The 576,716-nt window shown below is 42.7% G+C and overlaps 3 protein-coding genes and 1 long non-coding RNA gene across 8 annotated transcripts; 2 read left to right on the forward strand and 2 right to left on the reverse strand.

The window, feature by feature from the left end:
• Positions 1 to 3,178: 3,178 nt before the first annotated feature.
• Positions 3,179 to 64,192, reverse strand: SLC7A5 (solute carrier family 7 member 5). The gene is made up of 10 exons (XM_077831104.1): positions 63,566 to 64,192; positions 37,800 to 37,925; positions 16,417 to 16,522; positions 15,261 to 15,305; positions 13,612 to 13,735; positions 12,350 to 12,453; positions 10,891 to 10,987; positions 9,270 to 9,419; positions 6,986 to 7,163; positions 3,179 to 4,109 (listed from the first exon to the last, which is right to left on the reverse strand). The coding sequence occupies exons 1-10, from the start codon at positions 64,143 to 64,145 to the stop codon at positions 4,054 to 4,056; spliced, it is 1,566 nt and encodes a 521-aa protein (XP_077687230.1). The 5' UTR covers positions 64,146 to 64,192; the 3' UTR covers positions 3,179 to 4,053.
• Positions 64,193 to 72,140: 7,948 nt separating this feature from the next.
• On the reverse strand, positions 72,141 to 94,626 carry CA5A (carbonic anhydrase 5A). 2 transcript variants are annotated; one of them, XM_077831010.1, is made up of 8 exons: positions 94,427 to 94,626; positions 91,002 to 91,199; positions 83,772 to 83,890; positions 81,112 to 81,207; positions 80,893 to 80,955; positions 78,824 to 78,979; positions 76,269 to 76,489; positions 72,141 to 75,173 (listed from the first exon to the last, which is right to left on the reverse strand). In XM_077831010.1, exons 1-7 carry the CDS (start codon positions 94,563 to 94,565, stop codon positions 76,310 to 76,312), a joined length of 951 nt encoding a protein of 316 aa, XP_077687136.1. In that variant the 5' UTR covers positions 94,566 to 94,626; the 3' UTR covers positions 72,141 to 75,173; positions 76,269 to 76,309. The 2 variants fall into 2 exon arrangements, with proteins under 2 accessions (XP_077687136.1, XP_077687135.1); XM_077831009.1 differs by having other exon boundaries at positions 72,141 to 76,489; positions 94,427 to 94,625.
• An 848-nt stretch (positions 94,627 to 95,474) lies between these two features.
• LOC144272822 (uncharacterized) lies at positions 95,475 to 115,439 on the forward strand. The gene is made up of 3 exons (XR_013347681.1): positions 95,475 to 95,792; positions 98,407 to 98,472; positions 114,764 to 115,439. It is a non-coding gene; the product is annotated as an uncharacterized LOC144272822 (long non-coding RNA).
• A 6,222-nt stretch (positions 115,440 to 121,661) lies between these two features.
• On the forward strand, positions 121,662 to 364,554 carry BANP (BTG3 associated nuclear protein). Of its 4 annotated transcripts, none has more exons than XM_077831218.1 (14): positions 121,662 to 121,799; positions 146,220 to 146,370; positions 149,436 to 149,530; positions 154,016 to 154,215; positions 182,968 to 183,090; positions 184,509 to 184,684; positions 224,796 to 225,035; positions 250,773 to 250,940; positions 255,097 to 255,144; positions 267,553 to 267,683; positions 272,480 to 272,542; positions 275,355 to 275,399; positions 357,937 to 358,080; positions 363,740 to 364,554. In XM_077831218.1, the coding sequence occupies exons 2-14, from the start codon at positions 146,301 to 146,303 to the stop codon at positions 363,809 to 363,811; spliced, it is 1,575 nt and encodes a 524-aa protein (XP_077687344.1). In that variant the 5' UTR covers positions 121,662 to 121,799; positions 146,220 to 146,300; the 3' UTR covers positions 363,812 to 364,554. The 4 variants fall into 4 exon arrangements, with proteins under 4 accessions (XP_077687344.1, XP_077687347.1, XP_077687346.1 ...); XM_077831221.1 differs by lacking the exons at positions 357,937 to 358,080; positions 363,740 to 364,554 and adding exons at positions 281,214 to 281,292; positions 342,690 to 342,710; XM_077831220.1 differs by lacking the exon at positions 272,480 to 272,542.
• Positions 364,555 to 576,716: the final 212,162 nt, after the last annotated feature.

Here is a 576,716-nt window from a genome sequence, read left to right on the forward strand (position 1 = left end):
AGCGTGTGCAAGGAGAGGGTTAACCTTTCTCTTTTGGGTCACCCAGAACATACAATAGGATGACTGATCATGGGCAAAACCATGTCTAGTCTAGATGATTTACATGCAGTCTCTCCAGACCCACTCTCAGCGCCTCATGCCCCCTATCAGCTGGCACATTTCACCCTGCTTTTGATCAGAAAGGCAGCAGAGGTCTTTCACTGGATGTACTCTCTCTCCTCCCACACCAAAACTTTAGCTTAACAAGTCCAGCCTCAAAGCTGGTATCTCCAAGCTTCTGAATGATAGTTATGCACCGCAGCATTGGGATGTAGATTCTGCTGAGAGCATCTATATTTGTAACAGCAATTTCTTCTCTTTGCCCGAACTGCTTTCAACTTTTTTTCTCCCCAAACAAAATTCATTCAGTTTTACCCCTTTACTCATTTCCTCTCCAACCCCCAGAAATACATATATCTAGGCCACCATCCCCTGGATGAAGAGGACTACCTGGGATTCTCTTCCAAGACAATCAGTCTGGTCCCTGAAAGATGAACTTGCACACTGGGAAAACTCAGAATGAGATTTCAACCTTGGCCTACCAGATACTCCTCCTGCATCATCCTGTGATGATACAGCAGTTCTGTTTTTATGATATAGTTATTGCCATAGAAACAATGGTGATGTCACAATGGAGCATTGTGATTTCACCACAGGAGCACGCAGACTGACACAAGAGAAAATTTTTCACTGTTCGCGGATGTCGGGAAGGAAAGTTATTAAAGAGAAGCAAGCAGGTGGAAGTTTTAATTAAGACTTGTTAAAAAAATAAAAAACGAACTCCCCAGTGTGAAAATCCTCCTTTACACATAGGTCTTAAAGGTTAAACAAGAGGAAACCCATTTTCATCTATTCTTCACCCCTGAAGCTAGTTCAGAGATGGGTCCAAACCAAGCAACGCCAAAACTCTGGGGAGGTTTGGAGCCGGATCTGAACTTTTTGTGGCTTCAGCACAGCTACTAATTTACTTCAGCTTGGGGTGGGAGAGGGATGAAAAACCCTCTCTCCTGCCCCCCCGATAATTCTGCAGTTGGCTACATGGCACTTAAAGTCCCTGCCAGCCAAGGGGGCTAGAGCCCAAGTCAAGAAATTCAAGCCTGGTACCCCACGTGGCTGGTCCTAAGAACACTAAACCCTAAAAGAAAAGAGAATCTAGCACTAGTGAAAGGAGTCAGATTGCCCGAGGTTTCCCCTTGCTGTCCTGCCACAGCACCTCAATCTTGATCTGGAGGAGGAGGAAAAGAGGAGCTCAAATTCCCTGGCCCATGAGTTGTTCACCTGTCCACTAGGAATAGGTCTGAGACTTACCAACTCACTGCACATAGTTCCCCTCAACAGCTATCGGATGTGTCACTACCGACCCAGGCTGGACTGGAACAGGTGAGCTAGCAGTGAGATGTTTTACAGGACAAATGAGCCATCCACTCCTCCACTCGTACTTTCTAAGAACAAGGAGAATTTTTTTTTTTAATGGCAGCAACAGTGCTGTTTATATAACTTGTTGATTTAACTACAACCACCGGTCATTTTCTCCAGATGGTCTTAGGAGATGCTGCTGTCTGGAATTGCTACAAGCTGCCTGCCCTCCTGGCAACACAGCTTCATAAAAGGACAGTGCATCGACTAACGGCTTCAATATGCTTATTGCCTTTCTTTCCAGAAATCTTCCATGCTGACAAAAGAATGCAAAACAAAGCAGAGACACACCTGACAGAGGCAGAGTTCTACACCCCTAACTCTACAGGGTTACTACTTCAAAACATCTTGCTTTACAAAAAACCAGTACTGCAGGGCACAAGTTTAATTATCTTTTTCTAAGGGACGGGGTGGCCAGGCAAAAGCATAAAGGAGACCCTGGAAGTGACCAGAACAGCTCACGTAAGGAAAATATGCTTTTGCTTTTAAAAGAGACCACCACCTTTCACCCAGATGAGTTCAGGGCAATTTGTTACAGAATTTGGGGCCCGTGTCCTGCTAAAGAGACAGATTTTTTTAGGTAAGGAAGCAACACAGTCCTTAACAAAATGACCCTGACTACATGGGAACATAACAGGTTACAGCACTCTGCATGCAAGCATAAGAATCTATATTCAAGTTGGAATGGGAAAGTTGGCTCCCTATAGTCACCCAGAAAACAGAGAGACAGTCACATGGCCCGTAGAACTGCAGATCCTGGTCAGCATCCAAAGCAGTGCCACCCTCTGGGAGGCAGAACACCCTGGAAAGAAGGTCTAATGCCAGCCAACCAGAATCTGGTGCTGCAGTTTTACGTGAAGGAGCACTTTTCCAGTGCATCGCTTCTAGGAATGGTGAGAGAAACAGAACATCAGTCAAACTGATGGTAGACAGGTAGCAAAGTGACCCTGGAGGCTCCCCCATTTGGGGACACTCATGTTTCTCTCCACCCCAGTCTTACCTAGTCCCATCTCCTCTTAATACACTTCTAGAAGAAACGGTGAATACTGCATTAATAAAGACATCACAGCAGCCAATACACTCACATGCAATCTGTGAGAGTGAGCTAGGAGAATCCATTCCAAACATTCTCTGTATGACTTGTTTAAGAGCAAGCATCAATTACACTGAATGCTGATGGAGTGTGCCACTTGTTGGCATGGCAGTCAACTCTGTATGTGCTTGACTCGAACCAGTCTTCAGGGTAATGTAGAATGCAGCCATCTCACCACCTGGCCTTCTGCTAGTTTTTCAGAAGGCAGCTTAAACTTCCCATGAAACCCTGCCCTTTGGACCCTCACCTGTACACCAGTACTAATTTACAGGAGTAGATGATATGCATTCTGGGTACTCAAGGATAACATTGGGACTAGTGTAACTACAAAAGTAGCCTGGCATGCTGGCCTAATAATCAAGAGAGGGGAACAGCAGAAAACAGGCAACTGAGCGTGATCCAGATTGCTCTTTTCAGCATCAGAATTAAATCAAAATACATGTACATGCCCCATGCTCTCAGACATTCATTCTGCTTCACCTGGGCTTTCGCGGATCACTGCCATGGCACCTCACCGGCAAACTCCAAACCATCCTGGAGAATATATTTGTGTGAGTGTGTGTGTGTGTGCATGCGGGTGTCAATTATCAAACAACGCCTCTTGAACAATCTTTGCTTTGCAAACATCTCTAAGAATTTGCTAATATTTATTTTAAGTCAGTAAAAAGCAGAAACACTTGGAGTCCCTGAGGTGGGGGGAAAACCCAAAACTATATATATATATTTATATATATCCAATGGATTACAGTTTTAGTATCACTAAAAACAATAATAAAAACAATTCATGGGGGGCAGCGAAGAAGTGCCAGGGATCCAATTAAAATCAGTGCAAGTCCTTGTTTCATACCAGCAGCGTGACTGTCTCAGTCCATTTCTTTTGTCTAGCTGTGGCCAGGAGTGTTTAGCCTTCCGAAGATCTCGCTTGGTAAGCTGGTTGGGTTTGTTGCATTTGAAAGAAAATGACTGGGAGGACTGTTTTGCAGCCCTGTGGCAGTGTGAAATCCCAGTCCCTTGCACAGGCACATGTGTAACATTGACGGCATTGGAATTTCCGTTTCCTTGAGCAGATTCAGCTGCAGACTCTGTGATGGAGAAACTAAATGCTAACCTTAAATTAAAACAAGACAACAAATAAGCACAAACAGAACTGAAGTCCAGCCATCAGTCACACACACAGACACAGAGAGAGAGTGCCTGATCAGTTTCCCTCTAACCAGACGTGCTGGAGCCTCTTGAGGTTACCAGTAGAAACTCCTCTTCCTAGGCTAAATTCGCACCCCAAGAACTCTTCTTCGAAGTGTTGCTCAGCAGCCTGGCTTGTTGGTGGTGATGAGGCCAGGGAGGGGAAAGCAGGGCATATCAGGGAGTGGGGTCTCAGGGATGCAGCAGCTCTACCAAGGTGCTCAGGGTATCTAGATTTATGAGGGATGAGAAAGGTTTTCTTTTGCGTTGTTTTAAAATAATATTGTGCGTTTCCCCGAGCCAAACGTCTCTGCTTTTCCTCCTTAAGACTCTTGAGGAACCACTTCCATCAGCTTCTGGCACAGGACTGTCACGGAATCTGAATGGGAGGAAACAAGAGTGAGTTAAAGGCACCGGAATGCAAGTTTTACTCATTTCACCCTGGAGAGCTGGTTGCTTGTTTCATGATCCTCTGCCTCAAATGGCCTGACAGGGCAGCCGTCCCACTTTCTTCTTTCAAAGGAGTCTAAGTACTACATAGGTCTTCACTGCAAATCAAATACAGTAAGTCCTCGCTTAACGTTGTAGTTCTGTTCCTGAAAAATGCTACTTTAGCTTATACATGTTAAAAGTTTTAAACAAACAATTTAATACTGTACACAGCAGTGATGATTGTGAAGCTTGGTTCAGGTGGTGGAGTCAAAGGGTGGAAGAGGGCAGGATATTTCCCAAGGAATGCCTTACTGCTAAATGATGAACTAGCACTTGGCTGAGCCCTCAAGGGTTAACAAATGGTTGTTAATGTAGCCTCACACTCTACAAGGCAGCACAAATGGAGGGAGGAAACACAGCATGGCAGAGAGAGACAAAGACACACACTGTGTGTGTGAGAGAGAGAGAGATATGCATTGGCCCTTTAAGTAGGCTGACCCCACTCTAAGTACATTGCCTTTTTAAGTAGATCAGCAAGTTGAGACAGCTGCCGCTGCCAGCAAGCTCCGTCCTCAGCCCTGTCATGCCCCCCCCCGCTCTGTGGAGATGGGGTACAGGAGTGGGGGAGGGGAGGGGGACACCCTGACATCAGCACCCCTCTTTCCCCCCTCTCTGAACAGCAAGCAGGAGGCTCCCAGGAGCAGCTCCAAGGCAGGGGGCAGGAGCAGCACATGGCAGTGGGGGGGAGGGACAGCTGAACTGCCCGGCAATTGATAGCCTGCTGGGCAGGTGCACAGTGAACTTAGGGGGGCTGCCAGTCCACTCTGGTTCCAAGCCCCCACCAGCTCGCTCCAACGGGCTGCTCTTTCTGCAAGCAGTGGACAAAGCAGGCGGCTGCCAAACAGCATTATAAGGGAGCATTGCGCAACTTTAAACGAGCATGTTCCCTAATTGATCAGCGACATAACAACAAAACAACGTTAACCGGGACGACGTTAAGTGAGGAGTTACTGTACCAAGGCCATACGCTGCCTCAGTCCTTACCCACGACTTCCATCTGAAACAGCAAGAGTTTGTGCATAGAATAAGGGTAAAAATTAACCCGATGGTGGTGTCAGAGTATGTGTATTGACTACGTGTACATTTCTAAATCCAGTCTTATGCCTGCATGCTCATGGGAATTATCAGTTATTACTGAACATATGTGCACATGCCATTTAACACCTGTGCATATAAGTAAGGCCCAGATTTCAGAACTGTACATGCAGTTACTGCGGAGTCAGAGCAACGGTGCCTACACGTTGTGAGACAGCATTTTTGCTTGCATGGTTCTGAGTATCTGATCCTGTTCATGCATTTTCCTTAAGAACACAGCGATGTTGCACTGTCACAAGCAACCAACACGAGAGCAAATCAGAATGTGCAGCCCAGTGCTGTGCTTATACACAACTGTGCAACAACAAAAGAGGGGGGCACATGCACAGTGGAGCGGGGAGGAAATTTAATTAGGAAACATTTCAACTGCAAACTTATGAGGGGGGTATAAATTTAAGATTTTTTTTTTTTTAAATCATATGTTACCTTGACAGTGCCTTTTTAAAGTGTGTTTCAAATGGTTCTGTGCCCTCACTGCTACACTGAGTGTTCCCTGCACATGAGACAATCTTGGCAGATACAATTAATAGGGATTCTCTTGAGCTGGATCTGATCAGATTATCTACAGCATATTAATACATATGCGGGCATAAGGCTCATGTATGCCTAATTAGACACTTGTCAGATTTCTTATTTTGTGTTCTTGGACTCTTTCTCTATTCTCTGCTTAAAAGCCTGTCAATTAATATGCTAATTTGCAACTCAGTCGCTGTGGAAATAGTTTTACCCAGACCGAAGCCTGATACTTAGAATTAAAATAAATAAATAAATAAATAAAGTCCCGAGCACTGTTAAAAAGTACTTTTCTTGTTAATAGAAAGCACATAGATAAAGTCTGGCATTTCTGCTTGTGTGCTTTTCTAGGTCAGCCAGCTGTATTAGAGTCTCAGACAGATGGTGGAGTTTAGTTACTTAGACAACACAGCTTGACTTTCTTGAATCAGTTGTTCAGACAGAGAGATTAGGTGGTGCCAGGCAGAGAGCTCTCCCTCCCTGAACACTCGCTGTGGTGTAGACTTTGACAGCTGAGACACACCTATCTTACATGAACACCTTACAAATAAAGCTCCCAAGAGAATCTACCAGGATATTGTCCATTCCCTGGCTGTGCTGTCTTACGCTGATGGTAGGGAGGGCATTGACTGGACCAGGACTGGTCTCCCTTGGCTATGTGAAACAGACAACATGTTGGGGGCTAATTCTGATCTCACCTCCATTAGAATTAGCCTCTCTGCACTCAGATTTTTACACTGTATCTCCATCCCCCTTCCCAGCTCACCCAGCAGGATATTTTCCTCTGCTAATAAAGCTACGACACTGCAGCTCTTCGGGTGGCAAAGAAAGGCAGCCTCCACAGCTCGCTGGAGATTTATGTCCTAACCCATCATTTCCCTGTTTGCGGGGGGTGGGGGACGGAGCGAGCTTCCTGTGTTTGGTCTGCGATTTGCCATGACAACAGGTGGACTATCATTCTGGGTGCCTGGCGCACAAGCTGACCAACCCATTACCAGCTGGATTGTTTAACAGAAACCCATTATAGGCCTTTGCAATATGAATTACAGCCAATGCTACCTGCCTTAGCATGCTTAGTAAGAAGTGAATCACCATCTATGGAGCCAAAGCCAAAGGTGCACCCTGCAAAGGCTGACGGCTGTGGCTATAACTTACAGATGCTTTGGAGGATCCACTTGGGTTTGTTTTTCCACCAAACCCCAAAGAAGTAAACGGGGATCCCACTGAGGATGATAGCAAAGCCGATAGCACATTCCACTGGTGTCATCCAGAAGGAGACCACGATCAGGAATAAGCAGGCCAGGGTGAAGAAAATGGGCAGCAAGAGGTTAACCTGGACACAGGAAACAAGAAAGGGGTGGGAAGTTAGTCCAGGAGAATCGGAAACAGAGGCCAGTTACTCACAATTGAAGTTTATGTCCCTACAATGTGTGTGCCTGGTTTTGACCTGGGAGGGGAAGTGTTTGGATTCTGAGACGGACCCTGTGCAGATCATACCCCTGACTGCTCACAACTGTGAATGAGAGGTTGTGGATTTTTAGTTTCCCATGGGAGGATAGGATGCTCTTCATCCATCAGTTGTGGCAACACCCTGGATAGCTAGAAGTATTATCACCCCTGGTTTACAGAGGACATAAATAGGGCACTTGGAAGACTGGCCTGACTTCTGGCCCCTTTCTTCCCTGGCAGAGGTGCCTGGTTTCTAATCTTAGATGAGGAACTTTCTGGACTCCACTCACATCTGCGTCTGAGCTCTTAAGGGGTATAGTAGAGGGACCTGGGCCCACCCTCTCTATCTGGTCCCAGCCCACGGTCCTCTGTGAAGCAACACTGGCAGGTTCCTCTGGCAGAGAGTCTAAGTCCACTGATCTGAGCTACTTCCTACTGATGTCCCTTCAGTTTGAGGTGTGGCCCTTATTGTCCAGTCTGTAGTGACTCATCTGGAGTAGCCCGCAGGCCATCAGTGGCATCCTACCACGGCCTCAGGTCCCTCTGGGTGTGGGTGGATATAAGTGTAGAAGGGGCCTACCCTCACAATGTCCTTCCAGTCAAATAGTACAGTTTACTCAGTGCTGGGTGCTTGCCAGTCTTCTCAACGGTCTCTCTCGGTCAGGGACACAGTGCTGCTCCCTGGCGGCTGTCCCGGCCATCAGACTTGTAGTGATGCTCCCCTCACAGAGGGGGGCAGAGCGACCTTCTGCCTCTTCGCCAGTCACCCTGAACTGAACCAGCTTCTCTCCTTTCCTTCCCTCTCCAGTCCTAGAGCTGGCTGCAGGTACAGATGCATGGGGCTAGCAGGTCCCACAGGCTCTCATTAACCCTTTACTGCTGGTGTGACATTTCTCTGCTCCATCACAAAGAGGTGAAGTGACTTGCCTAAAGCCACACAGCAAATCCCTGATACACCTGGAACTGGAACCCAGGAGTTCTTGGCTCTCAGTCCCACACTCAGTCCATCCATTATATATAAAACTATAGAGTATCTCAACTAACAGTCCCGAATGCAGCAGTATGACTAATGTGAGCTGTAGTGATTTAGGTCGTTGCTTTAGAACACCACAGGACTCTTAAAATAAGGGAGCAGACCCCAGCTTTCAGCAGGGAAGCCACTTGCTAAGAGCCATCTTGGGAGCATTGATCTGGGAAGGTCTGGAACGTTTGTTGCTTTTTGGCTGTTGGCGGCTTGGTGGGGATTTGAGTGCACTCAGAAGATGACGGCAGAGAATGCCTTTGAGAAGGGCTGACTGACTCCAGTGCTTGACATGATCTTGGCCTCAAACCAGATGGGCCCATTGTGCTGCCAGGGTGGCCGAGGACAAATCAAATAAAAGTTCTCTTCCCTGTAGCTTGTTTTTTAAACAAATATTTTTAAGTCAATTTCACGCTGGTACAAAGCGTTTGATTGAGAGCCACACGGGCTGACGTCCTTTACTAATAATCCCCAGAGCAGGTTTAGCACGGAGAGCTTTCCTGTGTGCTGCCCTGCCAAGGTACCTCACCCCTGACACGGAGGGAATTTCCACGACCTGGGTGTCTCAGCCCTGCGCCTCTATACCGATGAGGGAGCCAATGAGATGGAGTTTTGTGCAATGTGGATTCCCACCTACCAGGAACCAGTCGACACCAGACACTCATTTCACACAGGCCTCTATTCATTCACATCGAACTTGGCTTGCTCTAAAGTTGCACCTCTGCACAGTAAAGCAGCTGGATCTTCCACTCCTCCCTACACAGATTTTCTCACCCTTACTGCTGAGGGGGAAATTTCTATACATGGAAGTCACATCCTAGAACACAAAAGAACTGCCCCTCTCCCGGAAGTGCCACCATAAAGCCTCCACTCCCACCACCTTCCCACTAGCATCACAGAACCCTGAGCACGGAGGGGGAAGCTCTGTGTCTGCAGGGCTCCCCACTACGCCGCCAACACCATCCTCACCTTGATGGGCCTTTCCAGCTCTGGCTTCTTGTAGCGGAGCCATATCATGCCAACGATGGCCAGAGCCACACAGAGCCAGTTGAAGAAGCTGAAGAAGTTGATGACGGAGAAGATGTCATTGGAGAAGGCGTAGAGCACGGTCATGAAGCACTGCGGCCAGAAACAGAAGTCATGAGCAAAGGGACAGGCAGGGGAGAACACCACACGCTACCAAAGACAAGTGTCTGAGAGCAATTGCCTACCATCCAAGAGCAGTGAAGGATTTCCAGGCATACGCAGAAGAGGTGGCTTAATTTTTACTAATTTAACCAAGTCTGATCACTGCATGGAATTATTTCAAAGTGAAACTTGCAATCCAGGGGTCTACTATGAGGTTGAGGGCCACATAAACAAAACACAGGAAAAAGGAAGGGTGGGTTTTTTGAGGATGAAAAGGAGGGGAACTTTCTTAGTGCTTAGCAAACCAAGGGTCTGAACGAGTCAGACGGAATCAGCCACATTAGGAACAAGGAGGACCTATGGAACATTTCCCCACACAGCTCTGCTGAATGCACCTCCATTCTGACACGTGCTACCCCCTGTATTCCCAGCCTGAGTGCCCTCTGTGCGGCTCACCCAATGCATTTCAATCACGACCAGCAGGGCACAGTGCTCTTGCAGTCCTTGATCCCTGCCACAGCTGTACCAGTGCCCCCAAATCCAGTCCTGCAGCACCTGCTGCTCTTTCTGTCTTGGCATGTGCTCTGTGGGGGCCCCCAGTCATGACATCCCCTGCTCCTCCCCCCTCAGCTATTCCCATTGTAGACAGAGAATTTGAAGTGCAGTCAGTCTGACAAGGATGAGTGAGGTGGGATTGAGCTGAAACATGGACTGGATGATTCAGCAGGGATCTCCACTAAACTAACTGAATCTGTGACCATGTGATATTCTATCTGCTCTTCACTTCCTCTTTCACCCAGCCACGCTTCCTCCCAAAGGTTTTTATTTTGAAGTGCAGAGACGCCCACAAAGACTGTAACTACAGCCACTGTTCTACAGCTGTGGGTGCTCTGAGAGCGTCAGGGAACATCCGGAGAACGCAGATCAGCCAGAGGAAAATTGTGGCACCAAAGTGACACACATTTTCCCCAGGGGCCACCCATGGCTTTTCAATTTACTGGGGCTGGTGGCAGTCTGGATTCTCTGCTGCAAAACTTCTCCCCTCCCGCAAGTTCCTAGAACTGTGACTTAACGTACAGTGGTAACAGCTGACATTAATTTACATGCTAAGAAACAGCATATAGCCTCATCAGTGTTGCCTGGCATTTCAGCTTCCTGTGTAGTTCTGCGGTCCCACTAGGAGATCCTCACCCCATGCGCTTCATTAAACCTAGAAGGCAGGTGGGGCCTGGGAGGACTACTCCCTATGGCATACTGGCACAAGGAGAAGGAGGAGGTTCACCTTCCACTGGGACAACAAACAGTAATTGCTTATTTGGGTTCAGTGGAGTATCCCACAGTCATTTTCCTGCCACCCCAGGAGGGGCAGGCACTGATGGATCTTGGCTTGCTCCACCTTCTTGACTGGTTGCGTTCTCTCTGCCACGCGTCACCTTAATCTGAAAGCCCACAGGACACTTACTGTGAAGATAAGAGATGGCACTGGAGTGAGAAGCTTGGGGTGAATCATGGACAGGACAGAGGGCAGGTGACCCTCCCGGGATCCCACGAAGAACAGCCTGAGGGCAACAGAGCAGTTAGTCCACCTGGCACAAGTGTTGGCAGTCACTCACTCAGTCCAGGTTTGCATTCAGTACAAAACACGGTACAACAGCGTGACAGAAGCATAGGCGTTTTGGAGTGAGCCAGGCTGAAATGACACTCTGAACCAACCTCTAGTAGGTAAGTATTTCCACACTAGTGGTGCACTGCTATTCCAAGTGGCAATTTTGTGCCACTTGAGCTCCCCACCCCAGCTATTAATTATTTGCGTTAGAGTGGCACCAGTTGAGAGCAGGGCCTCAACGTGCAGCTTGCCCTCTACATCGAGAAGGCAGAGTGTGGGAGGAAGAAAGTATTATCTCATCTCCATTTTACAGACGGGGAACCAAATCAGAGTGATTAAGGGCCTTACTGCAGGTCACACAGGGACTCTGTGGCACAGCCGAGACCTGAACCTGGCTCTCCTGGGTGTCAGTCCATTCCCATCCTCTCTCCTCTTTTTGGGGAATCCTCAGTCTTTGTCTTTGAGGCTTTATAAGCATCTGGGTTTACATTAAAAATGCTTTCTTGAGCACTGCTGTTAAAGTCCAAGTCTGTATTTATTAGGGGGACCTGACAGCAAGTGTGAAAAATCGGGATGGGGTGGGAGGTAATAGGCACCGAATATCGGGACTGTCCCTATAAGATCGGGACATCTGGTCACCCTGCTATTTATTTAGTCTGCAGCCGAAGACACCCAATGACTTCAACAGGATTTTGTCCAAAGACTGCGAGACTAAGGCCTCCGCAAGGACCTGGGATTTGGCCTTTGGATGCTATTTAAGGCAACGATACTCCGCTCACGAGCCACGAGTGGCTCTTTACTGTGGCCCCTGCAACCCTCTGCAGCACATGATCTTAAACCACAGTGTGATCTAAGTTGTTAACCAATCAGGATACTTTTACTGTGTTATCAATCAACCGCAGCGGATAAAATAATACTTGGCCCGTCATTTTGCTCTGAGGATTACATTTATTTATTTTTACAGGCAGCGTGCCTAACCGGTCTTCATTTGGAGCTGTCCTCACAGGAGCGTAGATATAGATAGATACATTATACATTTTAAATGAAACACGGAATTCACACGGCTGTGGCTCTTTGGGGTAATGTGGTTCGCTAATTTGGCTCCTCAGGCACTGAGGTTTGAGTATCACTGATTTAAGGCCTTACAGAAAAAATGATCATTCTCCCTCCTTACATAGTGTACGGACCCTTCCCTCTCTGCATCTGTCCAGCGCAGAACCTCAGAGACCTTGCTCCTGTGAGGACAGCTCCAAACAAAGACAGGTTAGGCACAGTGCCTGTAAATGGGATCTGCAGTACTGAGCAAAAAACATACCGAGAAGAAGTGAAGAGGGATCCATTGACAGACCCAAAACACGATAAGCCAACGAAGATGGGTATGATCCAAGACATCATGCCAAGGTGATAGTTCCCAAAGTCCTAGAAGGAAGCAACATTCCATCAGCAACTTGCCTACAGGGACTTGTATCTATTTACCCAGACAAGTTTTTAACATATAAAATGCCCCATTCAGGTTGACTGTACACACACAGACTACTGAAGATTTTTCATACTGTTTTTTTCACATGCCCAAAACATTTTACGGAATTACATGATAGACAGAAGGCACTTCCCTGACATGCAACCATCTCTGGGGCAGAACATGACATCCATTAGAACAGCTTCAGCAACACCACACAATGGTTTAGGACAGAAAGTCTGGGAAAATACTGGATCCAGCTGCAACAGCAGGAGGATTCAGATATGCAAAATGTCAATTTAGTCCAGGACACTGGAGCAGACACCCCTGTTTTGGCAGGAAGTGCCATGTTCTCTTTAATGAGTCTCAGTTTTACATCTCAGCCTGATTCATCTCAGTATTGCTCCAATTTTATGCCAGTGCAATTCCGCTATTTTAGTGGAGTCACGTCAGCATAAACCTGGAGTAATGCAACCAGAGCTGGTATCTCTAGCAGCCACGGCACCACAAAGCACCGTGCTGGTGTCTGGGTTCAACGTTACCCACAGGAGAGAATGCTGCCTGTTGAACTGCCAACACCAATTTATGCAGGGCTGGAGGGTCCCCCTCCAATACTGACCACACCCAGTCTTGCTTAGCTTCCAAGCTCACACAAAGCTGCACACTCTCCATAGGGCCAGGGAGCAGGATTTGTGTGGGTGCTTTAATTTTAACTATTAGAATAATGCTTATTTGTTTTTTAAAAAAAAATCAAGTACAGACTGACCCTTGGAGAGATTAGCCCGGTTCAATATTGACGGAGCGACCTTTTCCCATAAATGTCACACTCTGGTAACTGATCGGACAGTTACATGGCCAGTAGCCGGCAGCTAGGGTTATTTATGAACAACAATGCCATTTATTTCCCTCCCCCATCCTTGCTTATCGCTCTGATTAATCCAGCTCAGTGTCATGTGGGGACAACCCTTCCCCACCTCCCATCTACTGTCAAACATCAGCTTCTTGTAAGCAGCCAGGGTCAGTGTTGAATGAATGGGGAGATCCACCTAGAGATAGCACGAGGGATTCAGGCAGCGTAGAGAAATAGATAAGAGCGTTTTTGATGTGACTCATCTTACCACGGCCACGGCTTCAGACGACAGCATTTGTTCTGTTGACAGGGTAGTGAAGTAAGCCAAGTTCGTCAACACGTAAACTAAGGTGACTATGGGCAGTGAAATGATGATGGCTAGAGGCAGGTTTCTGGGAGGAAGAGGGAAATCATAAAGTATTAGGATCTGGGGCTCTGAAGATCAGTTGGAGACATAATTCAAGAGGCAGCATGCTAGGGAGAGATGCTGCTGTTGCAGAGACCAGCCTTTCTCAATAGGTTTTTGCATTGGCTTAAAGACTGCCCAATTTATTCCGCTTTTCTTTGGTCTTGCAGAGGGTCCAATCTGGACTCCGTCCTCCTTGGAGAAGTTGGGGAGAAAATTCCAAAAATAGAAGTAGCCCAGCCTGGGGGCTGGGAGGCAGCAGGAGATGGACTCTTGGGGAGAAGACAGTTTGTGAGTGGACTCTGGCTGAGCAAATGGTTCTTGGGTTCAATGCACAGACTTTCATTTCAAAAGAGCTGACATGGGCCTCCTGCCAGATACCAATGTTAGAACACGCACAACAGTCTGCTGGCCCGAGGATAAGCACTTGTGCTTGTGGCTGTCTAGCAAGGAGACGGGAAGATCAGGGCTATAGCTGGCAGTCACCAGAAAGCTGGCTGGACCCCTGCAGCCCATGGGAACCACGTTCAGCTGTAACCTAAACAAATCCTCAAAGAGAAGCTGGTGTGAAGGCAGATTTGCCCTTCCTGATAGGCTAACTTAGTTTGTGCACACTAATTTAAAAAGGAAATCCTTCTTAATGCAGCAGACAATCTGCCTGTGGAGCTCAAAGCTGCAGGAGGTCAGGGAGTCAGAGTGGCTGCATTCGGAAAGGGAGTGGACAATTACCGCCCACAAAAACATGTGTAATTACACATGTCAAGGAAAGGGTAAATGAATCTCATGCTTCGCAGCATGCTGATCACCACAGGGGTCAGGAATTGGCCTAAAGTGCAGCCAGCGGTGCCGCTGGCAATCACGCACGGTTTGCACCTCCTTGCAGGCATCAGGGATTTGCCAGAGATGTTCTGCTCTGGCGAGATCAATCTCATGTTACCAGATCCCCTCATATAACCCTGACACAGACAAGCTATGGACAGAAAGGCCCATGCTTTGGGAGGAAAAAAAATGCAGAGGTCAAGTGTGCGTGGCAAACAGTAAAACTACATCCTGGCAAGCCCCCTGGCATTTTGGTGAAAATATATATTAGATATAATCATGAAATTGCAATAAAGCAACAAAGAAAACCCCCTTCTGCCAGCAAATCACAACTGTGAAGGAGCGGCTGCTGAGCCAGGCCAAGGAAATGGGACTTTCAAAAGAGACTAGAGGGGGAAGGTGGTTTAACAAGGGCTCCTCTTAGACAGAGATTTTCTTTTCCCCCCTCCCTGCAGAAAACCCCATCCTTTACTAACGAAGAGCAGTCTCATTATCTAGCATGCATCGCCCTCAGCAGAGGTTTTGTTTGCCCCCAAAGCGAGAGTTTGTTTTACATTCCCTGGGATGGCTAGTGACGACACTTGCTACACACAAAGGATGGCTTTACGTTAACGGATGGAAGTGGCATTTAGAGGGTGAACAGCTGGTGAGTTTCCCTCTCTAGCCAAGAGCTCACCATGTGGTGCACATACCTGTAAGGGTTTATCATCTCCTCAGTGACAAAATTCAAGTAATTCCTGCAATTTAAAAGACAATGGTAATTCTGGTTACAGAGATCAATGAAGTTAGACAAAGACTCCAACAGCCTAACCCTAACCTCAACATGCATACACAAGCCCCACTAGAGACACACAAACCAAAGCATGCTCTGCAAAACTGAGGGTGGCCGTGTCTCAAATCTATGGCACAAGGGCTGAGGCTACCTAAAAAACCTTCAAACAGAAGTGTTCTCTGCAAGTGTTCTCTGCAGGTCCCAGCATGCAATGCAACCAGCTTGCTTGGAATAAGACGGATCACTGCATGCCGGAGACTTATGGTCAGCTAGCAGCGCCTCTGTATTGCCAGAGGAGGGCCACAATCTGCCTTTATTTTTATTGCAAATAAAGAGAGCCCAGGTTTCTGGGAGCACACATGAGAGTGTGAAGGGATTAATGAAGAAACCTGTAGGAGCTTTGGCTTGGAGTTGTCAATTGGCAGACTGATGGGTCAGAACTGACAGCTGGTGGTCACAGCTGCTGGGCCCACGACCTCTACTTTGACCTTTGCTCCTACACAAGCCACTGGCACGGTTTTGCCAAAATCCAGCCAGTTTGAACCAATGGCCCATATAAGGCATATTACCTCTGAGTTCCTGCCCACAATGAGGGATGGAGCCTTCTCAAGCCCAGAGCATGTGATGAATCCTTTCTCCCATGCTGCCTTGGTTAGCTGGAATAGCCTTGCTGTCTCGCTGCACCTAATTGTCCCCTGACTCTTCAAATATCCTTCTCCGTGTGTGACAATTCTGGCCCACCCAGACAATCCCACCTTATTTAGTGTCTCTTGGTTTCCCTGGAGTTCGCTCACCATATAACCTGGGCATTTTACCAGGTTGCCCCTATACTTGCTCCCTGTTTTAAATACTGCCACTGAAACCACTTTCTTGTACTTGCACCCAGGGACTGGGGAGGGGCTGTAAGGATTGAGCATGAAACACACGAGACAAAAATGAAGCAATTGCACTGTTACCTTGGTGACGAGTAGAGCTAGACTAGAAGTTCTGGGCCGTGCCCTCCCTGCCAACTCTCTCAAAGAGCTGAAGACAAAGAACTAAACTACACTGCAATGAGTAATATGCCAGCATCTTACCAGCCTCCATAGGCAAAGAGACCGCTATACAAAGCCAGAACGATGTTCCCCACATCAACATTTGTGCCTTCGAAGGAGTGTTCAGGACTCAGGTTTGACACATCACCTACATAGGGACAACAAACAAACCAGGACAGAATATTAAGATGTGAGAAGCAGACAAAGGCTGAATCCCAGAGACTGTTGCAGGTTGACACAGACAGGAGTTAGGCAGCGAAATGGTCTGGCAACACCCGGGGACAAAAAAATCTGCCGATAGGGCATTAGTTGTGTTGATGCAAAGCAGGCTGCGTTTGTGTTAGAAAAGATGTAGACAGGTTTCTATTGGGTTCATCTCCTACTGCGTTACTCCAGTTTCACATTGTGTGATTCCACTGTACTAAAACTAGGATAAGTGAAATTAACAACTAACTACAGCAAGAGTTCTCACAACTTTCCCACAGCATGGATCATGCGAACAGAGAACACCTCCTAGACACCTCCCCTCCCATTCACCGCTGCACAACATCCCATCTGACAACGGCGACGATTGCTTACGTGGGAAAGTCACTTGAGGGAGCTAATGTATTTTTAGCTTCTTTTGATGCAAGTTAGCAAGCGGAAATCAGGAGATGAAAGCCCCATGAAAGCAGCCAGCTTTCCTAAGGGCACCTCTGAACACCTAATCCCCAGCACCAAAGCCCACATGCTGTTTCTCCTGGACTCACCACTGCTGGAACTTGGGCTACACGACAAGTGCTACAGCGGTGCAGCTGCACCGATGCTGTACCGCCCCGGCGAAGACGTTCTACGCTGACGGGAGAGCATCTCCTGCCAACATGGCGCCGGCTGGCCAGCGTGTAGGTCGCTGTAACTTGCATCTTTTTCACACCCCCGAGCGACGTAAATTAGACTGACTTAAGTGGTAGCGTAGACCTGCCCTAAGACACTTTATGTGCCAATAACAGAGGTTGGGGCCTTGATGCCATTGGCTAAATTCCAAGGGGAACAATTCTATCCTGCCTCCCTAAAGCTCCCCAGCCGTTTCAACCAAATAGGGGATCCTCGCTTATTCCCTGTCCTGAATGGTTGTGCAGCAATGCTGGGTGGCTGTTAAACAGCTGCTCCTTCCATCCCAGCGCTAGCTACATTTGAGCCGTGGTTGAAATGATTTCTGTATTATGCAGCTTGCAAAATGCTTTGGGATCCTTCTGGCTGAAAGATGCTCAAAAGACTTTGCTATTATATCATCCTTCCACCAAAGGCTGCTTTTTCTCGATAAAGACCTAGGATTTCTTCTAGTTCCACCAGTGACGCAATAAAGCAGCAGGTTATGGTATCCCCTTTGAATTGTGGGAAGGGAAGTCAGCTATCTTAGGGTCTAAATATCAAAGGTTCCTGTTATTTATCCACTATTGAATTAAAAAGCCATAAAAAAGAGGATTTGATTGTAAATTTACTGAAAGCCCTTCCAGCACACCCACAGGGGTTATTTGTTTTGCTTTAAATCTCTCCGAGGTTGTTTTGTTTCCTGCTGTTTGATCTGGAGCCTAAACCCAGACACCTCTCCTTCAATGAAACAAGTGCTCTCCTTTGTGAGGGAGGAAGACAGGGGAGCAGCACAGGATTTGTGAGGCACCTTAGCATCTGACCAGCTGGGTTGCCTCCCATGTGATTCCTCTTACAGCAGGGATCTGCACTAATCACACAGGCAACTGTTATCACATGGCAATCAGCAGCGCTCTGGGTTAACCCTTCTCCCTTTGGAAGGCTACATTCCACAGATTCATATCAGAGAAGGAAGAAAAGGGGTATTAAAAGCCAAGGCACCACTTTTTGCTTGCGCTGCAAAATTTCAGCTCCCACGCACCATCACGTTTACCCAGGCTGGCTAGAAAAGGAACACACAAAATAAAGCCGGGTGACAAGGAGACTGCTAGAATCTAGCACATTTTCATCCAGTAGCACTTTCTATCAATGAAAAAGGACAACTTTCCCCGGCAATATGATGAGTCTGAGCTGGTTTGCTGGGGTGGGCTCTAAGTAAGTGCCAATGGGAGTTACCCAACTCAATGGCCTGTTTTGATATTCGTCCCTTCCACCTGACCCAATGCCTTTCATCCCACATGGTCTCTCCTTCACTGTCTGTCTCTGCCCTGCTGCCACTGCTCCCTCACCTTCAGCTGGGTTAAACCAATTAAGCCTTTAGCAGGCCCCTAGTGCCAGCAGCAAGTTGTGCCCCCCATTCTCTGAGTCTGCTCCTGCTGAGACCCGTGCTCTGATCGGGACACCTCCTGCACGCTGTGCTTACCATTACGTGTTCCTCTGAATCACACGAGGGAGTCAGAGTTGGCTAAGGAAGCTAGGGCCAAGTGGCTCTCTATCAGATACTCACACAATTCAGAATTGCCACCAGCAAAGCAGATTCTTCCTTTTGTAAGGAGCGTGGTTGCTTGCATGGTGAGAGTATACAGAACAACGAGATCTCTACACATGAAAGAAATCAAATAATCCTGGGCCTGATCTCGGGACAAGAACTTGTCAACCCTCAAAGCGATAACTGGAAATTCTTAAGCAATTAACAGAATAAATAAATAATTGATAGATCAGGCTACACTGCAACCTACTCAAGTGCACGTTTCTTTACACCCCAGAACCTTGCCAAGGACACTGAGTTGATTACCGCGGAAGGACTGTTATACTGATAACAGACTGTTCAGGGCTCCAGCACTTCTTTATTCCCCAACAGTCCATAGATCTCGGTCTGCCTTTCCCCCGGCTGCAGCACACAGTAACTGTCTGTTACCAAGGCCAAGCAGAGCTGCAACTCACAAGGTAGTGGCCAGGAGCACAGAATCCCTGAGTCGCCAGCCAGAAATCTGTGCTGCCAATGCAGGAAATATCCCCCAGCTGGGAACTTTATAGCTTCTGTGCAAAGAGGGTTTGTATAGTTTTAATCCGGATTCGGTGCTGTGTTGCGCTTCACAGATGCCTTGGCTTGGTGTCAGGGAGGTTGGCTGCCTCTTCAGGGCACATGATCAAATAGAAGTGAAATGAGCCACAGAATATGTGCTACAGAAGCAGTGTTTAAGCACCACAGGAAAAATAAAGCATAACTTTTCATTATTCCTTGGTTGGGCTGTGTGGGTGTTGGGGTGGGTGAACGGATAGGACATAACACACACACACCCCTGCACTTGCCATAGCATGTACCTAGCCCATGCCTTTGCATCACCGAGCTGCTAGTCAGCAGGGATGGAGTCAAATAATAGCTGTGTAGACGTTGCGGCATGGGCTGGAGCTCAGGCTTTGAAGCCTAGGGAGTGGGGTGGGCTTCAGAGCCCAAGCTCAAGGCTGATCCACAACTTCAAAGTGCCGTCCACACCAGTGATGGGCAACCTGCGGCCTGCATGCAGCCCATCAGGGTAATCTGACTGCGGGCCGCAAGACATTTTGTTTATGTTAACCGTCCGCAGGCAAAGCCCCCCCGCAGCTCCCAGTGGTCGCAGTTCGCTGTTCCCAGACAACAGGAGCTGCGGGAAGCGACAGGCCACAGGGACCAACCACTGGTCTACACAGTTATGTTTAGGGCGGTAGCGTGAGTGCAAGTCTGTCGACTGGGCTGGAAGGCTCGATTCCGCAGACTGCGTAGACGTGCCCTGAGTGGTTTAATGACAGAGCCTGCCTTCCCATTCAGTAGCAAACGTGCTCTGGAGGGCACACCCGCCAGAGCAGACATCTTCTTCCCACCCTGCACCGAAGTTCCATTTCCCCATATCAGGCAGGAGCGGCACATCCCTAGGGACATGCTTAACTGCACCAGGAAAGCCATATTTGTACAGACGCGGCAGCCACAGCGTTACACATTGTGGGACAATAAAGGTCACACCCCAGAAGTCAGTCCAGAAAGGTCTGCAAGTTATTTCTCCCCCACGGGCCAAGCCCTCAAAGCCTCACTGATGAGCCTGTCTGACTTCATCTGCCCGTCTTCAAACAAAGCCAAACAACATTTGCTAAAAAGGGCCCGGCATTTAAGCTGGAGATTCAGGGAATTCTGTTTGACACAGACAAGCATAGCATCTCCCACCCTTTTACCGCACGGCTCACAGTTAAAACTGCTACACGTGCTCAGGAATCTGTGCAAAGGTACCCGTTCGCAGCTCAGACTGCCAGGGCCCACACATGCTCAATGGTGTCCAATACGCCCACGGAGCAGGATGTTACTATACAGGTGTAGAACACCGGCTACAGTGCTCTGTTTATACCCACTTGCCCTTCCTTCCAGTTGATACTCCCTACTCAAAATACTGTCTGTTAAGAACACTGACCTCACCTCATAGCAACAAGTGGTATAAAGGCAACATCCTCGCTTCCCCCTGCACTCTGGTTTAACTGGGTTGTACAATTACACTCTGCTCACAAATTAACCACATTAAGGTAACGAGTTCTGACACAATCCCTATTTGACGCCTGTAATTGTACCTGTAACCTCTCTGCCACCTGGGGCCTTCGTACAGAAGGAATCTTTCATTCCACGTGCTGCATGTTCAGACCTTTTCTTGGAAAGCCCTCATAATCGTATCAGGTCATGTCCATTCCCGATTTAATAATGCAGGCTCTTCTATTGAGGTTAGGCAATTCATTGTAATTAAACCCGTATAGCTGGGCTAACTGGCAACGAGAGGGGAATGCAGCCATCGAAGTCGAAGGGTGAAGGGGAGCGATGCATGGTTTTCCAAGTGGGTCTAACTCAGTAATGAAACCGAGCAAAGGGAAACATACACTGGATGGTAGGGAAAGCTCCCAGTGACAAGAGCTACTCAGTTGGGGCAATGGTGGGAGCCCATCAACTGAGTCATTTAAAATAAGATGGGCTGAAGCATTAGTGGGCCTATTGTAGGGAAAGCCGTTCTATACTTGCCCCCGCAAGGCAATGGTTTAGATGGGACTCACATGGGTGTTGCTACCTTCTCATTTCTACAATCGGCCTATTCCTAGTGCTGCTGCCATACGTCTAGCCTTGCCTGCTCTTTGTATGACCACTGCAAGTGAAGGATCCTCATCTCTTCTCCTGAGGGGTGACCGAGCTTGAGAGACTCTATTTCTGGCTCTGAAGGCATGCGCTGGGGATTTCAGCAAGAGGCAGAGCTGCCTCGCTGCTTGTCAATCAGGACTCCTGGGTTCCATTCACGGCGCCTGCCACCGATTGGCGTGGCCTGGGGCAAGTCAGAGCACATTTCTGCATCTCAGCTCCCCCTTCTGTAAAATGTAATAACACTTCCCTCCCCCGAGCGCTGGGAGGGTTAGTTAGCTAATGTTCATAAAGTGCTATTATTAAATTATTATTAATAATCATCATCCTCAAGACCTGGAGGCCCAAAGGGCATTCTGGTTGCCAAATTCCTTCCCCTCTAAGTGCATCATTATCTTCATCACAGAGCTCTGGGCTCTCAGAGGAGTCCAGAGTAGGAAAGAACTACTTGTCCACTCCAGCTCTGCTCCTCTATAGGCTCATAAACTAGAAGGGGCAAAGGCTGCCTACCATCTGCCTTCCTAACCACTGCATCAAACCACTCATCTGGGTGTGACTCCTGCTAGATCAGGACCAAAATGGTATTCTCTTAGCCTCAGAAAACAACCTTCTTGATAGGTTATTGAAAGCTGCAAAGCCCAAGGAATCCATTTCAACAGCATCTTCCATACACCACCACCGCACACACCACTGTGTACACACAGCTTTGCTCCATTGTTTGTCTCCTTTGCATTTTGTTGCTACCAAGGAAGCATAATCAACCCCTTCCCCTGTGCAACCTGCTTCTGATTTCTTACAACTTTTGTATCCACCAGTGTGGAAGTTGCTCTTAAAAAATACAGAACTATTGGCTCCACACTTATGGGGCCATGTAGGCTGGGTGTCACAGGGCAAGCTTTCTTTGGGAATTAGAGAAAGCAAAGGTGGTGGTTAGAGATTTTAGGGAATGTATCAAGTTACTTCCATTTTTATCTTAGGTGCAGATGGGGTACTTCACAAATAACCCCCACCCCTTTCCCATTAGGGCAGGCTAATGGCAAAATGCAAACTCCAAACAGTCTAATGCATTCCCAGCCATTTCCCACATGCTTATTTTATTGAGCACAGCAGGTTTAATCCACATCCATAGAAACTGGTAGCGGAGTAGGGGGTGGAGTGTGGAGGGAAGCCAGCCAACTAAGGTCCTGAATAGGGACTGATTTAAGGCCAACCAGCTTGTTCTGTAACAGAACCAACGACCTTGGGGATGGCATAGCCACCTATCTGTTGCTTGTACTCAGTTTCCAGGATTGCAATTATCAGAAGCCACAGCCTTTAATCATAGCCCCATTTCAGTAAGAAGCTGTGGGGAAAGTACAGCGTAAACAAGAAAAGCTACCGATTGCATTGATCCATCAGTGGTCTGACCTGCTACTGCTACAGTCAAAGGCTGTTTGGAGGTAGACAGAGAAACCGTGCGGGTTGATGTGGAGGAAAAAAGAGCAAAATATGCAAGTTTTTAGTGCCATACAGTTAACAGTATTAGCACGGCTGTATTTTAAAAATGGAACCTTTAATCTGATTTGCTGTTTTGAATCTACCCTAGTGGTCAAAAGTAATTTTTCCTTGGCCAGTTTGCAATGAACTGGTGGGTCCCAAAGCTTAAACACCAACTTTGATGCAGCTAGGAGAAGGTAGTGCATTTTGGGTACCTGCAAATAAGCACCACTCAGCTTCTCAAATACAGACAGACAGATGAGCACCCTGAAGAGGTATACAGCCATAGGCACAAGTGTTTTGCCCATTTAGGGCTTGCAAACATGGTGTAGCCACGTGGTGGTGACGATGGATACACAGGGTGTAGTACACTGCCTATGATCGCTCCCTTCAAGCAACATTAAAATGTTGAGTCATCGCCTACACCCCCATTGCGGGACAGTCTTCCATGTGCACCACGCATAACTGCAATCACCACACACACAAACGGGCATTTGACCATACAGACCCTATGACTGGAAGAGAAATCACAGCAATTGTGCCAGTGTTTTTATGCATGTTAATTTTTTTGCACCGGCAACTGCACATGGGCAAAGTCTAGGGGGTCACTAATCCTGCCCTTAGTCACCAGGAGCTTTAACACAGCAGCTGGCAAGAACAAACTGGCTGGGTAAAAACTAATTATGCCTCCTTTCAAACTAGAGCATGCAAACTGTGCAACACATTAACCTGCCATGCCCACCTGACCTCAGGCAATTGGCAAGTGCCTGCATCAACTATGCCCACTTGGCCTCAGACGTTAGCATTCATCTTTGCTTGGAGATTAAATTGGTGGTTAGAGAGCAACAAGCCCATAAAGCAATCCTGCATAATTGTATTATTCACCCTCCAGTGTGAAATGCCTGATCAAGTCTTCAACCTGTGGCCAGCCCAATATGATTTAGAGCTGCGTAGAATACTGTCCGCTTTTCCAGACTCTCCATTCACTCTCCCATTTTGATACCTTCACCCACTTCTCTCTCTCTCTCTCTCTCTCACACACACACACACACACACACACACACACACACGATGACAAAGAGGAACGCTGAAGTTGATCTCGTAACAGCATTTTTCCATGAAACCTCAAGTGCTGGTAGAAAGTGACCGACTGACAGCCATGGAAACAGCCTCTCTTCTCATCATACCCACACAACTGGAATAGCATGGGCAACAACAGGGCAAGGTTTCCTTACCCCCATTCCCGTACATGCCTCAAGCGTGATCTGCAGGGCCAAATTCAAAAGATGAGAGGGGAGTTCAGTTTCCATAGCCCTTGGCCTCTCTGCTAAAGATCTGAAAGTGGGGGGAAAGCAGGAGGAAGTTGTGGCGCTGGGTGTTGCCATGTGAGCACCTGTCCACTAGATAGTTGCACTCTGACTCCCAAACTCATTCCAAACTGTCAGGAGTTTGCCACCATTAGATCTGCATAAGTGAGCTTCATGTCCAAGGTCTATGCCCCATTACTGGTCCCCTGAGCCAGCCAGCCAGCAGGCATTAGAAGAAAAATCTACTGACTGCTGTAACAATGTTAATTGTCTGCTGCTCTCTGAATGATTACGTAGAATTAACTCTGAGTATGGAGTGCAGGGAACATGGACAATGACAACACTTGTTCAATCTGTGGCCCTATGTATTGTCAGTATCTGTCCGCAGTTTATCTTCTGAGATCCTTCAAGCCTGAGATTTTGTTAAATTACCAGCCAAGCACTGCAAATTTCCCTGTCAATTCAACAGAATATTTCTTAGCTTCTCTTTCATGGGACTCCAGAACAAACCAGACCTCTATAACCTGACCAATCTTTGCTATTCACAAAGGTTTCTTCACTCCATCCCTTGGTCTCATTACAAATTTGTCCTGACAGGCTTTTTCAGTGCATTCAACTGCCATTATTGCCAGGAGAGTGGAAGAGAGTAAACTTTCCCTCCCTCAGATCTGTTCTAATCAGGGGATTTGTCACAAACAAGGCAATTTTCTTTTTCTCCTGCCATGGAATTAGCAAAATGAACCTCACTGAAGGAGGTAGATCAAAAGGGAACTTCCTAGCACAAAGGAAAGAGATTCAATTAAAAATAAAGATACATATACAAACACAAAGCCAAGATGTTGCCTTGCAACCGGAGTAGGTAGATAATATTTCTATTGGGCTTTTATGGATTTATTCTGTGCTGCTTTGCTTAGTCTCTGAAGGTTTGGCTCTTCAGTGCCTAACTCTTATTTTAAAAACAGTCCCACGTAGAGTGGGAAGTTTGCCAGGCACAATCGTTCTTTTAAAGACCGTTTTACCCTGATCAATGAACCAGTCCAAGAGGTGGGGGACCCAACAGTACAGGATTATATAGTTTGCATATAATTAAAGGAAAAAATGAGGTTTGGGGGCTAATCTAAACCCTCCATGGCAAATGTTTGAAATTCAGCCTACCTACGTCTGTCCTTAATTCACCCTGTGTCTGTTCAAAAGCTGCAGCTCTCTGTGTTAGGTCTCTGAGAACACAGTGAAGTGAGTTAAGAACAGAATGGAAGCCTTAATTCTCAGTATTGCCACCACAATTGATTTAAGGCAGTCACTTTGAGGCTCACAGGCAAATGATTTAAAACCAGAATTCAAGAATTTTTTAAACGTTGTGACCTAACAGAAATATGAATTTAATTACTCACCCTTCACACATGCACCCCTCCAAAAAAAATTGGTGAGAACAAGTTTTTGGTTTGGGTTTAAGCATGCCACAGCAGTGTCTGTAACCAAATATTGCAGCATTGGGCACAAGAACCAGAAATTGAATGTGACTCTTTTCACCGACCACTTTTTTTTTTTTTAACACATTGAATTAAATCACCCAGCGTCAATAGAAAAAAGGAAGTTAGGATTTTAAGAATGTTCAGTTTTAATAATTAAGAAATTTAAAAAAAAAAATTAAAATCTGGTTTTTGACTTTAGAATGTCCACTTCAGGTTTTCCACATCTAAATATACCAATGTATTCTTGTATGGTGCCACAGATTAAAAGTGCCAGCTTTAAAACTGCCCCAGTGAAGCTATTATATTTTTTCTTTAAACAAATCCCTACAGTCTGATTTCTTTAAGCAGGCCTTCAATAGAGCTATGGGTCTAAATGCAACAGCTGCAGAACTGCAACGGGAATAATCAGGATACAGTTTATGTGGCTCACTTCCTCGGAAAACTTTATGGCTTTATCAGATCAGATCCAAATCCAAGATCAGAAGGTAGTTCGCAGGCAGTCAAGGCCACCCCAATCCTCTTGGTTTCTCCCTTCAATTTTGCTCCAAAATACTCATCATCCATATACTAACTTTAATTGAAACCATAACAAATCAGAGGTAGACCCAGGAATATAATCCAAGAACCAGCTGCTGCAACTGGTTCCGTATGGTCAAAACCCTGAGCTCCACGGATGACTAGGCAGTCTTCCAGCCAAACAAATCTAGATGCAGACTCTAGCCCCAAGTGTTCAGACTCCCAGCACCTGTTCTAATTGCTAGATCACATTGCCTCTTCACTAGGCAATACCTGGCCAAAAAGCACCTCGACATGTTTGGAGAGAAGGTACTAAGTAAACATTAGCATAGAACTAGAAGAGAGAAAAAAGACAGTCTGTAGTAGCAGTGGAGGAAAAACAGGGGTCATATCTATATTAGAACGTTCTCTCCCTTTAACTATATTTATATAGTTTAAACTGGTACAGCATGGATGCAGTTGTGACCTATTCATGTACAGGAAGCAGAATAACTATACTGACATAAGATACCCTTATACTGGCATCAGTGTGCGACACCATGGCTCCCCAATATTCACCACTGTCATTAGGATATGTTTTGTACAAAGTATGCCTTGTGAGGTATCATTGTAAAAGTCTTGATCTGCTAGACATTAACCTCTCATTGAATTGTATGTGCTATCATCATATGTGAAGTTATGAAGTTTGGCTATGTAGGTGTTACTGAAACCCGTTCTGAGGTTGAACACACCCACAAGCAGCCTTTCAGGTACAACAGTAAAAAGGCCAAACAATGTGAATGGTTTATTGAGGAAATGCACACAAGCACCAGGATTACCCCAGGAACTGTGTAGAACAGAAACCTCTCAGAGATAGCACTACACAATGGGAACTGTTTGACTCAGGTCACAGCAAAAGAGCTTTCCAGCAAGTGGGAAGAAGATCTAAAAGGGGGACAATGACATCATGATGGTACCTCACTCTCCTCACAACAACACACCTGGAAACACCTGAGGGGCAAGGACTGAACTGGGAAAGTGATGGTCCCAGGTTAGAGGGATTTTTAGCCTGTGTATGAAAGCCAATGGAGCTTGTGCCTTAGGAATCTGCCAGCCTGTTTATCACTCAGGGTGAGAATTTGCTAATTCATTTCCTACCTATCTAGTGTGTTAAATTCAGTCTCCGGTTTTGTTTATTTACCAAGGTAATCTGCCTTGATCTGTTTGCTATCACTTAAAATCTATCTTTTGTAGTTAATAAACTTGCTAATAAACTGTCTAAAACCAGTGTGTAGAAATCATATTTGGGGCAGAAAGCTGTTGCATATCTTCCTCCATATTGAGGGAGGGGACGAATTTCATGAGTTTACACTGTACAGTTCCCTGTGCAGCAGAAGATGATATAATTCTGGGTTTACACTTGGGGTGGGGGAAGGTGCCTTAGCGACAAGGAGATGCCTTAGCTGAGCCTTCCCATGCAGAGCCAATCTCAGCATCTGTGTGAAGCTGCAGCTGGGTGTATCCCTACCTGTGTGTGTGTGCTGGTGAAAGAGCAAGCTTGGAGAGCTTGGCAACTTATCACAGCACCAAAGTGCAAAAGGGAGCCCAGGCTGGCGGGTCAGGTGGGCTCAGTGGTACCCCAGTTCCAAGTGGCACCCCAGGGGCAATGCATCACAAGTGCATCCACATTAAGGCTTTTACCAGTATAACTATCCAGATTTAAAAAAAAAACAAACCAAAACATCTCATCCCTTTCTGTCCCATAATAGTAATACTGGTACAACTTTTAAGTGTAAACCAGGCCCTAGGTGTAGGAATGGACTTTTGCTCTCCTTTTGGATCTGCATTAGAGATGTAAACAGAAAGCTCATAAGAAAATGCTATTTTGCAAAGGGTAATATGGTCACATGTTTTCTTTGCCATAAAATTTTATTGCTGTTCTTAATGTAATGAAAACACTTCACAACAGAAAGAAAAGACAGAGCCAAGGACTGGGGGGGGAATTGCAGACAGACAGGCTATAAAGTCTCCAAAGTTTCCACATTTGAATACGAGACTACAATATTGTTATTTTCCACTGTTTACTGATCATGTAAATATAAAACAGTCGCAGGAAAAATACTAATGAAAAATAGTTAATTAACTCCATTCAGACACAAAATGAAATGTCATGGGAACATACCAACCCTTCTACTTCCCAGACCTCAGAGCCAGCCAAGTTGCTGCAAAAAATATTTCGAACTTGATGTGTACTTTGCTACAATTGACAGCCAAGGATCAAATTCACGGAGCTTGTATCGCTAAGAGTTCATTTTGTCCAAAGAGTACAGTGATTGGTCTAAAAGAAAACAGGGACACACAAAATAGAAATGTATTTCCTTTGGAAATAGGATTTATTGTCACCCACCTACTCAGAATTTAACAGGCTTTGAAAAAAATTACCCATTTTAAAGAGCCAGCACTTTATACAGAAGGCCTATTGATATTAGCCTGCAAGAGATCCAGCGACTAGATGTTGTGCAACCTTGTGTGATACGAGCGTACTTCTGTTACTGGAGAAAGAAGAAAAACAGTCCCCTTGCTGTATTGTTACTGTAGCAGGCTTAGAGCTCTGTGGTGAGATTCAAGGAGAAGTGCTAGCTTTGGGAAGGTGGAAACTAAAATATGAATGGAGGATAAGAAAGGGCACATGAGAGGAATAAGTGAATGTAGCAGACTATCAGTGAGACAGATCACTTGCCTCTTCCATTATGTGGCTGGTGAAAGTAAGTATTAGACAAGGAAGATTTCTCTACCTTGCATTTTGTTAAAGAAAAAACTAAACAAGCAAGAAGCGTAGGTCTCTTCAGTTAGGCCAACTTGTAGATATGGAATGACTGTGAGACTTATCTATTTCAGGGCGAGAGACTCTAAACAAAAGCTGCCTAGAGAAAAAGGCATGTGCAGTTCTACCTCACCACCATGTGAATAAAGAGAGTCTCCTGCCCAAACCCCACCATGAGTTTCAATTGGATAGCTTTATCATCAATTATTTGCACAGTGGTAACAGCCAAAGGTTCCAGTCCTGATTGGGGCCCTATTGTATTGGGTGCTGTATGAATACAAAGGAAGACATAGTCTCTGCCCTAAAGGGCTTATTTGTCCTATTTGATTCTAATTGCGTTACTCTTCACTTTCTGTCCTAAATGTACTTCAGCAAGAGCTGTTAAACGTGCACTGTGTTCCACACCAGAGTGGCCTGCGAAGTGCCTTAGAAATGCAAGATCCCATGGAACTGATCCTGACATGTCTGGGATTTTGCAGGATGTGGGAAGATCAACCCACCAAAAACTGGGACATCCACATTTAACATCTTCCATGCAAACAACATCCCAAAATGTATTTACAGAGATAAATATTACCCAATATACTCTTATATTAGCAAACCTCCATTTTCATGAAAGAACAAACAAACAGTGTTTACAATCCAGTCAACCTCTGACCCCTACACCCTGCCCTGTTTTGCATCTCACAGGCACCTGTTAAAGGGGCAGAAAAAAGGAGCATCCAGCTCCAATGAAGAAGACTTTGCTGGAGGGACTGAGATATAAAACACCCCTCATATGTTGGCAGAAATATTGCTTGTTAACACAAGTATGCACTAATGCTGGAGAGAAAAATGAAGAGGCACAGAGACAAGGAAGAAGGGAGGTTATCAAGTAAGATTGCAAAAGAGACACAGAGTAGAGAGGTGATAAGGAAGATATAGGATGGTTGCTACATGAACAGGGCTAAATTCTACTTTTCAATACAGCGGTATTGTTATTACGATAATAAATAGAAAATAAAAAACAAAGATTTCACTTGGCCCAGGGTAATTGCTGGGAAATTGGAGGAGAGGGTTTGTTTGTGTTTTTTTCCTTCTTCTAAAGGTGATAAAGTTCAGCAAAGCAGGAAAGGGGAGGGAAATATATTTTGCAACGAAGCCTTGAACAATGTTCCTCTAGAGCTGCAGGCACTGAGTTGAAAGGGGAATCAAATCCTCTGAAAAACCAAGGAATTCTGCAAAGACAGCAGTGTCTCCCAAAGGTCAGGCAAGAATTTAAAAGGCCAGGGTGTGTGTGAGTGTGTGTGAATTTGCCAGGACGAAGCTAGGAAGGACAAGCTATAAATATGTTATTGAACAAAAAAGGGGCCTGTATAGCTCCCTGAAAGAAGTTTTTTTTCATAAAACCCAGATTTCAAAATTCTCATCCACTTTTATCTATTCTATGGAAACGCTTTTTATAAGGTTTCAGAGTAACAGCCGTGTTAGTCTGTATTCGCAAAAAGAAAAGGAGTACTTGTGGCACCTTAGAGACTAACCAATTTATTTGAGCATGAGCTTTCGTGAGCTACAGCTCACTTCATCGGATGCATACTGTGGAAACTGCAGAAGACATTATATAAACAGAGACCATGAAACAATACCTCCTCCCACCCCACTCTCCTGATGGTAATAGCTTATCTAAAGTGATCACTCTCCTTACAATAAAAAGAAAAGGAGGACTTGTGGCACCTTAGAGACTAACCAATTTATTTGAGCATAAGCTTTCGTGAGCTACAGCTCACTTCATTGGATGCATACTGTGGAAACTGCAGAAGACATTATATACACAGAGACCATGAAACAATACCTCCTCCCACCCCACTCTCCTGATGGTAATAGCTTATCTAAAGTGATCACTCTCCTTACAATAAAAAGAAAAGGAGTACTTGTGGCACCTTAGAGACTAACCAATTTATTTAAAATAAATTGGTTAGTCTCTAAGGTGCCACAAGTACTCCTTTTCTTTTTGCGAATACAGACTAACACGGCTGTTACTCTGAAACCTCTCCTTACAATGTGTATGATAATCAAGTTGGGCCATTTCCAGCACAAATCCAGGTTTTCTCACCCTCCGCGCCCCCCCCCCCCAACTCACTCTCCTGCTGGTAATAGCCCATCCAAAGTGACCACTCTCTTTACAATGTGTATGATCATCAAGGTGGGCCATTTCCAGCACAAATCCAGGTTTTCTCACCCCCCCCCCACCCTCCTCCCACACAAACAAACTCACTCTCCTGCTGGTAATAGCTCATCCAAACTGACGACTCTCCTTACAATGTGTATGATAATCAAGGTGGGCCATTTCCAGCATAAATCCAAGTTTAACCAGAACGTCTGGGGGGAGGGGGGTTAGGAAAAAACAAGGGGAAATAGGCTACCTTGCATAATGACTTAGCCACTCCCAGTCTCTATTTAAGCCTAAATTAATAGTATCCAATTTGCAAATGAATTCCAATTCAGCAGTTTCTCGCTGGAGTCTGGATTTGAAGTTTTTTTTGTTTTAAGATAGCGACCTTCATGTCTGTAATCGCGTGACCAGAGAGATCATAGAATATCAGGGTTGGAAGGGACCCCTGAAGGTCATCCAGTCCAACCCCCTGCTCGAAGCAGGACCAATTCCCAGTTAAATCATCCCAGCCAGGGCTTTGTCAAGCCTGACCTTAAAAACTTCTAAGGAAGGAGATTCCACCACCTCCCTAGGTAACGCATTCCAGTGTTTCACCACCCTCTTAGTGAAAAAGTTTTTCCTAATATCCAATCTAAACCTCCCCCACTGCAACTTGAGACCATTACTCCTCGTTCTGTCATCTGCTACCATTGAGAACAGTCTAGAGCCATCCTCTTTGGAACCCCCTTTCAGGTAGTTGAAAGCAGCTATCAAATCCCCCCTCATTCTTCTCTTCTGCAGGCTAAACAATCCCAGCTCCCTCAGCCTTTCCTCATAAGTCATGTGTTCCAGACCCCTAATCATTTTTGTTGCCCTTCGCTGGACTCTCTCTAATTTATCCACATCCTTCTTGTAGTGTGGGGCCCAAAACTGGACACAGTACTCCAGATGAGGCCTCACCAATGTCAAATAGAGGGGGACGATCACGTCCCTCAATCTGCTCGCTATGCCCCTACTTATACATCCCAAAATGCCATTGGCCTTCTTGGCAACAAGGGCACACTGCTGACTCATATCCAGCTTCTCGTCCACTGTCACCCCTAGGTCCTTTTCTGCAGAACTGCTGCCTAGCCATTCGGTCACTAGTCTGTAGCTGTGCATTGGATTCTTCCATCCTAAGTGCAGGACCCTGCACTTATCCTTATTGAACCTCATCAGATTTCTTTTGGCCCAATCCTCCAATTTGTCTAGGTCCTTCTGTATCCTATCCCTCCCCTCCAGCGTATCTACCACTCCTCCCAGTTTAGTATCGTCCGCAAATTTGCTGAGAGTGCAATCCACACCATCCTCCAGATCATTTATGAAGATATTGAACAAAACCGGCCCCAGGACCGACCCCTGGGGCACTCCACTTGACACCGGCTGCCAACTAGACATGGAGCCATTGATCACTACCCGTTGAGCCTGACAATCTAGCCAGCTTTCTACCCACCTTATAGTGCGTTCATCCAGCCCATACTTCCTTAACTTGCTGACAAGAATACTGTGGGAGACTGTGTCAAAAGCTTTGCTAAAGTCAAGAAACAATACATCCACTGCTTTCCCTTCATCCACAGAACCAGTAATCTCATCATAAAAGGCGATTAGATTAGTCAGGCATGACCTTCCCTTGGTCATGCCTGACTAATTGAAGTGTTCTCCGACTGGTTTATGAATGTTATAATTCTTGACGTCTGATTTGTGTCCATTTATTCTTTTACGTAGAGACTGTCCAGTTTGACCAATGTCCATGGCAGAGGGGCATTGCTGGCACATGATGGCATATATCACATTGGTGGATGTGCAGGTGAACGAGCCTCTGATGGTGTGGCTGATGTTATTAGGCCCTGTGATGGTGTCCCCTGAATAGATATGTGGGCACAGTTGGCAACGGGCTTTGTTGCAAGGACAGGTTCCTGGGTTAGTGGTTCTGTTGTGTGGTATGTGGTTGTTGGTGAGTCTTTGCTTCAGGTTGGGGGGCTGTCTGTAGGCAAGGACTGGCCTGTCTCCCAAGATTTGTGAGCGTGTTGGGTCATCCTTCAGGATAGGTTGTAGACCCTTAATAATGCGTTGGAGGGGTTTTAGTTGGGGGCTGAAGGTGAGGGTAAGCTTGCTCGCTAATCAAATCTGAGATAAAGCATTTCCCTATCTTTGAGAAAGAGGTAAGTTCACAGGGTAACTATACAAAGAAAAATAAGCAGAATACTTCCTTTGTCTTCTCAAAGAGAAATCTTTTATGCTTTTTAAACTGATTTTTTAAAAAAATTTCAATTGATAGAGAGTTTCGTGCTAGTGTCAACTGATTGCACTGGAGACTAAAATCCTCTGATAATTCAGTAAATTAGCACCAGTGCCGTTTATCCCTCCACTGACCAGCCAACATACCCTCAACCCAGTCCTGGAAAAGCCATCTCTGGGGCGACACGATATTCTGTGCCCCATTTAATCCTTACCTTCTCTGCAAAGACTGCCAATAAACGGGCTGATTACTAACAGTATTACAGTAGTGCCCACTGTGCGCTAGGCACTTTCCATGCACACAAGACGACACAGTCCCGGCCAGGATGAGTTTACAATCTGAGTGCACCAGCAACCCATGAAAGGGGGCAGGTGGGCAAGTGAGATAAAACATACAGCCCGAGCATTTTTACAAATCAGCATCAACTACCCCCAAGTGTGCCTACCTATTATTAGTTGGTCAATTTCTTATAGTCATCACACTAGAAATGGGTCTTGGGGAGGGATATGAAGGACGACACGGGAGTGGTCTTACAGACTAGTCCAGGGAGAATGTTCCATTCAAGAGGGATGATGTAGAGAAAAGTGCACAGACAGTTCTGGGAAGATGACGACAATTACGGGGGTGTTTCTGCCAACGCAGGCTACTAGGAAACAGATGGGAACCCACGAACCAGTTACATAAAGGACACAAAAGAGTCATGGCACAGCAATTCTCAATCACTGCAGATCTTGGCTGGTTTCAACCTGGTAACCTAGAAGTGACAGGCCACATGTCCAGCATCAATGAACAGAGTTGCCTGATTCCCCTCCCGCTGACACACATTATACCTCTGCCAAAAAAATCCATTTGATTTTCGATTCTCCAGCAAGCAGGCAAACTGTACACAAGCACCGGGAACAAAAAGCTGGGCACCTGGTTGAACAGTAACTCTCTGTACTGCCATTGGAATTGGATGCCTGGCTCCTTGCTCCCTGTAGCATGGTTCGAGTGTACTGCAGAAGCTACATGCTCAGCTTCTTTGGGAAAAGGAGCCCCGCACTTCTCTTCCAGTAGTCAGTTGTGAGCAACATGGCTGTGCTACAGGCCCTGGGAAAGCTCTGGTCCCATCTGCTCACCCTCTGGTTTGCTTTCAGCCATCAATAGAGGGCACAATCTGATCAGTTACAATTGTCCGTCTATGTTCGTGAAGACCTGCAGGAGCCAGAATTGTAAGGGGGTATCCCATTTCTGTCCTGCATACCTCATGGATGCTGAATACACAGACTGGTGGACGATTGTCAATAGACAACTGGGGCAGCTCAGGCCTCCGCACAAAGCCTGCAGTTCACACTTACCACTGCAATGTGCAGTGTGTGACCGACAGCCAACAGCAAACAAAGATAAGGGCTTTGATTAGTTCTTGATGAATGAACATGATGACCCTGTTGGAAACTGTCTTGGCTGCCGAAGGAGTGGTGTGCTCAGGTCACCATTGGGACAGATATTGCAATCTTATGCACTATCTTCTCTGTAACGCTTTTACCTTACAAATAAATGTATTTTGCTTTGTGGAGGCTGGTTGGTAGGTGGTGTACACTGCTGTGAGCCCTGGAGAAAGGATAACCACAGGTGCTGGACCCTGATAGGGAAATCACAGAGAGGAGCAAAGGGACTGCAAGCCTAAATTCCCGGTCTGGAGCAGGAGAGATGTCTCTGCCCGAGAGAGGTGACGACTGGGAGCCTGAAACCAATAAATGTTCCTGCACACATGCTAAAAGATCACCAGGTATCACCCATCAATCTTATGGAGTCCTAGTAGGCCCTGAGTCAGTTTAAAGTCAGCCTTTTTATGCCAACAGCCCTTAGGTTGTCTGTTGGTCTCTGGAAAACCCAGTTTGAAACAGTATAGGGAAGTCTTCTCAGGGCGTGGTACCTCTCTGGGGGTGTTACAACCCCAGCGATTTGCCACAGCCTCTGCAAAGAACTAAACACAGTGGACGGCAATTAAGGCAAATCACTGGGGTTGTAAACACCCCCAGAGAGGTACCACGCCCTGAGAAGGTTTCCCTATACTGGTTCAAACCGGATTTTCCAGAGACCAACAGACAACCTAAGGGCTGTTGGCATAAAAAGGCTGACTTTAAACTGACTCAGGGCCTTCCTTCTGACCCAGCAAATGGACAGGACCAGCTGTCCAACGGGGGGGACACCAACCCTGGCGGAAGTGTTTGAAAGACTTTGGCCTACTAGGACTCCATAAGATCGATGGGTGACACCTGGTGAGCTTTTAGCATGCATGCAGAAACATTTATTGTTTTTTGTATGTCTTCTCTGTAATGCTTTTACCTTACAAATAAATGTATTTTGCTTTGTGGAGGCTGGTTGGTAGGTGGTGTACACTGCTGTGAGCCCTGGAGAAAGATAACCACAGGTGCTAGACCCCGATAGGGAAATCACAGAGGGGTGTAAAGGGACTGCAAGCCTAAATTCCCGGTCTGGAGCGGGAGAGATGTCTCTGCCCGAGAGAGGTGACAACTGGGAGCCTGAAACCTTAAGTGGATGTCCTTGCAGAAGGCAAGGAGGGGTTCAAAGGTATAGTTAACCTGAAACTGTGAGAGTTAAAGAGCCCATTTAAGGGAATTTCTGTTCTCTCAAGAGCTAAACATGGGCAATAGCAGACTCCACACAAACACTGGGGTGGTTTTAAATATTCAAATATATATTTTTAAAAGTCTTGGTGACAGAAAGTTGGCACTTGGTGCAACAATGACTGACAGCAGGTCCCTGCTCAGACAGGAGTGCCCATTTTGCATACAAGTTGTAAATTAACCAGGATTTTCTATTCCTTTTATTCCAATAAAGTCTCTTCTTATCACTTGCATGGAATTAAAGCAGTGGGTCAATTATCCACATGATCACTAGGATCCCTCTCACACCCTGTCTAACATGTCAGGGCTTACAGAAATATTAGTCTCCTTTAGATGTACCAATCTTTTATTATGGAGACTCTCCCCTGGGCTCTCTGATTTCATTCAGAATTACAGCCTTCCCTTTTCATTAAAAGACAACTTTGTGCAGGCAGTGATCAGGTTACCCAATAACATCAGGCTAAAGAGATCAAGATAAGAAGATGGACAGCCTGTTATTTAATAAATGTTATTTGGGCCCTTAGGTTTTGACAAAATTAACCAGGAAACCAAATTAACCAATGGCTGAATTCAGTGGAAGATACCTTGCATGGTGGAATACTTTGTGTACCATTAATATAAATTCTAGCAATCCCTTTACAGATGTAAAATATGGCAGCTTATCCATAAACAAACCCATACACACCCCATCACACACTCACCTGCCTTTATAAAAGGACTTCTGGAAATGTCACTTAAGCTCACAGGAAGAGAACACAAAAAGAAAAGGAGTACTTGTGGCACCTTAGAGACTAACAAATTTATTTGAGCATAAGCTTTCGTGAGCTACAGCTCACCTCATTGAATGCATGCAGTAGAAAAGAGAACAGACTCTTGTAACGCATTTATGATAGCTTTTGAATGCACCTTTGTATAATTTTTTCTGGGGACAAATTCTCTAGAGCAATTCATATTCCTGGACCCATCTGAAGGTCACTTTAGTCTATTATGATTTTTAAAAACACAAAAATATTCTGGAGGGGAGAGCACATTCTGAAAAGCTGTGTAGCTACAATACCCAGCGAGGGAGAGGGGAAGGGGAATTAGACTGGATTATGATATTGCTATTACTATCAATTTATTTTTATTACTGTACTGCCTAGATACATCCTGAAATTTGCGAAACAGCCTTGCAGCCTACAAGCCTGACCCTCAGGACAATGAAAGAAATCCTGAATTTATTTTTAGCATCAGAAAGAGGCTAAACTCAGTCATCAGGATTGAGACAATATGGTGCCTGCAATTTCATGATGTAACAGGGCAAAAATTTTGTTCCACCACTGGCAGAGAATCAACCCCTGATCTTTCCCAAGGTGAGAGGCATAAGTGGCTCCACCGTCAGTTATTTGGCAAGAAAACTGATTCAGTCATATTGAGAACGATGGAGAGGAGGAAATAACCTATCCATATCATCTATAAATCCAGGTGTGAAGGTATCACGGCTTAGCATGTACACTAGGTTGGAGCTGGTGTGTTTATTTTTAAAGACAGTGGAAGGAATTCAGTTAAGGTGGCAACATAGCACGTAATTATTTGTCTCAAAAAAGAGTTTTATGTGCATTACTGATTACATTTATTGACTTAAAAAAAAACAAACCACCAAGATCACACAAGAAATAAGTGGCAGGGCTAGGAGAATCTAGGAGCCTGAACTTCCACTCCCTGGCTCTAACCACCAATCTGCACTCTCTCCCTCAGCAAAAACAGGAGACATACTCACCCTTCCCAAGCTGCACAAAACCAAGGATGATGATCAAAGCAAGAGCCAGCAGTTTCGCCGCAGCAAAAGCATCCTGGACACGGGTAGCAGCTTTCACGCTGTAACAATTCACCGCTGTGAGAAACACTAAAAACAAAGACATAAGGAGAGACAAATCAGTTTCCACTGCAACAAGTCTTTAGAACACAAAACATACCATGGGACTTCCCACCGGCCTTTGCTTTCTGTTAAAATTTAGTAAACACAAATTACTTCAAAAGAAAGAAAGAACGAACAAACGAACGAAAGAACGAACGAAAGAACAGAGCTCACAACTGCATCCATCTTAGGACTTTCCTGCTTTCTAAAGACTTGGTAGAAAATCTCTGTATTGGGGTTGGCAAATTTTTTGGGCTGAGGGCCACATCGGGGAGGCGAAACTGTATGGAGGCCCAGGTAGGGAAGGTTGTGCCTCCCGAAACAGGCTGGCCCCTGCCCCTATCTTCCCCCTCCCACTTCCCGCCCCTTCACTGCCCCCCCTAAGAACCTCCAACCCAACCAACCTCCCTGTTCCTTGACCGCCCCCTCCTGGCATCCCCCGCCCCAACCATCCCCCCACCCCGACCCCCTCCCCGCTCCCTGTCCCCTGACCATCTCCCCCCCCCCAGAATCTCCACCCCATGCAACTGCCCCCCACCCCCTGACAGGCCCCCTGGGATTCCCACGCCTATCCAACCGCCCCCTGCTCCCTGACCGATCCCCCCCCACCCCCCAGAACCTTCACCCCATCCAACTGCTCCCTGACAGGCCCCCCAGGACTCCCATGTCTATCAAACCACTCCCTACTCCCTCCCCCCAATCGCCCTTCCCGAATCTCTGCCCCATCCAACCGCCCCCTGCTCCCTGACTGCCCCCCAAGACCCCTTGCCTCTTATCTTGTCCCTCCCCCCCCCCCGCTTCCTGCCCCCTTACCATGCTGCTCAGAGTGGCAGGACATGCTTATTGGAAAGCCTGGGAGGTGGGCGGGTGCAAGCCTCCCTGCCTGGGAGCTCAAGGGCTGGACAGGACAGTCCCGCGGGACGGATGTGGCCTGCGGGCCGTAGTTTGCCCACCTCTTCTCTATATTATTATTAGAGGTTTCAGAGTAACAGCCGTGTTAGTCTGTATTCGCAAAAAGAAAAGGAGTACTTGTGGCACCTTATGCTCTATTTATGCTCAAATAAATTGGTTAGTCTCTAAGGTGCCACAAGTACTCCTTTTCTTTTTATTATTATTAGAGTATATTATATTAAGTAGTAACCCTATGTTATTTAATGTAGTAGAATCCCTCCATATTATCCACAAAGTCAGAGATCTCTAGTCCCTGAGAATACCTATCTGACACTGGGTCTACATACTCCCTGGAGTATATTTTTCCGTATAGTCAAAGGTTACGGGTGAGGGACTAAAAATAAATATTTAAGATATAGTTGTTTTGGGATGAATCCCTCCCCCGTCCTATTTCTTGTCTTCAGATGGTCTCTACAGATTACAACTCTCTGGAGCAGAGACATGCCCCCTTACATGGGTTGGTGACACATCATAAAAATAGTACTAACAGTAATTACTTAAAAGTACATGGCTTCAATACCTCCTAAACCAACCCCATTACTTCTGTGGTCAAGCCAGCTTACATATAATAACCAAGGAATACAGACTCTGGGAGCTATTTCTAGCGTTAATATATTACCTGTATTACAAGAGCACCCAATTGAAATTGAGGCCACATTGTGCTAGACACTCTGCAAACCCACAGAAAGAAGACAGTCCTTGCCCTGAGGTGTTTAAAGTCTCAGTAAACAAGACAAATACAGAGTGGGAGGGAAAGGGAAAGGAAAAGGAACTTGTGCAAAGTCACAATGCAGCTCAGAGGCAGAGCTGGGAATAGAAATCAGGTCTCCTGACTCCCTGACCCGCAGTGCACGGTCCACGAGATCACACTGCCTCCATTTTGCCACCTTTAATGTCAAAGAAAGTTGCTCACTAACAAAACCTTTTATTTCCTTTTAAGACAGTAAGGGATCACAACAGTTTTCACCCTGTGGTCACTCTCCATGTCCAGCTCCCCCATCCTGCTGGGAAGATGGGGAAGTAGTGCCAGGTGAAACCAGGGTTAACGGTATGCCATATAGTGAGCAGCAGCCCACAGTCTGTTCTATAGAACTCTCCTCTGTTTGAACCCAAATCTAAGCACATCACCTCTCCCCAATGCAGAGACACCCTATGCTTGCCCCAGAGCTTGGATCCAGTACTGCACCCAGCTCCCCCCTGCTGGCTGCAGGCCTAGATCCAAGCAGTCACTGAGTTGTCTCTGGGGCAGCTGATCTTGTTGATGTTTTTCTTGAGCCATGATTTTGCAAGCAGGTTAGTTCTGATCTTCTCACATGTGGGCTGTAATGTATATTTTTTTAGTCTTCAGAAGCCTGATGAGTTTTCTAACAAGACAACAGAGGAGAAAGTCAGCCAAGCGGGGTGGTATATGTTCCAGGATGGGTCAAACTAGACCCCAGGCTACTGGACATCCCAATGCATGGCTGTCACCAGTTTACTTTTTGCAACAGGCATCTGCCTACAAATCACAAAGCAACCCCCATCCCCTATCAAACTCCTGTCAACACAACCTGGACTCACAGGATCCTCAGCCAAACACAGCAACACTTCCCCAAGATATGTAATATACAAGTCATTCATTCACTTCCCAGTTACACCTTTCATGCTGTGGGTAGGACTGGTGTGATTTTGGAGGCTGTGGGACAGAAGAGAGTGAGAACGGGCTACAGATTCACACACACCAGCTTCCCCGGCAGTCTGATCAGAAAGAAAAAGAGAGACAACAAACAAGAGTCGCTGTCAGCACCATGTGACAGTCCTGGTCCGGACTGCACTCGGGTTTTCTCTGTGGAAAGTAGGGGAGGGGCAACATGGTATCAAGCGTGCCCAGCTGACTGTCCTGGAAGGAATTAACGGGGGACGTGCCTGTGCAAAGATAGGGTGGATGGCGGAGAGCCATGCAGTCACACCACCAAGGAGAATTATTATATTCTTCTATCCACAGGCAGGGATGAGACAGTCACATTTTTATCTCTTTCCACTTTGTTCCGATGAAATCAAGGCAACACAGCCTACCATGCACAAAGCCTTCCCCAAGGGTCTGGGAGGGCTAAGGTGGTCCTACCCCTCCAACTCTACATCTTGCCGACCAGCTCTTCTCCTTCCACCCACCCACTGATGGGGTGCAGCAAAGGGTTCTGTTTCAGAGGTGGGGAGAGCTGATTTGCAGATGGGAAACCCCCAAGCCAGGTGGTACTTTCCACAGAATTTTTAAAGAAAGATGTGATTATTCTCTTAAGTATTCCGCCCACCTCCCCCCAGGCTAGTCAGTGACCCCTCTCAGCTCCCTGCACTCAGCCTGGCCAGAGAAATCCACAGGAGCTGGAGTCCAAGAGCACTGAGGGAGCTGAGCCCTAATGTGCTAATATCACTATTGTGGATATTAAGAAAAGATGATCCCTTCTTCAAACAGCTGTTTGTGCAGGGCTGTGAAGAGCCTTACTGAGCCTTCTATCCATAACAGGTCAGAGTTTACATTCCAGGTACAGCAGACATAGCATGGGTGAGATGCTTGTGTGCATTGGAGGGGGTTTTTCATTTTCAAATATTGGTGGGGGGCTCATTTCCTTTTCTTTGGGGGGGGGGTGGAAGGAGGGGGAACATAGGGGCTGAGATCTTGAATAGTATAGTCACCCATGGACTTCTAGCCTGAACACTGAAGTGATTAAAAAGCTGATTTTTCTCCTCTGGCCATTTGAAATAGCCACCCCAGGGAGAGCTGTGCAGAAAGTTTAGGCATGTGGAAACTGCTTAGATTGCACAAATTGCTAGACACATTTGTGCAGGCAGTGACTTAGACGGTGCAATCGGGCATGCCATGCAGAATTTGAACAATGCTGAAAACCTGAACCTCAGCATTGATGTACCCCAACTGGCAGAATCACACCTGAGAAGCCTCCAAACTGTATTCGTTGATATTCTATAAGCCAGCTGGTAGTAACTTTCCTCCACCTACGGACTAACATCCAAAGGTCTCCAAACAGTTAACTAAGCCTCGCAGCCGCCCTATAAGGCAACAAAGAGAGGAAAAGCTGATAATCTAAGTGGGGTAGAGGAGGGAGCAGAAAACACACACATATACACACACTTAGTATTTTGCTTTTAAATGTTCTAATTTGTTAGTTCCTGACTTGCATCTGATGGGGTCTAAACATCTGATAAAGCTTTGCCTTACTCTTCCTGGGAACATCATATTCAGAAGAAATACCCAGTGGAAGGCAAGTTCGGGGAGTTACATGACTACCATGCTTCCAGAGCTGAGAATATCGTCTGTGGTGCTGTGTGAACGTAGGTGTGCTTGCCTAAGGCCGCTCAGTACCTGACTACCGTTTCCTGTACATTTGAGGGTGCAGGGACACACTATGCATGTGTGGATCTGACATAATGGTTAGTGTTGCTCTTAGTGCTTGAATGAATCATCATAGTGAGTGGATTTCCTGGTGACTCAGCACAACTGAGCAAGACGGAACCATGATTGCATCATTCATTCAGACAGTATGAAAAACTCATTGTAGCACACAGCATGGCAAGGATGCTGGTCATTCTAATGCCCAAGCTCTGCCCCCCCAAGGACTGCAACAGAAGCTTGGCAGCAGCTTCAAGGCTGACCCAAATTTGTATAGAGCAGATCACAGCCACCACTGTGCAACTTTCTACCGACGGCCATGGTGAATTTGCCATCACTGGCCTTTTTAAATCAAGACTGGATGTGTTTCTAAAAGCTTTGCTCTAGGAATTATTCCGGGGCAGCTCTCTGGCCTGTGTTATGCAGGAGGTCAGACTAGATTATCACAACAGTCTCTCCTGGCCTGAGGATCTACGAAAGACAACGGGTACTAAAATGAAATGCTCGTTGTTGCAACTCTCTTGACAGTTAGAGGGGTTTCTTTTAAAGCTCCTGTTTCTGGAACCACGTGAATATGTGAGAATTTCAGCGTTCATTTAAAAAAAGAATTCTGGCCCTCATGGTTGTAGAGAAAAGCATGAAAGTGTGACCCAATGTAACCTAAAGGCTCAAAACTAAAAGAACCCAAAACATTTGTATATATCTGGGGTCAGCAACCTCTCAGAAGTGGCGTGCCGAGTCTTCATTTATTCACTCTAATTTAAGGTTTCGCGTGCCAGTAATACGTTTTAACATTTTTGGAAGGTCTCTCACTATAAGTCTATAATATAGAACTAAACTATTGTTGTATGTAAAGTAAATAAGATTTTTAAAATGTTTAAGCAGCTTCATTTAAAATTAAATGAAAATGCAGAGCCCCCCTGGACCGGTGGCCAGGACCCTGGCAGTGTGAGTGCCACTGAAAATCAGCTCGCGTGCCGCCTTTGGCGCGTGTGCCATAGGTTGCCTACCCCTGATATATATCGTAAATTTTAAGCCCAATCTGGTGGTTTGGGGGGACACAACCCATAAGTTTGAATGTTGGGGGTTTACAACACAAACGTTCCATCCTGACCCAGAGCTGCTCCAGGCAGGACCTAAAGTTTCCCCACATGGTTCCGTTCAGGGCGGATGTAGTTCTGCGCTGCATCCTGCATGGGCTGTGCTTTGGCAGACCTGCTTTAATGTTGTCAAGGTTCCTTCCCCACTCTGAACTCTAGGGTACAGATGTGGGGACCTGCATGAAAGACCCCCTAAGCTTATTCTTACCAGCTTTAGGTTAAAGCTTCCCCAAGGCACAGATTTCTTTCTTGCCTTGGGAACCAGGTTAGGTTAAAACCCTGATATGCTGCCACCACCAAGCGATTTAAACAAAGAACAGGGAAAGAGCCCACTTGGAGACATCTTCCCCCAAAATATCCCCCCAAGCCCTACACCCCCTTTCTTGGGGAAGGCTTGATAAAAATCCTCACCAATTTGTACAGGTGAACACAGACCCAAACCCTTGGATCTTAAGAACAATGAAAAATCAATCAGGTTCTTAAAAGAAGAATTTTACTGAAAGAAAAGGTAAAAGAATCCCCTCTGTAAAATCAGGATGGAAAATACTTTACAGGGTAATCCGATTCAAAACATAGAGAATCCCTCTAGGCAAAACCTTAAGTTACAAAAAGACACAAAAACAGGAATACACATTCCCTCCAGCACAGCAAATTTACAAGCCAAAAAACAAAGAAAACCTAAAGCATTTTCTAGCTAGATTACTTACTAACTCTACAGGAATTGGAGAGCTGGCATCCTTGATCTGTTCCCGGCAAAGGTATCTCACAGACAGACAGACAAAAGCCTTTTTCCCCCCCTCCAGATCTGAAAGAATCTCATTGGCCATTGGGTCAGATGCAGCGAGGTTACCTTAGCTTCTTAACCCTTCACAGTTGAAAGGATTTTGCCTCTCGCCAGGCGGGATTTTATAGCACTGTATACAGAAAGGTGGTTACCCTTCCCTTTATATTTATGACAAACGTAGAGGAGAGAGCATAGGATTGGGAATGGAAGGCGCTGTAGCAAGCTGAAAAACCCTTCCCCCCGCGGCAATTAAAACCCATATAACATGGCTCCTTTGTTACATATTGGTCAAGGGAGATAAGACATATCCCCGTCCCTCATTACAACACTACCAAGTGGCCTGACTTGGAGGTGATTCAGCAAAAAAAAGAAGCAGGCAGCACCATCACAGCTCAGCAGGAGCACGGCCAAGAGACAGAGCACTTATCATAGTGTAACGAGTGAACACACAGCATCTACATCAATGTGTTTTCTCAGAAGGGGCACTGTCAAGTTAGCTGTTCTGCAAAATAACTCCCTGCCTGGGTAGCTAAGGCAACCTTAGGGTATGTCTACACTAGGGAAAAAGGTGTGTTTAAACATGATCATTAACACACAATAGCTTCCACCTTTTAAACACACAACTCGGTGGTGAATACTGTGGAGAACCTAGCATTCACCTCAGCTAGCAAATGTGTTAAAATACAACAACTAACCCTGTTTACATGTGGATTTCAAAACATGAGCTAACAAACACCCTTTCTCCCCGAGTGTAGACAGGCTCTTGGAGCGTTAACATTCATTTACTCCTATTCATTTAGCCATTTTGTTTCCTTTGCGACATTCCCTTTGGCCTGCACGCTAAACACTGGTCTCTTTTGTGAAAGTAGAATGAATTATATAGAAATTATAATTCATTAAAGAAATGCTACTTGAAGGGTTTGTTGAAATATAGTTGTCAGGAAGAGAAACATTAAGGAGTGTGAGACAATGGGTCCTCAAACTAATTAACTTAGAGCTCCTACTGAGCTAGGAGTTTGGTAAACGTTAGTATGCAAATAAGATATGTATGTATATTTGTCAGTTTCTGCTTTCTTTTGTCTCTTATGTTAAACTGGCTTTGGCTTAGCTGTATAAATAAGTTATCTTGAGCCTCAGAGAGGGCCTCACATCTGGGTGCATTAGCAAAGCGGTTTGCTAATAAACAGAGTGGTCTGACAAATTATGTGAGTCCTGAATCTGACTTTGACACTTTCTGATCCCTCTGTATCTCTGGTTGCACCCCAACCAGCGAGGTTGTGCTAGAGACTGGAAGGGGCTGCCTAAAAACCCTTCACCTGGTCTTAAACATAAAATGCTGTGGAAGTGTTTGTATTCATCTCATTTTTTAAATTCACCTTAAGTACCACCCGTGATATTGGGCATTAGAGAAATGACTTGCATCAGTTCACAGGGCTAAGAAATCCTACAATCTATGCCAGGCTCACACATTTTATGGGCTGGGGCAAGTCAGTACTTCTGTATGCCTCAGTTTCCTCATCTGTGAAACAGGAATAATAATACTTGCCTACCACACAGGTATGCTGCAAAGTTAATGTATGTAAAGTGCTTTCAGTGTTAGAAGTGCTATTCAAAGCGTTAAAGAATATTGTCTCATCTACTAGAGAGATGGATACATCATAGACCCAAGGGTGTGTCTACACTACAAAAAACGCCACCCCCATGGCAGAATCTCTTAGATCCTGGTCAACTGACTCAGGCTCGGAGGGCTAATGCTACACGGCTAAAGTAGCAATGTAGACATTCCCGCTGGGGCTGGAGCCTGGCCTCGAGGTCCTCCCCCCTCACTGGGTTGCACAGGCTGGGTGGACATGTCCACTTTCTTATTTCTAGCCCCGTAGCACAAGCCCTGCAAGTCAGTTGACCTGGTGGCTCTGAGGCTCACTACTGTGGTGTTTTTTCTGCAGTACAGACATACTAAATAGAACAGCACCTGGGCAAGTTTCACTGAGTCTTGAGGACAAATTTCAGTGATGTTCCATTTCTTAGGAGATCTCAAGTGGAAAGGGACAGGATTCTTTAATGCCTAAAGGTTTATTCCTTTGATCTGAGACACTATGCATTAGAAGCAGGACTCGAGTGGAAAATATTTACCCAGGGAAATTTCCATTCCCTTTAGTTCCCACTCAGCAAGTCCTAAGCTAATCACTCTATCTGAACCAAGGGGAATGGCGGTTGTCCCTCCATTAAACAGAGTCCTAGCTGACCACTGCTTTAATGGGAACAGGTGTAAAGCAGACAAGGTCATTCTGAGAAGGAGAATTTCAGCCCATGTTCAACATACTTAGTGAGCTGATCCATCCTGTCTTGCTGCAAGAGCTTTACAGAACTGGGGTAACAAGAAGCTGCACTGATCTCAAGAGAGGAGACAAAGCAAACTGAAAACATTTTATTGTAAAATCCCCTCAGAGGAGGTTCTGCTCACAAGAATCCATGCACCTCTTCACCCCTTAACATGAGGTTCCTGCATTGTCCCCTCAAGAGATTTTAAGGGCAGCAGATTCCACAATGAACTGGAGGGCAAGAGGCAGAATACCCTAGAGCCCAAGGCTTTCAAGGAGACACAGGGTGATCTTGTGGTTAAGGCATTAGATTGGGAGTCAAGGGCTATGGATTACATTGCCAGTTTTGCTCCAGTCTCCTAGCACGAACTTGGGCAAGTCACTTAATCTGTGCCTCAGTTATCCAGCTGTACAATGGGGATAACACTTTCTTACCTCACATGAGAGACTGAGGACAAATTCATTCATGTGTGCGATACTATAGTGATGGGCCTCCCCTGTCCCCTGAAGCGCTTAGAACTGACCACCACTGGGAACTAGCTTTTATTAACAAATTCCTTTAAATAGATTCCAAAGGGATTTTATTTTAAACAGGATCACCAGCTGACAGCACCATGAATAAATCCCTTCAAAAAAGGGCCTAAAAAGAGTATTACTGTGCTCAGCCAGCACAGGAGAGCCCATATGGACACAGGCTCTGGGTGTTTGTAGAGCAGAGAATCCGTCCGTCTGTCCGTCCAACTTGCAGAGGTGTGGCTCTGCCCAAAGCAAACATGACATTACTTATACTGGCTTGCAGGCAAACGAGGGCAATTGCATCAGAAACACCATGACACAAACACACGGCAGCCACAGTGCCGCACAACACCTTAGGAATGCAGGAGAGTGAAGGAGTCACACCCAAGAAAATTCACAGTAAATTCTAGTGAACTATGGATACTGGATCTGGGACAGAAAGCCAGAGCAGTTAGGACAACCACAAGGGAATACTGTTAAAAAGAAAAACCAACAACACTAACAAGCAAACAGCAAACCAAGAGCCCTTTTTGGCTGTTATACTAACCCTGTACATAGGAATGGGGGGCAGGGGGGAGTGTGTGTGTGGAGATCTGATTTGATCATGTGCCATCACAGAACAGGTGCTGTAAGGGAATGGGGTTTGCTAAATATGTGCACGTGAAGCATAGAGCACTAATGCCCACCTTTCGTGTCAGGAAATCAATGCTCTTTTAAACGTGAATAAAATCTCCAGACCCTGGGCCAGCGTGTAAATATTGTAACTGCATGTAAAACAGATGTGACACAGTTACACAGTGACTCAATTGGAGAGCTGAGAGCGGGAAAAGAAAGTCCAGATTCTCACCAGCCTGCTCTGACTCGTACAGTTTACAGAGACTAGACACTGAGTGCACCAGTCACTGCTGAACTCCAGAAATGATGACTATCTGGTTTACTATATAGGTAACCCAGTATGGAGCTGTAGCAGTGGTTCTCAAATTTTTTTTTTTTTTACTGGTGACCACTTTCACATAGCAAGCCCCCAAGTGCGACTCCCTTTAGAAATTAAAAGCACGTTTTTAAATATTTAACACCATTGTAAATGCTGGAGGCAAAGAAGGGTTTGGGGTGGAGGCTGATAGCTCACGACCCCCCCCACGTAATAGCCTCATAACCCCTTGAGAGGTCCTGACCCCCAGTGTGAGAACTCCTGAGCTATAGGAAGGAAGCCCCCCCAGCTACTTCTTTCCTCCTCACATTTCATTAGCTGTATGAGTCTCAGTTTTTGGACTGTAGTGGTTACCATAATACCCTACATTTACACTGTGCTCAGGAGCCATACATTGCTTTGAAGATGTAAATTAAATGAATCCTACACTTCCATGAGAGGCGGCCAAATATCCCCATTTTAGAGCTACAGAAAGTAACGTCCTGTTCCGTCCCCCTCACCCATCCAGGACCACAGGAACAAGATGTACACATCTGTCAGGTCAGGCAGGGGTACCATACTGTCTCCTTGGGGAGGAAAGGGCCAACTCTGGGTTTATGTGGCGGTGAATTAGGGCAAATCACAGCCTCTCTACCTTAGCTCCCCCATCTGGAACACTACGCAAAGGTGTTGCAAGGATTCACGTTGGAAATGTGCTTTTAGTACTGAGCATTAATTGGAAAGCCACACTTGGTCATACTCATCTGGTGCTTATATTCATCCTTTGCTACAACTGCTCCTGAAACAGTTCCAACCTGTTTACACACAGCCCCATCCTACAGCGTAGGCTGTTCCTCCTGCTGTTCCCAAGTGTTGACTGAGGCCAAAACCGCTTTACTGGAAGGGATGATGCACCCACGTTCCAAAATACGTAGGAGAGATCAGACAAGTTGAACGAGGAGATGAAGAATGAAGCAGCCAACAGGAAACAACCTGGGAATGAAATGGGACCTGACACTTAGAACACAGCCTGGAAAGTGCCATGCTGTAAGCCAGGAGGAAAACAGTTGCTACATGGAAAGGGAGGTTACGTTACCCCACTCCGTTTGGGACAAACAGGGGAGGACATTACCCTGTTAAACACAGGGCATGACGTGGTTTGAACCACAGAGCACTCAGTCGCAGAACTACCCACTGAAGGTAGAACAACCTGCTGTCCCCTGCAGGGCTCGTCTCAGGCCTAGGTACATAGCGACCCACCACATGAAGTTTAATCCCCATGGCAACAAGATGCATCACCCTGCTGAGCCCTCTCCTAGACACAAGAGAAGCTACTCTCTGACCTCCGACACTAGTAGTGTGGTTATACAGTAATGTAACTCCCGCTAGTCTCCAGTGTCTGTTTCTGGTAGCACCTCCAGCACTGCACAACCGAATTGTTTGTAGGGTCTAACACTATGCTGCTAGGGGTAGGAGCATGACACGAGGTTGGTGTAAGAGGAGACAAGACTAGCGATGAAAGCAGACAGCAGGGAAAGAATGGGGAGAACAGGAGGTGAAGGACAGGGGTAACTCCAATATAAGATTACTCAAGTGAGGGCTAGCACACAGCAAGGTGGTATAATTTCTTGGTGGAAGGTGTGATAGAGAGATTGGCAGGCCGGGAGGACACCCACCCTCCAGCCCCGTACCCCTCTGTTAGGATGGTAAAGGTACATGTTCCTGACCTTAAGCTGGGGATCTTCAGCATTCCAACCACATCTAGGTCTAGGCCCTTAAGGAGCTATAATAGGGAAACCTGGGCCCTCCCTTTCCTGTGTCCCAGCCCAGGGCCCTGTTGGATCTAGGAGTGCTCAGAGGGGGTAGTGGGTGGAGAAGGCACTACCTGTGGGCCTTATCTGCCCTGTAGACCCCTCAGGCTCAACCATCTGTCTGGCTTCCTGAGAAGGATTCCTCTCTGCTGCAGCCTGTCCTCTACACTTTGCCCGAGCTTCCTACCTCCTTTTAATCCCTCAGTCAGAGCACCCTGGAGGTACCTGGACCCAGTACCGTCTTCTAACCCCTTCCGGCTCAGTATACCCCATCACAGGGAGTCGTAAGAAGAAACGTGAATAAAGAAAGACCCGAGATCTGCAAGCTAGCTTGGGATAGGAAAGTAGAAGACATACCTATGCTGTACCAGGTGACTGGAGGGTAGCTAATGTAATGCTGATTTTTTAAAAAGGCTCCAGAGGTGATCCTGGCAGTTATAGGGGGGTAAGTCTAACTTCAGTGCCAAGCAAACTGGTTGAAACTACAGTAAAGAACAGAATTATCAGACACACAGATGAACACGATACGCTTGGAAGAGTCAACATAGCTTTCGTAAAGGGAAATCATGCCTCACTCATCTATTAGAATTCATTGAGGGTGTCAACTAATACGTGGACAAGGATGATACAATCAGTACTTGGACTTTCAGAAAGCCTTTGCTAAGGTCCCTCACCAAAGACTCTTAAGCAAACTATGCAGTGATGGGATAAGAGGGAAGGTCCTCTCATGGATCAGTAATCGATTAAAAGATAGGGGACAAAGGGTAGGAATGGTCAGTTTTCACAATGGAAAGAGGTAAATAATGCAGTCCCCCAAGGATCTATAGTAGGACTTGTGCTGTCAACATATTCACAAGTGATCTGGAAACAGTGAGGTGGCAAAGTTTGCAGACAATAATTACTCAAGCTCGTTAAGTCCAAAGCTGACTGAAGAATTACAAAACTGGACAACAAAATGTCCAGATGAAATTCAATGTTGGTAAGTGCAAAGCAATGCACGCTGGAAAAAATAATCCAAACTATACATACAACATGATGGGGACCAAATGAGCTGTTACCACGCAAGAAAGATCTTGGCGTTATTGTGGACAGTTCTCTGAAAACATCTGCTCAATGTGCAGCGGCCGTCAAAAAAAGTTAATGTTCGGAACCATTAGGATAGATAATAGAAAATATCATAACGCCACTATATAAATCCATGGTACGCTCACATCTTGAATACTGCATGTAGTTCTGGTCACCTCATCTCAAAAAAGCTGTGTGAGGACTGGAAAAGGTAAGAGACAGGCAACAAAAATAATGAGGGGTGTGGGACAGGTTGGGCACGAGGAGAGATTAAAAAGACTGGGACTGTTCATCTTAGAACAGAGACGATGAAGCAGCAACAGGATGTGTGCAGAAAGTGAGCAGGGAACAGTTATTGACCTCTTCGCATCACACAAGAACCAGGAGTTACCCCAATGAAATTAATAGGCAGCAGGCTTACAACAAACAAAATTAAGTACTTCTTCACACAACACACAGTCAGCTGTGAACTTGTTGCCAGATGATATCGGTTTCCCCTGTGCAGTTCTTGGGTGTCTTGGTGGTGGGGTTGGGGTGTGTGATCGTTGCGAAGCCCTGGAGGGCGGGTGTGTGCGGGGGTCTGGACGCAGGGGGTGGCCGATGCCCTGTTTCCTGGTGGCTGGTGGCCTGGCCCTTCCCCCCAGCGGGGTGGGAGCTGGAGGGTTAGAGAGCAGGGGAGTCGGGTGACCTCCTGGCCCGGGGGGAGATGGGGCCCGGGGGAGGGGGGGCTGGCGGGAGACATGGGGTGGGGGGCGGGCGTGGTTATCTGGCTCCCGGCCCCGCCAGGGTGGACCCAGCTGGGGGGTCCGGTTCTCTGCATCTGCGGGCTCTGTTTTGGACCATGTTCCTGTCATCTGGTGGACCTCTGTTTTGCTGGCTGGCTGAGAGGCACGTCTGGCTGCGGGGCTGGGGTGCAGGACCCTCTGGCTTCCCCAAGACCCTGCCTGAGCTCACACAGCTTCCACCTTCCTGGGTCTGACTTCGGAGCATTTAGCATCCTCTGCCCCTCCCTGCGCTTCCCACAGCGAGTCCGCTCGGGCGAGGCTCCTGGGGGGTCCTGCGCCCCAGCTTCGCGGTCGGGCATGGCTCTCGGCCGGCCAGTGGAGCGGAGATTTGTTGGACGACGGGACCATGGTCTGGAGTGGAGCTTGCGGGTGCGGTGGGCAGGGCCCCTTGGCTGGGTCCATTTTGGGGGGCGGTGAGCCGGACGGCCACGTATGCACTTTGCTCCATGTCTCTCCATCCAGCCCCGAGCTGACTCTCTCCGGCCCCCCCCTCCTCTGGGCTTTGTCCCTTTCCCGGGCGGTCGCCTGGTTCCTTTGTTCTCCGGCCCTTTGACTCTCGCCTTGCGGGGGGCCGGGCCATTGGTTGCCAGGGGGCAGGGTGCTGGCCATTCTCTGTGTCCGGGCCCCTCCATGCGCCTGCCCTCTGGGCTGCTGCGATGGTCGTGCACCCTTGCCCCACCGCCTGGATGCTTGGGAGCTGTGTGGGGGAGCCCCCGCACCGTTCAGAGGAGGCATTGAGAGCAGTCCCACTTCGTCACACAAGTCATGCCTGACTAATCTAATTGCCTTCTATGACAAGATAACTGGCTCTGTGGATGAGGGGAAAGCGGTGGACGTGATATTCCTTGATTTTAGCAAAGCTTTTGGTACGGTCTCCCACAGCATTCTTGCCAGCAAGTTAAAGAAGTATGGGCTGGATGAATGGACTCTAAGGTGGATAGAAAGTTGGCTAGATTGTCGGGCTCAACGGGTAGTGATCAATGGCTCCATGTCTAGTTGGCAGCCGGTATCAAGCAGAGTGCCCCAAGGGTCGGTCCTCAGGCCGGTTTTGTTCAATATCTTCATAAATGATCTGGAGGATGGTGTGGATTGCACCCTCAGCAAGTTCGCAGATGACACTAAACTGGGAGGAGAGGTAGATACGCTGGAGGGTAGGGATACGATACAGAGGGCCCTAGACAAATTAGAGGACTGGGCCAAAAGAAATCTGATGAGGTTCAACAAGGACAAGGGCAGAGTCCTGCACTTACAACGGAAGAATCCCATGCACCGCTACAGACTAGGGACGGAATGGCTCGGCAGCAGTTCTGCAGAAAAGGACCTAAGGGTTACAGTGGATGAGAAGCTGGATATGAGTCAACAGTGTGCCCTTGTTGCCAAGAAGGCCAATGGCATTTTGGGATGTATAAGTAGGGTCATTGCCAGCAGATCGAGGGACGTGATCCTTCCCCTCTATTCGACATTGGTGAGGCCTCATCTGGAGTACTGTGTCCAGTTTTGGGCCCCACACTACAAGAAGCATGTGGATAAATTGGAGAGAGTCCAGCAAAGGGCAACAAAAATTATTAGGTGACTGGAACACATGAGTTATGAGGAGAGGCTGAGGGAACTGGGATTGTTTAGTCTGCAGAAGAGAAGAGTGAGGGGGGATTTGATAGCTGCTTTCAACTACCTGAAAGGGGGTTCCAAAGAGCATGGATCTAGACTCTTCTCAGTGGTAGCAGATGACAGAACAAGGAGTAATAGTCTCAAGTTGCAGTGGGGGAGGTTTAGGTTGGATATTAGGAAAAACTTTTTCACAAGGAGGGTGGTGAAGCACTGGAATGGGTTCCCTAGGGGATGGTGGAATCTCCTTCCTTTGAGGTTTTTAAGGTCAGGCTTGACAAAGCCCTGGCTGGGATGATTTAGTTGGGGATTGGTCCTGCTCTGAGCAGGGGGTTGGACTAGATGACCTCCTAAGGTCCCTTCCAACCCTGATATTCTATGATATCATGAAGGCCAAAAGTATATTAGGTAAGTTCATGCAGAATAGGTCCATCAGTGGCTATTAGCCAAGATGCTCAGGGATGCAACCTCACAGTCTGCTGGTCTCTGAACTCCTGGGTCTCAGAAGCTGGGATTGGAGAGACAAGGTGGGTGATGTAATATCTTTTATTGGACTGACTGGCCTGGATGACGGGCATGGATCACTCAATTTCCCTGTTCTGTTCATTCCCTCTGAAGCACCTGGCACTGGCAACTGTCAGAAGACAGGATTCTGGGCTAGATGGACCATTGGTCTGATCCAATGTGGCCATTCTTATGTAAGAGAGTTGGCAACGATTGTCCTCTTACCCTTCTTTAGGCAGGGAAAATCCGTCTCTGGGGCAGGCAAGCTGGCACCTTTGACCAGAACTCACACAGTTAGGAGAGATAGAGACACCCCACTTTCCCAATCAGGAACAAAGACTCTTGCTTAGTCACAGATGAGAAAGTCTGCCTTCAGCAAAGCTAAATCTTGCATGGGGAGGTAAGAGATGTGATAGGATTGAATCCCTGGAGCTAGCTAAAGAGGACAACGGGAAAAGGGAAAGCATGCTCCCTAATAAATGCTGACTGCTCCTTATGTTGCTGCCCAGACACGAGCACTTTAAATTCACAGAGGGAACCTGGCCAGATTGGAATCACAGGCATGAAGGGCAAACCTAGGGTGAGGTGAAAGTGCCAAATGGAGATGGTTTCATACAGATCATCATTTTTTGTAAACATTGGGAAACCTGCTCTCTAAGTGAAACCCAGGTCCGGTAAACATGGACACTAGTAAGTCCTCACTTGGATTCATTTCCTGGAGAGCAGTCTGTTGCTCTGTGAAGAGTTTTAGTGCGAGGTGAAAAAAGTGTTGTCATTTAATAGATCTATTCTTTCACCTGGTCAGCTCTGTATGCACTACAGCCAGTGGGGCACTGGTGCTTGTTTAAAAAAAAAAATTAAAAAAAAAAATCCCTGTTAAGTGATTCTATCAACGGTGGGCTTCATGCAGTTTAATTTTTCTTACCCCCTCCATTAATTGTAAATAAAAGGAATTTGTTCTGTTTTTACACCCTAGATGGCACTGACATGGCTTCCATGGAAACAGAGTCCCAACAGACTGGTGTTTAAACAGAAATGGATTCCTGGAGATTCAAACAGGGGTAACCTATGGAAATTATTGACAAATCCTGAGTGAACAGTACACTGGAAAGAGCAACTTTCAGATACTTCAGTTCAGAGGTGATGCACTCAAATCAGAAATGGATCACTGGCTGTGCTTTACCATGAAACCTCCTTGTTAAACACTGTGATGTTCAAAAACAGGCCTCTGTCTCTCATCCAATTGCTCCTCCGTCTGTGAATTCACAGGACCAGATTTGTGATGTCATAATCAATGTAATGGCAACAGACATACATCCTAAAACCAGAAAGACTCAAATTTTTGGTTTAGACACAAAACTGAGGTGGAGGAGGAAAGGACAAGGCATTTAAACGAAACAGAAATGCAACTTTTCTTTTAAAAAAAAAGGCAACATGCTGTTTTACTCCAACCAACTGGACATCTTAGTATGTAAACGGACACAGCTCTCACATCAGTGGTACACTTCTACAAGAAGGCAGAGGACCTTTCCAGGCACACTAGCAGCTCGCAAGCAGAACCAAAGGGAACGATGATCAGCAGTTTGTAAATGCAGTTTGTAAATCAATAACGCCTATACGCCCCTCATCCTTCCTGTGCCAAAACTCTTTGGCTTTTTCTAATAATGTATCTACTAGTAAAAATCTGCTCTGTGATTGATTGACTGGTCAGAAACCCAGCTTGCTGTAGACAGTGTAGATTCGTTATGGCGGGCTTAACATGCTCATGAAGAGCCAGCATGAACAGTTTGCTTGGAATGGAAAGCAAAGTGATGCTGTGGTGACTGGAACACACCAGGGCATCACCCTTGCCTTTCCAAAGTGGGAGAATAATCCCACAGCACCAGTCACCGGTAGTTTCTCATGAATCCATACTTCGTTGATAATACGGGTCAGCCTTCCAAGACAGAATCCTCACCATGCTTCATCAACTCAGCAGCTACGCCACGAATACCAGCAGCATGGGCATTCTTGATCTTACAGGCTGCACATCAAACTTCCTCAACTGTAACATCCCCTGAATTACACTGAGGGGCGGTGACTGGACTCTTCACATCCTCCTGGCGCTGCGGATCTGCAGCTCTGATGGGGCAGTTGAGAAGCTCCTGAAAGCATTCTTTCCATCTCTTCAGACATTGGAAAGAGGTCATACCTTCATATTTAAATACACACTACCTAACAGCACTGACAAGAGATGGATCCTAAAACAGAGGACAGAGTAACTCTGACAGCTGCCTTCCAATCTGCATGCTGCAAGTGCTCAGTCACTATTCAAGAATGTATTACACACATGTCCTGTGTAACTGAAAATATCTGCTGATAATTTCTCAGGACACTCACGGATTTCATAATTATGTGAAAAGAAGAAGAAAATATTTCCAGCCTCTTCTGAGCTGGGCAAACCAGCACAGCAAGTGCTCATGCTGCAACAGTCAGCATTTGTGCTGCCGAAGAGAAAAAAAAGTGATCAAGAGTTCTACAGTATATACACAACAAAACTCGCAGAACTGACAATTTGATCTTAGGTGCATTTACAAATGTCCATCGCCATAACATCTAGGAATAGAACAAAAGCAATATAGTATCACAGAAGCATAATATTAGAGTTGATTGATCCTTGTAAAAGGATCACTGCAGTTGCCAACTAGTTTGGCTCATTGGTTAGAGAATCACGTTTCTTTGTTTGTTTTTCCAGTGGGTGGTGGTAGGTGATTAAGAGGTGGCCATCCTTAAAGCGGAGTCTGACCCATAAAGGGTGGGGGAGGGGGGGGAGGGAGGAAATGCCTCCACACTCACATAACTTGAAAAAAGCAGATCCGATTTCAGTTAAAAGATGAATAATTTTTTTGAAAGTTTAAGTGGTAGATAATACAACTTAGCATTGTTAATAGGGTTTTATATGTACAAAGTGCTCTGTTGGGATTAGCTTCCTGATCCTCAACAAATGTCAAGTAGGTGGGTGAAGCATCAGATGTGCCAAAAAAAATTATGTTTCATCTGGCATGCAATTTTCACTATTGCCACGAGGAATTCAAGATAGCTGCTTTGGATGCAGACAAGCATTTTGCAATTTCAGACAAAAATATCACTCGTATGCCTTTTTGATTTGTATCGATGTGTACATTCATGGCACGAGAATTTTTGGACAGGTTTGGAAATTCAGCCAGGTGAAGTTTGGATAGAAGAGGGATGGGAGACAAGAAACAATAACTAGACCAAATGAGAAACTTCAGGATTTCATAAAGTTTTACTCAAACTGAATGCTTCCCTCATTCTGACCCCATTCTTAAAAGCACCAGTTTTATTTCCATAGCTACAAAACCACCTTTATCTTCAAGATTGGGCTACTTCTGATGCATTCTCCAATTTCTCATTTTCAGCAGCAATCTTTGGGAAGGTGGCTGCACTGTAGCATCAAGCAACAAATTCAAGGTTGTGGACTTTATGAAAAATTCCAAACAGGTTTCGGCCTGAGTCATGCTACTTAGCTTGCCTTGCAAAGAGCCAGGAATCAGCTCCCTATGCTAGCTGGCAACAGTGTGCTTCATTACGCTCATTTTGACCACGGGACTCTTGGAATGTCTGAAATCCCCCAGTTAAAGTCGCTGAGAGGGATCCTGGTGGGTTTCTCTGGAAAAGTCATTCCAATTCACAAGAAGTTTAGAAATCAAAACTCTGAAGGACTCTGCGGAAAACACAGAGTATTTAAATGCAATAAAATGTAATGGGATATTTTTGTGGAAACCAAGTCACAAAGGCACCAACAAGTGCAAGCTGTGCTACCTGGGTCCTCCCTCTCTTCCCATTTTTGTACCTAGCCCTGTCTAGTCTCAGCTCTGTTGCTGTCAGGAGCTAATATTACTCTTCAAAGCATCAAGCCACCCTTGCAGGGGCAGGTTAATTCTGAACATCAGTGGTGCAGAATAAACCCACCCAAGACGGACCAGCGGAATATTTATTTTGTGCCTGTCCACTGACTGCAAATACCAAATGAGTTTGCAATCCAGCAGACGGTTATTTGGTCTGCTGTTTACAGTGAAGTTAACGAAGCATCACACTTGCATGATATAAACACACCTGTTCCACAGCAAGTATAGTTTTCAGCTGAAATGCTGCCATTGAATATTCACCTTCTTATAGGCCTGGACCATGACTCAGCATAGCACTTAAAGCTAACAGGGTGTTTAAATCTTTTGCTGAATCAGGGTTTTTAATAGAATGCTCATTCTTAAGCCCATCTGCGAGGATAGCCGCTAGTAATGTCCATACCTCTCATCTACTCCATGTGTCTTCCCACGCAGTGCAGCTCTGCACGGACTGCTGCAAATTCTTCAACTATTAGACTCTTTCCAGAAAAAAGACAGATGAAAAGTAATTGATCATTTAACTCGCAGTGATGTGCTTGCATGAGGGATGCCTGCTGCGTTATTTGCAGGGGGGGGAAAGGGAGTTTGAAAAGTCTACATATCAGATGATGACTGCTACAGTTTTGGCAGCGGCAGAGTTTGTCATTGGATTATTAGCAGGAGATTAACATAGGCAATTAATGAGTGACAAAATAATTTAAAAGCCAAAGAAACAGTCACTGTTTTGACACTCAAGGTCAAGAATAAAACAAAAGTCTGTATAAAAGCAGCAGCAGCAAAAGAGAAGCGGAAAAGAAAATTGTGATTTCAAGTATTTTGTTGAAAATAGTTTAAGTGGAAGTTAAAAGGTTGTTTTACACAACCAGCAATATATAAAGCATATGCAGCAGGCCATATAAACTGGGAATGGAGTTTGTAGAGGACACAAGGGTTCTTCTATTTAGAGCGAAGTTATATGTAAAGTGAGTTATATGTAAAGTGAGTACCTTACACAGGATGTTTAGTGTCTTGATGAGTAACATACCCAACTCCCAATTTAAAACTGTTCCTTGAGTCATCTCCCCTTCAAGCATAGTTTTACCTGCCTCCTTACTCACCACCACTAACATTTGGATTGGGGAGATTCTGGGGGTTCAGAACCAGTATATCAAGGTCCTCCAGCCACAAGTGTGTGAAAGGCCAATTTCACTGCCTGTTGAAAGGCAACCTTTATGAAAAATGAGTTTAAGATCTTTGAAGCCAACGCAGTTCAAGACCAGTGAATAGGCTTCAGCTCCACAGCAAGACATTACCACTTCAGAACAAGCACCTGGATGCCTATCTTACTTCCCAAGACAACCTATTTGTTAACGTCTCCAACATGTATGTCCAAAGACCAAATTTCTCATATCCTAAACTCTTGAAAAAAAAAATCTCACTGCAACACCAAGCTCTCAGTGCAAACATTTAACAAACTGGCTTGTTAGGAAATCACACAGTAGCTCTCACTTGTTAATTCCTCAGACCAAAATTATAAAACCCACCTTCTGTTATACCTACAGGTTTTGGCACCTTGACAGCAACCAAGCAATTCCAGAAATCAAAGGTGTAGAAACTAGCAGGAGAGAAAAGTTCACTACTAGATGCGTTGGATAACAAAGTAATCTTTTAAAGGAAAAAAAAAAGACATATGCAAGGATTTAACCCGAAGTATAAACAGAACAATACCCTAAGGGGAAAAAAAAGCTTAACGAAGAACACATGGAAATGACGCAGATCTGTAAAACTAGCAAGTTCTTTCCCATGGCATTTCGTACTAGATGTACAAGACCAAACTCTGCTCCAGGGAAACCATTAGTTCTAATGACTGTGTAAGAACAGTTCAAACACATTAATATTACCCATCAGAGAAGCAAAGCAGGTTAGAGCAGTGGGTCCCAACAAGGGGTATGCAGAGGTCTTCCAGGGAGTACATCAACTCATCTAGATATTTACAACAGGCTACATAAAAAGCAGTAGTGAAGTCAGTACAACCTAAACTTTCATACAGTGATTTGTTTATACTGCTCTACATACTATACACAAACGTATGTACAATATTTATATTCCAATTGATTTATTTTATAATTATATGGTAAAAATGAGAAAGTCAGCAATTTTTCAGTAACAATGTGCTGTGACACTTGCGTATTTTTATGTCTGATTTTGTACGCAAGTAGTTGTCACGTGAGGTGAAACTTGGAGTATGTAAGACCAGCTATACTGGGTCAGACCAAAGGTCCATCTAGCTCAGGACCCTGTCTTCCAACTGTGGGCAATGCCAGGTGCCCCAGAGGGAATGAACAGAACAAGTAATCATCAGCTGATCCATCCCGTCACCCACTCCCAGCTTCTGGCAAACAGAGGCTAGAGACACCATCCCTGCCCATCCTGGCTAAAAGCCATTGATGGACCTATCCTCCATGAATTTAGCTAGTTCTTTTTTGAACCCTGTTATAGTCATGGCCTTCACAACATCCTCTGGCAAGGGATTCCACAGGTTGACTGTTGTGTGGGAAAAAAATACTTCCTTTTGTTTGTTTTAAACCTGCTGCCTATTCATTTCATTTGGTGACCCCCTAGTTCTTGTGTTATGAGTACGCAAGACAAATCAGACTCCTGAAAGGGATACAGTAATCTGGAAAGGTTGAGAACTACTGGGCTAGAGGATTGGGAGTCAGGTGAGCTTATGTTATCATCCCTGCTCTGTCACTGAACACAGGTTGCAGCTTTGGGCATGTCACTCCTTGCGTCTGTTTCCCAATCTGTAAAATGGGGATCGTTACCTTAGATCACAGGGTGCTGGGAGATCTAATTAATGTACAGGGCTTTGAAGATGAGAAATGTTAAGCAGTATTACTACCCGAGTCGGGCTTCTGATTTTAGATTTTAAACAACACACACGACGACACACCCTCCCCCCCCGATTAAAAAAAAAAGATCCCCACAAAATCCGTGTTTACCCAATAAACACCAGAAAAACACTGGTCATGGCTAGTAGTATCTAAGGGCTAGTCTACACTGAGCTGTAAGGTGGACTATGGGGGTGTGATTTCTAAATCAAGATCAGATGTTTTTCTAAAAGATCTGCTCTAGAAATTATTTTGGGAAAGCTCTATGATCTGTGCTACACAGGAGGTCAGATGAGAGACCACAGTGGTCCCTTCTGGCTCTGGAATCTATGAATCGAAAGCACGCCAACGTGTTGCCCATTAATTAGCCATGCAGACTCCGCTGGTGTGCGTTAAACTTTCCCTAGTGCACTTTAACATGGTACTATTTGGCACGCTATGGAACATTACAAAGAGATTACTCATTACAGCAGGGGTCTCAAACATGCGGCCCTCGGGGTTATTTCCTGCAGCCCGCCAAGCTCGCCCTCCCCCCGCTCCCCGCAGCGTGCCATGTCCCCACTCCTCTGCCTACCTCCAGGCACTTAGTGCTTTCCAGGAAGGGGAGAGGAGTAGGGAGCCTTGTGCTCAGGGGAGGAGGCAGAGAAGAGGTGGCGCAGGGATTTGGAGAAGGGGTTGGAATAGGGGCAGGGAGGGGGCCGAGTTGGGGTGGGGACTTTGGGGAAGGGGTTGGAAGGGGGCAGGAAAGGGGTGGAGTGGAGTGGGAGTGGGGCCGGGGGCAGAGGGTGTCAGTGATGCAGCCCTCGGGCCAATGTACTAGTCCTCATGTGGCCCTCCTGGCGATTCGCGTTTGAGATCCCTGGATTACAGTATATATAAAGAGAAAGCCTCGAAAAAACCTCAGCTTTTGGGACAGCTATATAAAAATCAAAAATTGCTAAAAATAACCCCCCAAAAATGAAATGATAAACTCCCAAAAAACAAACCCTGTACACGTTCAGCACTCAACTCTCAGCCCTGCACTGCAGTGATTCAGCACAAGTAATCAAGGAATCTGTATTTACGTTACTCTAAAGCTTGTCATTTTGTGGCAAGCAAATAATTTGAACACAACATATACACACTCTCGGTGGTATGTATCATTTGCAGCATAAAACATATTGCATATTGACATCAAGGCCACCAGTGCAAAAGATGCCTGATGCAAGTTTGAGGAAATCAACAGAACTGTTGTCTGAGGTGGACACCTCAAGGAGGTGACACTTTACCTATATTGCCCATGACGTACGTACTTCAATCTAGTTTATTACAAAATTAGACAGGGGAGGCATGTGGCCATGGCTTCCACTAACCTTGACACTCTTAACAATTTAGCCACCAGCTGAGACACATCAAACGTTGTTCAGACAACGTGAAAAACTGATATGCGCAATCTACAGTCTGGCTTGCCAGCCAAGCCAGTTTTGCAAGGTGCTTGTGAAGCAACAAGGCAGCTTGCGCATAATGAATTCATAGAGACTGTCCCCTCCCATAATGCCCAACTGCTGCACCTTTCAATGGCCAGCGATCCTCAAATGGTACAGGAGTCTAGAAGAAACATGGGCCATTTAGAAACCCCAAATAACTAGAATCCTCTCCAAAACCCTTTAAAAAAAAAAAAAAAAAAACACACACAGGTAACCCAATTGTAAAGTCAGTCACTCTCCTTCGTTTGTAAAGTGCTTTGAGAACTAGAGACGAAAAGCACCATATAAGAACTAGTTTCAGAGTAACAGCCGTGTTAGTCTGTATTTACAAAAAGAAAAGGAGTACTTGTGGCACCTTAGAGACTAACAAATTTATCTGAGCATAAGCTTTCGCGAGCTACAGCTCACTTCACTGGATGCGCGAAAGCTTAAGCTCAAATAAATTTATTAGTCTAAGGTGCCACAAGTACTCCTTTTCTTTCTGCATATAAGAACTAGGTACTATTATTAGACCTAAAAAACCCACATGCAAGAAAAACCTACTCCAAAATAAACCCCAAAATTCCTCTTACTATTAGGAGAGGATCTAGAAGTGAACTAGAGGGTCAAACTCAGATCAAGTGGCAATGGAACGAAGGAGGAAAATGGCCCTAAGTTCAGAGGTATGGAAGTCAGGTTAACATCCCATTTAATGGAGCAAAGATTAGTGTTCCTAGATTTTGGCAAAGCTGCAGACTTCAAGATAGCGGAGGAGGGAAGGAAATGGTCTAGATTTCAGCAGTAGGGCAAACTTTAGGCTTTTAATGTGCATAGCACTGGCCCTAGATTTAGCAGGGCAATGTTAGATATCACCCTTACCACGATGTGCCTTGTCTACCTGAGGAAAAAGCATCCTGTGACAGCGTCAGGTGCAGCTGAGGGAGGTCTACTGGGAGCCAAGGAGGAGTTTAACCACTCTTTCAGAAATAGTGCTGAAAACAGTTTGCTCTTGGCTACATCTGCCACAAAACCACTTTCAGCACCAGTTCAGCTGCACCCAACTGACAGCCCTCCTGGCACAGAGTATCTCAGTGCTTAAATCACTCTATTGCCCAGGGCATACAAGTGCCTTGCCATAATGAATGGATTTTATCCTCACAACGCTCCTAGATGAGACCAAGAACTTCTCACCCCTAGGCACAAACGGGATGTGCACTGCACCTGTTACATGCTGCACTCCAAGGCCATTTCTGGAAGTCATTTCAGAAAGGGGGATGCCAAGGGGTCTGTGTGGTGGCTTTTTCCGTTTAAGCATCTTGATTAGAGCCTGCTGCTCAAACCAGACCGGGGGTTGGTGTCTCTCCACAAAACAGAGAACACAGGGCAGGTGGCCAGGGTGCCAAAAGAGAAGACAGCACAAGTGAGCGCTGGGATGAATTTGTCCCCCAGCGAGCAATGAGATGCAAGAGAAGACCCAGTTAAGCGTAGTGAAGCCACACGGGCGAGTAACAGAGCTCGGGGCAACAGACCGGGAGCTAGCCAGAGAGAGGAGCCAGATGGGCCCACAGAATACAAGGGCAGCTGGCGGTCGGGGGCAGCTTCGGGGCGGCTCTAGAGGGGGCATCTGCAGCCAGAGGCGACCGAGCGGGCCGGAGCGCTGCGGATACTCACGGATGCAGAGACAGGCCACCAGCTTGGCCCCTTGGTCAGGCACCGGGCAGCTGGGGAAGAGGGGCTTGAGCAGGTAGGTGGCGAAGACCAGGGCCACGATGTACTGGGAGGAAGGCCGGATGATGAGCAGCTCGATCCAGAGCTTGAGGAAGGCGGGCAGGGAGCCGTACACCTCCAGCATGTAGGCGTAGTCTCCCCCGGACTTGGAGATGGTGGTGCCCAGCTCGGCGTAGCACAGGGCGCCCACGATGGAGAAGAGCCCGCAGACGGCCCACACCACCAGCGACAGCCCCGGCGAGCCGGCCTCCTTCAGCACCCCGGTGGGGGTGACGAAGATGCCCGAGCCGATGATGGTGCCGACGATGATAGCCACGCCGTTGAGCAGGGTGATGGAGCGCTGCAGCGCCACGCCGTCCCCGCCGCCCGGGGGGCCCAGCTCCCCGCCCGGGCCCCGCGCCCCGGGGCAGCCGTTCTCATGGGCCCCGCCGCCCAGCGCCGGCATCTTCTCCAGCGCCTGCCGCTCCTCCTCCTGCGCCGAGGCGGCCGAGCCCCGCTTCTTCACCCCGCCGCTGCGCGACATGGCCGAGGCCGCTGCGCGCCGGCTGCCGGGGCCCCCCGGGGCGGCGCGCCGGAGGGATGCTGGGGTCCCCGGGCGAGGCGGGGAGGGCGCCGGGGCCCGGCTGGCGGATCAGCCGCCGGACTCGGGGCGGCGGCGGCGGCGACGGGCTGGCGGGGAGCGCGCTACCGCGTGGGGCGGACCCGCGGCCGGGGCCGATGCAGGAGGCCGGGGCTGGGGCTGGGGCGGCCGGGGAGACGAGGCCGGGCCGCGCTGCGACCCGCGGCTGCTGGTACCCGGGACTGGCCGCCCCGCGCGCCGCCAGCACCGTTTTGTCCGGTCCCGAGGCGCCGGGAGGCGGACGCAAGAGCTGGGCTCGCACGCGGCGGGGAGGAGAGAAGGGCCGGGGGGCGGGGCTGGGGCGGGGGCGGCGTGGACCGCGGGAGCACGTGCGTTTTCCGCCCGGCGGAGCACCGCGCCCGCCCGGCACGGCGCGGGGGGGGGGCTGTAGCTTTACTCACCGGGCCCACTCGGGCCCCGGTCCTACTAGCTTATTTGGCCCCATCGCTAGCCTCTGAGCAACTCACAGCCTTTACCAGGTTTCTCCTCACCACCTCCCTCTCTTATCCCTGTTTTACAGGCGGGGAACAGAGCGCCTTAGGGTACCCACAGCCTGGATGGACAGACTTGCCTCTGGGGGGCTTCTGCGAGCACTCTGGAAAGAGTGGGGCTTTGAAGGTGTAGCTTGGGTTGGAGCTCAGGCTTCAAAGCAAAGGAGGGGGCGGGCTTCAGAACTCAAAAGCCAGCCTCGGCCCCTCAAGGAGCTGTCTACACAGCTCTTTTGAGAGTGCTAGCACAAGGTTCACGGCTGCAGGCTGTGTAGACCTACCCTCAGAGAGGATAAGTAGCTTGTCCAAGGTCACGCAAGACGCCTGTGGCAGAGCACAGAATTGAACCTTGGTTTCCCAGTACCCTAACCACTGGAAGATCCCTCTGCTCATGAGTGTTGTTACACACATGCTTAAGTTTCAGAGTAGCAGCCCTGTTAGTCTGTATTCACAAAAAGAACAGGAGGACTTGTGGCACCTTAGAGACTAACCAATTTATGTGAGCATGAGCTTTCGTGAGCTACAGCTCACTTCATCGGATGCATTGGTTAGTCTCTAAGGTGCCACAAGTACTCCTTTTCTGCATGCTTAAGTGTTGGCACGAGTGTCAAGGGGCTTGCTTGTAAGATACTAAGTTTAGCTACCACTAAAGTCTACATCTTCCTGGAGAGGCTATTTAACTTTTATTTTTAAATAAAACTTCCAACTTTTAACATCAGACTCTCTTAACACTTGTGCGGGTGAGTAACTCCGTTATTGGGACAACTCACATGTATCAAGTTATTTACCTGCACAAATGTTTGCAAGATCTCTCCCTCACATTGTGTTATGGTTTCCCCAGTCATTTTCTTAGAGCGTTTATCTCCACTGGGAACAAGAAACAAAATATTGTATCATCAGAATGTGCCATCTAGTGGTCTTTGAAACATGAGTATTTTAAAAAGTTTAAATTATTTAAACAAGCATTCACCCACATCTCTGTTTATGCACATATAGAAAAAAAAATTAGAAAGACATTACCATTGCACCAGCCAGACTTCTGGAATCATTTAATTTATATGCATCTATCACAATTTGCAGTGAAATTACAGTATTCATGTTAGACCCAACTTTCTGACTGTATACAAAACTGTTACACCAAATTATTTTTTGAAAGAAGGGCAAAGATTTTCAAAGGTGACTTGATTTTGGATGCCTTGATTTTTGGACATGCAACCTGCAACACTTTGCATGGGCTCAATTTCCAGTGAAAGGGTGCACATCACCTTTTGAAAATCAGGTTCTTTCAAGTTGGGTACTCAAAAAATGAGGTATTGAATAGCTACTTTTGAAAATCTTAGTAAAAGTTGAAGAAATCTGGACCAACATTTCCTTAGATTATTAAACAAAGAACTTTAAAATCAAATTTACTTTTCACTATTTGTGGTGTTTGTTTATTTTTGCACTTCATTATCCTTGGACAATGAAATTAAATTTGCTATTTTTAGTTTTGTTTATAGACACTTTTATGTATGTGTTACCGTAATCATAGAAGACAAACATTTTCACTTTCTAGTTTTCATACAGAAGTAGGATGCTGCAAAAATTGGATTGCAAACACTAGAGAAACATTATTTCTAATAAAAATGGACTGTTCTGAACAATTGAGTGAAGATATTCATACTAATGTTGTTTGTAAAAAATTTGTTTTTAACAAAACCTGAATTGACCTGCACCTTTAAATGAAATATAGATCTACCTAGTGCAGAGGTGGGCAAACTTTTGGGCCCAAGGGCCACATCTGGGTATGAAAATTGTATGGCGGGCTATAAATGCTCAGAAAATTTGGGGTTCGTGTGTGGGAGGGTGTGATGGCTCCGACTGGGGGTGCGGGCTCTGGGGTGGGGGCAGAAATGAGGAGCTCAGCGTGCTGGAGGGGGCTCTGGGCTGGGGCCGGGGTGTGGGTGGGAGGGCTCTGGCTGGGGTTGTGGGCACTGGGGTGCAGAAGGGTGGGACCGAGGGGTTCGGAGGGTGGGAGGGGAATCAGGCCTAGGGCAGGGGGTTGGGTCACTGGAGGGGTCAAGGGTGCAGGCTGCAGGCAGCGTTTACCTCAAGCAGCTCCCAGAAGCAGCGGCGATGTGGCCAGGCAGCTCTGCACACTGCCCCATCTGCAGGCACCACCCCCGCAGCTCCCACTGTCCGCGGTTGCTGGCCAATGGGAGCTGCGGGGGCAGCGCTTGTGGCAGAGGCAGCATGCGGAGCCCCCTCTCTGTGCCTACACGTAGGAGCTGGAAAGGGGACAGGATGCTGCTTCCAGGAGCTGCATGGAGCCACGGCACATGTGGAGCGGGGTAAACCACAGACCCCGCTTTCCGGAAGGAGCTTGAGGGCCAGATTAAAACGTCTGAAGGGCCTGATGTGGCCCCTGGGCTGTAGTTTGCACACCCCTGATCTAGTGCATTTAAAATTAGCCAACTTGTGTAGGCATTGGGAAAAATAGAGCAGTTTCTTTACTGAACACTAGGTTTTGAATGCAAAGTATTTCTTGTGTAAGTTTAGACAGGCTATGTGACCCTGGGACCTGCACTGGCGGAGGGCACAGGTGGTGCATAGAGTTGTACAGGGATCCTGTGGGCCAGATACATGCAGTTCACCAAAGGGTGGCATGTGAGGTCTTTAGCAAGAGATGGGCTAGCCCCCTGGTCATCATAATTATTGTGAAATGTATGTACAATGATATTTAAGAATTATGTAGCAATGCTGAACAGGTTCCTTTTGGGCATGTGAAACAGACCTTTATGTTCCTGTCTGATCATACATGTATTGTCCACCTCATAACGCATGTCTGTTTGCCTACTGAGCCTGATGCTAATCAAGTGATTAAAAATCAACAAGATAAAAGCCACAGGAAGAAGCAATCAGCAGGGCAGTGTCCTGTTTATGAATTAGGACTATGGGTTGTTAAATCATATCTAGGGGTATCAAGAGACACCATGGATCCTTCACTGAGGAGACAAGCTAGCAGTGTGGTTGTCTTATGAAAAGAGCATCACACCCACCCTGGCACTAACATGGTGTAAGGACTTCGGGTGAGCTAGTTATGACAGTATCTTGTTAATTAAGTCTAGGCTTTATAATGGGTGTTATTTTATATGTAACCATTTGTTTCCAATACTTCCACTGGCTATTGCTTTGAATCTGTTTTATTAAATAAACCTATCCTTGATTTCACTGTAAACATACCTAAGTGCTGTTTATTAAGCAGAGCAGTGATCTGAGGTAGAACTGGTAAGCTGAGGTGTACCGTTTCTTTGGAAGCAGCAGATCCTGAGAGTGGCCAGTGGAACAGGGGCTGGAACACTTCAGGGAGATGCTTGCAGGGCTCAAGGGTTGGGGTGTGCCAATCACTGACCTGCAGAGTGACAGAGAGGCCTGTGAGGCCTAGAGGAGATTGCTTGTGTTGTCTGTGGCCAGTGGATTTGGGGAGGTGACCCCTGGTAGGCACAGCTGACACTTCTTCATGCTAAGGGTGGGTGGTAGCAAGGTGCCTCCCAACCTTAGGGATCCCAGAGAAGCATCACAGATGGAATAGGTTTATTGTGAACATCCACCATTAACTGGATTTGGCATTTTCTTTTAACGCCATCATCATGTGTAAGTGGTGGTTTGCAAATCCAAGTTTAAAAATAAAACACGAAACACTTTCACATCAAGATCTTATGTGCCAGCTTCTTGCTCCGAGCACAATATTTACAGAACTGCAACCATAGGAGTTTGTGCATGAACTGAACTGCTGTAATAGATACAGCTAATCATAACACACTTCACCAGAAACTAGCAGACAGGATCCAGAATAGCTGAGTCAATAAGTCAGATGGCACATCATGTCTTGTAGGGATGTACACATTTAGTTACACAGCTACATAAACAGGACCACTTGTCACTGGATTTATTTTACCATTGGTTTAGACTAAATTCTTACCTTGTGGAGTTAATCCACTTACATTAAGGAGTGCACCTTTTCCCCAAATTTTATGTCCAGTTCATTTGCATCAGTGACATTGTTTGTCCTTTATCCCATTGCCCAAAGCTTTCTTGTGCTTTCAGCGTAGGTTCCGAGAGCTCCTCCTTCATCCAAAATTTGCTCTATTTATTCCATTTCTATACAATCCTGGTCCTCTTTGGTGCACGGGGGACCTTGCTAGCTGCAGCGTAAGGACTACAGCATTTCTCCACCCTGTCAGCTAGGCATACTTATCTCTTCATAAGACCCCAGTGGAATGCTGTAGAGTGACGCTAAAGGCCAGTTCAGAGAGCTTAATACTACATTACACAACAAATTTAATCTAATTACAGAAACTGGAGTTTGATATACTTAATTGGAACACTTAATTTAAGTTTACTACATCTGAAGTAGAAAAAACATTTGCTTAATTAAAATGCATTGGCAAACTTATGCTTCATCATCATGTCCCGCATTAATACTTGCCTGTTGTGTAATCAGACTCCTTTAAAAACACTGCAAAACTGGAAACCTGAAAGTATATACGCTGTACTTCCTCTTGAAATAAATAGGGCGGGTCTGCTCTCATACCAGTATTTAAGTGTCGTTTGGATTTTATGGTTAATTTTGCTGCTGCAAGTGCAGGTTAACAGCTCCCCTCTCTTTAGGTTAGGGATCACATGAGACAAAGTAGACTCGTTCAACAATCACTGTGGCTCACTTTAAAATAGTACCTTTTGTCTCATGGATTCAGAGCTACATAGTTGCCTTATTCCTACTGCACAGGATATTGCCCATTGATTCAGAATGACCATCAGCTTCTCTTCAGCGAAAGGTCTAGTGGGAGAACAGGATCTCCCAACTCTGACATCAATTCCTTCTGCAAGGCCCCAGTTCAGCAGGCACACGTCAAACTTTAAGCAGGCAAGTAGCTTCACGGATTGCAATGGAACTATCCATGTTCTTAAAGTTAAGCACATGCTTGAATACCTTTCTGGATCAGAGCCTTAATTCTCCGTAGCTCAGTTTCTTCACCTGTATAATGGGGAGAACACCAACTGCACAGGGGTGGTGTTGGAATTAGTTCATACAATGCTTTGAAGATATAAACCAATATGTAAGGGCTAACTATTTGTATTACTTCTGACTGCTAACTTATTAGCTCTGTTCAGGTCTCCAAGTTATTCTGCAGAATCTTTGATGATGATTTGATTAACCAATCAATCCTCCATATGTTAATACTCAGACAGGGTGAGTTTGTCACATCAAAAGGACCTCCATAAGAAAGGCAAATAATGACCTGTATCGCAAGTAAATTGGCCTTTTGGTTATGAACACACAGGTTACTTCTATCAGGAAAACTGCCTTGATCATAAAAATCAGTTAGTCTACTGTAATCAAATAAGCCAATTCTCCAGAAAACATCTTGGATATACAAGTCTATTGTGTCTAATCAATTTCAGGCAGGAACAGTTAACCAGTATCTTAAATTTCCCGCTTTCACATCAACAAATGTATGTTTAACAAAATTAATTCAAATGGGAATCCACAATATCCATATGACATCTGAATCTTAAAGGTGCTATGGTATGGCAGGGTAGGACTGAAATTTCCTCATAGATTTCCTTCACAACTTCAGCTACAACCACCCATTTACTAAACTCTCTCTAGAACACTCCCACACCAGCATCTGTGTCCAGATACCATGATCAGCTTCAACAATGGAACTCTACAGATAACGATATATAAGAAACCCGTCTATCACCACATGTACCTTCACTGATCCAGTAACCACCACAAACAGACTAAGAAATCAGTTATCTACAGTCAGACACTCAGATACTGCAGAATATGCTCTGAGGAGGAAGTCCAGGATATACACCTTAACACAGTTCAAACCACCTTCACCACACAAGGACACTCCACCAGCAAAGTGGATTCCATCATGGAACAGGCCACCCAAATATCCTGAGAGAACTTGCTTCAATACATAAATAAAATCCCCTGATTGCACAGCCCTAGTTGTCACCTACCACCCAACACTGGAGCTCATACGGGCTATGTCAAACAATTACAACCCATACTCGATGGGGATTCCAACCAGAAAAATCTTTCCTGAGCCCCCTCCTTCTGGGCTTTACACAATCCCCCAACCTCGCCACGCTCATCATCCAAAGCAAGCTCCCCACAGACCATGACACTCCATTTCGAAGCACCACCACATCCTGCCAGAACAACAGATGTGAAACTTTAAAACATATCTTCACTGCTACAGTGATCAACACTCCACAGTACACACCTTTCAAGATCCATGGTTCCTACACATGCCAATCACAACATGTGGGGTACCTCATTCAATAGCCTCTATGTGCGTGAAACGAGACAAACACTATGCTCTCGAATGATCACTTTCCTGTGTGAGTTCAAAGACAAGAATATTGTCACCTTTGGGTGAACACTTTTCCTAAAGCAAACACTCTATACCTGACCTCTCCATCCTCATCATCAAAGGAAACCTGCACAATACCTTCAAAAGATGAGCCGGGGAGTTTAAATTCATAATTCTGCTAGACACTAAAAATCATGGACTGAACAGACACACTGGATTTATGGTGTATAACAAACTCCCCCCCCCCCCCCAATTTTTTTCTCTTTTCTGGCTGGAGAGGAGTTAATAGGGCACTTCACTTTCAATGGTCCTTTGAAATGTGTGTTAACTACTTACACCAATAAACTTGTTAGTCTCTAAGGTGCCACAAGTACTCCTTTTCTTTTTACTTATACTAAACAATCTGTTCCACCCTGTATTTAGCTGTGACACTGGGAGTAAATCTGTCACACGTGAAGAAGAGCTCTGTGTCAGCTCGAAAGCTTGGGTCTCTCACCAACAGAAGTTGGTCCAATACAAGATATCATCTCACCCTCATGGTCTCTCTAATATCCTGGGACCGACAAGTCTACACACCACTGCATATAAAGAACTGCAAAACACAAAATGTGAAGGTCAGGAAATTATGAGCTATAGCAATAATACTTAAGTATGTTCAGTGTTAACAAATATGCAATATTAAAAAAGGAACTTAGCTGACAGTTTCTTTAGGTGATATCTAATACTAACTGATGAATGAAATAGTAGAGTAAATGGATATTCAAAATGTACAGTCCTCCTTTCACACGGCTCAAGAGGACAATGAACCATTAAATATTCTTCAGTCAGTACTGCTTCTACACAGCCAAGTTCATTGTTTCAGAATTCCAATTACAATACAGTTCAGTAGTGTCTTTCACAGCTTCACAGATCACAAAATGTTTGACATCTGCTTACGCTCTACACATGATGAACCAGTTCATTGTTAGGGAGCAATTATTTTATTGAAAGAAGTTTTGCAGAACTGAAAAAAACCTTAGTTACACAAATACACACGCAGATTCTCTTGTACTATTTTATTGTGTATATATGCACTAGTTGAATATTTTCAAAAAATACAGCAGCTAAGAACTTCTTTATATCAGGTAACTAAGAATAAATGCATTTATCCCAGGAGAATAAAACAAGCCTAAAATATTCCATGTTACCAGATGATTCAATAAGTAAATAATAATTATGAGCATAGGATATACTCATACATATGTTAAAATACACAGTGCAATAACTGCCAAGAAAATAAGTACAGATAATGAGGAACATAAGGTTAAAAATGAAGGCTTTCAAACTTGACAGCAAATATGAATATTAAATAAGGAAAACCACTACAATGTTAGTTACATTATCAACACCTAGGATTACCAGGAAAAAAAAGGTCCCTTAACATGAATAATGAAATTCCAGTACTCTGGTAGCAAGCAGACTTTTGAGAGATCAATTTAATCTCCCATATAGGTATGCATTTCAAGGCAAGAAGAATTCTCTTCACCAAGACTTGAGGTCAAAAACAATGCAGCTCAAGTATAAGATAAGTTAATCACACACTGAATAGTGCTCTGAGAATTCTGGAATGTAGCAAATATTTTGTTGCAAATACAGTCATTCTAACATTATGAAGCCACCAAACAGCTAGGTTTTTATCAGAGTGATATTTAACTCACAATAATACTCCCTGTGCTGAGTTTGCCATGTTACTGCGCACAAGTTTGACAGTAAGACTGGACAGGTACTGCCCTGCAGTTACAATCCTCATTTCAGCCTTCCCTATCTTAATACCACTAACTCCAAGGTCATCTTTACCCTGCAGTAAGTTAGTGCCACAGAAGTCCCCTCTTCCACCAGTTCCCAGGGGTATAAGCTGCACATTTCCAAAAAATGCGGAAACTTTTAATTACAGCTGTATTAAATAACTAAAATGGTCATCATACAAGTCAGAACAGAATTATATATTCACACCCCTTTACACTGTGCCATCTAAAGTAAGTTAAGCCTTAAGATAACTATGTGGACATCTGTCAGACTTAATGCAGCCTTGCAAAGTCATCATGAAATGTAATTACACACTATTAGCTAACACATCAAATCATTTGCTTTTTACCATGATGCTGGAGAAATGAGGGGAAAGGCTGATGTCCCTCTTGCTGCTCCTGAAAGAACAACTCTTCCTGGGTGAACACAATTTTGCAAGGCTGATATAATCACCATACATGTAAAAAATAAAAGTCAAGCTTCTACTAATTGTATGAACATGGGACAATTTACCCTGTAATTTAAATATATATTCTTTCTTTGCCACAGACACACAAAACCATATGAACATGTAAACACAGATGCAGACACAAGTAGTTGTGAAACTGTAACAGAAAAATCCCTGTAAAAAACTTGTTTATTGTGCTAAGAAAATATAACAAGAGTCTTTAATATTGAAATCTGCTTCCAGATATTTTACCCTCATCAGAGCATAGACTATCTAACTGAAATGTACCCCCTGACTGCAGCTTATCATCTGCATAGCTGGCATGTGTGCACGTTTACGATAGACCCCGAAGAACAAAATGTATTTTGCATCTATGTATATTATGAAAGCTGTATCAACTAGTGAAATAATCTTTGCAAATCAAAAGAGAACAAGAACTTGCTAATAACTCATCAAGAAAGCTAAAATGCTTAAATCCTGGGTATGAAATTATCTAAAACCTGCAAAATCCATTCCACTGCCAGTGACTTAAAAAAAAAAAATTTAAACCAGTAACTAGTCAGAAAAGTAACTTAGAGAGGCGATTGTGGAGTTCTGACTTATTTCAAACTAATATTCACTCCGTTTTTCTACCAGAAGTAACCATTTTACAATCACTTCTCTCCATTATACCCATGTGAATATTTTAGATTAATTTAAGATACATTCAAATAAGATAAATTCATGGAGGTTAGGTCCATCAATGGCTGTTAGCCTGGATGGGCAGGGATGGTGTCCCCAGCCTCTGTTTGCCAGAAGCTGGGAATGGGAGACAGGGAATGGATCATTTGAGGTTACCTATTCTGTTCATTCCCTCTGGGGCACCTGGCATTGGCCACTGCCAGATGACAGGCTACTGGGCTAGATGGACCTTTAGTCTGACCCAGTATGGCCGATCTTATGTTCTTAAGATTTATTTACTTATAGAATCCTAGTCATCATTAGCCTTTAAATGTAAAGGCAGCAGCATTAAGATTACAGAATACCGTAGTTGGCAATTTTTAACAGTTTAAATATCACTCCCTTACTGGGAGAGTGGCCGTGATCAGGGAAGGCATAAAAGATACCTTTAAATGACTGATTCAAAGTTACTGTCATCTTCAATGTGGTTCCACTCTGAAAAGTAGTTGTAGGAATGGCATTGCTGAGCTTCATGATCACTTTCAATGAATCCAGGCCAAGCATGCTCAGTTTAAAGAGCAAAATGATGCTTTTCCTAGCTTGTTTGCACTGTTGTTCTAGCAGTGTTGGTCCTAGGACACGAGAGAGACAAGGTGGATGAGGGAATATCTTTTATTGGACCAACTTCTGTTAGTCAAAGAGACACGCTTTCAAGCTACACTCTGAGTACCTTTCCCAGACCTGACGAGCAGTTCTCGTAGCTCGAAAGTGTGTTTCTCTCACCAACAGAAGCCGGTCCAATAAAAGATATTACCTCATCCACCTTGTCTCACTTTTCCTAGCTGTGAATGCAGCAAACTTCACCTCGTCTCCAAGAGTCACACTGGGATCTTTCATTCTCACGCATAATCATGCATATAAGTTGTTCTACAGACCAAATTATGGCATCAGTTACTCCTTTCAGCCCCATAATATTTAGATGATGCCCTCAGTGACATCTGTGCCAGCCACTGTTTTCAGTTACAGGTAACTGAAAGTTAATAAACCATGCTGTTGATGATGCACAAGAAGGAATGGAATCCAGCTCAATCCCACCAAGCTGTGGGGGCTCTGAAGGGCTAACAGATGTGAAAACGCTTCAGTGCGCAGATCGGATCTGACTACACACAGGACAGCAGATCTAGGAAACGAGAAGAGCCATTTACACACACTTGCATTTTAGAATAGACCCACACTTTAAGGCAGATGGGGAAATTTTATTCTCAAGACAAAAAGGCAATCAGCTAGAGGCAGGGTTAATGAAGGAAGCAAGGACAACACTAAGGCACTCAAATTAACTAGGCAAAAGCCCACACTCAAAATAAACAGAGCCTCCCACCCCTCCACCCCACCCCAAAGTGTTTTCGAATCAAATATGCAAACCTGAAACTCTGTCATAAGGCTCAAAATTTAGCATTGAAGGGCTAATGTACTGATCTCACTCACACCGAGTGACCTCAGTTATTGGAGTCTTTCCCATTTACTAGCTAAGGTCAAGATTTCTCATTTGTTTTCCAAAATGACTTAAACAAATCTACTCCATATAACTTCTAAGGTCTAAAGACAGACTTAGTTTCCATCAGAAATAAAGTGTTATCCATTTGTACACAAATTTCACCCACATGATGGACATTAAACAAAGTAAAATATACAAAGTAAGTGAAACATGATGAATACAGAGAAAACTATGGCTAGCAGAGGTAGATAAAAAAAGGCCATCTGGACCATACTTTAGGATCAGCACCACATTACTCAAGAAACTGTTTTCAATCTTTACAAAGTGTATCCATTTTCTTTTTGCCTATAGAACGAGGTTTTCCCCTCCTCCCACAAAGTAATCCTACAATGGACATGATCGGTTATCTATGAGAGACTTCTTTTTGTGCCCCCAGTCTGCTAGTGTTGCTCTGTTGGGGTTATTAGTTTGAACAGAAGTCTTTAAGCAAAAGCATTTCATGAGATACAAACTAACCATGGCATGGGATAGGGTGGTGAAACCCCACTCCCTTATTTTGCTTTAAATTCTGAAAATAACCCAATACATGCTATGAGTTATTGCTACTTGCTTTAGAAGTTTGGTAAAAAATAAGTATGTACTGCTACAGAAAAGCTGACCCACTGAAGGTGAAATGCCAACCAGTAAATCTCAAATCCCTTCAATGACTGACCATGAAATTCTATAGCATATACACACACTACATACAGAATTTTTAAAAATAAAGTGTCTGTTACTAACTTTTAGATAGTGTAACATGTACTGTCTCTTTTTAGGCTACCCTATGGGCTACGTTGGTGGGCATGTTCGCTGGGTCTTGTTTCAATGTTCAATAGGTGGTGGTTTCGGAAGGATGAACGGACGGTCCGATTCATCAGCGGCTGAAGCGGGCGGAAGTTGTCTACCATCCTCTTTTCTTCCTGCCCAGCTGAGGTAAAGAGCAGCATTCGAAACTCCTCAAGCTGGGAATGAAAAATGGTGAATGAGTGACTTAGCAGTCAGAAGAACAACCGGAGTAAAAGGAATACAGGATCACTCAGCTTTGGAAACTATCAGAGCTCGCACTAAACTCAGGTACGGAGAGGTCTGGGCATTAACTTGCAGCATATCTTCACCACCTGCTGGTAAAGAACATGTTCTCAACTATATCAGTACAAGATATGAAATGCCAATCATCTGTCATCTTCAGGTGAACTACGTCTTTATTCACTTTTTATTTCTTGCCAATCACAAAACAGCAACGAGTCCTGTGTATTCCTGGGTTGGATATGCACCACCTTTATATAAATCTTTCTGTACTTCAGCCTTCTTAGATTACATCCTGCCTGCATCTTCTGTTCTCCTAATTCAGAAACACACATGTTGATGCATGGGAAACAGTAAGTCACATGTGTTGCTGCTAGCTCTCAAAACCCAGGCATCCAGCAGATGACGTTTTTAGTAGTTTCTTTAAGCCCATAAGGGAATTAGTGTCCTGTTCTCTGTCATAAAGGATGGGATTTTTAGGGAGCGAAAGGGAAGAGACAATACAGAAGAGTCTGAATTGAAAAAGGGAACACACTACACCTCAAATTAAAGTTTTTTTCTTTGCTCTGTTATACCTTTCTCTTCCTTTCAAGTCACTCTGTAACTCTTGCATTCCCCTTTGTGTAACATAGGGCCATATGCCCATGTATACTCCTATTCTTGACAATTTGGAATTTCTGAATTTATTGTTGGACATTAACTTCCCACGGAGTTTGTATTGGGAACTGACAGTCTTGCCATGTGTCATTGTAAAACCCTCAATAACTTGGTGAAAATGAATGAATTTGCCTTCAGTGCCTCCTAAACTAGGAGGAATTATCAGGTCAGATCACGTGTCATTCAAATGGCACATTTTCCCATTTTTCCTAGATCTGAAACAAATCACTTTAATTCAGAGTGGTAGCCGTGTTAGTCTGTATCAGCAGAAAGAACGAGGAGTATTTGTGGCACCTTACAGACGAACAAACTGTTACTCACACCTTCTTGTCAACTGTTTGAAATGGGTCATCCTGATTATCACTACAAAAGTTTTTTTTCTCCTGCTGATAATAGCTCATCTTAATCGATTGGTCTTGTTAAGAGTTGGCATGGCAACCCCCATTTTTTCATGTTCTCTGTGTGTGTAAAAATATATCTTCCTACTGTATGTTCCACTGCATGCATCTATCTGATGAAGAGGGCTTTAGCCCACAAAAGCTTATGCTCAAATAAATTTGTTAGTCTCTAAGGTGCCACAAGTACTCCTCGTTCTTTCTGCAAACACTTTAATGCCAAAATAATTTGGCCATTCTTGATGCATGTTTCCTTGGATGGGTGGAGAATACTGAAGAGTGCCAGCGAAAATTGTAATTTTAGCCTCTTGCTGCTCCTAATCTCTGTGCCTCTCCTGCCAGTTTGGAACTTCTCCACCTCTATTTCATGCCAAAGAGCAGTATTAAACTGGCAACTTGAGGCACTACATCTAACAGCAGCAGGTAATACACAGTGACAAGAACTGGATGAATGTTAGAGCACTAAGTATAAATATCAACCTAAAACTGCCAAGTTCCTATTTGAGGTGGCTTGTAAATAGTCCACTTGCGGGCACCCTTTTTTTTTTTTTCCCAAGACTGTCGCTCTAACCAACTATTAACAAAACAATCCCTCGAAGGGCATTAAAAAAAGCTGATAAGCTTTGAGCTCACTGCACTTTCAGCAGTCAGAAGAAACCAAAAAGCAATTAGGGACTCTCCCCTTTTTTTTTTTAAATATATCCTTGGAACCTTGCACAAGGGGAAGGGAAGCAAGGGTGTGTATCCCCAGTGCTCTGTAGAGGATTCTGGAAGTTTATAATACAAGTGCCTGGATTCCATGAGCATGTATAGGCAACGCTCACTGCCACAGGAAGACACTGAGGGCAAGAACTTAGCAAGACTCATAAAAGAATTAGACATTTCTCTGGATAGTTAACACTATCAAAAAATTTTGAAGAGCTATTAAACGTCATGCTTAAGCCAATTTCTTAGGTCAGGATGAGACCTCTTTATGGGGCAGATTATCCCACATCTGCTACTGTGAGGTTCTTATACCTTACTCTGAAGCATCTGATGCTGGTCCCTGTAAGAAAACAGGTTACTAGACTAGACAGACCTTGGGCCAGGTGGCAATCTCTATGTCCTCCGCCTTACTGGTAAGTAACTTCTCTTTCTGTGGAGTGTTTATTTCCCCCTCTATCCCAGCAGGCAATAAACCATCTTTATTAAAAAAGAAACTATTAGCATGATAAATACCTGATTTTGATCAACTTCTATTGGTGTCTTCTTAATAATCCAGGTGACAGATTCAGTAAGTGGTGGAGTGGTCAAAGATCCATCATAGGTCCAATAATCTGGGCATGATGGCACCAAACAGGAGGGGTCAAAGACATCAAACTCAACAATTGCGTCCTAGAATCCAAGAAAATTCATGTATTAAATATTTTAACTTCTGAAAAAAAACCTAGAGGATATATTTGAAAAATCTAAACAGTGATAAGATTAGGAACAATACAATTTGTTATTATTGATTAAATGCTGTCAATATTATTATTGAGCAACCATAAAAAAAAAGTTAAGCACTTAAGTCCACTTTCAAAAGTCCTGAGTGTGCTTTGACTTCAATCACAGGAGCAGAATGCTCAGTCTTTTGGAAATCAGGCCACTTACTTGGGAACCTAAAAATAAATACCTATTTTAAAAAATGTCGGCCCAAGATTATTTCAGTTTTATATGCTGAATGTGTATACACTCAGAATTGAGCATTCTGTAGAATGTTCTTTTCAATGCACTGGAAGTTCTCTCTGAGCACGCTTGGTCAACATTTATTTAGAGGGGCTTTCATGGCATAAAATATATATATAAATATTTTTTTTCTCTGGAGAAAATTCTCTCTTAGAGGGTCTATTACAGGAAGAGATGAGGAGAGATTAATAAGACTGACTTTTCAGCTTGGAAAAGAGATGCCTCAGGGGGCATACGATAGAGGTCTATAAAATCAAGACTGGTGTGGAGGAAGTACATAAGGAAATGTTATTTACTCCTTCTCATAACACAAGAACTGGGGTCACCAAATGAAATTAATAGACCGTAGGTTTAAAACAAACAAAAGGAAGTATTTCTTCCCACAATGCACAGTTAACCTGTGGAACTCCTTGCCAGAGGATGTCGTGAAAGCCAAGACTATAAGAGGGGTAAAAAAAGAACTAGCTAAATTAATGGAGGATAGGTCCATCGATGGCCGATGGCCATTAGCCAGGATGGGCAGGGATGGTGTCCCTAGCCTCTGTTTGCCAGAAGCTGGGAGTGGGCAACAGGGGATGGATCACTTGATGATTACCTGTTCTGTTCATTCCCTCTGGGGCACCTGGCATTCGCCACTGTCGGAAGACAGAATACTGGGCTAGATGGACCTTTGGTCTGACCCAGTATGGCCGTTCTTATGTTCTAAGAGTGATTGCAAGTCATTGGGTTGATATATTTTCAGTACTCTAGGAGGCAGGTCAGGCATGGGTCAACGTAGGCTCAGGTTCAAGGACATTTGCAAGAGGGACTGGAAAACTTTCACTGTTGACACTGTGAGCTGGAAAGGCACAGCTAGCAACATACTACACTGAATCACTGCACTATATCAGGGAATCAAAGAGGTCACTGATAAAATGCATAAACAGCACAGAGCCAAGAACCAAACCTTGCAGGACCCCACTGGAAACACACCCGCTTAATAAAATCACCCTTAATATCAGCTTCCTGACTGTGAAAGTAGGGGCTGCAGAGACTTCAAAGTTATGTTCAGATAAGAAATCCTGACTGTAGGCTTTGATTAACAAATGTACACAGGAGAAAAGTAATGGATACCAGAAAATCTAATATCACAGACAGTAACCACTGACTGTCTCTCTTTACAGCACTGAGTGATTCTCTGAAAAAATTGGCTTTTAGTTACCATGTGAACATTTTTTAGTAGTTTGGCTTTGTATCAGAGGTCCTCAGCCTTCAGGTAAGGAAAATACTAAGCATGTGTCATGCCCCTCTGGAAAGATACAGTCTACATGCTTTTCTTGATTCAGGCAGATTAGAAAGCGATCACATAAAATCTGAAAGGTTAGTGATTTTCTCTACTTGAATCCAACAACTTTCCCTGTAGTTTCAAAATGCCCTAACCTCAGTCCAGTCCCCAACCCACACACATCAATGACAGTAATAAAGAGTTTATTAATGCCTTGATACTATCAAAATATTCTGTATGTTGATAAACTCACTAACAATAAGGATAGTGAGATGCAGTGGAATATTTAAACATTTAATTTAAAAATATGTATTACCTTGTGTTTAACTGCTGGTAATGCATCTACTAACTTCTGTAGTCCTGCATGATGAGATCCCAGCTGCATTACACAGATATAAATGTGTAAGTCATCAAGAACACATTACAGAAATACCCACCACAAGAAGTTTAATAAAAAAAAGTATATATATTTATCTGTTTTAATTTTTTAAAATTATATATAAAATGCATCACTACAGATGCAGTAACAATTTACCTTCAAAAATACTCCTATGACAACCAAACCATTATTCTCCATGATAGCTTCTTCAAAGCTTGTGGACTTGACAGGATTCCAGTGTACTAAATGTAGCTGAAATACAAGTGAATGACAATTTCACACACATACACCAGACAGACAAACAGAATCAAAACAAATGCAGTTTGTCCTGGTCTTTGTCCTACATTTGACCCTTGACAATTTGAGATGTATAGAAGCTACCTTAAAAATCAAAAGCCACACAATGGGAAACAAAAAATATACTTGAAACTAGTATTTGTTTCTTTAGCTGCTTTTTTTTAAAAAAAGAACTAACCTCAGCCCCATACTTTGCATTTCACAGAAGACTGATTTGGTTTGTGGGTGACAGATTACAAGACTGTTATTCAAAGGTGCAGAAGGAAGTTAGCTGCATTAGGCACCCAGCTCCCCTTTGTGCCTTTAAAAATCAAATGGAAAATTTCTCTCATTATAAGAAAGAGATGAGAGATATAGAACAGACAGCTCTCCTAAGGTTAAATCCACCTCAGCCGAAGAGCTAGCCCAGCACAAGACCTATCTGCACAACTTTAAAGTGCCACGTAAGCCTTCTCAATAAGGAACTTAAGTCTTGTGCTAACTCTCTACATGGAGGTTAATTTGACATCTTATTCATAGTCTAGTTTTTAATAAATCTCAAATTACCAAACAAATAAGCAGACCCCACTATGGCATCATCAACTGGGGGGGGAAGAAAGAGGAGGAAAGAACCATTTTCAAGTCCATCTCCATTTTCGTTGAATAAAAAGAAAATTATTTTCACATAAGTCACACTTTCCTCTCTGAGCCCAATGGGTATTTTCTCCCCTAGTCCCACCTCCTTTATTCACTGCTCTCTAATCTTAAATTTCAGAGTAGCAGCCGTGTTAGCCTGTATTCGCAAAAAGAAAAGGAGAACTTGTGGCATCTTAGAGACTAACCAATTTATTTGAGCATAAGCTTTCGTGAGCTACAGCTCACTTCATCGGATTGTAGCTCACGAAAGCTCATGCTCAAATAAATTGGTTAGTCTCTAAGGTGCCACAAGTCCTCCTGTTCTAATCTTAAGGCTTGTCTAGACTAGAAAGTAGTACTGCTTGAACTACGCTGATATAGTTAAAACATCTCCCCTCCCACATGGTGGATCCAGTTATACTAGTATAAGAATGGCGCTTACACCAGTTTGTAGGCTGCTGGCCTGTTCACTCAGCCCAGGAACGACTGACACCATGCCCAGAGGCTGGTTCAGGCCCTTCCGAACAAGAACATTCAATACAATTATCCCTTCCCCACTAACCCATGATCTCCTGAAGGATCCTTACTACTCCCTGTGACGCTCTGTACCTCTGGGGAACACCCTACACCCACATGTTCATCTTTATAAAATGATTGTGTGGTATCCAATGGAAAGTTTGTCATGTTGGGTGTCTTCGGAAGGCTCATAATGCACTGAGCATGGTTGTTAAATTATTGTTACAGTTATGTTATAATTTAATGTATTTAGTTATGAGGCTGAAAATGTATCCTCAAGGCTTAAAGCGACTGAACCACTGATCAAAGGGGAGAACCTGGCTGAAGAGCAGCTAGCCAGCCTGTGGTGAGAAGCATCTAAGTTTGTAAGGACATTGAAAGTGTTAAGATCAGCTTAGAATGCTTTTATTTCATTTGACCAAATCTGACTTGTTATGCTTTGACCTATAATCACTTAAATCTACCTTTATAGTTAATAAATCGGTTTGTTTATTCTACCTCAAGCAGTGCATTTGGTTTGCAGTGTGTCAGAGACTCCTCCTACATATCAATTTCTTTGTTAAATTGATGAACTTATATACACTTGCAGTGTCCAGTGGGCATAATTGGACACTGCAGGATGGAGGTTCCTAGGGTTGTTTCTGGGACTGGAGATATTGGCTAGTGTCATTCGCTTGCAAGTAGCTGGGAGCAGCTTACATGCCAGATGAATCCGTGACTTCCGTGACCTCCATGACAAATTTGCAGCCTTAGTTATAGTTTACTCCAGTCTGAGAAGCAAAATAAGCTCTACCAGTGTAAAGCACCCTTACACAAGTATAACTACATCCACAACAGAGTTCATAACAGTATAACCGTCGGTTCAAAAATATCATCCTCAACCATCATAGTTAAATCGGTATAGCTTTTCTAGTGTAGACCAGGTCTTCATCTATCCCCTCTATTTTCTCTTCTACCCTTTCCCCTAAATGAGAGTAACACAATTTGGGCAGAGACACAGTCCTGCCATCCAAAGCAGCATGGACAGTAACAGCAGTGACATTTTGTTGCATGCCAAGCACTCATTCTGTGGCTTTCATTGTCTGCATTCAAAGAGTGCCATGTACCAGAAAAAAAGTGTTACTGGAATTTTCATTCAAGTAGCCAACAACCAATTTTAGGACCACGTGCTTTTCTGGAATGTATGGCAGCTCTCAGCTTATTAATGGGACAATGGCTGAACTTTGCTGCTAACTAGGACGGACAGTTACTGGTAAGCAGCAGTTCTGTACATTGACCACAGCTCAGTACTAGCTTTCTAGGCAGGATTAGGGCTGGAATCACTGAGTTCCAGCCTCCTCCTTGTGCAAATATCAGATAGGAGTACTGTTCAGCATTCCTCCCCGTACCTCGGCTGGGAAGACTTTGCTGTCAACCATGTGCTCTGAACCCCATTCATTTATGGCTCCCCAGTGAAAGTGGAACTGCTTTAGCCTGTAATGATTTTCCAAGGGTCCTCCCATAATTACTAAAAAAGAAAAAGAAAAAACAGAAAAACAGTTACATTTAGCTGATAACTGATTTAGAACTGCCTCTGTGACATGTGAAAATAATACAGCTTTCTTCTCTCCTTGCATTGTATTTACCCAGGAAAGCTCAGATGCAGCAACTGCTTTACAGTGATGTTTTCCCCTTGGTTAATTTTACAGCTCAGTTCGCTAAAGCATCTAAACAAAATTGCTTGGGGCAAGTGTGAGACTTTAATTAGCCCACAGATGAACTCAAGCTAAAGTTAATTTATGACCTCCCATTTTATATAGTAAACAAAGCTTCCTCACCCAACTCCCTGCAAGGGAAAGAATCTTTACAAGTTCAACCAGGATTTGTCTGGCAGAGTCATGGTGGCTATACAGAACACCTTCTTTGAGCAGGTGCATCAGAAGTGGTTCACTGGGTTTTCACTGAATATTTACAACATCAGGATTGAAAGACAAAAATAGTCTCTCCATCTATGACATGATCAGTGAAACCTGGAATTGTAGGAGATACTGGAATTTCTCAGGTGACAATACAAACCATGAATATCCTCCAAATTCTTATTCTTGTACCAATACAATTAGTACATTTTGACAAACATATAATTTTAAATCTTTTTTAAATTTTACAGAAGTTTAGAAAACGTGACTCTGCAAGAACTGTGATAGACACACAATTTTAGAGTATCAGTCCAATATTAAACTATTTCCAAAATGCCTGTAAATATGCTGATATTTTGTATGTTGAAAACAATTTGGGTGATGATCAGGAAGAATCGAAACACTGTCTGCATATGTGCAAAAATCCAAAGCTTGTTGAAGTTAGACTGTATTATTTACAAGTGATATTTTGAATTGGCCTAGGTCACAATTGAATGTAATTCTTCTTAGCCTCATATTTATTAAATTATTAAAATAGCAACTCAGAATTTAGTTTAAGTAGGCGATAGACTTTTTGTAATTGGTATACTCACCAAAACTCAAATTATGTATCTGGTTTTGAATTAACTCCTGATGTTTACCTTTTTTCCTGGTGGGAATGATTCACTGGGTCACTCCAGATTAAAACACAGGATCCTCCTGATTCTAAATCCCTTTTTGCTAGTCACTAGATCATAGCACCTTCTAAATTACTGGTACCAATTACATCTAAAGGACTATTAACTAACATCATTATGTGCTTTACAAACTGATTTACTGATGTTAAATACATAGTACATAATTACTATTTTATATCAAACCACTATATGGATTAATTAATCCTAACCTCACTCTTGGAAGGAGGGGAATTAATTCTTTCCAGAGGAGGAGAAAACTAAGGTAGAGGGATTAAAGCCCAAATTTTCAGAAGTGACCAATGACTTTGGCTGCCCAATTTGTAAAACCTTGGGCTTGCTTTAAGCGAGCACCACAATGCCATATCATCCACTGACCTCAGTTGGAGTCATGAAAGTATAGCATTTTTGAGAATTTTAGGCAAGTCACTAAAGACAGAGCAGCTGAGCGTCAGAACTTGGATTAGAACTCAGCCATTCTTGGATTTTAGTTCCATGTCCAGTCCACTAGACAATGTTGCTTTTCCAGCCATAGTTAAACCAGCCCAACATCTTGGCCTTGGCCTTCCAGAGTAGGTGTACTCATTTTTCAGAGCAAAATGCAAGACTCCCCCAGCAACCTTTCTATACGCAGGGGGAAGCAACTCTAGAGGTCAGAGTACAGACCAGGAGTCACATGACTCATTTGTGCCAAAGACTGACTATATGACCACTGGCAAGTCACTTGTCCTCTCTGCTGCTCAGTTTCTTCATGTGCATGCTAACACTTGCTCACCTTTATACACCACTAGGATCGGGGGGAATAAAAGGACTATGGTCTTGATTCTCCAGCATGGAAGCCAATGGGAATTTTGTCACTGACTTCAATGGTAGCAGGATCAGACCCTATATAATACAAGGGTGTCATTACTAACAGAGATAGTGATTTGTTCACCTCCTGGCTAAAGGAAAGACACTTGAAAACAGCTGATGGAGCCATGTCTTTTTAAGAAGAATTTCATGCATTTACCTCAAACTTCCACTCACACTGTAAAATCCTAATTATTTGTTAAAGGAGCAGTATACCACCAAGATGTACAACTTGACATTTAACTCATCCAACACCCCAAGGCTAGTTATCTCAGCTATTTCTTGGCATCAGTGAAAAACTGAACATTAGTTTTAAAATACATTAAAGCTTTTTCTCTTCATTTTTTAAAGAGGTTCAGAGGAGACAGTAAAGCACAGTAAGTATAATGAGAGAGCACTGGGGGGGAGGGAATTAAGACCCCACTCCTATAATGACCTCCACACCTGATCCTATTTGTTCATGTGCATCCGTGAGTACTTAGACTCATGCGAATAGCCCCATTCACCTACACAGGTTTACCCACGTGAATGAAGTTACTCACAAGCATGTCTATTTGCAAAATCAGACCCTTATGATGGACATGATAGATAAAGATAATAAACAGGGTTTACAATCCCTTTCCAGTCATTGACACTTTTTGGTTTTTCATGGCCTACAACAATGCTGATTGGTTTCACAACACCACACTTTAAAGGGACTCCCTCTTTTTTTCTAAAGCAGCAGCAGCTTGTCTGAAACTTTTTTTTTTAAACCTAGAAAGACAAGGTGGATGAGATAATATCTTTTACTAGACCAACTTCTGTTGGTGAGAGAGACAAATTTTCAAGCTCAGACAGAGCTGTTCTTTAAACTGACAGGTTTCAGAGTAGCAGCCGTGTTAGTCTGTATCTGCAAAAAGAAAAGGAGTACTTGTGGCACCTTAGAGACTCACAAATTTATTTGAGCATAAGCTTTCATGAGCTACAGCTCACTTCATCGGATGCATTCAGTGGAAAATACAGTGGAGAGATGTATATACATAGAGAACATGAAACAATGGGTGTTACCATACACACTGTAACGAGAGTGATCACTTAAGGTGAGCTATTACCAGCAGGAGAGCAAATACTCACCAGCAGCCACACACCACACAACAGAACCATTAACCCAGGAACCCATCCTTACAACAAAGCCCGTTGCCAACCGTGTCCACATATCTATTCAGGGGACACCATCATAGAGCCTAATCACATCAGTCACACTATCAGAGGCTCGTTCACCTGCACATCTACCTATGTGATATATGCCTCATGTGCCAGCAATGTCCCTCTGCCATGTACATTGGCCAAACTGGACAGTCTCTACGTAAAAGAATAAATGGACACAAATCAGACGTCAAGAATTAGAACATTCAAAAACCAGTCGGAGAAACGTCAATCTCTTTGGTCACTCAATTACAGACCTAAAAGTTGCAATTCTTCAACAAAAAAACTTCAAAAACAGACTCCAAGGAGAGACTGCTGAATTGGAATTAATTTGCAAACTGGATACAATTAACTTAGGCTGGAATAGAGACTGGGAGTGGGTGGGTGATTACACAAAGTAAAATATTTCCCCTTGTTTATTCCCCTCCCACCCCCCACTGTTCCTCAGATGTTCTTGTCAACTGCTGGAAATGGCCCACCTTGATTATCACTACAAAAGCCCCCCCCCCCCCCCCCGATGGTAATAGCTCACCTTAAGTGATCACTCTCGTTACAGTGTGTACGGTAACACCCACTGTTTCATCTTCTCTGTGTATATAAATCTCCCCACTGTATTTTCCACTGAATGCATCCGATGAAGTGAGCTGTAGCTCACGAAAGCTTATGCTCAAATAACTTTGCTAGTCTCTAAGGTGCCACAAGTACTCCTTTTCTTTCTTTAAACTGAGTAATGTTACAAGTCCATTTCCATCCAATAGATGGCAGTGGTGCATATAAATAACCAGTACATTACATACCTTTCCCACACTCTCTCCCCCCCCAACCCCTCGAATTCTCTTCATTCTCCTGTTCTGCTTGTCTATAGCACCCAATGGCAGAGCTAGTCTCCTCTTTTGCAAGAGGCATGTTTTTGTCTAAGGTCAGGAATTCAGCATTTCTGTTTACCTTGGATATGCCCTTCTCTTTTCATCATTTTTTACTTTTCTTCAACATTTTCAATCTTATTTTTCAACTCCATTGCATTTGTATCCATGTTGCTTTCACCTCTCTCTCTCTATTGCAGCTGAATGATAGAAGCTGGGAGGAAGACAAAGCAAAAAGAGAAACCAAAGATAGAGGAAGAATAAGAGAGTGAAAAGCAGACTGTGGGGGAAAGAGGGAGAGAAGTTTAGAAAGTTGAAAGGTATATAAAAGAAAATCTGCCCAACTAAAAGCAGAACAGGTTAGAGTTTTCGTGCACTAAGTACAATACAATAGGATGGATAATGAACTTGTGCTGCATCTAAATAGTGCAATTATCCTAGACTGCTCCACTGTAACTAGAACACTAATAGAATTACACACTACACTGTAAAAACATGAACGTGCTACAGTGTGATTTCCTTGTTCAATGTAGACCTGGATGATGGATTAATATACAACAATATTACATTTGTGAAATAGTGACACGGGTTGTTATAACTTCAAAGAGGAACCTGGAAAGACACAGGGGTTTCAGAAATGGTGTACAGAAGTTGTAGCAAATGAGGTCTACACACGAAGTAGTTACATGACAGGCATTGCAATTTGGCCTGTAGGAGATGTTTTAGTATGCACAATCAGTTTGGGAGCGACTTTAGGATCTTCTGTTCCCAAAGACAGAAAAAAGGGAGTGATTGTCATCAAATGACATGAGGTGTTAACACTTGCAAATCTCTGCTAATAGCAACAGAAGTGCAATGCACAAATGTTTATGACAATAAGGAGGGGCAGACAGGTGCTTGACACTCAATTTTGAGGGGAAATGATGGCTCAGAATGACTGGATAAATAGAATTCCCACACTTCCCGCCATCAGGAGATCTGTTTCTGTGCTTGTAATAAGTGAGAACAGGGACAGTCTCCACTTCAACATCTGAATCCCAACACTGCAAAAAAGCTTTCTGTAATACTATTAATTGGGCAAATGTTGAACTTGTAAATCTTCCTTTTCTTGTTAACCTGGGGAATCCAGCATTCAAAGAACCCACAATAACGAATCTTTTTTATAACATTGTTTTCTCAATCCCTCTCCAAACATCAGCCAAAAAAAGTGTTGGTATCATAGAAATAAGATATTTATGAATATAGCACTGGGACACCTTCCCCAGAGTTTTTCTGACAGAAGTATTAAAAGTGTGAACCTCCTTAGCTAGAGATGTTCACAAGCATTTTCCGCCTGCCCCACAAAAGAGTCAAGCCTTTCCTGCACTGGAGAAATACTCATCTCAGACCACCTGTCACTCTAATTGGGAAGGTCTGAACTCATCCAGCTCTAAATATTATCTTTCCACACTGACAATTTGGATAACTACAGTGAATCAAATGCTATCCAATATCTGTGACCAACTGCTACTACTTAACAGAAGTTATTAAATATTCTATTCATACCTAATTGTAATAGAAAACTGCACTAATATGCTTTTGTCAAGTAGATTTTAAGAGGATCAATGATCAAAAACCTTCAGTTTAGCAGTAATATCTTGAATTTAAACTCACTTGAATTTTCAGTCCAAATTTTAAAATGTATCTTGCAGAGATAAAGACAAATTGGAGGATTGGGCCAAAAGAAATCTGATGAGGTTCAATAAGGATAAGTGCAGGATCCTGCACTTAGAACGGAAGAACCCAATGCACAGCTACAGACTAGGGACCGAATGGCCAGGCAGCAGTTCTGCAGAAAAGGACCTAGGGGTGACAGTGGACGAGAAGCTGGATATGAATCAGCAGTGTGCCCTTGTTGCCAAGAAGGCCAATGGCATTTTGGGATGTATAAGTAGGGGCATACCGAGCAGATCGAGGGATGTGATCGCTCCCCTCTATTCGACATTGGTGAGGCCTCATCTGGAGTACTGTGTCCAGTTTTGGGCCCCACACTACAAGAAGCATGTGGATAAATTGGAGAGAGTCCAGCAAAGGGCAACAAAAATGATTAGGGGTCTGGAACACATGAGTTATGAGGAGAGGCTGAGGGAACTGGGATTGTTTAGTCTGCAGAAGAGAAGAATGAGGGGGGATTTGATAGCTGCTTTCAACTACCTGAGAGGTGGTTCCAGAGAGGATGGTTCTAGACTATTCTCAGTGGTAGAAGAGGACAGGACAAGGAGTAATGGTCTCAAGTTGCAGTGGGGGAGGTTTAGGTTGGATATTAGGAAAAACTTTTTCACTAGGAGGGTGGTGAAACACTGGAATGCGTTACCTAGGGAGGTGGTAGAATCTCCTTCCTTAGAAGTTTTTAAGGTCAGGCTTGACAAAGCCCTGGCTGGGATGATTTAATTGGGGATTGGTCCTGCTTTGAGCAGGGGGTTGGACTAGATGACCTCCTGAGGTCCCTTCCAACCCTGATATTCTATGATTCTATGATTTAGCTACTATCTATTGGTAGAGCTTGGAGATTTTTTTTAAAGCAACTTGATCACATGTATTTGCTTACCACATTATCAAATCAGCATTATTTATTTTCCTCAAGAGTTTACTCAGATTAAATAGTTCTAACAGAACAATGTACTCTTCAAAAAGGAACATGAACCTTGCTGGCTAATTATCTCAAATGCATTACTTTTATGTTAACACAAAGAGATAAACAGCCGAATTATTTCATTAATGTTTAATTCCAGAATTACAATTTTAAAATCAAGTACATTCATGCAAGCACTAGCTAAAAAAGACAATGAGATAAAATCAAAAGGAAGGACATAAAGGCTTGTGCAATAAGTGTAGAAGGTTTGCACAAGGCACAACTGAAGCCCTTAATACAGGGCAGAACCAATGCATTGTGATACTGATTACAATGAATCCTTGCTTAGAGAGAAGCTATTCCATAAAAAGGGGAGAAAAGGCACCTTCTTTAGAAGAGGGTTATACTCTAACTTGGTTTTCAGCCTTTGTTTTCTGATTCTTACTGAGAAAGAGAGACAGATCTTACAGTATGGCATGGACAGGATTTTTCAGCAGCAGACAGAAATAACACATTAACCTGATCTTGTTGCACTCCTTACCTGATTTGTCTGTGGAATCGTCAAATTCAACCTGGAATGAGTACCCATTATTCCAGATATAGAGACATGTGTCTGGGTCATAGTGGATTTTCAGGGGCTTCAGTTGAGGGTCGTAAACACTGTCTCTCCACTGGATGTTGATTGGAGACTGCCGAGTGCCCCCAGAAACTGAAAACTCGCTCTGCCAAAGCGGATGCACTAAAAGCAGAACCCAGAATCAGTCTCTAATGTGTTGTACAGAATTTATGACAGAATGTTAGATCTTTTTGGCAACAGAAAGTGCCTCAGAATAGCATTTTCAAAGGCTAGATTCACATCAGCTGGTCTATAAGAAAATAAAGAAAACAGTACATTCCCACTTGTATGACTCAGATTTACCCAGGGAAGTGTAGTAACTTGCTTCATAGCTGTATCTGTCACAATAATAAAGCTATTCAAAGCAATTTTGTTTTCTCTCATTTGTCAGGGATAAATTTTTCCTCAATTGTCAATAAATTTACATAGGTCTTCTGTTTCGCTACTTAACCTATATAGAGCTGTGTCATGCCACTTTATTTTTGCTGATGTGTAGGCGTGGCAGGATTCAATTTTAATTTGGAACTATCAATAAAATGTGGATTTCAGGGGACACACTGAAATCAACAACAATAACAACAAAAGTCAGTCAGTAACAATCAGCATACCTGCAGGGATCAGGTATCACCCCTATGCAGGGAGCCCTCTCTAGCCCTGCTGATACAGGAGTAAGTGAGCAGGTCCATGAAAGCAGAACTACAGAGCTATGCTGCCTCAGGGCTGGTAACACCCATTCCTTGCAGGAACAAGGTTTGGGGGAGGCTGTGTTTGGCCTGGCCCAGTGGAGCAGAGACCCCTGGTCAGGACTGCATGGAGGATGAGCCCCCAGTTGTGGGAGAGGCCATCCTGCTGCTGAACAGTTCCTGCCAGGGGATGGGTCCCACACTCCCAGCTGGTGGGTTAGCGAGTGAGCGGGGGCGGTGACACCCTATCCCTACAGGCACAAGGTGAGGGGAAGGCTGTGATCCTGGCCTGGTGAAGCATTGACTCCCCAGTCCAGAACTGCAAGGAGTAATCAGCGTCGTCATTGTCCCTGGGAGTGGGGAAGGCCACCCTGCTGCTGAATGCCTCAGTCCCCAGGCAGGAACCACTGAACAAAGGGGTGGCCCCATGGCCAGCGAATCCTCCTCCTTGCGGTCTTGGCCAGAGGTTTCTGCTATCCCCCGCACCTTGTGCCTGTATGGATCTTGTGTCACCAGGCCCAGGCAGAGAGCCCTCAGCAGGTCTGCAATCACCATCCACAAGTGTGGAGCCGACTCTAGGCAGGAACTCTTCAGCAGCAGGTTGACCTCCCCTGCAGCCACGACTTGTCATCCTCCTTACCGTCCTGCCCAGGGTCATTGCTCTGCCAGGCCAGGACTTCTGCAGCCTCCCCCACAATTCGTGTCTCAGTGTTTTGGGCCACTCCGCTGCACAGGGAGTCCCCTGCAGTCCCATGGTCAGCAATGCACTACCCCACAACTGTAAAAACAAAGTTAAAAATAGAAAAAAAAATTGAAAATTGAAAAAAATCATCACAATTAGAAAAAAAAATTGAATTCTGCCAAGCCTCCTTACATACCAGTATGACCAACTGATATCAGCTCAGCTCCAGAGGCAGCAGGTAAACTGCCAATTCAGAACAAGAATATTCTTTGGAGGGCTCCATAAAAACTGGGTCTTTTCCCATCACCCTCCTCTGTTTATGTGGCACATGGCTGGAAATGGATCCCTATTAAGTGCTTTTAAAGCACTTATTACAGCATCATCACTGATCTCACAAGGTGGAATAAAAAGGCAGATCTTTGTGCCTGCAAGGAGCCCCACTAACTGCCTAGGCAGATCAACTGGCAGGATAGGGACCTACGCATGTACTCAATTTCCAGAGAATCAGATTCAACTCATGTAAGGAAATGAGAATCAGGAGCCTGACAAAACCTGCCTGGATCTGGGAAGTTGCAGGTGCTAAATGACTGAAGGACAGTTGTTCTCATAGTCGGTGGATCCCTGGAGGTTCACCGACAAATTTCTGGTCATTTACCAATTGGTCTGAAAATTAACCATAAAAATCTTGGAGGTGAGATGGGCTCAGATACTTTATTTAAAAAAATTGTACAAATTTACCCGCCTTATTTTCTTTTATGTGAAAGGAAAGCTTAAATATTGTAACAGACCATTCATGTGACAGGTGACTACACTGTTTTCCCTCCAGCCCCTCAACAAGAACCTGGGCTCACTGAAGGTCACTGCTCCTGAGGAAGCTTGCAGCGCTGCAGCTCACTTATAGATCAGCCAGTCCCCAATCAGGACCTCACCTCTACAGCAGGGTGGGTTGGGACCCCTCAGAGGGTTGCGAGGTTATTACATGGGGGGGTCGCGAGCTGTCACCCTCCACCCCAAACCTTGCTTTGCCTCCAGCATTTATAATGGTGTTAAATATATTAAAAATATATGTTTTTAACTTATAACTCAGAGACTTGCTGTGTGAAAGGGGTCACCAGTAAAAAAGTCTGAGAACCCCAGCTCTAGAGGAAATGCACACATTTTTCTCCTATTATTGTTAACACTGTTTCTGGACACTGTAATCAGGAAAAAGAAAAGGAGGACCTGTGGCACCTTAGAGACTAACCAATTTATTTGAGCATAAGCTTTCGTGAGCTACGCAGCTCACTTCATCGGATGCTCAAATAAATTGGTTAGTCTCTAAGGTGCCACAAGTCCTCCTTTTCTTTTTGGGGATACAGACTAACAGGGCTGCTACTCTGAAACCTGTAATCGGGAAAGTGTAATTAACAAGCTGCTGTAAATCTCAGCCCCTTCTATGTAACTTTTGAAGAACAGTCAGTCTATCAAAAAACGTGGAACTTCAAACGTGAGTTTAAAATTAAACAGAGACAGAAAAAGTGGTGATGTTAAACCAGACCAATTCTGCAGGAGGAGAAGAATGTTGTTGACAAGGGGGCTGAGCCTGCGGCTGCATCAGCCCAGGATGTGATGGGGGAGCGAGAGACCTGCAGGAGGGAGGCTGAATGCCTCCACCCTGGGTGTCGGGCCGTGCCGAGTGCCCTGGAGACCCCCAGAGAGGGTGCAGGGTGCCCAGGGGAGGGGCCGGGGTGCAGGGGCTGCCCTGGGGCAGAGCGGTTCAGGGGGCCTGGAGGTTTCCAGGGGACAACAAGTGCTGGGTGCCCCCGCAAGCAGAGGCTGCGGCAGGATGCCGGGGGGTTACCGGGCAGCGGGTGCAGGGTGTCTCCGGGGGAGGCCCCGCGCACCATCCCGGGGAACGGGGGCCCCCGAGGAGGGACTATCCCGGGCCGAGGGGGGCCGGAGGGCTCTGGGGCGCATGGCCCGGGGGACCCGCGGGTCGGACTCACGGGCGTCGCGGAGGCGGTAGGAGGAGCAGGCGGCCAGGCTGCAGGGCCTCGCCCCGCGCGGCTCGGCGCAGGGGGCGGCGGGCGGGCGGAGGCGCTGGGCCGAGGCCGCCAGGGCCCTTCGCAGCAGCTGCAGCGGCATCTCCGCGGGGCCGACAGCGCCGCGTCCGCCCTGCGCCAATCCCGGCCCCGCCGCCGGCTCCCCGGGGCCGGGGCCTGGCCCTGCCTCCGCCGGGCCCGCCCTCCCCGGGCCTACGCGGCCGCCGGGCCCGCCCGCTCGGCGGGCGGCCAGAGCCGAGGGCGGGGGGCGGAGCTGGCAGCCCCGGGGCCCTGGGTGGGAGCTCGGCGCCCCTCTGGCCTTATCCCCTCTCTGCCTCCCCGCCTTGGCTTGTGCTGCCGGTAGATTGTCCGTCTGTCTGTCTGGCCTGGCCCGTGCACTCTCATTGTCTGTGCCCGGTCTATCTGGCCTTGTCCCGAAACCCTCCGTCTGTCTGTCCTCCCGTCTGTCCGTCCTGCCCCAAGACCCTCCGTCTGTCTGTCCACCCGTCTGTCTGTCCTGCCCCGAGACCCTCCGTCTGTCTGTCCTGCCCCGAGACCCTCCGTCTGTCTGTCGCCCTGTCTGTCCCCCCTGCCCCAGACCCTCTGTCTGTCTGTCCCCCCGTCTGTCCGTCCTGCGCGGAGACCCTCCGTCTGTCTGTCTGTCCCCCTGTCTGTCTGTCCTGCCCCAGACCCTCCGTCTGTCCGTCCCCCCGTATGTCTGTCCTGCCCTGAGACCCTCCGTCTGTCTGCCCCCCTGTCTGTCCCTCCTGCCCCTAGACCCTCCGTCTGTCTGTCCGTCCCCCCGTCTGTCTGTCCTGCCCCAGACCCTCCGTCTGTCCATCCTGCCCCTAGACCCTCCATCTGTCCGTCCCCCCGTATGTCTGTCCTGCCCTGAGACCCTCCGTCTGTCTGCCCCCCTGTCTGTCCGTCCTGCCCCTAGACCCTCCGTCTGTCTGTCCCCCCGTCTGTCTGTCTCTGTCCCCCCCTCTGTCTGGCCCTGCTGGTAGATTATCTGTACCCCCTGTCTGTCTGTCTCTGGCTTCCTGTCTGTATGTCACTGGCCCGTAGAGTTTCATTGCATGTTCCTCCATCTGTCTGTGCCTTTGATTCTCGCCGTGCCTACTCCTGTCCTGTTGTCCCTCCCTTTGACTTTCCCTCTGTCTGTCCTACAGTCTGACTCTGAAATAGAGGTTTTGCACATTGCTGCATCGTCCCCCAGAACGAGAATGTTGTGGCAGGTCACATCCCACCGCAGCGCAGTCTTGCTTCAGTAATTGAGATGCTTCCGTGCATGTCACACGACGAGAAAGTCTGGACAGTCCTGCAAACGGTAGGGCAGGTAGCAGCCTTGCTGTGCCCCACTCCTCCAGCTTTAGATCTCCGGGTGCCTTACTGATGTGAATGAATTAATCCTCATAACTCCCTGTTATCAGAGCAGAAACTAAGTCATAGAGACTGTGATTCATTTGTTCTTAAAATCTCTGTTATATTAGCACGAGTGTAGCCAGGGCGCAGGTGCTTTAATCATGGTGTCTGTGGTGGAATAGGTGCTGCTCTGTAAACATGTATGAGTGCTGTATGTCAGGGGTTCTCAACTTTTTTCTTTGAGTCGATGCCCCCTCCTCCTCCCCAAACATGCTATGGAAACTCCACGGCCCACCTGTGCCACAATAACTGGTTTTCTGCATATAAAAGCCAGGGAAGGCGTTAGGGGATAGCAAGCAGGGCAATTGACTGGGGCCCCATGCCACAGGGGCCCCCACAAAGCTACATTGCTCAGGCTTTGGCTTCAGCCCTCAGTGGTGGGGCTCAGGGCCCTAGGTTTCAGCAGCATGCGGTGGGGCTTCAACTTTCTACCCTGGCGCAGAGCGAGTCTAATGCTGGTCCTGCTTGGTGGCCCCCCTGAAACCTGCTCATGGCCCCCCAGGGGGCCCCGGACCCCTGGTTGAGAACCACTGCTGTATGTTGATTGCGGGTATTTACTATGTGAGTATATTGGTATAGTTTAGTAGGCAGCTGTAAGGAAAGACAAGCAGGAAGGAAAAAGATGGCTCAAAATAAGCCAGAAAGGTGTAGTTTGGGAGCAACCAGGCTGCAGAAACCAGGAACAGGGACTACACTGGGGTATTTGCAGAAATTAGTAGGGCTGTCGATTAATTGCAGTTAACTCAAGCGATTAACTAAAAAAAATTAATCGCGATTAATCGAACTGTTAAATAATAGACTACCAATTGAAATTTTAAAAATATTTTTGGATGTTTTTCTACATTTTCAAATATATTGATTTCAATTACAGCACAGAATACGAAGTGTGCACCGCTCACTTTATGTCATTATTTTTGGTTACTAATATTTGCACTGTAAAAATGATAAACAAAAGAAACAGTATTTTTTAATTCGCCTCATACAAGTACTGTAGTGCAATCTCTTTATCGTGAAAGTACAACTTACAAATGTAGATTTTTTTTGTTACATAACTGCACTCAAAACAATGCAAAACTTTAGAGCCTATAAGTCCTCTCAGTCCTACTTCTTGTTCAGCCAATCGCTAAGACAAACAAGTTTGTCTACATTTACAGGAGGTAATGCTGCCCACTTCTTATTTACAATGTCACCATAAAGTGATAACAAGCGTTTGCATGGGACTTTTGTAGCCGGCATTGCAAGGTATTTACTTGCCAGATATGCTAAACATTTGTACACCCCTTCATGCTTTGGCCACCATTCCAGAGGACGTGCTTCCATGCAGATGACGCTTGTTAAAAAAATAATATGTTAATTAAATTTGGACTGAACTCCTTGGGGGAGAAGTGTATGTCTCCGGCTCTGTTTTACCTGCATTCTGCCATATATTTCATGTTATAGTAGTCTTGGATGATGACTTAGCACCTGTTCAATTTAAGAACGCTTTCGCTGCAGACTTGACAAAACACAAAGAAGGTACCAATGTGAGATTTCTAAAGATAGCTACAGCACTCAATCCAAGGTTTAAGAATCTGAAGTGCCCTCCAAAATCTGAGAGGGATGAGGTGTGGAGCATGCTTTCAGAAGTCTTAGAAGAGCAACACTCAGATGTGGAAACTACAGAACCTGAACCACCAAAAAAGAAAATCAACCTCCTGGTGGCATCTGACTCAGATGATGAAAATGAACATGCGTTGGTCCGCACTGCTTTCGAGTGTTATTGAACAGAACTCATCATCAGCATGGACGCATGTCTTCTGGAATGGTGGTTGAAGCATGAAGGGACATATGAATCCTTAGCACATCTGGCATATAAATATCTTGTGACACCAGCTACAAAAGTGCCATGAGAACACCTGTTCTCGCTTTCAGGTGACGTCGTGAACAAGAAGCGGGCAGCATTATCTCCTGCAAATGTAAACAAACTTGTTTGTCTGAGCGATTGGCTGAAGAAGAAATAGGACTGAATGGACTTGTAGGCTCTGAAGTTTTACATTGTTTTATTTTTGAATGCAGTTATATTTTTGTACATAATTCTACATTTGTAAGTTCAACTTTCATAATAAAGAGTTTGCACTACAGTACTGTTATTAGGTGAACAGAAAAATACTATATCTTTTGGTTTTTATAGTGCAAATATTTGTAATCAAAAATAAATATAAAGTGAGCACTGTACACTTTGTATTCTGTGTTATAATTGAAATCAATATATTTGAAAATGTAGAAAACATCCAAAAATATTTAAAATAGATGGTATTCTATTATTGTTTAACGTTGCGATTAATCACGATTAATTTTTTTAATCACTTGACAGCCCTAGAAATTAGGCCTGCATAGGTTATCATCAGGGTAGGTAAGACTTTAGGTAAGGCAGGTATGTACATAGACTGTTGTTTTAAAAAAACCTTTTTCTCTAAATGCTTTGTTTCTAATGCAAAATAAACAATACTTTGTTAAGAAGGCTGTTTTGTCACTGTCAGAGACTCCTGAAGCATTGGTGCCTGAATTCACTTGGATCTGCTGGATAACAACAATTGATGCATAAGGTACTGTAACTCAGGGCCCAGCCTAGGAGTAGGGGAATCGTGGGATTCCACCCTGGAATAAGTAAAGGTATGAAGCTCAATACCAGGAGGGGGTATGCTCAGGCCTAGTTTACACTAAAAATTATGTTGGTTTAACTACGTCAGTCTGGGATGTGAAAAATCCACACCCCTGAGTGGCATTGTTAAGCCAACCTAAGTAATTCTTCCATCAACCTAGCTACTACCTTTTGGGGAGGTGGATTACATAGGCCGATGGAGAACCCCTCCCCTCAGCGTAAGTAGTGTCTGCACTGAAGCAGTGTAGCTGTACCGCTGTAGTGTTTTAAGTGTAGACAAGACCTCAGAGAGGCCACAAAGGGGACAGAGGTGCAGCCAGACCTGTAACCATGACAGTGTCATTTAACGCTGCTCAGAGCAGGTCTACATACAATGATTTAAAATGTCGGCGGTTGCTGTTGCCTGATCTATATTAGGGCCTTGGGCTGCAGGGCTAAAAATTGCTGTGTAGACATTTGGGTGTGGGCTGGAGCCCGAGCCTGAACATCTACATGGCAGTTTTTTAGCCCCAGGAGCCCAAGCCACATGTGCCGGAATCAGCTGACCCGGGCCAGCTGTGGGTTTTTTAGCCCCGTGTAAAGATACCCCATATGGTTAAACACTTTGCTTGATTGCAATGCTCAGCTTTTTGCAGGGTTGAGCCTTGAGTCCTTCTGATGAGACTGCCCTGTTACCAGACCTAGAGAGTTCTATCCCAAGAACCAACTCCAAAAATGCTGCATCAGATAGTCACAAAAATTAAGAAACATAAAAGGCAGAAGCAATTTCTCAAGTAACCAGGTCCCAGGCTATTGTTGGTATCACTGGTTGTGACTAGCACCTAGAATTGCACCCAGAAGCAGAGATAGCCCATGAACAGAATAGAACTCAGGTGTGATATGCTCACAGTGCCCCAGCTCCCTTCACTCAGAAGGCAGGTAGCAACACTCAGCAACAGATTTAGCTTCAGGGTTCAGCAAAAAGGCAACTTAATCTCTTTCTGAAAGGTATGTGAAATGCTGTACCAAACTTGCCGAACTGGTACCCGTTGTACTGCATTTTTTAAAATACCTTCAGGGCATGACTGAATCTTAGTATGTGTGTGTACATACCTAACCAAGTGGGCCCGAATTGACCCTTATTGGGGACTGGTTTCAGAGTAACAGCCGTGTTAGTCTGTATTTGCAAAAAGAAAAGGAGTACTTGTGGCACCTTGGAGACTAACCAATTTATTTGAGCATAAGCTTTCGTGATGCATCCGATGAAGTGAGCTGTAGCTCACGAAAGCTTATGCTCAAATAAATTGGTTAGTCTCCAAGGTGCCACAAGTCCTCCTTTTCTTTTTGCGAATACAGACTAACACGGCTGCTACTCTGAAACCTGTCAAAGTGAGTCCAAGTCTAGATCTGGGTTCTATTCCTGGCTCTGCCACTGGACTGCTCAAATAAATTGGTTAGTCTCTAAGGTGCCACAAGTACTCCTTTTCTTATTGGGGACTGTGGGCACTAATATACTGCAAACAGTACAAATTAATCAGAATAAATAAATGTATTTGCTACAATTTTTTAAATGTTATGTCCCACATGGGAATACATATTGCTCAAATGAAAACATAGATTTAAAAATCCTCAGATGTCTATTAATTACCAGTTGTGTCTATGGATGGTATATAGGCTTTAGAAGGCTATGAAGCGGCACCATTCTGCCCTCAGCTATACCCTTGCAACTCTATCCACTTGAAGGGGCTGATGATATAGGTGCAGCAGATTAGAAGCTGGCCCAAGATACATTGTTTTAATTATTTGTCAATTGTCTTAGAAGTTTTATTCTAATGTAACTAAAAGGGGACACTAAATTCAACAGAATGACTCAGTGAGAAGAGATTAAAAGGACTGGGACTGCTCAGTTTAGAAGTGAGACGACTAAGGGAATATATAAAACATTAGTGGTGTAGAGAATGTGAATCAGGAAGTGTTATTTATCCCTTCACATAACATGAGAACCAGAGCAATTAAATTAATAGCCAAAAGGTTTAAAACAAACAAAAGGAAGTATTTCTTCACACAATGCAGTCAACCTGTAGAACTCGTTGCCAGGAGATATTGTGAAGGCCAAAAGCATAACTGGGTTCAAAAAAGAATTAGATAATTTAATGGAAGATAGGTTCATTGATGGCTATTAGCCAAGATGGTCAGGGATGCAGTGACATGCTTTGGGTGTCCCTAGACCTCTGAATGCCAGAAACTGGGAGAGGATGACAGGATGGATCACTCCATAATTGCCATGTTCCGTTTATTCTGTCCTTTCCCTCCACTCTTTGCTTTGTTTGTTACCTCTTTGTCATGTCTAATGTAGGCCCCAACCCTCCTCCTTGAGGTAGGGTCCTGTCTACCATCTGTCTGTTAAGTACCTACAGTACTATGTTGGTGTAGGAATAATGATGAATATTGTAGACCCAGAAAAGATCTAAATGCAACAGAACAAATCTCCTATATATGTTATACCCTCTGAACAAGTGCAGTGATATTTGATTTCAATTTACTCTGTTATATAAGCATCTTTACCCTCTGGCATCATCATGTCCTAGATTTTTTTCACCTTTGCTGTTTGAGATTGATAGATTAAGACTACCTGAATGGCTTCAAATGTCTTTGAATTGTAATTAGTTGCAGTTGCAGGGATTTTACCAGAGCTCTTTGAAATCACTCTTGAAAAATACATTTGGTGCTGATGTCAGAATCAAAAGCCTTAGGGAAAGCTTCTCACAGACGTTTAGTATCTTCAGAATTTACTAAAGAGGTGGGCTGAAATATTTAGGGTAGGTATTGAGACTGGTGTATTATATTATTCAGACTTTAGGATCAAGAATCAATCATTGGTAAGATCTAATGGGTTCTAGTTTGACAAATTGAAAGCGGAAAAGTTGAAACACTCTTGTTATTTATGTTAAAGTTTGAACTGCCCAGAGCCATGTGTGCTGCCAGACAGTTATTATAACTTATACAAACTTCACAGAAAAGAATTTGAAAGCCTGATTCTGATCACAAGTAGAGCAGTGTAAATCCTTAAATAACTGGATTTACTCCAGATTTATACTGCTGTAACTGTGATTAGAATTCGGCCCTACATCTTTTCAATGATTTATCAGAATTTGCTTTTGGCAGAGACAAAATAACTTGCACTTGTCTACAATTTCCTTAGATACTCCTGTGAAGAAGAAAATCAATAATAATTTGGGTATGAAATTAGAAGAAAGAATATTAAAATTAATCCCCCTATATTTCAGAGGAGTGAGAGGGTTAAAATGACAATTCTAGTTGGTTCTCAGGTTTATGGGTGGTCAACTTTCTTTATTCAACTGATCTTTTAAAATTGCTTTTTAGTGGACAATCTTGGTTTGTTTCCATGGGGAATCCCTAGAACACACTGTACGCAACTCTGAAACAAAACAGTGAGGACAGGATACCAAACATTTGGCAAACTAAACATTTTGAGAACCACACCCAGCTCGAGGGGGAAAAAAAATACTAATGCTGAACTGGTGGTGTACTTTCCATGGCAACACCTTCTGCTAAACCCAGGGTTGTGAGTTCAATCCTTGAGGGGGCCATTTAGGGATCTGGGGCAAAAATTGGGGATTGGTCCTGCTTTGAGTAGGGGGTTGGACTAGATGACCTCTTAAGGTCCCTTCCAACCCTGATATTCTATGATTCAAATGGGGGAATCCACAAATAAACATATAACCAAAACAACATAAAGAAACAAAAGAAATTGTGGCTTTGCTTCAACCACTTGGATTGAATGTTAACAGAGAAGTCCAGAATGGGTTGATTTCTTTTTATGGCTCATAAATGTCTAGATTTGCTGGGTGATAGCATTGATTACTTGGCTATGTTCCATCATGACAAGGTGTTGAAAAGTTTTGTTGAGTTTATGTCAGTTTTGGATTATGTTGCAGGCCAGTTTATTGATATAAACAGTCTAATGCCTTTACTTTTATCAAATGGTATGTAGTGAGTTCTGTAAGCTTGTTAGGAAAGCAGCAGCGGATTGTTAAAGGTTGAGCTTCTCTTTGCTTCTGAAGTGTGTGGTTAAGATAGGAACCTGATAAAAAGCAGGTAATTCCAGCTGGCAGGGTAAAGCTAATATGGACTTAATCTTCGCTACAGATACACTGTTACTGAAATCTTCCACTCTTTATCAAGCAGGCTCAAAAACTTGGGGAGGTTTTGGAGCCTGGACTAACACTAGCATGGGTCATTCAACATGTCTTCATAGGTGACTAGTAAAGAAGTTTATTTGTTAATTTATTTTGACTGAGAAGAAATAAAAAGCACCTGCTAACAAGCTCTGGGTGCCCTACCAATTACAAAAACAAAATACAGTGCCATCAGCTGAGCTTTCTCCTCCAGCCGCAGCACCTACTCAAACACTGCCCTCCACCCCATACAGTGGCCAATACCTGAATTCACCTAGTCTAGACGTGATAAATCGACCCCCGAGCACTCTCCCATCGACTCCTGTACTCCAGCTCCGCGAGAGGTGCAAGTGGAGTCGAAGGGGGAGCGGCAGCAGTCGACTCACTGCAGTGAAGACACCACGGTAAGTTGATCTAAGTATGTCGACTTCAGCTACGTTATTCACATAGCTGAAGTTGCGTAACTTAGATCGATCCCCGCCCTTACTGTAGACCAGGGCTAACACATACTTCGGAACATGCTACATACAGTAAATCAATTCACTTAAACTCTTTGAAGACCTAATAATTGATAAGGTCTGATCTTTCTGATTTTAAAATGAATACACCATCACTCTTCTTCAAACAAATGAACAATGCCTTAATCTTTTTTTTTATATATGTTTTTAAATGGAATAAGTCAAGCTTCCTGAACAGTCCTGCAATACAGTAGAAATAAAACTAGCAGGGTAGCAAGTACAAAACTTTTAAACAGACTGTCATCTTGTGCTAAGAAAACATCTAAAAACGTCAGAAAAGGGAAAAATACTGTCATCTGACTAATTCAAACTGTGCACTAGAAATAAATTACTAGATTTTTTTTGTGGATCTTTTTCTACATTAACAAGGTCTGGCGCTAAGCTAGGCTCTGGAGAGAGAAAGTATGCATTTTTTCCAGATTAAAAAGTAAAAGACGTTTTTCAATGCTGGTGAAAGACCTATAGTTACAAGTTGTGCCACTTGTTGAGTGACTTATTCTGTCTGTTCTGAGAAGATTTAGTGCAGCTTTATTCACTGAAGTTTTCAGAACACAATAAACCAACTTTACATTTTCTGTTCTGTGGAGGACAAAACAAGGAATTGGCTGAAATTAATTCAAATTCATTAGGGTAACATGGCACTTTACATCCTTGTAAAATTATATTATGAATTAATATGGAATTGCTGAGTGACAAAGAATCTTGCATGTTGTATGTTACATAAGGATTCCATGCTCTGGAAGATTTATACAATACAATAATGCATCACTGCATTTGGAAACCAATCTCACAATAACTGGCTTATTGAAATGCCAAGCAATCAATGGCAGAATATTTATTTTGTGGTTTCAGAGTAGCAGCCGTGTTAGTCTGTATTGGCTAAAAGAAAAGGAGTACTAGTGGCACCTTAGAGACTAACCAATTTATTTGAGCATAAGCTTTCGTGAGCGAAAGCTTATGCTCAAATAAATTGGTTAGTCTCTAAGGTGCCACTAGTACTCCTTTTCTTATTTTGTGGTGTTACCTGCCAAAATGCATTTATGAATGAGGAACTATTAAACGTCTGCAGTCTGCTTTGTTTTCTGCCACCCAGGTAAAATAAAGCTGTTTGGTCATTACACAGGTGAATATAAAGAGTACTGTTTGATGATTCAATTGAACAAAGTATCACCTTTCTCTATATTCAAACAGGGCCAAAATTGCACTTTTTGAGAAAACTCAACAAAACTAATACATTTACAGAAATGAAAAAAGTATTCTGGATGAAATGCACTTTCTATGTGTAGTGTTTTATTATTTGTTATTACCCTGTGATATGATCTGCATACAAGTGATTAGACGTGCCTACCTCATGAGGAGCCCAGCCGCAAGTCATTTGTAGATATGTTAATAGTATTGTATACCACTAAACCCCTTGTGTCACCCAATCTTATTTTGCATTTTAGTAAGGAATTTAATGTGGATCTTCTATACAGCCCATTTGGGGGCTTTGTGTATTTCTATCAAACCCTGTTTTCTTGAATTAATAATTTCAGTGTTTAATCTGTATAAGCCTGATCCAGAGCTCTTTGAAGTTAATGGGAATCTTTCCATTTACTTTGATGGGCTTTGGATCAGGCCCTAAAAGTGGTTTCAGTTACATTTACAAATATGGCTTTCATGGAAATCAGTCAGACCATCAGATAGAAAAAATACTTCTTTTGCACCCTGTGCATGGTTACAATTTAGAATCATAACCAGACCAATGACACCCATTGGCTCTCACTGCACAAATACTGAAGAATGATGTTTTAATCTCACACAACCAGGAGTGAAGGAAATAGTCTAGATAATATCAGGCTTTTCCATCTCCAGTTTCTCTCATTCTGTTATCTTTTGAAATTCTACTTTTGTTTTTTTGCAATCTCTTTTCAAGGTCTCAAGTTCCCTGTGTTGGTCTCTACTGCTATATTAGAAAGACAGTGAGAGCAAAACTTATTATTCTTATTGTCTGTGCCCCTCTTAGATAGCCCTCACTGTTGCTAACTCATACAGGTGTTCAGGGCACTATTTTAATCAAAATGAAATATACTCACATGCAGCATTCCTGTTTATCTGAGTGCAGGTGACCATGCTGCAGGGTCTTGCTGGCACCAATCGCTGCCCCCGAATAGTTTTCAGCTGCTTGCATAAATGTGCCAGACTAATTACCTTTATGCTGTTCATTAGTACAATCCTGGCACCTTGGTCAGACTTACAGCCAAAACAGCTTTCAAGAGCCTGGCAACCTATCAACACAAAGCAGAGATAAAAAGCTATGCAAGTACAGCTTTAAGATAACCAAGTGATCTCCGATCCTTTTTATAAGCCATTCTAACTGCATGGTACACACCTTTCTTTAGGGGGAAAAGAGACAACCACCCCGAACAAACAGTTAAATTTCAACAGCTCCCTGGTCTGGCTTCCTCATTGGTTGTAAAAAAAAATTTGGGGGGGCAGGGCTAGTTGATGATTATTCTGCATGTGCTTTTCATGCCTCTTTTTTTGTCTGGCTCTGCAAACACTGCAGATTTGGAGAAATCAATCTTGTCATATGGAAGGAAAGGTTTCTTATTCATAAATATTACAATTGCTTCAAAAATCTTCATGTTCTATTACTTTTGTGGTGTTAAATTGATCTTAATTTTGTTTTTATAAAAATCACAAACATGACAATTGCTTGTTACTCAAGCTGAGCAATTTAGAGAAGGCAGCTGGGGCAGGGGAGATATAAAGCCCTTGCAGGAGAACAGATGGAGAAAATATTTTAATACAACATGCCATGCAGTGCAATCTGATGCATTTCAAAGGCTATGAATTTGTTCTTTAGAATTATCTCGATAAGACATCCCAGGAGAGGAGTAGTTTTGTAGTATCTAGGGACAAGGATGAACTTCCCCAGAATCAAGGAAATCTCCCTCACTGTCCTTTTCATGACAGTTCAACCACTGTATCAGCCAGGCAGTACTGTTTTCATTTGGGGACAGATTTAGGATTTTTCCATCCTGTATTTTTAGGAATAAAAGCACAAACATTCTATTCCCTATTTGTATTCTTTCACATATTTTTTCCAAGAACTCTATTGCTTTATATGACATGACTGTATGTAAATCCCTTCCTTTCATTTCTTCATTTCCCCCTCACAATGCTCAATATTATGACATGGCACTTGGCTTCGGAATCTCTGTGGTGGTACTGATACAACAAGTACCTTCTGGAGCAGGGTTTCATTCAGGCTAGGTATGCAATCTTGGGCAAGCGTTTCACTTGGTAATGGCTATTCATAATGTTATAAAGTAGCAACCAGGCCTGGATAAAGTGAAGCTATTAGAAACTGAACCCCCTAAATGCCTGATGGCACCTTTCACAGTTCTCAAACAAGTGCTTACAGAAATTACATGGTTATGTGCGTATTGTAGGGAGAGTTTCAGGAAGAATGTATTTATAACTGTGTTTAAGGAAGAGGAAAGGTATTTTCTGAGGAAAGTTCCTCAGGGTAAAATAGAGTCATTTATGAATTGGTAGCAACTGTAAGATGTTGATTAAATTGTGAGGTCAAATGTGTGTTGCTTTATTTTGATCTTAGCCCTCAATCCTCCCTATGTTGCTGTATGTTAGAGTCTAATTAGAGGAAGAATGAAGAGGACCTATGTAGGAGACAATAGTCCCTGAATTCTACCACGCTGTACTGCCCCCTCAATTTGTCGATGTGTGAAACTAAAATACCAAATAAACTAAAGTGTCAGTCTTCATCTAATGTAACTTTTTCCCCACAATAGGACCTAACCAATAGGTCAGAGAGCCAATGACTGGGATGGTTCAGGTCAGATCCTCAGCTACTGAAAAATCAACATAATTCCACTGAAGTCCATTGAACATAGCTCCATTGAGGTAGATCTGGCATTTTGTATGGCTGTATAACACAAATGGCCGTGCAGTTTGGATGTTTTGCAAAATCCTATATGTTAGTATCTACTTCTAAGCTTAGAGCTGCCCCCCAAAATGTCCTTGGCTGCAAGACCTGGTCAACAAAGCTTTGGAGCCAAAGCAAGCTTATTTTTGGCTTCAGCCAAATATGGCTTTGGTTAAGTGCACCAGAGTTTCCAATTTATGCTTCCTGCAGTGAGTCTAGTTTAGCAAGTGGGTTTAAAAATATTTGCTGATCTGTCTTTTCAGAGGCTTCTCATTCCAATACCATATTTTAATCTCTTTCCCAATTAATGAGTTAGATTAATTAATGTCTTCAAAGCACTTTGAAGATGGAAAATGCTACATAAGGACTCTTACTATTAATAATTTAAACAAACTTTCTCTACAAAAAGGAATATTAGCAAAAATAATAAACACACATCTGACCTACTTTTTCTTATGTTTGTTTGCATACTCCAAGCAGTTTTAATCCCACAAAACAATTGCTTCAATTAGTACTGTCCACTCATTATTTTATGATTAGTCTCACAAGATTTGGGGTTCTCTTTAAAGCTCCCTCCCCGCTCGAAGTCAGGGGACTACATGAAAATCTCAGCATTAATTTAAATAGAAAGTAAGTTTCTAGCCTTTATGGTTGTAAAATAAAGCTTGGAAAATATGACCACCCCCTGCCCGCGACTCAAAAACAAAAGGCAGATGAAAAGTACTCAGAATGTACTGGTAACCAGCTCTTGATTTTTAGGGGCTGACTCACAATTTTTGAATGCTTGGGCTCAGTAATATTTGTTCAATGCCCATTTTTCCCCGTAAACACTGAGGAACTGTATGCTAGGTCAGGCCAATAGCTTACCTATGACAATGCAGATGTAATAGGAACGGCCAAAATCTGCTCTTATTTACCCAAGTGTAAATTTGTAGTATCTTCACTGACATCCACCGAGTGCAAGTGAGAGAAAAATTTGGTTTATATATTTTGAAGCATAGAGATTCATCACAGGAAAATGGAAGTGAGGAATTATGAACTTTCAGACCTAAAAAAAATATTTTTTAATTCACTAAAAGTAAACGTGAAGCATTTTTTTATGTTTTAATGTTTTAATGTTCTTTTTAAAATCTGTTGAAGCACCTCCTACTCAGTCTGGCTTCAGGCTAACTGATGCCTCAGTTTCCCCCACTCAGGTCGGATCCCTTGACCTTCCCAGGAAGGATACACTCCCATGCTCAAATTTCCTTCCAGGCACAATTTTATTCTTCTAAACATAAAAGTTTGGCAAAACCATCAAAACCGAAATTGTTCTTCTGCCCACCACAGGTTATAGATCCCAGGGACTTTTCCCTTTGCCTCTCTCAATGCTGAAAGAAAACACCCTTCCTTTCAGTCACAGAATCATAGAATATCAGGGTTGGAAGGGACCTCAGGAGGTCATCTAGTCCAACCCCCTGCTCAAAGCAGGACCAATCCCCAATTAAATCATCCCAGCCAGGGCTTTGTCAAGCCTCACCTTAAAAACTTCAAAGGAAGGAGATTCCACCCACTCCCTAGGTAACGCATTCCAGTGCTTCACCACCCTCCTAGTGAAAAAGTTTTTCCTAATATCCAACCTAAACCTCCCCCACTGCAACTTGAGACCATTACTCCTTGTTCTGTCATCTGCTACCACTGAGAACAGTCTAGATCCATCCTCTTTGGAACCCCCTTTCAGGTAGTTGAAAGCAGCTATCAAATCCCCCCTCACTCTTCTCTTCCGCAAACTAAACAATCCCAGTTCCCTCAGCCTCTCCTCATAAGTCAAGTGTTCCAGTCCCCGAATCATTTTTGTTGCCCTCTGCTGGACGCTTTCCAGTTTTTCCACATCCTTCTTGTAGTGTGGGGCCCAAAACTGGACACAGTACTCCAGATGAGGCCTCACCAATGTTGAATAGAGGGGAAGGATCATGTCCCTTGATCTGCTGGCAGTGCCCCTACATATACATCCCAAAGCGCCATTGGCCTTCTTGGCAACAAGGGCACACTGTTGACTCATATCCAGCTTCTCGTCCACTGTAACCCCTCGGTCCTTTACTGCAGAACTGCTGTCGAGCCATTCGGTCCCTAGCCTGTAGCGGTGCATGGGATTCTTCCGTTGTAAGTGCAGGACTCTGCCCTTGTCCTTGTTGAACCTCATCAGATTTCTTTTGGCCTAATCCTCTAATTTGTCTAGGTCCCTCTGTATCGTATCCCTACCCTCCAGCGTATCTACCTCTCCTCCCAGTTTAGTGTCATCTGCAAACTTGCTGAGGGTGCAGTTCACACCATCCTCCAGATCATTAATGAAGATATTGAACAAAACCAGCCCCAGGACTGACCCTTGGGGCACTCCGCTTGATACCGGCTGCCAACTAGACATGGAGCCATTGATCACTACCCGTTGAGCCCGACAATCTAGCCAGCTTTCTATCCACCTTATAGTCCATTCATCCAGCCCATACTTCTTTAACTTGCTGGCAAGAATACTGTGGGAGACTGTGTCAAAAGCTGCATCAGGGCCTAGTACAGGAGCCCATTTCCCCTCCCCAACTCCTCTCAGCTGATAGCCCTCTGTTCTTTACAGGGATCACCTGACACACACCCTCCCCCTTCCCAGCTGGGTCTGATCACTGAAAAGGACTGAATTGACCCAGCCCCTTAAAGGTGCAGATCACCTTGTTACAAATTCACTTATAACAAATGTGGTTTTGAATAGGAAATGTCTTTCCTTGCTGAAACTGGTTTTTGTTCATCATGCACATGTACTTCAATTTGTTATTGTAGGGTTGCTCATCATGAATGCAAAGCTGAAGGTGTTGGTTTTATGCCCTTTACTCTCATTTGCTTTTGTGTTCTACTGAAGTTGATTTATCTGTGGTATTTTTCTTTCTAAAACCTACTGCTTAGGGTGAGTTGTCTGCAGGGATGAAAGTAATTTAAAGGACTTACTGGTACGCCGAAGTCCTGGGCAAGGGGGCGGGGCCTCAACCGGAAGGGGTGGGGCCTTTAAATCCCCAGGGCCTTTAAATTGAGATTTAAAGGGCCTGGGGCTGCGGTAGCAGTGGCTGGGAGCCCCGGGCTCTTTAAATCACCGCCGGAACCCCATGGTAGCGGTAGCGGCCGGGAGCCCCGGGGCTCGGGCAACGATTTAAAGGTCCCGGGGCTGGGAGAGTCCCAGACTCCTGGCCGCCGCCGTGACCCCAGGGCTCTGGCAGTGATTTAAAGGGCCCGGGGCTCCGCAGTGGTAGCAGCTTCCGGAGCCCTGGGCCCTCTAAATTGCCGCCAGAGCCCCGGACTGCCACCGCTACCACGGGGCTCCAGCAGTGGGGCTCTGGCGGCGATTTAAAAGGCCTAGGGCTCCGGCCACTCCCGGGAGCCCTGGGACCTTTAAATTGCCGGCTTGGGGAAGCTGGCCCCTGCCGGTATGGTTGACTATGTACCACCGGACCGGCTTACTTTCACCTCTGGTTGTCTGTTAATACATTGCTTCACTACCCCTTAGCCGCTAGCCTGGAATCAAGGTGCCTACAGGCCACATGAAGTCAATGAGAGTTCTGCCTCCAAAAGGATGGCAAGATCAGGCCTTTAAGCATGCTCACAGTTATGAGTGTTTGAATGCCTGCTGTGTCCCTGAATTGTGCGCAATGGAGACACACTCTTTCTCTTCATGGAAAACTGAAAATCTGTTGTCGTCACTGTCAATTTCACTTTTTCTGGGTGTACTTTTCAGATTGCACGGGGCAAAGCTGATGCAATTAATTAAATATTTGCTTTCTTTCAACATACAACAGGGTAGTGCCATTATGTAAGCCCCGGCCAGCTCCAAACCCATGATATTAGTCAGAGGAAAATAGTGCCCGAATTAGGATTCCACTGGTTTGGAATTGTCCCACTTGGTTTTGGACTGAGAGAGGAAGAAATGTTACGAATATTCTTCTTCATGTACCAGGACTTGGAAACAACAGGTGCCCACCCACAGACCATACCAGCACCTCTCTGAAGCTACTATCTTTTTCTCACAAGCTCAGCTTTCATTCAGAAAAGAAGATTCAAGCTGTTATGGTCGCAAAGAAAACCTCAAAATAAATGAACTGAGGGCTTGTCTACACTTGAAACGTGACAGCAGTGTAGACCTGGCCTGAGTGTAACAGATACAGAGATGAGTCTGCGGAGAGTCTGGAACAATAGCTGTGCAAGGGCTGAACTGCCCCATTGATATCAACGAGGTGTTAACTCAGATGCTCAGTGGTTATAATTTGAAAGTCAACATCATTGGCTATTTAATTATGCATGAAAGAGAAGAGAGGGTGAGTCACAGATGTGCACAGTTTACTCTGAGTCTCATTTCCATGCCATAAGTGGGTGATGTTGGGGAGGTGCCAACACTCTTTTTCCCCCAGTCAAGAAGGAACCAAACCCAGGAACCCGGGAGAAACCCAGTGAAACCAAGCAGCACCGACAATTACATTCAGTATATTTGCACAACCTACTGTGAGCCATGTCTCATTAAGGTGATTCTCATGAGTGGAGCTTTCTTGTTCAGTGTGATCCCTGCCATGCAGAGACGACCTGTACCTGAAAGTAATGTTGGGGCAGAGTGAGGGCTATGGCTTCAGCAGATGTTACTGAGCATGCTCAGTCTGTGTGAACATGCTCAGTATAAGCCAAGCTGCAACTCTGGGGGAGCACGTGATCTGCCATCATTATGACAGACTGAATTAGTTCTGTTAAAGTAATCCTACTCAATTAGTCCTATTAAAGTAATCCTGAGTCTTCAGCTTTCCTACAGAGAGCTGGCAAAGGATGATATAAATTTCATTGTTCACAGCTGTTTCTCTCAGGCCTTGATCCTGCTTGGCATGCAATTGTGAGTGCAAAGATGTTGCACTCCAAACAAGCAGGAGTGGAAGCTAGATGCTGGCACAAGGAAGGGTAACCATGATGCTTAGGTTGTGTCTACACTGCCCCAGTTCAGACTCCGGGGGTGTGAACAGAAGTGTGTCCCAAAGTGCTGCATTGTAACTCGCCCATGTGGATGCTGCTTCGAGATTGGATTGATGTAGTCCTGTTTGAAGAGAATTATGTTAACATGAACTAGCAAACTTTTAGTTTGGGCTGCAGCATCCATGCGGGGGAATTACAGGAAGCAGTTTGGAGTACATTGCTGTTCACAACCCTGCAGTCCAAACTGTGGGGCGGCATAGACAAGCCCTCAGTCTTCTGCACTGAAGTCTCAAGCCTTCAGCATACCAGTTTCTTTGTAAGTAAGCAGGGTAAAAAGCTGGTGGAAACAAGGGACATCCAAAGAGTTTAGCATTTCCTTCATTGACCTCATAACTATTGCCCGGTAAAAGTAACCTCATGACTCACGTCCTTAACTCCCTATACTAACTTCCCATAGAATTCTGAATCAAGCTCAGGGTCTCAATTCTTATCTTCAAGGTGCTCCATGGCCTGGACCCAGGACACCTAAAAGACCATCTAAAACTCTTGGATTAAGATCGCTCCTCTACCACAATGAAACTTTCCAGAATAACAGTACAGCTGGTTTGTGCAAGAGACAGAACTTTCTCCAGGGCCTATGGGCCATCCCAGACTGGAACGAACCCTCCCAGGAACTGACCACCACAATCCTCGCCATCTTCTGCTCCAAATGCTTTTTCTTTAACATTGCCTTCTCTAACTTATCTCTAAAAGCAAATAAACCCATACCTAAACGAGACACTCCACTGCACATGATTCTTCCCGCCCCGGCAAGAGGATGAAAAAACAAACAACACATGACAGATGTTGGTCATATTGCTTAATGCATGACTGGAAGTCCCTCAGAATCCATAGTGATATAAGAGCCTACATAGAATAAAACAGCTGCATATGTTAGCAGTGTCCTCATTAACGTGGGATCTGATTCCCCTGTGCTCCCTTCGTGCTCAAGACATTGTTGATTCAAACTCAGCACTTTAGGGAATAGTTACTCGTGAGCAGTTATTTTAAGGGCACAATATTTTACTGTTAGAAAGACAGTTAAAGTGAATGAAATAGACACTTAAAACAATGATCAGAAGAAAAGAAGCAATGGCTGCTCAAACTTGCTGGGTACATTTTAGATCTTAGGATCATAAAAATGTTGGGCTGGAAGGTGACCTTGAGCAGTCATCAAGTTCCGCCCCTTGTGCTGAGGCAGGATCAAGTAAACCTAGATCATCTCTGGCAGGGGTTTGTCCCACCTGTTCTTAAAAACCTCCAGTGATGGAGATTTGACAACCTTCTTTGGAAGCCTATTCCAGAGTTAAGCTACTCAGAGGGCACATCTTCACTAGCAACCTTAAAGCACTCTTGTAGCTCTGGGGCACTGTCTACATGGGCACTTTATAAGCACTGAAACTTGCAACACTCAGGGGGATGCTTTTTCACACCCCTGAGCGAGAAAGTTGCAGTGCTGTAAAGTGCCAGCGTAGACAAGCCCTTACAGTTAAAACGTTTTTCCTAATATCTAACCTACATCTCCCTTGCTGCTGATTAAGCCCATGACTTCTTGTCCTGCCTTCAGTGGACATGAGAACTATTGATTCCTGGCCTTTGCATAACAGCCCTTAACGTATTTGGAGACTGTTCTCAGGTCCCCCCTCCGTCTTCTTTTCTCAAGACTAAACATGCCCAGTTTTTTTAACCTTTCCTCATAGGCATAGGTGCTGACCTTCTAGTGTGCCGGGGGGGTGCTCTCCCTGGCTCCACCCCAGCTCCCCCCACTCCACCCCTTCCCCAAACCCCACCTCCATCCTGCCTCTTCCCGTCCCCGCTACGCCTCTTTCCACCCCGCCCCTGCCCCGCCTCTTCCTGCCCCCGCCCTGAGCACACCCCACCCTTGCTCCTCCCCCTTCCCCACTGCATACCCAGTGCGTCCTGCGCACCGTGGAACAGCAGATCCATGGCGGGTGGGAGACGCTGGGGGGAGGAGGAGTCACTGATGGGGAGCTGCCAGTGGGTGCTAAGGACCCACAATTGTTTTTACATTTCTCTGGTACCTGAAATCAGGGGGGCTACTCATGGGCAAACAGTTATGCATGTGCATGTTTGCAGGACTGAGGCCTATGAGACTCAATTGCTGCTTAGGGTAAGGCCATGTCTGCACTCCAGACTTTGGTCCATGCAAGTTACGGTAGCGTACAGCTACCAGAGTTTATACATCGCTCATGTGCATGTATATTTGGCCGCTTGCATTCGTGCTGCACATACTCACCAGGAGTGCTTGTATTGTTGCAAAGTGAGGTGCAAAGTCCAGAGTGACACAAGCTGCCATCTGGTGCAATGCCCTTTGGGAACTTTTCATAATGTGTTGTGGAATAGAAATGACTTGGCCAGGCATCTCTGAGAACCAGCGATCAAGTTCCCAGCACGCAACTTTCTCCATCCCATAATGCCATCCAAGTCCCATAATTTTAATGCCTTTTTTTTTAATTCCACAAACCCTTGCAGCATTTTTCGGTGTCCCCCACCTCTGACACAAGTATGGAGCGTCCAAAGCGCTGTAGTAGCCTCATTAACATTGCAAATCCGGGACACTTGATTATTCTGTCTTTCCAGACCTTCAAGAAGTACCACAACACCAGAGGACACAACAATTTATTGAAGGACAGTTTGTTGAGGGACATAGTGTGACGGACAGACAGACAGTTTCCTGCAACATCCTGGGCAAACCTTATGGAAATAAGATAAACTTTACTGAACTAAATTAAACCTGATTGAATTAGGTTTAATACTTTTCTGATCCATTGTATTAAAAATACAATTGTGTATGTGCTCGTGTGGAATTGTATGTAACTCCTCTAAGAGGAGGAGGATGCTCATGAAATTTCTCTGGTTATTAGCCCCTTTGAAGCCACCCTCTGGAGAGGTGTGCTTATACTAGTTCAAACTGGATTCTCCAGGGACCAACAAACAAAGAAACGACTAATGGATCAGTAGCCTGGCTTTACACAGTCTGAAGGACTTCTTCCTGATCAAGCAAATGGACAGGATGTCTGGTCCGCAGAGGGCCCCAATCCTTAGGGAAAGGTTGGAAGAAATGGGCCTATTGAGGCCCCACAAGACTGTGTGCGCCTGTTCTGAGCTGAAGCTGTGATGAACTTGAGGCCACAAGGAAACCCATTGGGTGGGGTGTTGAAGAACGGCTCCTGCAAGAGCTCATGTTGGGGTTGGGGTGATCTCTGGTAAGCTTATTAGCATGCATGCAGGTTCTTTTATTGTTTTTAATATGTTTTCTTTGCAGTGCTTGTACCCTAAGAATAAAATGGGCTTGCACAGAAAGAGTTGTGTGGTAACTGTAACTGGGCAGTCACACTGTTAACCGTCTCTGTAGAGAAAGCAAGCAGGCCTGCTTGGGCAGCCTGTCTCTGCTGAGAATAACACTGCGATGGCAGGGAACCTGCTCAGCCTGGAGATAATCCAGTCAGAAGGGAGAGCAATACATGTCTCCACCCAAGAGAGGTGGTGGCCAGGGGAGCCAGAAGCCTGAGAGTGGGTGTTCTTGGTGGACCAGTGAGGGGAAATACCAGTGTAGTTGCCCTGAACTGGGACACATAATGGAAAACAATTCAAGGTTGTTGGTGGCATTCACAGCAGCTGGAAATGGTGAAGCGCCACTTCTGGGCCCAGGAAGCAAGCACTGACTGGTGGGATCCCATTATAATGCAGGTTTGGGACAATGAGCAGTGGCTGCAGAAATTTCAGATGTGAAAGGTCACATGCCTGGATCTGAGTGCTGAGCTCATCCGCCCTCCCCGCCCCGCATTGTCCTCCTCACTGTTCACAATAGGGGTCTCTGTCTCCTCCAAGGTATCCTTGTTGGTCTGTGGTACTGGTGGGGTCTCTGCCAAGTATGGTATGCAGCTCGTTATAAAAGCAGTAGGTCTGTGGTTCAGTACCAGATCTATTGTTGGCCTTGCTGGCCTTGAGGGATGCATAGTGCGGTTCCTTCACTTTCACGGAACACTGCTGCTGTTCCCTGTCATACCTCTTTGCCTGCATCCCCTGTTCATAGATGCCAGTGTTTCTACATCTGGTCCCTAGCTGTGCTTGCATGGCCACTGCTGCCCACAGGCCCAGGAGATCCAATCAATATCTCTCGTCTACTCCAGGCAGGAGCGTGTCTAGTGCAAGGAGCCAGCATGGTCAGTTGGGCAGTTGCACACAACAAAGGAGAGCTGCTAAGTGTGCTCACCAAGGTGGGCAATCAGGAAAAGGCATTTCAAAAACATGTTAAGTGTCTTAAAGGGGGAGAGGGATGGTCTCCACTCCCTGTGAGCCCCCAGGCAGTGGAGCCCCCGGCAGTGTCACAGGGAATGGGGCATTGTGGGACAGCTGCTGAAGGATTGACAGGGTCCATGCAGGTCATGCAGTATCTACACTCGCATTGCTTTGACCTCAGTAGGTCAACCGTGGCTCCATGCGATTGGAGAGGCAGTTCTCCTGTGTCACTGAGACATATTTCAGCTTAGACACGTGCGCAAATAGGTCAACGCAAGGTGACTTACGTTAGCCTATTGTAGTGTAGTTTGAGAGTGAAATACATTTAGCAGAGGTGTGGAAGCAGTACTGAAATTGCAGGAGACGCTGCAGGTTGCGATTGAGGTGCACTGACAGATATGACTGTGGGAATCCAGGATTTCGGTATCATGGATGTTTCAGATCAAACGGATGTGACTTAATAGACAAGGCTTACAAATCTCATTAGCAGTCATAAGATGATATCACTACAGAGCTCTGTTTCAGAAATGCATATTATGTATTTTGTGACATTTTGATTGAACAGCTTTGCTTTTAACGTGCACCATACGTCAGTTCAATGTATTGCGACAGCACAATGCGCCTAGGACCATGTGTATGCTTCTTCCTGGGTGTAAGGTTTATTATCCAGAAACTTAATAAAAAGAAAAGGAGTACTTGTGGCACCTTAGAGACTAACCAATTTGTTTGAGCATGAGCTTTCGTGAGCTACAGCTCACTTCATGGGATGAAGTTCCGATGAAGTGAGCTGTAGCTCACGAAAGCTCATGCTCAAATAAATTGGTTAGTCTCTAAGGTGCCACAAGTCCTCCTTTTCTTTTTGCGAATACAGACTAACACGGCTGTTACTCTGAAACTTAATAAAGTTAACTCAAACAAAAATCTCCAAATATAGCTCATATTCAGATGCCATCAGTGATCCTAACTGCAAGTTCCTGACCACAGATTTTACGCATGGTCAAAGAAAACATCCCTAAAGAGATGTTGTAGCTAATGTTCTGCAGCTGCTCATATTCTCTTATCACCTCTTCTCTTTTCCGCCTATGTTGGGTTTTCATCTGCCCACAAATACCAGTTGTGAATGCCTGTCACTTGTTTAAACAAATGCCCTGGAAGAGTACATCTGTCTCTTTGGCAACCTTTGTTCTCCTCGTGCTGGTACAGTTGCAAAACTGTGTGCACAGAGAGTTAATTTTTACCTCTGATAGTATGCTAGGCCTTGTGATTTTTTTAAGAGCAAGAAAGGGAAACTGATGAATGAGATACCAACTGGTGCCAGACATGGTGATCCATACTGGAGATGTTAGAATAGCAATTTTCCCAGGAAGTTCTTCTCAAATGAAAGCTAAAACAAGGGGGAAATAAAACAGATGTAATCTGTGAGCAAATGATTTTAATAGCACTGTAGATAAAAGTTAGCATCTCTCTCTCTCTCTCCAAAAAAAAAAAAAAAAAAGCGGGCCAAAATTTGGCCTTTTGAGTTCAAATAACAAATCAGGTAGCGTTATCTGAGTGGGAATAACGAAGCACCTTCTGGTAAGACACATTTGGATCTATATAAATAAAGAATACAATTAATATCCTCAAAAAGAAAAGGAGTCCTTGTGGCACCTTAGAGACTAACCAATTTATTTGAGCATGAGCTTTCGTGAGCTACAGCTCACTTCATCAGATGCATACCGTGGAAACTGCAGCAGACTTTATATATACACAGAGAATATGAAACAATACCTCCTCCCACCCCACTGTCCTGCTGGTAATAGCTTATCTAAAGTGAGCATCAGGTTAGGCCATTTCCAGCACAAATCCAGGTTTTCTCACCCTCCACCCCCCCACACAAATTCACTCTCCTGCTGGTGCATCTGCTGCAGTTTCCACGGTATGCATCTGATGAAGTGAGCTGTAGCTCACGAAAGCTCATGCTCAAATAAATTGGTTAGTCTCTAAGGTGCCACAAGGACTCCTTTTCTTTTTGCGAATACAGACTAACACGGCTGTTACTCTGAAACCTGTAATTAATATCCTGAAATTCTCACTCATTTTTCACTGCTGTTGAAGTCTATTGGAATTTGACCCAAGTTAAAAACTGAGATCCAGATCAGGCCCTGTTGATCTGAGCGCAGAGGAGGTCTCCAAGGTGGATTCCCCCCAGCTTGCATGGAGGAAGTGGGAGGATCAGTTACCTCTTCCATGTGTCACCATCTATCACCACTCCTTCCCATACCCTTCACGGGAATCCCTCTCTGGCTGTGTGGATACATATGAACAGGGAGAGATGTGGGTGCTGAGATGGCAAGAGTGAGATGGAGATTGCTGTATGACTGTCTTAACAAAAGCTTTCATAAGAAAAAGCAAATGGGCACTGATGATTATAAAAATCTAAAATAACACTTCCCAGTAAACTGGGCGAAAAACCCTTAATGGAGTTAATATACTTTTATACTACCACCTAGTGGCCACATTTTGTTTTCAATAATAAGAGGTCCTAGATATTTCTTACAGACCCAACGCACAGGGAGGTATACGGGACAACAGAGCCACATTCAGCCAAATGGAGCAAGCTATTGTAACTCATCTGGTAGCTTTGAAGCCAAAATCAACGATGACATAAATGGTGATATAAACAGGTAGTAAGATGGGTGTTGGGGTAAACTACTGTAACTTGTACAGATTTGGCATTCAGTGGCTGTGCGAAACATGTGGAACTGATAGGCCAAGGGAGGAGCAAAATAACTAACAGGAAGGTGTATGAGGGTGCTGCACAAATACACCTTCTTCAGAGTCTGGCTGTGAGCTTCAATGCTCTTCTCATGCACAACTGTTTCATACTAGACATGCTTATGTGCTATACGGTTACTTTAGAAGAAGCCCTACACCCTGGTACCAGACACTTCTCTTCAAGGCAGTGATGTTGTCAGTTCTCTACCTTCACCCACCACTAGGCCTGTCACACGAGCATCAGCTCCAATCACACCTTGGTACTCCTGGTGCACTGGTGCTACTTTTGGGGCAGCAAACGTTGCGACTGGGCTCTGCGTGATGCCCGCTGCTGTCATCTCTGCTCTTTGGAGCAACTCTTCCAGGGTCCCCCAGCTTGCTTGCTTCCTTCTCTCTCCTTATGACTATCCCCAATGATGCCTCACAGGTTTTCTTGCCTGTTGCTGTCTCTAACGTGCAGGTCTGTTGAAGTGCTGCACCTTTCTACCAGGCTATTGCTGCTCACTTCCTCCAGGATCCCCTTGCTTGAGCAGTGCATTGCCCCAGGTCTCTCTGCTACAATAGTATGCAGAGTGCTGCTAACCCCAGAGCTCTTATTATCACTCTATTTACTATTGTTGCAAAGGGGCAGTGTGCTGCTGAAGAACAGAGCTAAGGATGGAGAGCACTCCCTGGGGCCAGTTCTTTGCTGCACCCTGGTACTTTAGTAGAGCAGGTGAAAACATCCCCTGGGTAACACTCTTCATGCTCAAATAAATTGGTTGGTCTCTAAGGTGCCACAAGTACTCCTTTTCTTTTTACTCCTCATGTGGGTATGCCCCAGCCAGCAGTGAGCTGCTGCAATGGCCATATACTTTCCTCTGCATTCCCAGTCCCTGGTGCAGGGAGAAACCAGACGCAGCAAATGGAGGAAGTACTGGTGACTGGAACACATTGCATTCTTACTCTCCAGGGCTGGTGGATAACTCCTAAAGAGACATTTTTTTTTTTTTTTTACCTGAGCTTAAACGAGAGCAGTCCTGCTGCTTCTCTGACTTATGCCAGAGCCCACCAGGGCCCTCAACAGTTTGAGAATATGGGGAAAACAAAGGTATTTTAAAGCCACCTTTGCCTAATCCCCAATTCATGCTCCAAACACGTGAATGGAGCAATGGAAACCTAAGCTCAGTGTGTTATTTTTGTCAATTCCTACTGGCAGCCTGTCTTTCGGCAACATGTTGAACCTTGCTAAATGCTGCCATTCTGTTGTTTTTCACTCAGCACACAGTCAACCTGTGGAACTCCTTGCCTGAGGAGGTTGTGAAGGCTAGGACTATAACAGGGTTTAAAAGAGAACTGGATAAGTTCATGGAGGTTAAGTCCATTAATGGCTGTTAGCCATGATGGGTAAGGAATGGTGTTCCTAGCCTCTGTTTGTCAGAGGGTGGAGATGGATGGCAGGAGAGAGATCACTAGATCATTACCTGTTCGGTTCACTCCCTCTGGGGCACCTTGCATTGGCCACTGTCGGTAGGCAGGATACTGGGCTGGATGGACCTTAGGTCTGACCCAGTATGGCCATTCTTACGTTCTTATTTGTTTTTTTTTTTTTTTTGAAGCAGCACAAGTTCTGCATGATCCAATAACCTGCCCACAGGGATGAAAATGTTGAAGTTTCCTTTAAACACACATTAGGATCTGCAGTTGACTTACAATCCACCATTTGGACATGGGTAGACTTCTTAGGGAGACTTGGGAAGGGAGTGATAGAAGGCAATGTGTCAATATGTGACAGGCTTGATGGTGGAGGACCTGTAGTTCTCATAGAGTTAGCCAGCCTGCTGCCAATTTTACAAGCTCAGTCAAGTGGCTCTTTGAATTGACAAATCTGAAGGGGTTTAAAAACACAAGACACAACACTGGGTTTTGCAAAACCCCTGCGATACCAGACCAGGAACAGAAGAAGGGGTACAGTCCGGGTTTCCAGCAATAACCAGACACAGAAGCCCCCGTGTAACTCGGCATTGGTGATTATGCATTAAACCTCACCGAGGTCATGGGAAAATCTCCCTACTCCACAGCTCAGTGCGAGAGCGCCGCACAACGCGGTGCCAGTGTGTGAAAACATCATAATGCTGCACGATGATGTCACGTCACGTCATGATGTCATGATGCCCCAGCTCAAGGTGATGAGATTTCATGGACTCCCAAAATTCATCCTTCTGGGGACATGGGGATGTATTCACCCAAGAGTAGTACCTAACGGGCATGAAATGGGGCTAACTACCCGCCCCAGCTTTCACAGAAGACGATCCAGGGCTCCTTTGGACTACAACTCCCAGCAGTTACGGCGACACGCTATGGTACTACACATCCCAGCCTGCCCCACGGGAGCGCCAGCCACAAGGCAGCGCGCTTTGGCTTCTGGGAGTTGTAGTCGACATTGGCCGTGCGGCGGTTAAGGGCGGTTGCGAGGAGGCTTCTCTGGGCGGCTGCGCAGCCTCCCGGGGAGGACGGGGGAAGCAGTGGGAGCGGCGCGGCGGCGCCTGCGCAGTGAGGACGCGGAGATCTCTCGCGAGGAAGGACGCCATTATCGCAGCCGCTCGACAAACACCACGAGAATTCGCCACCACACACGGTAACCGCGGCTTCCCGCGGCCGGATGGCTCGGGCCGGCTGCTGTTGGGCCCGAGGGCCGCGGCCCAGCACGGCTTCCCCGCTGCTCACAGCGTCGGCCAGGCAACCGGGCCGCGAGCGAGAGGCTCAGGGAGGGGCCGAGCCGGGGGGGGGCTCTGCCCCCGCCCCTACGGTTTGCGGGCGCTGGCGAGTCTCCGCCCCTCCCCCATGGGGCTGCTGGCACCGTGGTGGGGTCTCCCCGGGGGGCTGCAGCCCTCACGTCCGGGGCTCTGGCGGGGGGGTGTCTCCGCCTTGACCCCCCTCCCCCGGCACTAGGCCCCTCACCGCACTGTGGGGGAGGGGCAGTTCTCTGCCTACCCCACTGCTGCCCCCCCCCCCCAGTCCTACTGGGAGGAGTGGGGCTCAGCCCCCCCAGGCCCATTGGATTGCAAGGCTAGCATTTAGGGGGGAACACCCTACATTTCTCCTTCCCCCATGAGTAGCACTATAATGGGGGAGCTATTCCCACCCCCGGTTTTGTGATGGTCTTTCTGAGAGGGCTGGTGTGAGGCAGATGTAATCCCACCCCCACTCTCCCAATGTGGCACACACACTGCGTTGCCAGTGAGTTTTTATAAGGAATGCTTGTTTCTCTAGGTGCACCTTCTACCCCAATAATAGATTGTAAATAAAACTAGAGGGGGTGTTGGCGCCCTTTACCCACCCCAGGTGTCACTTGTGGACTTCTGTAATGGAAAGGGGTTTGGGCTTGCACATACAAACACTTGATTGCAAAAATTATGTAGCTGGGCATGATGTTCTTCATGCAGGTGAATGACCTTTTCCCCGCTCTCCTCATTTGAGTTAATATTTTCTGAATCAGTCTGCACTTAGCCATCAGACATTTTTTTTCCTCTTGTTTTTTGGACTATTAAGATGTTTTAAAAGATTTTTTTCTCCTTATATGGTGAAAAGTATGAAACTTATAACCAAATATAGTCAATTAATTCTGCTAGGGGGCTATATAGTTTGTATACTTTTTTATTTTTAGTATTCCCAAGAGAAGAGTTTTGTTTATCTTTTAACAGAAGCACAAATTTAAAGGGGCATTATGAACTTAAAAAAAATCATTTTCTGAAAACTGTTTGCCTACTATTTTTACTGATAACACTTCATATTACTGTAAGGGAAAGTTTAGAGCTTTTTTTTTTTTGGATACTTCTCCAATTAGTTTACTTTGTTTAACCTTCCTTTCTGAATAGTAAATTTCAGTTTAATTATAAAAAGAAAAGGAGTACTTGTGGCACCTTAGAGACTAGCAAATTTCTTTGAGCATAAGCTTTCGTGATTAAGTGAGCTGTAGCTCACGAAAGCTTATGCTCAGATAAATTTGTTAGTCTCTAAGGTGCCACAAGTACTCCTTTTCTTTTTGCGAATACAGACTAACATGGCTGCTACTCTGAAACCAGTTTAATTATAGTTTCCTCTCTTTTTTAGGTCTCTCACACAACATACACAGAGAGAGAAATACTTAAAAAATGGCTGTAAAACAGTGGTTCTCAAACTTTTGTACTGGTGACCCCTTTCACATTGCAAGCCTCTGAATGTGACCCCCCCTTATAAATTAAAAACACTTTTTAATATATTTAACACGATTATAAATGTTGGAGGCAAAGCAGGGTTTAGGGCAGAGGCTGACAGCCCATGACTCCCCATCTAATAATCTCGTGAGCCCCCTGAGGGGTCCCAACCCCCAGTTTGAGAACCTCTGTTGTAAAACCATCAAAATATGCAGGGATAAGAGTGGTACTTGAAACTATTTTTAAGTTTTGAACACCAGAACTTAAGTTGTGTCCCTTTAATATTTTCTCTGAATAAAACAACCAATAAATTAATTTATTTAAATACATATTAGATTTTACACAACATTCATTTAACAACTAAAAATTCTAATTGATCCTGAAACCATAATAAATAGCAAACTGTATTTTAGCCTAATAACTCAGTTTGCAATAATACATTGGAAGATGACAGGTAGAAGAACTTGATACATTGTTAGGGCAGTTAAAGATTGAATCCAGTTTTCATAGATGTGAACATCCTGCCTGTTTCAGAAATTGTTGGGCACATTCTGTGGATGTTGCTTTGTCCCAAAATCTAATTTATGGTAACTTACAGGTTTTAACATCTTTATGATCTTGTCAAGTTTAATTCATCAGGTGGCTGCAATACAGACCTAAAATTGTAAGGCTCTTTAAAATACTAGTAATGTTAATGCCTAATAGTATCACACTAATCCAGTGGACATTAATTTTGGTGTCTGATAATGTTATGTTTGATGATCAGGATTCAACCAGTGCATGTTCTGCTAAATAATTTTTTTGATATAGTCCTTGCTTATGTTTAAGTCTACGTTTATGTCAAGGAAGTCACGGAATCAGTGACTTCCAGAGACTTGGGTGACATTCTCTGCTTCAGCCCCAGGGGCTGCGGGACTGAGCTGGTAGCCAGCGGGCCCTGGCAGAGTTCCAGCGACAGGCGATAGGGGGCCCCCTGCAAGGTTCCAGCGACAGGTGACAGACTCCTGAGGGGGCCCTCCTCAGGGTTCCAGGGATGGGCAACAGCCTTGCGCGGAAAGGGGAGGGGGGAAGCAGGGGGATGCCTTGGGTGAGTGGTTGGGTGTTTATCGTTTTCTCTTTGGGAAATATGGCCCCCCTGCAGCTTCCAGCTGCACTGAGCAGAGGGGGAACCCCATAGCTCCCAGCCACCAGGTGGCAGAGGAAATCATGGAGCCACAGCAGCAAAAGTCACAGACAGGTCACTGCTTCCGTTAATTTTTGTTTATTGCCCGTGACCAGTCCATGACTTTTACTAAAATTAACCATGACAAAATCTTAGCCTTACTTATGTTCCCTGGACAAAAATCACAGACTTTTCTGTCGTGCACAAGATATGTTTTATACTGGTTTCCATTGATTACCTAAGGAAAGGTTAAATATATGAGATATGGGTCCTCATACCCTAAAAGAGTATTCGGGGTTGTCCTGAGTAAGATCCTGATTCTACAATGAGTGCAGAGTAGGTTCAACCCACATTAACCAAATTTGCATTGACTTATATGTGGATATTGTAGGTTCTCTCTACCCCTTTTTTCATGTTGATTCATGTTCACATAGGAAAAAATTAGATGAATTCACAGAACATGTACATTCTCATTTTGTTTATCAGAACTTCCAAGCTCTGATATTTTTTTAATGAGGCATTGCTTGAGTTGGAATTTATGTGGTTCTTGTAAGAAATGTGTACATAAGGCTACTTCTCACAATAAAGTCAACCATTTGTTTTTAATGGGAAGAGATGGGAACTTCTCTGCATACACAGAAGCACATACAAAAATAAGACTATTCTAAAGGTCTGCAGAGTATTGCAGAAATTGAAGCAGGAATATATGCAAACCTACCAGCCACACATTTTTTGTTGTTTGAAGTAGTTATGCTGTATATACAAAACTCATTTCCAATAAAATCTTTTCTTCATGGGCGTAATTTCCTGGAATTTGGTACTTAGTTGCGATTTTAAATTATTGAAATTACTTATTTTTTATTTGTATTTTAGTTTAAAAAAGTAAAGATTCCATATTTTCATTTTCTTAATTTCTGTGTGAAAAAGGAAATAAACAATTTATTTGAATTCAAATGCAGGGCCTGAATCACCACAGTTTAAGATTTTGATAAAGCTACGTCTAAATCTTTAATTTGCTCTGTTGCTGTGTTGCAGAACATATAGTAAGGCACTAGTCAGAATGCGCAATAAGTTTAAATTTCCTTATTTTAAGTACACTTGTATTCTGGTCTATAAATAAGACCATGTTTCGACAAATAAAATCATCCATTGGACAGAACCCTCTAATACCTTTCTGCGAAACAGTCATTTAAGGATCACTTGGAAGTTTGAACTTATTTTACTTTTGTTCTCTTACTGTAAATTAGAGCTTAATTATTTTACAATTAAAAATCAAATACTTCTTTATGTCCAGGGTGTGGATTTGTAGAAATAATAAAAATTAGGACTGGATCTGCTGCATAAACTCACTCATTGAACTTGTCTTCTAAAGATCAGTGAGTAACTTTTGAAAGTACATAAACGTTCATAGGTTTAAAGGCTGTAGCTATCCTCTTTTTTTGGGAGACTTATGAAGTGGTATAAGCAAAATAGGATTGCCCTAGGAACATGATGTGCAATTCAGAAGCTGAGGAAGAACTTCAGCAGTGTTCTGCTCATGATTATAGATTGTTCTTCAATTTAATTATTTTGAATTATGTATACTCGGCAAGAATTTGAACAATATTCTTTTTCTCGCTGTATCTTAAAGCTCAGTGTGATAGTTACATCAGTTTCCTAAAGCTTGATGCCCTGAATAAACAATTAAACTACTTCCTTTTTGTAGAAATCGAGTGTTAGTTTGCAGGAAGTAAACATCTTAAAACAGGTTTCAGAGTAGCAGCCGTGTTAGTCTGTATTTGCAAAAAGAAAAGGAGTACTTGTGGCACCGTAGAGACTAACAAATTTATTTGAGCATAAGCTTTCGTGAGCTACAGCTCACTTCATCTTAAAACAGTTCTTTTTGAGAATAAGGAAGGGCTTCGATAAATGGAAGTAACTAACTGACTTGTTTTATAGTATATTATACAGGTTCATTACCATACTTTTTCTAAATTAGCTTGCTTGGAAGCTTGTATTAGAATGTTTACTTTTTCTAAAGTGCTAGGTCAGAAGACTATTTTAATATAGAAATTTAATAATGCATGCTAGAAAGAGAACAAAGTCACATTGCTCTTTCTGGTTGTGAAGCATTCTGATTGAGATGAATCGCATAAGAATAAAACATATTATTAAACAATTATTTCTCTCTGCTAGATGCAGGTGTATCCAAATCTGAAGTCTCTACAGATTTGTAAGAAGAATAGTCATTTTTATTAAAGGCTAGTTTCCTGAGTCAAATAAGACAACCTGAGTCAGTATTTATTACTAGTATAAGTAATGGTGTCTGTCCTCATACTAAGTGCCTGCTCTTTGCCTGATATGAACAATATTTCTCAAGGCAGAAACCTCCATGACACCATAATAAAGCAGCTTTACTAGACAGAGAAAGGTTTCAGAGTAACAGCCATGTTAGTCTGTATTCGCAAAAAGAAAAGGAGTACTTGTGGCACCTTAGAGACTAACCAATTTATTTGAGCATAAGCTTTCATGAGCTACAGCTCATACAGTATGCATCCGATGAAGTGAGCTGCAGCTCACGAAAGCTTATGCTCAAATAAATTGGTTAGTCTCTAAGGTGCCACAAGTACTCCTTTTCTTTTAGACAGAGAAAGGAAAACTTAGCATGCAAGCTGAAAGTTTGCAGTACTGTGTGTGGCAGTGAAAAGCCTGAATTAAGTGTTGCATCTTACAGAGCTTCCTGAATGAAGCCAGATTCATGTATGGGTCTTATTCCTGGATGGTGGCTAAGGTCTTTCACTGAAAACACTGTCTGCAGCTCCCTTCAGCCCTACCCTTATAAAATGGCTGGACAAATATAGTTGGTCTGATGGGTCAGAGGGATGCTGACCGTTGAAGCAGCTGTGCCGTAGGCTTTATACATAGGAAGTGAGCTGTAGCTCACGAAAGCTTATGCTCAAATAAATTTGTTAGTCCCTAAGGTGCCACAAGTTCTCCTTTACTTTTTGCGGATACAGACAAACACGGCTGCTACTCTAAAACATAGGACTTTGTGAGTGGTAATTATCACTTCTAATTTTACGAGGAAGGTAACTGAAACTTACTGCAGCTGTTTTCTGCACTAACTAGCGTTTCCCAATGGTCTTCCTAGTTAGCTCAGGAAGGTATTGTTCCAGTTTTGCATTCTAGAATAAACACAGGCATGTATATAACCTTGGTGATGCCCATCTCTGTAAGGAAAAGGCTTAAACTTTTGATCAGCCAAAGATTAACAAAGCCGTTTCTGGCCACTGTTGTAAGCTGGCAGTGAAAGAAGAGTTGAATTTAGTAAGACCCAAACAGAGATGGAAAGGTAGAGAATAGAACTTTGATTGGTTTTCCTTACGTGCTTTAAAGTTTTCACAAGTGATACTGAGTAGAACTGATCATTTTATCAAAAATATTTTTGAAGAATAATTCAATTTTTGATATTTTTTTGTTTTTTGATGAAAAACTGAAAACTATTTTTTTTTTTTTTGGAGGGGAGTTCTTTTCTGCAAAAAAACAAAACCCCCACAAAAATATGTCATGGGCAATTTTGATGATTTTTTTCCCCACTAAACTTCTTATAAAACATTATAAGTACCTTTTTTTTAACCAGAACTTAAACTATTGAACTATTGAAACAACATATACTGTTTTGTAACACCTGTTTTTCAACACGTTTACATAAAACTCCATTTTCCAGGTACTAATAAGCAGTATTTATTGATCTGTGAACCAAGGTAGAATTTTCTTCTGCAACATTTATCACTTATTTGGTATTAGCTTTAGACTTCTAAGGCAAAGTGGTGAGAGCCTTTGGTCTAAAGCATCCTCTCAGAATCTCATCCATTTACCCCAGTGGGAGGCAACCCGTGGGCCCGCACGTGGCCCATCGGAGTAATCCACTGGCGGGTGGTGAGACAGTTTGTTTACACTGACTGTCCACAGGCACAGCTGCCCGCAGCTCCCAGTGGCTGTGTTTGCCATTCCCAGCCAATGGGGGTTGCAGGAAGTGGCGGTCAGCACGTCCCTGCTGCCTGCACCGCTTCCAGCAGCTCTCATTGGCCAGGATCAGCGAACCGTGGCCAATGGGAGCTGTGGGTGGCCGTGCCTGTGGGCTGTCAGTGTAAACAAACTGTCTCACGACCTGCAAGTTGCCCACCGCTGATCTACGCCTTTCTCTGTGGAAATAGTGTTAGCTTGCTACCATGACTCTATCCTTCCCTTCCTCTGAATATCACTCTGTAAGGCTGGGGTTCATGTTATAGAAAGGGGTGAAAAATACAGGGTGGTTCATTTTAATGTGGCTGTATTGGAGCAGAGCTGTCTGGGGCAAGGTCTGATGAAGAGGTGCATGACCTCCATGTGTGTTTCATGTCATCACCCATGTTTGGGGGCAGACTGTGCAGCCTTTTGCACTGAGTCAAACCCTGACCTGAACCCTCTCCCCCCAGGATAAAGTTGAGGAGCTCTGCAAGGAAGAGTCCATCTTTAGAGTCCTGTTTTGTGGAGTTTTCCAAAAAGAGGGTGATTGAGCTTTTATAATTAGGTAACAACATTCATTTGAACCAGACAAAAATACTGTCTGTTTAGTTTTCTACTGGACTCAACCTGTCACTGTGTTTGTTAAGCTGTATATTGTAAATGCTAAAATATAGAGATTTTTGTGTCAAAATCCTTACTTTGTTGTACTGAAACTGGAGAACGTATGTAGTGGAAATCTGAAATTACATCTGAAGATAATGAAGAATGTGGCAGTTCCTCTAAAACCTCTTCATAGACACTAGTACAAATACATTCCAATCCAGTACAAAATAAAATGGTTTAATAAAATATTAAATAAAGAGGGATTTTTTGTTCAAAATATCAAAAACAAGGAAAGGCAACAAACAGATGTCATAAAATACCTAAGGTGGTGTGTCAGTTGTGTATTGTTTTTTAGCAATGGGAACAAAGCATTAGAGGAGAAAATAGGATTTCAAAACAAGCAGCCTACACACACTTGTTGCCTAAAGTCCTACTATCCTTTGGTGCTGAAAGGCAGGTTCAACTTCTCCAGATCAGCAGGTTCTGGTGTCTTTCTGGCTCCCTCCAAACAACTACTGCCTCTTTCTTAGTCCTGCCAGAGTTTTTTGTTTTTCTGTGCTTGGTGGTTCATAACTAAGGCTGCGTGTCTGTCACAGAGGTCACGGATTCCGTGACGTTCCACAACCTCCGTGACTTCTGCAGTGGCCGGTGTCAAACAAGTTTACTAGAACACCCAGTAGTTGGAGGCTGATATGAAAGAGGAATTGGGGGAGCCCACAAGCAAGGTACAGGAACACCCAGGAACATCATCACTATTTACTATTGTGAGAAACCTAGTTGCAACTAACCTACCCCTGCTGGGAAGGGTGCTGTCTCTATCTTTCATATACAGAACACACATGCACGTCTGCTGGAAGCAAGATTGAACTTTCTCTTTTCCCACACCATTTTGACAGTTCACGCTGTCTTGGCTGTACTGTGGCAGAGGTCTTTACTACTTTTCTTTCTTCCTAGCTGTCTTTAGTGGTAGTGAAACTAATCAGTCTGGTTAATTTCACTCTGCTGTCACAGTACCTAGGAAAGCTGTGAGGTGCTGCAAGAAATGGTATTGGTTATTCAGTAGTGGGCAGTCTTCGTTCAGAATTTATACCAAGCCCATGGCCCAGCGAGATGTTATGAACAAAAGGGTTTTTTTGAGTTATCGGCTTTGCAGTGAGATATAACGTAAAGTTTATAATCAAAGGTCACATAATCCTTTTCACAAGAGTAAGAGAGTTAGCCTGGGTGTTCTGGCCAAGCTACCTCTGAGAACTGTTTTCCCACCTTATTCATTTTAGAAGTTTAATAATCTTTCCAGAGCTCTTACAGTACTTTTAATCTATACTGCTCAAAGTATCATCCCCATTTTACAGATGGGGAAATTGAGGCACGTATAGGGGAAGTGACTTGTGTAATGTCACTTAGCAGTCCAGTGGCAGAGCCAGGAATAGAACCCAGATCTAGACTTGGACTCACTTCGACAGGTTGCAGAGTAGCAGCCGTGTTAGTCTGTATTCGCAAAAAGAAAAGGAGTACTTGTGGCACCTTGGAGACTGACACATTTATATGAGCATAAGCTTTTGTGAGCTACAGCTCACTTCATCGGATGCATTCTCCCGAGAACCCAGGTCTCTTCTACCAGCTAGGCAGTTCTGCTTTCTGCTGTTCTGTTAGTTACATCTGATACTTCTCCTGTGTAGAATTGCTGAACAGCTGTTACATTCCACCCTGCTTATGGTTGGCTTTCATTGGTGGAAATGATCCTTTAGCATTCCTTAACTATCTCAGATAGCTGTTGTGTTTTAAAGCTTAATATTTGTAAAGTGCTTTGAAATCCACTGAGGGTCACCAGAAGTACAAAATATTTTAAAAATAATTTAAATATTTAAACTTACCACTGCTTTTGTTGTATAATTTGTTTACACACATTGCGTCAATCAAATAAGTTTAAACAAAGTTTCACTAGGTATATCTTCTAATTCACCTAAAATGGTATTGTGGACAGGGAAGTCCTCTTTGCCATATGTTGTGGTTTACAATAATAAGGCAATAACAATGCAGAATTTGGGCTTAATTATATTAATGTTCCATTATTTGCTATCTTGTTCCCACTTATTACCTCTGCCAAGAAAAAGTTAGTTTTTTAAAAAAATTGTAGAATTGAATCACCATTTTGTTGGGAATGTATGAGACCAGACCTTTCATGAAAGCAGTCCAAAATAGTATTTGAATTTATATCATGTATTCATGGCAACAAGTGAGACACTGTCTCTTTTGATTCCCTTCTGCCCTGAGACATCTTATGACCACTGAGTTTCAACTGTGTTGTGTGTGTTAAACTGAGGATATTCCTTCCCTGAATACAAACCTCATTGATTTTAATTTAGTTGAATGAAAACATGTTAGTAAGTGGAAATTTTTTTACCTCTCATGCAGTCTGCACTTTGCATTAATCAAAAATGGGTTTAAAAATATATATGAACATAAACTTCAAAGCATATGATTCAGATTGGTATAGATACATATGTCAAGCTGTCTAGAGTAGCTCATGAGCATGAGTGCCAACCTCAGGGCAGATTGTCAAGGGACAGGGCACAAATCCCCAACTGTTTGTATGTTCTATAATTAGATTTCATCAACCAAGTAACAAGTGTGAACTCCTAAAGTACAGTAACAATCTTAATGTGGAGTCACAGACAGTCTCCTTGGGCACTCTGGTCTATCTTGCCACCCTGGTATGCCTGTTTTTGTGGTACGTGGTCCCTTACACCAAAAATCCCAACAGTTACTTCCAGTTCCAAAGAACCAATGACTTACCCAGGTCAGTTGTCTTTAGTTTGAGATCTGAGGTACAATATTTGTAGACAATCCTATGATACCAACTAAATATTTATTAAATAAGGCCTTGTCTACACTGGCAAGTTTCTGCACAGTAAAGCAGCTTAAGTTCTGACTTCTTACCAGAGGAGGACCATTCTATTAATTGAAAGCAAACAGAGCCCTGCAAAGTAACAGGAAATTTTCTTAAACCTTCATAGTGCATCATCTGCACCAATCACAATCAACTCCTAGTATTACAAGCACTGCACTCCTGAGCATAGCAACAAATATGAATGGCTTTCAGCTTCAAATTGCTGCCTCAAGGCATCCCTGATCTGTATGGCTCCACGCTGCGCCTCTCTAACACAAACCGTTGAAAGATGGTACCAAATCCAGACAGAAGCACAGGGATTTCACGGGGCATTGGGACAGGACCCAGCATGCCCTGCGACCCCCTCTGCCTTCCCACAACTCTTAGCAGCAGAAGAGGAAGAGATGCTCTGTGGGATAGCTGCCCAGAGTGCACCACTCCGAATAGCACTGCAAGTGCCGCAAGTGTGAACATGCTATTGCGCAGGCAGCTGACAGTGTGAACACACAACAGCGGTTTCCTTTCAGTGTTCTCTGAGTGGTGCTGTAACTGCCGGTGCTGTAACTCTGCCAGTGTAGACATACCCTTGAGTTATTTACAAGGTTAAAGCAGGTAAACATGCGCGCCCAAATGAGATACAGTCTTACGCTCCAAAATGTAATAGTCGCTGATGTAATATGCCAGCTCCATATGTCCTTTAGAGCTAATCTAAGCCAAACATCTTGGGGGTCCCTTGCTTATGCTTAGAAATTTTCCCTCTCTGAATTCCAAGCAGCATAAGTGATAACAATTCCTTTTTGATAGGGGTTTTTATACCCTTCCCTCAGCATTCAGGCTATGATGGGACTAAGGCTTGGGGGGAAGCAATCAACAAAGTCTTTTGTCTACTGATGTCCCACAATGGCTTGTCTGGCATCTATGCCTTCTATTGTTGGGGAGAAGATGACACCTCTTGTGGTTAGTTAGCATTTCACGCTTGGTAATGCTTTTCCATTGGCTGTGGGGATTTTCAATCTTAGCAAACATTTTTATGGTTACAGAGCAAACATTTAAATGTTACCACATAACATGGCATGCATATGTAATAAGCAAGATCTTACAAGCATTTCATAAAGTCTAAACACTAAATTCACTCTTCTAACTCTGTCTGTTTTAACAATACTAACACAAAGGTGAGTCAGACTGCTTTTCAGCTGTGCATTTGTCAATATTCAGTGAGGCCCAGGGGCTTTAGCATTAGCTGGCACCATTCTGCCAGCATCACTACATACACACTGTTATTTTCATACCATGCTACAAGTTCCTTTCTGTTGTTTGTTTATAGAGGTAGTCTAAACATCTTGGATAACCGAATTAAAATTTGCCCAGGCTGAACTTGCAGACAGGTTGTTCTTGGACCAGAATTCACGAAAGCATTTCTGAATAGGGGATGAATTAATTATGAGTAAGATTTTTTTAAATCTTGGATATTTTCTCCTTTCCGTGAACATTTTTTCATATGTGAGTACTTCATTTGGTCAGAACTTTAAGGTATGGTGAATCTCCCCCCCGCTGCCTTGTTGGTATATGCCGCCACCAACTTTTCTCAAAGCAGTATTGCTGAAATGTAGCCAACTTTTAACTACCCGTACTTTTATTTTTCATACCCCTACATAAATACCCACAATGGCAACTACATTTGTTAGCCCAGGATGCCCCTTCAGGCAGCAAAACATTGTTCAGTGTTCTTTGAATGGAAGATAAAATATACTGAAATTGGTCCCTGTGGTGTCCACCTGGAGTAATATCCTTGTCTAGACCAATTTTCTGAAAATTAGGAGCAATTGTCAGTAAAGATTCTCCACCTAGTGGATGCAAGCAATACAACTAAATAACTACATCAAATTCTGTACACTGTATTAACCCTAGGAAGGGCTGTAACTGATGTGGGTGATTTCAGAGTAACAGCCGTGTTAGTCTGTATTCGCAAAAAGTAAAGGAGTACTTGTGGCACCTTAGAGACTAACCAATTTATTTGAGCATGAGCTTTCGTGAGCCACAGCTCACTTCATCAGATGCAACCAATTTATTTGAGCATGAGCTTTCGTGAGCCACAGCTCACTTCATCAGTTTCATAGAGGTGGTCGATACAGAAAACTTACATTGGCATAGCTACGTCTCACAGGAATGTGGAAAATCCACACCTCTGAGAGACATAGCTATGCTAACCTAATTCCCAGTGTACTCAGTGCTAGGTCGAGAAGAATTCTGCTGTTGATGTCACGGAGGTGGATTGACCACAGCAATGGGAGAACCTCTCCTATTGCTGTAGAGTGTGTCTACATTGAACTGCTACAGTGGCACAGTTGCGGCCATGCTGCTGTAGAGTTTTAAGTGTGGACAAACTCTTAGGGTGTGGATTTTTCACACCCTTGGGAGATGCAGCTATGGCGATGTAAGTTTTCAGTTTAGACCAGTCCTGATTTGTTATCATCCAGTAAGGAAACCTATGGCTGAAGTTAATTAATAGCCAGAATAATTAAGTGTTGCATACTGGCTACGGTACCTCAACGTATGCATAAACTTGGATTAATTTAGGCCTGGTCTAAACCTAAAACTTAGGTTGACCTAGCTATGTCACTCAAGGCTTTGAAAAATTCACGCCCCTGAGGGACATAGTTAAGCCGACCTAATTCATTGTGTAGACACTGCTAGGTTGATGGATGAATTCTTTTGACCCAGCTACGGCCTCTCAGACGGTGGATTAACTACTGCAATGGAAAAGTCCCTTATGTCACTTTAGCAAAGTTTCTATGCTACCATGCCACAGCAGCACAGCTGCAGCATCTGTCTGTAGACAGAAAAGGAGTTCTTGTGGCACGTTATAGACTGACCAATTTATTTGAGCATGAGCTTTCGTGAGCTTATGCATCCAATGAAGTGAGCTGTAGCTCACGAAAGCTTATGCTCAAATAAATTGGTTAGTCTCTAAGGTGCCACAAGTACTCCTTTTCTTTTTGCGAATACAGACTAACACGGCTGTTACTCTGAAACCTGTCTGTAGACAAACCCTTAGGCTGATGTCATTCTGCACATACCTATCTCTGGGTATGTCTCCCTTAGAAACACTACTGCGGCACAGCTGCAGCACTGTAGTGTAGACATGTACTACGCTGACAGAAGAGGTTTTTCCGTTTCTGTAGAAAATCCACCTCTCTGAGAGGTGGTAGCTAGGTCTATGGGAGAATTCTTCTGTTGACCTAGTGCTGTCTACACTGGGGCTTAGGTCGGCTTAACTGAATCTTTCAGATATGTGGATTTTTCACACCTCTGAGTGACATAGTTAGGTTGACCTAATATTTTGATGTAGACCGGCCTTCTTTGTTCAAAGGCCTGGTCTACACCTAAAAATTAGGTTGACCTAGCTACGTTGCTCAGGGATGTGAAAAATTCAGATCCCTGAGAGAGACAGTTAAGCCAATCTAAGCCCCAGAGTAGACAGCACGAGGTTGATGGGAGAATACTTCTGTCTACTTAGTTCCCACCTTTTGTGGGGGTGGATTAACTACAATGATGGAAAGACCGCTTCCATTGCTGAAGCAAGTGTCTATGCACTGCTATACCTTCAAAGCCACACTCTCTACAGTTTATAAAGGAATAAAACAGTTGTGTATTGTTAATTTTTATACTATAGTTAATTGTAACCTATTGTCATTGTTACTCCATCAGCCGTAGTTATCATGGTGTCAGCTAATGTGACTCTTCACAATGATAGTTAAACATACTAACATTTTGTCATGTAGATGAGCCCTTTCAGTGTTTGGTTTAATAAAAATAAATAAATAAAACAGACATGGACAAATGGAGAAGTATCATGGGAGAGCATCCAAGCAAAGCTTAGTGGTGGGATACTGGGCAAAAGTAGAGTTTGAATGGTTAGTAAGGAGAGAAGGAAAAAGATGACCAAGCAAAACAGAGACTTGTACCAGCTAGGATGCAAAAGAGGGGAAATTATCTGAAAAGAAACAAGACAATGAACCTGAAGAGAACAAGAGTTTCTGTAGATTGTGGAGCTTTTATGGGTTTAAAACTGAATCAGTTTTATTTAAGTTTTTAAGTTCTGACTTCTTACCAGAGGAAGACCAAACTTCCAAGATCCTTTGCTATTAAGGCATCTATTTAATTTTTCCTGTTATCATTCTCAATTTTTGGGATTTGCACTGTAGCTCATCAACACAATGTCTGAGCACCACATAATCAAAGTGATATTTTTAGGTTACCTACTTGTCTTACCTTCACTTTCATGCCAATCGACACGTACATTGGGAGGCCAGATTTCTGTGCTCTGGCTGTAGTAATATGTTTCTATAACCTGCATTCCTCTCTTTTGAGTCTTTTCAGTACAGAGGTTGAAAGAATTCTCAATGTCAGCTGTACAATAGTAGCTCATTCTTAAAGGATAAACTGACCAACACTTATGCATGAGGCTGTAATGACTCTCAGTTTGTCCCCCTGTCCCACTCACAGTTGCCAGAAAGAAGAGAAGCATTAAATATAATGATTTTTTTAGTGAACCAAGTCCAGTATTATGGTGGTGCCTGGCTTTTTGCCTACAGGATCTTTCAGGGGCATCTCATTACAGACATACATTTTGTTTTATTCTGTATAGGGAAACTGAAAAGTATCTTTGAAATTCTTTAGCACTTTATAAACTTTCATATGTAAGCCCCATAGTCCTCTGTCAGTGGTGCAATATCTTTAGGTATGGCCTAACAGAGTCAAAAACATTTACATTACAGTTTGGAAACTAAGAACTTCCTAATATCACATGTAATAGAGCTTGTTATAATTCTTATTATACATTGTAATATCCTAGTATTTTTATAATTAAACAGTAACAGTTGTGGTCCAGTTTAGTTACAGAATATAGGGTATAAACAATGAATGTTTTTACTTACCATTTTTGAGTAATGTGGAGTGGGAAGAAGAAAGGTAAAAGTTCAGAAATTTTAAGATGCGTTTTTTTCTCTTCATAGATTACAGTGCAAGTCAATGCAGTGTAAAATCGGACTTTCTATTTAAAATACTTTTGAGGTTTCATATTTCTATTTCCAACATGTTGGTGCATGAAGTCCATAGGAGGCTTGGCAGTTCTTCTGTTTACAATGCATTTGACCTTATACACTATTTAAAAGGCTTCTTTTTATTATGTTTTACTTATTAATATGTTACAGTATGTAGATATATAATGTATTTTGTGAGGGTATTATTCAGTAGTGTAGGAAGACTCAGTTCTGGCTGCCAAATGGAGTGACTCTCGTCTAGACACAGAGCCAGACTTTGGGCTTATAAGGTTTTGAAAGTCAGAGAGGTGAAAGCCTGCGAAAAGCACTGTTGGGCCCTGATCCAGCAAATATTTATGCACCTGCTTTACTTAACACATGGTGAGTAGTTCCGTTGACTTCAACGGGACTGCTCACAGTGTGTAAGGTTAAGCATGTATTTAAGTCTGTAGGACTGAGGCCTAAATCAGTAGTACCCATGCTGGATGCAGGGAAAATAAAGAAGGGGTTGACTGGTGGCATGGAGAAGAAAATATATATTTGCAACAAAAAAATAACTATTTGAAAATGTGTGTTTGTGTTTATCAGTTTTTCCTCTTCATTGGATTTATTCTTGTTTAAAGCAAAAGAAATGTAATTTAAAGTTTGGAGCAGGCAGAGGGGAAGTAAAATGTCACATTTTGGATTATATGGTAAACTGGAACAAATGTCCTCCTGTTACATACAATTAAAGTATTGTAGCAGTCTGGCCACAGTAAAGTAGCACTCAGGAACATCAGCCAATATTTGCAGTCACTGAAACAGGATCAGCTGAAGTATACATTTCATGTATTGAAACTCTACATTTCTAAATCACCTTATTCATACCCCACCCCCCCAAATTAGTTTTACAAAGTAAAATTATGTTTAATTGATACATGTTTGTATGTTAGAAAGGCTGTTGACCACACACCTGTAACCTGTTTTCCCACAGATTTTAGTATTTTAAATTAAATTTAGCCAAAAAAGATAATGCAGTCATATACATTTACCTATAAATATTTGTGTTCTTAAAGAAACATGGAATGTAAACAAAAATAGTTCTACCCTTGTCAGCTCTACCTGTTATACGCTGGTGCTTGTTTACAGTTCAGACATCACAAATAGGGCTCCATTTATTTGTGAATAAATGCTTTCAGGTAAAAAACAGAGTTACCTCTCTGTGGGGTTTCAGGCAGCTCTCTGTCTTTGCCCCCTTTCCCATTTATGAGTCTGCACTCTTCCTAATCAATTTCACTGTTGGAGTATCAGCAGTGATAGTAATAACGTTAAAAAAGCCCCAAAGCTGTTCTCAGCTCTGTACATTTGCCATCAACGGGCCTCTCTTCCCTCCCCCCAAAAATTTTGTAAACATAAATATTCTATTAAGTTGAAAAAGAAACAAAGTGTGGGAGTCTGGAAGGTAAAAATACTTCAGATATTGGCTTCATTAGTATTTATTGTTAACCATACTTGGCTTTGTACAGAACATAGATTAGGTAAGGTCCCTCAAGAAGCCTACAGTCTAGGTATTGTATTTATTTGAATTAGTAAAAATTGTCTCTTCAAGACTCAAGTTATTTTATAGTCAGTCATTCTACATTGATCCAAACCCATTAGATGGAAAAACATCAAGGTGACAATATTCAGAAAACGTGTTAGGCCACGCCCAGAGGGATTAGGGTTGGGGTGGGAGGCTGAGGAGAGAGTGAGTCTTTAGAACTGAGGAACTGCCACAGTTTAGTTAGTTCTTGAACAACAAAAAAATCACTCCAAATAAGATTAAAGCAATGCTTCATTGAACCAATCGAAAAAGGTTGCAACCGTTTCTTTTGGTTCAGACTTTGTCTCAGTTTCAAACCTTATACTTTTTGAATTTGAATCTTTATCTCAAGCTCTGTTAAATGAACTTCAATTTGGTTTTCATAGCCTTTTGCTAAGAAGAGTGTAGAACTGAGGTGAAACCAATGAACTAGGGTACAGTGTTTCCACGAAGTAAGCAGATTGGTGTGCATGAGAGAGGGGACTGGCACTCGAGTGTAACAACATAGGGTGTGTGAATTGCTAACCTGCAGAGGGAAAGAGCCCAGAGCAGAGCAGCCAAAAGCCACTAGCTGGAGACAATTTCCTTTAATGGGCACAGTCAGGGCTCCCTCCTGCTGTAAGCAGGTGGTAGTGATTTACCCCCGATACTTCAGGCAACCCCCAAAAAAGTCACAGCCAGGAGCTCCACTTGCCGCTGTTTCTTTCCACCAGCTCTGCTCCCCTGTTTCTTGCCCCATCCTCCTCACAGATATCCCAAATTTTCCTAGACCTTCTATCGCAGCCCAACATCCCCATGTTTCCTCCATGGCTTCCCTCAACACCCACATTCTAGCTCCTTTCCCCCCATTCACAATCCCTTTCTTCCACAATTCCCACAGTCATATCCCTGCTCCCCACCATGCTTCCTACTCTTCTACCTCATTCAGCTTTTAAACACTGACACATATCAATACTGATTCTTTCCAGATGTCAAGATGAATTCTGATCAGTGTTGATTTCCTCTGGAATTTGTACCTAACTTTATCAGCCATGCAAAGAAGAAGAAAGGAAAAAAAGAAAGAAAGGAGAGTGGGAGGGGATTGTTCCTCCAGCAATAGATCTACTTCAAACAAACAAAAAACAGTACACATGCTTACTTTGCAAATCTATATTACTACCGATTAGCAAAACCTCCTGGCCTAATGATCCCTTTACAAATTACAGGAGCTATTACATTAACTTCATCCATCTGTATTTCAGAAGGTGGCATTTCAAAAAATACTTGTCTTTGTAGTAGCACTTAGAACATGAATGAGTCACTGAGATGATTAAACCTAAAGATATATGCTACGTTCCTTGCCTTCCTGTATCCCAAGAAAAAATTATCCTTCCAAAATTTGGAGAAATGTTCCTAGATTCTGAGAGAGAACTGTTATCATTACAGAGGAGTAACAGACTACTGTATATTTTGATGATGGAAATTTTTAATCCTCTGAAGGTTAATAAATCTTCATCTACCAAAACTTCATAAAGTTAATTTCACTTTAAGTCAATTACAAGTTTAATTTAGAGACTGAACTGTGTTCACTATCCTGTATCACATTTAAAATATCAAAAGGCAGAGAAGGGTGATAAAGAGTTCATGGTGTTCAGATAACCGCTTGCTGAGACAAAGTTAACAGGTTCAAAAGTACCTGACTGCCTTCTGCCATAGAGAAATACCCCAAACTGTCATCTTGTCAGATCTCATATGCAAAGGCTGCACGAGTGCTTGTAATGGGAGACTTTTAGGCGAAAATAGATGATGTTGCAGCAAACAGTCCTAGTAAATGTGTACATGGGACCTTTTCCTCCTTATCCTATATACCTTTTATTCCTTGTCACCCAACCCCACCTCTCACTTGAGCATCTGTATCTTCCTACTGCTAGTCCCTAGCCTGCCAGTCAGCATAAAGCGTTCAATGTTTGACATCAACCTAAAATTTTAATTTTGTTTTAATTTTTCCTGGTAGGGTTTGAGCAAAATCCAGTCAGACATTTTTGGATTAGTTAAGTGGGAAGAAACATCTTCTTCTACTATTAAACAATAGGCCATTTTTATGCACAGAAAACTTGAAAACAGACGAACTTAAACATAATGCTATATGTGGTTAACCCTCACTGAGGAACTGTAATTGTTTTCTGGAACTAAAGCATGCGCTTGCTCCCTGCTGGGAAATTCCAAGCACCTTAAACTGAAAATAAGCATTAATTGAAGTGTTTCAAATAGGTGAGTGGATAAAAAGAGATTTTTTATTTTTAATTAAATACAAGTTTCTTTTTTAAAAACAAACCTATTTGAAATTGACAACTTATGTTAAGGCCTAAATTCATTATAATATATATTAAAATAATTTTAAATTAAATGCAAAAAATAATATTAATCAGTATATGTCTGCTGGCAAGTTTTAAAGAAAGTCAAACCATTGAACTGGTGGAATTCACTGACTGAGCACCAACAAATTATGGTTCCAGAAGTGCTAAACCAGCTTTTGAAAGCAGTAGGCTCTTCTGCAGGTGCAGAGAGAATATCTTCTTCGTTTCAGTTTATTCAACTAGTTCAGTTCAATGACTATTGCATTCAAAGTTAAGAAGCCAATTTGGATTTGTAAAAGCAGGAAAGCTTGTTTTCCACTTCCAATCTGTACATTAAAAACTAGGTGTAAAAAGATAAGATCTTCTAGTTATAAAATCTTGCAGGACAAGGTGACCAAAAACAATTACTACTTTTGTTTAATAAGGTCTTGTGCACCCTACACAGTTTCTTCAACAAAAGCCAGCTTTTGTCGACACAAAAGAGGATGTATACACACTAAATTTAATGCTCCTCCCACCAACTCCCCTGCTATGCTGACATAATAAAACCACCTCAAGGAGAGGCGTAGGGCTTATGTCGGTGTAGTTAGGGTGATGCATGTCTGTGTAGACACTACGTTTCTTACATCTGCTGTTGGCTGTCGTTCATGTCAATTTCATGGCTCTAGCTCCTGCCTTCTGAGCCAGGCTCCTGCCCGGTCTCCGTTCCAAACCAGGCCGCCACCCAGGCTCCTGGCTTGGGCTGCTGCCAAGGCTCCCCACTGCCTGCCGGGAACATGGCAGTTGACTGGACTCTGGGTGTGGATCTCTGCACTGGAGGCGAGAATCCCTGGGTGGCTTCCCCCGGCTCCCAGCTGGGAGTGCGGAGGCCAGAAGCCCAGGGCAGCAGCTGGGCTCCTGGTGGGGAAGTGTGTGGAGCTGAGCCCTGGCTCTCAATCCCCCACACTGCCCCTCTTCATGCCCCTCTTCAGTCAGTGGAAGCACTCCTGGTGAGGACGCACACCACCAGCAGAAGAAGGGTAGTGTGGACATCAGCCACTGCAGCAATTAATGCAATGGCTGTAAGTCAACCTAACATAGGTCAACTTGTCTACACTCTCCTTAGGAAAAAGCAATGAAAACCAAATTAAAGTTTATTTAACAGAGCTTGAGATAAAGATTCAAATAAAAAAAGTATAAGGGCTTGGAAACAAAAGGTTATAATTACAAGAAAAACAAAAAACACAATATATAACCTATACTTATTAACAAGATACTTTCCTGTCTAGTAAGGTATTTCTCACCCACTGGTTCTTTCAGTGCTCGTCCAAGGAGGTGAGATCCACTGTTCATGAGACAACTCTCACTGGCAGAGTTATTCCTCTGTAATGGATAACTATTTGGGCCATTTCTTCTCGTATACAGTCACAAGCTATTGTCGCTTAGCCCAGGAGGCCGCCTCTTCGAAGAACTCTTCTGGGGTTCATTTGTCTTTATAAACCTCCCGTCTGCATCTACTCCATATGGTAAACATAAGCCCCGTCCATGGATGTTCAATGTCCTTATGTTGATTAGGTCAGCTCTTCGACTTCCCCTTCTCAGGTGATAGGTTTCACTCCCAACAGATTTGAAACAGAATTTCCTTCATGTCACATAGCTCTAAAGTTGTTTTCTATATAAATATTTCTCATTAACCATGACAATTGGCTAGTTCTTAGCTTTTAGCAGATACCACAAGTCACCCTCTTTGGTGAAATATTGAAAAGATGGTTGGACATGGGTAATACACGCGCTTGGGCCTGTCTGCGTTACACTGCTCCCTACCGGCCTGCTCAGGCACTTTTCTCATCATGGTGGCAAATCTTCCCATGCTAGTTGTCATTGTTAAATTGTAACAGTGATTGTAAACAGCACATTCTGTGATCTTAGAGAAGAAAGGGAGAAAGGAAGTGGGGTAGTAATGGGAAAAGCAAGCAATAATGCTGTTGGGAGCCTTTATGCACCCATGCCATGGGGCAGAGCTACTAGGTTTACCTCCCGCTGCTCCGGGCCCCTGCACAACCACAAAACCCCAGGCCACTTGCACTTTTCTGCTAAACCATCTTGTCTCTCCAAAGCCACCCCTTATCCCCTCATGCCACTGTAGGTATCTTTCTCCCCTCTGTTATAGCCCTTTATTCTCTGCTGCCCACTCGGTCTCCTTGGCTCACCAGATGTCTGTATGGAGCACAGCTGGGGATGGGAAATAGGTAGCTGAGGTGTCTGAGTAGTTCATAGATTTTTAAGACCAGAAGGGATCATTGGATCAGCTAGTCTGACCTTGACCTTCTGTCCACTATTCATTGGGTAGCTCAAAACTTGTTCTGAATAAGAGGAATAACTTCTCTTTTTATGTATATAATTTTTAACGTTTCAGAAATGGATTCAGATTGGGACATTGAAAGAATGTGTGTGACATTTGGAGTTTGTGAGGACTGATTTTTCAACTCAAGGAGTCCAAAGAAATATTGGGAAAACAGCAACATTTAAAAATAGGAGCATTTTAAAATGTTTCCTCTGGAAAAGTTAATTTTACTAGGAAAATTGTGTAGAAAATTCTGTTGTCCACTGAAGACTTATTACGCAAAATTTGTAGACTAAAGGTAGGTTTCCAAAAGTGCTTAGTGCAGGCCTAATTCTTCTCCTATTGAAGCTAATAGGGGTTTTGCCATTTACTTCAGCGGAAGCAAAGTTAGACCAATGTTGAACTCTTCTGAAAACTCTACCCTAAATTTAATCTTTTAAAGCATTTTACTCCAGCTTTAATTTCAAATTTCTGTGCAATTTCTGTCAAGTTACCAGTGCCTCCATCATCCATGTATTGTGTGTGTGTGTATACAAATAAACACATTTTTCCTTAATGTTTTGATGGAGGTTCTTTCTGAGTCTGGGGGCTCCAGACTCATGTTGTGCTATGCCCGGTGAGAATGTAGAAATGGCAGATTCTTGTTTGTAAAATACTATGCTTCATCATGACCTTGACCAGTTGCCTGTGCGCAATGTCTGATTTATTGAAAATATGTTTAAAAAGGTGAAAATTAATAATGTTATGAAGAAATATTACCATATATGTGTGCCATTTTATAAATTACCATATCTTGGCTGTTTTAATCCTTTATATTCATTAACTGCTAAAAGACATCTGTCTAAGCTAGGATAAAGTGGAGCTTTGTGCCTGGAATTTTTTTTTTTTTTTTAAACATATGCCAGTATTTCACCAGAACATGACACAAGAAGCTGGGAGTGGAGAAAGGAGGTCAGAAACGGGAAATTGTTTTTCACTTGCACTGAGGGAGGGCTTAACTAACTTGAACTAATTTTGTTATAACAAATGGATTTTGGAAGCGGAAAATGTGTGCGTTGTATATCGGACTAAATTGAATTTAAACAAGTGAGTTACAGATCCCTTGAAAGTGATTTATAATATACTGATGTATTCATAACTAGAACAGCACTGCTGGGCAAGGCTAAAATGAATCATGAAATATCACTGCTATCTAGTGTTTTTTTTAAAAAATCAAGATTTGACAGTTTGTCCCTTTTCTAATGTGTGGATTGAAAGATGCATCCCTTCAGATTAAGGGCAGGGTTCTGAATAGTACGCAGTTAGTGACATTATGAAACAGTAATTCTAGCACAGCTGTTTTATTATGTTAAGACTGGCTGGTTCCCAGGACTTCTGAGAAATGGCAAATTTAACTTGCCAAAATGGCAACCACATGCACTAACCTATTGCCAGTTTTCTTGGGCACCTTGCCATAGTCTATACAATCCCAACAGTTTTCATAGTGATCAGAATTTCAAATGAGTCAATATTGGCAGCAACATCATTTTGAGTAAACAACTCTGATATTCTGTGGCGTCCTCATTCAAAAGATACAGGCTTTTCTAATGAGCAGCTGCTGCTGAGGCCAATCTCAGAAGTCGTTGGTGACACTGTATTGTTTTTGAAAAAATTGCACTCCACCTGCCTGGTTTAATTGCTTTCGTGTGTTCAAGTGGAAGAAGGAAAGAGGAAAATGTTTATGCATAGCTGGATTTGATTCAGTGTCAAGGTTAAGGGATAAATTACCATTTCCATTGGTAAACCTCAAATTATCCTACTAGTATTCTTTGTGCCAGGTATTAAAAAAGACTGGTCTTCTGGCATGCATTGTCCATCCTTCTATAACTGTGGGGAAACACAGATGTGAACTGTTCCTATGACTTTAATTCAACTTTAGTAACCATATTAAGGAAAATCTTCAGCCTCTAAAGACCTTTGACAGAGAATTCTGCAGGAGCAGGGCTGAAAAATGTTTGGCTCTAGAATCAGGACCGTGCTTTGGAAATAGATTTAAGCTTCATCAGCACTGAGCTGTAGAAATGCCAGGCTGAGGTTGGAGCCAAGAGAGTAAAAATTGAACTTTGGTTCAAATTTAGTTTTAATTAGCAGCAGAGAAGTCCCTAATCTCAGTGTGTGTTAACCAAGATTTTTACAGATCCCACAGGAATGTCACAGTTGCAGGGACAATGTCTCTATATATGTTTGTACGGGGCATTGCAGAATGGGGGTGCAGTGTTGGTTTGGGTCTTTGGATGCTATTGCAATATAAACATTTAAATAATGTACCTGTTTTAAAAAAGCTTGTAAATGAAAAGAACCCTGCAATTTTGGAATGTTATTCCCTTAGTAAAGAGGCCAAAGTGTCTTCTGTTTTATTTCTTTCTGTAAACGTATGTGTAAGTATTGTTGTTATTTTTAAAAATTAAATTTTAAACAAAAATTATATTTAAAATAAAACACAAACACTTTACCGTGTATTTAGTGTTGGTGAATGGCATTGAAGTGCCAAACTAGGGAGTGAAGGGACTGTCTTTATTCACAGAAGAGGTACAGCACATACACTGGGATAGTGCAGGCTTTCCTCACAGGTCCAGATAGGACCAACTCAGAAGTGACAGGGGTATTTCAGTCTTGGTCCTCCTTGGAGAGCTACCAAACAAAGTGGCAATTAATGGCAGTTGACATCGTAGTTTCTGTGATATGGACATGTGTCCGCTAGGAACTGGGCCAATATTTACCCTATCTATTCCACAAGGATCGCTGAATGTTCATTAGGTGGCCATAACCAAACCAATCTGGATTTGAACCAATGACCTAAAGGTGAAAGGCTCTGATTCTCACTATCAATCCTCTGAGCCACAGCTCCTTTTAAAGAACATGAATAAAGTATTAATTTACTCTGTGTGTTAACATTCTTTTTTTGCTGCTGTCTTTCAGGGTTGTACGAAGTGGCAGACCTTAGAGTGTGAGTTTGGGGCCTTCCGTGGTATTTGAGCGAATATTGTTGCCTGATTCTGAATGATGTCAGAACAGGATTTGGCAGATGTGGTTCAAATTGCAGTGGAAGACTTGAACCCAGATCATCCAGGTACAGTAGGGGGTAGCATTGACACAAGGAAGAGCAGTAAAATGTTATCTTCTAAACAGGGAATAAAAATCACTGTTGGGCTCATTTTACAAATTCAAAATGGTACAAAAGTTTCCTAGAGAATTTAATTCTGCCTTTAAAAATGAGTTTGTTAACATTACATTCCAGTAACTTTATCAACATGGCCTGAATTTTCCTTCTAGAACAGTTTTTTTAACATTTTGCATTTAACATCTTTAAAAATAGAGGGCTATATCCTCTCCCTGTTCTTTGTACAGAAGTAGTTTTGTGTAAAAAATCTAGGGTTAAACATTGCCTACAGTAAGTTTTTCTTCTTGCTGAGCATCTTTCTCAGGCTTTCCTCCAAATGAGAATTGCTACCCAACAAGTTATGAACCATAGCTTTATAGTTGGTGTTTATTATTTCTTCCTTTACATGATTGAAATTCTTTGTATTGTACCAAAGTGGTAGCAGATTGAAATCACCTCCAAAAGCATTATTGTGACATTCGTTGTTCTTGAGAGTTTGTTTGTTAAAGGAAAATGTCAGTATTGGATGCTAGTTATTGGCCTCAATCCATATATGGAGGTAGTGGGTCTATGTGTATGTGTAAATGTGTGCAGGAGCATTTGTAGGATTGTGCCCATAATTTGGGAAGACACTGATGTTAACAAGGCCCCATTCCTGCACTCAGAATCACATGGGTGAACGAACCTCTGCACTAATGAAGAACTCCAGTGAAGCTGTTTGGGTTCTGCATGTGTGCAGTGGTTTACCTATATAGTTCTCATAGCAAGACTGGGGACTAGCTTTGGAATGCGGTATTAGATGATATGAGGAAGCAATGAAACACCGAAGACATTGTAAGCCTATTTGGTACACTTTTTTTCTTGTTTTTGTCCAATATATATATTTAGGACATATTACTTGTTTGCGGGGAGCTATGTTATTTATTTAACTTGGGTTTCTGCAAGGTTTATTAATGCCAAATGCATCATCGTGAATAGATGTTAATATCCAAGTGCCTAGATGCTTTGATAGGTACCTTTAAACAACAAATGTAAATAAAGAAAATCTAGAATAAGAGAGGTCACAAAAACGTTATATTGGTACATCAATACTTTTTTGATGAAGTTTTAAAAAAAGGTGAGAGGTGTGTAGTATACAAATGTAATTTATATACTAGTGATTATTTTAATTTATAGTATTAGAGTTTGTTTGCTGTAAAATGCTATATCCATGAAAAAGATCTGGAACATTCTTGGATTTTTTCGAGTAAACATGGTTTTACATCAACATGAGGAAATTCACAGCTGAGTGTAGATCTTAAGAAGGCTGAATATTTAAAATATATTTCTCAAAAAACAGACTACAAATCCTGTAGAAATCATCAAAACATAGGGCTGGAAAGGACCTTAAAAGGACCCTGTGCTGAGGCAGGGCCAGGTATACCTAGACCATCCCTGACAGGTGTTTGTCTATCCTGTTCTTAAAAACCTCCAGTGATGTGGATTCCACAACCTCCCTTAGAACCTTATTCCAGAATTTATACTTAGAAAGTTTTTCCTAGTATCTAATTTAAATCTCCCTTGCTGCAGATTAAGCCCATTACTTCCTTGTTCTGTTTTCAGTGGACATGGAAACCAATTGATCACCATCCTCTTTAAAATGGATCGTACCATATTTGGAGACTGTTATCCGGTCCCATCTCAGTCTTCTTTTCTCAAGACTAAATATGCCCAGTATTTTTAATCTTTCCACATAGTTCAGATTTTCTAAACATTTTGTCATTTTTGTTGCTCTTTTCTGGGCTCTTTCCAATTTATCCACATCTTTCTGAAATTGTGGCACCCAGAAGTGGACATAGTACTCCAGCTAAGATTTCACATTTGCTGAGTAGAGAAGTACAGTTACCTCCGGTGTCTTACATATGACACTCATGTTAATGTATCCCAGACTGATATTGGCCTTTCTTGCAGCTGCATCACATTGTGGACTCATTTTCAATTTGTGATACACTATAACCCCCAGATCCGTCTCAGCAGTACTACCACCTAGCCAGTTATTCCTTATTTTGTAGTTGTGCATTTGATTTTTAGCTTCCCTAGTGTAGTACTTTGCACTTATCTTTATTTAATTTCATCTTGTCGAATTCAGATCAATTCTCCAATTTGTCACAGTAATTTTGAATTCTAATCCTGTCCTCCAAAGTGCTTGCAATCCCTCCCAGCTTGGTATCATCTGCAACTTTTATAAACGTATGCTCCACACCATTATCCAAGACATTAATGAAAATATTGAATAGTACTGAACCCAGGACAGATCCTGTGGGATGTCACTAGATATGTCTCCCCAGTTTGATAGCGAACCATTGATAACTAGTCTTTGAGTTCGGTCTTTCAACCAATTCCATCTAGAACAACTTTGCTTATGAGGATGTCATGTGGGACTGTCAAAAGCTTTTACTAAAATCAAGATATATCATGACATGCTGCACTCAGCATTTCAATGTTTCTCTTTATGAATACGCCATTAGAATTATTTCATAATTTCTCATAATATTGAGATGATTTTCCTCATTCAAAAGTAAGCGATTTACCAGTATTGCAGTAGTTCCTCTCCCTTGAGATAAGCTCACCATTATTTTTTCTAGATAATTTACATGAGATATTTAAGAAGCTAATATGCAACACATCATACTTAAGTTGTACATGGACATACCATATATGTACAGTGCTGGATATTTTCATTAGTCCAGGTTATGTATTTTAATACTTAGGACTGACATTGTTTCAGAGAGAAATATGAGAGCATATAATGGATCAAATAATTGAAATATTTGGTGTTCAAAAGGTGCTTTTCTTATGAAGTGCTGAGTAGAGTGCTTACCCATTGTTGTTACATTTTAAAATAAATAAGCAAATAACTGCTCTGCATAAAGCTAAGTCAGGCTAGAGCTGTTTTTCTCTGTGCTGCTGGATTCTTTCAGTTAGTCACTTCACTGTCTTCATAATTTATTTTGCCCCCAGAATTGTGGTGTGACCATGCTTACTTTTGCTTGCAGTTGTATTGGAGAATCATGAGGTGACAGATGAAGATGTAGAGCCTGCTCTGAAACGCCAACGGATAGAAATTAACTGCCAGGATCCCTCTATTAAGGTTGTGATAGTATACTTTTCTGTTGTTCAGAAGATCAGATACATGCAATTGCTTTTCTTTGGGGGAAAAAGTACGTTAAAAACAGAGGATGGAAAATAAAATATTAACAGTATATTTAAATGTGAACTGCGAGGGAGGGCGGGTGGTTACCCTTTTTGGAAATGTTTTAGAATTATTATTATTTTAATTATTTATCATTATTTATATGACTACAGTGCTATGAGTTATGGATCAGGACCCCAGTGTACGAGGCAGAAAAAACACAGGAAAATAAAAAGGGCTTACAATCTAGGTGGTGGTGTCCGTAGTGATTGAGAAAGCAGGTAGCTGGGAGGCCTTGGGTGGAAGGGGGAGAAGAACACATTTTAGCTATGTTGAGCTTGAGCTGATTGATAGATATCCTTAAGGAGATCAGAGAGAGAGAGGCCTGGATTCTAGCTGAGACAGATCTGGAATAGAGAGGTAGATCTGTGAGTCATCAGCATAGAAATGTTAGTTGAATTTGTTTTGTGCGGATGAGATCACCCAGAGATTAGGTGCAGAGGGAAAAGAGAAGGGGGCAAGTACGGAGTTCTGTGGATCCCACATGGAAAGCTGTAGAGGGGGATGAGGAAGACCCTCCTAAGGACACAGTGAAGAAGTGATTAGAGGTAGGAAGAGAACCATGAGTGGAAGTCAAAGAAGCCAAGTGAGGACAAGATTTGAAGAATATGTGCATGGTTGACGTGTTGAAAGCAGCTGTGACAGGTCAAGGAGATGAAGATGAAATACTGATTTGAGCTTTAACTAGGAATATATCATTAAAGACTTTGGCGAGAAAAGTTTCAGTGGCATGCAAGGAACGAAAGCCAGATTGGAGAGGGTCTAAAATGGAACTGGAGCGGAACTTCAGACAGTGATTGTAAACAGCACATTCAGGGATCTTAGAGTTGAAAGGGAGAAAGGAAGTGGGGTAGTAATGGGAAAGGCAAGCTGGGTCATGGGTGGGAGTTTTTAAGATGGGATAGACTAAATAGTGCTTGTTTGTATGGGGAAAGAGCCAGAGGAGAGTGAGAGGTGAATGAGAAGAATAAATGAGGGGATGAGAGTAGGCATGAAGAAGATCAGGAGATGGGATGGGATGAGATGAGGTCACTGGGATTAGAGGAGGAGAGAAGATGAGAACCTTCTGCCTCCCTGACAGGAGAAAAGGAGAGAATTGTAGGAGGGGAAGGAAAGGCAAGCTATGGGGGAGGGGGAAAATCTCATCAGATTTTGTCAGTTTTCTCTTGGAAGAAATTGGTGTGTGTTTTATTGGTAGTTAGCACAAACACTCATATGGCTTAAAAGCTGGAGGATTGCTAAGTACCTCATTATCTTCCAGAGCCAAATCAGCTCGGTTACTTTTTAAAAACTCTTTTAAAATTATAGTTTTCTTTGAATCAGGCCAGCCACATTTGACTTGATTTCCCTGTGCTCACAGACCTTCCCCATCTCTCCCACATATGTTTCTTATTGGTAGTGAGTATTGGTAATGTTTCAGTCTTGAGCACCAACAAACACGTAGATAATATTCTGCTGCTACACAGATTGGCATATATAGTCTTACCTTCTTAAGATTGCCCTAGAATCTGTGAAGATCAGACAAGTCTTCCCAAATGAAGAGTGCAAGCTGGTCAGCAGCATTATCAAACAGTTCTATACTGCTCATTTTATACAATGTTTTCTGTAAGCTAGGCTGCTGTGTAAATTTAATTTTAGATGGAGGCCACTAGGTGGCATGCTGGCTGTTTCTTAAAGTCAATTCAAGGCATATGTATTATCACTAGGGTTGTCAGTTAATTGCAGTTAACTCACGCTATTAACTCAAAAAATTAATTGCAATTAAAAAAATTAATCACTATTAATCACTATTTTAATCACGCTATTAAACAATAGAATACTAATTGAAATTTATTAAATATTTTGAATGTTTTTCTACATTTTCAAATATATTTATTTCAATTACAACACAGAATACGAAGTGTACAGTGCTCACTTTATATTATTTTAATTACAAATATTTGCACTGTAAAAATGATAAACAGAAGAAATAGTATTTTTTCAGTTCACCTCATACAAGTTTCAACTGTTTATTGTGAAGGTGCAATTTACAAACGTAGATTTTTTTGTTTGTTTGTTATGTAACTGCACTCAAAAACAAAACGATGTAAAACTTTAGAGCTTACAAGTCCGCTCAGTCCTACTTTTTGTTCAGCCAATTGCTAGGGCAAACAAGTTTGTTTACATTTACAGGAGATAATGCTGCCTGCTTCTTATTTACAATGACACCTGAAACTGAGAACAGGCATTTGCATGGCACTTTTGTAGCCGACATTGCAAGGTAATTACGTGCCAGATAGCTAGACATTCGTATGCCCCTTCATGCTTTGGCCACCGTTCCGGAGGACATGCTTCCATGGTGATGACGCACGTTAAAAAAATACTACGTTAATTAAATTTGTGACTGAACTCCTTGGGGAAGAATTGTATGTCCCCTGCTCTGGGTTTTACCCGCATTCTGAAATATATTTCATGTTATAACAGTCTCGGATGATGACCCAGCATGTTGTTCGTTTTAAGAACACTTACAGTGCAGATCTGACAAAATTCAAAGAAGGTATTAATGTGAGATTTCTAAAGATAGCTACAGCACTCAACCCAAGGTTTAAGAATCTGAAGTGCCTTCCAAAATCTAAGAGGGATGAGGTGTGGAGCATGCTTTCAGAAGTGCTCCAGAAAGTGCTTCAGTAGTGCTCCAGAAACTACAGAACCCGAATCACCAAAAAAGAAAATCAGCCTTCTGCTGATGGCATCTGACTTAGATGATGAAAATGAATATGCATTGGTTTGCACTGCTTTTGATTGTTATTGAGCAGAACCCATCATTAGCATGGACTCATATCCTCTGGAATGGTGGTTGAAGCATGAAGGGACAGATGAATCTGGCCTGTAAATATCTTGCAACCAGACATGCCAAACCCACGAAAAAAATGCAGAAATTGGGCTTGTGTTTGGCTTAATTGGCTTGTGAGTTGCTTGTTGGCCAGTTTTTCACTTGTAGCTTGTTGCTTCTTTTTTTTGATTGGCTCCCGGCAAGCAGGGGCAGGGGGGCAGGTAAGGAGGGGAGAGAGTTAGGGGTGCAATAGCGGGCCCACCACAGTCCCAGACTGCATGCTGGGGGAATCTAGTCACATAGAGTATTGAGGTTCTTAGGGATTGGCTTGTTTTGGCCTTGTTTTGAAATGGGATTAGCTTGATTTTTGACTTATTATGAATGTTGGGGTGCTTATTTACCACATGAAAGTTGGCAACTGTACATTGCAACGCCAACTACAACAATGCCATGCAAATGCTGTTCTCACTTTCAGGTGACATCGTAAGCAAGAGGTGGGCAGCATTATCTCATGCACACGTAAATAAACTTGTTTGTCTGAGCGACTGGCTGAACAAGATGTCGGACTGAGTGGACTTGTAGGCTCTAAAGTTTGATATTGTTTTATTTTTGAATGCAGTTATTATTTTGTGCGTAATTCTACATTTGTAAGTTCAACTTTTCTGATAAATAGATTGCACTACAGTACTTGCATTAAGTGAAATGAAAAAGGCTATTTCTTTTATTTTACAGTCTAAATATTTATAATAAAAAATAAATATAATGTGAGCACTGTACACTTTGTATTCTGTGTTGAAATTGAAATCAATATATTTAAAAATGTCGTAAACTTCCAAAAATATTTAAATAAATGGTATTCTGTTATTGTGTAACAGTGTGATTAATTGTGATTAATTTTTTTAATTGTGCGATTAATTTTTTTAATCGCTTGACAGCCCTAATTATCACTGTTTAATTACATAATTTCGTCCAGAAAAATCTTGCAGAATATGCCTTTCAAAAATGGATATATTTGCTTAGGAAAACAGATCTTGTTTCTTTCTTTGCATATGTCCAAGTTAGCTGTTTGATATAGAATTAAAGTTAGCTACACTTGTTGCCTTTGAGGTTATGTTATTTGTTTTAATGTATTGATATGATCATTCTACACATTTGTAAGCAGCTAACTTTATCTTTTTGGGGAGATCTTATCAAACTTACCCATTCGTGTGTTGAAGCATGTTTATAATCTTTTCTTTTTTATGCATGAGAGCGAGCAAAATGTTTTGGCTTGTCATCTTAAACTTTGGTGTGGCAGGTGAAGTCACCTTAATAAGATGATTAGGTAAAAAATTGTTCAGTTTGGATGCTGTTGGCTTCTAAATGAAGAATTACAGGAAGTCTATGAATGGTAATAATGCTGCTGGATTTCATCAGTTTTAAGGATGGTCAAATTTTGTGACTAGAAAGGTTGATAGTGTCCCTTGAATTGTTTGCCAATCATATTTAGGTGGCTCTTGCTATACGTATGTTCCTTAAGATAAATTTGTAAGTTTCTAAAAATGGCTCTTTTTGCCTTCTCTCCTCCTCAGTCGTTCCTGTATTCCATTAACCAGACAATATGCCTACGACTGGATAGCATTGAGGCAAAGCTGCTGGCACTAGAGGCTACCTGCAAATCGTTGGAAGAGAAATTGGACCTCGTCATGAACAAACAGCATAGCCCTATCCAAGTCCCCATGGTGGCGGGTTCTCCCCTTGGTGCTACACAGACGTGCAATAAAGTGCGATGGTAAGAAAAGAACAGGCCAGTCATCAATAAACCAATGTACCTTTTCAATATTATCCCAAATCCATCTCTCTGGCAATACCAAGCTCTGCAGCTTTATGTATACCTGTCAGGAGCTTGGCATTTTGGTTAGAATGTAGAATTAATTCATCTTGAAGGCAATTGCTGTGCCAGTTCATGACGTTTCTTCTGTTTAGACTGAGACTAAACATATCACATTGGTACATGAATGGCTTGGAACTATTTCCACATTTCATTTTGATTTAGACCAGACTGATTGATTCATCCTTCCTTTGGAAAAGTCGCATCAAATATTAGATGTGTTTTTTAAGCTTTTATTTCCTTTATTTTATATTAAAATGTCTAGTTAATGTGTTTATTGATTGTTTAGGCCATATCATTCTAATCACATCTCATTTTACTTTTATCTACTACAAATTAAACAGAATTGCTTAGTTACATGTGGCTGTTCCCTAAAAGTTCTCAGGAGAATAATATCTAGAATCATAGAGGTTAGAGATGGAAAATACCTATTAAATCATCTGATCCATTTCACTGCAAATGCAGACTTGACCTACAGTATATTGACTTGTGCATTGTCCAGTATGGTTTTAAATGTCTGAAGCATTGGTAGTCCACCCCTTCACTTTGAGGATTAGTCCAGTCTAATAGATTTGACTGTCAAAGGGTTTTGTGTAATGATGAGCCTAATTTTTCCCCATTCATAATTTCATTCAGTTTTCCTAGATATGCTCCCATAAATAATTTGACCTAAATAATTAATCTCTATCCTTGTTTACAACTTTGTAATATTTATAGAGTGTTTTCATAGTCCATCTCCTCCTTGGTCAATTTGTAGCCAAGATAAACATATTTAACTTTGCTTTCATAAGTCAATTTTTCCAGCCTCTGATCGTTTTCATTACTCTTCTCTGAACTCCGACTAGTTTGTGAATATTTTTCTGACCCATGGTACTCAGAAATAAACACTATGTTCTCGGTGCACTAAAGCCTTATATAAAAAAGCTGTTACCGCCTTGCTTCATATTGTGAGGCCCATGAATGTACAGGTTAAAAAAACAACAACTTTGTCCTTCTTTTACTGTCATGTTGAACTGCAAATATCTGTCCAATTTTCTGGCCACTGTCATGTCTGGTTCCCCTTCAGCATTACTACTTTATAAATAAATATGTCTTTCAGCTTATATTTCCCCCAAGATACACGCTTCCATTTTTGCATTTCTGGCCTGAGGGGTGTTTGCAGCTCGCATCAATTTAGTAATGGCAAGCAGTTCATTAACATGTTGTTTACACCCTCTCTCAGGTCGTTAATGAAGTTGCTAAACCAGACTGGACGAAATACTGATACCTTAAAAAACCCCCATAGATTCAGATATTTTACAGACAGAAGGAACCATTACAATCATGTGATCATTCTTACTTACTGCATAACACAAGCCATATAATTCTGCCCAGTAATTCCTGCATTCATTGAGCCCAGTAACTTGTGGTGGAAGTAGAGTATATATTTTAGAAAGACATCCAGTCTTGATTTAAAGACTTCAAATGATGGATACCAGTTCCTTGGTAAACTGTTTCAATGGTTCAAATGCATCTTTATTTCTAGTTTGAATTTGTCTAGGCTTCAACTTCAACTTTAATCTACTACTGGATAGCGTGCTGGTCACACGCAGCCCAACTGACTACTTTGGGAGCAGTTGAGAGCCCAGTACTTTTGAAAACAGGCCGCTTATTTAGGTACCTAACTATGAAGTTTGGAATCTAACTTTAGGCACCCTTTTAAAAAAATTTGGCCTCTGCTGCTTTACTGGCGATAGAAGTTACTCATGGGGGATCCATAATTGTCAGGATTATTCTTTCTTTGAAACAGGTACCTCATAATTGTCTATGATCTTAAGAAATAGTTGTCAGCAATAGGTAATTCCCTTAATAACTAAGCTGCATTTATCAGACTGTGGTCTTGTATGACAGGTGCTGAAATGTTGTATGTTAAAACATTTCAAGTATCCCGTCACCTACCCTTTATCTTTATCTATTGTTACAGGGACTTCCTTTCTTATTATTCAAATTATGTATATACATGTTTCTGTTAAATACAGATTTTTTTAGAAAGAAATTCAGGGTCCTGTATATAATTTAAAACTGTCCCCTTATAATGGGCTTTATACACAAAGCATACATTTAAAAGATTTATTCACAAGTATGTGACCTGGTTAGGAACCTATTGATGGATATCCAGTGAGCATTATCCTTCATCAGTAGGTTTTTCTAATTATACCGTTTTAATTCTCTAATGAATTTAATGTTCAACCTGAGGCTGCGTTCTCTCTGTAAGGCCATGCATGTCTGCTGTAGGCATTCCTATGAAGTTTAGCAGTTAATCTCTCACTTTAGGATTTCAGATTTTTGTGTCTGTTTTTCTGGTAGTCTGAAAACATTTTAGGTGATGAGGCCCCTGCCACCGTGCTTCACATATACTTTTCAGAATTATAACTGTGAACTAAATGATCTTAAATACTTTGTGCATTTGTTATTAAATATCAGAGAAAGTGGATTCCGAATCCAATGATTTCCAGCTAGTGTGTGGCTAACTAAAAGCTAATAGCTTCTTCGCTGCTCAGGGGAGTAGGTAGGGGGAAGAGATACTTGGTATAGCTGTGTCTGAGTGTGTTTAAAGCATTCAGTTTGGTTTTTCTATTTTGTAGAATTACTTTTGTCCTTTGATTTTAATTAAAGATAGTTAGCATAATACCCTACAAACAGAAGCATTCCCTCCATTAATTATTTTAATGAAATATGAGTGACAGGTATAGTACCTCAACTTAAAAAAGTTTTAAATTTTTGACAGCAAGTAATGAATTTTTAGGAACATCTTCAGCTTTGTTGTTAAGAAAACATTGACTTTCCCTGAAATTCAGTTCAATTTCTGGGCTATGTAACCAAAAAGAAAAATAGGAGTATATTCTCAAAGGACACATGTATTTAACTTACAGATCATTTCTGCTTTAACAAATCTTCTGGAGAGTAGGTGAAGAGCTGTCAGCTAAATACCAGAGACTCATTCACTTGGAAAGGATCCAGACCTGGTTCTGAGCCAGCCCAGCTTTGTTAATGGCTGGCTCAGTTTCACTGTGATAGGATGTATCACTAAAGACCCTATCTCTCATCTCAAAGAAACTGGTTCCACTTGTTGATTATTTCTAATTAAAAACCTGCATTCACTGTTCTGTTGTAGGACTCTCTCTTTATGTTCTCCCCCTCCTTAAAACACAGATGGCGGTGGAGAACTTCCAACTTCAGTTGGTATTTCAGACACAGATTTACAGATTCTACACCTGAATGAGATCCTTCAACCCCTGTCTCCTCCTGCCATTACAGTAATACCAGTTCCTCCATTGTAATAAAACCATTGTGTGCCGATAGAAGAGCTATGTCAACCAGATGGTGTTACATTTCACAACAATATCTTAGTTGTGTGCCAGCAACACAGACTTTCCCTTTTCCCCCCAGTAAATTCTTTAAGGTTATGATATCTCCTCTTTCCCCTCAAAGCAACTTTGAATGTTGTTTATGTATTTTATTTGGTGATTAGCTGCTTGTATTAATGTGATACAGATTTGCCAAAATCAAGGTTCATTTGTTACAATATTATATAGTAGAGAGTATAAATTATAAATTCACACATCAATTTTATTGCTCTATGATGTTTTGCTATTTTAAAATACTTGTTATATAAATTCGTTCCCTAAGGTATGTCGGTTTCAAGTGAGTCTAGGCCATCTTGTAATGAGAACAAGGGTGACTTGGACATGAGCTATTTTTTTTTCCTGAGTCACCTTGTGGTGACATCTGACAACTATAGTGAAGCAGCAGAGTTCATAGCTAAGCATCCTAGATCAGGCCATCCTAGATTATGATTTGGAATGTCATACTACCTGCTTCTGCTGCAGAGACGAGAACAAAATTACACAAGGCTTGTTTATAAGATTGAGTGATATAGTATAATCTGGCTATGCAACTGATGTTTTATAGAGCCAGGAGTCTCACTTATGTAAAAATTGGCAGCTTGAAGCTCAACTTTCTATTGTTTTCCCTTGTAAGCTGAACATGCTGATTTATTGGGATAACTCATGCTTTCCTCCTTTTTTTTTTAATGCCAATGTGTAGTTTCCAAGTTTTTAAAATTCTCATTAGGGAAATGAAGCAGAAGTTTCAAGGAGATTTGTAATAAATCACGGACCTCACTACATTATTAGCTTTCAGAGCAGAAATTTGTTGCATTCAGAATCTGAATCTGATTTCTATCTTTATTAAGTAGAACTTTTCCAACATTCTTTCTTGGTTTTATTTTTTTGTTTTGTTATTCTTGAAGACTTGCTGACACCTCTTGGGAAAACTACAAAATATTGAAAAATGACTATTTCATGTGCTTTTGATGTTTTCACTAAATACATTGCATAAAAACTGAAGTCTTGTTCCCACAGTTGCTCTGTTCCTCTTGACTCCCACCTGATGACACACCAACTAACTGCAGTGGAGATGGATTTGATGTTACTCTAAAAGATTATAATCTTGGGTAGCAAACAAGCTGCATGAACAGGTGGAGTCTTGAGAAACAAAAAAGATTAATCTTCAGAACACTTAGTAGAAAGGAGCAGATAAAGAAGTCACAGAAAATCTGACACATGAGGAATTCTTTCTAAGCAGAATGTTACTGAGTTTTCCATGAGATGTTGGTAGGTTTTTAAAAAGGGACTTAAAGACAGTAAATACATACAAATAAGGCTTGCAATCATTAAAACTTAATAAAAAAGACTTAGAAAATATTTTCTTAATGCTTAGTGACTGCTGTTTAAAAGTATGTGGTTTTCAACCTTATCTATGAAGCCAGGAATTTGATGGTTCCATAATATTACTGTTAATATGAATTAACCCCCCCCCATTTTTTTTTTTCAAAATTAGTGGAATAGAAAGATGTTCTTAGGCTGTAAACAGAATTGTGTTTAACTGTATAGAGCCTTAAAATAGCCAAGAACAGTACTACAGTAATGTAATAAATATCTTATTAGTAGGAGAATGTGTATTGTTTTGGTTTTCTGAGTCTTGTCTTGTCTGACGTCATTCAGCCTCTCACTCACTCTGTCCAGAATCTGACTGGCTCTCTGTCTCTGCCTTCATCATTTTTCCATAGTATGGCCATCAGCAATCCCTTACTTTTGAGGTAACATGCAACCAAAACTTTCATTAGCTCCCATAAGATTTTGGAGAATTTAAGGTAGTTCCTTCAGTTTGCTGTAGTGCAACACTTGATATCACTTAAACAGAAAGCTGCAAACCTGGAGCATGTTCAGACAGAAGAGAGGTGGTTCATAGATTTACTAACTAAATATACGGACCTGATAGTGCAATGAAACTCATGTTTGTATATCTTTTAAAACATGTTCCCTGGAAAAATTCAACCTAGATACAGCATTTTTTTTTTTTTTGGTTAGCACCCTGGTGTTATCCAGTTTTTTCAACTGGACTAATCTAGGTAAAAGCTGTTCAAATGAATGGCTTCCAATCATACAGTGAAAAAAATCAGCCCATAGCTAATTGTAGTTTACCAAGATTTCCTTCTCTTTAAACTGTTACAAAGATGCTGTTCACACTGTAAAACTGAAGTTATATATTACTTTATCCTAGATCATAATGAAAACTGGTATTTGCCACTAACTTGCTACCAACACCTCTTCCCAAACCTCAAAGTGTCCAGTCGGTAGATTAGATTGCCCAGCATGTGAGATTGAGCTCTTTGAGTTGGTCAACCCTGTTGCTGTGCACTTGGATGAGAAGTGGAGGAAGTTCTCTGTTTTCTTTGTGGTGGTGGTGGTGAGTCTGATTTGTACCTGGAATTTGGCACACATGTAGACTGGGTGTGGTTGATTCTTTATCAAAGGGGCTTCTCGTTAATTGGTTAACTATGCCGACCCCTGATTAAAACTGTAAGGTTGTTATATTTTTCTGTACAGAACATGGACTGCAAGGCTAAATGCATTGCGCACCATTGTCAAAAGATCTCGAGTGACACCCATGAATAGGAAGATTTGCTCATGTTGACAAGGGAAAGGGGGTGGTGTCACCTTTTAAAAATGGAATTATTCTCCATAGTCTGTCCTCCAGCATACTATGTAGGTAGCGTCTGTGAACTTAATTTTTTTTGTTTCCAAAAAGCAGTGTTTGTAGCATTTGACTAAGGTTGCTAAATAGAAAACAAAAACGGCATGACACAGTTCCACCACTAGGTGGGATATGCAAACTTGTTTTTATTTGTTTTTATATGAGGTGTTGTTTGTCCTCTAATCAAGTAAAATCTGTCAACAGGGTGGGTTAGGTTTTGATTAATAGGATTTATTCTTCTAGTATGTATCTCCAGTGTGCCAACTGGAATGCCTTTTGGCTTTGGATGTCCCCAGTTCAAGGAGTTCAAGAACTATATTTCTGGACAAATGTTTCTTTTTGTTTTCAAGTTGTTTTGCATTCCAGTGATATGGAACATTAAAAGTTAAGAGAAAGGTTAATTTAAATGGATTTGCAAAGCATTGCAGCAAGAAAACAGAATTAGAGTACAGTTGTAATTCAGGAATAAGATAAAAGAATGTAAGATAAATTGCTGCATCGAAGGTCTTTAAGAAAAAACAAAACACGGGGGGGAAAAAATCCAGTCTATAGAAACAGAATCTACAACTAGAATCCTAGGGAAAAAAGTAATTAAACTATATATAATATGAAAAAAATATATTTTCTATCAACTACAATAGGAGTAACTAGCCTTACACACATGCTTATGTGCTTTGCTGGACTGGCGCCAGTAGAATCAGTGAACTAAGAAATGCAGCTCCCGGACCTCTGCAGTTCTCTGTCAACAAAACTGGTGTACAAACAAAGCTATTTTAACTTAATTGCGATGGGCCCAAATCTGTAGCTCCAGCCTACACAGAGTTCCTTTTAAAAATCATTGGGTTTTTACATGAAAATCAGCTCCTGAAACCGCATGATTGTTCAACCCTCATGTGAACATTTCTTAATCACACAAGTCATCCCACTGATGTTAATGCATGGGAAAAGATTGGTTAATTGGGTCTATGATCTGCGCTGAACAAAATCTATCATGTTCATTTTAGGTCTGTTTGCAAAATGGGGGAATAAAACCAGTATTGCAAAATGGAAAAGGACTATCTTCAGTGTGAAAAAATAGATCTCCAAGTTTCCAGAATGTTACAAAAATAAAATGGGAAAAACCTTCAAAACTATATGGAGAATGTCTTGTTCTTGTAAGATAAATTGTATTTTTCATAACGAAGTACAACTTAAAATAATTTTCATATTAAAAAAAATTAAACCTTTAAAAAATACAGTGCAATTTAGACTGGTGAAGGTTAGTAGCATTATTCAGATGACTTTGGAAGAGAAGGAAGTTAGTGATTATGTCCTTAGAATTGCAGCTGTTCCTTGGAGGAGTTTAGTGAATATTTGTTTCTGTGATATTCCATGCCAGGGGAAATACTGTGGCTCCTAATAAAGGGATGGATGAAAATCCAAAGACACTGCAGTAGTAGCACAGTCATTCTTTGGAAGGTGATCGCATATTTGACAGTGCTGTTGGAATGTAAGGAAGGACTATTTTAATTTAATCTTTTTGAAGCTGGTTAACAAATCAAAGACTGGAGTGCTGAGAGTAGTCAAGTTGTGTATCTTTCCCCATATCCATGTCACCCAGAATAGTAGAATTTTAGTTTCTCTTGGATTCAGTCTGAATGAATTCTTGGTCTAGTTAGTAAACTTTCTCATTTGTCACACGAACACTTCAGAGACATGTATGAAAAGTTTGGTGTTGATTCTTCTTGTGGTGGATCATGGAGTTACTGATTTATATCGATTACCTACCTTGCTGGCCAAGCCACGCTGTGTGTCATGTGTGTGTATTCGTGCTCCAGACGAGGTGGACCTGTATCATTCTTTGTACTTAGATGCAGCACAATTCTGCACTGAAAACCTTTTAGACCAATTCTTCTGTTTGGTTCTTGATATTTTATCATTCGTGCTAGTTTAGGATGCACAGAAGCACTCTCCTAAACTAGAGTTAGATCCTGATTCTGAATATTAGAGCTGAATTTACTTCTGAATTTAACCTTTTCCATTTCCTTTATTTTAGGTATATGAAGTCTTCATAAATTCAGACTCAGCTTTTGTGTTATGAATTGTTGAACAAATACTGAAATGCTGTGTGTTTTATCATGAATGTAGATTGCACTTCCTCGAGTGATTGCTCATGTTGATTCCAGCTAGGTGTATGCGCACCACATGCACAGTCGCCGGAAGGTTTTTCCCCAGCGGTATCTGTCCGGTTGGCTGTGGAGTCCTCTGGAGTTGCTCCTTCATGGCGATGTATATAGGTCCCTGCTGACCCTTTGCCTCTTCAGTTCCTTTTGCCACCAGTGACGGTAGGTAATTGGAACAGCTCCTCTCTTGCTAACAGCCAGCGATCCCATAGTGGACTTTTTCTCATTACCTGTAAATAGTTAAAAATCTTAGTGTATTAGTTCAAATAGTCTTAGTTAGTTTAGACAAGTTTCGGTTGGGGTGTTCCGCCCCCTTCCCGGGGACCGGGGCATGCCTTGGTCTCAGGGTTTCAGACCATGCGGGTCCTATCTGAAGCCTATGCCAAAGGGAGACCCACACGACTCCTGTCTGAAGTGCTTGAGGGAAGCTCATCAAACGGATAAGTGTAAGATCTGCAGAGATTTCTGACCCAGGACCAAGAAGGAGAGGGACTTTAGGCTGAAACTATTCCTCATGGAATCAGCCCTTTGTCCCCAGCCGGCACAGGCGACGTCCGACCCCAGGCCCAGCACTTCAGTGCGGAGTGTGGTCAACGACACCCACTATCACTTCACAATCCTCGCCTTTGGCCTCTCGGCAGCTCCTCGGGTGTTCACCAAGTGCATAGTGGTCATGGCAGCCTTCCTGCGGAAGTGGCAAGTGCAAGTATTCCCGTATCTAGACGACTGGCTAATCAAGGGTCGCTCCCGGGCCCAAGTGGAGGACCACATGAGCCTGGTGCGGATGACATTCTACAGACGTGGCCTCATTCTGAACATGGAAAAGTCAACCATAACTCCCACTCAGAAGATAGAGTTCATCGGAGCTCTCCTAGACTCCGGTCAGGCCGGGGCATTCCTCCCAGAAGCTCGTTTCCTCACCATGGGTGCCATCATAGAGATTTCTCAGAAGATTCCCCACTACTACAGTGTGAAACTGCCTGAAACTGCTCGGACGTATGGCTACTTGCATATATGTGGTCCAGCATGGCAGGCTGCGTCTCTGTGCCCTTCCGTCTTGGCTAGCTAGGTGTACAGGCCAAACTGAGATCGCCTAGACAAATTGGTCACACTCACTCCTCCAGTCCCTCCGGTGGCGGCTCGACCCACAAGCAGTATGTGTGGGAATACCCTTCTCCAGGCGTCAACCATCGCTGTCCCTAGTCACAGATGTGTCAGCGATGGGATGGGGGGCACACCTAGGAAGACTCAGGACCCAAGGTCTCTGGTCCCAGGCAGAACTTTTGCTGCACATCAATGTCAGGGAGCTACATGTGGTTCGCCTTGCTTGCCAGATGTTTCGAACTTATCTACAGGGCAGATGTGTATTGGTATTGATGGACAATACCATATCAGTGTTCTATATAAACAGACAGAGTGTGCTTACTCCTCTCTCCTGTGTCAGGAAGCCCTCAAGCTTTGGGACTTCTGCATTGCCCACTCCATACATTTGGAGGAATTGTACCTTCCGGGCTTGCAGAACGAACTGGCCAGTCACCTCAACAGGTCCTTTCATGGCTACGAGTGGTCCCTCCACCCAGATGTCGCAATCAACATCTTCCAAAGGTGGGATTTCCCAGATAGACCTGTTCACGACACGGTGCAACAGGAAGTGTCAACAATTCTGTTCCTTCCTGAATCATAACCTGGGCTTGCTCAGAGATGCCTTTCTTCTCCCTTGGAAGGGGCACCTGCTGTATGCATTCCCGCCCTTCCTGCTCATTCACAAGGTCCTGCTGAAGGTCTGATGAGAGGGAGCATCAATAATCTTGATAGCATCAGCATGGCCATGTCAGCACTGGTTCACAACGCTTCTAGACCTGTCAGACACACCTATGACTCGGCCCCTGGTCCTGGCCTTGTTGCTGCAGGACCATGGCTGCCTCCAACATCCCAATCTAGAGTCTCTCCACCTCACAACAATGAAACTCCATGGCTGAATCCATTAGAGCTTGTATGCTCAGACTCAGGCTATGTCTACACTTCCGCGGTAAGTCGACCTATGCTATGCAACTCCAGCTACGTGAATAATTTAGCTTAGGTCGAGTTACCTGCGGGGTCTACACTGCAGGGGGTCGACGGAGAAACTTGGCACCGGTCCTGTGACCGATCGGCGGAATGGGATCACCGCTCACCCTCCCGCTGGCACCTGTTGCTGAGACGCGAATCCCCTCAATCGGGGAGATTTTACCGAAGATTGGCCCGCTCTGACTCCTGGTCCCCCTCTAGAGCTCGGTACAGGTCAAGCAGTGTGAGGCATAGATTGCCGGTCTGTCGACGCAGATCTGCTGAATTCTGAAGATCCCCAGGGTTCTGCAGGAGGAACTCATCCCAATCGGACAGATTGGCATCGAGGCACAGCGGCTGGCACTGCACTGAGGAGGGCCACCAGGCCAGCTGGTTATGGTCACTCCACAGCGTTCACTCTGCATATGACTCTGGTGCTGATCAGGAGTCCCTGGTTGCAGGACAGGCCCCAGCACCAGTGGTACTGTCGACCTCATTGGCACCGCACCTGACCCCGTGGCCTCTGGGCCAATGGCCGGCAGCGTGGTACCCCTGGAATCCTTGGGGGTTCACCCAGCCTTCCGAGGCCACCCGGTCAGTGGAGGGGGCCTCAGATAAGCCATTGGCTGCAGCATCCTGCCCTCCTCTGGAGGTGGAGGCCCCACATGGGAAGACCTAGGGGAGCAGCCAGTTGGACCACCAGGGGATGTGGTGGATTCCTCGGTGCTGGCTTCATCCACCTCATCGCCGGATAAACTGATTATGGGTCCCCCACATCCAGTTGTGCAAGATGACGCCAAGGCTCATCAGGAGCTTTTGAAGAGGGTTGCCTCTAACCTGGGGCTCCAAGCAGTTGTCGGACTCACTGTTCGACATTCTTTGCTCCATGGCATCTGCTAGAGTAGCTTAACCCCTACACGAGGGGGTATCGAAAATAATTAATGCCCTATGGAAAACCCCCTCCTTGCTACTACCCATCTCAAAAAGGGGTGAGTGCAAAAATTTTGTGCCAGCTAAAGGCCATGAGTATCTTTATACTCGTCCAGCCCCAAACTCCCTCGTAGTTGAGGCCATTAACCAGAGGGAGAAGCAGGGTCAACCGAGGCCACACCCAAGAAGAAAGACTCGAAGAGACTGGACCTGTTTGAGTGAAAAATGTATTTGTCTTCCAGCCTTCAGTGGAGAGTGACCAACACCAAGCCCTCCTTGGCCGCTATGACTACAATATGTGGCAGTCTATGGCCAAATTCAAGGTCTCACTGCCTGAAGGGTCCAAGAAGGAATTCTGGGCGATTCTTGAAGAGGGCACGGCTGCCGCAAGAGCGACCCTCCCAGCAGCCCTAGATGCAGCAGACTCCACGGCTCACACCGTGGCCTCGGCCATCTCCATGCGAAGGGCGTCCTGGCTGCTCCTTTCGGGTCTGTCAACAGAGGCTCAGCAATTGATGCAAGACCTCCCTTTCGATGGCCAGGGCCTATTTGCAAGCAGATGGACAGTAAACTGCATGGCCTTAAGGACTCCCGCACTACCCTGTAAACTCTGAGGCTGTATGTTCCCAGTCCAGCCCATAAGCGGTTCAAACCGCGGCAATCTCAGAGACAAAAGAGTCAACCCTGCCAGGAGCCCCCCCACTCCCCCAAAGAAGAATAGGGGCTACAAGCGCTAGCTGAGATACCTGCCTCCTCTCTCTGCCCAGTTGGGCTTGACGCGCAATAAACAGTGGGGCAAGCAAGCGTTTTGAGGGTGTGCTTGAGGGCGACCTACCAGACTTTACTCTGGATCCGTCTGTCCTGCTGTTCTCCAACCACCTTTTCTTTTCTTTTTTCTTCCCTGCATGGACAGCTATAACTTCAGACTGCTGGGTCCCCAATACTGTGATAGAGGGTAATACCCTACAGTTTACTTCTACCCACCCTTCCCACCCCCCTTTCCCATCCCTCTTCAGGGACCCTTCTCACAAGAGTCTCCTTGCACAGGAGATAAAGGGGTTGCTGCAATTGGGTGCGGTGGAAGAAGTTCCTCTCCAGTACAGGAACAAGGGGTTCTATTCCCGGTACTACTTAATCCCAAAGTCCAAGGGCAGTCTGTGGCCCATCCTGGACCTGAGGGACCTCAACAAATATCTAAAAAAGCTAAAGTTCTGCATGGTCTCCTTGGCTTCTGTCATCCCCTCCCTGGATCTGGGAGACTGGTATGCCGCCCTCGACTTGAAGGACACATACTTCCACATAGTGATCTTTCAAGGTCACAGACGCTTCCTCCGGTTTATGGTGGGCCCCCACCACTATCAGTTTGCGGTCCTCCCGTTTGGCCTTGCGACAGCACCCAGAGTGTTTACCAAGAGCATTTCGATGGTGGCTGCTTACCTCAGGTATCAGGATATTCAGATCTACCCGTACCTCGATGAGTGGCGAGTCAAGGGCAACTCCAGGTCTCAGGTCCAAGACGATGTCGTGGTGCTGCAAGCCACATGCCGCTTCTTGGGCCTACTGGTGAACAACAAAAAGTCTGTTAGTTCCGGTGCAAAGGATAGAATTCATCGGAGTAGTGCTCAACTTGACCTGTGCCAGAGCATTCCTGCCGCTAGAAGGGTTTCAGACATTGACGGACCTCATCGTAGAAGTCTCCGCTTTCCCCCTAACTACGGCCAGGGTTTGCCAGCACCTGCTAGGTCACATGGCAGAATGCACATATGTTGTCTGCCATGTCAGGCTCTGGATGTGGTCCCTGCAGCAATGGCTGGCAACAGTCTATTCCCAGTCCAGAGATCAGCTGGACAAGGTCGTTCATTCCCCCGAAGGTACTGCGATGGTGGACAGATTGCATGACGGTCCTAGAGGGGGTTCCGTTCGACACCCCCTCCCCCTCATCACTCCATTGAGTTGGTGTCGGATATCTTGGACTTCGGCTGGGGTGCACACCTCGGCGACCTCCAGACCCGGGGCATACGGTCCCCGGAGGAGATGATGTTACACATAAATGTCAAAGAACTCAGGGCAATCTGCTTGACATACGGAGTCTTCCTACCTCACCTGTCGGTCAAGGTGGTGAAAGTCCTGATGGACAACATGGCCTCCATGTTCTACATCAGCAGACAAGTGGGGAGCACATGCATTGACTCTCTGCCAAGAGGCACTCTGTCTCTGGGACTTCTGCATCAGCCACAAAGTCCATCTGGAAGCTTGTCACCTCCCTGGCATCGAGAACACGCTAGCAGATCAGCTCAGCTGGGACTTCTCTCACCACAAGTGGTCACTCCACCCGGACGTAGCCTGAATGATCTTCCAGATGCAGGGACCTCCCCAAGTGGACCTTTTTGCCACCAGGCTAAACAGGAAATGCCGGAGGATTGTTCACGGCAAGGCCTGGGCAAGGACTCCCTTTCTGATGCCTTTCTCCTGTCTTGGTCAGGGAACCTGATGTACGTGTTCCCTCTGATTCCTCTCATCAGCAGGGTCCTAGCAAAGATCAAGTGAGACCAAGCATAGGTTATCGTGATCGCCCTGGCATGGCCTTGTCAGCACTGGCTCGGCACGTTCATGAGCCTGGCAGTGGCCTCTCCCTGGCCCCTGCCCAACCGACTGGACCTGCTGTCACAGGACCACGGGCGGCTCCTGCACCCCAACCTCGTGTCCCTCCACCTCTTGGCGTGGATGCTGCTTGGCTGAACCTGGAGGAGCGGAGCTTCTCAGATGAGGTCCAGCAGGTCCTCCTGGGAAGCAGGAAGCTCTCATCCACTTGGCCGGGTAACTCAGTCTGGTTAAGGTTTTCCTGCTGGACGTTCATGCATTGCATCTCTCCCTCGCGCTCTTCCATACAGTCTATCCTAGACTACCTGCTTCATTTGAGGAACCATGGTCTGGCACACTCTTCCATTAGAACATCTTGCAGCCATCTCCACTTTTCACCTACCAATCCAGGGGCAGACGATGTGTTCTGATATGACGGTCAGATTCTTGAGAGGCCTCGAGAGACTCTTTTCGCAGGTATGGACCCCGTCCCACAGTGGCATCTTAACTTGGTCCTCTCCAGGCTCACAGGCCTGCCTTTTGAGCCGCTAGGCTCCTGCTCCCTTTCCCACCTGTCATGGAAGGTTGCTGTCCTGGTGGTGGTGACATCAGTGAGGGGAGTCTCTGAGATTAAAGCCTTGACCTCAGAACTGCCATACATGGTATTTTACAAAGACAAGGTCCAGCAGAGGCCTCACCTGGCCTTCCGCAGAAGGTGGTGTCTACTTTCCATATGACATCATCTTCTCAGTGTTCTGTCCTAAGCTGCACCAGACCAGTGAAGAGAAACGGCTGCACGCCCTGGACATCCGAAGGGGCCTGGCTTTTTACGTAGAGTGTACCAAGTCTTTCCGTAACTCTTCATTGCCACAGTGGATAGGATGAAGGTTCTTCCGGTGTCCTCACAGAATATTTCCAACTTGTTCACCTCTTGCATATGGACACGTTACGATCTTGTGGGGGTCCTGCAGCTGCTGATTGTCAGAGCCTACTTTACTAGAGCTCAGGCATCCTCGGCAGCCTTCTTGGCGCACATCCCTATCCAGGACATCTGTAGAGCCACGACGTGGTCCTCTGTCCACACATTTACCACTCATTATGCCATCACTCAGCGGGCCAGAGACGATGCTGGGTTCGGCTGAGCTGTGTTGCAATCTACATGTCCGTGAACTCCTATCTGCCTATAGGGGTACTGCTTGGGAGTCAGCTAATATGGAATGGACATGAGCAAGCACTTGGAGATATGTTGCTCATGTCCATTCCCTGACCTGCCCTCCTTCCCCACCCTCGGAGTTTCTGGCAAGAAGGAACAGAGGGTGGGGGAGCTGGCAGTGCCCCTTATACCGCATCATGCGGGCACCACTCCAGAGGGCGCCAGAGCCGGTCCCCTACGGATACTGCTAAGGGAAAAACTTCCGGCACCGGTGCATGTGATGAACACACACACCTAATATGGAATGGACACGAGCAACACATCTTGAAGAACACCAGTTATGGAAAAGGTAACTGTCTTTTCTACTATTGTTGCACTAAGATGTTAAGGAGCCAAGTATGCAGTAATTAGGTGTCAGGATATCACAAGTCCAGGAAAACATATAACTTCCAATGTAAATGTTTAGTGTTGAGTTTCACAAGGTCAGTTAAAATAACCACTTAATAACAAAAAGAAAAGGAGTACTTGTGGCACCTTAGAGACTAACCAATTTATTTGAGCATAAGCTTTCGTGAGCTACAGCTCACTTCATCGGATGCATCCGATGAAGTGAGCTGTAGCTCACGAAAGCTTATGCTCAGATAAATTGGTTAGTCTCTAAGGTGCCACAAGTACTCCTTTTCTTTTTGCGAATACAGACTAACAAGGCTGCTACTCTGAAACCTGTCACTTAATAGCAAAATTTCATCTGCATTTAAGAGAGGAATACAATAATTTATACAAATATGTTGCTGAATTCATCTGTCAAAACATTTTGAGAAGAAGACCTGACTGAGATCTGACCTGGGTTGATTCACATTTCCTAAGCCAATTGCTATTAGTTAAATGGTTTCTAATGAAATATTGTGAATGGTTGTTGGATGATTCAGGTGGCAGTTTATTAATGATGGCTTCAAGCATTTGAAAGATTAAAAACTAAGAACAGATTGGAGTTGACATTTTTTATTTTGGGCTTGACTTTTAATCAGGTATAAAACAAAAACCTACTTTTTAAAAGAAGATATTACTTTAATTTTTTTTAATCAAATTTAATACTGTCCAGTGAAACTTTTCAGTAACATGAACTTAACATAAACCCGACTTAATAAAATCTCTGCAAGCTTTAGACTTAGACTGATTTTATTATTTTTTAAAGGAAAAAGAAATCTGAGAAAATAATCTTAACGATAAATAAAGGAATTTACAGAAGCGCAAAGGTCTGTTTTATAATGCAACACACAGATATTTATAATAGTGCACCAAGAAACAACAGAGTGCTGAACACAAACACATAAACAATTGATCTTGACCTCTCAGAAATGAATCTAGTTTGGTTATAAGTGGCCTGAGGATGAAAATCAAGAACAAATGCCTCCAGCTTTCATTAATAAAGGTTTGGTAGTGTGACTGATTTCTAAGAACATACAGTAGAAGTGTAGAGATCAGGGTGCATTTGATTTAAGTCACTACTCAGGAAGACTCGATTTAATCATGGTTTTCTGCATAGAAGTGCATTCTTGTTGGTTCTTATAACCTTAATACATATTCTTCAGAGCTCAGATAAAGATAGATGTAGATTTCATTTTTAGAAGGTACACACTATGCATTTTTAAACAGTGATTTATTTTGAAAACTTTTCAGATTAGTTTTACAGCTATATCAATAATGGATGATTATTTGGTTATTTCATTTACCACAGGTAATTGAAACAGATGTTTATGAAGTCATTGGGAGGTGAACTATTTCCAATTCAACAGGTTAATCATTAATATTTGGAGGATTTTCTTGCCACGCTGTATTAGGAGAAGAACATCACCAGACAGACATTTAAATTGTTTTATTTAACTAAAACAACAATGTTGTGTATTCTGGATTTTTTCTTCAACAGCAAACATATAATATGTTAACAAATCAAGCATATGTCCCTCGCTTCTCACATTTATCTCCAGACTTCTTCTCCTTGCCCAGATCTATTCTGCCCCCAACAATCTTCTGTTCATTGAACTTTTTGAAACTTTGTACTTTTAGAGAGAGGTAAGGAATTGACACTCTGTACACAGATTTGCAGAGGGATAATAGAGTTGAGGTCTGTTGTTTCTCACTTCTATATATTATTTATTTATTTTAAAACATTTTTGCTGTTAACAGGCATGTTATCTCAGAAGACACAAATCCACAGTTCGAGACCTGCAAAACTAAGCATCTCTGATGGTATCCTCTAGACTGAGCACTGAGTCCACTTGGGTAGATAGAAAGATTAACCTAAATAATCTATACAGAAGCCTGTGGAACCCCATAAGATTGGGTCCCTAATCCATGAACTATTGGAACTCATTTATAAAACTTTTCCTAAAAATTACATGAATATAGTGTCTCATACTGTAGAATTAGAATTTATAATCCCTATTCCATCATGAGATATCTTTGAGCTATAGGTTTCAGAGTAACAGCCGTGTTAGTCTGTATTCGCAAAAAGAAAAGGAGTCCTTGTGGCACCTTAGAGACTAACCAATTTATTTGAGCATGAGCTTTCGTGAGCTACAGCTCACTTCATCAGATGCATCTGATGAAGTGAGCTGTAGCTCACGAAAGCTCATGCTCAAATAAATTGGTTAGTCTCTAAGGTGCCACAAGGACTCCTTTTCTTTGAGCTATAATGTATCTTAATTAAAATTGTCTTTAGATAGGTTTTTTCCTCAAAAGCATTTTATTAAAAAAAACCCGATTTAAATAAAAAAAAATCAAATTTTTTTATTTAAAAAAAAATGATTGATTTTTATCCACCCTGGTAGAGATATAAAATACTTGGATTAAAAAACAAAAGCACAGGATTGGATTAGAGGATTTGTGGGTAAATCCTAGTACCCCCATCAATTATTGGATTCTGTGAATGTTAACAAGTCATGAGTTTAAACACTTACATTAGCCAGGTGTTAGATGTGACTGACTTGGGAGAATAGTTCAAGACAATCCCCTTCATTTATTAATTTGTTTCTCCCTCTGTCCAAGTAAATAGAAGGAGAAAGTTGTTCAGCCTAGTTAATGTAATTTTTATCTCAACAATATAAACTATTTAGAATAGTGGCTGCAATGCCTGTTATGTAAAATCGTCAATAGAAATCGCTTCCTTGAGTATTTCTAAAGTGAAGAAGAGTGACTATTCAAGGTAATATTATAACATAGCCCTAAAAATTGTGATATACATTTGAAAGCAATACAACCCTATCTTGGGAGCATATGTTATACACTGGGTATTGATTGATTGGGCTATAATATATTAAGTTTATAATAAACAGAAGGGGGCAGAAAAGCCTTATATATTAATTTGAGCTTCCATCATTGAGAGTTTAGAATATATTGCCAAACGTCTTTATGAAAATGCAGAATCAAGTTAAGAACCAGTTTTTAAAAGCAACCTTCCTTGAAATTCAGCGTATAAATCAGGGTACTTGCAACTAAGGTACCATAAAAAAAGTGAATCAGAAGAGATCATGTTACCAAATCATGACTGAAGGGGATTAACTTTCATCCCTCTTTGGCGGGCATTAGGTGCATAATGTCCAAGTTGTAAATAAATGCGCAAATTATGAATTACACCAGAGTAAGGTGTCTATAACATATGTCACCCATTACAAATATCTGCCAGAAAACGAATGGTCTGATCTCGTAATTTAATTAAAGTAATATTTAAAGTTTAGGTTTCTTAAAAAAAGGAAGAAGTAATATGGCCAAAGACTGTGTCTTTGGTGGATTTCATTTAATTTCTTTGGGAGAAGTGGATTCAGAACTTTAATGAACAGGGTGAGACAGCACAACTTCAGCAAGGTCTGTACAAGGGATTGGTGTAGTGCCATATGCTTTAGTTGGCAGTTGATGCCATTTTAATGATACACTACCAAATGTAAAACACAGATTATTTGGAATCTGAAAGACTTTCCAAATAGACTTTTTCCTTTCTGTAGCACTGTGCGTTTTCCTACATCTTTATCCCACTCTCTTTGTTCCATACTGAAGGGTGAAGTATGAGAAACTGACAGGAAAACTGCACATGACTTCTCTAAAAAGTTATTTTTGTTTTAAAACTGAGTACCTGAAGAGGTAGGTAGGGGTGTGTGTGTGTGTGTGCGTGTGTGTGTGTGTGTGCGTGCACGCACATGCGCATGTGTGCTGGAATGGCAGCATAATTAACCATTTTATAAAATGATGATGATGCATTATCATGGTGCTAACTGTGGATACCTTCATGGTTAAATATGAAAAATAAGGTACCTTCCTATAATAATATCCGGGACTTATGTGGTTAAATTGTCTTTCTAAATACTGCACGTATTTGTTATTCCATCTTCATTCTCACACTCTGTCTTCAATTGCTCCACTTTTCCTGGTGCTTTCCTCCGAAGACTACTGTATAAAATTGTTTTTCCCTGGGTAAGTCAGTTGCATGGTGAGCTGTGCAGCAGACATTAAAACCGCCTGGCATGTAATCATACTAATGAGTCACTGAGTAGTATTGAAGCTTTACACAAATCTTTGATCTAGGAGTAAAAATATTCTTCTAAAAATAGAATATATAAAAATATATACTAATGTGAACATAATGTTTAAAGCAAGTACAGTATTCATTGGGCCTTTTGTGTATTACCTTCGTCCAGAGAAGCCTCATTAAACAGTTTTGAAGGAACATATTTAAAATTAAACTCTGGATGTAGTGGGCTCAGGTTGTGCAACTGTTGACTTTTCTTATTTCTTCTCTCCTTGGTGTTTTTTTGAATACAATGGCTCCCTCTGACGATAACAGAGATGTTGGCTAAAAAGCTCTCAAATTGAGGATATTAATGGCATGACAGGAATAAAAATTGTCCAGTTAATGCAATACCATTCACTGAGGCACTGGAAATCTGTGGATAATTTTGAAAAATAAGCACAGATGTAATCAAATTTATGTGAGTATTAGTACCCAAGATAATTTGTCCCTTGATAGGTGTATGTCCTTTTTAGATAGTAAAGTCTGCATTACTTAGAACCATGGCTGTATTTTTTGCCCAGGAGAAGTCTGGGTAGTTAGTCTCCCATGAATATTGTAAACTGTAGTTTCAAGATACCTTGAGAATTGGTGCAGGAATTTTTCATTTTCTCTCTTCTACACTCTTGATGAATGATAACTTATATGTTCTGTGTTGCCGCTTCGGTTTCATTCCTTGTTTCCTTACCTGAATAATTTTGCTATCACATTCTGTTTAGTTGTATCTGTCTGACACTGCAGATACTTTTGAAATCTAAGGTGTGTAACCAGCCTTTTGCTTCTTCGCTTTTTTTACTTGTGCAAATGATATGCATCTATGTTGATATTTTGGTTATGTGAATCAGCTGATAGGTTTGTGGCATGCCCATCAGATCACTTTTAGTTCTTGCTGTTTGTTGTACTCCTTGCGCGTGAAGCTCTTTGACGCAGGAACTGCCTTTTTGTTATATGTTGGGCTCATAGCTATAGATTCAAAAATGAGAAAAGGTTAAAAAAACTGGGCATATCTAATCTTGAGAAAAGTAGACTGAGGAGGGACCTGAAAATATGATAAGGGCTGTTACAAAGAAGATGGTTCTCAATTGTTCTCCATGAGAGAGACAAGATGGGTGAGGGAATGTCTGTTATAGGAGCAACTTCTCTTGGTGAAAGAGACAAGCTTTTGAGCTACACGGAGCTTTTCTTTAGGTCTTTGTACAGCTTGAAAGCGTGTCTCTTTCACCCACAGAAGTTGTTCCAATAAAAGATATTACCTCATCCACCTTGTCTCTCTCATAGCTGTGTTTGGGCCCAGGATATAACAACTTTGCAAACAATTGTTCTCCATGTCCACTGAAGGTAGGACAAGAAGTAATGGGCTTAATATGTAGCAAGGGAGATTTAGGTTAGATATCAGCAAAAGCTTTCTAACTATAAGGATAGTTGAGCATTAGAATAGGCTTCCATGGGATGTTGTGGAATCCCTATCATTGGATGATTTTAACAGGTTAGACAAACACCTGTCAGAGATGGTGTAGGTGTACTTGGCTCTCAGTGCAGAGGGTTGGACTAGATGACCTCTTGAGGTTCCTTCCAGCCCTACATTTCTATGATTCTGCACTACCACAATAAAAACTATACTATTTTGAGGTGGAGACTAGCAAATATAAACACATCTTCTTTCTCAAAGGTAGTCCAATATTCTGTGAACCTAGAATGCTCCTCTATGCTGGTCTCTCTTGTCAGTCGTTCTTTTCTCTCACTCAGTGAATCAAAGAAGTTCCTCTTCACTGTCCTTGTTTCACTCCAGTTGCCAGATTTCCAAAGTTATCCTTGATCTTGGCCAGATTTACAAAAGCATTTAGCAGATAGGTGCCTAGTGGGATTCATAAGTGCCTAACCTGCTATCTGTATCTTCAGGCACCTGAATATGTTTGTAAATTTGCCCTCTTATCCGGTCTTCCTTTTCTTGCCTTTTTTGTTTCCATATGGACTATAATTTTTGGAAGTCTACCTTCATTCTGCAGTGTCCTCCACTCTTCTTATCATATATTTCCTATTCCAGTACCAGGAGCCAGTATACCATTCTGTACTCTTGATCTGTAATCCAGGTAAGTCTGGCCAACTCCTTTCCTATGAAGAATTATGTATACCTCTTCCTTAGTGGGAAAGCTGGTGAGGATGAGATCAACCTTTCTGATCCCTAGTGGCGTATGATCTTCAATGGGCTGCATTACCTGGTCATAACTCAAAAATTTAAGGCTCAGGGGATGGTTAACGACCATACATTTCTTTTTATGTTTGGGTCAAAGATTTAGTTACTTTAATTTTTACATTTATATATATAAAAACAGGTTTTGTTCACGTTAAGTTACAAGTTAGTAGTATATATTATTCTATTTTTGTACCCTTTACCTGACTGTGCATAACAGTAGAATGTTAATAGTTAAAGGAGTTAATACAATTTCTGATTGTTTTAAAATAGCCCAGTTTTCTTACACTCTGCCTATGTCAATTGTAACACTGTCCAGAGCTACTGTTTTTTTTTCTATTTCTCTATATCACCACTCAAGAGCTGAGGCCAAAGGGTTCTTTGGAGACCACATATTGCTGTAAATTTAATTTTCAAAGCACTTCAGTTGTGTTAAAAATAACAGGAGTAATAAAGAAAATGTGTGACAGTTATAGTTATCGACACACAGGTATTTTAAACTCCCTTAAGTAACCAGCCTTTTTTTTTGGTGGTGGTAGTAGGATCCTTGGGTCCCTTGCACCATTATCTTACTATGGCTTAGTAGGTAAACGTTTCGAAATTTTCATTTATGAGTGGTACAGTGGACCATGACAACGTGTTAAATGGCATCCCTCAGAGAACAATAAACCACAACAGACTTTGTTTAAACAGTTTTCCTCATTGGCTGGTGAAATTTGTCTTGAAACCAGTAAATCATCTCTGTGTGTTTGTCAGCCAGTTCAAAGGTAACGCCAGCCTTTGTACATAAACTCTGCATAAATGTCTTTTGTAATTTGGAAAATCTCTGGTTCTGACTTATATATTTGAGCTGAAAATATCAGAATGCTTAAAATGTTACCTTATGTTTTAATACATGCTGTTTTTTTATTTACCTTTTTGTACTGTCAATTGCCTACACCTTCATAAATCTGTTAAATACATAAGTCGCTCTGGGATGATGGCTGGTGTACTTTGGCCTCTGTCTGTAAAGAACCTAATCATAAATGCTCTTTATAAAGTCTGGCATTCTGTGATACTCCAGATGCTAGGGACCCAAAGATAATTTTCAATGACTGAACCCTTGTTACATTTTATGAATAAAATTATAGTTCTGGATGACAGTCAGGTGTGGCCGGGGGATGAGAGATGTAAATGACAAGAATCAGTTACTGAATGTCTGTCCATATGGAGCTTTTGACACCTCATCTTCTAGACATCAGCCTGATATTTTCCTTTACCTTAGTGCATGATGCATTCATTCTCATGATCTTTCCTCTCTGGGACTTCCGGGACCAGATTTAAAAAAAAAGAATTGAATTTGTTCATTGCTTTGCATCCATCCATACAGTAATGCAAATCCCCAAGTCAGGGATTTCCCCACTCACTGGTAGTTGGGAAATCTCAAGTGCACCTACAGTTCCTGTCACAAAGATCAGCCTAGAGTAGAAGGACCCTGTGAATGAAAGCAATGTTGACCAAGATAAAAAAACCCTCAGTAATCTGCTGATCAGAAGAAGTGAAAAGATCTGTAAGAACAGATATTCTTCTTAAAGATGCACTCGGGTACAGCGAAAGAAAAAAGATGTAGATAAAGAAAGTTAAATTTTAAAAATATTTTCTTGTACCTTACTTATTTGTCTGCTTGTGGGTGCAGTTCTCTGATTTGTGCATGCATATGTGGGATTGTACATGCAGAGTAGGCTCAAAGAGTCTGTCAAAACATGAGGCTGTGTAAGTCTCCCTCCGCCCATCCTACTTTCCTTACCAGTTGGAGTTGCGCTATAAATATCTCATCAGTCTATATAAGTGTGTCTAAGGATGCAAGAAGAGAAACTGCGTGTCTGAAACGTTCTTGTCTCAGTTTTTCCGTAACTCATTTCCATCCATCTGGAGAAACTCTTGATCTTGTACCTTATGGGAGACGAAATGTCAGTTGGTTCCTACTGTTTTATTTTTCTCTCCTAATTAGAAAACTAATCTGGGAAGGGGAGGAAACATTGGTTTTGGGGGTACCAAAAGTTATCTTCCTTTATTGTCTGCATTCTGTATGACTGAAAGGTGATTGTCCAAGAAAAAACAACAGCTGAGACTGATGGATATGAGTCATACATTTTCCGAGTTAAGAATTACCTTTGGCAGGAACCTTCCTTTGCAAAGTATACAAGGTTCTTTTGTGTGTGTGTTCTTTTTTTAAAGTCAGAGACTAAAATATAAATATTTGAAAATAATTATATTACTTGAAAATCATTTATTTTCATGTTCATTACTTGTATAAATAATACTTTGTTGGGAGGTGTCATGGATTGTTGACTTGGTAAATTGTTTTGTTTTTTTTCCCCAATCCATAAATATGTATTTACCTACAGACAATGTATTTTTTTTTGAAGGACATTTTTATTGTATTCAGAGCACCCAAAAATAGCTATGAGTATTCTTTTTCCATACTCCCTCAACTCCCTAATCTGTCCCCAGAAGTGTATATGCTGACAATGAGAGTTGTCTCATTCTTCCTATTGCTAGTTGATCTTTCTATATTAACACAGGAATAAACGTCACATTATTATTTGTCTTCATTGATGAATGTGCAGCTTCTGAAAAGCTCTGTCAGTTTCTGCACTGAATATTTAGTCTGTTTATTCTGCTTCCTTCTTAACTATGGAAGAGGAACAATTTTAAGAGGACTATCTAGAGATGAGAGGGAGCAAGAAGAAATTACAAAGAACCTTGTAATAAAATGTTATAATATTTTCCTCTCTCAGATCTCCTAAGGCTGGCTGTGCCCAGGATTTTCATAGAATTGTAGGACTGGAAGGGACCTCATGAGGTCTTCTAGTCCAGTTCCCTGCACCCAAGGCAGGAATAAGTATTATCTAGACCCTCTCTGACAGATGTTTGTCTAACCTGCTCTTAAAAATCTCCAATGATGGAGATTCCAGAACTTTCGTAGGCAATTTATTCCAGTGCTTAACCACCCTGACAGGAAGTTTTTCCTAATGTCCAACCTAAACTGCCCTTGCTCCAATTTACACTCATTGCTCCTTGTCCTATCCTCAGAGGTTAAAGAGAACAATATTTCTCCCTTTTCCTTGTAATAACATTTTATGTACATAAAAATTGTTATCATGTCCCTTCTCAGTCTTCTTTTCTCCAGACTAAACAAACCCATTTTTTTTCAGTCTTTTGACCTGGTGTAGAGCTTGTTGGTAGTTTTGTAGGTATTGTGCAGACTTCATGTTGTCCCTGAAAACCTTGATCTGAAGGTCCTGTTCTCTTCTAGATTTTTCATTTTTTTTCCCTCTTGCAAGTGCAGAATTGAATCCTCATTGAGAATGGTTCTGTAGATAGCTGTTCAGAATGCTGTGGTATTGTGATTTGTATATTTTAATAAAAAAGTGGTAGCATCTGGGAGGATGGAGGAGTGTTTGTAAAGGGGCTTGATTCCACAAACTGATCTATGAAGGCACACTCTTGTGCCTGTGTAGTTTCCCATGGATTTCAGTGAAACTCCATGCAAGGGGGCCTCCGGTGTGGAGCAACTTGCAGGATTGAGGCCTTGGTGTGTAACTGTTGTCTCTTTAAAAAGTCATTATGCTTGCAGATTGGTAAAGTGGCCTAAATCATAAACTCCTTTATCTCCCAAATAGGTAATTGCTTGGGCTTGAAAACATCAGCCCAGAATAAACTTCATCTGGTATAAAGTACAGCAGCCTACCTCAGCAACATGCATTGCCAAGAGCCCATCAGCCACTCTGGTGGCTGCCCTGTAGGACACTGATCTAAATTTAAGATCTCGATCAAGTTATTTTTGAGGTTCTGAATTGTCAGGAACCAGGTTACCTAAAGGATGGCCTCATCCTCCGGACATGGATTGCCCTCAACAGCTCCGCTCCTCAGGAATGGTAGAATGCATTAAGAATTGTAAACTTCTTCATATTTAGGACCCATGTCAAATTCAATGAGTAATACCAGTGTCTTTGAACTAGTAGATGAAAGGTTTCTGTTTCCATGTTCTCTATCTACCACCAGTATTTCCTGGCACTAGATGGGGAGCTGCCTACTGTTGTTCTGAAACCAGATGTAGCCTCCCCACACCGCTAAATTAGCCAGTTCCAAAGGGTTAATAAATCTGTGTCTGGATTAGTAACCCTGGGTTAAGTGCTTGCAGATAGAGCCTCTTTCTAGCTTTTTTTGTTTGGTTTTGGTTTTGCTGTGACCCAGTTTCCTTCCCAGAGAGACTGTTGTCCCCAGCAATTGTTGAAGTGGAACAACTATTTAGTTCCTAAAGGATAACATAATAGACACAATTTGGCAGCTTCTTGCTTATAAGGTTAATCATGGTAATTGTACATGGTGTCTGTATAAGTCTGTGTGTGCACCGAGATATACAGCACTTTTTCAACAAAAGCATGTTTAGTGGCCATACAAGAAGTATAGTGGCTTAAAATCCGAATCACCGTGCTTTCACCTCACTACTTATATTCCATTTGACCCATTTGGCCAAAATCATCCCTAGTGTAAGACCACTGATTTCATGGGCTTTTACGGGGGATGAATTTGGCCTCAGACAGAAACACTGAATAAAGCAACAATGAGCAGGCTGTGGTGCTATTGCAGAAAAGGTGGGGCAAACAAAAAACTGCAGTGTATTGACAAAGCAAAATTCACTGAGGAGCCAAAACACTATGTGGCTCTTAAATCCAATGTTAATGGCTTATATCAGGGTGTTTCTGCTCTGTTCATTTTTAAGTTGGCTTATGTTAACTAAATGCCATCAGGCACACTTTAAAATGCTCTTAAAAATGAATTAGTTATTTTTTTTAAAAATGGGTTTTTCCCATTTTAGATCAATTCTGAGTTCTAAGACTTTGGGGTGGTGGGAAGAAAGCCTGAGGACTTCATAAATAGAAGCTTAATTTTACTGCATTTATCTCTATAGCTGCAATTAATTATTCAGCGTATCCATTAAAAATTAAGCCTTGGTAAGTGACACTTTTAAACATGCATTCAAAATTTATTGAAAATGGGGGAAGTGATGATAAAAAGAACAATGTCTAAAAGAAAAATAAAATGTCTTGAAAGAGTCTCAATCTGTTCTTATAAACTTCAAAATATAACCATGTAGTACATATAAAAGATGGGAGAGGAGGGGAACAGAGACCGGAAGCAATGGGAAGGAGTGGGTAGAGCAGGGCTCTAGTGTTGCTAACTTTCATGATTTTATTGAGAGTCTCATGATATTCAGTGCTTTCTGAAAACTGCAGCTGCTGGAATCAAGAGATTACATGAGAATCTGAGTTTTGTTAGATAAAAAAATATTCTAATTACATAGTCAAGGACAAATGCTTGAAAGTGTGACTTGAGTGCACCATAAACATTCAGAACCCAGAAAGCAAATTAAAAAATTTCAAATGCATTATTTAAAACAATCTCATGATTTTAGGCCAGTCTTGTGATCTTTTGAGACCTGACTCATTTTAAACGTTTGGGGTTGGCACATACAAGTTCCAGTACATTCTGTACTTGTTCACAGTTGAATTAAACCCCCTCCAGAGTATGTGAGGTTCACAGGGCTTCAGATCCAACAGATGGTTGTCAATCTATAATGAATCCCATTTGTTATGGGCAACAGATACAATTATACATAGATTACACACACATCCTTTGGCAGTAGGGCTAGAATGCTGTTCTTTTAGCTCATAAATACAGAGTTCCATCATGGAGATAAAGAACAACTCCCTTAATTTACTGTTAGTTCTTGTAGTATGTGGCTTATCGTCTCTGTAGGCCAGTCATGAAAGGGGTGACATCACATGCATATGGAGACATACATATACACACACACATACAATATGTTAGAGCTGAAATAGATAGAATACTGCTGTTATCGGATTGCTCAGGTTATTTCTTTTGTGTGATTGTAATATATGTCAGACTAAAGTTAAGAAAAATGAATAAATATCAGTAATATTTTTCAGATGTTGGCCAATAAAAACAATAGAAAAAGTGCATACAGTGATGAGAAATTATCTAGTCTTCTCCTTGCCACCCCAGCAGGGGAAAATGTGTGTGTTTTAAGTGTACTGTTGAGTATAATGAAAACATTTAGTTTTGCACACCAAAACTATCGCGTACTTTTGAAAGATTTTGTAATGGCATGAGAATAATAGGATGATGATAATCTCTGAAACCAATTAAAATAATAAACTGCCTGCCAAATAATTTTATTTACTTTACCTTTATTTTTATATTAACCCAAAATTTTACCCTATGCATTTTTTGTTTGGATCATGGAATTCTTATCCGTTTTTTTTTTTAACATTAAGTGCACACAAACAATGGTCTAGTCCCATCAGTAACTAAAATTAGAGTCTTTTCCTTTTTCTCTGTTCTGCCCCCATGTCCTAAAAAAAAACAAACAGATTTGTTAGAAGATCAGGTGTCTTCTCAGTTAAGCCCATCAGCTCAGTTTACAGCAGAATGCTTTCCCCCTCCTTTTCCTTTGGGGGAAATATTCCATTAAAATGTTGCTTTTTATTGTACTGTTGCCGGTTTACCTTACAAAATCTTCACCCTTGTAGTAATTCTCCAAAGCAGAAATTTGAGGGCTCTTAGTAACTTTTGTTTACAGACTTCCTCTTGATTATCTTGAGTTGGTAAATTCTTTATCACCCTGGAAGGGGTAAGAGACTGTTAATAATTTCAGTGAAGCAGTCGGTCCCCTTGGAACGGTATGGATGTCAAATATGTGGATTACAAGCTGTAGCATTTGATACATAGTAAACAGCTGTGATGTTGGGGATGGGGGAAAAACAAACCCAGAAACAGCCTTTCAGTTTTAGTGTAAGAGTTCATTTAAATACAAAGACTGGGTTAATGTATTAAAAATGGTTTGCTTCTTTACATTCTGTTTCTCTCTGTTTTTGTCTTGCAGTGTTGTCCCACAGACTACAGTTATACTGAACAATGATCGGCAGAATTCAATAGTAGCCAAGATGGTTGGGCAGGAAGAGCCATTGAGCAGAACATCGGATTCTCTGGAAAATATCCTTAGCAAGTTAGTAGCAACAATTGCAATCCTTCCCCTACACTTCATCATTTCTTACAGGAAAGCCAATAGAGGTCTGTCTACTGTAATTACAAGTGCAAAATAAGAACATCCTAGGCAACTGAGCCTGAGGAAAAAATATTCACAAAGTAATGAAAAGGGCCAGATTGACAGCCCTAAAAAACAAAGTCATCTGTCAACAGAACAGGTACAGCGCAGTGCCTCAACCTTGATGTGGAGGGAGCATCTCTGAGGGGAAGGGTTAATTCAATCTCTTTTGCCCACTGAGTCCTTGGCGTCCATGCTGAGCTTTCAAGAAGGGGGCCCATTGTGATGGGTTTCGCAATGTGGACTCTTGTCCTCTTTGAACTGTACTGAGACCTACCAACTCATTAACTAAAGGACATTCAGTGGCCATCTGTAGTTATCACTTCTGTTCTGGCCAAGGCTGGATTTGAACTAATTACTTGAAAACAAAGGCTCTGTATTGAAAACTGTTTGAAGTAACAAGCCATGCTAATTTAACAGTTATGTAAAGAAGTTTCTTTATACTTATTGGTTACATGTTGTGTATAGACATTTTGTTGATAACATTTTCAGATGGACTTAAACAGCAAACTACCTTCTGAGTAATTAACATTAGATAGTACCTATAAAGCAAGCCAAACAGCACTTACTTTTAAACGAATATTGACACTTTCAAAAGGTTTTCATCTTTTAATGCGTTTAATTTATTTGTGAATCAGTATGTGTAGCTTTTTCATGCAATTTGTATAACGTTAACACATGGAAATTTATTTTAGAAAGCTGGGGTTATTGTTAAAATTTCTGACATCTGTATAAGGACATGTCTCTTTCTATAAACTTTCTTAGCTCTTTTTGGAGGCTGATGGAGTCAGTTGGGATGTCTTCTGTTCATTCATGCCATACAATTAATAGAATATACATTTTATTTAAAGCTGCTTAACTGAATAGCTAAAAGCAATGGAGGGAAATTAGTCAATTCAGTTTTCTATAGATTGTTCTTCATCTGAACCAGAGGCAAATGGCTTTATTTTTATTTAATGTCCTACAGGGAGAAGAAGAAGAAACAAAATTCTTGTGTAGCCTCTTGTGTATTAATTTTTGTTACTATCAAAATATTTTTGGGTTTTATGTTAACTTAATTTGCAGAAATATAGTATGTATTTCATTACTTGATGTCAAAACACCTGCTGAATGCAAACAGTTTTAGGGTTATTCTGCTACTGTAGTCTTTTCAGCTAGGTAGCTCTTAATCTAGACAGACTAGCTTTTACTAGAAGAGTCGTATACTCAGTAAAAAATCAAGTTGTTAGTATTTTTTAATGCACTAGTAACAGTATATTACATTCTTTAAGTCTAGAATCATGCTTTGCCAAAGTGTGAATTCTTTTTTTCTTTCTCAGTGCTGTTCCAGGTCGTAGACAGAACACCATTGTGGTGAAGGTGCCAGGGCACGACGACAGCCACAATGAAGATGGAGAGAGCGGGTCTGAGGCCAGTGACTCAGTTTCCAACAGTGGCCAGTTAGGAAGCCAAAGTATTGGGAACAATGTTACTCTTATTACACTGAACTCTGAAGGTATGTGATCAAACTGTAAGGCCATTTGAGCAAAATGAGCAGGGTGGAGGAATGAGCTAAAATTCTATGAGAAGCTCTTGAGATCATGTCAGCAGTTCAATCCTTAAAGAACTATGAAAAAATGCTAGAGTGGCCTATCCTATAGGAATCATCAGAAAAGACTGAGTAACAAGCCAAAATAATCCAGTTTCCTTTAACTTGCTGTTCATTTTTCTAGGCGGAAGAGCAAATTAAGTGTATTTGTAATACTTAATAGGTATGCCCCAGAGCACAGCCCTTGATTTAACAGACTCTGTTGTATTAGCAGTATAAGAACACTTAATTTCAATGTTTTTAAATTTTTTTTTTTGCAAAAGTTTTGCAAAATGATTACCAAATACTTTGGTCCTATCTCAAAGTTGAAATAGAGAATTGGGGAAATAATTACATTCTCTGGGAAGCATCAAAATGTTCATTGCCTCCTATAACTTATTATGCCATTCCACTGATGCTAAAGTCTTCTGAAAGTAAACAGTTATTTTGGAAACTCTAAACAGTTTTTTAACAGGAAATTTCTATAAAAAATGTATTGTTTCTAGGGTAGTTCTCTCAACAGTTTCACAGTTTTCTACAACCTCTACACAACCAAAATCTCTGCAAAACAAAGACAGTGGAATATAACACTTCGAAATGTGTCTTCTATAGACAATCTGTTATATCAGTGGTTCTCAAACTAGGGCCGCCGCTTGTTCAGGGAAAGCCCCTGGCGGGCCGGGCTGGTTTGTTTACCTGTCGCGTCCGCAGGTTCAGCTGATCGTGGCTTCCACTGGCCACGGTTTGCCACTCCAGGCCAATGGGGGCTGCGGGAAGCAGCGCAGGCTGAGGGATGTGCTGGCTGCCCTTCCTGCAGCCCCCATTGGCCTGGAGTGGCGAACAGTGGCCAGTGGGAGCCGCGATCGGCCGAACCTGCGAACGTGGCAGGTAAACTGGCCCGGCCCGCCAGGGGCTTTCCCTGGACAAGCGGCTGCCCTAGTTTGAGAACCACTGTGTTATATGTTGTAAGTACTTAGGGTATTAAAATACAAAGTGAATTCTAGCTGCTATATTTTATGCAACCACAAAAATGTTGAAAATATAAAACAATTAGAAAGATGCATGTTTTAGGTGAAAAGTGTCATGTGAGTTTAAAAAAAAAAAAAATCACAATAAATCATAGGTTTTTTATAATTGGCTTGATTAATCATGTCACTAATTTTTAAACAGAGGCCTGTAATTTGAACCTTAGACTATAGAGTCTTTTAATTAAGTTAATTATCCGCTAGCTCTTCTTTTATTGAATTCATAAATGAACCATTCCTTATATTTATTTCATATATGTTAGTGTGTGGTTATATTCATGCACTACAGGGCAATATATTAGTATTTGGGTACTCAGTTTATCATATCTTAATGCCTGATTTTTCAGAAAATGCTGAGCATCCACCCTCTGAAAAACAGGTCCCTTTAAGGTATCTTACACTGAGCACCCAAAATCTGAGGCTGTCAGAATGACTAACAACTTTTGAAAATGTTGGCCCATGCTATTTGGGGCAGGGACTGTACATCTTTTATATATACAAAGGTTATGGTCACTACCAGAAATAAATGAATAATGTTTAGACTATTTCTCATGGAGTGCTTCTTGACTCTTCCAACCTCTGACATGCCTCCCGTGACAAAATCTGCTTCCAAAAAGTAGTCTGTATTGGGGGGGAAAGGCAGGAGATCCAAATTTTGAAGTGCCCACATTACAAAGTAGGCTGGTTGAGGATAGTTTTGTCATTGCCATTTGAAAAATCAGGTCTTGTAGCAATGGGATTTGGAATACTTTATTTGTGCAATTGCTGATGTTTTTGGCAATTTATGTATGTATGTATGTATGTGAAGAAATTGAGTTTCACTGTTCTGGTATCTACAGAGTCAAATTCTTCTCTCAGACACATATGTTCATGTCTTATTGGCTCCCATTGTGAGGACATTTGTTCATACTTTGTGGATAAAATCATGTGGAGTTAGTCCCGAGCTGACTGCTTCGTTAGGGTGAGGGAATATTTTACAGGATGAATGCCAAGTCATCTCTTCTCAAGTTTCAGCCAGTGTCACTCTCTGAGATACTAGATGTGTTGTTTCAGAGTATCAGCCATGTTAGTCTGTATCTGCAAAAAGAAAAGGAGTACTTGTGGCAACTTAGAGACTAACAAATTTATTTGAGCATAAGCTTTTGTGAGCTACAGCTCACTTCATCGGATGCATTCAGTGGAAAATACAGTGGGGACATTTATATACATAGAGAACATGAAACAATGGGTGTTAGCATACACACTGTAAAGAGAGTGATCACTTAAGGTGAGCTATTACCAGTGGGGCGGGGAGGGGCGAACCTTTTGTAGTGATAATCAAGGTGGGCCATTTCCAGCAGTTGACAAGAACATCTGAGGAACAGTCGGGGGGCGGGGGGAGGTGGAATAAACATGGGGAAATAGTTTTACTTTGTGTAATGACCCATCCACTCCCAGTCTTTATTCAAGCCTAAGTTAATTGTATCCAGTTTGCAAATTAATTCCAATTCAGCAGTCTCTTGTTGGAGTCTGTTTTTGAAGTTTTTTTGTTGAAGAATTGCCACTTTTAGGTCTGTAATCGAGTGGCCAAAGAGATTGAAGTGTTCTCCGACTGGTTTTTGAATGTTCTAATTCTTGACGTCTGATTTGTGTCCATTTATTCTTTTACATAGAGACTGTCCAGTTTGACCAATGTACATGGCAGAGGGGCATTGCTGGCACATGATGGCATATATCACATTGGTAGATGCGCAGGTGAACGAGCCTCTGATAGTGTGGCTAATGTGATTAGGCCCTATGACGGTGTCCCCTGAATAGATATGTGGACACAGTTGGCAACGGGCTTTGTTGCAAGGTTAGGTTCCTGGGTTAGTGGTTCTGTTGTGTGGTGTGTGGTTGCTGGTGAGTATTTGCTTCAGGTTGGGGGGCTGTCTGTAAGCAAGGACTGGCCTGTCTCCCAAGATCTGTGAGAGTGTTGGATCATCCTTCAGGATAGGTTGGAGATCTTTGATGATGCGTTGAAGAGGTTTTAGTTGGGGGCTGAAGGTGACGGCTAGTGGCGTTCTGTTATTTTCTTTGTTGGGTCTGTCATGTAGTAGGTCACTTCTGAGTATTCCTCTGGCTCTGTCAATCTGTTTCTTCACTTTAGCAGGTGGGTATTGTAGTTGTAAGAATGCTTGATAGAGATCTTGTAGGTGTTTGCCTCTGTCTGAGGGGTTGGAGCAAATGCGGTTGTATCGAAGAGCTTGGCTGTAGACAATGGATTGTGTGGTGTGGTCTGGATGAAAGCTGGAGGCATGTAGGTAGGCATAGTGGTTGGTAGGTTTCCGGTATAGATGTGTTGGGTGTACTTCCACGTTCTGGACACCTGTGTTCTTTCTCGCTGGAAAAAGCCATTGAGAAGGAGGCTCAGTCAGATAAGACTGAGGTTTATATTGGTTAGCTGGGGGAAGCAACTGGAAGATGTGGCACTGATGGCATTTGGCCTTCTTTGATTGCTGTTTTATTGTTTGTTTTCACAATGTGGAATTCTGATTAGATCACTGGCTGCTGCTAGATGATTTGGTAGGAGCAATGGCTAGGAGTGCATTTTCCATTTACCAATGCCTAGGAGGGTTGTGAGTGTTCAAATGGACCTTGTGACTGTCAGACATGCCTTTGTCACTTTGAGATTAGATTAGTGCAGTATGTTGCATGTGGGGCTACATCTTAAATACATCCAGAAACTAAAGCTGGTGCAGAATTTGGCAGCTCATTTGCTCTAAGCAGCATATGTTAGAGTGAGCATTTTACACCAGTGCTCCATGATCTGCATTGGCTGCCATTTGGTTTCTGGGTGGAGTTTAAGGTCCTGGTTTTGACATAGAAAGCCCTGAATGGCATAGGATCTGCCTACTACTCTCCTCCATGCCACATTTGTGGCCTGTAAAGATATTAAATTTGGAGTTCCTTCAGTATAAAAGATGGGAGCTGCAGACATGGTGTTCTTAATGAGGGCCCCTTTGTATATACCTCCATTGGAGCTGGGGGACTCAAGCTAGCATGCTAAAAATAGCTGTGTGGATGTTGCGGCATCAGCAGAGGCTTGGGATAGCCACATGGTATCGGACACAGGGAGTAGAGTGAGCTTGAGCTCCAGTGGCTAGATCAGCTTCTGTTGGTGCTGCTGTGTCCACACAGCTTTTAGCATGCTAGCATGAGCTTTGCTGAGACGGGTCTCTCTTCCTGGGCTGGGGGCTTGCTCCCAGCTGCAGTTTAGACATGTGCCTTGACTTTGGAACTCATTTTCAACTCCTCCATCTACTTTTGTCTGAGTCTGTTGACCAGTAGAGTATGCTGCAAACTCTTTGTATTTTCCCTAGCTTCCAGAGAGCAGGGGGGAGGATGATGAGCAAGGGGATTTCTTGCTGTTATTTTTTTACCTGTCTGTAATTTGTTAGGATGAGTTAGGTGCAATTGGTAGAACAGTAAATTATAACAATTGTATTTTTAAATATTGTCAAAGGCCCTAGAGGATGTGCTAAACTTTTATTTTTTAAAACAGAAATTGAAATTAAAAATAAAATAAATATTTATTTATATTACTTAAGATTGTTATGTGTTTGTTTTCTCCTGAAGATGGCCTTTGCAAAAGTCTAATGTAAGTCTGACTAGTTTCTGAGGTGAGAATTTTGACATGCACACTGTTGTCAGAAAAGACAGTTTGTGACATTGTAATGCATATATAGTTAAATACTTATAACAGCAAAAAAGTATTTAGTAACTCTTTCCTAAACTCTTGTCAGGTGGCACTAAAATGTTGCAAAGACTGTGCACTTTCTGGGAAGAGAGACCCCCTGCAATTTAAATTTCAATAATCTCACGTTTTACTGAAATTGTGCTGATTTGACAACTACTCAGGCTTTCAAGATGGATTTAATTTTCCTGGGTTTAGGGCTTTTTCCTGCAAGGGAATCTATCTACAGGAGAGGCTGATGTTGCTCAGCACCTTGCAAAAACCAGTCCCTTAATCCTCTGCTCCTTTGGAATGGCAAAATTCATCTTTTGGAACTACCACATTTGTATCAGCAAAATACAGACCAAATGGCTAATTTGTTAACATTTCATACAGCTCTGTGTCAGTTATTTGTTGCAGGGACGAAGTTTCTAATACTATGAAAAATATTTGTTGTAATCTGCCCTCTTTGACATGCTTGTTTGGCATAGGTTTGTACAGAGACAGACGTTGGCCTTTTATGTGATTGTTGTATATGTAAATGTAGGTGAAACAGCTAATTCATTAATGTGGCACATCCGATTTACTTTGGACCTTTGGTAGAATCATCCCTTAAAAATCTCTCTGAGATTTATGAATGCTTTGAGAAATGGATTAGCAATTCCCCCTCTGTCCCTCCTTCACTCCAAGATTAGAGAAAGCTTTGCTCAGCTGTAGAGAATACTAAGGAAACGAGTTTACCATATGTCACAGAAATTAAATGATTAATAAGAAAAGTTTTGCAGAATGATAGGTCTGTCTTACAGATTCATTTTCTTTATTGATAAAAGCCAAAAGTTGCAGTTTACTCTTATATTCTGCAAAGAGCAGAATTTTGAATGGCTAAAGTTGTTCAGAGGAATCTTGAATGATCATAAAAATTTGTATTATTTCTTGAGAGGCCAGAATGGCACAGAACAAGTAAGCCTATCTAGTGGCAACTAAAATTATCTAGTCCTGTCTACTTTACAAAAATAACCATGTTTAAACAGGTTTGTGAAGTGTTATGGTTTCTGTCAAAGGATAGTTCCAGTCCTGTAGCCGGATCCACGTGGACTGATCCTTGTGGACCTGCACAGTTATAAGGGTCTGTCATTGCCCGTTTAGATGCCTTTGCAGGAACAGCACCCATATGATAACATTTATATTACATGTCAGTATATACAAAAACCATGTTATAATCATGTTGAAGAGCCATGCTTTAGCTCTTCTAGATTACTAGACTAAAACATAGTTTTCCAATATGATTGTAACGTGCTTTTTTTCTACCCACAGAGGCAAGAATAAACCATGTTAAACATAGTTTGGCCACAACTGGCTTTGAATATGGTAATTTATGTTGTGACAGTGTGGATAAGGCCAAAATTATGTCAAGACATACCACAGGCTTTCAAGATACATCATACGATAATCCTATCTGGGGGATGTTACTGTGCCTCATTCCTTGTAGCTTGTGATGCTTCATAAACTAACCTGGAAATGATTTCAAGTCACAATACCAAGAAACTCAGCACTATGGACCAGATGCTGTAAGGTGCTGAATGCTTCCTCAGAGGTAAGGGAACTTAGTACCTTGAAGAATCAGGTTCATAGTATTGGATAATCACATATTTAGATGTTTGTTTGCTGTTTACAAAGGCCATTTTCCCCTACCCAATAGTCTTTCTCAGTCTTAGCAACACAATTTGTGCTCCATATCTGGACAATCCAGTTATTACTAGAGGTACACTGAATCAAACCTCCAGATTCAAGAAGCTCCAAATCATGGGAATTTCGTAGCTTGTTTTTATTAATAATGATTCAAAATAGTTTTGTATGTGCAGTAAAGGATATTCTTTGTTTCTTAATAAAACAGTCTGCTTTAAAAAAACTCATAAAAACCTAAGGTATTTACCCATATTATAAATTCAAATTATTGCCTGCAGAATTTCAGTTTTAAAAATTTAGCAGTAATTTATATGAAAAAAAGCATCTGAAAGTGACACGCTTTTAATTTGTATATGTTAATTTTCACCCCTAAAATGGGCAATGAATGAACACCCCTTAAAATGGGGCTCACAGTGGAAATACAGACAACTTAGTGAAATACAAATGGGACTAGTAATAAAACTGTCTCATATGAAGTAATTATGCTGTATTGAAGATAAAGCTCAACAACATGTGTTTTTTGGAGAACAATATCGGTCAAGAAATTCCCAGTGTGAGTCCGCTTTAAACAGGCTGAAAGGCTTATTTTAAATAATAACCACTACTTTCTCATGTTCTTACATTAATCCCATATTTTTTGGCATAGAAAATAGCAGGTGCATCCTTAATTAGTCCACTAAGAAATAACATTCTTTATACTGAACTCATATTTTACCCCTCAGCTATTAATAATACTATCAGCAAAGATTAGCCTATTGTCATTTTGAGTGTAGGCTTAATAAAGAGTGCGTCTTGTACGGTATAGAATATCTTAGTTACAGCCTGAGTTTATCTCTTGGGAGATCAGAGAAGCGTGGTGTGTGAGGACTGGTTGTGTGAAGAGTACAAGGACATGGCGAAGCGTTTTAGATTAAAAACCATGTGTCTGAGAATGGGTGATCAAGTAATGTTGATGCAAGTTGGAAACTTTTGTTCCAGAGGATCTCCTTTGAAGAGACTGCCTCTTCCAGAAATAATATTGTAAAAATAAATGCTGCTGATTTGCTAAGTGATTAAATATGGGTGGTGAATCAACTTAAAAATGGTGCTTTGCTTTGGGCCTTCTATTTCTGGAGTTCTGGGTTTAAGCCTTCATTTAATTCCTAAGTGAAAATAAGTTTGTGCTCACTTTAGTCCACATCAGAAAATCCCCCAGTCAGTTTGGCACCACTAATAGTCTCCAAGTAGAAGGGCTTTAGTTTGGAACAGCAACTGTGGCAGTGCTGATGAGGGGTTAGGCTCACACCTTCGGTTGTGTGTGGAAGATGCACAGAAACTGCTTATGCTAGCCAGTGCCATTAATCTTTTTGCTTCCATGAACATCAAATGTACACATATTTAACTAACAAAAAGGTTTAAAAACCTCCTTGAATCATTTACACTTATAGCTGCCCAGTAATTTAGTTGGCATTGATGACTGATTCCCCCGACTGGAATGCTATCACTGCTAGACTGAAAGATAGCATGTGTTGGTTCAATAGCACACTGATGAAACAGGCTTGTATTATTGAAGTGCTTCTCTGAGTCCTTGCCATTGATTGAGTGGCAGTATAGCTACTAACTTTTTATTCATACCATTGAAAGGGAGAGAGATTTTAAGTTGAAGAAAAAAGCAGTCTTAGCCTGAGAAAGTACTCCGTCCATATGTCTCCAGACTTTTGTGCAAGCACCTTCAAAATTATAGTAGAGGTCAAAGGAATTATTGCTGAATTGAGAAGCAATGGTGAGATGCAACACCTACCACCTATGCCTAGGAGAAATGAGAAACTTGGATAATCCGAATTTCCTTTTCAGTACCGCTGAAAAGGCAGAAAGCTTTTTGAACAAACATATATAGTGCATCAACCAGAACATCTACTGTAGTTACAACTGTCAGATCTTTAAAGCGGCTAGTAATATTTTTTTTCTTAAAGATGAGACTTGTTGTTGAATATGTGTACCAGTAATTCAAACTTCTCAAGACTTTAATGAGGGTACGTCATCTACTTTTTAAAGTTTATCATCCATGTGTTCTTTTTTAAGATATATTTTGAGTTGTGTCTGTGTCTTCTCTTGTCTTGGTTATTATTTTGAATAAAAATCCCCAATTAACTCACTACCTTTACATAAAATATTTCTTTTATCAGAAACTGAGGTGCCAGCTAGATTTAGCTGACATGGTTTATCTGAACAGAATATAGTTTTTTCCCCAATATTTAATCAATCACTTCCAAAGCAAATTAAGCTAAACTGAATTCTAAATGAGTGTGTCCACATAAGGGACAGTTTAATTAATCCACATTAAGTTCTCATTTTTAATTCATTTGGATTAATTTTCCGGAGTGTCGCTGTGTAGACATGCCTTAATATATAAGTGAAAACAAGAAACGAAAGTTATGCAAATTTTAAAGCATTGATTACATGTATCTTTAGGAAGACAAAATAAATAATATCAAAAATTACTCCATTTGAATAAATGCCAAGAATCATAGCAAAATCTCCAGTGGAATACCAAAAACATGTGATTGAAAGCTGCCTGTCTTTTATCCTGCCTTCTGAGGTTAAATCTTTTACAATCTTTTTATATATTATTTTACACTCCAGGGGGAGCTCTGTGTCAAGTGAACTCAACTAAAGCTTTTTTTGATTGCGTCTAGTTTAATTTACAGACTTTTAAAAAAGAAATTAAAATGTTTCATAATGTTTGATGAATTAATATTTGTAGTTGATATAGACGAGAGAGGGGAACTGAAATATAAACTCTTTTTCTGTATGGTATTTTCTTATTCTTTACGTAATTTTCCTGTAAAATTGAACATACGTTTTAATGAAAGTCCCAATCTGGTTATAATAGATTGAAGTCTTTCTAGATGATATAGGTTAAAACTTCCAGAAATGCTGAAGTGACTTGAACCTAAATCTCATTTTCAAAACAGAGTTAGGCACTTAAGGGCTTATGTTTCATTGACAGTTAATGGGACTAAGGCTCCTGAGTGCCTAAAGTCACTTCTGAAAATGGAATTTAGGCTCCTAAAATCAATTAGCTGCTTCTGAAAATGTTACCTATAGACTGAAAGATGTGTGTTAAACACTCTTTAGATCCATGACAGAGTTTGTTGTTACCCTTTCGTTGTTGAATGTGTGCTCAGGGTAACACAGAGCAGTATTTGGAGGAATCATTGGACTAGAATCGGCTAAACTGCTGGCTCTGTTGTGACTGTTTCGATTTACTTTACAGTTATGATGAGAAAAATGAACTGTTTTAGTCTTTTGCTATATGCATTTCTAGTTCTCAAGGTCATAAATATGAAGATTATATCTTGTGGTGGAAGCACATCAATGGAGTGTCCATCTGCAGTGAAGTGTTTTCATACGAGTGACAAGGTGATAGGTTGAATATTTGTCAAAAGTAGCATTAAATGTTCTTATAAATCCATTTTTTCCCTCTGAAGTATGGCTTTTAGATATTTGATGAGTTACCCGAATGTTTCCATGTGCACACTGTTCCCATCTGCTTCAGAAGTCTTTTGGATAACAGTCATTCTCTGAATATATAGACATTTTTGTTTCAGTACAAATGCTTACTTAAAAAAACATTCTTATGAGTTATAGCATGATCTGTCAAGTATTAAACAAAACATTTTGCCACGCCAGCATTTATCAATTTGAATAGAGACTGGTCTTCTCAAAAGTTTTGGTGGATTAAAACCGAGTTAATGTTCATGAAAACCAACTCTCCCCCACCCCCCCCCTTCTCATCAGGCACTGTCCATTTTTCTTACTTTAAAGGAAACCTGAATTTAAGTCTGTACATAGAGATCTTTTTCTTTTCACTGTTCTTAATTAAAAGTAACTTTTTTTTGACAGTGCAGATTTTTTAAAGTGCATTTTGTTTTGTTTTTTAAAGATGAATGGTTAGGCGGGAGAGATTTTTAGGTTGACATTAGTGATAGATAATGTGCCTTTGTTCTCTGTTTTGTTTAGCAGTCCAATATTATTGTCACATTAACATTTTCTTAATGTTGTTTTGGTGGGCAGCATATTCTCAACCTTTGTTCGACTGTTGCAGCTTTTTTGTCTGAGAACTACTTTAACTAAAAGTTTATAAAAAAACCAAATTAATTGTTCTGAAAATTCTCATTTAAGATTCCGGCACCCACTTTACAGTGTCCCCGTTTATCTTCTAACGATGGGTCAGAGACCCTCACCAACTGTTACTTATGGCCTGGTTGTGCACAGAAATTCCAGCAATATATATTTTTAGGTATATAGTGCATTTACCCACACCCGGGGCCTTTTAGCTTCTATTAGGTAGGGATGGATGTGTGTCTGTTATATTTTGGGAGGGTGTTGGGGTGGCGAGGGGTTAAGGGAAGACTCATTTATCTAGGCTATCTTCTGGAAAGGCCCCCAAAGCATGGAATAAGTTACATTTCCTCTTTCTGAGTTTGTGTATCTTGACTACAGATCTGTGAGTAACTGATATTTTTGACTTGCTGACAGTTCTGAATAATCAGAAAAAAATTGGTTTGGGTTGAACCAAAACTGAAGATTTTCAGAGTTTTTGGCATATTGAAAAAGTCAGGAAAAATTTTTGGGTTATTTTTAATAAAAGCAAAGGCAGTTTCTGAAGGAGACATTATTAAAGGCACAACCTCAGATTACCTGATGTGAAGGAAATATAGGAAGAATACTAAGAGGCCAATATTGCCTCATCAGGAGCTCTTTAATGACCTGAATATCCAAAAGGAATCATACAAAAAGTGGAAACATGGATGAATTGCTAAAGAAGAGTACAAAAGAATAGCACAAGTGTCAAGGTTCTTTCCCCTCTCTGAGCTCTAGGGTACAGATGTGAGGACCTGCATGAAAGACCTCCTGAGATTATTCTTACCAGCTTAGGTTAAAAACTTCCCCAAGATACAAACTTTGCCTTGTCCTTGAACCCTATGCTGCCATCACCAAGCGTGTTAAACAAAGAACAGGGAAAGAGACTATTTGGAGACGTCTTCCCCCAAAATATCCCCCCAAGCCCTACACCCCCTTTCCTGGGGAAGGCTTGATAAAAATCCTCACCAATTTGTACAGGTGAACACAGACCCAAACCCTTAGATCTTAAGAACAATGAAAAAACAATCAGGTTCTTAAAAGAAGAGTTTTAATTAAAGAAAAGGTAAAAGAATCCCCTCTGTAAAATCAGGATGGTAAATACCTTACAGGATAATCAGATTCAAAACATAGAGAATCCCTCTAAGCAAAACCCTTCTTTGTAATTTTTCCATTTCTGATATATCTTTTTTGAGATGGGGTGACCAGAACTACATGCAGGATTCAAGGTTTGGGCGTACCATGGATTTATATAGAGGCAATATGATATTTTCTGTCTTTTTATCTATCCCTTTCCTGATGATTCCTCACATTGTTAGCTTTTTTTGACTGCTGCTGCACATCGAGTGGATGTTTCCAGAGAACTGTCCACAATGACGCCAAGAGCTCGTTCTTGAGTGGTAACAGCCATCGTTTTGGATGTATAGTTGGGATTGTTTTCCAATATGCATTACTTTGCATTTATAATTTCATCTACCATTTTGTTGCCCAGTCACCCAGTTTTGTGAGATCTCTTTGTGACTCTTCACAGTCTGCTTTGGACATAACGATCTTGAGTAATTTTTTATCATCTGCAAACTTAGCCACCTCACTTTTCACCTGTTTTTCCAGATAATTTATTAATATGTTGAACAGCATTGGTCCCAGTACGGTCCCTGGGGGACACTACAATTTACCTCTCTCCATTCTGAAAACCGACCATTTATTCCTCGCCTTTGTTTCGTGTCTTTTAACTAGTTACTGATATGTGAGAGGACCTTCCCTTTTGTCCCATGGCTGCTTACTTTGTTTAAGAGCCGTTGGTGAAGGACCTTGTCAAAGGCTTTCTGAAAGTCCCAGGTATGCTATATACACTGGATTACCCTTGTCCCCATGTTTGTTGACCTCCCGCAAAGAGTTGTAATAGTTTGGTGAGGCATGATTTCCCTTTACAAAGATCAAGCTGACTCTTAGCAAACAAATAGTGTTGTTATCTATGTGTCTGATAATTCTGTTCTTTACTATAGTTTCAACCTATTTGCCTGGTACTGAGGTTAAGTTTACTGACCTGTAACTGTCAGTATCACCTCTGGGGCCTTTTTTAAAAATTGCATCACATTAGCTACTCTCTGGTCATCTGGTACAGAAGCTGATTGAAGTGATAGATTACGTACCACAGTTAGTACTGCAGTTTCAGATTTGAGTTCCTTCAGAACTACTGGGGGAATACCATCTGGTCCTGGTGACTTATTACTGTTTAATTTATCTATTTTTTCCAAGACCACCTCTATTGACACCTCAATCTGGGACAGATATTGAAACAAATTATTAATCAATCTATTTGTAAGCACCTAGAAGATACTACGGTTATGAAGAATATCCATCATGAATTTGTCAAAAACAAATTATGCTAAATCAGCCTAATTTCCTTTTTGACTGGGTTAAAGGTCTCGTGATTTCGGGGTGAGAGGAGGAAGTAGTAGACAAGATACATCTTGATTTTGGTAGGGCCTTTGACACAGTGCCACACGACATTCACATAAGCAAACTAGGGAAATGTGATCTAGATGAAATTACCTTAGTGTGGGTGCACAATTAGTTGAAAAACCATACTGAAAGAGTAGTTCTCAATGGTTCTCTGTCAAGCTGGGAGGATGTATAGGGCAGGGGTCTGTGCAAAGGTCTGTCTTTGGTCCAGTACTATTCAATATTTTCATTTATGACTTGGATAATGGAGTGGAGAGTATGCTTTTAAAAGTTGCAGATGACACCAAACTGGGAGGGATTGCAAGCACCTTGGAGGATGGGATTAGAATTCAAAATGACTTTGACAAATTGGAGAATTGTTCTGAAATAAACAAGATGAAATTCAATAAAAGCAATAAAAGGTTTAGAAAACCTGATGTATGAGAAAAGGTTAAGAAAACGGGGCATGTTTAATCTTGAGAAAAGAAAACTGATAGGTCTTTTGAATATGGTAAGAGCTGTTATAAAGAGGGCTGTGACAATTATTTTCTGTTTCTTAATCTGCAGCAAGGGAGATTTAGGTTAGATATTAGGAAAAAAATTCTAAACATATTAAGGATAGTTAAGTTCTGAAATAGGCTTCCAAGGAAGATTATAGAATCCCCCTCATTGGAAGTTTTTAAAATCTAGTTGGACAAATGTCTGTCAGGGATGATCTAGGTTTACTTGGTTGTGCCTCAGTGCAGGGGACTGCATTTGATGACCTCTCAGTGTGCCTTCCAGCCCTACATTTCTATGATTTCTAAAATTCTATGAAATGAAGGGCTAGTTTCACAAAAATGGGGAGATGGTGCCTTTCTTATTACCTTTTGTCTCATGGTTAAGGCACTCACCTGGGATGTGGGAGACCAGGTTTTGAATACCTGCTCTAGAGGAGGGACTGGAATCCATGGGTTGCCTCCTCACAGGTGAGTGCCCTACCAACCAAGCTATAGAGTCAGTCTCACTTTCTCTGATCCAGTGACTATTAAAATATTTGGTACAACTTGGAACAGATTCAACAGGGGAGATTGGGAGGGACATACCCCAGAATACCCATAGCCGGGAGGTTAGGACACTCACATGGGAGCGGGGAGACCTGAGTTCAAGTGCCTCTAGTGTTCTCACAACAAATTTTTTGATGGCCTTAGAGGGCGGCCACCAACTCTTGCTGGTGGCCGTTATAACAGTTTTTTTAAAAAAAACCGTAATTGACTTCAGGAAAAGCAAATAAATATGTACATGTACATGTCCAAATCATTGTAATTTATTTATGTAGGGTTGTTTTTTTTTTGCAAATTCGATAACAACAACAACGTACAGTTGTCTCTATTCTTTACTAGACCTAAACAGAATAGAAACACAAATAAGGTGCTTTGCATGTTCTTATCTTTTTTGTTGTTGTTGTTTCTTTTGCTTTTTTGGATGTTGTTTTTTTTAATAGAATTGCTAGCAAGTAAGTCTGCTTCTGTGAAAAGTGATATTTGTATGTTTGTTAATATCACTTTTCACAGCAGCAGACTTGTTAACTAGCTGAGAGGCAGAGAAAGCGATATTAACACAATACAAATATAACTTTTCACCCCAAACTTACTCAGCCCTGGCAAGCTGGGGAACAGATTAAGCCTTGGATCTGGGGGTGGTTAGAGAGGCATTGGAGGCCAGGGCGATGGGGTGGATGGGTCAGGGACTGGAGAAGGCAGCGGGGGCCACGGGCGATCAGGAGGGTGGTGAGCCTGAAGCCCAGTGGCTAGAGCCCGCCACCGTGTGGCTGCAGCTTGCCGCCTGCCAAGCCAGCGCTGAAGTCAGAAGCCTGAACCCCACCTCCCACGGAAAGGTGGGAAACTCACACTGGCTGTCTGCTCCTCCAGCGTTTGTGGCTCCAGAGTGGGGCAGGGCTCAACCCCTCCTTTCAGATCCAGGGGAGGAGCTGCTGTTTTGCCCCTCTCCCCAATCACCACCCAGGAGGCTGTGGCCACAAGAAAAGCCTCTGGTGGCCGCATTTGAGAAATGCTGCTCTAGAAGCAGGGATTTGAGTCTGGATCTCCCATATCCCAGGTCAGTGCACTTACCACAGGCTAAAGGTTATAAGGGGACTGACTATTGCCAATACCTGCCCCTCCAGTGGTTTAATAAATGGTGCCTAAATCCTCTTTTGAATCTAGCCAAAAAAATCAAAATGTTTTGTTTTGATAATCTTGAAATGGTTCATTTTGGCACTTCAGAATTTTTGGTTATTTTCATTTTGACTGAAGCAATTTGTGGAAATTGACACAAATTCGCCAAATGTTTCAGTCAACCTGAATCTGCATTTTTCGTCAAAAAACTTTTGTCCAAAACATTTGTCCAGCTTTAATCTTGACTTCTTGACTTGATGCTGGAGGTGCAAATAGGGCCTGTGAATTCACTGTACTTAAGAATATGCTTAACTTTAAGCATATGAGTAGTCCCCTTGAAGTCATTGGAACTACTTATTTTTAAAGTTATGTGCTCAAGAGCTTTGCTGAACTGGGGCCTTAATTGGGAAGTAAGGTTTTCATTATACTCATGTCAGTCCCAGCTCCAGAGAGCTTACAGTCTGTATCTAATAGAAGGCTGAGAATGGTGTCTAGGATTTTAATGCCCGTACACCATAACCATAGAAGCATGAAGTTTAGTTTTTAAATTTTCAATGTAAAGACCCAAAGCAAACTGCTGGATCTATTCCCTCCCCCACTCCAAATTGTGTGGTGCTCTGGATGCAGGTATTGTGCTTTGGGTCTATTTCGACTGAAAAGATAATTACCTTATTTTAATTGTGGATGTTTACATTTTCATGGTTTGTAGCAGCAGTCATGACCTCTGGGTCAGGGATTTCCTGGCAGTTAAAGATTAGCTGTAAATGAGCCCAAAGCAAAATTAAAGTAGACTTGGATTCTGCACTGTAGCTGATCATTAGCTGACAGAACGTCTGACTTGAAGGTTATTATTGCTTAATTATTTTCTAGTTATCTTTCTGTATGCTTGCATAAGTCTGTTACCACACCTTGGTCATAAGGTCTCTTTTCCTACACATCGTAAATCAGTCACATTCCATTTATTGTTATTGGGTCATGTCCGGGCTGCATTACTTCCCTCAGGACTTTTATGTCTATCATGGGCCTTTTTCTTTTGCTTATGTGTTGTTTTCACTACTAGATACATGTTTATTTATTGATACATCCTCCCCTTTGGCCTGTCTTTACATATGTAGCTCTCTCCTTATTACTTCCCTCCTTAGACTTGTTTGTTCAGAATCCTTGAAATAGCAATTTAAGATGACTATCGGATGGGGATGGCATATCATAGAACATCAGCAAGTCCCACTTGACAATCTAGTTTTTCCAAGTCCTCCTATTGCGTTCTGTAACATATTTTCTGTTTCTACGTATATGCTCATAGCAACCCTGCACTTGTCACTGGATTTCAGACTAGGAAATTATATTATGGAAAGGAAGGTCTTGTCATGTAACTAAGTGATGGGCTCGTTCTGAGCTGTTCTGCCATTCTCTTTGGTGCTTTTCAGCTATTTTCTTTCTTGCCCTTAATGCCTGGGCAGAGGAGCCTTTAGGTGATTAGTTGTGATTTGGCATCTGATTTTTCTGCTTTTCTAATGTTTTATGTTGTCAGGCTTAGAAGTATCTATGCAGACTCTGAAAACATTTCACCAAGTTGAGAAGGTACTATTGATGTTTTTGTATCTCTGCTGCAGCTAATCACAGAATTTATTTTAGCAATTGATTCCTCAGGTTTTCATGAAGTCCTTGCAAGTAGCTGCCAGGTATTTTTCTTCATTCTGATGTTAGTAAATTTGATGGTTTTGGTGTGTGGCAGTAAAGTTTCCAAGGAGTTGTCTTTCTCCTAGTTAAGTTGTAGCATGGCAACAGCAGAAACTTTCAAACTCACCAGTCTGTTCTGCAAATGCATTTGAGAATGTCATGGAAGAACTTCTATAAAACTCGTTAATGAGTGAGACGTATTTGTCAGCATGAAGCGAAGCTCCAATATTTAAGAGCAGCTTTTATGTCTTGCATATTCTTTCTGCATAGCATCTGTAAGGTATGGCCTTTCCTTATTCATCCATGCGGCTAAAACTCTCATCCAGGCTCTGATTATTTTGTGTCTCAGTTATTGTAACACCCTTCTCTCTGGCCTTGACAAAAGCAATCTTACCCTATTCAGTTCTGTCCACAATGCTGCAGTAAGGATAATTTTTCTAGTCACCCCTCTCTTTGCATCCCTCTACTGACTTCTTTGTTGCATCAAACATAAGACACTTGTCTTCACTTTCAAGGCCTTTCACAGTCTGTCCTCACCCTACCTATCGTCTCTCATTCACTGTTCAGATGCCATACCCTGCCTCTGACTGGCCCGTGATATCAGCCTCTGTTGGTTGCTTGTTAAGTTTTCAAACAAGCACCTTTGTGCTTTCTCCCATGCTGCCCCTCACATTTGGGTTCCCAATAAACATCTGCAAAATTAACTTATCTTCCTCCTTCAAAACCCTCATGATAACTCTTTTTCTGTGGTCCCTCCAAAAAGCTTGACAATGGCTCATCCATTAGGTGTGCTGAGACCACTGCTTATCATGCTAACCAATATTGTCTCATTGTTTTCTTGTGCTCCCCTGTCTGTAGCCATCTGTAGTTTCTTGCATTATAGATATTGATGATAGATTATTAGATAGTAAGCTCTTTGGGGCAGGGAGTGTGTTATGTATTTTGTGTTGTGTGGGTTCAGTGCCCGGCACAATAGGATCCTGGGCCATGACTATGGTTTCTAAGTGCTACAGTAATACAAATTAAAAAATATCTCATAAGCTTTTTTGAGATTCTTTTATAGTCTTCCCTTTTTCTCCCTGTTGGAGATAGGAAAAAATCCTGTTTTTGTTTTTTTTTTTGTTTTTTAATTCCCTACTGGATTCCTTGTCTTTTTCTGTTTTGTTTCCTTCTTTATTTGTTTATGGATTTAAAACAAAATAGTCATATAATATTTAACTGGAGTGTATTGTGAGTCTGTGTAACCAGATGTCGACTTTGCAGGGGTGAGGTGGTAGGAAAAGCCTCATAAGGGCCCTCTGTCCAGCAGTGAACTTCATTCAAATATTGTTCTTTTCCAGCTTGGAGTGTGCTGTCAACCATAGAAATGGGTACTGTAGAAAACATTAGATCCTCGACAGGTTTTAATTACATCATAGTCATAAGCCTAATTGTAAACAACAAACATGATTCAACATTTACTCTAATGTTAAAAACATAAAAGGAAAACTACAAGTGTTAAAAAATGAGGATAAACAGCCTTTTCACAGAGAAAAAATAACCTTAGGGTACAATTGCTCAGTTAATTAAATATTGAAATCTGATCATGGATTTTTGGTTCATATTGCTTCCAGACATAGGGACAAAAATTAATGAGCCAACAATGGTGGCCAACAATTATCGTATATGTCATGGTTATATGTCATCGTATATGTCTGTCCCCTTTCTAGTTTTTCTGAACGCAGCCCTCAGGTCAGGCCTTGTGCCTTTATTCCTTCTGGGGTGATTTTCTGACTTTAGACTGGGCCCTGGGCTACAGTAGTACCCTGTGTATCAACCATTCGTATCCTGCAGGTCTGACTGAGTTCTGACACCTGTCGTTCTTCCTTTGGGAGTCTGTGACCCATTGTGCACAGTGACAAAACAGTCAAAACCAAAACCAAAAATAGTATTTATTTTGCAGTAGGAACAAAGCATTTAGAGAAAAAAGATTTTAAAATTGTACAGTCTACAGTTGTCTATTTTACCTGAAGGCTTATCATCTCAGGATGGTAACCTAGGCAGGCATAATTTCTTCAGACACCCCAACCAGGGTCTTGTGTCTCAGTCTGGTTCCCCCGAACATCTACCCCTTTCCGTGGGAGAGTGTTACTTTTTAAACTGCCAGAGGTCTTTAATCTTTTCCTGTCCTGGCATTGTCTCTTAACAGCCCTCAAGAGTTTGCAGAGAAGTGGCTTATCTTGAGCCAGTCTTTCCTTTCCTGATTGTTTTCTCCAATAGTCCCCTGTTAAACTAAACAAATACATTATACCATTACTTCCCAATAACCATACGAATGTATAGTATTAATAAACTATTACAGAACAACTCCAAATCTGTCACAACATAAAGGTGTGTTTGTACAGGTACTGTCACACAGATTTGTTTGTACAGATACTGTCTACTGCCTGTAGAAAATTCTGGTTTATTTTGGAAGGGTAAAATTTACAGAACCCCACATTGTGGTGGAGGAAAAATACTCCTGACTCAGTCGCTATGGAGATTTTACATCTTTGTAACAAACAGCAAAAGTACGACTGGCTGCTCTGTACATACCAATTTTGCTGGAAAAAAGTGATTTACTGAATTAGGAAATTTAGGTAAATTCTGATGACATTTTTAAAAATAATGTAGCAGGACACTACAGATGGATTCACACATCAAGGACTTGATTTTTAGAAATACATGTGTGCAAACAAAGTGTGTCTAATTTAAACATGCAGTTACCGTGGTTGTGTGAACAACTTGGTCAAGTGCACATGCAAGTGGTCAATTCTGTAGTTATGGTTATTTGCACTCTCAGTTGTGGCAGCTGCACACAAGTTGGTACTTGAATGCACAAACTATGTTTGTCTATACATTTCTATAAATGTGGCTCAGAAATGAAATACAACTATTAAGGAAACAACATTAGAAAATTATACTCTTGGTTTTAACATAGTTTTCACTTGAAAATTCTGTTTCATACTGAAATTCCGTTTTGGATGTTTTAGGAAGCCTAAGGATTTGGAATGTGTATGTAACATTTTTTGGCTTCATACTATCTTTAGGCTTCTTTAAATTTGTTCAGTGTCAGCAGCTAACTTGCTTCAAACAAATTGAAGGATGTTCTAGCAATTCCAAACAATGCCCTAAAACCAAAGTTGTGAATGTCGCCTTTTCAGATGAGATATATTCAGGTATAATTCTGGTATTTAACAAATACTAAAACCAGGTTTAGGCCTTGCCTGCACTACCAAGTTTTGTCGACAGTAATGATGTCGACAATCAAATATCGGCATCATAAAAATCGGAATGTCATATTCACTCTTGCTCCCTCTGTCGGCAGAGCGTGTCCACAGTTGGGGCACTATCATCGACAGTGTGAGCAATGCACTGTGGGTACCTATCCCACAGTCCAGCTCAACATCTTCTATCACTAGGTGTTGTGGGAAAGCGGAGCAGATCGCGGTACATCTTGGGACCGTGCTCAATGTCCTGTGATGCATTGCTTTCTGTTACAACACTTCATGGGCTTCCGGCTTCCTTTTACGGGATTTTTCAACAGCCCTTCTTTTCTGTGTGCCCCAGCATCTTTTGTGAGAAGGGATGGATCCTGCACTGGTCTCCTATGCTCTGTTAACTGTCACGAAGACATCATGGATTGCAGTGCAGTTAATCGTGAAGTTCCTAACTGAAGAAGACTCCCAGTTGCCTGATATACTGTGTGATATGGATAAGAGCAATTTTAGATTGCTTTTGGCATTCACGGAACAGCTGCATAGGGCTTTTGGGACGTCGCTTTTGGGCTCAGGAAACAAGCACTGAATGGTGGGATCGTATCATCATGCAGGTCTTGGATGATGAGCGGTGGCTACAGAACTTTCGGATGTGGAAAGCCACCTTCCTGGAACTGTGTGCTGTGCTCACCCCAGCACTGCAGTGCAAGGACACCAGAATGAGAGCTGACCTATCAGTAGAGAAGCATGTGGCAATTGCTGTGTGAAAGCTGGTGACTCCAGTCTGCTACCGGTCTGTCGTGAATCAATTTGGAGTCAGTAAGTCGACCACTGGGGCTGCATTCATAGAATCATACAATATCAGGGTTGGAAGGGACCTCAGGAGGTCATCTAGTCCAACCCCTGCTCAAAGCAGGACCAATCCCCAGTTAAATCATCCCAGCCAGGGCTTTGTCAAGCCTGACCTTAAAAACTTCTAAGGAAGGAGATTCTACCACCTCGCTAGGTAACGCATTCCAGTGTTTCACCACCCTCCTAATGAAAAAGTTTTTCCTAATATCCAACCTAAACCTCCCCCACTGCAACTTGAGACCATTACTCCTTGTCCTGTCCTCTTCTACCACTGAGAATAGTCTAGAACCATCCTCTCTTGAACTACCTCTCAGGTAATTGAAAGCAGCTATCAAATCCCCCCTCATTCTTCTCTTCTGCAGACTAAACAATCCCAGTTCCCTCAGCCTCTCCTCATAAGTCATGTGTTCCAGACCCCTAATAATTTTTGTTGCCCTTCGCTGGACTCTCTCCAATTTATCCACATCCTCCTTGTAGTGTGGGGCCCAAAACTGGACACAGTACTCCAGATGAGGCCTCACCAATGTCGAATAGAGGGGGACGATCACGTCCCTCGATCTGCTCGCTATGCCCCTACTTATACATCCCAAAATGCCATTGGCCTTCTTGGCAACAAGGGCACACTGCTGGCTTATATCCAGCTTCTCGTCCACTGTAACCCCTAGGTCCTTCTCCGCAGAACTGCTGCCTAGCCATTCGGTCCCTAGTCTGTAGCTGTGCATTGGGTTCTTCCGTCCTAAGTGCAGGACCCTGCACTTATCCTTATTGGACCTCATCAGATTTTTTTTGGCCCAATCCTCCAATTTGTCTAGGTCCCTCTGTATCCTATCCCTGCCCTCCAGCGTATCTACCACTCCTCCTAGTTTAGTATCATCTGCAAATTTGCTGAGAGTGCAATCCACACCATCCTCCAGATCATTTATGAAGATATTGAACAAAACCGGCCCCAGGACCGACCCCTGGGGCACTCCACTTGACACCGGCTGCCAACTAGCAGTTAATACAACTGCGTTAATACAATTGTGCAGGGAAATCAATTGCATCCTGCTACAAAGGACGATGTCTCTGGGAAATGTGTGTGAAATAGTGGACAGATTTACAGAAATGGGTTTCCCTAACTGTGGAGGAGCAATAGATGGCACACACATTCCAATTTTGGCACCAGACCACCTTGCGATGGAGTATATCAATAGGAAGGGGTATTTCGCCATGTGTTGTAGGTGCTTGTGGATCACCGTGGGCGTTTCACTGACATCAACACAGGGTCGTCCAGGAAGGTGCATTTTGATGCCGTCATCTTCAGGAACACTGGCCTGTATAGAAAACTACAAGCAGGGACTTTCTTTCCAAACCGGAAGATTACAGTGGGAGATATTGAAATGCCCATAGTGATCCTGGGAGACCCGGCGTACCCCTTACAGCCATGGTTCATGAAACCTTATATGGGAAACCTAGACAGCAGTAAGGAGTGATTCAACAACAGACTGAGTAGGTGACAATGGAATGTGCCTTTGGCAGATTAAAGGCATGCTGGCAATGCCTTTATGGTAGGTTAGACTTTAATGAGGATAATAATCCCATGGTCATAGCCGTGTGTTGTACATGAGTTGTACGTTGCATAATTTTTGTGAAGCTAAGGGTGAAAAGTTTGTTCAGGGGTGGAGTGTTGAGGCAGACCACTTGGCTGCTGATTTTGGGCAGCCAGTCACCAGGGCTATCAGAGGGGCCCAGATGGGGGCAATTCGAATCAGGGAGGCTTTGAGGCAACACTTTGAAAATGAGACCCAATAATGTATATCTCTTTGATTGGTGCAATGTTACATTCCATGTAGTTTTCCTAGGAAGTAATGGTGACATTTGGGGCCTTACATTCCAGCGAGCACATGAATAAACTGCCTGTGTATGTATTGGTAGTGCTTGCTATCTCAGTTTGCAGAAAGCAAATGAAGATGAGTTACCATTCAACAACTTTGCTTTTATTGCACAAGAAACAGCACACATGAAAACACTTGGTGCGAAAGGAGGATCCTGGGAAGGGCAGACTTTCAGAGCTGTCATTATGAAAGTTGTCTAAGGGGGTGGAGTGAAGGGGAAACCAAGAAGTCCCGGCAAGTGGAAAGGATTGTGCGGGTGGAGTTTTGATAGGGGGGGTATGGAAAAGAATTCTGAATGTGTTGCAGGGGAGGGCAGGCACACATCTGCTCAGTCTGCAGCATTATTAAGGACTTCAACATCTGCGTTTGCTCCTCCATTACTTTAATCATCCGTTCAGTAGCATCCTTAAGAAAGTACTGATTTTCTTTTCTGTCCTTCCCACCACGCCTTGCGTTCCCTTTTCTCTGTATTGGAGAAGTGCAGTACGTCCCTGAACATGTCTTTCTTTGAGCCGTTTTGGGTGCTTTATTACCTGGTGTAGATGCTTGGTCGGTGTGTGTGGGGTGCTCCTGAAGGCCACATCTGCCGAAACACAAGGAACAATGCACAGAAGCATGATTGTTAAATTTATGGACAGCATTGAAACATTTCAGTAACATACACATTTTGTATCATAACAATCACTTTCTCACTGACCCTAGTGAGGCACACATCTCTGCGAACACCCAAAGCATGTATAGCAAGACACACATTTAAAATCACAAGCGTTGGCAACAATGCAAGTTAACTTTCAGCATCTGAGTAGTACTATTGAACTCATTTTGACCTACCTGCATACTTAAAGTAAGGAACATCTGGTTAAGAACCTTGCTGAATCAGAGCCACAACTGGTAGAACTATACTTAGAGAGATTTAAAAGGTATTTGTTGAAAATATATTTATTTTTCAAGCCTAACCCTTTAGAAATTTGAAAATGATCTTTAAAAATGTTATAAATAACTCTATTCTGTGTGCACATTTGTTTGTTATTGTAGGGTTATTTGTGAGTGTTGGGTTGCTGACGTTGGACCTGATCCAGAGCCCAAAGGAGTCTCCCAACTTGACTACTGTGGGCTTAGGTCAGGCCCATTGACACTTTTTTTTGTTTATTGTATTAGAAAAAATAACACCATTTCCTGTCCTGCTTCTCGTCCCCACCACCATAAATAAATAAATTAAATAAATAAATGTAAAGAATTAGTTAGCAAAGAGATGATTTAAAAAGGACATCTTTATGCTTCCAACCTTGTAAGTGTGTTACTTTAAGAATAATTTCTGAAGAATAGATAGGAAAGCATCTTGACATAACATTATGCATTTGTATCTGGCAAGGTACTTGGAAAACAGCTAATGACTTACAGATTATTAAATATAATAAATAGGATTTAACAGTTAAAATATGAGATTTATTTTCCTACAAGCACAGTAGCTTGACAGGTTTCAGAGTAGCAGCTGTGTTAGTCTGTATTGGCAAAAAGAAAAGGAGTACTTGTGGCACCTTTGAGACTAACCAATTTATTTGAGCATGAGCTTTCGTGAGCTACAGCTCACTTCATCGGATGTGCCACAAGTACTCCTTTTCTAGTAGCTTGGCAGTGTTTTTCGGAATATCTTTTTTTTTTTGTTCCATTTTATTTTTTGTAAGTGTTCTTCCTGCTCCTTCTAATGCAAGGCTTTGATAGATGGTTGGAAAACATAAGAAAGCCTAAAATCAGGAAAAGGCGATAGAGGTCTGTCCTACTTTTTCCCTATTTGTTTTCCACGTACCGCTTTAAAATGGGTACTGACAAATGGATCTTATTGTCCCTAAGCACAGTGGTGCTTCTTTCAGTGGCCCTTCTTGGTAATTTATTCCAGATGTTTAGAACATCTAAAATGAAAATGTTTTTCCAAAAGTATTTGTGTTCCCAGTTTTGTAACGTTGAGATCATTTTCCTTGGGTTTGTTTTCTTGATCGTTTTGAAGAGTTTGTCAGTTTCATAAATCTCTTCATAATGTAACGTAAAAACAATTAAGTCACGAGAAATTCATTTTTCTTGCAAAAGTCCAACAGCAAAGGAGCCAGTATTACAGTAGATGTTGGAACCAGTGTCGTGTAGAAAATCACAGAAGGGCCTGTGTGTATTGTATGTGGGATAAGTAATAACTAAAGCTAGCTAAAGAATAGGACCTCAAGGTTAATTTTCTTAGAAGTGGCACTTGTGCCATCTTCAGGGCTAGTTGATTGTGCCAAAGAAGGAGCTTGAATTCAAGGCTGAAAAATTGGTTCCAACAATTGGCTGTTTGGTTGGTGCTACTTTGGAGCTGTTTTTGTATCTGATGGTGTCTGGATGAGATATAACTTAATCAAACCACCACCAATATACTTGCAGAGAAGGACTGTGTGTCTCTTTTTGAATACTATATACCATAAACCATGCTGAAAAGAATACCGTACAGTTAGTGAGGGATAGCTAGTATCAGTCAAGGTTTACTTGTAAGGCAGTAGCTAAACAGTAAGAATCATTAACATTAAAGTTCACATTTGCATAGTCATCTTCTTCCGTGCAACATCCTGGCTATAGCACCTATGAAAATGTTGAACTTTCCATTGTATATCTGCTGCAGAATTGTCTCTGTTTTTGAGAGAGGGAAGCCTCTCCAAATTATTCTGTTTGGAACCTGTAGTAAATTTCCTTTAATTCATATTTCATTTCTGTAGATGTACACACCTATTTCCTGTTTGCTACATCTGCATGTTCAGCTAAAAGCATCAAGGACTTTTCCAGAATAATTACCAGTTCCTTTATTTTTCCTCATTACAGTGCTATAGTGCTTTCTGTTTAGTGGATTTATGTATTTTTTCTTTGAATCAGTTCTTCACTTCAGTACAGTTTTACATATATGTCTGCAGAGCTGCTTTTGATGTATAAGACCTCAACTATCCAAATTGTCCAAAATCATCCTTTCTAGCCTGCCATTTTAGACCTCTATCCTGCAAAAACAAACACGCACTTCATTTAAACCATGTGAGTGACCCCACTGAGTTCACTGGGACTACTTATGTAAAGTTCAGCATACATTGAAGTCTTTGCAGGAAATAGAACCATAGAATTTAATCTCACATATGAGACTTTGTCAGATGTATGTTGTATTATCCCTAAAATTAATATCTACACATAATAGGGCAAAGTTAGTGAAGCATGACTTTTCCTTCTGAAACAAAGGTTGCAATATTGTATGCTAGTTAGAGCATGAGACTTGGAGTCAGGATTCCTGATTCTAGTCTTGTCTCTGCTGTGGACTAGCCAGATCTTTCTCCACCTCCATTCATCCTAATAGTAAAGTGGAGATAGTAATTGTGGTGGGTTGGATCACAGAACCCCCCTGGGAGCTGCCACCTGATGTGCCAAGACTACTTCTGCCCCTGCTTTCCTGCCCAGTCAGCTTAGGACTCCAGCATCCTGCCTGGTTTGAGCCAGACCTGCTAGCCTGCTGCAAACCCAGACCCAGGTCTGAACCACGTCCCCCAACAGCTGTAGGCTTAATTGAAAGCAACTTAAGAAGTGTTCCTGCCTTTAACTCTCAGATGCCCAACTCCCAATGGGGTCCAAACCCTACATAAATCTGTTTTATCCTGAATAAAGCTTGTACGAGGTAAACTCATAAATTGTTTGCCCTCTATAACATGACAGAGAGAGATGCACAGCTGTTTCCCCCTCCCCCCCCCCCGGTATTAATACATACTCTGGGCGAATTAATAAGTAAAAAGTGGTTTTATTAAATACAGAAAGTAGGATTTAAGTGGTTCCAAGTAGTAACAGACAGAACAAAGTGAATTACCAAGCAAAATAAAATAAAACACACAAGTCTACATCTAGTACAGTAATAAAAACTGAATACAGGTAAAATCTCACCCTTAGAGATGTTTCAATAAGTTTCTTTCACAGACCAGACACCTTTCTCGTCTGGGCACAATCTTTTCCTCTGGTACAGACCTTGTTTCAGCTCAGGTGGTAGCTAGAGGATTCCTCATGATGGCTTCCCCCTTGTTCTGTTCCACCCCTTATATGGCTTTGGCACAAGGTGGGAATCTTGTGTCTCTTTGGGTCCTATCCCCCGCCCCAATGGAAAAGCATCAGGTTTAAGATGGATTTCAGTACCAGGTGACACGGTCACATTTCCTGTGAGACCCGAAGCCTTCATTCCTCCCAGCCTGACTCACAGGAAGTGGGGCCTGCAAACGGAGCCATCCACAGTCAATTGTCCTGGCTGATGGGAGCCTTCAAGATTCCAAACCACCATTAATGGCCCACGCTTTGCATAACTACAGTAGGCCCTCAGAGTTCTATTTCATATTTCTAGTTTCAGATACAAGAGTGACACATTTATACAACTACAGTGACCACACTCAGTAGATTATAAGCTTTGTAATGATACCTTACAAGAGACCTTTTGTATGAAGCATATTCCAGTTACATCATATTCACACTCATTAGCATATTTTTATAAAATCCTATAGAGTGTGTCACAGTAATACCTACCTAATTTAAGAGCTTTCATATCCCTTCCTTAAAAGGTGCTATATAAGTATAAAATGCTGTTATTATATAAACCTTGTTGGTATCCTTAATCAAACAACGTCTACCTACAGTTCCTTTGTTTGATCACACAAATTGGGTTTACAGCCTTTCTGGAACCCTCACTTCCACAGAAAACAAATATAAATTAATTAATATGTTAAGAAATGTATTACATACCTTGAGGAAAACAAGCAATCATTTTGTACAAACCTCTCTCATCTCACCTTGCCATCCATTGCATCTAACCTAAAAGATGAACATTCAAACCCTTACTGACATGAGTAGTTCTGGATTGATCAAAGAGTTCTGTTGACTTCAGTGAGGTTACATGCGTGAGTCAGGATTACTCATGTAAAGAAGAGTTTGCATGACCAGCTCCGAGATTATAAACTTTTTGAAGCTGGTAGCTTTTCTTTGTTCTGTCTATGGAGCGGCAGGAACACTTATGGCACAAACAAAAAATATTAAATAACAGCTTTTGTGTGCCTGATATCAAAACTGATTTGTAGTTGGCTTAGAATCCAAGTCCCTGTATTGACTAATAGCTTTGTAACAACCATTTTCCACTACTTGAGGCACTCTCTTAAACTGAGTGTTCCATTTGTCTACTAAAGCTTTTAGTACTCTAGGATGAGTGTGGGGTTCAAATGTGCAGCCTTGTTAATCATTGGATCGTTTAACTATTTAATCACCTTCTGGTTGGCACTTTCATAATTCTTCATTTTTCATTCTGAACTATTTGATTTAGGAAGATAAATTAAAAAGTGGGGGAGGAAATATGCAAACTAGCTGCTCTATATCTGTTGTGTTCACTTGTCTCTGAATCCCCAGGCCCTTTCCTCAGAGGATCAATTCTTTTATGTTTGGATGCTCCTGCTGATGTTACTTGTGCTAGTGAGTTTGCTTATTTCCACTTCCGTATTGTATCAAGAGTTTTACTTACTTTCCCCCCCTTTTTAAATTAGTCCCATTCCCTTGCATCTTTTTTAAATTAATTTGATTTCTGTTGGCACTTTAGACCAGGGGTAGGCAACCTGTGGCACGCGTGCCAAAGGCGGCAAATGCATGCCAAAGGCAGCACACGAGCTGATTTTTGAGTGGCACTCACACTGCCCAGATCCTGGCCACCGGTCCCGGGGGCTCTGCTGCTGACCTGGGGTACTGGCCGCCGGCCCCCTGCCAGTCAGGGTTCCGTCTGCCGGCCCCACTTAGCCTGCTGCTGGCCCCGGTTACCAGCCACCGTTCTGGGGGCCTCTGCTGCCGGCTTGGGGTCCTGGCTGCTGGCCCAGGGCAGTGAGGGGAGCAGACGGGGCAAGAGGGGGCACAGCTCAGCACCCCCACCTTAAGAATTGTTCCAGCGCCACTGTACTGGGATATTTTTAAGTCCTGACTTGCTGCTTACATCACTATCACACCACGTGGAACAGCGCACTGCATTTAACGTTGAGATTAGAATGTACATGCAAGAACTGGAATCAGAATTTTCTGACAGATTTCAAGATTTCCAGAGATTTGGCCCAATGCTTTCTTTTCTAATTAAACCTGAAAAGTTCAACGAAAGCGATTTGCATTTGTCTGTATTTCAGTGGATGGGTGTTGAAGATTTCGAAATGCAGCTCATTCAGTTAAAAAGCTCAGAACTGTGGGCATCAAAGTTTGGAGATCTGCGGAGTGCACTTGAAACTACTGAGAGAGATCATGGGGCCTGTATTCTGACCTGCTGGATGTCTCTGCCAGTGAAATTAAACTGTTGGAAGAAAATTAAGTTTGCAGTGCTTTCAGCATTTGGATCCACATACTTGTGTGAACCGGTATTTTCACACATGAAATCTGTCCTCTGTGCCTCTCGGAGCCGGTTAACAGCTGATCACTCAGAAGCCTGTGTGCAGCTTAAAGTATCCAAATACATGCCAGACATTGGAAAACTCAGCAAGGAAAAGCAAGGGCAAGGATCACACTAAACTGATAAGATCAGCATTTTAATTTAATTTTAAATGAAGCTTCTTAAACATTTTTAAAACCTTATTTACTTTACATACAACAATAGTTTAGTTATATATTATAGACTTATAGAAAGATACCTTCTAAAAATGTTAAAATGTATTACTGGCACGCAAAACCTTAAATTAGAGTGAATAAATGAAGACTCGGCACACCACTTCTGAAAGGTTGCTGACCCCTGCTTTAGACTCTTAGATGTTTTGGAATGAATCTGCTGAAATATTGTTCCTTGCCTAATTGATCCTTAAATGATTTGCCCCAGTATTTTATATAGTTGATTGATTCTTCTTGCCTGTAGAGGGTTTTAATAAACATTCTGCATTCCCTCAGAGTCTGCTCTTTTTAAACACAAAAAATAATACTCCTGTACTTCAGCACTCTTAACACCTACCCTTTTCATTTTTATGATGTAGTTCAGAAGTATGCTATGCAAAATGTTTGTATCAAACCTCAAATACAGTTAGCCTGAGTTTGGGTTTGACGCTTAGTATATTTCTGAATGTGGGCAAGGGTTGTTCGCACCTCCCTTCCTTGGATGAAATCCTGTCCCCATTGAAGCCTATGGGAGTTTTGCCATTGGCTTCAGTGTGGCTAGGATTTCACTCCATTGCTTTTTTCTCTCCAAATCGAATCCCAGTGAGCCCAAAGGCACTTGCCTTCATGTCATGTTCTATTGCTTTCCCCAGTTCTTTGGGGATGTTGGATGGACTGTTTACTATTTGGGAGGCCACTGTGTATGGATCACTACCTTCTTCACATCCTAAAGGGACTTTTTGAGAGAGACACAAATAGCTTGTCTCCCAATAGTGCAACAGGAGAGGGGCAAACACTCCTATGCCTGTTGCCAGGCTGTTCTAGAGAGCTCAGGGGCATGGTGTCCCTTTGATTTTAGCAGATTTTGTCAACTTTGAATGTCCAGGTGAATGCCCTTCAATTCAAATTGTAAGGTTGAATTTGTAAACTAAACCTGCAGGATTCTCAGAGCCTTGGAGTTTTTACAAATCAACTTATTTAACAAACAACCAAACATTTAAAAAAACATCACAGTTGTGACAAAACCTAGCAACCCTGTTCTTAGCTCACAATGCTGTAAGCTCTACTTGTGCGCTTGAGAGAGGGGAGAAGACAAGATAGGGCTGTAGTACTATCTTTAATGCTTTGACAGTTGTGTAGTGTTCTCACTAAGCTGCAGTAGTCTGAGTTCTTGTTAACTTTTATGCAGTGTGGCTGTTAGCCCCAAAATAAGTTCCTAATAAACAGCGATATGTATTGCAGGATGTCAATCCACAGTTCAGTTAGGAAGTAAATAATAATAAATATGTTTTCAAATACTGTATTCAAAATTTGAGCTGTTGCTTAGTTGCGATTGTTCAGGTAAATCTCTTGATATTGCTCCATGATTGGATGAACTGCAAATATTAGTGTGTGTAAAGGCTGCATAGGCAGTTCACAGAGTACTATTTCTACTAAGCCTTGAACTCAAACTAATCCCATCTGGAGCTTCAGAATTTTCTCCTATGCGGTCCTCTGTTACTCATAATCTGGTCAGTTCTTATTGTGCAGAGTACATCTGGGCAAATGCAAAAAATTGTCCAAAAATATTCATTGTAATTTTTCAATGAATTTTCTTCTGATGTGTTCATGCACCTTTTGTGCATTGCTTTCAGTGAACATTCAAGGCACTGAATTTTACTTTTAAATATTTTTTTTCCAGGAAATCTCATTGCACAGTTCCACGTCTGAGTATTGGCAGAAACGGAAATTTTAATTTGTGTACATATTTGCAGTTCATCCAGTCAAGGAACAGAAATACCATGTGATTTAAATAAGCTGTTGCAACTAAGCAACACTGCTCAAAATTTGAATGTGTGTGAACAAGCCATAGAGTAAAATATTTTAAAATATTATGATTATTATATACTTATCCTCCTATCTCATGGATTTGTGGGAAGGCTATTGGTTAATATTGGTGCAGCACTTTCAAAATATAAAGGACTATTTAAGTGTTAAGTAATATTATACATACATTATATTTACATACTCTGTTTATGGTGTCTTGAAATATTTAGGTTACTGTGCATAAGCCTATGAAGTAGAGCTGCTGATATCCTTTGTATAGTGAATGTATTCTACATTTGGTAGGGTGCTGCTTCATGTCTTTCTTTGAGATCTCTGACAACAAATGGCGTTATTATTCTTTTTCTAGGATGAAAAAAAAAGCATGACCTGTTCTGTTTTATACCATAAGATGCCACATCTTTTAGTCAGTTTCTTCATGCTGGCTTAAAGGCAGTTATTCTTTTAAATGTCTAAGCTAAAGTCGAGACTTTGAATTACCAAGAAACATACTGTCTCAGCTGGTAGAATCTCAGAGGTATGTGAAGATGCATTTTTAAATTTCAGAGCATTCCACTTATGTGGTTAAAATAAAACTGCAAAATTAGTTGCTTTAGGCTTCTAAGTAAAGCCAGGGGAGTGTGGGATCTGAAGCTTTATTTTCTATGTATTGAGAGACAGATTTACTTTTAAACATTTTTTTGGAATGTGTTATTGACACAAATTTTACAGGGTTAGTAGTAATTAGATATTGATAATACTGCCTAAAGGCAGGTATAGTGTAGGCTGGTATTGTGTAAGTTTTCTTTGCACAGCTCAGTTATTGGGTCTCAGGGCTGTCTTGCAACTAGGGTTAAAAATTATCTTTTTTGGAGGAGAAGAGGGGAATCTGATCCACACAGATTTGTTCAGCAAAGGGCAAAAAGTTCTGTTTAAATATAAGTGCTTTATCACAAAAGTGCCTCTGCAACGGTTATCCCTATACTATAACCGGCCAATGGTGTTCAGAATTTGTCACCTTCAGTTCTGGATACCAACAGCTTATCCAAATTGGAAGGCTGGAGGTTTAGGCTGGTCTGTCCTCAGGATTCTCTTTCACTTCACCAATTTAATTCCCAGTTTTTGAGTCCTACTTGCAGCAATGCTGGTTTTGTAGTGTCAAAGCTCCTTCTGAGCAGAGGCTGACAGTCACAGCAAAATCTGTGCTGATTTTGTGATTTTTAGCAGTGCCCACTGGTAACTTATTAGAGACCTTCAAATTCATTTCACTTGTGATATCAAAATTAAATCTTTATATTAAAATATGAAAGGCTGGTGCACAACGGCATTGCACCACCTAAGCCTTCACATCCTCACCCCAAAATGTTTATTTTTTACATTAAACCCAAGCGATATTATAGTAGACATTAGGATACTGAGCATAGTTCTTGTGAGATCCGTCTTTATTGAACTCCTCAGTGACCTATTAAAGCCAAATAAAACTAAAGAAACAAAACTCTCTAGCCAAATGTTTCTGCTAAATTCCTTCTTGTTTTGAAAAGATTTTTATTTATTTTTCCGATTACAGAGAAATAGAGAAATGAGGCATAATAGTGCTCAGGAGTCTTTCCAGTGTTTAAAATGACCCTAATAATAATACAGATCCAAGTCAATAAGTGTAAAGTTGGATATAATAAAGGAAAGAGAAACTGGAAAGTGTGCATAACTTAATCAGCTTAGATTGTCTAAGCACATGACATTAAACAGTTTTCTGAGTGTATCTAAATCCACAAATGTTAATATTTTGAATGTTATCCAGGTTTACATCTAAACAATTTTAAATAATGGCTGTTCAAATTGCGTTTAAATTCCCTAGCCCACCATGAGCCACTAAGTATGTGTCTCCTCTTTCTGTCCCCAATTCAGCAAGATACTGAAGCATGTGCCTTATTTTAAGCATGTGAGTAATCCCATTGACTTTGTGCTTAAAGTTAGGCACACACTTCAATACCTTGCTGAACTTAAGCCTATACAAGTGCTTCGATACTGATGTGCATGTGTTTTTTCCCCTTAATATATGTGGGATCACAAATAAATGTTCAGTGATGGAAAAAATAGATGATGTTTATATACAGTATTCTGAATGGCTCACTTTGTAGTGCAGTCATCTTCCAGCCTGAAGAGTATGGGTTCATTGAAGTATATCGGAGCTATCTACTTCATGTAATTCAATTTTTGGTGCCATCTGTCAGATGAGGCTTCAAACATAGGTCTCTTCTAACTATCTTTTGACATTAAATATATATTTTCCAAAAGAATACAGGAGAAACCCAAGTGCTGTAGCCAACGTTCCTGTTCTATGAATAAACTTGTTTTATGTTTTTGTGTGTCTCTTTTTGCCTGTCACTTTTTTTGCTTAAATGTCTTTTGGAGAGCATACATTTAAAACTAGTTCTGTTGGGTTCTCTTCTGTAAGGTTCATGTTATGTGACTAGTCCTGGATTTTAACAGTGCTTGTTTTCAGTCTGCGATGCTCAAGCATAAACCTGGTTTTAACTGTGCTAGGATTGGAAGTTAATAAAGTCTGCACTCTAAAGTCTTTCCGTTAATCACTGCCACTTTGAACTCTTGCAGTGGCAAAGGAGTCAGCCTAATTGCTGGAGGTGTTTTTTTTTTTTTTTTAAAGTTGACTCTCTTACAAATCTGCCAAAATATTATTTAATTTCTCTGGAGACAGGAGTTTATTTTTGTAGAGTAGGAATTGGTTTATTTTCAGAAGATTAATTCTGCTTTGTGCCTTTGTACTGTAGCTACCAGGCGTTTTCCTCTGGCATAAGTGCCAGAATTGCACCCAGCTTTGTTAGTAAAATAAATAAAACTATTCTGAATAATGGAACAAGTTAATTCTTCAAATATTTACATGGGCAGGTGTTTCACTTTCTTTTTCTTTGTTTTAAAGGGATGATTGATGGCACCTAGCGAGAGAGTGGAACCTAGCTTTGCTTCTAGTCTTATTGCTAATACTCATATATCAAGCTAGTTAAGGGAACGAATCCCAGAAGAAAGAAGTGAGTAACAGTTAAGGGTCAACCATCTCCCTGTGCAGGAAAAACACACATGCACACACATCAGAAAGTATTCTACAGAGGCTGAAACGGCAGCAAACCTTGTCTGTTTTTTGTTCTCTTGACGCAAGCATTTCTCTTTACGAAAAGTTTTATCTCCCCTACTCTGTTTCTACATCAACAAATGTTTGTGCAACAGATCCTAACACCCCTTTCACTCCACCTCTCTCTCTCACACACACACATTCTTTTTGAAGCCAGTAGAGTCTCTGGTCACAGTGAATGGCCAACTGTCTTGTGAGATGAAAGAAATTAACATCATATGGCTAAGAAGGATTTGAGAATGGTATTGAAAAGCAAGCTGCTTTTCTATGCAGTAGAATGGAGCGAAAAGAAAATGTATGATCTTGAAAGAATAGTGAAGAAGAGCTAGAAGTTCTGATCAGTGTCATGAACTGAGCTCCTGAATTAGTGAAGAGAGCAAGCCAGACATAAACAGCGTGTCTTAAAACTCTGTATTTAAAAGTAGTGATGAGCCTAAAAGTCCAGATCTGAACACCCCGCCCACACACACACACCAATATTTTGGAGAAGAGGTTCAGGATCTGAATGTGGATCCAAACCTAAATGTATACACCTAACTGCATGCACACATAACTGCTTTGCCAATATTCAGTTACTGTATGCATCTAACTGCTCTGCCTAGTCTGCTCCACCAGTAATGCCAGCTTTGCCCACCCCTTTGTTACTCTCACTTCAGCCCTTTCCATATGGAACACTCTCCTTGTGTACACATCTGTAAAGCCCCCTCTTCAAGACCCACCTTTGCTGCCAGGCATATAAGACATTAACCAATGAAGAACAGCTAGGTTGAGGGGCAGATGGGGAGAGTTGCCAATGTTTTTGTAAATATATAATTATTTTTAAAAATGTATTTGTATATTTGACTGTGTCCCTGTTCCTACACCCTTTTTGTTTCTTTTATCTTTTAAAATTTGGAGCTCTTAAGGTTAGAGTCGAGGGCTTTATATGTGTTTGTACAGCGCCAGGCATAGGTGGAACCACTGGCTACTCCAATATACACATTAAATAATAATAATTGGTTAATTGCATGTGTAGTTCCTGTAGTTAGAGTGCTGCCAGTGTTGGGAACTGAAAATCTGGCTTTTAATCTAAACTGCCTGCCCCTGTAGTATTTGTGTGCCAGAATCATTCCCCTCTGAACCCCCTCCATTCCAACTCCACTGGCCTTCATTCTTCTTTTGACTACTCCATCCCCTCATTCTTTCTTCCATGCCACTCCATGTGACTGGAACAGACACCTAACTCCCCTATGGCTAGCAACCTCCCTGTCCTCTAATCCTCTCTGAAAACTCCATCGTCTCTATGATTCTTCCACCATTCACCTTTACTCTTACGTTCTCCTCTACCACTTGCATATCAGACCTTGGCAGATGAACTAAATAAAAATAACCAAAATGGATTGTAAACTCCTTGGGGCTGGGACCTTGTCTTATTTTCTATGGGTAAAGTGCCTGTTACATCTATGATACTGTATAAATAATAATGCATATATGTATAATAATGATACTTAGTAGCTATATAGCCTGCATAAAGTTTGAGTGTAACACAAATGCTAGCTAATTATTCCCCTGATTCTGCAAAGACTTATGCATGAGCTTAATTTAAAGCATGTGAATAGTACCATTGAACTGAAAGATAATTTAAAGTTAACAATGAATTTAAAGGTTTTCAGGATTGGGGCTTAGTATAGCAATATTATATGTATATGTAGCCTAAACTGCAAACTCATATGTGTATCCTGTATCTGAATGGTTGGCAGACCTTTTGAAGTGTCTAGTCAATGTATTTTGTAATGTTAAAGATTACAATACGTGAATTTTTATGTACACTTTTATTAAAGATATAAGGCCCTGAAACACTAAAATAAATTTAAAAAGCACTACAATATTGTAGCAACTTTTTCATAAGATGCTCTGTGGTTATGAAATAAAATTGTACTTACGGGGATCACTGGTATGAAAATAATAAATATTTTCTATTTTTTTAAAATAAGGAAAGGAAACAACATACGTGTTTTTCTAAGAGAAGGTGGAAAAACCCACAAATGACCTGTTAAGCAACAGAAACTTAAAATATGAATGAAATATAAATGAACAATTCAGTTAAAAAGTTTAACAAATTAGTACCACAGTTGAATTTCTTATATTATTAAAAAACTGCCCAACCCACAGAGGAAATGCTGGTGATTGATATCATTCTGGGTTTTGAATTGTTGTTCAGAATATTATAAGTAACATTATCTGTTGTCACAGATTACAGAAAAAAATTCCACTACATTATTTGTTTTTCTTTATATTTTGGCATAGTTGAGGAATTTAGATTCAATTACACTTTGGGTAAGTTCTAGTCAAACTTGAAAACACTCCGGCATTAAGATAATCCTTTCCTAGGTTTTTCAGTTTTTCTTATATTGTCAGTTTAAAGATAGTATGACATGTTGATTCATCTTTAGATATTTGTGTGTTTTCTGTATCTCCTCTGTGTACTGTAAGTGCATCATATTCAGGAAAAAAAGCTTCTGGATAATTTCTCCTTATAAAAGCAGAAGATACTTCAGTTTCGGTATATTCTGAGATGCAATTTCCCTGTTCATTACTGGGGGTTGAATAAAGGAAAACTAATTACACTGTCAGTTTAATTTATTTGCAGAAATACTTGGCTGTTTTAACCCACTGATCTCTCATCACTGGGAGCACTTTGGTACCATTTCCAGATGTCTATCAGTCTCGCAGAAAGGTTTTCATTTCAAAGGCAGCACTCTAACACAGAGAAATGCAATAGCCTGACACATTCAAGACGATTTTGTTTGGATTGAATCAAAGAATTGCTGTAAACATTGAGTAGAAATGTAAAAGGGCCATTGAAGGTTCCACACAAGCCATTTTTTGTTTGGAGAATTTCACATTTACCAGTCCTCCTGCTATGGGATACAGAGGCAAAGGGAGAATCTATTGTAGTATTCTGAAAGTACAATGTGAATGCAAGAGCTGAAAACATTTTTCAGGGCTTATGGTATAGGTCAGCACAATCAAGTGCTGTATTCTCTTCCAAATTGTAAGCAATAACAGTAGAATTACACATAGTAACTTCTATAATCAGTACTACTAGTAAACTTTCATTATTCTGTGAATGGAAAAAGTCTTTGATTCATATATGCTAAGTTTCAGAGTAGCAGCCGTGTTAGTCTGTATTCGCAAAAAGAAAAGGAGGACTTCACTTCACTTCATCGAAGTGAGCTGTATAGCTCACGAAAGCTTATGCTCAAATAAATTGGTTAGTCTCTAAGGTGCCACAAGTCTTCTTTTTCTTTTTATATATGCTAAGATCATTCATTAGCATGGCTGCAGATGGAAAGGTGCTTTATAATTGTTATGAATTATATTATTAGAAATATTTTTAATCATTTGAGCTAAATTGAAATCAGGCAGTAGAGTTCTGATAGCAGTTTATAGAGTAGTTCGCTCAAGTTTGCTAGATTCTCTTGAAAATAAAAACATAGAAGATATATTAGAAAATGAACACAGCCATACAGTCATTTCTCTGCTTTGCCTTCTGTGTCCAGTTTAATCATTAGTAGCAGGATATCTTTTTCTAATATTATTAGATGCCAGGAATAGTTGCATTCTGAACAAGTTATAATCAATCCGAGCAATTGACTTCCCTACCATAACATGCAGATGCCATCTTGCACATTGCAAAGTGTAACTAATGCATTGCAGGCTGGGGGTATGAAAAAAAAATGTAAACAAAAACAATTAGGGTTCTTCATTTTTCTAGACCAGTGACAGAAATATAAGAAACAAACAAATTCATTAGGGAAAATTGGATTTGTCTAAATAAAAAGATAATTAGAACATTACATTGTGCTCACATTTTGATGCTCTACAAAAGTTTGATATTAACATTAATGGTTTATGTGTGGAGGTAAATATTTTCCTTTACTTACAGATATATGGCCATCTGATATTTCTGTATCAATACTGTATAATTTAACATTTATTTCATACTATCACTATTCATTGCAATAAACTTGGATCTGATACTTGCTACATCAGTCAGTCCCAGAGATCTTGTCTCAAAAGCGATCTTTAGAGCATGAGTTTCTTCCTATGTTAGATTTTATTGCTTGCTTCTTGCACATAATTTAACAGAATGCAGGCTAACACAGTCCAATAGCTGGAAATAAAGATCATGCTTTTTCAGGGGTCACATAAGCCTATTTACCTTGAAAAGTGCTCATTCATCTAAACTTTTTCATGGTTAGCAGATGAATAGGATGATTATGAAAAACAGACATTTGTGACTTTGTGTATACCATAATACTTCACTACATACATGTCTTTAAAAAATAAATCCTATAGTTAAAAGATCTGTTTCATATTCATATCGCTTTCTGAAGATGTGTAAAAAAGCAATACAAGTGCTAGCATGGCATGAATGAATGGCATGAATCCCAACTCAGTCTCTTTTATGTGTTTTACCCCACTAAGCTGTGCGAACATTGAAATTAAATCCAAACAGTCTGTGTCAGTCATTATTGAAATGTTAGGCTTGACCACTGGGTTATTCCCCATATATTGTCAAGATTGTTACAGGAAATTTCATTTTAACTGGAACGAACAAACAGCCTGGCTTAGCATCTCATCCAAAGGGACTGTACATTTCCTTGCAGCTGCATCCCACACTCCAGGTGTGACTCTGGTGTCCACACTGAACTTTAGTTCAATTTCTGATTTGTGGCTTGAATCCACAGACTTCTGGCACTGCCAACAAAATTTAATTTCCATTACGAATTCAGTGCTTCCCTTAGCTTAAAATGAGTATTTATTTTCCCAAACCATGAGAGGCCAGAGCAAGAGGAAAATCCACGGTCTTCTATTCAGGTATAGTGCTGGCAGCCAGTATAATGAATACATATTCTTCTGCTAATGACCTCACCCTTGACCAGGAGGAAAGAGACACTAGAGAGATGAATGGTGATTCATGCTCAGTGCTGGGGCTGGTCCTTTGGTAAATGACGTGTTTAGGAAATAATGCAGACTACCGTTCAGTAAGTCTGAAACAAAACAAAAAGTTTAATTTGAGATCTTCAGCTACAGTTGAGTGATTGTCCTTGGTAAACCCCTTAAGTAATTAATCAAGGAAATTACCCCTCATCACTAATTATTTATTTTCTCAACTTGTCAGCCTTGCTTAAGCTCATCTTGTTGCATTGCTTAAGGGGAAAATTGTGATTCAAATTTGTGAGGTTGGAGGGACAAGGCTTACCAGAAAAGTGGCTCACTCTAAGATATCAGCTTCCTTACCCCACAGACTTGCCCTTATCCTTATTTTGAGGGGGCTGAATGAGCACGACTAAAGGTCAGAAGATTTTCTGTGTTCTTTTGCTCATTGGCCTCTCTTCAGAGACTGTTTAATTTCATTTGTGAGTTGGTCATCTGGACCAAGACCAATTGCTCATTTTTTGGAGGCCACAGAACAGCTGTTCATGGTAACCACTTTTGGTCACTGCTGATGTGAGTTGGATAAACACTCTTTATCCATTACAAATCTTGTGAGCCAGCCAGTCACTATGAGCTTTGAAATAAGTTAAGGGAGAACATAAAGAAAATGGGAAGAGCTGATGATATTTATACATTTTAAATATAACTGTTGCAGCCTGTGCCATCACTTAGAATTTCCTCGTTCTCTGTTTTTAGAGGATTATCCCAATGGGACATGGCTTGGAGATGAAAACAATCCTGAGATGCGAGTCCGTTGCCCCATCACCCCAGCTGACATGCTGCATATCAGCACCAACTGCCGCACAGCTGAGAAGATGGCACTGACGTTGCTAGATTACCTCTTCCACCGGGAAATTCAGGCCATCTCCAACCTTTCAGGGCAAGGGAAGCATGGGAAGAAGCAGCTTGATCCGCTCATGATTTATGGTATTCGCTGTGAGTATAACCCGGAAGTTTCTGATCTTGTGCTGTATAGAGAGATTTCCATCTGCTTTGTCTGACAATTGAGAGCAAAAGAGAAAAGCAGAGCGAAATCTTTAGAACCAAGTGTTCTAAAATGTTCATGCACATTCCTTTTTTTGGTTTATTTGTCTCAGTATTTTTGGGGAGGCCTTCTCAGTATTGGCTAACGTTATAACCTGCTCAGGTATTTGTATGCATCTCTTGACTCCAGTCCTGCCTCTCCTTTTCCTGCTCTCTAGTCTTCTCCCTCCCCCCTCAAAAAACCCCCACAACAACTCATAGTAATTAAATTGTCCTTTGGACATCACACATTAGATACAATGTTCATTGCCCTTTACTGAAATAAGAGTGGGGCCCATTTTATTTATCCTGGTGCCATCTATCTCTCCAATTTATTTAGTCTAATCTCTGTATGAATAACCCTTCCATTGCTGTGGCACCTATGTGCTGTCATTAATTTAGCTAATTACCTCCACTTGCTTGTTGCTCAGATATTTCATTATCTGCTCCATGCTCTGTATTTTTTTGTGGTTCCATTTTGAATCTCACTATAGGAAGTACAATCCCTGAAAGATGATTGGCTGACCTGGTGACATTATTTTAGCCAGCAGCCCAAGCCTAGAAATATGGTCAGGCAGGTCATGCATCAATCTGACCAACTCCTCCTTTACTCTACAGTTATTTTGGTCTGCACATTTATTTTTAAATAATACATTTTTATGTGGCGAAGAGAGAGTAGCTCTAAAGAACTACAGCACATTATAACAAGTCATGGTCCAACTTCATTTTTCTAATATCTACATTTTTTGAAGTGTGGTTCTGCTCTTAAAAAGTAGCTTCATTATGTTACTTCTTGAGTTATTTTTGTATTTTATGCTCACCCCCCATGTAACACTGAGCATACTTTGCAAGGTTTTGATTTAACAGCAGACATTATCTTCCAAATAACTTGCTCTGCTCCTCTCCCCTCTATGGCACCAAACTAGCTAATCCTAGGGAAACCTCGCTAGCAGGCTAAGTGACAGTAGATTCCAGAACTTGCAGTCAGTGGAAGTCCTGGACAAAAAATGCATCATATTCAGAATTTATGTTCAGGCATCAGCTCAGATGTATTTCCCGTCGGGTGAGTTGTAGACAATGCTCTGCCTCCCTGCTTCTGCCACTCTCACTCTTCAGACAGACAGCTGAATGTAGGTGGCATGGTGGAACATAGAGGATGTTTGAAATTGCTTCTACTGTGGTGTTGAAGTGTGTATTGCACAGTCTTCTTCCAAAGAGCTGGGCTGAGACTGTCCATTTATGTTGGGCCCAATCCTTTTCTCACTGAAATAATTTAAAACACTTGTCTTGACTTCACTGATAGCAGGATTAGGCCAATTATCTTATTTAGAAACATGTTGTCGGTATAGCTCTTATGCTGCTGTAGTGTAGGAGGCAGGTTGGGTCAGTCCTTAGAAACACCGCATCCAAACTACAATGCTTCTTTCCATTTACTGTGGTCAGAAGCATAATGATAGGGTCTGGAAACATAGAGAATTGCAGGTTTTAAAGATTGTTGTTATATCATGACAGTTTTCATTGAGTTTCTCACAGCTCATGGTAAGCTGAGTAGAAAGACATTTATGGGGAATAGTCTTGGTGAATATTCAAACTCTGGATTTGTTTTTTAAGTCATGAAAACATTAGAAGTAACATTAGAATTGTGCTCAGCTATCCCAAATGATCAAAATAAATTACATTCTGTCAGAGTTGGGTGTGTTTTTTGTTGCCGTTGCCACCAGACAGATGTTTTCTTAGCTTCTATTTATGGGAGGATCCTAAAGGACCAATTTAAATTAGTCTATGGTGGGTGTTTCCTAGAAATCTCTCAGGCTCTCTTTTTGGTTTAGGAAGCCACTCTGAGTTCAAACTAGTTCACAGGTACAGAGCATACCAGATGTAGCACATTTCTAGTTGAGAAATCCCAACCATGGTGGTAACTGAAATAATGAAAAAAATAATAATCAACTTGTTTTTGTTGGAAATATAGATACAGTTCACATTATCAAAATAATATGAGCTTGGATCTCAGTTTTGACCAACTGGAAACAAATGGGGAGTGTGGATTGTCTAGATGGTTAGGGTATAAATTCCAAGTGGAATAAACTCATTTAATTTTTTATCAGTATGTATCATTTCAAAGGGTGGACCTCACTCAAACTGAGATGAAGGAAATTGTAGCAGGCTCGCTGCAGTTCACACAAATGTTTCCCTACTTTAGGGAAAAGTTAAATACCATAAAGCATGTGGTTTCAAGATAGGAACTCTTAGGATGATAAAGAGTTCATATTGTTTCTCCTTGTCTAGATGAGTGTTAGGAGGCTATCACAGGCCTACAAACAGAGTTGCAATATATATTAGGGATATAGTTTTTTCTGTAGGTTTATAGGTAACCAAGACGTGGTGGGAGGTAGATTATGGTACATAAAGTGTCTAAAATGTTCTTAGACGTGTGATGGACAGCCTGACTGTGTGAGTAAGCAGTAGGCACCTTGCTGATATGACACTGTGGTTACTAGCAGCAGATTACTCAACCAATTGTTTGATGACAGCAGCCAAGTTGACTTTATAAGTATAGTTTACAGTTTACATTTCAGGCAAGGGAAACCTGCAAATGCCTTCTGAATAGCTGAAATTCTGACACAAGCCATAACACATATAGGGTACCTCTGCTATCCATACTGTCTAAAGTAGTGGTTTTCAAACTGGGGTACATGTACCCCTAGGAATGTGTGAGCTCTTGTCAGGGGGTAAGTGAGAAAAATCCTGTAATGGTGGACAATGCATTTAATTTAGTAAGACATGGCAATCTAATCATAGATATATTATGACCCTATTTCAGATGCGGGTACATGGTAGACTACATTATTTGGAAAGGAGTATGCAGCCTAAAAAACTTTGAAAACCACTGATCTTAGGTATACAGAAATAGTAATGTTAACTTGGAATTATATGGGGAACCATTGAGCGACAATGAGCAACAGTCCTGATTGAAACGAGTTTTATAGGCAACAAACTTTGAATTATGCATTCCTGAAATTATTTTATGTAGTTCACCTACAGAGTATTACAGTGGGAATAAATTAATGTACCGGGATATTTTTGTGTGCAGTTATTATTTGGAATGCCAGCTAACTTTAATCTTAACAAAAAACCCCACCAATTAGAGCATGTTTGAATTTTTCTGAGGAATTCAATACTCCATCATTATATTTCTGCTATGGCAATGCAGAGTTACATGGAGAAAGTCTGTGGAAAGTGATTGCTAATGAGCCTGATAGCACTGTTCCTTCTTCAGGAAGGACTGAGTTTGGGAAGTACACTCCTAATGGCCTCATTTTGTTGATGATGTCACCTGAATACTGTGGTGGGGAACAGTGGGCTAAACTAGAAATATCCTGTTGAACTTGCTGCACTGTGGCCTATCATTGGTTCACTCTGTAAGAGAAAACAGAAGCCTTCAAAGGCTTTCACAGTGTTGTTTGATCATGTATAAAATGTGTTGGTGGCTCTGTAAGGGCTAATAAGACCTACAGATAATCTTATTCTTGCAAATTTTGGAGACCTCTTCAGATACTTATGTAGTGTAAATGGTACTTTTTAAAGTTACTGAATGTAACACTATTATTTTCACAAGTTTTTATAAGGCTAAATAGGTTTTATTTGAAAATTTGTTCATAAAAAAAAAACCAAAAAAAGCAGTGTGCTTGCAAAAAGTGCACATGCAACCCCCCAAATTTAGGTGCGCAAGTGGGATTATTGTAGCCCTAAGTGCTGTTCGTGTGTGCAATTACTGGATTTGTATATGCTAAGCAGGCTTTTGAAAATGAGGCTCCTTAAGTGAAAGTGTGTGATCATATTTTGGCAATATACGACTAAGCTGATATAATTTAAAAGGGAGATTCTTTGTAAAAGTAACCCTGATTGAAGTTAGGGGTACTTTACAGCATCTAAAACAGAGGTCTGTTGGCTCCACTCCGTGTCTAGACTAACATGTTGTCTTTGTTCTGCAACAAATCCCCATGCATCCAAAGAAGAATACACTCCCTAAATATAGACTGTTGCAAGAATACCCACATACAGTGTGTTTAGGGAATCTGAAAGTGATTGCATGGTTAATGAGGCTTAAAATAACATAGCCAAGGCATCATAAAATTACTACAGCACTGAATAGGGGTATGGGTGCGGGTGTGGGATGTGGACCCTGGGAGGGAGTTTGGGTGTGGGAGGGCACTCATGGCTGGGGTTGGGGTGCGGGAGGAGGTGCGGGCTTCAGGAGGGATTTTGGGTGTGGGAGGGAGCTCAGGGCTGGGGTTGGCGTTGGGGTTGTGGTGTGGGCTCCAGGAGGGAGTTTGGGTGCAGGAGGGGACTAAGGCTGGGGCTGGGGGTTGGAGTGTGCGAGGAGGCACAGGGTGTGGACTCTGGGAGGGAGTTTGGGTGTGGGAGGGGGCTCAGGGCTGGGGTTGGAGTGCGGGAGGGGGTGTGGGCTCCGGGAGGGAGTTTGGGTGCAGGAGGGGGCTGAGGATGGTGCAGGGGTTTGGAGTGCGGGAGGGTGTGCGGGCTCCAGAAGGGGGCTCAGGGGTGGAGCAGAGTGTTCAGGTGCGGGCTCTAGGAGGGAGTTAGGGTGCGGGAGGGGGTTCCGACCTGGGGCAGCGGGGTGGGGTGCAGGAGGAGGTTCAGGGTGTAAGCTCCAACTGAGCGGCACTTACCTCAGGTGGCTCCCTGTCGGCAGTGCAGCGGGGCTAAGGCAGGCTCCCTGCCTGCCCTGACTCCGTGTGGATCCCGGAAGTGGCTAGCATATCCAGCTCCTAGGCACAGGGGGGCCAGGCGACTCTATGCAATGCGCACTGCCCACACAGGCGCTGTCCCTGCGGTTCCCATTGGCCTCGGTTCCTGGACATGCCGGCTGCTTCCAGGAGCCGCGGGGAGCCAGGGCAGGCAGGGAGGCTGCCTTAGCCCCATTGTGCTGCCGACCGGACTTTTAACAGCCCAGTCAGCGATGCTGACCAGAGCCGCCAAGGTCCCTTTTCGAGTGGGTGTTCCGGTTGAAAACCGAATGTCTAGCAACGCTAGTAATAATCCATAAACTCCCAGGGTGAAACCCTGTTCCTATTGAAGTCAGTGGTAAAACTCCCATTGACTTCAGTGTGGCCAGGATTTCATTCCTACAGTTTATCAATGATGCACTGAAAGAAATGCGAAGCTCTGCAGTGCCATATTCTCTTGGCCTCACCAGTCTGTAGGCCAGCTGTCTTTTATTGCTGATGTGTTGTTCCATAAACTCCAAGAAAAACTAAGTACAGCAGTAGGGTGGGAACTGAATCATATCATTGTCCTCAATATGCAATTTGCTGCTGCTCCGTGCAGTAATACTGTGCTGCGTTTATTTTAAACTTACATGAAGATCTAATGTCATAAGTTAAGCATATGCCAATCATAGCTAGCAAGTTCAGGTCATCATGGAGATCTTTTTGTTCAAGTTTCATCTTCCAGTTTATCAGTGGAAAGCTTTTCCTCCCTTTCTTTTTCTGGGGAAAAAAATAGCCAACCAAATCTGTATTTAATAGAAAATATTTTGAAAAATATAGCATGCAGAAGCTACTTTTCCAAATGAAGGCATGTATGTTTATTAAAAATTCTTCATATATTGCATAAGTTCTGCCATAACAGAAAGGCAGAGTTTATCTTTGGAGGTATATATTTTCATTTAGTTGTTTGTGGGGTGACAGTGGTAGTGGAGAAAAAGTTTTGGGCAAGTAACCAGAACAGTTTAAATATACTATGGCTTTAAGTAGCTCATTACTTCAGCCCTACCAAAAATGTAGGGATTTTCTGGTGAAACATGATCTAAGAATGTCAGCAGTTAGGACTTTCTTTATTGTAACTGAAAATGTAGGCTTAGCTCTTATGCAGTTTTATGACAGCATCTGCAAACATGCTTTTTTTTAAAAAAAAAAAACCCAAACCCTAATTTTTTACTGTAGAAAGCGAGAAATGCAATAAAATGATGGATTGCTGAATTGCTTTACTTGTGATCTTAGAAAATACTATAAAAGAGGGAATTTGTTGTTGGTGATGAGCACTAGTGGAGTAGTAGTAGTGCCTTTATAAGTCACTTTCAATATTTCACAGTTCTTTTAAATGATCAAACAATATAGATAAAGCTGTTAAATGTTAGTTACTGCCTGAATGTGAAAAAGACTTGAGGTTTTGCAATTTTCTAATAATTTTCACATTAGCAAACAAGATAGCTATGAAAAAAATTCTATCATAAAATCCTCTCTCTTCTAGCTTGTAACTTTCTGGAAAATTTCTCTGTGTAGAAAGTTTAAGCAAAATCTACACAGCCTTTTTCAAGTTCTTTCTGAAAAGAAGTAGAAACTAAATCTGAAAAATGATGAGCAATACCAATGTTGGAAGTAAGGGCATTAGATTAAAAATGTCTGTGTAATTCTGCAGAGAACTTAGTACTGTTCTGCTGAATCTTGCCCTCAGCCTATTACAGCACAAACTGTTGCTGACTTCAGTTCATGGATTAACGTTATTTCATCTTGAATACATCTGTGTAGAGATGTTTAAAATAGCATAGATCTACTGCTAAAATTGAAAACACAGATTATATGACACTATCAAAATATATGTAGGAAAACAGGCTTCCACATTTTTCATATTATGTTAAAGTCCATCTGAGAATATGTCTGATTCAGAGCTATGCTATAAAATGTCTTTTCTTTTTCACTTGGTATGTGGCTGTTAAATTTTTTTTTTTACGAAGGTCACAATCATACTATAGTAAGAGACTTGGTTACCAAAGTTTAGTCCTTTTGTAGGTCATACTTCTAATACTGGTGAAAGTAGATCTGTCTTTCTAAGTGACCAGATTAGCTCAAAGAGTTGTAAACATAGTGCCTGATAGAAAAATGAACTATAGGTTTGTCTGGTCCAGGAGAACTAGTGTGAATAGCTTAAATAGAATTAAACACCCTACTCCTTTACAAAATTCATTAACGTGACCTTTCTTCTCACGATGCAGAGGCAGATCACCCAAATCTTTGTATTAGGAAATGCATTTGATTCGTGCCTGATTGTGTAATTTGTGCCAGTCTGACCGGTGTATGTGTATAGACATTCATTCACATAACCCAAATATATGTTACAAGTTGTGCTGGTCTGAGCAGCTCATAAAATAAAAATGTATCTTGCCCCAGCTTGCTAGGCCATCCAGTGTGTGGAGAGGCCCTGCAGGTGAATTGTGTGCCAACTGCTTTTGAGAAAAACTGAGCTGTAGCCAATGAACTACACCAATCACTGGACAAAAACTCTGCAGAGGAGAGCACAATGGGCTGAAGCAACTACTAAAACACTAGATGGCTATGTATAAGTGTTCTGCTGCATGAAATGGGGACTTCGCTTCTAGCCACCTGCATAATTACCCCCACCAAACCTCTTTACTTGGGCATTGCACAGTTTACAGAGACCTCAAGATGGGAATCTTATAAAAGTGAGGGAAGTGATCAAAGTGATTCCATGTACCGGGATTTTTTTTGTTATTTTTTGGCCTTCTCAGGAAATATATTTGAGTATTATAAGCTGTGCATGTGAAGTCGAATATCCAGTTCTATGACTGAGGAGGCTACCCTTTAAATATTAGCATCTTGACTGGGCAACAAGTTGTCATTTAAAATACACAGATCACTATTAATTTATTGTGTCAGCTTCAGCCTCTCTCTTTCTGAGGATTTTGGTCTTAACAATAACGTAAGTTAAATCACAAATGTTCCACAGGTCAATTTCATCTTCAGTGGACACTGACCCCATGTAATATCAGAGGAGGAGCAATAGAAAGTGCTGCATTCACAGACCATAAGCCCTAGTACCACTGTGCCAATGTGACTGCTTTATAGGTTACTGCTAGTAGTTGCCATTATTATAATTATTTAATAAAGGGCTATCAAACTTAATTTATAAAATAACAGAAATAGAAAAGATCCCTAACCATTCTCCCTTAGACCTTCTCTTTACTCTCCCATCTTTTTTATGGTTTTTTGCACCCTTTAATTTTTTCCCCTCACCTCTATTTTTATGTCATCCTTTCCTTTCCATGATTCTGCACTGCACCATGTGTGATGTCTGGACACTGATTCTATGCATTGGATCGGTCTCTGTAGTAGGATGGAATATAACCACAAATAGAGTTTAAAAACGTTTCGACCAGATAAAACAAATGTAGCCACAAGTCTTTCGTGGGCCCAACACCTGGAGCCGTGCATACGGCACTTGGATTCCATCAGGAGAGGTAGAAACTCAAGCCGTTCTCATTTTGTTTAATATCTTGTTCTAATAAAATCCTCATTAGAGAGCTTAAATGACTCATAGAGCAATCTGTATTTTCACGCCAGATGAACTATGTAGGGTTATGTAGATGTGAGATAAACTAAAAAACTTGCTCTTTAAAGAGGGTGGGTACTTTAACTGGGGTGGGTTAATACTGTAGGGAGCCCACTGTAGAAGGCCATATCAATTTTGTTTTAAAAAACATCCATCACACTGATTTCATCCGATCCTTAATTCCAAGACAACTGGCAAACTAAAGAGAGTGGGTCCCTATTTCATACTTAAGTTCATAGCTGGGGTATTAGGGAGAATAATAAAGGAGTATTGGAAAAACAACAGTCCAGTGAAAAGATTGGGTACAATTCAAATTCACAGTTTTTATATCTAGGCTCCATTACTTAGGATACATTTTGATGTGATTTCTCCTTTCTTCAACCCGTGGCAATGACTGATCATTCCTTATTAGCCTCCTGCCTTACTAACAACCCTCTAATGGCTGGCACTACAGTAGAACCGCAGAGTTACGAACTCCAGAGTTATGAACTGGCTGGTCAACCACACACCTCATCTGGAACTGGAAGTATGCAATCAGGCAGCAGCAGAGCCGGAAAAAAAAAAAAAAAGAAATACAGCACAGTGTTAAATGTATACTAATAAAAAAAGTAAAGGGAAAGTATTTGACAAGGTAAGGCAACTGTTTCTGTGCTTGTTTCATTTAAATTAAGGTGGTTAAAAGCAGCATTTGTCTTCTGCACAGTAAAGTTTCAAAGCTGTATTAAGTCAACGTTCAGCTGTAAACTTTTGAAAGAACCACCATAACGTTTTGTTCAGAGTTATGAATATTTCAGAGTAATGAACAACCTCCATTCCTGAGGTGTTTGTAACTCTGAGGTTCTGCTATATATAGTATGTGGACATACATAAGGGGCCAAAGTAGGTTTGGACATGGTGCTTTAACTACAGTCAGTTTACTGAGCAGAAATAAACCTGGCAAAAAGAAACAAAGAAATAAAAGATGCACACTTTCTTTTACCAATAACCTTTCCTGTGTTCTAGAGTAGCCCTTTGAATTCAGTCTCTCAAGACTGTGTAATGCAACAAGTGCAGGCAGGAACTGATGTGGATCCAGATGTGGTGCCTCAGGATAACCTTTGTGTCTCCCACTGATGTGCGTTGCCTTCAAATATTGTAGTCTCATATTACAGCTACTAGTTTCCCCATATGTCTTGCTCTTAAAGGTGCCACACACAGTAATAATAGTGTGTTTTGTGAGTCTCCGTCTATGCCAGACTCACAGAGTATCTGAGTCTGTTACAGCCTCAGCTGTAGGGCGTACGTGTCTGCACTGGTGAGCTGTTTTTAAGGCAGTGGGAAGTGCTTTTAGTGAAAGATTTCTTCTACCAGTAATGCTTTGGTCTATGACTGTTTGAAGACCCAGCATTACTTCTGCCTGCCCCCTTCATAGCTTTTGCTGTTGTCAGATGCCATAGTCTATCTCTATGGCTGTCAATGTGTTAGGTCATGGCTTTGAGGTAGGGCAGTGCTATTATCTCCATTTTACAGACAGGGGAACTGAGGCACAGAGAGATTAAGGGTTATACAGGAAGTATATGGCAGACGGGGAATTGAACCAGGTCTCCTGAGTCCTAGGTGAGTGCCCTAATGACCACTGCTCTGGTCTCCCTGTCTAATGAACCAGCTCCTTTTGATAGCCTCACAGCACCTGAATCATGGTTCACTCTTGGGTCATGCTCTATGGATTCCCAGTTAGCAGTGGTATTTACTACAAAGGAGGACTTGAAAACAAAGGAACAAGGAGGTGGAGGCAATGATGGCCTTCTCAAATGGAGGAGAGTGCTGGTTAGCTTAGAGCCATTCAACAGATCTTTAAAGAGAAAGAGAAGAGGCACATCTTTATGTTGCCTCTTACCCCCAAACAAATTCCATTATTTTTTGTAGAGTGTCTCAGGGAAGGGGGCTGATGCCACAATGCTGCTTTTTACAAACACATCCCATTCCTTACAAGGAGCTGCAGAAGTGTTGCTTCAGTTCCAAATGGCTCCTCCTTTGTAAATCAGTTAAATGCTGCCACATGGAGGGACGTGATAACCCTTTTTTGGGCTAGGCAAGAATATATGAAAGCATATCAAGTTTATCTCAGCACCACAGTTCTAATAAATGGCACCAGTGCTGGCGTCTGCTTATAGATTTGATCTGAAATACTGTAATTTTATATTGGCTGGTGTTCTCCTCATTTACTTTTCCTGGACAGTTACTGTTTAATAAACTGAAATTAAGGCAGCAATTTCAAGAAATAAATTATTGGCAATGTTTTTTTCTGCCTTTCCCTGTTATTTTTCATTACACTAATGGTGAATTTATTTTCCACATCTGAACACAACTGTTTAGCCAGTCAGTCATGAACATGATATCTTTTAGCTTGATTGCGCATAATATGCTATCAAGAAGCCATCTGTTCATAGACTTATAGAAGCTAGAGATGGAAAAGACCTCTACTGTTTTAGGTCAACTACACCCTCCATTTCCAGCCAATGCAGGATTGTTCCATACCATCTGTTCCGACTCCAGTACTTTGGTTAGTCTAGTTCTAAATATCTCAAGTGCAGGAACTTCCCCCACAGTTCTGCTGGGAGGCTGCTCGTGTTGTAAAAGGCTTCAAACTAAGTTATGAACCTAAAGATAGTTCAGGTTTAGTCCTCCATCCCCCCTCAGATTTTGCGTGTCACTCGTGCATGTACAAGATCAGTTTACAGCAGGGGGAACAAAGACTGTTTAGGAAACACTGATGCCTTTAAACATGAGAATTGGTGCTGCACCTGGATGGCTTAGCTGAAGAGAAGGAGGAGGAGAGTGCTCTTTTTTTTTAAAATGAAATCCAGGAAGCTCTTGCATTTTTTTAAGCCCTTGTGTGCAACCCCCTCCTTCACTGCTCTTTGCCCACTGCATACTTGCCATCTCTAATTAACAATATGTAATGTGTTGCATCCAAAGAGCTTCTTTACAATACTGTGAAACTATCCATAGCCACAAAATTACAGATGGAATGGAAGTGTGTTTGTATCACAGTTCTAATCACTAATTGCTTTGCGTTAATTCTTCCATATGTAGAACTTTTCTAGGGTAATGACTATTTGCCTGTTTATTTAGAATACAGGACAGTTATTAGAGTAAGGGAGTGGCAATGTTGCTTTAGAGCAGTGGTCTCCAACCTTTTTTACAACCAAGATCACTTTTTGAATTTAAGTGCAACCCAGGATCTACCCTGCTCCTTCCCTGAAGCCCCGCCCACTCCATTCTCCCCCCTCCCCCCTGCTCTCCCTCACCAACTTTCACGGGGCTGGGGCAGGGGGTTGGGGTTAGGGAGGGGATGCGGGCTCTAGGCTGGGGCAGAGGGGTTTGGAGTGTGGGAAGTGGCTCCGGGCTGAGCCTGGGGCAGGGGGTTGGGGTGCAGGATGGGGGCTCTGAGTGCAAGCTCTGGGAGGGAGTTTAGGTTCGGGGGGGAGGGGCCTCCGGGCTGGGGCACAGTGTGGGGGTGCAGGAGGGGGTGCAGGGTGCAGGCTCTGGGAGGGGGTCAGGGCTGGATGGGGCAGTGGGTATGGGGTACAGGAGGGGGCATGGGGTGCTGGCTCTGGGAGGGGCTTAAGGCTGGGGCAGGAGTTTGGGATGCAGGAGGGGGTATGGGGTGCTGACTCCGGGAGGGGGCTCAGGGCTGGGGGTTGGGGTGAGGGCTCCCACCAGGCGGCACTTACCTTGGGTGGCTCCTAGTCGTCGGCACAGCAGGGCTAAGGCAGGCTCCCTGCCTGCCCCGGCCACATGTTGCTCACAGAAGGGGCCAACGTGCCCTTGTGACTCCTGGGGAAGGCACTTGGCTCTGCACACTGCCCTTCTTTGCAGGCACTGCCCCCGCAGTTCCCATGGGCCGCAGTTCCCATGGGCCACAGTTCCCTGTTCCTGGCCAATGGGAGCTGCGGGAGCAGTGCTTGCAAGCAGGAGCAGCGCATGGAGACCCCTGCCCTCCCTCCTCCCCCTGGGGCTGTGGGGGTGTGCTGGACCCTTCCGGGAGCAGCATGGGGCTGGGGCAGGCAGGCAGCCTTCCTTAGAGGCAACCCTGTGGCACCACCGGCTTTTAGCAGCCGGAGATCGCGATCGACTGCTTTAGGGCATGATTCTGAGATGTGCTTAGGACTCTCAACCCTCATTGACTTGAGTGGGAGCTGGTGTTTACTCACTATTTCTTTGGCTCAGGCCCTGAATAAGCAAAGTATCCTCACAGTGCTGAATGGATTCTGGACAAGAAACCTTTCCTTAACTATCAAAGGCCTTGTAAATTATGGAACAATATTTTTATCACAGGGTTTAGAAGACAGAAAGCGTCTGAAAAGATTTAATCCCTATTGTCATGGTGAGAGGAAAAGCTGTCCAGCCACTGAATACAGTTTGTTCAGTTGTGCAAGAATTAATGTACATCTCATATGGAAAATGCATTGCTTCATGCAAGAAAAGTTATGATTTCATGAAACTCATAAATTGAATTCCAGAAAGTTGTATAGCCATTTCTCTCAGGCTTGGAAACCTACACATTTCCTTTTTGTTTGTTTTTTGTTTTGAAAGGGTTAAACAGTGAACAATGGAGATGCCAAAGGCTGATAGTTCCACTGGTGGTAAAATGTAAATAAATTCATACAGTGTTCAGATTTCTGTCATGCCAGACCTTTCCAAACCCACAAGCTCCTTCGGAAGGGGAGAAATTTTCGTTGTTGATTCATAAGTTAGTTTTTCTTGGCGGCACATATGGTGGCTTTTGCCATCCAGATGGAATTTTGAGACACTGTGGAAAGGGCTTATGTAACAGGATGTCTCAGAAAGGATTTTAAATTATATATATTTTAAAGTGACAGACCTACATTTTTCCATCAGCTTTGCTGCACGTTGTGATGTCAGACTAAATTGTGCTGCCTTTTCCAGCATAAACATAACTGTTTTTGTTAATTTATCTTTCAATATGTGGATATCAGAAACTGTATAGAGCATGACTGCTGGCAACAGCTCTTCAGAATCAGAAATATTTATTTTCACAAAGAAAGCACTGTCATTTCTGTTATAGGTGATTCCTCCTACTTAAACATCAGGCTTTAATTTCAAACTGTGGATTGCCCCACACAGCTGTAAAGTCATCAGTTATTTAGTTTTGTTCCAAGGCCAAACAAAATTACATTTGAGGAACTCTGGGGATCTGTTTCTCCATAAAGATCAAATGCAGAAAATTAGCACTTACTCGCCCAGATCACAAATAGATGTTGTGATATTCAGTAAGGTAAATGTAATGACAGCACTTCGGGGGATGGCCTCCTTGAAGAATGCAAGTTCTGGCAGAGAGAGCTATAAGGTGACAATAAGGTGGCAATATTTCCTTTTTGCTTGTTTGCTGTTTTAACAGAATATCTGGGGATGGCTAAGGCAAGCAACAGTTGAAGTCCCTTGTGATTCTTAACACTGTTTAAAAACCATTTTAGAGATGAAGACATTTTGAAGATCATTTTCAATCTACCATGAAAATGTTTATGAGCTATTCAGTAAAAGTGGCTTTGGTCTAATATTGTAATTACAATTTATCATTGTTTAGATATAGTATACTAGTGTACTATAGTGGTATACTTGGATGCAGGTTTCAGGTAAAAATATATATTTGACAAAAGGAAATGAAATGTGAATCTTTTGTCCATTTCGAGGCAACTTCCATTGTGTGCCATGAATTCTTGGAGCTGCAAGACACACATCAGCGCCTGTTTGTGCAGGATGCTGCAAAGGGAAGGGTAGATCTACATGATGGAAGGGAGGGAATTTTTGTGTTTTGTAGGGGATTGAGCTCTGTGGGCTCTAGGGCAAGTGAACTGCTATTTAGTTTTATTTTGGTTCTTGTAACTTTTGTTTGGGGCACCTCAAGCCTTGGATAGATGCTCCTTTTAATTTCTCTGTAAATCAAAATAAATCAACATATTTAAAAAAATTTAACCTATGTTACTAATGAAACCTTGATTCATTGGAAAATTTTTTAGAAACATTCCAACATATTGGGAGTAGTAGGTAGTTTGCCTTTGTTTTATGTTAGATTTTTTTAAAAATGTGGATGCTGGCTCTTTTAATGTGTTAATATGTGTCTGTGCAAGAGTCCAGTAGGAAATGGGCACCAGCATTCGAGTCCAGTGGCTTTGGTTTGTGGTGTTTTGTAGCATAATATACCACTGACAGTGCATTCTAGTCCAGAACTAGGTGCAACTGGCATTTCATCATTTTAAAGGGGAGAGGGAGAGGATTCCCATCTTGGGTTTCATTGCCGTCGCACCCCCCCCCCCCCCCACAGCCTTCCCACTTTTGCTTGTCTAGCTGTGGGCTCACTTTAAGTCAAAGTATTATAGTTTTAATTTATACCGTAGGCAGTTGTCTGGAGGGGGCAAGATTTCTGGCAATTAACTGTAAAGGATGAACAATCTGATGCCCTCATCCTGCAATTTGTTATACTGGGCAGCAGTTGCATTCGCCTGGAGCCTTGTTGACTTGAATGGAGTTCCATGCAGGTGCAGCTTGTCTGTCCTCACATAGCAAATTGCAGCCTCCAAGACTTTAAGATGGCAGAAGAATATGTTCCGATTGAAGCAGTGAAAAATATATATACTCATTTCATGTAACGTGTGTAGATACCTATTTCTGGAATTTTGAAAATTCTTTCTTGATTTGATTAAATAGTTTGGCTTTTATTATAGCTTCAGTGCAGCTTCTTGTGTGATCTTCCAAACTGTTAGAGCTCTATTTACATAAAATTTTCATCAGTATATTGTCTGAACTGTCTAACAATTTTTACAAATAGTTGTTAAAACCTGACAGACTATAGTTTAACATTTCATCTGGTTGTCTTTAATGTTGGTAGATTAAACCATTCCCTGTTGATCCCCAAGAAATGTTCTGACCAGACAGACATTTGGTTAGAGCTCTGTTTTGTTTTGGGAGTTCGGGCAAGAGAAGATGGTTTCAAGTTGGTTATGTTGAAATGGCTACAATATGTTTTATCCATATTTATTAGAAACTAGCATTTTCATTGTAAAGAGATGGCAGTGAAGGATAGGATGCAATGTCAACCCATCACATTGCTGAATTTAGGGACTTCTCACAGAATAAGGAACAGATGGTGTAAGGACAGTTACAGTTACAGCTGCATTATTGGATTTGGGGGAACAATGAAATAAACTAACAGTTGTATGTTCAAAGCTTTATTTGAAATAGACTAATTTTTCTGCCTTTGTAGCTTTAGGGACATAGTTTCATATCCCATTCCAAACATTTTGTAAAACAAATACAAATATAATGTTTAGGGTTCAAGTCCTTAAAGCTAACGTGCAAATCTGTGTAACCTCTGTAAATGCAGTAGACCAATTACCATAGTATCTGGACGCCAGCAAAATTATGCAAAGCAATATACCATACTCTCAGAAGGACCATAATCTCCACTTTTCCTACACTTAGTCCCCAGTTCAGCAAAGTACTTAATCACGTGCTTTGCTTTAAGTCAGTTGACTTCAATGAGCTCACGCAAGTGCTTAAAGTGAAGCACATGATTAAGTGCTTTGTTGGATTGGGGCCTTAATGCTATTTGTGTGGGGGGTTTCTTTTTCTTTTAATGTTGGTTGATTTCTCTTGCTTTTCTCAAGGGAAATGATTCCTGGGTCACTCTGCAATATTTATTGTGGTGAGGATTGTGCAAAGTGATGGACTCTGCGTTTTGCCATGAAGTGACATGGGGACAGGTTCATTGTGTTCTCTAGTGGGATCATTGTGGGGTCTCGGCAGAGGAAGCATTGCTCTGCCAACTGAGAGTTTCCCTTTAAATCACATTTGTGATGCACAGAGGTAATGTAATTCTCCAAATATTGCCTTTTAGAGCTGGTAACCTCCAGTTAGAAAACGTAAAGCCACATGTCTGAAGGGAGCATTTAAAATATTTGATTTCATATGCCAGGATTTTTTGGTTTTGGTGTCAGCAACAAAAGGGTTCATAAACCTATCTGTAGCCACGTGATGGCATAGGACTTCCACAGTTTTTGAGACTATATTTTTAAATGGGCCCTGTATACCGTTTTCATTGTAGTGCACACATCTTGCACCCTGTAAATAGTCTTTGAATAGTAAGCATGCTTCTTTGTTTGATATCTCTGGGTGTGATGGTTTTAAAAAAGAACCATGGAAATAAAATGGAAAACAAGAATTTTTACTCAGTAGCTGAGTCGTTTTAAAAAGGCCCATCTTCCCCCTTTCTCTCTTTTTGGATGTGGGTTATCTAAAGAATGAGAACACTATTCTGGGACGTGATCACCTGATGTCATAATTGACATTTCCAAAGCATGTGCTATTGGAAACATTGCCACATGTAGGCAGTTCTGCCACCTGGCCAAATACAACAGGCTAGCTTTTCCATGAATGTGCACATTTTTACTCTCTCCTCTTCCCCCCCAAACTTGAACATTTTTGGGTTATTTAAGAGAAATATATTGGCCTCCATGCTGTGGAGATGAAATATGGAATTTACAAAAAATAAAAATCTCAAACAAGCAAACAACGACTCTTCTAAAATTATTTCTGTATGGTCAGTGCATGACCACAGTTACACTTGGAAGAACTGAAACCTAAAGACACGAAACCAACTTCAGAGGTGTTTACTGTTCAGATATGAAGTATTGCTCAGAATTTAGTTGTCACACACTATTATCAGTGCCAGTGTTAGACTCGTTGGGGCTCAGGACACAAACCAAGGAGTGAGCCTGCAGACCAAGGCTGAAGCCCTAACCCTGGGCTGGGCCTGAAGCTCGAGCTGCCTGGCATCACTACTCGTCCCTCCAAACGTTCCTCTGCACCACCCTAGGGGAATGCGCCACACAGTTTGAAAACCTTTGCTTTAGTATAACTTATTTCCACTTTTAGAGATTAAATTACAGTAATACTCGCATTACATTTAGCTACAGTGACTCTCTAGATATGGCATAACTTAGCTTCGCTAGGCCCCCTGTGGCATGGGGTCCCGGGTAAGTGTTCTTCTTGCTACCCCAACACCAGCCCGGCTATTAGTTTAGTAGAAATGACTCCAAATTTGCCACCTTCTATTAAAAAGAAAAAAGTTTTGTTAGCCAAAGTCCCAAATAATCACCCCACTTCACTGTTCCATGCATGCAGTAATTCAAAGCCTTAAATTGTTTGACTTACAGTTTTCATCTAATTCTGGTCAATATTTTGTTTTTAAAAAACGAAAAAAAATTGTGCCTCTTTTAAATTTCTAGTTTGACAATCTACTTTTCCTTCAGAAGTTTGAAAACCATGTTGGAATTGTAAAAAGAAAAGAACACTTGACCTTTATTTATAGATTAAAATATATATTTATTTAAATGAATGAAAATGCAGCTATCTAGTGGTCATGGGATATGTGTATTTATTATATGTAAAAACCCAAAATAAAACAAAAAAGAAATCCCACGGTAACTAGGATCAGTGGGCAGTCAATATGGAATTCTCTCAGATACCTGAATATAATAAAAAGATAAACACTCTTATTTTTATTTTCTAAACTATCCTATATTCAAAGAGCGAAGGTGGTATTCTTAATTGTAAGTATTTATAAATAAGCAGCAAAGGCTTACCAAGAATCCTTCTAATTTTATTATTAGGAAATTAAAGCTGTTGGTATCAAGTTTTGTGTTTTAGGGGATGAAATATTGCATTTCTTCTTTTGATATTGTAATTGTATTCTCCTCCTACATTTGTTCTTAAATATGTTCCTTTCTTTAAAACTTAATGCTTGCTGTGGATTGCTTCCTCTGCTAAATGAATTCTGACTTTTAAAGAAACAAGAGGGCTATTCTTGTGTATGTACTTAAAGAAACAAAAAAAAAAGACTATCCACTTTTCTCAATACACTGCTCATCAGGTTTCTCTAGAACTTGAAAGTACATGTTGTTTTTACATGTAGACTGTGTACAGAATTTTTTTTCTTATGTTCATTGCATAGATATTGTCAGGCTATCTATAAAATCTTTCAAAACATTTTTTTCTGATCTACACAAACATGGTAAAGAAGAAACCTTCTAGTTTTGGAAATATGTTGAATCCTGTTTCATTTGAGTCATATTTTAACTTTTCCATATATGTACCCCATATTAGAATTCACATTGAATCCCAAATTAGAATTCAAAACCAAACTCGTACTCCAGTCCAGGGTTTCCCCTCAAAGAATTATTAAGAAACGCTTGTTTAGTTTTAGATTTTTTTATTTTATTTCCCGAGACAATTTATTTTCTTTCCTGTCGTTTGTTTAGTGTGATGGGACCATTTGTTTTATAACTTATTGCAAAAAATTGAAGACTGGAGGCAAACCAAATGGCTTTCTCTGTGTGTATTTCCAAGAACCCAGAAGTGCTCTATGAATCCTTTGTGCAGATCCCATGCTGCTCCTGCTGCTATCTGGGCCATAGAAATTGCTCAAGCTCTTAGCTCAGTTTTTTATTAACTTGTATTTTGAGTCTCACATGTATTTTATTTTAGAGAACTTTGTTTAGGAAGTGAGGTTCCCAAAGAAAGCAAACATTGGACCCTTAATGTTTAAAGACAAGCACATCCTTTGTTTTGAAAATTACCATTGACCATTCACAGCCCTAAAAGAAAGGATCTTCTGACAATACTTTCATCTGTCATTAGATAGGCTATATTCTTTACTCCCACTATTGCCTGTATAAGAGCACCTAGCCCCCAAAATACTGTTATCGTATACTCCTTTCCCAAATTGGTGAATTGTAACTGTTTTTCTGTACTTTTCATCAGAATGGTTACATGGTTCCTGCATTTATTCAGAGATGGATTCAGTTGGAATCTGTACTCTTTAGACGCCAGAACGATTATTGTATTGTCTGAGTATTCTCCATGCTGCCTTTGTCTGTAGCTGTTCTGATAGAAGATTTACTGAGTGATCCCCATGCTTTTCTAGTGTGGACTTCGCCAAGTTAGGAATCTCATTCGCAATATCTTATTTTATTCCTTCTGTGCCATTCTCTTTGGAGGGTTGGCATCACAGAGTTGCAGTTTGTATCCACTTGAGGCCCTTGACTAAATGCTGGTCTAGAATGTAGTCAGTTACTGCTTGAGAACAGAACAGAAGATAGTATTGTAGTTTTCTCATGTTATTAATGCTCAAATTGCCATTATCTGTACATGAGTCCCAGTACATCACATCCCTAATTTAAAAAAAGGAGGACTTGTGGCACCTTAGAAACTAACAAATTTATTTGAGCATGAGCTTTCGTGAGCTACAGCTCACTTTATTGGATGCACCCGATGAGGTGAGCTGTAGCTCACGAAAGCTTATGCTCAAATAAATTTGTTAGTTTCTAAGGTGCCACAAGTCCTCCTTTTCTTTTTGCGGATACAGACTAACACGGCTGCTACTCTGATCCCTAATTTAGTTATACTGAACCTTTTTGTTAGGATGAATTTATTCACTTCTAAAGGATGCCACTGTACTTCTATTTACCATTTAGCTGAATGGTAAAAAATGTTCTTTGAGTGCTTGCTCATGTCGATTCCAGTTAGGTGTGTGTGTGCCGCTTGCACCGTCATCGGAAAGCTTTTTCCCCTAGCAGCACCTGTCAGGTTGGCTATGGAGAGCCCTAGAGTCGTCCTCCATGGCGGTGAATGTAGGTCCCTGTCGACCCGCTGCCTCTTCAGTTCCTTCTTACCACCAGTGACAGTTGTTGGAACTGCGGTCACTTGCTTCACAAGTGCTTCCCCTAGTCTTTCTTATTCATAGTTGCTAGTCAGTTTGTAGTTTTAATTATTATTAGTTAGTTGTTAGTTAGAATTAGTTTTAGTTGGGGTGGGGTGTTCAGCCCCACCCCAAACCCTTTCTTCCCCTCTTGGGCTTCGGGGCATGCCTAGGTCCCAAGGGTATAAGCCCTGCGGAACCTGCCACAAGCTCATGCCAACGGGCGACCCCTGTGACTCTTGGCTTAGGTGTCTGAGGGAGGCGCATCAAACAGAGCGGTGCAAAATCTGTAAAGGGTTTTGGAAGCCCGAGGACGAAAAGGAGCGAGACTTCAGGCTCAAGCAGATCCTGATGGAAGCAGCAATTTGTCCCTAACTGGCCCCGGGCCAGCAGGATCTGGCACCAAGCACTTCCTTGCAGAGCGCTCCGGCCTGCGTGTGTGAGACAGTGCCGAGGAAGGACTCTGGCCATAGAGACCCTCGGCACTGGTGTTCCCCAGTACTGTAGCCTGTGGAGACGACTCGGCACTGCTCCGACTCCGAGGTTCCCAAAACGCATGGGTGGACTACCTCAACAGATCCTTACACAACCACAAGTGGTCCATCCGTCCGGATGTAATTCACAGCATTTTCCAGAGGTGGGGAGTTTCCCAGGTTGACCTGTTTGCCACACAAGGCAACAGAAAGGGCACGCAATTCGGCTCCTTCCAGAATCACAGCCTGGGCTCACTTGTGAACGCATTTTTCCTCCCCTGGATGGAACAACTGCAGTATGTGTTCCCACTCATACACAAGGTCCTGCTCAAGATCTGCAGAGACAGGGCGGTGGTCAGAATGGTGGTGCTGGTGTGGCCCCACTAACACAGGCACATCACACTCCTGGAGCTGTTAGTGGACACCCCAATCATACTGCCCCACGTCCCAGACCTGATCAACCAAGACCATGGTCGCCTTCATCACCCCGACCTCCAGTCCCTTCATCTCACAGCCTGGAAGCTTCATGGTTAAACCCCATGGAACTGATGTGCTCCGAGCCTGCTAGGGAGGTCTTGCTCAGTAGCAGGAAGTTCTCCAGCCGGGCCACCTATCTGGCCAAATGAAAAAGATTTGCAATCTGGTGCGCTCAGGGCCGTACACCTCCAATGCAGGGGCCCATACCGCTCATCCTGGATTACCTACTGTACTTGAAATAGCAAGGTCTGGCGGCATCATCTATCAAGGTGCACTTGGCAGCCATTTCTGCTTTCCATCCGGGAGCAGCTAGGCATTCTGTCTTTGCCAACCCCATGGTTGAGTGTTTTCTGAAAGATCTGGAAAGGCTGTACCCGCAGGTTAGACAACCGGTCCCAGTGTGGTCCCATTTGAACCCCTGGTGACTTGCTTGTATACCTATCATGGAAGGAGGCCTTCCTAGTTGCCCATATGACTGTCTGTCCATACCATTTGTAGGGCTTCCATCATCAAGTTATTTAGGTATGAATTGCATGATCTAACTGCACACATGTGCATGTATGGTTCTGAAAATCTGAGCCACTGTTCTCTCTCCCTAGTTTAAAATTTGCTTCTTGCCTCCTCACTCCCGTTTAGCTTATGAGTGCAGTGGTTTACAAAATTCTGTCTCATCTGTGAGCTATTTCACTCTAAACAGGTGTCCTCATCTTTTTCCAGTGTTTCAGTATTACTACCTGTTACATTTCACCATATCATCAGTGTATCCATTATCTGTTTGTAACAGAGAGAGGCCTCCTTTCCCTATTCTTCCTCAACATGGCAAATTCTGAGGCATCCTTCATGTACAGCCCCATTACGCAACATCTGTTCCCATATGCTCTTGGCATGCAAGCACTGACTCCCCTACCATGAGCAGCATGCTGCAGCCCTGAACATCATGTCTCCAACAGCTTATGTTGTTTGATTCCTGTTTGTATAAAGTGACAGTTAGCCTGAGATGTCCCATGAATTACTTCGTAAAACTTAAACCTTGCCCTGCTGTATTATGCTGCCAGTTCCAAATACTGTATACCCTTGCCTCAGCCCCAGAATCCACCTGCAATTTGTTGATTTACCTCTACTGGAGGCAGTGTGTGACCTGAAGAAGTGTTTAAAGGTATTTATTAATGAAATTTGAACATACTGAAGGGGAATGTATGGAAATCCAGGGTTACAAGAGTGATTGCCACAGTATAGTATGTGACAGTGTATCTTATCTGGAAAGCTTTGGCACATAGTGACAGCTGAGATGTACTCAGAGTTAAAACGCAACTGCTTTTACTGGATGTTATTGAAAACAATTATAAACCTATTTCTGTATATACAGCATATTAGTTTGTAGGGCAATAGACGACACTCAGAAAAACGTGGTCTCAGTATTTACAGTACAGAATGTGCTTTCATTTTGCTGACACCTACGGAAAGGAAAATATTATACAGCAACTGATAGTTTCAGTCAATTTTCTGCCTCCTTTCTGAGGCAAAATGTAGTAGTTGTAAAATGATCTCAAAAAAGCATATTTTCTTGCTGTCGGTTGCCAGTGAGAACTTGTGGGGCTTGCAGTGCTTCTGTAATGGGCTCTTTGATGCCAATTCTTTCCTGTCTTTAGTTAGTTTGCCTTTGTTCATTTTCTGGTTGCTGTTTAAACAAATATGCAGCTAATTTAGACCATCAATAAACAGAACCAGTCTTAAAAAAACGTAATGGCTTAATGCCTATAATAAGCCAAATAGATTATATATAAAAGGTGGTAAGATATGCATATGAATAAATGAAATTCTACAAGAACTTCCATTTATTTAAAAATTAAAAGAAAGCGGCAAACATTATAACGTTTACAGTCTTGTAAATCTAGAATTTTAGCCCTTTCAGCCCCAATCTAGCAAAGCACTTATACACAGGTTTAACTTTAACCACACGAGCAGTCCCCATGATTTCAGTGGGACTACGCGAAAGCTTGAAGTTAAGCACATGTTTAAGTACTTCACAGGATCAGGGTCTTAATGGAACGCTTGATGGTAAAACTAGCTGGTTGTTGAGAAGAGAGACAATTTGTGTCAAGAGAGGGGGCATAGGAAACAACTTTATATTAAAAACCAGAAATTTAGATTCAAAATAATCTTTTACATGTTGAGCCTATTAGATTGGGATATTCAGTTAAATATATTATTAGCAATCTTTCACTTAGCAAAGCCCTGTGAACAGGCCGATAAAATAAAAAGCACCAAGGAAGCCTAAAGAGAGCTTTATTGGTTAACAAAAATGGTTGTCTTTCCATTCTAGGAATTTTGAGTGACCTCATAGTCAGCTGAGATGAACTGGAAACTCCGTTCTGTGTTGCTGGGCCTATTGATTGGTTTAGCTGAGAAGCAGCCAACTCAATTTTCGATCAGAAATTGGACTAAGTCGTAGTTGTGGGTTTTGTAACATAACTCGTTCATCATTAAGGTAGTTAGATGGGATTTAATTGCAATACTGCCAAACCCAAAAGTTTAATCATGACTCAGCCCCTCAAAATCATGACATTTTAAAGAAAATATACATACCTTTTTTTGCCTTATAGTTTTTGAAACCTTATGGTTTATTCTTTCAAGCTTTTTGTCTTCAACCGTGAGGGCTAGAAACTTCTTCTTCTTCTTCTTCTTCTTTTTTTTTTTTTAATGAAAGCTGAGATTACCATATGATCAGATGACTTCAGGCAACTGGGGCTTAAAGAAAAACAACAAATATTGCAAGACTTGCAATAAAATCATGAGAACTGGCGATGCTGTATTGGGAACTAGTGAAAATGCTGATAATGCCTTATGTATTTCTTTTCCATTATTTTTAACCATACTGTCCTGGAAGCTGAAACCATTTCTGTTACAGTTGAAACACAACCCTATGTTTGGTGCTTGCTTCTTCTGTTTTTCTTGAAACCAGACCCATGTTTACTGCAAAGCTTGTGAACCTGGACTGAGTTTGCAACAAAACCAAACCAATGAGTTTCACTGGAAAATCTTTGTGCAGCTTAACTCACAGGATCCTTTTATTTTTACACAGTGGATGGGGAAACCAAAATACTCTGTTGAAACGGCTATATTAGGAAAGTGTAGAAAAGCTTCCTTAGAATGACCTGACTTGATAGCACTAGGAATATCTTCAAAAGGTCACTTCCTTCATCTTGCAATTCATAGTTAGGTGGTTTTGAAGAATCAGCAGACATGCTCTAGAACATTGGTTTTCAAATTTTTTTCCTCGTGACCCAGTTGAGGAAAATTGTTGATGCCCGTGACCCAACATAATTGTATCTTTTGACTAGAGTTTTCATAAAATCATAGTACTGCAATACATTCCAGCTTTAACCCACTTTACATAACTAACATTAGACACTAGCCTAGTATGCCTATGGTAAGGAGTGTGGGAGGTGGCCCAGCGTAGGGCAGAGGGTAGGGTGTGGGGATGAGGTTTCTGTTTGGGGGTGAGGCCTGCAGGGCGGGGCTGGGGCAGAGGGGTTCAGGATGCAGGAGGGGGCTCAGGGCTGGGGCAGAGGGTTGGGATGGGGTGGGGTGAGGGCTCTGGCTGGGGGGTCAGGTTCTGTGGTGGGGCCAGCGATGAGGAGTTTGGGGTGCCTGCAGGCTCCCCCAGGGCTGGGGCCAGAGGACTCCCCCCAGCCCTCTCCCTGCCAGCAGCAGCTAGCTCTGGGGGAGGGGCCTCTCTCTCCCTCTGCTGGCAGGAAGCACAGCGTTCTGGGGAAAGGGTCCTTCTCTCTTGGCTGGCAGCAGTGAGCTCTGGGGCCAGGGGAGAGGCTGGCAGCAGCCCTGCAAGCCCCAGCTTGCTCCCCTCCCCAGTTCACATCCACCCCCTACCTCTTGTTCTCTCCAGGTCCCTGCTGCGCGGCCACAATCGTTATAATTTGAATCAGCAAGGTGACCCAGTGTCTGACATTCTGTGACCCAGTACTGGCTTGTGACTCATACTTTGAAAAACACTGCTCTAGAAGGCTTTTTTTAAAAAAAAGGACAGCCCCCCCACTTTAGCTTATATATCAGTCCTGTTAGAGAATTAGTCCTGGCATCTAGTCACCATTAGTTTTATAGAAATTGTGACTGTAGGGGAGGTTAAAATATAGTTTTGTCTACTTTTGGCCAAGGAGCAACTCATCTATCAAATTTTCAGTACTGTGCATCCCAAACTTGATGGTGCCATTTCCACAAATGCGCATGCAAATTGGGAAATTGCATATACTGGTGGCCAGTTAAATACACAACTGATCATTTTGCACACATTCAGTTACTTGATTTGTGTGTGGTAATTTGTGTGATGGTTGCTGTAATTGCACACAACTGCAGTTTTGATAATCTCTGCCATCGAGCATCTCATGTTCCTTGAGGTGACTTTGGGCACTTATCAACAGATGCTATTTCATATAATGCCTTCATCTTCTTGAATGTGTGAGAGTCCTTGCAGCCCCCATGTAGATAAGTGCATTTCACACAGAATGTGGATTTATATTGTGTCCTATCCTTCTGTGTGTTTTTTCCTCTTTCTAGGTCACCTTTTCTATAAATTTGGAATTACAGAGTCCGACTGGTACCGGATCAAGCAGAGCATAGACTCCAAATGCCGGACAGCTTGGCGGCGAAAACAGCGAGGTCAGAGCCTTGCGGTGAAAAGTTTTTCCAGGCGAACGCCTTCCTCTTCATCTTATAGTGGCTCAGGTAAAAGAAACATTGGAAAAATGGAAATTTACCCTAAAAAATTCATTTGTCTTTCAAAATACTTGAAAATAAAATTAGCTTCTATTAATCTACATTTACAAGAGGCTCATATGTAGACCCTACAAATTGCAGTATCTTTATGTAGCTATAATGTACTATCTATACTTGAATATAAACTGAGAAAACTGATGATGAAATTTCAAGTGATCATTTTGGAATAAGTCTGTGGCTTGTTGCAGCTTTTCTTGCAAGTAGAGTTTAATGTTGACGAGCAGGTGTGTGTGTGTGTGTGTGTGTGTTTCTGGCATGAGATGGAGGAAGGGAAGCCATCCACCAAACCATCAATAAATATGTTCTTGTTTTGAAATGAAAATTGTAACCGATTTCAGTAGGTAAGAAACATAATAGTTTCAATGGGTTATAATGTCTCGACTCCTTTCTGCAATAACGTTCTAGTTTGATTGCCCCTTCCCCAACCCCAAACAAAAATGTTGGCTGTTTAAATACAAAATCCTCATATACTAATAATTTATATGCAAGTTCATGCCATTATGTAGTATACCCACTACATGGTAACCAATTGTTAAGCTTTTTAAGTAGAGGGGCTGTATATTTATCTGTGAATAAGATTCATAATAAGAATAAAAGAAAAATGAATCTTGTTAAAGAAGTCTTTTTTTCACAGTATGTTCATACAGTTTATTAGGACATGTTTAATTTTGTTCACAAAATATCTACCAGCCATCCTTAAAAATCTAGTAGGGAGTTCTATGTTTCCACATAGATATAGGCATGAACAATAATACAATGAAAAATGTTGACCTAGGAAATATTCTCATGGGGCATTTTTGGCTCATGCGTATATTAAAAGCAGTGTTGTGGGGTGTTCGTACATCATATATTAAAAGCAGCATTTTGGAGGTGAGCCCAAAGAAGCGGAAGTAAGTTTACTTGCCTCCATGAAGTTTCTGGTTGCATGTTAACACTAACTGCTGTATCTTACGCAAAGAATGTCTAAATCTGCTTTCAATGGACAATTTTATATACTGAAACTTGAAATAATTTCCAGAATCCTCAGATTAAAACAACTAATCAGCATAATGATTACCATAAGTTATATTTATTGATAGGATTTTATTTTGAGGCTCTCTTTCAAAACTGTTTTCTTTATATAAAATGCAATAGTTGTGGACCTTAGAGTCACGTTAGCATGTACATATTGACTGGTGTTGGAGTTCATTATGGAAAGCTATTACTCATTAATCTGCTCGGTGAAAAAAGGACCAACAGTGAGATATAAAGCCCACAGATGCAGGTTGAGGGCATTTTGTCCTCTGAAAGCCACTATATTAACTCAAGAGGCAGTAGTCTCCTATCTAAACAAAAACTGCACTCTCTCTCTCTTTCCGTTGTAGCCTTTAAAAATGTCTTTTTATCCTGAATGTGATAAAGTTCTACTGAAACATCTGCACATTTAGCTTTCAGGGCAATGAGATTTTCTTTGCAAGTGGTGGGACACAGACAGTAATAGTAGCCTCCACCTTTGATAAATGTGGATGAAATGTTCTATGGGTTTCATGGTTTCTGTGTCTTACGTTTACCTCAGAACATGGTTGGTCCTATTTCCTGGGAGTGTTTGAGGTCCTGCGTGAATCCACCAGGTATTGTCACATCCAGGAACTGTGAAAACACTGTTAACAAAAAGTAGCAAACTCTAGTCAGGCTCTGCTGCTGCTCTGAAAACATTTATGGCATCCCAAGAACAGGTGGGAGCCGTAGTGTTTCACCTGAAGCTTCTCCAGCAGCGATTTGAAAAAAGTGGAAGAGGTATAACGAGAGCAGGAAGGAAGGGATAAGAGGCAGGATGAGAGTATAGGGAAAAGGAAGGAGGAAGGATTTTTTTTTTTAAATTGATTCATGCAGTGTTAGGAAGGGGGAAAAAGATAACTTTTGGATGACAGAGTTGTAATTCCATCTCAGTGTTCAGGTAAATACATGAACCACTTAGGCTTTGCTTTTCTGGTTTGACATTCCTGGAACCCCTCGGTTGAATTACAGGCCCATAATTCATAGGCTTCTGTTACTTATTATATACACTGTATAATGGATGTGGCAAAATTCCCACTGCCAGCTAGTAGGGAAAATAAATCATATTTTACAGCTCTGAAGTAATCTAAGGTCTGTATTTCACAGTTATGACAACATAGCTGTCAAATATGGCTTTTTAAAGTGTTACATATGAACGCAGACAACTTTTTATGGTAGCATTTGCTTCAGGGAGCAATGTAAGGTGAGCCTTGAATGGTCTGAAATTCAGCTGCTTGAGAAACTCTCTCTTTCCCTATTGTTTGCCCATGCTGTTAAGAGAAGCTTGAGTGTTCCTTTAGTCAGGTCTTAGGATACAACACTATGGGAGAGATTGTAGGGTCTTCTCAATACCTGTCCTTCCCTCACCTATGGAACTCTCTTATCCTGCTTGTTTGCTGGAGTTGGTATATTACTGCTTTCACGTCATACTAAGGTGCACCTGCTTAGACAGGCATTTAGTTTAGAATTTTGTTCTGGGCTGGTCAATGAATGTTGCCGTTGGGCAACAATAACAGTAATGACTGGACTGTCTAGTATAGATGCTTCTGTTTGATTTAATTAAGTTGTAGATACTGTTAGGTGACTAAGTACAATGAGTGATCTATATAAATAGGTATATAATGTGTATTTTAATGAAACATCTACCTTTTAGGTAAAATATGGTAGCTGCTTCACACAGGAGAGGAAGACTATGACTTGCATAAAAAATACATCTCAGGATTAGTCTGCCATCAGAAACCATTCAGTTTTCTTTCTGTGTTCACTGTGATGTCATCAAAACATTCTGAAGAGTGTGTGGCCTTATAGCTCAGTTTCTTGTGAAGTATTATGGTTGATCTTCCTAAACAGTAATGAACAGGAGTCGTAATATTTGCACAGTCAACAATAATATTAATTATTATTTTCAATGCACACTTTTGTGCACTCAAATAAGTAACAAAGAGAGTCTAAGTTTGACAGGATATGATAAGTGAGTGTCATAAACAGACCAGGAAAGTGGGGTGGGAGAGGAAGGACAAAGTTTACAGTAATATCTTACAGTTAATCAATAAGGCATGGTCATATCTACATAGTTTCTTTAAATTAGTTTCTCTGTGTTTCTTTTAATGCTTCATAGGCTTCATAAGACAAGGTGGGTGAGGTAATATGTCTTATTGGACCAGCTTCTGTTGATGAGAGAGACAAGCATTCAAGCTTACACAGAGCTCTTCTTCAGGTCTGGGAAACGTAGAGTGCCACAGTTGTCTTGTAAATATTTGAGGCAGGCAGCGATGCCGTCATTGTGAGGGATGTTGGTATATCGGGAAGTGACATCCATGGTGGTGAGGATGGTATTCTGAGGGAGATGGTTAACATTGCAGAGTTTGTGGAAGAAGTCAGTTGTGTCCTGGAGGGAGATGGCCCTTTGTGTAGTGAGTGGTTTGAGGATGGGTTCTATGAGTGCCGATATTTCTTCAGTGAGAGTGCCGTGACCAGCTATGATGAGTCTGCCTTGGTTCCCTGGTCGAAGGATCTTGGGGTGGGTTTGTGGGGGATGAGTTTGTAGAGTGTTTCTTGGAGTTGTTTGGGGAAAGATTTGATGATATTCTTAAATTCCTGGGTAAATTGTGGTGTGGGGTCTTCTTTGAATTCCATATACTAGATGGTGTCAGACAGTTGTCAGTTGGTCTCATTAATGTAGTCTTCATGGTTGAGCACTATAATGGCACCCCCTTTGTCTGTTGGTTTGATCACTATCTGGTGGTTAGATATCAGGGACTGTAAAGCTGTCCCCTTGGCTTTGTGGCAGAACCGAGCTTTTAGGATGGATGTAAATGAGGTGAGAGAGGTGGCTTGGTTGAATAGGTTTGGGGAGCTTGTCTCATGCCTAGGTGGCAGCACATAGGAAGGTATACGGTATAGTAAAATAATATATAAAACACTACCATTATGGTATTTAGCAGTGAAATTATTGTACTGCAGAAATCATAGTTGAACAGTAGCATGGACGTCCAATAGGTGGATGTTATTCTTGACTATATTTTCACTTTAATATGTGTTTAGAGTCCAAGATACTTTTATCTTCCAGCCACAGATCAGTTTCCCATGATGCATACAGAAGACAAGAATGTTCGAGGTACGTATGATGGCCTTGTTCACTTTCTGTGACCAATTTTGGTATGGAAAACACATTTTTTTAATAACTGTTTGTTTTGTAGATCCCATTCAGCTCTGAAATACAGCTAACTGTCGCCCACCCCAAACTTGGTAGTACTCCAGTCCGTAGTGCAGGATAGCAGTTTAAATCAAATGCATAATTCAACCAATAAATAAAAATAATATTCCAGCTATGTTTTTCTTGATGTGGACTGGAATGTGGTAGAGTCTGATCTGATCTGTCAAGGTTAGCTGTTCATACAGTTCCAAATATTTTTAACATTTTAAGCCTGAATAGCTTATCTCTGTTGTTGATGATGATAACTAGCAAGCCAGCTGTATAAAAAGTCTTTTAGCTAGTGGATTTCTGGAAAGGAAGAACTGAACTTCAAGAATCTCAGCTTATGCTCTAATAAATTTGTTAGTCTCTAAGGTGCCACAAGTACTCCTGTTCTTTTTGCGGATACAGACTAACACGGCTGCTACTCTGAAACCAGTGAATAACACATGTGTTTTAAAAACAAATAGTTTTTAACTGAGAATATCACTGATGTATTTCTTTGCACAATACAAGGCATGTGTTGACAATTGATTTGGATGCACTTCTACCACGGCACATTTTAAAATTAGTTTTAGAATTTTACATATCCTTTTGGCATCTTTTTGTAATTGTCACACTTGTTTTAAAGTTCCTGATAATTTTGAAGGTCAACACATTTTCCTGTTGATCAGATCAGTCAACCTGTGGAACTCTTTGGCAGAGGATCTTGTAAAGGCCAAGACTATAACAGGGTTCAAAAAAGAACTAGATAAGTTCCTGGAGGATAGGTCCATCAATGGCTATTAGCCAGGATGGGCAGGGATGGTGTCCCCAGCCTCTGTTGCAAGAAGCTGGGAATGGGTGACAGAGGATGGATCACGTGATGGTTACCTGTTCTGTTCATTCCCTCTGAAGCACCTGGCATTGGCCACTGTCAGAAGACAGGATACTGGGCTACATGGACCTTTGGTCTGACCCAGTCTGGCCGTTCTTATGTTCTTAGTTAAGCAAAATGAATGAGTTTGGTAAAATGTAGCCAGCTTAAAAGCCACTATCAATTTATTAACGGCTAGACCTTTGCCCTTAGCCCCGAGTGTGGGGTTGTGTGTAACTGTGCTACCCTAGGAGAAACTCTTTGGCAGAACTGTGACTCCCTTATTGTTCCCATGAGCTTCCAGTTTACTTTGGCTCCTCCCAGTTCATACCTCTCCTCCATATCTTTTCCATTTACTTGTTTGCATAGGGGGGAGGGAACTAGTAGCCCTATTCAATTTATCTTCCTCCCTGTGCCTAGAGTGGCCATCTGAGCAGGCTGCCCAGTTAGGAGAGTGAGCCTTACAACCCCTTATTCCCCATACTTCTGCCTTAGGCTGGGCCACAGTGTGGCCCGAAGGCTTTAAAAGCTGAAATGTCTCAAAACTGTTATCTGGGGAGAAATATTCTGCAAGTCTGAATATTTATTTTATTCCAAGCCCATAACACATCTCTATTTCAGTGTGATCACACCAGAGCACAGCATGTACACTGCCTGCCTGAGCTGCTCTTTACTCTGTGTGGGAGCAGCCGTCTAACAAAACACTGTGCATTTTATTCAGAGGAGAAAATAATGAACTGGGCACACAGTAGCAGCACCCTAGTGCAAGTCCCTCCAGAGCTGGGTGTAACCAACCTAGTGTCCTGGAGGAAATAAACTATACAGAAAGCTCATGTAGTACTCTAGGATGGGGAGCAATATAATGTTTACCAAATAATGAGGGACAAATTGAAACACATTTTCTAAGCTTATAAGAAAGCATTGCAGATAATGGAGAGTGGAAAAACGTTATTGACCCTTTCACCAGGTTCAAGGTGATAAAATAACTGTTGGTTTGTAGCTTTGTTTAAACTCATTGGTTGCCAGATAGTTAATTCTTCTTGATATCCCCTTGGGAAGTGTTAGTGGGGGTTCAGAAAGTATTCTTTTGAAAATGTATTTTCTTTCATATTATTTCTACCAACTGATACGTGAAGTGGACGCACAGTGTCAGTTTGTCTGCATTGCAGCCCAGCTGTTCTGAAAATATCATTTAGAAGCTTAAAAATATTTGTGAGGGCTTGGGGTATGTATGTGTGCATGAGGGTATACTATAGTCTCTGTATTAGCTGTTTTCCTGAGTTTTAGGTTAGTTTTTTTCCCCTCCTGAGATTATTGATGAATCTTTATAAGAATACAGTGAATGAAAGGCACTAATGAGGAAAAAGATCTAACGTAGAGCTGAATTACATACCGGTAATTAGCATGCAGTGATGTTTTTAATCACATATCTCTGAGGGCTGATTAATCTCAGAATAGCTTTCAATTATAAATCACAGCGTGTGTGTTTCAGTCAGGGGATGCTTATTAGTACTTTTTTTTAAGTGCTGTAAAACAATGACGTTCTCTTCTGTATGGGACATTTGCGTGCCCTTGTTCAAAACTGGGCAAGCACAAAGCAATAGTTTAATACTTTTATATTTGGGAATGGCAAATATCTAACACGTCTCACCATCATTTAAAACAATGTGTTCTATTAGTCCTGGCATTTCTTTTAAGAACACAGTGAATGAGCTGTTATACAATAGCTTTTGATGAAAATGCAGGTCCTAATTAATTTGTACATTTATAATAACCAACCGTGTGGAAAAGAGCTTAATACATGACTGGGTTAGAATGCTTAACTACATTCTTTTTGGTGGATATGTGTGGTGGACAGGGCCAGCTCCAGGCACCAGCGTTCCAAGCAGGTGCTTGGGGCGGCAGTCAGAAAGGGGCGGCAGAGTTTCCGCAGTGGCGGCAATTCGGCAGTAACTTCTCCGTTCCACCAGCTGCGGTGGCAATTTAGCGGCAGCTTCTTCTCTCTCTCCTGTTGTCCGCGGCGGCAATTCGGCGGCGACAGGTTTTTTCACTGCTTGGGGCGGCAAAAACAGTAGAGCCGGCCCTGGTGGTGGATGTGTTGAACTGCAACCATCCATGTTGATGTAGGTTGTGCTGCTGAATGGCATACTCTGAGGAGGGAGACAAGGATTATACTGAGCGTGTAATTGTAGAGGAACTGAATGCATGGCTTAGAGGATTAGTAATGGGATCTAACATTTTTTATCTCTCGGTTGCTGGTCTATGTGTAGTTCAGGTTTGTAGTAACCAAAGCTGTTACCATCTGACAGCTGTTCAGTATATTATTTGAAATGAATTTGGTGTCAGTCTAGTTCCCAGCAGACAGGTACAAAACTTGTCCCTATTGTCCTCCTAGTTGGCAGTTCCAGCAGACTGGCTAAGGACTGGGGTAGCCATGAAGACTGAACTGTTGGTGGGAATATGGAGAAGCTTACATGGTCACTGCCCTGCAGCATGTCCTATTCTGTGACCCAGTAGATGACTTCAGTGTGCAGAGCTTCTGATCTGGTATTTTTTACCGTTACTGTAGTGTATTCACTTCATTTTTTAAAATTTGATTTCCTGAAACCAATCTGGCTGTAACCTGGGTTTCTTTTTTGGGGGTCTGAAGAGCCCATTATGAGAATTGAATTGTTACGTGCGTCCTTGTCAAAATGATCTGGATACATTCACATTTCAGGAGGTTGCATGTGCTTGAGTGGCATTCCTAGATGCTTGTGCTGACTATCATTAGACATGTTAAACTTTATGAGTGAAATGTTCAAACTGAAGTATTTTTCTGCTTGTGCAGTATATGACGTGACTAGCTTTATATCATATCTTAAAAATAACAAATTTACTCTTGTCTTTTCAGTATATCACAATTAGAAGTTAACTGTGCTGACCCCTAGTCTGTGATGCCTAGGGCAGCATGAGACGGATGCTATAGTTCTTAATCAGGCATTGTCAATGGGAGTTTTGCCTGAGTAACTATTGCATCAGGATACTGAAATCTTAAAAGTTCAAAAGTAACTAATCTCTAGACTAAATATGTCTAATGAAGCAGTTAGAAAAAAAATGAACTTATGCCTTTTCACTGCTATACCCCTCCCCCCCAAGATATTCATTAAGATTGTTCTACGTTTAATTGGCTGTGCAAGTTTACAGCAGTCGCAGGATTTATGGGCTGTGTAAAGTAATTGGAGTAGATTGTTGGGCTCAGGGAGAAGTTGTATTCCCATATTTCATCTGGCACTTCAGTTTGAAAATGTCACCCTTTGTTGTGCTTGAGGTATTAATTGCAGTGGTCTGTCCTGCTCTTTTCCAAGCCAGGCTTTTAGTTCTCAACGTGTGTGTTTTTGTTTCTTGTTTTTTCTGACAAGAGCCATACACATGGCTGCCAGAATAGGTTAAGCAGATATCCTTTTAAAAAACATGCATAGTTGTTGTGTTTTGTTTTTTTTTGTGGGGGGGGGGGCAAATTGGGTCCATTTTTATTTCTGTGAATTGTCCAGTAGAGGGTGATGTAAGGTGACGTAGCCAGTACTTGGGCCCTTTTTTGGAAGGGTAGATATCTTTGATTTTAATCTGTTTTTCTTATTCTTCTTTTTCTAAGAAAAGAGTTCAGGCCACCCAAAACCGCCTTCCCATTTGTTAGTAGAGCTCTGATAGTGTTATGTAATAACTGTGAAGTGGAAGCGCACTCTGGATAATAATATGCAAATAAGCAGAGCAAGCGAAAAACCACTTTGCTCCAGAATCCAAACCTCCATCCCTTCTTGCCAAAACAAGGGAGCAGATCCTCAACTCGTGTAAATTGTCATAGCTCCATTGATGTCAGTGGAGTTATAACAGTTTATTCCAGCTGTGGCTTTGCCGCCAGAGTTTTTGAAGAGAAGTAGAGATACACTTATGGTTTTTAGCTCCTATTTAAAATCAAACTGGGGTGTGAAGACAAATATCTACCAGTCTATTTTAGGAGACTACTTTAGAAATAAAGATGCAGAAACCCACAGGGAGATTTAAATAGAGATTAATTCAAAGAATGAATGAAGCAAAATGACAGCGGAAAAAATGATATGGGAAATGCCAGAGGTTTTTCCATTGGCATAAGGAATGTTCAAATTGATCTTAGTTGAAAGTTAAATACACACATGCTTGAAACAGTTGTGAATTACATTTGTCAGACAAATCCTATCTTCCTTTCACAACTCCTGAAGAGGATTAACTTTGAAAAATATGCCACAGAAACAAGTGTTTTAGTGGGGTGACTTTCTCAAGTGTTGAGGATTAGCCCAAAAAGATAAAGACCTTTTTAAGAGAGATTTACCTTTTTTTGGCTCATGAGAACATACAGTAAACACAGATTTTAAAGGGTCTAATTTTCAGTTCATGGAAAAGGAACAAGTCATTTATAACATTTTACCATTTCATAACCCTCCATTTGTGAAAAGGTAAAAGCAGCATCTTTCGTTCAAAGGAGAACTGCGCCGCTATTGCATCTGATCCACCTGAAAAGAAAGATGCTGTGAAAATACCACATTGCTGCCATAACAGCAGCAGTAACTCAACTGTTCAGATGATGTCCAAGCAAATCCTCCATTCTAAAAACGCAGTGGAAAATTTCAACAGGAGAATTCAGCTGTACAATTTCTCAGAGCCAGGGATTCTCTGTTATATCAAAGTTGTAAATATGAGGCCAGATAGTTTACATTATAGTGATTTATAACTGTTGACATATTGTCCATTCAAGCTGTGTGCTATTCATGTTTGTGTTTGTTTTTTATGAGGAATGTTTAAAAATGGATAAATATTACTTTTGCCTGGTCAGAGCTTTAGAGGGGAAAAAACAATTATACATAAAGGATGTTTTGTTTGTAGACATTGCTGAGTTCTCTTTTCCTTTCTTCCTTTTTTGTTACTAACTCTGGCCATTGCAATGAAGCCAAAGACTGGAGTCTATTTATAAGCAAGTTTGCTTCTTGAGAGATGTACAGTTCTGAATACATTTGACCGCATTCCTCCCACTTCAGATTGAGCTTGGTATATGCAGTTCTGACCAACCCCTGTTTAAGTTTGTTGATGTAAAAATAGTTTTTAACATCTGTAAAGTAACAGCTGGACTACAGCAAATACAGGTCTCTTTGTATTACTCAGTTACAAACAAATTTCAATATTTCTTTAATGGGCTGCAGGCCTTGCTAACTCATGGATACTCTTGAGTTACTGGCTGTTCCTGGTAGGGAAATAAGAACATATTTATAATGGGGGTTTAAGGTTTTCTCTGAAATATAGTATTTCCCTGATATAATTATCAGTTCCAAGCTATAGGAAATGCACTTTTAAAATGTTGTTGAAGTTATAGGTGAAACATTTTTCTTACCCCATCATTCTGTTCCATCTTGAGTCCAACAGTTACTGGATGGAAGACTCAGGACCCAAGTTTCAGAGTAGCAGCCATGTTAGTCTGTATTCGCAAAAAGAAAAGGAGGACTTGTGGCACCTTAGAGATTAACAAATTTATTTGGGCGTAAGCTTTCGTGAGCTACAGCTCACTTCATCGGATGCATTCAGTGGACCCAAGGTGTCTGGTCCCAGGCAGAACTTTCGCTGCACATAAATGTCAGTGAGCTGTATGCAGTTTGCCTTGCTTGCCAGATGTTTCAAACCCATCTATGGGGAGATGGGTGTCAGTATTGACAAAAAAGGAGGACTTGTGGCACCTTAGAGACTAACAAATTTATTAGAGCATAAGCTTTCATGAGCTACAGCTCACTTCATCGGATGCATACAGTGGAAAATATAGTGGGGAGATTTTATATACAGAGAGAACATGAAACAGTGGGTGTTACCATACAGACTGTAACAAGAGTGATCAGCAGGAGAGTGGCGGGGGGGCGGGGACCTTTTCTAGTGATAATCAAGTTGGGCCATTTCCAGCGCTTTACAAGAACAAAGTGCTGGAAGTGGCCCATCTTGATTATCACTACAAAAGGTCCCGTCAACCCCCGCCTGCTCCTGCTGGTAATAGCTCACCTTTCCTGATCACTCTTGTTACAGTCTGTATGGTAACACCCATTTCTTTTTACGGATACAGACTAACATGGCTGCTACTCTGAAACCTGTCAGTATTGACAGACAGTACCACAGGGATGTTCTATACAAACAGACAGGGTGGTGCTCCCTTCTCTTTCCTGTGTCAGGAAGTCCTCAAACTGTGGGACTTCTGCATTACCCATTTGATACATTATACATAACAGCAGAACCCATTTACTCTGAACAGGGGTATCTGGTACTGGACCTCAGAGTAAATCATATGTTGGGCCTGATCAGTGACATCAAGTACGAAGTCTCTGATCCTTATAACTAGTACAGAGAGATTTTGTTTTTCCTTCAGTGTGGGTCCATTCGGCCCAGGCCAAATATTTGGTCCTGATTCCTGTGAAAAAACTTGTATTACAAGATACAGAAATCACATACCCATGAAACTTCATGAAAATTGTGAGCGAGTATTTAAGCACTGACTTTCTGTAAATTAGGATAATAGTCAGCCATATGGCACACTGACCCAGCCTCCATCAATAGCAGGAATAGAACCACAATTAGAGCAGAATATGCAACAGTTATACATTATTTATTTTTCTCTTTTTGGTAGCTTTACCTGGCTGCTTTATTTATACTTTCTCTTGACTGTCTTTTATGTAATTAAATGTAAAAGTAATTTAAAGCTGCTTATTTGGAGTACAAAAACAAGTACACTTTCCACCAGATAACTAGATTCTAGCTTAGCCATATTGAGTTGGTTTTCAGTTTCCAGACTTAGGTTTAAAAGCACAAATTTGTTGTCTTGCACTAGTCTGTTAATAAAACAGTGAGTGTGAGAACAGATACTAATTAAATAAACTATTTTTTCAGCGCATTGCAGCTAAAACATTAGCACATTAGGATAAAGCAGGCTCTAGTAAAAGTAGGGGGTCAGTGAATGCACCTCACATTAAGCAGGACGGGGATGACAACTGTTTACAACACTCTGGCAATGTAAGGAATCCTCCTGAAGTGGATGTAAATGTAATTTTACACCCACTTTAAAATGTCTTTACTCACCTCTGGCAGTTAAGGAGTAGAGAGAGACAGAGTGATTTTGCCGCAGCTGCAGCTCAGAGTGGGGATGCTGACCTAGGGGACCAGAAGAAAGAGGAAGTTATATAGGTAAATGCCGGGCAGGAGAAGCCCTCTTTTACCTGGATCAGGTGGAGCAGCACCCACCCTCCCACCCTTGGAAGTGGTGAAATATCAGGTATGGTCAGGATCCATTCTCAGCATTGCACTAGTCTCTCCTTTCTTGGGGAAGCTGGGAAGGAATTTTCCCCTCACCTCCAGACTGGTCTAAGGAAAGTGTGTGTGTATGTGTGTGTGAGGGGGGGCTGTTTCCTTCCCCACAGCTGGTTCAGGGACGGGGGTTAGTTTGGGTGAATGTGGCACAGGAATTAGGCTATGATATCGCAACTCATTATGTTGATTTGGGACGGATGTCCAGTGCAGGTGCTCCTCAGGGAAGGGATATCGTGATCTGATAAATGCAGTGGTAAAGGATTTAAAGGAGCAGAAACAGGATGGTTCAGGGCTCCTATGACTAACCCTCCCCCACCCTTCTTTATAGCCCACCTTAACACTCATTCGAGGATTGGGGGAGGGTAAGGTCCCCGCAGCAGGTGGGCTGGGGACTAGGATGGGAAAGGGGGAGGGTTGATGGAAGCACCTCTGTTGTATGTTGAGATCATTATGGAATTTACCTGAACTATACGCTTTTATTTGTGGGATGCTCCCAGATAATTAATAATAAAGTTGCAGCCTAATTAAACTACATCCAGTGTCTCCTGTCCTTCCTAAATAGCTGGACAGTGAGCACTATTGTATTAAAGATCATTTAGTGTTTCTAGAATAAACCTTCAAAAAGATTAAAGTGGAAGTTTTCCATTGTGGAATAGGGTTCCTTTGTTTTGTTTTTCAATAACTGAGCCCCCCTCCCCCAACTGAGTCCTTTAAAATGAAAATATGTAGATCATTTAGTCATCTTCTGTGAGGACTAGGCTCATCTAGTCTTTATTTAAACAATACATAAAATGGTAAGTTATTAATATAAGAAAGCTGTCCACTGTAGAAGTGCAGTAACATTTCATATCTTTAATATTTTCATTATGGTTACCTGTGCTAATATAGATTCACAGTGTCTCTTTATGGAATGCTACTGTGTGTGGCAAGGCGCACCCCATTACATTACCATATAGTGAAGAAGTCATTATTGGGAGTGGGAGGAGGATGGGGAGTGAAATCCACATTTCTAAGAATTTCCTGAATGTAAATTTATATGATTTACCAAAATAGCATAGAGAAAGTGGTTACAATCTATCAAGGAAATAAAATGCATTTAAGTTTCTAAATCCATGTTGACATGACTAGATAAATCCCTTATGGTTAACAATACTGTCTATATACATGAGACATTATGGTCTCAGTTAAACTTCAAAAAGTGCCCTCCAAATAATATTCTCACATAAAAGGAAGGAAATTCAGGACTGGTGCTGAATTTTAATCATCCCTGTTGTGTTGGGTATTTTAAGTTTCATCCAAATAGTAGATGATCTGACATACCATGTGTGCTGCAAGAACCATGTGTAACTGAGCTTTAACTAGCTGTGTCTCAGTTTGTGGGTGCACATAAAAACCTTGTCCCTATTCTCTGCCACTCTGCTCCATTCTCTTCTTTCAGAGAAGGATTCTTGACCTTATCAGTATCTCAGTATTGCTAACCCCAAATATTAGAAAAATTGAATCAGGCTTCAAAAAAATTGTGATTAGTTAAAAATCATGGAATTAAAAAAAATACACTTGTGATTCTTTTTTATTTATCTTCTAGTTTTTAAATTTTAGGATACACTTTTCTCTGCAACCATGAGGTCTAGAAATTTACTTATTTTTTTAATGGAAGTTGAGATTCTCGTGAAATCCTGACTCTAGCAATTGGAGTGTTAAGAAAAATACACAAGACTTGCAATAAAATCACAGGAGTTGGCAACACTTTGCCTGCTTACAAGAACAGAACAGTTTAGTCCTCCATGTTGCAATACTGAATGCATTGCAGATATGATGTAATCTTCAATAGCTCCAGCCAGGCAATCCAAAGGAACAGCACGATTTGGTATATGTATTACAGAAAAAAGAAAAGGAGTACTTGTGGCACCTTAGAGACTAACAAATTTATTTGAGCATAAGCTTTCGTGAGCTACAGCTCACTTCATCGGATGCATTCAATGGAAAATACAGTGGGGAGATTTATATACACAGAGAACATGAAACAATGGGTGTTACTGTACACACTGTAACGAGAGTGATCGCTTAAGGTGAGCTATTACCATCGGCGGCGGGGGGGTGGGGAGAGGAACCTTTTGTAGTGATAATCAAGGTGGGCCATTTCCAGCAGTCTGAGGAACGGGGGGAGGGGAATAAACAACGGGAAATATTTTACTTTGTGTAATTACCCAGCCACTCCCAGTCTCTATTCCAGCCTAAGTTAATTGTATCCAGTTTGCAAATTAATTCCAATTCAGCAGTCTCTCCTTGGAGTCTGTTTTTGAAGTTTTTTTTGTTGAAGAATTGCAACTTTTAGGTCTGTAATCGAGTGACCAAAGAGATTGAAGTGTTCTCCGACTGGTTTTTGAATGTTCTAATTCTTGACGTCTGATCTGTGTCCATTTATTCTTTTACATAGAGACTGACCAGTTTGGCCAATATACATGGCAGAGGGACATTGCTGGCACATGATGGCATATATCACATTGGTAGATGTGCAGGTGAACGAGCCTCTGATCGTGTGGCTGATGTGATTAGGCCCTGTGATGGTGTCCCCTGAATAGATGTGTGGACACAGTTGGCAACGGGCTTTGTTGCAAGGATAGGTTCATGGGTTAGTGGTTCTGTTGTGTGGTATGTAGTTGCTGGTGAGTATTCGCTTCAGGTTGGGGGGGCTGTCTGTAGGCAAGGACTGGCCTGTCTCCCACGATCTGTGAGAGTGATGGGTCGTCCTTCAGGATAGGTTGTAGATCCTTGATAATGCGTTGGAGAGGTTTTAGTTGGGGGCTGAAGGTGACGGCTAGTGGCGTTCTGTTATTTTCTTTGTTGGGCCGGTCCTGTAGTAGGTCACTTCTGGGTACTCTTCTGGCTCTGTCAATCTGTTTCTTTACTTCAGCAGGAGGGTATTGTAGTTGTAAGAATGCTTGATAGAGATCTTGTAGGTGTTTGTCTCTGTCTGAGGGGTTGGAGCAAATGTGGTTGTATTGTAGAGCTTGGCTATAGACAATGGATCGTGTGGTGTGGTCTGGATGAGAGCTGGAGGCATGTAGGTAGGCATAGTGGTCAGTAGGTTTCCGGTATAGGGTGGTGTTTATGTGACCATCGCTTATTAGCACTGTAGTGTCCAGGAAGTGGGTCTCTTGTGTGGACTGGTCCAGACTGAGGTTGATGGTGGGATGGAAATTGTTAAAATCGTGGTGGAATTCCTCAAGGGCTTCTTTTCCATGGGTCAAGATGATGAAGGTGTCATCAATGTAGAGCAAGTAGAGTAGGGGCATTAGGGGACAAGAGCTGAGGAAGCGTTGTTCTAAGTCAGCCATAAAAATGTTGGCATACTGTGGGGCCATGCGGGTACCCATAGCAGTGCCGCTGATTTGAAGGTATACATTGTCCCCAAATGTGAAATAGTTATGGGTGAGGACAAAGTCACAAAGTTCAGCCACCAGGTTTGCCGTGACATTATCGGAGATACTGTTCCTGATGGCTTGTAGTCCATCTTTGTGTGGAATGTTGGTGTAGAGGGCTTCTACATCCATAGTGGCCAGGATGGTGTTTTCAGGAAGATCACTGATGGACTGTAGTTTCCTCAGGAAGTCAGTGGTGTCTCGAAGATAGCTGGGATTGCTGGTAGCATAGGGCCTGAGGAGGGAGTCTACATAGCCAGAGACAATCCTGCTGTCAGAAAGTTGCTTTCAAACCTTGAAGGAAGATGGTGTGCTGGCAGATGCTGAACAGGTGGAATGAGGATTAGAGAAGCTGAGAAAAATTAAAAATTTTGCTACTTCGATGGTCCGTTCACCTTCATGACACTGCCTTCTGAGTTTCTTGTTGTAGCATAACTTGCATTTATAGCAAAAATACATGTGTAAATTTGTCATGTTTCAGAGAGTAAGCTATAACAAAAGCCTTTTTATTGTACCTCAATTTGTAACCTGACCTGTAGGCTAGTAATGAAACTGCAGGCAAAGCATAAGGGTAACATAAACATTCTGCATCTGCTTACTCTCTGTTTGTTAGTTTCCTACCTATCCATTATTGCATGGCAACTGGCATGGAGATGTGCAAATGAAATAAGGTTGGATTTTGTCTTTTCTTTTTCTTTCCAGAGGGTACTCAGAGCACAGTGTCAACATCTAATGAAATCCAGCCGAACCAGCCACAGGCCCTACATTATGCACTGGCTAATGCTCAGCAGGTTCAAATCCACCAAATAGGAGAAGATGGCCAAGTCCAAGTAGTATGTACTCATTCTTCATAATCTCCTCCAGTTTAAAAAGTCCAGAACACTGAACATTTATGTGCCACATAACTCAGATTCAGCTCTTTCATCAAAAAGATGATTAGCTTATTCTCCCCCCCCGCCTCTTAATCATATTTCAAAAAATCCTTCCCTCCAAATAGTAAACCATCCATTTATGATTCACATGTCTTCCTTTTTTTGTAAACTGCATTCAAAACCCTTTTTGGACATCTGTTAGCTGAATCCTTTACATGTGTGTTCATTTAAATGTATGTATATAAGCAAATGTTGTAAATATTGATGTTAAATTATAAAAAAACATGTTTTAATTAACTTAACATTTTGACCCAAATCCACAAAAGCCAGGAAATTTAAAAGTTAAGCCAGACACTACTGCAATAAGTCAAGCCATTGTGCTTTTTAAATTAATGGTGTTGGTATACTCTGAGGAAACTTTCCTTGGCTTTTGTAGTTTTATGTCACAATCTTAATGCAAGAACTATTTTGTATGTAATTAAATAATTTTAAAGAAAAAAGCAGAAGTGAGGTAAAAAAGGTATTGGAATACGTCATATTGTGGACCCCTAGCTTTAAAAATTAAGACGTTATTATCTGTATAACTGTGTAGCGCTTAGGAGCCCTAGTAATGGACCAGGACCCCATCATGCAAAGTGCTGTGCAAACAGAAAACAAAAAGTTGATCCCTTCCCCAGAGAGCTTAGTATAAGTATAAACCAAGAGAAGACAAATGGAGACAGACAGACAGACAGAGGAGTACAAGGAAATAATGAGACAAATTTGGTAAGCATGATCGGCAGTGGTAGAGGGTAGTAGAGTGATGCAATGAGAGGGGTGATATGATCAAAGCAATGAGCCAGGAAAATGATCTTTGCAGTAACATTCTGAATGGATATAGTTAAACAAGATTGCATTTGTCAAGGTCAGAGAAAAGGATTTTAGAGTAACTGAGATGTAAGATGATGAAAGCTTGAACAAGACTCGTAACTGTGAAGATGCATAGGAAAGGCCATACCTCAGAGGTGCTACGCACAAAGGATCTTCAATACATAGACATAGACATAGCTGGCTGTGAGGACTTCTGAGTTGAAGATGATACCCTGAGTGACAGGCAGGATGGTGGTGTTACCTACTGTAATCAAAAAAGGAAGTATCAGGGAGAGGTTGCGTGGAGGGCAGGAGAGGGGAAGGGGAGTAGGAGATTAAGAACTCTGCTTAAGACATATTGAGCTTGATCTGATGCTAGGTATCCATTAAAAGATATCAGAGAGACAGGCCAAGATTTTAGTTTGGAGAGAAGGTCTAGAGTGGAGAAGTAGATCTGTGAGTCATCAGCGTAGAAGTGGTGGTTGAATTTGTGTTTGTAGATAAGATTATCTAGACATAAGGTGTAGAAGAAGAAAAGGAGCCAGAGGACCAGAGCCCTCTGGAAACTCCCTCAGAAAGTTGAAAAAGGGATGAGACAGATGAAGGACAAGCTGAAGAAGTGGTTAGACTTAGGAGGAGAACCAGGCAAAGATAGAGTCAAAGAAGTCAAAGGAGGACAAGATTTCAAGAAGAGCAGCATGGTCAATGTAGTCAAAGGCAGCTGACAAGTCAATGAGGCTGAGGATAGAGTACTGATTTTGAGCTTTGGTTAGGAAGAAGTCATTAGAGACTTGGGTGAGAGCGAGTTTAGAGGAGTGAAAGTGGTGGAGGCCGAATTAGAGAGGCTCTAGGATAGAATCGGAGGAGAGGCACTCCAAACAGCAGATTCAGAGATTTTAGAGATGAAAGGGAAAAGGGGTGGTAGTTTGAGAAGAAAATGGTGTTGAGGATGGGGGTTTTTAAGGTGGCAGAGATTTAAGCATGCTTGTAATGTGAGGATAACAAGCCAGAAGAGAGTGAGAGGTTAAGAGGAGGAGTAAGGGAAGGGTATGAGAGAGAGAGAATGAATCCTGGCGCTACGGGTTTGGCTTTAAGAAAAACAGCAGATACCCCGTAAGACTTGCCATAAAATAGCAAGAGTTGGCAACAGTGCATCAAGCAAGTCTTTCAGGCCTAAAGATTAAGGCAGAGCTCATTTTCAGAGGTACTAAAAACTTGCAACACTCATTGATTTGTAGATTATTATATAGGTTATTATATAATTCCATATTTAGTATTGCAACAGTCTGTAGCAATCTGTGTTATTTCTTTACGTAACATCAAGCAACTTTTCCGTGTTGTAGGGGAATTGCCTGGTGAAATAAAGCTGGCATAATCAGGGCCTGAAGTGAACATGCAGTGCACTCTGATTTTTCACGGGCACAAAAGTACCTAGGGACCCATTCTAGCCAACATAAATTAGAGCAACCCCATAGCTACTGGAATTTGTGCCCCAGGATCAGAAGGGTGAAGGAGGTATGGCTCCATGTCTGTCCTCATTTTCTCAGAGGCCCCAAGTGGTGATAAACTGGTATAAACTGTTTTTTTTATGATGCGCTGTCCTAACTTGTACAGCATTGCACAATTGGCTTGATGCAATTACGAATTTTCACAGCTTTTCTTGGAGCATCATGCACAATGGATGGCAAATCCTGTATTTCTCGGGAAAGGACTGTTTCCCCCAAACAGCAACATATCACAGGCTAATTGCTTTCCTTGAGGGTCTGTAGGCTAGATTTCCTATTGGAGTTAGTCTGTAGGCCAAATGATTAAACCTCTGAAATGTGGCAGAGCTGTAAAGAAACTTTCAAAACCAGAGGTGTAAACCCTCTTCAGCAGTAAGCTTGTAAAAGAGAAACCTCCCTTTGAGAAGCAGTGTTGTTTAAAAGAACTGGGAGTCAGGGTTATTGGGATCCACTCCCAGCTCTGCCATTGACTGGCTGTGTGATCTTGGGACTTCCTTTGTATCTCAGTTTCGCCATCTATTACAATGTATATATTAATTCTTACCTACCTCCCAGAGGTTTTGTGAGATTTAATAAACGCTTGTAAAGCATGTTTGAGATCCTTGCATGAAGAGCACTCTCGAAATGCAAATTACCATTATAAGATATGTAGACAAAAAGTCTGTAGCAGTAGACGTAAAAGGTAAGGGCATACCAAATAAAACTAAATTTTCATCTATGGAATCAAAGTTTAAATCTAACTTGGAGTTTGGGAAACCTATTGCAATCCCCAGTCAAAATCTAAACATTGCTGCTATAAATCTGGTCCAGTAGGTTCTGTAGAGAGGCCCAGGACCGCACCAGATGGAAACAACATTGCACTTTGTTCTCTGGAAAATGATTTGTGTAGATCAGGCTTCGGGTCATTAGCGGGGCATAATGCATTTGTGGTTACCCGCCCTATACAGTGTGTGTGAATTGCTGATGGCCTTCAGATTTCAGCATTGCCTATGCTTGCACATTCAGACACACACAAATATTTACACAGAAAATGCAAAAACCCAAACCAACAGTGCTGGGACGGTCTGGATGCCCAGGAACTGCAAATGCAAATTTTGTTTGGGCGATAGGACTAAAAATAATAATTTTTTTTTTTTGTGCTTGAATTGCTTAGGTGGCCATACTAAAATCATTGGCCTTGAAGGTTAACTACGTACCTGCAATGGATGATTGAACAAAGTCACCTTTTTTCTTTATTCTAAAAGAATTGCCAAAACTATAAACGCAGCATAATCACACCTTTTTAATTTTCAATGCTCTTCCCTGGGAACCTCTGAGAGCTTGGTGTTAAGAAGGGAAGGCAATTCTTATCTCAACATGGATTGAGTCTATGCTCTAATTTTATATACAGTCCCTATTGTCAGTTTGATACTTTCAGTATGTTTTTTTTTTTCTCCCTATAAATAGCGGTTTCCTTTCAAAGGAAATGAAACTGTTTGAAATACAGGGATCTGTGTTTCTTTGAAATTCACATGCAATTGTTCTTGTGTTATAAAATAAGAAAGGCCTTTGACGGTATTCCAAATGGATATCTTTAATCTCAGTTTCATACAGGCATATTAAAATGAAAACAAAGCCTTATAAACTCCAAAGTAGGTTATTTAGAATCCAATTTTATCAGCAGGTAAATTACAGTAGCAAAAGGTTCTTTAGGCCAGTCAGGATACACAAGGAATTCTTTCACTTTCCTCCCCAAATTTTTACCAAATGGAATACTTGATTTCTTCCAGGAGTGGTTGGTAAGGGTCATCAATATAAAGTATCAACATTATTAAAACCACTTTAGGGCCAGATCCTCAACAGGTGTAAAAGCTTGGCCACTATATATCCCTTTTTGTATTTAGCTCAGCTGTGGCTGCATTTCATCTGTGACAGAAGATTTTTATATTTTACTGATATTATATAAATATTATATATAAAAGATAATATATTATATATAAAATATTTTTCTATTTTACTGATATATCTCAGGCTCTGATCCTGTAGTCTCTCTGAGTTGTTTACAGGTTTGGTCCCATAGTTGTGGATCAGTTAAAATTGAAAACTGCTCTGAGATCTTTTGAGGAGAGAGGCACTCTATAAATGTAATCATTATTCCCATTTGTGTCCTCTCCATCATTGGACTGTTAAATGCTTTCCCCACAAGGCGTTCTGTTCCATCTGAACTTCTGATAAAAGAATGGAGAAATATGGATACACTTAATTTTTATAAGCAATTTTTATACGTTTGTGAGTTTCAGTGAATTATTTCCCTCCATCTCCAAATACGTAAAACTATAACGAATCTGAGATAATAGCATCTTCCTCTAGTTTTGATTTTCTTCTGATGCTTCTTGGTGTTTTCTTTTGTTGCGGATCCCACAGGGTCACCTCCACATAGCCCAGGTGCCTCAAGGGGAGCAGGTCCAAATCACACAGGACAGCGAGGTGAGCCAAAATGCCACATGTCATCTGAGTAGATACTGGTCAGAGACTAGGGCTACATTTCTTAAACCATTGTTCTCAGCAATGCTGAAATAAGCGAAAGAACCCGGTGAAAGTGGAACTGAATGCATGTGGTAGAGCCACATTGAAAGATGCCTCAACCTCAGCAAATGTAGCATACTCCTGCTCTATCTGTAGCTTTATTTGGCCAACCAAGGAATGCCATGTGTGTTTTGTATTAGCAAATTGTGGCTTATAGCTGATGTGCTTTTTAATGGGCTTCATGGGAGGCAAAGTACAGTACCTTCAGGGTACCACTATAGCTAGTACAACTTTTGTGCTTAACAAGCGCTGCAGTTCAGCAATAAAGGATTTTAGTAATGCAGCCTGCAGAATATGTCCAAAATACCTAACGGTGTCTTTCACTGAGCTGCAGAACTTACTAGGAGGATTTTTGAGATTCCTGTTAGTGAAAGTATTTAGAGAATGAAGCAGTTTCTAGAAGCCTGGCAGTGACTACATGCCTCAATTACAGTTCTATCAACCTCCTGTCATAAAAATAGTGCAGCGAAAAGAAAACTGATTCTCCAGAGTTATGGCCCCAGCCTTGAAATTATTACACAGGCAAAACTCCCATTGGAGCCAATCTGTCCTATGTATTTTAGAATGCATGAAATAGTATGGTATACTGGGGTCCTTTGGTGAAGGGTATGTTCTGATTCCCTGGTCTGAGCTTAAAATTATTACAGTAAATAGGAGTGAGTTTTAGTGAAAAGAATTCTCCTTTCAGGGGCTGGATGGGATAAAGAGAAACAAGAATGAATTTTCAAATTCTGTGGCTCTGAACCCAGCTGTGGTCAGGTGGATATTTGTTGTGAAAGAGTCTTCTGTGGGCATGAGGAATCACTTCAGAGACTAAACTCCATTGACCTCAGTGGGAGTTGCCTGCATATAAAGACTCCAGGAAGAAGGCTTACGTTTTAGCCAGGCGGTCTGAAAACATCTGGATTATAATTTATTCCAATATACACTCCTTTGAAAGAAAGTGGAATTGCAGCTAGTCCGGATGGATTGATTTAAATCAAGATGATTTAATTCACCAAGTGGAAAACCTTGATTTAAATAATTGATTTTAATCAACTTTTCCATTTGTTCTTCAGTTATTTTCTAAAGAAAGGTGCATTCTAATGAGGGTTGATATAACCATTAAAGCATGTTGATTTACAACTAAATACAGCCTTTCCACTAGATTTGTTACATTTTTTTGCTATCTAGCAGGGTACACAATAACTATGTTTATTTAGGCAATTATATAGCTTAATATTTTTGGATTTCTATTAATTGTACATTTTAGTATATTGGAAAATGGTGAATGATATATTGCTTATTTACTAGATAATTAACTTCTTGTCATGATTTGTGTCAAGCTGCATTAGGATGGTAACTATAATTTAATTAAACACACAAAACAAAGTTTACTTTTGTTAAACAAAACAGCCTTAAATGTTTTGGATGCATAAACTTTCTGTGTTTCACTTTACAACTAAATGATTTCCTAAACAGAGGGATTAACTGTAGGCAGTAAATTAAACTGATTATTTCAGGTCAGACTGGGAACATTTTCAAATATGCCTAAGTGAAAGTGACTGGAGCTTAAATTCTCTTGAAAATGAGACAGTCACCTAAGTTACTTAGACTGACCGATTGTGCCATATTCATAAAGCTTGGTGTCAAAAGTTAAATGTTTTCTTCCTGATTCTTTCTTTATATAGAAAAGCAGTCTTTAATTCAAAGTTTTTGATATTGGCTCATAGATTCAGCATATTTATTTTTTATTAAAATGTTTTAAGAGATTATAATAAATGAAGGCCTTGACATATTTTGTATTAAATTCAGATTTTATTTTAAACAGGTTTATTTTTAAAGAGAAAAACTTCTTATAATTTAAATAACAAAATAAAAAAAGTGTTGATTTTTATCCACTGTGCTGGCAGTAGTATAGAGTGTAAAAAAGATGAAAATGAAAGAAATCGGTATGTTTTTCTCACAGATATTTGCCATTTTACCTCTTGTGCATAAAGTGTTTTGGGGAGTTTTTTTCTTGTTTTGTTTGTTTTTGTTTCTTTTTCCTTAAACATATTTTTAAAGGACCTTTTAAAGAAATTAAATTGGAGTTTCTTTGTGTAATGAAGTTCCTTCCCTTTTCAATTTTCATAGCTAAAGGTCTTTTGCAAATAGTCTACAGCATTCAGAATCTTTGGTAATACGTGCCTAGGAAATTCCTATAATAGAACTCTTTGTTCACATTTTGGGTTGAGTTTTAATAAAGTAAAAGAAATGGCTGTTAGCACTAATGATAGCTTTGTAACAACAGACATTATATCCATTAGGAATGGCACATACATTTCAGCCAAAGATTTAAAAAATTACTCTACTAATTTTAGGATGACAAATGTTTTGAATTGTGCATGTTTGCAATTTTATAAAAATGAGGGAATATGAGAAGGGAAAATCTACCTCCATAAAAGCCATATAAACAGATTGCTACTTAATCATTTTACTATAACACTCTTTCCCCTCCACCTCCCCGCAAAGAACTGTTGTTTTAAAATGAGAAAATCAGTAAAATAGTACAGCCATCCGTTCTCTGTGGTTAAAGTGCAGGAGCATTGTATTTGTGTTTTACTGCCAAAAAACATAGACCTTCAGAAGAATTTCCTAAACTAATAGATTTCCTCAAATAAATACACATCTCCTTGAGAAGTGCTACTTTATTACTAATTCGCAAGTTCTGTTTCTTATTCTTATTTTACAGGGTAATCTGCAGATACATCAGGTTCATGTCGGTCAAGATGGGCAGGTAGGAACTGATCCTTCTCAGTTTTAGGTAGTGTTGCTGTTCAGTCTTCATAATTAAACGTTACGTATGGATTGACTTCATATTACCAAAAGGTGTTTTAATGACCAAAATGTGCGCAATGTCTTCTATTTAAATCTTTCTGGCATAAACAGAAAAAAATATTAACCCACCAGTTGGTATTTTGCCTACTTATGATGAAACATTGTTTTCTATTTGACCAGCATTATTTCATCACTCATGCAATAATATACTTCATCCATATGTTTTATAATTTTCTTGTCTTTGGCTTCTTCATTGTTGTGCTAAACTAGACTGATTATCTTGTGCACAGGATGTTCCTTTTCAGGCTTTTGTCATTGACTGTCAGTCTAGCCATATGTGGACCATAAGCTATGCAGACATAAGAATATTTAAGCAGACATTTTTGTATTGTAGGAATGTCTAGAGAGAGAGCGATCTTTCACATCTGGTTGTGTTCTTTTTGATAAGATAGCTTTATTAGGCACTTATGCTATGTGGAACAGGATGAAACTGAGTCTCAAGCTGTAGCAATGACTCTGCGAGATTGTTTGAATTAACATAATTTCCATATCAGGTGGAAGTGAAGTTGCTTACATCTGATGACAGGACATCCGTTACCAAATTATGTTAGGTTAAAATACCCACGGTAAAAAGTACTCATGTAAGGGAAGCTTTCTGTCCAGGCCACTTGAATGAACAACTGTTTTTGTTCATGCTGAATATTATAATACAAGCTGTGTTCAGATCTATGACCAGGGCATGAACTTTGGCAAGACACAGGCCACTTGGACTCTGAACCTCTGCGGAACTATTGGAACTCTCAATCTTTGGCCATTCCTGGCCTTTTGTGTGGTGAAACAACCTAACCTGTTAAAAAAAAAAAAATCTCTTTAGAAAATTAATTGTATGGATTTTAATCCGAAGTGTCTTGTTGTAGTACTATTGTTAGGCCACTGAAGTAGGATAATATGGAAGTCACGTGTTGGAACATTCTTTTTGGCATTTCACTACTTCCTTTATCCCTCATTGGCCCTTCTGCATGCAACAAAATGCCAAGTAAAGTCTTATGGGAAGAAATAGTGCATATTTAACCCTGGAGCTTTTATTTCTCTTTGATACTAACAAGGTGTGCAGATTATTTGCAATTTTCTGATATTACAAACTTAGCGGTGTTATTTCATACCACATAGGGCACAGTTTATGCCATAGTAAATGTTCTGAATCTCTGCTTCTGTAAATAGATCCAATACATGTCAGTTAAAATATTTTTATTATTAAAACAGTGTCAATTTACAAGCAAAAAGATTTGGATGATCACATTTTGCTGATGGTACCTATGCGGTGATGGTTAAGTGAGCCCATTAGAGTAGCATACATCCTGGGTGGCTGTTTCCCATGCTGGAATAAGAAGTTATGATGTGAATATGAGTTTTCAGGGCTGAACTATTTTTGAAAGAGTTCATGAAATTTTGTAGATCTAATAGATGATTTCTAATTGGTGGAAACTTAGAAAGGATAAATAAGAAAAAGTTATATATATTCCAGAATTAGGGTTGTATTACAGAAGAGAAGAAAAATACAGATGAATCAGTTTTGGCTTAATTAACATCAGCAGTTCATGTATACTAGGGGATTTTTCACTGTTACTGGAGTTGAACACCATTGTGTTGGTAGGAACAGTTCTGACCCTGCAGAAGTGATTGTGGCTACAATTGATTGTAAAACTTCTGCCTGCATTTTTTCCCCGTTTTCTTATTAGTTTTAGTTGTGAACCACAAATGATAGTATTGCAGACATCATTGACCCTACTTTTCAAACTTCATTTTCACGGTATGTTACAGGATGCAAAACGAATAGTGTAATCTTTTTATTGTTTTCTTCATGCTGCTTGTATGGAATTCACAAAACTAACTGCTATGCCATGTGAATCACCAGGGGCTTTTGTCATAGGACAGCTTGCATATGTATCAAAGCAAGTACCTTCCCCTAGGCACCAGTATTCAATAACTTTTGCACTCTTGGGAATACTACTTGCTACTTCCTTTTTTCCTGCAATCTTAGAAGTGTGAACAATTGTGCAATGGCTGGGGTGATACTAGCTCCATCCTTCATGAAATTTATGTGCCCCTGACTGTGTGCATATTATCAATGCTTTATTATTTAGATTGTAGAAGCATCAAGTGGTCTCAGTGAGGATTGGAGCTCTGTTGTTTCAGGAAGGAAGAATGGCAGCTTCGGGAAAGGTCCTTTTGTAGCATTGTCGATGTACACTGTGCTGTGTAATGGCTGTACCTGACATTTCCTCAGTCCTTTCCCCAAACGTAGTATATTATCTGAAGGTTGAATATGTACAATACAGCCCAACATCAAACGGGAGAAGTAGTAGTGTGTGGTCTCTTCTGCTGGAGTGCTTCTCAGAACATTGTCTGCTGTATTCACCCAACTGTCCAGCACCACTTAGAAAAGTGAATTTATTTTCCCCTTTTTGTTTTTGAGCTTTAATGCACCTTACCAGGGGAACTGAAGGACATCAGTAATGAGGGAAGTGAATAATTTGTCACTTTGATGGCTTTCAAGCAGGTATTGAATATTCTTGCAAACCACGATTTTATTAGATCTTTTGTTTTGCTGCCAACAATCCCATTGGAGCACCAATCCCAGGCTTCCAGATTCCACCTATTAATGTACACGTCATTAGCACAAAGATGCAGGCAGACCTTCAGTGGGCTATCACCGTTCAGATACCGTTTTGTACTACAGCTTTCCTGATCTAAATTGTCACCCTGATCCTCAGAAAAGGGCTTTTACAGCAATTAGTCCAGGGTACAAAGAATAGGATTGTGCTAGCTCCATATTTACTAAAACAAAACATAGTTTAAATCTACCATTAAATTTTATCTGTGAAACTTTTCCAAACTGATAGCTATATTTCAAACCTTGGAGAAGCTGGCAGTACTAGATCTTTCTGCGTAATGTTGCCAGCTGTTTTTTCTTTTTTGTTTTGTTTAATTTTTTGTTTTTGTTTTTTCCTGTTGAATTTTCTGTCTTGGTCGTTGCATTGAATTTGGCTCTTGCTTTTCTGGCATGGCTGTCCATGGAACCAATGAAATCATGCCAGAAAGAACTCTCTACCTACACATGTGTTCTATTAGCTCAAAGTTTCATATTTCAGTGGAAGTTTAATAAAAATACCAAACTGCAAAAATAATTAGACTTTGTATTAACTAATAGCTTAAGTCCTCAGACCAATGGGAGATTTTTTGTATTTGGCAGTGATTGTGGATTACCAGAAGTTTCCTCATTGTCTCTTTCTTTCCCTTGATTCCACCCCTCGACCCCCGCACCCTTCACTGCATTCCCTTTTTCCTTTTGCTGAGCTTTAGGGTGTTCTCGGTCCCTAAAGGTATTAGATGTATACATGCTCCACAACATATGTGAAGATAAGTCAATGGTGTTCAGAAACCCTACCCTATGTGTAGAAGTAGGCAGAAGTATAGCACATTCAGCATTTCAATACCCCTTTATTTCATTTTCTAGACTTTTCTTTGTACATCCTAATGCCTTACTAGTTATCCAGTTTAGGAAGTATTTAAAATGACACCAGAGAAATGGTTTTCAGCTAGTGGCTTTTAGTTTACAAACAAAACAAAAAGTTAATGCTGTTTTAAAAGTCAAAATTTGATTGAATTTATTCCTAATGAGCAGATAGTTTGCTATGTATGTAGGCTCTTCATAGAGGGAGCATACAAGAGGTTAGTTTGCTTCTTTATCTGTGGTGTGTGCGTGTGTGTGTGTGTGTTAGTGGCATCTAGAGAAGTAAGGAGAATCCAAAACAAACTGTAGAATCTGTCACAGGTTTAGTGAAAAGAAAGCTAACTACTATAAATTGCTGTCTATGTAATCTATCTGTTGTGTGTTTGTGTAAAATATATTGTATACAATATTAAATATATAAACATAATATTTTTCTACCACCCAAAAATATGCTAGGCACCGCACAGAAACAAGTACAGGCATGGCCCCTGCCCAGAGGAGTTTACAATCTGAAACCAAAATAACATGCCAAATGAGGTAGGGAGTGAGAGAACCCTGGTGACATTAAGAACACATAGGTACTCAGTTCAGTGAGGCATGTATACATTGTAGTGGTAGCATTCATTTTTTTTCTGCTCTGTTTTGCCCACCTCAGTCACTCCTCATGGGCTTCAGGACAGCAGTGAGTTTAAAGAGTGGTTGACTGTGGCAAGGGAGGTGGGTCAGCAAACAGGTTTTTACAAGAGCACCTCAAGCATAAGGGATGGCATGGAAGTCACAGAGCTGATTTTTGAGAGGCAGAGATGAATCAGTGTCCTTGGTAGAGCAGAGAGGGTGATGGTAGAGTAACGTGAAAGGAGTTCAGAGTTGTAGGGATGAGCTGCCTTCTGGAGGTCAAGTTCAAGAAGAGTGTACATATCTATGTAATACATTTGTGATGTTGAACTGTCAAGTTCGGGTCTGAACATCCCCAGAATGGATATGTGTCTGGTGTGCAGCTCAGACCATTTCTCACACACACTGTATATAGTATCTCAGTGTGCAATACTACGCAGATGACAATATGTTAAAATGATATATAGAGATACAGGACCTCACGACCAGATCTGGAACATCCCATGTGTTTTTGTATGATCTGCTTGTTATGGTCTGATGTGAAGGACAATCTGTACATCTTTGTTAGGGGGAATGGAAGTGGCACAGAAGAAGGGGCCCCAAATGTTTAAAAGATATCTAATTTGTCTGCCAGTTGATAGGTAGTATACTCCAATGACCATTTATTTCCGCTTAGCTTAAACCAAAAGGTAAATATGCTTGTTTATAAAGGAAATTATTTAGAAACCCAGCTGTTTCTGAGAAAATTGTAACCCAGTCCTGTTAAGATCTACTTTCTGTGTGTCTTTTTCCCTCAGTGCTAATTACTACATGTTAGGTATCTCTCTTAACATGAAGTAATGGCACCTGTGACAAAGTTACTCCTCTATCTTGGTGGGTCATGCGCTCATTGACAGATTTGCTCACCTCGGAGATTCACGGCAGCCCTCAGTTTGGCCGTTTTCATGAACCCACAGTCCAGGTCGACTCCTGTGTCTGACCAGGAATTGGGAGGTTTGGGGGGAACCTGGGCCCGCCCTCTACTCCGGGTTCCAGCCCAGGACCCTGTAGAATGCACCTGTCTAGAGTGCCTCCTGGAACAGCTGTGCAACAGCTACAACTCCGTGGGCTACTTCCCCATGTCCTCCTCCCAACACCTTCTTTATCCTCGCCATCTTTATCCTCACCTTCCTCCTGGTGTCTGATAATACTTGTACTCCTCAGTCCTCCAACAGTCCGCCTTCTCACTCTCAGCTCCTAGTGCCCCTTGCTCCCAGCTCCTCACACGCACGCCACAAACTGAAGTGAGGTCCTTTTTAAACTCAGGTGCCCTGATTAGCCAGTCTTAATTGATTCTAGCAGCTTCTTGATTGGCTGCAGGTGTTCTAATCAGCCTGTCTGTCTTAATTGTTTACAGAAAGTTCCTGATTGTTTTGTAACCTTCCCTGTTGCCTTCCCTGTTGCCAGGGAAAAGGGACCTACTCAACCTCGGGCTAATATATCTGCCTTCTATCACTCTCCTGTAGCCATCTGGCCCGACCCTGTCACACACCATATAACTGATTATTATCTCATTAAGATGCAATTTAACCTGTAACTCCAAGAACAATTTTTAATAATAATACAATTTATATTGATTTAAATTCTACTTTTGCTGAATTTTAGGCTATAGAACAAGTTAAATATAACCAGTGAAAATATTGGAAATAACCTTTTCCTGTCTGAAAAACATAATCATAGACCAGTAAGTAAAATTTTTTTTTAAACTATTTTACTAGGACTATTTTGCCAGTTAGATTTTTTTCAGGGCTATGAAAGATGATTATCAGGCAAAATGTCTGATTTATATTGATTATACACAGTATATTGCTGCGAGGAACATAACATTTGCATTGTGTTTGTATGCAGCACCTCATTACCCAGGTAGCTAGCACTATATAACTTGAATAATGTGTGTGTGTGTTATTTCATAGCAAAATTAATTACAATAAACTGTTCTAATTCTCTTTTCTGAATACTCATTGTAATTGTTCATTTTGATACTGTAGAGCAGATACTGTTAATATGTATTAATAAGGCCTATATAAACATTTTTAATCATGCCTTGTCTTGAACAGCTGAAAGAACATGTACACAACAGGTATTGTTTTGTTTCAGATACTGGGAATTAGGCTACTATAAGTTCGTGTTGAAATCTCTACTTCAAGTCCTTTACTACGGCATTCTGCTCTTCCTCTGTGCCTCACTTCTGAGCAGCAGAGGGCAGTGCTGTTAAGATCATTGTCAGATGCATGTTTCCTTAGCAAAAGGTTGAGGAAAGGGGGTGGATTTCTGAATTGCAGGCACGGTGCTGCTCTGATATCCCCCTTGTGAACTGTCATACCATGGGACACAGAGACATTCCTATTCATGTGGGGTTTTTTTTGCGTATGCCACCGACAGAGAGGAGTGTGAGTGTGTGTGTGTGTGCGCGCGCAAAGCCCTCAACTTCCATGCCAGCTGTGTAGTAGATTGTTGTAAAAGCTGTTTTCCTGTTTCAGCACATCTGCTTTGAATAATCTACACAGAGAAACAAACAGAATTGTGAGAAGAAAAACAACAAAATGAAAAACGCAATGTTGTACAGCTGGAAATTAGAATCTGTTAGTCCGGTTTTGAAAAAAATATAATGATTCATAACTGGCAATTCTTTGAGAATTGATTGTGCAAAGTTCTTGCAGATCTGCTTTGTTCTTCAGAAATGAAGGTAATGAGCAAAGCTCATTTACTTATCTGTGCTTTGTACACATTTGAAACAAAAGTGTTAAGTATTTGCGAAAGAAAAATAAGGTTGCTTGAAGTCCTTGATTGTGATAATTTTCATTGTGAAGTGGTTTTTTTGTTTTAGTTTAGCTTGAAGACCATCCCTCATGCATGCATGTGTGTGTATATATGTATATATTTATTGACATTAGTCCACACAGTAGAACAGCTGTTCCCCACATTGGGCACTGCTCTTTCAGGTCCTGTTTACCATCAGCATTCACCGAACTGCTTACATTTGAAACCTTAGCCTAGGCTGGTATAGTGGGATATTATTTTGCTGTGGAGATGAAATTTGGCAGATATTATAGCAAACTAAGACTGGAAAATGAATTTAAAATTAGTTTAATATGAAGATTTTTAGAATATTTTTCCATCTTATTTAAATGTACTGTATATTGTAAGATATAAAGTACCTCCAGAAAAAATAAGCATGGTAATGCATTAAGACCAATATAATCTTTTTTCTAAAGTGAGAAATTGGTAATAAATATCATAGAAATAATAAATTACATCTTTAAATACTGCATTTAAAAGCTATATAAAGCTTAAATATTTAGAAAAAAAAAGAAAGTTTCTGGAAATCTGTTTTAATCATTTACATGGAATGATATCAATCACACAACACACAAATAATTTTTCCACAGTTAATAAATGTTGATGAGGCAGGCAGTTAAAATTTGCACACTTGTACCCAGTTTGTAAAAGTTATACATGTTTTCTATAATGGCAGACAAAGCACCATGAAATAATGTTCTGCGGTATAGTTACTGCTTTGGGATCATAGTCCTGGGCTCTGTATAATGCTCTTTGATATTCAGTTGAGCAAATTCTGATTTGACATGTAAAATGTCAACTACAGGTTATTAAATTTAATTATTGCAGAGCAAACTTATTTGTGCCTTAATAGAGTGGAAAATGTATTATATATCATGATGGCAATCAGCAAGAAAATAAAAAGATGAGTAAAATGTGAAAAAAATAAAGGACGGGAGCTGGTACTGAGGAGATATTAACTAAGCTAGATGGTACAGTATGCACACAAAAGATATCAGAGAATGCTTTTGATTTTTGAATGGAAGGTACGGGATGGTATTGACTTACAGGCCAACTACAGAGCATATTTTAATAGGAATCAGAATGGTTGATTCAGTACACTACTAGTGCAGTTTTCACAAGTGCCTCGGTGACTTCAGAGCACCATGTTTGACTGGGCTTCAGCTCATCTTTTGCATTACCATTGTCAGGATGCAACTGGATTCTGAAGTGGTTGTGTAGACAGGACCACACGGAACCATGTCTTACCATATGTAACCGAGTTAGACAATTCTCCTGCCACCCAGGTATCCTTGAGAGAACATCCTAAAGTGTGTTAACAACCAGATTACTTAAAAATGTTTGAGTTCTAATTATACCTTTATAACAATTATCTATAGTAAACATCAGAGGTGGGTTGGTAGACAGGCCAACTTTGCCAGTGGTTACTGCAAGTCTGGGTTTCTCTGGGAAGAGACATCATTCCCAGACTGGCGCTTCTGTTTCTAGTTTCACTGTTTAGAGTCTGGTAATCTGTAAAATATTTTCCTTGTTTTTCTCCTAAATCACTTAAAGAATGCAAAACTTTCTGAAATTCTTGCCAGACCGATACTTTATACTCTGTTACTTTAAAGTTTTGGGTTTTTTTCTGTTTCATTTCAAGAAAGACAAAAGTGTTTGTTTTTTTAATTTTGGTAACAGTTCCATCCCATTAATTTGACCACTCCTAATAATTTCAGTCACTATTTTTCCTGCTTATGAATGTTTTAAAGATGTTTGGGCATGTTTTGGAACTCAGCAGCACTGAGACAATCACTGTTTTTTTTTAAAAGAAATCTAGCAATATTCATAACCTGTTTACAGAGGACACCAAAGCAATATTAGTTATAGGGGTTTTTTTTCTGCTCTCTATTTCTCTTCTCACTGCACTAGCCCTCTCTTTTTTCTTCTTGTTACTTTCCCTGGAATGCACTACTATGAAGGAGTTAAAGGACTCCTGCTTCATTATACCACATAGTCAGCAAGGTCACACCCTGCAGAACTTTATCATACTGTAACATTGTTTAGCAAACCCAGACTGTCTGCACTTAACTTTTTGCAGAGAGAGTTGCTGGTTTATCACCTTGTTTTCCAAGAAGATCATCCACATCCAGTATGTTCCGATAAGCCACCAAGAACATGCTTAGAGCAGGACAAGAAACACAACTGCCTGCTTCCAATAATTTGGGCCACTCCGTAAGTTGTAGTCATGGACGCACTGATGGCACATCAGGTTACTACTTTTCACGAAAGCTCATGCTCAAATAAATTCGTTAGTCTCTAAGGTGCCACAAGTACTCCTTTACTTTTCACTCTGACTCTTTGCTGTTCATCAACAAATATTCCCGTTCCTCCTCCAAGAAACTGCAGGGGTGAATGGGAGCGCTTTGACGTGGCTCAGGTCCCTCTTCAGATCAGACCTATGGAGTCATTATGAGCAACTGTTCCTCCACTTCCAGAGTCCTCACCTGTGAGTCCCACAAAACTCAGCCTTCTTCCTGTGTTATCCAGCTTCTGTCTGAAGCTGTTGGGAGAGTTGGTGAGATAACATGGGCCAACGTGCTGGCCCAGCTCTACTTCTCCTTTACTTCAAACATAGGCAGCACAATTTCCCATCTTTTTTGATGCCTAACTGTAATCAGCTGGCTAAAGCTGAATCTTAAGCAAAACAAAGGTCATTCTAGTAGAAAGAAGGAAGGGCTTAGAAGAATCTGTCTCCTTTATGGCATCCCCCGTTATCAAGGAGATTTTCTCAGTTGTTTGTCCACAGCCTTGGCACCCTTTGGACTTTTCAGTGTGATTGGATGCCTGCATAGCCATGGCAGTAAAAAATGATCACTTACATCTGTCATTGGCCAAAAGATGATGCTCCATCTTGTCAGACTTAGGCCTAACCACAGTGACCCATGCATTTGTGATCTCTAGACTTGATAATTGCAACTTGTTGTATCTAAGAATGGAGCCATGCACCATGGAAGCTCCAAGTGGTACAAAACAGAAGGGGGAAAATGTTGTCAGGCTACTAAAAAGCATATGTAGAGCTGAGGTGTTTAAAGAATACTAACCTTTTCATGTAGTCTGTATTAAGCACAACAATAAATTTTGATGACTGATGAAAATCAGATCCATCTCTGGTCCGCAATAAGGTCTCACTGTGTCGTTTTGTGCAGTGAGAATTTTGTGACATTTCAGCCAGATGTCTTCATATCAAAACCAGAAATCTTCTGCAACTCATTTAAGTGTGTTAAAACTAAAATGCATTTCTTTTTGTCTCCATCTCCCCTAAGACAATTGTTTTCTTGGGGTTTAGATTACATAGGATACAGGAAATACGCTTTTTAAATTTAAAATATAATGTAATATTCTGCACATGAAGAACACACTTATCTTTTAGGAAAGTACTAGGCGATTTGCACTGAGTTTTCAATCCCTTGCCAAATGAGTGTTTAAGATACAGTAAGGTACGGTATGATTAATTGATTGTCTTTCTATCTCTATTGTTCATCTGGCTAATCCTTTTCATAGCTTCTGTTTTTTTAAGCCAGCCACACTAGGACAAAGTACTTATAATACTTTAAATCAGCTGAAAGAACATGCAGTAGTTAGGGGAATAAGGTTCACATAGCAGGGCATATCATTTTGTGTTTAACATTATTTTAGAGTTGTAGAAAGAGAGAAAAATCCATACAGTTTGCAGTAGGGACTTTTAATGCTCTGTTTAGAGCTGTCTCAAGCAGGGACTGACATTCTAGGACTATTAAATTACCAGTAGGTGAGTTATTTTAGACACTGAAATCCCACAGGAACAACATAGAATGTTCTCAGTTCTGATCTCAGATGATATTTTTATTAGATTTTCAAAATCGGTGTTTCTCTTACTCTAAATAAAATTTAGTACGTGTATTTGGAAAAGTTGTCACTCTGGATTGCTCAGGCTCCAAGCCATTCTTTTTTAAGAATTAGTATTCTCTGTACAAAATTCTAGTGTTAAATTGGAAGAAGTATTTTAACTTAAACTTGTTTTGTTTTTTCTCCAGCCTCCAGGGACTATTAGCTTCTGAGCAAGAACTGATCATCTACTAACAGTTCATAATTTGTATGTCTTGAAGCACAGATCAATTTTACTCACAAGGATTCTTTTTTTCTTTGCTACATAGGCTAAGCTCAAAAGAGTCTTGAGTTCTTAATGATCAAGTTTTATAAATCACTTTGTTATTTACAGGTTTCAGAGTAACAGCCATGTTAGTCTGTATTCGCAAAAAGTGCCACAAGTACTCCTTTTCTTTTTGTTATTTACATCTATTTTCCTCTGAAACACCTTATTCCATGCTTCTGCTGCTAAGTATTTGTGTTAAAGAGAACAAATGCTACAGAGCACAACAGAAGGAGTAATTAAGTTATTTATCCGGTTGGTGTGATGTTTCAGTTCACTGTTTTGATATTGGGCTCTAGTAAAGACAGTGAAAAAGGGATACTGCAATTCCAAAGTACTAAAACAAAAGGTCCACTGTCTTCAAATCCACTCCATCTGTCCCAGTTTGTGTTGTGCTTTCCAAGACTCCTGGGACTTTACTTCTCTCACTGAGTTGGTACGGCAGTGTTGTTTGCCAAAAATAGGTTGGTTCATTAGGTTGTCTGGTAAAAATGTTGAAGACGCCACAATTTGGTGTAATGCAATAAATTCAGACCTTGGTAAAGTTTTACTGCTACCAGCAAGTAAATATAACTAGTCTTATGAAACTTGAAGCGAGAAGAATACCAGTCAGTAAGTATTTTTAAACTCCAGAACTGCATATTTTTGTTAGGAATGAGAAAAGTATTACATTTCACTTTTATTAAAGTGGGGGAAGAGTGGTACAGCTCAGGGATATGAAAACATTATTGCTCTCTATATGCTGTAAGTGTGAACAAATGAAATGCCGTAGGGGTGGGGAGGGGAATCAACCTAGAGAAATCAGTGAAATTTCAGACACATGTAGCACAAAATGAAGTCACAAAGGCTGAACCAAGAGGCAGTGGTCTAAAGTGAAGTGAATAAGGCTCATGTAAAAATGACACAATAACTCTCCGTTGGAGTTTTGCCATTGACTTCAGTGGGGTCACATTTTGCCTCATAATGAATTTGTTTTATGTTATCTCGATGTGCAGCGATGTACTATACTGGCTTTGCAGTTTCTAGACCTAATGTATATGCTAGTACACACACTATAGTGTTTGAAAATCAGGGGAAGCCTTAGGCTGAGGCTGAGTGCGTGGCTGGTTAGGGCACCATGTCTAAAGATAATAGCAATGGGTCCAAGAGGTCCCAAATTCCTCTGCTTCTCCAATTGTGGAATTTTTGCCTTCTTGGTCTTTCCCTCCCTCCTCCATTCAGATATAAAGACTGGTCACCTATAAATTGCAGTTGTGACCCATAATCCTTTGTATTGACAGCCACAATGCAAAGGACTGTGAGGTGCCCACCACACATGACTGGGCAGAAGTCCTGTTAGACTGGATGAGGAAATGACGTGACTGGGGGAATAGATGAGTTGCTGAAATGAGGGAAGGGTGGATTTGAGCAAAAGGGTAGGGCCTCGAATCCCAGTTTTGCCTATGGACTCATCACACGTAGGGCTCCAGTGAAAATCAAGCCTCTGTCCTTAATCGCCCTCTCCCCAAGCACATGTACTCCTACCTTGTCCATGTATCTCTGTCTCCCTCAAACCCCTACACACTTATCTGTCTCATTCACCCATTGTGAGCTCTCAAGGGCAGGTACTGTATTCTTTATTACTTGTTTGTACAGCACCTAGCCGCGGGGCCTACTCCTTGACTGGGGCCCCTAAGCACTGCTATAATACAAATAATAAATAATTTTAGTATCAACACTAAATGTTCTGTTGTTGCTAAAGACGTGATAGAAACACCATCTCTTTGGAATTTGAAATACAGAGTAACCAAAAAATGACCTCTTTGGAAATAAACAAGCATGATTAACACTTGAACAATACGGATGGGATTTTCTAAAGCACTAGTAAAAAGAAAAGGAGTACTTGTGGCACCTTAGAGACTAACAGATTTATTTGAGCATAAGCTTTCGTGAGCTACAGCTCACTTCATCGGATGCATTCAGTGGAAAATACAGTGGGGAGATTTATATACATAGAGAACATGAAACAATGGGTGTTACCATACAGACTGTAACGAGAGTGATCACTTAAGGTGAGCTATTACCAGCAGGAGAGTGCGGGGGGAGAGAGGGGTGGGACCTTTTGTAGTGATAATCAAGGTGGGCCATTTCCAGCAGTTGACAAGAATGTCTGAGGAACGGTGGGGGGTGGGAATAAACATGGGGAAATAGTTTTACTTTGTGTAATGACCTATCCACTCCCAGTCTCTATTCAAGCACTAGTGTTGCCCTAACTCTGCTCCCAGTGAAGGCAGTTGGAATTTTACCATTTAGTTAGTTGGGGCACAGTTAGTTCAATACTGAGCTTGTTTGAAAATCTCACCCTCAAGTCTCCCCAGGAAGAGATGCACTGTGAATTTGAAAGCATATCTTAGACCGTTGCCCCATTTTACGGACAGAATATGCTTAAAGGGGTGCAATGCAAAGGAATACATGGCCCCTGCTCCATGGAGTTTTACAGTCTAAAATCACACATCTGTGAGGTTCTGACCAACTCCTTTAGGGTTGTTTAGCTTCTTTTACCTCCACTAGGATGGTAGTTGAGGACACTCCGCATTTTGCCGGATCGAACAGTAAATGGGAAGGTAAAATTATGCAGAATAGACTGGTCTGGAAGGCCAGAGGGGAAGTTAATGCAGTTTTTAAATATACTCTAGGTGTCTAAGAGTCTTTGTTAGTTAAGTCGATTAACACTGTTCTCTTGTTAATGACGTATTTTTTCCCTTCTGTGGGAAAATTAAATGAGATTAATCATCACTGAAGAACAAAATAGAATAGAATAAGCTGCTCTTTTTATGTCTAAATTGAATGCTTTTAAATGTATATGTATTTGCATGGTTAATCATGGTTTGGGTCTAGCTGCACCTTTGACCTCTGCCTTCTTAAAGTGTTGTTTAATCTTAACATTGTCACAGTTTCAGGGTTAACTGCACCTATAGTCTTTCTCTGTGATGCTTTGAGGGCATGCATTCAAGGTTTCAGGCTCCAAGCTACATCCTCTCTTGGGCGCAGACCCGTATCTTTCTCCCTTTTTACCGGGGGTTTTAAGGCTGCACGGCCCTCGGTCATGCACTGTGACAACCCCAGCAAGCCAGTCAGCCTAAAGGCTAGCCCCCTGTGCATTGCTTTCTCTTCAAGAACAGTGACAATATTTTTACCAGTCACCATACAGCTTTTCCAAAGCAAAGAACATGTATTTTTAAGGCAAAAGCATTATGGAGAAAACACAAAAAACAATAAACAGGTTTAAACCCACAGTAAACATACCAGAAATCACCTATCAGTCTTATAGGACCCGAATAGGCTAAAGTCTTTTGAAACTTTCAGCACAGACTGGGGCCCCCCTATCACCTAAGCCCCCGTCTGTTTGTTGAATCAAAAGAAAGGCCCTGAGTCAGTGCAAGCTTATCCTTTTATGCCGAAAGCTCTTTCTTTGTTTTTTAGTCTCTGGAAAACTCAGCCTGACATAGTATATGCAATTAACCTTAAGGGCTGGTACTTCTGTGGAGCTGTTTACAATCTCAGGAACTGTAGTAACCACACCCCACTGTTTTTTGGTTCCTAGAGTAGCTGTGCTAACTCTTGCCCAGTGGAGTTGCATACAATCCCCAACCCACAATGATCCATAAAACATTCATAAACGTAATAATATGGTCCCCAAAAATACAGCATGGGATTGCAATGTCTGTCACACACAAGGCGGAACAAGAGAAAAGGGTTTTAAAACAGCAAAAGTGTTACACACACACCTGTCTTACCAGAAGTCTTTTTATCTTCCACATAGGGACCATAATAGGTCTAACTTCCTACAGACACCCCAACCTCCTGGAGGTCTGCAGTGTTCAGTCTATTCCCAAGACTCACAAAATCTGTCTCCTTCAGGGAGCATGTGTGTCTATAAATGATCCTCAGTCTTTTGATCCCCACCTTCCTGGGAGGGATGGTGGGGGTGATTCAGCCATGGGAAAAGCCTGGCTGGTGGGAGTGGGGAGAAGTGGAGGTAGCATATCACAGTTAATAGTTCTGGGTGTTTGTGGAGGAGCTATCATCTTCCTTCCTGGCTAGTTTCCTGACCACCTGGTAGTTGAATTAACCCACTATGTGCATGCAGTGAACATCTTTACAATACTCCAACAAACATACCGAATTCCTAGATTATTACAGGCAACTCCAAATCTATCACACATACCAAGGTTTGTGCTGGGGCTGTGGTCTTGAACCATGGATCATAGTATTCTTAGGACCCAGTATAGTCCAACCAGCTACCCAGTGACATGTTAACAGTCATCTGAACTAGAAGTTCAACTCTGGGAGAGAACTGATTGGCAAAACTCCAGGGGTCCTGTTTGGTTCCCTGCTTCTGTTTAAACCAAGCAGAGGAACAGGAAGTCATCTGTGCAGCTGGGTTTTCCCTGTTTAGGATGGTCTCTCCTGCCCTTCTTGCTGCCTGACTCTGACCTCCTGGTATACTGGCCTGGTCTGCTTCTGACACCTGCCTCTTGGTCTGCCCTCTGGCTTGTCACAGACTCTGATCTCCTGGTAACCTAACCCAGCCTGCCTCCTGACACCTGCCTGTCTGTCTGTCGTCTGACTTGCCTTAGATTCCAATCTCCTGCTATCCAGACCTGGCCCCACATCTCTTGGCTCCTCACTCCTGTACCGACCACAAGGTCAGACCGCCTGTGTCCTGGTCATGACAGTCTTCAACCTCCTTACACTAAATATTTACTGAAGATATTTTCATGGATAACCATCTTTTGTGTGTCAAATATAGGGTGACCAGACAGCAAGTGTGAAAAATCGGGACGGGGGTAGGGGGTAATAGGAGCCTATATAAGAAAAAGACCCAAAAATCGGGACTGTCGCTAAAAATTGGGACATCTGGTCATCCTAGTCACATAGCATGTCTTCTCCCTTATTATGGCAAAGGAGTGAAATGTCAGCTCAGTGCCACTAGTAGCCATGGTTGAATGCTGCTAGATGGAGTAATTGTAATTTGTTCTTTCACTCCCCAATCCAGCAAAGCTTTGTTTTTCAAGAGAGCTATTACTAAAAGCCATACTAACTCTAATGAAGTCAGAGGAGTAAAAAGAATTCTTAGAATGTCACAGAAAAGCTGACCAAATGGACTATACTGCTTCCTGTTGATATTGTTACTAGTAGTAGCATTAACACATTAATATGTTTCCCATTTCTTGGAGCACTTTCAGTTTGCTATGACATGTTAGTTATCCTTTGCTAAAGTAAATATTCTGTTTGCTTTCGGAAATGTTTCTGTGCAGAATTTGGAAGCAAACATATTCTGAAGTGATGTAAGGACGTTCTGCTTTAATGGAGTTTAAAAACTAATAACGCCTGTTCCATTAAATGCTTAAATCTTCTAGATTCATAATCATACTGAGGCAAATTGGTTTTGTTTTTTTAATTTTATGTTTTCCTTTCTCAACCATTTCTCCTTTGTTAAATATAAAGCAGAAGAACCTTCCTTGTAGTATCTTACTGTCTGTCAAAAAAAACCCAAAAACTATAGATAACAAAATTAGGCTACATTTACACTGTCCTGCAGTTCAGACTGCAGGATTGAATAGCAATCTGCACCAACGTGCTGCTCTGTAACTTCCTCCTGTGGGCACGAACGAAAAGGTTCCTAATTCGCGTTAACATAGTGCTGTTTGGAGAGAACTTTGTTAACATGAACTACTAACCTTTTTGTTCAGGCCCACAGTGTCCACACGGGGGACTTGCAGCGCAGTAATTTGGTGCAGATTGCTATTCGTACCCTGTAGTCCAAAGTGCAGGGCAGCATCAGTCATGCTGGAACCGTTCTTATAGTGAGGGGTGCTGAAGGCGGAAACCATTTTATTTGGGTTGGTACTACTTCAAGACGGAGGTGCAGTAGCACCCCCAGCACCTCTAGTTCTAGCAATTATGGGCAGCATGGACAAGCCCCTAGTCTTGAATCCCTGTGTGAAGGGACAGCACAAACTTTGGGTGAAGCATATTTTGACTACCTTGGTTCTCTCTTTTTGTTGCCCCCCTCCCACTCCCAAATTGTTTGCAAATTCCAGAAAACTCTTTATATTTTCTCTGTTCAATGTGCTTTTAATAAAAAAAAAAAAATCAGCAACCATGTAATAACAAACTAGTATGTACATGCAACAGATGAAAGTATGTTTGAGAAAGAAAATAGATCACTATTCAAAGCATGCCAGCGCTTGGAGATTTATTAAATTATTAGAAAAAACCTTGAATATTTTTAACCTGATATTATGAGGTCTGATATACACCTCAGTAAAGGGAATTGAGAAGTAAAAGCTAGGACTCCATTCCTAATTCATTCAGCCTACTGCGATGAGATGATGTCCTATGTAAAGACACATAACATCCATCACCTGTTATTCTGAGCCTTTGTAAAACCTAGAGCTAAGAGAGTCTATGAGAAGCTTCAGCCAGATCAATTAATTCTCTTGCTTTCATTAATTTGAGTCAGAGGCTTACATCTGTGCATCGAGAATATTTATTTTGGATTTTTTGCCAAAATTCATACAAATGCACATATTAACTCCAAAAGCTGAATACGTTAGCCGTGGCATTTTCTGTTAAAAGGAAATGCCTTTTTCTGTATTAAAAATATTTAAAAGATGTTTTTCCTGCTCTGTTGTAACCATTTTTTAACCATGTAGCAGAGTTTGGTGTTGGTTTTATGGTGATATGTCCCAATTAAATAATTAGAGTGGATCAAAAAAGCTATATTTTTTGTGAATTTTGAAATAAATACATTTTAAAAAAATCTAATGGAATTTCTTAGTTTTTCAACATAACAAAATCCCAAAAGATTTCAGTCTCTCCCCACACACCCAAAAAATCTAACCCCTCAGGTTTTTTCAGTGTTTCAAAACCCAACAATTTTGACCAAAACTAACATTTTTTGTATTCTAGATATAGAGAAAGGTTGACAGGTCATCTAATTTTACAGTCATCTAATTTTTTTTCACAATATGTTTCTAACAGGTGAAGAAATAATATTTTAAAAGAAAATTTACAAAATTTCACAATGTAAAAATGAGTAAGAGATGCCCCTTCTCTGGCTATGATTACGTGGCTCCATCTATCAGTGTGGTTTTATGGTCGATGTGATGTTACCTGCATAGTCACTACTGGAATCTCAAAGGAAGAAGGACTCAGCAATATGAGCAATAAGGCCCTGATTCTGTAAACATGCATATGCTTAACTTTACTATCATCAGCAGTTCCATTGACTTTAATGGGGCTACTCATGGTAGTAAAGTTAAGCAAGTGGTTAAGCGTTAGCAGGATCACAGCCTAAGTACAGTTTTAGTAATGCTGTGATGTGACTGAGAGGAAAGAAGGAGAGTTGTGAATTCATAATCCGCTGCTCAATGACCCTTGTAGGCTGACTACCGAGGAGCATTGGTTTCAAGGAATTTTGATAAATTCCTTTGAGCAGGTCACTTTCACAACAATACTTGTTGGATTGTAACAGCTGTGAAGAATGCCAAGTTTCAATGCATTGCCTTTGAGCTATAAACTTCTGAGTGCTGATTAACCACAATGTAGCTATGGGAGCTCTCTAGTAAACTGTTTTTATATTAGATAAGCAGCACTACCAGTCTGTAGACATCTTATTTGAAGGGAGAAATATTTGCATTAACAGATGTGTAAGGAAGAAATGTGCCTCTTTTTGGAGAGCTGAATGAGTATAATTGCTTAAACCAAAAGATAGGGGGTGAGAGAAACACTATGCAAATGTCTCTCAGCTAAGATGTCGATCAATACTACTGCGGATTGGTGGTGCTACAGGAAATGCAGTGGTTGCAAAATACAAATCAGCTTAAAATCATTTACTTAGAACCATAGATGCTATGAATAGTTTGCAAGCTAAAGGAACATTTTCAAGTCAGTACTGTAGTTTGGAAGTCCTGTCTTTCTACAGTTTCTCAGAAAGAGGTTACGTAGATAAAGAAAGTCTTCTGGTGAACAAAAGTATTTTGCTTCAGTGAACAAGAAGCTTTGCAAGCTAATAACCTTGCCCTCTAGCTTCCTTCTTTATTTGTTTGTTTGTTTCACAGCAGAGTGGCAATTTGAAGAGATCTGAAAAATTTGCACTCCTCAGCTTCTTTTGAAGACACTGGCTGTGATATTATTTTTCCAAACCATAAACTATGGTTCCTAAAGGATGTTATAAAACCATCATCCCCCCAAGAGTGAATGTATCATGACTGAGACCAGACCTTATTACTGATCAAAGAAAAATGTTGTCCCTCCATTCAGAAAATATATAGGAAATATGTTATACTTAAAAATAAAGAAATAAAAAAGAATCTTGATGCATTAGAGGTTTTAGCCATAGGAATTAGAACCATGTGTTCTCATTGCAAAAAAAGGTTAAGGTGATTGTTTCAGATTTTCATAAAAATTTGACCATACAAATTGCTTTGTTTTAGTTAATACTTAGCACAAGCAAGATTTTATTTTTTTGTCTAGAATTTAGAGGACGGCAGTATTTTTGTCTCCAGGATCTAAGAGCCTCTGTTAAATTTAATGTGATTTGATCATCTGATTCCCTTACACCGCTTTATAAATCCCAGCCTCAAACCTTAGTGATTTACCTACAAAAGCCAATTTTCATCCCTGTTATTCCAGTGTGTGCAGGAGCAGAGATGCTGGCACAATGCCATAATATGGTCCCAAATCATAATTTCATGCAAAAATTGTGACATTTGAGAGACCTGCAAGTAATATTAAAGATCAGAAAATGCAATGTAGTGTCAAGTTTTCCTGTGTTTTCATTTCCTGTTTATTGTTTCATTGATTCAGTACTCATGTCATCTTGATTTGATTGGCTGTTTCTGACCGTTTTCCTCATCACTATAGTTAGTTTGTAGTCTTTAAAAAAATGGAACAGTTTTGTGCCGTACATTTAGACTCCCCCTTCCTTGGTAACAAAATGAGGACTTAAAATCTTTGCATTTTATGAGGACATAAACATGTCAGGATTCTAGTCTCTCAAATTAATCAACCCATAGCATATTCTTGCATAAGAAAACCATATTTTTATTGTACTGTACCATCTGTAAAGATAGCTTTAAAAACATGACTATAACTAATATCGGAAAGAAGACACCAATAATTAGGGTTAATATTTATGATTGTTTTATACCCAGGAAGTTATAAATGCTGACTGTCAAACAAGGCAAGACTGGACTAGTTCTCTTAATTTTTCTTTTGAGCTGATCTTTTAAGTTGAAAGACATAACTCTTCCAGTTGCACAGAACAAGCTACATTGTTTTGCCACCTTGCCCTTTGAATGAAACTTCTCTTTGTGTCCCATTTCCCAGAAGACAATGATTATCTCTGGGTCTCTGCCATTTTCATCTACTTTTATCCTTCTTGAAAGAATCTATAAAGGGGATGATTCTTTAAGTGAAAATTCTTAGTTTCTGTTTTGTTTGCGTGTGGAGCTAAAGTTCCCAGACTGTTGTTAGAATAACTTCAGATAATCTTTATCTTGTATCTCATTATTATGGTGTTTTATATCACTGATACACATCTTTATAGGAAATTGTCTTCCTAAATCTAATACCTGCCACTCACAGCAATCTTTTCCAACAAATTATCTCTCTAGCAGATTTTATTCATTAAGCCTGTTTAAGACACAAAACTGACCAGAACATACAGTGTTTCACAACAGAGTAAACAAAGACAAGTTTGTGGTCACAAGTATCTGACATGTTCTCTCAGTGATGCTGGGAAGCATTGGATTCATGTTCTTGTTGTTACTGTGGCTTTTAATTCCCATTGCTTTCAGGCTCATTGGAGCAGTCAGTGTGAGTATGGAAGACCCCATAAATTTCTCAGCATCTAAAGTTGGAGAGTGAATCATTTCTTTCTTGGAACAACTTTAATAGACCCAACCCAATGAGAAAAATGTGTAAGACCACTTCTTCCTTTATTTGTTCTGTGTTTGAATGTTTTCTCCAAACTGTTTTTATCATGAATGCATGAGTAGTTTGAGAAACACGAGAAACTTTTAGAATTCTAACACTTGCAGAACCACAGAGTAGACTGCAAATCCTCTGCAGCACTTCAAGAAGCATTTCATTGTGAGCAGAGCTGAGCAAGAGCAGGAATTTCTGTCCTATGAGAAGTTATGCATTTCTCTGGGGAAAAAATCCAACTTGGAGCAAAAGTTGGAAATGCAAATTTCTTGAGGAACAGAAGTTTAAAAAAATATATTTTGAGAAAAAATAAAAAATATTTTTTTCAAAAATTCCAGTCTGATCTCCCTGAGGCTGCTAGGGCTCTCCGTTCCTTGGCATCCCGCCTGGAAGGTTGCACTGGAGCTGGGAACCTGGAAGCATTTTGTCAAAATTGACATGTTCCTGCGGAATTTTTAGCTTGTGACAAATTGGCATTTTTCAACAGAAAAATGTTCCACTGGAAAATTTCCAACCAGGTGTAGTTATGAGTACTTTAAGAAACAGAATGAAGGTTCAACAAAGTTGAAGAAAAATAATTCGTATCTGTCATATACATAGTTCACGGATGCACACTTGCAAACTAGATATTTTTTACCCAATTTCTGCAGTTTCTGCAGTGCTTAGAAAATACTGGATTCCAGGAGTTTATTATGTATCCTTGTTGGAAAAACATATACAGCATTGTTCCTAGTTTAAAAACAACGAGGAGTCCTTGTGGCACCTTAGAGACTAACAAATTTATTTGGGCATAAGCTTTCGTGGGCTAGAACCCACTTCATCAGATGCATGGAGTGGAAAATACAGGAGCAGGTAGCAATACATGAAAGGATGGGGGTTGCCTTACCAAGTGTGAGGTCAGTCTAACAAGATAAATTCTGCAGCTTCACGTTGGAGAACTGGAATTAATTTGCAAACTGGGTACCATCAGATTAGGCCTGAATAAAGACTGGGAGTGGTTGAGTAATTACAAAACCTAAACCTAATTTCCCCAATACTAATTTCTCCCTACTGTTACTCACACCTTCTTGTCAACTGTCTGTAATGGGCCACTCTCATTACCACTTCAGAAGTTATTTTTCCTCCCTTGGTATCCTGCTGTTAATTGATTTATCTCATTAGACTGACCTCACACTTGGTATGGCAACCCCCATCCTTTCATGTATTTATACCTCCTCCTGTATTTTCCACTCCATGCATCGAATGAAGTAGATTCTAGCCCACGAAAGCTTATGCCCAGATAAATTTGTTAGTCTCTAAGGTGCCACAAGGACTCCTCGTTGTTTTTGCTGATGCAGACTAACACGGCTACCACTCTGAAACCTGTTCCTAGTGTATTTAACTAAGAAGTATGTACAGTACAGGAATATTACATGGCAAAAACAAAGTGCAATTTATAACTCTCAGAGGTGACACAAACAGCTAGTTCACATTCATAGAATCCTAGAATATCAGGGTTGGAAGGGACCTCAGGAGGTCATCTAGTCCAACCCCCTGCTCAAAGCAGGACCAATCCCAGTCAGTCAGGTTGTATTCCTGCTGCTGCTGCTTTTTCTAAAACATTATAGTGTGTTTCCTTCCATGTAGCAGGGAAATGACAATTATATAGCACCTTGCACCTTGATGGATACTTTACAGGGTCCAAAGAGGGACACAGTCAACTCACTGAAGCGCAGTTTAACGATCGAAAGGAAAATTAGTCTGGTCAGGCAGGGATGCTGGAACAATGTGTAGAGTGGGGGTACTGAGAGCCATTGAACCAAACTGTAAACCAGTGGTTCTCAGCCTGTTTACCATTGTGGGCCACATCCAATACTACCTGTATGGCCCTGAGGATGTCACATGGTCCTCAGCTGTGTGCTGATTGGGCCAGAAGTGGCCCACAGGCCGCATGTTGAGAACCACTGTAAATCCTGTATATGATAGAAACTACTTCGCACCCCTAGCTCCAGGACCTATGTGGTCAGGTGATCGATAATATATTCCTACTGCCATATTCTTATTATTAGAGCATGGAATTACTATCCATTGAGATTCTGTGGTACAGTTCAGTTCATTTAAGATTTTTACTTCATTTGATTCTACGCTTTCTTTCACATATAGTGCCACTCCCCCACCAGCACGACCTGTTCTATCCTTCTAATATATTTTGTATCCTGGTATTACTGTGTTCCATTGATTATCCTCATTCCACCAAGTTTCTGTGATGCCTATTATATCAATATCCTTATTTAATACAAGGCACTCTAATTCACCCATCTTATTATTTAGACTTCTAGCATTTGTATATAAGCACTATAAAAACTTGTCACTTTTTAGCTGTCTGCCATTACATGACATAATTGAATGGGACTCTTTTTCATTTGATTGTTTCTCATCAGATTCCACCCGCATTTTATCATCTTTCACTTACTAGGACATAGAGAATCTCCATTAATAGATCTTCTCCTGAGGGATGTCTCTGTCTGAATCACGTGTTCCTCTGCACCTGTCGGCTTTCTCCAGAGCCCTTAGTTTAAAAACTGCTCTACAACCTTTTTAATGTTAAGTGCCAGCCTTCTGGTTCCATTCTGGTTAAGGTGGAGCCCATTCTTCCTGTATAGGCTCCCCCTTTCCCAAAAGTTTCCCCAGTTCCTAATAAATCTAACTAATTATATTTAACTTTTGAGTAAAGCACTTTTTTCTGAAGTTTTTAATATTAATTTGCATTTGTAAGTGTGTTTAAAAGTTTATTTTGTTTTATATATAAACCATTTACAGGGCCAAACTCCACCCTGGCATAACTTAATTGGATTCAGCAGGTGTTATACTTGGGGATGAACTTGGGCCTCTGGATTCATAGTTTAGCTATATTTTCATACTGATTTATGTTTACAGTGTCATGTATTTTTGGTTTGCATTCTTTAACGGGTGTGGTGAATAAGTTTGAATCTGTGTTTTATATAAAACTGTCCAGTATAACAAACATCTTTGCTGGTTTGAAGGAAAGAGACTTTGTGATGTTTGATGGTGTGAAGGAAGGACAATGAGATCAGGAGTCAGAAAGTGTGCATTCTAATCCCATCTGTAATTCTAATCCCAGCCACTTGGTGGTTTTGGGCAAGTCATTTCAGCTCTTGCTTCAGATTTGTTGTGTGTATAATGGGAAAATAACAGTTACCTGCGTCGGGTGTTCTGCAGTGCTTGTAAATATGTAAATATATTTACAATATATTTATATTTATATTTACATTATATTTATATATATTTATGATTAGTATTACTAATATATGACATATATTTTTAGTAAAGAAAAACTAAATTACTATTATCCAGCGTTTGAGACTAGCAGTGAGATCTCTCAGTTTGAAATCAGTGCGTCCCACTTCTTTCAAGAGTTTTTTTTTTAAACAGTATTTATTACAGGGGCCTAAAAATTATACTCCAGTGATAAATCCTTCTTTTTTTTAGACAATTGGCATCAACTGCTGGCTGACTTAGAATGTTTCTTTAATGACAATGTCTATGATCCAGCAGCGTTTGCTGAACTATTGAATAAACAAAGACAGATAGAAAAATTTGGGGGAGGAAAAGCTATTTTATTTTGTTGTTGTATTACACAACTTGTCTTTAGCGAACTACACGACTGATTTTTAATGCCGTATCTACAAAAATGCACCCAAGTTAAGTCCCTTTGTGGACTCCATACTATTTCTGGAATTTCATCACAGTGTCATCTATCTTATCTAAATTTAGAGGTGTTTAACACATGATAAATAAGTCACATGATGCTTTATGGATGACTTGACACATCTGAGTGAGTTAAGGATAGAGGGGAAACATTATGCCTCATTTGCATTGCTACTGCTAATTAAGTTTCTCACATCCTGATTTAACATAGTTTTTCTGCATTTCATTTACCGGTTGTTTCAGAGGAGGAAAGGAGAAGTTCCAAGTTCCATAGACAACAGGTGGTAAATTGGCCAAGGCCAAGGCCAATTAGTGCATTTCGATATCATTAGTGAACTGCAAGCTTGTAGCCAAAAGCTAAACTGGCAGCAAATAACACTACTGGCTAAGTATGCATTTTCATACCAGTACATATTTATACCCACACTGCACAGTTTAAAAATCCTTAATACAAGTTTCCCACACCCTGCATCAGCCCTCCAACCCCCTTGATAGTCCTCCAATTTGTGTGCGGTTGGAATATTTATTGAGAGTTAAAGCAATATCTAAGTTTTAGATCATTTCATGCTGCTTTAAACAGTGTATGGTTTTTGATCAGTTGGAGCTGCTTGGTTTTTAGGTTCCTATTTTTGAAAATTTTAACCTAAAGTTAAGCTCCTAAATCCATATCTATGCTCCCAAATAAATAAGCTTGATTTTTAAAAAGTGCTGAGCACGCAGCTGTACTTACTAAAATCTGTTGATCCCCAGCAACTTTTCAAAACAAGACCATTTATTTAGGAGACCAAATATTTGTTTAGGAGCCCATTTTTTAAGGTCCTTCTGTTTGAAATCTTGGCCTAAATTGTTTTAAACTGGAAAATATTTTATCATAACACAGCTTGAGTGGGGGGACAGCAATAGTGATGGCAAGGGTATATTTTCAGCCACAGATGACCTACATCCAGGTTTACAAAGGCTGAAGAAACCTGAATGCAGGGCAACCTGGAAATTGTTGCCTGAGCTGTGGATTGTGTATTAATTATATTGATTACTTAAGAATTCCCAGCTAACGTTCTGAGGTTTGATAGGTTCTTGTCCCAAAATCAGGCCCGGGTATTATTAGAATTACTGTTCAGCTGGAAACCCCAACATGCCTGGTTGCAACACTCATGCTTAGGAAAAAACTTCTGTATTTTGTAATAGGTCCCTCTTAGCAAGTAAGAAGTAAGTCCTGAGAAAGGGATAAGAAGGATCCAAGTGAAGTTGCATAGGTAAGGGAGGATATTCCAGGCAAAAGTAGTTGTCTGAGTGAGAGAAGGGAGGACACAACAATGGATGGCTTGGAGTCACTGGTGGAAGATGAAGACCAAGGCTCTGATCCAAAGCTCATTGATATCAATAACTGCCTTTCCATTGACTTCAGCGGGCATTGGGTCTGGTCCTTGAGAGTTAACAAGGCAATATGGGTTGATACCATGAGCAGGAAAAAAAGAGTAAGATGATCTATGGATGTAGGAAGGACTGTACAAGATTTGGAAGATGATTAATTTGAATGTGGAAGGAGATCAGTAGCTAGTGCAGTCATTCAGAGAGGGTTGACATTCCTGGAGCAGCAGGCAAGGAAGACTTTACCTGATGCACCTTGCATAGAGTTGAGGGGTATGATATGAAAAATTGGGAAGGCAAAGAGAGAGAGGTTACAATGCTAAATCTGAGATCGTTACATGATATTTAGTTCCAGCTTCTTCAGATCCAACTTATTTATGAGGGCAACACTGCAAGTAGACCAAAGACCCCCATGTAGTGAGGCGCTCAAGCTTCCTCCGAGCAAACTGTAACTAGCATCAAATCTGCAACATTAAAAAGGAATTTCAGCAAACAACATGGTGCTGCTCTGGCATTACTTATCTCCTCTTATTCATAAAGAGGAGCATTAAAATAGATCAGCCACCATCAGAGCAAGAGACAGTGGGCCAAATTTGGCACTGGCACAAATCCTCTTGTAAAGTTAGGGCAAAATCTGGCACAATATGAGAGACTAAGGACCAGGTAATAGACTGAGTAAATGACCCTTTCTTTACTTCAGTCTCTTTAGCCACTGGCTTCAAATCCAGGAGCAGTTCAAAAAAGAAAATTAGCATTATGGGCTCATCTTAATTTTCAGTTTCAACATATGGCCCATTGCCACTCACTTAAACACAGTTGGTAGTCAGGTAAACATAGCTGCCAGTACAGAAAGAAACCCACCAGGTCCCTAAACTCTGCAGGACTTGGTAGCAGCCGGGGGCCGGAGAAACCCCATCGTTATTTCTCTGTAGAAAATATTTATGCAGGTCAGAGTCACAACACAAATATTGTGAAAATATTTTTACAGTGAAAACAGCCAGTTGTATGGTATATTTTTAGAAGTCACTGTGTGTCAGAACAAGAAGGCATTTTCAGTGTATGTAAAGTAAATAACCAGCTGTTCTCCAGCTTTTAAATACCACTGTGCTATCAGCAGAAGAGGTTATTTCTACCATATGAAACAATTAGTGTGCCCAACAAAAGCCCGCCAGGAACTTTCTACAATCATAATAATTATGTTTGTCTTGGATTACGATTTATTAGCTTTGAAGGATTTATTTAGATTCTCTTCTGTTTATCTGTTGCCAGAATGTTAAAAAATGGCCTTTCACGTATAATATACTAAGCTTGATGACTTAGTATAACTTTTCCATGGTTCATATTTTCTGTAGCAATAAATAAAACTTAAGAATAAGTTATAAATATTTTAAGAATGTTTTTGTCTTTCGTTAGGTCTTTATGATTTAGACTTTAATGAGCCAGCAAACGTTTCAGTTGGAGCTCTTCAGTCTAATGTAAAAATGATTATTCAGAATTTTACTGCTGAAAAATAAGGTTGGCACTTTAGAATTAATCTTGTTGACTGCAAAATCCTCATCTATATCAGTGCCAAGGAAAGCATTACATAGACCAAACAAAGTTAGCCAAACTCAGACGCCCAGATTGGGGTTATAGGGTTCAACTGCCCCAAGCCTCCTGACTTCCAGTCCCATGCCCTAGCTACCGGATCAGATGGATTTGTGGTATCACAGTCTCGTGTCTAGCACACAATGGGTACTTTAAGAAATAAACTTTTTTTTTTTTTTTTTTTACTTCTCACGAATCGAGAAAAGTAACTTTCTGTACTACAGGATGAAAATGAACTCATGCAATTAGCCTCAACTCAAGAGGCTCTTGACATTTTGTTTGAGTTAAATCTGTATTTCATTTGTTGTCTGCTTTTCTTGTAAAATTTGGAAGCTAGTTTTCTGGACCAGAAGAACATGGGTGACAGTTGTAGAAATTAAACGAATACAATCTGCTTTTACCAGTTTGTTGTTCGAAAAATGTTCTCAGAGACACTCTTATTCTGTGACCAGATGTGAAAACTGAAATGTCACCATAGATGGGATTACTCTAATCTACTGCAGTTGTTTTTTTTAGTTTGCTGTGTGGAGCATGTTATGCTGAAACACTTCCCACTGGAATATATTACTGATGTTTAGTACGTATAATGATTAAAAATATACCACCTAAGACAGTTTTATTACACTCACTAGCAATCAATTATGCAGTCATTGGATTAGTTTCCTACTGTTACCAGTCCAAAAGTAAAAGTGGAAATCTCCCCCTCTAAATCTCTTAATGTTGGCGATTGAATAGAATTTATTGATTTAGATTTCTTGTTAAAGATGGAGACTGAGTAAGACAGCGTGTTTTAAAGTAATGGTAGAATAGATAACAGAATTGTTTATGCACTGTTTGTGTAATCCACTATATACTTTGTTCCTTGGGTGACATTTTCATTGGTGACCTGTTTAATTTGTTGTTCTGAAAAATGCCCCATTACCAGCTGTCTAGAAGGTAATTGATTCAGTGAGATGAGTGTTTTCAATAGGATATTTGTGTAAAACTACGTTACTATTTTAATTTTGATTAATATCTTCATATGTAAAAAATGTCCAGACCTATACAAGGCAGAAATAGGGTTTTGCTGAGTCAGTGACTAAACGGATGGCTCGAATAAAAATATTATCTAACTTTCTAGTGTTTTTTACTGATTGATATAGTCTACTTAAAGGATTTAGAGAGAGAGATTTCCTATTCCTAATGTAAAACAGATCTTTTTAAAAATGAGATGACAGATTTCTGTTTTGATTAGATTCTGCAAAAGCTTTAAGTACTAGTTTTGGATTTCACAGATCACTAAGTGAGAGGAAATAGAAGTGAAAGAATTTTCTCACTAGATACCTCTGGAGGCTCATCTTAAATTCTTGTTGTTGTTGCAGAGTATGAAGTTCATATACATATACTCTATATACACAGAGAAATGATAGTTTCATTAAATCAACCTCTTATAGTACCCTTTATATTCTTAAATTTAAGATATTAACTATATGGTGATATATAGTAATTAGAAATTTATTTCTTCTGCTGTACCTGTTAAACAAAACTATTAGCGTGCAGTCTGCTTGCTAGAATTTTTAAACTTTATTTTTAAACCTATTATATATTTCTGTTTTCTGAAAAATATGACCTCTTATAGTGTCTGAGTTGGGCTCCCAACTACAGCTGCTGTATCTCAGTGGGCAATGTTTAAGTCAGTTCAGTATAATATTAACATTATTAATATGTAATTGGAATGAACACCCTGAAAATCTTAGTTAGCCTATAGAAATCTGCTGTGAGGAGGGTGCTCGTTTTTCATCAGGGATGTGTAAAATAAACCCATTTTAGAGAGAGGAATTTTTCCTAGCACTCATCTATATTGTGCCCAAAGACAGGTAAGAGCATGGAATTTGTAAGGCTTCTTATGTACCATTCTGCCATCTGATTTTTTGTTATATCTTTTAATATGGAGTGTATTGTCAATTTCAAACCCCTCCATTTTATTTAAGATGGTGCAAATTTATTTAATTGGCGATGCAAATTTGCAATAACCCTTTTTAAGTTTCAAAATTGGACAATCTGCACCATTTTTTTGTTGTTGCTGTTGCAATAATCCAAGTGGGCTTTGTGTATGTGTTTGTGTGTTCAATATATGCAGTGCTCAGAAACAGTACACAGGAGTATTAGTGGATCGTTTTCATTTTATATATTAATGTCTATATAGAGATATGTAATTTTCAGCTATTAAAATGAAATGTGGGCTTAAATTCCACATTCCGGTTCCCCATTTGCAGAATTCTTTCTGATGTTTGGACTCTGGTTGGCCATTTTTCTTAATTTACAACAGCAAAAAAGAAAAGAGTAAGTGGATTGTTTTGGAAACATTTTATATTCATCTCAAATATGGCTTCATTTTTAAAAATATTCTATGCTCTCTGTCAAAACTTTTTTTTCCCCCTCTGACCTCTAGTGTGCTTTGTACTCCGTTCACCCTGCTATGCCTTGGTGTTGCAACAGCAGCTGCTGAGGCTAATGCTGATGTATGGTTTGAAGAGTCCTGCAGTACCTCAGCGCACCTGTGTGAGCTAAGGATGGAATGGTATCCTTAATCAAACATTTCTTAGCTTTGCTTGGTTTAAGATAGTTCCCGAATATTGGAAATTAATGTTATCTAATATATAAAGGGAGGATATACCTTAAGTATTGACATAATAAGGCATCAGCATTAGTAAAAAAAAATCCTGCAAGAAGAGCGAAGATGAAAAATATCTCATGTTATTCTACGCTAAATCAGAGCAATTAATGAAAATAGTTTTTTTCCCAATATTTTCTTTTGTACAGTCCATAGCAGATATGAAAGGAATGAAATAGCTTTCATTCTTATATATTCATAATTTTATTAATTTTTCCAAGTATAACAAATATACCAAAACACCAGGTTTACCATAGTACAAAACATAAATAAAGAGTCTTAGGATAATTGGTTGGTTGATGATTTGGTTGGTGTTGGTCCTGCTTTGAGCAGGAGATTGGACTAGATGACCTCCTGAGGTCTCTTCCAACCCTAATCTATGATTCTATAAAGGAAGGCGAGGGGAAGCGACATGTCTATCTTAAGGTCTGTGTTAATCATAAACGTCTAAAAAGTCAGCCCAATAGCTCTGAATTTTTCTGGCATTCCCCTTCTGCAGAATGCCAGTTGTTCTTTAGCTGCAAGGTCAGCCACATTGCTGAGCTGGACATCAGTGCTCAGTGGGGATCAACTTTTCCATTTTTGCAGGATTAATTTTTTCGCGACAAAAGTTGCATGTTGAAACCATGTTGCCTTGTTACCAGGTAACTTCCAAATATCAGGAATATATCCTAGAACAAAACTTAAGGGGGAGGGCTCCAATTTAGCATCCACTATCAAATTGGTCTTTTGACCCATGTGAGAAATTCTCGATACACGGGCACTCCCAAAACATATGAGCTAATCTAGCATCAAGGGAGTTACATTTTCAGCAATGGTCAGCATTTATGAGGCCCATTGCCATTAGCCTATGTGGGGACAAGTATATTTGAAAAAGTGTCCTTTGGTGAATAAACCATGGTCTCAGGTCTATAGTTGTTTTTTGAACATTAGATACAATTGTGTTCCATTGAGTTGGAGATTGTTGTGTATCCAAATCTCTGTCCCAAGCAACTCTCAAATTATCAATCTTTAGCAAAGATTTTTTGGGCCATAAAATCGTAAAAGGATACTGCTGGCTGAGTAAATCCAGGAAGTTTCCTCCAAAATAATAAAAGTTCTGGAGCTCCTGGAGCTCCCAATACATTCTGCCCAAATACAGTCATAAGTGAATGCTTTAATTGAAGATATTTCCATGCACTGGAGCAGGGCAAGCCACGTTGTTCACCACCTTTGGCTGTCAGGCCTCACCCACTCCTCCATACATGACCACTTGGCGGCATTCAGTGCCTTCCTCCCCCTGTGGATGGTTCTTCTGTTTTCACTCACCCAACCACCGTCCGCTTCTTTCATGGACTTCCTATCAGTGTGGAAACCTACCTTCTCCTGAGACCTGAATCTCGTCCTCTCTGCCCTCACTAAGCTGCTCTTTGAACCCCTCACAACCTGCTCTCTTGCCCACCTCTCCATGAAGGTGATCTTTTTGGTGGCCATCACCTCGGTGAGACAGGTTAGTGAACTGGCAGCCATGATGGCCAACCTGCCCTTTACTGCCTTCCTTAAGGACAAAGTCCTACAGACTGTGACTTCTTGTGAGTCCTCGCACCAAGCTCCAGGCTGACCACTGCTCGCTACTCTCCCATGTCTGGAATCCATTTAGGGACCATCACTTAAAGAAGAAGGGAAGATTACTTACAATAACTTGAGGATCTTTGAGATGTGTGGCCCCTATTCGGATTCCAGTACCTGCCCACCATTCCTTCTGATGTGGACTCCATCGCTTGCTGGTAAGAGGGACCTGGAGCGGCGTTGACCCCCATAACATCTTAAAGCCGCGGGTGCACTACTTGGCCGACACACAACACACGTGCAGGTCAATGGACACTACTACAAGCAGTTCCAGCTCCGCAGCATGGCGTGCATGTGCACCCATGTCTGGAATCGAAGTAGGGACCACACATCTGGAAAGAACCTTCAGTTACAGTAAGTTACCTCCTCTCACATCTTTTTACAATACTTTCCTACTTGGATATTAGCTTTATACACTTGTATAGTGCTAGGTCTCTTTTTACACTATATCTTTTTAACTTGAAAATCATATATTGTCTTTAAAACATCTCTGTGTGAAAACACCTGCCAGATGAAGGTGTATCTTATTTATTATTGTAATCCAGCAGAAAGCTGGGCCATTTTTACAGAAACACTTCTCAATATATATTTTCAAACAATTCACAGTCAGCCAGCCAACAATAGCCCTGGCATCTTTCAACTTTAACCTTGTCTTCCTTGAAATTCATTTAACAGCAACAACGACATCATCATCATCTAATAACCTTTAGAATCTTTCCCATGAAATGATTGCTTTGAAATCCATATGGGGAAAAGATATTAGGAGAGGTGGGAATGTTCATCTACTTCATATTTTATATGAATTTATATGCATAAAGCTCTGTGTGTGTATGTATATATACAGGAAAGTACTGTAAAACAATGCGACAAAAATTCATCCTGTTGCTTCCTACCTCAGGTCAATTAAAATCCATGAGATTACCACATAACCCTCATTCACCCAATGAATTTGACAAAAGATATAAAAATGGGATATGGATTCGAAGGCTGAGGAAATTCAGATCCAGAGGCTTGGTACGGGCCCATCTCTTCATTAAACTACCAAAATGCTTAATCAAAGCCTTTTAAACAATGATGCAACTCAGTAGTGCAGAGGTCCCCAAACTGTGGGGTGCACCCCCCGGGGGTGTGTGTGTGTGTGTAGGAACATCTGGGTGGGGGGGAGGAGCCCAGGCCAACCCTCATGGGGGCAGGGAGCACCACCCAGGCCCCGCCAGTGCTGCTCCAGTCCCACCCCCAACCACGTCCCTGGCTCCTGACCCTGCACCTGGCCCCATTCCCAGCCTCAGCACAGCACTGGTCCTGGCCCCGCCACTGGCCACCGCTCCGTTCCCAGCCTGAGGCTGAGGGCGGGGCCAGGAGCGGAGATGCACGAGGCTGCGGGCCTGGCTGCTGGCGGCCACCGCAGCCCGACTGTGGTTTTGCTCCCGCCCCCAGCCTCAGGACCTGGCTGTGACCCCACTCCCGGCCCCAGATCCACCCCCAGACTTGGCCCCCTTACCCCCATCCGTCCTGTCCCCCCCATCCCCAACCCGAGGCCTAGCTCCAGCTCTGGAGGAGGGGGGGAAAGCGTGAGGCATGGATACGGGTAAGGGGGGGCATGACCCTCAAAAGTTTGGGGACTGCTGCAGTAGTGCATACTGAGACATCACAACAATGTACCATATTAGTGTTTAGGAATGCACATTGCAATACCAAATTAAATCCATCCCCAGAGAATTATATGGAATACTACTATTACTTTGCTTTTCTAAATATTTTATATTTATACACACAGCAAAAGTGTGTGTCCTGTAACCATTTCCAAAAAGTCTTTGACCAGCTTTAATTGTTTGTCTCATATTAATGTAGCCTGATACTTGAATGGCTAATAATTGTATTGGTTGCCAAAATGATACCAATCTAATGAGCTGGGGTCAGTAGGGTTCTAATCCCAGAATCAGACACAACAGAATTAAAACTAATAAGTTCAATATCTTGTGGGGAACCCCAGCGTGTATGGCAAAGACACTCACACTGAGGGCAAAGCAAAGTCTTAGTCACTTTTATTCACACAATCAATAAAGACAAGACAACTCCAAACCATATAAACAAATAGCAGTAATATAGTACTGGGGATTTCTTTGGTATCATTCCTTGCATATGCTCATGTACTTACATACTCACACCTTTCCTTGGGGATCTGATGGTCAGAGATAAAAGACTGGCCCTGGCATGCCAAATGAGTCCAATGATCCAAACCCCAATGCCCAAAGGTCGGTGATAGATAATAACAGTGAAGAGCTGAAGGGTCAAGGATGGAAAGCTTCCCACCCAGCTACATGGTGACCTAGCCTATTATAGGCCTGGCATGAGGATTCAGGTGCCCAGCCTTCCATGTCCATATCTAACTTCCTCACCCTAGTAATGTTGGGGTGCTGTTATCCTGTATTTAGCACATTAATGTTTTTTACCTCATTACCATATATGTCAACTATTGCTAAAGCACGTTTGTGGTTAAACTTCTGCCGATGATTTTATCCTCAAATATCCAAGTCTACTATCAGTTCAGTATTCCTGCAGTTGCCTGGCATCATTATGTACGAACTCCCCTCTTAAACAGGCTATTCCCAGTTCTGCAAAATCTAGGGTAACCGTCAGGCCATTTTACCTATGCTAAGGGTTACAGGCCTGCTTCACTCATGCTAACCTGCTTAAGACAATGTCTTGCAGGATAGAGGGCTGTAGGTTCCTTGTTTTACTGCTAAGTAAAATAAAAGGCTAAGCTAGCTGTATGGGCTACGGGGAGAATAATCTTAATGCAACAGACAAGCACACTCTGTCACTTTTCTTCTAATAAAAACGTTCCTTTCAAGCAAAAATGTTCCTGCATTGTGTGCTAAAGCAAAAACAGAAATCTTGGAGAGTCTAGGTAGCTCAGGGAATTAATCCCTCATGGAAAACCCTTCCCTACCAGAATTAGTGGAAAATATCATTTAAGCCACAAGTGAAATGGGTTTGGTATTGACTAGTTCCAAGAAGCATCCTATTAAAGTCACAAAAACGACTGTACATCAAGTGCAGGTCAGGCAAAGGGAAATGTGGCCAAAAGAGGCCCATGACAGAATGTGTTAGATAAATATCCACTTTCAAAAATTGATCTCTGCCGGTTGTTGTGCGTTGTCTGGCTTATGTTGTCTCTGAATAGGAAATGTGCATTTTTTCCAATCAGTTTTCACTGTTAAATCATATCCCTCCAAATTACGAAATCATAAAGCTTAGAACTTTACAAATATTAACTATTCCTTACAATGTCTCCCTGGAATAGGTGAGGGTTAGCTCTAAAGTGACACCGAGGCAGGAAAGTTCAGCAATTTGCCCCAAGTCACAACGAGAGTCAGAATTATAAAAGAGAATTTCCTGGCTGTTAGTTCTTTGCGCAGACCACTAGACCACACCTTTCTCTAAACATAATGGACTTTAACAGTAAAGCTCAGCTGTCAGAGTAGGTGTAGAGTTCAGCAATACGTAGCCACTTCTGCTTTTTTCCATGTAACTTGCTAAAAAAAAGTTAGATTTAGGAATTTTCTATGGCCTGGCACATTGAAATCATAGTAGTTTGTTCCAATTTATATGCACCAGGATCTATTTTTAGTGATACCCATCTTTCTTTTGATTTTTTTTTTAGTACAGTGATTTCTAGTTGTTGCTAGCTAAAAGTGTTCCAAGCTAGACACAGAGCCCAAGATATTCCTGGAAAATAATTCTCAGCCGGGAAGGCTTAGTTTTCTTGGAGAAAAGGAAAAACCTGAACATTTAATGACCCTAATTACTAATTAATTTTTAGTAGTTCCTGAGACTGTTGAAAATGTGTAGACATGGCTTGACGGATATGTTAAAATATTCACTACATGAAGCTTTTAGATAGCATGAGGTTTTTAGGTTTGTTCTGGCAACATTTCAAAAGGGTTTGTAATCTGATAAATGGAAAACGTGAGCACTGTTTGTGAAATGTACTTATATTTTACATTAGTACTTGCACTTAAGTGCTCTTGGCTTTCTCTTTGCTTTACACTTGAAAGGATATATTGTCCTTCTGGTACTAATAAAATAATAGAAGGCTTGAGAGCCTGGTGTTTAATATTATATTACCACATATTGACATACATGTAGGTATTTGTGTACTCCTCTCTCACTGTGATTTATAGAGCAGTGGATTGCTTATTTATGGTTTAGTGACTCTGGTACAAAGCCAAACTCAGCAGTCGTTATGCACTGAATAGGTATCGTTAAGACTGTAAGCCTTTATATTAACACTAATTAGCCTCCAAGGTATTGTTGGAGAAAGGGAGAAACTGGCCTAGATATATACAGTAGTAGTTTATTGTTAACTATCCAATGATTTAATTGCATTTGGTTGAACATACTGTTCAGGGTCTGTGGCAAGTCCGTTAGCTTAACATGAGAGAGTTTTTTCAGTCCAAGCATTTTTAAAAAATACTATGACGTTAAGCCAGCATCTGCCTAAATAAAGACAGATACAAATGAGAGAATGGCAGCATTCCTCAGCAATGTCTTTGTCTGAGAAAAGACTTCCTGGATCTGAACACCTCTCCAGAATCTCACAGGAATTCTCAGCCACTCCATTTGTTTGTAGAATCATAGATATTGGAGATGGAAGAGACATATGTAGTCAACCTCCTGTTGGTATCGAATTTGTTCTCTTCAGTGTATTCTCAAGAGCATCATTCAGTCCATTTTTCATAGGATGGAGGTTACGTTTTCTCCCTCCAATTATGGTTGCATTTTTGGCACTAATTTCTACATTTCAAGAACAGGAGTGAGAGGAAAACCCGGAGAGACCTGTTTGGATGGAGTAGAATACAGTACTAATAGAGCTATAGCCAGGACTGGCTAGCTTCCAAGACTGAAAGTGTAAAATCAACTAAGGGGCTAATATTACAAAGGCACTATTAATACCAGTAAGTCACTTTTAGGGAACTCTGAGAGGGGAACAAAATGAAACTAGAGAGCTACCGACAATGGGCAAGAAGGTGTGTTACACAACATATTATGTATTCTGATAAAGCAGGACATATAACAACATATGAGAAAAAGTGTTTTGTCTGGGCATTGATAAAAATAATCTTCAAGATGGTCTCCTGTTGAGACAGTTTTATTCCAAAAAGAAACTCTATGTGAGTAATTATTGTGAAATCTGGCACCCATTTGCAGACTTGGAAGAATGACCAATAAACAAGGGCAAATGTGAGATTCATTGTATTTTATGAAGACTGGTGATTCTTGTAAGCACTGAACCTGGACCCAGTAGAGCCGACAACAAAATTTTTGTTTAAAATAGCTGTTGATAAACACAAAGATCAAACAATCTGGATGACTATTACATAACCCTTTAGCATTTGTATTTAAAATCACAATTGATTAATCTGTACAAAAATGTTTGAAATAGTGTCTTTGGGAACTGAGAATTAATACAGGACTGTCTGTCTGAGAACTGAGGGCTTTTTATGAATCCCTGCTGGAGAGAGAGCCATATCACTCTGTGTGTGTTTGTTTGCATAAAAGCAAGACTGGCTAATGGAGAGAGACAAAACAGGAGGTCATGTAGGACAGGAAACAGTTGATAGAGCCCTATATGATACAAAGTTTGTATCCGATCCGCGATCTGCAAAAAATGATGTGCAGATATCAAGTGGACATCTGCATATTTGCAGGGCCCTAATGATTGACCTTTCTAAGGGCCAGTTCTGCACCCATATTCACATTTCAGAGTAACAGCCATGTTAGTCTGTATTCGCAAAAAGAAAAGGAGTACTTGTGGCACCTTAGAGACTAACCAATTTATTTGAGCATAAGCTTTCGTGAGCTACAGCTCACTTCATCGGACATCCGATGAAGTGAGCTGTAGCTCACGAAAGCTTATGCTCAAATAAATTGGTTAGTCTCTAAGGTGCCACAAGTACTCCTTTTCTTTTTGCATATTCACATTGAGTAGTATGTTAAGCTACTCAGTGAATAAGTTTATTCAGTGTTAGTAAGGCAGAACCTATGAAGTAAATATTCAGTAAAGACTTACTGATTTTGGAACATGCAATACTATAGCTGTGAAAGAGGTTACAAATTAGTTTACCTAGAGCAGCACAAACTCCAAAGCCTATGGTTATAGCTTTCTTTTAATTGACCTGTATTTTCAGCTAAACTGGTCACATTCCTTAGTAAAGTTCTGTGAATATCAGTTAGCACTTCATTCTCTTCTCTCTGTCGTAACATGCCCTGTTGTTTCAGGATAGGGCTCATTTCTATTCCCATCAAAGCCAATGGAAATTTTTCTATTGACTTTAATTGACATCAGATTTGGACTTGAAACCTTACACTCCATCTACAGATGCTCATTTGTTTGTTTAATATTTTTTTCTCTTTTGTGTATGCTCAGTAGTTTGCAGTTGGAAATCTTGTATTGTAATTGTTCTACTTAAATTAAATCAATATAAATCTTATTAAAAAATTCCCAGTCAGCTCTCCTTAAAGGAGTTTTCCCGTATTTCCCTCTTTCTCTGCAGTTAACAAAGTTCTGCAGTCCTTACACCCATAGCCGCATTCTTTCCTTTCCTTACCTTTCTCCATCAGTTAAAAAAGTTTTAACATTCCCAAATATTATGTGAAAATTCTCATGCAGTCCTTTGCATTTGCTCTCAGGATTCTGAGTCCAGGAATGAAATATGTGTGAAGTGCCCTTCGGGTTCTGGGAGGAGGTAGAAACTGGTTCAAATTGGCAAAAGGTGAATGTCTGAGAACATGAGATTTTTTTTTTAGAGTAACGTTAAGAGAAATTAAAAGCATATTGAACTAGTTTACCTAATTGGCCAAGTTAGTGAAATATATATATGTATGCACATAATATAAAAAAGTGAGTACAGTACAGGAAATATTTGTATTCTATGACAAATGTAGCCATTTGTTACTATTTTATCATACTTTGAAACTAGACTATAAAATGACTCCCAGGGCTGGAAGAAATATGGTTGTGAGAGTCCGATTGTGTCCTACTATTCGCGAACCTGTACTAATTCAGCTATAGAATAAGTTGTAATGTCAAACATGTAAGATCACTAATTACGCAAAAGATAAAACCTTTTATTCTTATGTAATGTTCTACATGCAGAATGCCACAAAGCACTAAAAAGAGGATGTTGGCTAGAGCAAATACTTTATGAATCTGGATACGGCAAGTCTCAGAGAGACAGCACAGGAGAAATAACATGAAGATAGAGTTAGATAGGACTGAGTTTTACAAGGATGCAGAGAAGTATTTTTACTGGCTAGTTGCTGTGAGGGGAGCAGTAGTAAGAGAAACAAAAGTGATTGAGAGTTAGAGTGAAACGTTTTAAATCAAGCAAAGATTATACATATATAATTGATCTTTTTATTTAATTGCTATGAACTCATTTACATCAAAGCAAATGCTAACCCCTCTTTCCAAAAAACTCTTACTACTGTAGCCTTTTAAAATATTGCCGTATAAACAAAGATTCTGAGTATACACCAACACAGTGTACAATACTCAGTGCATACAACATATGCAGTGAAGAGTATCTTTAAATATTTAGAAAAATGAATGTGTTGTATATGTGGCTGCCTGTCAGTTTTTCTGAATCCTGTCTCCTGGGGTTTTATATTGATTTTTTTATTATTATAATTATTATTTATTTATACCTCATTCATTTTACAACTGTAATTTTAGTCGGTCTACCAGAAAAGCCAGTATTCAGCCACATACAGAATTTGCTTTCAGTGACAGAACGCAGTTCTTAAGTAACTTTGCAAAATGTTTTTGTCAGATTTAAGTCCTGAATAAGCCTTGCGAGTGAGTATGAGAAACGTCGTACTGCCAATTTTAAAATGAAAGCGCTCTTTTTTTGTTTAACCGTCTTTGCTTTAAAAACCATTAACAGGTGTGCAATAGTTGCAGCCTCAGCCTCACTGTTCAGCAGTTATTGTAACTCCATCTTTTACATTTTAACAGGCTGGGAGAGAAGACAATGAAAATAAATATGTGGGCTTGTTCCGGGGCCATAATGTCACAACAGTTTATGCACAGTATGAATGGATATGGCAGTTGTCTTTGAATTTGAAAACATTATGCAAGAGCATTAAAACATGCGACCCTCCTTAAAAGTCAGTGTATCACCACAACACTAGTAAAGTGATAATAAACAGCCAAGTTTGTGTGCAACTGGCCTACATTGGCCTGTGCATGGCACCTAAACTTTAAGTTATAATGTGAATAATGCCTAAAACTTATCCTAAACATAACATTGAAAATAATGTCAAGTATCAGGTGGGAGCTGTGTGAGTCTGTATACACAAAAACAGCAAGGAGTCCAGTGGCACCTTAAAGGCTAACATTTATTTGGGCATAAGCTTTCGTGGTCTAGAACCCACTTCATCGGATGCATGGAGTGACAGTTACAGCTGCAGGCATTACTATACTGACACATGAAGAAAAGGGAGTTACCTCACAAGTGGAGAACCAGTGTTGACAGGGCCAATTCGATCAGGGTGGATGTAGTCCACTCCCAAGAATAGATAATAATAGGAGGTGTCAGTTCCAGGAGAGGCAAAGCTACTTTTGTAATGAGCCAGCCACTCCCAGTCCATATTCAGGCCCAAATTAATTGTGTTAAATTTGCAAGTGAATTTTAGTTCTGCTGTTTCTCTTTGAAGTCTGTTTCTGAAGTTTTTTTGTTCAAGTATAGCTACTTTTAAATCTGTTATAGGAATCTTCCTGGACATTCAATAACAGATTTAACAGATAACATCTCTTACAGAACATATCTTCCAAGCCCGTCACACACGTTAACTCTCTTAACATCCTGCAAGGCAGTATTATTAACCTTGTTTTGCACGCTAGGAAATGGAAGCAGTGACTTGTCCAAGGTCACCAGAGGCAGTGGAAGTGCTGGGGTTAGAGCATGGGAATCCTTGGCTCCCTGTGCGCTCAAGACATGGCTTTATACCCCTGAATGTTTGGGTAGCTTATTTTCTGCTTCGTGTCGTCAGTTGGTGTAAATTGTCATGGCTCCACTGGAAATCATAAAAACATAGGGCTGGAAGGGACCTCAACAGGTGATCGAGTGCATTCCCCCGTGCTAAGGCAGGATTATGTATGCATAGGCCATCCCTGACACAACTTTGTCTGTGGAGGCATGACAGTTTGCACCAGCTGAGGATCTGCTCCCATGTGTTTTCCTTACACTTTCTTAAAATAGTATGAGCTTCCAAGACTGATTGTGCAATGTACAAGAAACTTCTCCTTTAGTTCTGCGGTAACCATCAAAGCTTTCAATTTGCCAAAAGATCCTATTGTAAATCAGGAAAGCAGGGCTTCAAGGGAGGTATTCTTCCCCAGGAAAGGAATAAGGCAGTGCCCATTCTTAAAACTCTCCTTATCATTCAGTATCATTTTTACAGACTGCGCTGTGAATCATGAAGAATCCAATTTAATCTACGGTATTAATAATGAATCTATTAACTGTGATATCTAGATTTTGATTTAAGCTTTTGATGGAAGCTCTGCTCCTGGATTTGACTCCATTCTCTGTTGGTCAGAGAGCATATACTACTGAAAATCTCTTCACCTGGCCCTCCCTTGCTCAGGACTAGTACTGGAAAAACTAGTCCCTTCCTCTTGTTGCGTAGGCACCCTCTGTTTAGACATCCCCAATATACACACTTTGCTTTGCTACACTCTCAAAGATACTCCTGAATGGACCAACTCTACATAGTTGAGGCTGCATTAGAAAGCCCTTTAATCACTTGCAATCTATTCATCAGGTCAGGTTTTAGGCAGATTCCTGAATGTCACTGCATTTCCTGGTCCGGAGTGCAGGCGACTTGGAACTATGTTTGACATATGATAATCTGTACTGTGGCATAAAGCACTTTCCTCTGTATCCAAATGTGGTGTGATTTCAGATGGGCCATTTTAAATTAATGGGAAATTTTAAATGACTAGTTTATTCCAAATTTTATATTTATTTTAGGGTTTTTTCTAATAACAGAGCTTGGCAAATGATATCATACACAATTATCTAAAATACAGTAGTTAATTATGTCTTGGATTTTCAAAAGCCTAAGGGATTTAGGTACCCAAATCCCACTTAAATGTGTTAGCCAAGCATTTAAAAATGAGCCTATGTGTTTTCAGTACATCTATGGTGATGGGTCTACTTCTGAATTATTATTTCTGAGTTTCTTTAGGATTACATTCACTATTTACTACAAGTAAGTACTGGTAGTTTGAAGGACAATATTTCTACTGAAATACATTTCATTTTACATATCCTCAAAAGTCATACTTTCAATGTGACTGTAATTTCAGTGATATTTATTCCATGTATCATCCTTGCTTTACTATTATAACGTTGTTTTGTCTTTAGGATGTATTTTATTACACACACACATAGATGCACCTGCTGTATTAGGAAGTGCCAGTATTATGGTTGCTCATGCAATTCTGTTATGTGCATCTGCAACAACCTCCCCCACTTTAGTGTTAAGAATTCTTGAAACTTTTTTTAAGACACTTTTGCACCTCTAGTATTTGCTGCAGCCCTTTGTTTGGCTAGAGAGGATGCCTCAAGCTAGGGAAATAGCTTTTCTTTGTTGCAGGGATTTGGCTCAACTTTTGCTAAAATTTAAAGTGTTAAAAATAGCCATTTCCTTTCTCTCATTTGCATACATCACGAAAATGTTGGTAGCCATGCCAAATAATAGCATATTGCTGCCAAAGCATCCACAGCCACTCTACTGGGAACACCTTGGAACAGCCACAATGGGGAGTTGTTACAGTTGTATATAACAGAATCTGTTTTACCTTTATTCTTAAGAAGGAAATTGCATATAAAAATTATGTTAAAAGAACATTATTTAGGTTCAAGCTCTGGAAAGTTAGGAAATGCCAGATTTTTGGTTGCCTGGGCAATCTTAATTTTGTCTCCTTGTGTTTCTGCATTATAATACAATATTTAATTACATGATCACATACAATTTTTGCCACAGGACCCCTGCTCCATTCAGTTCCTAGGATGAACACACAATGGGCAAAATTAAAGTTGCACAGGCAGCAGTAAATTTAGTACTTGTAACTTTCAAATGCTTGACTTTGCAACATAATATTATTTTAATGTATTTTAATATAATTGTATATACTGGACTTAACCGCCTCGTGGTGTCTCAGATTGTTTTTGTTAGCAGAGTTTTATGAGAAACAGAAGAGCTTTGATAAAATATATCATTCCCACATACACTCAATATATTACATGTCAGATTGCTCTCAGTTGCTTTATATCTATAGGTGCCGACTCCATGGGTGCTCAGGGGCTCAAGCAGCAACCGAAAAAATAGGGTGTGCTCATTAATCTTTTGTGGGCCCTTGTGCCCAGATCGAAGCCCTGCTCTGCCCTGAAGCCCTGCCCCTACTCGGTCTCTTCCACCCGGGGCCCCGACTGCCCTGGCATGGGGGTGAAGAGTGGAGAGGAGCTCCCACTGGCAAAAACAAAAGTCAGTGCCTGTGTTTATATCCCTTGTTTCTTGTGCTCAGTTACTCATCCAGTTTCTTTACTTTATTCCGGTAATGTTAACCAAGAGTCAGCAGTAATAGCCCAAAGCCAGCAATTTGTGTCTTTTGATATTGGCTTTTAAGCTTCATAATTGAACTAGAAATATTTGTCTCTCATTAGCTGGCTGCAGAAATAGTCTATTCATCTAGTAGTTGCCTAGAGCTGGAATATGAGACAGAGAAAATGAACTTCAAGTGCCATTTGTTTTCAGATAAAATAGATACTTGCTTTCAAAATGTTTTGATTAAAAAATATCAGAGGCAACTTTGGAATATCTTCTCTCTTGTTTTTTTTGCTTTACTCTTTTTCACATAATTAATTTATAAACTAATGAAAAAGGTTATGAACACAAGAAAGCTATGTACTCTGGGCCATAAATTACAAAGTCTGTAAAAGTAGTTAGCCGTGTTTGGTTAGATATAGATGAGATAAAATGTTTTTGTGGTGTGGGGGAAGAGTGTGATAACTGAGACCCACCTGGAGTTCAGTGCTTGAGTCCAGAAGGGTCTGGATCAGATCTGTCCAAATTCCCATCTTTGCTAGATCCAGGCAGAACAGAGTAAGTTGCTCCTTAGTATCTGTCAGCAGTCTCCAGCTGGAGGATGTAGCTTGGTCAGATATTTCATCAGTTCCTCTTTCAAGGTGTTTTGCTTTTTTGCTAATACATACAGCTAAAAACGCTCCACCTTTCATAGTCATTAAGAATACCTACTGGCAATTCCATTTGAATAGCTGCTTGAGGCCTGTAATACCGGAGGCTACAATGAGACCATATTTGTATTTTAAAAACTCCTCTTTTATTACAAGAAAATGTGATTTGACCTTTCTCCTGACTCTTGCCTTTAAGCAATCTTTGGAAACAAGTTCAACCAGTCTCTTTCTTTCAAAATATTTTGTCAAGGGCCTCATATTCATATGTAACTTTGATGATTTTTTGCTATAACATTTTAAAAGCACTAACAAAATTCTTCACTTTCACAGAAGTATGCTAAACATTTTAGGAATAATAATACATATTACTTATGCATCTTTTAAAAACACACCCGTCTCAGACCATAGGCACATGAGCAAGCAATATTAAATTGAAACATTTCAGATTGGACTTTGATATAATAAACTCTTCCCAGCCCACTGCAAAGTATATTTCAGCTTACTCTTGCCGCCCTAACTCAGTCCCTTCGCATATGCAGCACGACCCCAAAATCATAAAACTCAATGTTAGACCAGGTTCCATAGTCTTGGACCCTTTGTTGAGAACGTTGTACTGTAAGTCAGCTCCTGTTTAACAAGATACTCTTCAGACATTAACATATTAGCCAGATGAATCAGAATACAGATTTTTTTTCAAATGAATATTTATTAAAAATTATAGTTTGCAGTGTTGTTATAGCCAGGTTTGTCCCAGGCTATTAGAGAAACAAGGTGGGTGAGGTAATACCTTTTATTGGGACCTACTTCTGTTGGTGAGAGACAAGTTTTTGAGCTACGCAGAGCTCTTCTTTGATTCAGAACTCCTTATAGCTCAAAAGTGTGTCTCTCACCAGCAGAAGTTGGTCCAATAAAAGATTTTACCTCAACCACCTTTGTGTCTCTATTAACAAGGCCACCTAAAACAACAAAACAAACCCTCTTGGTTTAAGTGAAAACTCCAAAAAAACTCTTGATTTTAAACTCTTGTTTTTAATAAAAATGAAAAATCGATAACAAAAAGGTGTGAGCAAAGGAGCTAAAGACAGAATTCTTAAGGTCAACCAATTAGGAGTGTCAGTTCAGTCTTAGCCCTGTCTCTTTTTACAAAATCACACATGTGATTCTCTTAGGTACAGTCTCTACGCAAAAGAATAAATGGACACAAATCAGACGTCAAGAATTATAACATTCAAAAACCAGTCGGAGAACACTTCAACCTCCCTGGATACTCAATTACAGACCTAAAAGTGGCAATTCTTCAACAAAAAACCTTGAAAAACAGACTCCAGTGAGAATCTGCAGAACTGGAATTAATTTTCAAACTGGACACCATCAAATTAGGCTTGGAATAAAGACTGGGAGTGGATGGGTCATTACACAAACTAAAAGCTATTTCCCCATGCTAATTTTTCCCCCTGCAGTCACTCACACCTTCTTGTCAACTGTTTGAAATGGGCCATCCTGATTATCACTACAAAAGTTTTTTTTCTCCTGCTGATAATAGCCCACCTTAATTGATTTGTCTTGTTACAGTTGGTATGGCAACCCCATCTTTTCATGTTTTCTGTATATATATATATATCTTCCTACTGTATTTTCCACTGCATGCATCTGGTGAAGTGGGGTTTAGCGCATGAAAGCTTATGCCCAAATAAATTTGTTAGTCTCTAAGGTGCCACAAGTACTCCTCATTCTTAAGTACTGCTACTCATAGCTAACCAACAGAATCTATAACCTGTTCAAGAATTAAAGCCTTTCTGAAACAGTTCACTTTGTTACAACTGAGTGAATAGCAGGTCTGCAATGGGTAGCAGATTAACATTTTATTAAGATTCATTTCTTTGCCTTTGTATTTTGGTTGTCCATGATGGGTTTTATCTAATGCAATGTCCCAAACTTGGGACACCTCTTGTTCAGGGAAAGCCCCTGGCGGGCCGGGCCGGTTTGTTTACCTACCATGTCCGCAGGTTCGGCCGATCGTGGCTCCCACTGGCCGCAATTTGCCGCTCCAGGCCAATGGGGGCTGCGGAAAGCAGCGCGGGCTGAAGGACGTACTGGCTGCCACTTTCCGCAGCCCCCATTGGCCTGGAGCGGGCAAACAAACTGTCCCGGCCCGCCAGGGGCTTTCCCTGAACAAGTGGTGTCCCAGGTTTGGGAAACACTGCTCTAATGAAATAACACCATCCTCATATTCATTTCATTTTTAAATTCCATGAGCCATGCCTTGGCTATTAAACTGTTTTAGCTTCTCCAGTGTTAGATGCTCATTTGGTAAAGCAATATTGTCAGAGTTAAACAACCTAAAATGTAATTATAATGCATTAAAAAAACCACACATTTTTCATTTTGTAACTCTTCTTCATCATAATCCTGTATGTTAGCTCTGCCGAATGAGAATTGCAGCAGTCCCATTTTATTCTACTGGTAATCCAGTAGCCACAAATGTGGAGGGCTAGGTGGTGGTAATCCCATGTCCACTTCATTCTGCCCCTTGTAAGCAGCCAGGGTATTGAAACACATAAACATCCTGCTGTACAAATTCTTTACAGATCTGTATTCTTGTCCGTTCTAATCATCTATCAGCTCACAAACACATAGCCAGAAAGAACAAATTGACAGTAGTCTCAACAAATGGGACTCCTAGAAGTTTGTGGATGAGTTGCCAGCCTTGAATCTGGGTTAACACGATTGGCAACCATGTCTTTCAGAGGAGCTGATAATGGGAAGAATTACCAGGAGAGCAGTTTACAACAGGAAGGGTCAAATGTAACCATCCTAATGTAACTCCAGTGCAGTCAGTGAAGTTAAACCAGGGGTGGGCAAACTACGGCCCCGGGGGCCGCATGTGGACCTTCAGATGTTTTAATCCGGCCCTCAAGTTCCCGCCGGGGAGCAGGGTCCGGGGTTTGCCCCGCTTCAGCTGGGGAGCAGGCTCAGGGGTTGGTCCTGCTCTGCGCGTGCTGTGGCTCTGCACGGCCCGCGGAAGCATGGGCATGTCCCCCCTCCAACTCCTACGCGTAGGGGCAGCCAGGGGGCTCCGCACGTTATCCCCCGCCCTAAGTGCAGCCCTCACAGCTCCCTTTGACCGGGAACCATGGCCAATGAGAGCTGCAGAGCCACGCTTCTGCATAGGAGCTGGAGGGGGGACATGCTGCTGCTTCTGGGAGCTGCTTGTGGTAAGCGCTGCCTGGAGCCTGCACCCCTGAGCCACCCCCCTGGACTCCAACTCCCTGCCCCAGCCCCTGATCTTACTCCCACCCTCACCCTCCAAACCCCTCGGTCCCAGTCCAGGGCACCCTCCAAACCCCCAACTCCTCATCCCACCCCCATCCCAGAGCCCGCACCCTCAACCAGAGCCCTCAGCCCCTCCCACACCCCAACCCCCAATTTCATGAGCATTCATGGCCCGTCATACAATTTCCATACCCAGATGTGGCCCTTGGGCCAAAAAGTTTGCTCACCCCTGTGTTAAACCATAAATGACTTTGCCTTAAAAGCTCAGATACTGGAGTGGGGCATACAGCGGAAGAGGGAGCTGTCTGCTCGGGGAGGAGAGGGGGAGGTGTGCATGCACATACAAAGGGGTGACATAAGACTTGATACACTGGATCTCTGCCACCAGAGGATCCTCTTATGCTGCTGGCTATTCTGAAGCTTCTTGAAGGCCAAAATCTGGTCGTGCTTCAATACGAAGCAGTCATGGCCACAGGAGGATCTGGGCCAAAACTTTCAGTGCATGGGAAATTTTGGGTCTGTCAAACTCATGATTGTCTCTTCAGTCACACATAATTCAGCAGCATGATTTGTATCCTTAACATACAGACTGATTACTCTCTCACCCTATGGTTTGGAAGGTCAGGTTAATCGCTTTGTTTTCTTTGGATGGAAAGCTTGTGATGTTATCGACCTACGAATAAACAAAAATTCATTTTCAGACATGAGCCCAAATACTTTTTCTTCCTTCTTCAGTTAATAAGCTTATGTTTGAAGCTGAAGTCGAACTGCAAACTGTAGTCAAAATGGGGGAAATATTCTTCACTTTCTCTGTAGTGTAGATGCAGTATTACAGTTTTCATACATTTATGCAAAGTACCCACATGGAAGACTTTGTGATCCAACCGTGCTTCTATTGTACAGAAAGGTGTTGATGAAGCTGTTAAAACTCAGTGTGAGGATAGAAGGTTTTCCTGCTTCTGTACATCAGTTGTTATAGCCACATCAGCAGTTTCAAGTATGGAACTAAATGTAGCGTCTGGGACTCTAGCTCCCTTTAAATTTTTCTCAATTAAGAAAATATTGAGAACTCACTTTTGTCCTTTTGATTATATAGTTTTAATGGAGCTGGCAGAGGAAATGCAGTGTGCAATTCAAACTGCTCTTAAACTGTCTTACAGTCTAGTATTTCATCAACGTCATGCCCATGAACTCTCAAATATTTACCATAAAATAAATTGACTCCATTGTACACTAAACTTATCTTTATGTACAGTAATAAAATTGTTTACAGTGTGTATTGCTTAACTGCAATAACATCATTGCTTGGCGGGAGGGTTTCTGATTGAATTTTTTCTTCGGTGTTGTAGATGATCTACCGCAGTTTCTTTGTAGAGTAGCCTGTTCGGAATCAAACACTCTTAGGATTTCTTTTAACTTTCTCCACTTACATGTCTATTCTGAAGTCTGTGATGGATCATCTCTGCCTTTTTTATTAGATGCTTATTTGGATGGTATTCTTTTCAAAAGCTAAATGTACAAATGACTGTTTGAGTATGTGTGAGAGAGACCCCCTCATGTACATGGGCACATCTTCAGATTTGTGCAGTTACTGCAGTTGTGTGCACAACCTGTACTTTAACGTGTACCACAAGGTACTTTAATAGAATTCCATTTAGTAGTTTGAGATGTCCAAGCACATGAAAACTGCTTTCCCCTCATCAGTTAAGAAATTTCAGACAAGCACACAACTAAAAATCTACTTGTTTTTGAAATCTCATCCTTGCCTTGGATTTAGGCCTCATTGAAGACAAATAAATGCCTTTTACCTGTCTGAAGAATTTTTACTTAGCAGTAACAAAGTTGATAAGTGTATCAAAACATAGCTCTGCTCATTGAAGGCACAAAGCTCCAGATGCAGGCATGCATATGCTTCCTTTGTAATCTACATGGAATGGTGTGCAAGCAGAGAGAGAATAGGTTTCTGGTCTGTTTTATGTTTTGTTCTGTTGCTCAGTAGAGATCCTGAAAACTCCTGTGGGAGCTGTGTCATGTAGCCATTCTGCTGTTTCCTTATACAATGCCTTGATAGCTTAGAAATTCATTTGGAATGTCAGATACTGTAGTTGTGTTTTACATAGTGAAACCCCACTGATTTGTAATGGTTCAAGGAAGTGCATCCATCTGTATGGAACTTGGCTCTACATTCAAAAGGATTCTTTGTAAATAAAGCTTGTAATGGGTATAGAACAGGCCTGCGTGGGCCCCTGCAAAGAACACAGTAAATGTCATAGTAGGCCAGTTCAATTATGTGAACAAAACGACAATATACTTTTACAGCAGTGGAAATTAGCACTGTGGCAAATTTTGAACCCAGTACAGAAATATCAAAGGTCATCAAAGGTTCATCCCATAGTATTTGCCTTGTTGTAAACATTACTTAAGGCTAACTTTTCCCCTTGCTAGAGAAAAGAGTTGGGTTGCCTCTTGATATTTAAGACCAGGGTAATATTTTCTAATGTACAACATTCAGCAAAAGACCTAGCACAAATCCATGACATATAATCTAGTATGTTGCTAGTCAGAATAATTTTCATACGTGTATTCAAAGTGCACGTAGGGTTTTGGGAACAGGGAAGGGACCTCAAGAGGTGATCGAGTGCATTCCTCCATGTGAAGGCAGGATTACGTATGCATAGGCCATCCCTGACACAACGTTGTCTGTGGAGGCATGACAGTTTGCACCAGCTGAGGATCTGCTCCATGTGTTTTCCTTACACTTTCTTAAAAAAGTATGCGCTTCCAAGATTGATTGTGCAATGTACAAGAAACTTCTCCTTTTGAACGTTTCATTTGTAGCTTTGAGAGTATACTGAAAAGTGACAAGTAAGGGTTTAATATAAATACCTCAAGATGAGTTTGCCATCTGATTCTGGCCTGCCCCCAATAGGGAGGCCCCAAGGAGGAAACGGTTGCATTGCTTAGTGGTTGAACCATCCTGTGATCCTCAGATCTTTTCTCTCACACTGCACGGGGACACCAGTTCTGCTGTATCTGGCAGATTCCACACGCATGGAGGGTGAGGTGAGATTTGCCCTTTAGGAAGTCCTTTCCAGCTGTCTGTCCGCACACTCAAGCAGGGAAACCCTACACAGTTGTGCTCAGGAGATTGCAAAGCTAAGGGCTAGGAATTTCCTTAAAACACATTTTGTGGAAAATTTTATCTAAGGGTATGTGTACACGTGGAGGTGGGAGTGTGATTCCCAGCTCTTGCGGATGTATTTGTGCTAGCTCTCTTCAAGCTAGCGTGCTAGAAATAGCAGTATAGCCGAGGTAGCCTGGGCAGCAGCAAATCGTGGCGCAGAGTTTTGGTGCCGGCTAAAAATCCATCTGAGCCCCATGGGCATGGCTAGCCTGTGTCGCCACTTGCCATTACCGTGGCTACACTGCTATTTTTAGCATGCTAGCTTGATTACAGTTAGCACGACTATGTCTACACAAATTGGGAATCACACCCTTAGCTCCAAGTGTAGATATAACATAAGTCTCTCACAAATCTGGGAAAGTTTCCTGTTCCATGGGCAAGTATGTCCGTCAAGGCCTGCTTGCTGCTGTTGACTTTTAAAGTCCAGTTATTGGCTTGCTATATATACATACAACATTAGCTACAGATGCCATGAGATGTTCAACAGTTTTCACCCCTATAGTGTTTTAGAATTATTCTTCAGTGTGTTATCCTAGCATTTGAAAATATATAGGGGATTGCTGAAGGTTTTTGCTCTGGGTATGAAAGGAAGGAGGAGGCATTTTTAAGTTAATCTTTCCCAAAGTCGTTCTGCTACTTATCTCCTGCCTGCGTTATTGACTTCTCTGTGTGGTTGCTATTCTACATTGAGTGTATGATCTAGTTTCTACGTCAGACCCATGGGATTGATCTCATTACCACTCTATGAAAATTGGTATGTGACAGCTGATTTCAAAAGGTCATGTGTGCTGAGCTCTCTCTCTCAGCGTATGCTTGGAATTTTCAAAATATTTTTGAATTGTTGTGACTTTTGTTACATCCAGTTCATACAAGTAATGAAAATAAAAACTGGATCTAGTAGAGGTCATGAGTTACGTAAACTCATATAAAGTGAAGTTTGGAGTCCTTGCATTTTTATTGCTGTCACAGTTACAACAAGATGTAACCAATTAATTTTCTTCTGGAAGACTTTGGTACATAGGGATAAGATTTGATCCTAGAAATGCTGTCTTATTTGGACGGAAAGGAAAATGTGTCAAAATCAGACTTCCCTGGTCCACATCAGACTGCAAACTTAGGGCTAAAATCTACCACTGTTATTCACAGAGAGTAATAATTCACTCCTCCAATAGGCCAAATGATTTCAGTGGCGTAGTTTATGGAGAGAGCATGGTACTTATGTCAAGTAACGGTGGCAGAATCTAGCCCTTCATATTTATTGATTGATTGATTAAGTCCAAAATTGTGTTGTGGTTTTCTACACAGATTTAGCATGTTCTGTGTTATATATGAAGGAAAAATGCTTTCTGTTACCACATGCTATATGGAATCTTCATATTAATAGCATCTTGGCATTTTACATTCCCAAGGCAGTCCCAGAAACCATCTGAGAGCTGCAAATCTGGTTCATGAATACTGTAATTTGTATCAGGACCAGATTTTATCAAGTCCAAATGTTTTTATTTCCAAAATGTTGAATCTATTTTAAGTCTTTATACAAATCTGTAGGAATAGCCCGCCATTCAAGGCCAAATTCAGAGGTGATATGTAAAGAGCGTACTGTAAGTTACTATAAAAAGAAAAGGAGTACTTGTGGCACCTTAGAGACTAACCAATTTATTTGAGCATGAGCTTTCGTGAGCTACAGCTCACTTCATCGGATGCATACCATGGAAACTGCAGCAGACTTTATATATACACAGAGAATATGAAACAATACCTCCTCCCACCCCACTGTCCTGCTGGTAATAGCTTATCTAAGTGGGGTGGGAGGAGGTATTGTTTCATATTCTCTGTGTATATATAAAGTCTGCTGCAGTTTCCATGGTATGCATCCGATGAAGTGAGCTGTAGCTCACGAAAGCTCATGCTCAAATAAATTGGTTAGTCTCTAAGGTGCCACAAGTACTCCTTTTCTTTTTGCGAATACAGACTAACACGGCTGTTACTCTGAAACCTGTAAGTTACTATGTGGGTTCTATGTCAATTTTAAATTAAAGTTATTTACACATCAAGGAAGAAAGCGTAAGTTACATCAATTTAGGCTTCCTTAGACTTCCCTCATACCACTTTACATATCACCTCCGAATTTGGCCTTGGGATAATTTCTATATATAGACATATGTTACACTTACTGATAACATTATCAGGTTCCTGCATTTATCATTTTGAAGGCTACACGTTGTGAATCACTCATTTCTGCCTATCAAACGTGAGATTGTGTGTATATGCCAGAGAAGTCTATAGATTCAGTTTTATAAGTTCAATACCTGCTGTTTAGTTCACAGTTTTTCTGTATATGCTTCAATATGCTTAGATTCCTCATAATTAAACTTTTATCAGACATTTGTTCTTCCCACAGTCTGAATGGAAAAAAGTTTCATTCTGGCAGGACAAAAGATTGTCTAACAGCCTGGGGAATGTTACTACAACACACTTTTTTTTTAATCATGAGAAAAACACTCTTTAAATATGTGTGTTATAAAAAGCTTGTGTTTTCATTGCAATAGTAAAACAAATTAAACATTTTAAAAGCAGGCTGTTTATGCTGCTCTTGTGAGTTTCAGTTTTCGTCTTGGATTGTTTGGCCACACACATGCATGAGGTATAGTTTTGAGTGTGATTTTTTTTTTCAGTTCTTTTTCATTGATATGACCTTTTTGTATGTGGGTAAAATCCTGGTCAGGTTCAACTTAATACATACAAGTATTCCTGAACAAAAAAAGTGCTTATTGCATTTAATTTTAGGTTATGCACTAGATTTACATTATCCCAGCTGGGTATTAAACTGTGTTACAGAACTGGCAGTATGTTGGGGAAAACCAGATGTGTACTCTAAGAAAACAATAGTTTCAGGTCCAGAGTCTTCATAGAAGTCTGCTTCAAATTCACACCCCATGTTGTTCTCCTTTTCCCTGAAAGAAATTGAATTTTATTCAAAAATGTGGGTGGTGGTGGTTGTTTTTTTAAGTCCAAATGATGATTAGAAAGTTTAACATGCATGCAAATGTTATCTGAATATTGCTTCAGAAAGAAAAGAACTTTGGTTGGCCCAGTGGCTCAGCTGGTAGCGAAACATCTTGCTCTGTGGGAGACCCTGTTTTAAGTTCAACCACAGGCCAGCAATGGCGTGAAGCTCCACATAGGTGAAGCTCTCAGATCAACAGCAACGAAGAGATGAACTGTGAGATTGCATTATGGATGGACGTTTCCTATTGACAGGCCACAGAGTAGTCATCAAGCTTGGTTTCCACTGCAGAGGAAAATAAATATAAAAGGTAAATGAGCAAATGGCAGCCCCATTCAAACTGTGTCATATGCTTGGGAAATAAGTGTGTCCTTGATAATAGGCACATGGTTGGAGTCAAATCTGATGAACAAGGGAGAACCAATGCTCAGCTACCTGGGTCAGCTGTTTTCTACCCCATAAATAAAGAGAGAGAAGAATTGTGAATGTGTTTCCTAAATATGTTTACAATGAATTGAAGTAGTTTTCTAAGATATGCTGGAGGCAAAGTGCGTAAACAATTTATTTCTGCTCTTTTGTATTTAAAGCTTATGTACAGCTAGGTTTCAGTTATTAGTAATGTTACAAATGCCTTACCATTAATTTTAGAACTTCATGGTATAGGCTTATATTGCAGGCAAGCCACAAAACAAACCTGAAAACCCCACCTCAACAAAGATTTCTCTTATTTTCTCGTCATGAAATGTAACTGGGTCTCAACACAGATTTTTAATGGTCTGTATAATTCTTTCGTGTCAGATTATTGGCTCCAAGTCGAGGAAACTTGATTAAAAAAAAAATGAAAACATCCATTTAATAACCAAGCCCTTCATTTTCAGAAATGGGTAAATATCATCTGTGTAACTGTAACATTTAGAATTTGACATATTCAAACAACCTTACTTTTTGTTAGGATTCATTCTGATTTTATTACTCTAAATAAGAAAGCGTATGTTTGCATCATTACAAAGGCTGGTGTGAAAGAAGCATCAATTCACAGGCTACTGTAGGGTATAATAAACATTTGTCCTGCTATTGCAGTGTCTAAAGGGAAAGCAGATGTGAAATAAAATTCCTGAGCAAGGTTCTCTCCCTGATGGAGAAATTGAATGGAAGCGATAAGGTCCTACCTGAAGAGCAATGTGTGTGTGCTCAGTGAAATCTGAATGGAGTTCAGAGGTTCTAATAAACAGAGAGCAGTGATTCACACTAGCCTTAAGGCGCCATTAAATCCCTCGGGGCGGAGAAAAGCTTCTATAGAAATTACCATTAATACAAGCGGCAACATCCAACTTAAATCAGTGTTTCAAAATGCACTTACTTCAAAACTGCTGTATTTAGATTATTTTTGATGTTCTGAATTTTAAAATGGTAATTTTATTGTAGTGAAATGTACATGGTCAGTTTATTGTAATGAAATACTATTTTCAAATACACACATTTTATATACCCATATATAAATGAAATGTAGGTATTTGCAATATAATCTTAGGGTTTTTTTGCCACCATTGCAAAGTGAGTACGTTTTCATTGAGCTGTTTACAGTGATACCTTTGTTTTTTTCTTGAGTAGTTACAGATAATTTAGGACCCATCAATGTGTGTAAATAAATAGTTAAATTGGATTACATAGGATTTATTAGCATGAATTTTACTATCGGGCAGTAATCAAGATTAGAGCCAGAGTTAAGTATATAAAGTGTGTCTTCTATGGAACCTTTGTTTTGTCCTATTAGTATTGAAAACCGGATTAACCTCCCACTTCTATTTCTGAATTACTGGGTTCAATTCCCCCTTTAGTTATTCTTCCATTGATCTCTTATAGTCTGCTCTATACGTGTTTTGAGGTATTTTTGCCAGATATTCTTCATTCCATAGGCCATTTGATAAGTGTTTATTTCTGGATTACATTCTGCTACCCTGTACATAGGATCTTAGATTTGTGTTTCCCTTTTTCTCTGAGGATAGACTCAGAACTGTAGCTTTTCTGCTTGCACAAACTGACATTTGTTTTCAACTTTGAGTGCTTTGAAGGTCCAAGAATTTAAGGGCCTCCTGTTTCTGTATAAACTGAGACAGATTGGATCTTTGTAACTGAGAGAATTGAGTTTTGGGCACCCTTAAATCCATTTTACTAAGACCATAACTGTGCCTTGGGTAGAAATAATTCAACCAGTGACCATATGTCCCTTTTTTGGGGACTTTTTCTTACATAGGCGCCTATTACCCTCCACCCTCTGTCCCGTTTTTTCATAGTTGCTATCTGGTAACCCTAACCGTAACAAATGTTTCTCTGAATGGTTACATGGAATCCTTCTCTTTTGCGTTTATAGGGTAGAGGTTGGGGCCTTCTAGAATGTGACCTTGGCCACAAGAATCTCAGTACCATATTTTAGGATATTTTGTTAGGCTTGGGTCTTTTTGTAGTCAGGTACCCGTTCAAGTTTTAACTAATGCGATTTAATTCAGAACACAGTAATCTGAATTGTTAGATTTAATGAGCAGAAAACATAATTTTTTAATTGTAAATAGCTCATGAAATTCAGATCCACCACACTAGTTTCTAGGCACTGTGGAATAATTCCACTTTCTTCACCCTTCGCTGCAAATCATGTTTGATTGGTATAAAGGGAATAGTGTTGGCTACCTTTCAAACAACCCTAATTAAGATAACTTGGGTAGTTTTCAAAAGTCCTAAACTATTGTAATGGTTCTTCTAACTCCCAAGTACTTTCTTATGACTTTCTCACACATTAAATAAGATCTCCTGATACTGTGAGTTCATGTTCTGCTGGAGGCTGGAGTTAAATTTTTGCGGAGGTATTTCTTTCCACGCTTCTTGTGAAGAAGCCATCAGATGCTTTTGTTTCTATTTAAAATATAAATTGTGCTGAGTACATAAAAAATACAGGAGGCAGTATATTTATTTTCTTTTCCTTTGAACTTACCAGAAACATAGTACAATGACTGTCCTGAGCTTCTGTGTACAGGAGGGTTATGCCACTGTCACATATCGTTTTCTCCACAGTTCTCCCAATTTATTATGAGCCTGCAGCGTGCTGTAGAAACAATGTTTTGTTACCCTGACAACAAAAGCCCAACTTCTGGATGTTATTTTGCTTGTGTTTTTGTAGATGCTGCCACTTATGATGTAAATTAAATATTTGAGGAGTTTACCTCTACCCCCACCCCCTTTCCATTTTTCTGCTTTTTCGTTCTGGTATCAAAATTAAATCACAGTTCTGAGTGTAGATAGAGTGTTTTAGATTTTTAAAAGCCACATATTGTACGTATGTGATACTGGTAGATATTTGGTGACGAGGGCATGCTAGTTTTAGGCTGCGCATTTGCTACAATTTTTTTTTTTTTGCTTTATTTAAAAGGTATAAGCCCCATTCAACTTAGCCTCTCCTCAGAATTAGGATCCAAAATTCTACGGATAAGAAGTTATTTTCAAAGGGACAGAATATTGTTTTCCATTGAAATTGTCTGAAGATTTTGGCAAATGTCCATACTTCATATTTCTCTTAAAGGGAAGTCCTTCAGCCTGCATCTTGAACTTCTGTTTTTCAGCATAACTAATCTTGTCAGGAATTTGATGACTGGAGGATGAGACCAGCATCTTGACATTTTAGAACCCTATGTACATTTATGGGGTTGGCTGGGACTTGCCATATAAAAAGATAAAGGGAAAAATCCATGACCTTGGAATACTGAGTAATCATCTCCCTCTTGGCTCCCTTACATCACAACAAAAGATTTCCCACCAGCCAGACACTGTGGTGACACCGTTTATTATTCACTGAAGAACTTTTATCTGTGCTGGGCAGAGAGTATGGGTCACTCTTTTATGGCTTGCTCCTCATGCTTTTGTGTTCAGCAACAGCATCCCGATCAGATTTCTATGAGGTGGAAGTATTTTTCTCTGATATATCCATCTCTTAAGCTAAAACCCTTCTTTAGTACTTCTCAAAATAGGGAGTTATTGTAGAATCATATGTAATGTCTGTTTCTGAAGCCCTTATTTATGTGGGCTGTTCTGTTGATTTTACTAGGTTTACACCCATAAGTAAGTCCTTCAAGGCCAGAGCCTTTATCAGAAAATGCTGCTGTTATGTGTATAGATTTAGATAATCTTTTCCCCTTTTTAGACTGAATTTATAGAAGGATTACAAGTTTATTAACCGAACCTACATGGCATTGAACTGGAATGCTTGGGTATGGAATTTCTGGAATTTTATTGATACTTTTGCTGAAATGTGTTTGATGTGTGTAAAATTATAGATCGCCTTTTAAAAAAATAAGTTTTAAACTAATTTGAGTCAGCTTCCCTTCTTCCTTATGGCAATGTTCTCATCTTTTCGACTATTACAACATCTGCATCTCTGATAACCAAGAGAGTATAAATCTTCAGATCAACTTTGACCTTTTGTTCAGGTAGAATATGGCCTCAGGAAGAAGGACGGCCATTAGGGTTGCCAATTTTGGTTGGATGTATTCCTGGAGGTTTCATCACATGACAATCCTGGAGGGTTGGCAGCCCTAATGGTCATGTGGATTGGGAGTCTGCACTCATCACAGACTTTGAGCAGATAATTTTCTGTGCCTAAACTTCCTCCCCTGTAAAATATAAGGGTAAGTATACTTCCCTACCTCACAGGGTGTTTCTGAGCCCTATTTTACTAATGTTTGTAATGCACATTGAGATTCTCCAATGCTGTAGAGACCTGATCCAGTGCCCGTTGAAGTCAGTGAGAGTCTTTCAAAAGGCATTGATTCAGGCCTTGTATATGCAAAGTATTATGACTTTCACCAACAGTCTGGCTGGTGAAATGTCCAGTGCATTACAACACGGCATAAATGCTTTTTTGAGATATTTCCCTCACTGCGGGTGTCTAGTGAGAAAAGTCCATTCCCCCACTAGTATATCAGCAGCAGACAATAAAAAACAAGGTAAACCAGGTTCTCTAAGAATTTGTGATGAGTCAGATGCACAAATATGATTTGATTACAAACTTCTGACCTCAGAATAGCCTCTGTAATTAATTACAGAAAATGAGTCAAGATGAGGCAACTCTTCCTCCACTAACAAGATAACATCCTAAAATTACAACCTCGCCAAATCACCAATTCATTATAAATAACTTCTTTGAGTCTGTGCCATCTTTATAATCTGATTGGAACTGTAAGTGTTTGTTTTGTCTTGTGTACATTATTGTGTCTGCTGTACTTTTTAGATGTACAGGTTGGATCTAACCCCCATAACAGTTAATGGAAAGACCCCTTTTAAACGATGGGAGTTGGATCGAAGACCAAGCACTTTGAGGAAACGTTTGTTTGTTTGTTGTTTGTTTGTTTGTTTGTTTGGCAGACCTCACCTGTTGTATACATTGTTTGTGGATCTGGTGCTGCCTGACTGCAGTATCTATCAGTCTCTGAATAATAATAAAGAAGTGCATTTGACGCAGATGTGAATTACTCATGCATAAGATTTCTTGTAATCTCTCTGCATTTAGATCGAATGATATAAATCTTGGTTTAGACCATTATTTCATTGCAGTTAGCTTTGAATCCTTTTCAGACACGATAATAGTTCATAGAATATGTTTTCATTATGCTGATTACCCTTGTTCCTCCATAGCATGCAATTCTCCTAGGAGTTATTATTCTGCTTGGAGCTCTCAAGCCTGTACTGCTACAGTACATTTGTCATTTCCGTTGATATAGTGAAAACAGGCACTAAAATATATTTGACTGCCACACCTTTGTTTTTATGCATTTGTTTTAGTTTAGGCATAAAGTACAAGTGGCAGGATGTGTTTTGGTACATTGGGCTGCAGGCTTTAAATGTCCATTATTAAATATTCTATCTCCTATTGTTCTAAATATTTTAGAGATTGGGCCAGATCCTCCAATTCAGCTGATCTCCTCTAGTTCAGTTCCTCAGTGCTAGTTAGAACAGCCTGAGTCCTGGTCTAATTTATGTCAGCTGACCAAAGGAACTGGTATCTGGGGATTACTGGGGCATAGGGATGTGCCCCTTTTCCTTAGATAAGCCCAAGTATCACAGGCTGGGAGAGAGGATGACACAGGTACCACTATGGTGTTACTCTGGTAATGAAGAGCGAAACTTAAGACGGTTTGGAGAGCTACTGTGCACTGCCAGCCCAGCCCAAATCAGCCAGCGTGGACCTGGCCCACTGATTGTAACTGAGTTTTGGTAATTTTACTTCTTGATTGCTTTCATAGAATCATAGAATATCAGGGTTGGAAGGGACCTCAGGAGGTCATCTAGTCCAACCCCCTGCTCAAAAGCAGGACCCATCCCCAATTAAATCATCCCAGCCAGGGCTTTGTCAAGCCTGACCTTAAAAACGTCTAAGGAAGGAGATTCCACCACCTCCCTAGGCAACGCATTCAAGTGTTTCACCACCCTCCTAGTGAAAAATTTTTTCCTAATATCCAACCTAAACCTCCCCCACTGCAACTGGAGACCATTACTCCTTGTCCTGTCCTCTTCTACCACTGAGAATAGTCTAGAACCATCCTCTCTGGAACCACCTCTCAGGTAGTTGAAAGCAGCTATCAAATCCCCCCTCATTCTTCTCTTCCGCAGACTAAACAATCCCAGTTCCCTCAGCCTCTCCTCATAAGTCCTGTGTTCCAGACCCCTAATAATTTTTGTTGCCCTTCGCTGGACTCTCTCCAATTTATCCACATCCTTCTTGTAGTGTGGGGCCCAAAACTGGACACAGTACTCCAGATGAGGCCTCACCAATGTCGAATAGAGGGGGCCGATCACGTCCCTCGATCTGCTCGCTATGCCCCTACTTATACATCCCAAAATGCCATTGGCCTTCTTGGCAACAAGGGCACACTGCTGATTCATATCCAGCTTCTCGTCTACTGTCACCCCTAGGTCCTTTTCCGCAGAACTGCTGCCTAGCCATTCGGTCCCTAGTCTGTAGCTGTGCATTGGGTTCTTCCGTCCTAAGTGCAGGACCCTGCACTTATCCTTATTGAACCTCATCAGATTACAGCTTTGTACAGTCTCTTCTGGTGTTTTCAGGGTGGGAAATTACTGGAACTAGTTTTAATACAAGAAGCCATCATGGGATACTTTCTTGTGTCTTTCAGTGTTGTGAACTCATTTTATCAAGAATCTTGTAATACTAGGTTATTTTTCCTAAAGTTCCAGTCTCCTGGAGTCATGTTATTTCATGAGACATAGTTATTGTTTTTAAAAAAAGTAAGTTTGTAGCCTTCATAGTTGCAGAGAAAAGCTTTAAACAAGTCCCCAGGGTATGCTACAAGTTCAAAAGCCAGAAATCAAATAAAAAGAACTTCACATTTACTAAATAATTTAAAAATCTCATGATTTGGGGGGCTTGTTTTGTAATTTTTAAATGTTTGTGGTTAGCAATGCCATATGTTACATACAAGTTAATATAGACAAAATGTCCATACTGTAACTTGCACAGAGCCTCTATTGACTGTGGCTAGTAGAGGGTGACAGAACAGTCTCACTGTGTTGCTTGAGGTGCTGTCTTTTGGTTGACGCATAAATTGATGTCCTAGCTGTTAATGGAATGAAAGGGACAAGTTTTCGAACACAGCTTCTGAAATTGTTGCTATGCAAATGGGTAATTGTATGTCATGCAAATGGTTAATTATTAATTTAACTACACACAGGTTGAAGAGTGTGCACAATTATCATGCACAGATTTATAAGTTGGTGTGTAGACAGCTGAAAATATGACCTAAAGGTCAAGTGGCAGTGTTTGTTATAGTGGAGGTATTAATTTAAGCTTTTTGGGCAAAATCCAATTATCCTGCCTCCCACTAACTTCCTATTTGTTGTTTTAATTGGCTATTATTCTGTGCTTCCTGTCCAAAACAATTGTGTAGCTTTGTTGTAAACTTTAGAACAGTGTTTTTATTCTAAAGTTATGGGTTGTTATCTTACACATTTGAATACAAAATAAAAGTGCTATATGTCCTGTCCAGAAGGTACTGGTACTGCATCAGCCATTCTTCTTTTTCAAAACGCAGCTCCTCTCCACATTTATATTCTATTGTTTGAACCGGGGGGAGGTTAAAAACTACTATGCATTTTCCAGGCAATCATGCAGAATTAACAGGTCACAAAATATTGTTTCAGTTGATTAGAATCAAGAAAAGAGGAAAACAGATTGATAGATAGATGGATCTAATCCAGGGGTGGGCAAACTTTTTGGCCCGAGGGCCACATCCCGGTTGCAAAACTATATGGAGGGCCGGTTAGGGAAGGCTGTGCCTCCCCAAACAGCCTGGCCCCTGCCCCCATCGCCCCCCTCCCACTTCCTGCACCCTCAGAATCCCCGACCCATCCAAACCCCCTGCTCCTTGTCCCCTGACCGCCCCTCCCAGGATGTCCGCCCCTAACCGCCCGCCCTGGGACGCCACCCCCTATCCAACCCCCCTTCTCCCTGTCCCCTGACTGCCCCAACCCCTATCCACCCCCCCGCCCCCTGACAGGCCCCCTGGGACTCCCATGCCTATCCAACTGCCCCCTGTCCCCCGACTTCCCCCTGGGACTCCCCGCTCCCTGCCCCCTTACCATGCTGGAGCCAGCCATGCCGCCGCACTGCCCGGCAGGAGCAGCGGGCCAGAACGCTGGTAGTGCAGCGAGCTGAAACTGCAGGGGAGGGGCCGGGGGCTAGCCTCCCCGGCTGGGAGATCAGGGGCCAGGTAGGATGGTCCCACGGGCCGGATGTGGCCGCGGGCCATAGTTTGCCCACCTCTGATCTAATCTATCTACAACGTGTGTGTGAGAGAAAGAGATAACATGATAGAGAAATGTGTCTATGCTATTTCTATTTTATTACATTTAGGTTCTTATACCACACTCATCTCCATGTTTCATGACTGTTCATGGTATTTTTAAATGAATTATTTTTCTCTCATTTGAATTATTTCCAAGAATATCTCCTTGTTTCTCAGAGTTATGATAGTACTACAACAGAAAAATAGAGCAACAAAATACTATAAAATTTGTAAAAAGGCAAACGTGAAAATGGATGAAACCTTACGTTTTGTGTTTAGAGTATATTAATACTTTGAAGGCAGAAACATTATTGAATCAAATCCATATTTTCTTTGGAGCTCTATGCTGTAGCACAGTGTACAGTTTTATGTAAAATAGTTATGGAAAATACCACCTTTGCTAAAAATTGTTGATTTCCAAAATCTGTGCTTGTTTAAAGCTAGATTCCAATAATGAATGAACTCACAAAATGTTAAGAAAAAGATTTTTAGTGTTCCTCTACTGCTATCATTAGATCTTTTTACTCCTTGGGTTGAAAATTAAATGATGTAGTGAATTTGTTGGTTCATTTTTGCTGTGGGGAGCAGTAGCATTTACATGTGGGATATCCCTTATCCCATCAGATCCTGACCATGATGCATGTTAAGAAGTACCCCCTTCCATCTAGATAGTTCCTTGGGATCTGAATGGAGGTCTAGGGGGTTTCCACCATCCTTTCCCTTCTGAACTGCAGCTAATTCCCCATATCCCATTTCCCTTTTCGCAGGGCTCCATGGAGTATTGCACTGATCTCTGCAGTTCTCCCTGATACCATTAATTGGTATTTTAGATTGGTGGCAATCACTCTGAGTAGTACTCTTCACCAACATAGGCTGAGAACGTTACTTCTGAGATCTCCTAGCCTTGCAGCACGAAGGGCTTAATAATCCATAGGCGTCTGAAACCTGGATCTCATGCAATAAGGTGTGCTACAGATACGTTAATATTCTTTTGAAGATGCATATGGTGAAAATACAGTAAGCCACAACATTCCATGGTTTATCTAACTCAAACAAACTGCATTAGCCAAAAAAATTTGGCATTTTTTGGTTAAATTTGTATCATTAACCACAACAGCTGTGGTGTATGTTCTCTACGCTTCTTCAGTTGTTTGTACAGGCACAATCTCAAAGTAGACATTACAGAATAAATCTATGTTGTAATATATGCTAAAAGTAAAAGCAGATGAGACGGATGTTTTATTATTTGTTATGCAAGGAAACTATACAGATAATAAAAATGCACTCGGAATTATTCTTCCCTCCTTTTTCCTCTCGGTAAAGTGGAAATTGGTTTTGGTTTTCATGGCATTTTGATTTGGCAATTCAAGAGTGGAACTCTCACTTAGATTATACTATACAGGTGTTAGCTAATAAAGTTTTGACAGATTTAAGGTCACTTTTTACGTGGATGGATTCAAGATGCTTAGAAACACACAGCAATGGGAGTTTCTCTCTCCTTGTGTGTTGGACTTTAATTTGCTCAACCTAACTTAATTTCTTATTTCATTGGCTTATGGCATGTAAACGAGTTGCAAATTTATGGCCAGATTCTGAAATTGAAATTAAAGAGATTGTTGGTGGAGTGAAGGTGCTACTCTTTGTGAGTAAGATTGTATGATGAATCTGGCCCTTAACTTCCGTAGGATATCCTGATCTTTAAGAGAAGTGTATTGCTGCTATATAAATGTTTCCAGTTCATTTAAATCAAGTATAGCTTTCTTGTAAAATACAGACATTTCTTTTAAATTCCCTAAGTGGTTTGGGACCTGGCTTTCTGAGAAACTACTTTTCTCACCATGCAGCACCACCACAATTGAGGTCAGATGGGGTGTTCTTTCTATCAGTCCCTAAGTTTGAATGTCTTAGGCTAGCAACAAGACATTCTCAGCAAAGGGTCCTTGACTTTGGAATTCACTTCCCTGCCACTGATGCCAAAGAGCCTAACTCTCTTACTTATGTGGGGCAGTGGGGTTATTTTTTGGCAGAGTCTTTTGTTGACTTTGGTCAGTGTGTAATGCATTTAGATATTGTTCATGCACTCAGTGAACTTTATCATGGGTACATTTTATAAATTTAATAAGTTTGTGTGAATTTTGGCACTTCAGATAATACAGAAAGTGATTAGAGTGCAATCAGGAAAGAATTAAAGGATGTTAAGAATAATTAATATCAGCCAACATGGTTTTATGGATTAGGTCTTGTCATACAAATTTAATAATTTTTTGATGAGATCACAAGACAGAGTTAAGCAGTGACTTGATTGTGATCTACAAGTACCTATATGGGGAAGAAATTTGACAATAGACAACTCTTTAAGTTAGCAGAAAAAGGCATAACGAGATCCAGTGATTGGAAGCTGAAGCTAGATCTATTCAGATTATAAATGAAGCACAATTTTTTAACAGTGAGAGTAATTAATCATTGGAGCAATTTACCAAGGGATGTGGTGGATTCTCCATCACTTGAAGTCTTTAAATTGAGACTGAATATCTTTCTAAAGGATATGCTATAGCTCAAACAGAAATTATGGACTTGGTGCAGAGATTATGGGATGAGGTTCTTTGGCCTGTGTCATGCAGGAAGTCAGACTAGACAATGAAGGGTCCTTTCCGGCCTTAAAATCTACGAATCTGTGAACCCCCTGGAAATACTTTTACCATTGGATAAAAAAGCCAATGTTGGGTTTGTACATACGTGTCAGAGGCTGTCGTTTCTTTCCTACAGATGCCAGTTATAGTGGCAATAGTAATGAATGCAACTTCATCTTGAAAAAATAAGGAATTACGATATTTAACTCTTTTGGAGGAAGTGTCAACCTTTCATATTCTACCTGTTTCCTAGGTCTTGGTGTTATCATAATAGTTCAGTCTCTATCTTCATTCACTCCTTTTCTGCTCTGCTGATGCTGCCAAGAGGTCAGTTTTATGGGAAGTGGTCTGTGAAACCACTGAAATGATTTTGCATCAGACACCAAACAGCCATGAGATAAGAACTTTCAGTCGCTGATGACCTGGGTTGAATCTGAACCAGCGAGGTGAAAGGATGTAACATAGATCCCATTACCAACACCTGGAAACTCTACGCCCTTCTATATTGGGTTTGGTTTTAATGTCATACATTATTCTATGATTGCTCTGCTTTCTCCTTTGGCAAACTAGCAGAACGCATTTCTCCACTGAAGTGAACAAAAAAGAAAAAGAAAGTATTCTTTATGGATGGTAGAGCCTTAGAATTCCTCCCATTTGATTCACAGTTGAGTTGACATACTGTGTGTACCCTTCTGGATTCCTGAATTAGTTCTGTATTGTTTGAGAACTAGATTGGACCAGACCTCTGATTTCTTGGAGAAACCGATTAATTTACAATGATAAAATAATAAGTTAATGTTGTAAAAACTGCAGCTTATCAGAATCTGGTTGTTTCAGTTATATTCATCTACCTGCCCAGCAAATCTACTGAATAAACAACGTTTTGCTGGCACCATCTATACTGGATCTTATTAGTCTTAAGGCTCCATGAAGAAAACATTAAGACAGGAAAGAATGTGTTAATGGGTGTAATAAATCTTATTTAAGTGAGTAGATTTATCAGTTCAGCTTATTAATATTTAAAGAAACTACATGTGCTACTTTGAATGCCTTCATATTAGTTTTGCTATCATTGCAGAAGGAAAGTGCATGCCCATCTCAGAAAGATAGGCAGATGTTTCTTAAATATCTGCCTCAAGATTAAATGCAGCTTTCTATGAATCATCTAAACCTATACTTTTCTTCCTATCTTCAGGCCCAAACTGCCCTTTTAAACAAATTATTAATTGGACTGTGTCACTGGGATCTTTCCTTTTTCCTGGGTATGAGTCTTTTCTTTTGTGCAAAATTTGCTGAAACACTTATTTGCCAACAACCAGCATTGTAGTATTTTCAGACATGAATATTCTATAAACCACCACCCTCTCACTGAATCAAGGTCTCATTCTTTAAAGGAACAGCATCTTTTATTGCATTGCAGCATTAGAAATATGAAGAAATGATGGAAAAATACATTGAATTCCTATTGTGTAGGCTATTCCTATACGTGTTTGCCCAGGTTAATAACAAAGCACAACACTACAGTAGCAAAAAGAAAAGGAGTACTTGTGGCACCTTAGAGACTAACCAATTTATTTGAGCATAAGCTTTCGTGAGCTACAGCTCACTTCATCGGATGCTGTAGCTCACAAAAGCTTATGCTCAAATAAATTGGTTAGTCTCTAAGGTGCCACAAGTACTCCTTTTCTTTTTGCGAATACAGACTAACACGGCTGTTACTCTGACTACAGTAGCAAGAATTTGACAGAAATGAGGGTGAGTAACTTGTCTTTTTTGTGGAAACAGACTTTTCCACTTTTTTCCTCTTTTGCAATTCAGGGCTTAGAGAGTGGCTTCATATAGTGTTGCTATCTAGAATAATAATTTTCAGTGATAAGTATAAATCCTCTGAGAAGGTGATATGTACTGTGCCAAGTTTGGAAACTATGCTGGAATGATTTCAGGAGAAATCAGAAGAAAGGTGCATTTTAATCTTTTTTTTTTTTTTTCTTGTCTTGCAGTTGAATTCTAAATTGGAACTATTAGTTATGGACTGAAAGCTGTTTTTAAATGGAAAGGAGGAGAGCAGAGAATGTAGCTGGGTTTTATTATTATTATTATTATTTATTATTATTATTATTTTATTTTATTAATTTATTATTTGCAATTATTTATTAATATTATTACATGCATTTGTATGGCAACCATCACCATGTTACCTGGCTCAAAATGAAGTTAAAACTTTTTTCCGAGGTTCACAGAGCTTATACCCTTCACATACCCGGTGCACAGTCAACTTCTGGAACTCATTGCTAGGGGATTCTATGAAGGCCAAAAGTATAACCGAGTTAAGAAAAATAATTAGATAAGTTCATGCAGAATAGGTCCATCAATGGCTATTGCCAAGATGGTCAGGGACCCAGCCCTATGCTCTGGGTGTCACTAAATCTGTGACTGCCAGAATCTGGGACTAGAAGACAGGGAATGGATTACTCGATAATTGCCCTGCTTTGTTCATTTCCTCTGAAGCATCTGGCACGGGCGACGGTCAGAAGACAGGGTCCTGGGCTAGGTGGACCATTGGTCTGACCCAGTATGGCCATTCTTTTGTTCTTATCCTTCAGCAGCAAGACAGACTTAAAAAGGAAAGAGATGAGAAGAATATTGAGAGAAGACTAGATAAAAAGGAACAAGTGAGGCTGAAATTCAGGTCAAAGAGAGGATAGTGGTATAATACTGAAAAACTCTGTGTCTTTGTTATATTTCTAAGCAGCACACTCCCATAGATTGTTGCTGCTGGGAAAAGGGATAGTGTGGTTTTGTGTGTGTGTGTTTGGGGGGGATCTGTTTGTTTTGTTTTAGTTCATTTTATCTAATCTGCCTGCCTATCTGCCTATTATGTTTATCCCTATGGTATCCAGGTACATACAAAATTAAGTAAAACAATCATTCAGTCAATAAGACTGTATCCTATATTTTCTACCAGCATCAAGAGCATGTGCTTAATTTAAAAAAATAAAAAAGTTTTTCCTTCTGTCACCTTTAGGGTAATTACTGGGGAAAAATGAATCTATAGAACTGGGTTTTATTTCTTGTTCTGAAGTTGGTGAGATCTTTGCTCTTTCTCATAGTTGGTGGGCGAGAATTCCATAGCTGCTAATCAGCTGTAAGATTCTTATTCTCCTGTCCTTGAGTCTTGTCGTAGGTAAGATCTTCTCCAGCATGGGGGCTCATGGTCACCAGGAGGGAATGGTAATCCCTGAGGTAGCCAGGGTTAGTCCATTGAGGGCCATGAAGAGCTGCGTCAGAGCTTTAAATATCTGTGCATGAAAGCACTGCTAGCTCAGGGGCACACTCACAGAAACATGTGGACCATAACCTGCCTTGGAATACCCACCTGGACTTCTAGTGAGGTGGGCCAACAAAAGGGAGAGAGACTGAGGTAGGCCCACTTCCACACTGAATTCCTGCCGCTGGCTGTGGATTTTCTGGTAGGTGCCTGCACACTGTGCTAGCCTGAATTTGACCCCGATATTCAAAAATACTCTTAAAAAGAAGTTTGCTTCAATTAGTTGCAGGAAGAAAGAAAACTTTAAGACTCCAAATTTTTTTTAGCTTAGATAGGATGCTCCTAAAATATCGATAGTGTATTATGGTGATGGGGTCTTTATAAAATTTATGCAGTTATAGTGTGTTAGTGCAGAGCCTACTAATGTCTAATTAACACTGAACATGTTTTGGCATTTAGTTTTATTCCATCATAAAAGCTAAACATTTATGAAGGAAGAATTAACTTGTAGATGCCCATTGGCAAGCGTATGTTCTGTATGAGATAAGCATTTATAAACACCATGCAATGTTATTTATTTATTTTTCAGTATTTGCTCAAGCATACTGACTGGTTGGTTTCCTTTCTTTGGTAAAAATTACCCCCATAGCTTTTCTGTTGAGGGGGAAAACATGCAGCGATTGTTTTAACTTCATGGAAATAAATTGTGAGGAATGCAACAAACGATTGTTCCAGCTTTCTAATCACTTGTCTTCTCAATCAAAATAACTCTACAGTGATGTCATATAAGTCATCCTAAGGTCAGTGGCAGGTAAGAATTATAGAATTGAACTGGTAGTCCAGAGATCCTATGAACAGCCAAACAAAGACTGTATTCTTATCATTTGCTAAGGTTTTCACACACAGCTCCTGATATCCTAGGGTTGTATGATTTAAAACCTTCAGTATTTTGTCTCTCTTTTTTAGCATTTGTGACTTTGGTGTGATAATTTTACTTGTTTTATACTTCATCCAGGAATTTCCATGAAATCTGCAAACACGTTAAAGTAAAAATTGGGCTGACTGAAGTGTCCAGGCATTAAGATAAATTACTGAACTCAAGCTACTTTAGTTGTTTGTATTAGTGGGGAGCATGATCTATCAGTTAGAGAACAAGACTGGATTTTATTGTCATCTCTGTCACTGACTCTCACTGTGACCCTGGGCAAGTCACTTCACCTCTCTAGACCTTGATTTCCTCATGTGTAAAATGGGGATAATAATATCCACCTTTGTAAAAAGCACTTTGATTACCTTGTATTAAAAATGCTCTATAGGCCTACTCCAAAAGATGGAAAGACTCCCATTGAGTTTAGTGGGCTGTGGATCAGGTCCTTTATTTGCACAGTGTTGTTATTACTGTATGTAGCAAGTAGAAAGTCTGAAGATAGTTCTTTTAGTATAAGCTATTTTATAATATCTTTTTAATTTCGGTATTAAGGCAGGGATATACAGTAATATAGCTGTGTAATTTTTTGCCTGTGAATGAAGAATTTTCTGTAATGCCTACATGGAAATTAAATGGGTGTTTGTTTAATATATTTCGTCCAGTTGAGTTTTCCTCTGAAGAGGGACTTTACTTCTCTGATTATTTGCATTGTTTTATGAATACAGTGTGGTGGCTTTTGTTCTGTTTGGTAGGTCCTCTTGTCATTTGATACAAAGAAAGCGTGAAGTCATGTGGAGAGGGGTCAAGTATGCTAGGGTGACCAGATGTCCCGATTTTATAGGGTCAGTCCCGATTTTTGGGTCTTTTTCTTATATAGGCTCCTTTTACCCCCAGCACCTGCCCTGATTTTTCACGTTTGCTGTCTGGTCACCCTAAAGTATGCTGAACTGTGACTGAATTTGGATTGATCCTCTCTTTGGCTCAACAAATTGAAAATAATATACTGCACCATTAGGGCTGCAGTTCTAGGTTTTATTTCCAAGTTCTTTTTTTAATAAATAGGGTGGGTCAAGTCAGGAATTTTCCATTTCCATGCTCATCCATTCATGTTGTAATCTCAGAAGCAGGCCAGTAGTTTGAATAGAAGTTACAAGAGTTATTTTATTTTATTTAGAATATAATCTGTAAATATTGAAGACATTAAGAACTTTCCCCTCACTCCCCTCTTTGAAGTTCTCAGTCAGCTGGTTTAATTTAGGGTTGGGATTTTTTTTTTTCTTGTTTTCACTTTTACTCTCTCATTTGTCCAATGGGTGTTTCACATGGTCAGTTACAGCACTTTCAGTAGTTAAGCATGATTTAATCAGATCTAAGACAACAATTAATATAATTTGTGCAGTGGGTGGGGAACATTAATAAATCATTGTCAGCATCTTTAATTCATAAATACCAGACTTGTTTTGAAGTGTTACAAACAAACAAACAAACAAACAGTGGTTGGGCCTGGAATACCAATGTGTAAAAAGGAGCACAAAAGAGTTTTATTCGTTGACTAGTTTTGAAAGAAGGCTGTGGTCTCACTTCCAAATGATAAAATATCCTAGCGTGCCTGACATTGCGTAAGTAGCATGTTGGCACCAGAATTCCCTTTTCTAAACCACAGAATGCACCCACTGTTGCATTTTTTTGACCAAGGCTTTCTTGCACTGTGCCATTCACCTATTCTCATAGCTATTGCAGGAATATATTTCAGGTCATTATTGGTTAAACATATTGTGCACAGTGTATTCTTTTCATCACCAAAATCCTCATTATCTTTAGTGTTGTCTTTGTTACTCTTATCAATGTGGATTAACAATGAGGCTCCTGATTAAATATGATGACAGCAAGAGGTGGGAATTGAACTTAAATGCACTAACTCTATATACTGTGTACAAAAATGAGTTCTGTAATGCAGAAAATCTGAGAAAAATGCAGTTGAATAGGAAAAAGTTCCACTTAATAAAAAAAATTGTGATGGAAGGTGCATGTATGTGGGTTCCAAAAAAATGAAAATAAAAATAAAATAAAAAAATCAGTGAATGGAAATGTTACAGTATCTTGTTTTAAGTATTTAGATATTTTAATAGGCTAAGATATACACAGAAAGTCATTCAATTCACGCAGATTTACAATAGGTAGTTAACAATGGATTATTACCATCAAGGAAACAATGTCTGTTTCCTTGTTTAATACTCCAGAGTGAGACTTTGGAATTTGCATAAAAGTTGAAGTGATAGCTGCCACAGTTTCAGTGGAACTGCACCTGTATTCCTCCTATGTGGTCCACCAAAGGCACCCCCTTCAGGCTTCCTGGTCCCAGCTGGCACCTCTCTTGGGTGAACACCTGCATCTCCCACCCTTCCCACTGGGGATTTTAAGGTTACACAGCTCCATCCATGCCTTACATGATGATATCCTTAGCAAGCTAAACTGCCTAAAATGGCCAGCCTCTGTGCTTTACTTTGTCTCCAAGGGCTATGAGTCTGAGCACTGCATTGCCCATAGTTATAAGTTACCACACAGCTCCTTCCAAGCAAGCACAATTATTTTATGGTAAAAGCTTTACAGAGAAAACATATTAAAACAATAAAGGAACTTACATGCATGCTAAAGAACTTACTAGAGGTCACTCCCAACTCCAACCTAGGGCTCTATTAGGTTTTAGTCCTTCAAAACCCACAGCTGGGTTTTCCCCATGGTTACAAATTAATCCATCTTAGATCCAGAGACCAAGTTGGGCAGATCAACTGTTTCTTTATACACCTGAGTCTTTGATTATGGCCTTCTGTAACAGGTAATCAGCAGACAAAGACCCTTTCCTCGTGGTGTAGCTTCACAAGGCTGCATTTTTGCATAAGCAGCGTTGGGGAATTTGCATTAACCTCTCCCTAGGGATTCCCAGGGTTGTCCCAAAAGTCCATACTTGTCTGGCACATTTTCAATATAGTGTTTTGAACTCCCAGGTGGCATTGGCAATTTCCTGGGAAAAACTAGTTAAGGACAGAATGCTGGTAAAATACCAGCTTAAACTGGGAATAATAAAATTATTATTAGAATATACTAATAAAAAGTATTGCAAAATATTTTGCAATTTGACAATACTTTTCCAGTAATATGAACTGTTTAATTTTAGTTAAAAGAAATAAAAGAAGAGCCTCAATCTAAAGCTAAATGCTATTGAGTTGGCTACCTCAAACAGAAACTGAAACTTCTGAATCTGGGAATTCCCCTTCTTTGTTTATCAATGAAAATTTCAAACAAACAAAGAAGGGGAATTCCCAGATCCCAAAGTTTCAGTTTCTGTTTGAGGAAGACTGCCAAACTAACTGTCCAGTCCAGTACTCCGTCTCTTGATGTGGCTGGCTGGAGTGCAGCTGAGCTCATGGAGTACAGTGACTCAAATCCAAATATCTCAACATGAGCTAAGGTAGAAGACCACTTGCCCTAATTCTCAGCTATTTTGAGAAAGTTCACGAAGATGGTAAAGAGAGTTTTAGATGCAGAAATTGCAAAGAAAAAGCGATTGGGAAGGCAGACCATATGAGGAAACATTTTGTAAAGTACAGTGGGAAGAACAAAGGGACACAAGAATCACTGCCTTTGGCAAAACATATGCAAGTATTAGAATCAGAATCTGAGGATGAAGGTAATGATAATACTGCATTACCATTGCCAGCTACACCAAAACAAAGTGAGATTCAGGTCAGCCAAAGACGAAGAGGAGGAATTGTCATGGTTCTTCAACCACAAATAGATATCTTTGTAACAAAAACTACTATAGAACTGAAACAAAGGATAGACTTGAAAAATGCAGAATTTTTATGGTGGTAATATTCTCTTTTCTGCTATTGAGCATACAGTTTTTCAAGCAATGATCAGCTGCCTAGGGCCAGGCTACAAAGCACCCAACCAAAAGCTGGTAGCGGGTGAACTGGTAGACGCAGTTACTGATGGCTTGAGGGTGTAAGTACACAATGAATTACATAGAAAAGCAGTTATACTGATACAAGGTGGCTGAAGTAATATGCACAATGACCCACTAATAGTTAACTTTGTGCAGATAGGGAAAAAAACTGGTTTACTTATCAGCTGTTGATATTGGAAGCAATAAGAAGATTGGAAAGTACTGTGATACTCTGGCAAGAGAAGTCAAGGCATTGCAAATAAACTGTATGGTTGTGTTCTTAAGAGCTACCTGACAAACAGTTTGGAATTAGATGACGACGCTTTGGTTACGTATGGATGTGTATCACATTGGCTCAACCGACTTGGACAAGACCTTAGACCAAGTACTTTCATGAAACACGTAGATTTACAAAAGCATTTCCATAATCACCATCAACCTGGAGCCTGGTTAAAAGAATGCCTAGGATCTGTAAAACCTAAATTCCTGGTGACACATGATGGAACAGTCAACAAACGTGCCTAGAAACATACATTAAAAATCAGCCCCCTTCTCTCAGAATTGTGAGTGATCGTGAGGCAGAACTTGAAAATAAAGTGACCAGTATAATTAATAATCAGGGGATTTACGAAGAAGCAAAGAACTTGATCAGTCAGTTGAAACCAGCTGTTGTGGCACTTGACAAACTCCACAGGGACGCACCAACAATTGCTGCTGCGTGCAAAGTATGGTTGCATCTACTGATAAATGAACTGCTGTAAATGGCCCACCTTGATTATCACTACAAAAGGGGTTTTTTTTCCATTTTTTTCTCTCTCCTGCTGGTAATAGCTCATCTTACCTGATCACTCTTGTTATAGTGTGTATGGTAACACCCATTGTTTCATGTTCTCTGTGTATATAAAATCTCCCCACTGTATTTTCCATTGAATGCATCTGATGAAGTGAGCTGTAGCTCACGAAAGCTTATGCTCAAATAAATTTGTTAGTCTCTAAGGTGCCACGAGTCCTCCTTTTTGAGGAAAGAAATTCAGCTGCACAAGAAGAAACTGCAAGGCAGTGCTTGCTCATCAAAAATCCTGGCTTTCTGCCATATTTACTTGCATTTAAAGTAGAAGAAGCTCCATATCCAGAATCAATGTTTTCATCCATTATCAAGGAAACAGTATCTGCTTATAACGTGGTTGAAGAATGCTGATATTCCATTTGGCTTCATAGAACTGGTGGTGCAATTGCATCAGTGTCCAGCAACTTCAGCAAGCAAACTTTGGATACATCAATTCAAAACTGAGGAATAGGCTCGTTCTATTCCACTGCATCCAAGTTAGTCTTCTGTTGCAGAATGCTGCGTGGCCAAATGGACCTGGGCTGGTAGTCTGCAACTCTGCATGCTTCTGATTGCTTAATGCTTCATGCCTACAACTCTGCATTATTGTTGTTTTAATGTACTCAGTTTTTAAAATTTTCTTTATATAATATTGAAAATTGAAATGAGAGTCATGGCACGCGTACCTTCCTTGAGAGAATACCAAGCCAAACTATATACAGACATTCCAATGTTCAGTATTATAATTATATATATTAGTATTACACCGACTGTAGTTTTATTTTTTGTTTGTACAATCCTCAGTTAATTTCTGAATCTACTGCCTTATGTAACCAAAATTTGAATATGTAACTAAAACTAAGTGTAATATGGGGTGCATTTAATGAAACAGTTTTTAAAATAAAGAATGCCTTAAACTAGGACTAAGTAGTTTTCCTGGGGTGGTAAAAACTGATTTTTACCTGGTAAAAACCACCTTTGGTAAATACCATGCCATCTCTGCTCCCAGGTCTTACATCTGTCCCCCCCAGAGAGGTTATATACAATCATGGCCCACAATAATACATAAACTTAATAAAATAAAGTCTCTGAAGGATATTGCTGAAAATTGCCATCTCTGTCACAATAGCATCACAGCATTTACACAACAGTGAGACTGAATCAAGGGAAAAATTGTGAAACTGTGTTATTTTCTGAAATGTTGGTTGTTAGCCATTAAAGCTGTTTATCCAGATGTTTTAGAACACTGCTATTTTATGGTTCTGTCTGTGAGATTTTATAACTTGGAAACAAAGGATTTATATGAGTGATTTCCTTAACTTCTGAATTCATGAAGACATTGCACAAATATAGTGCCAGAAGAGAGGAGAAAGTAATTTTTTTTATTTTAGCCATTTATACTGACCTGTATAAAGTGACATTTTAAAAGCCATCATCTTTGGGACAGATATGGGTTGCAGTATTGCATTCTTTTCTATATGAACTGTAAAGAGCTGTCATAGTAACTCATTGGAGGCATAGTTTAATCTTAGTGTAGGAAAAGCTTTTCTGATTTAAATGCTTCTTGTGAAGGGCAGGTATTTGTTGTTATAGTGAGTGGAATCTTTGTCAGCCACGCAGATGGCTGCTGTGTTGTGATAGCCATGTTGGTCCCAAGATATTAGAGACACAAGGTGGGTGAGGTAAGAACTTTTGGAAATTGGTCCAATAAAATATATTACCTCACTCACCTTTGTCTCTTTAAGCAGGTGGCTGATATTTATTCTGTGATACACTTAAAAAAAGTAAAAAGGCTGGGGCTACCTAATCTCAAACAGTACTATTGGTCAGAAAATCTTAGAAGCATTACCTGTGGGATTGGTAACTGGTTAAAAGATAGGAAGCAAAGGGTAGGAAAAAATGGTCAGTTTTCACAAACAAGAGAGGTAAATAGTGGTATCCCCTGGAGGTCTGTACGGGGACCAGTCCTATTCAACATATTCATAAATGATCTGGAAAAAGGGGTAAACAGTGAGGTGGCAAAATTTGCAGATGATACAAGACTACTCAAGATAGTTAAGTCCCAAGCAGACTGTGAAGAGCTACAAAAGGATCTCACAAAACTGGGTGACAGGGCAACAAAATGGCAGATGAAATTCAATGTTGATAAGCATAGTGATGTACATTTGAAAACATAATCCTAACTATACATATAAAATGATGGGATCTAAATTAGCTGTTACCACTCAAGAAAGAGATCTTGGAGTCGCTGTGCGTAGTTCTCTGAAAATATCCACTCAGTGTGCAGCTGTAGTCAAAAAAGCATTGGGAATCATTAAGAAAGGGATAGATAATAAGACAGAAAATATCATAGTGCCTCTATATAAATCCATTGTATGCCCACATCTTGAATACTGCATGCAGATATGGTCACCCCATCTCAACAAAGATATATTGGAATTGGAAAAGGTTCAGAAAAGGGCAACAAAAATGATTAGGGGTATTGAACAGCTGCCATATGAGGAGAGAGTAATAAGACTAGGACTTTTCAGCTTGGAAAAGAGACGACTAAGGGAGGATATGATAGAAGTCTATAACATCATGACTGGTGTGGAGAAAGTAAATAAGGAAGTGTTATTTACTCCTTCTCCTACCACACAAACTAGGGGTCACCAAATGAAATTAATAGGCAGCAGGTTAAAACAAACAAAAGGAAGTATTTTTTCACACAACGCAGTAAACCTGTGGAACTCCTTGCCAGAGGATGTTGTGAAGGCCAAGACTACAACAGGGGTCAAAAAAGAACTAGATAAGTTCCTGGAGGATAGATCCATCAATGACTATTAGCCAGGATGGGCAGGGACGGTGTCCCTAGCCTCTGTTTGCCAGAAGCTGGGAATGGGTGACGGGGAATGGATCACTTGATGATTACTTGTTCTGTTCATTCCCTCTGGGGAACCTGGCATTGGCCACTGTCAGAAGACAGGATACTGGGCTAGATGGACCTTTGGTCTGATCCAATATGGCCGTTCTTATGATGGACAATAAAGAAGGCCATTGGATTATTAGTATAGAGCAGACATTGACTCAGATTATAACCTTCTGAGTTTCCTTCCTTGAACTAATCAGTGGAACAGCCAAATTGGAAACCATTCTGCGGTTAATAGGACTCTAGGAATTTGGTTTAAAATTAGGGGAAATTAATATGTGCTTTTCTCCCATCTTGACCTCCACTGTGGAGGTGATAAAAAAGGAGATATTTCTGTGTTGTAAACACCTATACCACAATCACATTTTTATCATTCTTGACATGCTAAGAAAGAAACCTTTCCCTTAATTTCTGTTCTTTCAAATTCTGGAAAGGAAAAATTGAAAAGAAATAGGTCCCAAGAGAAAAGACTGAATTACAAAGTTACCCAACAGAAAGGTACAACATGAAAAGTCTGTCTCATTACGTACTCTGAGTAAATCCAATACAGAAGGACTCTCTGTTAAACAGCAAGAAGTATTTCATGTAGGTATTGATATGGAGAAATGGCAGACTGATTTTTAAATCACAAAGCTGTGTTAGTGCCAATAATCTTGTCAAAATTCAGTATAAAATAACATAGAGGATTATATCCCCTCCAAACTGTATGCCACTAAAATGAGTACTACTAAGGCTTGCTGGAAGGAATGCAATCACAAGGGTACCGTAGAACATACAACCTGGTACTTTTCTAAACTTTGAATTCTTTTCATGTAATATTTCTATAATATAGATATAATGGAAAAGGGATGTAGCAGTCCAGTCACCCAGTTATTCTGGGGTTTGGCAGTCAGCGATAACATGTGCAATGTCAGAAATTGTCAAGAATTGTTGCTCTTGGCTGGTAAATACTCATAAATTCAGACCGTGAAGTGCCGCCAGTACAGCATATCACATGGTTACAAAATATATGGCATGGAGAGGAAATGGATAAATTAACATATTCCTTTAAAAACAAAATCAAGCAGTCTTTTTCATTATGGTCTCCTTTTCTCGACTGCACTTCAGCACACCCAAAATCCCCTTGAGGTCACTAGGACAGGGGTTGGCAAACTACGGCCCACAGGCTGGATCCAGCCCGCTAGCCATTTTAAGCCCGCTGGGTCAGGGCCGCACCGCGCAGCTCAGCCCCACTCTGGCGCTCCAGCCAGGGCGCTGTGTCGGGGCTGCACCATGCTTGAGGTAAGCGCCACTTGGAGCCTGCACCCCTGAGCCTCTCCCCGTGCCCCAACCCCCTGCCCCAGCCCTGATCCCCCTCCCGCTCTCCAAACCCCTCGATCCCAACCCAGAGCACCCTCCTGCACCCCAAACCTCTCATCCCCAGCCCCACCCCAGAGCCCACACCCCCAGCCAGAACCTGCACCCCTTCCTGCACCCCTTCCTACACCCCAGCCCCAGCCCTAGCCCTGATCCCCCTCCCACCCTCCAAATCCCTCAGTCTCAGCCCGGAGCCCACAACCCCCTCACATACCCTAACCCCAATTTTGTGAGCATTCATGGCCTGCCATGCAGTTTCTATTCCCTGATGTGGCCCTCGGGCCAAAAAGTTTGCCCACCCCTGCTCTAGGAGGTCACTTCCTTTTATCCCCACTCCTCTGTGGCCATCCCCCTGGACACAACTGAGAAATCAAATTTTATAAAAACCTGGGCTAGGATAATTATTTGTTCTTTCTCTGTTGTTGGTTTTTTTTGTTTGTTTAAATCTGCCGATCGGTGTGGTTTGAAAAGTTTATTGTACAAATTACAGCATATGGAAGCTAATTATTTCAGCATTTGGTATAGGTTTCAAAGAAGAGATTATTGGGGAGACATTATTGATTCAATATGCCCAAAATGTATTCTGACCTCTCACTTCTCCTTATCATAAAAGTACATACTTAAACTGTTCTGTAATGAGTAAGATGGTTTCTGATTGCTCAGAGCCAACAATGAACCTAACCTAAAGCAGTCAGCATGCAGATCTATAATGATTCACTGAGCACAAACATTCATTAGAAATAATCATTAAATCTACACATTTATTATACAGTAGGAACCCAATGTAACAATATATTGTCAAAAAATTAATGTCTCTGGCTGTGAGAATGAATATCTTGGCTTTGTCTCCTTATTTATGCAGCAGCAAGAGACCATTCTTTTGTAAGAATGTTCTGTTCCGTTGACATTCTCACATAACTCGGCCAACCGATTCAAGGCCTCTACAATAGCCACTACTAGAATTATAACCCCTTCATTAGTTATCACCGCTGACCCAATAAGGTATTACATTCAGCACCAGAGTAATAGCTGTTAAATATTTTTGAAAATGTATATAGATGTAATACACTTCCCTAATTACTAGGGCTGTCAAGCAATTAAAAAAATTAATTGTGATTAATCGCACTGTTAAACAATAATAGAACAGCATTTATTTAAATATTTTTGGATGTTTTTCTACGTTTTCAAATATATTGATTTTAATTACAACACAGAACACAAAGTGTACAGTGTTCACTTTATATTTATTTTTGATTACAAATATTTGTGCTATAAAAACAAAAGAAATCGTATTTTTCAATTCACCTCATACAAGTACTGTAATACAATCTCTTTATCATGAAAGTTGAACTTACAAATATAGAATTATGTACAAAAAATAACTGCATGCAAAAATAAAACAATGTCAAACTTTCGAGCCTACAAGTCCACTCAGTTCTCCTCCTTGTTCCGTCAATTACTCAGACAAACAAGTTTGTTTACATTTGCTGGAGACAATGCTATTCACTTCTTGTTTACAATGTCACCTGGAAGTGAGAACAGGTGTTCACATGGCACTGTTGTAGCTGGCGTCGCAAGATATTTACGTGCCAGATGCACGTAAAGATTTATATGTCCCTTCATGCTTCAACCACCCTCCCAAAGGATATGCGTCCATGCTAATGAGGGGTTGTGCTCGATAACAATCCAAAGTAGTGCAGACCGACGCATTTTCACGATGTTCACTTTCATCATCTGATCAGATGCCACCAGCAGAAGGTTGATTTTCTTTTTTGGTCGTTCGAGTTCTGGAGTTTTCACATCAGAGTGTTGCTCTTTTAAGACTTCTGAAGGCATGCTCCACACCTTGTCTCTCTCAGATTTTGGAAGGCACTTCAGATTATTAAACCTTGGGTCAAGTGCTGTATCTATCTTTAGAAATCTCACTTTGGTACCTTCTTTGTGTTTTGTCAAATCTGCAGTGAAAGTGTTTTAAAAACAAACAACATGTGCTGGGTCATCTTCTGGGATTGCAGTAACATGAAATATATGACAGAATGTAGGTAAAACAGAGCAGGAGACATACTATTCTTCCCCAAGAAGTTCAGTCACAAATTTAATTAACGCATTATTTTTTTTAACGAGCATCATCAGCATGGAAGTATGTCCTCTGGAATGGTGGCCAAAGTATGAAGGGGCATACGACTGTTTAGCATATCTGGCACATAAATACCTTGCAATACCGGCTACAAAAGTGCCATGCGAACACCTGTTCTCACTTTCAGGTGACATTGTAAATAAGAAGCCGGCAGCATTATCTCCTGTAAATGTAAACAAATGTGTTTGTCTTAGTGATTGGCTGAACAAGAAGTAGGACTGAGTGAACATTGTTTTGTTTTTGAGTGACATTACGTAACAAAAAACCCCCCAAAATTTGTACGTTGTGCTTTCTCGATAAAGAGATTGCATTATGGTATCGTATGAAGTGAATTGAAAAATTCTGTTTCTTTTGGGGGCTGCAGGAAGGGCAGCCAGCACATCCCTCGGCCCATGCTATTTCCCGCAGCCCCCATTGGCCTGGAGCGGCGAACCGTGGCCAGTGGGAGCCGCGATTGGCTGAACCTGTGGACGCGGCAGGTAAACAAACCAGCCCGGCCCGCCAGGGGCTTTCCCTGAACAAGCGGCAGCCCTAGTTTGAGAACCACTGATCTATGTTGCAAGTGAAATCAATATATTTGAGAAAATGTACAAAAATATCAAAAATATTTAATAAATTTCAATTGGTATTCTATTGTTTAACAGTGCAATTAAAACTGTGATTAATCACAATTAATATTTTTGTGTTAATCGCTTGAGTTAACTGTGATTAATCGACAGCCCTACTAATTATCTTTTCCAAAGTGATTTTAAGAATGTAAAAAATTGCAAATTTTATGAAAATATGGCCTATGGCATTAGCAGTACTGTATATCCTTGTAAGCTAGGGGCACCAGACACCTGGTCCATTAACAAGAGCCAGTCATCCCTTCAAAGCCCTTCTCCTGCCCCATATCATGGGCTTTAGGATACATCTATAATAACAAATGAAGCCAAAGGTTTTTATGCAAACATAAAGTCTAGCAGAAAAAGCCCCAGCTCTGGTTAATTACAACACAGCACTCTGGTCACTGGCTGCAGGGCTCTAGCTTCTCCTCTCTTCTCACTGAACAGTTTATGTAGAGCTTCTGGGTTTCTTCTGGAGGTGTCCTTGGACGTTAGTCCCCAGTGCTGCTTTATTACACTTATAGGAGTCCTGGGCAGAGATCTTCCTCTGCCTATTGGGATTAAGGCAGGGCCTCTGATTCTACACCTTGATTCAAAGGCCACTGGAATTAATGGACAGGCTCCCATTGACTTGATTGGGCTTTGGATTAGGGCCACAGATCAGCATGATGTAAACACCAGTGTTCCATTTTGTTTCTCTCCTCAGAATGTTGGTGTAATTCCCACTAAACTAATGGGAATTGGGTGCACTCGTTACAAGGAAAATAGGTTCAGCAGTTAGTTATAGGAAGCAGTGTGTAAGTGCTACATATTATTACCTGTTAGAGGAACAGCCTCATTCTGTTTTTGTTAATCAAAGGTGGTTTTATTTTAATTAAAGAAATGAAACCTGGAGTATTTAGCATAATCCCTCGGGATGGTTTTGTTCTGTCACTAGTGCTGATACATTTTGAATATAGAACTGTTTTGTATCATAAGCAAGGTAAACGTTTCCAGGTATGTTGGCTGTTAACCCTTTCACTAAAGAACTGAAGGAATCCAGATTTTATAAAGCACAGCAAAATGCTTCTGGCCTAACTGTCCTTCAGTATGAATACCATATTCTCTTGGAAACCCTTGCAATTTAACTTAACCATTATTGATGGATAGTTTTTTGGTGGGGTTCTTTTGTTGTTGTTTTGGTCTCACATCTGTTTTGTAGTTACAGATGTTTCACAATGCCTTTGTAATTATGGTTATTTACAGGATACTTTCTCTGTTGGTTTGTCTGCAGGTGTTACACGGTGCTCAGTTGATAGCTGTTGCCTCTGCAGATCCTGCATCTGGGGGTGTAGATGGATCCCCACTCCAAGGGAGTGATATCCAGGTCCAATACGTCCAGCTGGCACCAGTGACAGACCACGCTGCTACTAATCAAGTACGTATTTTTTCCCATTTGAAAGTACTTAAAAAGATGCAAATGCCTGTCAGCGTAACTATGTTTCTGTCCACAAATATTCCATTCCCTTAGGGTTCAGAATACGCAATTTCTCAACTCTAAAAATGTCTCCTAAAATGAGTGCCTCCATTTATAAACAGCCTTTGACTATTCCTGGCCTTATTCCTACCTCTGAGTCCTTGCTTGAGTGCCCCTAGAGAATAGTCATTTTAGTCATCATCATTTTCCTGAATCAGTAAAAAAGGAACACCAAGCTGATAGGATAAGAGGAAGATTTTTGCCTGGAGTCATATCAGGAAAGCTTCTTTCAGCCTGAGGTTCTCAAGTCCAGTCTTCTTGAAGGGTGCCTGCCCTTCCTGCCTGTACTTCAATCATTTTGATCTACTGCCTGGATTTCCCACATCAGCTGCAGTGTTAGCAATTATAAGCAAGCACTTGAGGCTTTGTTTTAAAATGGAGGCATTATCCTTCATGCCAGCATGAATGTTCGTGTAGCTGGCTGTAGAAAACTCTTGTTTTTCTCAGGAAATATAAAGATACTTGCACTTGGCAGTGATCTCAGGCCATCTGACTGCAACCCGACAGTCACTCACCAAGAGTACATGCCTAATTTTTCATCCACTCAAAGCAGTGACTGATGCTGACAGCAACAAAGTGAGGCTGGTCTCAAACAGTGTCAAATTTTCTAAGGTAGTTGCTTTACTCCCAACACTGCTCGAAGGAGCCCAGAAGAATGCAAACTGAGCTGCCAGCCATATCATGTACAGTGTTATGACAGCAGTGCCACTAGCTGGCTCTAGAGTTAGATTTTGTCACTATTCCTACTGTAAACCCCTATTTTGTGTGGATGTCTAACCTGGCTGCAAAATGGGCAAAAAATTGCTTTATCAGCTCTCTGGGAAAGAAAATGTTGCATTTTGTAAGTTAAGATGTTCTCCAATATTGTGTATGTGTATTGAAGGTTACCAGTTTGACCGGTGAGTTTTGGACTGTTAAGATTAAAAAATAGTTTCAGTTTACAAACCAAAGTCCTGATTTTTTGAGGGCCTCCTGAGTGTTGCAGAGCATCCTGGACTCAGATTGGAGTGAATGCAAGTTGAGGTTGCGGCAACAAAAGAGTTTTAAATGGCCTGACTTTCACATGAATTTTGAATACAGGGGTGTAATAAGCAAGGTCTGCTGTTGACAGCGTATTTTGTCATGAGTGGAAAGAAACCCTTCCCAGGTGTGCTGGAAGTGTGCATATTCAGAATGATGTGCGAGAGCCATAAGCCTTGACATGTAACCTGAAGCTGGTCTATTGTGTCCAGGAGCTTTCTGGTGTTTTAATGCCACTGGAAAAAATAATAATAATAGTAATTATGCATTTTTATTTATAGATTCCCCTATGCCTGAGGGCCTCTGAATGCCAAAAGAATATAGATAGAACTATGACTTTACAGAGAGGGACTGTATGGCCCAATAAATTATCAAACCAATGTTAGAACAAAATATTCCTGTACATTCTCTACCCATAATGTACAATAAATAAGGACAAAAATAGTGTTTTTACTAATGACCACATGGCTCTTCCAAAGCAAGGTACACTTAATCTTAGGGCAAAAGCATCACAGAGAAAATATATGAAAACAAAAAGAGGTCCCACATGCTTACTAAACATACCAGAAATTGCCCATATTCCACATGAGGAGGCTAATAGTACAATATCCTTTCCAAATCTTCAGCAAGGATTGGGGTCTCCCTTTGTACAGAAGATCCCATCCGTTTGCTCACTCAAAATGAAGGCCCGGAGTCTGTTTAAACTCAGCCAAACATCTTTCTTTGTCTCTTGGTCTCTGGAAAACCAAGTTTGAACCGGTATATGCAAATCACCTCAGGGCATGGTACCTCTCTGGAGTTATTTACAGTCTTTGGTCTGGTCTACGCTACAGACCTATATCAGCATAGCTATGTCGCTCAGGGACGTGAAAAATCCACCCCCTAAGCAACGTAATTGTAGCCAGCTAACCCTCCGTGTGGACAGCGCTATGTCGGCGGGAGAGCTTCTCCTGCCAACAAACCTACTGCCTCTCAGGGAGGTGGAGTAACTAACATCTTCACTGAAACACTGCAGCAGCACAGGTGCACCGATGCAGCATTTTACCTGTAGAAGTGCCCTTAGCAGCTCATCTAAGTCTGTTTTGAGTTCCTGGAGGAGCTGTGATAACCCTTCCCCATGGAGTAGAACACAATCCTACATAAATCATTCATAAATTTAAAACAACAGTCCCCAAAGATACTGCATGGGATTGCAGTGTCTTTCACAAATGTCGCAGACAATAAGCTTCTCAGTACGGGGCTCTTGCCATATTTATTTATTTAAAACCTTTAAAGTGCCATGCACACTTCTGGCTCTATCCAAATAATAAAATACTGCTGCATCACACATTCAGAGGTGCTTGTTCATAGTAAATTGCCATTCCAGATCTGGGCCCCAGAGGGGTCCCATAAATCACTTCCCACTGAATTTGTTAGGGAGCCATTTTTTTGTGACATTATCATCCCTCTCACCTATTAGATCTGACAGGCAGTTGGTTGTCGAGTCCAGCAGTAAACATAGGCATCTGTCTCCCACACGATTGGCAACCACAAAAGGAGTCACTTTTTTTCAGAGACACTTTGCACTGTGTTAGGTTTTTACATTGTGGCTAACCTCAGAGATTTATACCAAGTTGTAGATAAACTGAAAGGAATGTAAAACAAGAGGGGTATGGAAAGAAATGCAAAAAAGGCTAAAAATAAGTTCACAGTAAATATTTCCTAGTTTACACAGACTAAAAACTAAGGAGCTATAAATGTAAATTAGTAAAACGAACCTAATATTTGCATCACCTTAAAATGTATGCATTACTTATGAACTCATAAACAAATAACCAGTTTGGCTGAAATGATGGAGTGGTCCTGCATCGCTGGAAATGAACTGATTGGATAAAGGCAAAAATATTAAATGCACATTTTAGCTCAGTAATGCAGCAGCAACATGTATTATTTATTTTTCCAGAAAGTTCTATGCAGAGATATTTTCTTGCTCTCAAACATTTTGAATCTCTTTCTATATACAAGCTTCTCAAAAGTGGCCCTCTTTGTCCTCCAGAGCCAAAATCCAGTACCCTGCACAAATTCCAAGTTCAAAACATCATATGTGAACACCTACTTCAGGTCTCAGAGTAGCAGCTGTGTTAGTCTGTATTCGCAAAAAGAAAAGGAGTACTTGTGGCACCTTAGAGACTAACCAATTTATTGGAGCATAAGCTTTTGTGAGCTACAGCTCACTTCATCGGATGCATGCTGTAGCTCACGAAAGCTTATGCTCAAATAAATTGGTTAGTCTCTAAGGTGCCACAAGTACTCCTTTTCTTTTTACTTCAGGTCTGAAAATCAGCCTCTAATTTCTCACATTTGTGCTCTCCAAACTGTGCCTTATTGTTTTGGATGCCAGGTTGCACATGTAAAATTAGAGGCAGAAATGAGGCTCCTTTGAAATTAATCACTCCTTTGAATTGAACTGAAGCAGATATGACTGCCCTGATGTTCAATACTAATTTCAGTTTATTCAAGCACAGTTTTGTACTTGCAAGTTAATTTAAGGCACAAGTGTTAATAACTAGAAGTCTGACTGGTAATTTGTGCTCACAAATCAGGTACTTAGACATCTAACTACTAGTATGTCGGCAGTGCATTGCAGGCACAAAATTGCAACTGCATGTCCAAAGGTCGGGTTGACATCTGGCTGATATTCAGGGCCTAGAAGTAGTTTGCATACTTTCATGTCCTGATTGCATTATTTACTTATAGAAACTCTAATGATTCTTGACATATTATTAATTTGCAAGAACAAAATGTGGTAATATCACATATTATTTTTTTTCACTGAAATCTCCTGATTGGGGGTCAAATTTTGGTTAACATGGGGGGAAAACCACACAATGCAAGCTCACTTGTAAGCCCTTCAAACAGTCTCGTACTTCTGGCCTGATATCCTGAATCCTGGATATATAGTCAGTGCTTGTGGTACAGATATTTTTTCCAGGTGTTTAGGTGGTAGCTTAAAGCTTAGCGGTTGACAAGCTGTTAGCATTATTCTCCTGATTGGCACTGTTGTATAGGACAAGTAAATAAGCAATCAAATGACTCGTAGAATTCCACAGGAGAAAAAATTATAGCTACATGTAATTACTGGCAACAGAACACACAAAAGCAGGCAAGAATTAATTTCACAGTGAAACCTTAATTTAAGAAGAAATCTTTGACAAGTTGATCTTCACAGTATTTTTATTTGAATAAGCCACTACCATCCAGCAAAGTGTTTGGGTCGGAAAACCATTAGCTGTGTTTCACTCCTGGTTCCTCTGAAGCCCCATCCCAAGTGTTGACGCTAGTTTTTCCTTATTAGGAGAGAGAGGGCAGTAAATAGGGTGTCAAAAAGTATCTTTTCCTGTAATGGCAGTGTTGCTACTCTATTGCTTTTGCATCCCGTCCTGTTCCCAGAGCATCAGCTAGCTCAAAGGTACAACTTATATGACAATCTAGGTTCGCTTTGCTTCATGCAGAATCTCAGGCACAATCCCCTGAGGCTCTCCACGTTAGCTATTCACTTGGAGGCCTCGCTTGACTGGACCAATATGTGAATAACTCCCATTCTTAACGCAAACATCTTTTTTTCTTTTTCTTTTTAAGAGTAAACTGGTTGTATGGGGTTTTGGATTGTTTTTCTTTTAATCCTGTTCATACAGGTCTATTTCCTCTCTGTAGGACTCAAGAATTCTTGGCCTCATTCTAGAGGGAGAAAGTTAATTTCCCAGAAAACACCAGGATTATTTACAGTACTTATATTCTTATTTGACCTTGTTTATTAGGTGTGAATTGTACTTAAATGTGCCTGCCTTGTGTTGTCTGAGAACCCTAGGAGGAGTATATAAAAGGGCCCATTGTACACGGTAAAAGTGGAATGCTACTGCGCTAAAACTTATATAAACTCCCATTTCAATTCCAGTGTAGGCCTGATCCACACACAAGTTTTGGGTTGGTGTAACTATTTTGGTTAGGGGTTTGATTCTTTTTACTGAAATAGTTGTACTGATACAACCTTTAGTCTGGATGGAGTTATACCAGTATAAAGGTGCATTGTAACAGTATAGTGTATTCCCCTTTCTGTATGAGCATAAAGTACCTTCTGCCCATCTTTGGAAAAATAAACTCCTTTAATTTTGGACACATTAGGAAGATCTGGTAATTAATTGAGATTTATATGTGGCCAAAAGGAAGATAATAAAATATTTAGCATCAAAAAAGATACAGTGTTTTAACAACACTTTGCATTTTTATTAGCTTTGTGTTTTTCAAAATGCTCTACAAATGTGTACTCAGCAGTTTTCCCTATACTCCTGTGAGCCAGGTAAGTGACATGATCCCTTTCTCTCAGGTGGGGAGGATGAGACGGTGAAGCAACTGGCATAGAAGGCCACACAGCAAGTCAGTGGTGGGGCAGGGATTAAAGATCTTGCGTAACTTGCTTTTAGCATCTTCTTTAATGCACTTGCATTAAGAAGTTAATATGAAGTAAAATATTAATTCATTTTTTGTGTGTTTCTTTCCATAGAGCACAGATTCCCTTCAATCAACTATCCAGCCAGAAATGCAGATAGAACACGGAGCAATCCAGATCCAGTAAAACAGGAACTGTGGAAGCTTCATAGATCCAGATGCCAGTGACCACAGTCAGAAGCTAAAGGCTGCCGCCCACGTACAACAACAGGAGAAAGGATGTGACCACCAGACTAACAGACATTTTCATTTACGTCTCCTGTAAATATCACTGTTCTGTTGGTCTGTTTGTTTTTACACACATGGCTAGATCCTCACCTGGTGTAAATCAGTGTAGCTCTGACTTCAGTGGAACTACATCACTTTACACCAGCGGAGGAGTTGGCCCTCTAAATATACAGGTTCATCCCTTAGGTATTTAAGGAAAAATATTCCCTCTATGAGAAAAAGAAAAACATCTAATCAACCAAAACATTAAAACCAAATTAATGTTTTATCCCATCATTTCTTCTGTGAATCATACCACTGAATGTCCGTAGCTCTCTTATCAAACACATTGCTGCTTTGCAGTACGTGCGTTATCACATATAGAAAATCAAGAGCTCAAATATTTTTCATTGTTTAAATGGCTTTTTTATTTGCTAAGGTGTTTATAACAAAAAAAGAAAATGTTTAAAAAAAAAAACAAAACCCATACTGCAAGTATTAGCCTTTTGCTGGTGATTTCTGTTCAGTGTAATGAAAAATTGTATTTGCAAAAGACTAACAATTTTGTTTGTATTGTTGCTTAACTACTTTTCTAAGGAAAAAATGCTATCAAATGCTGTAATTATGCATTTCTAAAGAATCAAATAAATGTGTATTTATGAACAGTGTAGTTTCCCTCTCCCCACAGCCCCCCATTGTATATCCTTAGGTGAGAACACATTTTATGTTGGCTATTTTTATAACACTATAGCTGTGAAATATTTATAGATATCTGCTGTCTGTAGAGTCTGCTGATAGTCTAGTCTAGTACCAAATTCAGAGGTGAGTCTAAGTAAAGTCTACAGGGAAGATGAGGTCTAGTCTTACTTTGGTCCCACCAAATAGGCATGACGCTGTCATTAGCCAAACCCCAGTCTATGGATTTGCAGTGGCATTCCATCATGGGAAAAATTTGGTTTGTTCCAATGTGAAACTTTCTGAGCTTCAGAGTCTGCAAATTGCATCTTACCCACTAAATTTATGAAGCCATTTCAAACCAAACTTTATGAGGGTTCCTCAGAATTTTTCTCCCTGGAGTGACTCCCAACTCCTGCCTCCAGTCCTGTGGGGAATGGTGCACTTTGTACTTTCTGTGAGCAATAGGTAAGTGGGTATGAGTTAAACCTGGTTAGATGATTCGTTGTCAAGAATTTAGGCTGGGATTAAGTAAATTGGAGTTGGTCACCCGACTCCTTTAGTCAATCCTCTTTGAAACCCCAGCCTTATTCTGTTCATTTTTGCTCTTTTTATTGACTACATAGTTCCTGGATAGATGTTTTCTACTTAGGAATCTGTTCTGCTGCTGCCACATATGCTTTATGCGATATGAGGGTTGCTTTCTCGGGAGGTGTTGATCTAGTTATTTATTCCAATTACTTTATCTGTGTTGAGCCAGCTGAGTAGTGCCCTTTAGATTAAATCATTCTGTAAGATTTGTGATTCAGTAGTTCAGTAATGAGGTCTAATTTTGTAGTATTCATGATCTTGAAATCACTGATCTGTCTCTGTAAGAGACTTTCCTACATCCCTTTACATTCCTCTGGCACTCTGGGCTTACTCTGCTAAAAGGTTTCAAAAAATAGAGCAGGTCCACAGTTACCTCAAAGGCCACCTCTCCACGTGCCCCACCCCTCCAGGAGTGAAATATTGACCCCATTGAAGTCAATGGGAGTTTTCCCACTGATTTCAACACAGCCAGGATTTCACCCCAGATGTGTTTATTTAGTAAGCTAATTTAAAGGGAAGAGATATTGTTTTCAGGACCATTATTGGCTAATAGAGAACAGACCTGCTTGTGCGTTTCAGCCAGTGAGAAAAGTATAGTTGTTTATTTTTGTAACTGAATAAGCTAGGTTCTTATTGACAGATAATATATTATATATCTATTAAAATGTTAGTGAATGAGACATAGCCACAAATTCTATTTGGCTTAACTTAGGAAAACATCCCTCCGGAGCTGTAGGCCTCAACACCCAAGATTTCTTGCAAATATTGTCCCTGGTAAGTAATAAGTTTACTGTAAGTTCACACTTTTCATTAGGATATTTGCTGAGGCACAAGTACAATACATATTACCAGCCAGAATCTGTCAAAACTACATTTACAACAGGTTAAAGAATATGGCTACTAGCCAGTTTCTTTTTTAATAGTGCTTCCCAAACTGGGTGATGTTTAAATAACTTTGCATCCAAAGGGAAGCCTAAAAATACAGTGATTCCTGCATGTTTTAGAGTGTCTGTTTAATAAGAAAACACTATTTGGAAGTGACAGTGAAGAAGCTTGGGAAGGTGAAGCTGCTGGTTATTGAGGATAAAGCTACATAATCCTCCCTTACCATATTCCTGTTGGAGTAAAACCTTCATGCTCTCCATCAGAAAGCGCTGCCTTTCCCCCCTGCTCTGAGACCTGAGGAGAACAACAAGTGCACATGCTGCATTGTGTAAACGCAACACATGTGCATTTAAACCATAGTGTTCTCTCTCTCTCTCTGCATTTTGCAGCTAGAGTACAAGATGGAGCCGATGGCAAAGGCTTGGTGTCAAGTGATTTTTCATTAACCGTTTGAGCACTGCATGCTTTTGGCAGGAGAGGATGAAAGTGATGATAGCTGTGTGTGTGTGTGTGTGTGTGTGTGTGTGTGTGTGTGTGTGTGTGTGTGTGTGTGTGTGTGTGTGTGTGTGTGTGTGTGTGTGTGTGTGTGTGTGTGTGTGTGTGTGTGTGTGTGTGTGTGTGTGTGTGTGTGTGTGTGTGTGTGTGTGTGTGTGTGTGTGTGTGTGTGTAAAGAAGAACTAGATAAATTCATGGAGGGTAGGTCCATTAATGGCTATTAGCCAGGATGGGCAGGGACGGTGCCCCTACCCTCTGTTTGCCAGAAGCTGGAAATGGGCGACGGGATGGATCACTTGATGCTTACCTGCTCTGTTCATTCCCTCTGGGGCACCTGGCATTGGCTGCTGTCTGATCAGGGTGAGTGCAAATCACTTAAAATAAATAGGAAAAGAATATTAAGGTTCTCTTACGGATTCAGATATTTAGATTGTGCACTCCTAGAGGCAGGGACTATATCTTCCCCTGTGTTTGGCTAACACGTAACACATTGTAGGCAGTATCACAGTATAAATAATAGTACTTCAGAGAACAAGGGCATCAGTGCTGGATCAGGTTTCAGAGTAGCAGCCGTGTTAGTCTGTGTCTGCAAAAAGAAAAGGCTCCTTACAGACTAACAAATTTATTTGAGCATGAAGTGAGCTGTAGCTCAGGAAAGCTTATGCTCAAATAAATTGGTTAGTCTCTAAGGTGCCACAATCCTCCTTTTCGTAGTGCTGGATCAGATACTTCTGTTGGTTGTTCCCCTTCCCCCAGCCTCTGTCTTTAGATTAGCAGGTCTTTGAGGAAGGGCCATCTTTTCTTGAATGTCTAGAAAGCAGCTGGTTCATCGTGGGCCCTACCATATACAAATAATATTAGTCCTGCATAGGAGGACATAGGATTCAATTCTAAACTGATTTGCCCTCCAATGGACCCCTGCATTTGTAAAGAGCTGCAATGGGCCTCTGTGCCAGTGCAGTGGTCTGTCCGTGTAGAGTTCATTGCAGGATTGGGGCCACAGTGATCAAAAACTCTGTGAGGCCTTACAGTTTGCCTGGCTCTGAATGAGGCCAAATTAGCCTTGTTTCACTTTATTTATGTCCAAAGTGGTGGTGGCTTGACCTTTTAAGCAGACCAGTTGGGAATGGAGCTTTCTTGTTATGTCTCCCTCATTATTTTCGGTCTCTGCCTTTTTATGGCTCTTTTCCCTTGCAATAAAACGTCTTTAACATCCTAAATTTTTTTTTAAATTGGATTTTTCACCATACTCCTTTTGTTGGGGTTGCAGATATTGATAACATGTGACTGCAGTTATTCATAAAGAGAGAATGTTTATAACAGAGTAAGTCCTAGTCTTGTCAGCAACTCACCTTATGACCGATGGGATAAACAATGTCTGAATAGTGTTGTATTATTTAATAATATTTAGACTTGAAGCTTTTCTGGGCAGAGACCGTGGATGACATCTTGGCCCCTTTGAAGTCAATGGGATTCTTTCCATTGCTATCAAAGGGGCCAGGATTTCACTGCTTCTATTCACACATGTCTAAAATTCCTACCACATTGTTGGTGCTGTATCTACAATAATAATGAAAAATGCTTTGAGATCTTTTACCATTGGAGGCCTGGTTCAAAACCCAGCTAAATCAGTGCGTGTCTGTCCATTAACTAATAAGGGCTTCTATGGTCCTCACCCAGCAAAGCATTTAAGCATGTGTTTAACATAAGTATGTGAGTAATTCCATTGAAGGCAATGGGATTTGTCCTTAAAGTTAAGTGAGTGCTTTTCTGGATCACGGCCTTTTCCAATTCTAATACAACTTTTCTGAGAAGGGGTAACCAGAACTGCATTCAGTAGTCAAGGTGTGGGTGTACAATAGATTTATATAGTAGCATTATGATATTTGGTCTTATTTATCCCTTTCCTAATGGTTCCTAACATTCTGTTGCTTTTTTGACGGCGGCTGCACATTGAGCAAATGTTTTCAGAGAAGTATCCACAGTCACTCCAAGAGCTCTTTCTTGAGTGGTAACAGCTAATTTAGAACCCATCATTTTATATGTATAGATGTGCATTCCTATACGCTTATCTATATTGTATTTCATCTGCCATTTTGTTACTCAAACAAAATGGCAGATGAAATACAATATAGATAAGCGTAAAGTAATGCACATCTATACATATAAAATAATGGGTTCTAAACTCTTTATAACTCCTCTTTTCAGTCTGCTTTGGACTTAATTATCTTGAGTAATGTTGTATCTTCTGCAAACTTTGCTACATCACTGTTTACCCCCTTTTCCAGATCATTTATGAATATATTGAACAGCACAGGTTCCAATACAGATCCTTAGGGGACCTTGCTATTTACCTCTTTCCATTGTGAAAACTGATAATTTATTCCTAACCTTTGTTTCCCATCACTGCTTGCTTTGCTTAACGGTCTTTGGTGGGGGATCTTGTCAAAGGCTTTCTGAAAGTTTAAGTACGTTATATCCACTGGATCACCCTTATTCACGTGCTTGTTGACATCTTCAAAGAGTTCTGATAGATGAGGCATGATATCCCTTTATAAAAAGCCGTGTTGACTCTTCCCCAGCACATTGCTTTCATCTATGTATCTGATCATTCTGTTCTTTACTATAGTTTCAGCAAATTAGCCTGGTACTGAAGTTAGGCTTACTAATATGTAATAGCCAGGATCGTCTCTGGAGCCTTTTAAAAAATTGGTGTTACATTAGCCATCCCTCCAGTCATCTAGTACAGAGGCTGATTTAAGCAATAGGTTACATTCCACAGGGTGAAATGCTGACTGTATTGGAGTCAACGACAAAACTCCTACTGACCCTTGAGTGGGTCCTAGATTTCATCCCTTCTGTCTGCCTGTTTTAGAGTTTTATACTGCTGCCCATCAGCATAGCTCTGAACACCTTGTATGTAAAACTGAACGCAATAGTGAAATCCGTGGAGGGCTTTGCAAAGTCTGAGAGCCCGTGCAATGTGCAACAGAAGCCAAAGGAACAGGAAAGGTGAGGTAGCTGCATTTAAACTTCCTGCAATAAGTCAAGCTTTTATGGTTTCTAATGGTGCGCTAGCTGAAAGTTCCTACAAGTTGATACAGAACATAAGCTCAGGGATCAGAGCAGAGAATCATCTCCTGGTATTCTGTAATGCATCACTGTGTAAGTACTGAAGACAAAATGAAAACATCACAAAATGCTTTAAAATATAATAAGTAAAAGGAAGTTTTAGGAATCTTGGGACTGAGGTGAGATCGATCTCCACATCCCAGGACTGCATTTGCTGAGGGACCGGAGCACCTCTGAAGACCTACAGTCTTTCTCTCCCCTTGAAGTCAGTGACAGTTCAGACCTCTCAGCACTGAAAGCATCAAACCATAAGTGTATTAAAGTTTGATGGACTGGAGCTCAAGTTTAAACTATCTTAAAAAAAAATCTCTTTTTTTGATTTATCGTAGTGTCACTTCGTGCTGCAAAAGTAGTAGCGGTAGAATAGACAATGGCTCACCGCGTCTGCTGTAACCCAAACGACAGCTAAATTTGTTCCTTAGGTTTGGTTTTAGGCTATTAATCCTGTTAGAATCCCTTTAAAGTAGGGAATGCTTACCAAACCCCTGGTAAATACTTGTTTCAATCGGGGAGTACCTGAAATGCATCCCTCTGAATCCTGCTTGCTGCATTGGTGACTATCTGGTTCACAGAGCTTCTTGTGAGCTTTGCATTAGGAAGTGCAATGTGGCAACTAGCATTAAAAAAAAAAAAATCCTTGCAGAATCTGATTTTAGACAATTTATTTCTTTGGCAATCTGTGTGCCTCTTGCATTTTTAAATGTCAGACATAATAATCTTATATTTATAGAGCTCCCTTTGTCCAAATGGATCCTAAAGCACATTACAAGTTCTGCTGATTTAGACCAGCTATCTGCAGTCAAATTCATTTATTTGGATGAGACTGGGGATGTGAAAGTCATTTAGATACTCTGGGGTTTGGGGTAAATTGAGGCCTTTTCTTTTTTGAATGTAGTGGTACAAGATAAGGTAAGTGATCTCTCAACTAAACACAGTTTGACAGTACGTATATGAAATGCTTGGTGCCCCACAAAAGCACAACTAATTAACAATGAACAACAACAATACATAAGACTTAGGTACAGCGGTAAAGAATCCTGCAACAAGTTGAAATTACAGCGAGAATTTAAGTGGTTGGAATGTAATTACCCATTTACAATTTGGCCAGAACACTGGGGTTAACACCCCTATTCTTTCAAAAAGTACCCTGGGATTTTTGATAATGTTTTCTTCCGCAGCAGGATATATTTGGCTGGAAATGGACAAAAAAGAATTTGCTCTCAGCTGCAGCTTTACATGGGAAATTTTGATCAAGAGCAAATATTACATCTCCTTTGTTTTTTTAAACAAGATGTATTCCAGTTGTGAAAATTTTCTCATGCTTGTTTTCTATGAAAAAGAAAAAAAATGCTTAAAAGAAACTGGCAAAGGAAAATGATTCTCCAGTATTGTTTAAACAAATTTGTTTTTTTGAGCTAAATACAGAGAACATGAGAAGAAAACATGCTTAAGGTTTTGCTTATTGTTACAGATACTACAGTTATCCAGTACACTGGAAAAACCCCAGAACCTCATCTAGTTTTCAGGTAAAAAATGCATGTTTTTAAGTGTTTTAACAAACTGTCCAGCAGACTGGAGTGGGCCTGAATGACTATCCACTAAATAGCCTTCGGTGGAATATTTTCTTTCAAATTTTTAATTCAATTTTTAAACACAACAAAAATCTTTAAATAATCTGGTTGTGAAAGAGATCAACAAAAGCTAGGAAATTCTGAGTTAAACCTGACACCTCTGCACCATTATCCATGGTGTAAACTAACTAAGGAGAGATTGAGTACTTGTGGCACCTTAGAGACTAACCAATTTATTTGAGCATGAGCTTTCGTGAGCTACAGCTCACTTCATCGGATGCATACCGTGGAAACTGCAGCAGACTTTATATATACACAGAGAATATGAAACAATACCTCCTCCCACCCCACTGTCCTGCTGGTAATAGCTTATCTAAAGTGATCATCAGGTTAGGCCATTTCCAGCACAAATCCAGGTTTTCTCACCCTCCACCCCCCCACACAAATTCACTCTCCTGCTGGTGATAGCCCATCCAAAGTGACAACTCTCTACACAATGTGCATGATAATCAAGTTAGGCCATTTCCTGCACAAATCCAGGTTCTCTCACTCCCTCACCCCCCCTCCAAAAACCCACCCCCATACACACACAAACTCACTCTCCTGCTGGTAATAGCTCATCCAAACTGACCACTCTCCAAGTTTAAATCCAAGTTAAACCAGAACATCTGGGGGGAGGGGGGGGTAGGAAAAAACAAGAGGAAATAGGCTACCTTGCATAATGACCTAGCCACTCCCAGTCTCTATTTAAGCCTAAATTAATAGTATCCAATTTGCAAATGAATTCCAATTCAGCAGTTTCTCGCTGGAGTCTGGATTTGAAGTTTTTTTGTTTTAAGATAGCGACCTTCATGTCTGTGATTGCGTGACCAGAGAGATTGAAGTGTTCTCCGACTGGTTTATGATAGTGTGGCTGATGTTATTAGGCCCACAGACTGGAGTGGGCCTGAATGACTATCCACTAAATAGCCCACAGGGCCTAATAACATCAGCCACACTATCAGAGGCTCGTTCACCTGCACATCCACCAATGTGATATATGCCATCATGTGCCAGCAATGCCCCTCTGCCATGTACATTGGTCAAACTGGACAGTCTCTACGTAAAAGAATAAATGGACACAAATCAGATGTCAAGAATTATAACATTCATAAACCAGTCGGAGAACACTTCAATCTCTCTGGTCACGCAATCACAGACATGAAGGTCGCTATCTTAAAACAAAAAAACTTCAAATCCAGACTCCAGCGAGAAACTGCTGAATTGGAATTCATTTGCAAATTGGATACTATTAATTTAGGCTTAAATAGAGACTGGGAGTGGCTAGGTCATTATGCAAGGTAGCCTATTTCTTCTTGTTTTTTCCTACCCCCCCCTCCCAGATGTTCTGGTTTAACTTGGATTTAAACTTGGAGAGTGGTCAGTTTGGATGAGCTATTACCAGCAGGAGAGTGAGTTTGTGTGTGTATGGGGGTGGGTTTTTGGAGGGGGGTGAGGGAGTGAGAGAACCTGGATTTGTGCAGGAAATGGCCTAACTTGATTATCATGCACATTGTGTAGAGAGTTGTCACTTTGGATGGGCTATCACCAGCAGGAGAGTGAATTTGTGGGGGGGGGGGGGGGGGTGGAGAGTGAGAAAACCTGGATTTGTGCTGGAAATGGCCTAACCTGATGATCACTTTAGATAAGCTATTACCAGCAGGACAGTGGGGTGGGAGGAGGTATTGTTTCATATTCTCTGTGTATATATAAAGTCTGCTGCAGTTTCCACGGTATGCATCCGATGAAGTGAGCTGTAGCTCACGAAAGCTCATGCTCAAATAAATTGGTTAGTCTCTAAGGTGCCACAAGTACTCCTTTTCTTTTTGCGAATACAGACTAACACGGCTGTTACTCTGAAACCTGTCATAAGGAGAGATTATTCACTTTCGCTTTGTGGGTCACAGTCTGAACATCTATGGTATTTAATTTTGAAAACAAAATCACTGCTTACTCCCTGGCTCCCCACTTTTTAAAGCCAAGCTCCCTCTGTGAGTCTCATTTGTATTTAGGATTCATTGGCCTTTGCTTCCCAGATTGCCCTATGCGTCATAACGTAGAACCTGGAATTGGAGCAGGGGACTGGAAACCAGAGGGACTTTCCCGTTAACCACTTCCAAAGGGGAAAAAATACCTTTCCTAAACTTATGTCTAAAAATAATCTCATTTTAAACTGTGAACTAGATATAAAATTTACTGCAGGCTTCCTGAGGAAGCGAGGCGAAGTTGGGGAGCTGGCCAGCACCAGCCCAGTGTGTGTGTGAAATATGAATTTGAACTGTCATTTTTTTCAACATACATATAAGCTGCCTAGATGCCTTTGTTGCCTGAATTTGGCACAGCCATGCCTCTCCCTTCAGAACTTCGGATTCCATTTTTAGCTGAACAATGCTGCTTTTCCCCCTCTCTTTGCCTGGATGTTTCTCCCCCTTTCTCAATAATATTTCTTTTTAAATCCAATAAAAAAATAGAACGGTTGTTACTGCATTGATCCTATCAGAGAAGTGAGGTCAACTACTTCAAATTTTAAAAAAATAAATCATAAACCCATGGGCTGCTGGGTGCCAAACAGCTTTTAACAGAGAAAACAGCTGTAGGCTTTACGCTGTGCATGGGGAGTGCTCTCTCTTGCTGCTTGGCGTATTTAACAGCCAGGATAAATGTCACAGCTGGAATGTGTGTGTCAGCCATTAATTATTAATATAACCAGTTTTGTATTTCCCCCAAGCTGCCTACTGTAGCAAAATTAAACCTTCGGAGCATCCCTGTTGATAATGAGATGCTGATAAACAGTAAATCACCTTGCACAGAGAAGGCAGCTTATCTCTCAATCTAGGTTCTTAGATGGCAACCAAAATCATGATCTCAGGGATGGTCTTTCTTTCCCACACCCCCCATTTCCACCCTTGCACCTCCCCATCCACCCAACTGTCTTTCTACTCCTAGCTGAGGGTCACGCTCTTAATGACATACAGGAGTCTTAATCAGAGAGCCTGGATCATCCTGGTGCAGAGCTCTATGGTTTTGTCTCCCCTGCCCATCCCCCTAACAGTTCTGAAATTGCCTGCTCTCGGTCTGGTCGTGAGTGTCTGACTTGCATAACTGCTGTTATTTAACAGCAATTTTACTTTTCAATAATGTCACTTTAAATATACAAATATCTCTATTCCAGCCACCCTAATCCTTCTGCTCTGATTAGCTCTGAGTATTTAAGTTTCTCCCTCTCTTTTGGCAGTGACTGAGTCGAGTGAGAGTGTACAACACCTTATAAATATGAGCCGTCTTTGTGCTACAGATATGCACCTGACTAGCAAAGTTTGTTCTGGAATCTCAATTTTCCCAGGATTTGGCGGCATTTGGATCTAAACCCCTTTGAATCTTTCCGGCATTAATCAGTGTATATTGCACCACTAGCCTTTAAGGCTAGAGAAGATAATCTGAGAGGCCAGTTACCCTGTTCCATGTCCAGGGAAGCAAATGTAGCAGTAATTGGGACAGAGGAAGATGGTTCCAGTGAGCAGTTAGTGTCTGGGTCCTTTAAGGATCTGATAGCAGGAGTCAGTAGAGTGGTTGGGACAAGGGTCCCCTCTCTCCCAGCCAGCACAGACAGGTGTTAGTGGTTATTAGACCCAGCTGGGAAGTTCAAGAGACTGATTAATTGACCAGGTGCAGGTGGGTGACTCAAAAGGAGGCTCCAAGCTCAGTCAAGGGAGCTGCCAGGAGGCTGTTGAGGGAAATGCTCAGTCTGGACACATGCCCAAGAAGGAGGGCTGCGTAACCCCAGCATCCAAGGGGAGAGATTGCAGCCCTGGGGATGGCTAGGCCCCAAGGAGGACGACTGTAAAACCATGAATCTAACAGGGGAGCTCTTGTGGGAGAGCAGAATAAATTAGACTCCGAGAGGGAGGGAATAGTGTTTCAACAGCTCTGGGTATAAAGTGAGAGTTTTGCTTTGTTTTTTTAACTTCAGAGGGGAATTGAGGAAGGGTGCTTGCAGGACCATGCTGGGCCACAAGGGAGCACCCTGGGACAGCACCTGTCTATGCAATGTACAGTGATCAAGTCCTCAAACACAGGGATAAGTACCGGGTAAGACTCAGAGGTGACTTGATTTAGAGTGTATAAGTATCTTTTTGGGGAGATAATACTGGTGCTGAAGGGCTCTTTCATCTAGCAGAGAAAGGCAGAACAAGAGTTAATGGCAGGAAGCTAAAATCAGACCAGTTCAAATTAGAAACTGAGTGTTAACCACTTTCACCACTGCCCTTGGTAGTTTTGTTGAGGTGGTTCTCCATCTCCTGATGTTTCAAACCAAGACTGGATGCCTTTCTGGAGATCTGCTGTAGGCAAACACAAATTGTGCTTTAGTCAAACACAAGTTATTGGGCTTGATACAGGGACAAGGGGGTGAAAAGTAATGGCCTGTGTTATACATGTGGCCAGGGTAGATGATCTAATGGTCTTTTCTGGCTTTAAACTCTGTGAGTCTATGAATTTACAGCCCGAGGGATGCTCAGCTCCACTTGTGTGATTAGGCCTTGATATGTGTGCAGCCCAGACAGTTCAGCTTGCATAGGTTTTGCAGGACTCTTTCCCCTAATTTAGGAGATGGGACTGGAACCTCATGTCTTGGGATATGCAGCTCTAGGTTAAGCAAACATGAGATAGCGTCCTGTAGGGAACTGTAGCATGGTACTGGCCCTTTAAGGTTAGAGGAGGTAGTTACTCTGTTCCATCTGTCCAGGGCAAGCAGAGGAAGGCCTTGACTCAGTCATTTGGAGAAAGGAAGTTGGTTTCTGGGAACAGTCTGCATCTGGGAGAACACAGGTGTAGGAAAACCCAGACCACTGTGCCTTTAAGGGCCAGGGCCCAGGAGCCTTGGAGAATGGGCAGAGCAAGGCTCCACTCTCTCCCAGCTGGCCCAGAGAGGGGCTTGGGGTAATTAGACTCACCTGGGAAGGGTCAAGTATTCAGGTGACTGAGGGCTGGGTTACTCAAAAGAAGGCTGCAAGCCCAACCAGAGAGAATGAGCTATTGAAGCCAGGGTGGGGGAGGAAATCAACCAGGATACAGCTCCAGGCTAGAGACCTGTGTGACCCTGTAAACTGGAAGGGTGAGTTATATGCCAGGGAGGCCAGATCTTAAAGCCACAGTCCCTAGAAGAAGGGCTGTGCAAATCTCTAAGCTTAAGGAGAGAAGAGTAGGCTGGGGAGCATAGGTGCCGACTTACTCAGATCCCGGGGTGGGGGGGGCAGGGCGGCTGTGTGCTCAATCCCCCGCTCTGCCCCAGATCCCACTACTTCCTCCAAGCCGCCACTGCCACTCCCACCCTGCTTCTTCCTGCCCCCACTCTGCCCCAGGCCCTGCCCCCACTCATATTCTGCCTTTTCCTGCCCCCGCTCCTCCCCCACCCCAGTGCCTCCTGCATGCCGCTGAACAGCTGATCCATAGCAGGCAGGAGGTGCTGGGAGCGGGAGGTGCTGATCTGTGGGCTGGCCCATGGGTGTTGAGCATCAGCTATTTTTTTCCATGGGTGCTCCAGAGCACCTATGCTGGGGAGGCTAATACTTAAAGGGCAGAGTCCCTAAGAGGAAGGCTGTGAAACCCTGAACTTTGGGGGTCGGAATGGGGGCTCTTTTGGGACCTGGATGGTGTTTAATAAATTAGATCCCCGGAGAGGGGGACTAATCACTTAGAAGACCCTTTGCTGTGAGTAAATTATTTCTGGGACCTTGGAGGGAAACTGAGGCAAGATCCCTCCAGGGCCACTCCAGGCCCCAAGCAGGCTCCCTGGGATAGCACTTGTCTGCAGGGACAATCCTGCATTGGCTGGGAGATGGCCCAGATGATCTAAGAGGCCTCTCTTTACACAAGCCTTGATAATTCCAAAAGGGGAAGGTACAAATTGTAGCTGGGAGGATGCACTCTGCAGCCTCCGCTGTATGACTGCCCTAAGAACCTAGACACCCTTGCTGGATGTTATTCCGCATGGAAGCCACTGAGCTTGTATTCTCCAAATGGCCTGCAGGCTAGGAGCAACCTGTCGGGCTAGGAGGAGCACTGTGATGGGGTATGCAAGCACCACACTGGGTTTGTGAGCTGCTGTCGGCTCCATCGGCTCCACCCTGCTGCACCTGCCCCAGGTGTCAGGCTTGTAGAGGGGGGGGTTAAAAGTGGGGAGCCCTGCTCACTTGGGAGCTGACTGGGAGGGATGGCAGACTTCCAGCTCTCGCTCTGAGAGAGAGGCCTAGCTGGGGCCAGGAACTGAATGAGAGATGCTGCCTGCTTGGCCGCTCTGGGGGAAGGTGGGCCTGGGGAACGCTGCTGCAGGTAGTGCCCTGCGTGAAGGGGGCAACAGCCAAATAAACACCTTTTCCCTTGTGCACCCGCCTGCAAGACACAGCAGGGGTTGGCCATGAGCCCAGGCCCGATTCTGTCACAAGCGCTCGGTGCCTTTTGCCCCCCTGCCAGGCAGGGAGAGGCACTTGGCATGCAGATAAAACCAGACTTTTCTTCATAGGCCCTCCGGATTTGTGGCTTGGCAGCTGTCACTTCCCGAGGACGTCACGGCTTGTCTCGAGACCCTGTGAGGGGTATGGATCCATCCTGGAGGGCTCAGGTCAGTCATCTCTCTAGCACATCAGGTGGCTTTTCAGACTGGTTTACGGAGGCCCCTGCAGGTAGGTGGGGGGGGGGGAGCACGCCCTGCTGCGCTGCTCGTTCTTTAGGCCCATTTACTGGGACTCTCCCAGCTGCTCAGGAAGATCTCAGAAAACATCCTTCCTAGGAGCTAGCATGTAGCGAACCACCCGTTTAGGTGCTCGGGCCAAAGACACCTGCCTAGGCTCCTGGATCAGCTTACTTTGCGGCTATCTCAGCTGCAGTATGGCCAGAAGAAGGGGATGGATGGCTAGGCTGCTTTCTTCAGCCTGTTCAGTTAGTGCCTATTGAAGTGCTGAATGCCGCTGACTCCGGTGTCTATCCCCTGCCAGGCTAAAGCCTGGGCAGCAGAAACGCAAAGTTCCCCAGCTCGCCCCCTGCTAATGCTTCTCATCCGTCACTGGGGTTGGGCTGGGAGCAGTTCAGCCTCTGTGTCCCATTCGGTCCATAGCCTTGACTCCAAGCCTGCCCTGGAGAACGGCAGTGAGGGCTGGTGGGGGTGACCCGTGGCAGGTCTCTGGTCGGGGAGGCTGAGAGGTTTTGGGCCTATAGTGGAAGTTCTAGCATTCAGGTTTTTCCTGTAAAGGCAAAATTCACCCAGATGCTCTGGGCATGCACAAGTCCTTCCAGTGGGACTGCAGAGAGGGCCGCTACATGTTGTGTGTTTCGGCAGGGTCTTCTCCCCAGCTCTTAACAGGCTGTTGCAGAAGGGGCCAGTGCAGGGAGCCTGGGTTGTGGGGTTGCCACCAACGGACCCTTTGGCTCCAAACCCAGACGCCGGCAGGCTGGTGACAGCAGCAGCTATCCCGTCCCATCCCACGAAGCATCAGATTGGGGGCTGCGTGGTTCCTAATTGACTAGGGCTGTGTGGGACCGGGGTGAATTTCATCATCAGTGTAAACAGTTAGTGTGATAGGTTTCAGTTCACAGTTGATAGTTTGTGGTGGTCTAGAATGGGAGGAGGGGGTTGGTACAGATTAAGAACAAATAAAACTCAAGACAGAAACAAGCAATAAAAAAAAAAAAAGTTCCTTGGCATCTGTGATTCTCAATGAACAAAAACCCCTGAAGGTCCAGTATTAAAAAGAGTTTTCTTGAAGCCCAGAGTTAGCAAACGGAGCATCTGTGATCTTCCTTTCCCCGAGAATTCAGCCTTCCTGCTTCCTCTCTTTGCTGTCGCTGTACCCAAGAGTTTTCTGTGGGTGTTCACTCGACACTGCCAGCAGGAGGGAGGGGTAAGTGAGTGGGAAGGGGGTGGAGAGGGAATCCCAGCTTGGAACTTGAGACTTTCCAGCTGAGAAGGAAAGATTCAGAGATGCAGACGTAATTATACAACACTGCAATCAACTCCTGTGTCAAAAGAAGTCAGGAAAAATACATAAATAACTCCACAGCCACATTTAATATAGTGCAGGACATATGTCAGTAATGCCACCACTTCCTCCAGGGTAAGTATAGAAAAGCTTCATGTCAAAAACGCTTGCAAATGGTTTGAATACTTTGAACTGGTTCTGTGTAGACTTCAGAAATTGAGGTAGCTTTAAATTCAAGCTTTTCTGGTACCAGCTCAAATAGAAACTCTCTAGCTTACTGCAAGTTTCAGGCTTGCTTGCAAATAATCTCCAGAATGAAACTCTGATGTGGAAGGAAGACAAAGTGTAATCTATATTGTTTCCTGCTGTAAATTCAAAACTCCAAGTGGAGTGCCAAGAAATTGAAAAGCACACTCATTTAGTAGGAATGCAAATCTGTCTGTGATCTTTTATCTGAAAACGTAAGGGCACTTCTTCCTTAATGAATTTACTCCTCGCTGCAGTCAGTTGGATTGGCTCTGGGTACCTTCCTGCTTCAGTGTAATGAGCAGCATAGCATCAGGTAATCCACATGTTAGGATGATCTCTCCTGAAGCTGTCACTTTAAGGCTCTCAAGTGTCCTCCGTAAGTCTGGCGTAAGCAATAAATTTTGCTCTGCTGCATGTATAATGTACGATTACTTCTGTGATCACTGAGGCGGATTTGTGGTCAGTCCATTTGTCTGAATGATCCATAGGGGTTTTGTTGATGTAGGCAGAATAAAATGGCTGGAAGGAGAGGAGGGATGATTCGAACTAGATTCTCGGCAGGACACTCTCTCCCTTAGTTGGATGATGTTAGGAACAGTGACTTATTGCATGCTGATTAATACCAGTCTTTATAGAATGGCTTTTGATCAGTATGCTTCAGTTCAGAAACAGTTTCATGCTGAGGTATTTGTGTGTGCGTTTTTGTGAAATGCCTGTTTTCCATTATTAAACTGGGAGACAAACTAAAATGACTGTCATATTTTCCTAATATAAATTTCTCTCTCTCTCAAACCTCCTTGAAAACCATTAATTTCAGCAGTGTGTCCTGGTAATGCAGCTGTCAAAAAGCCACATGCTTGGAGGTGGGTTTGCAAGCCCTGTGTTTCCCTGGGTCAGGTCCTCACTGAAGGAAAGGATGGATGCCCAAATGGAAACATGGAAGGGGCGGAAGGGTTGGAAAAGAAGGATGTACAATGTGGGAGGGGAAGAGAGAGGCTCTGATGTTGAGTCTCAGATGATGTAACTCAGGTGGCGGATGGGGATTTTCCGCCCATTTCCAATCCCAAAACAGCATCCCTCTTGTCCTTCTGTTTCCTGCACTGATTGTTCTTGGCTATAAATGCTTGTCAGTTGCAGCTGTCTGGATCTAGGTTTGTTATTGATGTGAAGCAGCAATTTCTTACACCTTAGGACTAGCGCCCAGGGATCCCGGGAACCCAGCTGAATTCGCCTGGGGTCTGCACTCATTAATGAAACCAACATTTAGCCCAGGTCATGGGTCTGAAACCTTGAGCTGGTTTGGCCTAGGTTTACCTACCCCACCCTCAGACCCCTTCCTTTCGACAGTAGTAGACTACTGCTCCTTATCAATGAAGTCTTCCAGAACCCTGTATCCAACATGCCCATCACTGTGATGTCTGCGTACCAATATTCTGCAGGGCCTTCGCCTGCAACCCTACTGTCTTCCCACTCTGGTATGCTCTCCTCTGTAGGGATTTTCTGTGGCTGCTTCCCTCAATGATGAGTCTTCCGGGGAGCCCTCTGGTGTGACCATCCCCGTCCCCCTGATCCAGGGAAAGTCTTCAAGTGGCAGGAAGCACTTGGTCCCTTTGCCTCAGCAGTGACAGGAGTAGCAGTATACAGCTTCCTGTACTGAGCCAGGCCCAGAGACCCTCCGAGGTTCCCTGCAACGTTGCTGGGAGAACTCAGACCTACCCTAGCTTCACATTTGGAGCTTTGCGCTGTAGCTGGGGAATCCCTTGGCTGCTGAGATGTTGCTGGGGAAAGCCTTGACGTGCACTTAATGAAGCGTCTCTGCACCAGGCCCAGTTCAGGTGTCTTATAGCAGAATTGTCATCTCCTGGATGTTGTCCTGGTTCCAGGGAAGAGTTACCCCTCCAGGCAGCAGCCCTCCACCCTCAAGGATTCTCTGTAGGGGGAAAAGACCAGCTGGCACCCACTGAAACTCTCAGGAGAGTCAGGTTGGAATTGTGGCAGTGGAGGCTGGTGAGTTGGGGTTACAGGCTGGCACAGATGCCAGCCCCAAGAAAACTTCCATGGAAAAGGCCAGGGATCCCAGTTCAGGGTGATAAACACAACCGTGTAATAAAGGAAACAAATCTGTCTTTCCGCCTTGCTCTGGAAGCATGTGGTCTTCTGCTGAGCAGGCCAGAGAGATCTTCAACTCAGATGACCTTATGCTGCAGCAGTGGGACGATGGGTAGTCCTCAGTGCACAGCACCCTCCTGTAGTATATGGCCAGTAAATCCAGTCCCATATAGAAATAGGCATTCTTGTCATTTGTACCCAGGTATGTTTTTTAGCCTAGTAGAATTTGCCACAGATGCGATTAGTCTAGGAAGAAAAAACCTCCCTGTCGTTTTGCGCGGTTGGGTGGCAGTGTGTCCAGAGCTAGTCTGAGCTCTAGTCTTCATGTTTTGGGAGCATTCAAGGCTCCTTTACCACTAGGGTGACCACCTTTTCAAAAGGCAAAAGCAGGATACATGCAGGAGCTCCGCCCCTCTGTGGCCCCACCCTCTGCTCCTCCTCTTCCCCTGAGGCCCCCCCCTCTGGCCAGGCTGGAAGCCAGAGCTGGCCTGCAGTAAGAGCTGCCCAGGGACCCCGGGCTGCTGTGGGGAGTCCTGGACCCTCCACCTTACAGAGGCTCTTATGGAGTTCTCTACCATGGCCTGGCTTGGGTGGGGAGCCTCAAAGGGAAGAGGAGAAGCAGGGGCAGGGCCTCGTGGTGAGGGGGGTCTAAGGCCCACCTCAGCCCCCGCCCCCCCGGAAAGGGGGAAGCGCCACCCCTGCGCCTCGGGCAGGCACGGAGCAGCACTATAGGGAATCCGGGACAAATGCTGTCCCAGAGTCATTCAGCCTGGGACCGGGACTTGAACTCTGCATTTCGGGACTGTCACGGAGCGGGACTCACCCCTGCGGCGCCTCCTGATGGTCGTCCAGGGAATTAGCGTTCCAGCCTCTGGAGCGCCCTCTGCAGGCCGGTGTCCTGTTTGCCGCAGGCCCCCGTGTCCCTCCTGGACCCCGGTGCCCCTTTTATCCAGGATGCTGCCCTCTGGCAGTACCCCCACAGTCTCTGCGTCTCCCCTCCTCAGGGAACCCCCACCCACTATCCCCACCTCGCCTCAGTCTTTGGCTACTGCCAGTCACCATTGAGCCCCCACACACTGGGGCGGACTGCAGTGTATAAGCCAATCATCACAGGCAAGTGGGGGTTGGACCTGCTGCCTCTGCCTACCTTTGGGCTGCCCCCTGCAACTCCAATACCTATCCGGCCTTACCCTAGGCCTGCAGCCTGGGGGTTTCCAGGCCGGAGCTCCGCAGCTCCCTTGGGCTTCCCCCAGCCCTGCTCCACCTCAAGGTACTCTGGTACGCTTCCCAGCAGCCAGGCCCGTCTCCCTCCACAGCTAGAGGAGACTGTCTGCACCTGGCCACTGCCCTCTTAAAAGGGCCAGCTGGGCCCTGATTGGGGCGTGGCCACAGCTGAGCCTGCTTCCCCCAATCAGCCTGGAAACTGCTTGCTCCCAGCCACAGCCCTCTCCTGGGCTGATTTCACACCCTTCAGGGCAGGAGCGGGTGACCGCCCCGCTACAGGGACTGTCCCGTCCAGTTTGGGCTGGTGGTCACCTTAGTTCGGATTCTGCCCGTACGCTGGAGTTTTGCTATAGACCAGCCTATTGAATCGTCTCTGTTCCGTTTACCATGTGTTTTCAGCCTGTGACCCCCCCCCCCCGCACCCCACCCTTCGGTGTTTTAAATTCAGCTGTTTTTATTCTTGGGGGCGGGGAGGGGAGGTGGCACAAGACCTAGTACTGGGTCAGTTCTTCACAGTAACAGTGCTTGAATCGAGGCCTGTGGTGACTAAAGCAGTGACTCACTGGTCTCCCTGAGGTTGTGCGTTCGCAGGGTCAATGAGTCACAAGGGAGGATACATTAGAGATGGGGAGGGGGGAAATAAACAAATGTTTCCTCGTATTTATTGCTTGTATAACAGTGCCCCCCAGAGACCCCAGCTCAGAGCTGGGGCCCATTGAGGTAGGTGCTGCACAGACGCAGGGAGAGACAGTCCCTGCCCTGAATAATTTATAATCTAAATAGACAAGACAAAGGGAATATTACCCTCATTTTACAGATGGGGAGCTGAGGCACAGAGCGATTAAGTGATTTACGCTAGGGAGTCTGGTGGAGCCAAAATTTGAACCCAGGTCTCCTGAGACCCAGTCTGGTGCCTTAATAACAATCCCTTCCTTTCTCTCGTTTCAGCGTCAGAATTACAAATGGAGAAGCCCTGTTAGGGCTCATCTAGTCCATCCTCCTGTGAGTGAAGGATTGTTCCCCACAGTACATGTTGATAGTGGTTTTGATTGGATTAGTTTTAAATGTTCCCAGGAATGAGTCTTCTACTACTGTTGTAGTCTAGTTGTGCTCAGTTTCAGGAAATCTAGCCAGCTGAAATTCCCTTTCTCAGCTTCATCCCTTGATCCCTAGTTATACCACCTGAAATCCATCATATTCATCATATCCATCATGCTGGAGTTTACTGGTGCCATGATTTTTCATTTAAACGAATTGCTGAACTAACTTACTTAAATGGACAAGTGCAGTGGGCTGGGACTCAGGAGATGTGGCTTCTATTCTGGGATCTTCCACTGGCTTGCTGGGTGACTATGAGCAAGTCACATTACTGTGCTGTGCCTCAGTTTCCCCCTATGTAAAATTAAGATAATGATTCTTATTCTTTTTGTAAAGTTCTTTGAGATCTACACTGAAAAACATTCTAAGATCTAGGTATTATTATATTCTTCTTGTTCCTGAGTGTTATTTTTTCCCTCCTTTAAATCTTCATACAATGAATGCTTCTAAACACTCCAGCACTCACTAGTTTTGTTCCTGAACTAAAATGTTGGAAAGGCCATTAACTGGGGACAAGATTTTGCACTTAGCCTGACTGTGTGTCTGTTTAGGAGCATGGTGGAAACAGACAACAATTCTCAGCCAAGAAGCTGCAGCCTCATTGGACAGACGTTAAATTTGATTGGCCGCAAGGAACCCTTTGTAGAGAAATTCTCTAACAGTAGGTCAGGGATTCTGCAGTAAGTGGGATACATGGGTTGGTGTATGTGGGAAGCGGGGAGAAGGAACTAGCAACAAACAGAACAATTATTCAAATTGTTCAATTATCCAAATTGGAACCACACTGAGTTATTTTGTATAAATCCTCTGTCACCAGGCCCAGTTTCAGATGTAGGATGCCTTATAAAAGTTTAAATTTAAGGACGCTGTGACGGATGGACCAAAGCTGGCTTCTCTTCACTGCCATCTTGGCAGAGACACGAGGGAGTGGCCAGAGCTAAAAGGATGAGCTTGTGTTAGCGAGTCAGGCTCTGTAGCTGAGGGCTGTAACAGATTCACTTCCTCTGGGTTGGGCACGGGATGTGTGTGTATGTGCAAGACACACTCACCAGTAGGTTACACTAGCACTCTTCAGAGCTGGGATCTTGGAACATGGCTGCTTCTAAGCTTTCCAGAGAGAGAGGAAACCTCTAGTTGTTAATGCAGTGTCTTCTCCAAGAGGCCGCTCCAGCTTGAGCCAGCCCAGACTCATCTTTTAAAATAACCCCGGGGATGCTCAGAGCAGAACTCATCATTCTCCAGTACTTGGGCACTAGTGACTTGGCTGCCAGGTGGCAGCCGGACACTGGAGTGGATTTAGCCAGTTAGCAAATGTCTCCAACCACTCCCCAGACTCACTGTGTCCCCAGACTCATAGCTGAGGCTGACTGGAGACCTTGTGTTCAGCAGGCTGCAAATTCTGCTAGGTGAGCCGATCTCCAGCCAAGCCAAAAGAAAATGTGCCATGATAATCTCGCTTGCAGTGCCTCTTGTCTCAACAGGACCATCCAGCCCTGCCTTGTTCCAGCAGCAAGGGCTGCTGGGACTTGTGGTGTGTGGGCAGTGTTTGGGTGTTATGGAAGCCAACTGCAAGGCATGCTGGGTAGAGAACTCTCTCTCCACAGTTGTGAGGATTTGCAGTTTCCAATAACCACCCTTACATGGGCCAAGAAGCCAGAGATGGAGCCACAGGCAGGTTTTCAACCAAGGGGTGAGGAGAGTGGTGGAATTGGGGGATATGAACTGAATTCAGTCTCAACATCGTCTCACTGCACTTGGCACCAGATGTGGGGAGAGCCTTGGCTGAGGAATCACTGATAGTGCTTTGATTGGTCAGGTTTGTGTGCATGTGTGGCCCAGGGACCCCTTGATGCCAACTGGCAGAGGACACTGAGGGTGAATAGGATTTACAGGGATCCCCTGGGTCAGATATCTGCAGAGCAGTTCTCCAAAGGATGGCAAGGGAGGTCTCTACCAAGAGCCAGTAGCCCACTGGTTACCGTCATCATCGCAAGATGTATGTACGGACGTTATTTAAGGAGTGATGTATCTGTATTAAAACTCAGGTTGTTACAGTGTTGGCATTAAGGCAGGTCACCAGGAGGTGATGTGCCTTGGAAATGTTCCTTTCAGGGATGAGATAACAGGCACTTGTCTTCCTGTCTGGCCTTTTGGGTATTGGATGCCTATTTGCATACTGAGCCAGCTGTCTCTTAGGGTATGTCTGCCCTGCAAGAAAAAGCACCCACGCAGCGAGTCTCAGAGCCTGGGTCTGCAGTCTCAAGCTTGTGCTACAGTGCTAAAAATAGCAGGGTAGATGTTTCCACTCGGGCTCTGAGAGCCACACCGCTTGCTGGGTCTCCAAGCCCAAGCGGGAACATCTACCCTACTGTTTTTAGTGCCATAGCATCAACCTTTCCAGTGTCAACATACCCCGAGGGCCCATGGAAGCACAGAGCTTCGATGGGTCGTGCAGGTCCCATTTGGTGAATGCTGCCACTAGCAAAGTGCTCTGGGTAAAGTAAGAATGGACCTGAATTCTTCCTCAAATCCTTGAATGGAGCTGTTTGTGGCTCAGTTAAATATATATCCACACATCTGTGCACCAGCCCTGAGTGGGAATATCTGAATATCGTGCAGGAGACTATTCTGGCAGCATTTCTGACCTGGCCAGAACAGGAGCTATTGGGAATCTTGGTATGGGGTGATGGATGGACAGGTCCTAGCTGGAAGCTTGGCATATTTTAGCCCAAAGCAGGTATTGGTAATGGATCTAATCCAGGGCTGTGCATCATGTCTAATTTTCACAAGCCATGATTGGCAAGGGTCCTATCCTAGCTTCTTTGGCATGCCTGTGACACCCATTAAAGCCCAGTGAGTATTTGAGTGTATTTGTGCCCTCAAGTTCTATCACTGTCAGGTTCAGGGCAGACAACCTGAGCGCACCATGTTCAGCACTGCCCTGGACCCCCCACTAGGAGACCCTCCCCTGTAGTTGGTCAGTCAATAATGGTAAATAACGAAGAGGAGAGGTCACAGATTCACAGAGATCTGGATCACCTGGTACACTGGGGGCAGGCAAACAATATGCATTTTAATATGGACTATAAGGTGGATAGAAAGCTGGCTAGATTGTCGGGCTCAACGGGTAGTGATCAATGGCTCCATGTCTAGTTGGCAGCCGGTATCAAGTGGAGTGCCCCAAGGGTCGGTCCTGGGGCCGGTTTTGTTCAATATATTCATAAATGATCTGGAGGATGGTGTGGATTGCACCCTCAGCAAGTTTGCAGATGACACTAAATTGGGAGGAGAGGTAGATACGCTGGAGGGTAGGGATAGGATATAGAGGGCCCTAGACAAATTAGAGGATTGGACCAAAAGAAATCCGAAGAGGTTCAACAAGGACAAGTGCAGAGTCCTGCACTTAGGACGGAAGAATCCAATGCACCTCTACAGACTAGGGACCGACTGGCTAGGCAGCAGTTCTGCAGAAAAGGACCTAGGGGTTACGGTGGACGAGAAGCTGGATATGAGTCAACAGTGTGCCCTTGTTGCCAAGAAGGCCAATGGCATTTTGGGATGTATAGGTAGGGGCATTGCCAGCAGATCAAGGGACGTGATCCTTCCCCTCTATTCGACACTGGTGAGGCCTCCTCTGGAGTACTGTGTCCAGTTCTGGGCCCTACACTACAAGAAGGATGTGGGAAAATTGGAAAGCGTCCAGCGGAGGGCAACAAAAATGATTAGGGGACTGGAACACATGAGTTATGAGGAGAGGCTGAGGGAACTGGGGATGTTTAGTCTACGGAAGAGAAGAATGAGGGAGGATTTGATAGCTGCTTTCAACTACCTGAAAGGGGGTTCCAAAGAGGATGGCTCTAGACTGTTCTCAGTGGTAGCAGATGAGAGAACAAGGAGTAATGGTCTCAAGTTGCAGAGGGGGAGATTTAGGTTGGATATTAGGAAAAACTTTTTCACTAGGAGGGTGGTGAAACACTTGAATGCGTTACCTAGGGTGGTGGTGGAATCTCCTTCCTTAGAAGTTTTTAAGGTCAGGCTTGACAAAGCCCTGGCTGGGATGATTTAATTGGGGATCGGCCCTGCTTTGAGCAGGGGGTTGGACTAGATGACCTCCTGAGGTCCCTTCCAACCCTGATATTCTATGATTCTATGGCTAAAGGGATACATCAAGGAACTAAGAATGCCATACTTAAAGGATGGGGGACTCTATCCTGGGAACAGTGACTCTGAAAGTGATTGGAGGGCCGTGATGGATTATCAGCTGAATAAGGACTCCCAGTATGATGCTGTGGCATAGGTGCTGGAAGTAGGGGTGCTGCTGCACCACCTGGCTTGAAGTAGTAATAACAACCCAAATACATGGTTTCCGCCTTCAGCACGCCAACTATAAAAATTGTTCTAGAACTAACTACACTGTGGCCAAAAGAGCTAATGTGATCCTGGAATTCACAAGTGGGAATTTCAAGGAGTAGAGAGGCTATTTTACCTCTGTGTTTGGAACTGGTACGACAGCAGCTGGAATCCTGTGTCCAGTTCTGGTGCTCACAACTCAAGAAGGATGATGATAAACTGGAGAGGGGTCAGAGATGAGTCATGAAAATGATTAGAGGGTTAGAAAACCAACCTTAGAGTGGTAGACTCAGAGCTCCATCTATTTAGCTTAACAAAGAGAAGGTTAAGGGGCGACTTGATTGCAGTCTGTAAGTATTTACATGGGATACAAATATTTAATAATGGGCTCTTCAATCTGGCAGAGAAAGGTCTATCATGATCCAATGGCTGGAAGTTGAAGCTAGACAAATTCAGACTGGAAATAAGACGTACATTTTTAACGGTGTTGTGGCAGGGCAGGAGTAAAGCCCCTTGAATGCCCTGCCAAAATGCTGGCTAAACCCTGCTTTCTGGTAGGAAAGCCAGGTGCAGGGGCCCAGGCAGCCAGCAGAGAGCCCAGCTGCAGGCCCTAATGAGGGCCGGCTCACAGCAATGACTTGAGCTAAGTAGCAGCAGCTGGGCTGAGGAAGGGAAGAGCTATAAAAGTCCTGGAGAAAGCTTCATCAGGAGGCTAGCCTGGGAGGGGGATAGGAGGCTTACAGCTCTTTCTCCTCACCAAAGGCGAGGAGCCTTGTGGGCCAGGAGACCCTGGGAAGGGTCTGAAGGGGGATAGCTGTTGGGGGAATTAAAGGGACTACATGGTTGCTCTGTAAATAAAGACACAAGGGTGAAGCACCAAAGAAGGCATTGGGACTCTTTATTTGGCCGGCCAACACAGGGCACAGGCACGAGGAGGTGGAAGCCTGTGCGGAACCTGTGACAGGTGTAAGTAACTAACCATTGGAACAACAAGCGTGGTGGAGTCTCCATCGCTGACAATTTTCAAAGCAAGATGGGATGTTTTTCTAAAAGCTCGGCTCTAGGAATTATTTTGGGCCTGTGATATACAGGAGGTCAGACTAGATGATCATAATGTTTCTTTCTGGCTTTGGAATCTATGAATATGGTGATACTCCGTACATTGAAAACTGCATGACACTGAGCAGTAAATAATAGCTCCTTTATGCTCTATTGCTGGTACTGAAATGTTAAAGTTGCCCATTAGTTTAGGGTTCTTGCACGACAAGCCAGGCGTTCAAAGAAACTGGCATGTGCAAAAGTAGCCAAATCTTGCCTTCCCTTTTTTGTTGGGTTCATTCACTGGCTCAGCTGGAGACCTCTCTAGAGGGTTTGCACAAACAGAGCTGATGCCTGGTGCAATAAGTGGGATTATCAGGATATTTACCTCCATGATCTCTTTACAACATGAAATGTTTGATGGGTTTGGGCACCAAAGCCGCAGGAATTGAGTTAAATTTTTTTGTCAGCCTTCCACTTGGTTCAACACCTTTTCCCAGTGGCCTGTTTCTCTCCTGTGACTGGTTTTAATTAACGTCCTCTTCCCCATGATGTGAATGGTCTTGGTCAAATTGCTGCCTTCAGATTGCTTCCATTGCCCCTCTCTCGCTAAATGCTCCCCCAAGATTTGCATGGAGTAATAGGGAGAATTTGTTCCAGTGTGGCTGGCTGGGTCATGCCTGCCTGAGTTTTCGTTTGCTTGGCATGATTTCTTGCAGCTGATTCTCTAGTCCTAAATTCTCCTACCAGTGTATGTGATAGTGCAGAATGCTGTAGGATTTGACTGTTTCTATAGCACCTTAGAGATGTGAAATGCTACAGAAGAGCTATGGACTACGCTGGCATTTATCACCTGATTCTATACAGGTCAGAACCCTGTAATCTTACTCAGGTCCGATGACATAAAAATGATGGGGAAAAAACCCTACAAATATTAGTTTTGCTTTTAAAATGAATTTATTTTTGTTGCACTAATGCCCCTCTTTCGCTGACAGACTGTGATTCAGTGTGACCCGAAAGTAAGAAAAGATCCACCTCCAGTGTTTTGAATTTCAAAGTCCCTGTATCTCGGGCCATTGAGTGTTTAAAGACAATTTGGGAACTAACAAAAGCTGCTGCACTTTTCTGCTTTTCATAGAGGTTTCCCCACAGGAATTTAATCCAGATATCATGCACAGAAATATCCAAAGGCTACTTATACCTATGTACAGGAGAGTAAAATTTTGCACTTTCCCTTCAAAGATCCAATACCATGTTAAAGCCAAAACACACCCGCTGTCTGTAGATAGTATAGAATATGCATGTGTTACATTACATGCAAGAAAAACTGTTACAATCTGCTTTCCTCACCTCTCTATGTGCCTGAGCAGTGCTTGACCTCAAAGCTCTTCACCCTGAGAACAACCAGTTGGGAAATACCCTACCGAATTTTATAGAAATCTGTCCACTTCCTCTGTTTTTTTAACTCTCATAGAATTGAATAGAGAATCCTTGCTGTCCAGTTCAATAGGATGGTCCCTATACAGAGGATCTCATCTTCTATTAATTTCTATAGAACCCTACTAAGTTTCTACAAATCCCTGTTAAATTCGGTTGGTCTCATTCATGATTGTGTGCTGCCTTAGTGTTGGTGGGGCATTAACTAATGAAACAGGGTAGCAGAGTAGGCTGACTAGAAACGTTTCTGTTGTAGAAAGTTTCTGTGCACAATCACTGGTTGTGGTGATAAAGGAAATGATGGCTTCTCAACAGGTGTGGCATTAAGGATAAAAGTCCAGGGAGTTAAGGCTGGGGGAGGGGGAATTGAAGGGGGCTCAAATGCAGAGACACTGATTAAGAGTCCCTGAAGTCTCTTCACTAAGGGCTCAATCTTGCAAGGCAGAGATCACCTCTAGGGAGGGGTTGCTTTACTCTCACCTCTCGTTGATCTCAAATGAATTTATGGGTGCTCAGCAGCTCCCAGGAGAAACTCCCCATTTTGCAGGACTGGGGCCAAAGAAGGCCCAGTAGTCATTTGTCAACTTTGCCCACCCATAAATACCCCTCTGATTCATGATGAATTAGAGAGGAAAAATTTATTCTATAACCATTGCCTCACCAGTGTCTGTTACCTTATCTTATCCAGGGTATTCTGCTTCTAAGCAGAGCAGGTTGAAATATGTGAATACATTTTTTTGCAGAAGATCTGGGTATAGCTTTCACTCTGCAGTTTTCAAAATGGAATGCATTTTTGTTTTTTTAAAATGCTGAGTTTTGCAAACAAATTCTCTCCCAGTGTTTTGGGGTTTGTTTGTTTTTTTGCCTTTTGGTATTTTTCCCTTTCACCCCATTTTGCCACTGAAAAAGGGGGAAAGTAAAATAGGGGAAAATCAAAAATCACTAATAGTCCACAATATTATAAGATTTTTTTTTGTATTTGTCCTTTTTTTAAGCCTTTGGGATTGCAATATCATGTGAAATCACTTTTTTGAAAATAAGTATAATTTGCAACCTAACTTTCACACCAGTAGCCCAATGTATTTAATGTTGTCAGATCAATCTCTCCATCTTTCTTTCTTTCTCTCTTTCTTTCTCTTTCGCTATCAGAAAACCTTCCAATGCCAGATGAAAGAGAAGCAAGGTTTTTCATTTCTTGCTAGATACATAATTAATGACATACTCTCAAAGTGGGAACATTTAGATCAGTTGGCTTTACCTTAAGTAAACTCTGACTGGAGTAAAAACACCCGTATAGTTGGGAAGAGTATAGTTGTGATTCCTTCTCCTAATGAAGCTACTGTGGGTCCTGCCACTGGGAGCCTGGTAATTAATTACAGTTTCTGACTTTTCTATTTGAATGGGTTGGGATTTATTTGTAGAGTTTCTTCACAGCACTCGACTTTTCTTTCAGGGGACACTGACAAATAATTTTAGGCCCCAGTAATTAAAACACTTTCTAAAAAGGGATGCAAATAGAAAGTGGTGATTAATCTTAACTAATGTAAATGAAGGGTTGTGGAATGTAATCTGCTGCAGCGCTGGAAGACCCAGTGCTTTCTGCATCGTCCTACTCGGGCCAGGTCTACACCACAAACTTACATCAGTATAACTACATCGCTTAGGGGTGTGAAGAAACCACACCCCTGAGTGACACAGTTATACTGACCTAACCCCCGGTGTAGACAGCTCTATGTTGACAGGAGGACTTCTCCTGTTAACACAGCACCTGCCTCTCAGGGAAGTGGATTAACTACACTGACGGGAGAAGGTCATAGTAGCATCTTCACTAAAGTGCTGCAGTGGTCCAGCTTTTTAAGTGTACACCTGCCCTCAGTGTGTGAGGACAAGAAAGTGAAACAGAAATGGAAAGTGCAAATGACTTGTTTATATGCAGTAGGTAGGAGGGCATTTTGGTACCCTTCTGAAAAACAGCAGCGATTTAAAATCAGAGCAGCTATGTCCTGCAGGGAAAAAAGAGCTTTATGAAGTTTAGTCAGTGTGAATGCATTCGTTGTTTTTCAAAAGACCCGTGTGTATATCTATCTATGTCTGTGTATACAAAAAAGTTCAAAATAATGCTTTATCACTTCTTTAAACACTTTGGGCTAGATTCATAAAGTACTTAAGCATTGCAGTGCTTAACTTTTAGGTGCCGTACTGCCGAATGGAATTCACAACCCGGAGTTAGGTGCCCAGGCTCCCTGTATAATGCACAGGGAGAGTTAGGCATCCAAAATGGGATTAACAGAAGCCAGCATATTGAGCAGGGAGCTAGCCAGTTGGAAATGCCCAGGAAGGGGCGGAGTCTAAGCCCCACCCGTCAAAGGGGAAGTTGATAGTAATGAATATAAATCAGATGTTAGAAACTGTAGAAAATTGATAAGGGAAGTGAAGGCACACAAGAAGAAATCTATGGCCTGTGGAGATAAACTCCTTATTTTCCTTAAGTTATATTTGGAACAAAAAGAATCTTGACAATTGTATCGATCCATTACTAGACAGAAATGGTTGAATTATCAATAATGGTGCAGAAAAGAGAGAGGTGTTCAATAGATATTTCTGTTGTGTATTGGGGAAAAACAGATCATCTTGTCCCAGCATATGGTGATGGTTACACTCTTTTCATTCCTCTAGTATCTCAGGAGGATGTTAAACAGAAGCTACTTTCAAGTTAGACATTTTTAAATCAGCAGGTCCAGATAACTTGCCTCCAAGAGTTTTCAAAGAGCTCTCCACGGAGCTTGTTGGACCATTAATGTTGCTTTTCAATAAGTCTTGGAGCACTGGGGAAGTTTCAGAAAACTGGATGAAAGCTAATGTGCTAATTTAGAAAAGGATAAATGGGATTGCCCAGGCTATCATAGGCCAGTCAGTCTGACATGAGTGCAAGGCAGGAAAATGGCGCAGATGATATTGGTCTCAATTAGTGAAGGATTAAAGGAGGGTAATGTAATTAATGCAAATCAATATGGGTTTATGTAAAATAGATCCTGTCAAACTTACTTGATTTTTTTAAAAGATTACCAACTTGGTCAATAAAGGTAATAGTGTTGACATAATATACTTAAATTTCTGCAAGGCATTTGACTTCGTACCACAAGATATTTTGATTAAAAAACTAAAATGATATAAAATTATGTGGCACACATTAAATGGATTAAAAACTGGCTAGCTGGGCTCAAAATGTAACTGTAAATGAGGATTCATAGTTGAGGGGAGTTTTTCTAGTGGGGTCCTGCAGGAATTGGTTCTAAGCCCTATGCTCATAAACATTTTATCAATGACCTGGAAGAAAACATAAAATCATCACGGAAGAAGTTTGCAGATGACATAGAAATTGAGGGAGCGGTAAATAATGAAGAGGGCAGGTCACTGATTCAGAGTGATCTAGATCCCTTTGTAAACTGGGCACAAACAAAAGATATGCATTTTAAAATGGCTAAATGTAAATATGTACATGAAGGAACAAAGAATGTTGGCCATGCTTAGAGGATGGGGGCCTCTATCCTAGGAAGCAGGGACTCTGAAAATGATTTGAGGGTCGTGGTGGAAAATCAGCTGAACAAGTGCTCCCAGTACAATGGGATGGCCAAAAAAGCTAATGAGATCCTGGGATTCATAACCTGGAATTTCGAGGAGGAGGAGTAGAGAGGCTGTTTTACCTCTGTATTTGGGACTTGTGCATTGGTAAAACCCCTGATGTGGACTTGGAAGGTGCATGTAGAGAGCTCTGTGTTACCTTGTGCCTGCCTGCCCTGAGGCTAGGTGGGGACAGCATTGTCAGTTCCTTATTTACAGATTACCCAGGGCTAACCACATTCACCCATATCCTTAAAAAAGAGCAGAGGGCTAGATTGGGTGTTGCCCTGGGTTCACATCAGTTTGATGGTGTCAGAATCTGGTCCGGAGTCTCTTAATTGGACAGCCATTTGTTCTGCTCCGAGCTGCCTCCCCCTTTACTGGTATTTCCAAAGGCTGGCCTGCTCTCTCCCTTGTGGCAGAGGTTTTCTTGCGGACACGCATTCGCACTAAGCAGATGATGATGAATTTGTTTCTACTTAAGAATTTTTTGTTTCAGTTGACACAACGGCGTACGCACCTTCCAAAGGGAGTTATTAGCTGGCTGTGGGATTTAAATGAAAATGACTTCTAAATGCACGGTTAATCAGAGACAGCTGTTACCAACAGCACCAATGGCCTCACCTCTTTAGCATCAGATTAAAAATCATTAATAATAATCAGGGGAAATCCATGGAGGAAGCCGGCAAATTTCCGCCTTGCCAAACGCTTGCACCAGCTGATCTTGATGGCTTGGGGGGATGGTGGACACCAGTGAGCTATCCCCAGTGACCAGGGCTTGTGAGTTGCAGCCAGGAGCGGGTTTGACTGAGCACACATGGATCTCGCATTCTTCAGGCACTATAAAAAGGAGCGTGAAATGAACAATCTTTGGAAAATGCAAACAGGGATGGAAGTGCAGAGCTAAGCGCTTGGCTTTGGGTTTTTTTCCCCTCCTTACAGAGTGATCTGGATTTCAACAACACAACTGGCAAGTGAGCAAATGCTCTCCCTCTCTCTCAATTCCCTCTGCTTTTTATATTAACCTCCGTCAACTTGTCCAAGTTTGTGAGTAGAACAAAAGCTTTTTTCGTGTAAAGTTATGTGCTCGTTTCCAAATACTCTCTGGGGTCCCTCTGCAGATGCCCTTGCTCCACACACAACATCTCTCACCCGCAGGCTTAAATGGGAACTCCATGCACCAGTCGAGGGAAGCGCGTGGCGCAGTCATTGCATCCATCCAAGGTTCCCCTCGACCTGATGCTCTCCAAGGAGGCATCTACTCAGGGCTTGTCCTCACATGGAGTTGTTCCTGAATAACTCCATCGGTGGCAGTCTTATTCCAGAACAAGAGTGCCTTTGAAAATGGATTAAACTAAACAGGCTCAAGGCTCTCTTGTTCCGGAATAAGGGTGTCCACACATGGAGTTATTCAGGAACAGCTATTGCACTTGAAAGTCACAGCTGACCTTAATTGTTGTTAGCTTTCAAGAGTAAACAGAGTGAATGGAGGTGTCTGTAAGGTTTTCTTCGGAAGATGGGATGCTGCAGAGCACCTGACTGTTGGATTCAGTTCGCAAAACAAATTCATTTTATCCAGGTGGCAGCAGTGTATATTGACGAGGAAAGATAGTTTTGTGGTCTCTGCCACAAACTCCCTGAGTGATCTTGGGCAAGTGGCTGAGGGCCAGATGTTTCAAGGTGGTGAAGCGCCTGACTCCCATAGAAATCAATTGGAGCACCATGCCTACATACCTGCTAAACATCTGGCTGTGAGGGCCTGATCCAAAGCCTATTCAAGTCAAAGCGAGCCTCTCCACTGACTACAATTGGCTTTAGACCAGGCCCTCAGTATTTCAGTGCCATCCATAAAATGGGAAGAATAGTACTTTTCTGCACTCCTTCTGTCGTATCAGTTTTAACTAAAGCTCTTTGGGCAGGTACTGCCTCTCGCTACATGTCTGTAAATCCCATGACCTGGATCTCGGTCTGGGCCTCTAGGCCCCACACAAATACAAATAATGATTGAGTGTGTCCTAGCCTGGGGAGATTGCCTTTAGATTCCTGACCCAGACTTTGTGATTACCAAAGAGAGCGAGCCTCAGAGGTCTGATATGGAGCTAGTGCAGGCTCTGTTGATGCCCATACAGTGCAGATGTGATTAGTGAAGCTCAGAGGTATGGCTCGTACTGGTGAGCCTCTGTGCGTTGATTTAAGGTCCTCCCTGTAACCAGAGACTCAACAGCACCCTCTTGTCTTTCCTGAGTTCCCAGAAGCACTGAGAACGTACAGCTTCTACTCTGTGCTCCAGGAAATCAGGCCATAACTTCGAATAGTGCAAGGAACTAAGACCAGATCCTAAAAGGTCCCCTAACTGTGGTTGAAATTGAAGGGAGTTAAGTGCCTACATACCTGTGAGGATCTGAGCCCTAGAGACCAAATGAGTCATTCTCTATCATGTGGAACTAGCTAACACCGCATTCCTTCCCCATTCCGCAGATACCCCCAGCTTCGTTCACTTACCTTGAGCTGAACACATACTGCAGCTGTAGGCTACCAGTTGTGACTCTCCCACATTGTCTGTTTCCCAGACTCCTCTAGCCGGGAGGAATGCAGCTTTGCGCCTAGTTAGCCCAGGGGAAAGAGATGCCGATAATTAGCCCTTCAGCTGCCAAATAATGCTATTATGCAAAACACAGACCTCGTACCATGAACTTCTGCTTAGGAATGTCCCTCCCCACAGCTTTAATACGTCATGAATAATATAAAGGAACAGAGCTATTAAACAGCCTCTAGGTGAATTAACAATTCCCATCTCTCTCAATGACATTCCTCCAGGGAGCGAAGTTGCACTTTGTAATTGGCAGTTGCACAGTAGGATCCCATCAAAGAAGCTTGCAAACATTCAGTCCAGAACAGATAGTCCTTTTTTTTTTGGTGACAAAGACTTCACCTGAAGCATGTCGCCCTTGAGTACCCAGATGCTGTCTCTCTCCAGCAGACGTTTGGCAATAAGGTTGTTACCTCTCCAGTCCCATTTCTAATTTGTCCCAGCAGGCAAATGGGAAAAGGCAGGAGGCCATCTGGATCAGCGGCTTTGCAGGCAGCACAATCTGCAGAGCAGAGTGTCTCGAGCAGATGTCTGAACCTGGAAGCAGCATCTGCAGGGATCCTGCTTCCACCGAAGCCAGGGTCGGTCTGCAGAGAACAGACTATTCCTGCGGTAGACATGCCCCGTGTGTTAGATGTATTTGCACAGATGCTCAACAGAGGGAGCAGGAAGCCAGGTTTCCCACCAGCCCCAGGGGAAATGACAGCCCCACCAGTTATGCTGTGGTAGGGCCAAGTACAGGAGAAGTGATAATGCCAGCTGTTGTTACACATCTCAAAGTGGGTGTGGCGGGTCAGGGGCATGTCCGTAGCCTCACCCTCATTCTGCACAAGCTGATGTTCCAGGTCTTGCCCCAGGAGCGGAGTCCACGCTGCTCTTGCAGGCACTGCCCAAGCTGCGTACAGGCAGATAAAACACCAAGCAAACGTCGGTCCAACCCAGCGAGAGCTCTGCCTAGTTTCAACCCACGTTCACTAAGATTTGGAACCCAACCTGGTGAGAGTTGGTCAGAATTCTGCCAGGAACCTCTTGGAGAAAACTTGGCTGGGGCTGCTGAGCAGAACTTGCCTGAATCTGGGATGGACGAAGCGCCCTTTGGGCTGCATATCCGGAGGCAGCCTGTCCCAGAGTCTAGAGCTAACAGTCACCCTCTCTGTAGCTTTGGTGTGACTACACCTACCCAATTCAGCTCTCACCACAGCCCTGATCAAAACCTCTCTGTCATGAGCTGCATCTAGGGTGACCAGATATCAACTGTGAAAAATTGGGGGGGGGGGGTAATAGGCACCTATATAAGCCCTGAATATCGGGACTCTCCCTATCAAATCAGGACATCTGGTCACCCTAGCCGCATCACAGGCTTTGGGCGTCAAGTTGCTATACACTGATAAAGCTCTTTGCTCCAAGCTGCGGAGTCACTACTCAGCTGTTGACCCTCTTCCCCTGCATTTTGAGGTGAAACAAAGACATCCTTATTTTTGCCTTCCCCTTGGTTCTGCCTCTCTCCCTATTAACTCCTGGCAAAAAACCCCCCAGCCCCGGGCGATCGTGTGCTGGCTAAAGGCGGTGCATGTCGACGTCTGTGCTCGGCTGCTTCTGCCATCTGGAACTGTATGTGTCTCTCTCTTTCTGTCTCCTTCCCAACTAAGCTGAAAACACGTCTGTCCTTCTTTGCCCAGGCTTGTAATTTCTCTCTTCCTCTGCTACTATTTGGCTTCACTTGGTCACTGAAATTTAGGCCCACATGGTCTCTGCTGTTCTAGGAATTACAGCCCAGAAAGTCAAAGGGTGTTTAGGTGCCTAACTTCAATTGAGCCTCACTACTCTGAGGGGCTGGACCTACAACCCGGGAACTATTAACGTGGTGCTACCCACAGATCTCAGGCCACTCACAGAGTTTGGGAAGCGTATTTACCCCCATCTTACAAATGAGGAAGGTGAGTCACACAGAGCTGACGGGACCTGCCCGAGGTCACACAGGCTGTCAGTGGTAGAGTCCAGAGTTCAAATCTTTGGATGCCGAATCCCGTCCTAGCCCCGGGACGCCAAATTCGTTCATGCAGGCAAACATTTGGAGGTTCTTTTGTAGCTATAACTCTTTAAAGCAAATTGCCAGGTGCTATCTCGTTTCTGGGGATGCAGAGCTGCCCAGTTGTCCAATGTGGCTCATACTTCCAGAGTAGGGTCCTGAGAAAGGGTGAGTTCCTGCAGCATGCTCTGTTCACAGGGAAAAAGAGGCAGGAGCTCTCCAAATTGCTGCCCCCCCCCTACCCCCCCGGCCATCCCAACCCATTCATTTGCCTTCTGGCTCATGATGATTTTGCTGGTTTCGCTCTACCGCTGATGCACCCCTGCAAGGCACCGATCCAAACGTGCCTTCTGTTTTCAAATCTGATGGAGGCAGAACCTAGTGCCTGGCGGGCTGCAGCCTGCTGCTGCAGCCCATCGCAATCTCCCAGTAGGCAGGAGAATATTTAGCTCCCAAAGCAGAGAAACAGAAGGCAATTTACTGCACATAGCCCTGACCTGTCATCCGTTTCCGAGATACTGGTTTCCACGGTGGCTCCAGAACAGTCATAGATGCCTGGATTTTAAAGCTAGAAGGGACCATTATGACTCTCTGATCTGACCTCCCACCCGACACACCAGAGATGGTCACACACAGGTTCCTGCATCAAGCCCATTTCATGTGGACATTCTTTAGCAAGACATTCGCTCTGGGTTTAATGATTTTAAGGGGCAGAGAATCCACCCTATCCCTGGTAACCGACCTGCCTCTTGGAAAGCGGCTCGAGGTGCACAGTGTCTTGTACGGTAGTGCCTCAAGCTGGATAGTTATGGCTCCAAGCACCATACCAGCTGCATACTTCCCAACCCCCATGTCCTTGTGGGACCCATGGAGACTCGAGGAACAGAGATGAAGTGACTGGTCTGAAGTCACACAGGGCGTCTGTGGCAGCACCAGGAATTGAACCCAAATCTCTGCCCAAGGCATTGACCCAAAGCCCCTCCTTCAAATGCTTGGAGATTTTTTTCCTCCTTGAGGGGGGCAAGGGAAATCACCTTTCATTTTCTCTCCCACCTCCCCCATTCAATCTCTTCCTTGGAAGCCTCCCCCAGGTCTTTAAACAGCCGGAAGATCATGCCCAAATAAACATTTCTTTAAATGCATGGGTGCCTACTCTGTGGGTGCTCCGGGGCTCAAGCACCCACCCCCAAAAATAGGGGTGCTCACCACCCTCAGGGCCGGATGACTCTTTTGTGGGTCCGGGTGGCTGGACTGTGGCCCTGCTCTGCCCACGCGCCGCCTTTTCTCCCTGAGGCCCCACCCCTGCTCAGCCTCTTCCCCCCATGGCTGCACCTGCGCTCCGTCCCGAGACCCAGCCCAGCCTCGAGGACCCCCGCTTTATCCTGAGGCCCTGCCCCCGCTCAGCCTTGAGGCCTCGCCAACCGCTTGCCCGGGAGAATCAGGGTAGGAGAGGAGCACCCGCCGGCCAAAACGGAAAGTCAGTGCCTGTGTTTAAATGTTTCCAGCATTCTGGGGCCCAGTCCTATGGGGGCTTCTTCCCTTCCTGCTCAGGTTGCAGGGGAAAGAGGCAGCCTGGCCTTGTCTCTCTGCAACCTTGCAAATAAAAAAAAAAAAATACCCCCCCTTCCAAACCAGGTGCCTGGAGCATTGAGTGATTCTTGAAGCCAACGGTGAAGACAGTAACTGCCTCGAGAGCTGCTTCTAAGCAAAGTCCTCTGAGTAGCTGTGTAGACTGGAGCTCTATCGTTGCTCTAACAGGTTACTGGTAAAAATCCTACCTTTGGCTGCAAATGTACTTTGCTGATTGCCAAGGTCAATGCAATCTTTTAAAGATTAAAATCTTCAACGAGCCACTCACTGTCCCTGCCAACATCAATGCACTTTGCTGAGTGTCACCCCTGGAAGGTTTTCGCTGCTGGTAGAGTAATGGGGAAATGCTCCCCCATGTAGCCCTGGGGGCAGTCGCACACTGAACAGTCCGCAAACAGTTTGCTGCCTGAGTGCAGCTTGGAGCTCTGCGCAGAGGAAAGAACTGAATGCAGCCATCTCTCCATTTGTGTTTACCATATGATGTCTCTAGCAATTCATCAGTCTGCACAGTATGAATGGAAACCTATTAACTAGCCTTGCAATCAGCTTTGGCCCAGATCTCTCAAGATCTAGGCCTTTGTGGGCATCACAGATGGTAAAGCTAAGAAAGATGCTAAAGGGATCATGTGGTCCCTCTTCCCAGGGACTAGTATGGGATTGTTCCCTATGGGATGCTTTCTAGTGCTTAGTCCAGTCTACTTTTTGAGATCCCAAGCGATGGGGCTTCAACAAAGCCCCTTGGGAGATCATTTCACCATCAGGGCACTGGCAAAGGAAATATGCACGTATACGATTAGTCCTTGTACTTCTATCTCCATGAGTTTGAGCTGAGCCTGAAATAAAATGGAGATAACTTCCTGTAGAACTGCCATTGGTCTAGGCTGGGATTTTGACAGTCTGAGTGCAGCTTGAAAGGTATGGAGGCTGTGATTACACTTGGCTGCTTATCTTGGCTATCAGAACTGCCTGGGTGTGGAAGTCTCCAGAGGGATGACTCTCATGTCACTTCAGCATTTCTGCTTCTCGCCTGAACTGAGACTTGCAAAATAATGAGGTGGGGGAGGAAGCAAACTGTGTGTGATCTCTTATTCTGGGAGAGCGGTAGAACTTTGCCTTTGCTGCTTGTGAGTTCTCAGATGACACTAAGCTGCGGGGAGAGGTAGATATGCTGGGTAGGGATAGGGATAGGGTCCAGAGTAACCTAGACAAATTGGAGGATTGGGCCAAAGGAAATCTGATGAGGTTGGATATTAGGTCCAGCAGAGGGCAACGAAAATGATCAGGGGGCTGGGGTGCATGACTTACGAGGAGAGGCTGAGGGAACGGGGCTTGTTTAGTCTGCAGAAGAGAAGAGTGAGGGGGGATTTGATAGCAGCCTTCAGCTATCTGACGGGGGATTCCAAAGAGGCTGGAGCTTGGCTGTTCTCAGTGGTGGCAGATGACAGAACAAGGAGCAATGGTCTCAAGTTGCAGTGGGGGAGGTCTAGGTTGGATATTAGGAAACACTATTTCACTAGGAGGGTGGTGAAGCACTGGAATGGGTTACCTAGGGAGGTGGTGGAATCTCCATCCTTAGAAGTTTTTAAGGCCCGGCTTGACAAAGCCCTGGTTGGGATGATTTAGTTGGTGTTGGTCCTGCTTTGAGCAGGGGGTTGGACTAGATGACCTCCTGAGGTCTCTTCCAACCCTAATCTTCTATGATTCACGCCGATAACTCTTCTACAGCATTGCACCAGCCGCATACCCAGGATATTACAGAATTGTCCCCTAGACGGCTCTTCCCTTGTCCTGCGTGAAAACAGCATCAAGTGCACACCTCCTCTTTGCCTGCTGCTCAGGTGGAAGGAGACTTTGGGGAAGAGGATGTGGGTTCTAGTCCTGTCCTCACTGTGAAATTTAACTGATAATCCGAGATAGCTTAATGGCTGCTCTCCTTCCTATATTAAACCCAGCAGGGCTGCATCTGCCGTGACACTCAGAATGGGGAAGCAAAGGCTAAAGGTGGAGAGAATGGCAGGACAGGGGCTGTGAAGGGACAGAATTAGGGAGGCCATCCCAGGTTCTCCTCCCCACTCCAGCAACCATCTTTTTCTACGCTCTCTCCCTCACTTGCAGTCCATGACTGCCTCCAGTACTCTAGTCCCCACACAGGCTTTCCCAGAGCCCCCAGTTCCTTGCAAGCCCCCTGGCTTTCTGAGGCGTGCAACGTGTGGAACACCTCTGTCTCACCAGCAATTAAATGTCACCGATGAAGTGCAGAGAACTTAGCACCTGGGAGCCAGGTGTGACTTTAACGGCCATGCAAACGCCGAATCCCTACCCCATCCCCAACAGACCTGGACTTAGCGCCTGGTCATCAAAACTTACAACACAGCATAAACCTCAACTTCTTCCTAAATCTCTGGAGATTGTTTCCCTCCAGGACCATGCAGGCCCACAGAGCTGTTCTCACCCCTTTCTCTATTGTGGTTGGAGCTAATTGGAGCCATCTGGCAACATGAGCGAGGACTAGTTACCCTGTTCCTTAGTGCAGGGGTTAGCACTTGGGCCCAGGCTGACTCCACAGAAGAGTTCAGCGGTTCTCAACACAGAGATCTTCCGGGGGGTACATCAGCTCATCCAGTTATTTGCCTGATTGTACAACAGGCTACATAAAAAGCAGTAGTGAAATGAGTACACATTTCATAGGGACAATGCCTTGTTTATACTGCTCTATATACTATACACTGAAATGTAAGTACGATATTTATATTCCAATTGTTTCATTTTATAATTATAGGGTAAAAATGAGAAAGTGAGCAATTTTTCAGTACTAGCGTGCTGTGACACCTGTATTTTTATGGCTGATTTTGTAAGCAAGTAGTTTTTTAAGTGAGGTGAAACTGGGGGTGCGCAAGACAAATCAGACTCCTGCAAGAGGTACAGTAATCTGGAAAGATTGAGAACCACTGCTACGAAGGGTGGTCTGTTACCGCCCCTTATTCCCTGGCTAGTCACCAGCTCGCTGTTCAGCGAGGCTTGCGCAATTAATTAATTTGATATAAGAATGCAATCATGGGCAGCGGGTATTTCAGCCTCCCCTGCCCACGCTCTGCCCTGAGGCCCCCTCCTGCCTCCCACTCTTCCCCCGTGGCCCCAGCCCAGGTGGGTCCTCTTCCCCGAACCAGGCGGTGGCACTCTGGGGCTGGGGGCACTCCAGCGGGGTGGTTGGTGGGCTGGGCTGGCTGGCGAGCCAGGACTTGGGTCAGCTGTGGCGGGGCTCCTCTGGCCATGGTGGGGGGCTTGGGCGTCCGGTGGAGGAGGGGCGGGGCCGGGGGCTAGCCTCCCCAAACAGGCAGTTCACACGCCGCCGATGAATGCAATGGGCTGGTTTGCGTTGGGTCTCCCTGTCTGCAGAAAACTTGCTAACTTTTTTCCCCTGTGTGCCAGTCGCTCTGTCTGCTGTGGGGAACCACGGTCTGGCTTGGGAGACTTTCCAACAGTCAGAGAACAGGGATGTCTCTGTTGGGGTCTCCCATGGCTTGCAAAGAGCGAGGGGTGAAGATGGGCATCGACTGGGTTCTGAGTGGCTGGATATAAGTGAGGTTGAGCATGCCCTCCCTGCACGGGGGTTAGCGTTTGGCTTTTGCCTTGCAGACAGTACAGTGGGCTGAACACAGGAAAGACAAGGGGGTGGTTTAGGGCTAAAGCATAGAGCAAGGGGTCAAGAGACCTGGATTCTGCTCCCAGCTCTGCTGCAGGCACTGTGTGACCTTGGGTGAGTCAGTTAGGGTCCTATTTTCTTGAAGTAGCTTCTAACTTTTGGTGCCCTTTAGGGCACGCAGGGCCTGATTCTTTCAGAGGCGCTGAGAACCCACTGAATTCCTTTTGAGATGCTGGATGCGTAAGACCTCTCCAAATCATGTGCTAGTTTCTGAAGTTGGGTGCCTCAGAAATTAAAGACCCCCAAATTAGAGGCCACATGGGGCCTTAAGGCCCCTGCACCTCAATTTCCCCAAATGAAAAATGAGATCTGGAGAATGAATTAGTGTTTGTAAAACACCCTGAAGGTCCCACAACAGAAGGGGTTTTATAGTTATTAGAGCTGCAATTAGGCAACATGTGCAGATAAACTTTTAAACTAGCACCTCGGTTTCATGCAAATGTCCCTTAGTAACAAGGGCTCTGATTTTCTATGGAAGCCAAATGAGTTAGGTGCCCAGTGCCCACTGTAATTCAGTGGGAATTGTGTGCCCATTTCTCTTAAGCTCTTCGGAAAACCACAGCCAAAATACCCTGGCAGAACCATCTCTAAATGGAATTCTGGTGAAGTCTGCAATGGCACTTTGATCCGGAGGTGATGGGCCTGTTGGAAAGGCCTGAATAGAGAGTCTCAGTCCAGTTCCCCAACAGCCAGTTAATCACAAAACTAGCCACTCCAGCTGGCAAGGAGCGGCCCCAGCAGAGTAGCTAAGGATTGACTGACCACTGGCAGACAGCGGTGTTCTCTCTCAGAGGGGTGTTTGCTCCAGCCAAATGCTGAGGCATGTTGATGGAGCAGGCTTATGCATGCCAACTAGCTCCTGATCCCTCATGTTTGCAGGTGTGGCCGATGGGGGAACTCATACTGGTGCTGTACCTGTTCTTTGGAGCTGGCAGTCTCCTTGGCTGCTGGTCTGGCTCCTTTCACCAACGCTTATCTCCATATGGAAAAAGTGTGCTTTAAAAACGTTCCATTGGTGGCTTTCTACAAGCAGGGCAACTTCCTCCCTTGTTTCTCTGGGGAGTTGTTTCGCGCTTGGTGGACCAGGGACCAGGGTGCCTTATGTTTTGGCCTCTACAGGGTCTCTGCCTGGATGTCTGGTCCCTCCTGGGGCATAGGCCATGCTGAGCACTTGCTATTGCTCAGCTGGGAGAATTGTAAAGGAAGAATTAAGCATTTAAGCAAACAAAACCTGGAAGCTCTGATGACCTTTGGTCAGAGGAGACACCCTATTGTGGCAGGACACCATGTTTTCTGAGTCCTGGTTGCTTTGCCTGGCTGAAAGATCCTCTAGCACATCTTGGATTTTAGGATAAACTCCTCCTAGCTGGGCATTGAATCTATTCATGTCGAGGGAAGCGATGCTGATTCAGGGCAAACCAGCAAAAGTTTTTTTTTTATTTAAAAACTGGCAATTCTTACGTGCAGCGGGGCAGAGAGTGCTTCAGACATCTCTTCTCTCCTTAGCCCGAACACCCGCTTCCCTTCTGGTCATAGGGTGGCCTGCTCAGCGCATGCCTGTGGACGAGCTGGGAAGGAGCGGGGATGGATTATAACAGAGGTGGGTCCAGGCTGAAAAATCAGGATTTTTGAGCTGCCAAAAGTGCAGGAGCTTTGGTTTGCGTCCCTTCCTTGGGCCCTTAGGACATCTTGTCCTCCCAAGAATGACTGTGGTGCAGCCCCAGATGAGGTTGAATCACCAGCTGAACAACTGTAATTTCGGCTGGGGTTATGGCTTACAGAGAAAGCACCAAGGAGAGAAATCCAGGCCATGCTAGGCCAATTTATCTAATCCCATTGCCCAAGCGGGGGAGCAGTATTGGTGGTCAGTTGTTAGCTTATTCTCCAGTGCCAAGGGTGGAAGATAGATCTACACCTTGAGGACTCCACTGGCTACCCTTGTTACTTGTGTGTGTGACTGGGCTTGCTCCAGGGTTCTTATGACTCTGACCCCTCTCAAGTGACTGAGGTTTGAAAATTAAGGATCGGTCTTCAAATACTTGAAAGGCTGCCATAGAAAAGCTGGAGAAAAGTCGTTCTCTTTTGCCACAGAGGACAGGACAAGAGGCAATGCGTTCTAACTCCAGCAGAGCAGATTTAGATTTAAATCTCAGGAAAAACTTCCTAACGGTAAGAACAGAAGGACAGTGGAACAGATGCCTCGGGAAGTCATGGAGGCTCCTTAACTGGAGGCTTTCAAAAAGCGGCTGGATTGCCATCTGTCTGGGATGGTTTAGACATAACAAATCCTGTGTCTTGGCAGGGGGTTAGATTAGCTGACCCTTGCGGCCCCTTCTAACCCTATGGCTCTATGATTCAGTCTCTTATTACAATGGGTATCTGGGTGGTGGTAGAGTGTTAGGATGGTACTTTTCAGTGGATGAGGTGAAAAGGGCAGGAGTAGACAGCTCAAGGTTGTGTAAGTGGCATGTGTCTGTGTGTGTATGGAGGTGGGGCGGGGGGCTGCCATATTGAATCTGTGCTTCTTCAGGTCAGCATGGCCCAATGGGAAGGGTGCTGGACTGGGAATCAGGAAACCTGGTTTCTAATCTTGTCTTGGTTCTGATTAAGGGCAAGTTACACCCCCTCTCTGTGCCTCAGTTTCCCCATCTCTAAAACGGCGATAACGCTACTGACCTTTCTTTGCAAAGTGCTTTGAGATCCACAGCCCCAAAGTGCTGTCCATGAGCAAAGCATTGTTAATCGGGGTCAGTCCATCCCACTGTTATTTCACCCCTGCACCGAAGGCCAGCCAGCGTGAGAGCCAACAAAAATGTGGCTGCAGCACAGTCACAGACCCAGGGCCTCTGGGAGTCGGGGGGGCAGACGGCCGGGCAGCCTGACAAATGGAGAGAGGTGCATCCCTGTTTTGGCTGCTGTCATTTTGTAGCACCAAAAAGCTGCTCAATGTGTATAGCTTGGCCCTGCTGCAAGCGTAATCTGCAAGCGCTGAGGGGTTTAATGGTCCCAGCATGACATGTGAAAGGGGACAAACTGGAAATGAATGTTAATTCTTTACTATCCACCTCTTCGAAAGCACTACATGAATGCCAGAACTAACGAGTCAGCCCTGCCTGCCTCCCATGCCCCCTTAATTGCCTCACTGCGTGCAAACCGAGCTAGTTTCTGTCCGTGAAAGACATTTTGTGCTATCTGCAAAGCATTTTTTAAACCAAGAGGCATGCAAGATAAGAACAGCAAAATATCATCCCTTCCAAGTGCTGTGAAGAAGGAGAGGGGGCTGTGGGTGGGGAAGCAGGGCTGTCTCCCATGCCCAGGGATTGCCAAGTATGTCCTGACTAAACACAGCAAACAACTAGTAAAGGGGAACTGTAGGGCTCTGAGGAATTGGATGCAAAGCCCTTCACCTCTGGATGACTGGATCGCACCCGTCCCCAGTTTGGTAGTGGTCAAGAGATGTCACTATCTGGTAAACAAGATGCTGTTTGTGTCTACGGAGCAGGGGTGGCCAAACGGTGGCTCGTGAGCCACGTGCGGCTCTTTTACCATTAAAGTGTGGCTCGTTGAGCCCCCAACATGCCCCCCCCACCTACCAGACTGGGTTGGGAGCTCAGGACCTCTGACTTGCAGCAGCGTGGTGGGGTCTCAGGGCTTCTCCCCAGTGTGGACGGGGGGGTCTCAGGGCTTCAGGCATGCATCGGCTCTGGAACGGCTGAAGATTGTCGCATGCGGATTGGAGGGTCAGTATGTTTGGCCACCCCTGCTTTGTGGTATGGTGCTGGGTGCATTTATAAACACAGTGTTAGATCCTGGAGAGGTCTGTTTTCTGGTTTATGTGAAATTAGTCTGCTGGCCTCAGCCTAGTTCGTACAGGGCAAGTGTCCATTTCACAAAACCCCGCCGGAACTATTAGCACTATTTGGGATCTTTGTTGAAAGCCTCAGCAAACTGGCCAAGGAACATCTGAACGTTGGAGGCTGAACTTTTCATTCATTCTTAGTGGGTTTCTTTCCCCCCCACCCTGGGCTAGAGACGGGCTGGAGTGACAGAGTTTGGATAAGATTCCATTTCCCCAGACTGAGGGATGATTAGATTTCGTGTGGGGATGCAGGTCCAGGGTTGTATGTAGGGAAATGGGCCCTGCATTTGCCCGGGTTGTATCTGCTGGCTCATCAGAAAGTATCCCAGGCTGTCAATACAGCCCTGTTCACCAGCGCTATATTCACTTAGATTTCTTAAAGGAGACATCTGCTCAGAAAGCTCATGAGCATAAATTTTCTCAGGGGACATCCTGTCTCCAACCAGCCTGAAAATACGCTGAGAATAACTCTTGGGATGAAGTGAGCTGTACCTCACGAAAGCTTATGCTCAAATACATTTGTTAGTCTCTAAGGTGCCACAAGTCCTCCTTTTCTTTTTGCGAATACAGACTAACACAGCTGCTACTCTGAAATATAACAATGAGGGTATCCCAGGAGCTTTTGTCCTCCTATCCCTCCCCACCTTCCATTGCCCCCGTTGCTGTTCCTTGTAGCTAAACTTGGCCAGAGTGTCTCTGAAGAGGAGGGCAGTGGGTGACCCGAGGAGGAATTCTGGTTGTTGCAGACAGAGACATGCATGCTGGAGAAGAATCTTCATTGGAGAAGCCGAAGTGTTCACTCCCCTTTGTTGCAGGCCAGCTTCACTGATTGGGAAGGAGGTGTTGGGGTCACGACTCCACCCTCATCCTGCCCTCTCCCTATTTGCTTATAAGCAGCTAGCACCCCTGGAGGCATTAGCAGAGAGGAGTCAGCTTGTGGCATGCGGGTGCAAGAAACTAGGGGAAGCTCCCTGGTTCCTTTTACACTGTCCTTGGGGCCATTAGATTGTAAACAATTGTGGGCAGAGACCTGCTATTTCAATGGGTTTGCACAGAACCAGGCTCCCTGGCAGCACTTAGGAAATAATAAATGGCAAAGCACTGTGTATGCTAGTTAGAAATCTTTGCTGTGCATTGAAGATCTCCCTGCTTCTCCCTGCCACCCCAGCACACAGCAGAGCCTTTCCTTCCCCTCCCATTCCCTTCTAGATCTGTCTCTCTTGGAAATCTGTCTCTGATCCTGTGCAGAGACGGCCCCCCACTGGAGTCTTTTATCTGATCCTTCCTGAACGCTGGATAAAATGGAGCCTGGATCAGAGCCGTTGCTGAGTTTGCTCTTTTTTTGCAAAACCACAACCTGACTGATGAAGTTTTGCAACCTCCAGACATCTCCCAGCTGGATGTAGCTAGTTCCTGGGGCCTGTACCTTGCCCATTCCTGCAGCTGTCTCTCAAACCAATTGCAACAGAGCCATCCCAGCTCATCACCTTCTGCATAGGTTGCAGGGGGACAAGAGCTTAATGATGTGACCTGGTCCCTTGTATGAAGACAACACCTAGCAGGCCGAATTCCTGAATGCCCTGTGACTACTTCTCACCAGCTACGTTGGTGCAAAGGGGTTGCAAAGAAACCACACAGGGCTCCCATGGGATAACCCTGGCAGAGTTCCTGGTGCAGGAGTTGGAGCAGACATAGCCTGAGCGTCCCTATGTTCCAGCTTCTGTAAGGCACAGCTGCAGGGTTGGCCTCATGACGATCAGGGAAGCGCAAGCTGCCTCTCCTTTGTTTCTGTACCAGATTCTGCACCACAAATTGGGCCCAGAGTATGGATTCAGACCTGCTTTTTACCCACCTGGTGCCTAGCAAGTTTTCCACCATCCTCTCCATGCCTTGCTGCAGTGTCCATTTGGTTTGTTCTTTAGAGTCAGTAGCTGGTGGCTGTTGGTGTTAATATCCTGCCAAAGACAGATGGATAAACAAGCCTTTGAGAGCTCTGTGTGTGTTGTCATCACACCCACTGAAGTCAAGGCGTCGGCGATAAACACTGCAGCCTGGCAGAGGAAGAGTCTCCCCTGTCCTATGCACCGTACACATGGGTCTGATTATAAATGTGCTTGCCTGGGTGTTGTGGCTTGGAGAGTGTAACATGCCCCACGCAGACAACCACAGGCTGGAGGAACTGCCTCTGCTGGCAGGTCTGAGGTGCAAAGAGAGGGGGTGTGTGTGGGGAAGATAATCTGTTCCATCAAGCAGAAATTGTGAGGGGGGCAGGGGGGAAGATCATAGGGCTGTTTTATTTTAATTTCAACATGGCATCAAAAAACTGTCCCAGGCCCAGCGGTTTGTTCGCAGCTTATCATCATCCCTTTCCTGTCACGTCCTGTAAACAGGCCAAACAGGGAACCAGATGTTGGACAGGGAGTGCTGTGAATGAAACCAGTGAGCCATTCTGCTTTCTCCTTTCAGACTGGATCTGTGTTAGCTAAACTCCCTGGGCCTGACTCCCCATTGACCTGCACTTTGTGCAGTCATTTACACTAGTGCAAAGGATGTGAAAGTGGGTGTAAAATCGGGGGGGGGGGGTGTAATCAGTCTCAGCTGATGGCGTTTGAGGGGAGGGAGAGACACTGGTTACGTTTTCAGCCTGGCAGATCAGACTGTTTGGAAGGTGATGGTCCACAGAGCAGGCAGGGAGAATGGGAAGCTGCTTTTTCAAAGAGATTGGACAGTAATGCAAAGCAGGAGGGATGTTTCTGGTGATGACATTTATTTTTACTGGCAAAGACTGTACCACTGACAGCTCTCTACAGCGGTGCTGCTCCGAGTTTCCCACGTGGACAACTGCTATGATATTCTTCTTGCGTGTGTTCTGCTGGAGGCACGTAACCTGTGCGTGGGTGGGAAAGGTTTCGGATTTGCCAAACTTGAGTAGACAAACAGTTCATCTGATCTTGTATCTTTTCCCAGCAACAGCCACTGTAATAGGATTCAGGTGAAGGTGTAACATCCAAATCTTATTACTTTATCATTTATACGTTGTCACAGGGGCTCCCGCCCGATAATGCCAATAAGTGCATAGCACTATATACCACGGAGGAAACCGCTTCTTTGAGGCCAGCCTGTGATCAGCTAGGGTTTGCTTTTAACAAGACCTGAGCATCTGCATCTCCTGCTGAAGGCAACTGGCACTATTTTGAAAATTCAGCTCCCAAGAGTCCAGACTCAAGAGGATTGATGCACTGTAGAATTTGTATCCTAGCATAATCCCAGAAGCAGAACTGGCTAAAAAAGGGAAGTCACTATGAATGCTTCTGAGGGTATGTCTATACTACCTGCCGGATCGGTGGGTAGCGATCGATCCAGCGGGGGGTCAATTTATCGTGTCTAGTCTACATGCGATAAATTGACCGCCGAGTGCTCTCCCGTCGACTCCGGTACTCCACCAGGGCAAGAGGCATAGGCGGAGTCGACGGGAGAGCGTCAGCCGTTGACTTACCACTGTGAAGACACCATAGTAAGTAAATCTAAGTACGTTGACTTCAGTTACGTTACTGAAGTTGCGTAACTTAGATCGATTCTGCCCCGCCCCCCCACAGTGTAGACCAGGCCTGAGAATTGATTTTCAAAATTAGCAAATTTCCCCCCCATTGTTAAAACACATTACACTGGGAAAATCCATCTTAGATCTTATTGCGTAGCATCCCCATGCTCCTGTCATTACAGACAAAAAGGGTTGGACTCCAAAAGGACAAGAAAAAGCCAAGTTGTCTTCTTTTTATATTTACATATATATATATTTGTAATGTTGCTAAATTTATCACTCAGACCAAGGTAGCAATTTCTGAGGCCTGAAATAGAGAATTTGGTTCTGTTTTCCTCGAAACATGGCTGCGTTCTGAAAGCCGTGACATTCAGTTTGCTCCCTGTATCTGCTCACCTTCACCGCACGTTAACATATGCACAGCAGACCTGCAAGCTCACCCGCAGAATGTGCAGCGTGACCTCAGTTAAGAAAACACTCCGCCTAATCACCTCCAGATCTGCCGCCGTCTTTGATCAGCTTAAATATCAATCTATCTTATGGTATAAATATGTAAAACATCCTTTTGTTTCCACACTGGATGCAAATAAATCATTGCTTAAGTTTATGCAACAGCGAGGGAGTGTGGGGAGGGGTAGCGACGGGCTCATAACTCATGAGAGGTGCAGACTTGAAGGTCATTACTTCATGAATGTTGATGTTTCCTTTTCCACCAAGTCCCCGTTCTGCATTATTTAAATATACCAGATCACCCACCCTAACCGCAGCAATTGTGAACCGTGCTGTCAAATGACATTCATGTGCTCTCCGACTTAACGTTTTGGATGAGCCTGTTTTCAATATTGCTGTGATGCATGGCATTGGCTTGGTTAGTGTGTATGTCACCGCTGCCCCCTGGTGGGAGGAGTATGTCAAGACCTGGTCATGTTTGTTACAAGTTCTCTCTTCACCCAGGGAGGTGGGGCTGCTCCTCTCGATTCCTCTTTTGTTTTTGAAGCTGGTTATGGCACTGGACTTGCCAATGACTGGCTGTGTGACCTTGGCCCAACCACCTCACCCTTTTTTCTCCTTCCCCTTCCCACCCTTGCTCTGTATTATCTGTTTAGATTCTCAGCTCTCCATAGCAGGGACTGTCTCTTGGTACGTACTTGTGCAGCGCCTTGCACAATGGGACCTCGATCTCAGTTGAGGCCTTTACAATGTACGGTGTAATACAAATAACCTGTGCAACAGGCTGCTCACCAAGATGTATGTATATGTAGGAAGCATAGTTACATTATAGTCTAGCTTTTGCTTTGGATTCATTTTAATTGTGTGACTGTTGCTAGAGTTTTCCCTACACTTCTGTCCCAGGCCCTAAGAAACCCATTCTTATGTCCTGGTTGGAGCCCACTGAATTCCTCTATTAATATTACTCAGCAGAAATTCCAGTGTACCTTCACGTCGGGTTCAAGCACGTGACAACAGGATGACTCTGCAGAGTAGGCTTAAATCCCCAGAGTCTGCCAAACGTTATGCTGATCTTCGGTTGAAGCACAGAGTTAAGCCCCTCAGCATGCAACAATTCCCGTGTGGTATTAAATCAGCTTATACTAATATCTGGCTGGAAAATTGAGTACAACACAGTCAGCTGTTTGGTGTACTACAAATAAAGCCCTTGTATCAGGACATTGTATCAGGCTCAATGTCCCCACTTTGTTTCTGTCTGTACATAATAATCAGTGACTGTTAGTCTGTGTCAGCTGACCTCTTCCTTGGCTCAGACCCAGTACTGATCCAGCAGTGCTGCTGGCTGTTTGATTGGAAATAGCAATTTGTGCTTATTCGTGCCTCTGTTTGTACGTCTTTCATTTTGCAGCCTGTTCCCTTCTAGGAATAAATACACCCTATATTTACCATATCAGAGAATTGAAATCAGTGCCAGGAAGCTCTGTAAAAATATAAATCAACATGATAACTGATGATTAGGGAATCTATTTTAATGCTGATCCATAAACCAGGAAAATAAACAGAAAATCTCTTTCCTGTGTGGGGGAAAACTGAAATCCCTAACCAGGTCACCTAATATTCCATAATATTTTTTCACACGAGAAGGGGCTTCAGGTCTAGTGTTCTGCCTTAATTCTTACTTGTGTCATACATTCTACCTGCATAAATTCCCCATGCTGTCGCTGGGTGTTCTAGAATCCTTCACTTCCTATCTTAACCTGTAATGAGGCATGCTTGATGTTTTCGACTGGCTGATACAGCCACACACCCCCCGCCCCCCGCAAGGGGGCTGCATTCTGGGCAGAGTGATTCCCATATGTAAACTTTGTGAAAAAAGCAACATCAGTAAATAATATTAAACCATATTTCACTGGTGTTATTGTTGCTCTCAGATGTCCTATAAAGAGAGCACAGAGAGCAATACGGAGATAAGATACTGTGCATAGAAGAGTGCAACATGATTAATGAACCTCTTGTCCCAGTGAGTGTGATAGGATATCTTGTGCTACTGTCCTGCATCAACAGTATTTATATATCACATTTTTCTTATTATTTTTCTTATTCAAAAGGTATTTGGCTGTCTCTCATGGTTCAAGGACAGATGTGAAGCCTGGTGAGCTGAACACCAAAATCTGACATTTTTCCTGACTGAATTTTATTCTTTGACCACAAAGACCTTTTTCCCCTTCTTGTTTGTTTGTTCCATTTTCTTACCTTTGCCCTGAGCTTGTCTAGGCTTCCAGCGGTGTCCATGACAATTAAAAGCCCAGTTTATCAGCATTTGCTAATATGGCAGCACCAGCCCCTGGCTGCAAAGGGGCTTAGGCCTTTCTGGTTCCAACCGTAAAATGTACCGTAGGGAAAATCTGGTGACACTGGCATTCAGTTCCTTCCCTTGCAAAAAGTCCAAAATGAAATGAAATCCTGTGCAATGGTGCCATTTGACCTTTCCTATTTTCTGGGCATTGAGTTTTATTTGAATGTATACCTTTTTCTTTCCACTGTTTCCTTGGCTGCTTAGCAGCAAGCTGACAGGTATTTGCCTTTCGTACAAATCCGTCCCACCTCAGGTACAAGCTGCTGCCTTTGAACTGAGCTCGAGAGCCATAAGTAACGGTGTGTTCATTTCACATCTGTTCCCGACTTCTGTTCTTCTCCACTTGTGATTGGAGTGTGGAGCTGACCATGCATAGGTCGTGCTTTGTACTAGCTCCCCCTCTTCCAGGGCGAGGAGGAATTCTCCCTTTTTTGGACAGGCTTTTTGTTGATGCAGGTTAATTCTTTTATGGCTGATCCTGTGACACATCGTGCAGCTGGTGGTGCTTTTACATTGTAGAACTACCACGGAGCCCGGGATAAGAAAGGAGCCGTCTGTGCAGTACTGCCCTGACTTTAATTCCTCTTGCTAGGTCCATGTGCCCTCCAGCCAAAGTGTACAAGAAATGGCTTGTACCAGGCTATATGCAATGATGAACTGCCAAAATCTTAACAACGGGTTCCCTCCTCACCCCATGACGGGGTCGTTGCCCACCCCCACCCCCCGGGACTCTGCCCCATCCAACCCCCCTGCGTTCCTTGATGCCCCCCCCAGGACCCCTGCCCCATCCACCTCCCTCCCCTGTCCCCTGACTGCCCCCAGAACCGGGCAAGAGGGTCTCGTGGGCCACCGTAGTGGGTGCCCACCCCACCCCTAAGAGCCAGAGGGACCTGCTGGGGGGCGAGGTGGGGAGTCCCGGTGGTGCTTACCTGGGACCGCTCCCAGGAAGCAGCCGGCAGGTCCCTCTGGCTCCTAGGGGCGGGGGAAAGTAGCTGGGGGGGACCAGGGGGAGCAGCTGCTCCCTCCACTGATCACATCAAAAGTGGCACCTTAGGCGCCGACTCCCTGGGTGCTCCGGGGCTGGAGCACCCATGGGGAAAATTTGGTGGGTGCAGAGCATCCACCAGCAGCTCCCCGCCCCGCGCCCGGTCCTAGCTCACCTCCGCTCCGCCTCCTCCCCTGAACCCACCACCCTGCTCTGCTTCTCCACGCCCCCCCCCCCCGGCCGGCTTCCAGCAAATCAGCTGTTTGGCGGGAAGCCAGGGAGGGCTGAGAAGCAAGCCGCGGCTTCCCACTCAGGCTGAGGGTGGCAGAGGTGAGCTGGGGCGGGGAGCAGTTCCCCTGCACGCGCACCCCCCAACCCCCCCCGGGTTACCTGTTGCGGCGTGGGTGACCCTCCTCGCACCCCCCCCCGCCCAACCTCACCTCCGCTCTGCCTCCCTGGGCCTGAGCGGGAAGCCGCGGCCTGCTTCTCAGCCTGCCCCGGCTTCCTGCACGAACAGCTGATTCGCGGGAAGCCTGGGGGGGCGGAGAAAGCAGAGCAGGGCGGCGCGTTCACGGGAGGAGGTGGAGGTGGAGCTGAAGTGAGGTGAGCTGGGGCCGGGGGTGGGGTGGGGTGGGGAGCTGCCGGTGGGTGCTCTGAACCCACCAAATTTTCCCCTTGGGTGCTTGGCTGGAGCACCCATGGAGTCAGCACCTAAGGCACCACTTTTGGCTGGTTAAACTTAGAAGCCCTTTTAGAACCAGTTGTCCCTCATGGAACAACTGGTTCTAAAAGGGCTTCTAAATTTAACAACCAGTTCTGTTGGGGGGAGGGATAGCTCAGTGGTTTGAGCATTGGCCTGCTAAACCCAGGTTTGTGAGTTCAATCCTTGAGGGGGCCATTTAGGGAACTGGGGCAAAAATTGGGGATTGGTCCTGCTTTGAGCAGGGGTTGGACTAGATGACCTCCTGAGGTCTCTTCCAACCCTGATATTCTATGAACCGGCTCCAGCTCACCACTGGCTGTATGCCACCCATTATGGACCCAGCGTGGATAAACCTGAGAAGGTTCACAAGCTTGGGCTGAACCTTTTAAGATGTCTTTCCTCCTTCCTTGCAGAGGAGTCAGTGGGAATTTGGGTGCTCAGGCCCAGAGATCGGTTCCTCCAGCCCATGAGTGTCTGTTTTATGGATGAAATTAATCCCAGGGCAGAGGACCTGCATCAGGTTCTTAGCACCAGCTACACCTCATTTAGAGTGAAATTCACCTGTGCAAAGGAACGACACCACTAGGCTCCACTTAAATCCTCAAAATTGGGCTTAAAAGGAACTTAGCTGATGTGTAGACTGGCTTTTGGCCCCGTACAGAGGGGTGAACTTCAGCCTTCGCCGTTAGTGTCGCGCTTACATGTTGCATTGCATTATTTTTCTTGTATGACCCTGGGCTGAATTTCACCTTTGACCTTGCACAGGTAAGTCCCTAAATCAGCCCCACATTTCAACAATCAAGCCAAGCCCTTTTCCACCAGCAGATTTTACACCGTGGCATGAAACAGTGGAGCCAGTTACTTGAGTTACCCAATCAGCTTGCTGATGTAGGAAACACAACCCAGACTGCCATTACTTGTTCCGCCCTGGGGCGAGAGTCATGGTGGTTGTTTTTTCTTGTTGCCTTTTTTACATGGAAAAGACAAAATTCTTCCAATATTGTTCTTATCTGTTGGGCAGTTGCAGTGGTTCTGTCGTCACCGCCAGCTCACAAAGCTGTGAGCCTTTTCTCTTGCAATTGAGATGTTTGAATACCAGAGATAAATATGTTACCATGTATTTCCTGTGTTGGAAGCATTCTACCCAGCTGAGCTGGGCTGAAGAGCCTATTGTTTCATTTAAAGATATCCAGCGATTTGCTAATAGACACGTGAACCTCGATAGCGGACTGCAAATGCTATTTGTTTTAGGTTTCCCAGAATTCAGTTTGGAAGGCGTCAGTCTCCAAGCATTTTAACTACTAGCTTAGGGGCTGCAATGGGAACAAGGATGAAGCATTTCATGGCAAAACTTGTTGGCGGGCTGAATCTGATCCTGCAGTGGTTTTACACTAGTTTACACTTCCTTTGCCTTCAGGGGCGCTACTCCTCATTTATACCAGCGTACATGAGGTCAGAATTGGTCTGTTAAAGGATCATAATAGCTTTTTAGAAAGTTGGTTACTCAGGTAGCAAAAGTGCTTGACTGTGTCCAAAGTCTGTCTCTTGATGGTGACTTGTGGCAGGTCATGTGCCAGGCCTGAATCAGGCTGATGGAGCACTTCAGTTTTCTCAGTATTGAGTGAGAGTTTGAGGCTTCGATAAGCTTGTGCAAAAATGTCCAGTGTCGACTGAAGGTCATTCTCCCGTGTGCATGAGGATGGCACAGTCATCAGCATGCTGAAGATCAGTAATGGATGCCCTGAGGACTCTAGACTTCTAGCGGAGGCATTGAAGATTAAAAAGCACCCCCATCCATTCTGTACTGAATGTCAGCTTCCCTGGGGAGGCAATCTTTAGTGAGGACCAAAATGACCACTAAATAGGTGGAGAACAGGATGGGGAAAAAATCGACAGTGAGATCCAGCATGGCGTCCAATGCGCAAGTGCTTCCTTCGGGAAATTGCTCTGACGTGTTTGCACAGACCGTGACCTACAGCAGGACACCAAGATCCAAATCTACAAGACAGTTTTTGTTCCTACACTCCTCTATGGATGCGAAACCTGGGTGACCTATTGACAGCACTTCAAGAGTCTGGAGAGCTACCACCAGCGATGCCTCCGGAAGATCGTTCACATCAAGTCGGAAGATCGCTGCACTAACATCAGCGTCCTCACTGAAGCCAATGTCACCAGCATTGAAGCAATGATCCTCCTGCACCAAAAGCGCTGGGCTGGACATCACGTGCGGATGCCAGACTCTCGCCTCCTAAAACAAGCCCTCTACTCTCAGCTCACCCCTGGTCAGAGATCCCATGGTTGTCAGAGGAAATGCTACAAAGATACACAGAAAGCGTATCTCAAGAAAACTGATGTGGACATCACAAGTTGGGAGGAGCAAGCCTCCAACTGACCCCAGTGGTGCCACATCCTCCATCAGGCAGTGTCCCGCTTCAAGGAGAAGCACCTTGCCCTTGAAGCTGAAAAGAGAGAAAGAGAAGGAAGGAAAAAGAACTTTCTCCCAGCTGGCCCACCAGGAAATGTCTGTACCAACTGCGGTTGGATCTGTGGTTCTAGTATTGGACTCCTCAGTCATCTCAGGACCCATACGTAAATCCATGGTAGAGATCATCCTTGAATCAAGGGATCACCGATGATGATGATGATGAATAGCTTTTTAAAAATGTCTGCTGCCTTGAAAAAGGAAGTTAAAAATGAAAAATGAAAATGAAAATTGAAATGAAACTAAAAATGAAACTAAACTGGAAAAAAAAGTAGACGTTAGTTTGGGTGACGTTGCTAAGCACAGTGGCCTCATTTTCTCCTATCAGGGAAAAACAAGATGAAAGACTGTGAAGCCTGTCTCGTCCAAGCAGCAATTTGAAGTGCAAATCAGAGGAAAGAATCTGCTAGCGCTCTGAGATCCAGAGCACAAGGAGACACCAGAGAACCCAACGCCCATTGACTTCAATAGGAGTTTGCCTCATAAATACCTTTTCAGGATCTCAACCCAGGTTCTTTTTCTCTTTATGGATGGAGACTTCATGCATCTCTTCTAAATCTGAGGACATTGAAGAGGGCTGTAATTAACAGAGGATTCAATTTACCCCTATGCAGAGGCCAGCACAAGACCTGTTCATCTCATAAGCCCTATTTTAATGACTTAAATGGGACTGCATTGGAGTGTAGGCCTTGAATCTGCACAGGGGTGGATTTCACTTGGAAGAAACTATAGGAAGCCCTCTGCCAGTTGCTCCAGAAGGTAATGCTGGAACCATCATTCTGACCCTTGCTAATTTTGGGGAGGTGTTCCAAATACATATCCCTGCAGATTGACCTTTCCAGAAGAGAAACTCACCAGTTCAGTTCCTTCTCCTTTGTATTATATTTCAAAATTTCCTTTCACCACTCAAAAATTACACCCAGATGGCGGGTGAGTGGCGCATTAGCTGCCTCTCTGTTTTCCAAGGAGGCGTATCAGTACCGTTCTCCATACGGATACGTTGATCGTCTCCAGGGACCTACTCTTCCTCTCATTGATAATCTCAGATGCACTCTGCCTGGGGATTGCAAAAGTGATCCCCCCCCCGCCCCTGCAGCTATCTATTATATCTATCTCACTTGTAAGGCACTTGTTGTTTGCATTTTGCAGCCTCGTGCCTTCAGCAGATGTGCTCTTATCACCCACCTTCAAGTGGTGGAGGTTGAATGGCAAATCCTTTTTTTTTTTTTTTTTAATGCTGCTAATTAGAACTCTTGCTTTACGGGTTTTATTGCTCACATGCAAACCTAGACAGGAAAACTATTCTTAGCAAACACCTGCCCAGCTGGCTGGGTTCTCTATGGCATTGGCTGGCCCTGGTGAAGCCTGAGAGCATTACCGCTGCCTCTGCTCCCTTCATTTCTGGTCTACATTCCTCTCTCTGCCACATGGCGTTTCACACGTCCTGTCACTGGCTGCTGCTGTATCTTAACCTATTTGTTACACATTGGAACGTAACCAAATTGCTTAGTGCAAAGAGCCCTTCATCCTTATATCATGGGCAATGGAAGGGGAGTCTGGGCTTGTGCTGCAGTGTTGCATGGGGAAGGGGCGTTTTACATGGTCTATGGATGGTAGGTGCTGGCCAAAAATAAGAGAAACTGAAACCTGGGATGGGATCTTTCCCCTTATTGTAGCTGGGCTGGACTGTTGCCATCAATCCTTGGCTTCTCTTCACCTGTCCTAATGATACCATCTCTCCTCTGCATTTTAGGTAACTCTACAGTGGAATATATATATATATATATATATATATATATATATATAAAACTGCTTTCACAACTGACCTAAGGGCTGCGTGATTTTGTGATCAGAGCGAGGGTCAGCGAGTCAAGAATATTGGATTTTGTCTCCTGTCCAGCGACTGATTTGCTGTGTGACCTTGGGCAAGTCTCCTAATCTCTCTGCCTCAGTTTTCCCAAGCTGTAAAGCCTGGTTAATATTTGCCTCAATCACAAAGGTTTCAATCAGGGTTCATTAATGTTTGTGCAGCCCTTGGAGATCCTATTATTAGCTGCCTTCCTCCATTTATTATGCTTTGGCTACCTTTGCTCTGCCCTGATCTATTACCCATCATCATCCTCCTGCAATTCCCTCACTACTAGGGAAGTGGCTGATTTCTGTACAAACTTCTGATCTGCCCATTACAACCCTTGTGCATGCTTAAGGCTTGGAGTGCATACGCTCCTCTATCAGAGGATCTAATCATGTGCAGAGGATAGTACGTATCAGGAGTGGACAAAAGATTCAGTTCCATTGGGATAAACACCCTGAAGTTGGAATTCTTATCCAAACCTCTTAGGCCTGCAAAATTTGGGTGGAGGAGGCAGCAAGATCGAGCGTGTAATGTGCAGGACTGGACGTCAGGACCTAAATGTCTCAATGAAACGTGTAACAATTTCCTTTGTAAGAGAGAGATGCTTTAAAATCGTGCCTTAAAATAAATGCAACACGAAAGATTCCCACTCCAGAGGAGAGAGACATGGACAGCTCTGTCTGCTTCTTGGAATGAGACCAGACTAAATGTGAGGCACTAATTGTCTCGCAGCACTCAAAAGATCACTACATTAGAAAGCTCGTGTAAGAATGAAATACTGACCTGTGCTGGAATAGAGTGACAGGTTCTTGCATTCTCCATGCAGGCAGAAGGAAAGGAGAATTGGATTCCTGCGTGCATAGGGAGTTCAATATTTGTTGCTAAAGGTGAGGTTTCCAAAAGCCTCTGAGAGTTAGGAGCACAATTTCCATTGACTTTCAGTGACACTTGTGCTCCTAATTCTCTTAGGTGCTTTTGAAACAAATCTCCTCCTAAAGGCTTTGACCCAACTGGATAGAAAATTTCAATTAATGGCTGTACATAGCACACCTATCTCTGGTATGTAAATACTGTGCAAGTTTTAACAGCATGATAACAGCTGCCCTAGCAAGGCCTGTTGGTCTATTTCTCCATATTCTTGTAGTTTTCAGTCCAGGCTGTTGGGTCTGAGTGTATTATTAGTTCTCTGCCCTGCTCTGGATTCATTCATGAGCTTTTATTATTGAACACACTCTTGGGGGTTTTTCTGTTCTGTCTCTTTGGGGAATGCTATGTTGAAGAGGTATTGATTGCACATTAAAATTCAGGCATGACACATTCATAGGAACTGATTTTATTCCATTTATATTGTAGCTGTTTTGATTAAATTTGGACATAAATACTGGTGATTTGCCCCTTTCTTTTTATAAGAAAATATTCAGGTTTCCGTCGTAGATAGAAAGCCTGCAAAAATTCATTTCAGATCAGGAGAGGCTTGGTCTGGACAACTAGACAGGTGCAAAACAAAACTTCAGAGATGCAACCAGAGGAAATGTCTGTCTGTGTGTGTGTCGGTGAAGGAATTATAGAAACATGGATATTTTTAAAAAAAATGTTTTGAAAATTTACTATTGGGCAGAGATTTGTGCTGAGAATTACTTTTTATTATAGCTGATTTATTACCCCGTGAAAATGGGCTTTACTCTTGGAAAAATGTATACTGCGAATACCAGAATAGCGCAATCCAGTTTCCATAGGGCCCTCCAGCATTCATGTAGAGCGTTTTCACAAGGGGTGTCACAGCTGGTTTCCACTGGACCACTTTTTGCTGGGGAAGTAGGAATCTTGGCAGTCGTGATTTTTGTTGCTTCTCCAAAGGCAGACTTGACACCGTTAATGTGCCATGAAAGGTTTCTCCATAGGAATTGCACGTCCTAAATTGAGCTGTGCATATAGGATTGAAGAAGAGCTGTCATCTGCATTTTAAAACGTTTTTCGGTGTGAGGTTCTAGGCTCTGCATCCTGTATTCCCTGCACATGCCCAACTCATTGATGTAGACATTCAGAGTCCGAGGAACACAGTGTAACAAAGACGATAACAAAATAAGCCTGTTTATAACTTTATTGCAGTAAAGATTTAAGATGACTCCTTGCAGATGTGTTAAATGTAAGGGCAATAACTGACACTCTTCTCAGTGTCTTGAATGCATTAGAAAAGCAACCTGTTCGGTGCCCTCTGATTGGCTCACCAGTTTGGTTAAGAAGTTCATTTCAAATGTAGTAGGTAAGGTTATAAAGGTTGCCTCTTTGTTAGCAAGACAGTATAATCTCCTTGATGAAGATAATATGACTCCAGTGGGACGCTGGTTCTGATATGAGTCCCTGCTTGTATTAATTACTTTTAGGGGTGCCACTAACATGAAGGAATTGATTGTATTTGGGGCAGGGTTAAGATAGACCAAGGCAGCATGGGAAGGACAAAATTATAAAGTGTGTCTAAACTCCCCACCCCTATCTACGCTATGTCTACACTACGTCAACATCTACACTTGGTTACAATACTGATGATCACAGCTTGGATGGACCAGAGAATCCAGGCTGTTATTTTTCTACTTGATGGATCCTGAGAAGCCCAGGACGCATGGGAGAAACTGTTCTTTCTCTCTTCTGGAGTTTGTCAGAAAAGGAACAGGATTCAGCTGAGGCGGAAATGTTCTTAACAGCTGCTGATCGTAAAGGATTTTACAACTGATAAGAGATTAAACTGCTTGTTGCCCAGAAAGTGGAGCGAGGTGGGGAAAGGCACCTCTGTGCATCTGCAGTTGACGTGCAGTGTGGATACGTGAAGAAACCATACTAAGCAGTTTTGTAGCAGAGGGCTGCGTTCCAGCTGCAGAACGAGGCCAGTTCATTTTTACGAGTCATAAGTATGGCCTTCCTTGGGAGAGGGTGAACTGTGTCAGTCTTTTTACTGATGAAAAATGGGAGCTGTCTGGCAGGTCCTATGGTGTTACACCATTGCATATGGGTGTGTGCACAAGATATACTTCGCTCTTTTCTAGAGTGGTTGGAAAATTTTGACTTAGTAAAAAATCAAAAAGTGAAATATTTCAATTCAGTAAGGCAACTACTGTGTGTTATAGGACTTATTGTTTGGATGCTTCCTGCTCCCGTTCTGTTCTGTGACTGGGCTACCTCTCTCATAATGCACCATGGTCTCCCATATTGGTAAAGGGAAGCTGTGCAGCTTGGGAGAACCTGTTAATGGTGTATCATGGGAGATCTAGTTAGGCTGGGGAGCCCATAGAAAAGAATGGGGACAACTGACCTATAGCTCTCATGAGCCACTGTGGCGGCATATAAAATAAAACTATTTTGGTTTTTTGCCTGAAAATTGAAAATTTTGGGATTTCAAGCATTTACTTTTTTTTAACAAAAACCTGACATGTTCCACAGAAAGTGGATGCTTTTCAAGAAGAATTTCACTCTACTAAAACCCCAGTTTTTCATCAAAAAAACAATTTCGGCAGAAACTTCCGCCCAGCCCTACTTTTTGATTCCTTTGTAGGTGTCGCTGTGGGCAGGATGGATGGAGGAAATGGGTTTTACATTTCCTTACAGCATTGCTGAGATCTGCATGCATCCTGATCTCTTCTAGACGCGAGTTTCAAATTTCTGGGCCAGTTGCTGAGAAAACCCCATCTCGTGCACACATGAGCCTCATTCTTGAATGCAGTCCCTGTGGAATACAGATATCTTGGGAGGTCATAATTGAGGACAGCAGAGTGGCCTGTAGCTTACTAGGGCCAGTCTCATAAAAGTCTTCGAAGGTGAGGACTTTGAATTTGACTAGATATTTAGTGGGATGGAGGCCGTGCAGAGAGTGGAGCGCTGGGGTGTTGTGTCGGGCAGATGGGTTGCTGGTCTAAACCACCAGTAGCTCTTTTTAAAAGGTCAGTGGTTTCAAACCTACATGTGACCTGGTGTGTCTTTTACTGTTTTAAAAAATAAAGGAAAGCTGCTGATGCTTCATGGAGAATTTGAAAGACGTTTTCTTTTGAGCTGATTCAGCTGTAGACACTTCCATGGAAAGCACAACTTTCTTTATTATGGGTCCTATCTTGGCTTCAGTAGGCACTTGGTCCAAGGGAAGACTACAGGGTTGGAAGCTTATCATAGGAGCTTATCAGGTCATTATGTCCCATGATGTGGATGCCTTGTATCAGAGGTGTTTGCTCGGGAAATGGATATACAGTAACATCACACACCAGAGAATCACATCTTCAGGTGAGAGATAAACTCGATGAGCAGATGGTCATGTAAGAACTAAAGAAGTTTGCCTACATACCTGGTAACCTTAGCAATAGAGAACAAGGGAAGAGAAACTCAGAAGGTGAAAGGTACAGTATATCAGCAGGAGTGGTCCTCAACTACAGACTAAGGACCTTTGACTTCAATGAGAGTTGGATTGGACTCTGTGCTGTTTGGTCATGTCAGGGGTCCGGAACAGTGGTAGGCTGGAGACTAGATCTGACAGCCGTCTTAGTTCATAAATTTTTGCAAGACTTTTGCCAGAAGCTGGGAATGAGTGACAGGGGATGGATCACTTGAGGATGATCTGTTCTTTTCATTCCCTCTGGGGCACCTGGCATTGGCCACTGTCAGAAGAAAGGACACTGGGCTAGATGGACCTTTGGTCTGACCCAGTATGGCTGTTCTTAAATGGCACCTCCCTTTTCTACCAGCTTGAATGATGGAAATATCGAGGGCTCAGCTCTTCTCTTGAGATTTCTGGCTGAATTTGATAAAGTCTAGCCCTTTTTTATGGTTTTGGCTCTGTCCTAGAACCAAAACTGTTGACAGGTTCAGGCCCAGAGACTTGACTTTCAGATCTGAGGTCCTGACTCTACTGTGTTCAAAACAGAATGTCTTTCACAAGGCTCCCGTTGTCCCTTTAATGTGCAGAGCAGCAGCAACATAATGTATTTCTTCATAAATGTGCTGTTGGGCTTATCCTTGAGGTTTCATGCACTATACATGACATCTACACTCTTGTACTAGGCCTTGCTTGTTTCATATGGTGCCTTGGGATGTCAGGCATGCAACCCACAGTAAAAATGTTATTGTATTGTATAGAGCAGTCTTTGATTCAACTCTGCTTTGTCCTGTGTGTACAGGGACTCCTCCGATAGAAACTTAACTTTGAATTTGGAGAAACTCTAGCATCTGGGGGAGGGAACTATCACATTCTTTAATTTTTTTCTTAACTGATTGCTTCCCATGCCTCCCCCCACCCCACCATTCCCACCCCCTTAACTCCAGATTAATGATATTTTGTTGTGGGCTCCCGGATATTATGATGAAGTCTTTTCCTATCTGATCTGTAACTTACCTTCTAATATTAAGGACCTGATTCTGAGTGATGCAGCCAGGGGAGGATGACCAGATGTGGTTTTGTGCTGTCTCAATTCTGGCCTGCTCCAGAGGGCAGTGCAATCTGTGGCATAAATTAAACCACTGCTCGATGTTGGTCTAATTTATGGCAGCCTCCTGAGGGCTGGCTGGAGGCTGCGTCACAGCCTGGAACCTCGGTAGCAACATGTACCCCATGCCCACGCAGCGTCTGCACCAGCAGAAACTCTCTCCAGCCCCCTGAGGCATCTTCCTGGTCCCCATGTGTCGCTAGAGCAGAGTATAGGGCTGCATATGGAATCTCTCCCAATGGAAAGTGTGCATGCTCAGAAGCTCTGAAATCCAGGCCTAGCAATGGGAGCAAGTCACCTGTCCCTGGGAGAGCTAGTCAGTGAGGGAATCTGCTGGGGTCAGTTAAGAGCACAAGAGCTGAATGGAGGTGACAGAGTAGTGCCTGGCTTTCTCCTCTTGGCGGTGTGCTTGGCTGACTGCAAGAGCTGGGCTGTGTGCTGCTCCGGAGGGAAGGGATTCTGTGCAAGCTGGCATGCTGGTGCCACTGAGGCTAGCTGAGATGGTGATCTTGTTTCTCACAGTTAATAACTCCCTAGCATATATAAATGAGACACATCTGGGCTGGATGGGCCTTCTGGGATGTCTTGTATTGGTGCCAGCAGGCTGACCAACTGTTCAAGCCACCTGGGGGCTAACTCCTAACTCAAAAAGCAAATTTACCATCTATTTTGTGGCCTGGCACTTCTTACATTAACCTGCAGCATGGAACTTCGGACATATTCCCAGCTATGTAACTCAACTTTTTGACACGAAAGACGTTTACAGAGAACATTGCAGCCTGCTCTGGGGTGTAGCATGGCAATTGTTTAACAGCCCACAAGAACCCCTGTGTGTTTATGTAGGCAGTAAAATAAACCTCTGAGCCTAGCAAGATATTGAAGGCTATGGGGGTATTTATTACCCCCCATTTTACAGATGTGCCCTATGGGGGAGCTAAGGCGAGAGGGTAAAGGATCTACTGAAGGTCATGTGAAGAGTCCTTCTGAGAGTGGGATTTGACATCTATAGACCCTGGCTTCCACTCCTATGCTTAGTCCATACCCTTGTCTGATATTTAGCTAACTGGTCTGCAATTTACTGGTGTATGCGTAAAAAGAAAAGGAGTACTTGTGGCGCCTTAAAAACTAACCAATTTATTTGAGCATATGCTCAAGTCCTCCTTTTCTTTTTGTGGATACAGACTATCCCGGCTGCTACTCTGAAACCTGGTGTATGTGTGTATTTTTTAATCTTCTGTTTATTTAAGGAACACTATCTTGCTGGACGCTTCCCAGGTTATTGCATCCAAATTGAGTAACTTTTAGATTTGCTAAACTTCTCCAATTTCTCCATTAGCTATTGTCTGAAAGCACTGTTTGGTGCCAATCCTTTGGCCCTGGAGCTGTGAATTCTCATCACATAGCCAATTGTGACCCTATTTCAGAGGAATATTCCCTACTTTATTAGCAAAATAGTTATAATTTTTCCACTCTGTTCCTGCAAGAAACTCTCCGAATCCTATGTGTTTTGATGCGGTTTAAAGGTGTCTGTATTTTTCTCCCCACATGTCTCTCTTTAGCTTTCAAATATTGGCAGGTGGACTTGGTGAGCCTCCAAGTTTTATCATTGCCAGATGCCGATATTTATCCTCTTTGTTTTCCCAATCTTGTGTCCCTGTAAATCTGATTTAGGACAACAGCTTTCTTAAACTTAAATAATTATGTAATGTCTCTGCTATGTACCACACTTACCTTCTGCTTCTTCGCTGTCGCTCTGGAGAGGGTCCGCTTTCTTTCACTAACAGTTGTCCATTTTGTATAGCAATAAAACAAAACAAAAATACCACCAAACCCACTATTGCTCCTAGTGAAGACAGGTGGATACTGAACAAAATACACTATCTGTGTCACATGTGTGAAACTTGGTTGACTTGCCCACTCCTGTTTCCCACTCTCTCTCTTGTGGTTGGGAGACAGCGTGATCCATGAAATAAGGCACTGGACTGGGAGCTAGGAAGTCTGAGTTTTCTTCCCAGTTCTGTCGATGATCTGCTGTGTGACCTTAAACAGGTCACATCAGCTGTCAGTGCCTCAGGTTCCCCATTTACAAAATGGGACTGAAATGACCATCTCTCTTTTTGTAAAATCTGTGAGGTCTATGGCTGATAAGTGCTCTATGGGCATGATCCGAACCTCATCCAAGCGAATGGAAAGGGTCCCATTAATTTTTAATGGGGTTTGGAACAGATCCCAGAAGAGGTAAGTATTTTATGAATTCACTCTTTTTATTAGCATGGCTCCAGCTTCCACGCCGGTTTTCGTAGCTGCCCTTGTTTCTGACTGCACTGAAGTGAAACCCCTTGATCAGTTATAAATGAATAGTTTAATGAATTATTTCGGGCTGTCCATCTCAACGCAGTAAAAGTGCTCTAGGCTGACCTTTTACAGTTGTACATTCTTATAGGGATCCTTAATTTTCAGACAATACAACCACACACCAAAGTGGAAGCCACACGCCTAACTGGAATAAGGGCTCCCCATGGGAGTTAGGCGCTTCTGAAAATCCTAACTGGCATCTAGATGCATCTAAATACCTTTAAAAACTTGCCCCAAAGTTCTTTCTGTTTAAGGTTCCTCTGTTGGCCCCAGGGCATCTTTGTAAACCTTCCTTATGGTTTTCTGGAAAGTAGCTGGTGTCAATTTTAATCCATCAAAGTCTTGCTTAATTAAAGTCACCTGATGCAGTTATTTCCCAATCCTTCAGTGTTTCCTTTTAAAAGTACAGGATGCTAGCTCCCTGATCTTGTGCAGTCTAGCAGCTGGAGAACACTAACACTGCAAGTGGAAGCAATTGTTTTTTCATAGGAAACCATGGCAAAGCTCTCCCTAGCTACCTCAAACCATGCACACATTCAAGCTGCCTATGGTATCGTGTCTCAAGTTCCCCTTTCTCTAAAGTTTCCTGAGAGTATAAGAAAGATTGGGCCTTTTTCAATGTGTTATTGTATCCCTAGTGGCAGCCGCTGTAATGGTGTCCCTAGCCTCTGTTTGCCAGAAGCCGGGAATGGGTGACGGGATGGATCACTTGACGATTACCCGTTCTGTTCATTCCCGCTGGGGCACCTGGCACTGGCCCCTGTTGGAAGACAGGATACTGAGCTAGATGGACCTTTGGTCTGACCCAGGATGGCGGTTCTTATATGAATTTTTCACTAAACCCATACCAATTTGATAACTAGAGGGCACGTGTTTCCTTCAGAACAACATTCACTTCCTGGTACGCTCTCATTTACTTTGGTCTTGTTTCCATTGTTGGGTTTAGTGTGCAGGTGCTGGCTGGTCATATGCAGGAGGTCAGACTAGATGATCGGGCCTTAAACTCAGACTCTCTAGAGAAAACAAAATCCCCATCTTTGAGGATGGTGCCCAGGGAGGAAGGATGGTCTCAGAGCTGATGCACAGGGTTGGGTACTCAGAGAGCTCAAGTGAGTTTCTGCCTCTGTGGAAATGAACAGCCAAACTTCCACTGGTGTCAGTAGGGCCAGGATCTCACCCCTCAGTCCTGCTCCTCGCTCTACCATTGACTGTGAAAGTAAATTGTTTCCCCAGTCTGAGCTTCAGTTTCCCCATCCATAAAGTGGGAACAATAATATGTACCTCCCAGGCACTGGGCAGCCTAAATCATTAAATTCTAACGTACTTAGAGATGACTGGGGGGAAGTGGGTAGAAGTGGAGAGTATTATTAAAAGGGAACAAGGGAAGTAGGAGGGAACAAGAGTAGAATGTCTGAGCCTGTGTGTTAGAGGGTTTGGGCTGGCTGTGAGAATAGACGTTAAAAACCTCAGTAGCACAGTGCATTTATTCCGAGACGCTTGATTTCCGGAACCTGAACCCATAACGTACAGGAGAAAATCCCGCCTGGCCCTAAGAGTGAGACTCTGTAGAGCACAGACAGTGGCGAGACTTTACCTCCCAAACATTCTTTTGGTGTAGCGGTGCGAGACTCACCGCCCCGTGGCGCCTCCTGCTGGCCATTCTGGGATTAGCTCAAGTCCTTCTGCAGGGCTCCCTCCTCCGGTGGTGTCTCTCTCGCCGTTACTCCTGTTTGGCTGTCCCCACCACTCTGGGACCCACGTCGCTCCCCGGACCGCGGCGTCCTCTTCTGGGCACATCAGGCCAGGGAGAGACTGCCCTCCGCTCTGTTGAGCAGCCCTTTATATATGGCCCCTGCTGGCCCTGACTGGCTGCTGCAACAAACCACCTCCAGATTGGCTCGCTTAGTGAGCCTTCCTCTAATTGGAGGGTTCTACGCAGGCTCCCTCTGGCCTGCTTTAACCCTTCCTCTTCCTGGTGTGATGCAACTGTCTCACTACAGTGTACATTGTACATCTGCAGTGTGTCCAGAGTCTAAACGGCTTGCTTTCGTTCGGCTTCATTCGGCTTTACATTAGAGAGCATGAAAGAAATGTGCAGACCAAATTTGATAAGATTAAGGTCCAACTGTAACATATTAGCATCCATTTTCCATAACGACCTAGGAATGCAATCTCGACGGTGAGATGGAAGTATCAGAATATCATTTTAATGGACTCTGCAGCTGAGAAGTCACAAAATGATTCTGTTGAAATGGGATTTTAATAGACTTTTTCCCTGATACTTGCCACAAAGGCTTTTCTGCTGCAAAAGGTGCAGCAGTTTGTATGAAGATTGAGCTTTTGTGGGCAGCCTAGTTCACATGTAATTATGCTGTTGACCATTCAGTAAAAACTTGGCTCTAGGAAGCGTCCTTTTAGGAAAGGAGTTTTTTCTTAGGGATGAGAATTGAAATGGAACATTCGATACTTAAATGTCTCTCTGTTCGCTACTCCTTTACCATGCTAGCAACAACAAAAAAGAAAAGCGGATCATTGTTTTCTGTAAGGCCAGGTCATACTAAGTTTTACTAGCTTGTTAATTTCAAGTTGTTAATTTAAAGTGATGCACCCTTCACATGCAATGGTGAAGCTTAGAAATGCTCTTTGTTTGACTTTTCAGACAATTAGCTAATACAGGGAGATTACGATCTCTGGAAAGGATACTGGGTGGGGGAGGTGGGGTGAAATGTACAATAAAAACAAAAATGTGGACATAAAATTGATGCAAATGGGAAAAATAGAAAAGTCCCTGCAAAACACAGGAAATCAGATTTAACTGCTTAATGATCTGCTTTCAAATAGGCAGAGATCTCTGCCGGGCTGTTGAGTGGTGTTCTCATCTGGGAGTTTTTTGTCCTTCAGATATATTGTAGCAGGTGAGCACTGGTTGCTACCACGGGTAAATGTTTTCTTTGTCCTATTCTGATGCCACAAGAAGCACTAAGGTGAAAACTGTTGGAAATAAAGTTGGAGCAGGTGTGTGAAAAAAACAGGGTTTTTTTGTAAATTTGGTGCCTACTTTTATGTCCGTAGGCATAAAAGAGGGTGTTTGACGGAGCTGGCAGGCATGCATGCAGATAGGTTTATTGTTTTTAAGATTTGTCTTCTCAGAAACTCTTTTGTTCTAAATAAATAACATTTGCTTTAAGGAGGTGCCTGGCCACTGCTTACCTCTGTCACTGCTCCAGGAGAAAACAGAGCTACAGGTGCTGGAGATAAGTCTGTAAACATGACTGGTGTGGAGAAAGTAAATAAGGAAGTGTTGTTTACTCCTTTACATAACACAAGAACTAGGGGTCACAGGCAGCAGGTTTAAAACAAACAAAAGGAAGTATTTCTTCACACAACGCGCTGTCAACCTGTGGAACTCTTTGCCATAGGTTGTTGTGAAGGCCAAGACTATAACAGGGTTCAAAAAAGAGCTAGATAAATTCATGGAGGGTAGGTCCATCAATGGCTAATACCCAGGTTGGGCTGGGATGGTGTCCCTAGCCTCTGTTTGCCAGAAGCTGGGAATGAGCGACAGGGAATGGATCACTTGATGATTACCTGTTCTGTTCATGCCCTCTGGCACCTGGCATTGACCGCTGTTGGAAGATAGGATACTGGGCTAGATGGACCTTCAGTCTGAGCCAGTATGACTGTTCCTTTGTTTTTAAGTCAGACCTGTTGAGGTAACCATGGTTAATTACAAGGGGCTCCGGCCTAGGGCTCAGTCTGAGAATGGGAGAATCACGTGATTGCATCCTAAGAGAGGTGATGGCGAGGGCTGTAGGTTTGTCACGGTGGTAAAAATGTCACCATAGTGTGACTTTTCTTTGTCTGCCTGTGTCCATGATTTCAAAGGCTGTGCAGCTAGGCAGAGCCCCCCTGGGCTGTGGCCCAAATGCTTTTGTCACCACAGGGCTGCTTTCAGAGGTTCACCTATTGGGGGTGGCAGGTGGTGTTCCCAATACTTTTCAGGTTTACCAGAGGTGTCTGGGGGGAATTTATCCCACCTCCTTGTAGCCTGAGGGAGTCTAGTCTGTGCCCATCAGAGGAGATTCTCGGAAAGCACCCAGCTGAAAGCAACACAAGCGCTCCACTCCCAGCTCTGCATGCCCTGCTCTTTCCCTGTGTAGACCTCATCTCGTTACAGTCGAGTGCCCAGTTCCTTGTCTTCTGGACACCCGTAACATGCACTGATCTGAGGCTTCTGTGGAAACAGTGTGTCCAGTTTACTCTCTTCACCTCAGTTCAACACAAGGCACTCAGACAAGCTTATAGGAAACCCAAATGGAAGTTTGTTTAACAAAGCTTGAGAAAAAGATTAAAATAAAAGCCAGTAAAAAGGTTAGGAAACAGAAGGTTACAGGTAAAAGAAAAACGTAAAACTCAATCTATAGCCTATACTTATTAACAAGTTACGCTCCTGGCTAATATATTTCATTCAGGCCATACAGTGCTTGTCCAATCCAGAAACTGGGATCCGCTTTTCATGAGACACTGACTAGCAGAGTTTCTCCTCTGTAATGGATAACATCTTGTGCCTTTCCTTTTCCTCTTACACAGTTCCAGGCTTTTTGGCTGTTTTCATAATCAAACTGTTTGATTAACTTCAGCTCAGCCCTGAAGGTCCCCTATTCAGAATAATTTCTCGGGGTTCTCTTGTCTTTATAAAAGCTCAGGCCTGCACCTGGTCCAGACTGTAAACCCAGGGCTGGGCTGGGTTGAAAGATTTTGATTGATCTCACTCTTGAGTGAGTTAGCAGAGATCCCACCTGCGTCCGGTGACTTCATCTCCAACAGGTTGCTTCATCTCCAGCAGTTTTGGAACATAATATTCCATGTTTTGCATATCTATTAAAATATTCCCCACATAAACATCACACAATAACCATGGCAATCAGCTAGTTTTTAGCTTTCGGCAGAGACAATACTCTTGGCAGTGTAATTTTTTTCATATATCCCTGGATTAAACATGCCAAACTTACTTTAGAGAAAGGGGTAATGTTGATTCTTGGATTCCCATTGCTAGAAATACGAGTATCAAGGGCTTCCTGGGATATCGGGAGGATGATCAGACACAGGTGTAATGTACCGCTGCCTGGGCATGTCTGTGGGTTTTGATGGGAGAGAGCAGCTTTAATTTCCACTGGGGGCTCCATGGGAGAGTCACTGGCAGAGGCTGCAGCTGGGATGTGCTTAATTGGCTCAAACCCTAGCTGGCCACATCACCTTCCCAGTTGCCTGGCCTATTGAGAGAATTTCAAAATGCTTTGTTTGGATTTTTGACCTTTTTAAAACCTTTGTTGCAGTCTAACTCGGTTAAATTTTGAAGCAGTCATTTTGAACTGGAAAATAGGAATTTTTCATTTCAAACATGTTTCATTTTGACAATTTCAAAACTTTTTCCTCAACTCTTTTTCGAGTTGGGAAACAGATTGAGACTGACACTGTTTTGGTTCTGATGCATCAACGTTCGATGAAAAACGATTAAGTCAAATATTTCCCAACCAGCTCTCCTTTTGTGTCTACTGCTAGTATGGTGGGATCTCCTTCCTAAGTAAACCAGTCCTTGACTTCCCTACCTAACCTGGACTTTCCATTGGCACAAAGGTTTTACGGGGATCTGGTTACATGAAAACAAATCCCTACCCAAAACTGGAACAAAACATGATCGTATTTTTTTTTTTTTAAATATATAACTGCAGTTTTGACCCTTGGAAACCAGCGGCAGGCGGGAGTGATGCAGTAGCATTGACGCTTGGTTGTTAACAATTCTGGAATGTCAAGTGTGGCAGGCAGTGTGGTTCAGTGAGTAGAGCAGGGTTCTGGGATTCCAGACATTTGGGTGCTGTTTTGGCTCTGTCGCTGACCTGATTTGTAGCCTTAGGCCAGTCGCGTCACTTCTCTCTGCTGACCTCCTTTTACAATGCTTTAACGCATACTACACACTGCAACATTTCTTTTTTTATAAGGGTAAAGACAGCCTTGTTTTCCCACATACTTTCGAAGCATGATGGGTTTTTTTGGTTCTTTGATCTTCGAAGAAGTATTGGGTTTGCGAAAGGCAGCAGCTTCCTGTTTCTGTATAAAACACCCCATTCGTCAAAACCCGCTTTGGTAGTGCCATTGAATAATATATCCGTTCCTGTGAGTAGCTGCTGACCAAAATCTTGCTTCAGTTGGTTGGGTGGAGGTATGACTCTAGCGAGGTTCTGCCTGTTAGCGAAATGGATTTCGAAGCTGTGCAGTCTGTCGAGGTCCCACCCACATCCCAAAAAGCCATTTGTGTTCAAATTTGCTACCAGGCAGTTTTTATTGTACTAGCTGATCATTGCAGGATGTTAGGCTGTGAGCAGTGAGGAGCTTATCAACCATTTTAGGAATGGATGGGCATCTATTAATGAAGGGTATCAGTTTGTCAGATGGTGCTAAAAGACATTGCAGATGGGGTGCTGTGTGTAAGAAGAAGACAAGTGTTTTCTTGGGATGAGCAGATTTTCTGTTGTAGTCTCTTTGAAGTGCAGGTGTTTTAGAATAAGATCGTAACAGTCATAGGCAGCCGCTTCCTATCTGTTTTATTTGTACTAGGGGAGTGAAATTTAATCCAAAGGACATTTATATTGAATTTCTGGAATATCTTTTACGGGTGGGACACTCATGGTGTCTAGGGAAGAGTCCTGGCCCTGGAATCTAGGAACAACTGTCTGGAAATTGGACTTGATGCTGTTTTGCACTTACAGAATCTTCCATCTGTAAATCTCAAAGTGCTTTTATTGGAACATTAAGGAATTAAGCTTCCCAGTGCTTCTAGCCTCTCCGTCCTTGAGTTTGATACTGTATTTGTCATTGTGAGCTGTTGGACTGGTTCAAGAGACACAAAACACAGGCAATTAGGAGGGAGGTTCCTGAGACAAGGAGTAATGGAATTTCCCCAGCCCAGTGTCCTACAGCCTTTGTGACTCCTCCACATCTATGTCTTAAGCAGCTGACAAATATTCCTTCCCTTGTGCACCTAGAAGAGGGGAAACTGAGCTAAAGTTAACCCTTTGTTCACTGGGGTTAACCTGAGACTAGGTGCCATCTGCTCATGTATACAGTTAGCAAGAATGCACCCTATTAGGACTGGAAAACTAGAACTGAAATAGTCAACGTGATTTTGCTAGCATTTTTCCACACAGCAGAGCAAAGGGTTACTCAAAGCTCCATGTATCTGTATGTGATTCACCACCATGCGCAATCTCTCTGCCATCAGAACGTTATATAAATTGCCTCTTTGAATAGTAAGATTTTCATTGAAGTCTTATTCGTCTTGGATAAAGAACAGTTCAAGCACATTTCTTAAGTCTTGATTTCATTAACACGGTAATGCAGTTCATCAGAACTCATAAATATTTATCTTTAAAAATTCTTTGCACAATTTCAAAAACATTTGCCATATTTTAAGAGGAGGTTTCATGTTCTTTATTGTGCAACAACCTTTTCTTTCCATAGATACACTGACAAATCTCTCTGATGGCCATAATGAATGGGAAGCCATGTTCTCTTCCAGGCATTTCACAAAACCTGGCATCTCATGTTTTCAGAAGCACTCCCAGAGGGGGAGTGACACACAGGGATTCCCCTGGCGCATGTCATGAGTTAAAAGGATTTGCAGTATTGCCAACCACAGCAACGTAAAAATCACGAATCAGGAGCTAAAAATCATGAGGTTTTTTTTGTTTTTTTTTAACAAATAAATTTTTGTGGGGGAGTTTTTTTGGTTATTTTATTTGGCTTCTGAGCCTTTAGAGGTGCCCTTGGTTCATGTTTGCAGGCTTTTCTCTGGAGCCATGAGCCTTGGAAACTTACTTATTTTCATGAAGCTGAGATTTCCACCTAATCACATGCCTCCGGACACTCGGGATTTATGAAACACATTGAATATTGTCAGATGCATCCGATGAAGCGAGCTGTAGCTCACAAAAGCTTATGCTCAAATAAATTTGTTAGTCTCTAAGGTGCCACAAGTATTGAATATTGTGAGATTCATGATAAAATCATGAGTTGACCACACTGGGCTTGCTAAACATTGATACATTAGGGCATCCCCCATGATAGATGCAGGGCCTTTCGTTTGGTGCTAGGGACCAGCAGGGAGAAACTGATGGCCCGAAGAACTATTTACAAAGACATGAAAATAGCAGTGGGGGAATGCACAAAATGTGAGACGTTCATTTGGGTTACGAATCCAGACCTTCCTTTTCGGGTACACTACAGCCCCTTTGTATTGCTGGGGCTATTCTGGAAAACCAGGAGCAAATTACAGTTACGCCCACTTACACATCCAGAATATGGAGAGGGGCCTTACTGTAAATGAAACTCAAGCCCCCGACGTTCCGGATGTTTCTTTCAACTCCTCTTGCAATATTCCTGATATTTTCTGATGTTGGCCATGTTAAAAAATAAAATGGAAACAGCCTTTCTTGTGGTTCCTTCGCTTCAGCAGGACACAGAAGGAGCAGAGGCATCATAAAAGTGGGGTAAAAGTTCTTGAAAAGAGATCCATCTGTTATATGTATAGATAGATATAATTTGAGATATAAATAAATCTATACATTAACCAAACTTTTATTAGTATTAAAATGTTTGATATTTAAGCAAAGTTTTTAGAAAGCTTTGGCTTTTACTCCAAATAGGCTGCTCACTTTCATACATGCATACTTTTGTTTTAAAACATAGATTGGGGGGGCAACTGAGTATTTCACATTGTTATAAAAATAGTTTTTTGATTTTTTGTTTTTCACATTATGAAACAGATTCCCTGATTTAAAGAATAATTCAACATGTTATTGAAAAATGGGTAACATTGATCACAAGTGGTTCAATGGAAAGTTGTTTGGCAGAGCGGGGCTGGTCACTTTTTATTTTTAATTATTTCCCCCCCACACACACTTTTTTTTTTTTTGTTTTCCTGTCTTAGGTGGCCTATTGATTCCAAGCACCGATTCCATCCTGAATGAAGTCTTCTCCAGAAGTCCTGAACCAGGTATTTATTTCTTTCATTTTATTTACATTAAAATGCCAGGACTGATTCTGCTTTCGCTTAGCCCAGTGTATCTGCATCAAATTCAGCAGCATTACTCCTGGCCTCGAACCTGATCCAATGCCCATCCAATCAATGGAAGGATTCCTATTGACTTCAATGGACATTGTGTTCGTGGTGTGAGAGAGGTGAACGGAGCCCATTGGTTTGATCCCAATTCTTTATTTGCAATAAAGTGGCCAGTGTATCTGTCTTCCTAGCTGACAATTGCAGGAATTCAGTTATTCTACAAACCCTATTAGTATATTAAAGAGACACCATCAGCCAAACCTATTTGTGTTATATTTTGCTTTTTATTGTGTTCATTAAGCAGGAACCCTTTTATTATTAAATAGTTTGTTTCAATTTGTCATTGTGGCAGGTGGGGTTGCTCTGTAATCCCCACCCTCTGGGACCAAATGTGGTACTGCAGGCATCCCCACCTTACTCTGTAAGTTTTGGCCACCCTGACCCTATGCCATCAGCTCGGCGTCATTTTGTTATTCAGTTGTTGAGAGACGAGCAACTCATGATTTGGCTGTCTGAGCCTTTGCATAAAGAAACAAAATCTCAAATGCAAACACTTTCTTATAGTGTTTGGAGGCAAGGCCCTGACCTAGCCTTGGGGTTCTGTCCTAGCACTGATGAACTTCTCTGTTCCATTCTTCCCCAGCTCTGCTCCTGGGGAGATGCAGGCGAGCCTTCTTAACTGTCCTGCTGGCTCTTGATTGGTCAATGTTTCCTCCAGGCCCTTCTATGCCCCTGGAGGACTGTCTTGTTGGCAATCTGGTCTGAGCGGGTTTTCTTTGAGCAGAAGGTGTCGGGGGCACCAATGCCTCCACCAGGGGGCAGGAAGGCCTGATAGACCCTCTCATGGTCATGATTCAGATTAAAATTATCGTGGAGTAGCTTTTTAATCGTTGCAGTAGAAATTGCTCTTTTTATTTTCCTTTGTGATATTGACTGATAAATGCTAGTTTTAAAATAATTTGTCAGTTTTAGTCAGTGTTTCATTTTTCAGCTCTCATATAGTATTTCATCTACAGGCCTCAAAGCACTTTATAAAAGAAGGTGAGTATAGTTAACTCCCTTTTAGATGGGGAAATTGAGGCACAGAGGTGAAGTGCATTACAGGAGATCACACGGTAGGTCAGTGTCTGAACCAGGCCCTCCTGTTCCCTGCTCAGTGCTCTGCCCTCTGTACCATAGTGCTAATAATTAACTGCCCTTAAATGGTGCTGACTATACACCTGCAGTGTCGCTGAATGGAGCAGGGACAAACTAGCTTTCTCTGCAATGGAAAATAGCGGCACGGTGTGTGCAGTTGAGAGCTAGATTGTCATCATGGAAAATGCCAAAGGGGTGTGGCCTCGGAGCATATCAAGTGTCCCCTCCATCCATCCAGGAGAGCAAGAACGACAGTGTTAATTGATTCATTCAGTGTCAGTGAGACGCGATGAATGTGGGACAGGCCTCGGTGTATCTCCAGAAAGGAATCCTTATTTCCTTATTAACAAAGGTGTCCTTAGAATCTTCTTGTTAGCTTCCAGCACTGTCATATGCCCTAACAGGGGAGCCAGCACTCCTGTCGGCTAGGCACCAGTGGGTTCCCCTGGAGCAGGCTGACTGGGGATATGCAGCTAATTAGCTGATCAGGCTCGGGGGCTGATGAACCAATTAGCATCAGCTAAGGGGTATAAAAGAAGAAACAAGAAGGCAGTGTGGGAGAGTGGACCTGGGCTACCAGAGCACAGTGTGCGCTGAGATCCCAAGGAAGGGAGACCTCTGTTTCTCTCTGGCCATGTGGGAAAAGGCTAAAGGACAGGAAACACTGTAAACACCTTTGCTACACAACACTGTATTGGTGCAGGTGATGGCAATTTCATGTCAGGAGCGCTGGAGCAATGTGTGCAGTGGGGTGCTGAGAGCCATGGAACCAAACTGTAAACCCTGGATAGGATGGGAACCACTTCAAGCCAGGGGGTGCGGGAGCACCCCTAGTTCCAGCACCTATGTTTCATGTGTGTGTATTTACATTCCCACTTGCTGGAGAGTCTGAGAGATGTCTGGGGCATCAGAGGGTGGCGATGGAGTGTGCCCTGTTACAGGGCCATATAACTCCCTCAGTCCCTGTCTGCTCATTTTGGTCCACTTCTTGCTGCAGGGATGGTGTCTTGTGCCTGTGCAGAGCCCCATAGACTTCCCAGATGCTGCGTATCATAGATCAAATGTGTGGAAGAGGAAAAGCCCTGCCCGTGTCTCAAGAAATCGAACATTTCTAAAGTATTTGAAATCTTGTTGATTCTTGTCATCCCAGTCCTCAATCTCCTTTCATCCCGTTAAAGTGGGGGCTGGATCACGTTCTCAAGTGACCGCAGAGACCCTGGGAGGCATGGGAAGTTCTGATTGTGCAGTTAAGCCATACTGAAGTACTTCACCTACGCATGTGATAGTTTTCATGTGCCCCTTCCTAGTGTTGTTTTTACAGTACGTTATTTATAACCCTGCTAACATAGAAATAAGTAGAGCTGCAAGCATACAGCAACAAGAAACAATCATCTGGGTAAAATTCGCCCCTTTGCAGAGGGCTAGCATAAGAGCTATGTGTCTCTTTAATGAGGGACATATTTGGTGCACAAGCACTGAGCCATCCATTTGCATAAGAGTCAATGTCACACTTAGTGAATATTCTTCCACATAGAAACTGCTGATCTGCTTTCCTGGTATGTGCGACTCCCTTTTCTGTGCTTGTTCCCCAATCAATTCAGATGAACAAGTTTGCATGGCAGGAACATTTATGGGAAATCAAAAACACCGAGTGTACTTGTGCAAATAAATATTCACAAGAGGATTTACATTCAAAGTGCTTGCACGACCATTTTGGAAGGCTCTTCTTAGAACTCACCAGATAGATGTGTTGAATGTTTACGAATGTTTGTGGGCAACTAGCAAACAGAAAAAGTCAGGGAGACTCCAAACTGAGTAAGCTTTGATCACCATGGCTGCGAAAGAAATTAAAGTATGTGGCTCGGGTGAGTAACTGGCTGCCATGAATAACAGAGACTTGTAGCAACTAGTTTGTGTTTGTAACAACCACAGTAGCGTTACATTTTTGTAGGTAAATTTCTGTTAAAGCAAATGAGTGGGGAATCATTTCCTCTTTTACTTACATTTCAGGGCTTTGGTCTATGGCTGTGCTTCCCCATCACAAAAATCTAGGGCAGGGTAAGGCAGGCAGCTGCTGTCAACACGTGTAGCTAGAGAAACACTGGAGCCTGAAATTGGGACTTGACAGGTTTAAAAAAAAGTTTTCCAATTCATGATGATTGGGTGAGCTAAAGTGGGGGTGCAAAACATGTGCAGTTTACACGCTGTGGCAGACGGAGTGTGTCACAGGTAAAACAGCCAGCAGGAGCATGTACCTTTTGGGAGCCAAGTCTGATGTTAGTTTTGCTAGAAAAAATCAAAAGTTACTACTCAACTCAGTGAAGTTAGGTGGAATTTAGATTGTTGCAACTCAGATCATAATCTGGCCCTATATTTATTTTCTCTCTGTGTGTCCCTGCTTTGCATTACACCTTCCCGTTAGTTGTTTTTCTTGCTACATCCCTTCCACTCCTTCAGCATTAATTTTTCACACACACTGGATGTTAAATCAGGACGAACTATGCTACTTATTACTGATACCTTTTTTCTGTCCAATTTACAAATTCATCCCTGGTATCATTCCAAGGCCCCTGATTTGTAACATTTGTATCAGTGTTGAATTTGACGAGAGAGGCTTAGATCAGTTTGGTTAAGAGTCAAATAAGTATTCAAATGTTAGGTTTCTTATCCAGACAGAATCCTATCTCTGAACCTTTTGAAATTCTCAGCACCACATGTATAACCACTGGTTTCTGCACGGCTGATTCCTGTAGCAAAATATTGGTTGTAATGCAGAGTTCATTTTATGTCTAAATGCAAGTCAGCTGCAGTGCAGTAATCTTGAAAATGATAATATTGATCATTGTGGTGAAATAAATGGTCTGACTCTGCAAATGGAAATCAGACTGGGAATTGGGATCACTGGAGTGGAGAATTGTTTAAGATATGGAAATGCTGAATTAATTGGCAGCTCTGATTCTAGCAACACAATTAGTTTATCCAGAAAAGGTCTAATTATTTGGGGCTGGCACAAGTATTTTCCCTTGTAGTGCATGATTCACTTGTGTGTGTTATCCCCTCTGCTACAGCATACTGCCCCCTGGTGTCCAGACAAGAGGTGATGATTAGAGATAATAGAATCCTTTTCTGTGGTAGAAGCAGTTTTGGAAAGTCAGCAACTTTCTTTGTAAACAAGACAGACCTGTTACTATGAACCACGTGCTGCTTTAAGCTTTTTCCCAGTCGTTAATAAAGCATAATCACTTTATATAGTATGTGAAAGTCTCTAAATTTGTGCCCCCCAATGTTGAAATACAAACAGATTCTGTCTGTTAAAACACCAGCAGCTATACTCCGTGGCTCAGGATAGGTGCCTTGTTTGGGGATTACAGCTGGGTATATTACAGAGGGGATGCATGTAATCTGTAGCGCTTTGGAACAGAGGAACAGTTAGTTTGATAAGGAGAGTCACCATTTGCCTACCTCTAGTTATATTAACCCTTGGTAGTCTCGCCTATTGATATGTAAGTCTTTGGAGATTCTCTCATATGAAATCTCAATTATTTCCAGATCTACAGATATAATGCTACTCATCCTCATAAACCTCAGTTTTGCTGACAGTGTCTGGAAATGGCCTCTCTCATCAAAGTTTTCACAGTGCAAATGGAAAGAAGCCAAATATTTTCAATAGAAAACACTGGCTTTTTTAAAAATTTCCTCTTTTTCATGGTTGTTCCTTGAATATATTTCATGCATTATCTTTAGTCCATCAAAGTACATGTTTAATAAATGTCTTACATTTCTTCCTGTATCTGACCATCTAATAATGGTTCAGGATGGCATATCCTCATTTCCATGGCAACAGGCTGTGGTGAAGGTGCAACCCGTGGTGTTTACAGTGAAAGGAAAGGATAAGAAGGAGAAACAAGGCAGTTTGAGACTAATGCCAGCTATTTGATCCACAATGGAAAAGATATTTAAGAAATAAACTACTATATTTTATATTGCTGACTTCTTCTTGTAACTATATGTTGCATTGCAGTAATGGTAAATAGCACTGTGTTTAAATATATCATGGAATAAGGATGGTCTTGTGGTTAAGGCACTGGACTGGGAATCAGGAGATCTTGGTTGAATTCCTTGTTTTGTCACAGGCTCCCTGCGGGACCCCGGGCAAATCATTTAATCTGTTTGTGCCCCAGTTCCCCATCAGTAAAATGGGGATAACGCTTCTCACCTCGCAAGGGAATTTAAAGATAAATGCATTAATGTACAAAATGCTCATATACTGCAGCAATGGGGTCTGCAACTAAGGGTCTGTCTCCACTGCAGTTAAAAACCCGTGGCTGGCCCCAGTCACTGACTCTGGCTAAGGGGCTGTTTTAATTGCAGTGTAGACATTTGGCTAGAGCCTGGGCTCTGGGACCCCACAAGCGGGGCAGGGGTCCTAGAGCTTGGGCTCCAGCCCGAGCCCAAATGTCTACACCACAATTAAACAGCCCTTCAGCCCAAGCCCCGTGAGCCCAAGGCAGTTGACTCAGGCCAGCCGGGGGTGTTTAATTGCAGTGTAGACATATCCTAAACAGACACATATTTTCTAAGCTTTCCCTGACACTGAAATTGCTGTTGAGCCATTATTTCATATTTGCATAACAAAAACTCTTAGCCGTTATTCTTAAAAAACAAAACAACCCAACCAAATAACCTATGTACATGTGTCTTTCAAGTCCTCTTTATATCTTCTGCTAAGTAAAATGGATGATCTTCCCAGTCAGTATGAAACATCAGAAATATTCCACTGTGTGCTGGTTGGAAGGAATATAGTTGGGAAAAGCTTTGGAAAAGTAACCAACCAGCCTCTAATCTGTGACAATTTCAGCACTGAATTGTAAAGATGTACAGTAATTTATTCCAGGATTCCAGTGAAGATCAGCTATTTTATGAGTTTGCTGATTTTATGACTAGCGAAGAGCAAATTTCTGGATGCTTGTCTGACTCAAACTTGGCTTTGGTATCTCCATCACTGGCTATAAATTAACAAGTAGACTGGAAGGATAGTTGAGCTTTGTAGCACTATTTGGAATAAAATGCTACCTATCTTTATTTTTAAAAAATGCCAACACACACGGATTAGAAATATCAGAGTGGACTTTGGCTCGTCACATTATGAAAGTTGCTATACATCAGTTCATTTTGGGCAAATTGTGTCAGAGTTGGGTGTGCTTTGGTTATGCCTCGGTGCAATGTACATACATCAGTGTTAGATTGTTGTGCAATGCCATGAAGGTATAGTCTACTGGGTGGGCTTTCCTTTGTGAACATAGTTGGAAATAATTATTCAAGGAGTAGGACTCAGATACCTGCCATGAGAATAATCTTGTTTTGCTGACCCCATCAAAGATTAACTGCTACAAAAGGAGGAGAGAGGATTCCTGTGTTTTTGGAATGCATTAAGGCCATATGTATCTGGCTGGATTTATTTAAGCTTCTATGTGTTGGAAGAATGTATGTAAAGTAAAATAAACATTGACTTGGGCATTTTACAGAGTGTGGTGCAATTTGCCTGATTTTTTGGGAAGGGTGATGCCTTTGGATGGGGGATTATAATAAGCGGACTGGTTCCCTTTGAGTTTACTTCAGTTGCTGAGATTGATGTCCAGAGAGAATGTGCTGAGTTCAACCCAAGAAAGGTGTAAATTAACGAAAATTGTATCTAGCTTCAGGCCTAGTTCACACGGGTGAACGTCCATACCCATGCTGAGTCCCAATGGAGCTCTGCAGGAGCAAGGATCTGCCTATAGTGATTTCATTGAAGGACTGGGGCCATCACTGTAAGTGACTATGTTCTCTTTATTTACTCCCATTTTACCTATAATAGATCTTTTGGCACAAACGAGGGCTCCTGATCTAGCTTGTTATGTTGGAGGGTGTTGGCAGCTGTTATTAAGTGTGTCTTTGATGTACGGACAATCACAGACCTCTCTGAAGCTGATGGGAATGCTAGCTACCCTGGATTCTAGCTAAGTAGAAGAAGCAATTAAGCTCCTTTTATGGAATAAGATAGCAGAATCATGAAAGCCACCACCCAAAGCACTGGCCACATGGAAGGCCTGAGGAATAACTAACTCAAGGAGAATAAGAAGGGTTTTTCTGGGAACTGATTGCAAATACAGGGACTGGGCCATTGATAGGATTACAGATGTGTGTCAGAAGCAGAAAACAGCCAGAAAAGTAAGGAGAAAGCCATAGAAGCACTGGTAGCATGGCCCTGAGAGAAAGCCAAGCGAGCAATTCTTTTGGGCAGAGTGCTGGCTGGAAAGGCTGTCTTGGAATTGTGAGCAACGAAACTGCCTGCTGCTGTTTGTCCCTGCTGTGCTCAGGGAAATGGGAAGTTGTGTTCATTCTTTGTAAATAAACAGGATTGCACCAAGCAAATATCAGACTCATGTGAAAAATGTGTTCTCTAAGTGAAAACAACCCAGCAACGCTCTGAATGTAGGCTAACTGCTGGGGCTAACAGTTTATTTCTGGTATTTATTCCTATAATGTGTCTGAGTGCCTCACACACCGCTGCGATACAGAGGGGAGAGCTGAGATACAAAGAGACTAAGTAACTTGCCCAAGGTCAGACAGGAAATCTGTTGCAGAGCAGGGAACTGAACCTGGCTCTCCTCAGTTCCAGGCTAGCATCCTAACCATGGAGCTGTCCTTCCTCTTTGTCACAACAAACTAGTGTGCAAAACCTAGCCCTCATGATCAGCTATGAATATCCAGTGTGGAAGCACGTACAAGAGGAAAGACCCACTGACTAAAGGGGCTTGAAAAGGGGTAGCTATAATAAACCAGGAGTTTAAAGTGATGGAAAAATATTTTGGGCCTGTTCTTTTGAATGTTGATTTTGCTGGTATGTGGCAGTGGCTGCTGGATGGATGCTCATTTCTCTGGGTTTCCTGTCTCTTGTGGATTAAATGAAGAAATTTAATGTCCCATAGGACATAGTTTTTGTGTTTAAATGTAGTAAAGGCAATGCCATATTAACATAATCAGATTTTAACAAATGAGCGCACACACAGACTAGAGACGCTTCACTGCAATATCGTTTTAATTACTAAGAAAAGAATTACATTTTACAAATTATGATAAATTGAATTTTATTGCAGTTCATGTGAGGACTTATTTTATAGTAAATTACATTAGACACTAACAAAATCCTTTCCCCCTCTAAGGTTTATTTGAAGCTTGTTGAACTTTAACTGGAAAAATGAGCTGTGAATTGACTCCGAGGCTTGCAGAGGCAGTCCAAATGGTGGTTTGTATATACGGTTTAGATTAGTCCAGTTTAATTCCAGATTGCATGCATACATTTCTAACATCTGTGAAATCAAAACCAGACACTTCTGCTTTATTAAAATAGAGCTTCTCATGTGTCCCTGCCCCTAGTTAATTTGTTAGGATTCAAATACTGAGTTGTGCCTCTTTTGTTTTGGAGCAAATGTCTTTCTCCTCCCCCCCCCCCGCCCCTTTATTGGTTCAGTCTAGTTGATAATCTCTGGGCTCTGACAACTCAGACCTAGCTCCTGAGCCTGCTTGCAAGTCCTACAATGAAGTGGGTGGCTTTTGTGATAAGGATGCTGTGTGTTCGCGAAGAACTAGAATGAAACCACGTGGCGATGTTACACATCAAGTTACACATCACCCTCATGCGTCTTGACTCACTACTAGCATGCAGCACATTCCAGCTGGCCAGCAGTGACTTTCCTTTTTTTTCCTCCTGCATCTCCCCATTCCCATTCCCTTGAGCTACCCATTTGTCCCCAAAATCTGTCTTTAAAAAAAAATAAATTTCTTGTTCCTCCTCTTTTTTTATCGTGGCTGTTCAATTTACTTTGTGACTGGCATTGACCTTTGATTTGTCTTGGGGTGGGGGGAACCCCACCTGCATTTAATAAATAGGTGAAACCTGTCTTGGTTCCAGTCTGACAGGACCAAGTTATCAATTGCTTCAAGGAGGTGGCGTTTAAAAAAAAGAGGGCACAAAGAGTGGACTGAGACTTGGGGGTTTGGTGGGGTAGATACTTTGTGGTGATATCTCAAGGCAGTGGGATGCTTAATACAGTGCAATATATAGTACAATGATCCATAATCCTTAATAATAACCAGATAGCCTCATTACTTAGGTTTTGGGAGGATGTAATTCTCTGAAATGTCTCCCAGGGGAGCAAGGTTGTGAAACTGATCTGTGCCATCTTGGAACTCTTCAGTAACTCATTTTAAAGAGCTTTGCCTATTCTCTGTGATTTACACCACACCATTCCCGAAGGCCCTGATGCAGCAAATCCCTTCGTATGTGCATCAAACTGAGGCCTAGGGCGCTGATTTCCACTGAACAAATACTGAGGATTTGCTTTAACAAACCAGACCGTCGAGACACGGGAGGCTCAGTCTGTTCAGTTTATCGAGATAACTTAATCTTCCTCTGTAAGTATCTCTGTGGCGAGAAAATTTCTGAGAGCAGAGGGCTCTCTGATACAGCAAACAAAGCCATCATAAGATCCAGGGGCTGGAAGCTGAAACTAGATACATTCTGGCTAGCAATAAAGCGTGGATCTTCAAAAGGGAGGGTAATTAACCATTGGGACATATTATCAAGCAATGCAGTGGCATCTCCATCACTTGAAGTCTTTAAATCAAGGCTGATCTTATTTTTAAACAACAGCAACAAAAACCTGACTCGAGCTCAACCACCAGCCATGGGGATTGATGCAGGAATTACTGGAAGAAACGCTCTGGCCTGGGTTATGCAGGAGGCTGGACTAGAAAGTTGCCACAATGGTCTCTTCATAGATTTTAAGGCCAGAAATCCAGTATTCTTCCTTTGGCAGTGGCCATTACTGAAGGCTGTAGAGGAAAATGAGCCCCTCCTCACAACCGCATGGCAGTGCACTTAACCAACTGGCCAGTGCTGTACCTGAGAGGAAGAGATCCGTCCCTGATACCTGCAAATAATCGGTTTATGCCCTGACGCATAAGATTTGATCACCATTCTAATGCCAGTGGTCTTACAACAAGGGTAACATTACAAGCAGTGGATCACAGAATCATAGGCCTGGAAGGGACCTCAAGAGGTCATCTAGTCCAGTCCCCTGCACTGAAGGCAGGGCTAAGTATGATTTACACCATCCCTGACCGGTCTTTATCCAACCTGCTCTTAAAAATCTCCAATGACATAGATTCCATAACCTCCCTAGGCAATTTATTCCAGTGCTTAACCACCCTGACAGTTAGGAAGTTTTTCCTAACGTCCAACCTAAACTACCCTTGCTGCAATTTATGCCTTTTGCTTCTTGTCCTATCCTCAGAGGTTAACAAGAACATTTTTTTTTCTCCTTCCTCCTTGTAACAACCTTTTATGTACTTGAAAACTGTTGATATGTCCCCTCTCAATCTTCTCTTCTCCAGACTAAATAAATGCATTTTTTTCAATTTTCCCTCATAGTCATGTTTTCTAAACCATTAATCCTTTTTGTTGCTCTTTTCTGGACTTTCTCCAATTTGTCCACATCCTTCCTGAAATGTGGTGCCCAGAACAGGACACAGTACTCCAGTTGAGGCCTAATCAGCTTGGAAGAATTACCTGTTGTGTCTTGCTTACAACACTCCTGCAAATACACTCCGAATGATGTTGGGTTTTTTTTTTTCCCTTCTCCAGCAGTGTTACACTGCTGACTCATGTTTAGCTTGTGATCCACTGTAACCTCCAGGTACCATTCTACAGTACTTCTTCCGAGGCAGTCATTTCCCATTTTGTATGCATGCAACTGATTGTTCCTTCCTGAATGGAGTACTTTGCATTTGTCCTTATTGAATTTCATCCTGTTTACTTCAGACCATGTCTCCAATTTGTCCTGATTATTTTGAATTTTAATCCTATCCTCCAAAGCACTTGCAACCCCTCCCAGTTTAGATGTTATCTTGGTAGACAATGGGCCAAATTTGCCAGTGGAATTATACTAGGGATGAATTAGGTCTGTTGCAGGAGAGGATCTGCAACTATTTAAGTGTATTCTATTTATCTTAAAGTGTAATTGACAATATTTATGTGCCCTGCACTGATCAAGAGGGAAGAACTAGGTTAAGACAGTCCAGTGTTTCTAATCTTGAACATATTGTGCAGTGTGAATAGACAGCAGGTTTATGCTTCCATTTTAATTGCATTCCCTAAAAAAATGTTGAAAAGAATAAAATAAAATTATAAGCAGTTACAAACATTTTCAAATCCAGTGGCCACATCAAACATACACTGGAGGGGGGCTGTTTCATATGAGCATAATTGCATATGCACGCAGTCAGCTCAGCCTTCCCTCCAGAATGTTAGAAGACAAGAGTTTGTGTACAATTTATAATAAATTATTCATCCCCTTTTTTATTAGCATCATAATTGTTTTTTGCAGTAGCCCAAGTGAATGCTGAAGCCGTTACGAAAGAACAGAAATTCCATAAATAATTTTTCCAGGGTTTTTTTTTTTTTTTCATTTAGTTACTTCCTGGATTTTTCCCGCTCTTTGGATTTGGATGTTTTCGGAGAGCAATGCATGTATTGTTTTCTGTTCTGCAGGTAAAAGGCACAAAACATTTTCTCCCCCAGCGTTGTGCACTAATACTTGCAGTGCTGAAGACAGATGAAAACAGTTTAGTCAGAGAGGATGCCAGTCCTTTCCACACTCCCCTGAGAGGAACACCTAACCTGTCAGCAGCTATATCCAGCAGTATTCCAGTGCTCTGTCTCCATCCTGGATTGAAATTCTTAGCAGTAACCTCCTATGCTTTTATGTCAGCAGAGCCGCAGATTTGAGTGTCTCACACTCTGTGTTTGGCAAACTGTCGTGCCTTAACACTGCTGAGGTCACTGTTAAGGGTTTGCATTAGAGCACAAGTTTGATGAAGTTGGGGTATGTATTGCTTTCGGGCAGCTGCTGCTGTTGGAATTGAAAGCCTCATGGAGTGTTGGAGTGTGTAGTTGACAGCATTATACGCAATATGAAGGGGAAAAGGAATGCACAAGTCTTTCCCCTTAACTTCTTATTTTCGGGCTTTTCGGGTTTTGGGTGGATGAAGTGTGTCCTGATGCAGCCTTAACTGTCACTAATTAATTTGAGGGGCTCCCATGAGATCACTAGGTCACTTAGACTACATATTAATAGTCCTTTAGAACCCTTTCCTTCCCTATCATTTCACAGTGAAGTAATAAACTTGATTTGTATTTAACGTAGGAGGGCGAATCCAACTTCTATGGTTGGCTGCTTAAATTGTCAGTGTAAATGGCAACGCAGAAGTTCAGTTCCTTGTTTTGCATGCGGGGGGGGGGGGGGTCCTTTGCTGTGCAGATGTGGGGGTTGTGTACACAGTTCTTGCATCGACATTTTTCAGTAATGATCTGCCGAAGAGTAAAATTGTAACAAAACCTTGTGCCGTTGTGAGTTTGGGTCCGATCTGATTCAGCACTTTATTATGTCTCTGGTGCCCCAAATCTAACGTACCCCAGTGAAAGTGCTCTCTGTCTTTCAGCATAGAATAAACCAGGAAGGTCTCAGTTAAGCAGTGTACTTAAGCATGTGCCGAACTTAAAGCATGTGCCGAACTTAAAGTGAGTAGCGTATAAGTACCTTGAGGCCAGGATCCATATCAGCTTCTGGCTCTTCCCAGAGCCAGACTGGCGCTTAACAAAGTCCTAATCCTCACCTGTCTCATCTCTCTAGTTTGGGTTGTATGCCGTTTGGAGAAGGGACTGCACTTCCCTCTCCATGTGCGTGCAGCGCTGAGCCCCCTGCCAATGCTCAGTAAATTCAGCATGGGCTTGGGAACATGGTCAGTTTCTGCAAGAGGATCTCCTGCTACCTACATTTCCCAACTGCAGCAGGCATGGTATTTCTACTTGTGATTTTCACTGTAGAGGGGTGGAAAGTAATATCCTTTCTTGGAGCTGACCCATCCTTCAGTGAAAGCTCTGGGAGGTCTGTTTATTACCAATGAGTGACATGCTGAAATCCTGACACAAAGTACTTATGTTCCAACCTAATTATTGACTTTCTGCCAGGGAATGTGCATGTCCTCCCAAGAGCTGCTTTCATCCATGCTGTGACAGACACACACAGACACGCTCTCTTTTGAGCTGCCTTTGAAGAAGCAAGAAAGGAAGGGCATAATGTAGGTTGGACCACATTGCAAGAATCATTGCTTAGCCATGCAGCTTGATTTGGATGCAGGCATGCTGACGTGAGGCAGTCCTCTGGCATTTCAGTGGTTCTGTATCAATGCCAGAAGATGGCAGCCCCTGGAGTAGCAAAAGGTCTCCATTCCAGGGCATTCTGGCTTGCCACGAAGTTGCGTCTCCAATATCAATCAGAGCGGGAGAGAACATGTGGGAAAGATGGCAAACCTTAAACTGAGTGATGGAGCCCAACCCTTTCTCTCAGGTGTGGGTAAATGTCCTGGATTATTTGTCAATGGAAATTTTAAAATAAATGTCATCCATATTTGCCTAGAAGCAAAAGGGTTCATGAGTGAAGTGTATTGCTTGTGTAAATCCTGGTGCACCAAAGAAAATGGTGGTGCAAGGGATAGTGGCGACTCCATTAATTATTTATTAAATAAAATATTAATGAAAATAATTAAAAATAAAACAGTAATTAAGATAGTGAAGGCTAGCAATATCACCTGTACTTGTTTTATACACCCACCGAATACTGAATCACTGCTCTATTCGTCTTCACCCTTTTTTTTTTTTTTTTTTAACCAACAGAACTTGCTTTCTGCATCAGGTGTTGAACATGGGTTGGTCTTGTCTCCACCAGTGGCTCAGCCTGACTGTGTTCTACCATGTTTGGAGGAATCAGGTAGCTTTGTTTGGCATCACATTGCAACTATTGACATGGCCTTAGAAGTGGAACATGCAAGGCAGAGCGGTGTGACTTGGCTTTTGGGAAGAAGCAGAGGGAAGCTCAAAATGGATGGAATTCAGTGGTGACACGTGCTAAGTAATCCCACCTCGGAGAAATAATTGAATTGTTCCTACACTTTTCTGTGTTCTAAATGTACTGGGTCAACTCAGGAGAAAGCCCTAGATTTCTTTTGTGGACTGCTCTGTGAAGATCTCAGCTCAATGGACAGCAATGGTAGCAGAGGAAAAAGAGGTGAACAGCAATGTTAGGGTTCATTTGGAACAGAACAGAGAATAGTAGGGATAATGTTATAATGCCATAATATAAATCAATGGTATATCTTCCACTGGAATACCGTGCCAGGCTCTGTTCAACTTATCTCAAATGAGATATAGCAGCATTAGAAGGGATTCAGAGATAGGAGATGAAAATAGTTAGAGAGAGGAAAATTCAGGAAGAGCGACGGAACAAATTGGAACTGTTTACTTTAGAGAGGAGGTGGACACGAGGAAGAAAGATAAAAGCATAAAAACAATTAAGGGTCTAGAAAGAGGAGAGCTGAGAAAGGCAGACTAGCAGTTCTCTAATTTAAGAGCAAGAGGACATTCAATGATGCTGAAAACTGGCAAATTCAAAACTGATAAAAGAAAATGCTTTTTCATACAACATGTGATTAACCCGTGGAACTCATTGCCACAAGATATCATTTAGAAAGATTCAAAGAAAGATTAGACATTTATATGGATAATGAGAATGTCTGTGCCCCTGTGAGGTAGGGAAGTATTACCCCTATGTTAGGTGTGAAAGTTAACCATGAAGCAGTCATGCCAACCAGACCAAAGTCAGGCTAAGAGAGGCTGCTGGGAAAGTCTGAAAGTAGAATGAAGGAATATTTGTTTAAGTTACAGAGAGTGAGAAAGAAGGGGAGGCTTGCATTCCTTTACTTTGTACCAGACCTTGAGATACAGAGGCGCTGTTTTCCACTCCCTGTTCTTGTGTTATGTCTGTTTTAACTCCTTGTCTCCTGGTTGACACCCATACCGATGAGAAAGTTAGTGAAGCATTACGATTTCCTAAAAGTTCTCTGCAATAAGGGGGTAGAAGTGCATGCATAATAGAGAAAGAGGATTTTAACTAACGTGGGAGGCGTGGGCTGCTTTATGAATAAATTTGTGACGCGACGGAACTGTCTATAAAAACCTATTAGTTTACTTAGAGGCGGCTGGTTCCCTTTGGAGACGGGCTGCTCTCTCTTGTTGTGTGCACTCTTCAATAAAGAGCTTTGTTCGGACCTTGCTGGTGTTGCCTGTCTCTCTCCGGTCAGACAACAAACCGTGCCGTCTGGGGTTCGAGTCCTCGACACTTATTTTACAGACTGAGGACTAAGGCAGAGGGACTTAGTGACTTGCCCAAAATCATATAGTGTGTCTGTGGTGGTACAAGGACTTGAGCCCAAGTCTTGGACTAGTGCCCTAACCACTGGCTCTTCCTTCCTAACTGACGGGTGTTAAGAATAAGCTTTGTCTGGGGACAGGTTATCCCACCACTGTCCACCACAGAATGTCTTGCATCTTCCTCTGAAGCGGCTGGTTACTGGCCAGTGTGAGAGAGAGGTTGCTGAACTAGATGGATCTCTGGTCTGATCCAGTCTGGCAATGCTGTGCCCCAGTAGCTGTCCTTCCCTAAAGGGGCATCTCTAGGAAGGAGAATTTAAAACCAAGCAGCTGCAGGAAAAGTTTTTTGATTTATTTACCTGATATATGGCCCTGTAAGTCACTGGGATCAGAACGTGGCTCTGTCTTGCTGCATACTACTGAACAGCCTCTATCGTTCACCTGTTGCTACTTCTTTCCCTCTCTTCCTATTTTCCGTCACCGTTCGTCTGCCTGTACTTAACTGTCCCCATTCTACAGCCAGGTACATACCTCAGAAGTTAATATATGTGGAAACACAGAACTTCAGCAGAGTTGAAAATCAGTTTGTCCTCTCTCCATGTGCCTGCCACGGCCTGAGTTCAGGGCTGGAGTTTGTCTTTCAACAGTGGACGGTATTGCAGCTACCTACAGTCATCTGTCCTTCACTGTTTAAAGAAAGTTAGCAGCGATGCCCTGGTTCGATTCCAGTTTGAATAATTACATTCAGTCAAACAGGAAGTGTTGATTCTTTGTAAGAGCAGGGAACTGAGAATCAGGTGGTCTAAGAATGAAGTGAAGAGGACGGGAATTCCGGATGCTGGGGTTCCGCTGTTCTCCTTGGTTAGTCTCTCACTGCTATTGAGCTGGACAAGGAGTCTGGTTTTGCAGTTAAATACTCCTTTGTCAAAAGTAATGCCAATGTGCAAAGTGAAGGACGTCAGTAGTCATCAAGGGCTTGCGTAGTTTCACTAGCTGAGCTGCGTGATAGGCTTTTGCGTTGCCAGCAAACTGTCTTTACTGGTGTTTGGTGTGAAGTTACGTAATATCATCTGCCCTAGTGATATACCAGAAACCATAGAATTATGGGGTTAAATCATGTTGTATACTGACCACCCCATCCCCAATAAAACCATTACGATGTAGATCGAAGTGGGACCTTGAGGTTTTAGATTTCTTAGTATCCAGCTGGTCAATTGTTTAGGTTTTTTTAATTTCAAAATATTTTATTTCTATAGGATGCAGTGAGGCTGAGTGGAGAAGGAGAAATATCCTAAGAAATACGTAGGCACTTGCAAATTGAGATGTGGGGATATTACAAGGATGCATGGTGTGGTGGTAGAGAGAAATCAAATGTCCTTAGTGATTGAATTGCATGTTTGTGTACTAGTAGCAACAAATAACTCCCCTCCCCTCCTTGTAAGGATTAAACGTAGCCAGAGAAATGCCGACCGGTAACAATTAGAGTATGACACGTAGCGGTGGGTGGTAGTTTTGCCACAAACCCTGTATAGTGGCCAGCGCATAGTTGTGTGGTTCCGGAAACAGACTGGAATGTTTGATTGAGAAATATGGGTCATAAGCTGCCTGCTGGTGCTGTCTCCACTACAGATTCTGTGCCAGAGCTATACTATCCTCTAGCGTTGGAGGTGGCAGATGCAAGACTCCATCCACCTAGGGCAGGGGAACGTAGCCCCCTCCTGGGAGCTGCCCTCCCCTCCTTGCTGATCCCCACGGTACAGGGCATGCCTTACATGCCATTAACCCTATACGCAGCACACAGGCATGGGCCTTTACTCTCGCATGTACGATTACATCAAAACGTTCAAACCAAGATGCCTGAGCTTAGTCTCCTAAATCTATGTATAGGCACTTACTTGCTGCACTTGTGCTTTTCCTTACCCCTGTTGCATTCTAAGTCAATAACAAATCATTTGACTGGCTGGATTCTGAGAGATTTCCCATATCTGAATGGGACACGGATATCTAGATCTGGCATGTACTTGGACACCTTACTATAGGATTTGGGAACCTAGCCTCCAGCAGCCAGATTAGAAAAGACGCCTAAGAGAGAAAAATGCCCCACTGCCATTACATTTCAATGCGACGCGAGTGCCCAACTCCGTTAGGCTCTTTTTGAAAATCCTAACCATAGAGCGTAGGGTGGTGGTGTTCTAAACAGATCAAACCAAAGGATGTGTGTACTTGACTTTCTAACTCTTAAGCACACTGGTTTTTAGCGCTCTAAACTGGTGGCCAGACATGCCAGCTAGGGAAGGTTAAGTAAAGCCTCAAACTCCAGGTCAGTCCAAGTCCCTTTGCTGAAGGCTGGCTTTATTAACACCAGGAAGATTCCAACCCCAGAACAAAGGAACACACCCCATTTGGTGACAGCCACCAGAATCCTTTCCAGCTCCCAGCAAGTTGGGAGGGGAGGAACAGGGAACACCTCCCCCTTAGGTAGCAGCTGCTCCACCAGCTCCCTGTTTGCTTTCATAGATGCACATGGGGAGAGGAAAGAATTGAGACAAGAGCCCACTGCATAAGTGCCTCTTGTTGTCCAGCTCAACGGGTAGCCCTGGCAAGACTTTAAAACACTGGACTTGAGTATAGTTCTCTCCACCAAACTGATGTTTGTATTAAATTCAAATGTGTCTTCAGGACATTATTTCACTTAGGAGCAGGCAAACCAATGAATAATGCACTAGGGTCATCAAGACAAATATTTGCAGAAGAGCTGCTCTTTACACAACCCAAACACACACTGTGACCAGATGGAAAGGTGGCATGTTATGTCCCAGTATAGCAGGGGTTGACAACCTTTCCGAAGTGTCTTCATTTATTCACTCTAACTTAAGGTTTCGCGTGCCAGTAATACATTTTAACGTTTTTAGAAGGTCTCTTGCTATAAGTCTATATGATAGAACTAAACTATTGTTGTATGTAAAGTAAATAAGGTTTTTAAAATGTTTAAGAAGCTTCATTTAAAATTAAATTAAAATGCAGAGCCCCCCCCCCCCCGACCGGTGGCCAGGACCCGGGCAGTGTGAGTACCACTGAACATCAGCTTGCGTACCATAGGTTGCCTACCCCTGCAGTATCGTTTCTCTGCTTGGTTTGGTTGCTCCCAATTGAAACGGCATATACTGAAGATGCATTTGAATGTAATACGATTAGGGCTTGGCCTACACTACAGACTTATGTCAGTATAACTGTGTCGCTCGGATTTTCCACGCCACAGAGTGACACAGTTATACCAGTCGCATCCCTGGTGTCGACAGCGTTGTGTTGATGGGAGAGATTCTCCTGTTGCCATAGCTACTGCCTCTGCAGGAGGTGGAGTACCTATGCCGGTGGGAGAAGCTCTCTTGTCGGCGTAGGAAGTGTCTTCACCAAGCGCTTTCCTGGTGCAACTGCATCAGTGCAGCCTCCGGAGTGGTGCTAGCTAAGATGAAGATCGCAAGTGGAGTTGGTCAGAAAAATGTTGACGGAACATTTTTTCATCAGAATTTGCCAGTTCTTCAAAATTGAAACGTTCTGCAGGACCATGGAGATTCTGATCAAATTCCAGCGCAAACCTGCCTGCGTTCCTGCCAACTCACCCACTTGAGTCCTCAGCAGCCTGCCTGGCTCCCAGGCCTCCTGGGTCCAGTGCAACCCACCAGACACCTCACGCTGGAGCTGGGGCACCCAGTAGAGCTGGGTGGAGAACTGTAACTTGATTTTTATAGAGAATTTTGAAGGTTTTGGTTTCCGTTCTGAACTGGAACTAAACCTGATTTAAGAATCTTAAAATCCTCCATGAACACCAATTACCATTCTCCACCCAGCTCTAATTATGAGGGCTAGCCACCTTCCTGCTTCAGGACATAAGCTTCCGCTGAGCTGAGGAAGAAAAGCCACCTGGGGTTACAGAACTGCAAGCCTAGGGACATCCTGGGGAGATGTCCCTACATATTCTGTTGAAGCATTGTGTGCTGCCCACTCACAAAAACAGGTTACCAGAGTATGGACCATTGGTCAGTTCATAGATTTGAAGGCCAGAAGAGACCATTATGATTATCTAGTCTGTCCTCCCGCACAACATAAGCTGGAGAATTGTGGTTCTTCTGCCTTGACATTTTATGCAGTATTATTTCTCCTTTTGTTCTTTGTTGTTGTGATTGGCTTAAGCCTAGTTTTCTTTTCTTTTTCAATCCAGTAATTTGTCAACATGTCAGTGAATAAGAATAAAATTTACTCAGGGCCAGGACAATACTGGGAGAAACGGCAATGTCAGAAGTTGGGCATCTCTTTTGTTTTAGGGGAAAGGCAGGCTCAGATCCTGAAACTAGTTGTCCTGAACTGGTAATTAATGGGTTGTGATTTACAAAAAGAGATACTAAGTAGGAGGCTCCGAAATGCTTTACTCAGCAAATAATAGGCAGTCTGTCTGTTAGATTTCAGGTGTCCTGGAACAAAAGTTACATTGAAAATTTATTTTTATTTCCATTGTCCTGCTCTGAATGCAACACTGTACCGTTTCTACTTTAAATTAGCTCTCATGCATTTTATGTTTGGGGTTCTGGTCTCATCCAAGTACCAGCATGTTAGCCAGGCTAAAGTTCAGTACCTGAGTTAGGAGTAGGGTGACCAGATGTCCCAATTTTATAGGGACAGTCCCGATTTTTGGGTCTTTTTCTTATATAGGCTTCTATTACCCCCCACCCCCAGTCCTGATTTTTCACACTTGCTGTCTGGTCACCTTAATTAGGAACCAGAGCTAGGGTTTGGTTTGATGGCATGAAATCGCATAAGATTTCTATCATCCTGGATAGTATCCAAGTCAGTTTTGGAAAACCAACCCCTCCTGGTTTGGGGCCTGATCTGGAACCAAAATTGAGAGGGCAGATTTGGAGCTGGGAGTTAAAAAATCTTACAGGGAAGGGAGAAAGGGTTTTGCTGTTGGGTCCACTATGGAACTCCACCTCCCCTTCCACCATCATCCAGTGATGACAAACGGGAGTGGAGGAGGGGCTCCCTATTTTTGGGTCCCCAGATCTGCACGTGCCTGTTCAGTTCTTGTCCCAGACGGAAGGGGCATGTTTCCCAGATCTGATTGGGATGCAACGTAGGATGCAGGATATCGTGTATGATTTCAGTACCATTAAACCTGAACCCTAACTCTGGCTGAACTTCTAACCCCAGAACATTGAACCTTGGTTTGGGCCTGCCCCAGCGCTGAAGTCTGCCATCTTAGCCTGTCTCCACTATATACGTTTGATATATGAAAGAAAGAGACCTTTCCAGGCTAGAGGCTATATTGAAGCATACACATGCTTTTACTCCCTTGGCGCTTGTTATGGGAAGAGGGAGGGAGGGTTCTTCAAATAATTCTTCTGATTTTTGCCAGAGTTCCTGCTTGAAAATTACTTAGTGGGACAGATTTTTAAGGACCTGATTGTGACTGGCCCTTGCACAAATGTTCGGGATGGTGGGGGGGACACGAGTAACCTCACCCCTCTAGAATGCCCTGCACAAGTACCAGTCACAATTGCAGTCCCCACACTCAAAGTGCAAGGACACGGATAGTGCAATCTACACTCTGGCCTGTGTGCTGGGTGTCTTGGTGAAGCACTGGTGAGGAGGCATTGCACTTCCCCCTTGTGGGTCAGTGCCTAAATGGCAGTGTTTGGCCCAGAAGTGAGTAGAGGGTATTTGTGTTGTGGTGGCACCTAGCAGTCCAAGTCCTGGATCAGGTCCCTACCGTGCTAGGTACTGTACAAACACAGAACTCAAACTGTCCCTGCATCCAAGAGCAGCATGTGGACCTGCTGCGTGCATACTTTAGAGCATACAAGCTGTGTGCAGACGCAGATAGGTCTCAGAAACCCATTCACTGGTTTGTGTACCTTCTCCATCTCTGCATGCATATCCAGTAAGCGTCCATAGAAAAGTAGGTGTCAAGGTGCGTGCACAAACTATGCCCCTGGTGGATAAAAGCCAAGAGTTAGATGTTCGTCCATCCATATTTTTTCTGGTCCTGGGTTTCGGAGCACAGGGGCAAGTGCACAAGTTTCTTTAACTGCTGCTGAAGTTTCCCCCCCAGCGACAGCTTTTGTGCTGGTATGTGCGTGGTGGTTACGCAGACTGTGAGGCAGCCTGTGAATAAATAACAAAAGACGTGCAGCCAAATAGCTAGTTGCATGCCCATGTGGTTTAACTTTTAAAAAAGCCGTCCATCTATTCTGGGCTTACCTCCCACTAACATTGGCGTTGTCACTTCCAGAACCCGGTGGCTTATTGCTTCAGCTTGTCTGAGAAGCAAGCAGGAGCAAACAGGAGGGTCTCATGCTTAAAGCAACTTCACTAAGGCATAGCAATGCTATTGTTTAACATTATGAAAAATCTGTGGGTGGATAGCTGTCCTTGCTGGCTTTCCCTTTGGGTCTCTGGTATTTTGCCAGTCCATTATAGATGGGTCAGAACTAAAACCAGCGCAGGATGCTTACCAGAGAGAGCTGATTGCTTTTTTTGGAAAGTGGGTTTATGAAATGGGGAATCTGATTTAGCTGATACCAGGTTTTGATTTTTAGTATTGTGACTTATTTGCATTACAGCAGCACCTAGAGACTCAAACCAAGATCACGGCTCTATTGTGCTAGGCAGCAGCTTTAAAACAAACAAAGGGAAGTACTTCTTCACACAATGCACAGTCAACCTGTGGAACTCATTGCCAGGGGATGTTGTGATTGCCAAAACTATAATGGGGTTCAAAAAAGTACTAGATAAGTTCATGGAGGATAGGTCCATCAGAGGCTATTAGCCAAGATGGTCAGGGATGCAAACCCATGCTCTGGATGTCCTTGGCCTCTGACTTCCAGAAGCTGGGAGTGGATGATGGGATGGATCAGACAATAATTGCCTGTTCTGTTTATTCCCTCTGTAGCACCTGGCATTGGCCAAAGTTAGAAGACTGCATACTGGGCTAGATGGACAGCGGTCCAACCCAGTATGGCTGGTCTTAGGTTCTTATATATTCTTATGCTGAATGTACCCAAGGTAAGACACAGGGTTTATAGTTCAAATAGACAAGTCAAACAAAGGGTCGGGGAGAGGAAAAAATATTATTCCCGCTGTACAGATGGGGAACGAAGAGGCAGACAGATTAAGTGACTGTCCCATGGTCACACAAGGAGTCTGTGGCAGAACCAGGACCTGAACCCAGATCTTCTCAGTCCCATTCCAGTGCCTGAAGTGGGTTCTATTTCAGTTGGCCAAGACGAGTCTGACTGTTAGAATTCCGGGCTGGCTCTGAATTCTCCTGAAGTCTGCTAAGATGTTTGTGATTCCAAGAGTTTGGAGTGATCAAAGCTAATTGTTACCAAAAATGTAACCAGGTTTGACCAAAGCAATGGCACACTTCAAGAAGGGTAGCTTTTAGAGGCTGACCTCGTTCAGTCTCAGTGACATTCATCTTTTGCCTCCCAATGCAGCTGAACCATGTGGGTGTCCCACTAACTTTACACCTTGTTGTACTTTAATCCTAGACTCATGGAAATGTAGGACTGGAAAGGACATTGAGAGGTCACCTAGCCCAACCTCCTGCCCTGAAGCAGGACCAAGTAAACCCAGACTGTTCCTGACAGGTGTTTGTCCGACCTGTTCTTAAAAAACTCCAGTGATGGGGATTCCACAACCTCCCTTGGAAGCCTGTTCCATCATGGCCAGCCCTGACTCAAGCATTGCCGATGGCTTCTCCATCTCACTATAGGACAACCATTCACTGCTATTGTTGTTTTTCCAGTATAGCTGATTGTAGAAACGACCGACAATTTCATCGTGACTTACATGGGAGATCACTCTCGGAGAGCTGTAGGGCAGAGGAGAAGTATAAAGAACAGCTGAACCTTCCTTGGGGAAAATGTTAGACATTTCAAAGCCATCCTGTACATTGCATCCACTGGAGTTCTCTTCGTCGTGCCTTGTTACAAAGGACGTTTTCATGATCAAAGTATGTCTTGTTTTGCCCTGACTTGCGTACCATACAGCCCCGCTAATGGCAATGGGGAATTATTGGATATAAATCAGGGCTGAATTTCACTCAGGGTCTTTGTTTCTTTGGCGTTTCTGCTTATTCCCCACCTGAAGTCATAATCCTCGTCTGTCAGGTTGTCGTCATGTCCTCAGTAACATAATATTTTGATTGTTTTGTGTTGAAATGACTGTGTTGAAATGTTTTGATGTAGTATTCAAGTCTATATTATAATCCAATACAAAATAAAAATGTGTAAATGGAAACTAAATGTTTTGGTTGACCCAGAACACTTTTTCCCCCAGAATTTTCCTTCACAGAGAATTTTGATTTTTTTCCCCATTCTGATTCAGAACAAAGCCAGATTTTGAAATCTTGAAATCTCCTGTGAAACAGAACATCCGTCCTCTAGTCTTTAGCTCTGCATCTGCTTCAGTCTGCATCTTGCTCTGGCTGGTAAGGAGGAGAAGCTGTGAGTGTTTGCAGCTCTATCGGTTCAGGTGGCTGTCTTGTGTCCATTCCACAATTCTGGTTTCAGTTCCAGTGCTGGACACGCATTATTATTAGATTATGCTTGTAACTAGGGATGCCAATGATAGGCCAGGTGCTGGATACACACATAATGAAACGATACTTCCTTGCGCCAAGGAGTTTACAATTTAAGGAGTAGATGCTTCCAGAGTTCCAAAATGAACCGATACACCACAGTTGTAAGGTGCACCGTGTGCGAATGCACCAAAAAGGTTCTGTCTGCAGCAATATTGCTGTGCAGATGAGCTGAGGGCCTGACCCAAAGCCAAAGGGAGTCTTTCCATTGACTTCAATCAGTTCTGGATCAGAGTCTAAACCACTGCAAGGACAAGAGAGTTGCTTGCCCGCTGTGTGGAAATGACAGCCCTGCTGTGGTTTCCTGGCTTAGTATCAACACAGCATTTTTATTAGATTAAGGCCCTTGGGAAGGGAAAATTTGAAAGGGTGGGGAAACCTTCGCTTTGGTTCACCAGCTCTATATGCGCTTTTCATCTGGTCTGGTTATGATCATCATCCTGGGGAGTAACTGACCATGATGATTACTCTGTAGCAGCTCCGTCTATGACTCTTCAGTCATGCAGCTGGATCAGACTTACAACAAAAACAACCTCAGTTATCCTGTTTGGATGTAAAAGTGGGAGTGTGTTCCATGAGAAACAGTGATGCCAGAACGTAGAGGTCAATGTTGCTCAGTGTTTCTTGGCAAGCGAAAGCACCGTCATGTGGAAGCAGGTGCCTGGGGATCCACATACGGGATGAGATGAGCTCCAAAACATGACTGGAAATAATGGCACGTGGGAAGGTGACTGAGCCAGAGAAATATCGCAGAGCAGCGCTGGGAGGCAGCCAACTCACCAGCAGTCCCCCAAAACCCATCGGCCACCCTCATGTGCAATGAAGTCATTAGAAGCTACACAACTGTTTCATCGAGTGTGGGTTGCCAGGGAGAGGACAGCTGCCCCTCAAATATGTGAAGGCACCAGTGAGTTTCTGTGGTGCACCAGTGGCCAAGTGTGAAGACATGTACGTAAGTCTGCTGCTTACATGGACGCTCTCTTTACTGAGACCCCAAACACTCTTGGATCAGTATGTAGAGCCAGTGTGTTCCCTTTGTTCCGGCAAAAGGTTTGATCCTGCTTTTCTTGCATGGAGGAAAAAGTCCTTAGTGCCTTCACCCCAGGATTCATGAGGGATCCTACAGTAACAAACCAGTCTGCACAGGGGTGCAGGAAAACATCTCTGTAAAGGAACAGACTTTGGTTTCAGATATTATTATAAATAACAAGTGGAGAAAGTTATGTTCATAGAAGTATGGAGAAAACCATTGGCTGTGTTCTTTCAGACTGATTTTTAACCTCCTTTGATAGTATGATGAGGTCAGGGCACAAAGTTTTGAGTTTGGATTTTCAGTGTCCCAAGGTTCAGGGGTGTTTGGATCATAGGTGGGCTTCTCTTTTAATCTGCAGTGATGGAGGTTTAGGTTGGACATTAGGAAAAACTTCCTAAGTGTCAGGGTACTGAACAAGTTACCTAGGGAGGTTGTAGAATGTCCATCACTGTAGGTTTTTAAGAACAGGTTAGACACACAACTGTCAGGGATGCTCTAGATAATACTTAGACCTTCCTCAGTGCAGGGGACTGCATTAGATGACCCATTTCAGGAAGGATATGGACAAATTGGAGAAAGTCCAGAGAAGAGCAACCAAAATGATCAGAGAGCTAGAAAACGTGACCTGTGAGGGAAGATTGAAAAATGGGGTTTGTTTAGACTGGAAACGAGAAGACTGAGGGAGGACATAAGTTTTCAAGTACATAAAAGGTTGCTACAAGGAGGAAGGAAAAAAATTTGTTCTCCTTAACCTCTGACGATAGGGCAAGAAGCAATGGTCTTAAATTGCAGTAAGATAATACTTAGTCCTGCCTCGAGTACAGGGGACTGGTCTAGAAAACCTCTTGAGGTCCCGTTCAGTCCTAGGATTCTATGATTCCATTAAAGTATAACCTTGTCTCCAAGGGGCAGGACTGGGGGATGAGGGTTGCAAACCTGGACAATAATTGGAGCTCTTTCTACTCTCCTGGAGCAATCCAGACAGGCTTGCCCTGTTGTCCAAATTGCTGTGGCCCCATGTAATGGCCTGTAATGCAGTTTTGATAAGTTTCACATTTTTCTCTGAGAAATCTGCAGCTTTTCATTGTCACTCTCAAGAACTGGATCCACTCTGAAGTGCAACAATACATGGAAAATGGAATATTTTGCTTATTAAAGTAAGTTGGAGTCCCATTTTAGGGGCTGGCAACCAAAACTCTGAGAGCCTAAGGAGCTGGAGAGCATAATGCCGCGCCCTTCCAAAAGAAACCTCGGTGTGTGCCAGTTCTTTTATTGATATTGTTAAAATAAGTTGAGTACATTAGAAGGTATTATTAAGAGAGCAGAACTTAAAATATATCATTTTTGTTATTAGGCCTTTCTAAGTGAGGTGTCCTACTGCAACCAGATAAGCCGTCCCATTGCTGGATTACATGCTGGAACTTACTGGAAGCTTTTCGCCACAAAAATTTGAGGGAACAGATTATTTTCAAGAAAATAAATGGGAGAAAGAAAAAAATAATATCAAAATACATAACCTCAAACCACACTGGAGAAATTTCCTGACAGAAATTCTGTGTCTCATGACCACCTGATTATTTCTGCTTATATTAGGGGTTTTTACTGATGCCCTGGAGGAATCTCAACTAGCTGGGAAGGGTTTGGGCGGGGGGAAGGGGGTCAGCTGCACCTGGAAGCTTGGAATCTGGAGTCAGTCTCCCCCCTCTTGCATTCCACTCTTTTTTATTTTGCGGGAAAGAAAGCAAGGGAAATCCTGAAGGAGTCCAGACATTTTGAAGAAGTGTAAAGTAATTGACCTTACTGACTGGTCCATAGTATTTAATGTTTCATGATTTGCACCTTGACGTGAACAAATACTGACGTCGGGGAAAAGGACTCCGGTGTACTAGGGGATTTTCTAAATGAAGAAGCAATTAAAATGAGACTAGCCAGCTAAGTATTAAGGCAAGGAGAAGAGAAAGTGGTCATAGTTAATACAGCTGCCCACAGGATGACTGGATGTCAATGTTGTCGGATACATTGCAGAGGGTAAAGTCTCTATGCCCAACTGGATACCTGCAGTAGGGAAAATACAAGGGTTACACTTTCAAAGTTGGGTGCGCCCGTACAGGGAGATGTGTGAGCATGTAGCAGGCTTGTGCGCACAATGTATGTCCAGTTTGACACCCAAGTGGCATCTTCACATACATACTTCATGTGTGCGTGTGCATTGGGTGTTTGTGTTCCTGTTCAATAGGCATGAATTTACGTGTGCTGTGGTACATGCCTCACTTTGAAAATGTGGCCTGTTGTTTTGGCATTTGAATATGTGTAGAAAAGAGCGGAGTGTTTATCTTTGAACTGGAAATGGAGAAGGAAAAAATGTCTGACAGGTTAACAGAGGGAGAAGTGATCCTACCCCCACACACTCCTAGCTTAGGGTAAGAACAGCGTGAAAGGCTGGTTCGCTGAATAGTGCTGCAATACAGAAATACTGCGATACTGTCCGGATGCTGCAAGCACAAAGCAGGACATACAGCAAAAGGAGTTGGAGATGAGACTAATTTGATCCAAAAGGAGCTAAAAACATGTAAATGGAAATTACGATTATCCCATTGCAGGGTGCAATCCAGACCAGTGTGGGGTTGTGTTACCACCTTCCCTGCAACTTCACAATGATTTGCTGCTGTAGCTCCCAACCTGGGTCTCACACAGACATCCTAACAGCATGCAGCTCACACCCTTTATCAATTACCATGCCCCACGACTGATGCCACCACGGAAAAGGGTTTGTCTTTCTCCCCTTACAGCTAGTCTCAAATCATGCGCGTTTAGTATCTGTAATTTCTAGACTCAAATATTCCTGACGCCAGACAGAGGTCTCAGTCCTGAGAAGTATCAAAATAAATATCGTAGCAGTGCCCAGCTGTTTTAAGTGAAATACAAAGTGGTGGTTTATAGCTGTATATAAATGGGTTGGGGAAATTTTCAGACCACTTATGTATGAAAAGGTCCAGGAAGTTGTGAACGTAAATTAAAAGCAATGAGCATGTACCTTTAAATGCCTGCTTGTCTACAAAGGTCTATATTTCCACAGAAAGGGTTCATTGACTTTCAGCATTTTTCCGTCAGACCACATCAGACCTGCCTTTGATGCTTTCAGTCCCTGCAGCTTGCCTACAGCAGCGAACAACTATGAAAAGGATGCTCAGAGCCTGCGCAAAGCCACCAGCTGCCAGTGTTTTGCTGGGTCTGCCAAAGGGTGATCAGGCCCTAGAGTGGACTTAACTAATTAGCAGAGTCCCCACGCCTGTGGCTGGGTTTGCCAGTTGTGTTGGTGGCATGTTGCCACGGCTGCGTTGCATAGAGCCACCACAAAGGGTCCCCCTATTAGGAGACCCACAAGGGAGTGGCTCGTTTGCCACATGGAGAAGGGCTGTGTTATGTGGGTCTTAGCAGGAAGTTGCTCTTTGCATAGCGTACATTGCTCAGCTCTGTAGCCGAGACAGAAAAATGAAGAGTGGGACTGAAAAGGCAGTGAGCCCAGGGCTATTTTACTTAGCTACGAGACAGAGTGAGTATTGCTGGTGGATGGAGTGAACCAGATGCTACATCTATGCTACCTTGCAGTTCAGACTCAGGGAGTGTGGCTAGCAGTGTGCCCCGAAGTGCTGAGCTGGAACGCCCCTGTGGGCGCAAACTAAAAGGTTCCTAGTTCACATTAATGTAGTCCGGTTTGAAAAGGATTCCATCAGTGGTTCCCAAATTTGTTCTGCTGCTTGTGCAGGGAAAGCCCCTGGCGGGCCGGGCCGGTTTGTTTACCTGCCGCATCCGCAGGTTTGGCCGATCGCGGCTCCCAGTGGCCGCGGTTCACTGCTCCAGGCCAATGGGAGCTGCTGGAAGCGGCAGCCAGTATGTCCCCTGGCGCGCGCCAAGGAACCTTTTAGCTCATGCCCACAGTGTCCACATGGAGGAATTACAGTGCAGCACTTTGATGTACACTGCTATTCACACCCCAGTAGTCTGAACTATGGGACATTGTGTAGACAAGCCCAGAATTGGTGGATTCGCAAACACAATCAGATTGGTGTGGGGTTTAGATGCTGCTTGTAATTATTAGAACTGGGAGCACTGGCTGTTGGGAGTCTGAATGGGGGGAAGTTGAGGAGGCGGAGTGAGAGCTACCGAGGGTGCAGCAGCAGCTTGGTAAAGAGGTTTCCACTTTAAAAATAAAGTCTTGTTGAAGTTTGTTAGTACCTTGCCCGGTTGCTACAACAATTGGTATGGCCTGCAAGATTTCAAGTGCAGAGAGAATGGTTCCCAAAGAAGACTGTTTATTCTAGTCATGTCCAAAGCATCATGGGCAAACCGTCTGATAACAAAATACTGTCCCTTTGAAAGAGAGTCCAAAAAAGAAAAGATTCATTCAATGAGGGTACCTAGGGTCTGCAGTGTACATATTGTAATTTACCAGATGCGAGGGGAGCTGTTCTCTCTATCATGGCAGAAGAGTCATGTCCTGGGGACATGCATTACTGGGACAATTATGTACATTAAATGCAAGAGCGGGTTGACCAAAAATTGTGTTTGTTTCTCTGTCAGTTTTCAAATCCTATTAAATATTTTGTTCCTAGCAGCTCTTTGCACCCCTTTCTCATTTCTAAAAGGTCTGAGGAGGTCATCTAGTCCAACCCCCTGCTCAAAGCAGGACCAACCCCTACTAAATCATCCCAGCTAGGTCTTTGTCAAGCCAGACCTTAAAAACCTCTAAGGATGGAGATTCCCCCACCTCCCTAGGTAACCCATTCCAGTGCTTCACCACCCTCCTAGTGAAATAGTGTTTCCTAATATCCAACCTAGACCTCCCCCACTGCAACTTGAGACTATTACTCCTTGTTCTGTCATCTGGCACCACTGAGAACAGCCCAAGCTCCAGCCTTTTTGGAATCCCCCTTCAGATAGCTGAAGGCTGCTATCAAATCCCCCCTCACTCTTCTCTTCTGCAGACTAAATAATCCCAGTTCCCTCAGTCTCTCCTCATAGGTCATGTGCGCCAGCCCCCTAATAATTTTCATTGCCCTCCACTGGACTCTCTCCAATTTGTCCACATCCTTTCTGTAGTGGGGCCCCCAAAACTGGACACAGTACTCCAGATGTGGCCTCATGAGTGCCGAATAGAGAGGAATAATCACTTCCCTTGATCTGCTGGCAGTGCTCCTACTAATGCAATCCAATATGCCATTAGCCTTCTTGGCAACAAGGGCACACTGCGGACTCATATCCAGCTTCTCATCCACTGTAATCCCCAGGTTCTTTTCTGCAGAACTGCTGCCTGGCCAGTCAGTCCCCAGCCTGTAGCGGTGCATGGGATTCTTCCTTCCTAAGTGCAGGACTCTGCACTTGTCCTTGTTGAACCTCATCAGATTTCGTTTGGCCCAATCCTCCAATTTGTCTAGGTCACTCTGGACCCTATCCCTATCTTCAAGCGTATCTACCTCTCCCGCCAGTTTAGTGTCATCCGCGAATTTGCTGAGGGTGCAATCCATCCCATCACCAGATCATTAATGAAGATGTTGAACAAACAAAGGGGGCTGTGTATGCCATGGCTGCCAAGGGCCTTCATTTAGCAGAGCCTGCACGGTTCAGTTGTGAATCTGGGTATGGGGATGGCTCCGTGGAGCCTGCTGTGGGGTGCATGTACCCTTACATTCTCCACAGCCAGCTGTGGGGCGGGGTTCCTTGTGCCCACGTGCCCCACCCTGCAGAAGAGATTGCCTGGTGGATCCTCTCCCTTGTAGCTCCACCAGTCATTTCCCCAGGTATGGGGTATGCAAGTGGTGGGAGGCTATTCCAGCCTAGAGGCTAGAATAATGGCATGGGAGGAGGGAAGATTTCCTTCTTCCCAGCCGTTCACCCCCTGAGGAACTCCTCAGCACACAGTCTGACTGCTGGAGCAATCATTGTGGTCAGAGCTTTGGCCTCAGTTATTTCCCACTAAAACGTGCTCAGTTTGCCAGTGGAAAAAAAATCCATTTTTCTAACTATCAAGCCCAAAAGCTCCCCTTGGGCTCAGAAAATCCATCTGTGTCTTCCTGCCTCGGATATCCTCAACAGTCTCTGCAATCAGATCTGATGTCATCTCTGCAAACATGACCATTTCGCTGCTGATGCACAAATGGGAATAGAACCTGGCTTGCTGCATTGGTAGACACATGTAAGGGCAAGTGGCATGAGAAGTTGGGACTCTCATCGGTCTCCCTCTGCAACTTCCTTGTAAACAAATGGATGCTTCGCTTTATTTTTGTCAATTCCTCTAGCCCAGTAGCACAAGAAAAACAAACAAGCGAGGCAGGGAATGTCTTTTGTTCTACCTTTGTACAGCCCCTAGCACAACGAGTTTGCATGGTGTCAGTATTTTTTAAAAATATTTTTATAATTCTAAAATGATTAGGCTAATTTTTGAGGGTAGGGAAATAAATTACTCCTGGCTTTGAGGTGAGGGTTTGAACTGGTTCAGAAGGACACTTTGCCACTGGTGTGAGGTAGAATGGCACAAGCAGGGTTAAATTCTCCTGGGGTAAGCAGGTGTGGCTCCATGGACTTTGTTGGAGCTGGAGTTGTTGATGTGGTCATTGTTCCCTGAGACATGAGCCAGTGATCACCTGTGTTCGTTTGGGGCAGGTGCTCAGTCATTATCAGAGTTAAAGATCCTGAAAAAGGGGCTTAGTGTGGCCAAGTTGGGAGGAAGAGAGAAAGGAAAAATAGAGAAGAAGATTAATTATGTCCTCGATGCACAAGGTAATACTGAGGGGTGTCCCGAGCAGCTCAGAGACAGGGTACCTGCAATACATCTCTTGCAATTACCATGTTTAAGGACTTGTCTACACAGGACGCTCAGGAAGATGAACCTGAATTAACTTTTAATGTGGATTGTTAGACTGCATTAAATGCCTTTGTTCACAGTCTTATTCAGAATTAAAGGGGCCTTAATTTGATTTTGCATGATTTAATTTGGAAGTGAATTAAACTAAATCAAAGGAAAGCCGCTTCCGTTCTGAATAAGAGCATCCAGTCAGGGGTTTAATGCAGTTTAACTAATCAGTTTTAAATTCTCACCTTTAGTTCATTTGGATTTACTTTCTCGAATGTCCCAAGCCCTTAGTATAGGATAGAGCCAGGCAAGTAAGCCACCTGCTGTTAGGTCACCCTGTGTAAACTACATAGGAATTGCCTTAGGGGATCAGACCAGTAGTCCATGTAGTCCTGTACCAGATACTTCAGAGGAAGGGGCAATGCCCTTTAACTGCAGGCAATTATGACCTAACCTGCATCCTCCTTTCTCCCGCCCCCAGGGAAAGTTTGTTTGTTTGATTTTTTTTTTATCCTGACCTCTATTAAGCAGTTATATCTCTAAGGTACTTATACAACCTCCTTGTGGCACCTTAGAGATTAACAAATTTATTTGAGCATAAGCTTTCGTGAGCTACAGCTCACTTCATCGGATGCATTCAGTGGAAAATACAGTGGGGAGATTTATATACACAGAGAACATGAAACAATGGGTGTTACCATACACACTGTAACCAGAGTGATCACTTAAGGTGAGCTATTACCAGCGGGGGTGGGGTGGGGTGGGGGGAGGAGGGGGGAACCTTTTGCAGTGATAATCAAGGTGGGCCATTCCCAGCAGTTGACAAGAACGTCTGAGGAACAGTGGAGGGCTGGAGGGGGGATAAACATGGGGAAATAGTTTTATTTTGAGTAATGACCCATCCACTCCCAGTCTCTATTCAAGCCTAAGTTAATTGTATCCAGTTTGCAAATTAATTCCAATTCAGCAGTCTCTCATTGGAATCTGTTAGTCACTAAGGTGCCACAAGTCCTCCTTTTCTTTTTGCGAATACAGACTAACACAGCTGCTACTCTGAAACCCGTGGTATCTGAGCAATTCACAATATGTATTTGTCCTCACAGCACTCCTGTGAGGTGTAGGGCATGTATACGTGGGGAAACTGAGGCACACAGCAACTAAGGGACTTGCCCAAGTCACAGGGAGTCTGTAGTGGACAGAAAGTAGGGCTAGCACCGTAATGACTAGAACCATCCTGTGCCCTGATACAAGTGTATTTTCAATCTCTTCTAAAACTCCCATGTTTTTAAAATGCTTTTTATTATAATCCTGGATATCTTCACCATCCATATACATGTCCAGTCCATTTTTGAATTGTGTTAAGCTCTTGGCCTCAGTGATATCCTGGGGCAATGAGTTCCACAGACTAAAAATGTGCATTGTGGGAAAGTTAGAAAAGACTGCATGCAGCCATGAAATTGACATATCTTCCGTGATTAGCCTTGTCAATAGTGCAGACACCACCTTGGATCTTAGTGGTTAAAGAAAGAAGGGCCAGCAGAAAATAAAAGGGCTGTGTCTGTTACTATTTTCATTTCTCTGTGACTGTGTGGTTTAAACTCCTAATCCTTCATATTACAGCTTTGTTTTGTTTCCCTTCTATCCTGATTTAGGGGAAAGCTTTTCTCCTCCCAATTGAGCCAGATTATCAATGAGGAAAAATGAAGATGTTTTCTTAATCATAATGCATTCTCTCCTTATCCCCTGCCAGTTGGGTTCCCTTGCATCGCTGCTGCTGCATATTTCTGGGATGCTGCGAGATTTCTCCTGTTCTTTGAGGTTTGCTGCTATTTGCTTGAATTTCAAACAAGATCTTCAACAAAAATGTGCACACGGATTTAATTGTGAAAAGAGCCAGCACAGAGATGAACTGTCTCTGATTCTATTTTGTTTATATCCTCAATGCTCTTTGGGAAAAAGCATTCACTCTCATTTGGTGCAATCCGCTTTAGATAAGACTAGATATGTTTTGTCTCTGAACAGTAATAGACAACACTTTTGTTTCTAATTGCATTTTATGTATTTACCAAACCTAATAAATAAAGGACAAAGAGCTTCAGCATGGAATTCATATTTTTTTCTTAATTTCCTGATCCAGCTGTTTCATTATCAGCTGTTTTGTTCTCTATAGTCCGGGTTCCAGATGTGCTCGGAATTAAAGTGTCAGCTGAATTAGAGTGCAATGCAATCTTATTTTTTGTTGCTTTCCACTGCTTGCAGTGAGTGCAGCAATGGTGAAAAGTGCCAGGCAGTACAGCTTCAAGCCTTCTGTTCATCCACAGCGCTGGTACCAGTGGGTCAGCTGCAGTGTAGGCATCCCACATATGCTGCCTCCTGTCAAAGTGCCTCAACCTTGTGCTGGAGGGACTTGTGGTCTCTCTGCCAAGGCATTCCTTGGTCTCTCTGCTGAGAATGCCAGCAAGGGGGGCAGCCTGTGGTGCTGGTTTTAGTACTGTGGGCACCAGTCCACAAGGAACTGGAAAAAAGACTCCCCAGTTCATTGGACATCACCCACCAAACATCAGTCTGATGGTAACAACTTTTGGTTACTACCACTTTGGCTTGGATTTGAGCTGGTGATCGGCTCCAGACTCCATTACCCGTTCTCTGAGCCCGGAAAAACAAATACTTTCTGTGGTAGATCACAGAGGAGAGACTGGGTGGGCTGGGGGCTAGAAACAGCCATATCAGAGTTCTGATTCCAGTGGTTACACTCATGTTCTGTGTGTCTTTGGAGCAAATCTCTTAACATTGCTGTATGTTGTTCCCCAACTGTAAAATGCAGGTAACACTGTAATGTCGCCAGAGTGTTGCAAGGATCAGTTGGTTGGTAAAGTGCTTTAAAGATATAAAGTACAATATAAATGCCAAGTATCCTTAATGACTAGATCAGGGTGTGGGCAACCTGGACTCCGGGATTCTATTTCTGCCTCAGTGAGCTAATGAGTGTTAAGCATTATTATATAACTCTTCACAGAAAAAAAAAAACAGATATGCCATAAAAAGGCCAGTATCACTTTCTTTTAAGGAGTTCCATTTTATTATTCATAACACGCAGATCACATGATGGTAATTAAATTTGGTGTTACCAGGAACTTGAGAACATTCGGGTAGCTGCCAACAAGTACATGGCATGCGCCTCAGTGAATTAAACGTTATCAAGACAGGCTGTACTAGGGTAGGCTTTGAAGGCTGCAGTATCTAGTGCAGGCATCATAACTTGGTCAGGACAGTTTAACTCGGGGGAGGAGGGGAAGAAATCCACCCTCTGCCCCCAAAAAACAAGTAGCTTCTTATGGATCCAAATCCCTGCATCCAAACACTCCCATGGCTCCGTGTGTACATCCCAAACTCGATCCAGATCAGAATTTTAGAAAACACTACCAACTTTATTGTGGGCCAATCCAAAAACCTCTCCCTTTGGAGCATTCAGAATCTAACTCTGGAAGCATGGGCCACAGGTTTCAGAAGTTTTGAGTTCTAATCCAGATTCTGCCCCTGATCGGCTCTGGCTTTGGTTCACTTCCCCTCTTTCACTTGTCTGTAAAATGGAAATTAGGCTAATGCAATGCTTACTTAGCTACCTCGTGGAGTGTTGTGAGGATTAACTAGCCAGTGGCTGCACTGTGCTCTGAACACACAAAGTGCTACTTAAATGCAAAGTGTTATTACAACCAGCATCGGAATTTCATAGCTTCATCCCATGTTTGTTTTTTCGCACATGATGTTCGAAGCTGGTGGCACATATCTGATGATACCATGCCAACCTGTGTTGGAGAGTAGGAAGTAGCTATAGTGCGGGAATCTCCTGTTAATTTACAGAAGTAACTCTTGTCCTTTCTTTTCCTGTTGCAGTAAAATCATTTTGTTGTGTTCGGGTGAACAAAGAGTTAAAACTTATTGGTAAGTGACAGAGGAGTTCACTCCATTGCTTCTTATTTTCCATCTATTTTTCCCAGTTCAGCTGGCTCCTTTGCTCATCACCCCTTTGCTCTCTTATGTCTTTGGGATACAAACTGGACCTTGCTCTAAACAACTTTAAATGCATGATTATTACAAGGTGGAATGAATCATTAGGAGGTGGAATCAAAAACCTTTATCAGGAAGATCTTCCGTGACTCCTGAACCAGGACAGCAAAACTAGTTATCAGTGTCTCCAAATGGACTGATAACTAGTGCTAGTTGGAAAATAGAATTTCCATCCTATGAGAAATTCTGATATTTTGGGGAAGAATCCTCCTGATTCATGATGAAAAGTCAATTTTTCCCCCCCAGAATGGAAATTCTGAAATATTTCCCTTTGGAGACATTGAAAAAATTCATGTTGATGATTTGTAAGCATTATAATAGAATATTACATTCTTCATATACTATATAAATATATTAAAATAATAGTCAACATGAAATGAAAGACTGCTACAACTTTGAAATGAAATGAGAAAGTCAAAATGAATCATTGAAATTGTCATGTTCCCACACAACGTTTAGATTTTGATGAAAACTACATTTTCTGACAAAAAAAAAAAAAACCCACCACCCTGGTTCATCAATTTTTTTGACCAGCTCTATTGATACCCCTAAAATGACATTACATTGAAGTTATGTTACTGACTCTAATACATGGTTAAACAAAATCTTTCTCCCTTTTGTCATTGGTCCTTCGCTTCCTTCCCATTCTCCTCCTAGTCCTGTCTATGGCTTTGGGGCGTTATTTAATCTATACTCTAATTTCCACAGCCCATGAACTCAATGGTTTGAATTTTAAATTGAGACAAACAAAAGAGGAGATAGGCTTTGGTTTTGCAAAATCTTACTAGCAGACACATCTCTTAGTCCTCTGTCCGCCAGAACTGCCTTTAATCCCTTTATTTACTCCCCCACTCCCCCCAAGCTCTGATTGCCTCATTTCTGAGGCTGTGAATAAGTGTGTGCCCTGCAAAATTTCCTGCCCTTAATGGAAACTTTCTCTACAGCTTCAGAAATAAATACTGTCTAGTAACTAGTCTAGTAACTGCCACAGTCTTCTGGATAAAGAAAAGGAGTACTTGTGGCACCTTAGAGGCTAACCAATTTATTTGAGCATGAGCTTTCGTGAGCTACAGCTCACTTCATCAGATGCATACTGTGGAAACTGCAGCAGACTTTATATACACACAGAGATCATGAAACAATACCTCCTCCCACCCCACTGTCCTGCTGGTAATAGCTTATCTAAAGTGATCATCAAGTTGGGCCATTTCCAGCACAAATCCAGGTTTTCTCACCCTCCACCCCCCCCCCCCCCCCACACACACACAAACTCACTCTCCTGCTGGTAATAGCCCATCCAAAGTGACAACTTCCTACCCCCACCCCCCAGATGTTCTGGTTTAACTTGGATTTAAACTTGGAGAGTGGTCAGTTTGGATGAGCTATTACCAGCAGGAGAGTGAGTTTGTGTGTGTATGGGGGTGGGGGGGTGAGAAAACCTGGATTTGTGCTGGACATGGCCCACCTTGATTACCATGCACATTGTAGGGAGAGTGGTCACTTTGGATGAGCTATTACCAGCAGGAGAGTGAGTTTGTGTGTGTATGGGGGTGGGGGGGTGAGAAAACCTGAATTTGTGCTGGACATGGCCCACCTTGATTACCATGCACATTGTGTAGAGAGTTGTCACTTTGGATGGGCTATCACCAGCAGGAGAGTGAATTTGTGTGGGGGGGTGGAGGGTGAGAAAACCTGGATTTGTGCTGGAAATGGCCCAACTTGATGATCACTTTAGATAAGCTATTACCAGCAGGACAGTGGGGTGGGAGGAGGTATTGTTTCATATTCTCTGTGTGTATATAAAGTCTGCTGCAGTTTCCACGGTATGCATCCGATGAAGTGAGCTGTAGCTCACGAAAGCTCATGCTCAAATAAATTGGTTAGTCTCTAAGGTGCCACAAGTACTCCTTTTCTTTTTGCGAATACAGACTAACACGGCTGTTACTCTGAAACCAGTCTTCTGGATGTTTCTGGGCCCTTCAAGCTGATCTGCTCTGCTGTCAGTATGTGTGCAGAGAGACAGATGATTCAAACAAAACTACACATCTCCTTCCCATGGCTACTTCTCCCTTTCTTTGGACTTAAAAAATCAAATGCTGCAGTATAAAGCATGTAGGTTACATTAATAACTATAGTTAACTGATACCTGGTTGTGCCACCTTTTCTGTTTGCCTGACCTAAATGTAGCAACATGGGAATTGGGTGGAGGGAATTAAGAGTTAGGGAGTAGTGTCACAAAATTGGAGAGAAAGGATGACCTAATGGTCAGAGTAGGAGACTGGGAGTCAGGACACCTATGTTCCAACTCCAACTCTAGCATTGACTCGCTTAATTGCTTTGGACAAGCATCTAGCATTGTGGGGCTCTGGGCACATTCACAATATAAATGATAGAAACAAGAAATGGGCCAGACCACATAACCTGAATCTGAACTTAAGGAAAGCCTGGGTCCACATTTTGCAGATTTGGCTTCTCTCTCTTGTAAACATTGTGAGCATGGGCATTTTCTGATGCCTCTCAAAACTTCCAGATTGGATAATGCTATCCAGAGAGAGCCTCTTTTGCAGTATCTCATTATTTCCTGAATCTCACAGACGGGCAGCAGTTTTCGAGCACAAAAGTTAATGATTTCTCTACCATCAAAAAATGTGTCTCTTCAGTTGAAATGTTGGCGATAAAGATTTGTAGGGCGGGGACCAGTTCCTGCTCATCTTAACAAGCTGTCTCCAAATAAAAGATTTGTAATTCTAAGCAATTAAAAAAAAACCTCTTGAAAAGAATCAAGTGGAGAGCTTCTATATTGCTGTTTTCTTCCAAATAATATGAATTCCCAAGCATTGCTGAAGAATAACAGCATAGCAGATGTGAATAATTTAGATATTGAACAATAAACCTTTGATCTACATATTTGAACGGGACCAACTTCGCTTCTATGGAATGCCTGAGACATATTTACTTCTACCACAGCAGAGTGTTAATACAATAAAATCAGAGGAGAAGATGTAATATTCTGTGACCTTTAGGCATTTTGCATTTCACTAACAAGTGTGAGAAGCATGGCCTTTGGTATAATGCTAGGAGTCACAGAGCTGGGTGGTTCGTTCTGATGTGTTTGATATATGCTACAATACATAGCCCAACACAAAATGGCATCATGACAGTGTCATGGCCGCCATCTTGCCCAACGCTATGGATTGAACAGGAATCCTGCAGAGCTAGTTGCATGAGTTGTTACAGCTTGAGCCTGTAACAGACTCATATCTTCTGTGGATTTGGTACAGATGGGGGTGTGAAACACATGCTAACTAGCGAGTTACAAAAGTATCTGACATTACAGGCCTGAATTGTCTGCCTCCAGATGCACATGTGTGCATACGCCTTGTTCTTCCCTGCTCCGTGGGGTCAGTTCCCTCCACCCCTCATGAACTTCACAAAGTCTTATCCAGAATCTGTGTAGGGAGGGGGCCAGAGACTGGGTGGGATTGAGGCACATGTGAATGAGCCAGGGATGAAGCTGGAGGCAGAACCCCTCTGGTCTCATGGAGATTCCCCAGAAAAGATAAGATAGCTTGGGCTGTTTTATCTTTTCTGCCAAGCCCCAGCAGGGTCCTATGGGTCAATGGCTCCAATGATACAGGGTGGGGCAACCAGAGGGACATGCCAAACTTAAGTCTGACCATTTGACTTCTCCATTTCCGCACCATAGAATTAATTTGGGTATATTTTTGTTAGTAATCTCACTGACTAATATTGGACTTGTTTTGTAGCTGAGAAAGTACCATAGACTCTTTTGAAAAAGACTCTGACCGTGAATGTATCCCACGTGATTTCTGAGATGTTAGTAATTTTTTGCCTTTACTGTGAAAGATGCAGGAAGCCTGGGGGGAAAAAAGTTTGCCTTCAAATTTCTCTAAATTTGTTGTTTTCATTGTGTTACCTGCTTAAGCCAACAGCTGCCTCTTCCTAAACGTAATCTGAAATCTTTACGGTTGTTCACCGATTTTTTTTTGTTGCCACTTATGGGCATACTTGGTACAAATGGATTTTGAGGCTAATTTTTGCAGTTTGGGTAATCAGAATGGAAAAAAAAAAGAAAATTAAGCTTTCCTTCATGTTTATATATGGCACATGGTTGGATCTCGTCTAATCCATATGGTAGATGAGATTTGCTCCAAAAATTGTTTCCTTTTATGTCTAGCGCAAACCATAGAGACCAAAATATGAACTTGTGAACTTAACTCTATGAGCATTGTTAGAAATCTTGCATAACAAAAAATATACTGAATACCAAATAATACAGTATGTGGTTATCAATCAGTGTATAATGTAAACCATTCTCATGTGTCACTCCCAGGGATACTTTTAAATTTGCTTTGGATGGTTTTCTTCATTGGAACTAGTTTAAAATGTTGTTTGCACATATGCCAGTTAGCTCCTTAGTGTTTGTAGATACAAAAAAGATTATGTTAAAAAAGGATTTATTTTATATATAATTTTATGATCTATATAAAAATATCAGTCCACTGCTTTAGAAATAGTTAATGGGAAAGATGTTCAGGTGGGAGTTCAGTTAGCACCCAGGTTTGTCATCTGTGTCTGTGTCTGTTCAATTTGGCATCACTCAGTAATGAAAGTCAATTTGTGGTCCTGTAACTTCTCACTAGTGGACTAGCCCATGTCGCAAAGCCTCGAGAAGTCATAATGCCCCTGATTAGGGTGATGAGGATGGTCTAATAGGAGCAGCACATGCTGGGTCTGATATGTAGTGCGAAAACCAAGATCACTTTAAAGTGAAAGGAATATGTGTGCTGATGGGAGATGGAGGATTGGTAGCCCCAGGGACAGAAGTCTTCTCTTTATTTGCAGAAAGGCACTGCGGGCTTCCCCCCTGCTACCTCACCTTTGTGCTTCCGTGTGGACTGGGAAGGACCCTGTCTGCTGGACGAAAGAAGAGTTCAGTCTCTGTGGCCCACCCAGACTTTGGCCTCTATGCCAAGACCAGCCAACAAGAGGGCTGAATGTGACTGTAATTTCTCTGATGTGCAGTTGGTAGCTGCCTCTAAGAATCAGCTGGGGGCTATCTCCTTCATCTGAACAACCCTCAGATGGGAACAATGTTTGGTCTGTGCTAAATTTAAGACAGTGACCTAGATGTGAAGTCCATCACTCCTCCACCATGCACCATCTTCACTCCCTATTCACCTTTCGAGAGAGAAGAGGTGTGTACTCGGATAATTCAGTTTTCCCCTGCTTTTGCACCAGATGCTCGGTTGGTGTAAATCAGTGTCTGAAGTCAAAGGCACTGCACTGCTTAACAAACAGCCCTTTTTTAAAAAAAATCCTGCAGATGGAATTCTCTGTAGCATAAATTTCATTACTTAAAAATTTTGGGCTGTGGTAGATGAATGCTAAATCCAATTACGAAAGAAACCTGGAAAAGTACCCAGCTATCTTTTAATGAAAATCTAACCATTTTGTTAAGCTTTCATCAGACGCTTCAGATTGCACAAGGGACCAGTGAGTCTGCAGCTGAGGGATTTGGTGGATCAAAGAGAATCCTAGTAAAATTTCCTACGCCCAGCTGTTTATTGTGTTTCTGCTATTGCTTATTAAACCTGAGCTGATTTGATGGGGAAAAGGCAGGCTGAAGATGGATTAGCTGTTTTAACCGCCTGCATGCTGGTCATTTTAGGAACATCCAATGCCCCTTATGGGCCATTGAAAGGATCAGGTATTTTCTAATGTCTCATTGATGGTAATAGAATGTTAATAGACTGAGAGCAACATAAAATGGGCAATATTCAGCTCGCTTTCCTCTAGTGGTGTTAACCGTACTCATTTGTAAAGTGCTTGGATGAAAGATGCTATTGAGGACCAAAATGCTTTTGCCATTATAAAACTGTTGTCATGTGGGAATTCGGAGTTGTTGATGTGCGTCACAGGCACCTGAGTTAAGAGATTCTTGTTTATTGGTAGCAGTATAGGGCCTATGACATGGTTGTGCAATTAGGATTGTACTGGAGGGCAGTGACGTACATACACCGCAGCCACTATGTTTTATTATGAGATGGGCAGGTCCCTCTGGCACGGTAACTTTGGGTTACCTTCAGTTGCTGATTGATTAGAACTGAAACATTTCACATTCTTTGTGTTTACAGGTGACTGTCTGTTTTAACTGGAGATGCTCAAAAAATTTAGCAAAAAGCAGAAAATATTTTACATGAACATTTTTGAAAAAAAAAAAGCTTCCCATTTTCTAGCCAGTTCTAATTTTAACCTCCCATCAGTGCTTCCCTTTCTTCAGCTGACTCCAGTCTTTAGAGAGGGCTTTACCCATTCCCTCTCCTTCCTGGAATGCAGGGTCTTTCTTTGCAGATGGCATTTGTTTGTACTGTGGTTACTGTTTTGAAGAAATTTTAAAAAATAATTCCTTTTTTAGGTTTTGGGGGAGGACTTAATATATATCTATTTACACTTTGCATACACTAAAGCCATCACAAGCTATGCACGGCTGTAATCAAATCTCTATTCCAATCAGATAAGAGCTGAGATTTTGAGGAGTAAGTACAGACTTGGTTTTGCTTTGACGAAGGGGAGTTTACAAAGGTATAAACAAAGGAGCATGTCCTGAAAAACTGTAACATATTTCTATACTTTTCAAAAGACCTGAGCCATAACCACACAGGGCCATATTCACAGGGAATGTGTAAGTTACACATCAGTAAGTGTTCAAGTATCCGGAACAGAGTCATTAAATGCAGAGGGACTCGAAGTTAGTGTAAATTAAAGCAGGTGGTGATGAAGCAGAGGTGGGTGTGAAGACCAAAGAGTCTTGACTCTCAGTTTCCTGCTCTAACCGTTTTTCTTGTCAGTGATGTCCCCTCCATGTGAAATTCCTGAACTGCACTATTTAAAGACTGGCTGTTCCATTCCCTTATGTTGCCAAATGCCTCTTCCCTCTGTTGGTCGTAAGTCTTCGGGCTATGATGGTAATGGCTGTGGTAAAAAAGGAGAATGGAATGTTGTTTTGGTCCCTACTGAGTTTTGTCAAAGTCTTGCCAGTTTCACCTCACATCTTATAGAAAACGTATGTTTTAGACACACACAGAGATAGAAATACAGACAATCCGAACATCAAGCAGTGCATTAGAGATCTCCAGCATATCTAATTAAATAACATTGAGTCGTAGAAATGGAGGACTGAAAGGGGCCTGAATAGGTCGTCTGGTTTCATGACTGATTGAGCAAACTAATGCATTGTATTGAAGCTGCTGTTGGTTTTCAATCTTTTGACCCACAACTTCTGTTTTCTTTTTGGTTGTTTTCCCATATTAGGGGAAATCTGGCACTTTTCCTCTCCGGAGGCAGCATCTGGCACAGTTTGCCTCCTGACTTTGCTCTCTTTGAAACCTCAATGTAGAGAAGAGAAACTGGATCAGTTTGGAACCCTGTGTGTTGTATCATAACATGGGGCATCAGAATAGCATTTAAGATCTCTCACTGCCTTGAATAACTCTTGTTTATAATGGCTGCTTCCAGTAGTTCAGAATCTGTTCTTCTCAAGACCTATTGCCAGTGGCAACATTTGTATGCTTTGGCATCTTTTAGTTTGGCATTAATGAAATGCAGCTGCATGGTTGGACTAAATGATGCTTGGCCAGGACTCCGTATGATCAGGCCTCTAGTGCCCTGGACTGTAATGCAAAAGTCACACACTGAACTCCCTGGATGGACTAGGACTCAGAAAAGGAACAGTAAGCTCTGTTAAACTGCTTTCTTCCCTCCGTCTGTTCGTATCTGCTGGAAAGATAGTCCAGAGTTCAGACAGGATTGGGAGTCAGGAGACTTGCTGGGCCACAGAGTTCATTAGTCACCCTTGGCAGTGTCTCTGTATTTGGATTTTTCCCTCCTGTAAAGCAGAAATGGTACACGACTGCTTCAGAGAGTTGATGTGGAAACAAAATTAACAGAAGTGTGTGTCCAGCACTCTGACCTATAGATTCAGAGATGCAGCGATAAAAGCTATAGCTCAGATAGAAGTAATGGGCTTGATGCAGAAATTACTTGGTGAGCTTTCTATGGCCTGTGTTATACAGGAGATCAGGCTAGATGATCACAATGGTCTCTTCTGGCCTTAAAGTCTATGAAGCGATGAACCTTCAGTAAAAGAAGAACTTTAGGGATCATAGAGGTGGACTAAGACTAAACGCTATCTGGATTTACTGAATCCAGTCACTGTTTAAGATCAGGCTTCTTTTGAGGAACCCAGTATTTGGCAATAAATTAATAGGAGATCCAGGAATGCACCCAAGAGTCCCTGCAGGAACCATAATGAATCTACCCCTGAATAGCAGCCTTGTACCCTAAAGGCTGGACTCTTAACTCAGTGTAGGAACAAAACTTCCCTATCATTTAAGGTGTGAATGAAGAAAAGGAGGGATGGGATTTACACACCTCAGCAACTGTTTGTTAGGCTTTGGACCAGCCATATCCTGCATTTGATCCATGCATGGACCTTGCCCTGAAAGTGAGGAGCATGGTCTAAAGTTTAAAAAAAAAAATTGACGGCATAAAGAATAGTGAATGATGCCTGGCCTGGACACTGCATGCACATCGACAGCTAAGAGCATGAGCCCCAGCATTGCCATGCTCATCAAGAGGGACTCGTAGAGGGGTGCCCCAGGAAAGAGAACATGAGCAGCTTCTCACCCCAGCCCGGCTATGGCATGGCAAGTCTCGTTCTCCTGAGGCAGTGGGAGGGAACAGAGGGGTTATAAGAAACAGCAGAAGGAGGGTAATGATATTCCATGTACTGGAAGTAGTCTGAAAAAGTAGTCTGGAGAAGAGAAGACTGAGAGGGGACACGATAACTGTTTTCAAGTATATAAAAGGTTGTTACAAGGAAGAGGGAGAAAAAAATGTTCTTCTTAACCTCTGAGGATAGGACAAGAAGCAACGGGCTTAAATTGCAGCAAGGGCAGTTTAGGTTGGAGATTAGGAAAAACTTCCAAACTGTCAGGGTGGTTAAGCACAGGAATAAAATTGCCTAGGGAGATTGTGGAATCTCCATCATTGCAGATTTTTCAGAGCAGGTTGAACAAACACCTGTCAGGGATGGTCTAGATCAATGTTTCCCAAACTAGGGCCGCTGCTTGTGCAGGGAAAGCCCCTGGCGGGCCGGGCCGGTTTGTTTACCTGCCGCGTCCGCAGGTTCGGCCGATCGCGGCCTCCCACACAGCAGCTGTGCGGCTTTTGCCCCAACTCTTGCATGCCCAGTGCAAGGGACAAGTGCAGCTGTGTCTCAGGGAGTCGGGGGTGGGGTTGGGGGCGGGGGCAAGGTCCTGCTCCACCACTGGCCTTGTGAAAAAGCCACATAACCTGCAGCTTCTCTTCCTTATCCTGTATGCAGAGCATCCCACCTACTCAGAGGCCACGGAGTGAGGGCGCTGGCTCAGGTCAAGGCCCTGTTTGTATCAGCCAACAGTATCTGCAAGTTTTTTCCCGAGGGGAGAGGAGAGCGAGAGGGAGTCTGGAAGGCTTTGGCAGTCTTCTGGCTTTTTTTTTTGGTCTTAATGATTTTTCTCTGTTTTGAGCTGGAGTCTTGCCTACAGGTTGTGTCGTCGTTGTTTGTTTGAAGGAGTTAAGAAATCAAAGGGCCTTTGTGCTCCTCGCCCTTGCTGAGAAACGGAAACGTGCATGTGTTTTGAAGTTTTGAAATGCCACGAGTGAGCCTCATCCATGTCTGCTTGCTCTTTATTCCAAAGTCACATCTAATTAAGTCTTTTTATTGTTTAGTTGAAGGAGAAAGATCAACTTCTGGAAGTGTTTTTCAGACAGATCAAACTGCAAAGTTACCTATTTCTTTTTTCCTCATTCAAACTTTGTCCTGTCTTAATTCACTTCCTGTGTCCCACACTGTAGAACAGAGACCTGAGCCCATACTGTATCTTGTAACCTGTAGCCAATAGCCTTCTGTCCATTTGAGCATCTGAAGATAAATTACTGACAATGAGTCTGATCTGTTGAAGTCATTGAGTTTTCCATTACACACCTTAAGAACTTTATGCATGTGCGTAGTCCTGTTGAACTCCATTGGACTATGCATATACATAAAGTTAATTGCATGCCTAAATGTTTGCAGCATTGGGGCCTTAGTTTCCAAGCACAGTACTGAATGCAGAATCGTTCGTGCATGCAAGAAAGAATATGTGTATGCCAATAGCAATGTGCATGTGATTGTTTGTGCAAATAATCGTGTGTGCAAAACTAAAGGTTTAAATTTAGAGATCAGGTTTAGGCTTCTTTTGAGGACCAGACGTTTGGTAATGATAGTTTTCGAATTAGTGCCCCTATTTACAGCATATTTATATATTCAGAGGTTTACATGGTGAAAGTGGAGGCATAGCCTGCCCTTCAGCAATGGCTCAAGAATAGTGCTACTTACACACAAGGATGGCACCCAGGGATTGTTTTAATTGAATATTGTCTTGGGATGTGTGGTTTGAGACTTGGAGTTTTGTGTGGGAATGATCTTGCTTTTAAAAACATTTTGTGCCTTTATAGAAATGATCTCAGGAAGCAACCGCAGATGACTGGTTTTAGAAGCCAAGAGAGGGATTTAAAATGTGACCAGAGGGTGTAATTCTCTCACCACGTGCTTACTTTGTTACCGTGAATGGCAGTTTCAATGCATTCATGAGGGGTGAATGGACCTCCCCCCCAAACATTAATTTAATTACAATCAATGCCTTGCTATATGCTGTATGTATACTGTATACACCAGATGCTACAATGATGGGTACTTTAGACACTACATGTGATAATGATGCCACTGTAGCAAACCAAAAAGGATAGGGCCAGATTCTCTCCTCCATTATATCTCTGCATACCCGTGCCCACAAAATGTTGACTTGATTGTGGTAGGATTGGGAAACTTTGATGAAAAATGTGAATCTGTTTTAGTTTATTTGTCAGCCATTGCAACACATTGCTCAACATCACCTTACTCTGAGATCAGGCAGAACTATAAGGATGATCCAGAGGACAGGGTGCTAGCCTGAGATTGAGAACATTTCCCTGTTCCCTCACAGACTTCCTGTGTGACCTTGGGCAATGTCTACGCTGCAACTAGATATCCGTGGCTGGCCCCTGTCAGCCGTCTTGGGCTCGCTGGAGCCCAAGCTCTGGGACCCTCCCACCATGCAGGGTCCTAGAGCCCAGGCTCCAATCCGAGCCCGGCCGTCTACACAGCAACAAAACAGCCCTGCAGCCCAAGCCCCATGAGCCTGAGTCAGCTGGCACAGGCCAGCTGTGGGTTTTTCAGTGGTGTGTAGACATATCCTTAGCCTCTCGGTTTGTCATCTGTACAGTGGGATTAATAGCACCATTCTATCTCACAGAGGTACTGGGAGAACACATACATTAAAGATTGTGAGGCGCTCAGATACTCTGGTGATGTGGGTCAGATAAGTACCTCAGACAGACATAGACCAAGTTGGTCGCTGGCACTCAAGCCATGAAAGGTTGCATCGTGCTGGTCTGAACTGATAAATATCTCTTAGTCTATGTCTACACCTGTGGTGGCATGTAGAGTACATACACTGCATGCCTCCCTGCAGCCCGGGTACCCAAAGCAGCGTAGACAGTAAGGCGAGTAGAATAGAGACACGCCTAGGACATATACGCTATATGGCTCTCTACATGTGCCTCCCATGTCTACACTGCTATGTTGAGTAGTTTAGTGTCCCGCTGCACAGGGCCTTTCTCAGCTACCTCTTCCCTCCTAGAGCCTTTCACTGCAGCACACATCTACACACCGCAGTGTGCGTGCAGGCTGCTTTTCTTTGTGGTGTTCAGCTACACATACCCTATGCACCACCGCAAGTATAGACAAGGCCTTCTACAGCAAACTGAGACTCCACTTAAACCAGTTCATAAGATGGTGACTCTGCAAAGTTCAGATGTTTTAAAACTATGTGTTGTTTTCCCACGGTGAGTTTCTCTCTTCGCTGCTGGTAGCACAGAAGACGTCAGCTGGGTTAGGAGTGAATCAGATAAACTCCATATGGATATGAGTAAGCTTGATGACTTCTCAGTGAATCTCTCCCTCTTTGGAAAAGCTCTGGCCTGGATTAACTTGGTATTTACCATTCTAATGGAAAGGCACTTATCATCCAAGTGTGCCTGTCAACTAGAACTGTTCAAAAAATTTCACGTTTTCAGCATTTTGATGAAAACTCTTCACTAAAAATGTTGACAATTTTTCATGGTAACTTTTGACTCACCCTCCCCCCTTTTATTTTTTTACCAGCTCTGCTACCATAAATTGCTGTAACAGACTGGCAACACTTGCCTGAAGCGCCCTCTGAGTTGACATTGATCCTGCTGGGAAATGATTAAGTGGGAACTGCTGACCTACTAAGGTAAGTGACTCATCACCCACATGGATATAAGAGAAGTGGGAATGGAAAGAGAGAGGATCTAGGGTGTGGGCTGAGTCATCCTGAATGAGGATCCCTAGAAGAAGCAAGTGCTGGATAGGAAGTTTGAGCTGAACTTGTGTTCCTGTTAATTTCTTTATTAATAAAGATGCACTCCTGGAGGACCTCGTTTTAAGGAATATTGGGAAAGGCACCTGCCTCACAGTTACCTTCCTCTTTACTAGTTCTAATACTTGAGTACCTGGTTTGAGTACAGAACAGCACTAAAAGATAAGCCCAGTCTATGGTAGGAAAGCTATTTGTGCTTGAAAGTGGTTTTTAAACCACTGATTTAGGGAGAATCTGCACTGCTGTATATAGTGTGCAGAGTTACTGAGAGCTTCTAGAATCATAGAATATCAGGGTTGGAAGGGACCTCAGAAGGTCATCTAGTCCAAGCCCCTGCTCAAAGCAGGACCAATCCCCAACTAAATCATCCCAGCCAGGGCTTTGTCAAGCCTGACCTTAAAAACTTCTAAGGAAGGAGATTCTACCATGTCCGTAGGTAACGCATTCTAGTGTTTCACCACCCTCCTAGTAAAAAAGTTTTTCCTAATATCCAACCTAAACCTCCCCCATGGTTTCAATGCATTAAGGCCATGTCTACATGGGGACACTCAGGAAAGTGAAGTCAATGCACATAAATTAAAACACATTAAACCCCCATGTGGATGGTTTCAAACAGGAATCAAGTGGCTTTAGTTCACTTAATCCCAAGGAGGGTTCACATGGGGTTGCTAATGTGCTTTAATGTATGTGCATTGACTTGACTCCTTTAATTGACTTGACTTACTTTAGCTTTGCTGAGTGTCCTTCTTTAGACAAAGTCTCCAGGGTGAAATTCATCCCTATACACCCTTCCCCCAGGACAACTAAGAGTGAATCTGGTTCTCACCTTGGTTCTGGGATTTCTCTGAAAGCTCTAAAGGGATTAATAGACAGTTAAATGCATTTCTCCTTTTTCGATTCAGTTATTATTCATCTAGGCTGCAGCTCACCTGTGCAGAGAGACCCAGCACCAAGCCAGTTCACCATTTAAGCCCCTAAGCGATGCATAGGGGTGAGATCAGCCTGAGTAGCTATTCTCTTCAATGGATGTGTCTACCCTGCTTGGGCATCTGCCCCACCAACTCCAGCTCCCAGAGTTCTGTCCTAACATGAGAAAGGGCCGGATTCTTTGGGAGCATCACTTTTTCTGTCACCCCAAAGTCCTGGTTAGGAATCTGATTACGTTTTTCCCAGCATGTCACACTATATAAATTATGTTTCATTAAGGCCTGGGCTCCACATAAGGGCATATGTGGTGGCTATTCACATGGGGGTGAAATTCATCCTTGATGAATAATAATAATTAGATCAGAAAAGGGAAAACCACATAGAGCTGTTAAGCTCAAATCCCAGAACCACGGGTGACTAATAGATTTGCTCTTCGGCAAGTTGAACATTTTCTATTTTTATTATTTGTTTGGGTGAACCAAAAAAAAAAAAAAAAAAAAAAGTACAAAACCCCAGACTGCTCTGGAGTCATGAAAACCTTTTGCAATTCCATCCCGTTCTCTGGACCCATCCACCAGAGCCCTGGGCTATAGTGATCCAGGGCTATAGTTTGAAGGAGTTGGGTCATTTCACACTTTTGAGTGGAAACTATGTGGAACATGACTGAGGGTTTATGTGTGTATGCTCACACACACCCACCACCAAAAAAGGCAAAACTTGATGATTTGTACCAAGTTACTCTTTGAGTTGTTAAGTTTGCTTCCAAGGGAAATTCTAAGGAATTCTAATCTATGTAAACAAAATTTGGACAGAAGACCCATGCAAACTCCAAGGAACCAGAGAAACAGCCCAGGTACAGGTCAGGGTTTGAGTTTCTCTTTCAAAAGTTGATGTATACCAAGGCTCCAATTCTCCATGCTGGCGGAGTCCTGTTGATTTCTCTGGGACGCTGTGTAGGCATAAGCATCATGAGTGCATCCAAGTGCAAGCTCAGGGCCCAAATGTGTTCATGAAGAAGGGACAGTTCTTATATTTTTAACAAAATATAATCTCCACTCTGTCCCTCTAATCAAAACAGTTGGGATGAAACCAAATATTGAAATCTCAGAACTTCCTGCAGGATGGAAATTCCATGTTTTCACCAGCTCTGTTAAAAAGCATGTCCTCATTTTTTCCTCCTCAAATATCCCTTAAGTTTCAGATATTGATATATCCAAAATACATATGACCTCCTGAACACCTAACACAGCATAAATAACCCAGCTTCTTATGCTGGTTTAGTTGCTTCCCGTGCTATCAGCAGTTGCAAGAGAAACATGAGCCTTGATCTCAGGGATGGGCAGGTAAACAGTCACTCACTTGACTCTTAAAAATGTCTTTGTTTGTAACACAAGTAGCAGGATTCTATTCTGAACCAGTTATTTGCTTTTCTAAGGAGGCAGTCTGGCATCTGATGAAAAGCACTATGTAAGAGCCAGGTATTATTATTTCACAGAGAGAATCTGCTCATCCCAACATTGAGCAGACTACCCGTGGGAAATGCTGTGGCAACATTTACACTGAGCCGATTCTTCTTTACTCGAAGGGGGCGGGGGGGCTTGGATTTTTGTGAACAATTTTTGTTTATTTAAAAAATTTCCAGTTTTTTTCAAAGAGAAACAGAGGAAAATTTCCCCAACAAATGACCCCTTCCCCCTGGGGAAAAAAAACTACTCTGTTTTGAACACTGAAAGACAAACAGGTTTGAAATTTCCCTAACCTACTTCTGGATTTTGCAACCAGCTTAAGTTCCTTTTCACAGGATTTCCTGCAGCCCCCAGTACTGAAATTCATATAAAGGGTATAGGGTGCTTCTGTTTTCCAGTCAATCCGACCCACTCCCAATGAACCACAGCCCAGCACAATTAAACCCAGTGTTTGCAAATGAGTTGCAATGTTATTACATGCAGTTGCATGACTCAGTCTGGGAATCTTTGATGCAATTGTAGCTATTGCTGTCTGGTTAAAGATGACTGTATGCCCATGGGGTGAAATTTACCTCTTCACAGAGGGCCAGCATAAAGTGCTCCAAGATGTTAATATCCATTTTAAGGGCTTAAGGGCAGTTAAGTGGTGTACAGGGGCCTGTGCTGTATGTGTTCAGTGCTTCTTAAACCTGTGAAGTTCCTCAGTCACCCTGGATTTGTTACATTATTATTACTTATTTTGAATAAGAAGACAGAGCCTGGGGCAAACTGCCCTGTTTTGATTAGTACAGTGTTCTGGTCCTGGAACATATATCATATGATCTGCGGAATGCACTGCGAAATGCATGTTTATTTATTTACTTATTTTAAACTAAACTGGGTATTTCTGAGCCTTTATTCTGGGCCTGGGAGCCACCTGGTCATTGGCAAAGCGGACAGTGTTGAGGGTGGGAGGCCTGCCTTGAGATCCTAAACCACTTTCTGACTGCCTTTCACGCTGGCTTTGTATTTTAAAAAGAACAATTTAGCGTTTAATAGTCCCATAAACTCTTTAATGTTGGGACATTAAAAGTTGTTCTGGCTTTTGTCCAGGAGAGACATCAGATGTGAGCTTGTTTCCTATTTCTGATCCTGGGAGGAACCCATACCGCTGATGTCGTCATCACAGTGCCTTTTGCCACCAGCAGGGGGCTCCAAAATTGTCACTGATGAACTATTATTTCAGCACAACTCTTTTGTACAACCGTCTTTTGGGTGAGATATAAAACAAAGTGCTCCATACCTTATTAAAAGTCCCCTGCTGCTATTCAGAGAAGCAGGAGTGTTGGTGCTGGTGGGCCAAATTCTGATCTCATTTACGCTGGTGTCACTCTGGAGTCGCTCCGATTGACACCAGTGGAGTTGTCTGGGTTCACACTGGTGTAACTGAGATGTGACTCTGGCCCCGTGACCAAATGCCATGTTAAGTGATTACATTCTGCATATGCACAATTTTGATTTGTCTGGGGTATTCTTATGTGCTTTCTCTCCTATTGTCGCTTTGGTGGTGTTTTTGCATGCTGAGACGCAGCTGCTACATTTCACTCCAGAGATGGCTGCCTTTTATGGAAAGGTGAGCTGATCTGTGTATATTTAGTGGAGGTCTGTGACACTGGGAAAATGGGATGGTAGGCAAAACTGTGACACATAAAGTGTACACTTGGAATTGACAGCCATGAATTGTGAGCTATACCTTCCTAGTATGTAGCTTGGGAAGTGATTTGGCGATCCTTCAGGGTAAAAGATGTGAGATTCTAGCACTGCAAATATAATTTGGTTTCTTCTTACTCTGAAATAGTTCTGTCTATTTGATCTTTCAGACTGCTTTGCTGAGCAAAATGGGTGAATTTTACTTTGTTTACTCTGTCTCGCCCAAACCTAAAACAAACCCTAGACGTTCATATATATCTTTTTCCAACCACGTGTGCTGTGATGTTCTCCTTTTCCTTTTTTCAATTTACAATTAAATTGAAGTGTGTCCAAAATAAATCTTGGGTGATATTATGTTGCCAGCATGACTCCATTCTAACAATCATTGCAGGCTCATCAAACAGTCCTCAAGCAGACACATGGTATGTTGGAATGGAACAGTATGAGCTTCTTAGTTATACAGGTGTATTTTTCAGGTGTAACCCAACCAATTACAACGAAACTCCTGAAACCTTTGATAAGATTAGTAAAATAAACTCTCTCTATATCAGCCAGTGGTTTCATACTGCTAAGTTTGCTTACTACTAAGGAGAGGCATAAAGGGCACCAGTGGGTGAACCTCCAGAGATTGTTTGATTTGGACAACAACCCATCAGTTTGGATGACTGTACAAAGCTTATTCAAACTGTCAACCTCTTGTATCTGCAAAGCTGGCCTCAGACTTATGGAATGGCCTGAGTTGCATAGTTCTGATCTGAAGAATTAGAATGCCCCCAAACTTGAAGTGGTGCTGGAGAGCCTGAATTTTGGTTTGGTCTGTGGTAGAGGGCCAACTGGAAAATTGGACCTTTATGTTTATATCTCCAAGATATTGGGCATGGACCATTGGATGCTTTAGACTTTGTGTGCCCCCAAATTAGACACTCTGAGTGATCATGCTGTTTGTGCACGCAAATAATTGACAGACGCAGAGAGGCAGAAATCACATGGGGAGACTGGATCAGGGCTAGAAGTTGAGTTCAAATCTCCTGAATCCCAGTCCAGTGCCTTAACAATGAGTTCGTCCTTCCTCTTAAGTTAGATACCTTTGAGAATTTAATCGGAGTGGATGCAGGACTACAGTATTCAAGCCTGCATGTTAAACACCTAACATTTCTGGAGTGGTTGGAGCCAGAGTTTTAGTTGTGCCCAATACAGACTTAAGGGACAGCTGTTAAATTTGAATCTGAATCTTGGGTTTGGATTTCAGGTCCAGCATGAGAATATTTGGATCTGGGCCTAGGTCCATCTCCCTTAAAAATGTGGGAAAGTTTGGTGATAGTGCGGGGAAGACATTGACCGTGCAGGCACCTGGGTGGAAAGACTGAATGTGTCTTTGGATAATAACTTCTGAGCTTCTATTGGGAGTCTGTTCTTGCAAATCTACATAGAAATATCCCGGCATCTTTCTTGTTTTCATAAACCCCATTGTCAAAATGCCAGAAAAGGTATTTTGGGAATGAGAAGAGTAAATGTTTAAAGTTCAGAGCCAGGCACTAAAGACAAAATTCCCGTTCAGTCCAGTGTTTTCATGTGAAACAGATTATTTAATGTGGGATTCTTGCAAGACTTTCCCCTTCCAAATGCTTGAAAAGCCACATTAGTTCAACTCAAAGGAGACAACCTTTGAAGTGTCTGACATTCTGTGCCTGTATTTACACTGCGAAGGAAGGAGAATTGCCAGCCCCACTGGCTCAGGTTCACAGCACAAGGCCAAAGGGATTTGTCTTTTTTTCAGCTGCACCCAAACCTGCTAGGCAGCATTGGAAATTGCAGCCATATGGTCCTAAGAAAGTAACAAAGAGGTGAGTAAAAAGCACCCGTGGGTCGGAGCCCAAAGCCCAGCTCCAGACACTTGCAAACGTGGGGAAAGTTTGGGTCCAGAACATCATGCTTCGGTTTGGCTCCTTTGTTTTAAGAAGGCCCACCCATCTGGATAGCAGATTCTCTACTCTCCTTCTTTCACTTGCTTGGGGTTCAGATGAGCTGATGCCGGCCCTCTGCACAGTCGTGAATTTGACCCATTGTTAATGGGGCTTTAGATTTCCCTGCAGGTTGGAGGCTTCCTTGTAAGCTTTTTCTGAGAGGTATGGCAGAATGGTTCTCTCTCTCATACTACGGGAAAGTGTCCCTTCTTAACTTGAGTTTTCTAGATTCTCTCCCATCCTCAAGTTGATCAGCATACGGTGTTCTGACCTCCAAATCTAACTAATGCGTCAGACCAAGACAAGCTGCTCATGATGCCTTATGGATTTCTAACCCATAAGTCAGTTAATGGAGAACATACACTTCTGCATTGGTGGAGCAGTGTTTTAATTGACCACTTGTGTGCGTGCCTGGATGAATGAGCCATAGTGGGAGTCTGGGTTGTTTTTGTTTCTTACTGATTTTTAAATCATTCACCATTTTTGTGGTGGTCTGGAAGGTTGGGTGGAAAGGTGTCCAAGAGCTGTGCATTCCATTGTGATTCATGAGGACTCTCCAAAGCCCACTCTTTGCAAGGATTTTGAGGCTCCATTTGTCAACATTCAGAGCTCCCATTGATCTGAGCTGGAGTTCTGTGCTTGGCCGGGCCTTCCCATGCATAGGAGACTTGGAAGATCAGCAGTTGTTTTTATCTGTGTTGGGTGGTGGGGTCCTCAGAGGTGGGGCCTGGACAGACTGAGAGGCAAATGAAGAGTTCCTCCAACAAGGGAAAATGTAAAAATTACAAATTGTAGAATCATAGAAGATGAGGGTTGGAAGAGACCTCAGGAGGTCATCTAGTCCAACCCCCTTCTCCAAGCAGGACCAACACCAACTAAATCATCCCAGCCAGGGCTTTGTCAAGCTGGGCCTTAAAAACCTCAAAGGATGGAGATTCCACCACCTCCCTAAGTAACCCATTCCAGTGCTTCACCACCCTCCTAGTGAAATAGTGTTTCCTAATATCCAATCTAGACCTCCCCCACAGCAACTTGAGACCATTACTCCTCGTTCTGTCATCTGCCACCACTGAGAACAGCCGAGCGCTGTCTTCTTTGGAACCCCCTTCAGGTACTTGAAGGCTGCTATCAAATCCTCCGCCCCCCCGCCCCCCCTGTTCTCTTTCGCAGATTAAATAAATCGTCTTTCCTTTGGGGTGGGGAGGCCTTGCCCCCCATTTCCCTGGGAACCCTGTTTTGTGTCTGGCCAGAATCTGGGCAGCCCCAATATGGATATCAGGAAAGCATTTGGATCCCCAGTTGTTGGTGCCGATAAAAAAACCAAATAGAAACTTCCTCCCCCCGCAACCCCACTTATTGGTAAGTAAAGTCACTGAGAAACTTCAGCAAGTGCAGAACATAGCTGCCCACTTACTTAGCAGGATTACGTATAGGGTGTATTGTACTTGTGCTCCATGGACTGCACTGATTTCCAGTTTGTTTCTGGGCTTAAGGTGATGGTTTGCTCTTCATCCTTTCTGTCTCTTGCAGCTTAAAAACCAGCTCTCTATGAGTTGAGATCTGCTGGGCCTCTGAAGGATGACAGTTATTCATCTTGCGGGGTTGGGAAATGGGGTACTAAATAGAGGGGCCCTTGAGTCTGAAATCCTTTCCCTCCTTGTTCCCTACTTAGTTTTACAGAACTAGGGTTTGTTGATGATCGGGTCCCAGAGCAAGAGCTATCTCTGTTCTTAGGCACTTTCTACTGGGAGGCTTGAGGGAGGGGGAATATAGGGAGTTCATTATTATTAATTAATATTGGTTCAGCTCATGAGTATAAGCATGTGGCTTTGATGGTTTTTGGTACATGCTCATTGAAGCCTGTAGAACTGCATTTTCATAAACTGGGGAAATAACCAAGGTTTGTATGTATTTTGAAAATAAGGCGCTCTGACATGTCTTGGGAAGTTTTCTCCCTGTGACATATAGCTCAACTTATACAAGAGGTTACTCTTTCTAGAGTTCCCCCAAAGAATCCACGAGCCTTTGGCGTTAGATCCTCAGCTGGGGGAATTCGGGGAGCTCCATTGAAGTGAGCGCACACAATGCCATTCTCTGTTTTCTAGACAAACAATTTTGTTAACTGGTTTTTGTTGGCCACTTGGGTTGTCAGCTGAGACAGGCTTGACTGGATTCACTTTTGTAAACATGCAAAGATCCCTTGGCTCCCTGAACTCGATTAAAGAAAGGGAGTTCTGAGATTTCAAGCATCATAGAAGACACGTAGGTGCCTGGATACTGCAGTGATAAGGCACGTGTGATCAGCCAGGTAGATCAGTATTCTAGACTGTAATAGCATTGCACAAAGTGAATGCTCTCCTCTGTCTGGCGCATGGCATTGTGCAAATAATCGCCCTAAGGTGCAAATAAAACATATGGAAATAATAGGAAAAATGGATCCATCTCAGGTGCAAATTCTGGGGCTAAACCCTGTTTGCCATCATTTACAGTGATTTAGCCCTTTAGTACTTTTGAAGGCAGCCTCTGGAAATTACTGTCTAATCTTAGTGTTTTTGGATGACTTGGGCCAGGAATCCTCCCACCGAAAAGCACTGGGCATGTGTCTCGTGTTTATAGATTCTCAGCATCGCATGCTAAGGAAGGGCTGTGCTGGTTTATAGAATGGTTTCCTAGTCTCCGGAGCACAAATGGGGAAGTGACAGGTTGATTATTTGCACTCCACGGCAAACAGCTATGTTGAAAAGTTTTTCATGTAGCTGCGAGTAGCTGGGATGGGGGGAATCTTTAACAAGCTCGGTGTCTTAAACATTCCAACTCAACCAAGGGTTCTATAAACAAATTCCTAAATAACATAACTCCCTCCCCCCACCCCTAGACACACACACACACACACACACACACACACACACACACACACACTGCATTACCATGGGGACGTGTAGTTCAAAATGCAATGACATTTCATTTCCCTCTAAATAGATATGACATCTTATGAATAGTACAAATAATGAAATCATGTGCTTATAGCCAGCTGGTCTGCCTGGACTTCTTATGTCGGAGTCTGTCTGAAATAATATTTACCCTTTGATAGGACTTTGACTCCCTCCACTAGACTCTCTCTCCCTTTCTCTTTCGGCTCCTCTTTTTCTGGGCGTAGTGCCTTGTGACAATGTGGTCCAGTGAACAGAGCACTAGATTAGAGATCCAGGTTCAAGTCCATCTCTGCCACTGGCCCGCTGGGTGACCTGGGGCAGCTCACTTCAGCTCCCTGTGCCCCAGTTTCCCCATCTGTAAAATGGGGATAATGATACTGAGCTGCTTTATGAAGGGTTTTGAAAACTGCTGATAAAAAGAACTATGTAACAGCGAGGTGGTATTGTTATTCTGCGGCCCCATCTTTAAATTCTACGGCAGCTCAACCTCTGAAGACTGAGAAATATTTCAGTGGTTTCAGTGATTTCCACATTAGGCTGAAGGTGCCTACTTCTTTACTCCATCAAACGACTTCTCTGATTCCTCCAGTTCGGTCAAGGTTGCTAGTGACTGCATCTCTCTTTGTGTGTCTCTTTCCTTGACAGCTGTGTTGTATCTGTCCATGGTTATATGTTTTAAACTCTCCAAGACAAGGGTTTTGTGGTTCAGTTAGTGTATTTTACATGTTGTAAACCACTGCCTACAGTTATCTTTATGGTGTAGAAATAATAATATACAGATATTGCTTCACCTGCCTCTGAAATGTGACGGCCTCTGGAGTGGAGTGTGGTGGCTGCTTAACAGTGCACAGGAAATGAAGAATTCATATGCGATTTTACACATGCTGTCAGATTCAATCTTGAAAACTAAAGCTAGTTGCAGTATTGTCAAGTTTCAGAATCTGAATTTATCAAACAATTTGCAAGAGCCTTTTCACCCCCTCTGGTGTTTGCAAGTCGATGGCTACGGGTGTGATCCTGCACCTAGCTACAGATTTCACAGAGTCCCCTTGTGCAAGAGTAACTATAGGCATGTGCATAGCTCGTTGTAAGATAGCGCCCTAATAGCTTAGGGCCAGATTTTCAAAGGTATTTAGGGACCTGAAGAAGCAGACAAGTGCCTCGTGGCATTTTCAAACGCACCTAAACATCTAACTCAATGGGAGATAGGCATCGAAATACCTTTACAAATCTGATGTTTGGTGCCTGCTCCAAAGCCCATTGACATCAGTGAGACTTCAACCAGCTTTGAATCAGGCCTGCAAGGACCAATCCTGTTCGCACAAAAGTGAATAAGGTTTTTTTTCCCCTCTGGCCACAGGCTCAGGCTCAATGTCATTTCCTAAGAGCTATAGCTTGGCTTGCACCAAAGCCCCGTATCTGAAACCTCTCTCACGTTGGAGTGTTCCGGAGCAGAACATAAATTTTGTAGCTCCGTCCTATTTCCATGAAGAGCGTGACAGTAAATTCACCCTACAAACAGAAGCTGCCTTTTCTTTTCTTTATTTCTTGCCTTGCGTTCCCTCGCTTTGGTGCTGAAATCATAATCGAATGCCTCTAAAATGATTTATTTAGCAAAAGGAGCAGCCCGATTATCTTTGTGTACGTTAGGCAGAAGTGACACCATTTTTACACTCGGCAAAATAATGGTGTTTTTACACCAATCTATCATGCTTAAATGGATATACATGCCCAGTTTTTGTAAATGATTACGGACCATTGTTTTATGGTTCTACAAATTTTTTTGGGTCAAATGGTTTCTTTTTGGTATGAAATAAAATCCCATTAATTAGCAGCAAGCTTGTACCATTCCAGAGCTGGCGAAAAACTTCAGGGCAAAGCCCGGAGCTCATGGGCTTTGGAACTGGCACCAAACAAATAAATAAAAAAGAAGAGAACAACTCCATAGCGAAACATGTGGTTGCGCTTTTGCCTCATTTGTATTGTCAGCCCAGTGATTTACAATGGATCAAATTCGTTCCAGAGCATGAGAGCAGATTAACATGTTTTTTGGAACAGAGGGGAGAGATATTAGACTCTTTTCCTAGAGGTGTGGCACGCCTGCAGTTCACTGAAGAACTGCTTTCCGTGAGGAACGCGTTCTCGCCCTGACCCTGATTTGTGGCCGCTGCAACGTGTGCAGCAGGTTCAGAGTCCGATAAAACTTTGCTGCTGCATCCTATGCGATTCAAAGTCTGTTTTTTGACTTTGAATGTGCTCTTGGCTGGCCAAAAAGACTCACCAACTTCTGGACAGTCCTTCATTTGCCTATGTTTTTTTAAATAAAACTTGATTTCCACCAATAAGTGGCTGGCCAAAACCATCCTGTGCTGTGAGCCTGGCCCTGCATAGTGCGGCCAAAGGGACAGTTTGGAGAGCTCCCTCTTATTCTAGGCTTCATCATAACTTCAGCCTTTTCCCATGACAGCAGCGCATGCAAGGGGGAGAGAGACACAAACCTCCTGTTCATTCTTTCCTGAGATCCATAAAGATGTGAAAAGAATGGGAGGACTTGTGGCACCTTAGAGACTAACCCATTTATTAGAGCATCAGCTTTCGTGGGCTACAGCCCACTTCATCGGATTCATAAAAGATGGGAGTTATCTTTAAGCGTCACCTCCTGAGGCATGCTGGCAGGGTGTTGTGCGTGTGTCTGTGTGCAGATAGATAAATAGCTATGCATGTATGCACACACACAGCACCTACGCTCTTGCTGTAGCATTAACTTATCCAGGATTCTCAAGCTATCTGTGCTAAATTGACTCTGCAATTTTTAAGTGAAAATTGTCTTAAGCAAAACAACCCTTCCAAACAGCTTCCTCCAGAAATGATTGTTTGGAAATCTACAAGTTTCTCTCACATGGGTGAGTCACTAACACTCTCTGAGTCAGGCCCCCTGACGGCTCCATGAACATGACTTCATTGCTGTAGATTTAGACTTACTGATAACTGAAATTTTCCCAAGAAAGAAAAATAATGACAGTGGAAGTCAAAAGAGTGGGAGTTGCATATTCATCCCAATGCCAGTGAAACGAAGAGTTGAATAAGTGATTCACATATGGGGGTGGGGGAGAGGAGTGCTAGCGTATATCGTTATGCTCAAAAGGTACATGGGAAAAGAAAAGCACAAATGTGTAAAAAGGATTTGCATAATTCACGGAGACTGTGTTTGTGTGTGTGCGTGCCCGCATGCATGTTTGGTTGTTATCCCTTTGTTTAGTAAAATAATGGAGAACTTTGATAATGTGTAGGAGGACAAATTCAGTCATGTGTGAAGGTCCTCAATTCTGGATCTATGACAAGAACATAGGGCTAGTCTGAATAGCAGAGCGTGCTTTCTTCAAACTCCAGTACATATAAATGGTGGAATCATGTCTAAGAAGTAGCATTATGGCAACCAAGTCATCAGCAGCACTCTGAGCTCCCAAAAGTTCTTCTCATGTCTTCCAACTTCCATGACTGTACTGGTTGCCATTCACCCTCAGAGTCTGGTGATTGTGTCTGGAAGATCAGAAGCTCCGATGCGATTTTTCTTGGAGGGTTGGCCTGTCTCACCCAGCCACCCGGTAGCATGACAATGCTTTAGACAATCCTTTCCTTTAGTAGACCTTTTGCTTGGTCATTTCTTTCAAAAATATCTTGAGGAAGGCAAAGCACCTTGACCCAGATAACGCATGTTGCAGATAATCTTTCCAAAAGTCTTCTTCTGAACTTGCTAGATGTGCTGAAGAAGTTTCGCAGAGGCTCAGATACCTTCTGAAGAGATAAAGAGAGAGCAAGGGATAAAGAGTAAAATAATGTGGTGGTGAAGGTGTAGAAGGTTTTCAGTCCAGTTCTCCAGGTGGATCTCAGTCCAAATATAATTAGGCACTTGCCTAGATCACGAAAGACACGCATTGTCCCTCTTTATCACGTGTAGATTAAAGGCCAAAGACTGAACTGGCCATAGAATCTTAGTGGCTCCTGTTTCTCATAGAAGTGCTTGCACAAAGGGGAGGGCTCACAAAGCACCGTGTGGATACGTGTTCAAAGGACAAATGCAGGACTGTGGTCTCCAGGGGTTTCAGTCCCAAAGACTTGCACTCTCCCCAAATTCCTTAAAACAATACTATTAAAAAAACCAATGCAGCGGGTGTAAATAGGATCAATGGAGAGCTTTCTGTTTTCGGACAAAAATGTTGATTGTTCCAGCCCCTTTCTCACTCTGGGGCCTGATTTAAATAAGATACAATCAGTAACAGGCATAACTGTTAGAGAAGAATTCCTGTTTAATTATAGACTAATACAAATCATACAAAACAAATGAAGTGCAACAGATGAGAACATGTGGCTGCAAAGAGGATCCTGAGATGAAGGTGTTGGTACAATGAATCCTTCTGGATGCCATCAGCGGAGAACACAAAGTGAAGCCAGATGTTAACTATTGTGTCCTGGCTAAATTCCAGCTGTGTGCTTAGTTAACTTTCTGCCTACCTGTAACTCCCCTGGAACAGCTGTTCCAGTGTACTTCGCTATATTTCTCGCTCCAGTCCTTTGAGTTGGCATCACACAGCTGTGATGGGATGTACGTTTTATGGAAGGAGAGGGAAGTTGCCTAGGTCATCAGAGTCAAGCTGAGTTGTTTGTACTTCTGGCTTCGGGGGTTGTTTTTAAATAGCATTATCACCTCTACAGTGAGTGCAAATAGGCTTGGCAGGTGCCATTCCATTGAGAGGAATGAGTGGAAATTCTTGCCCATGTTGGCTTTGCCATTTCACTCTGGGGATTTTTTTCTTTCTTTTTAATGTTAAAATGTATTTGAGGCACTTCAAATTCAAGATATGTCTGAATTATAAGAAGGACAACAAAGTGGAGACCTCTGGATGCTACCCTCACATCCTTAATCCTTATCTCTTTGCTGTCAGTCCATTTAGACCAATAAACTATCACCAGTAATGGGCAGTAGTCAGTTCTTCACCCTGCAGTAGGCAGTTACAGGCAACCTATCTTCAGGGAAGATTCCCTCCTAACCACTCCATAGTTAGAGACTGGCTTGAGTCCTGACGCATGAGAGTCTATATCCCTTCTCCAATTCCAAACTTTTTTTGTAGCATTTACTATTATAACTCTTGGTATTATCATTCTCCATAGAAATTTCTAATCCATTTTGAATCCTGCTAAGCTATTGGCCTCAGTGATATCTTGTGGTGGTGAGTTCTACAGGCTGATTGTAGCTGTGTGCAAAAATGTTTCCTTTTATCGATTTTGGATTTTTCAGCTTTCAGTTTCTGTGACGGTCCCGTTGTTTTGAATCATCCCACCACGAAACTGGAGAATAGAGGCTATGTGATCAGGTGTACGAGGCATTGTCTGCCCATCAGAGGCCCTGCTGCTTTGGTATATCCTGCCATACAATGGTGTCCTTTTGAAAGAGAAGAGCAGCAAGTTCAGACCTCCGGGGGTTGCATAGGGAGGCCTCTCAGGATCCTCTTCTGGCAGAACCAGTAGGAATTGGTCCTTCAGTGGCTAGAAGGGCTAGAAGCAGGCAGTGGCCAATCTGGGCCAAGTAGGCCAGATAGAAAAGGCTGGCTGCTTCTTGCAAGGGCCAGTTCTGGGTGATGTTGGAATAGGAGAAGACTCTCCCTATCTTCATCCAAGAAATCCGGCCTGGTCAGGGGCCTAACTCAAACAGCATTTTGGTTTGCCCACCGACATGCTGTTTGAATTTGCCCAGGTGACCATTTTCAGTTAAGTGTTAACTAGTTTTCTGTAAAACTGAGGCCAGCCCCTAACATGCCTCCTGGGCAAATTCAAACTCAGGAACTAATCCACAGTAAGTACTTTATTTGAGGAATTTAGCCTCTTTCTGGTTGTGAATTGCCTATGAGCAGTTAGGATAATTGTGAATAATTATCAGTCTCTTGATAGTTTGCGAGCCATTCATTGTGATTATTGAGAAGTAGAGTGGCATTGGTTGGTGCTGATTGGGCATATAACATCAAATGATATTGTTTCTTTTCCTTGATTGGATGGATCAGATCTGTTTGGTTTTGACCACGAACACTCACATTGATGAGTCTGAACTTTTTCATTCTGTGTTCGCTAATATTCTTTTACAGTTTATTATTTCCATAAACATTGCCATCACGAAACACATTCACAGGCAACAATTACAAAGTTACAGTAAGTAGTATTTTATTATTACTAATATTTATATTGCAGTAGCACCTAATGACCACAAGCAATTTGTGCCCCATTGTGCTGGGTGCTGTACAAACATATGACAGTCCCTAATCTTAAATAGTGCCTAGAGGCCCAAACCTGTTCTGGGCTATATTGTGCTCGGCAAAGCATGTGCACATAGTAAGAGACAGTCCCTGCCCTGAAAAGCTTATAAACTAAATAGTCAAGACAGATAAAGGGTGGGAGGAAAAACAGAGGCACAAAGGCGGGTGGCTAGGGCTAGCAGGGGCTCAACACCCCCCAAATCTACCTACCTATCAGCTCATCAGCTGTCAGCCTCCCTGGTACCTATGCCCAGCTCAGTAGGCAGAGTCCTGATGTGCGCCACTTGACACTGCAGTGGGCTCCTTGAGCCTCCTGCTAGTGGTGAGACCCAGTGGGCCGGATTGGGGAGCTGGAACCAGGCCAGCACTACAGGCCAAAACCGAATCACTGCTGCCTGGGCTTGCTCTCCAACCCCTGGGCCCAACACCATGGGACAGGAGGAGCCGGAGAGAGTGCAGGGCTGGGCAGGCTCGCTCTGCAATCCTCGAGTCTAGTGGAATAGGAGCAAAGTTGCTACTGCCTAGTGTGAATGCAGATTGGTCTCACTCTTCAACCCCCCTGGTGGGGATAAAGCTGGCCCTACACGCACCCCCCGGCCCGCCGCAACAATATTTTCATCCACCACCTGTGGGCATAGGGAGGTGAAGTGACTTGCCCAAGGTAACACAGCTGGTTAGTGACAGAGCTGGGACTAGAATCCAGGTCTCCTCGCTCTATCCAGTAGCCTGCACTGCCTCCCGAAGTCAAGGTCCGTTTATTTCAGCAAATGTTGGTGGGAGCTGTTTTGAGGCATTTGCCCTGCTTTCCGGTAAATATGTTGAGTTTCCTGACAGAGAAGTGTTGCTGTAGCCTGAGGTTCACAGACCGAACTCGCAGGGTCACACGCTCAGGCCCTTTCTGAGGCTACGCCGAGCAGTAGCATCGATGTGGAGGTCTCGTCCTGCTTGGTGGGGGGAATGATGACCAGAGGAGGCTGGAGATCAAAGTGAGGGAAGAGTAGGCAAATCTCCCTAGCTGTGTAGCAGTGCAGTGAATCCCCTGTGGAGCAGGTGGTGCATTGACAACGCATCTTTCCTTGCTTGTGCACAAATCCGTGCTCTAGGAGAAGATACAGGAGACCACTGACGCAGAGAATTCCATCCAGGAATTCAGTGCAAAACATGAATACGTTTGCCATGCTTTAGGGTTGCGTTTGCATCCCAATTCTCCTCATAAGGAGCATGTGAGCAGCTTGTAAACTGAATGTATTTACTGGGCAACATTATTCGAGTGCAACACCCCTTGAAGTCCTTGGGGTTCTATCAAGCGTTTCTGAGAGGAAAATTTGGCCTGAAGCGTGTTCATTAGTCAAAAGCTGGCCCGGGCTCTGAAATGTGGTCATTAGCGTTACTAATTCCATGATCAAAAAAAGAGAGAAGAAAGTAGAGTTAGCGTTGGTAATCAGTCTGTGCATTTGCCAGGAGGTTTCATTAAAAGATAACAGATGCTTCAAGGATAAAACTAGATTTAACAGTTCTGTGGGATTATTAATTTGTTTTAAATACATCTGCTACCACTGCATACTGTAGGACTACAGGCCCATTCATAACTGTGGCTTCAGTTATGCTAACAAACAGATTATGTATATTTTCCTACTGCTGAAGAATTCACGTGGCCAGGTCCTTGATAACCGGCATGTCCAGGGAATGGATAAAGGACTATGCGTTTCAGTGACTGCCATAGGGTGTTCAGGCCTTTGGAGGCTTATTATTCTGGTCCCAAATCTGATAGCGTGACTGATTCTGTGCCAGTTTCTACGTGGTCAAAGCAACTTCCAGAGAGCTGCTGCATATCCAAAGCCCTGGGTGGGTGCGCTCCGTGATCATTGAGACAAAACTAAATGTCCAATTACACTTTCTCTTTGAGTAGTGAGGGACCAACGTGACTCTTGGTAGTACCCACACAGCTTCTCTTTCTTTGAGGTGTAGGAGAGCAGGCAGGCTGGGAGCTGTAGTCCATTGTGGCAACCCATGTTCAGATTCTTGGCTTCTGGCAAGATGATAATAGGGGAATACATCTAATCGCCACCTGTCTACAGACCAGAGACCTTGAAGGAGCCACTGTCTCTGGATTGCCTTTCCGGGAAGCAATGGGCGTATAAAACAGAAAGAAACCAAGTCTATTTTGTAGTTGTTTTTTAAAATGGCTCTGAGAGTATTGGAAGATGCCATGAGACTGTGTAGCTTTCACTCCCTTTCAGAGCTGCTTAGAATAAAGATACCCAGACAAAGGGATTTTTTTAAATATTCATTTATTTATTTACTTCTTGTTAAGACATTCCAAAGACGTTACTCTCGGTATGGGGCCTGTGGTGCTACTGTATAAAAGACACAAAAGACACCTGGCTGATTTGCATGGTACTTGGCGTTACCTGCAAGTTAAATTCCCTTTGCAGTTGTTCTTTTACATCATTTTTTTCTTTTACGAAAGGCTTTTTCTCTAACAAACAGCATTTGCCTTTTATGACTGGCGCACAGGTTCTTACTATGTATCTGGCTATGTGGATTTGACAGCTGCTTTTCCAACCTGGGAAACAAATGGGAGAGAGAAACTGATTTTGTGGATCTTTGCTTCCATTGTTCGTGGTCTAGCATTTTTTTTTAGAAGGATGAAAAAAGCGGTGGGGAGTGCTAGCAGATTACAGATATGCCTCAAACCAAACCTGCTGATCTAAACACCTCCAAACACTACTCAGTTTTGACTCACCCCTTTTGCAGACAAATCTCCCATTGGGAGCGATTGGGAGTTGACATACGTTGGTGTAAATCAGGAGTCACTCCTTTGAAGTCAGCCAGAGTTAGAAGTCTGAGTACAAGGGTATGCACTCTGGTTGCTAGCCTGAGCTGAAGCCCTTGCCACCAAGTCTACGCTGCTATTGTTACCAGTGTTAGCTAGATTAAAGCTGACACATTTACACCACCCCGTCCTACCATCACACCTGCCACTTGCAGAGTAGACGTGGCCAAGGAGAGAGGTGTGACTGGGGCCAGGAACAGTTTGAGACTGCTGTCTGCCAGAGCCTCCCTGAGGGAAGGTGGGACTCTGGTGGGACTATTGTTTGATTTGTCACCTGTGATGCCTGCGGGCGCTGAGTCCATCTGCTGTAGATGGTGCGCCGTGTGATGGGCATGACAGCTTCCTTCCACCCAACAGGGCACCTGGCGGTAGTTGGTCCTGAGCTCACGGTGACCTGCTCGCAGCTCTGTTATTTCAGTGGAAGTTATTTCGATTGTGGAAACAACTACAGGCTCCAAGCAGGGATCTGGGCTCCATTGGGCTAAGCATTGGACACGCACAATATAAAGTCCCTGCTCCCAAAACTTGCTTTCTAAATGGATGACAAGTGCCAACAAATGGGATGTGTGTGTGGAATGGGAGGGCAGGGAGGGGTAAAGACAAGGTAGCCATGATCTCATTGCAGCAGGCATAATGAGCAGCGGTTTTGGCTCACTCATTGCCCAACTGTGGTCGCGTGTTATTTGTAGGGATCAGTGTAAGGAATGAAGGGGCTCAGCACTTCTCAGGGTCAGACCATTTTAAAGGGCAAGGGGAACATTTAAAAAAACACTTAGATTCCATTTTCAAAAGTGCCTTAAGCACGTAGGGCTAAACTTTCAGATATACGTAAGAGCCTAAATCCCACTAGGCATCTACTCTTATTGAAATCAATGGGAGTTAGGAGCCAGAACACTTTGGAAGATCCCAGTAGGTGCCTGGCTGCACCTTTAGACACCTAAATACCTTTAGGAGTCTGTCTCATTTAAAAATTCAAAGGCACGGAGGAGCTTAAGTCCCATTTTCAAAAGTAGCTTAGGCCAGGCCTGCAGTACAGACCTGTATCGGTATAATGATGTCGCTCGGGGTGTGAAAAATCCATGCCCCTGAGCGACGTAGTTTAGCCTGACCTAACCCCCAGTGTAGACAGCACTACGTTGGCAGGAGAGCTTCTCCCGTTGCCATAGCTACCGCCTCTTGCGGAGATGGATTAACTACACCAATGGGAGAAACTCTTCCATCGGCGTAGTAGCGTCTTCACTAAAGCGCTACACCTGTGCTGCTGAAGCATTGTACGTGAAGACAAGCCCTTAGACACTGTTGAAAAATTCCCCCTGAGTCTCATTTAGTTACCTATTCAGCCTGATAATGCATGTTTTTACCAGCAGAAAGATATCCCCACTGCATAAGTCATGAGATATATTTGGCCACGGCTCATTTTAATGGAGGCTAACATGTATTTAGTTGTGGATTTATGTTTTTCAGTTGTATTGCTTCTGTGATATCCTCAATGAAAGCAATACCTTCTCAAGAGCATGAAAGGATTAGAATCTTGAAAGTTTTGGTTAAACCCATAAAGAGCTACATCTAATAGGCAGCCAGCACACAGCAGGTACCAGGCACTGGCTGCCAGTTCCCAGCTATAAAAACACACCACTTGTACAGTTCACGCAACATGCACAGATGCACTGTAAATGGCTGCCAACAGGGAGGAGGAGAAAAGGAGACCATTTGGATGGGAGAGGAGAGGAGTTGTGCATTTCTTCCCAAAACAAAAAAAGGAGCTCGATATGCAGGCGGAGCTCTTCTGGCAACAATAACATATGGATGGGAAGCACATTAGTAGATTTTCCTAGTCTGGAGTGTGCAGATGTTACTGCGTCCACTGAAATCATGGCAAAAAACATACAGCATAACTCACCTACTGCACTGGCGCAATTTTGATCTCCCCCTGTGAAATCAAGACGGATTCCACTGAAGTCAATGCAATTGCACCAGTGTAAGCCAGAATTTAGGCCCTACTTATTCTGGTCTCAGGAGTGGTATTTTGATAGATAGAATATTAAATGCTGAAGATGGACCTGGATCAAATCTCTGGACTTTATGGAAGTTCAGAACTAAACGCAGACTTTACAGCTGCACCCTATTGTCTCTGAGTCCAATAAAATCCTTGATCTGAACCAACCACAAGCCCAGTGAAAGTTTAGATCTAGATCAGATTTCATGGCTTGGAGCCATCACTATTTAGCACACGCAGTATGGTCCTGACTCTCCTCTCACTCAAACTGGTGTAAATCAGAATTAAATCAGCTGAATTTCCCCAGTGGTATAAAGCTGGTGTATTTGAGAGCAGATTAGGCCCAAAGGATTTCTTGAGGAGGAAATGAACTCCCCTCTAACCCTGACCTAGACTGAAAGGTCATCCTCTTTCAGGAGGAGCTTTGCTGGAGCCTGAGACTCAATTCGGACTGATTACCACGGCACGCTGTTGGGGAGTATGAAGCTGAACGATGGCTAGTTGTGTTTCAATCTCACCCTGTTCTTGGTTTGTTAGGAGAGCTGATGCAGCGAGGAGTGGAAATCTAGAATGAACTCACACAGGAAAATAAATGATAAAAGCCCAAAGCATTTTATCACCTGGGGGTGAACACTTTTCAGAAAGTGATCACTCTATATCTGACCCATCAGTCGTCATCATCAAAGGAAACCTGCACAACACCTTCAAAAGATGAGCCTGGGAGCTTACATTCATAACTTTGTTGGACACTAAAAATCATGGACTGTACAGAGACTTTGAATTTATGGTTTATTACAACAATCTAACGCCCCCTTATTTTGTCCTATGACTGCAGAGATGTTAACGGGCCTCCATCTTGAATGGTGTCTTAGATTGTGCGTTAACTACCTAGTCAAAACAATCTGTTCCACCTTGTATTTAGCTGTGACGCGCCGAGTGTCTTTCCCAGACCTGAAGAAGAGCTCTGTGTAAGCTCGAAAGCTTGTCTCTCTCACCAGCAGAAGTTGGTCCAATAAAAGATGTTACCTTCTCTCTCTAATAAAAAAGAAAAGAGAGAGAAAGAGAAGAACTTAACCGATTGAGGGGCGACACGTGGACTTCTCCTTATGATAGGATCACTTCTGTTACCCAAGTTAACTAGAGCCAGGCCAGTGGGAGCGCTCTCCACCGAGATACTGGCACGTGCTGGTTCATGGCAAACAGATATTTGCTTGTACGGTAACTCACTCTTTGACTTCATGAAGGTGGATGCAAATGATGTAGCTCATATGGCAGCAGTTTCTGTCTGAAAGGAGGGAATGTTGTGTGCTGGTTAGAGTGGATGTTTGGGAGGTGATTCATCTGGGTTCTGTTACTATCTTGCTGCATAATGCTGGGCAAGTGACTTAATCTTCAGTGCATCAGTTACTCCATCCACAACACTGGAGCAAAACGTGTGTAGTGTCCCTCGCCGTAGAGAAGAGACGGGACTCAGGCGTCGTAAACCCAACAGGGATTCTTTATTCTGAATGCTGGATGCACATGGGCCCAGGTAGCTTGTGGACTGAGGAGCACAGTTTATACTGCATGGTGTTGCCACGCAGGGTCTGCCTGAGTCCTGGCCCATGTTAAGTCATAAAGAAATGGGTTGGGGACTGCACTATATCTACCAAGCTGGGGAGATGTAGTCTGGCCAAGGAGTCTGCCTAGAGAGGAGAATGGGGGCATGAAGCTTCTGAACTCAACTCCTGTGGGAGCTAAACTCCCATCCAGACCAGGGCTGCTTGCTCAGCTACAGTGACTCACCCCACGCACACCAGCTCTGTGGCCTCAGGAAGTCATGAGATCTCCTCGTCAACCTTCTCCTGGCGTTGGCCAAGGTGGCCATCCAAGATGCCAGGAGGAGGCTGTTGGACGGGGGGGCTGCTCTGCGACTCTGGGGCCTATTTCCGTTCCTCCTTTAGATCATGTCTCTGGGCAGAGTTCCTCTGGGGCATGTTCCCTGGTTCCCTGGATGCCTTTGAAGAGCCGTGGGCCCTGTCCAGGGTTCTCTGTTCAGTGTCCCGCTCTGGCTCCCTGATTATGACTGTGACCCACACTCCCATCCCTGTTTTTTCATTTGTTGTCCCCTTGAATTGCTTGAGGCCTGGGTTTAGTAGCTTTTCCCCTTAGGGTGAGGGAGGGGCCTTTAGATGTGGGTGGGCTTGCGCCCGCCCATTGCCCGGAACTCAGTAGGTACAATGGCTCCCCCTTCCAGCAGAGCCTGTCGTGACAGCCCTCCAGCAGGACGCAGCAGCCTGTTCTGGGCAGGGCCCAGGTCAGATGTCCCCCAGGCACAGGTACTTCACTATCCTTTCCGGAACTGCAGGTTAGTCTGGGAGCCTCCTGCTGCCTCATGGTGTTACAGACCCCCCGGGCTTCCAGCCTGCCCTCAAGCCTGTCCCTTCTCCTGCCCCAGCCTTGCCCAAGGCTTGTTCTAGCCTTTTCTGTGCCTTGCTCCAGCCCTGCACCTGCTTCCCTGACCCCCAGGCCCAGGACTGACTCCATCCCGGCTTCACCTTCGGCCTGCTTCCGGACTCTGACTATGATCCTGATTTCGCTTGTCTTATGGACTCTGACCCAGTTCTGACCCATGGCCTCTTCCTGGAGCCCAGTTTCAGCACTGCCCTCAGCCCAGTCCCGACTCTACATACAGTTTTGACCCTTGGTACCTGTTCTTGACCACTGCTCCAACCACCAGGTCTGACCACCCAGAGCCTGCTATCTGTGAGGCATCACTGAAGCATTTCTGAACCAAAATTTTTGGTTTTCAGCTGAAATGTTTTGTGCTAAAAAGCCAAAGTTTTGATGAAAATGAATTTTTTTTTCATTTTCATCAATATTTTTCATGGAGGAAACCCCCCACTCTCCCATTTTCCAACCATTCCTTGTGTAAATCTTTGTGAAACATTTATGTTTAAAATCGATTCTGTCTGCAGACAATATACCCTCGTCTCTGACTAGAATGGCTTTCAGTGTTGTCCATGAGTCATCAATGTTCCTTTTACTTTTACCATATATGATAGAAAAAACACTCCTGACTGATCTTCTCAGAAGACACAAACAAACCTGGTATTGCTTAAACACCACCAATAAATATTTGCTTAAGGTTAGAGTTTGGACAACCCATAATAACAAATACAGCCTCCTGTCTCAGGGTTTTGTACCCGTGTCAGTCACTATAGTAACCTCAGGCCTTCTTGCTCTCTATTAGATTGCCAAAGCAAACTCTCTAATGGAATTCTTGGAGTGTCAGACCCTTCTCCCATCCTTGCACGAGCCAGCACACTAGATATGGCTCCTGAGTTGTTGTTTTTTTTAATACTGCGATTTCCTGAAGAATAATCTATTTTTTTCAAATATATTTTCATAAAAAATACTCTCAGGATCAGTGCATTTCAAGTCCTGCCTCCAATGGAACGAACTCCTGGCATTTCCTTGTTGGTTATTTTTGCATGAAATTATTAACGGCGTGTTTGAACTCTCTGCTGTTATTATTTACAGCATCTCTGTGTCTCATCTCTCAATAGCCATCCGTCAACTTGCTCAAAGTTTGCTGCATGTGAATCGATTGATGTAGTTCCATATGCAATAGATCGCTGTGTCCATTTGCTTTTGTTCTTGGACTATGCCAATGGAAATGCTGCTGGAAAAAATTCTCCAGTCGAAAAGAGGTTAGGTGCCTGATTATTGGGATTCTAATTTGCAGGAGTTTAGTTCCACTGGTTTTTTTCTTGGAGATCTTGCTGTTTTCCCAGATGGTGGAAACATTGTGTGGTCAAGCCTGTCAGCCATTAAAAAACCCTTCAGAAACCAAACCAGCGTGGCGCCAGGCGTGCCATAAGCATCTAGTGGGAATCGCTCTGATCTCTATTTATAAAAATTCCCATTATGCAGTACAACAGGGCAGTCTGGTAAAGCAGATACTGTTTCCATAACACTAGCAGCTCCTTGACTAGTAAGTATTGGGTGGTGAGTATTTGGAACTGGTGCCTTCTGTTGGATGGAATCAGACTTGCCCAAGTGTCTAATTGTAACAGCCTTGAAGAATTCTCCTCTGCAGCAGCCTGTGCCTTTTTCTTTTCTGAAGAGCGAGCAAAATATCATCAGTTTTCCTGTCCTCCTCATCAAAATAAGGGTTGGGCAAGTTGATTTTGTGTCTAGGCTCAGTGCTTATATGTTGCTTTGATATGATCAGAGTGCTCTATATGTTCCCCTCCAGTGGCTGGGAGACATTCAGAGACCTATTGGTACTCTAGCTGCTGCGATGGAGATTCTCTTTTAGCTCAGTTACTAGGGGTCTCTGATTCTGGAGTGGAAGGTCCTGGGTCGTAGCCTTCGTGCCACATGTTTGTACCATCTCTGCCCCAGTTTTCCTACCTGTAAAAATAGGGATGATAATATTTACCTGTGTCATGTTGTGTGGGTCAGTCAGTCAGTGTGTGCCCCGGGCTTTGAACATGTGACGTTCAAAGAGCCGAGTGCTGCCCTTGGATGGACATGATCTGGCACCTGTTTATTTCAGTGGGAGTGGCATATAGCCAATTAGTGCCTGATCCCATGCCACTGAAGCTTTACCATTGGCTTTAGTGGGCACAGGATCAAGCCCTGAATGTAGAGGGCCAGATACAGATTTTAGTGAATGCCGATGTAAATCTGGAGTAACTCCACTCAGGCTAGAATGTGCTGCTTTGAACTGTACAATTCATTGCACATTAGGACAGTGTCTACGTTTTTTGGTTGAGTCCATGGGATTTCTTATTTCCAAGACAAAGTACTTTGCGTAGTTAAAGTGAGTTCCCTTTGAACAGATGTGGCTAGTTTGCAAGGACTCTTCCTCCCAGAGTTCTGATCCCAGCCTTATATGCTGAGCTGGTTTTGAAAGCCCAGGGTTCAGACATTGTTTTATGGCGCCATGAGAAGGTGTGCCATGAAGGCTTCATGATGTTGGTAGGTTGCTGTGCAGTTGGTTAATGTGAGTATCCAATGCTTGAGAAATCAGTGGAAAATAAAAATAGCTTAGTAAATGGCCTTGTAACTATATAGTGTCCAAGTTACATTGCATTAAAACACCATCCATCATGCGAGTTTGTCTCTGAGTATTCCCTGGGCATGCTGTCCAAAAGTCCAAGCAACTCCAGACACAACAAGTAATTCCATCTGCCTGCCGTAAACAGAGTGAAGCAAGCATCTTGGCTTTTAAACGTAACCCATCTTGAAAGAAAGCAAATACAATTGACAGCGTTCTGTGTGACTTGTTAGCCTGTATTTCTGCTGGATTTTTCACTTCTCTAGCAGCTGGGGCGAATGGGAGGAAGTATTTAGTAAAGTCAAAGCGGTGCACTGTTGTGTTTAGGTGTCCTGTGTATCGCACAGGACGGGGGGTCAGGGAGATCTAGATGCTAGTCCCAGCAATAGTGTGAACATAAAAGAGGAGTAAGCAGTTTATTAATAATCACACTTTACGTTCAACAGAGAGTGCCCAGTTATCTCTCTAGGTTACTTATCTTGCCCCCATCACCAGAGTATCTGAGCACCTCACACGCTTTGATGTATTTATCCTCACTACATCCTTGTAGAGTAAGAAAGTGCTATTATCCCTGTTTTACAGATGGGGAAACTGAGGTACAGAGAGACTGAGTGACCTGCCCAAGGTCACACATGGGGTCTGTAGTACAGCAGGGAATTGAACTTAGGTCTCCCAAGCCCCCGTGTTACCAGCTGTGCCCGTTACTTTGGGGTATGCTCATTTATTAGGGTTACTCTTTTGGGGGGGGCGGGGTTCTGTAATTCTATTAATGTTCTGCTTATGCCACTTGTGTGTTCATATGGAGCTCTTCTCCTTCCGTCTGCAAGTCCCCTCCCAATGGAGCTACCCTGCAGGATCAATGTTCCCCAGCACTGGGTTCCTGATGAACACACGCACACACACACACACAACAGAGCAAGTCTGAGCAGACCGGTGAATCGGCACTCTCCAGCTGATTCCCTTATCTGTCCCTGTACTCAATGGGCTGGGTTAAGCAGCACTTTCAGCTGCCCCCCCTTACGTGCCACAGGTTCAGCACGTCCCTGTCCCCACTTTCGTGTCACAATTGCACTGGTCGTAGCCCACTTGATGAGCAAACTCCACAATATTTTTGTTTCAGAGTAGGAGTCGTGTTAGTCTGTATTCGCAAAAAGAAAAGGAGGACTTGTGGCACCTTAGAGACTAACCAATTTATGTGAGCTGTAGCTCACGAAAGCTCATGCTCAAATAAATTGGTTAGTCTTTAAGGTGCCACAAGTACTCCTTTTCTTTTTACAATATTTTTGGGCGCTACAGGGATCTTTAGCTTAGGTAAAAGAAGCATTGCTGCGGAGTAAATGGGGGAAGCTAAAAACACAAAAGAGTAAAATTCAGAGAGAGAGAAGCAACCAGCCTAACCATAAAAGTTATTTATTGAATACGAGTACTAACTGCACAAGGAGAGCCTAAACAAACACAACCGTTACATTATTAAAGGTTACTACCTGAGGTAGAAAAGAAAACAGAGTGGGAGAGAGAGAGAGGGATCTCACCCACTCCAGGAGGCTTGAACTGGTCGGGGTTCCCAGCTGATGGTGGTAGCTCAGGGTCCTGAGTGCTGGAGACAGGCAGAGCCCCAAACAGGATCCGTCAGGAGATGGAGTCCCAGTGGAACTGATGCAGAGTTTGTATCCATGCATCAGAACACTGACTGGAGGGTGAGTAGGGATTTTTGTGGAGAAAATACAATGGTTCAAGGGAGAACATTAGATTTGTTTATAGGTAAACTGATGACTTAAGGGTTTTCTTTAGGATAAACAATAGGAGCTGATCACTCTTGGCTATGGGTGGTGTTTTCTTCCAGGGAGCTCACAATGCAACTAGGATGCTCAGTATTTTGGATATCAGTCAAGGATTTCAGAGTAACAGCCGTGTTAGTCTGTATTCACAAAAAGAAAAGGAGGACTTGTGGCACCTTAGAGACTAACCAATTTATTTGAGCATGAGCTTTCGTGAACTACAGCTCATCCGATGAAGTGAGCTGTAGCTCACGAAGGCTCATGCTCAAATAAATTGGTTAGTCTCTAAGGTGCCACAAGTCCTCCTTTTCTTTTAGTCAAGGATTTATTACTAGAATCGGTCTGATAATTGCTGAGCTGGGTGTGTGCAGGCGTAGGTTCATTAACAGCTGGAGCAGAGGTTCCCATGATGCAGTGCATCCCCGCTTTTCTGGTCCCAGACTTCAGTGCGGTCCTCTGTTCTTCATTCTTTATGCTAATTCCTGTCCCATCTTTCATGCAGATGAAGCTAGGGGAGTTGTCTCTGTTCTTCATTCTGTATGCTAATGGAGATGTCTTAATCTTGTCACCCTTGTCAGGAGGGGTCTAGGTGTGTCTCCCAACGCCCTTCACTGCTCTCTTCAAGCCTTTTCTCTGATCGGTTTTGGTTCAAATAGAGGCTGGTGGTGGAGGGGTGTCTTTCATGAGTCAGACAGGCTAGATACTGCCCCCTGGTTCCCCAGAAACACAGAGCTGACTGGTATCACCAGACTAGCACCCGTTAACCACTGCATCAAGATGGGATGTGCAGGCCATTTTGATGCCTCACTGTGTAGCACTCCAGAGTGTCCCTAGGAGAAGTTCCTATCAAATCAAGCCACTGCTTGGGATTTTAGGGGCTGATTACCAGCCAGGGTGGCGAGAGAGGTAATCCCAGTTTGGAAGTAAAGTGGGGGCAGCTGCGCTGTTCAATCTGAGGACTTTGCAGAGGGGTGGATGAGTTGTAGGGCGCTGAGACATGCACGGGGCTTGTGCTGACCACAGTCCTGGGCAGGAGCTTCCCTGTTGGGTTTGTGCCTTGGTTTCGTGTGTTTAAGTGTATTGCCCGTAACCCGGCTGGGTGGGATCCATGGAGGGAATGCAGCCAGAGAATGCCAAGTTTGGAACAATCCAGGCTAAACGACAACCTTTCCAATAGACACCCCACTTGGAGTGTTCAGCCTTGGGGCTACCCAGTCATGGGTTTAGAGGGACATGAGGAGTACAGCGGCAGCCCTCTCCCACATTCATCACACCTGTTGTTGGCATTTGTGTATACGCTGTGTACGGGGACAAAGGAAGCTGTGTGGTTCTGCCTCCCCAAAGCATTTGGTGGAGCACATCTGATGGCACTCAGGAAGTTCATCAAGGGCGTATGGCTTATCTACATGTCCATCACCCAAGAATGGGCTGATCTGAGCACTGTGTGAAATCACAGCCTAGATGACCAGGGCATGAGGAATTATTATTTGTCTTTTGGTAACACGCAGTCAGGATTGAGGCCTCCTCCTGCTACGCAGTGTACAGCAAGTTCACATCCTCAGGCACGATTTAGAATTAGCCGGCTATGTATTTATTACTATAATCTCATATTTGTATCACAGTACTCCGAGGTTATGATCAGGATCTGGACCTTGTACTTTACACAGTCCCTGCCCTCAAGAGCTTCCAGTCTAAGGCTCTATATCCTGATTGCAGACATTTGGCTCTGTGACTGCAATGCGCTGCCCTATCCCCTCCATCCGCAAACAATTAGTTTTCCTGCCTGTCACCGTTCATTTCAGCATCCAGCCCCTCTTCGTTTATAAAGGCCCTATTAGACTTGCCCTCGGCTGACTCCCTCTGTTCCCTCCACTTGCACTGTCGCCCCTCCTTCCATTCACACCATCTCTCTGCAGCTCCTGCCATCTGGAACGGCTCCTCTGTATCTCACTGTCTCATCAGCTCTCTCTGTTGCTTCCCATCTCAGCTGAAAGCCAATCTGTTCTCCCCTGTCTGTGCCTCTCCCTTTCTCTGTACCTCAGATAGTCCTACTGAGCACTGCAGCTGTATTGTCTAGCTCTGTAACATGTCTTGTGTGGCTACAGTTGCTCTGAAAGTGCTATGCACAGTGAAGATGTATTGTACTGTACTCCAGGTAGAATCAATGACTTGCTGGCAGCCTCTCCCCTGTATTCTACAAGGAGCTGGGTTTCATTGGGGCCCTCGGTCCTGCCTCATCTCACAGGCACACAGTGTTTTTTATGTACTTGCACTCTGGGGAACTAACACCTTCAGATTTTGCACACGCAAACCTCCTTTGGACAAGTGGGCTTTGTACCTGACAGTTCCATCACCTGTGCATGCAAGTGTTAGTCTCTGTCAAAGCTCATGTGTTCAAATGGAGGCATGGGCCCAGAAATCAGCCCCCATGTATCTCTTCAAAGAACATAAGAATGGCCATAGCGGGTCAGACCAAAGGTCCATCCAACCCAGCATCCTGTCCTCCCAACAATGGCCAATGCCAGGTGCCCCAGAGGGAATGAAGAGAACAGGTAATCGTCAAGAGTTTATTGGTATCTCAGTGTAACTCTCTGGCATCTTACTGCCATATCTACAGTGGACCATTTATTTTTGGTTAGTGTTGGGCATGTGGAACTAGTGGTGTCATCATAAAAATACAAGTGAATAAACTAGCCTAAACTAAACTCCATATCCCCCAAATGAAAAGTGGGTAAACTCATGTTTACCCTTGACTACATGACTATGTGGAACCACTGGAAGTCCTTTCACACTGTGGCTTTTGTGGGACTCCAGTTAGAACCACCTTCCAGATCTTCTGCACGCTTGTGGTAATTCCGTGCACAAATGACTGTGCATTAATTATCTCCACATGCCAGGTGGATCCACAACTATGATTCTATTTTTGTGCATGCATTTGCACACCTTAAATACTAGATGCTTATGTAGAAGAGAGAACATTTTAAAGAATAGAATTCTCAGACGCCTGTTTCAGAATGGCTTTGACTTTTCCCGAGTGCAGTGAACACAAACAGATCTCAAAGGCCAGGGTGACTGGGAAATTATTAATTAGGTAGTGAGTGAAAGAGGAGATTGCAGTGTTTGGATTTCCTTTAAAGATCATTATTTTTATCCTATGCTGACATAGCCCAGCACAGCCAAACACAAATTTCCATCTGGGCAGAACAAACACAGAGAGAGAAGTCCTAGAAAGATGGAAAGAAAGGAGATTGTTGCACGTTCTGAGAGAGATGATGGTTGATAAAGTTTAATCAAAGTCTGGACACTTATTTTAAAAAACAAAATGAAAACATATTCCCCCCAAAAAGTGAAAAATAGGAATACAAGAAGTGATTTGAGAACAAGAACCAAACTGGACCTCTCCCAAACTCTGGAAGTGAATCCAAGTCAAACTCTTTTTCTGAGGCCACTTCCATTGTCTTTTTTCTATACCCTTCTGCACTTATACATTTCACCCGGAACTGAAAATTCTAAAATCTCCCAGAGTGTACTGGAATTTCTTATGATCTATCCAGCCCTAGTTTGCAAATCAGAGTGTTTTAAGACCCAATCCTGCAAGGTCCAGAGTACCTTTGGCTGCAGTGGACCTCAGTGGTTGTTGAGGACACCTAGAGCATTACAGAAAGTACCTTGCAGAATTGGATTCATAGGTAGTTTGGAGAAACATTCACACTTTGGGGTACTTATCTAAGACAAACATCCCGACTCCTTTGATCTTCACTGATCAATAGTAAAAGTGATAACAAGAAAAGAGATGTCTGTCTGGAAATAGGTCCAAGATGCAAAATTAAAATCCATACCTAGACTTCAAATATGCAAGAGTTTTGGATGATCCTTGGGGTTGGTTCATGCCCTTCTCTTTATGTTACCTTGACCATTAAACCAAACCCCGTTGTGTATGTTGTTTCTTTTAGGTGCTCAGGAGGTTTCTGCTGCCATTTGAATCAAACTGCAAATGATGATGCACTTATGAAAAGAAAAAGTAAATCATCCAGTTGGACTGTGCAACGAGCCCTTAGAAAAAAACTGACTTGAAAGGTATGTGAGGTTTAGAGTCTGGAGAGTACCGTAGCATAGCTGCTGAGGAAGTTCATTTCAATTTGGAAGAACTGTTCAGTTCATCCGACGTTTTCCCCTTTTCTGTTCACAACTTTTCCAAGAGTTTGTGTGAGCTGGTATTTGGGGAATGGCTATTCCATACTTACATGCTGGCAAAGATATGGGTGTGGGAGTATGGATATTTGCCATTCGTGAAAGAAACGCTTGTGCAGTTCTATTACATTTATCATCTAATCAGAGAACAGAAACAACAGCATGTGGCTAAGGTGGCCAGTTGTGCACCATGAATAGAAAATAGTGATGTAGCTGAAGTGAACAGTCTGTGAAGAACTCACTGGCTGAGATTTTTTTGCATAAAGGTGTTGGACAAACAATCATGCCTAGTAAATAAATTAGTCAAAATCCAAGCCTGTTAATGGGTAAGTTGTGAAAAGGAAAAAAGGGTAAGACTGGAATAAATTGTTTGCTCCTAGAGATCCTCCCAGCTCTAGTGATGTGCGTTCCTTCTGCACAGTAACAATGTGCCTTCCCCTCCCTAGCCCTTTCATGGCAACCATCCTTCTGGGAGGCTTTCAACCTTCCCCTAATTAGTATCACAATAATGAAGCTTGACTTAGAAAATATTATTTTGTCTTTGACGTGCTTTGCAATTTGATATCAGAACAGCCTGACTTCTGGACAAATGAGCTTCTCTAAGGGACAGGCAAGCCAGCTCACTTTGCTGTCCTAGGAGATCGCCAAGTTTAGGGAAAGCTTTGTGTAGAGATTAAAGGATCTGTGGCAAGGAGCCAGCCGTATCCAGGCTTCAGGAATTGCTCATACTGGACATACTGTATTAACGATGCTGGATTATGATTACAAACAAAAATACACTATGAATAGACAATACGTTGCTACCCTCAGTCCTCCACAGGTTAATGCCAGCATTTCCTTCAGCCAAGATTAGTGTGCAGCAGACTAGTAATAATAATAGTTTGCATACATGTAGCCCTTTTTATCTTTTATCTCTAAGGCCAGTTCTTAATTTGTGCCAGGGCTGAGCCCTGTCACCTCTCGGCTTGGCAGTTCATAGCCCTGGCACCTCTCGGCTTGATGCATCAGTTATGAATGTTTGAGCCCCAGCACCTCTTTCATTACAAATTAAGACCCGTCTCAGCCCTACTTGAATTGCAGGATGATTGTCAAAACCCTGTGGCTGAGTTGTGGACAAGCCATGGAAAATTCCAGAAAAGTAATAATAGACCTCATTATTTGCAGTATTAAAGTCCATTATTATTTTTCTGCAATTTTCTACTGCCTGCTGCCTGGGGCTCAGAGCCGGGGGCTCCCACTGCCGGCCACCCGGGGCTGACAGCGGGGGCTCCCGCTCTCAGACCCAAGGCGGTGAGGGCTCTCCCTGTCAGCAATGCACACGGCAGGGCTCCCGCTGTGAAAACTGTGGTAGAAGCCTAATATTGCAGAATCCACAATATCACAAGTTAAATATGACCTTAGTTATTTCTGTTTTAAAGATGGGGGTAGCTGGGACCTAGAGAAACAATTTGCTCAAGGTCATCACAGCAAGTCTGTGGTAAAGCGGGGAATAGGAGGGTTATGGTGGATAATCAGTTTCCAGCATGACACTGTGGTCAAAACGGCTAATGCAATCCTGGGATGCCTGAGCAGGGCCATCTTGAGTAGGAGCATACCGGTTATTTTACTTCTGCCTTTGGCACGGGTACAACTGCTTCCAGAATCCTGGGTCCAGTTCTGGTGTTTGCAATTCAGGAAGGATGTTGATAAATTGGAGAGAGTTCAGAGAAGAGCCACAAGGAGGATTAAAGGGTTACAAAACCTGCCTTAGAGTGATAGACTCAAAGAGCTCAATCTGTTTAGCTTCCCAAAGAGAATGTTAAGGGGTGAGATCAGGAACGAACGTTTGAAAAAGGGCTCATCAGTCTAGGCACAGCCTCTTCAGAATGTGGGGTTATCCAAACAGCAGCAAAAAGCTGGTGAGCCCATGTATGACTGCAGCCCTAATTACCATGAAACCGAATCCTGGATTCCTTTGTGTGAGCGTGTGAATGCTTCCCTTTGAGGGACGGCCTTTGTTTCTATAGAAAACACAACGTGGTGAGTTATGGCAAGGAAGAGAAAGAGGCTTTTAGTACCTTCTGCAGGAGTTTGCTGGCTTTTGTTTCATTTCAAAGCTTTCCTCTCCTGCAGGGTTGGAGGGAATTTGCCAACATGCAAATCTGGCTGTGGTCCTTGTTGTCTTTCCCCTTTCACACCTTCCCTTGGGCCAAATTCAGAGGTGATGTAAACAGTATGAGTTACATGTCCCGGGGACAGATTCTGATATCTGCTTCAGGCTGTTGGTGTAAATTATATCATAAATTGGCCCAGTGAGTGTAGGTTGCTGTATATAATGAGATAGGGGAAAGCTCAGATTGTTTCAGGAAAAACCACCAGCAGCAGTGTGTGTTTTCTTGTTGACCTCCTTACACTCTCCTGGTGTTTGCATTTCCTGGGCATGTGCATAGGCACTTACCCATGTGTGACTTCCACTGGCACTTACCTTGTCTCTAAACTGTGTGTTCACAGAGATGAACTTTGCAATGGCAAAGTATTTCCCGGAGGTAAGTTCATTTTATAGGATAATTTGTGGTTGGTCTTGGTAGCAGGAAACAAGCTCACAAATCCATTGTAGGGAATCACTAGGAAGAAATGTGTCTCCTCTGGGTAGGCAGGGAGATTCTTGAGATTCTTGTAATCAGACAGCCTTCCTGTTACCCTGTCCACGTACTATTGTCACAATACTTAGCAAAAAAGGACAATTAGTGTGGTGGTATTTATCTTAAAGTCTCAGAAGAGGCAGCTAAGGTGTAAATAATACAGGTGAAGGCCTGTGGCCATGCAGTGGGAACATCATTCGACACCTATGCTATGAGAACACTTCCTTGTATGCTTTTGAAGCCAACATAAACATGCGCGGATGAGTGATTTGCACAGCTGATGGGAAAATGTCTGGTGTATCAGTAACCTGAGTCACACCCCACTTTGGATCTGCTCCAACTCCCAATCTGGCCAATGGGAATCTTTCTATTGACTTGAATTGGAGTTGGATCAGGTCCCTAATCCCCACAGGACACTGAGAATTTGAGGTCCTGCCAAGAGCACCAGAACCTTTGTAGAAGTGTGTGTATGTGTGTGTGTGTGTGTGGGGGGGGGGGAAACGACCAATGCTAAAGAGCCCCCTCCTCCTTGCAGCTGGCTGCTCCTGCAGTGAGCTTCTCTCTTCTGTCACCACAGCAGCCCCTGGTGGTCAAAAGGTGTAATTGCAGTGCCTCCCTGGCAGGATCTATTATTTTGCTGGGGGAAAAAATCTACAGGGGACATGAATTCTGCGCATATGTTTCTTTTGTTAAAAAGAGAGGGAGGGGCATGGCCTCTGACCCCCCTGCTTCTGGTGCCCACGGGGCCTGCTACATAAAGGCCCAAATTTTCAAGAGCAGCCTCTTACTTTGCTCTTGGATAATTGTAAGAGGGTACCAGATGGTTGTGTCTCTAGTGATCAAATATGACAGATTTTTTTTTTCCCAAGGCCAGATGACAAAATGGCCAGAAGAGTGTCTCTCGGCTTTCTGTTGCTTTAATTTCTTGGCACCACATTAGCAGATGTCTAAAACTAGGAATCCTTTTCTCCTCCAGCTGAAAAAGCTTTTACAGCAGGTTAAATGTTGTGTCTAAGCTGCCTTTCAATGGTTTTCTGCAGTATAAAGTGCACGGGAGTGGAGTGTAGTTTAATATGTTTGGTTCCTTTGGAACAGGGAAGCTTTGAATGCATGGACTAGTTACGTATTCCAGACATGAATTGTATTATCCTGCTGTAGGTTTTTTAAAATAAAAATAGGTTGGCTGAACAATGCTAACCGTTTGAGCGCTTGCTGTATGATGAGCAGTGACTTGAAATAATGTTTACTTATCCTACAGTGACAGACTAAAACTTTATTGTTTCTAATTTTAATACATATTTTACATAGGTGAGATGACATTGTTATTAAAAACGAAAACATTTGTTGATCTAAAGCATAAATGGACTGTAGCCTGAAATCCTTTTAAGTGGTCTATCCTTCTCTTGATGTAATAGAACCTGAGCTTGTGAGCATAAACAGGGTCCACCGATCCCGTGTTATGCATTGGGGCCAAAACCCAATATATAAAATTATCTTAAAAACAAAAAACAACCAAACTTCCTACTTCCTGTTTGTCCTCAGTGCCTGCACTCACTCTGGGGAATAAGTTGGGACCAAGTTTCCTAAGTACAAGTTTAATAAGTGCAGCTAGAGTCTGACTTGGAAATGCTGTGCTAGGCAAAGTTAGATTGCTAGGTGTGTTGGTATGGATATATGGCTTAGCTTGAGCAAAAGTTTGAGGTATATCCAAACAGAAATAATTACAGCTCTGAATGAGCCATAGAAAATGAAAAGATGGGAAAAGGGAGAGGTGACGTGTATTAGAGGTTAGCATGAGGTCTAGGGGTTTTTTTGTGTTGTTTGTATTTCAAGTTCTGCAACAAAAAGATGCCTGCCCAAACCTTTAGATGACCTGCCGTACTTTGAATTGCTTACATCATGCAATAAATAAAGCAACCCTCAATCAAGCTTGCCTCTGAGCTATACCAGCTGCAATCGAGTCATACCATAAGCAAGCCAAAACCTCTATCTGCTTCAGACCTCGTCTCTCTTTGCACATTTTGCTGTTAATCGGCTTTCACTGGGAGAGAGGAAGGATAGTCATGCGGCTGAGGGTATTTGGAATCAGATCGGAGTTCCATTCCTGACTTCACTGTATAACGTTGGTCAAGTTACTTCACTGCTCTGTGCCATAGTTTCCCCATCAGTAATAAGAGGATAATGCTTATCTTCCTCAGAAGAGTGTTATGCAGAGAAGTGGCTGGATTTTCAAAGGTGTCAAGAGTTTGCCCCCCTTTTTGACTTTATTGGGCTTTTTGGGTCTCAGCACTTCTGAAGATCGGGACATTATTGTAAAACAACTGGAAATACTCGTGTGGAAGGTCATAGTGCAGCATGGGTAGATATAAGTGCAAAACACATATTGCTGTTGATGGCTAGATGATCTCAGCTGAAGACAATTTGGAAGTGCTCATTTCACCCAACTGACAATACCCAAAAAGCGCCATCAGTTATTTCACAGAGTACAGCAACATGGAACACTCATGGCCAACCCTTCCAATTCCCCGCGGCATGAACATAGCATGGGGCTGAAGCTATAACTCTGTGTCTCTCTCTTTTGCACAAAGTTAGCAGCCTAATGTTGATTGTGGTTTGGAAAACACCTTCGTCAATGATATGGTCCATGGGTTCTCAATGTGTGGGTTACAACCATCCTTCTTTTCTTTATTGCCGGATGAGATGGAGGGGTCAGGGCCCAGAAACAAGGGGAGGAGGATGTGAAAACCTTGTATTATAACGTTGAGTCGTGGTATGGAAAACATTCATAACTGCTGCTTATGGGCAGTATGTCCCTGTTGGACAGACTCCCACAATACTTGGGAATATACATGACTGTATATCAGACGTGTCCCAGATGACTGACATAACAAGGCTCCAGCCCTCCACTTCTCTGAGGGGAATTTGTGATCACGGAACCACTGTAAATATATGACTCTTACTTTTGGCAGCCTCGGCCAAAGAGCACTCTGCATTTATATTTTGAGAGGGTTTTTTCCCTAATGTTCTTCTTTGTGAACTTGTATGAAACACATCCGAGAGCCAGGAAACCTTTTAAGTCTTCTTCCATCTGCTTCTTTAGTCTACAGTACCCTGAGGTGTACAGTTAAAGTGTGGGAAGCATGTGTGCGTATGTCCTGATGTTCCATGATCAAACAAAGAAGTGTTTATTTCTCTATATAGGCCCCACTACATATACACTTGATTACAGTGTACCTTCCCTGTGGAGAACATAGCAAATACTAAAGGGCTCTTTCGTCTAGCATAGAAAGTCAGAACAAGAACCAATAGCTGGAAGTGAAGCCAGGAAAATTCAGATGAGAAATTAGGCACACATTGTAAGCAGTGAGGGTGATTAACCACTAGAACGAGCTGCCAAGGGAAGCGGTGGATCCTACATCTCTTGATAGTTTCAAATCAACACTGGATGCCTTTTTGGCAGACGTGTTTTAGCCAAAGACCAGCGATCATCCTCCTTTCCTTTTTCTGTTACCACGGTTGGGTAAGGCCAACTTCTGTTGGTTGCTTGGCTTAGTAACGACCACCAGCCACCTCAAGTGTAGGCCCCTTTTACTGATGGGGGACGGAGGCACAGAGGGTACATCTAGTGATGAATCAGCTGACTCGGACTCGCAGGGCTATAAAATTGCAGTGAAGATGTTCAGACTCGCTGGACTCTGAGACTCTGCAGGTGGGTCTCTGAGGGTCTCTGAGCTGAAGCCCGAGCCTCTACACTGCAATTTTATAGACCTGCAGCCCAAGCTTAGGGTGGCCAACTTTTCAAAAGGCAAAAGCGGGAAGCAGGAGCCCCTCTGTCCTCTGTGGCTGCCCCCATCCTACTGCTCTTCCTCCTGAGGCCCTGCCAGAGAACAGCCCCTGGCCTGTGTCCCGGGCTCCCCACAGCAGCCCGGGCTTCCTGGGTGGCTCTTACCACAGCCTGGCTCTGGATTCCAGTCTGGCCGGGGCAGGGGAGCAGGGGGCGAGGCATTGGGGGAAGAGGAGGAACAGGGATGGGGCCTTGTGTTGAGGGGATGCTAAGGCCCACCTCGGCTCCCCCATCTCGAAGAGGCTGGTGCTGCCCCTGAGCCTCAGGCAGGCATGCAACAGTGCCACAGGGAATCCAGGACAAATGCTGTCCTGGAGTCATTCAGCCTGGGACCAGGACTTGGACTTTGTATTTTGGGACTGTCCTGCCCAATTGGGCCTTTCCCACCCCCACTACTGTCACTGCATGTGATCCTAGGGCCCCTCTCAGGCCCAGGAATCTCCCTGGCCTCCCCCAGGCTGGGTGCTGGGGGGAGCTGCGTGCGCCTCCTCCCCTGCTGTTGCCCCTGACTGTAGCCTCACTGGGGGCGAGGGATGGGGCTGCCCCTTGCCCAGCGTGGGGCAGGAGCGGTGACTGCGGGCGGGGGGGCCCCTGTGCTGGTGGAGGGTCCCGCCGGAAAAGGGAAGGGTTTGAGGTGAAAGGGCAGGTTCAGTCAGTTTGCCCTGGCAGTGAAGTTGGGGGCACTAGGACCCTGCGGCAGCCATTGCTGCAGGGAGGCAGCAGGGAGCTGCATGGAAGAGGCAGAGGCAGGGATGCTCTTCTCCGGGGCCCGGGGGCGGGGAGGGGGCAGCAAGCAGGGGCCAGGGGACACTCGGGGGGGCTGCAAGTGGGGCCGGGCGGGGCCCCTGGGCTCTGAATATTGCTGGTGCTAAGGCACCACGTGGAGATAGAACTCGCCGCCTCTGGATCTAATGGTCCCTTCTGCCTGAAGCCCTATGAATCTGTGAATCTAGGCCATTTCCAGACTGGCAAACCCTTCATTTTATTTTTAAAGTTGCAAAGGATGAGCAGGAAATGAAGTAAACAAAGGTCACATTTGTGCTGGAAAGGTTAAATGCAGAATGTCGACTGGTTCACTGCAGATATACACACACCACCCGGGCTGCAGCATCACACGGTTAGAAATCAATTGCCATTGTACTTAACTTCACAGCCACTCAGAGCAGCTGTCTGTGGATCTCTGGCCTGCTGTCAGGCATATGGTAGCCGGTGTTGGTTTTGGTTGTGGGCAAGTGGATAGGTGTTGGGCTTTTTTTTGCTAGCATAGCTGTAAGGTGGTGATTAAATCACACCAGGCTGTGAGCCCTCAAATATATACCTGTGGAAGTGAGTGCTGTTAAACATCACAAGTCTCCCTGACATTGAAAGCATCTCCCGAGTATTCATATTGGGAGTCTAACCACTGGATGTTGCTGAGCTCTGATCACTGGAGCATGCCTCTTTCTGGCTCATAGTCCAGCAGCGCCCCTTGTGCATAGTGAGAGACAATCCCCATAGTGAATTGCTTACAGGCTAAACAGGAATACAGACCCTGGGCAAGAGGGGAAACAGGCACAGAGGAAGCCAAGTGGCTTGGCCAAGATATCACACAGCAAGATGGTGGCATAACCAGGAATAGAATCCAGGTTTGTGATTCCTATCTGTCTTTGGTATGTATTTGGCCCCCCCTTACCACAGTATCTGTGTACCTCAGAATCTGTCATGTATTTTTCCTCATGAAACCCCTGTGAGATAGGGCAGGGCTATTATGCAGATGGGGGACTGAAATCTGCAGAGGGTACGGGCCACATTTTTCAAAAGGGGCCTACGTGCCTCTTTCCCATTGGTTTCAATGGGAGCTAGGCTCCTCCTCACCTTTGAAAATCCCAGTAGGTGCTTCTTTGTATTTTTAGTGCCTAAATATCTTTAAAACCCTGCCTGTTACTTGCCCAAAATCACATAGGAAGCCTGTGGTACTGCAGAGAACTGAACCAAGTTTCTCAAGTCCTACTCTAATACCCTATCCACTAGACCTATGGTTCTCAAACTTTTTTTTCACGGACCACTCGAAAATTACTGAGGGTCTCGGTGGACCACTTACTGATCTTTCCAAATGTTGTTTGTACCCTGAGCTAACTATTGTAAAGTGCTTTGGATAAAAGCACTATTTAAAAAAACCTTAATAAAAAAACCTTAATAATAATGAACGTTTTTTTGTTCTACAAATAAAAGCACGCAACTCAAATTTTAGTATGAGTCATCTTACCTTTCTAATGCAATGGATGTGCCCTCTCTCCCCAGCTGCAGCAGCCCCCAAGCTGGGGCTGGGAAGGAGGGGGGTCTCTCCCACACTGCAGCAGCCCCTGAGCTGGGGCTGGGGAGGAGGGCCATCTCTCCCCGGTGGCCGCAGCCCTGGAGCTGGGGAAAGTCACCTCTTTCTCTGGCCACCGCAGCCCTGCACATCGGAAATTCCCCCCACCCCCTCTTCTCACCCCACTGCCCCCTCCCACCTACCCCTTATTCCCCCCAAGGCCACCACCTCACTTTAAATGTGCATCTTCTCCAGTGTCCAGGCACCTAATTAGTGGAGCCACGCCTGCGCGGCTCCACTAATTAGGTGGGTGGCCCTTCATTCTCTCGTGTGCTGCTGCCCAGGTGCGCACCTTAAAGGGAACCATCCGCGGACCACCTGAATGGAGCTCGCGGACCACTGGTGGTCCACAGACCACAGTTTGAGAACCTCTGCACTAGACAACACTAACTTTCCCAAAGCTCTGTTTCCCCAACGTTTCCACTCTGTATACATCCCCATGGGCACGTAGGCTGCAATAGAGATCAGGTACAGTTATGCTATGTAACCTAATCAGCATGTATGCAGGCACAGAAGCCTTGCAGTGCTGGGAGGACGCATGCCTGCACAGGTGTACTGTGTCGCTGTGCATCTTTCCTTTGAGAATGCACACGCCCGTACCGTGATGCTGCTTATCATCCCATGGGAAGGCATGTTGTGAATCATATAATAATCCTGGAAATATCGCTTTCCTGTTTCTGGGAAAAGTGTAATGTCGATGTAACTTGAGCCTGTGCAGCTATCTGATTGCTCAGGTCTACGTGCGGTAAGGCAGGGATATTTCTAATATTACGTGAGTACCTTGTACATTCTGGTCTGTTAGCAGATATGCCCTTAGAAACACAATGCACATCAAACATTTATTATTGTTGCTGTTCGTCCTTGGTTTGGAAGTAAAACCTTTCTAGCTGTAAGTGACAACACCAAATCTGATTAAAGAGCCTGCAGTTTTCCTCCTGTCGGGTCCCTCATATACTTCCAATGCTTTAGAGTTATCTATTTTCTAATACACTAAGTAACACCGCTAAAACCAGAAAAAGGAAGATATATCGTCCTGTAGGCTGCTTTAATTCCACTTTAGACAAGTGCCTACACTTCCCTGATCATGATAGTTGAAAATGTAGTGATTATTGGCACATGCCTTCTCTATCAACAAGTTCTAGGATTGAAATAATTTAGTTCTCTGGGCCCTTGAGGATCTTTTTCTAAACACGCCTTCCTCTCTAGTTCTCAATCTGAATGATGCTGCCTAATCTAATCTGTAACTAATTACTAAAAAATAAACCAACTTAAATTGTCTCTGCTCACTTGGCCTGTTAGAACTTTGCCAAGATTTCTTTTTTTTATTGGGTGTTGAAATATGTACTTGACTCATTAGAATGTCAGCTCAGATTAGCCTCATACCTTTCAGCTGTGTCTGGTTTGCAGAGATATCTGATTTAAAGGGGATCTGCCAAGCTTTCACAAAAACACAGTTCTTCCAATATTCCAAATCAGTACAGCAACATGGGACAAATCCTGATATCCTTCCGTGTGCACAGCTCCCATTGACTTCAGTGTGTTACTCTCCTAGGCCTCCATTCAACTTTTCTGCCCCTGGGAAAGTACATTCAATATATGGAACTCTTTCCCTATTATGCTGGGTTGTTTTTGACAGACACCCCTTTGGCTCCGACATCTTCAAGACAGGGATCTGTAGAGGATATTTCCTTTTGCGGGAAGGGTAATCATCTCTCTTGAAGTTTTTTGAAAGCCTTTTCGTGTAGATTTCTGTTCCCCACCATCCAATTTCCATTTGAGAGTTGAGGTGGTACCATGCACTGTTGTATGTTAAAACTACGTCAGAAAAGCCGTGAGCAATGTGCATTGAGGAGATATATGTAACACGGCTTGGTGCTTAGTACAGTGTGTGATGTAGGATTCCCAGGAAAGAAATTATCACAATTACTATTTATCTTTTGGAGGTCTGTAACTGTTTTTGGTTTTAATAAGAAATCCTTATACAGGCAACCCCTTCACCCCGGCCCCTTTTTTCCCCTTGGATTATAAAATAAATAGCATCTCCTGAAAAATTACAGAGAAAACCAAAGAGGTTTGTAACATTTTGCATATTTCTTTAAGTCCTGGAGTGGGATTCAAACCTATGATGATCTGGTCTGGAAGTGTATCCTGCTAACTGAGCTACCGTAATGACTAAACAGATAGCCAGAGCAATCATTTGTTTGCACTAATTAAATGTCACTTGTTTAGCATAGAATTAACATAATACAAAGACTGAGCAAATCACTGGGGTTAAAAATGGGGGACTCCTGCGCTTGCAGAGTGGAAACGGACAAATAGAACCCCGTAAAATTTCTTCCATCTCTAATTATCCTTCTAGCTTATTATTTAAAGCCTGTCCATTGGGGTTCTCTAAGAGTGGAGCAGACAAAATTTCAGGCTGTATTTGAACAACAAACTATAAAGTCTCACTTAGTAATTGTTGTGTAGTAAATAAATATATTAGGACCAAGTTTTAAAGTGCAGATACTGGCAAGTGTGCTAAGGAGGCATAATCTAACAACGAAATCTGACCAACAGGCACTGGGGAAAAGGCAAAGCACTTCCTACAAGAGTCCTCATCAGGGAGACAGTCTGTGCATTTGATCAAAGATTGCAGCTGGTGGTGCTGAATCAATGTGAATAGGGTCAGCTAGGAAATGAGAGACAAAACTGAAATCAGAAGCACCGCTCAAGGGCTTTTCAGTTACTTGTACAAGTTTCCATTGATACTTGGCAGTTTCTCTAAAGCATCGCATCTAGAAGATTTAAACAGAGAGTTCCTCCTTATGTGCTTAATATCTGGCTCCTGTTTTACACTGCTGCTGGCCTTGAGGGGAACAAAAGTGCTAAATCACAGGCCGCATGGCAAGTAGCAGCCCTCTTTGTTCCCACTCTGCTGGCCCAATCCCGTTCTGCTCTTCCGCTTCTGGGGGTTTCATCATTCTTTATGGAATTGTTCTTAAAATCTGATAAGCAGACACTTGGCTCAGGGTGTGTTAGTCTGCAGTGTAGCTACCTACTGAGGATCAGCAATGCAATCAGTCTTCTTGGTGTGTTAAGACTAGATTTTATCATAAGAAGACAGGTTCTGGGCTTGCGGAGCATGCAAAAACAGTAGTTGAATTAATGCAGGTAAAGGCTTCTGGTGAACAGATTAATTCATTTTAGCAGCTTTGCTAGTGGAGATGCTCCTTTGTGACTGAACTGACCACCCAAGAGGAATTCATCTGTGCATAAAAATTGTATGTGCTGTGATGTTTTCCCTCTCTCCCCCACCTTTCATGTATCACATGTTGTCTTAGATTGTAACTTTTTCAGGGCAGGAACCATTTCTATCTAAGTTTGTACAGTGACTAGCTCAGTCTTAATTGGGCCCCCTGGGTGTTACCATAATATTAGTAACAAATGACAGTACTAGCTCTCACTGTGCCCCTAAAATGTCCCCATGAAATGCTTTTCGCAGTAGAATTGGGTCAGAGCTAAAAAGTTTAGATTCCAGTCTGGACTGAAACCTCTCCAGAGTTCTAGGCTTCCAGATCTAGGGTTTTCGCTTGGGTTCTAGTTGAGATGACATACTTACCTGAAATTCCTCAAAGTTCGAGTAACTTCACATCTAAACTTAGTCTGGACCTGTCTTTCTTGCCAGGCTGAGTCAGACTATTGGTTTCCTACTGTCGTCGACTCAATGCCAACAGAGGCCAATTGCTGACACTTTGGAGAAAAGTGGAAAGTTGCCATGGTGTACTTGATTGTCACTGAAATGCCACATTTTATTTATATATATATATAAAATTGGCAACTGCAGGAAAAAAAGGTGTTTTAAAAGATTGATTAAAAGCCTGTTTCAGCTTCACATTGCTGATTTTATTAGAATAACGTAACATTAATAAAAGGAACAGTGCAGCTTCAGACCAAACTGAAGTTGCATTGATCAGATATTCATGCTCTGACAGTTGATAGGAGTTGGGGGGGAGCAAGAATGGGGATTAAAGATGTTTGCTGTTTTCATCAACTTTACGAAGGCATTTGATTTGATTTGGAGGGATGTTTTATTGGAAATAGTAACTTCATATGAAGTGTCAGATAAGATAACTGCAATGATAAAAGCTATGCATGAAGACTCTTGGGCTGCTTTAAGAATTGGTAGAAAATGAAGCAACTGGTTCAAGTCAAAGTTTGGTGCAAGACAAGGGAGCATGGAATCATCATCACCTTTCATCGTGTTCTTAAACTGGATGTTAAGAATGGTAGATGAGTTGCAGAGAGTGACATTGGATGATCTCAAATTAAGCTACTTAGGTTATGCAGATGTTATTGTACACGTGTCAGAATTTGCTACCTTGGAAAAATGGTGTAGTCGACTTACAATAAATGCCAAGAAGACAAAGTGGTTGCATCTTGTAAAAAGGGCAATAGATGAAATGTTGAAATCCAGAAGCGGTGAGGTCATAGAATACGTAGAATCTTACGTGTGCGGAGGATGCTTGATCAGAACCAATGGTTCCATTGAGGATGAGGTTAAAAGGAGACGTCTCTTAGCCACAAGTGCTGCGCAGAAATTATGGACTAATAAACACAGTATGTTTGGTACCAAAGTGAATATTTATCAAAGCATTGAACTACCACTATTACTCTATGGTCTAGAAGCAGCTGCATTAAATGAAACAGACATCAGAAAGTTGGAAGCAGTTCTTGGAAACATGGCAGTGTCAAGTGGAATGATTTTAAGACGAATGAAGTTAGAAGGAGAGTAGGATGTGAAATCACAGAGACTGGCTGCAATCAAAAAGATTCTGATAGCAGAGATACTGCAGAAGACACACACAAGATAGGATTGCCAACTTTCTGATTGCAGAAAACTGAACACCCATGCCCTGCCCCTGCCCAGTCCTGCAATTAGGAAGGCCAAAAAAGAATCTGAGGAACAGTCAGCCAAAGACTCAAAAAGTAATAGCAAATTTTTTTGAAGTACATCAGAAGCAGGAAGCCTGCCAAACAACCAGTGGGACCACTGGACAATCGAGGTGCTAGAGGAGCGCTCAAGGACGATAAGGTCATTGCGGAGAAACTAAATGAATTCTTTGCATTGGTCTTCAAGGCTGAGGATGTGAGGGAGATTCCCAAACCTAAGCCATTCTTTTTAGGTGACAAATCTGAGGAACTGCCCCAGATTGAGGTATCATTTGAGGAGGTTTTGGAACAAATTGATAAATTAAACAGTAATAAATCATCAGGACCAGATGGTATTCACTCATGAGTTCTGAAGGAGCTCAGATGTGAAATTGCAGAACTACTAACTGTAGTCTGTAACCTATCATTTAAATCAATTTCTGTACCAGATGACTGGAGAATAGCTAATGTGACACCAATTTTTAAAAAGAGCTCCAGAGGTGTTCTCAGCAATTATAGGCTGGTAAGCCTGACTTCAGTACCCGGCGAACTGGTTGAAACTATAACAAAGAACAATATTGTCAGACATATAGATGACATAATTTGTTGAGGAGGAGTCAACATGGTTTTTGTAAAGGGAAATCATGCCTCACCAATCTACTAGAATTCTTTGAGGGGGTCAACAGGCATGTGGACCAAGGGGATCCAGTGGATGTAGTGTATTTAGAGTTTCAGAAAGCCTTTGACAAGGTCCCTCACCAAAGGCTCTTAGGCAAAATAAGCTGCCATGGGATAAGAGGGAAGGTGCTCTCATGGATTGGTAACTGGTTAAAAGATAGGAAACAAAGGGTAGGTATAAATGGTCAGATTTCAGAATGGAGAGAGATAAATAGTGATGTCCCCCAGGGGTCTGTTCTGGGACCAGTTGTATTCAACGTATTCATAAATGATCTGGAAAAAGGGGTAAACAGTGAGGTGGCAAAATTTGCGGATGATACAAAATTACTAAAGATAGTTAACACCCAGGCAGACTGCAAAGAGCTACAAAAGGATCTCTCAAAACAGGGTGACTGGGCAGCAAAATGGCAGATTAAATTTAATGTTGATAAATGCAAAGTAATGCACACTGGAAAGCATAATCCCAACTATACACATAAAATGATGGGGTCTAAATTAGCTGTTACCACTGAAGAAAGAGATCTTGGAGTCATTGCGGAGAGCTCTCTGAAAACATCCACTCAATGTGCAGTGGCAGTCAAAAAAGCAAACAGAACCCTGGGAATAATTAAGAAAGAGATAGATAATAGGACAGAAAATCTCATGTTGCTTCTATATAAATCCACGGTATGCCCACATCTTAAATACTGTGTGCAGATGTGGTCGCCTCCTCTCAAAAAAGATATATTGGAATTAGAAAAGGTTCAGAATAGGGCAACAAAAATGATTAGGGGTATGGAACAGCTTACGTATGAGGAGAGATTAATAAGACTGGGACTTTTCAGCTTGGAAAAGACAACTAAGGAGGGATATGATTGAGGTCTATAAAATCATGACTGGTGTAGAAAAAGTAGATAAGGAAATGTTGTTTACTACTTCTCATAACACAAGAACTAGGGGTCACCAAATGAAATTAACAGGCAGCAGGTCTAAACCAAATAAAAGGAAATATTTCTTCACACAATGCACAGTCAACTTGTGGAACTCCTTGCCAGAGGATGTTGTGAAGGCCAAGACCATAACAGGGGTAAAAAAAGAACTAGATAAATTTATGGAAGATAGGTTCATCAATGGCTATTAGCCAGGATGGGTAGGAATGGTGTCCCTAGCCTCTGTTTGCCAGAAGCTGGGAATGAGTGACGGGGGATGGATCACTTGATAATTACCTGTTCTGTTCATTCCCTCTGGAGCACCTGGCACTGACCACTGTCAGAAGACAGGATACTGGGCTAGATGGACCTTTGGTCTGACCCAGTAGGGCCATACTTATGTTCTTATGCCCCACCCCTTCCTTGAGGCTCCACCCCGCCACACCCCTCTCCGAGGCCCCTGCCTGCCACTCACTCCATCCCCTCTTTCTCCGTTGCTCGCTCTCCCCCACGCTCGCTCATTTTCTCCGGGCTGGAGCATGTGGCTGGGGTGTGGGAGGGGGTGAACAACAATGGAAACGGTTACGTTAGGGTGAAAGAAGAAGAAAGGAATAGGCTTGCTCTTTTAAGCAATGATTCTCAAAGCATTAGGGGAGCACAGTAACTGTGAGTGCATGTGCAGAGAATGGTGTAGTGGAGCTGGTGGGAAGATGCAGGGTTTTTTTCCATGAACCGATTTTGACTTTTTGTTGAAAAACCAACAAGTTTTTGACCAAAAAACTGAAAAGTTTGGGGGGTTGGAGATTTTTTATTTCTTTATTTTTTGGGTGAAAAGTTGACATTTCTGTGAAAGTGTCCACTTTCCAGAGGAAAAAAAGTAGTCAAAACCCAGTTTTTCATGTAAAAACTATTTTGACAGTAATTTTTCAACCAACCCTACCACATATATATCTGCAAATACCTGATTTGTGTGCACAAGTTAGACATGCAAATAAACACATGTGTGCCTTAATTTGCAAATTTGGCCCCAGGAGGGACCACCAAAAAAAGCTCAGGTTGACAAGTGGGAATGACTCCAGTACGGATGGCTGTATATTCTTTAGGAAATAAAATCTCTAGGCGGTCCCTAACAGGCCATTAGGATTGTAGGTATAACCAATCAATCATCTTATTTTCCATAGCTCCCTCACAGCAGTGCAATCCCTCCCATCCACAGAGCACTTTATAGCAACTAACCACTGGAATATAAGTGCAAAGACTGGTGTAGCCATATATTTTACACTGGTGACATTCAATAGACATGGAGGTATCTTCTGCAAATAAAGCTTCTGCTAATAACATGTTGCTCTTCTCTAACGCCTTCCATGTAGGAATTTTTAACTATATGACAAATATTAATGGATTTAGCTCAGTAACACTCCTCTTAAGTTATGACCTTTTTACAGGTGGGGAAACTGAGGCACCGAGTGGTTAAGTGACTTGCCCAAGGTTGCAGAGGAAGGCGCAAATTCATCCTTATTATGCAACTTCACTGGTTTCAAGTGGAATTACACTAGGGATGTTTTTGTCCTGAAGTCTGTGGCAGAGTCAGGAATAGAACCCAGAACTTGATCATTAAGGGCAGGATGGAGCTGTCTCTATCTATCTGACTCTAAGTTGCGCACTTTGACATTAATGCTATCAGTCACACTAGTAGAGTGTCAAGTTGCCTGGAAATACTGTATAGCTTTTCAGACTAATAGAACTGTTCAGTTAACTGTTAGCAGTGCATTTGTGGCAGTCACAATCCATTCATGCCCATACCAGCACAGAGATTAGAGTCATTTCCTTTTCTTAGCTGAAGAAACTCTGACCAGATAACTTGAGCACCTGACAAGGATATTTTAGCTCTTTTTCGATTGGGTGAAGAAAAGTGTTCTTCTGGCTATCTGTTAATCAAAGGGAGGCACTGATTTCTCAACATTAACAGAGAGGTGGGAAAAAAAGCGCAAAGGAGATTGATTACTCAAGGAAATGCTGGGAACCCGCTGTACCTAAAAGTCAGAGATCCATAAGCCATGTTACCGCTCTGCTACCATCACGGTGGGGTCCCTGTAAATGTTTATGTGGTGGTTGTTATGCTAGAGGGGCCTTTAAAAAACCCCAGATATCACATTTTTGCAGCAGTTTTCATGACCATTAGTGTTATTTTTGTCCCGGTGCTCCTAAAAACTGATGAGAACAGCCAGGAATGAAGCTCGGGCTTGTGAGGAATCACAGTCGACAGGGTCTGTGTTTCAGAGGCCCATGCAATGGATGAGATGTGCAAAGTGAGCAGCCGCACACCTGTCACATGCGGCTGACTCCTGCATTCGTGACTCCATGTGTGGGGATGCATTCTGCATGGCTTCATCTAGGGCAGGGGCCATGGTCACTCCAGGCTAGTACCTGCCTCCAGCACTGTCATATCCACCCACAATCCTTCCCCTTTCCTGACTGACCCAACTCTGCATGGGCTGCGTGTGGTATTCTTTCCTTCCTTCCTGGATCCTGTTCTACAAATCTCTGGCTTATTCCCTGCAGTGTGGGTTGAAATGCAGCATGTGCTCTCCAGTGTCCAAATAGAATTTGGATTTCACTGTCTCTAAACCTCAGTTCCATTGAGTTTTCTTCTTTTTTTTTTTGGATTAATTATTAGCTTTCTATCCCAAGAGCAATAATACTTGTTCTTGATGGAAGCTCACGGCAGCCAAGTTCTTAATATAGCTCCTCCATAAACATATTCTCCCTACACCTACATTCTGAAGCCTTCCGCTCCCAGTCCTGAGTGTTAACAGAATGTTTTTCTACTCTAAAATAAAGAAAAAACGTGCCGCTTTTATCCTGTGGCACACAATCCCTGCCAGTGCATTTGAGCTAGAGACATCCCACTAATACCCATCTGTCCTGCAGAAGGGACCAGGGACAATTGCATCGTGGAAACAATTCTTTGCTCAAAGGCTTGCAGCTGGCTTTAGCCACATGATCAAGGGAAAGGCCCTTTCATTGCAAATTAGTTTGACTGCAAGGCCTGGTATGTGCCTTTGTTGCTTTCCTTGGCATACGACATCATGTGTCAAGCCAGGCAAGGGCGCTGGGGCAGCCGGGATATGTGCTGGCGCTGAAAGAAGGGAGACCTCTGGGGCTGCACAGGGCATTACTAACCCTGATTGCACAAGCTCTTGGCACACCCACAGGTCAAGATTGCTGGGTTTCTAGCTGTATCGTTCATTTATGGGTTGTAATGACACACATGGAAGATGAGATTGTTTACAAACAGCAAAGAAACAGTTAGAATCAAGTTTCAGAGTAGCAGCCGTGTTAGTCTGTATCCACAAAAAGAAAAGGAGGACTTGTGGCACCTTAGAGACTAACCAATTTATTTGAGTATAAGCTTTCGTGAGCTACAGCCCACTTCATCGGATGCATTATGCTCAAATAAATTTGTTAGTCTCTGAGGTGCCACAAGTCCTCCTTTTCTTTTTTAGAATCTAGTGTGACTTTATATTAGATTTAGGGAAAACAAGGAAGAACAAAAGTAAAGTCTTAGAGAGAGAGAGCGCACGCAGGTGAGCATTCATTCTCTCTCTTTCTCTCTCTCTCTCTCTTTTCTGGAACAGGTTGCAGTAATGCTGAAAAAATATGGCTGCTGCTTCTGAGGCAAAACCAAGTTCTTAGAAATGTAGAGTGGTGAGCTAGGGGGTGCTGTCACTTTTTAAGATGTCTTTCCAACTGTGTTGCTGTAACCATTGTTTTCTTTGCATATCTAAACATTAGCCTGCATACTTCTGTCTTCCCGGCCCCTTTTCAGTGATCCTGCAGAGGAAAATGGATAAAGGAGGAGTACCCCTTTAAGACTTGGGCAGGACGGGAACCCATTCTAGGGTGTAAAACAGAAATTGCTCAGTTGGGTGGAGGCTGTGGTAGGGGGAGAGCTTGTGAGAAGTGAAGGGACCTGGAGGCTGCGTGTGTCTGATTTTTGTCTCTTGCTTTTCCTTTGCAGTGTTTATTTTTAATATTAATAAACTCGGATTGAGGTTATGTATTTGCACATCTAAAGTCCTTGCTTTGTTTGCTAAGAGCTCTGGGATCCTGATGACCCCCTGTCACAAGCAGTACACCAAACACCAGTGCATTACAGGCCTAATCCAAAACCCATTGAAATCTAGAGAAGGACTCCCATCACCTCCTCAGGCTTGGGATCAGGCCCTCAGTGCATTACAGGCACACAGCTGCAAGCACAGCACGAAGGGGGATGAGCTGAACACTTCAGACCTGCATCCAAAGTCCTTGTGTTTTCTGAATCTTTCCAGGTTTGTCTCGTGCTAATCCAGAACGTCCGTACGGAAAATATGTAACTTATTACATAGATTTCAGAGTAACAGCCGTGTTAGTCTGTATTCGCAAAAAGAAAAGGAGTACTTGTGGCACCTTACAGACTAACCAATTTATTTGAGCATAAGCTTTCATGAGCTACAGAAGTGAGCTGTAGCTCACGAAAGCTTATGCTCAAATAAATTGGTTAGTCTCTAAGGTGCCACAAGTACTCCTTTTCTTTTCATTACATAGGGTCTCTATGCTGCTCAACAGCCGGACGGAGTTCCCAGACACAGTCAGAGAATGTGAGACACCATCTTCAGCATGACTGCCCCCGAAGCCACCCTACCCAAGTTAATCAAGGTTTCCCCATCAGCTGAAAAGTGCTGGCCTTGAAATCACAATTGTGTGTGGCTGGGGTGTTTTGTGACACCTGCAGCTGGTACCATTGACCTACTCCATGGATTTTGTAACTTCCCCAATGAGCTTGTCCCCAGTTCAGCCTCAGACCCACCCTTTTTGGATGCTGCTTAGTGATTTGAAGGTGGTGGTGGGGAGAGCCTTAGAAGGCAATTGGGAGCCACCTCCAAATCTTTTCTTTTCAGCAGGTATTACAGGATGTGATCATATGTAGTGCTCCCAAACACGCCATGTGGCTTGGGGGTCTGGAGGCTTGTAAGTGGAGTTTTGCTCTCATGGTTCTTTATAATAGCCCCAGAATAGAATTTCCTTGGGTGCATTTTGAATTGAGAGGGGGCTATCCTGAAAGGTTTCCATAAGATGTTCTTCTGCCAGCCCCAGGCATTCAAATGCTGTTGTCTTACTGCAGAGCAGCAGCAAGGGGTTACTGCCATTTTGCTGCTTTTGCAGACCAACGCGGGAGACTGTAAATTAATAGGGCTGAAGTTTTGTTACTGAAGACCATTCAGAAGGGTTTTCTCCAAATACTGGGCTGTGGAAGTGACGCAAATGGGCATGATCCAAAGCCCTTTGATGTTAATGGAAAACTCCTATTGACTTAAAGGGCTTTGGATCAGCCCCATGGATGGCATCCAGGACTGTGGTTAGTATTGTAGAATCAAGTGGTGTCGACTCTCTGGTCCGCCAGTGTATCACAGCCCTGTTTTAGAAGGACCTACTGTAAGGGTAAGACAGGAATTCAGTCACTGGCCTCTACTCTCACCCCCAGTAAATCTGCCAGTTGTGAAGCTGTTTTATTGAAATATGGACTCTTGCCCACCGGGAAATGGAGTGAGAACAATATTGCCCTATGTAGGTCTTGCTCATTTCTGGGAAGCACTCCGTGCTATCTGGTAAATGTGGGGTGTTTGCTGGTTTTGGGGAATGTCACCAATCCCGTTTGAAGGTGACCATTTGGGGCCTGCTCCTGCTCCCATTGAAGTCAGCAGCCAAACTTCCATTGCCTATGATGGTTGTAGGATTGGGTCTGTTGTGAAGGTATTTTAAGGTGTGGGGGGATTCGGAGGGGTTTTGTTGCTCATGATGGTAATCCTTCCATCTCAAGCTGTGGTCCTATCACATGTCATAAGTTAAGCAGGGTCGAGCATGCTCTGTTCTTAGATGAGAGAACTCCAAGTAATGCTAGTGACTCTTCTGGTCATTAGTGGACGAATACCCCAGCGTTGGACAGGATGGCACCATGCTCCCGGACAATCCCATCTGTTGCGTAAAACCTAGTACTGAATTGCTGGTCACTCATTAAAAGGCCTTTTTCTCTTGTTGGGTGGAATCATGCTAATAAATTCGCATCTTCTTGAAGTCAGGACTCCCTTAGAATGGGCCACTAGTTCTGAGACCTGGCTTTCTAAGGGTGGTACAATGTATACCTAGGCAACAAATGCAACGTATGTGATTGTAATCAGGTCTGCTCCTTGGAGGCATAATGGAGACACAAGACTAAATAGCTGGTGCTTTAAATGTAGGTATCCACCATTACTGTTTTGTAGCATCATTGTATTAACAGACCCTTCACAAACATGCATGTATTAATGACTTCAAACATTTTTTAAATGTTCATCAAGATAAATGAAACAAAAAATGCGTGGTTGACAGCTTTAGTAATTCAATATTTTGAAATGTTTTTTAAAATCTATTTTTAATAACTTCCTTTTTTGAGCCAATAATCCACAGCCCACCCTGTCTGATTCTGCTCCTCTCAGCTTTCTTTCTGTTTAAAATAAAATCAAATCCTCTTCTCTTTTAACAGCTGCAATCTTACTTGGTGTTTTTTATTTTGGAACAGGAGTATTTGCTTCAGATGGGTGGGATTTCACATCAGGAACTCTAAGCATTCCTAGTCCTTCTCACTACATTCAACCCTCTCTTATCTCCTACTGTAGCATTTTGGAATGTGGAACCGTGAGGGCAAAATAGGACTGCTGATAATTATCTCAGGTTTTCAGTGCAGAGGTTAAAAGCAAACCTGTGGGATTGTTCTGGATATCTAGGCAATTAGAATCTTTGCTAGGTGATTAGATGCCACCTTTACCAGCAGGGAAAGTTTTCCAAAGGTCTAGGCTAGGATGTGGTGGCAGCTCCGGTGCTTGAGTGATTTAACATTGGACTTGATTATATACTGTAGTGAACATTCAAGCCTTGCAGGAGATTGGAGATCATGAGGTCTCTTCCATCTCTAATTTCTGTACCGCTTTGGTATTTGTTTTAATGGCCATTTTATACATGTGCCCTAATCTGCAGTTATGGAGAATGTCACAGAAAGGTTATGTGTGTATCTGTATGGTAGATGAGACTGATCTTCAAAGTTCTGATCTAGACGTTACATTTCCTGGTGGTTGGAGATGAGGCATCTGGAAGGTTGGTTTGACCTATTATGAAGAGAATGGTCAGCCATGAGGTTCCTATCCATATCCCAAGATCCAAGGAGCAGGGTGGGTATTTGGTTTGGTCCCATCTCCGCAAAGTGTGTAGAGAGGCATGTGTACATGCAACATGACCAAGCAATGCTTGCTGTGGACCTCTTAGTTACATCGGTGACTGATGAGAAATGGAATTTTGGCAAAGCCCCTTTTGTAATATTAGGGGTCTTTTGAGCCTTTTCACTAGTACCTCCAACATGACAGCCAGGGAAAGGGAAAACTGAAAAGAAAACAGGACTTCAGAAATCTGGCTGAAGCCCAGTCCGTTGTCAAATTCTTACTGCCAGAAAGATTTGGCAATATCTGTGCAAGAAAATAGGCTTTAATTTTGCAACGACGTATCCAGAGTATGGGGGGGACAGTCTGACTTCTGGTTTTCAGGCAGTATTGCTGAAATAACAACACGCACAAAGCAGACCCTCTTGGGCCAATAATCTTCAATGGTAGCTTGAGTGAAAACTGGTATTTGCACATTGGACAGGTAGTAGCAGCCACAGGGGTAGATGAATTTTGTCTCTGTGGTGTACTTTGCTCCTAGAGTTCGGGAGTAAATAGGTGTAAATAGTCCAAGAAATGCATGCTTTTCTCATTTGTGATTTTTAAAGCATAGGCTACTGGCTGTTGTGTAACAGGGTTACTCTAGATGGAACTGTTCGGATGACTGTTTAGGGCCTCTAAAACATTCTCATCTGGAAATAGAGGAAATTGAAAAAAAATTGATTTAGTTGCAAATTAAATGAAAATACTTTGTTACCGTTCGGCCCTATTGCAGTTGGCATCTCGGGTGCTTTCCTTTACGATGTCCTCTTTGATTTCTCCTGACCTTATTCCTGTTACTTACTCTGAGTTCCTAACTTTGCCTACTTTTGCTGAATGTTTCAGAACCATAAACCTGATTGATTACTATGCTCAGCAAGGTGTTGAATTATTTATGGGTCTGCTGGGATCCCCGGACTTGCCAGCAACAGGCATCCAGCCAGTGAGGAAAGGGGCCAAATTGTGAAGGGGAAAGCCTCAGCACACATTGAAATTAACTTGAGGAAAACAGAATGTATGGTAGTTCAGTATTGTTCTCTGCAAGATCTCACGTACACATCCAAATTGGTTTCCTATGCAGTAATGTTCCAACTGCAATGGAAAAGGCCCTAGAAATTCTAACAGTGGTCTTGATCGTGTTAAAACGCTATTAGTGTCCAGGAAGGTCAGGCACTGTGGCATAAGATGAACTTAGTTCTTGATCTTCCAGGTCTAGAAAACGGTGCATAGTCAGGATTGTAGCGTATTGCAGCTACAACCAGCTGTCTCCATTCAGAGGATGCTGCAGGCCAGGACTGAGGTGCATTAGTAGAGCTGTGTGGGAGGGAGACCTCAGATGAAATAGCAGGAGGCTCTCGTAGATCAGGAGTGACGTGCATTGGCAGAGAGGTTCGTATGTTTAGGAAAGAGAAGGAGTACAAAAGGGCCAGATGCATATGAAGAGTGGAAGAGCAGGGAGTGTTTAGGCCCTGGGTGAAATGCTTTGGCAGAACTTCCCATGGAGACGTGCCGGACTGCTTGGACTGGGATTATGTGTGGAGAAAGAGGAACCAGAAGGCTGGGGTGTGGGTCTCTGGACTGGAATAGCATAGAATGCGGCAGGTCAAGCCCAGGGTGCGTTAGGTACAGCAGCTGCCCATTCTTCTGCCTGCCTCGAGCCTGCACTGTCAGGTCTTTGCACCAAATTCCTACAAAACTAAATAAAATCGTGAGAGAAGTATAATGAAAGCAGTTAGAAAATTAGAATAGTGGGTGGCTGGCTTTCCTCAGCTGTTAAAGCCTTTAATTACCCTTTTCGAGTTCTAGTCCTGTTTGGATGCACAGGCTTTGGGAGGAAATGGTGAAATAATAAAAGCCATTCATAAAGTGAGATGGGGCTGCATAATCCCGACTCCATTTGTTATTCCATTTGTTGGAGGGGGGTGGGCATCAGAGCCCGAGTTTTGGCCCGAGTCTGTTGACCCAGGCTGGGAGGCTTGCTGCCGCAGGCTCTGTAGACATATCCATAGATGACTGAAATGAGAACAAGTTGACTAAAGTCTGAAATGGCCACATGAGTTAGGAACAACGGGTCAGATTCTTTCCTATGGTCTAGCCCCTTTGCTCTGAGCTGTCCATTCCAAGGTCCTGGATAGCTGCTAGATCTCCACAGCTAGGGATAAAGCCTGCGTGGCAGAATCCCTAGCTAGCGTAGTGCCAGAATAATCAGTACACCTGACACCCCCAGCAGGCCCCCTTGCTGAAGGCGGCCTGGCTGGAGTACTACCGCCCTGTGGCCATTCTCAATCAGTGCAAAGGCTTCTTGGGGTCTTAGCCAGCCAATGTAATTTGGAGCAGACCCCAGGCTGCTCTGAGGAAGGCCAGGGCCAGCCAGAGCTGGCCCCAGAATTAGGCTGTCACAGTTGGCGCCTGTGCAGCATGCCAACTAAGTCATGCCCAGGGGACAATGGACGCGGCTGAGACGCTAGCCCAGTGAAAGGATGAAGGTATCCCATTTAGTCTCTCCAGCCTGATAGTTCTGAGGCTGATTGTTGCTGGGGCATTTTGCCTGGATTCCCTAATTCCAGATGAGAGATTTTAGATAGATTGGAAGCTTCTGGAGCTCCTGCCCTTACGAAGATTTATTATGAGCAATTGCAAAGAAGATTTCTCCTGTTACTGGCCAGGAAGTTAGAATAAAACAGAAAATCTTTGTTTCCACTTTAAATGTTTTAAATTGAAATGCTTAAAAATACTTCATCACTGGAACAAAGCTGTGTGTTGCCTGTTTTTGTTTGTTTCTTTCTTCTTCCTGAGCGAGGCACTGCCCGGAGGATAGACAGCTTAACCAAAAAAATAAAAATAAAATAAAATAAAATCTTTAACATGACATTTTGTACAGGCTGGAATGATCCATTTGTAATTGCTGTTAGCTGCTTGGTTTTGCAGCATTGCTGGAACAAGGTATGCCTGAAGGTGCCATTTCTTCCCCCCCCCCCCATGCACAGAATATATTTTTAGTGTTAGTTACAGTGGTAGATTTCTTGAATTAACATTTTAGTTGAGAACATGAGAGCTATGGTCTAAGGAGACAGTTGTTAGCAATATACATCTGTATTCTCCGTATATGTTGTAATGGAATGGCTAATGTGCATGGACCAATGCCCTCTACTGTATAGAATCCGAAATTCTCCACCCTGTATCAAGGGGCCTTTAGAATTCACAGTCATTTTCCTTCAGATCAAGAGGTTAGAGGCCAGTGCTTTTGAATAGGAGGATCTGAGTTCTATCCCTGCTGTTGCTATAAAGTTTCAAATGGCCTTGGTGTGCAGTACTGCGACAACTTGGAAGGCTTAAATGGCCACAGGTTTGTTACAATACCAATTCAGTTCAGGCTGTGAAAGCTGCCTTGTGGATCATGCATATGGTAAATGATGATAGCTGTCAGATTTGGCTTCAAGGACCAGATAACCTGGAGGGGACTATTTTAGGTCTCCTTTAAGTGGTATTTGGAAATATGTTGGCCATTTTCAGGTTACTCTAGAAAGCAATAGGTTTCAAATCCCAGTGCAAAGGGGGCTGCGGTGTTGCAGTTAAGGCCACATTAACGTAATAGCTGATAAAGCAAGGGAGCACTTAACATTCCTATACACCTGCCCGTAGGAGCTGGAATTGTAAATGAGCTTCTCTTAAATGATAAAACACATCACAGAATTGTTAATAAAATTCTCACATTAATAATATGCGTTGTGCCTTCATTCATCTTGGTGCCACCATCTTGATTAGCCAGGTTGTTAAGTTAATATTTATTTGTATTCCAGTGGCACCTTGGAACCCTAATCACAGACCATTGTGCTAGGCGCTGTACAAAAAGAAGGTCCCTACCCCAAGGATCTCACAGTCGTCCAACTTTGGTAAGGTGTGAAAAGTCACCTCTTCTTTCCCAGCAGTGTCATCCAAATGCAGTGAACACTCATCCTACTGCAGGCTGTGGCAGTGGGGTAATGAGCTAGCTATCTGCCAGCAGAAGTTTGTAATCCAAACCAAATGGCCAAAAAATGCATACATTAATCAAATGTGAGTGGCAGCAACATTCATTGAGGGTGAGGCCCACTCCACCTACACGAAGCCTGAGTTAGCTGGGCTCGATGCGCGTGAGCAGTTGGGGAGATGAATTCGATCTCCCTTATTCCAGGGCCAGAATCTGGTGCTACTCGGCAACTCTCTTGCAGCTGCTCTTTCAGCCTATATGCTGGAATAGCGACCAGAGTTCCTCTGTACCAGTTGTGTGAGGGTACTGGGGGCAATGATCTGTCGATCTGCATGGATTCACAACCCCTTTCTTCCCTCCTTGTGGCCTTCTGGGTTGCCATGGAGACCCTTTCTGGGGTGTATAGGGTGTGTGTGTAAGCACCCATGGGGGGCTGCTCTGCCATTCATTGTCCCACACAGTCCTTATGCAGAGATTAAGTGGTACAGAGGTAACTGCCCTGGCCCTCCATACCATGTGTGAATTTCACCCTTAAACATCACAAACCCTGCTATGCTAGGTTCCTACGTGTCATTTATTTTAACGCTGCTCCCCAGCAGGGATGGTGTAATTATAAGATTCATATCGCCAAAGCTCACTGAAACCACAGGTTCCATTCTCAAGGGAGGTCGATTCAGCCCTTCATCCTTTTGACATACAATAGAATTCCCTGGAGTTTATTCTGTGTGTGTGTGTGTCTGTCCTTGTCTGTTTCTCTTTTTTTGTCCGTCTGTCTCACTGATGTGAATGTGAAAAACAAGTTTATGTTGGTTACTCTGGACATATTTTATAGGGGCAGGAGTTTGCCCTAATGTCACTGGACAAAATCTCTCCATTGTTTTTTTACAGCGTCCTTTGGATTGATCAGCTATTTCCCTTCCAATAATAGGTGTCTGCATTACTCCGGCATTGAGTGTACAGAGGTTGTGAAGCACTTTAGAATGAGGGGTGGTATAAATCTGTGAATTATGATTGCTAATAAAAGGTCTTTATTAACAATAAATTCCTTTTAAATAAATCAGATGCAGATACAAAATAAGAAACCCAAAGTGGCACATGCCATAAATTATCAGCAAATATTACATGCAGCCTGACAGGCACAAGAGCATAACATGCTTTAAACAGAAAAAATGAATATCTTATTAAAGGTGAAAAATAAAGAAGGTTTACTGGGTTATATGCATTTGTGTGACTTCACCTCTTGACTCCTTTTCCCATTTACACAGGGTTAGGGATGCTCGTGATTCTTTGCCACTTCTTCCCGTCCATGGCACAAGTTCATAGGTCTTGGAGTTCTAGTCTTTTTCTCTTCAAACTTCGCTTAACAGAGTCTTTCCATTGTATCCAAGTCTTCCATGTCCTTTCTTGTTATCCTCTTTGTCCCACGCTTTCTTTGCTGTTCATTCTTTTGCCATTCTTATCACATGTCCATCTCAAATGTGCGCTCTCCAGTCCATCTATAACTGAGAGTCCCAAGTTCATCTTATCCCTGATTTCTTCCACACACACTCTGTTTATCCTCTACTTCCTACCATTCTCCTCCTTCCAGTTACAGAGAATCCACCATTTACTTTAGTTCAAAGCAGCAAGTGACCCATGCCTCAGGCTGCAGAGGAAGGTCACCTCTTGCCCCCCAGGAGTCTCTACCAGTCTGACCTGGAGGAAAATTCATAGGCAAGGCTCTGTATACTCACAACAAGCTGGACCTGGCTCCTCTTGCAAGGCCCCATAGTGTTTGCATCACCCCAGTACTGATTCCTGGTGCAAGCGCTGAAGAAAGCGTAGGCGTCCCTTTGGGCTTGTGTTTCCTCAGAGGTAGCTCAGGCCTGTCTCTGGGAGGAGACCTGTTTCCTTCTTCCTCTCCATGCTATAGGCAGGGGCAGAGTGACTTGAAATTCTTTGTGGGGCATTGAACTCCTTAGGTCTCCAGCTGCCCCACTGCCCCTGCTTAATGGAAGCTTCGCCTGAGGTAGGACTGGGTAAAAACAGCATCACAGAGTTTCGGGCCAGAGGGATGAGACCTCCTGTGTATCAGAGGCTGCCAACCCCACCCCGCATCCGCACACTAAACTCAGCAACAGAAATGAGACCAAAGTAAATGAGACCCCCAGGAGACTAGACTACTATGTACCACAGGCAGAGAATCGGCAGGACTGAGGAGCACCAGTGCTGGAGGTCCACTGCAATGGCCGGGAAATGTTTGAGCACTTCCGAATTTGGCTCGTAGTTTTTACTGGGAATTTTGCCTGAATAATTCTTGAGTAAGAACTTTGGCATTAGGTCCGTGGGTTGGCTACAGCCAACCAAGCAAACATCCTTTTCAAAGTCAAGGGAAAATTCAGAGATGACTTGCAAAGAGAAAATATTTTTTCATTTCTACTTTTTGATGTACAAAGGGCAGAACTAAAAATGTCAGTTCTGCTTCTTTCTTCACACTAGGAATACCGGTGGGTGTTTTGAATCTTCCCCAGAGAGGTTTTCCCCCAGCTGTGCGGTAGGGGGGTTGAATTGAATAGGTGTTGAGAGTTTTAAGAATTCTGACCATAAATTCCTCCCCCTCTCCTAGTTGCTCAGGTTTCAATTTCTTGTGAGGTTATAAACCAACCAGTTCTCCAGTTGTCCATAGAGTTTCAGGCTAAACCAGACTTGTAATTCTAATATAAAAATGAGAAAACTTAACTCACTTTGGCCTATTTTATACATCATAAAGAAGCTAGAAAGGGTCACAAATGCAATTAATTTTCCTTTGTGGGTCAATTTTAACCAAAGCACCATGATAGGAACAAAGATGCAACAAGAGTAGCCCCCCCTTTAAAAGCTGTTGAGCCTGAGAATGAAATAGTTAGGTAGTCTGCATTCCTGATCTATTATACTGAGAGAAGCACATTTTTTACCTGGGCTTGGGAGCTGCCAGCTGATATGGTGCCAATTCTAGATGCCTTCCATTAACCTTAAAACAGTCTCACATTGTTGGATTAATGAGTCACCCTTGTATCAACACAGAGACAAGCCAAGCATATTATTTCTTCTCAGGGAAATTACTGGAAAAGACAATTCCTTCCTTTTAAAATCCCACTTCACCTCCAGTTTTGGCATCCGGTAGCCAGCGTCAGCTGTTACTCTGCAGCATGCTTTGGGTTTGGGCAGGGGTTGTCTGAGGGATAGGGAACTAGCCCAAACCTGGGTTGGGGGCGAGTTTGCTTCTTAAAATATATTCTGACGTCACGGCTCCTTGGTAAGGAACACAGTTGATGTCTGGAATGGGAATAGGGCAGGCTGGCACTTCACCCAGAGGAAAATAAACAAAGAGGAGAAGCCTTCTATTGAGTGGGACTCCTAGTCAATTAGAGAGGAATTTGTTTCACGTATCTGCATGTTTTTCTTCTTACCTATATTAAGGTCGAGTTGGTAATCCTCAGCCTCTGGTTGCTTACTATATCTATAGGTACAGATAGATTAGATTAGATAAGATAAATAGATATTTAAGGAACACTAAGACTGGCCAGAATGAGGTTGGGAACCCTAGCAGAAGGATTGTCTTTTGTAAATGCTAGGCACTATTATGGCGTGAGGATGGATTTTAAAAAAATGAATACTTTTGCCAGGCTGGATCTGGAGACAGCAGACGCAGTCCTGAGTGACAGGGAAGGAGAATGTCACACATGGCCTGGTTCTTCTAGGTTCTCAGCACCTTTCTGGAAGGTACTGAGCACCCTCAAACCTTGCAGGATTTGGCCCACCGTCTTGCAGGAATGGCCTCTTGTGAGTCAAGGAGCAGCATCCAGCTGTGCCGCTTGGGAGAAGGGTTTCCGTTGGGCAGGGGAAATCAAGATTCCACTCTGAGATGGAAGTGGAGAGGGAGGATCCTAGAAGAAACAGACGGATCTATTTTTTCTTCCACCCCCTCTGCTTGCCAGGTTGGTGTAAGACTAACTCACTACATTATACTGTATCTCATTCCTTCAGTTGTTATGTTAGGGCATAAGCACTACCATCTAGGAACAGACTGATCCTCCCTCTGTCTCAGTTGTCTGTCTCCAAGAGTGGCTGATGCCAAGTGCTTTAAAGGAACATGCAAACCTTCTATAATGCACCTAATTGTGCTATCCAATCCTGTGGGGGGAATTGCTTCCCGACCCCAGCTGGTGCATCTGTAGGCTGTATGCGAACATCATCTTGATCTAATATTCATTTGGAAAAAGCACACGTCTCTGCATGTCCAATAATGAACTCAGAGTAACTTCCCTCATGCATTCACCTTTTGAACATGCTCTCATGTCTTGAATACACTTTCTATGTGTCTCTAGTGTAGCAAAAACAGTGACTTGTCCATGAAATAAACACAAATGGAAACCCTTTCCCTGGAGATCTGGGAAGTGAATGTTGGAATGTTAAGATATGCATCTTATGCACTAAGGATTATATCCTCCTCCACAGGCAAAATCTCAAAATGAAGTCAACGGTATATTCAAAGTAGCATTGCAACATTTACAATAATTAGAAAAGCACATGCTGAAGGGGTGGGGGTATTGTAATGGGATATCTAGTCTGTCAGCGATAGGTTACTAGTTCAGCTCTCATCTAAGGTTCTAATGCTGAGGTTTTTATTAAACCCAAAGAGTCTAATTTGCAGAGATCTGAGCACACAATCCATCCATTGACTCCAACTAGAGATGGGGGTGTTCTGCCCCTCTGAAAATCAGATCACTTACTTTGGTGCCTGAATGTGGAGTTAGCTGCCTAATTTCAGGCATCAAAGTTCTTACTCCACCTGCATTTCCATTGGCTTCTTTGGGAGGAAAGCTGCAGTTAAGGGCTTTGGGTTGGACTCTCAAAGGCCCAAAGCGCACTTAGGCTCCCAACTCCCACTGTCTTCCAAGATGCCTTTGAAAATCTCCCCCTTCACCATCTGTCCCTCGGCTGGCGGTGACCAGGTGCTGGTGACTGTTCAACAGCTTGAAAGGAATGGCTGGTGGTGGGGATCCGAGGTCAGATCCTAGTGTGGGAGGGGTCCAAATAACAAAAAAAATTACTAGTCCTGTTGGAAATATCAACAGACATCCAATAGGATGGGTGACTCATCTGTCCATTAAGGGCGTGGTCCCTTCCAAACAGGGATGACGTGGATTTGCTGGGAGCAGTAGGTGAGAAAAACTTGCAGAACCATTGTCCAGGATGTACCCATTCTGCAGCCAAAGAGAAGTCACACTTTAGGGATGTTAGTTTGGAACAAATTTGACCCACATGTCAGTAAGAGAAAAGACTGGATGAAGTTTCAGGTGGGAAGCAAGAGGGAAGGAAAGTCCCCTTATTGTAGCTGATCTGGTTCACCCACCACCTAGCGTTCATGCTGATTGCTCTATCAATGAAAGACCTGCCATGAAAGAACGTACATCCAATGGCAAAGCAAGCGAGATTTGTTTGCTGACTCATGTGGCCAGCAAGGTCATGGAACTGTATTGTATATCAAAGCAATGTTAATATTAGGAAATTCCATAACAAATCATATTTTCACTTGACCTTTCCGTTTCTGGAAATGTAGACATAATAAACAAATGTGGAAGGGATGAGCTTGTACTGAAATATGAGCATATGGTAGAGTGGAAAAGAAAACAAGAAAGCAATTAAATGCACAACGAAGGGAATTAACCAATATGCAATCCATTACATATTTATTTATACTCAGGGGCATAGCAAATAATAATAGGGTTTCCACAAGGAAAATGGTCTCTGTTCCTTATTTAAACACCCTTATGGAATCACAGCAGTTACAGATGGAAAAATCCTTTTCTATCTCCTTGTTCATTCGGGGTTCTTCCATGCAGGAGATTTTCTAGTGCTTTTGTCTATGCTTATAGAATGGTTATGGAAATGCAGTTTCTGCAGCATCTTAGATTGTAAGCTCCTTGGGACAGGGTTTGTGTCTTCATATGTGTTTGTACAGAGGAATAGAATTCTGATGCTGCTTGGAGATTCTGGGCAGTGCCATAATGGAAATATTAAATAACCACAGCTATAAGAATTGGCTAGAGATGGGCAGGAAGGAAAATTGGATTTGCTTTTGCCAGCTCTCACTGATCGGGTTTCAGTTCTTCAAGCACAAATTCAAGGGCCGTTGGGCTCTGTATCCCATGTGTGCACTCATCCTAACATTCGGCGGAGAGAGTTTGGGGAGGTTAAATAGGTTTTGGTCTAGGCCAGTATTTCTCAACCTTTTTTATACCAGGGACTGGCTTGCTGCCAGAGAGACCTCAGAGACCAGCGCCGGTCCACGGACTGGTCATTGAGAAACACTGGTTTAGGCCGTCTGTAATTGGCTGATTTGAAATGTAGTCCCCAGATTCAACTCACCACTGCTCATGTGCTTAAAATTAGGCAGCTGCTCGTTGAATTGCGGCCTAAGCGTCTAGGTAGGTAGTCTGATTTTCAGAGGTAGTGAGCACTCGTAGCCTGTGATGACCTTAATGGGAATTTCAGATGCTCAGCTCTAAGACTATTTTTAGGTGCTTAAATATGTGTTTGGTGGTAAACTTGTCAAAAGCTTCCAGTGGGTTCTTAAGTCACTTGGGTGCTTTCAAAAATTTTCCCCCGGGTTTCTAACTTTAGGTACTCAAGTCTGAAACTTTTTGGTCCTTGTCTTTTGACAAGACTGAAGTCCTGCTTTGGAACTGCCCACAGAACCCAGATGTCTCAAAGCTTGGCTCCTCTCAAGGCTGGCTTTGAACAGCTCATGACGCTGGATGTGTTACTTTTTGCTTGCCATTAAAGGCATCTTTTCCATCTTGCTGAGCTGCTTGATGGATTCCAGCCTCAATGTGGTCTTCTCCGATTCTGCTGTTTGTCGTTGGGGGGCTTACGTCTCACACTAAAGGTTGTTCCATGTCTGTGGTTATACATGGAAACATTTCCAAGTCTTTATCCTATTATCTCTGGAGTCCCATAAAGTTTGATTTGAGGACATAGCTTTTTTCCCCATTTATCTCTGGCATTTTGGTTGGCATGGTGCTATTTGTGAGCATGATCTAAATTCTTCTAATCTGGGTGATGCCAATCTAGCATACTGTTTGTTACCGTATAAAAAATGATGGTGATGCAGTTGACATAATTAACGAGTTTGCTGGAGCGGGGTGAGGTCTCCGTAAGGATAGGATATCTGTGCATCTTCTCTTTGTGACTCAGAATTGTTCATTGTTGGCCCTTCTCGGGATGCTAATGGAATGCAGAATTTCCCTTTTACATTTGGGTCTGGATATTATTATACCAAAAAAAATTATGATCCCTAATCTTGGTTTATTTATGGACCTGGCTTCAGCTGTTAACAACCCTGTTTCAAATGTGATTAGAGCTGCCTTTTGTCAGTGAAAAGCTTTGGCATCCGTCTGTTTCCCTTTGGACGATTCTCCTATGGCCATCATTATCCTGGCTGTTTTGATCTAAATGGGTCTGCACTGCATTTGAGCCTCTCCCATTCCTTGTTAATGGGCAGCCACCTTCATTCCTGAAAGGCCAAGGAGACAGCTAGAGAAATGATTTTCAGAATCAGACTGCCTCCCATTTGGAGCCATCTACTAGGAGGCATTTACATTGCTTTGTGGGATTAATTAATTAGTTAGTCTGCACAACATTTTGGAGGTGTAAAATGTTATACAAATACTAATTGGTGTTAGGTGCTTTTAGTTATTCATCATTTATCTCTAACTATGTATGACTATCTTGCAAATAAACAACAACAACAACCCACCACCAAACAAACAAATGAAAAAACAAACGGCTTAATGGAATCTTGTGGTTGAAATATCAAACACTGAACATTCGTGAACATATGGGGAAAGTCTGGTGGGGTTTTTTCCTCACTTGCCAGTTACAGAAATGATATTGCTCCAACTTTGGTACATTCCCCCCCCACACACACACTTTGGGCTCAGACAAAGCATGGAAAACTTCAGGTAGAAAGGCATTTGAGAACATTACGAGAAATTGAAAAGAACGGGGTTAGAACAGAATTTGGAAATCAACCTTAAGTAGAGTGGGTGCTACCCAAAGGCATTCTAGTATAGATTCAAACTTTCTATCTGTCTGAAGTACCAATAGGGCCTCCATCACACTAGTACCTAAGCACCTCACAGTCTTTAGTGTACAGCACTTATCTGAGTCAGGGAAGCACTATTATGCCCATTATACAGAGGGGAAACTGAGGCATAAAGCAGCTAAGTGACTTGCCCAAGGCAGTCTGTGGCAAAGCAGGGCCTTGAACTTCAGTCTCCCCTGTCCCAGGCGAGTCCTTACCCACAGGACCATCCATCCTCTCTGCTTTCCATACAATAAATACCATCAAGTGCCCCCTTTGTTCTGCGAGAGAATGTTGCTTCTTAGAGATGCATCAGAACCCAAACCTTGGATCCAAAGATCTTCGAATTTTGGATAAGTCTAGATCCAGATTCCATGGTTGAACCAAAACCTTGGTTCCAAATACCCCTGAACTTTGGTTTGATTGGAATACTTGCCTTCTGAGCCACTTAAAACAGAAATTTACAAAGTTGGGGAGAGGTTGCCTTCATTTTCTGGGGCTCTTCTTTTCTCTGTGTTATGCCACATCACTCCCATTGTGGTAAGTGAGAACTATGTTTGTGTCAAAGGGAGCAGAGACTCCCACCTGTATGCTAAACATTCCCAGAAGGATGTTCGGGTGCTTTAGTTGCAAATGTTGATTTAATAATGTGAAGACCAAGCCAACTCAATTGAGTCTTTAACTGTGAGGAACTTATCCCAGACATGCTGTGCAGTTAACAGTGATTCTTGTGGCTGAATGCCCACGATGCTTCTGTGCCCAAATTCTGCATTTTTATTTACTAACCTTAATATCACAGCATATAATTTATCCACGCTCCAGTGCACTGGCATAAAATAGAGATGTCAGCTCAAGCAGTGACTACACAGTCACAAAGGGGCAATTTAGAAAAGGTTCACAGATGGACATGCATTTCCCCATGTGAAAACTTCTTATTTACGCAGTCTGGTGTTGGATCCAAACTGGAGGTATTAGCTTCTTACCTTTGATGGACACACAATGTCACTTTCTCCTCCACGTTCGATTACACCATGATGGCTCGATTGGATGCCTTTGGGAGCATCACAAACCACCAAATGCTTCAGAAGGGGAAGAATTAGTACCCAGGTTCAGGGAACACAGGAGAGTATAGGAGTCTGGTAATGAGGTAGGGAATCTTTCATCGTTATCTTGCTGCTTTGAATTCAGCACAGGTCAGTAGAGATTGAAGAACATTGCCGTCTGATGATGGTTTGGTGGCCTGCATGAAATGAGCTGGTGGCTCTCCCTCCCAGTCCTAGCAGAAAAGGTGTCACATGGCAACTAACTGGCAGCCTCAATAGAGAGGCCAAGGCCTGAATGAGGCCTGGAGACTGAACACATTTCGCATTCTCGAAGGAGGTTCCCCTAGCGTAGGGTCAGCAGGGGGTGAAGAGGGGGGAATACAGAGAGGATGTAACTCAGGCCCTCCCTGTGTTGTTAAATTACCTTTCTCTATTGCCAGGGGTTTTTGTTTTATTCCTCCCATTGTTTAGAAACTTAAAAGTAAAGCTCCTTTCTCTGTGGCCAGTCTTGTTCTATAGGGCAAAGAGCTTTGTGCCCATGTTGATGCAAAGCACCATGGCTTTTGTAATACCAGCCGACCCCGGTCATCGGCAGCTGGGATTGAATCTGGGACCTCTGGAGCTTAGTGCATGAACCTCTGCTGCATGAGCTAAAAGCCACGTGGCTCTTAGCTAAGGCTGTAGCAGACTCATTAATCTCTAAGTGGTGTCAGTACATGGGACAGAGCACCACACCCGGGAGGTGTGTGGGTTACACTTTCATTTGTCGACGTGTTTGTTTATACATCATGGCTACAGCTGCTGCTAAGAAGAGTGTGAAGACCTCTGGGACGTATTGTTCCCAGCTCGATGTTGCAGACAGAGCTTGGAAGCATGCATGTTGGGGTGGGGTGGCTTCCTTTTACGATGCTCCCCAAGGGGACAAAAGTTGCTTTTCGGTAACCTGGTGGTGTAATTTCTGTGTCATTTGTTGCCTTGGGAGGTCACGGAGAAAGATATTGTAGCTGGATGTTAAAAGGGGTGGGGGGATTTGTGCCCATATTTGAGCTTGACATCTGGAGCTATGGTGGTGAGATGGGAAGATAAAATGTCATGCTTCAGGCCAGGAGGTGATTTCCTATAGGTATCAGGAATGAAACTCTCCTGAACGTACAGCATTGTACAATTAGTTAGGGTATTCTGAAGACATCAGGCATTGGCTACCATTGGAGACTGACCACTGCAGTAGATGCATTGGTGAACTGACCCAATACAGCAAACCATGTGCTCTCACCAGTCTCCTAAACAAAGGGTTCTCGCCATTTGTCCTAGCGTGAACCATCGCCTTTTCCAACAGGGATCAAAGAACTTCCCCAGGGGAGCTGCAGCAATTGCTCACCACTGGAAGTCACGTTAGGAGAGTACGGAATGTAATCTTAGCTGTTTTTAATGCAGTTATTTGGCAGCTGGAAACGAGGAGGCGCCAACACCAGATGATCTCTTGGCAGGCAGCTAGCAAATACTCTATGAACCTCTATTTGGGAATTGCTGGTCCAAAAGACATTGTGATATTGTCTCTCTCTAGGGGCATGGGGCGTGTGTGATGCTGTCCTCTATTGGCTGGCCCATGGAGAAGCTGAGAGACTTGGGTCAGCTAAAGGTGATCTTTTAGCTTAGGTAATAGAAACCGATGTGTTGTGACAATGAAGAACCAAAGTGTTAGACTGCTAGTTCCTGCTTTCCAGGGGTGTGTGGTTTATTAACTCATCGGGACTGATTGTCTATTGCCCTATACCTTGTATATTCATTTACGCCCATTTACCACTCTGAGCTGATAAAAAAAAAATTACCCATTTTTGCGCTGGTGTTCATGACCATACAAGGAGCCCAGCAGCAGCAAATCAGGCCCCTTGTGGCTGTTGTCTGTTGGATTATTACAAAATCAGCCAGGGAAGCCAAAGAGAATTCATAATCACTCTTTCACCCTTCTCTCTATACCATGGCATGGCACCGATTAGGATCTCCTTCCCCTGAACTACCTGGGCTTAGAATCACCAGGTAAGCAGCAGATTCAACCTCACCTCTCAAGGTGTTCCAGCACGAGCAATCTCAATAGAATGATACAGTTGAACTATCTGGAGCGTGGTGTTCATCAAAGGTGCTCCTTTGGGTCTAGCTTGTCAGCTCCTGTTCTGTTTTGCTTTTCCCTGTGCTCAGTTATTGTCTCCTTGATTTAAAGCGGACAGCGTTAAGTGTTCCTGTCCTCTGGGAGCATACCAGGTAAACAGATCATTCATTTATTTTTGTGACAATGACCCAATATTTTTTTTTACATAATGATTTTTTATTGTCAGGGTTTTGGGTTTTTGTGTGTGGACAGTTTCTTGGCCAGCGTGCTTTGCAGGTGCCCTCATTAGGGGTTAAGCCAAACACAGTCTCTTAGATATTCAATATTCCTTCGGGGCTGGAACCCCTGATGGCACGTGCACTAGTGATTGAATCCAAGTACAGCGGTGTAATGCTTTTCAAATGGCAGGCCCTGTAGGAGAGAGCTGCTGAACTCCTCACTAGTGAAGTGACTTCCCTGGCTTCTCACCTAGAGGAGTTGATATAAAGAACAATCCACAAGAAGGCACCATACAGAGTGACTATAGACATCAAAATGACTTCAGTACAGGTGAGCAGTGTCACTTATTGGACAGAGCACTAGACTGGGACAAAGAAAACTTGCGTTCTAGTCCCAGCTCCCCTAGTGAACTGCTGGGTGATCTTGGGCAAGTCATATCACTGCTCTGTGCCTCAGTTATGATTCTAACCTCCTTTGTAAAGTGCTTTGAGATCTACTGATTCTCCATATACTCTATAGAAATATATATATTTAGGTATTAGTAATATACTTTACATAAGTATGAATTAATTAATATACTCTGCATAAGCATTAATAATGATATTCTGTATCACAATGTGGGTCGTTAAGTTTTCTCTCCTATTCAAAGTCCCCCTGCAGTTTCAGTTGGATGTCACATTTTTCATCTCCTCCTCTCCCAAGCGGTTGGATAGTCTTGCTATGCGCTGTTAAACAGCTGCCCAGCTCTACCCCAGAGAGGGCTGCGGTTGACCAGTGAGGTGACATGATTCCAGTGTAATCAATAACATAACAGAGAATCTGTACCCATTGGTTTTTAAAAGGATGCTGTCAACGCATCTAGTGAAAAATGGGCCTTATTTTTACATTGTTCTCAGGTGAAGAGGATCATCCTCCAGATTCTAAATACATAATTTTAAGACTAGAAGGGACCATTAGATCATTTTTGTCATTTTAGATCATTTTGCAAGCCATAGAATTTCATCCAGTTATTCCGGTGCTGAGCCCAGATCTCTTGTAAGTTTTATTTAACCTCTCATTATCCCAAATTTATCACAGAGTGCAGTGGGAGCAGAATTAGGCCAACACTGAGTGCTTTTGAAAATCCTACCCATTGTTTTTCTCGACACATCTTGGTTTGTTTGTTTTTTAAGAAGGGTGGGAGGAAGGAGGGAGCCAATTCCTCAGGGAATGGTGGAAGTGTTTCTTAAAGGATCTGCCCTACACACAGAAGTATTCCACTGAAAATGCTGGAGGAAAGGAAACAGAACGCTACCCCCACCTCTTCCCGCCCCTGCTCCGCCCTGCCCCCCTCCACCCCTTGCCCCAAACCACCGCCCCTGCTCTTCCAACACCCTGCCCCCATTCCACCCCTTCCCCCAAACCCCCACCCCGGCTCTTCCTGCCCCTGCTCTTCCCATGCCCTGCCCCCATTCCACCCCTTCCCCCAAGCTCCCGCCCTGCCTCTTTCCAGCTTCCACCTCCTCCCCTGAGTGACACCAGGAGCTGGCGGGGTGGATCGGGGTGGGCTGGGGTAGGGTCGATCACTGCTGCCAGTGCCAGGCCCCCTGCTAACCCCGCAGGCCGCCCTGGACCCTGTGTCCCTCTAAAGTGCAGGACCCCCCAAAGCACGGGGCCCAGGGTGGTCCCTATGGATGGGACGGCACTGCTTGGACCCGTTCTGGGCACCACCAGAAATTATAGAAAAACCTGGCACCCATGGTCCAGGACTGAGACAAAAGCATTTGCTTAAATAGAGTAACATAACCTTTAGTGAGACAATGATAATGCTAAGCAAACCAGCTCCACCTCTCTGTATGATGTGCAGGGAACTAGCTGCTGTTTAATATTAACACCCTGAGAGCTACCAAGGGTAATAAAGACTGAAGCTGATGGCATTACACGAGGGAGGAAAACCTTCCTTTTCTATTCAGTCTAAAAACCCCAAAGCTGGGGCGGGATTTTCAAAGGGTACCTCTCCTTAATGTGCCAGAGGGGGGCGCTGGAGAGCCAACAGAATCATTCCTTCCTTCTCCCAGTGACTTGGGATCTAATCACACCTGTTAGAGATGGGCCCACGCCAAAAAATTTCAGGTGCTAACTCTCCAGGGCGCTCAGTTTTGGGTTTTGGTTCAGGCTTTCTCTCTAAACCCCATGACTCTTGTGTGACAATCTGTTCTCAAGGCAATGTTTGTGCTGCTCTACAAGGATTCTCTACAGGCATTTTCACCACTTAGGGTTAAGAGGGAAAAATTGAACCTCCTCCCCCCCTCCCCCCAGAATGCTTTTGGCAGAAAACCCATGCACCTTACATGCATCTTATTTGGGCTGATCACCAGTGCCTGTTGTTACTGTGTTTGCTTCCAGATTCCTTTCTCTTTCCAAAGGGGTCATTAACTGGTTCTTTTGCCTGGTCCAGGAATCCATCCAGCTTCATCAGTGTGGAGTAATAGGTAGGTAGGGAAGGGACAAGGCTATGTGTGGGACTGCAGGCTGTCAAATGAGTCAGAAAAGGTATCTTACAATTTTAGGTGGAATCAATTGACCTGATTTTGCTTTTTATTTAATATATTTAGAGGGGGGAAACAGCTTACCTCAAATTTTTGTTAATTTTTGAAGCTCTCATTTCTATAGGGCAGATTTTAAATAGCCCCAGCTATTTAAAAAAGAAATTGTACATCGACTAAAAGCCGCATGGTGTTGTGAGTTCCCATAGGTGGCAGACCAGGATGGCTGTACAGCTCCCTAACTTTATTAGTTACCTATGGAGATGCCTTTCCAGTGTTTTGCCTCGTGGGGTGAGTGGCTTATTTAAGCATCCTGCATTCAGAAATGAGGAGCGTTTGCAGCCCTGAACTCCCTTCCCCCAGTGCTCTCTGGGACAGTCTCTCGTTCGTAAATTTCCTACTCAGCAGGGCTCATTTGTGCTGTAAACTAATTAGGCAAGTGGTCAAATATCACAAAAACCTTTCCTCCCATTAGAGACCAATAACTGTCCAGAGTGGGCGTTGAAATGCCTCATTAACAATGAACGGGGGGACCTAAGATTAGTGGGGGCCTGCTCCCCAGGATCTGTGCTAGAAAAACAAAACGTCATCTCAACAATGCAGGAGGTTCTAACCCTAATCTGCTCCGTTGCTAATGTTTTAAGTGCCAGTTAGCTAATCCTGAATTACGCCTGTCTGGATTGTGACTGTGCCTGGGACATTGACATGGCAAGAATCGTTTTTGTTTGAAAAGGAAAGGAGGAGTTCTGAGGTTACAGTGAGTGGAGGAGCCTATCCATCTTCCATCAACCTCATACCACCAGTCCTGCAGGCTCCCTTCCATCCTTCCCTCTTACTTCTCCTTTGCCCCCTTCTCCTTCCTCCCCTTCTTTCAGGCCCTCCCTGCATTTTTCTTTCCATTTAGCTCTGTTCCAGTCTAGAGGGGTTCTATACTGCCCTCATCACCACAGTATGAAAGAGCCTTGTGGTAGTGCCTTATGCAAGGTGACTAACATCTGTGGCAAAGGGGTTCATCCTCTCTCATCTCCTGCCTTAGAGAGAATTGTGGGTGCAGTGGAGATTTCGCTTTGGTAGGGTTGGGGTTTTGGTTTGTTTTAAACATTCATGCTTCTGCTGTGTGTGTGTTGGCGAAGGCAGGTTGGAGAAATACGCCTGGTGGGCAGGTCCTTAGATAATCCCCTCCCAACGCTCTATGCCTGAAAAAAGATATGGTGGGATTTGCATAACATTTGCAAGCCCTCACTTGGCTTGTTTGTTATATCTCACCCCCCATCCCCTTTGTCTTGTCTATTGAGATAGAAGGCCCCTGTCCCGGAGAGCTTACAATTGCTTGGTTTGTACAGTGCTTAGCACAATGGGTGCTCATTCTGAGCTGGGCCCCCAACACGACTGTAATACAAATAATAATCGTGGAGACTGACATCATTCTGCGACACCAGCTCTGCAGAAGCCCAAGGCCTGAACCTGGGCTCAGTGCCCTTTCCACACTGGTTTATGTAAGTGGGGTAATGTGAGCGGAACAGATATGCTTAAGCCTGGGTACAGGAGCGCTAAAATTGACATATCCTTTGCCTGACCCATAATGCCTCTGTGTAGGATTCCTGCAGATTTGGACGGAAGCCAGAATCGGGGTAGGCAGTTTTTTGCCCCATGACGTCCCTTCTGTCTGCAGCTTTCCAGAGATCTGTCTCTCACAGGGTTCATCTGTGGTCTGCATCGTTGGAAGATGTGGGTGCCACCCATGAGTTAAGACACGTGCGTAGGCATAGCAAAAACCAGAGTTTGGCTCCCAGTTTCATGTTCCTTTTAAAATTGTTAAAGCAGGGTAGAAATTGGGAACCAGGCTCCGGCCTTGGGTTCTCACAGCAGTGTCACAGAAGAGTGCCACTAGCCAGAGAATCAGAAATGCCAATTGGAATCAGAGACAAGCTGGGTGAGGTGATATCTTTTATTGGACACGCTTACGAGCTACACTGAGCTCTTCTTCAGGTCGAGCTCTCTGTAGCTGGAAATCTTTTCTCTCTTCCCGGCAGAAGTTGGTCCAATACAAGCTATTACCTCACCCACCCTGTCTCTCTAATATTCTGGGACTGACATGGCTACATGCAACGGTTGGAGTCAAAGACCTAATTCTATCTGGGGACAACTCCAGCGGTATATGCCGCCCACTACGGCCATTTACTTTTGGGGGCCAGATTTTCAATACAATGAGCTGTTTAGTGAAAATGTGTTCCTGAGTAATCTACTTATCTTGTCGATTCTCCACCTAACCCCAGAATCCTGTGCTTGCGACATGAAGATATTGCAAGCCGGTGTGGGGATTTTGATCAATGGTGCATTAATTTATATGCTAGACACACTTGAACCCTGGCATGATGCAACATCTAGCTGGGGGAGGCGGGTGATTAACCTAAGGTTTTTCTCCAATGCCGTCCTAGCCAATCGCTGACACACTGTTTAAACCAATCAGAAAAGTATGATTTAAAAATAAGGCAGAGGTAAAGCAGTAGTTCTTCTGCCTAGACTTGCCTAGTTAAATACACTTGCCAGCCAAATCACAGAGGCAGAATGCACACACTGCATTCTTTGGATGCCGTCCAAATTGACATGTATGAAAAAGAGACATTATTTACTGCCTAGCCAATAGAGGGTGTGTTTGCTCAGAATCAATATGTCACCTGGATGACTTTTTTGCCTTAAGGAACAAAGCAGAGCAAATGGCAAATTCCTCAAGAAAAGTGGCTTTTTTGGAGGGGTGGGGGCACGTTTCAGATTGCCAGCTGCAGCAACTTCCAGATGTGAGATGATGAGTGACTTATCAGATCTGCAGCCCCTCCCGTTTCAGGGTCTTTAAATGTTATGCTCCTGCTCTACAGTCCATCCCAGAAGGCTAGTTAACACCTCTGCACAGATGTGGCTGGGTGCTGATGGTCCCTGATTCATTTGCTTTCAAAGCAAAAACACACTCATGGCTGTCTGAAAAATCAGGGAAAGGTTTTTTACATGTAATAATAATGTTAAATGGACCAAAAAACCCACCCCCTATAATGGACTTTCTGAACCTTTGCTGATTAACAAACAAATTGATTCAGTCTGTAGTGTGAAATGATCCTTTCAAGGGTTTTAGAGCACAGCCACGTGAAGTAACAGGAGAGTTCGCTGCAGAAGTTAGGTTAACAACCCAGCGATTTGGAGGAGAGAGAAATAGGATGCTCTCCAAGTCGATACAGACGGGTAAATTCATTCAGGATAAGACCTCTTCCCACCTACTTTTCAGTACCATTCCTCACCCTCATGAAAGAGTCTGAAATGTTCCTTTGACTTGTTGACTGTTGTTTGTTTTTACCGTGTCTTAACTCTGCTTTTTCTGGTCATATTGGGACTGGCAGAGCTGCACCAGCACTGCTGAGATTTTTCTTGATTGTTTTCTTTCTCCTCTCCTTTCTAGTCTCACCTTCCCTTCTTGTGTTTGGCTCTTCAGCTCATCTTGGTTGGAAAGCTTTAGGGAGGAAGTGAGTCTTGAATTGGGCTCAGGTTTTGGGCATTCTGGATTCCCTCTGGTATGGTTTCCATCATTTAGAGCGCTCTACCGAGGACTTTCTGACCTCCAGCATTTGAAAGTTTTACCCAGGGCACCATTGCTGTCATGGTGGTAATTCCAGTCTGACCATTGGCACGGAGTGCTGCAAATCTCCTTCTGGAAATTTCCAGAATAAGGATTTCCTGCCCCACAGACCCTTTATCACATGGGTATCCCCAACAAAAGCAATTGGACTCACTTGCACGAAAAAGAATTACTCACCTCAGAAGGAATTCTGACTCATGCAAGTAGCCCCATGATCTTCATGGTGATAGTATTCAGGTTTGGACCTTAACGTCACAGACCGACGAGGTCTGGATAAGCTTCAGGTGCTTATCTAAAACACACCAAGATCCAAACCCTCTGCAGTTCACTCAGCACTAGGGATTATCTCTCAAAATCCAGGTTGCTAAGAAAGTCTGCTCCTTCCTCCCCATGAGGATCTAGCCACAGTGATTAGTGTGTCCGTCAGCCTGGATTGCTGAAGCTCCTTGAACGTGGGTGCAATGCAGAGGCTTGTGGAGACTCCAGCTGCCTGCCTCAGCAGGATGAGGTGCCATGAGCATATCTGTCTTGTGCTCTGCTCTCTCTCCACTGGCATCCAGACTCTTCAAAGTCCAAAGCCTTGGTCTTGATCTTCAAAGTCACTAACCTGGCTACACCAGTGACTGCATCTGTGACCTTCCATGTCAGCTTGACTACGGAAGTTCAAAAGCTCTTTGAGATGATGAAACTTACAAAGCTCCAGATGAAATGCATAAAAAGCTCCATCAGTTATGGAATGAACTTTCCAAGGAGGTCCAGGTAAAGAGTCTGACCACTTTCAAGCAGTATGGCAAAACCCTGATATTTGACCAAGCACTCCCATCATAACTGATGTGATGATTTTGTCTATCTGTAAAAAAAACATGTGTATGGGTGTGAAATATAATACAATTCTTCAAACATAGCTTCTCTATCTAGGGAGGCGAGAGCAGCAAAAAATGCCGGGCAGATTTAACCTATCTAGGAAGCACTGCGATACTAGGCGATGTGTATTAAGAAATCCCTGTAATAAATAAAGAGCTAGATTAGAGATGGGAGAAAGCTGCACAATTCAGGCCTGGATCTGATCTTCTCTGCAGTTCCTGGGTTTTGGGTCAGTCCATTAAAAATATTGGCTCCAGCTGTCCTGTTCAGATCAGATCAAACTTCCCCAGAGTTATGCAGGATTAGGAGCCATGATTTGGGCTCAGGCCCATCTTTAGTCTTCATTAATAACTTCCATATAAAATCTATTCTGTTTACGAGACACAACAAGATTTTTCTAATTTCCCAGTACCGCCAGCTCAACATAATCTGTGAAAGTCCAGCTGTTTGTGATGCTTCGAATCTCTTCTCCAGCACCAGCAATAAAAATTCTGGAATTTGAAGTTGGCTAGTATATTTTGTGGGTGGTGTGTGAAGTAGAACATAATCCAGGTTTCCTCTTCTGCAGTTCTCTTGGCTTCTGACAGTAGCAAACACTTTTTGGGTTGGTAAACTGTAAGCAGATGATTCAGGAGACATGCAGGCAACAGCCATGGACAACAGTAATAAAATAAAGGGCTATTTTCAGTCACTTCTGACCATATCCATACTTTAAAGGAACACTGTCCAAGTTAACAGGCTTCAAATCTTTCCCCCCACCTCCCAAAATATCTTATTTGACAGACTTCTTCCTCTTACACGTTGCATTTCTCCAGAACCGTTCACGCCAAGATTCTAAACTGCTTTGCAAAGCCAGGTAACATAACCAGTCAGTTTTTTTCCCCTTGATAAAAATGAGGGTTTGATGACAAGATTTTCCCCTGAAAAACAAATTCTGTCCAATTTTTTTCATGTTTTAACTAAATTTCTAAACAATTTTTTAACTGGAACTTTCAAATTATTTTGTTTCAGAATTCTGGGGAAACTCTCAATGTTTTGAAAAAAAAAACTTCCCTTCTATTTTTCACTGCAAAAAGAGGGGAAACCGGTTTTAAATAAAAGGGAGTGAGAAAGATTCTTTGTTTTCTCCGGCTCTTCCACTCCTTTTTCCAGTGGCGGGGATAGGGGGAGGGAGGAATTTAAAAAAAGGAGAGAGAGAGAGACTTTCCCCACCAAAACAAAACAAAATTTGAAATGAAATTTCATTTTCAGATTTTGAACCAAAATATGTCATGAAAAGTCCAAAACAAAATGAAAACGTCCCCTCCCAAAATGTTCATTCAGCAGAACAGTCCTTTTTCACCCAACTCTAGTAAGGCCGCATCCTCTTTATAGACTGTCATTGCTGGCCAGAGAGAGTCACACATCCAACCAGTGGCACTCGAAGGCATATGTTCCTGTTCGGTGCCCTGTCCACTGGACCAGGAGCTTCTCAGCCATCTCTATTATGTAGAGTTGCCACCTGTCCCGTTTTCGGCTTGTGTGTCCGGGTGCCATTTAACAAGCCCGAATGTCCAGGTTTTTTTAATCTGGGGTGGGAGGGGGAAGAGGCGGAGAAGGGGCAGGGCCTAGGGAAGAGATGGAGCAGGGACAAGACCTTGGGGGAAGAGGCAGCGCAGGGGGTGGGGCCTCAGAGGTCTGGTTACCAGCCATTAGAAAGGTGGCAACTCTACCCCTATGGCTATGTGACAGAGTGCTGAGAGCCAGTAGCTGATCACTTCCTTAAGGATTAATTAGCTCCTCCAGGAAATGCCTGATGGAGAAGAGTACTTAACTGCCTAAGCAGTTGATGGGATTGATGAGCTGAGGAGCTGGTTACCAGCTGCGGAAGCTAGTTAAAAGCACAGGAAGGCAGTGCAAGGGGGGGCGGGGTGGATATTGAGTCTCGTGGAGCAGGGAGAAAGAAAGGTCTTAGGGTGTGAGGATCCTTCCTTTGAGGAAAGGGCTGAGGGTTAGGACAAGCTGTTGCATGGGATTGTGATGGTGGTTTGGTGAAGGTAATAAATAGAACTCGCAGAGGTGATAACCACTGTAAAGGTATCCAACGCTGTTAATGAGGGATCTCAGGCCAGGAGAGAAGCCTGTCTTGTCCAGGCTGTGCTCTTAAAATCCCAGTTGTTAGGATGTACAGTGCAGATAGAACAGAGATTCCAAGGCCAGAAGGGACCACTGGGGTCATCGTGTCTGACCTCCTGGATAGCACAGGCCAGAAAATGGCCCCAAAATAATTGCTAGGGCATCAGCTTCTGGTGCCCTGTGTATGGATTGTAATGGTTGTGTTCCTGTTGCACATGCTCAGCATGGGCTAGTTGAGTCTAGGATCCTGAGCAGATTCAGACTGAGCTGAGTGCACTTGCGGTTGAGCTTGCTTTTTTCTTCAGTGCCCCTTGTCCTCCTGTGTGCTTACCTATCATGATGTGTTCCCCTTGGGCCACCGCCTCATCCCTTCCTCCCTGCCAACTAAATGCCAGATTCCGTCCCTATCCCCCTCTAAAGCTGCTTGTTCTAAGGGGTAGGTTTATAAATGTCCAATTTGCTTCATCTTGGGATCATTCCTTAGTGTGTGTTACTTTTAGGATTTCCTTGAGTCTTCTGCATGTTTTGAGCTTGTTCAGTGCCTGGAACCTCTACTGAGGTTGATGGGACTGCCGTGCGGCTATGGGATGGGACTACGTAGAGTGGCTGCGGGATCAGGCACTAAACATGTCACTGGAATCTGCATACTGCACTCCTGTCAGGAAGGGGCTGGGAGACAAGCAACACTCGGTTAGATTTACAGTTTGGCCACACATGCTGCTGGTTGTGGCTTACAATAATGATTAACATCACTGCCACAAGATACATTGGCTCTCCATGGTATGTGTCTCAGCTCTAAATCAAAAGGGCTGGAAAGGAGCTGATACAAGATGTCACAGCTTCATTCTGTCTTACGCTGGAGCTGAATTCACAGCTGGTACTTAGGAAGTTCTCCCAGCCGCAGGTGCTCACAGTGATCCATCCAACTTTGATTTTACCCATGCTGATGAATCCTTGGTTGAAGCTCTTGGTTACGCCATGGCTGTTTGTTGGAGAAGTATAAAGGCAAATGGGAAGGGAATGATTTTACCCAGGTAGCTCTGTCCTGCAGACCATGCTGTTACCAGGAGTGGGAAAGCAGTGCTTATAAGTACTGTGAGAGGCAGAGTATCTGCATTATAGGCTCACTTACATCACTTTAGTGCTGATGGAAGGTACCTTACTGAGTTAACACCCCTGGAAGCTTGTTCTTTGTTGTTAGCAAGGGCAGCTGCAGGGCAAATTTTTGCTATTCCGAATTTTGTAGAGAGTTTCACACCCGCTTAGTCTGATTTAGTACTACACACAATGTAAAATGTGTGTAGATCACATTTTCCTGTTATATGAGTGAAAACCTGGAGTGACTCCACTTGATTCATGGTACAGATGTGTGTGAAATAAGCACATGCATGTATCTTGGGCCCCTCCCGCTATCCCTACCAGCTCAGAGGTGTCAGTAGAGTTGATCTGGTTTTACATTGGTGTAACAGAAAAGAATTTGGCCCCGGGATTTTACAATCCCTTTACAAGATATACCCAGTCTCTCAATTCACTTGTCAGGAGAAATGTCTGTAACAGTAGGGCTTTATATTGTTGTGTAAACCACAGACCAAAATTTTGGTTTTTGTAGGGGGGGATTTTTTCAGAAATAAAAACCTAACAAATAGAAAAGACTTAACGAACAGGACATAAAGAAAACCCAACAGATTCTGGAGATGCCTTACAATGTGCTTCTGTCTTGCTGGAAGCCTGGGTTTCAGGACCTGATCCTGCACCATTGCAGTCAGTGGGAGTTTTGCCATCGAGTTCAGTGGGTGCAGAATCGTGCCCTCAGTAGCACTGAGGTGGTGAACGACAACCGGGAATCAAAACTGACTGAAACCAACAGCGAAGCCATCTGGTCCAGTTTCACTGCCCAAGCTGGGTAAAAGGCAGAAAGTGAACAGACACCACAAAGGAAGCATGAAGTCAGTTAAACTTGTAAAGTTCTTTCATTCTGAGATGTTTCAGAGTAACAGCCGTGTTAGTCTGTATTCGCAAAAAGAAAAGGAGTACTTGTGGCACCTTAGAGGTGTCACAAGTACTCCTTTTCATTCGGAGATGTTATTAGTAACACAAGGAAGGGGAAATATAACCTGCTGCCAAATTCGGTCAGTTCTGAAGGTACAATAATGGCCCTCAGGTATTTTTTTAACTCAGCAGTATCCCTTTAATTTGGACGGTTGATGAGATTACTTTATTTGTTGCCATCTTTGCTCCTGATGTGCTGCCCTTTGGAGGAGGTGGAGGCTGGTGTTTACTGAAGCAGCTGCCTGTTGGCAGAGGAAACTTATTACTGTGTCTATGCTTGAGGAAAAGACTGTTTATTTTCCCAACATTAATAGTGATCCGGTAGGAGGCACGGGAGGGGAGCTATCCACTGGCCTTTATTAAATCCAACTTTGTGTAAAATACTAATCATTTTGTAATCAACCCTGAGCCTGGTGCTGGAATTGAACAATTCCCCCAGCATTCTGCAAAGCTGTCTATGCTGTGTCTGTTAGATCATTCGGATAAGGGGAATTTAGATGCCAATGTGAATATCCAGTTGTTGGACGTTCCTTTATTTTTCATACCAGTAATTCTTCAATGACTTCATTCCACGGAGTGTGACACTAGAGGGAGATTCTCTCAAGGAACTTTTGTTCTTATTCTGTGGGCCACCGAGAAGATCTCTGTGGTGCACTGGTACTCTATGGGGATTGCAATTTGAGAGCCACTGTATTATATATAAAGGATATATATAAGGATAAATTCTTCTCCTGTATCCTAGTGTAAATGCTGGGTAAGTCTTCTGAAGTCAGTGGAGTGACTGCATTTACACTCAGGCAATTGAGAGCAAAAATTGGCTCAGAAGTGGGTCCAAGCCATCCAGTTTGGATCCAGGTTCAGATCTCCAACACTCTAAAGTTCCATAATGAGGTTTTTATTCAAGCCCTCATAAGGGCAGGGGCCACTTGCAAAATTGGAATTTGTGTTTGGGTTTGGATTTTGAAATTTCCCTCCTCCCCATAATTCCATGGTGCTCTGATCTGGTATTTTAGTTCAGGCCAGTCTTGGATTAGAGAGTAATAAACTAATATGTTTGTTCAGGTAATTGCATGAGCTGTTGTCTCACATACAAATGGATCAAACGTAGTGCTGGAAGAACTGAGGATCCGGAGGCTCATTTCAGAGCAGCACCCAAATCTTTGCATGTGGAGTTGTTTGAACATCAGAGGTTTTGGTTTGCCATGAGGTACTGTTCTTGTGGGTTTCCACCCCAAGTTTCATTGAAGTTTCCAGTTCAATTGAACCCAAATACTTGACCCACACGAAACAAACCCTTGCTTTTCATGGTTTTAGCAAGAAACCATATAATCCTCTCCTGTACCCCTGGAGAACAGGATGGGATTCATAGGAAATGTGGCCCAGGTTTGCTTGAAAGATTCGTGGTCATCAGCAAAGTTCCTAGAACAATAATTCATGTGAACAATTCTCCATAATCAGGTTCCCTAAGCAAGTGATGCTGTTCGGTTTCAGAGTAGCAGCCGTGTTAGTCTATATCTGCAAAAAGAAAAGGAGGACTTGTGGCACCTTAGAGACTAACAAATTTATTTGAGCATAAGCTTTCTTGAGCTACAGCTCACTTCATCGGATACTGCATGCATCTGATGAAGTGAGCTGTAGCTCGCAAAAGCTTATGATCAAATAAATTTGTTAGTCTCTAAGGTGCCACAAGTACTCCTTTTCTTTTTACTGTTGAGTTAGTTACAAAGGTTTGGCCTAGAACCGGTTCTGGACCATGATGCTCAGATCTGGATAGAACTCCTACAAAATGCAAAGTAGCTTGGATCCGAGGTTCTGGTTAAACCTGTTATAGAACTAGGGACCAAGAGCTAAGTCTGAATATGAACTTCTCACAAGAACCAACTTTCTTATGGAGTTTTGAGGGCTCTATTTGGTGCTTCTAGTGAATTTGGAGATACCAGGGAAATAGGATTTTCCTGCATTGATTCAGTGCTTCAGCTTCCAGAGGAACCTGGCAGAACAAAAGACGTGTGAGGGCTTATGGGATCAGAAGAGATCTGGAGAATGTGTCTGAAATCATCTTCTAATTGAATGTGGTTTCTTTGAAAGCCGGGTTAGCCCCTCCACCTTCTCCCCTCCACCCCCAGGCAAATGTGCTACTGCACGAGGAATGCAAGTGAGTACAAGGAATGCATACAGCGTAGGGCTATCTGGAAATGAGGAACGGAAAATAAACAGACACTTGTGGAATATTTTTTCCTCTACGGAATAGGCAGCTGCCAGGCAGAGTTTGATTCTGAAGGCCTGCAGGAGAGATCTATGTGCCTTTTGTTTCTACCTTTTTGAAAGTGTTTCCATTACGACTGCAAGTGAATTAAGTATCCAGCTAACGGCCCATCCGCCTCCTCTGCCACAGCTAATTAGCCATCGGAGCAGAGATTGCTATGGATGTCAGACCCCCAACATGCAGGTTAGTCTGTGCTTTTGAGGAGTTTGGCTCAACTAGAGAGAATGGTTCTCTGTGTCAGGGACACTGTGGTTTCAGGTTGGGCTGTGATTGCTTGGTACTATCCCTGTTTATGTCATTTGCCTCCTTAGGCCTGGGCAGTCACCAGATGGGGCCCAGGTGGAAGGGAGCAGGGGAAAGAACCCTGAAATACTGCAGGGATGTAAAGAACGTCCCTACGCTATAATGTTTCTGAGTGTCTTCAGGCCAAAGGGAATTGTCTCTGAGCAATGACCCTCCCGCTGCCACCGTTTTCCATCACCTCCAGCTTCTCAGCAAAGGCCCACTACTGCTTCCCTGGAAATCCATGGGAGTCAGTGGGCTTTAGACCAGGCCTTAGGTGTTTAGCCCCCTCTCAGGATCAGGGCCTTTGGGGCTCAAACCTGTGCCAAGAAAATGAATAGGGACAGGGGAAGGCTCATGGATCCCAAAGTCATTTATGCTCCATCTTGCCTGCCATGAAGAGTGTCAGCTCTGCTAGGATCACGTAATCTAGGCTGTGCTGTTAATGAGGCTGCATGTTGATTAAGCCTCAGCCTGGAATGTTACCTTGGCTAGGTCTCTCCCTGTGATGGTGAGGGAGCGTTGCCAGAATGACAGCTCCAGGGAAGACCTGGGGGGCTCCGTGTAATGGTTTAAAATAAATACCAGCCTCTCCTGTTAGCAGGAGGGGTGGAGAAAGGCTGATGGCAGATGGCTCTGAATTATTCCACAGCTCCTCCGTGTGAATCTCAAAGGTGTCTCATTTGGCCCAGCTTTGTATCTAAAACCAATCATAAGCTGCAATGGGGGTGGATTGCACTAGAGAGTCCATTGTGGGTAATTGCACAATTAGACTGAAGTGTATAGGAGTGACACGACATGAGAGCTCCAGGATCAGGGCAATATCAGGAGTGAAAGGGCAAAGGACGAGTCCAGCAGTCAGGCGTGAGAATGGGGACATCCAGTGTTAATCTTAGTCGTACATTTCCTGGCTCTGCAGGGATGCCAGCATAAAGAAAACAGGTGACTTTCAGGACTGTTAAACTTCCTGCTGATTAGGCCTCAACTGGAGTGTTGTGTCCAGTTCTGGGTGCCACATTTCAGGAAAGATGTGGACTAATTGGAGAAAGTACAGAGAAGAGCAACAAAAATGATTAAAGGTCTAGAAAACCTGACCTACGAGGGAAGAGTGAAAACATTGGGCTTGTTTAGTCTGGAGAAGAGAAGGCAGAGAGGGGTCATGATAACAGGTTTGAAGTATATATAACGTTGTTACAAGCAGGAGGGAGAAAAATTGTTCTCCTTAATCTCTGGGGAAAGGACAAGAAGTAAAGGGCTTAAATTGCAGCAAGGGCGGTTTAGGTTGGACGTTAGGAAAAACTTCCTAACTGTCAGGGTAGTTAAGCCCAGGGAGGGTGTGAAATGTCCATCACTGGAGATTTTAAAAAACAGGTTAGACAAACATCTGTCAGGGGTGGTCTAGATCCTGCCATGAGTGCAGGGACTGGACTGGAAGACCTCTCGAGGTCCCTTCCAGTCCTATGATTCTATGATTCTCTCTCCCTCCGTCCCTCTGCTCTTCCCCAGTGGCTTTGATCTGTCAGTTCAGCTATACAGAGTTTGGAATATACCTGACACATCTGGCTATTGTCCATTGATTCCAGCCCAAATCCCTTTGATTTGCCAAAGACTGCATATTTTGGCCAATGTGCTGTACCCCAGAGACATCAGAGATGCCTGTCTGTCCATGTTGGTGGGCTCTGGGAGTACTGAGGTGATGTCTCTCTCTAGCAGTTGAGCTAACCCGAGTGACTATAACAACCTGCTGTGTTCTGCTAATGGTGATCTCTTAGCTCACATGTTAAAGGTTTATGCTGAGTTTGATGCCTGCTGGTGACCATAATGCCTGTAATGTACAGATACCTGGGCAGTGCAGGGTTGAGGCAGGGTTCCCAGGGATCTGTGCCAGGATAAAAAAGCAGCCAATCTGCATTAGCATCTCGGCAAACACCCCTCATCTGTGAGATGATACAGCAGCCATCTGATAATTGCCTGGGAACTTCTTCAACTCCTTCCACCCTGACTTTGATAAGAGTAATTAGTCATTCCTCATGGGCCATAACAATGATGTAGCAGAATGACTTGCTCCCTGGTGCGGAACACATGGCTGCAAGAGCCTGCAAGAGCCAACAAGTGCTGGTTTGATCATTTGTGTGGGGGGAGGGGGAGGGGAGCGGGGCAGGGGCGGAATGGGTGTGAGTTTTCTTCTAACAGTGAGGTTTAGCTCCTATGCTTTAATTGCTAGGTCGTAGGTAGGAGGGTTTCGTTTCTGGTAGCCGTGGGCCAGGATTTACTAGACTGATGCGCCTCTGGCTTTACTCTCCACTTGTTTTGGCTAATGGCGGATTAGGCAAGCTGCTCTGAAATGGATCCTGTATCCGAACAGGCCATGTTGACAAAGATGAGTGCAAACCTTCCATCTTCTAGCCTTTGTCTGAGGCACTGTGTGGATGGGAAACTAAGCAGGATGTTGAGTAAGTCACTGTGCCCAAACCCTCCACATTCTGTGCAGCTCTGGCTTCTAGGTACACTTAGAGAAGTGTACAAGGATAGGTCCATCAATGGCTATTAGCCAGGATGGGCAGGGATGGTATCCCTAGCCTCTCTTTGCCAGAAGCTGGGAATTGGGTGGCAGAGGATGGATCACTTGATGATTACCTGTTCTGTTCATTCCCTCTGGGGCACCTGGCATTGGCCACAGTCAGAAGACAGGATACTGGGCTAGATGGACCTTTGGTCTGACCCAGTATGGCCATTCTTTTGTTCTTAAGTGACCATATCATAAAGTTCCTCAGAGTTTGGTGTGTTTGTTTCCAGACTTTTGGGGGTGGGATATCCTGGAAAAGAACTGGCAACCAGAAAGAACGTACATGCTTCTAACCTAGGATGAGCCACCCGCTCACTCTGAGACCCCAAGGTGGTTATAGGAAGGACAAGTGATTCCTCAGCTGGAAAACTGGTAATAAACCTAACCTGCCTGGAGAGGCCCAGAGGGTGCATCTCAATTGAGCTTTCCTAGGAAAAAGAACCCAATGCACTGAGTAAAGTTTTATCACAACCAGCTCATCAAAACATGGGGATTTCACTCAGGCAAGCAAATGAATTGCTAGCACACCATGCGATACTGTGGGACCAAAGCCATTTTTCCAGTGTTTGGGGGATTGCATATTTTTAATTGTTCATATTCTGTTTATGGTTCTTGCATTCAGCATTCTTAGTCTATTTAGTATCTAGCCAGGTTATATTGCCTACTTCAAGTCTTTGGAGTTTGAATATCTGTCTAAAGATAACTATTCCCATTGACTCATAAGCATTCACTTGGCTAGTAGTTTAGGCAATGCTAGTTCATGTAGTCTTGGATCTCCTGATGCAGTAGGAGTTACACACACAAAGCAAAAGTGGTATCTACCCTTTACATCTGCTACCTCTGTGGTTGACATCTCATTCTTCTCTTCAGTGTTGTTCACCCAGTAGGTGGGAAATCCTTTCCGTGACTAAACCAAAACCTCATCTTGAATATTTAGATCAGCTATTCCCTCCTAGACATGTGGTGAGGAGTTAGTTGTTCTTGTGAGGCTTTGACGGCCCCGGAAACCGAACTAGAAACTAGCCTTTTCTGGCTTGGGCCTTGGACCAGAAATATAAGAAATGACGTCAAATCTGGGAATTTGAATGTGAATCGTCCCAAAATATAAAAGTTTCAATTTCTGAGGATTAGGTTTTGGCCCATTTCAAATTCTGTGGCTGTAACCAGCAATTTTTCGGCGATGTTTGAAGAGAGGGAGCCCCACCCAACCAGGTGGCTGGCTGATCAGTTCTTAGACAGCCGCCTTTTAAAGGAGTGAGTAGGGGATCGACCACCTTTGACTTCCACTAGATGGCGCTGTCACACTGCCTGGCTCTAGCTGCCTGTACATCTGTCTGGCTGTTAAAGTCAAGGAGATAATTGGGAAGAGCAGGTTCAGATCTTGGCATCGTTTCTAATGCTCGCAGATGTGCAGCTGCCATCTGTTTCTGCCATGGCCTCTATCCCTGATCCTGCTTCCAAAATAAAAAAATGTTTAAAGATGGTCCCTTCTCCCACTCCCCCCCACCGACGTGCAATCAGACAAGCTCATGAGCTCAAAAGCCATCTCAATTTTGTTAATTGCAGAGGAGAAAGCCGAGATACTCTTCATAAACTGACAACTGCTGCAGGAGGCAATTGCTTATATCAGCTCCTTGAAAGGTATTTATGTATCTATTTTATTTCATTTTATTTATTTTAAAAGGACAGTGTGTTGATTTGGCCACGTGCCAACCAGGAAATACCAGAAAGCTGAAGATGGACCCTATACAAACAGACTAACCAGCCTCAGATGTCCCTTTAATATTGGAATATGGAGAGTAATAAAAAGCACATGGGTAAATAATGAGATTAACAACGAATATACAGAAATAAATCTATTTGCACTAGGGAACCCCAATAAGCCACCAGTTTCATACAGAGTCTCTTAATCTCCTCTGAGTGTGTTTTAATGGTGGCATTATGCCGATTATCATGGTTTATAGCTCTGTAATCACTTGTCTGCGTTACACTATACATATGTGTGTTCTGCTGTTTAGATCCTATCAGTCATACACAAGAGGGAGTGCGCAATAGAACAAGGATGGAATTATCTGATGATACATAAACTGGAGGGGGAAGGAAAGGGATGCAGATCTGGGAGGGGAAATGGGAGAACTCAAAGCTCTGAAAGGCAAGTAGCTTTCAAAGGAAGAGAGATGGGAGTGCGAGCAGAATTCACTTCCCTGATCTGCAGATGCTCCTCCTGCAGCTGCTACTTTGGGAGGAAGCTATTTACCAAGGGAGGAAACTACTTAGAAGCAGAGACACTTTGGGAAAAGCACGTAGCCCGAATTTTCAAACCTGGGATACCAAGGTCAGGCTCATCAATCCCTACCTAGGTATCTCAATAAGAAAGTGGTGAGTGGCCGCAGACCCTAGTGAAATTGATGGCAGGTGCTCAGTGTCTTAAAGAATCAGGCTGTTTGTCCTGGTGCCTAAGTGTGGATCAGGGAGCTTAACTTCTGAGCACTCATGTTTGACAATGTTGGCCAGGTTTTCAATCACTGTGTCTGGGGTGTTGTTCCTTGGGCTGGAAGCATAGGGGAGGGGCTGGGTCGAGAGCTTCTTGCACAGGTGTACAAGGCTCCCGCTAGCTGACTGAGGATGGAGCCGGTCAGTTTTTGTAATGAATGTCCCCCAGGCCCCTTAAATTCAGCCTCCCTCCCGTGCTCTAAAATTTGGGCTGGAAAGTTTCAAGCCAGCCTGAGCTGAGGGAGCTTACTGGAGAGAGAACCCCAGCCATGCGGTTAGTGTGACCGCACTGACACTGTAGAAACTTTTATTCGCAATTTTCCATTGTATCCACAAACTGCCAGGCTCGTTATTACACTTGCGTGCTTCACGCTGTCCTGGAGAACTAGTTCTTCTCTGGGATAGGGCAATCGTTTTCCCATGGCATTAGCTCCGGGGTTTGGAGTGGAACACGGACATAGCAGATACAGTGCAATAGTTCTGCTGCCTTCGGGGGCTGTTCACTTTTGCCTGGTGGTTAAAAATGAAAACAGACTGTAAGAGGCCTGCTGCCGTCGTGGGGTACAAGGAGCAGAGGAGGCAGGTGGATAGTACTGCTATTCTTATGGAATGTACTGCGCTTTTCAGGGGGACCAAGTAACAAGGCATCCCTGGTTACAAAATGATGACAATAAAGACTTTATTTTTGCACGGGGATAACTCAACTTGGCCTTGTTGAGGACACTGAGCGCTTGGGATTCTTGAAGAAATTATATTAAGAAATATAGAGAAATGATTGGAAATTATTGTCCCCCCTCGCTAAAGAAATGCCCCCATCACCATGGTATCTAGGTACTTATATTGCACTTAAAGGTAAGCTCTTAGGGGGAGGGACTTTTTGTTCTGTTTGTACAACACCTGGCACAATGGAATTCCGGTCTGTGACTTTGGGCTCCTAGGTGCTACCAGAGTACAAATATTAAATAAGAATAATAGGTACTGCAGCACCATTCACCACGCAAACACCTCACTGGGCTCTGACTAAGCTATGCAGCTCTTTCCTGGGCTTGATTTGCCTAGGCTTGAGGGTGAAGTGTTGTTTTAATAAAAGTTGCCAAACAAAACATTTAGTGGGGGGTGGGGGGGAATCACCGCTAGTGCAGGTAGACAGTTCCACCATTCTTGGCTCCTTCTCCAAAAGGAGAAGTCACAGGACAAGACAAGTAGCAAAGAGTCTTTTTCATGATTTATAGAATCCAATGAGTTAGTCAGGTCGCCTTAAGAAATATGTCTTAATTAATGTCAATCCCAACTCCGTTCTATTCCCCACTCTCATCCGACACTCAGCTCTTCCCTCCTTTAGAAATATGGCTTGTGAGTCATCTCTAGAACCATGCCAAACCTTAGAAAGAAAACTCCAAATCCATGTGCCCCGGGGTTTTGTCCCATGCTCAAACCTTGTACCAGGGTTTCCTAAAGGTTCACCGGCTGGTTCAGTGAATTTGGTGTGATGCAAGATTAGATGCTGTTTGACTAAGAGAGGCTGAATGAATGTGTCTCCCTCTTTCCAAAATGTGTCTTTATTAATACTTAAGCCAAGGGGAAATGTGAGCTTCTACTGTACAATGAAAAGGTCACGGTGACGCTGGTCTATGGACACCAGCCTGCTCCCAGAAAAGCGCTTCATGTTTTGTTGCCATCTGGAGAACAAATGTGCCCTGGTGAGGGAACTTTAGTTTGACCTTTACTCGCTTCGTTTAGCAATGAGAACAAGGCAAGTGTGTAACATCTATATGGAGGATCTGACAGTTCACACAGCAGACCTGGTCTGGAGAGCTCACTCTGATGTCTTATTCATGTGTCACATGTTTCTTTTTCTGGTGAGGACCTGGAAAGATACAGATGATGTGAGGGAAGAGGGAGCTCCCATTTGAGGGCAGGGTTTTTGATCTGTGTTTATGGGCCCCCATGTGAATAGCAAGTCCCACCGTACGCTGAAAGAGGCGCACGATGCGCCCGTTCATTGCCGTAGCATGAGCGTCGCCAGTAGGCGACTGTCTGTGTTATGTGCCCTTTGGTTCATGGCACCCATTGCATGGATCAAGGCCAGCAGTTAGTCTGTTGGTCGGCAGACCGTGAACACTTTGTTGCTTGTCTCGTCCGTTATTAGTGCAGATGGGCCGTGCTTCTTTTGTGACCTCTGGTCCTTGCGTAGTTCAGCAGCCAGCTGGTAGCACCAGCGTACTGTAACTATGGCACTCTGGAGCCAGATCGGTTCGGCAATGCTGCACGAGTGGAGCCTGAGAAATCTTTAGAGGTCGCAACAAAGGGGCCTTAGTGTGTGTAAACGAAGCCCGCTGCCCGCAGCCATTTCTGCTTATGAGGTGCCATGTTTGTTTAAAGAGCAAATCCCAGCCTAGTCTTTTTAAAGGCAGACTGGGGGGAAGAGCTTTTTTGGATTGTGTTCAAAAGAATTAGGAGGGTCTGGTGTCTGCGCTGGCAGAAGACAAGTCTCCCATAAGGCTGTCCACTGAGCAGACTAATAATGCAGCCAATCTATTGTCCTGCCTCTTGAAGTGGCTGGTACCAGATGGGTCAGAGAATGGTATTAAATCCCTCTAGTGGCCCATCTAGTACAATATCATGTGTGTGTGTGTGTGTTTGTAGATTATTTCTTGTTGCTCTGGCTTGGGAGCAGTTTATGCTCTGAAGCATGAAGACTGAGCACTTTTCCTTTCGTTTTTTTCTCAATC

Source organism: Eretmochelys imbricata, chromosome 12 (genome assembly GCF_965152235.1).
Source record: "Eretmochelys imbricata isolate rEreImb1 chromosome 12, rEreImb1.hap1, whole genome shotgun sequence".
Taxonomy (NCBI): Eukaryota; Metazoa; Chordata; order Testudines; family Cheloniidae; genus Eretmochelys; species Eretmochelys imbricata.

Bases quoted from the DNA above. Each gene is read 5' to 3' on its own strand.
- CA5A (XM_077831010.1), bottom strand. From the start codon at position 94,565: ATGCCGCTGCAGCTGCTGCGAAGGGCCCTGGCGGCCTCGGCCCAGCGC. The intron at 81,208-83,771 runs GTACGGGGAGGA...CTTGTATTTCAG, and splicing joins GCAAAGTCTTCCCAGCCGAG to CTACATTTAGTACACTGGAA. The intron at 78,980-80,892 runs GTAATACATATT...CTTGGATTCTAG, and splicing joins TACCAGCAGTTAAACACAAG to GACGCAATTGTTGAGTTTGA.
- SLC7A5 (XM_077831104.1), bottom strand. From the start codon at position 64,145: ATGTCGCGCAGCGGCGGGGTGAAGAAGCGGGGCTCGGCCGCCTCGGCG. The intron at 15,306-16,416 runs GTAAGATGCTGG...TTTAAATTGCAG, and splicing joins CTCTTTGCCTATGGAGGCTG to GAATTACTTGAATTTTGTCA. The intron at 7,164-9,269 runs GTGAGGATGGTG...TCCTGTGTCCAG, and splicing joins AGCTGGAAAGGCCCATCAAG to GTTAACCTCTTGCTGCCCAT.
- BANP (XM_077831218.1), top strand. From the start codon at position 146,301: ATGATGTCAGAACAGGATTTGGCAGATGTGGTTCAAATTGCAGTGGAA. The intron at 146,371-149,435 runs GTACAGTAGGGG...TTTTGCTTGCAG, and splicing joins CTTGAACCCAGATCATCCAG to TTGTATTGGAGAATCATGAG. The intron at 250,941-255,096 runs GTAAAAGAAACA...TTTATCTTCCAG, and splicing joins TTCATCTTATAGTGGCTCAG to CCACAGATCAGTTTCCCATG.